Consider the following 576716-nt stretch of genomic DNA (forward strand, 5'->3'; position numbering starts at 1 on the left):
TCGACTTGGAAAAGCAACGTTGCTACTGAAGCACTACACTGCGTATGCAAAATTCTGACTTACTTTTTGATGGCTTGGTTACCGCTATGTTGTCTCAGCAAATTCGCGTCTCTTTTCTTTTCCTTTCTCTCCATAATTAAACTGCGTTATCGACCAGCGTATTTTCTGTCATTCTCACAGAGAGATGATGTGTACATGAAACGACAGAACATATATTAACACAAGCACATAGAAATTTTCCAAGAATTTGAACTAATTTTTGGTCAAGTCCCTGTTCGGGCGCCAAGTGTGATGTTACGAAATAAAAGTGATGTTGTTATTCAATGGAAAGTTGGAAATTGAGATTTAGCTTACTGTTTTATCAATCGCAATTGGCGTAAGAATCATGGATTGACCATTGTCATAAAATATTGCATTATGAGATGTGAATAGTTTCTACTTGCAGTTTCGCGTGGCTTGAGGCAGTCTCAACTAGCGTGCTATTGATTAAGAAATTGCATTATCGTCTTTCTAATTACTTCATGATCGTAGATACGATCATACCCGGTTGTGAAGTTATTGTTATGACAAAACAATTTCCTAAGGGACCATAAAGTTCTTAAGGGCGCAAAAACAACTGTAACATCACACAAAAGGGAAATTCAATATTAAAGCTGATGCAAAAAGACGATAAAACAGTTTTCTTTTTATCAATGTAACACGCACATTGGACTGCTGATCTCCGTGTCTGTAATCTTATCAAAATGCATAATTAAAATGAAAATAATACTGAGGAGATGATAGGAATGAGCACTGCTAAATGATTCAGTATTCCCAGAACAAATATTTATTATAAACTAAAACATATATCGTACCTTAAGCTTAGTACTACAATGACGGTAGATTTTTATGTCCGTATCATGTCCACTGAGCGCTCTTTTATATAGCCATTGTCTTCTTTGAGGCGGTCGTGCGTCGTCACGGTAAGTTATAACAGTTCTTTACACTTCACTCAAACTTAGACATACACGTTTTTATACATTTAGTAAAAAAATAGATCAGACTGCCACAAATCTGCGTCCGTCTTACTTGAGAAAAACAGTACAAGTCTTCTTAGCGCTCAAGGCTTCATTTGTTCTCCAGCGAACAAAATAGTGAAGGATCGTATATCTATCCGTATTTTTCTGTTTTTATTGCCGCCCAAAGACGACAAATTACATCATTAGAAAATTCCACCGTCGCTATGCGACGCCTCATTATACATTAAACATTATTTACAAACAAGTATTTGCCTTCTGGCTGAAAGTATTAACTACTCGTATTTGCTGTTTTAATGAAGTCAAAAATAGCGAATATCACAAAGGAGAAGTCATAGAACGCATAGTATTTCATAGCGACGCAATTTCTGTGTTAATTCGTCTATGTGAGGGAGCGAGGTATGCAGTAAAGGAGGAATAGTGCATCGGAAAGGAGATACTCGTATCTAAAAGAAAATCCAGTCATATCAATTGAAACGTTACTCGATTTAGAAGGAGAAGCCATAGAACCCATAGTATTTCATAGCGACGCAAAATCTGTCTTAATTAATCAATGTGAGTGTGCGAGGGATGCAGTAAAGAAGGAGTAATGTATCGGAAAGGAGATACTCGCATCCGAAAAGAAAATCCTCTCATTTCCATTGAAACGTTACTCGATTTACAAGGAGAAGTCATAGAACCCACAGTATTCCATAGCGACGCAATTTCTGTGAGAATTCGTCAATCTGAGGGAGCCAGGGATGCAGTAAAGAAGGAATAGTGCATTGGAAAGAAGATAGTCGTATCCCAAAAGAAAATGCTGTCGCTTCCATAGAAGCGTTACTCGATTTAGAAGGAGAAGTCGTAGAACCGATAGTATTTCATAGCGACGCAATTTCTGTGTTAATTCATCAATGTGAGGGGGCGAGGGATGCAGTAAACAAGGAATAGTGCATCGGAAGGAGATGTATCCCAAAAGAAAATCCTTTCGTTTCCATAGAAACATTACTCGATTTAGAAGGAGTAGTCACAGAAACCATAGTATTTCCTAGCGACGCCATTTCTGTGTTAATTCGTCAATGTTAGGGAGCGAGGGATGCAGCAAAGACGGAATAGTGCATCGGAAAGGAGATACCCGTATCCCAAAAGAAAATCCTATCGATTCTATAGAAACGTTACGCTATTTAGTACGAGAAGTCATAGAACCCATAGTATTCCATAGCGACACAATTTCTGTGTTAATTCGTCAAAATGAGGCGCGACGGATGCAGTAGAGAAGGAATAGTGCATCGCAAAGGAGATACTCGTATCCCAAAAGAAAATCCTGCCGTTTCCATAGAAACGTTACTCGATTTAGAAGGAGAAGTCGTAGAACCGATAGTATTTCATAGCGACGCAATTTCTGTGTAATTTCGTCATGTGAGGGAGCGAGGGATGCAGTTTATAAGGAATAGTGCTTCGGAATGGAGATACTCGTATCCCAAAAGAAAATCCTGTCGTTCCCATTGAAACGTTACTCGATTTAGAAGGAGAAGTCATAGAACCCACAGTATTTCATAGCGACGTAAATTCGGTGTTGAATCTTTAATGTGAGGGAGCCAGAGATGCACTAAAGAAGGAATAGTGCATCGGAAAGGAGCTACTCGTATCCAAAAGAAAATCCTGTCGTTTCAATTGAAACCTTACTCGATTTAGAAAGAGAAGTCAAAGAACACATAGTGTTTCATAGCGACGCAATTTCTGTGTTAATTCGTCAATGTGAGGGAGCGAGGGATAAAGTAAAGAAGGAATAGTGCATCGGAAAGGAGATACTCGTATCCCAAAAGAAAATCCTGTCGTTCCCATATAAACGTTACTTGATTTAGATGGAGAAGTCATATAACCCATAGTATTCAATAGCGACGCAATTTCTGTGTTAATTCGTCAATGTGATGGAGCCAGGGATGCAGTAAAGAAGGAATAGTGCATCGGAAAGGACATACTACTAACCCAATGGAAAATCCTGTTGTTTCAATAGAAACGTTACTCGATTTAGAAGGAGAAGTCATTGAAACAATAGTATTTCATAGCGACACAATTTGTGAGTTACTTCGTCAATGTGAGGGAGCGAGGGATGCAGTACAGAAGGTATAGTGCATCGGAAAGGAGATGGTCGTATCCCAATGGAAAATCTGGTCGTTACCATAGAAACGTTACTCGATTGAGGAGAAGTCATAGAACCCATATTATCCCATCGCGACTAAATATCTGAGTTAATTCGTCAATGTGAGGGTGCGAGGGGTGCAGTAAAGAAGGAATAGTGCATTGGAAAGGAGAAACTCGTATCCCAAAAGAAAATCCTGTCGTTTCCATAGAAAGGTTACTCGATATAAGAGGAGAAGTCATAGAACCAATAGTATTTCATAGCGACGCAATTTCTGTGTTAATTCGTCAGTGTGAGGGAGGGAGGTATGCAGTAAAGTAGGAATAGTGCATCGGAAAGGAGATACTCGTATCCCAAAAGAAAATCCTGTAGTTTCCATAGATTCGTTACTTGATTAAGAAGGAGAAGCCATAAAAGCCATAGTATTTCATACCGACGCAATTTCTCTGTTAATTCGTCAATGTGAGGGAGCGAGGGATGTAGTAAAGTAGGAATAGTGCATCGGAAATAAGATACTCGTATCCCAAAAGAAAATCCTGTCGTTTCCATAGAAACGTTACTCGATTTTTGAAGGAGAAGTCATAGCACCCATAGTATTTCATAGCAACGCAAATTCTGTCTTAATTCGTCAATGTGAGGGAGCGAGGGATGCAGTAAAGAAGAAATAGTGCATCGGAAAGGAGATACTCGTATCCCAAAAGAAAATCCTGCCGTTTCCATAGAAACGTTACTCGATTTAGAAGGAAAAGTCATAGAACCCATAGTATTCCATAGCGCCGTAATTTCTTTGTTGATTCGTCAATGTGAGGGAGACAGAGATGCAGTAAAGAAGGAATAGTGCATCGGAAAGGAGATACTCGTATCCCAAAAGAAAATCCTGTCGTTTCCAAAGAAACGTTACTCGAATAAGAAGGAGAAGCTTTAGAACCCATAGTATTTCATACCGACGCAAAATCTGTCTTAATTCGTCAATGTGAGGGAGCGAGGGAAGCTGTAAAGAAGGAATAGTGCTCGGAAAAGAGATACTCGTATCCCAAAAAAAAAATCCTGTCGTTTCCATAGAAGCGTTACTCGATTTAGATGCAGAAGTCATAGAACCCATAGTATTCCATAGCTACGCAATTTCTATGTTCATTCGTCAATGTGACGCAGCGAGGGATGCAGTAGAGGAGTAATAGTGCATCAGAAAGGAGGTAGTCGTATCCCAAAAGAAAATCCTGTCGTTTAAATAGAAACGATACTCGATTAAGAAGGATTAGTCAGAGAACCCATAGAATTTCATAGCGACGCAATTTCTGTGTTAACTCGACACTGTGAGGAAGCGAGGGATGCAGTAAAGAGGTATCGTGCATGGGAAAGGAGATACTCGAATCGCAAAAGAAAATCCTTTCGTTTCCATAGAAACGTTACTCGATGTAGAAGGAGAAATCATAGAACCCATAGCATTTCATAGCGACGCAATTTCTGTGTTAATTCGTCAATATGAGGGAGCGAGGGATGCAGCAAAGAAGGAATAGTGCATCGGAAAGGAGATAGTCGTATCCCAAAAGAAAATCACGACGTTTCCATAGAAACATTACTTGGTTTAGAAGTTGACGTCATAGCACCCATAGTATTTCATAGCGACCCATTTTCTGTGTTAATCTGTCAATGTGAGGACTCGATTTAGAAGCAGAAGTCAAAGAAAACATAGTATTTCATAGCGACGCAATTTCTGTGATAATTCGTCTAACTGAGGGAGCGAGGGATGCAGTAAGGAAGGAATAGTGCATCGGAAAGGAGATACTCGTAGCCCAAAAGAAAATCCTATCGTTTCCAAAGAAACGTTACTCGATTAAGAAGGAGAAGTGACAGAAACCATAGTATTTCCTAGCGACGCAATTTCTGTGTTAATTCGTCAATTTGAGGGAGCGAGGGATGCAGCAAAGACGGAATAGTGCATCGGAAAGGAGATACGCGTATCCCAAAAGAAAATCCGATCAATTCTATAGAAACGTTACGATATTTAGTACGAGAAGTCATAGAACCCATAGTATTCCATAGCGACACAATTTCTGTGTTAATTCGTCAAAATGAGGGAGCGACGGATACCGTAGAGAAGGAATAGTGCATCGCAAAGGAGATACTCGTATCCCAAAATAAAATCCTGTCGTTTCCATGGAAACTTTACTCGATTCAGAAGGAGAATTCATAGAACCCATAGTATTTCATAGCGACGCAATTTCTGTGTCATTTCGTCATGTGAGGGAGCGAGGGATGCAGTAAAGAAGGAATAGTGCTTCGGAAAGGAGGTACTCATATCCCAAAAGAAAATCCTGTCGTTTCCATAGAAACTTTACTCGATTTAGAAGGAGAAGTCATAGAACCCATAGTATTCCATAGCGACGTAATTTCGGTGCTAATTCGTCAATGTGAGGGATCCAGGGGTGCAGTAAAGATGGAAAAGTGCGTCGGAAAGGAGATACTCGTATCCCAAAAGAAAATCCAGCCGTTTCTATTGAAACGTTACTAGATGTAGAAGGAGAAGTCATTGAACCCATAGTATTTCTTAGCGACGCAGTTTCTGTGTTCATTCGTCAATGTGAGAGAGCGAGGGATGCAGTAAAGATGGAACAGTGCATCAGAAAGGTGATACTCGTATCCAAAAATAAAATCGTGTCATTACCATAGAAACGTTACTCGATTTAGAAGGAGAAGTCATAGATCCCATAGTATTTTATAGCGACGCAAATTCTGTGATAATTCGTCAATGTGAGAGAGCGAGGGATGTAGTAAAGAAGGAATAGTGCATCGGAAAGGAGATACTCGTATCCCAAAAGAAAATCCTGTCGAAACCATAGAAACGTTACTCGATTTAGAAGAAGTCATGGAACCCGTAGTATTTCATAGCGACGCTATTTGTGAGTTACTTCCTCAATGTGAGGGAGCGAGGGATGCAGTACAGAAGGAATAGTGCATCGGAAATTAGATGGTCGTATCCCAAAAGAAAATGCTGTCGTGACCATAGAAACGTTACTCGATTGAGAACGAGAAGTCATAGAACCCATAGTATTTTATAGGGACGCAATTTCTGTGTTAATTCGTCAATGTGAGGGGGCGAGGGATGCAGTAAACAAGGAATAGTGCATCGGAAGAAGATGTATCCCAAAAGAAAATCCTGTCGTTTCCATAGAAGCGTTACTCGATTTAAAAGGAGAAGTCACAGGAACCATAGTATTTCATAGCGACGCAAATTTCTGTGTTAATTCATCAATGTGAGGGGGCGAGGGGTGCAGTAAAGAAGGAATAGTGCATTGGAAAGGAGATACTCGTATCCCAAGAGAAATTCCTGTCGTCGCCATAGAAACGTTACTGGATTTAGAATGAGAAGTCATAGAACCCATAGCATTTCATAGCGACGAAATATCTGTGTTAATTCGCCAGTGTGAGGTAGGGAGGGATGCAGCAAAGAAGGAATATTGTATCGGAAAGGAGATACTCGTATCCCAAAAGAAAATCCTGTCGTCTCCATAGAAACGTTACTCGATTTAGAAGGAGAAGTCATAGAACCCATAGCATTTCATAGCGACGCAAATTTCTGTGTTAATTCGTCAATGTGAGGGAGCGAGGTGAGCAGTAAGGAAGGAATAGTGCTTCGGAAAGGAGTTACTCGTATCCCGAAAGAAAATCCTGTCGTTTCCATAGAAACGTTAATCGATTTAGAAACGGAAGTCATAGAACCCATAGTATTCCATAGCGACGCAATTTCTGTGTTAATTCGTCAATGTGAGGGAGCGAGGGAAGCAGTAAGGAAGGAATAGTGCATCGGAAAGGAGATACTCGTATCGCAAAAGAAAATCCTGTCGTTTCCATAGAAACGTTACTCAAATAAGAAGGAGAAGCCATAGAATCCATAGTATTTCATACCGACGCAAAATCTGTCTTAATTCGTCAATGTGATTGAGCGAGGGATGCAGTAAAGAAGGAATAGAGCATCGGAAAAGAGATACTCGTATCCCAAATAAAATCCTGTCGTTTCCATAGAAACGTTAATCGATTTAGAAGCAGAAGTCATAGAACCCATAGTATTTTATAGCGACGCAATTTCTGAGATAATTCGTCTATCGGAGGGAGCGAGGGATACAGCAAGGAAGGAATAGTGCATCGTAAAGGAGATACTCGTATCCCAAAAGAAAATACTGTCGTTTCCATAGAAACGTTACTCGATTAAGAAGGAGAAGTGACAGAAGCCATAGTATTTCCTAGCGACGCCATTTCTGTGTTAATTCGTCAAAATGAGGGAGCGACGGATGCAGTAGAGAAGGAATAGTGCATCGGAAAGGAGATAGTCGTATCCCAAAATAAAATCCTGTCGTTTCCATAGAAACGTTACTCGATTTAGAAGGAGAAGTCATTGAACACATAGTATTTCATAGCGACGCATTTTCTGTGTTAATTCGTCAACGTGAGGGAGCGAGGGATGTAGTAAAGAAGGAATAGTGCATCGCATAGGAGATACTCGTTTCCCAAAAGAAAATCCTGTCGTTTCCATAGAAACGTTAATCGATTTAGAAGGAGAAGTCGTAGAACCGATAGTATTTCATAGCGACGCAATTTCTGTGTAATTTCGTCATGTGAGGGAGCGAGGGATGCAGTAAAGAAGGAAAAGTGCTTCGGAAATGAGGTACTCGTATCCCAAAAGAAAATCCTGTCGTTTCCATAGAAACTTTACTCGATTTAGAAGGAGAAGTCATAGAACCCATAGTATTCCATAGCGACGTAATTTCGGTGCTAATTCGTCAATGTGAGGGATCCAGGGATGCAGTAAAGATGGAAAAGTGCGTCGGAAAGGAGATACTCGTATCCCAAAAGAAAATCCTTCTGTTTCTATTGAAACGTTACTAGATGTAGAAGGAGAAGTCATTGAACCGATAGTATTTCTTAGCGACGCAATTTCTGTGTTAATTCGTCAATGTGAGGGGGAGAGGGATGCAGTAAACAAGGAATAGTGCATAGGAAGAAGATGTATCCCAAAAGAAAATCCTGTCGTTTCCATAGAAACGTTACTCGATTTAGTAGGAGAAGTCACAGGAACCATAATATTTCATAGCGACGCAAATTTCTGTGTCAATTCGTCAATGTGCGGGGGCGAGGGTTGCAGTAAAGAAGGAATAGAGCATTGGAAAGGAGATACTCGTATCCCAAAAGAAAATCCTGTCGTCTCCATAGAAACGTTACTCGATTTAGGAAGAGAAGTCATAGAACCCATAGCATTTCATAGCGACGAAATTTCTGTGTTAATTCGTCAGTTTGAGGTAGGGAGGGATGCAGCAAAGAAGGAATAGTGCATCGGAAAAAGAGATACTCGTATCCCAAAAGAAAATCCTGCCGTTTCTATTGAAACGTTACTAGATGTAGAAGGAGAAGTCATTGAACCGATAGTATTTCTTAGCGACGCAATTTCTGTGTTCATTCGTCAATGTGAGGGGGCGAGGGATGCAGTAAACAAGGAATAGTGCATCGGAAGAAGATGTATCCCAAAAGAAAATCCTGTCGTTTCCATAGAAACGTTACTCGAATTAGAAAGAGAAGTCATAGAACCCATAGCATTTCATAGCGACGCAAATTTCTGTGTTAATTCGTCAATGTGAGGGAGCGAGGAGAGCAGTAAGGAAGGAATAGTGCTTCGGAAAGGGGATACTCGTATCGCAAAAGAAAATCCTGTCGTTTCCATAGAAACGTTACTCGAATAAGAAGGAGAAGCCATAGAACCCCTTAGTATTTCATACCGACGTAAAATCTGTCTTAATTCGTCAATGTGAGGGAGCGAGGGATGCGGTAAAGAAGGAATAGTGCATCGGAAAAGAGATACTCGTATCCCAAAAAAAAATTCTGTCGTTTCCTTAGAAACGTTACTCTATTTAGATGGAGTAGTAATAGAACTGATAGTATTTCATAGCGACGTAATAACTGTGTTAATTCGTTCATGTGATTGAGCGAGGGATGCAGTAAAGAAGGAATAGTGCATCGGAAAGGAGATATTCGTATCCCAAAAGAAAATCCTATCATCTCCATAGAAACGTTACGCGATTTAGTAGGAGAAGTCATAGAACCCATAGTATTCCATAGCGACGCAATTTCTGTGTTAATTAATCAATGTGAGGGAGCTAGGGAAGCAGTAGAGAAGGAATAGTGGATCGGAAAGGAGATAGTAGCATCCCAAAAGAAAATCAAGTCGTTTCCATAGAAACATTACTTGGTTTAGAAGGAAAAGTCATAGAACCCATAGTATTTCATAGCGACGAATTTTCTGTGTTAGTTCGTCAATGTGAGGAATCGAGGGATGTAGTAAAGCAGGTATAGTGCATCGGAAAGGAGATACTCGTATCCAAAACAAAATCCTGTCGTTTCAATTGAGACGTTACTCGATTTAGAAGGAGAAGTCAAAGAACACATAGTATTTCATAGCGACGCAATTTCTGTGTTAATTCGTCTATGTGAGGGTGCGAGGGATGCAGTAAGGATGGAATAGTGCATCGGAGAGGAGATACTCGTATCCCAAAACAAAATCCGGTCGTTTCCATAGAAAAGTTACTCGATTTAGAAGGAGACGTCTTAGAACACGTAGTATTTCATAGCGACGCAATTTCTGTGCTTATTCGTCGATGTGAGGGAGCGAGGGAAGCAGTAAAGAAGGAATAGTGCATCTGAAAGGAGATACTCGTATCCCAAAAGGAAAATCTGTCGTTTCTATAGAATCGTTACTCGATTTAGAAGGAGAAGTCATAGAACCCATAGTATTTCATAGCGACGCAATGTTTGTGCTAATTCGTCTATGTGAGGGATCCAGGGGTGCAGTAAAGATGGAAAAGTGCGTCGGAAAGGAGATACTCGTATCCCAAAAGAAAATCCAGCCTTTTCTATTGAAACGTTACTAGATGTAGAAGGAGAAGTCATTGAACCCATAGTATTTCTCAGGGACGCAGTTTCTGTGTTCATTCGTCAATGTGAGAGAGCGAGGGATGCAGTAAAGATGGAACAGTGCATCAGAAAGGTGATACTCGTATCCAAAAATAAAATCGTGTCGTTACCATAGAAACGTTACTCGATTTAGAAGGAGAAGTCATAGATCCCATAGTATTTTATAGCGACGCAAATTCTGTGATAATTCGTCAATGTGAGAGAGCGAGGGATGTAGTAAAGAAGGAATAGTGCATCGGAAAGGAGATACTCGTATCCCAAAAGAAAATCCTGTCGAAACCATAGAAACGTTACTCGATTTAGAAGAAGTCATGGAACCCGTAGTATTTCATAGCGACGCTATTTGTGAGTTACTTCCTCAATGTGAGGGAGCGAGGGATGCAGTACAGAAGGAATAGTGCATCGGAAATTAGATGGTCGTATCCCAAAAGAAAATGCTGTCGTTACCATAGTAACGTTACTCGATTGAGAACGAGAAGTCATAGAACCCATAGTATTTTATAGGGACGCAATTTCTGTGTTAATTCGTCAATGTGAGGGGGCGAGGGATGCAGTAAACAAGGAATAGTGCATCGGAAGAAGATGTATCCCAAAAGAAAATCCTGTCGTTTCCATAGAAACGTTACTCGATTTAAAAGGAGAAGTCACAGGAACCATAGTATTTCATAGCGACGCAAATTTCTGTGTTAATTCATCAATGTGAGGGGGCGAGGGGTGCAGTAAAGAAGGAATAGTGCATTGGAAAGGAGATACTCATATCCCAAAAGAAAATCCTGTCGAAACCATAGAAACGTTACTGGATTTAGAATGAGAAGTCATAGAACCCATAGCATTTCATAGCGACTAAATTTCTGTGTTAATTCGTCAGTGTGAGGTAGCGAGGGATGCAGCAAAGAAGGAATAGTGCATCGGAAGAAGATGTATCCCAAAAGAAAATCCTGTCGTTTCCATAGAAACGTTACTCGAATTAGAAGGAGAAGTCATAGAACCCATGGCATTTCATAGCGACGCAAATTTCTGTGTTAATTCGTCAATGTGAGGGAGCGAGGTGAGCAGTAAGGAAGGAATAGTGCTTCGGAAAGGGGATACTCGTATCGCAAAAGAAAATCCTGTCGTTTCCATAGAAACGTTACTCGAATAAGAAGGAGAAGCCATAGAACCCCTTAGTATTTCATACCGACGTAAAATCTGTCTTAATTCGTCAATGTGAGGGAGCGAGGGATGCGGTAAAGAAGGAATAGTGCATCGGAAAAGAGATACTCGTATCCCAAAAAAAAATCCTGTCGTTTCCTTAGAAACGTTACTCTATTTAGATGGAGTATTAATAGAACTGATAGTATTTCATAGCGACGTAATATCTGTGTTAATTCGTTCATGTGATTGAGCGAGGGATGCAGTAAAGAAGGAATAGTGCATCGGAAAGGAGATATTCGTATCCCAAAAGAAAATCCTATCATCTCCATAGAAACGTTACGCGATTTAGTAGGAGAAGTCATAGAACCCATAGTATTCCATAGCGACGCAATTTCTGTGTTAATTAATCAATGTGAGGGAGCTAGGGAAGCAGTAGAGAAGGAATAGTGCATCGGAAAGGAGATAGTAGCATCCCAAAAGAAAATCAAGTCGTTTCCATAGAAACATTACTTGGTTTAGAAGGAAAAGTCATAGAACCCATAGTATTTCATAGCGACGAATTTTCTGTGTTAGTTCGTCAATGTGAGGAATCGAGGGATGTAGTAAAGCAGGTATAGTGCATCGGAAAGGAGATACTCGTATCCAAAACAAAATCCTGTCGTTTCAATTGAGACGTTACTCGATTTAGAAGGAGAAGTCAAAGAACACATAGTATTTCATAGCGACGCAATTTTTGTGCTAATTCGTCAATGTGAGGGAGCCAGGGAAGCAATAAAGAAGGAAACGTGCGTCGGTAAGGAGATAATCGTATCCCAAAATTAAATCCTTTCATTTCTATTGATACATTACTCGATTTAGAATGAGAAGTCATAGAACCCATAGTATATCATAGTGACGCAATTACTGTGTTAATTCGTCAATGTGAGGAAGCGAGGGATGCATTAAAGAAGGAATAGTGCATCGGAAAGGAGATACTCGTATCTTAAAAAAGAATCCTGTCGGAACCATAGAAACGTTATTCGATTTAGAAGAAGAAGTCATAGAACCCGTAGTATTTCATAGCGACGCAATTTGTGAGTTACGTCCTCAATGTGAGGGAGCGAGGGATGCAGTACAGAGGGGATAGTGCATCGGAAATTAGATGGTCGTATCCCAAATGAAAATACTGTCGTTTCCATAGAAACGTTACTCGATTAAGAAGGATAAGTCATAGAAACCTTAGTATTTCATAGCGACGCAATTTCTGTGTTAATTCGTCACTATGAGGAAGCGAGGGATTATAAAGGCACATTTGCATGCCGAGCGTGAGGTTCCTCGGAAACGCGAAATATTAATTAAATAAATAATCAGTGACAAATAAATAAAGCCTATGGCACACAACTGCAGCGCTGTGTCGCTGATAAAACAAAAGCACAATTACGTTACTCTTATGTTTTGATTAAGAGAGGCAGAGAGCTCTGGTTGAAGTGGTGCGAGAAGCACATATTTTATTTTATTGTCTGGCACACCGCCATATTTCATGTTATAGAAGAATACTGCGAGTTGCAACCACACTAGGCACTCGATTCTGTAAAGAATTTATATTTATAAAAGTAAGTAGGATTATGAACTGTAGGCTTATTCATTGAATATATCTGATTTAACTAACTGTGTAACTTTTTTATGTTTAGTAGACAATCACCTCTGTACGACGTATTGGCATGGCTGGCAAATTATTGTAATATTGAGATTTAGATTATGAGTCCGCACCTACCGCAGCAGTCTTTGGAAACGATTTCATTACGAAGTCCGATTATTCAGTTTTATTTCACGGTCAACTACGAGTAACATTGCCTTTACGAAAAAGCCATTGTCAAGCGTCTAATAACGAATAATCAAACGTCCACGTTGCAGATAAGCAAATCCAATTGCAATCACAATCACCATCATACAGATAGAATAATCAATATCTAAATAACAACATTTTTTTAATTTATTTTATTTATTTTATATTGGCGACTGCGTGTCGGACTTGTTATTTTGTCATTTGTTACATTGTTCTCTTTGTTTCATGTAAAAAATCAACTTTCTGGACCTGGACGTCAATGTATGAGAGATAACAAAATCTGAAGATATTTTCCAATTCTGAAATTTTGCGGGAACACGCAATGAAACTTCCAGCAAAATAAGGTAAGATGCAGCATCTTTGCATTGGTAGGCTTGACCAGACGTATAATTCAGTGTATTAGGTTTTCAGTAAATTCTGTAGTGTTTCTTTTCTGCATAACAGTTTCAGTGATAAATTTCATTCTCAGTACTTTTCCCTAAACAATAACGTATGCAACAATACCAATACACGAGTGTACAATATGGCCGACTTCTGTATGATATCATGTAACATGGCCAGCAGCCATTACCAATAATCTCAAATTCAGTTTATATTTTTAAATTAACAGACAGCCATTGTTGCTACGAGCGATTCATGATCAACTTCATTTTATTTTAAAATCAGTGTCAAAAATTTTCTTGAAACATATATCACGTGTGGCATGGTAATAACTAGAAAACAATACGCAAAAATGGAACAGCAAGGACGTACTATTCAGACTCAATCCGACACGGACGTGAGACAAGTGTTAGAAAATGACTTTACGACAGCAACCGGTAGTGACGATTCATCAAACATTGACGCAAGTGTTGACGAAAATTTTGACAATAGGCCGTCCACTACAAAAATTTCAAAATCTCAATCAGAGCCCATGTTAATGCATGACGTCACGTCTAATGACGTGGCGGGGGCAGAGACCTTGCAAACGGTAAACATTGCCGACATGTTACAAATGCTAATGAAACAAAACGCCGAAAACATGGCAACCTTAAATGAACAGTTAAAAACACAAAATGACGAAATCAAATCTGATCTCATAGCAATCAAGATAGGTAATGACACTGTGTAAACGTGTGGAACTTATAGACGCCACACTGACCAAACAGATGACCGAACTCAGTACTAAATTTTCCCAGCTCAATACGAGACAAGAAAAGACTACAACTGACGTAGCACTTTTACAGACACAAGTAAAAAACCTTAATGTCACGTGTGACGTTCTTACTGAACAAATTCAAACATATCCTTCAGTACATGACAACCTTGAAAAACGAATTACTGACGTACAGAATAAATTTGACAATGTTGAACAACACCTGACTGACATCTTACAATCAGATGCCACAGCTCATTTTCAAAATATTAATAAAGAATTTCATGATTGGGTTGAGAACAAAGACAGACATTTTGATAGATGCTTACGTGAAAATGTACCAACAATTGTGCACGACTCCGTAGCGCAATACATTACTAATAACAAACAGCTGATCAGTGACGCAGTACAATCCGTCACAGCACCCATGAGACAATTCAGCGATCAACTACAGTCTGAATGTAACGAAAATATCAGTCAAAATGTGCAGTTCAGAAACCAATATACATTCGAGTATGATACACACATTCCGCACACGACAAATACACAAGAACAAAACACACCACGACTACAACACATACCACGATGTGGAAACAGAAACACAAGCTATTATCATGGTAAACCACAGCAACATTATCGTAATTACTCGCCAGCTGAACATACCAGTAATTACAATGGAATAAATCCATATCACAATGCGAAGGAAGATGAAAGCTTAATGAAACACAGGCAATTTCAGATTTTTATCCCAGAAAAACGAACCATTCATCCGGTGATTTTTCTTATATCTTTTAGTAACGCATTTCCACGCACTTGGAGTGACCGGAAAAAGATTTCATATATTGTCCGTTACATCCAAGGCGATGCAGCTGTCTGGGCATACAGTCAAGCTGACGTATGTACCACGTACAGTGAGTTTGAGCGTGCTTTTCTGAACAAATTCTGGTCGCAATCCGTCCAGGAGCGACTCAGAAGACAAATTTTAGAACCTGAAACTTTTAACAGTAAAAATGGTAACTTACGCAGATATTTTGAAAAATACTTGAACATGGGACATTTTTAGACGAACCAGTCGCAACGCGTGATATACTCCGTGCGTTGAAGGCCAAATTGCCTTTCAACATTAAAGAAAACTCCTACATATCCCGGATGACGATTCAGATTATTTTTTAACAGCTTTAGATTCGGTTGACATGTTACTTGAAGATCAGCGCTTCGCGCGGCAAAACAGCAGCCACAATGTTTACACTAGTGGTATGCAAAACATGCAGGCTTGCCAACACAGTTCTGGCGCGCCCACAGTTGGATACGCGGTACAACAAAAACAGCAAACTCACATGTCGTCTCAGTACGGAAATCAAAATCAACACGCGTATTCCAATGCAAACAATAGTTACAACAGTAATAACATTTCATGCGGCAATCCATACAAAAGGCACCGCGGTAATAACTACAACGGTAACAACGGATACAAAGGTAATAACAAAAACACAAACAGAAATAGAAATAATAATAACTACGAGCCAAGACAGCATCAAGGTTGGACTCGTAACGATCAGTACTTTCATTCAAACTCTGCTTTACCACAGCAGCCACCAGGTCAAAATTGGAGCATACCTTACGACCGACAGGTAAGTTATAATGCGCAACAGCAACAACAACCGCAAAAGTTTGGAGATCATAATAGGCAATATCCGAATGTGAATATAATAGAAATGACACCTGATGCACAACCTCAATCTGTGTCAGTACCTAGTACAAATGATAATCCAACAAACTAGAAACAGTCACTACTTTGCCCCAGGTCGTGGCTGAAGAATTCTTGGGGGGCGACTTCAATGTTAATCAGTTATTTGACACCACACTTGAACAACAGAATAATGATATGCTGAGTAATTCTAAACAAAAACTACCTGTTTTATTTATAAGATACAACCACAATAACAATATATCAGATGAACTTTTACAAGACAGTACACAATGTCGTTTAAACACAAATGAAATTGTTTTAGCATCTACTACTGGTGTAGTAGGTGGGATTCCAACTACTATTATCCTAGATACAGGTGCAGCTGTAAGCGTTTTGTCTTTTAATTTCTATAAAAAGATGTGTGAATTGGAACCTGTGCCTGAGTTTCCTGCCCAAAACTGTAAAATAACTACTGCACTAGGTAATAAGTCATGTAGGGTTACGAAGCAAGTTTTTGTAAACGTTAAAATAGGTAATGGAACCGTACAATGACCATTCCTGGTTGTACAAAACCTTGTGACAAATTGCATATTAGGAATAGATATTATGAGCTAGAAGGACTGCATTATAGACTTCTCCAAAGGTAAATGTATTTTAAATGATAAAAGCAGTGTAATTATTATTGATTTGGACAGGAGAACTCTAAAGCATGACAAACACTGTACAGGGTACAAGGTTCAGTTAGTACTTGACAATGACATTCAAGACATGCAAACACACTCATCTGACACAGAGCTAATGGACTTGAAAACATTGCTTGATCATAAGATAAGTGAAGCTACAGCTCTCAGTGTACATGAACGTATAAAACTACAGGAAGTGTTATCCAAATATTTACAAGTTTTTACCAAACGATTAGGTGTTATCAACACGTATGTGCACAAGATTGAAGTTAAGCCTCACAAGATCTTCTACCATAAGACATATAACGTACCGTTATCTCAACGACCTGCTGTGTGGCAAGAATTAAAACAAATGTTAGACTGGAAGGTCATTGAACCATCCACCTCACCTTATTGTAGTCATCTACTTGTTGTCAAAAAATCAAAACCTCAGAATTTATCCACAAAAACAGATTTACATTCTATTTTACCTAGTAAACCCCTGGAAATTCTGTGTACTGACATCAGTGGACCGCATCCAGCAAGCTCTGGAGGCGTCAAATATATCTTAGCTTTTTACGATTTATTTTCTAAACATGTAAAACTTTATGCTTTAAAATCCGCCACTGCAAATGCTATAATACGAAGATTCTCAAGTGATTACCTGACGCACGTGGGAAAACCTAAAGCAATTCTATCAGATAATGCAGCATACTACTCTGGGTACAAATGGAGATATTTCTTGAAGGACAATAACATCAAAAGTATATTTATTTCGAGGTTTAGTCCACAATGTAACGCGACTGAGAGACTTTTCCGAGAATTAAATCGATTCATGAGGACCTATATTTCATCAAAACATACTAATTGGGTGACCTACCTAAGTCTTTTCGAAGACATACACAATAACTTAAATATTTACGATACGAATTACACACCTAACGAGATCATGTTCAATTGCAAACAGAACGATCAGTGGATAGAACCATTACCTAAGTTGTCGGACAAGGAAATCACACCTGAACAGAAAATAAAAGAAGTATTGACTACATTGACACATCACACACAAATACGAAACAAACATCACAGAAACATAATAAAAAGAAAACAAAAATTCGAGGTAGGAATGCTTGTACTACTTCGTACTCATCATAAATCTGTAGCACTCAAACGACGCAACGCTAAGTGGCGTCTGCTATATGAAGGACCGTATATAATTGTTAACATACCCCATCCTGGTGCGTATCTGTTACAACATCCTAGAACTAACAAAATTATTGGGCTATACCCACACCGAGATCTTAGAGCATTTCATGCTGAATAATGTCAAAGTCATACCCATCAAAATATTGCTAAGCAACTCGAAAAACTCTGTTGTTACAACACAGATAATAAGTAGTATAGAAATTTTCATTTCAGCGGTTCCAGTGACGCAGTTGAAGACAGAAGAACTCTTCTTTCAGCGCCGCCTCCACTTGAAAGACGGAATATTAAAGTAAAATTTATGATTACGTAGCAGTGGATGACATATTAATTTTTCACGGAACATTTGTTACTGAAGGTACCACTGACTTGGTGTGACACCTGACGAACTGACAGACGTCATCTGTGAAGCGATCTTTTACTTTGAGAAATAGATTAGACACACATCTCTCAACACGAAAAGCATCTATCAGTAGTCAAGGCCACACAGACACTCTACACACACGCACAAAATGCGAGGAATCGAACATTTTCTCTCTCCTACTATTTTGAATATTTATTGAGTAGTGAAAAGGCCTGGTCTTGCCTACTGATGTAATGAATGTTGTGTCTAACCTATCTTAATTTCAGATAACATCACAAAAAAAACATCGATAATATCCCAGCAAAACGGCTAAAGAGGATGTAAATATCACCAATTCATGTAATCAAATGTGACACAATGTAATAACCTATAGCGATGTAATGATGATGTAAACATGTTTATGTGCAACTATATTATGTTTATGCTAAGAAAATATGTGACGTGTGTATGTATAATTACTTATTTTTTTTAACTGATGTATAGTGCAACTGTTACTATGTAAAAATTTGAACAAAACGAGTGCCAAAAAAAGACATTGCATAGTGAACCACTGTTCACAGACATTAACGAACATTCCTAACTCTGCGACTACACGGAAACCTATGTGAAAGAAACTGTTAATGCCATTCATTATGCAGCGTATCTATGTAAACGCGATGAACGATTTCCTTGATTAATAACTACGAACATTTAGGTGAGCTATATTCAGCAAAAAACTGAAAATGTGAAGTGCATAATTCGTGCATCGTCTAGTGATATTACTACAGTACCCAACTTCAAGATGTTAACTGGATTAAATGGACACAAAGTGCCTGTCCAGAAAACAACAAGACGGGTGGAAGAATTTTGGTTGGAACTTCAGGGAATGAAATGTTCTCGAAATGTGACGGACACTCTTACTTGGACTATCCAAGGATCGACGCCCGCTATGTGCCGTCCGGGGTTCTGCAACCAAGCTTCCACGGAATGTAAAAAACGAACTGCACGTGGACCAATTACTCGACGGGTCACGTCTGATCTGTAATAAGCAATGCTTTTAGTCACAACGAACTGCATCACTACGACTATAATGGAAATGAGAAATGGACACGCTTATGTATTAATCACGTTGTTATACAACGATGTTACTGTGATCAAAAAACTTTACCACGACGATACTAACCTGTAAAAAATTATTGTGCAGCGGATGAATATGAACTGTAATAACGACGCGATGTGTATAGGTCAACGCACCTGAAAAATACGGACATTTTTCTTTGAAGTATTTCAAAACAATACTATGTAAGTAAGAACATTCAACAATCTAAGTTGTATTGTGTTATAACAAATATTGTAAATTTAAAACTAAGTTACCTGTCATAGAATGTAGTCTTCATATGTAATCTTGGTTGAATATTTTCTTTGTGCAACGACTGAAAAACGCGCGCACACGAACAATATGAACTGCAATACTGTGCCGCGTGATCTATCTGTACGATATAACGGCAGTCCCGCAGTTAGACAGACGCTTCTGCGCATGCGCGCACTCTATCTGCCAACATTAGAACTTTTACGGCGCACCCGCGTCATTCAAATTTTGTATATAATGTGTATAATGTGTAATGTAAGTCATGTAAATAGTTGTAGATAACTTAGATTTTCTTGTGCCTTTAGGTGAATTGCTCGCCTGCAGGTGTGTCCTTTCGCCTCGCAATTCAGGGGGCAATATAAAGGCACATTTGCAAGCCGAGCGTGAGTTTCCTCGGAAACGCGAAAAATTAATTAAATAAATAATCAGTGACAAATAAATAAAGCCTATGGCACACAACTGCAGCGCTGTGTCGCTGATAAAACAAAAGCACAATTACGTTACTCTTATGTTTGTTTAAGAAAGAGAGAGCTCTGGTTGAAGTGGTGCGAGAAGCACGTATTTTATTTTATTGTCTGGCACACCGCCATATTTCATGTTATAGAAGAATACTGCGAGTTGCAACCACACTAGGCACTCGATTCTGTAAAGAATTTATATTTATAAAAGTAAGTAGGATTATGAACTGTAAGCTTATTCATTGAATATATCTGATTTAACTAACTGTGTAACTTTTTTATGTTTAGTAGACAATCACCTCTGTACGACGTATTGCCATGGCTGGCAAATTATTGTAATATTGAGATTTAGATTATGAGTCCGCACCTACCGCAGCAGTCTTTAGAAACGATTTAATTACGAAGTCCGATTATTCAGATTTATTTCACGGTCAACTACGAGTAACATTGCCTTTACGAAAAAGCCATTGTCAAGCGTCTGATAACGAATAATCAAACGTCCACGTTCCAGATAAGCGAAAACAATTGCAATCACAATCACCATCATACAGATAGAATAATTAACATATTTAAAATAACAACATTTATTTTTTTATTTATTTTATTTATTTTATAGGATGCAGTAAAGAAGGTATAGTGCATGGGAAAGGAGATACTCGAATCCCAAAAGAAAATCCTGTCATTTCCATAGAAACGTTACTCGATTTAGATGGAGTAGTAATAGAACCGATAGTATATCATAGCGACGTAATATCTGTGTTAATTCATTAATGTGATTGAGCGAGGGATGCAGTAAAGTATGTATAGTGCATCGGAAAGGAGATAGTCGTATCACAAAAGAAAATCCTGTCGTTTCCATAGGAACGTTACTCGATTTAAAAGGAGAAGTCAAAGAACACATAGTATTTCATAGCGACGCAATTTCTGTGTTAATTCGTCAATGTGAGGGACCGAGGGATGTAGTAAGGAAGGAATAGTGCTTCGGAGAGGAGACACTCATATCCCAAAACAAAATCCTGTCGTTTCCATAGAAACGTTACTCGATTTAGAAGGATAGGTCATAAAACACATAGTACTTCATAGCGACGTACTTTCTGTGTTGATTCGTCACTTTGAGGAAGCGAGGGATGCAGTAAACAAGGTATAGTGCATGGGAAAGGAGATACTCGTATCCCAAAAGAAAATGCTGTCGTTTCCATAGAAACGGTACTCGATTTAGAAGGAGAAGTCATAGAACCCATAGTATACCATAGCGACGTAATTTCTGTCTTAATTCGTCAATGTGAGGAAGCGAGGGATGCAGTAAAGAAGGAATAGTGCATCGGAAAGGAGATACTCGTATCTTAAAAGAGAATCCTGTCGTTTACATAGAAACGTGACACGATTTAGAAGGTGAAGCCATAGAACCCGATGTATTCCATGGCGACGCAATTTCTGTGTTAGTTCGTCAAAGTGAGGGAGCCGGGTTTGCAGTAAAGAAGGAATAGTGCATCGGAAAGGGGATAGTCAGTTCCCAAACGAAAATTCTGTCGTCTCCATAGAAACGTTACTCGAGTTGCTAGGAGATGTCATAGAACCCATAGTATTTCATAGCGACGCAATCTCTGTGGTAATTCGTCAATGTGAGGGAGCGAGGGATGCAGTAAAGAAGGAATAGTGCATCAGAAACGAGATACTCGTCTCCAAAAAGAAAATCCTATCGTTTCCATAGAAATGTTACTCGATTTAGAAGGAGAAGTCATAGAACCCATAGAATTTCATAGCGACGCAAAATCGGTCTTAATTCGTCATGTGAGGGAGCGAGGGATGCAGTAAAGAAGGAATAGTGCATCGGAAGGTAGATACTCGTATCCCAAAAGAAAATCCTGTCGTATCCATAGTAACGTAACTCGATTTAGGAGAAGTCATTGAACCCATAGTATTCCATAGCCATGCTATTTCTGTGTTAATTCGTCAATGTGAGGGAGCCAGGGATGCAGAAAAGAAGGAATAGTTCATAGGGAAAGGAGATAGTCGTATCCCAAAGTAAATCCTGTCGTTTCGATAGAAACTTTACTCGATTTAGAAGGAGTCGTCATAGAACCCATAGTATTTCATAGCGACGTAATTTCTGTGTTATTTCGTCAACGTGAGGGAGCGAGGGAATCAGCAAAGAAGGAATAGTGCATCGGAAAGCAGATACTCGTATCCCAAAAGAAAATCCTATCATTTCCATAGAAACATTACGCAATTTAGTGGGAGAAGTCATAGAACCCATAGTATTCCATAGCGACCCGATTTCTGTGTTAATTCGTCAGTGTGAGGGAGCAGGGATACAGTAAAAAAGGAGTACTGCATCAAAAATTAGATAGTCGTATCCAAATCGAAAATCCCGTCTGATAGAAACGTTACTCGATTTGGAAGCAAAAGACGTAGAACCCGTAGTATTTCATAGCGATGCAATATCTGTGTTAATTCGTCAATGTGAGAGAGCGAGGGATGCAGAAAAGAAGGTATAGGGCATCAGAAAGGAGATACTCGTATCCCAAAAGAAAATTCTGTCGTTTCCATAGAGACATTATTCGATTTAGAAGGGGAAGTCATAGAACCCATAGTATATCATAGCGACGCAAATTCTGTGTTAATTCGTCAATGTGAGGGAGCGAGGGATGCAGCAAAGGATGAATAGTGCATCGGAAAGGAGATACTCGTATCCCAAAAGAAAATTCTGTCGTTTCCGTAGCAACGTTACTCGATTTAGAAGGAGAAGACATAGAACCCATAGTATTCCATAGCGACGCAATTTCTGTGTTAATTCGTCAATGTGAAGGAGCGAGGGATGCAGTGGAGAAGTAATAGTGTATCGGGAAGGAGATAATGGTATCCCAAAAGAAAATCCTTTCGTTTATATAGAAACTTTACTCGATTAAGATGGATAAGTAACAGAATTCATAATTTTTCATAGCGACGCAATTTCTGTGTTAATTCGTCACTGTGAGGACGCGAGGGATGCAGTAAAGAAGGTATAGTGCATGGGAAAGGAGATACTCGTATCCCAAAAGAAATTCCTGTCGTTTCCATAGACACGTGTCTCGATTTAGAAGGAGAAGTCATGGAACCCATAGTATATCATAGCGACGCAAAATCTGTCTTAATTCGTCAATGTGAGGGAACGAGGGATGCAGTTAAGAAGGAATAGTGCATCGGAAAGGAGATACTCGTATCCCAAAAGAAAATTCTGTCGTTTCCATAGAAACGTTACTCGATTTAGAAGGAGAAGTCAGAGAACAAATAGTATTCCATAGCGACGCATTATCTGTGATAATTTGGCAATATGCGGGAGCCAGAGATGCAGTAAAGAAGGAATAGCGCATCGGAAAGGAGATACTCGTATCCAAAAGAAAATCCTTTCGTTTCAATTGAAGCGTTACTCGATTTAGAAGGAGATGTCATAGAACACATAGTATTTCATAGCGACGCAATTTCTGTGTTAATTCGTCAATGTGAGGGAGCTAGGGAAACAGTAGAGAAGGAATAGTACATCGGAAAGGAGATAGTAGCATCCCAAAAGAAAATCAAGTCGTCTCCATAGAAACATTACTTGGTTTAGAAGGAGAAGTCAAAGAACCCATAGTATTTCATAGCGACGCATTTTCTGTGTTAATTCGTCAATCTGAGGGATCGGGGGATGTAGTAAAGCAGGTATAGTGTATCGGAAAGGAGATACTCGTATCCAAAACAAAATCCTGTCGTTTCATTTGAGACGTTACTCGATTTAGAAGGAGAAGTCAAAGAACCCATAGTATTTCATAGCGAATCAATTTCTGTGTTAATTCGTCTATTTGAGGGTGCGAGGGATGCAGTAGTGATGGAATAGTGCATCGGAGAGGAGATACTCGTATCCCAAAACAAAATCCTGTCGTTTCCATAGAAACGTTACTCGATTTAGAAGGAGATGTCTTAGAACACGTAGTATTTCATAGCGACGCAATTTCTGTGCTTATTCGTGAATGTGAGGGAGCGAGGAAAGCAGTAAAGAAGGAATAGTGCATCGGAAAGGAGATACTTTGTATCCCAAAAGGAAAACCTGTCGTTTCTATAGAAACGTTACTCGATTTAGAAGGAGAAGTCATAGAACCCATAGTATTTCATAGCGACGCAATTTCTGTGCTAATTCGTCTATGTGAGGGAGCCAGGGAAGCAGTAAATAAGGAAACGTGCGTCGGTAAGGAGATAATCGTATCCCAAAATTAAATCCTGTCGTTTCTTTTGAAACGTTACTCGATTTAGAATGAGAAGTCATAGAACCCATAGTATATCATAGTGACGCAATTACTGTGTTAATTCATCAATGTGAGGAAGCGAGGGATGAATTAAAGAAGGAATAGTGCATCGGAAAAGAGATACTCGTATCTTAAAAAAGAATCCTGTCGGAACCATAGAAACGTTACTCGATTTAGAAGAAGAAGTCATAGAACCCGTAGTATTTCATAGCGACGCAATTTGTGAGTTACGTCCTCAATGTGAGGGAGCGAGGGATGCAGTACAGAGGGGATAGTGCATTGGATATTAGATGGTCGTATTCCAAAAGAAAATACTGTCGTTTCCATAGAAACGTTACTCGATTAAGAAGGATAAGTCATAGAAACCATAGTATTTCATAGCGAGGCAATTTCTGTGTTAATTCGTCACTATGAGGAAGCGAGGGATGCAGTAAAGAAGGTATAGTCCATGGGAAAGAAGATACTCGAATCCCAAAAGAAAATCCTGTCATTTCCATAGAAACGTTACTCGATTTAGATGGAGTAGTAATAGAACCGATAGTATATCATAGCGACGTAATATCTGTGTTAATTCATTAATGTGATTGAGCGAGGGATGCAGTAAAGTATGTATAGTGCATCGGAACGGAGATAGTCGTATCACAAAAGAATATCCTGTCGTTTCCATAGGAACGTTACTCGATTTAGAAGGAGAAGTCATAGAACCCATTGCATTTCATAGCGACGCAATTTCTGTGTTAATTCGTCTATATGAGGGAGCGAGGGATGCGGCAAAGAAGGAATAGTGCATCGGAAACGAGATACTCGTAACCCAAAAGAAAATCCTATCATATCCATAGAAACGTTTCGCGATTTAGAAGGAGAAGTCATAGAACCCATAGTACTCCATAGCGACGCAATTTCCTTGTTAATTCGTCAATGTAAGGGAGCTAGGGAAGCAGTAGGGAAGGAATAGTGCATCGGATAGGAGATAGACGCATCCCAAAAGAAAATCAAGTCGTTTCCATAGAAGCATTACTTGGTTTAGAAGGAGAAGTCATAGAACCCATAGTATTTCTTAGCGACGCATTTTCTGTGTTAGTTCGTCAATGTGAGGGATCGGGGGATGTAGTAAAGAAGGTATAGTGCATCGGAAAGGAGATACTCGTATCCAAAACAAAATCCTGTAGTTTCAATTGAAACGTTATTCGATTTAAAAGGAGAAGTCAAAGAACACATAGTATTTCATAGCGACGCAATTTCTGTGTTAATTCGTCTATGTGAGGGACCGAGGGATGTAGTAAAGAAGGAATAGTGCTTCAGAGAGGAGATACTCGTATCACAAAAGAAAATCCTGTCGATTCTATTGAAACGTTACTCGATTTAGAATGAGAAGACATAGAACCCATAGTATTCCATAGCGACGCAATTTCTGTGTTAGTTCGTCAACGTGAGGCAGCGAGGGGTTCAGTAAAGGAGGATTGTGCATTGGAAAGGAGACACTCATATCCCAAAAGAAAATCCTGTCGTTTCCATAGAAACGTTACTCGATGTAGAAGGATAGGTCATAAAACACATAGTACTTCATAGCGACGTACTTTCTGTGTTGATTCGTCACTTTGAGGAAGCGAGGGATGCAGAAAACAAGGTATAGTGCATGGGAAAGGAGATACTCGTATCCCAAAAGAAAATGCTGTCGTTTCCATAGAAACGGTACTCGATTTAGAAGGAGAAGTCATAGAACCCATAGTATACCATAGCGACGTAATTTCTGTGTTAATTCGTCAATGTGAGGAAGTGAGGGAAGCAGTAAAGAAGGAATAGTGCATCGGAAAGGAGATACTCGTATCTTAAAAGAGAATCCTGTCGTTTACATAGAAACATGACACGATTTAGAAGGTGAAGCCATAGAACCCGTAGTATTCCATAGCGACGCAATTTCTGTGTTAGTTCGTCAACGTGAGGGAGCGAGGGGTGCAGTAAAGAAGGAATAGTGCATTGGAAAGGAGACACTCATATCCCAAAAGAAAATCCTGTCGTTTCCATAGAAACGTTACTCGATTTAGAAGGATAGGTCATAAAACACATAGTACATCATAGCGACGTACTTTCTGTGTTAATTCGTCACTGTGAGGGAGCGAGGGATGCAGTAAAGAAGGTATAGTGCATGGGAAAGGAGATACTCGTATCCCAAAGGAATATCCTGACATTTCCATAGAAACGTTACTCGATTTAGAAGGAGAAGTCATAGAACATATAGTATATCATAGCGACGCAATTTCGGTGTTAATTCGTGAATGTGAGGGAGCGAGGGATGCAGTAAAGAAGGAATAGTGCATGGGAAAGGTGATAGTCGGATCCCAAAAGAATATTCTGTCGTCTCCATAGAAACGATACTCGAGTTGGAAGGAGATGCCATTGAACCCATAGTATTTCATAGCGACGCAATATCTGTCTTAATTCGTCAATGTGAGGGAGCGAGGAATGCAGTAAAGAAAGAATAGTGCATCGGAAAGGAGATACTCGTATCCCAAAAGAAACTCCTGTCGTTTCCATACAAACGTTACTCGATTTAGAAGGAGAAGTCATAGAACCCATAGTATTCCATAGCGACGCAATATCTACGTTAATTTGGCAATGTGAGGGAGCCAGAAATGCAGTAAAGAAGGAATAGCGCATCGGAAAGGAGATACTCGTATCCAAAAGAAAGTCCTGTCGTTTCAATTGAAGCGTTACTCGATTTAGAAGGAGATGTCATAGAACACATAGTATTTCATAGCGACGCAACCTCAGTGGTGATTCGTCAAAGTGAGGGAGCGAGGGATGCAGTAAGGAAGGAATAGTGCGTAGGAATGGAGATACTCGTACCTCAAAAGAAAATCCTTTCGTTTCCATAGAAACGATACTCGAATTAGAAGGAGAAGTCATAGAACCCATAGAATTTCATAGCGACTCAAAATCTGTCTTAATTCGTCAATGTGAGGGAGCGAGGGATGCAGTAAAGAAGGATTAGTGCATCAAAAAGGAGATACTCGTATCCAAAAAAAAAAAATCCTGTCGATTCCATAGAAACGTTACTAGATTTAGAAGGAGAAGTCATAGAACCCATAGTATATCATAGCGACGCAACTTCTGTATTAATTCGTCAATGTGAGGAAGCGAGGGAAGCAGTAAAGAAGGAATAGTGCATCGGAAAGGAGATACTCTATCTTAAAGGAGAATCCTGTCGTTTCCATAGAAACGTTACACGATTTAGAAGGTGAAGCCATAGAACCCGTAGTATTCAATAGCGACGCAATTTCTGTGTTAATTCGTCAAAGTGAGGGAGCCAGGTATGCAGTAAAGAAGGTATAGTGCATCGGTAAAGGGATAGTCGGATCCCAAAAGAAAATTCTGTCGTCTCCATAGAAACGTTCCTCGAGTTGGAAGGAGATGTCATAGAACACATAGTATTTCATAGCGATGCAAAATCTGTCTTAATTCGTCAATGTGAAGGAGCGAGGGATGCAGTAAAGAAGGAATAGTGCTTCGGAAAGGAGATACTCGTATCCGAAAAGAAAATCATGTCGTTTCCTTAGAAACGTTACTCGATTTAGAAGGAGAAGTCATAGAACACATAGTATTTCATAGCGACGGAAAATCTGTCTTCATTCGTCAAAGTGAGGGAACGAGGGATGCAGTAAAGAAGGAATAGTGCATCGGTAAGGGGATAGTCTAATCCCAAAAGAAAATTCTGTCGTCTCCATACAAACGTGACCTGAGTTGGAAGGAGATGTCATAGAACACATAGTATTTCATAGCGACGCAATCTCTGTGGTAATTTGTCAATGTGGGGGAGCGAGGAATGCAGTAAAGAAGGAATAATGCATCGGAAAGGAGATACTCGTATCCCAATATAAAATCCTGTCGTTTCCATAGAAACGTTACTTGATTTAGAATGAGAAGACATAGAACCCATAGTATTTCATAGCGACGCAATTTCTGTGTTAATTCGTCACTGTGAGGAAGCGAGGGATGCAGTAAAGAAAGTATAGTGCATGGGAAAGGAGATACTCGTATCCCAAAAGAAAATCCTGTCATTTCCATTGAAACGTTACTCGATTTAGAAGGAGAAGTCATAGAACATATAGTATATCATAGCGACGCAATTTTTGTGTTAATTCGACAATGTGAGGAAGCGAGGGATGCAGTAAAGAAGGAGTAGTGCATCGGAAAGGAGATACCCGTATCTTAAAAGAGAATCCTGTCGTTTCCATAGAAACATTACACGATTTAGAAGGTGAAGCCATAGAACCCGTAGTATTCCATAGCGACGCAATTTCTGTGTTAATTCGTCAAAGTGAGGGAGCACTAAAGAAGGAATAGTGCATCGGTAAGGGGATAGTCTAATCCCAAAAGAAAATTCTGTCGTCTCCATACAAACGTTACCCGAGTTGGAAGGAGATGTCATAGAACACATAGTATTTCATAGCGACGCAAAATCTGTTTTAATTCGTCAATGTGAAGGAGCGAGGGATGCAGTAAAGAAGGAATAGTGCACCGGAAAGTAGGTACTCGTATCCCAAAAGAAAATCCTATCGTTTCCATAGAAACGTTACTCGATTTACAAGGAGTTGTCATAGAACCCATAGTACTTCATAGCGACGCAATTTCTGTGTTCATTCGTCAGTGTGAGGGAGCGAGGGATGCAGTAAAGAAGGAATAATGCATCAGAAACGAGATACTCGTATCCCAAAATAAAATTCTGTTGTTTCCATTGAAACGTTACTCGATTTAGAATGAGAAGACATAGAACCCATAGTATTTCATAGCGACGCAATTTCTGTGTTAATTCGTCACTGTGAGGAAGCGAGTCATGCAGTAAAGAAGGTATAGTGTATGGGAAAGGAGATACTCGTATCCCAAAAGAAAATTCTGTCGTTTCCATAAAAACGTCACTCGATTTAGAAGGAGAAGTCATAGATCCCATAGTATCTCATAGCGAAGCAATTTGTGGGTTTCTTCGTCAATGTGAGGGAGCGAGGGATGCAGTACAGAAGGAATAGTGCATCGGAATGGAGATGGTCGTATCCCAAAAGAAAATCTTGTCGTTTCCATAGAAACGTTACTCGATTTAGAAGGAACGGTCATAAAACACATAGTAATTCATAGCGACGTAATTTCTGTGTAATTCGTCAATGTGAGGGAGCAAGGGAGGCAGTAAAGAAGGTGTAGTGCATCGGAAAGGAGATACTCGTATCCCAAAAGAAAATCCTGTCGTATCCATAGAAACGTTACTCGATTTAGAAGGAGAAGTCATAGAACACATAGTATTTCATTGCGACGCAATTTCTGTGTTAATTCGTCAATGTGAGGGAGCGAGGGATGCAGTAAAGAAGTTATAAGGCATCTTAATGGAGAAGTTCGTATCCGAAAAGAAAATCCTGTCGTTACCATAGAAACGTTACTCGATTGGGAAGGAGAAGTCATAGAACCCCTAGTATTTCATAGCGACGCAACTTCTGTGTTAATTCGTCAATGTTAGGGGGCGAGGTTTGCAACAAACAAGGAATAGTGCACCGGACGGAGATGTATCCCAAAAGAAAATCCTGTCGCTTCCATAGAAACGTTATACGATTTAGAAGGAGAAGTCACAGAAACCATAGTATGTCATAGCGACGCAATTTCTGTGTTAATTCGTCAATGTGAGGGAGCGAGGGTGCAGTAAAGAAGGAATAGTGCATCAGAAAGGAGATACTCGTATCTTAAAAAAGAATCCGGTCGTTTCCATAGAAACGTTTCACGATTTAGAAGGAGATGTCATAGAACCCATAGCATTTCATAGCGACGCAATTTCTGTGTTAATTCGTCAATGTGAGGGAGCGAGGGATGCAGTAAAGGATGAATAGTGCATCGGAACGGAGATATTCGTATCCCAAAAGAAAATTCTGTCGTTTTCATAGAAACGTTACTCGATTTAGAAGGAGAAATCATAGAACGCATAGTATATCATAGCGACGCAATATCTGTGTTAATCCGTCAATGAGAGGAAGCGAGGGATACAGTAAAGAAGGAATAGTGCATCGGAAAGGAGATACTCGTATCCCAAAAGAAAATCCTGTCGTTTCCATAGAAACGTTACTCGATTTGGAAGGAGAAGTCATGGAACCCATTGAATTTCATACCGACGCAAAATCTGTCTTAATTCGTCAATGTGAGGGAGCGAGGGATGCAGTAAAGAAGGAATAGTGCATCGGAAAGTAGAAACTAGTATCCCAAAAGAAAAACCTATCGTTTCCATAGAAACGTTACTCGATTTAGAATGAGTAGACATAGAACACATAGTATTTCATAGCGACGCAACTTGTGTGTTAATTCGTCAGTGTGAGGGAGCGAGGGATGCAGTAAAGGAGGAATAGTGCATCGGAACGGAGATAGCCGTATCCCAAAAGAAAATCCTTTCGTTTCCATAGAAATGTTGCTCGAATTAGAATGAGAAGACATAGAACCCATAGTATTTCATAGCGACGCAATTCTGGGTTCATTCGTCAATGAGAAGGAGCGAGGGATGCAGTAGAGAAGCAATAGTGCATCGGAAAGGAGATAGTAGTATCCCAAAAGAAAATCTTGTCGTTTCCATAGAAACGTTACTTGATTTAGAAGGAACGGTCATAAAACACATAGTAATTCATAGCGACGTAATTTCTGTGTTAATTCGTCAATGTGAGGGAGCAAGGGAGGCACTAAAGAAGGTATAGTGCATCGGAAAGGAGATACTCGTATCCCAAAAGAAAATACTGTCGTTTCCATAGTAACGTAACTCGATTTAGTAGAAGTCATTGAACCCATAGTATTCCATAACTACCCGATTTCTGTGTTATTTCGTCAATGTGAGGGAGCCAGGTATGCAGTAAAGAAGGAATAGTGCATCGGAAAGGGGATAGTCGGATCCCAAAAGAAAATTCTGTCGTCTCCATAGAAACGTTACTCGATTTAGAAGGAGATGTCATAGAACACAGAGTATTTCATAGCGACGCAATCTCTGTGGTAATTCGTCAATGTGAGGGAGCGAGGGATACAGTAAAGAAGGAATAGTGCATCGGAAAGGAGATACTCGTATCCCAAAAGTAGATCCTGTCGTTTCCATAGAAACGTTACTCGATTAGGAAGGAGTAGTTATAGAACCCATAGTATTTCATAGCGACGCAAAATCTGTCTAAATTCGTCAATGTGAGGGTGCGAGGGATGCAGTTAAGAAGGAATAGTGCATCGGAAAGGAGATACTCGTATCCCAAAGCAAAATTCTGTCGTTTACATAGAAACGTTACTCGATTTAGAAGGAGAAGTCAGAGAACAAACAGTATTCCATAGCGACGCATTATCTGTGTTAATTTGCCAATGTGAGGGAGCGAGAGATGCAGTAAAGAATTAATAGCGCATCGGAAAGGAGATACTCGTATCCAAAAGAAAAACCTGTCGTTTCAATTGAAGCGTTACTCGATTTAGAAGGAGATGTCATAGAACACATAGTATTTCATAGCGACGCAATCTCAGTGGTAATTCGTCAATGTGAGGGAGCGAGGGATGCAGTAAGGAAGGAATAGTGCGTCGGAATGGAGATACCCGGACCTCAAAAGAAAATTCTTTCGTTTCCATAGAAACGTTACTCGATTTAGAAGGAGAAGTCATGGAACCCATTGAATTTCATACCGACGCAAAATCTGTCTTAATTCGTCAATGTGAGGGAGCGAGGGATGCAGTAAAGAAGGAATAGTGCATCGGAAAGTAGATACTAGTATCCCAAAAGAAAAACCTATCGTTTCCATAGAAACGTTACTCGATTTAGAATGAGTAGACATAGAACCCATAGTATTTCATAGCGACGCAATTTCTGTGTTAATTCGTCACTGTGAGGAAGCGAGGCATGCAGTAAAGAAGGTATAGTGTATGGGAAAGGAGATACTCGTATCCCAAAAGAAAATTCTGTCGTTTCCATAAAAACGTCACTCGATTTAGAAGGAGAAGTCATAGACCCCATAGTATCTCATAGCGAAGCAATTTGTGGGTTTCTTCGTCAATGTGAGGGAGCGAGGGATGCAGTACAGAAGGAATAGTGCATCGGAATGGAGATGGTCGTATCCCAAAAGAAAATCTTGTCGTTTCCATAGAAACGTTACTCGATTTAGAAGGAACGGTCATAAAACACATAGTAATTCATAGCGACGTAATTTCTGTGTAATTCGTCAATGTGAGGGAGCAAGGGAGGCAGTAAAGAAGGTGTAGTGCATCGGAAAGGAGATACTCGTATCCCAAAAGAAGATCCTGTCGTATCCATAGAAACGTTACTCGATTTAGAAGGAGAAGTCATAGAACACATAGTATTTCATTGCGACGCAATTTCTGTGTTAATTCGTCAATGTGAGGGAGCGAGGGATGCAGTAAAGAAGTTATAAGGCATCTTAATGGAGAAGTTCGTATCCGAAAAGAAAATCCTGTCGTTACCATAGAAACGTTACTCGATTGGGAAGGAGAAGTCATAGAACCCCTAGTATTTCATAGCGACGCAACTTCTGTGTTAATTCGTCAATGTTAGGGGGCGAGGTTTGCAACAAACAAGGAATAGTGCACCGGACGGAGATGTATCCCAAAAGAAAATCCTGTCGCTTCCATAGAAACGTTATACGATTTAGAAGGAGAAGTCACAGAAACCATAGTATGTCATAGCGACGCAATTTCTGTGTTAATTCGTCAATGTGAGGGAGCGAGGGTGCAGTAAAGAAGGAATAGTGCATCAGAAAGGAGATACTCGTATCTTAAAAAAGAATCCGGTCGTTTCCATAGAAACGTTTCACGATTTAGAAGGAGATGTCATAGAACCCATAGCATTTCATAGCGACGCAATTTCTGTGTTAATTCGTCAATGTGAGGGAGCGAGGGATGCAGTAAAGGATGAATAGTGCATCGGAACGGAGATATTCGTATCCCAAAAGAAAATTCTGTCGTTTTCATAGAAACGTTACTCGATTTAGAAGGAGAAATCATAGAACGCATAGTATATCATAGCGACGCAATATCTGTGTTAATCCGTCAATGAGAGGAAGCGAGGGATACAGTAAAGAAGGAATAGTGCATCGGAAAGGAGATACTCGTATCCCAAAAGAAAATCCTGTCGTTTCCATAGAAACGTTACTCGATTTGGAAGGAGAAGTCATGGAACCCATTGAATTTCATACCGACGCAAAATCTGTCTTAATTCGTCAATGTGAGGGAGCGAGGGATGCAGTAAAGAAGGAATAGTGCATCGGAAAGTAGAAACTAGTATCCCAAAAGAAAAACCTATCGTTTCCATAGAAACGTTACTCGATTTAGAATGAGTAGACATAGAACACATAGTATTTCATAGCGACGCAACTTGTGTGTTAATTCGTCAGTGTGAGGGAGCGAGGGATGCAGTAAAGGAGGAATAGTGCATCGGAACGGAGATAGCCGTATCCCAAAAGAAAATCCTTTCGTTTCCATAGAAATGTTGCTCGAATTAGAATGAGAAGACATAGAACCCATAGTATTTCATAGCGACGCAATTCTGGGTTCATTCGTCAATGAGAAGGAGCGAGGGATGCAGTAGAGAAGCAATAGTGCATCGGAAAGGAGATAGTAGTATCCCAAAAGAAAATCTTGTCGTTTCCATAGAAACGTTACTTGATTTAGAAGGAACGGTCATAAAACACATAGTAATTCATAGCGACGTAATTTCTGTGTTAATTCGTCAATGTGAGGGAGCAAGGGAGGCACTAAAGAAGGTATAGTGCATCGGAAAGGAGATACTCGTATCCCAAAAGAAAATACTGTCGTTTCCATAGTAACGTAACTCGATTTAGTAGAAGTCATTGAACCCATAGTATTCCATAACTACCCGATTTCTGTGTTATTTCGTCAATGTGAGGGAGCCAGGTATGCAGTAAAGAAGGAATAGTGCATCGGAAAGGGGATAGTCGGATCCCAAAAGAAAATTCTGTCGTCTCCATAGAAACGTTACTCGATTTAGAAGGAGATGTCATAGAACACAGAGTATTTCATAGCGACGCAATCTCTGTGGTAATTCGTCAATGTGAGGGAGCGAGGGATACAGTAAAGAAGGAATAGTGCATCGGAAAGGAGATACTCGTATCCCAAAAGAAGATCCTGTCGTTTCCATAGAAACGTTACTCGATTAGGAAGGAGTAGTTATAGAACCCATAGTATTTCATAGCGACGCAAAATCTGTCTAAATTCGTCAATGTGAGGGTGCGAGGGATGCAGTTAAGAAGGAATAGTGCATCGGAAAGGAGATACTCGTATCCCAAAGCAAAATTCTGTCGTTTACATAGAAACGTTACTCGATTTAGAAGGAGAAGTCAGAGAACAAACAGTATTCCATAGCGACGCATTATCTGTGTTAATTTGCCAATGTGAGGGAGCGAGAGATGCAGTAAAGAATTAATAGCGCATCGGAAAGGAGATACTCGTATCCAAAAGAAAAACCTGTCGTTTCAATTGAAGCGTTACTCGATTTAGAAGGAGATGTCATAGAACACATAGTATTTGATAGCGACGCAATCTCAGTGGTAATTCGTCAATGTGAGGGAGCGAGGGATGCAGTAAGGAAGGAATAGTGCGTCGGAATGGAGATACCCGGACCTCAAAAGAAAATTCTTTCGTTTCCATAGAAACGTTACTCGATTTAGAAGGAGAAGTCATGGAACCCATTGAATTTCATACCGACGCAAAATCTGTCTTAATTCGTCAATGTGAGGGAGCGAGGGATGCAGTAAAGAAGGAATAGTGCATCGGAAAGTAGATACTAGTATCCCAAAAGAAAAACCTATCGTTTCCATAGAAACGTTACTCGATTTAGAATGAGTAGACATAGAACCCATAGTATTTCATAGCGACGCAATTTGTGTGTTAATTCGTCAATGTGAGGGAGCGAGGGATGCAGTAAAGGAGGAATAGTGCATCGGAACGGAGATAGCCGTATCCCAAAAGAAAATTCTTTCGTTTCCATAGAAATGTTGCTCGAATTAGAATGAGAAGACATAGAACCCATAGTATTTCATAGCGACGCAATTCTGGGTTCATTCGTCAATGAGAAGGAGCGAGGGATGCAGTAGAGAAGTAATAGTGCATCGGAAAGGAGATAGTAGTATCCCAAAAGAAAATCTTGTCGTTTCCATAGAAACGTTACTCGATTTAGAAGGAACGGTCATAAAACACATAGTAATTCATAGCGACGTAATTTCTGTGTTAATTCGTCAATGTGAGGGAGCAAGGGAGGCAGTAAAGAAGGTATAGTGCATCGGAAAGGAGATACTCGTATCCCAAAAGAAAATACTTTCGTTTCCATAGTAACGTAACTCGATTTAGGAGAAGTCATTGAACCCATAGTATTCCATAACGACCCGATTTCTGTGTTATTTCGTCAATGTGAGGGAGCCAGGTATGCAGTAAAGAAGGAATAGTGCATCGGAAAGGTGATAGTCGGATCTCAAAAGAAAATTCTGTCGTCTCCATAGAAACGTTACTCGATTTAGAAGGAGATGTCATAGAACACAGAGTATTTCATAGCGACGCAATCTCTGTGGTAATTCGTCAATGTGAGGGTGCGAGGGATGCAGTAAAGAAGGAATAGTGCATCGGAAAGGAGATAGTAGTATCCCAAAAGAATATCTTGTCGTTTCCATAGAAACGTTACACGATTTAGAAGGAACGGTCATAAAACACATAGTAATTCATAGCGACGTAATTTCTGTGTTAATTCGTCAATGTGAGGGAGCATGGGAGGCAGTAAAGAAGGTATAGTGCATCGGAAAGGAGATACTCGTATCCCAAAAGAAAATCCTGTCGTATCCATAGAAACGTTACTCGATTTAGAAGGAGAAGTCATAGAACCCATAGCATTTCATAGCGACGCAATTTCTGTGTTAATACGTCACTGTGAGGAAGCGAGGGATGCAGTAAGGGAGGTATAGTGCATGGGAAAGTAGATAGTCGTATCCCAAAAGAAATTCCTGTCGTTTCCATAGAAAATTTCTCGATTTAGAAGGAGAAGTCATAGAACCCATAGTATATCATAGCGACGCAATCTCTGTGTTAATTCGTCAATGTGAGGGAGCGAGGGATGCAGTAAAGAAGGAATAGTGCATCGGAAAGGGGATACTCTTATCCCAAAAGAAAATTCTGTCGTCTCCATGGAAACGTTACTCGAGTTGGAAGGAGATGTCATAGAACCCATAGTATTTCATAGTGACGCAATTTCTGTGTTAATTCGTCAATGTGGAGAGCGATGGATGCAGTAACGAAGGAATAGTGCATCGGAAGGCGATACTCGTATCCCAAAAGAAAATCATGTCGTTTCCATAGAAACGTAACTCGATTTAGAAGGAGAAGTTGTAGAACAAATAGTATTCCATAGCATCGCAATATCTGTGTTAATTTGGCAATGTGATGGAGCCAGAGATGCAGTAAAGAAGGAATAGCGCATCAAAAAGGAGATACTCGTATCGAAAAGAAAATCCTGTCGTTTCAATTGAAACGTTACTCGATTTAGAAGGAGATGTCATAGAACACATAGTATTTCATAGCGACGCAATCTCTGTGGTAATTCGTCAATGTGAGGGAGCGAGGGATGCAGTAAAGAAGGTATAGTGCATCGGAAAGGAGATACTCGTATCCCAAATGAAAATCCTTTAGTATCCATAGAAACGTTACTCGATTTAGAAGGAGAAGTCATAGAACCCATAGTATTTCATAGCGACGCAATTTCTGTGTTAATTCGTCAATGTGAGGGAGCGAGGAATGCAGTAAAGAGAGAATAGTGCATCAGAAAGGAGATACTCTTATCCCAAAAGAAAATCCTGCCGTTTCCATATAAACGTTACTCGATTTAGAAGGAGAAGTTATAGATCCCATAGTATTCCATAGCGACGCAATATCTACGTTGATTTGGCTATGTGAGGGAGCCAGAAATGCAGTAAAGAAGGAATAGCGCATATGAAAGGAGATATTCGTATCCAAAAGAAAATCCTGTCGTTTCAATTGAAACGTTACTCGATTTAGAAGGAGATGTCATAGAACCCATAGTATTTCATAGCGACGCAATTTCTGTGTTAATTCGTCAACGTGAGGGAGCGAGGGGGGCAGTAAAGAAGGAATAGTTCATTGGAAAAGAGATACTCATATCCCAAAAGAAAATCCTGTCGTTTCCATTGAAAAGTTACTCGATTAAGATGGAAAGGTCATAGATCACATAGTATTTCATAGCGACGTAATTTCAGTGTTAATTCGTAAATGTGAGGGAGCGAGGAATGCAGTAAAGAGAGAATAGTGCATCAGAAAGGAGATACTCCTATCCCAAAAGAGAATCCTGTCGTTTCCATAGAAACCTTACACGATTTAGAAAGTGAAGCCATAGAACCCGTAGTATTCCATAGCGCCGTAATTTCTGTGTTAATTCGTCAATGTGAGGGAGCCAATTATGCAGTAAAGAAGGAATAGTGCAATGGAAAGGGGATAGTCGGATCCCAAAAAAAATTCTGTCGTCTCCATAGAAACGATACTGGGGTTGGAAGGAGATGTCATTGAACCCATAGTATTTCATAGCGACGCAAAATCTGTCTTAATTCGTCAATGTGAGGGAGCGAGGAATGCAGTAAAGAAAGAATAGTGCATCGGAAAGGAGATACTCGTATCCCAAAAGAAACTCCTGTCGTTTTCATACAAACGTTACACGATTTAGAAGGAGAAGTCATAGAACCCATAGTATTCCATAGCGACGCAATATCTACGTTGATTTGGCAATGTGAGGGAGCCAGAAATGCAGTAAAGAAGGAATAGCGCATCGGAAAGGAGATACTCGTATCCAAAAGAAAATCTTGTCGTTTCAATTGAAACGTTACTCGATTTAGAAAGAGATGTTATAGAACACATAGTATTTCATAGCGACGCAATTTCTGTGATGATTCGTCAATGAGAGGGAGCGAGGGATGCAGTAAAGAAGGTATAGTGCATCGGAAAGGAGATACAAGTATCCCAAAAGAAAACCGTGTCGAATCCATAGAAAAGTTGTTCGATTTAGAAGGAGAAGTCTTAGAACCCATAGAATATCATAGCGACGCAATTTCTGTGGTTATTCGTCAATGTGAGGGAGCGAGGAATGCAGTAAAGAGAGAATAGTGCAACAGAAAGGAGATACTCTTATCCCAAAATAAAATCCTGCCGTTTCCATATAAACGTTACTCGATTAAGATGGAGAAGTCATAGAACCCATTGTACATCATAGTGACGCAATTTGTGTGTTAATTCGTCAATGTGAGGTAGCGAGGAATGCAGTAAAGGATGAATAGTGCATCGGAAAGGAGATACTCGTATACCAAAAGAGAATCCTGTCGTTTCCATAGAAACGTTACACGATTTTGAATGTGAAGCCATAGAACCCGTAGTATTCCATAGCGACGTAATTTTTGTGATAATTCGTCAATGTGAGGGAGCCAGGTATGCAGCAAAGAAGGAATAGTGCATGGGAAAGGGGATAGTCGGATCCCAAAAGAAAATTCTGTCGTTTCCATACAAACGTTACTCGATTTAGAAGGAGAAGTCATAGAAATCATAGCATATCATAGCGACGCAATTTCTGTGTTAATTCGTCAATGTGAGGAAGCGAGGGATGCAGCAAAGAAGGAATAGTGCATCGGAAAGGAGATACTCGTATCCCAAAAGAAAGTCGGTTCGTTTCCATAGAACGTTACTCGATTTAGAAGGAGATGTCATAGAACACATAGTATGTCAATGCGACGCAATATCTGTTTATTCGTCAATGTGAGGGAGCGTGGTATGCAGTAAAGAAGGATTAGCGCATCGGAAAGGAGATACTCGTATCCAAAAGAAAATTCTGTCGTTTCAATTGAGGGAGCGAGGGATGGAGTAAAGAAGGAGTAGTGCATCGGTAAGGAGATACACGTTTCCCAAAAGAAAAAAACCTGTCGTTTCCATAGAATCTTTACTCGATTTAGAAAGAAAAGTCACAGAACCCATAGTATTTCTTAGCGACGCAATTTCTGTGCTTATTCGCCAATGTGAGGGAGCGAGGAATGCAGTAAAGAAGTAATAGTGCATCGGAAAGGAGATACTCGGATCCCAAAAGAAAATCCCGTGGTTTCCTTAGAAACGTTACTCGATTCAGAAGGAGAAGCTGCAGATCCCATAATAATCCATAGCGACGCAACTTCTGTGTTAATTCGGTCGTGTGAGGGGGCGAGGGATGCAGTAAAAAAGGAATAGTACATCGGTAGGGAGATACTCGTATCCCAAAAGAAAATTCTGTCGTTTTCGCAGAAACTTTACAAGATTTAGAATGAGATGTCATAGAACCCATAGTGTTTCATAGCTACCCAATGTGTGTGTTAATTCGTCAATGTGAGGGAGCGAGGGAAGCAGAAAACAAGGAATAGTGAATCGTAAACGAGAAACTCGTACCCCAAAGGAAAATACTGTCGTTTCGCTAGAAACGTTACTCGATTTAGAACTAGAAGTCATGGAAATCATAGTATTTCATAGCGACGCAATTTCTGTGTTTAATCGTTAATGTGAGGGAGCGAGGGATTCACTAAAGAAGTAATAGTGCACCGGAAAGCAGACAGTCGTAACCGGTAAGAAAATCCTGTCGTTTCCATAGAAACGTTAGTCGATTTAGAAGGAGAAGTCATAGAACCCATAGTATATCATAGCGACGCAAAATCTGTCTTAATCCGTCAATGTGAGGGAGCGAGGGATGTAGTAAAGGTGGAATACTGCATCGGAAAGGAGATAGTCGTATCCCAATAAAAAATCCTGTCGTTTGCAGAGAAACGTTAGTCGATTTAGAAGGAGAAGTAATGGAACCCACAGTATTTCATAGCGACGCAATTTCTGTGCTTATTCGTCAAAGTGAGGGAACGAGGGATTCAGTAAAGAAGGAATAGTGCATCGGAAAGGAGATACTCGTATCCCAAAAGAAAATCCTGTCGTTTCCATAGAAACGTTACTCGATTTAGAAGGAGAAGTCATAGAACCCATAGTGATTCATAGCGACGCAATTTCTGTGCTAATTCGTCAATGTGAGTAGGCGAGGGATGCAGTAATGAAGGAATTGTGCACTGGAATGGAGATACACGTTTCCCAAAAGAAAAACCTGTCGTTTCCATAGAATCGTTACTCGATTTAGAAGGAGAAGTCACAGAACCCATAGTAATTCTTAGCGACGCAATTTCTGTGATTATTCGTCAATGTGAATGAAAGAGGGGTGCAGTAAAGAAGGAATTGTGCATTGGAAAGGAGACACTCGTATCTCAAAAGAAAATCCTGTCGTTTCCATAGAAACGTTACTGGATTTAGAGGGAGAGGTGATAGAACACATAGTATTTCATAGCACGCAATTTCTGTGCTTATTCCTCAATGTGAGGGCTTGAGGGATGCAGTAAAGAAGGAATAGTGCATCGGAAAGGTGATACTCGTATCCCAAAAGAAAATCCTGTCGTTTCCATAGAAACGTTACTCGATTTAGAAGGAGAAGTCATAGAACCCATAGTATTTCATAGCGACGCAATTTCTGTGCTAATTCGTCAATGTGGGGGAGCCAGGGATGCAGTAAAGGAGGACAAGTACATCGGAAAGGAGGTACTCGTATCCTAAAAGAAAATCTTGTCGTTTTCATAGAAACGTTAATCGATTTAGAAGGAGATGTCGTAGAACCCATGGTATTTCATAGCGACGCAATTTCTGAGTAATTCGTCAGTGTGAGGGAGCGAGGAGTGCAGTAAAGAAGGAATAGTGAATCGGAAAAGAGATACTCGTATCCCAAAAGAAAAACCTCTCGTTTCCATAGAATCGTTACCCGATTTAGAAGGAGAAGTCATGGAAACCATAGTATTTCATAGCGACGCAATTTCTGTGTTTATTCGTTAATGTGAGGGAGCGAGGGACGCACTAAAGAAGGAATAGTGCATCGGAAAGGAGATACTCGTATCCCAAAAGAAAATCCTGTCGTTGCCATATAAACGTTATTCGATTTAGAAGGAGAAGTCATAGAACCTGTAGTACTTCATAGCGACGCAATGTCTGTGCCATTTCGTCATTGTGAGGGAGCGAGGGATGCAGTAAAGAAGGAATAGCGCATCGGAAAAGAGATACACGTTTCCCAAAAGAAAAACCTGTCGTTTCCATAGAATCTTTACCCGATTTAGAAGGAGAAGTCATGGAAACCATAGTATTTCATAGCGACGCAATTTCTGTGTTTAATCGTTAATGTGAGGGAGCGAGGGATGCACTAAAGAAGGAATAGTGCATCGGAAAGCAGACAGTCGTAACTCGAAAGAAAATCCTGTCGTTTCCATAGAAACGTTACTCGATTTAGAAGGAGAGGTCACAGAACCCATAGTATATCATAGCGACGCACTTTCTGTGTTATTTCGACAATGTGAGGGAGCGAGGAATGCAGTAAAGATGGAATAGCGCATCGTAAAGGAGATACTCGTATCCCAAAAGAAAATCGGGCCGTTTCCATAGAATGATACTCGATTTGGAAGGAGATGTCGTAGAACACATAGTATGTCAATGTGACGCAATATCTGTTTATTCGTCAACGTGAGGAGCGATGGATGCAGTGAAGAAGGAATAGCGCATCGGAAGGGAGCTACTCTTATCCAAAAGAAAATCCTGTCGTTTCAATTGAAACGTTACTCGATTTAGAAGAAGATGTCATAGAACACATAGTATGTCAATGCGACACAATATCTGTTTATTCGTCAATGTGAGGGAGCGAGGGATGCAGTATAGAAGGAATAGCGCATCGGAGGGGAGATAGTCGTATCCAAAAGAAAATCCTGTCGTTTCAATTGAAACGTTACTCCATTTTGAAGGAGAAGTGAAATAACAGATAGTATATCATTGCGACGCCATTACTGTGTTAATTCGTCAATGTGAGGAAGCAAGGGATGCTGCAAAGAAGGAATAGTGCATCGGAAACGAGATACTCGTATCCCAAAGGTAAATACTTTCGTTTCCAAAGAAACGTTACTCGATTTAGAAGGAGAAGTCACAGAACCCATAGTATTTCTTAGCGACGCAATTTCTGTGCTTATTCGCCAATGTGAGGGGGCGAGGGATGCAGTAAAAAAGGAATAGTACATCGGTAGGGAGATACTCGGGCCCAGGAAATGACCTGGGGGGGTCTCTGCAGACATCATGAGACTCTGGCATAAAATGGGGGTGATATGCGATTACAAGAACTCAGCAAGAGAGTTCTCACAGCCTCTGTCACCTCAATTCTCCAACTTCCTACCTACACGTGGTGCCCCTGTTAAGCCGAGCAACTCAGCGGAAGGTTGGGTAACCAACCCCAGCGGGAAACTGAGTCGGTGAGCAGATAGGAGTTGGAGGACAGTGGAAGGCAACGGGAAACCACCACTGAAATATCCCAAGAAAACCCCATGGCTTCGCTCAGCTCAAAATGTTCCGGAGTTTCAAGTTCCCCGATCGGATCTCCGGGGGGAACCAGGTTGAGAGGAGCTTCACGAAGAGTAAGATGGTGCAAAGAGAAGCACTGCATAGGAACATGGAATGTAAGATCCATGTATCAAGGAAAACTAGACATAGTGAAAAGAGAAATGGAGAAAATTAACATCGACATATTGGGAATAAGTGAAATGAGGTGGACTGGCATGGGAGAATTTGCTTCGGATGGCCATATGGTGTATTATTCTGGGCACGATAACAACAGAAGTAATGGAGTAGCCTTCATAGTTAGTGATAAAGTGAGAAAAGCTGTGATGGGATGCAAATATAAAAATGATAGAATGATGTCCATCAGACTTCAAGGTCAGCCCCTCAACATCACAGTAATTCAAGTTTATGCACCAACAACCGATGCTGAAAAGGAAATTATTGACCAGTTCTATGGAGATTTACAAGAATTACTACTGTCAACACCAAAAAAGGATATCGTCTTCATAGTTGGAGATTGGAATGCAAAAGTGGGAAATGAAGCTGTAGAAGGTATAACAGGGAAATATGGTCTTGGTACAACAAATGAAGCTGGACAGAGACTCCTAGAATTCTGCCAAGAAAATTCATTGATAATTACTAATACGCTGTTTCAACTACCAAAACGACGCCTATATACCTGGACTTCGCCAGATGGCCAACACCGGAACCAAATTGATTACATACTTTGTAATCAGAGGTGGAAGAGCGCGGTTCAGTCAGCTACAACAAGACCTGGTGCTGACTGCGGATCAGATCATGAGCTCCTGATTGCAAAATTTCGGATGAAACTTCAGAATGTACCAAAAAGTATCCCAACTTGCAGATACGACCTTAACTCTATACCCTCCGACTATGCTGCAGAGGTACAAAACAGATTTAATGTATTACAGCTGGAGGACAAAAGCTCGCAAGAGATGTGGACAGAAGTAGCTAATACTGTCAAGGAGGCAGCAGAGAAACACATTCCCAAGAAAAGGAACAGTAAGAAGGCTAGATGGCTATCAGTTGAGGCACTGCAAGTTGCAGAAGAACGAAGGAAAGCAAAAATCAAGGGAGATAGATCAGCTATGTTTGAATTAAATAAAGATTTTCAGAAATTAGCTAGAAGAGATAAAAATATATTCTTTAATGAACAGTGCAAGGAAGTTGAAGATAGTAACGTAATGGGGAAGACAAGAGATCTTTATAAGAAAATTAGAGAAATTAAAGGAAAATTCCAGGCAAAATATGGAATGATAAAAGATAGAAACGGGAAAGAGCTGAGTGAAGCGGAGGATGTTAAGGAAAGATGGGCAGAATATGTAGAAGACCTATACAAGAGAGAACTGCATCATGACAGGGCTCCTACTGCTGATGTTAATGTTAATTTAGAACTAGAGCCAGATATTTTGGAGAGCGAAATCCAGTGGGCCCTTGAAAATATGGCTGATAACAAAACTAGTGGACATGATGAAATACCAGCAGAATTGTTTAAAGTCACTGGAAAGGATGCAGTGAAAGTGCTGCACTCAATATGTCAAAAAATATGGATCACGCAGCAGTGGCCAGAAGACTGGAAAAGATCAGTATTCATCCCCATTCCAAAGAAGAAAAGTTCTAAAGAATGCTCAGATTATCGAACAATCGCACTTATTTCACATGCTAGCAAAGTTATGTTGAAAATCTTACAAAATAGACTTCGCCAATATCTAGATCGAGAGCTGCCAGAAGAACAAGCTGGATTTAGGAAAGGAAGAGGAACTAGAGATCAAATTGCTAACATTCGGTGGATTATGGAAAAAGCGAGAGAATTCCAGAAAGATGTGTACCTCTGCTTTATTGACTACGCCAAAGCCTTTGACTGCGTCGATCACAACAAATTATGGAACGTACTGAAAAACATGGGTGTACCAGATCACCTCATTCATCTGATACGGAGTTTATACCTTGACCAAGAAGCCACGGTGAGAACTATGTATGGAACAACGAAATGGATAAAGATTCAGAAAGGGGTCCGGCAAGGCTGCATACTGTCACCGTACTTATTCAATCTGTATGCAGAACATGTCATGAGGAATGCAAGGCTAGATGAAGGAGAAACAGGAATTAAAATAGCTGGAATAAATGTAAACAACCTCAGGTACGCGGATGATACGATCCTATTGGCAGAAAGTGAAGAAGATTTGAGAACACTCTTACTGAAGGTGAAAGACGAAAGTGAAAAGGCTGGTCTTATGCTGAATGTGAAGAAAACGAAAATTATGGCAACTACACCTACCAATTCGTGGGATATAGCAGGAGAAACCATGGAAGTAGTGACCACATTCAGTTATCTCGGTTCCCAGATCTCTGCTGACGGTGACTGCAGCCATGAAATCCGGAGACGCCTGTTGCTCGGTAGACAGGCGATGTCAAACCTTGACAAGGTTATAAGGTCCAGAGATATAACACTAGCAACAAAGATCCGGATTGTGAGGGCTATGGTCTTTCCAGTTGTGATGTATGGATGTGAGACCTGGACCATTAGAAAGGCTGAACGGCGAAGAATTGACTCCTTCGAATTGTGGTGTTGGAGGAAACTTCTTAGAGTTCCATGGAGTGCAAAGAGAACCAACAGATCAATTTTGGAGCAAATTAAACCAGATTTCTCCCTGGAAGGTCTAATCTTAAAACAAAAGCTGACCTACTTTGGACACACAATGCGAAGGCATGCCTCGCTGGAAAAAACATTAATGCTGGGGAAGATTGAAGGAACTAGAAGAAGAGGACGTCAGAGGATGAGATGGATCGATGGCATCACAGAAGCAATGTGTTCCAACCTGGAAGGTCTACGGGAGAAAGTGCAAGACAGGAAAAAGTGGCGTGATTTGGTTCATGGGGTCACGAAGAGTCGGAACCGACTAAACGAATAGAGAGAGAGAGGGAGATACTCGTATCCCAAAAGAAAATCCTGTCGTTTTCGTAGAAACTTTACAAGATTTAGAACGAGATGTAATAGAACCCATAGTATTTCATAGCTACTCAATTTCTGTGTTAATTCGTCAATGTGAGGGAGCGAGGGAAGCAGTAAACAAGGAATAGTGCATCGGAAAGGAGATACTCGTATTCCAAAGAAAATCCTGTCGTTTCCATAGAAACTTACTCGGTTTAGAAGGAGAAGTCATAGAAACCATAGTAATTCATAGCGACGCAATTTCATTGTTAATTCGTCAATGTGTGGGAGCGAGATATGCAGTAAAGAAGGAATAGTGCTTCGGAAAGGAAATACTCGTATACCAAAAGAAAATCCTGTCGTTTCCATAAAACGTTACTCGATTTAGAAGGAGATGTCATAGAACCTATGGTATTTCATAGCGACGCAATTTCCGTGTTAATTTGCCAACGTGAGGGAGCGAGGAATACGGTTAAGAGGGAATAGTACATCGGAAAGGAGATACTCGTATCCCATTAGAAAATCCTGTCGTTTCCATAGAAACGTTACACGATTTAGAAGGAGGAGTCATAGAACCCATAGTATTTCATAGCGACGCAATTTCTGTGTTAATTCGTCAATGTGAGGGAGCGAGGGATGCAGTAAAGAAGAAATAGTGCATCGGAAAGGTGTTAGTCGTATCCAAAAAGAAAATCCTGTCGTTTCCATAGAAACGTTACTCGACTTAGAAGGAGAAGTCATAGAAGCCATAGTATTTCATAGCGACGCAATTTATGAGTTTATTCGTCAGTGTGAGGGAGCCTGGGATGTAGTAAAGTAGGAATAGTGCATCGGAAAGGAGATACTCGTATCCGAAAAATATATCCTGTCTTTTGCATAGAAACGTCACTCGATTTAGAAGGAGAACGCTTAGAACCCATAGTATTTCATAGCGACGCAATTTTATTGTGAATTCGCCAATCTGAGGGAGTGAGGGTTGCAGGAAAGAAGGAATAGTGCATCGGAAAGGAGATACTCGTATCACAAAAGAAAATCCTGTCGTTTCAATAGAATCGTTACATGATTTAGAAGGAGAAGTTATAGAACCCATAGTATTTCATAGCGACACAATTTCTGTGCTAATTACTCAATGTGAGGGAGCGAGGGATGCATTAAAGAAGGAATAGTGCATCGGAAAAGAGATACTCGTATCCCAAAAGAAATGCCTGTTGTTTCCATAGAAACGTTACTCGATATAGAAGGAGAGGTCATAGAACACATAGTATTCCATAGCGTCGCAATTTCTGTGTTAATTCGTCAATGTGAGGGAGCAAGGGATGCAGTAAAGAAGGAATAGTGCATCGGAAAGGAGATACTCGTATACCAAAAAAAATCCTTTCGTTTCAATAGAAACTATACTCGATTTAGAAGGAGAAGTCATGGAACCCATAGAATTCCATAGCGATGCCATTTCTGTGCTATTTCGTCAATGTGAGGGAGCCAGGGATGCAGTAGAGAAGGAATAGTGCATCGGAAAGGAGATACTCGTATCCCAAAAGAAATTCCTGTCGATTCCATAGATACGGTACTCGATTTAGAAGGAGATGTCATAGAACCAATGGTATTTTATAGCGACGCAATGTCCGTGTTAATTTGCCAACGTGAGGGTTAGAGGAATGCAGTTCAGACTGAATAGTGGATCGGCAAGGAGTTACTCATATCCCAATAAAAAATCCTGAGGTGTCCATAGAAACGTTTCTCGATTTAGAAGGAGGAGTCATAGATCCCATAGTATTTCATAACAACTCAATTTCGGTCTTAATTCGTCAATGTGATTGAGCGAAGAAAGCAGTAAAGAAGGATTAGTGCTTCGGAAAGGAGATACTCGTATACCAAAAGAAAATCCTTTCGTTTCCATAGAAACGTTACTCGATTTAGAGGGAGAAGTCATAGAACTCATAGTATTTCATAGCGACGCAATTTATGTGTTAATTCGTCAATGTGAGGGAGCGATTAATGCAGTAAAGAAGGAATAGTGCATCGAACAGGAGTTAGTCGTATCCCAAAAGAAAATCCTGTCGTTTCCATAGAAACAATTCTCGATGTAGAAGGAGAAGTCTTAGAACCGATAGTATTTCATAGCGACGCAATTTCTGTGCTTATTCGTCAATGTGAGGGAACGAGGGATGCAGTAAAGAAGGAATAGTGCATCGGAAAGGAGATACTCGTATCCCAATGAAAATCCTGTCGTTTCCATAGAAACGTTACTCATTTTAGGAGGGTAAGTCATAGAACACATAGTATTTCACAGCGACGCAATTTCATTGTTAATACGTCAATGTGTGGGAGCGAGAGATGCAGGAAATAAGGAATAGTGCATCGGAAAGGAGATAGTCGTATCCCAAAAGAAAATCCTGTCGTTTCCATAGAAACAATTCTCGATGTAGAAGGAGAAGTCTTAGAACCGATAGTATTTCATAGCGACGCAATTTCTGTGTTAATTCGTCAATGTGAGGGAATGAGGGATGCAGTAAAGAAGGAATAGTGCATCGGAAAGGAGATACTCGAATATCAAAAGAAAATCCTCTCGTTTCCAAAGAAACGTTACTCGATTTAGAAGGAGAAGTCATAGAACCCCTAGGATATCATAGCGACGCAATTTCTGTTCTTATTCGTCAATGTGAGGGAACGAGGGATGCAGTTAAGTAGGAATAGTGCATCGGAAAGGAGATACTCGTATCCCAAAAATATATCCTGTCGTTTGCATAGAAACGTCACTCGATTTAGAGGGAGAAGTCTTAGAACCCATAGTATTTCATAGAATTGCAAATCTGTGTTAGTTCGTCAATGTGAGGGAGCCAGGGATGCAGTGAAGAAGGAATAGTGCATCCGAAAGGAGATACTCGCATCCCAAAAAAAAAATCCTGTCGTTTCCATAGAAACGTTACTCGATTTAGAAGGAGAAGACATGGAACCCATAGTAATTCATAGCGACGCAATTTCTGTGTTAATTCGTCAATGTGAGGGAGCGAGGGATGCAGTAAAGAAGGAATAGTGCATCGGAAAGGAGATACCCGTATACCAAAAGAAAATACTGTCGTTTCCATAGAAACGTTTCTCGATTGAGAAGAGAAGTCATAGAACCCATAGTATTTCATAGCGACGCCATTTCTGTGTTAATTCGTCAATGTGAGGTAGCGAGGGATGCAGTAAAGAAGGAATTCTGATTCGGAATGGAGATACTCGTATCCCAAAAGAAAATCCTGTCGTTATCATAGAAACGTTACTCGATTTAGAACGAGAAGTCATAGAACACATAGTATTTCATAGCGACGCAATTTCTGTGTTAACTCGTCAATGTGAGGGAGCGAGAGATGCAGTAAAGAAGGAATAGTGCATCGGAAAGGAGATACTCGTATCCCAAAAGAAAATCCAGTCGTTTCCATGGAAACGTTACTCGATTTAGAAGGAGAAGTCATAGAACCCAAAGTAATTCATAGCGACGCAATTTCTGCGTTAATTCGTCGATGTGAGGGAGCGAGGGATGAAGTAAAGAAGGAATAGTGCATCGGAAAGGAGATAGTTGTATCCCGAAACGAAATCCTTTCGTTTCCATAGGAACATTACTCGATTTAGAAGGAAAAGTTATAGAGCCCATAGTAATTCATGGTGACGCAATTTCTCTGCTTATGCATCAATCTGAGGGAGCGAGGGATGCAGTAAAGAACTAATAGTGCATCGGAAAGGAGGTACTCGTATCATAAAAGAAAATCCTGTGTTTCCATAGAAACGTTACTCGATTTAGAAGGAGAAGTCATGGAACACATAGTATTTCATAGCGACGCAATTTCTGTGTTAATTCGTCAATGTGAGGGAGCGAGTGATGCAGTAAAGAGGGAATAGTGCATCGGAAAGGAGATACTCATATCCCAAAAGAAAATCCTGTCGTTTCCATTGAAACGTTACTCGATTTAGAAGGAGAAGTCGTAGAACACATAAGATTTCATAGCGACGCAATTTCTGTATTAATTCGTCAAAGTGAGGGAGCGAGGGACGCAGTAAATAAGGAATAGTGCATCGGAAAGGAGATACTCGTATACCAAAAGAGAATCCTCTCGTTTACATAGAAACGTTACTCGATTTAGAAGGAGAAGTCATAGAACCTATAGGATATCATAGCGACGCAATTTCTGTGCTTTTTCGTCAATGTGAGGGAGCGAGGGATGCAGTAAAGTAGGAATAGTGCATCGGAAAGGAGATACTCGTATCCCAAAAATATATCCTGTCGTTTGTATTGAAACGTCACTCGATTTAGAAGGAGAAGTCATAGAACACATAGTATTTTATGGCGACGCAATTTCTGTGTTAATTCGTCATTGTGAGGGAGCGAGGGATGCAGTAAAGAAGGAATAGTGCAACGGAAAGGAAATACTCGTACCCCAAAGGAGAATCCTTTCGTTTCCGTAGAAATGTTACTCGATTTAGAAAGAGAAATCATTGAACCCATAGAATTCCATAGCGACGCTATTTCTGTGATAAATCGTCAATGTGAGGGAGCGAGGGATGCAGTAAAGAAGGAATAGTGGATCGGAAAGGAGATACACGTATCCCAAAAGAAAATCCTGTCGTTTCAATAGAAACGTTACTCGATTTAGAAGGAGAAGTCGTAGAACACATAGTATTTCATAGCGACGCAATTTCTGTGTTAATTCGCCAATGTGAGAGAGCGAGGGATGCAGTAAAGAAGGAATAGTGCATCGGAAAGGAGATACTCGTATCCCAAAAGAAAATCCATTCGTTTCCATGGAAACGGTACTCGATTTAGAAGGAGAAGTCATAGAACCCAAAGTAATTCATAGCGACGCAATTTCTGCGTCAATTCGTCAATGTGAGGGAGCGAGGGATGAAGTAAAGAAGGAATAGTGCATCGGAAAGGAGATAGTTGTATCCCGAAGCGAAATCCTGTCGTTTCCATTGAAACGTTACTCGATTTAGAAGGAAAAGTTATAGAACCCATAGTAATTCATGGCGACACAATTTCTCTGCTTATGCGTCAATCTGAGGGAGCGAGGGATGCAGTAAAGAACTAATAGTGTATCGGAAAGGAGGTACTCGTATCATAAAAGAGAATCCTGTGTTTCCATAGAAACGTTACTCGATTTAGAAGGAGAAGTCTTGGAACACATAGTATTTCATAGCGACGCAATTTCTGTGTTAATTCGTCTATGTGAGGGAGCGATTGATGCAGTAAAGAGGGAATAGTGCATCGGAAAGGAGATACTCATATCCCAAAAGAAAATCCTTTCGTTTCCATTGAAACGTTACTCGATTTAGAAGGAGAAGTCGTAGAACACATAGTATTTCATAGCGACGCAATTTCTGTGTTAATTCGTCAAAGTGAGGAAGCGAGGTATAAAATAAATAAAATAAAATAAAATAAAATATTAAATATGTATTATTGTATGATAGTGATTGGTTGTAATTAATATTTGCGTATCTGGAACTTGGACGTTTAATTATTCGGTATCAGACGCTTGACAATGGCTTTTTCGTAAATGCAATGTTATTCGTAGTTGACCGTGAAATAAGACTCAAATAATCGGACTTCGTATTTAAATCGTTTCCAAAGACTGCTGTGGTAGGTGCGGACTCAAATCTAAATCTCAATATTAGAATAATTTGCCAGCCATGTCAATACGTCGTACAGAGGTGACTGTCTACTAAACATAAAAAGTTTACACAGTTAGTTACATCAGATATATTCAACCAATAAGCCTACAGTTAAATAATTCTACTTACTTTCATAAATATAAATTCTTTACAGAATCGAGTGCCTAGTAAGATTGCAACTCGCAGTGTTCTTATATAACATCAAATATGGCGGTGTGCCAGTCAATGAAATATACGTGCTTCCAGCACCACTTGTCCAAGACCTCTCTCTTCTTAATCAAACATAAGAGTATCGTAATTGTGTTTTTCTTTTATCAGCGACACAGCGCTGCAGTTCTGTGCCATAGGCTTTATTTATTTGTCAGAGATTAATTATTTAATTAAGGATTCGCGTTTCTGAGGAAACTCAAGCACGGCATGCAAATGTGCCTTTATATTGCCCCCTGAATTGCGAGGCGAAAGGACACACCTGCAGGCGAGCAATTCACCTAAAGGCACAAGAAAATCTAAGTTATCTACAACTATTTACATGACATACATTATACAGTATATTATATACAACATTTGAATGACGCGCGTGCGCCGAAATAGTTCTTATGTTGGGAAAACAGAGTGCGCGCATGCGCAGAAGCGTCTGTGTAACTCCGGCACTGCCGTTATATCGTAAATTTAGATCACGCGGTACAGTATTGCAGTTCATATTGTTCGTGTGCGCGCGCATTTCTTAGTCGTTGCACAAAGAAAATATTCCACCAAGATTACATATGAAGACTACATTCTATGACAGGTAACTTAGTTTTAAAATTACAATATTTGTTATAATACAATACAACTTTAGATTGTTGAATGTTCTTAGTTACATAGTATTGCAATGAAATGCTTCAAAGAAAAATGTCCTGTTGTTTCAGGTGCGTTGACCTATACACATCGTGTCGTTATTACAGTTTATATTCATCTACTGCACAGTACTGTTTCACATGTTAGTGTCGTCGTGGTAAAGTTTTTGATCACAGTAACATCGCTGTATAACAACGTGATTGATACATAAGCATGTCCATTTCCTATTTCCATTATATTCGTTGTGATGCAGTTCGTTGTGACAAAAAGCATTGTTTATTACAGATCAGACGTGACCCGTCGAGTAATTAGTCCATATGCAGTTCGTTTTCGATATTCCGTGGAAGCTTGGTTGCAGAACCTCGGACGGCACATAGCTGGCGTCGATCCTTGGACAGTCCAGTAAGTGTGTCCGTCACATTTCGAGAACATACCATTCCCTGAAGTTCCAACCAAAATTCTTCCACTCGTCGTGTTGTTTTCTGGACAGGCACGTTGTGACCATTTAGTCCAGTTAACATCTTGAAGTTAGATACTGTAGTAATGTCACTAGACGATGCACCAATTACATTATACATCAGTTTAAAAAAAAAACATAAGTAATCATACATATACACATCACATATTTTCTTAGCATAAACATAATACAGTTACACATAAACATGTTTACATCATCATTACATAACTATAAATTATTACATTGTGTCACATTTGAGTACATGGATTGCAGATATTTACGTCCTCTTTAACGGTTTTGCTGGGATTTTATCGATGTTTTTTGTGATGTCATCTGAAATTAAGATAGGTTAGACACAACATTCATTACATCAGTAGGCAAGACCAGGCGTTTTCACTACTCAATAAATATTCAAAATAATAAGAGACGGAAAACTGTTCGATTCCTCGCGTTTTGTGCGTGTGTGTATAGTGTCTGTGTGGCCTTGGCTACTGGTAGATGCTTTTCTTGCTGAGAGATGTGCGTCTAATCTATTTCTCGAAGTAAAAGATCGCTTCACAGATGACGTCTGTCGGTTCGTCAGGTGTCATACCAAGTCAGTGGTACCTACAGTCACAAATGTTCCGTGAAAAATTTATATATCATTCACTGCTACGCAATCATAAATTTTACTTTAATATTCAGTCTTCTCGGTGGTGCCGCGGCGTTGAAAGAAAAGTTCTTCTGTCTTCAACTGCGTCACTGGAACCGCTGAAATGAAAATTTCTATACTACTTATAATCTATGTTGTAATTTGTTTTAGTTCTTGCCACACAGCAGGTCGTTGAGATAACGGTACGTTATATGTCTTGTGGTAGAAGATCTTGTGAGGCTTAACTTCAATCTTGTACACATACGTGTTGATAATACCTAATCGTTTGGTAAAAACTTTTAAATATTTGGATAACACTTCCTGTAGTTTTATACGTTCATGTACACTGAGAGCTGTAGCTTCATTTATCTTATGATCAAGCAATGTTTTCAAGTCCATTAGCTCTGTGTCAGATGAGTGTGTGTGCGTGTCTTAAATGTCATTGTCAAGTACTAACTGAACCTTGTACCCTGTACAGTGTTTGTCATGCTTTAGAGTTCTCCTGTCCAAATCAATAATAATTACACTGCCTTTATCATTTAAAATACATTTACCTTTGGAGAAGTCTATAATGCAGTCCTTCTCGCTCATAATATCTATTCCTAATATGCAATTTGTCACAAGGTTTTGTACAACCAGGAATGGCCATTGTACGGTTCCATTACCTATTTTAACGTTTACAAAAACTTGCTTCGTAACCCTACATGACTTATTACCTTGTGCAGTAGTTATTTTACAGTTTTGGGCAGGAAACTCAGGCACAGGTTCCAATTCACACATCTTTTTATAGAAATTAAAAGACAAAACGCTCACACCTGCACCTGTATCTAGGATAATAGTAGTTGGAATCCCACCTACTACACCAGTAGTAGATGCTAAAACAATTTCATTTGTGTTTGAACGACATTGTGTACTGTCTTGCAAAAGTTCATCTGATATATTGTTATTGTGGTTGTATCTTATAAATAAAACAGGTAGTTTTTGTTTAGAATTATTCGGCATCTCAATATTTTGTTGTTCAATTGTGGTGTCAAATAACTGGTTAACATCGAAGTCGCCCCCCAAGAATTCATCAGCCACGACCCGGGGCATAGAAGTGACTGTTTCTAGTTTGTTGGATTAGCATTAGTACTAGGTACTGACACAGATTGAGGTTGTGTATCAGGTGTCATTTCTATTATATTCACATTCGGATATTGCCTATTGTGATCTCCAAACTTTTGCGGTTGTTGTTGCTGTTGCACATTATAACTTACCTGTCGGTCATAAGGTATGCTCCAATTTTGTCCTGGTGGCTGCTGTGGTAAAGCAGTGTTTGAATGAAAGTATTGATCGCTACGAGTCCAGCCTTGATGCTGTCTTGGCTCGTAGTTATTATTATTTCTATTTCTGTTTGAGTTTTTGTTGTTACATTTGTATCCGTTGTTACCGTTGTTGTTATTACCGCGGTGCCTTTTGTATGGATTGCCACATGAAGTGTTATTACTGTTGTAACTGTTGTTTGTATTGGAATACGCGTGTTGATTTTGATTTCCGTATTGAGACGGCATGTGAGTTTGCTGTTTTTGCTGTACCGCGTATCCAACTGTGGGCGTGCCAGAATTGAGTTGGCAAGCCTGCATGTTTTGCATACCACTAGTGTAAACATTGTGGCTGCTGTTTTGCCGCGCGAAGCGCTGATCTTCAAGTAACATGTCAACCGAATCTAAGGCTGTTAAAAAATAATCTGAATCGTCATCCGGAATATGTAAGAGTTTTTCTTTAATGTTGAAAGGCAATTTGGCCTTCAACGCACGGAGTATATCACGTGTTGCGACTGGTTCGTCTAAAAAATGTCCCATGTTCAAGTATTTTTCAAAATATCTGCGTAAGTTACCATTTTTACTGTTAAAAGTTTCAGGTTCTAAAATTTGTCTCCTGAGTCGCTCCTGAACGGATTACGACCAGAATTTGTTCAGAAAGGCACGCTCAAACTCACTGTACGTGGTACATACGTCAGCTTGACTGTATGCCCAGACAGCTGCATCGCCTTGGATGTAACCGACAATATATGAAATCTTTTTCCGGTCACTCCAAGTGCGTGGAAATGCGTTACTAAAAGATTTAAGAAAAATCACCGGATGAATGGTTCGTTTCTCTGGGATAAAAGCCTGAAATTGCCTGTGTTTTATTAAGCTTTCTTCTTCCTTTGCATTATGATATGGATTTGTTCCACTGTAATTACTGCAGTGCTCAGCTGGCGAGTAATTACGATAATGTTGCTGTGGTTTACCATGATAATAGCTTGTGTTTGTGTTTGCACGTTGTGGTATGTGTTGTTGTCGTGGTGTTATAAAATAAATAAATAAATTTAAAAATATATCGTTATTTAAATATGTTAATTATTCTATCTGTATGATGGTGATTGTGATTGCAATTGTATTCGCTTATCTGGAACGTGGACGTTTGATTATTCGTTATCAGACGCTGGACAATGGCTTTTTCGTAAAGGCAATGTTACTCGTAGTTGACCGTGAAATAAAACTGAATAATCGGACTTCGTAATTAAATCTTTTCCAAAGACTGCTGCGGTAGGTGCGGACTCATAATCTAAATCTCAATATTACAATAATTTGCTAGCCATGCCAATACGTCGTACAGAGGTGATTGTCTACTAAACATAAAAAAGTTACACAGTTAGTTAAATCAGATATATTCAATGAATAAGCCTACAGTTCATAATCCTACTTACTTTTATAAATATAAATTCTTTACAGAATCGAGTGCCTAGTGTGGTTGCAACTCGCAGTATTCTTCTATAACATGAAATATGGCGGTGTGCCAGACAATAAAATAAAATACGTGCTTCTCGCACTACTTCTACCAGAGCTCTCCCTTTCTTAATCAAACATAAGAGTAACGTAATTGTGCTTTTGTTTTATCAGCGACACAGCGCTGCAGTTGTGTGCAATAGGCTTTATTTATTAGTCACTGATTATTTATTTAATTAATATTTCGCGTTTCTGAGGAAACTCACGCTCGGCATGCAAATGTGCCTTTATATTGCCCCCTGAATTGCGAGGCGAAAGGACACACCTGCAGGCGAGCAATTCACCTAAAGGCACAAGAAAATCTAAGTTATCTACAACTATTTACATGACTTACATTACACATTATACACATTATATACAAAATTTGATTGACGCGGGTGCGCCGTAAAAGTTCTAATGTTGGCAGATAGAGTGCGCGCATGCGCAGAAACGTCTGTGTAACTGCGGCACTGCCGTTATATCGTACAGTTAGATCATGCGGCACAGTATTGCAGATCATATTGTTCGTGTGCGCGCGTTTTTCAGTCGTTGCACAAAGATAATATTCAACCAAGATTACATATGAAGACTACATTCTATGACAGGTAACTCAGTTTTAAATTTACAATATTTGTTATAACACAATACAACTTAGATTGTTGAATGTTCTTAGTTACATAGTATTGTTTTGAAATACTTCAAAGAAAAATGTCCTGTTGTTTCAGGTGCATTGACCTATACACATCGTGTCGTTATTACAGTTCATATTCATCCGCTGCACAATAATTTTTTACTGGTTAGTATCGTCGTGGTAAAGTATTTTTTTTTCACAGTAACATCGTTGTATAATAACGTGATTAATACATAAGCGTGTCCATTTCTCATTTCCAGTATAGTCGTAGTGATGCAGTTCATTGTGACTAAAAGCATTGCTTATTACAGATCAGATGTGACCCGTCGAGTAATTGGTCCACGTGCAGTTCGTTTTTTACATTCCGTGGAAGCTTGGCTGCAGAACCTCGGACGGCACATAGCTGGCGTCGATCCTTGGACAGTCCAGGTAAGAGTGTCCGTCACATTTCGAGAACATTTCATTCCCTGAAGTTCCAACCAAAATTCTTCCACCTGTCGTGTTGTTTTCTGGACAGGCACTTTGTGTCCATTTAATCCAGTTAACATCTTGAAGTTGGGTACTGTAGTAATGTCACAAGACGATGCACGAATTATGCACTTCACATTTTCAGTTTTTTGCTGAATATATAGCTCACCTAAATGTTCGTAGTTATTAATCAAGGAAATCGTTCATCGCGTTTACATTGATACGCTGCATAACGAATGGCATTAACAGTTTCTTTCACATAGGTTTCCGTGTAGTTGCAGAGTTAGTAATGTTCGTTAATGGCCGTGAACAGTGGTTCACTATGCAATATCTTTTTGGCACTCGTTTTGTTCAAATTTTTACATAGTAACAGTTACACTATACATCAGTTAAAAAAATAAGTTATTATACATACACACGTCACATATTTTCTTAGCATAAACATAATATAGTTGCACATAAACATGTTTACATCATCATTACATCGTTATAGGTTATTACATTGTGTCACATTTGATTACATGAATTGCAGATATTTACATCCTCTTTAGCGGTTTTGCTGGGATATTATTGATGTTTTTTGTGATGTCATCTGAAATTAAGATAGGTTAGACACAACATTCATTACATCAGTAGGCAAGACCAGGCGTTTTCACTACTCAATAAATATTCAAAATAGTAAGAGAGAGAAAATGTTCGATTCCTCGCGTTTCATTGGTGTGTGTAGAGTGTCTGTGTGGCCTTGACTACAGATAGATGCTTTTCGTGTTGAGAGATGTGCGTCTAATCTATTTTTCAAAGTAAAAGATCGCTTCACAGAAGACGTCTGTCAGTTCGTCAGGTGTCACACCAAGTCAGTGGTACCTTCAGTAACAAATGTTCCGTGAAAAATTAATATGTCATCCACTGCTTCGTAATCATAAATTTTACTTTATTATTCCGTCTTTCAGGTGGAGGCGCGCGCTGTAAGAAGAGTTCTTCTGTCTTCAACTGCGTCACTGGAACCGCTGAAATGAAAATTTCTATACTACTTATAATCTATGTTGTAATTTGTTTTAGTTCTTGCCACACAGCAGGTCGTTGAGATAACGGTACGTTATATGTCTTGTGGTAGAAGATCTTGTGAGGCTTAACTTCAATCTTGTACACATACGTGTTGATAACACCTAATCGTTTGGTAAAAACTTGTAAATATTTGGATAACACTTCCTGTAGTTTTATACGTTCATGTACACTGAGAGCTGTAGCTTCATTTATCTTATGATCAAGCAATGATTTCAAGTCCATTAGCTCTGTGTCAGATGAGTGTGTGTGCGTGTCTTGAATGTCATTGCCAAGTACTAACTGAACCTTGTACCCTGTACAGTGTTTGTCATGCTTTAGAGTTCTCCTGTCCAAATCAATAATAATTACACTGCCTTTATCATTTAAAATACATTTACCTTTGGAGAAGTCTATAATGCAGTCCTTCTCGCTCATAATATCTATTCCTAATATGCAATTTGTCACAAAGTTTTGTACAACCAGGAATGGCCATTGTACGGTTCCATTACCTATTTTAACGTTTACAAAAACTTGCTTCGTAACCCTACATGACTTATTACCTAGTGCAGTAGTTATATTACTGTTTTGGGCAGGAAACTCAGGCACAGGTTCCAATTCACTCATCTTTTTATAGAAATTAAAAGACAAAACGCTCACACCTGCACCTGTATCTAGGATAATAGTAGTTGAATCCCACCTACTACACCAGTAGTAGATGCTAAAACAATTTCATTTGTGTTTAAACGACATTGTGTACTGTCTTGTAAAAGTTCATCTGATATATTGTTATTGTGGTTGTATCTTATAAATAAAACAGGTAGTTTTTGTTTAGAATTATTCGGCATATCATTATTCTGTTGTTCAAGTGTGGTGTCAAATAACTGATTAACATTGAAGTCGCCCCCCAAGAATTCTTCAGCCACGACCTGGGGCAAAGTAGTGACTGTTTCTAGTTTGTTGGATTAGCATTTGTACTAGGTACTGACACAGATTGAGGCTGTGCATCAGGTGTCATTTCGATTATATTCACATTCGGATATTGCCTATTATGATCTCCAAACTTTTGCGGTTGTTGTTGCTGTTGCGCATTATAACTTACCTGTCGGTCGTAAGGTATGCTCCAATTTTGACCTGGTGGCTGCTGTGGTAAAGCAGAGTTTGAATGAAAGTATTGATCGCTACGAGTCCAGCCTTGATGCTGTCTTGGCTCGTAGTTATTATTATTTCTATTTCTGTTTGTGTTTTTGTTATTACCTTTGTATCCGTTGTTACCGTTGTAGTTATTACCATGGTGCCTCTTGTATGGATTGCCGCATGAAATGTTATTACTGTTGTAACTATTGTTTGTATTGGAATACGCGTGTTGATTTTGATTTCCGTACTGAGACGGCATGTGAGTTTGCTGTTTTTGTTGTACCGCGTATCCAACTGTGGACGCGCCAGAATTGTGTTGGCAAGCCTGCATGTTTTGCATACCACTAGTGTAAACATTGTGGCTGCTGTTTTGCCGCGCGAAGCGCTGATCTTCAAGTAACATATCAACCGAATCTAAGGCTGTTAAAAAATAATCTGAATCGTCATCCGGGATATGTAGGAGTTTTTCTTTAATGTTGAAAGGCAATTTGGCCTTCAACGCTCGGAGTATATCACGCGTTGCGACTGGTTCATCTAAAAAATGTCCCATGTTCAAGTATTTTTCAAAATATCTGCGTAAGTTACCATTTTTACTGTTAAAAGTTTCAGGTTCTAAAATTTGTCTTCTGAGTCGCTCCTGGACGGATTGCGACCAGAATTTGTTCAGAAAAGCACGCTCAAACTCACTGTACGTGGTACATACGTCAGCTTGACTGTATGCCCAGACAGCTGCATCGCCTTGGATGTAACCGACAATATATGAAATCTTTTTCCGGTCACTCCAAGTGCGTGGAAATGCGTTACTAAAAGATTTAAGAAAAATCACCGGATGTATGGTTCGTTTTTCTGGGATAAAAATCTGAAATTGCCTGTGTTTCATTAAGCTTTCATCTTCCTTCGCATTGTGATATGGATTTATTCCACTGTAATTACTGGTATGTTCAGCTGGCGAGTAATTACGATAATGTTGCTGTGGTTTACCATGATAATAGCTTGTGTTTGTATTTCCACATCGTGGTAGGTGTTGTAGTCGTGGTGTGTTTTGTTCTTGTGTATTTGTCGTGTGCGGAATGTGTGTATCATACTCGAATGTATATTGGTTTCTGAACTGTACATTTTGACTGATATTTTCGTTACATTCAGACTGTGGTTGATCGGTGAATTGTCTCATGGGTGCAGTGACGGATTGTACTGCGTCACTGATCAACTGTTTGTTATTAGTAATGTATTGCGCTACGAAGTCGTGCACAATTGTTGGTAAATTTTCACGTAAGCATCTATCAAAATGTTTGTCTTTGTTCTCAACCCAATCATGAAATTCTTTATTAATATTTTGAAAATGAGCTGTGGCATCTGATTGTAAGATGCCAGTCAGGTGTTGTTCAACATTGTCAAATTTATTCTGTACGTCAGTAATTCGTTTTTCAAGGCTGTCATGTACTGAAGGATATGTTTGAATTTGTTCAGTAAGAACTTCACTCGTGACATTAAGATTTTTTACTTGTGTCTGTAAAAGTGCTACGTCAGTTGTAGTCTTTTTTTGTCTCGTATTGAGCTGGGAAAATTTAGTACTGAGTTTGGTCATCTGTTTGGTCAGTGTGGCGTCCATAAGTTCCACATGCTTACACAATGTGTCACTACCTATCTTGATTGCTATGAGATCAGATTTGATTTCGTCATTTTGTGTTTTTAACTGTTCATTTTGTGTCTCTAATTGTGCCTTTAAGGTTGCCATGTTTTCGGCGTTCTGTTTCCTTATGGTTGCCATGTTTTCCACGTTCTGTTTCATTATCATTTGTAACATGTTGGCAATGTTTACTGTTTGCAAGGTCTCTGCCCCCGCCGCGTCATTAGACGTGACGTCATGTATTAACATGGGCTCTGACTGAGACTTCGAAATTTTTGTGGTGGACGGCCTATTGTCAAAATTACCGTTAACACTTGCGTCAATATTTGATGAATCGTCACTACCGGTTGCTGTCGTAAAGTCATTTTCTAACATTTGTCTCTCGTCCGAGTCGGATTGCGTCTGAATAGTATGTCTTTGCTGTTCCATCTTTGCGTATTGTTTTCTAGTTATGACCATGCCACACGTGATATATGTTTCAAGCAATTAATGTTTGACACTGGTTTTAAAATAAAATGCAGTTGAGCATGAATCGCTCGTAGCAACAATGGCTGTTTGTTAATTTAAAAATGTAAACTGAATATGGGATTATTGTTAATGGCTGCTGTCCATGTTACAACGTATCGTACAGAAGTCGGCCATATTGTACACTCGTGTATTGGTATTGTTGCAGAAGTTATTGTTTAAGGAAAAGTACTGAGAATGAAATTTATCACTGAAAACTGCTACGCGCGAAAGAAATACTACAGAATCTACTGAAGAGCTAATACACTGAATTATGCGTCTGGCCAAGCCTGCCAATGCAAAGATGCTGCGTCTTACCTTATTTTGCTGGAAGCTTCATTGCGTCTTCCCGCAAAATTTTATAATTGGAAAATATCTTCAGATCTCTGTTATTTCTCATACATTCACGTCCAGGTCCAGAAAGTTGATTTTTCACATGAAACAAAGAGAACTGTGTAACAAATGACAAAATAACAAGTCCGACACGCAGTCGCCAATATAAAATAAATAAAATAAAATAAAATAAAATATTAATTATCTATTATTGTATGATAGTGATTGGTTGTAATTAATAATTGCGTATCTGGAACTTGGACGTTTAATTATTCGGTATCAGACGCTTGACAATGGCTTTTTCGTAAATGCAATGTTATTCGTAGTTGACCGTGAAATAAGACTCAAATAATCGGACTTCGTATTTAAATCGTTTCCAAAGACTGCTGCGGTAGGTGCGGACTCAAATCTAAATCTCAATATTAGAATAATTTGCCAGCCATGTCAATACGTCGTACAGAGAGGACTGTCTACTAAACATAAAAAGTTTACACAGTTAGTTACATCAGATATATTCAACAAATAAGCCTACAGTTAAATAATTCTACTTACTTTCATAAATATAAATTCTTTACAGAATCGAGTGCCTAGTAAGATTGCACCTCGCAGTGTTCTTATATAACATCAAATATGGCGGTGTGCCAGTCAATGAAATATACGTGCTTCCAGCACCACTTGTCCAAGACCTCTCTCTTCTTAATCAAACATAAGAGTATCGTAATTGTGTTTTTGTTTTATCAGCGACACAGCGCTGCAGTTCTGTGCCATAGGCTTTATTTATTTGTCAGAGATTAATTATTTAATTAAGGTTTCGCGTTTCCGAGCAAACTCACGCACGGCATGCAAATGTGCCTTTATAGAGGGACACAGTGAAGAGGGAATAGTGTATCGGAAAGGAGATACTCGTATACCAAAAGAAAATCCTGTCGTTTCCATAGAAACGTTACTCGATTTAGAAGGAGAAGTCATAGAACACATAGAATTTCATAGCGACGCAATTTCTGTGTTAATTCTACAATGTGAGGGAGCAAGAGATGCAGTAAAGAAGGAATAGTGCATCGGAAAGGAGATACTCCTATCGCAAAAGAAAATACAGTCGTTTCCATTGAAACGTTACTCGATTTAGAAGGAGATGTCATAGAACCCAAAGTAATCTATAGCGACACAATTTCTGCGTTAATTCGTCAATGTGAGGGGGTGAGGGATGATGTAAAGAAGGAATAGTGCATCGGAAAGGAGATACTCGTATCCCAAAAGAAAATCCTGTCGTTGCCATTGAAACATTACTCGATTTAGAAAGAGAAGTCGTAGAACACATAGTATTTCATAGCGACGCAATATCTGTGTTAATTCGTAAATGTGAGGGTGCGAGGGATGCAGTAAAGAAGGAATAGTGCATCGGAAAGGAGATACTCGTATACTAAAAGAAAATAGTGTCGTTTAAATAGAAACGTTACTCGATTGAGAAGGAGAAGTCAGAGAACCCATAGTATTTCATAGCGACGCCATTTCTGTGTTAATTCGACAATGTGAGGTAGCGAGGGATGCAGTTAAGAGGGAATAGTGCATCGGAAAGGAGATACACGTATCCCAAAAGAAAATCCTGTCGTTTCCATAGAAACGTTACTTGATTTAGAAGGAGAAGTCATAGAACACATAGTATTTCATAGCGACGCAATTTCTGTGTTAATTCGTCAATGTGAAGGAGCGAGGGATGCAGTAAAGAAGGCATAGTGCATCGGAAAGGAGATACTCGTATCCCAAACGAAAATCCTGTCGTTTCCATAGAAACGTTACTCGATATAGAAGGAGGAGTCATAGAACACATAGTATTTCATAACGTCGCAATTTCTGTGTTAATTCGTCAATGTGAATGAGCGAGGGATGCGGTAAAGAAGGAATACTGCATCGGAGAGGAGATAGTCGTAACCAAAAAGAAAATCCTGTCGTTTCAATAGAAACGTTACTCGATTTAGAAGAAGATGTCATACAACACATAGTATTCCATAGAATCGCAAATCTGTGTTAATTCGTCAATGTGAGGGAGCCAGGGATGCAGTGAAGAAGGAATAGTGTATCGGAAAAGAGATACTCGTATCCCAAAAGAAAATCCGGGCATTTCCATAGAAACGTTACTTCATTTAGAAGGAGAAGACGTGGAACCCATAGTAATTCATAGCGACGCAATTTCTGTGTTAATTCGTCAATGTGAGGGTGCAAGAGATGCAGTTAAGAAGGAATAGTGCATCGGAAAGGAGATACTCGTATACCATAAGAAAATACTGTCGTTTCCATAGAAACGTTACTCGATTGAGAAGGAGAAGTCATAGAACCCATAGTATTAGATAGCGACGCCATTTCTGTGTTAATTCGTCAATCTGAGGGAGCGTGGGATGCAGTAAAGAAGGAATAGTGCACCGGAAAGGAGATACTCGTATCGTAAAAGAAAATCCGGTTGTTTCCATTGAAACGTTACTCAATTTAGAAGGAGATGTATTAGAACCAACGGTATTTCATAGCGACGCAAATTCTGTGTTAATTTGCCTATGTGAGGGAGCGAGGGATGCAGTTAAGAGGGAATAGTGCATCGGAAAGTAGATACACGTATCCCAAAAGAAAATCCTGTCGTTTCCATAGAAACGTTACTTGATTTAGAACTAGAAGTCATAGAACCCATAGTATTTCATAGCGACGCCATTTCTGTGTTAATTCGTCAATGTGATGTAGAGAGGGTTGCAGTAAAGAAGGAATAGTGCACCGGAATGTAGATTCTCGTATCCCAAAAGAAAATCCTGTCGTTACCATTGAAACGTTACTCGATTTAGAAGGAGAAGTCATAGAACACATAGTATTTCACAGCGACGCTATTTCTGTGTTAATTCGTCAATGTGAGGGAGCGAGAGATGCAGTAAAGAAGGAATAGTGCATCGGAAAGGAGATACTCGTATCCCAAAAGAAAATCCAGTCGTTTCCATGGAAACGTTACTCGATTTAGAAGGAGAAGTCATAGAACACAAAGTAATTCATAGCGACGCAATTTCTGCGTTAATTCGTCAATGTGAATGAGCGAGGGATGCGGTAAAGAAGGAATACTGCATCGGACAGGAGATAGTCGTAACCAAAAAGAAAATCCTGTCGTTTCAATAGAAACGTTACTCGATTTAGAAGAAGATGTCATACAACACATAGTATTCCATAGAATCGCAAATCTGTGTTAATTCGTCAATTTGAGGGTGCCAGGGATGCAGTGAAGAAGGAATAGTGTATCGGAAAAGAGATACTCGTATCCCAAAAGAAAATCCGGGCGTTTCCATAGAAACGTTACTTCATTTAGAAGGAGAAGACGTGGAACCCATAGTAATTCATAGCGACGCAATTTCTGTGTTAATTCGTCAATGTGAGGGTGCAAGAGATGCAGTTAAGAAGGAATAGTGCATCGGAAAGGAGATACTCGTATACCATAAGAAAATACTGTCGTTTCCATAGAAACGTTACTCGATTGAGAAGGAGAAGTCATAGAACCCATAGTATTAGATAGCGACGCCATTTCTGTGTTAATTCGTCAATCTGAGGGAGCGTGGGATGCAGTAAAGAAGGAATAGTGCACCGGAAAGGAGATACTCGTATCGTAAAAGAAAATCCGGTTGTTTCCATTGAAACGTTACTCAATTTAGAAGGAGATGTATTAGAACCAACGGTATTTCATAGCGACGCAAATTCTGTGTTAATTTGCCTATGTGAGGGAGCGAGGGATGCAGTTAAGAGGGAATAGTGCATCGGAAAGTAGATACACGTATCCCAAAAGAAAATCCTGTCGTTTCCATAGAAACGTTACTTGATTTAGAAGGAGAAGTCATAGAACCCATAGTATTTCATAGCGACGCCATTTCTGTGTTAATTCGTCAATGTGATGTAGAGAGGGTTGCAGTAAAGAAGGAATAGTGCACCGGAATGTAGATTCTCGTATCCCAAAAGAAAATCCTGTCGTTACCATAGAAACGTTACTCGATTTAGAAGGAGAAGTCATAGAACACATAGTATTTCACAGCGACGCTATTTCTGTGTTAATACGTCAATGTGAGGGAGCGAAAGATGCAGTAAAGAAGGAATAGTGCATCGGAAAGGAGATACTCGTATCCCAAAAGAAAATCCAGTCGTTTCCATGGAAACGTTACTCGATTTAGAAGGAGAAGTCATAGAACACAAAGTAATTCATAGCGACGCTATTTCTGCGTTAATTCGTCAATGTGAGGGAGCGTGTGATGAAGTAAAGAATGAATAGTGCATCGGAAAGGAGATAGTTGTATACCGAAACGAAATCCTGTCGTTTCCATTGAAACGTTACTCGATTTAGAAGGAAAAGTTATAGAACCCATAGTAATTCATGGCGACGCAATTTCTCTGCTTATTCGTCAATCTGAGGGAGCGAGGGATGCAGTAAAGAACTATTAGTGCATCGGACAGGAGGTACTCGTATCATAAAAGAAAATCCTGTGTTTCCATTGAAACGTTACTCGATTTAGAAGGAGAAGTCATGGAACACATAGTATTTCATAGCGACGCAATTTCTGTGTTAATTCGTCAATGTGAGTGAGCGAGTAATGCAGTAAAGAGGGAATAGTGCATCGGAAAGGAGATACTCATATCCCAAAAGAAAATCATGTCGTTTCCATTGAAACGTTACTCGATTTAGTAGGAGAAGTCGTAGAACACATAGTATATCATAGCGACACAATTTCTGTGTTAATTCGACAAAGTGAGGAAGCGAGGGACACAGTAAAGAGGGAATAGTGCATCGGAAAGGAGATACTCGTATACCAAAAGAAAATCCTGTCGTTTTCACAGAAACGTTACTCGATTTAGAAGGAGAAGTCGTAGAACACATAGTATTTCATAGCGACGCAATTTCTGTGTTAATTCGTCAAAGAGAGGGAGCGAGGGACGCAGTAACGAAGGAATAGTGCATCGGAAAGGAGATACTCGTAAACCAAAAGAAAATCCTGTCGTTTCCATAGAAACGTTACTCGAGTTAGAAGGAGAAGTCGTAGAACACATAGTTTTTCATAGCGACGCAATTTCTGTGTTAATTCGTCAATGTGAGGGTGCGAGGGATGCAGTAAAGAAGGAAGAGTTCATCGGAAAGGAGATACTCGTATATCAAAAGAATAACCTGGCGTTTGCATAGAAACGTTACTCGATTCAGAAGGAGAAGTCACAGAACACATAGTATATCATAGCGACGCAATTTCTGTGTTAATTCGTCAATGTGAGGGACCGAGGGATGCAGTAAAGAAGGAATAGTGCAACGGAAATGAGATACTCGTATACCAAAAGAAAATCCTGTCGTTTCAATAGAAACGTTACTCGATTTAGAAGGAGAAGTCATGGAACACATAGTATTTCATAGCGACGCAATATTTGTGTTAATTCGTCAATGTGAGGGAGCGAGGGATGCAGTAAAGAAGGAATGCTGCATCGGAAAGGAGATAGTCGTAACCAAAAAGAAAATCCTGTCGTTTCAATAGAAACGTTACTCGGTTTAGAAAGAGAAGTCAGTGAACACATAGTATTCCATAGAATCGCAAATCTGTGTTAATTCGTCAATGTGAGGGAGCCAGGGATGCAGTAATGAAGGCATAGTGCATCGGAAAGGAGATACTCGTATCCCAAACGAAAATCCTGTCGTTTCCGTAGAAACGTTACTCGTTATAGAAGGAGAAGTCATAGAACACATAGTATTCCATAGCGTCGCAATTTCTGTGTTAATTCGTCAATGTGAGGGAGCCAGGGATGCAGTAAGGAAGGAATTGTGCATCGGGAAGGAGATACTCGTATCCCAAAAGAAAACCCTGTCGTTTCCATAGATACGTTACTCGATTTAGAAGGAGAAGTCATAGAACCCATAGTATTTCATAGCGACGCCATTTCTGTGTTAATTCGTCAATGTGAGGTAGCGAGGGATACAGTTAAGAAGGAATAGTGCATCGGAATGGAGATACTCGTATCCCAAAAGAAATTCCTGTCGTTACCATTGAAACGTTACTCGATTTAGTAGGAGAAGTCATAGAACACATAGTATTTCATAGTGACGCAATTTCTGTGTTAATTCGTCAATGTGAGGGAGCGAGAGATGCAGTAAAGAAGGAATAGTGCATCGGATAGGAGATACTCCTATCCCAAAAGAAAATCAAGTCGTTTCCATGGACACGTTACTCGATTTAGAAGGAGAAGTCATGGAACCCATAGTATTTCATAGCGACGCCATTTCTGTGTTAATTAGTCAATGTGAGGTAGCGAGGGTTGCAGTAAAGAAGGAATAGTGCACCGGAATAGAGATTCTCGTACCCCAAAAGAAAATCCTGTCGTTACCATAGAAACGTTACTCGATTTAGAAGGAGAAGTCATAGAACACATAGTATTTCATAGCGACGCAATTTCTGTGTTAATTCGTCAATGTGAGGGAGCGAGAGATGCAGTAATGAAGGAATAGTGCATCGGAAAGGAGATACTCGTATCCCAAAAGAAAATCCAGTCGTTTACATGGAAACGTTACTCGATTTAGAAGGAGAAGTAATAGAACCCAAAGTAATTCATAGCGACGCAATTTCTGAGTTAATTCGTCAATGTGAGGGAGCGAGGGATGCAGTAATGAAAAAATAGTGCATCGGAAAGGAGATAGTTGTATCCCGAAACCAAATCCTGTCGTTTCCATAGAAACGTTACTCGATTTTGAAGGAAAAGTTATAGAACCGATAGTAATTCATGGCGACGCAATTTCTCTCCTTATTCGTCAATCTGAGGGAGCGAGGGATGCAGTAAAGAACTAATAGTGCATCGGAAAGGAGGTACTCGTATCATAAAAGAAAATCCTGTCGTTTCCATAGAAACGTTACTCGATTTAGAAGAAGAAATCATGGAACACATAGTATTTGATAGCGACGCAATTTCTGTGTTAATTCGTCAATGTGAGGGAGCAAGTGATGCAGTAAAGAGGGAATAGTGCATCGGAATGGAGATACTTTTATCCCAAAAGAAAATCCTGTCGTTTCCTTTGAAACGTTACTCGATTTAGAAGGAGAAGTCGTAGAACACATAGTATGTCATAGCGACGCATTTTCTGTGTTAATTCGTCAAAGTGAGGGAGCGAAGAACGCAGTAAAGAAATAATAGTGCATCGGAAAGGAGATACTCGTATCGTAAAAGAAAATCCTGTTGTTTCCATAGAAACGTTACTCGATTTAGAAGGAGATGTCTTAGAACCAATTGTATTTCATAGCGACGCAATTTCTGTGTTAATTTGCCTATGTGAGCGAGCGAGGGATGCAGTTAAGAGGGAATAGTGCATCGGAAAGGAGATACACGTATCCCAAAAGAAAATCCTGTCGTTTCCATAGAAACTTTACTCGATTTAGAAGGAGAAGTCATAGAACACATAGAATTTCATGGCGACGCAATTTCTGTGTTAATTCGCCAATGTGAGGGAGCGAGGGATGCAGTAAAGAAGGAATAGTGCATCGGAAAGGATATACTCGTATCCTATAAGAAAATCCTGTCGTTTCCATAGAAACGTTACTCGATTTAACGGAGAAGTCATAGAACACATAGTATTCCATAGAATCGCAAATCTGTGTTAATTCGTCAATGTGAGGGAGCCAGGGATGCAGTGAAGAAGGAATAGTGCATAGGAAAGTTGATACTCGTATCCAAAAAGAAAATCCTGTCGTTTCCATAGAAACGTTACTCGATTTAGAAGGAGAAGTCATAGAACACATAGTATTTCATAGCGACGCCATTTCTGTGTTAATTCGTCAATGTGAGGTAGCGAGGGTTGCAGTAAAGAAGGAATAGTGCACCGGAATGGAGATAGTCGTATCTCAAAAGAAAATCCTGCCGTTACTATAGAAACGTCATTCGATTTAGAAGGAGAAGTCATAGAACACATAGTATTTCATGGCGACGCAATTTCTGTGTTAATTCGCCAATGTGAGGGAGCGAGGGATGCAGTAAAGAAGAAATAGTGCATCGGTAAGGAGATACTCGTATCCCAAAAGAATATCCTGTCGTTTCCATAGAAACGAAACTCGATGTAGAAGGAGAAGTCATAGAACCCATAGTATTTCATAGCGACGCCATTTCTGTGTTAATTCGTCAATGTGAGGTAGCGAGGGATGCAGTTAAGAAGGAATAGTGCTTCGGAATGGAGATACTCGTATCCCAAAAGAAAATCCTGTCGTTAGCATAGAAACGTTACTCGATTTAGTAGGAGAAGTCATAGAACACATAGTATTTCATAGTGACGCAATTTCTGTGTTAATTCGTCAATGTGAGGGAGCGAGAGATGCAGTAAAGAAGGAATAGTGCATCGGAAAGGAGATACTCGTATCCCAAAAGAAAATCCAGTCGTTTCAATGGAAACGTTACTCGATTTAGAAGGAGAAGTCATAGAACCCAAAGTTATTCATAGCGACGCAATTTCTGCGTTAATTCGTCAATGTGAGGGAGCGAGAGATGAAGTAAAGAAGGAATGGTGCATCGGAAAGGATATAGTTGTATCCCGAAACGAAATTCTGTTGTTTCCATAGAAACGTTACTCGATTTAGAAGGAGAAGTCGTAGAACCCATAGTATCTCATAGCGACGCCATTTCTGATTTAATTAGTCAATATGAGTGAGCGAGGGATGCAGTAAAGAAGAAATAGTGCATCGGAAAGGAGATACTCGTATCCCAAAAGAAAATCCAGTCGTTTCAATGGAAACGTTACTCGATTTAGAAGGAGAAGTCATAGAACCCAAAGTTATTCATAGCGACGCAATTTCTGCGTTAATTCGTCAATGTGAGGGAGCGAGGGATGAAGTAAAGAAGGAATGGTGCATCGGAAAGGATATAGTTGTATCCCGAAACGAAATCCTGTCGTTTCCATAGAAACGTTACTCGATTTAGAAGGAGAAGTCATAGAACCCAAAGTAATTCATAGCGACGCAATTTCTGAGTTAATTCGTCAATGTGAGGGAGCGAGGGATGAAGTAAAGAAAAAATAGTGCATCGGAAAGGAGATAGTTGTATCCCGAAACCAAATCCTGTCGTTTCCATAGAAACGTTACTCGATTTTGAAGGAAAAGTTATAGAACATATAGTAATTCATGGCGACGCAATTTCTCTGCTTATTCGTCAATCTGAGGGAGCGAGTGATGCAGTAAAGAACTAATAGTGCATCGGAAAGGAGGTACTCGTATCATAAAAGAAAATCCTGTCGTTTCCATAGAAACGTTACTCGATTTAGAAGAAGATGTCTTAGAACCAATGGTATTTCATAGCGACGCAATTTCTGTGTTAATTTGCCTATGTGAGCGAGCGAGGGATGCAGTTAAGAGGGAATAGTGCATCGGAAAGGAGATACTCATATCCCAAAAGAAAATCCTGTCGTTTCCTTTGAAACGTTACTCGATTTAGAAGGAGAAGTCGTAGAACACATAGTATTTCATAGCGACGCAATTTCTGTGTTAATTCGTCAATGTGAGGGAGCAAGTGATGCAGTAAAGAGGGAATAGTGCATCGGAAAGGAGATACTCATATCCCAAAAGAGAATCCTGTCGTTTCCTTTGAAACGTTACTCGATTTAGAAGGAGAAGTCGTAGAACACATAGTATTTCATAGCGACGCAACTTCTGTGTTAATTCGTCAAAGTGAGGGAGCGAGGAACGCAGTAAAGAAATAATAGTGCATCGGAAAGGAGATACTCGTATCGTAAAAGAAAATCCTGTTGTTTCCATAGAAAGGTTACTCGATTTAGAAGGAGATGTCTTAGAACCAATGGTATTTCATAGCGACGCAATTTCTGTGTTAATTTGCCTATGTGAGCGAGCGAGGGATGCAGTTAAGAGGGAATAGTGCATCGGAAAGGAGATACACGTATCCCAAAAGAAAATCCTGTCGTTTCCATAGAAACGTTACTCGATTTAGAAGGAGAAGTCATAGAACACATAGTATTTCATAGCGACGCCATTTCTGTGTTAATTCGTCAATGTGAGGTAGCGAGGGTTGCAGTAAAGAAGGAATAGTGCTCCGGAATGGAGATAGTCGTATCCCAAAAGAAAATCCTGTCGTTACTATAGAAACGTCATTCGATTTAGAAGGAGAAGTCATAGAACACATAGTATTTCATGGCGACGCAATTTCTGTGTTATTCCCCAATGTGAGGGAGCGAGGGATGCAGTAAAGAAGGAATAGTGCATCGGAAAGGAGATACTCGTATCCCATAAGAAAATCCTGTCGTTTCCATAGAAACGTTACTCGATTTAGACGGAGAAGTCATAGAACACATTGTATTCCATAGAATCGCAAATCTGTGTTAATTCGTCAATGTGAGGGAGCCAGGGATGCAGTGAAGAAGGAATAGTGCATAGGAAAGCTGATACTCGTATCCTAAAAGAAAATCCTGTCGTTTCCATAGAAACGTTACTCGACTTAGAAGGAGAAGACATGGAACCCATAGTAATTCATAGCGACGCAATTTCTGTGTTAATTCGTCAATGTGAGGGAGCCAGGGATGCAGTAAAGAAGGAATAGTGCATCGGGAAGGAGATACTCGTATCCCAAAAGAATATCCTGTCGTTTCCATGGAAACGTTACTCGATTTAGAAGGAGAAGTCATGGAACCCATAGTATTTCATAGCGACACCATTTCTGTGTTAATTCGTCAATGTGAGGTAGCGAGGGTTGTAATAAAGAAGGAATAGTGCACCGGAATGGAGATTCTCGTACCCCAAAAGAAAATCCTGTCGTTACCATAGAAACGTTACTCGATTTAGAAGGAGAAGTCATAGAACCCATAGTATTTCATAGCGACGCCATTTCGGTGTTAATTCGTCAATGTGAGGTAGCGAGGGATGCAGTTAAGAAGGAATAGTGCATCGGAATGGAGATACTCGTATCCCAAAAGAAAATCCTGTCGTTTCCATGGAAACGTTACTCGATTTAGAAGGAGAAGTCATGGAACCCATAGTATTTCATAGCGACGCCATTTCTGTGTTAATTCGTCAATGTGAGGTAGCGAGGGTTGTAGTAAAGAAGGAATAGTGCATCGGAATGGAGATACTCGTATCCCAAAAGAAAATCCTGTCGTTACCATAGAAACGTTACTCGATTTAGTAGGAGAAGTCATAGAACACATAGTATTTCATAGTGACGCAATTTCTGTGTTAATTCGTCAATGTGAGGGAGCGAGAGATGAAGTAAAGAAGGAATGGTCCATGGGATAGGAGATACTCGTATCCCAAAAGAAAATCCAGTCGTTTCCATGGAAACGTTACTCGATTTAGAAGGAGAAGTCATGGAACCCATATTATTTCATAGCGACGCCATTTCTGTGTTAATTCGTCAATGTGAGGTAGCGAGGGTTGTAGTAAAGAAGGAATAGTGCACCGGAATGGAGATACTCGTATCCCAAAAGAAAATCGTGTCGTTACCATAGAAACGTTACTCGATTTAGAAGGAGAAGTCGTAGAACCCATAGTATCTCATAGCGACGCAATTTCTGTTTTAATTAGTCAATATGAGTGAGCGAGGGATGCAGTAAAGAAGAAATAGTGCATCGGAAAGGAGATACTCGTATCCCAAAGAAAATCCTGTCGTTTCAAGAAACGTAACTCGATTTAGAAAGAGAAGTTATAGAACCCATTGTATTTCATTTCGACGCAATCTCTGGGTTAATTCGTCAATGTGAGAGTGCGAGGGATGCAGTAATGATGGAATATTGCATTGGAAAGGAGATACTCGTATCCCAAAAGATAATCCTGTCGTTTTAATAGAAACGTTACTCAATTTAGAAGGGGAAGTCATAGACAACATAGTATTTCATAGCGACGCAATTGCTGTGTTAATTCGTCAATGTGAGGGAGTGAGAGATGCAGTATAGAAGGAATAGTGCATCGGATGGAGATACTCCTATCGCAAAAGAAAATCCAGTCGTTTCCATTGAAACGTTACTCGATTTAGAAGGAGAAGTGATAGAACACATAGTAATCCATAGAATCGCAAATCTGTGTTATTTCGTCAATGTGAGGGAGCCAGGGATGCAGTAAAGACGGAATGGTGCATAGGAAAGGAGATACTCGTATACCAAAAGAGTATCCTGTCGTTTACATAGAAACGTTACTCGATGTAGAAGGAGAAGTCATAGAACCCATAGTATTTCATAGCGACGCCATTTCTGTGTTAATTCGTCAATGTGAGGTAGCGAGGAATGCAGTTAAGAAGGAATAGTGCATCGGAATGGAGATACTCTTATCCCAAAAGAAAATCCTGTCGATACCATAGAACGTTACTCGATTTAGAAGGAGAAGTCATAGAACACATAGTATTTCATAGCGACGCAATTTCTGTGTTAATTCGTCAATGTGAGGGAGCGAGAGATGCAGTAAAGAAGGAATAGTGCATCGGAAAGGAGATACTCGTATCCCAAAAGAAAATCCAGTCGTTTCCGTGGAAACTTTACTTGATTTAGAAGGAGAAGTCATAGAAGCAAAAGTAATTCATAGCGACGCAATTTCTGCGTTAATTCGTCAATGTGAGGGAGCGAGGGATGAAGTAAAGAAGGAATGGTGCATCGGAAAGGAGATAGTTGTATCCCGAAACGAAATCCTGTCGTTTCCATAGAAACGTTACTCGATTTAGAAGGAAAAGTTATAGAACCCATAGTAATTCATGGCGACGCAATTTCTCTGCTTATTCGTCAATGTGCGCGAGCGACAGACGCAGTAAAGAGGGAATAGTGCATCGGAAAGGAGATACTCGTGTCCCAAAAGAAAATCCTGTCGTTTCCATTGAAACGTTACTCGATTGAGAAGGAGAAGTCGTAGAACCCATAGTATATCATAGCGACGAAATTTCTGTGTTATTTAGTCAATATGAGGGAGCGAGGGATGCAGTAAAGAAGAAATAGTGCATGGGAAAGGAGATACTCGTATCCCAAAAGAAAATCCTGTCGTTTCAAGAAACGTAACTCGATTTAGAAAGAGAAGTTATAGAACTCATAGTATTTCATTTCGACGCAATCTCTGGGTTAATTCGTCAATGTGACAGTGCGAGTGATGCAATAAAGAAGGAATAGTGTATCTGAAAGGAGATAGACGTATCCCAAAAGAAAATCCTCTCGTTTCCATAGAAACGTAACTCGATTTAGAAGGAGAAGTCATAGAACACATAGTATTCCATCGAGTCGCAATTTCTGTGTTAATTCGTGAATGTGAGGGAGACAGGGATGCAGCAAGAAGGAATAGTGCATCGGAAAGGAGATAGACGTATCCCAAAAGAAAATCCTGTCGTTTCCATAGAAACGTAACTCAATTTAGAAGGAGACGTCATATAACCAATAGTTTTTCATTGCGACGCAATTTCTGTGTTAATTCTCAAAGTGAGGGAGCGAGGGACCCTGTAAAGAAGGAATAGTGTATCGGAAAAGAGATACTCGTATACCAAAAGAAAATCCTGTCGTTTCCATAGAAACGTTACTCGGTTTAGAAGGAGAAGTCATAGAACCCATAGTATTTCATAGTGATGCCATTTCTGTGTTAATTCGTCAATGTGAGGTAGCAAAGGATGCAGTAAAGAAGGAATACTGCATCGGAATGGAGATACTCGTATCCCAAAGGAAAACCTGTCGTTTCCATAGAAACGTTACTCGATTTAGAAGGAGAAGTCATAGAACACATAGTATTTCATAGCGATGCAATTTCTGTGTTAATTCGTCAATGTGAGGGAGCGAGAGATGCAGTAAGGAAGGAATAGTGCATCGTAAAGGAGATACTCCTATCGCAAAAGAAAATCCAGTCGTTTCCATTGAAACGTTACTCGATTTAGAAGGAGAAGTCGTAGAACCCATAGTATATCTTAGCGACGCAATTTCTGTGTTAATTAGTCAATATGAGGGAGCGAGGGATGCAGTAAAGAAGAAATAGTGCATCGGAAAGGAGATACTCGTATCCCAAAAGAAAATCCTATCGTTTCAAGAAACGTAACTCGATTTAGAAAGAGAAGTTATAGAACCCATAGTATTTCATTTCGACGCAATCTCTGGGTTAATTCATCAATGTGACAGTGCGAGTGAAGCAATAAAGAAGGATTAGTGTATCTGAAAGGAGATAGACGTATCCCAAAAGAAAATCCTCTCGTTCCCATAGAAACGTAACTCGATTTAGAAGGAGAAGTCATAGAACCCATAGTATTTCATAGTGACGCCATTTCTGTGTTAATTCGTCAATGTGAGGTAGCAAAGGATGCAGTAAAGAAGGAATACTGCATCGGAATGGAGATACTCGTATCCCAAAGGAAAATCCTGTCGTTACCATAGAAACGTTACTGGATTTAGAAGGAGAAGTCATAGAACACATAGTATTTCATAGCGACGCAATTTCTGTGTTAATTCGTCAAAGTGAGGGAGCGAGTGATGCAGTAAAGAGCGAATAGTGCATCGGAAAGGAGATAGTTGTATCCCGATACGAAATCCATTCGTTTCCATAGAAACGATACTCGATTTAGACGGAGAAGTTATAGAACTCATAGGAATTCATGGCGACGCAATTTCTCTGCTAATTCGTCAATCTGAGGGAGCGAGGGATGCAGCAAAGAACTAATAGTGCATCGGAAAGGAGGTACTCGTATCATAAAAGAAAATCCTCTCGTTTCCATAGAAACGTTACTCGATTTAGAAGGAGAAGTCATGAACACATAGTATTTCATAGCGACGCAATTTCTGTGTTAATTCGTCAAAGTGAGGGAGCGAGTGATGCAGTAAAGAGCGAATAGTGCATCGGAAAGGAGATACTCGTATCCCAAAAGAAAATCCTGTCGTTTCCATTGAAACGTTACTCGATTTAGAAGGAGAAGTCATAGAACACATAGTATTTCATAGCGACGCAATATCTGTGTCAATTCGTCAATGTGAGGGAGCGAGTGATGCAGTAAAGAGGGAATAGTGCATCGGAAAGGAGATACTCGTATCCCAAAAGAAAATCCTGTCGTTTCCATTGAAACGTTACTCGAGTTAGAAGGAGAAGTCGTAGAACACGTAGTATTTCATAGCGACGCAATTTCTGTGTTAATTCGTCAAAGTGAGGGAGCGAGGGACGCAGTAAAGAAGGAATGGTGCATCGGAAAGGAGATACTCGTATACCAAAAGAAAATCCTGTCGTTTCCATAGAAGCGTTACTCGATTTAGAATGAGAAGCCATAGAACACATATTTTATCATAGCGACGCAATTTCTGTGTTAATTCGTCAATGTGAGGGAGCGAGGGATGCAGTAACGAAGGAATAGTGCAACGGAAAGGAGATACTCGTATACCAAAAGAAAATCCTGTCGTTTCAATGGAAACGTTACTCGATTTAGAAGAGGAAGTCATAGACCACATAGTATTTCATAGCGACGCAATTTCTGTGTTAATTCGTCAATGTCAGGGAGCGAGGGATGGAGTAAAGAAGGAATAGTGCATCGGAAAGGAGATACTCGTATACCAAAAGAAAATACTGTCGTTTCAATAGGAACGTTACTAGATTTACAAGGAGAAGTCATAGAACCCATAATATTTCATAGCGACGCAATTTCTGTGTTTTTTCGTAAATCTGAGGGAGCGAGGGATGCAGTAAAGACGGAATAGTGCATCGGAAAGGAGATACTCGTATCTCAAACGAAAATCCTGTTGTTTCCACAAAAACGTAAGTCGATTTAGAAGGAGATGTCATAGAAACAATAGTATTACATAGCGACGCAATTTCTGCGTTTATTTGTCAATGTGAGGGTGCGAGGGATGCAGTTAAAAAGGAATAGTGCATCGGAAAGCAGATACTCGTATCCCAAAAGATAATCATGACGTTTCCATACAAACGTTATTCGATTTAGAAGGAGAAGTCATAGACCTCATAGTATTTCATTGCGACGCAATTTCTGTGTCAATTCGTCAATGTGAGGGAGCGAGGGATGCAGTAAAGAAGGAATAGTGCGTCGGAAAGGAGATAGTCGTATCCCAAAAGAAAATCCTGTCGTTTCCATAGGAACATTACTCGATTTAGAAGGAGATGTCTTAGAACCCATAGTATTTCTTAGCGACGCAATTTCTGTGCTTATTCGTCAATGTGTGGGAGCGAGATATGCAGTAAAGAAGGAATAGTGCATCGGAAAAGAGATACTCGTATCCCAAAAGAAAATCCTGTCGTTTCCTTAGAAACGTTACTCGATTTAGAAGGAGAAGTCACAGAACAGATAGTATTCCATAGCGTCGCAATTTCTGTGTTAATTCGTCAATGTGAGGGAGCGAGGGATGCAGTAAAGAAGGAATAGTGCATCGGAGAGGAGATACTCGTATCCCATAAGAAAATCCTGTCGTTTCAATAGCAACGTTACCTGATTTAGAAAGAGAAGTTATAGAACCCATAGTATTTCATAGCGACGCAATCTCTGTGTTAATTCGTCAATGTGATGGTGCGAGGGATGCAATAAAGAAGGAATAGTGCATCGGAAAGGAGATACTCGGATCCGATTAGAAAATCCTGTCCCTTCCATAGAATCGTTATTCGATTTGGAAGGAGAAGTCATAGAGCACATAGTATTCTATAGCGTCGCAGTTTCTGTGTTAATTCGTCAATGTGATGGAGCCAGGGATGGAGTAAGAAAGGAATAGTGCATCGGAAAGGAGATAGTCGTATCCCAAAAGAAAATCCTGTCGTTTCCATAGAAACGTTACTCGATTAAGAAAGAGAAGTCATAGAACCCATAGGATTTTATAGCGACGCATTTTCTGTGCTTATTCGTCAATGTTAGGGAACGAGGCATGCAGTAAAGTAGGAATATTGCATCGGAAAGGAGATACTCGTATCTCAAAGTAAAATCCTGTCGTTTCCATAGAAACGTTACTCGATTTAGAAGGAGAAGTCATGGAACACATAGTATTTCATAGCGACGCAATTTCTGTGTTAATTCGACAATGTGCGGGAGCGAGAGATGCAGTAAAGAGCGAATAGTGCATCGGAAAGGAGATACTCGTATCCCAAAAGAAAATCCTGTCGTTTCCATTGAAACGTTACTCGATTTAGAAGGAGAAGTCGTAGAACCCATAGTATATCATAGCGACCCAATTTCTGTGTTAATTAGTCAATATGAGGGAGCGAGGGATTCAGTAAAGAAGAAATAGTGCATCGGTAAGGAGATACTCGTATCCCAAAAGAAGATCCTGTCGTTTCAATAGAAACGTAACTCGATTTAGAAAGAGAAGTTATAGAACCCATAGTATTTCATTTCGACGCAATTTCTGGGTTAATTCGTCAATGTGAGAGTGCGAGGGATGCAATAAAGAATGAATAGTGCATCGGAAAGGAGATAGACATAGCCCAAAAGAAAATCCTCTCGTTTCCATAGAAACGTAACTCGATTTAGAAGGAGAAGTCATAGAACACATAGTATTCCATAGAGTCGCAATTTCTGTATTAATTCGTCAATGTGAGGGAGCCAGTGATGCAGTAAAGAAGGAATAGTTCATCGGAAAGGAGATACTCGTATCCCAAAAGAAAATCCTTTCGTTTCCATAGAACCGTTACTCGATCTAGTAGGAGAAGTCATGGAACCCCTGTATTTCATAGCGAAGCAATTTCTGTGTTAATTCGTCAATGTGAGGGAGCGAGGGATGCAGTAAAGAAGGAATAGTGCAACGGAAAGGAGATACTCGTATACCAAAAGAAAATCCTGTCGTTTCCATAGAAACGTTACTCGCTTTAGAAGGAGAAGTCATAGAACCCATAGTATTTCATAGCGACGCAATTTCTGTGTTAATTCGTCTATGTGAGGTAGCGAGGGATGCAGTAAAGAAGGAATAGTGCCTCGGAAAGGAGATACTCGTATCCCAAAAGAAAATCCTGTCGTTTCAATAGAAGCGTTACTCGATTTAGAAAGAGAAGTTATAGAACATACAGTATTTCATAGCGACGCAACCTCTGTGTTAATTCGTCAATGTGATTGTGCGAGGGATGGAATAAAGAAGGAATAGTGCATCGGAAAGGAGATACTCGGATCCGAAAAGAAAATCCTGTCCTTTCCATAGAAACGTTACTCGATTTAGAAGGCGATCTCATAGAGCACATAGTATTCCATAGCGTCGCAATTTCTGTGTTAATTAGTCAATGTGATGGAGCCAGGGTGGAGTAAGGAAGGAATAGTGCATCGGAAAGGAGATAGTCGTTTCCCAAACGAAAATCCTGTCGTTTCCATAGAAACGTTACTCGATTTAGAAGGAGAAGTCATAGAATCCATCGGATTTCATAGCGACGCTATTTCTGAGCTTATTCGTCAATGTTAGGGAACGAGGGATGCAGTAAAGTAGCAATAGTGCATCGGAAAGGAGATACTCGTATCCCAAAAGAAAATCCTTTCGTTTCCATAGAAACATAACTCGATTTTGAAGGAGAAATCATAGACCCCATAGTTTTTCATAGCGACACAGTTTCTGTGTTAATTCGACAATGTGAGGGAGCGACGGATGCAGAAAAGAAGGAATAGTGCATCGGAGAGGAGATACTCGTATCCCATAAGAAAATCCTGTCGTTTCCTTAGAGACGTTACTCGATTTAGAAGGAGAAGTCATAGAACACGTAGTATTCCACGGAGTCGCAATTTTTGTGTTAATTCGTGAATGTGAGGGAGCCAGGGATGAAGTAAAGATGGAGTAGTGCATCGGAAAGGAGATAGACGTATCCCAAAAGAAAATCCTGTCGTTTCCATTGAAACGTTACTCGATTTAGAAGGAGAAGTCGTAGAACCCATAGTATATCATAGCGACGCAATTTCTGTGTTAATTAGTCAATATGAGGGGGCGAGGGATGCAGTAAAGAATAAATAGTGCATCGGAAAGCAGATACTCATATCCCATAAGAAAATCCTGTCGTTTCAATAGAAACGTAACTCGATTTAGAAAGATAAGTTATAGAACACATAGTATTTCATTTCGACGCAATTTTTGGGTTAATTCGTCAATGTGAGAGTACGAGGGATGCAATTAAGCAGGAATAGTGCTTCGGAAAGGAGATAGACGTATCCCAAAAGAAAATCCTCTCGTTTCCATAGAAACGTAAGTCGATTTAGAAGGAGAAGTCATAGAACACATAGTATTCCATGGAGTCGCTACTTCTGTGTTAATTCGTGAATGTGAGGGAGCCAGGGATGCAGTAAAGAAGGAATAGTGCATCGGAAAGGAGATAGACGTATCCCAAAAGAAAATCCTGTCGTTTCCATAGAAACGTAACTCGATTTAGAAGGAGACGTCGTATAACCCATAGCTTTTCATAACGACTCAATTTCTGTGTTAATTCGTCAATGTGAGGGAGCGAGGGATGCAGTAAAGAAGGAATAGTCCAACGGAAAGGAGATACTCGTATACCAAACGATAATCCTCTCGTTTCCATAGAAACGTTCCTCGATTTAAAAGGAGAAGCCATAGAACCCATAGTATTTCATAGCGACACAGTTTCTGTGTTAATTCGACAATGTGAGGGAGCGACGGATGCAGAAAAGAAGGAATAGTGCATCGGAGAGGAGATACTCGTATCCCATAAGAAAATCCTGTAGTTTCCTTAGAGACGTTACTCGATTTAGAAGGAGAAGTCATAGAACACGTAGTATTCCACGGAGTCGCAATTTTTGTGTTAATTCGTGAATGTGAGGGAGCCAGGGATGAAGTAAAGATGGAGTAGTGCATCGGAAAGGAGATAGACGTATCCCAAAAGAAAATCCTGTCGTTTCCATTGAAACGTTACTCGATTTAGAAGGAGAAGTCGTAGAACCCATAGTATTTCATAGCGACGCAATTTCTGTGTTAATTCATCAATGTGAGGTAGCGAGGGATGCAGTAAAGAAGGAATAGTGCATCGGAAGGGAGATACTCGTATCACAAAAGAAAATCCTGTCGTTACCATAAAAACGTTACTCGATTTAGATGGAGAAGTTATAGAACCCATAGTATTTCATGGCGACGCAATTTCTCTGCTTATTCGTCAATGTGAGGGAGCGAGGGAAGCAGTAAAGAACTAACAGTTCATCGGAAAGGAGGTACTCGCATCATAAAAGAAAATCCTGTCGTTTCCACAGTAACGTTACTCGATTTAGATGGAGAAGTTATAGAACCCATAGTACAATCCTGGAAATGGAAAAAAGAACACATTGACACCGGTGTGCGAGACCCATCATACTTGCTCAGGACACTGCGAGAGGGCTGTACAAGCAATGATCACACGCACGGCACAGCGGACACACCAGGAACCGCGGTGTTGGCCGTCGAATGGCGCTAGCTGCGCAGCATTTGTGCACCGCCGCCGTCAGTGTCAGCCAGTTTGCTGTGGCATACGGAGCTCCATCGCAGTCTTTAACACTGGTAGCATGCCGCGACAGCGTGGACGTGAACCGTATGTGCAGTTGACGGACTTTGAGCGAGGGCGTATAGTGGGCATGCGGGAGGCCGGGTGGACGTACCGCCGAATTGCTCAACACTTGGGGCGTGAGGTCTCCACAGTACATCGATGTTGTCCCCAGTGGTCGGCGGAAGGTGCACGTGCCCGTCGACCTTGGACCGGACCGCAGCGACGCACGGATGCACGCCAAGACCGTAGGATCCTACGCAGTGCCGTAGGGGACCGCACCGCCACTTCCCAGCAAATTAGGGACACTGTTGCTCCTCGGGTATCGGCGAGGACCATTCACTACCGTCTCCATGAAGCTGGGCTACGGTCCCGCACACCGTTAGGCCGTCTTCCGCTCACGCCCCAACATCGTGCAGCCCGCCTCCAGTGGTGTCGCGACAGGCGTGAATGGAGGGACGAATGGAGACGTGTCGTCTTCAGCGATGAGAGTCGCTTCTGCCTTGGTGCCAATGATGGTCGTATGCGTGTTTGGCGCCGTGCAGGTGAGCGCCACAATCAGGACTGCATACGACCGAGGCACACAGGGCCAACACCCGGCATCATGTTGTGGGGAGCGATCTCCTACACTGGCCGTACACCACTGGTGATCGTCGAGGGGACACTGAATAGTGCACGGTACATCCAAACCGTCATCGACCCCATCGTTCTACCATTCCTAGACCGGCAAGGGAACTTGCTGTTCCAACAGGACAATGCACGTCCGCATGTATCCCATGCCACCCAACGTGCTCTAGAAGGTGTAAGTCAACTACCCTGGCCAGCAAGATCTCCGGATCTGTCCCCCATTGAGCATGTTTGGGACTGGATGAAGCGTCGTCTCACGCGGTCTGCACGTCCAGCACGAACGCTGGTCCAACTGAGGCGCCAGGTGGAAATGGCATGGCAAGCCGTTCCACAGGACTACATCCAGCATCTCTACGATCGTCTCCATGGGAGAATAGCAGCCTGCATTGCTGCGAAAGGTGGATATACACTGTACTAGTGCCGACATTGTGCATGCTCTGTTGCCTGTGTCTATGTGCCTGTGGTTCTGTCAGTGTGATCATGTGATGTATCTGACCCCAGGAATGTGTCAATAAAGTTTCCCCCTCCTGGGACAATGAATTCACGGTGTTCTTATTTCAATTTGCAGGAGTGTATTTCATGGCGACGCAATTTCTCTGCTTATTCGTCTATGTGAGGGAGCGAGGGATCCAGTAAAGCACTAATAGTGCATCGGAAAGGAGGTACTCGCATCATAAAAGAAAATCCTGTCGTTTCCACAGAAACGTTACTCGATTTAGGAGGAGAAGTCATGGAACCCATACAATTTTATAGCGACGCAATTTCTGTGTTAATTCGTCAATGTGAGGGAGCGAGAGATGCAGTAAAGAGGGAATAGGGCATCGGAAAGGAGATACTCGTATCCCAAAAGAAAAACCTGTCGTTTCAATAGAAACGTTACTCGATTTAGAAGGAGAAGTCATAGAATCCATAGTATTTCATAGAGACGCAATTTCATTGTTAATTCGTCAATGTGAGGGGGCGAGGGATGCAGTAAAGAAGAAATAATGCATCGGAAAGGAGATACTCGTATCCCAAAAGAAAAACCTGTCGTTTCCTTAGAAACGTTACTCGATTTAGAAGGAGAAGTCATAGAACACATAGTATTCCATGGAGTCGCAATTACTGTGTTAATACGTGAATGTGAGGGAGCCAGGGATGCAGTAAAGAAGGACTAGTGCATCGGAAAGGAGATAGACGTATCCCAAGAGAAAATCCTGTCGTTTCCATAGGAACGCTACTCGATTTAGAAGGTGAAGTCATAGAACACATAGTATTTCATAGCTACGCAGTATCAGTGTTAATTCGTCAATGTGAGGGAGCGAGGGATGCAGTAGAGGGGGAATAGTGCATCGGAAAGGAGATACTCGTATCCCAAAAGAAAATCCTGTCGTTTCCATAGGAACATAACTCGATTTTGAAGGAGAAATCATAGAACCCATAGTAATTCATAGCGACACAATTTCTGTGTTAATTCGATAATGTGAGGGAGCGAGGAATGCAGTAAATAAGGAAAAATGCATCGGAAAGGAGATACTCGTATCCCATATGAAAATCCTGTCGTTTCCTTAGAAACGTTACTCGATTTAGAAGGAGAAGTCATAGAACACACAGTATCCCGTGGAGTCGAAATTTCTGTGTTAATTCGTGAATGTGAGGGAGCCAGGGATGCAGTAAAGAAGGACTAGTGCATCGGAAAGCAGATAGACGTATCCCAAGAGAAAATCCTGTCGTTTCCATAGGAAAGTTACTCGATTTAGAAGGAGAAGTCATGGAACACATAGTATTTCATTGCGACTCAATTTCTGTGTTGATTCGTCAATGTGAGAGTGCGAGGGATGCAATAAAGAAGGAATGGTGCATCGGAAAGGAGATAGACGTATCCCAAAAGAAAATCCTCTCGTTTCCATACAAACGTAACTCGATTTAGAAGGAGAAGTCATAGAACACATAGTATTTCATGGAGTCGCAATTTCTGTGGTAATTCGTGAATGTGAGGGAGCCAGGGATGCAGTAAAGAAGGAATAGTGCATCGGAAAGGAGATAGACGTATCCCAAAAGAAAATCCCGTCGTTTCCATAGAAATGTAACTCGATTTAGAAGGAGACGTCATATAACCCATAGTATTTCATAACGACGCAATTTTTGTGTTAATTCGAGAATGTGTGGGAGCGAGGGATGCAGTAAAGAAGGAATAGTGCATCGGAAAGGAGATACTCGTATCCCAAAAGAAAATCCTGTCGGTACCATAGAAACGTCACTCGATTAAGAAGGAGAAGTCATAGAACCCATAGTATTCCATACTGACGCAATTTTTGTGTTAATTCGTCAATGTGTGGGAGCGAGAGATGCAGTAAAGAAAGAATAGGGCATCGGAAAGGAGATACTCGTATCCCAAAAGAAAATCCAGTCGTCTCAATGGAAACGTTACTCGATTTAGAAGGAGAAGTCATAGGACCCATAGTAATTCGTAGCGACGCAATTTCTGCGTTAATTCGTCAGTGTGAGGGAGCGAGGGATGAAGTAAAGAAGGAATAGTGCCTCGGAAAAGGGATAGTTGAATCCCGAAAGGAAATCCTCTCGTTTGCATAGAAACGTTACTCGATTTAGTTGGAGAAGATATAGAACCCATAGTATTTCATGGCGACGCAATTTCTCTGCTTATTCGTCAATGTGAGGGAGCGAGGGATGCAGTAAAGAAGGAATAGTGCATCGGAAAGGAGATACACGTATCCCATGAGAAAATCCTGTCGCTTCCTTGGAAACGTTACTCGATTTAGAAGGTGAAGTCATAGAACACATAGTATTCCATGGAGTCGCAATTACTGTGTTAATTCGTGTTTGTGAGGGAGCCAGGGATGCAGTAAAGAAGGAATTGTGCATCGGATACGAGATGCACGTATCCCAAAAGTAAATCCTGTCGTCTCAATAGAAACGTTACTCGATTTAGAAAGAGAAGTTCTATAACTAACCCATAGTATTTCGTAGCGACGCAATCTCTGTGTTAATTCGTCAATGTGAGGGTGCGAGGAATGCAATAAAGAAGGAATAGGGCATCGGAAAGGAGATACTCGGATCCGATAAGAAAATCCTGTCCTTTCCATAGAATCGATATTCGATTTAGAAGGAGAAGTCATAGAGAACATAGTATTTCATAGCGTCGCAATTTCTGTGTTAATTCGTCAATGTGATGGAGCCATGGATGGAGTCAGGAAGGAATAGTGCATCGCGAAGGAGATAGTGGTATTCCAAAAGAAAATCCTGTCGTTTCCATAGAAACGTTACTCGATTTAGAAGGAGGAGACAAAGAACGCATAGGATTTAATAGCGACGCATTTTCTGTGCTTATTCGTCATGTTAGGGAACGAGGCAATCAGTAAAGTAGGAATAGTGCATCGGAAAGGAGATACTCGTATCCCAAAGTAAAATCCTTTCGATTCCATAGAAACGTTACTCGATTTAGAAGGAGAAGTCATAGAACCCATAGTATTTCATAGAGACGCAGTTTCATTCTTAATTCGTCAATGTGAGGGAGCGAGGGATGCAGTAAAGAGGGTATAGTGCATCGGAAAGGAAATGCTCGTATCCCAAAAGGATAACCTGTCGCTTCAATAGAAAAGTTACTCGATTTAGAAGGAGCAGTTATAGAACACATAGTATTTCATAGCGACGTAATTTCAGTGTTAATTCGTCAATGTGAGGGATCGACGGATGCAGTAGAGGAGGAATAGTGCATCGGAAAGGAGATACTCGTATCCCAAACGAAATTCCTGTCGTTTCCATAGAAACGTAACTCGATTTTTAAGGAGAAATCATAGAACGCATAGTATTTCGTAGCGACACAATTTCTGTGTTAATTCGACAATGTGAGGGAGCGAGGGATGCAGTCAAGAAGGAATAGTGCATCGGAAAGGAGATACTCGTATCCCATAAGAAAATCCTGTCGTTTCCTTAGAAACGTTTCTCGATTTAGAAGGAGAAGTCATAGAACACATAGTATTCCATGGAGTCGCAATTTCTGTGTTAATTCGTGAATGGGGGGGAGCCAGGGATGCAGTAAAGAAGGACTGGTGCATCGGAAAGGAGATAGATGTATCCCAAAAGAAAATCCTGTCGTTTCCATAGGAACGTTACTCGATTTAGAAGAAAAAGTCATAGAACACATAGTATATCATAGCGACGCAATTTATGTGTTAATTCGTCAATGTGGGGGAGCGAGGGATGCAGGATAGAAGGAATAGTGCATCGGAAAGGAGGTAATCGTATCATAAAAGAAAATCCTGTCGTTTCAATAGAATCGTTACTCGATTTAGAAGGAGATGTCATGGAACCTATAGTATTTCATAGCGACGCGATTTCTTTGTTAATTCGTCAATGTGAGCGATCGAGGGATGCAGTAGAGGAGGAGTAGTGCATCAGAAAGGAGATACTCGTATCCCAAAAGAAAATTCTTCGTTTCCATAGAAATGTAACTCGATTTTTAACGAGAAATCATAGGACCTATAGTATTTCATAGCGACGCAATCTCTGTGTTAAATCGTCAATGTGAGGGTACGAGGGATGCAATAAAGAAGGAATAGTGCATCGGAAAGGACATACTCGGATCAGATAAGAAAATCCTGTCCTTTCCATAGAATCGATATTCGATTTAGAAGGAGAAATCATAGAGCACATAGTATTCCATTGCGTCGCAATTTCTGTTTTAATTCGTCAATGTAACGGAGCCAGGGATGGAGTCAGGAGGGAATAGTGCATCGGAAAGGAGAAAGTCGTATCCCAAAAGAAAATCCTGTCGTTTCCATAGAAACGTTACTCCATTTAGAAGGAGAAGTCATAGAACCCATAGTATTTCATAGCGACGCAATTTCTGTGTTAATTAGTCAAAGTGAGGGAGCGAGGGATGCAATAATAAGGAATAGATCATCAGAAAGGAGATGCTCACCTCCCAAAAGCGAGGGATGCAGTAAAGAGGGAATAATGCATCGGAAAGTAAATACTCGCTTCCCAAAGGGATATCCTGTGGTTGCCATAGAAACGATACTAGATTTAGAAGGAGAAGTCATAGAACCCATAGTATTTCATAGCGACGCAATTTCTGTGTTAATTCATCAATGTGAGGGAGCGAGGGATGCAGTAAATAACGGATAGTGCATCGGAAAAGAGATACTCGCCTCCCAAAAGAAAATCCTGTCGTTGCCATAGAAAGGTTACTCGAGTGGGAAGGAGAATGCATGCAACCCATAGTATTTAATAGCGCCTCAATTTCGGTGATAATCCGTCAATGTGAGGGAGCGAAGGATGCTGTAAAGAAGGAATAGTGCATCGGAAAAGATATACTCGACTCCCAAAAGATAATCCTTCCATTTCCATAGATACGTTACTCGACTGGGAGGGAGAATGCGTGGAATTTATAGTATCTCATAGCGACGCAATTTCTGTGTTAATTCGTCAAAGTGAGATAGCGAGGGATGCAGAAGAGAAGGAATAGTGCATCGGAAAGGAGATACTCGCTTCCCAACAGAAAATTCTGTCGTTGGCATAGAAACGAAACTAGATTTAGAAGGAGAAGTCGTAGAACCCATAGTATTTCACAGCGACGCAAATTCTGTGTTAATCATCAAAGTGAGGGAGCGAGGGATGCAGTAAAGAAGGAATAGTGCATCAGAAAAGTGATACTCGCCTCCCAAAAGAAAATCCTGTCTTTTCCATAGAAACGTTACTCGTTTAAGAAGGAGATGTCATACAACCCATAGTATTTCATAGCGACGCAATATCGGTGTTAATTCGTCAAAGTGAGGGAGCGAGGGATGCAGTAAAGAAGGAATAGTGCATCGGAAAAGATATACCCGACACCCAAAAGAAAATCCTTTCATTTCCATAGAACCGTTACTCGACTGGGTAGGAGAATGCTTGGAACCCATAGTATTTCACTGCGACGCAATTTCTCTGTTAACTCGTCAAAGTGAGGGCGCGTGGGATACTGTAAAGAAGGAATAGTGCATTGGAAATCATATACTCGACTCCCAAAATAAAATCCATTTATTACCATAGAAACGTAGCTCGTCTGGGAAGGAGAATGCGTGGAACCCATAGTATTTCATAGCGCCTCAATTTCAGTGTTATTTCGTCAAAGCGAGGGAGCGAGGGAAGCAGTAAAGAAGGAATAGTGCATCATAAAAGATATACTCGACTCCCAAACGAATATCCTTTCATTTCCATAGAAACGTTACTCGAGTGGGAGGGGGAATGCGTGGAATCCATTTCATAGCGCAATTTCAGTGTTAATTCGCCAAAGTGAGGGAGCGAGGTATGCATAAAACAAGGAATAGTGCATCGAAAAGGAGATACTCGCCTCCCAAAAGAAAATCCTGTCTTTACCATAGAAACGTAGCTCGAATGGGAAGGAGGATGCACGCAACCCATAGTATTTAATAGCTACTCAATTTCAGTGTTAATTCGTCAATGTGAGGGAGGAGGGATGCAGTAAAGAAGGAATAGTGAATGGGAAAGGAGATACTCGCCTCCCAAATGAGAATCCTGTCGTTTCCATAGAAACGTTACTCGATTTAGAAGGCGAAGACATAAAACACATTGTATTCCACAGCGACGCAATTTCTGTGTTAATTCGTCAATGTGAGGGAGCGAGGGATGCTGTAGAGAAGGAATAGTGCGTCGGAAAGGAGATACTAGCCTCCCAAAAGAAAATCCTATCGTTACCATAGAAACATTACTAGATTTAGAAGGAGAAGTCATAGAACCCGTTGAAATTCTTAGCGACGCAATTTCTGTGTTAATTCGTCAATGTGAGGGAGCGAGGGATGCTATAAAGAAGGAGTAGTGCATTGGAATGGAGATACTCACCTCCTAAAAGAAAATCCTGTCGTTTCCATAGAAACTTTACTCGATTTAGAAGGAGAAGTCATAAAACACATTGAATGTCATAGCGACGCAATTTCTGTGTTAATTCGTCAAAGTGAGGGAGCGAGGGACGCAGTAAAGAAGGAATAGTGCATCGGAAAGGAGGTACACGCCTCCTAAAAGAAAATTCTGTCGTTTCCATGGAAACGTTAGTCGAGTGGGAAGGAAAATGCATGCTACCCATAGTATTTAATAGCGACTCAATTTCAGTTTAATTCGTCAATGTGAGGGAGCGAGGGATGCAGGAAAGAAGGAATAGTGCATCAGAAAGATATACTCGGCTCCCAAAAGAAAATCCTTACTTTTCCATTGAAACGTTGCTCGATTTAGAAGGAGATGTCGTAGAACACATAGTATTTCATAACGACGCAATTTCTGTGTTAGTTCCTCAATGTGAGGGAGCAAGGGATGCAGTAAAGAAGGAATAGTGCATCGGAAAAGAGATACTCGCCTCCCTAAAGTAAATCCTGTCGTTTCCATTGAAACGTTACTCGATTTAGAAGGAGAATTCATAGAACGTATAGTAATTCATAACAACGCAATTTCTGTGTTAATTCGTCAATGTGAGGGAGCGAGGAATGCAGTAAAGAAGGAATACTGCATCGGAAAGGAGATACTCGCCTCCCAAAAGAATATCCTGTTGTTTCCATAGATACGTTACTCGATTTAGAAGGAGAAGTCATAGAACCCTTAGGATTTCATGGCGACGCAATTTCAGTGTTAATCCGTCAAAGTGAGGGAGCGAGGCATGCAGTAAAGAAGGAATAGTGCATCAGAAATAGATACTTGCCTCCCAAAAGAAAATCCTTCCGGTTCCAAAGAAACGTTACTCGATGTAGAAGGAGATCTCATAGAACACATTGTATATCATAACGACGCAATTTCTGTGTTAATTCGTCAGAGTGAGGGAGCGAGGGATGCAGTAAAAAGGAGTAGTGCATCGGAAAGGAGATACTCGCCTCCCAAAAGAAATTCTGTCGTTTCCACAGAAACGTAACTCGATTTAGAAGAGAAATTATAGAACCCATAGTATTTCATAGCGACGCAATTTCAATGTTAATTCGTTATTGTGATGGAGCGAGGGATGCAGTAAAGAAGGACTAGTGCATTGGAAAGGAGATACTCCACTCCCAAAAGAAGATCCTCTCGTTTCCATAGACACGTTACTCTCTTTTGAAGGAGAAGTCATAGAACTTATAGTATATCATAGCGACTCAATATCAGTGTAAATTCGTCAAAGTGAGGGAGAGAGGGATGCAGTAAAGAAGGAGTAGTGCATCGGAAAGGAGATACTCGCATCCCCAAAAGAAAATCATGTCGTTTCCATAGAAACGTTACACGATTTAGAAGGAGAAGTCATAGAACACATTGTATATCATAGCGACGCAATTTCTGTGTTAATTCGTGAAAGTGATGGAGCGAGGGAAGTAGTAGAGAAGGAATAGTGCATAGGAAAGGCGATAGTCGCCTCCCAAAAGAACATCCAGTTGTGTCCATAGAAAAGTTACTCCATTTAGAAGGAGAAGTCATTGAACCCATAGTATCTCACAGCGCCGCAAATTCTGTCTTAATTCGTCAAAGTGAAGGAGCAAGTGAGGCAGTAAAGAAGGAGTAGTGCATCGGAAAGGAGATACTCGCGTCCCAAAAGAAAATCCTGCCGTTTCCATAAAAACGTTACTCGATTTAGTAGGAGAAGTCATAGAACCCATAGTATTTCATAGCGACGTAATTTCTGTGATAATTCGTCAATGTGAGGGACCGAGGGATGCAGTAAAGAAGGGATAGTGCATCGGAAAGGAGATACTCGCCTCCGAAATGAAGATCCAGTCGTATCCATAGAAACGTTACTCGATTTAGAAAAAAACCTCATAGAACCCATACTATTTCATAGCGACGCAATTTCTGTGTTAATTCGTTATTGTGATGGAGCGATTGATGCAGTAAAGAAGGATTAGTGCATTGGAAAGGAGATACTCCTCTCCTAAAAGAAAATCCTCTCGTTTCCATAGAAAAGTTACTCGATTTTGAGAAGTCATAGAACCTATAGTGTTTCATAGCGACTCAATAACAGTGTTGTTATTTCGTCAAAAAGAGGGAGCGAGTGATGCAGTAAAGAAGGGATAGTGCATCAGAAAAGAGATCCTCGCCTCCCAAAAGAAAATCCTGTTGTTTTCATAGAAACGTTACTCGATTTAGAAGGAGAATTCATAGAAACCATAGTATTTCATATTTCCGCAATTTCGGTGTTAACTCATCAATGTGAGGGAGCGAGGAATGCAGTAAAAAAGGAATAGTGAATCAGAAAAGCGATACTCGCCTCCCAAAATAACATCCTGTCGTTTACATAGAAACGTAACTCGATTTAGAAGGAGATGTCGTAGAACCCATACTAAATTGGCTAAATTGCCAATGTGAGGGAGCGAGAAATGCAGTAAAAATGGAATAGTGCATCAGAAAGGAGATACTCGCCTCCCAAAAGTAAATCCTTTCATTTCCATAGAAACCTTACTCAATTTAGAAAAGGACGTCATAGGACCCATACTACTTCATAGCGACACAATTTCTGTGTTAATTCTTCATTGTGAGGGAGTGAGGGATGCAGTAAAGAAGGAATAGTGCATTGGAAAGGAGATACGCGTCTCCCAAAAGAAAATCTTCTCGTTTCCATAGAAACGTTACTCGATTTTGAAGGAGAAGTCATAGAACCCACAGTATTTCATAGCGACTTAATTTCAGTGTTAATTCGTCAACGTGAGGGAGCGAGGGATGCAGTAATGAAGGAATAGTGCACCAGAAAAGATACTCGCCTCCCAAAGAAAATCCAGTTGTTGCCATAGAAACGTTAATCAACTGGGACGCAGAATGCATGCAACCCATAGTATTTCGTATTGACTCTAATTCGGTGATAATTCGTCAATGTGAGGGAGTGAAGGATGCAGTAAGGAAGGAATAGCGCATCGGAAAGGAGATACTCGCCTCCCAAAAGAAAATCCTGTCGCTTCCATAGAAACTTTACTCGATCTAGGAGGAGAGGTCGTAGAACCCACAGTATTTCATAGCGACGCAATTTCTGTGTTTGATTTTCAAAGTGAGGGAGCGAGGGAAGCAGTAAAGAAGGTATAATGCATCGGAAAGGAGATACTCGCCACCCAAAAGAAAATCCTGTCTTTTCCATAGAAACGTTACTCTTTTTAAAAGGAGAAGTCATAGAACCCATAGTATTTCATAGCGACTCAATTTCAGCGTTAATTCGTCGCAGTGAGGGGGCGAGGGATGCAGTAATGGAGGAATAGTACTTCAAAAAAGAGACACTCATCTCCAAAAAGAAAATCCAGTCGTATTAATCGAAACGTTACTCAATTTAGAAGGAGAAGTCATAGAACCCATAGTATTTCATAGCGACTCAATTTCAGGTTTAAGTCGTCAGAGTGAGGGAGCGAGGGATGCAGTAAAGGGGGAATAGTCCATCAAAAAAGAGATACTCATCTCCCAAAAGAAAATCCTGCCGTTTTAATCGAAACGTTACTCGATTTAGAAGGAGAAGTCATAGAACCCATAGTATTTCATAGCGATTCAATTTCAGCGTTAATTCGTCAAAGTGAGGGGGCGAGGGATGCAGTAAAGGGGGAATAGTGCATCAAAAAGAGATTCTCATCTCCCAAAAGAAAATCCTGCCGTTTTAATCGAAACGTTTCTCGATTTAGAAGGAGAAGTCATAGAACCCATACTAGCTCATAGCGACACAATTTCTGTGTTAATCCGTCAAAGTTAGGGAGCGAGGGATGCAGTAAAGAAGGAATAGTGGAACAGAAAAGTGTTACTCGCCTCCCAAAGAAAATCCAGTCGTTGCCATAGAAACATTACTCGAAAGGAATGGAGAATCCATGCAACACATAGTATTTCATAGCGACTCAATTACAGTGTTAATTCGTGAATGTGAGAGAGCGAGGGATGCAGTAAAGAAGGAATAGTGCATCGGAAAAGATATACTCGAGTCGCAAAAGAAAATCCTTTCATTCCAATAGAAACGTTACTCGACTGGGAAGGAGAATGCGTGGAACACATAGTATTTCACAGCGACGCAATTTCTGTGTTAATGCGTCAATGTGAGGGAACAAGGGATGCAGTAAAGAAGGAATAGTGAATCGGAAAAGATGCATTCGAATCCCAAAAGAAAATCCTTTGATTTCCATAGAAACTTTTCTCGACTGGGAAGGAAAACGTGTGGAACCCATAGTATTTCACAGCGACGCAATTTCTGTGTTAATTCGTCAAAGTGAGGGAGCGAGGGATGCATTAAAGAAGGAATAGTGCATCAGAAAAGGGATACTCGCCTCCCAAAAGAAAATCCTGTCGCTTCCTTAGAAACGTTACTCGATTTAGAAGGAGAGGTCATAGAACCCATAGTATTTCATAGCGACGCCATTTCAGTGTTAATTCGTCAATGTGAGGGAGCGAGGGATTCAGTAAACAAGGAATAGTGTATCAGAAAAGAGATACACGCCTCCCAAAAGAAACTCCGGTCGTTGCCATACAAACGATACTCGATTTAGAAGGCGAAGTCATAGAAACCATAGTATTCCATAGCGTCGCAATGTCTGTGTTAATTAGTCAATGAGAGGGAGCGAGGGATGCAGCAAAGAAGGAATAGCGCATCTGAAATAAGATACTCGCCTCCCAAAATAAAATCCTGTCGTTTCCATAGAAACATTACTCGATTTAGAAGGAGAAGTCATAGAACACATTGTATTTCATAGCTACGCAATTTCAGTGTTAATTCTCAATGTGAGAGAGCGAGGGATGCAGTAAAGACGGAATAGTCCATCGGAAAAGCTATACTCGCCTCCAAAAAGAAAATCCTGTCGTTTCCGTAGAAACGTTACACGATAGAGAAGGAGAAGTCATAGAAACCATAGTATTCCATAGCGTCGCAATGTCTGTTTTAATTCGTCATTGAGAGGGAGCGAGGAATGCAGCAAAGAAGGAATAGCGCATCTGAAAAGAGGTACTCGCCACCCAAAAGAAAATCCTGTCGTTGTCATAATTACATTACTCGAGTGGGAGGGAGAATGCATGCAACCCACAGTGTTTCATTGCGACGCAATTTCATTGTTATTTCGACAAAGTGAGGGAGCGAGGGATGCAGTAGAGAAGGAATAGTGCATCGGAAAGGAGATACTCGTCTCTCAAAAGTAAATCCTGTCGTTTCCATGGAAACGTTACTCGATTTCGAAGGAGAAGTCATAGGACCAATAGAATTTCATAGCGACGCAATTTCTGTGTTAATTCGTTAAAGTGAGGGAGCGACGAATGCAGTAAAGAAGGAATAGTGCATCAGAAAATAGATACTCGCCTCCCAAAGAGTATCCTGTCGTTGCCATAGAAACGTTACTCGAGTGGGAAGTAGAGGGAGTGCAAACCATAGCATTTCATAGCAACTCAATTTCAGTGTTAATTCGTCAATGTGAGGGAGCGAGGGATGCAGTAAAGATGGAATAGTGCATCGGAAAAGATATAATCGACTTCCAAAAGAAAAACCTTTCATATCCTTAGAAACGTTACTCGACTGGGAAGGAGAATGCGTGGAACCCATAGTATTTCACAGCGACGCAATTTCTGTGTTATTTCGTCAAAGTGAGGGAGCGAGGGATGCAGTAAAGAACGAATAAAGCTTCGGAAAAGATATACTCGACTCCCTAAAGAAAAACCCTTCATTTCCAAAGATACGTTCCTCGACTGGGAAGGAGAGTGCGTGGAAGACGTAGTATTAAATAGCGACTCATTTTCAGTGTTAATTCAACAAATAGAGGGAGCGAGAGATGCAGTAAAGAAGTAATAGTGCATCGGAAAGAAATATATTTGACTCCTAAAAGAAAAACCTTGCATTCCATAGAAACGTTACTCGAGTGGGAAGGAGAATGCGTGGAACCCATAGTATTTCATAGCGAGACAATTTCTGTGTTAATTCGTGAAAGTGAGGAAGCGAGGGATGCAGTAAAGAAGGAATAGTGCATCAGAAAAGAGATACTCGCCCCCTAAAAGAAAATCCTCTCGTTTACATAGAAACATTACTCGATTTAGAAAGAGAAGTCATAGAACCCATAGTATTTCATAGCGACGCTATTTCTGTGTTAATTCGTCAATGTGAGGGAGCGAGGGATGCAGTATATAAGGAATAGTGCATCAGAAAGGAGATACTCGCTTCCCAAAAGAATATCCTGTCGTTCCCATGGAAACGTTACTCGATGTGGAAGGAGTTGTCAGAGAACCAATACTATTTCATAGCGACGCTATTTCTGTGCTAATTCTTCAAAGTTAAGGAGGGGGGATGCAGTAAAGAAGGATTACTGCATCCGAAATGAGATACTCGTCTCCCACAAGAAAATCCTGTCGTTTCCATAGAAACTTACTCGATTGAGAAGGAGAAGTCATAGAACCCATAGTATTTCATAGCGACGCAATTTCTGTGTTAATTCGTCAATGTGAAGGAGCGAGGGATGCAGTAAAGAAGGAATAGTGCAACGGAAAGGAGATACACGCCTCCCAAAAGAAAATGCTGTCGTTTCCATAGAAACGTTACTCTATTTAGAAGGAGAAGTCATAGAACCCATAGCATTTCCTAGCGACGCAATTTCTCTGTGAATTCGTCAAAGTGAGGGAGCGAGGGATGCAGTAAAGAAGAAATAGTGCATCAGGAAAGAGATACCCGCCTTCCAAAAGAAAATCCTGACGTTTCCCTAGAAACGTTATTTGATTTAGAACGAGTAATCATAGAACCCATAGTATCTCACAGCGTCGCAATATCAGTGTTAATTCGTCAATGTGAAGGAGCGAGGGATGCAGTAAAGAAGGAATAGTGCAACGGAAAGGAGATACACGCCTCCCAAAAGAAAATGCTGTCGTTTCCATAGAAACGTTACTCTATTTAGAAGGAGAAGTCATAGAACCCATAGTATTTCATAGCGACGCAATTTCTGTGTTAATTCGTCAATGTGAAGGAGCGAGGGATGCAGTAAAGAAGGAATAGTGCAACGGAAAGGAGATACACGCCTCCCACAAGAAAATCCTGTCGTTTCCATAGAAACTTACTCGATTGAGAAGGAGAAGTCATAGAACCCATAGTATTTCATAGCGATGGAATTTCTGTGTTAATTCGTCAATGTGAGGGATCGAGGAATTCATTAAAGAAGGAATAGTGCATCGGAAAATAGATACACGCCTCCCAAAAGAAAATCCTGTCGTTTCCATAGAAAGTTACTCCATTTGGAAGGAGAAGTCATAGAACACATAATATTTCATAGCGACCGAATATCTCTGTTAATTCGTCTAAGTGAGGGAGCGAGGAATGCAGTAAAGAAGGAATAGTGCATTGGAAAGGAGATTCTCGCCTCCCAAAAGAAAATCCTGTTGTTTCCATTGAAACGTTACACGATTTAGAAGGAGAAGTCATATAACGCATAGTACCTCATAGCGACGCCATTTCAGTGTTAATCCGTCAATTTGAGGGAGCGAGGGATGCAGTAAAGAAGGAATAGTGCATTGGAAAGTAGATACTCGCCTCCCAATAGAAAATCCTGTTGGTTCCTTAGAAACGTTACACGATATGGAAGGAATAGTCATAGAACCCATAGTATTTCATAGCGACGCAATTTCTGTGTTAATTAGTCAATGTGAGGGAGCGAGGGATGCAGTAAAGAAGGTATAGTGCATCAGAAAAGTGATACTCGCCTCCCAAAGAAAATCCAGTTGTTGCCATAGAAACGTTAATCAACTGGGACGCAGAATGCATGCAACCCATAGTATTTCGTATTGACTCTAATTCGGTGATAATTCGTCAATGTGAGGGAGTGAAGGATGCAGTAAGGAAGGAATAGCGCATCGGAAAGGAGATACTCACCTCCCAAAAGAAAATCCTGTCGCTTCCTTAGAAACTTTACTCGATCTAGGAGGAGAGGTCGTAGAACTCACAGTATTTCATAGCGACGCAATTTCTGTGTTAGATTTTCAAAGTGAGGGAGCGAGGGAAGCAGTAAAGAAGGTATAGTGCATCGGAAAGGAGATACTCGCCACCCAAAAGAAAATCCTGTCTTTTCCATAGAAACGTTACTCTTTTTAAAAGGAGAAGTCATAGAACCCATAGTATTTCATAGCGACTCAATTTCAGCGTTAATTCGTCGCAGTGAGGGGGCGAGGGATGCAGTAATGGAGGAATAGTACTTCAAAAAAGAGACACTCATCTCCAAAAAGAAAATCCAGTCGTTTTAATCGAAACGTTACTCAATTTAGAAGGAGAAGTCATAGAACCCATAGTATTTCATAGCGACTCAATTTCAGGTTTAAGTCGTCAGAGTGAGGGAGCGAGGGATGCAGTAAAGGGGGAATAGTCCATCAAAAAAGAGATACTCATCTCCCAAAAGAAAATCCTGCCGTTTTAATCGAAACGTTACTCGATTTAGAAGGAGAAGTCATAGAACCCATAGTATTTCATAGCGATTCATTCTCAGCGTTAATTCGTCAAAGTGAGGGGGCGAGGGATGCAGTAAAGGGGGAATAGTGCATCAAAAAGAGATTCTCATCTCCCAAAAGAAAATCCTGCCGTTTTAATCGAAACGTTTCTCGATTTAGAAGGAGAAGTCATAGAACCCATACTATCTCATAGCGACACAATTTCTGTGTTAATCCGTCAAAGTTAGGGAGCGAGGGATGCAGTAAAGAAGGAATAGTGGAACAGAAAAGTGTTACTCGCCTCCCAATGAAAATCCAGTCGTTGCCATAGAAACATTACTCGAAAGGAATGGAGAATCCATGCAACACATAGTATTTCATAGCGACTCAATTACAGTGTTAATTCGTGAATGTGAGAGAGCGAGGGATGCAGTAAAGAAGGAATAGTGCATCGGAAAAGATATACTCGAGTCGCAAAAGAAAATCCTTTCATTCCAATAGAAACGTTACTCGACTGGGAAGGAGAATGCGTGGAACACATAGTATTTCACAGCGACGCAATTTCTGTGTTAATTCGTCAAAGTGAGGGAGCGAGGGATGCATTAAAGAAGGAATAGTGCATCAGAAAAGGGATACTCGCCTCCAAAAAGAAAATCCTGTCGCTTCCTTAGAAACGTTACTCGATTTAGAAGGAGAGGTCATAGAACCCATAGTATTTCATAGCGACGCCATTTCAGTGTTAATTCGTCAATGTGAGGGAGCGAGGGATTCAGTAAACAAGGAATAGTGTATCAGAAAAGAGATACACGCCTCCCAAAAGAAACTCCGGTCGTTGCCATACAAACGATACTCGATTTAGAAGGCGAAGTCATAGAAACCATAGTATTCCATAGCGTCGCAATGTCTGTGTTAATTAGTCAATGAGAGGGAGCGAGGGATGCAGCAAAGAAGGAATAGCGCATCTGAAATAAGATACTCGCCTCCCAAAACAAAATCCTGTCGTTTCCATAGAAACGTTACTCGATTTAGAAGGAGAAGTCATAGAACACATTGTATTTCATAGCTACGCAATTTCAGTGTTAATTCTCAATGTGAGAGAGCGAGGGATGCAGTAAAGACGGAATAGTGCATCGGAAAAGCTATACTCGCCTCCAAAAAGAAAATCCTGTCGTTTCCGTAGAAACGTTACACGATAGAGAAGGAGAAGTCATAGAAACCATAGTATTCCATAGCGTCGCAATGTCTGTTTTAATTCGTCATTGAGAGGGAGCGAGGAATGCAGCAAAGAAGGAATAGCGCATCTGAAAGGAGGTACTCGCCACCCAAAAGAAAATCCTGTCGTTGTCATAATTACATTACTCGAGTGGGAGGGAGAATGCATGCAACCCACAGTGTTTCATTGCGACGCAATTTCATTGTTATTTCGACAAAGTGAGGGAGCGAGGGATGCAGTAGAGAACGAATAGTGCATCGGAAAGGAGATACTCGTCTCTCAAAAGTAAATCCTGTCGTTTCCATGGAAACGTTAGTCGATTTCGAAGGAGAAGTCATAGGACCAATAGAATTTCATAGCGACGCAATTTCTGTGTTAAATTTGCAATGTGAGGTAGCGAGGGATGCAGTAAAGAGGGAATAGAGCATCGGAAAGGAGATACTCGCCTCCCAAAAGAAAATCCTGTCGTTTCCATAGAAACGTTACTCGATTTAGAAGGGGAAGTCATAGAACCCATAGTATTTCATAGCGACGCAATTTCTGTGTTAATTCGTTAAAGTGAGGGAGCGACGAATGCAGTAAAGAAGGAATAGTGCATCAGAAAGGAGATACTCGCCTCCCAAAAGAAAATCCTGTCGTTTCCATAGAAACGTTACTCGATTTAGAAAGAGAAGTAATGAAACACATAGTGTATCATAGAGACTCAGTTTCAGGGATAATTCGTCAAAGTGAGGGAGCGAGGGATGCAGTAAAGAGGGAATAGTGCATCAGAAAAGAGATACTCGCCACCCCAAAAAAAAATCCTTTCGTTTCCATAGAAACGTTACTTGATTTAGAAGGAGAAGACATAGAACCATAGTATTTCATAGCGACGCAATTTCTGTGTTAATTCGTCGATGTGAAGGAGCGAGGGATGCAGTAAAGAAGGAATAGTGCATCGGAAAGGAGATACACGCCTCCCAAAAGAAAATGCTGTCGTTTCCATAGAAACGTTACTCTATTTAGAAGGAGAAGTCATAGAACCCAAAGCATTTCCTAGCGACGCAATTTCTCTGTTAATTCCTCAAAGTGAGGGAGCGAGGGATGCAGTAAAGAAGAAATAGTGCATCAGGAAAGAGATACCCGCCTTCCAAAAGAAAATCCTGACGTTTCCCTAGAAACGTTATTTAATTTAGAAAGAGTATTCATAGAACCCATAGTATCTCACAGCGTCGCAATATCAGTGCTAATTCGTCAATGTGAGGGAGCGTGGGATGTAGTAAAGAAGCAATAGTGCGTTAGGGAAGAAATTTTCCTCCCGAAAGAAGATCCTGTCGATTCTATAGAAACGTTACTCGATTTAGAAGGAGAAGACATAGAACCCATAGTATTTCTTAGCGATGGAATGTCTGTGTTAATTCGACAATGTGAGGGATCGAGGAGTTCATTAAAGAAGGAATAGTGCATCGGAAAATAGATACACGCCTCCCAAAAGAAAATCCTGTCGTTTCCATAGAAAGTTACTCCATTTGGAAGGAGAAGACATAGAACACATAATATTTCATAGCGACCGAATATCTGTGTTAATTCGTCTAAGTGAGGGAGCGAGGAATGCAGTAAAGAAGGAATAGTGCATAGGAAAGGAGATTCTCGCCTCCCAAAAGAAAATCCTGTTGTTTCCATTGAAACGTTACTCGATTTAGAAGGAGAAGTCATATAACGCATAGTATTTCATAGCGACGCCATTTCAGTGTTAATCCGTCAATTTGAGGGAGCGAGGGATGCAGTAAAGAAGGAATAGTGCATTGGAAAGTAGATACTCGCCTCCCAATAGAAAATCCTGTTGGTTCCTTAGAAACGTTACACGATATGGAAGGAATAGTCATAGAACCCATAGTATTTCATAGCGACGCAATTTCAGTGTTAATTCGTCAATGTGAGGGAGCGAGGGATGCAGTAACGTAGGTATAGTGCATCAGAAAAGTGATACTCGCCTCCCAAAGAAAATCCAGTTGTTGCCATAGAAACGTTAATCAACTGGGACGGAGAATGCATGCAACCCATAGTATTTCGTAGGGTCTCAAATTCGGTGATAATTCGTCAATGTGAGGGAGTGAAGGATGCAGTAAAGAAGGAATAGCGCATCGGAAAGGAGATACTCGCCTCCCAAAAGAAAATCCTGTCGCTTCCATAGAAACTTTACTCGATCTAGGAGGAGAGGTCGTAGAACCCACAGTATTTCATAGCGACGCAATTTCTGTGTTAGTTTTTCAAAGTGAGGGAGCGAGGGAAGCAGTAAAGAAGGTATAGTGCATCGGAAAGGAGATACTCGCCACCCAAAAGAAAATCCTGTCTTTTCCATAGAAACGTTACTCTTTTTAAAAGGAGAAGTCATAGAACCCATAGTATTTCATAGCGACTCAATTTCAGCGTTAATTCGTCGCAGTGAGGGGGCGAGGGATGCAGCAATGGAGGAATAGTGCTTCAAAAAAGAGATACTCATCTCCAAAACGAAAATCCAGTCATTTTAATCGAAACGTTATTCAATTTAGAAGGAGAAGTCATAGAACCTATAGTATTTCATAGCGACTCAATTTCAGGTTTAAAACGTCAGAGTGAGGGAGCGAGGGATGCAGTAAAGGGGGAATAGTCCATCAAAAAAGTGATACTCATCTCCCAAAAGAAAATCCTGCCGTTTTAATCGAAACGTTACTCGATTTAGAAGGAGAAGTCATAGAACCCATAGTATTTCATAGCGATTCAATTTCAGCGTTAATTCGTCAAAGTGAGGGAGCGAGGGATGCAGCAAAAGGGGGAATAGTGCATCAAAAAGAGATTCTCATCTCCCAAAAGAAAATCCTGCCGTTTTAATTGAAACGTTTCTCGATTTAGAAGGAGAAGTCATAGAACCCATACTATCTCATAGCGACGCAATTTCTGCGTTAATCCGTCAAAGTTGGGGAGCGAGGGATGCAGTAAAGAAGGAATAGTGGAACAGAAAAGTGTTACTCGCCTCCCAAAGAAAATCCAGTCGTTGCCATAGAAACATTACTCGAAAGGAATGGAGAATCCATGCAACACATAGTATTTCATAGCGACTCAATTACAGTGTTAATTCGTGAATGTGAGAGAGCGAGGGATGCAGTAAAGAAGGAATAGTGCATCGGAAAAGATATACTCGAGTCCCAAAAGAAAATCCTTTCATTCCAATAGAAACGTTACTCGACTGGGAAGGAGAGTGCGTGGAACACATAGTATTTCACGGTGACGCAATTTCTGTGTTAATTCGTCAAAGTGAAGGAGCGAGGGATGCATTAAAGAAGGAATAGTGCATCAGAAAAGGAATACTCGCCTCCCAAAAGAAAATCCTGTCGCTTCCTTAGAAACGTTACTCGATTTAGAAGGAGAAGTCATAGAACACATTGTATATCATAGCTACGCAATTTCAGTGTTAATTCTCAATGTGAGAGAGCGAGGGATGCAGTAAAGAAGGAATAGTGCATCGGAAAAGCTATACTCGCCTCCAAAAAGAAAATCCTGTCTTTTCCGTAGAAACGTTACACGATAGAGAAGGAGAAGTCATAGAAACCATAGTATTCCATAGCGTCGCAATGTGTGTTTTAATTCGTCATTGAGAGGGAGCGAGGAATGCAGCAAAGAAGGAATAGCGCATCTGAAAAGAGGTACTCGCCACCCAAAAGAAAATCCTGTCGTTGTCATAATTACATTACTCGAGTGGGAGGGAGAATGCATGCAACCCACAGTGTTTCATTGCGACGCAATTTCATTGTTATTTCGACAAAGTGAGGGAGCGAGGGATGCAGTAGAGAAGGAATAGTGCATCGGAAAGGAGATACTCGCCTCTCAAAAGTAAATCCTGTCGTTTCCATGGAAACGTTACTCGATTTCGAAGGAGAAGTCATAGGACCAATTGAATTTCATAGCGACGCAATTTCTGTGTTAAATTTTCAATGTGAGGTAGCGAGGGATGCAGTAAAGAGGGAATAGAGCATCGGAAAGGAGATACTCGCCTCCCAAAAGAGAATCCTGTCGTTTCCATAGAAACGTTACTCGATTTAGAAGGGGAAGTCATAGAACCCATAGTTTTTCATAGCGACGCAATTTCTGATTTAATTCGTCAATGTGAGGTGGCGAGGGATGCAGTAAAGAAGTAATAGTGCATCGGAAAGGAGATACTCGCCCCCCATAAGAAAATCCTGTCGTTTCCATAGAAACTTTACTCGATTTAGATGGAGATGTCATAGAACCCATAGTATTTCATAGCGACGAAATTTCTGTGTTAATTCGTTGAAGTGAGGGAGCGAGGAATGCAGTAAAGAAGGAATAGTGCATCAGAAAATAGATACTCGCCTCCCAAAGAGTATCCTGTCGTTGCCATAGAAACGTTACTCGAGTGGGAAGTAGAGGGAGTGCAAACCATAGCATTTCATAGCAACTCAATTTCAGTGTTAATTCGTCAATGTGAGGGAGCGAGGGATGCAGTGAAGATGGAATAGTGCATCGGAAAAGATATAATCGACTTCCAAAAGATAAACCTTTCATATCCATAGAAACGTTACTCGAGTGGGAAGGAGAATGCTTGGAACCCATAGTATTTCACAGCGACGCAATTTCTGTGTTATTTCGTCAAAGTGAGGGAGCGAGGGATGCAGTAAGGAACGAATAGAGCTTCGGAAAAGATATACTCGACTCCCAAAAGAAAAACCCTTCATTTAAAAAGATACGTTCCTCGACTGGGAAGGAGAGTGCGTGGAACACGTAGTATTACATAGCGACTAATTTTCAGTGTTAATTCAACAAATAGAGGGAGCGAGAGATGCAGTAAGGAAGTAATAGTGCATCGGAAAGAAATATATTTGACTCCTAAAAGAAAAACCTAGCATTCCATAGAAACGTTACTCGAGTGGGAAGGAGAATCCGTGGAACCCATAGTATTTCATAGCGAGACAATTTCTGTGTTAATTCGTGAAAGTGAGGAAGCGAGGGATGCAGTAAAGAAGGAATAGTGCATCAGAAAAGAGATACTCGCCCCCTAAAAGGAAATCCTCTCGTTTACATAGAAACATTACTCGATTTAGAAAGAGAAGTCATAGAACCCATAGTATTTCATAGCGACGCTATTTCTGTGTTAATTCGTCAATGTGAGGGAGCGAGGGATGCAGTAAATAAGGAATAGTGCATCAGAAAAGAGATACTCGCCTCCCAAAAGAACATCCTGTCGTTCCAATAGAAACGTTACTCGATGTGGAAGGAGTTGTCAGAGAACCAATACTATTTCATAGCGACGCTATTTCTGTGTTAATTCTTCAAAGTTAAGGAGGGGGGATGCAGTAATGAAGGATTACTGCATCCGAAATGAGATACTCGTCTCCCTCAAGAAAATCCTGTCGTTTCCATAGAAACTTACTCGATTGAGTAGGAGAAGTCATAGAACCCATAGTATTTCATAGCGACGCAATTTCTGCGTTAATTCGTGAATGTGAGGGAGCGAGGCATGCAGTAAATAAGGAATAGTGCATCAGAAAAGAGATACTCCCTCCCAAAAGAAAATCCTGTCGTTTCCATAGAACCGTTACTCGATTTAGAAAGAGAAGTAATGAAACACATAGTGTATCATAGAGACTCAATTTCAGGGATAAATCGTCAAAGTGAGGGAGCGAGGGATGCAGTAAAGAGGGAATAGTGCATCAGAAAAGAGATACTCGCCACCCCAAAAAAAATCCTTTCGTTTCCATAGAAACGTTACTCGAGTTAGAAGGAGAAGTCATAGAACACATACTATTTCATAGCGACGCTATTTCTGTGTTTATTCGTCAACGTGAGGGAGGGAGGGATGCAGTAAAGAAGGAATAGTACATTGGAAAGGAGATACTCGCCTCCCAAAAGAAAATCCTCTCGTTTCCATAGAAACGTTACTCGATTTAGATAGAGAAGTAATAGAACCCATAGTATTTCGTAGCGACGCAATTTCAGTGTTAATTCGTCAATGTGAGGGAGCGAGGGATGCAGTAAACAAGTATAAGTGCATCGGAAAGGAGATACTCGCCTCCCATAAGAAATACCTGTCGTTTCCATAGAAACGTTACTCGATTTAGAAGGAGATGTCATAGAACCCATAGTATTTCATAGCGACGCAATTTCTGTGTTAATTCGTCAAAGTGAGGGAGCGAGGCATGCAGTTAAGAAGGAATAGTGCATCAGACAATAGGTACTCACCTCCTAATGAAAATCCTGTCGTTGCCATAGGAACGTTACTCGAGTGGGAAGTAGAGTGAATGCAACCCATAGCATTTCACAGCAACTCAATTTCAGTGATAATTCGTCAATGTGAGGGGGCGAGGGATGCAGTAAGGATGGAATAGTGCATCGGAGGAGATATACTCGACTCCCAAAACAAAAACCTTTCATTACCATAGGATCGTTCCGCGACTGGGAAGGAGAATGCGTGGAACCCGTAGTATTTCATAGCGACTCAATTTCAGTGTTAATTCGACAAAAAGAGGGAGCGAGGGATGGAGTAAAGAAGTAATAGTGCATCGAAAAAAAAAATTTCACGACTCCCAAAAGAAAATCCTTTCATTTCCATAGAAACGTTACTCGACTACGAAAGAGAATGCGTGTTATCCATAGTATTTCATAGCGACGCAATTTCTGTGTTAATTCGTCAAAGTTAGAAGCGAGGGATGAAGTAAAGAAGGAATAGTGCATCGGAAAGGAGATACTCGCCTCCCAAAAGACAATCCTGTCTTTTCCATAGAAACGTCACTCGGTTTTTAGAGGGAGAAGTCATAGAATTCATTGTATTTCATAGCGAAGCAATTTCTGTGTTAATACGTCAATATGAGGGAGCGAGGGATGCAGTAAAGATGGAATAGTGCGTCAGAAAAGAGATACTCGCCTCCCAAAAGAAAATCCTGTCGCTTCCATAGATACGTTACTCGATTTAGAAGGAGAAGTCATAGAACTCATAGTATTTCATAGCGACGCAATTTCTGTGTTAATACGTCAAAGTGAGGGAGCGAGGGATCCAGTAAAGAAGGAATAGTGCATCGGAATGGAAATACTCGCGTCCGAAATGAAATTCCTGTCGTTTCCATAGAAACGTTACTCGATTTAGAGGGGGAAGTCATAGAACCCATTGTATTTCATAGCGACTCAACTTCCGTGCAAATTCGTCTATGTGAGGGAGCGAGGGATGAAGTAAAGAAGGAACAGTGCATCAGAACAGAGATACTCGCCTCCCAAAGAAAAACCTGTCGTTGCCATAGTAACGTTACTCGAATGGGAAGGAGAGTGCATGAAACACATAGCATTTCATAGCGACTCAATTTCAGTGTTAATTCGTCAATGTGAGAGAGCGAGAGATGCAGTAAAGAAGGAATACTGCATCGGAAAAGATATACTCTCCTCCCAAAAGAAAATCCTGTCGTTTCCATAGAAACTTACTCGATTGAGAAGGAGAAGTCATACAACCCATAGTATTTCATAGCGACAACTTTCTGCGTGAATTCGTCAAAGTGAGGGAGCGAGGGATGCAGTAAAGAAGTAATAGTGCATCAGAAAAGAGATACTCGCCACCGAAAAAAAATCCTTCCGTTTCCATAGAAACGTTACTCGATTTAGAAGGAGAATTCCTAGAACCCATACTACTTCATAGCGACGCTATTTCTGTGTATATTCGTCAAAGTAAGGGAGGGAGGGATGCAGTAAAGATAGAATACTGCATCCGAAAAGAGATTCTCGCCTGCAAAAGAAAATCCCGTCTTTTCCATAGAATCATTACTCGATTAAGAAGGAGAAGTCACAGAACACATAGTATTTCATAGCGAAGCAATTTCTGTGTTAATTCGTCAATGTGAGGTACCGAAGGATGCAGTAAAGAAGGAATAGTGCATCAGAAAAGAGATACTCGCCTCCCAAAGAAAATCCTGGCGTTGCCATAGAAGCGTTACTCGAGTGGGAAGGAGAATGCATGCAACCCATAACATTTCATAGCGACTCAATTTCAGTGTTAATTTGTCAATGTAAGTGAACGAGGGATGCAGTAAAGATGGAATAGTGCATCGGAAAGGAGATACACGCCTCCCAAAAGAAAATCCTGTCGATTCCATAGAAACGTTACTCATTTTAGAAGGAGAAGTCATAGAAACCATAGTATTTCATAGCGACGCAATTTCAGTGATAAGTCGTCGATGTGAGAGAGCGAGGGATGCAGTAAGGAAGGAATAGTGCATCGGAAAATATATACTCGTCTACCAAAAGAAAATCCTTTCATTTCCATAGAAAAGTTACTCGACTGGGAAGGAGAATGCGTGGAACCCTTTGCATTACGTAGCGACGTAATTTCTGTGTTAATTCGTCAAGGTGAGGGGGCGAGGGATGCAGTAAATAAGGAATAGTGCATCAGAAAAGAGATACTCGCCTCCCAAAAGAAAATCCTGTCGTTGCCATAGAAACGTTACTCGATTTAGAAGGAGAAGTCATAGAACCCATAGTATTTTATAGCGACGAAATTTCTGTGTTAATACGTCAAAGTGAGGGGGCGGGGGATGCTGTAAAGAGGGAATAGTGCATCGGAAAGGAGATACTCGCCTCCCAAAAGGATATACTGTCGTTTCCATTGGAACGTTACTCGATTTAGAATGAGAAGTCATAGAACCCATAGTATTCCATAGCGACGCAATTTCTGTGTTAATTCGTCAATGTGTGGGAGCGAGGGATGCAGTAAAGAAGTAATAGTGCATCGGAACGGAAATACTCGCGTCCCAAAGGAAAATCCTGTCGTTTCCATAGAAACGTTACTCGATTTAGAGTGGGAAGTCATAGAACACATAGTATTTCATAGCGACTAAACTTCAGTGTTAATTCGTCAATGTGAGGGAGCGAGGGATGCAGTAAAGATGGAATAGTGCATCGGAAAAGATATACTCGACTCCCAAAAGAAAATCCTTTCGTTTCCATATAAACGTTACTCGACTCTTAAAGGGAATGCGTGGAACCCATAGTATTTCACAGCGACGCAATTTCTGTGTTAATTCGTAAAAAATGAGGGAGCGAGGGATGCAGTAAGGAAGGAATAGTGCATCGGAAATGATATACTCGACTCCCCAAAAAAAAAAAAACCTTTCATTTCCATGGAAACGTTACTCGACTGGAAGGAGAGTGCGTGGAATCCATAGTATTTCATAGCGAGGCAATTTCTGTGTTAATTCGTCAAAGTGGGGGAGCAAGGGATTCAATAAAGAAGACATAGTGCATCGGAAAGGAGATACCCGCCTCCCAAAAGAAAATCCTGTCGTCTCCATAGAAATTTGCTCGATTGAGAAGGAGAGGTCATAAAACCGATAGTATTCCTTAGCGACGCAATTTCTGCGTTAAATCGTCAGTGTGAGGGAGCGAGGGATGCAGTAAATAAGGAATAGTGCATCAGAAAAGAGATACTCGCCTCCCAAAAGAAAATCCTGTCGTTTCCATAGAAACGTAACTGGACTGGAAAGGAGAATGCGTGGAACCCATAGTATTTCACAGCGATTCTATTTCTGTGTTAATTCGTCAAAGTGAGGGAGCGAGGGATACAGTAAAGAAGGAATAGTGCATCAAAAAGAGTTACTCGCCTCCCAAAAGAAAATCCCTTCGATTCCATAGAAACGTAACGCTATTTAGAAGGGGAAGTCATATAAACCATAGTATTTCTTAGCGACACAATTTCAGTGGTAATACGACAATGTGAGAGATCGAGGGATTAAGAAAGAAGGAATAGTGAATCGGAAAAGATATACTCCATTCCCAAAAGAAAATCCATTCATTTCCATTGAAACGTTACTCGGTTTAGAAGCCGTAGTAATAGAAACCATAGTATTTCATCGCGACGCAATTTCTGTGGTAATTCGTCAGTGTGAGGTGGCGAGGGATGCAGTAAAGAAGAAATAGAGCATCGGAAAGGAGATACTCGCCTCCCAAAAGAAAGTCCGGCATTTTCCATAGAAACGTTACTCGATTTAGAACTGGAAGTCATAGAACCCATAGTATTCCATAGCGACGCCATTTATGTGTTAATTCGTCGATGTGAGGGAGCAAAGGAAGCAGTAAAGAAGGAATAGTGCACCGGAAAGGGGATACTCGCCTCCCAAATGAAAATCCAGTCGGTTCTGTAGGAACGTTACTCGATTTAGAAGGAGAAGTCATAGAACCCATAGTATTTCATAGCGACGCAATTCTGTGTTAACTCGTCAATGTGAGGGAGCGAGTGATGCAGTACAGAGGGAATAGTGCATCGGAAAGGAGATACTCGCCTCTCAAAAGAAAATCCTGTCGTTTCCACAGAAACGTCACTCGATTTAGAGGGAGAAGTCGTAGAACCCATAGTATTTCATAGCTACGCAAATTCTGTGTTAATTCGTCAATGTGAGGGAGCGAGGGATGCAATAAAGAATGAATAGTGCATCGGAAGGAGATACTTGCCTCCCAAAAGAAAATCTTGACGTTTCCATAGAAACGTGACTCGATTTAGAAGAAGAAGTTATAGAAACCATAGTATTTCATAGCGTCGCAATTTCTGTGTTAATTCGTCAATGTGACGGAGCGAGGGGTGCAGAAAAGAAGGAATAGGGCATCTGAAAAGAGATACTCGCCTCCCAAAAGAAAATACTGTCGTTTCCATAGAAACGTTACTCGATTTAGAAGGAGGTGTCATAGAACCAATAGTATTTCATAGCGACACCACTTCCGTGTTGATTCGTCAGTGTGAGGGGCGAGGGATAGAGTAAGGATGGAATAGTGCATCGGAAAGGGGATACTCGCCTCCCAAAAGAAAAGCCTGTCGTTTCCGTAGAAACGTTCCTCGATTTGGAAGGAGATTTTATAGAACACATAGTATTTCATAGCGACTCAATTTCAGTGTTAATTCGTCAATGTGAGGGAGCGAGGGATGCAGTAAAGAAGGAATAGTGCATCGGAAAGGAGATACTCGTTACCCAAAAGAAAATCCTGTTGTTTCGACAGAAACGTTACTCGATATAGCAGGAGAAGTAGTAGAACTCATAGTATTTCATTGCGACGCAATCTCTGTGTTACTTAGTCAATTTGAGGGAGCGAGGGATGCAGTAAAGAAGGTATAGTGAATCGGAACGGAGATACACTCCTCCCAAAAGATAATCCTGTCGTTCCCATAGAAACGTAACTCGATTTAGCAGGAGAAGTCATAGAACCCATAGTGTTTCATAGTGATTCAGTTTTGGTGTTAGTTCGTCAAAGTGAGAGAGCGAGGGATCCAGAAAAGAAATAATAGTTAATCGGAAAAGATATACTGGATTCCCAAAATAAAATCCTTTCATTTCCATAGAAACGTTACTCGATGGGGAAGGAGAATGCGTGGAACAAATAGTTTTTCGTAGCAACGTAATTTCTGTGTTAATTGGTCAAAGTGTGGGGGTGAAGGATGCAGTAAAGAAGGAATAGTGCATCAGAAAGGAGATACTCGCCTCCCAAAAGAAAATCTTGTCGTTTCCATAGAAACTTACTCGTTTGAGAAGGAGAAGTCTTAGAACCCATAGTATATCATAGCGACGCAATTTCTGTGTCAATTTTTCAATGTGAGGGAGCGAGGGATGCAGTAAATAAGGAATAGTGCATCAGAAATGAGATACTCGCGTCCCAAAAGAAAATCCTGTCGTTTCCATAGAAACGTTACTTGATTTAGTAGGAGAAGTCACGGAACCCATAGTATTTCATAGCGACTCAATTTCAGTGTTAATTCGTCAAAGTGAGGGAGCGAGGGATGCAGTAGAGAAAGAATAGTGCATCAGAAATGAGATAATCGCCTCCCAAAAGAAAATCCTGTCGTTGCAATACAAATGATACTCGATTTAGAAGGAGAAGTCATAGAACCCATAGTATTTCATAGCGACGCAATTTCTGTGTTAATTCGTCAAAGTGAGGGGGCGAGTGATGATGTAACGAAGGAATAGTGCATCAGAAAAGAGATTATGGCCTTCCAAAAAAAACTCCTGTCGCTGCAATAGAAACGTTGCTCTATTTAGAAGGAGAAGTCATAGAACCCATAGTATTTCATAGCTACGTAATTTCTGTGTTAATTCGTCAATGTGAGGGAGCGAGAGTTGCAGTAGAGAAGGAATAGGGCATCTGAAAAAAGATTCTCGCCTCCCAAAAGAAAATACTGTCGTTTCTATAGAAACATTTCTCGATTTAGAAGGAGATGTCATAGAACCCATCGTATTTCGTAGCGACGCAATTTCTGTGTTAATTCGTCAGTGTGAGGGGTCTATGGATGCGGTAAAGAAGGAATAGTGCATCGGAAAGGAGATACTCGCCTCTCAAAAGATAATCCTGTCTTTTCCATAGAGACGTTACTCGATTTAGTACTGGAAGTCATAGAACCCATAGTATTCCATAGCGACGCCATTTCGGGTTTAATTCATCAATGTGAGGGAGCGAGGGATGCAGTAAAGAAGGAATAGTGCATCAAAAAAGGAGATACTCGCCTCCCAAAAGAACATCCTGTCGTTTCCACAGAAACGTCACCTCGATTTAGAGGGAGAAGTCATAGAACACACAGCATTTCATAGAGAGTCAAATTCAGTGATAATTCGTCAGTGTGAGGGGGCGAGGGATGCAGTGAAGAAGGAATAGTGCATCGCCTCCCAAAAGAAATTCTTGACGTTTCCATAGAAACCTGACTCGATTTAGAAGAAGAAGTGATAGAAACCATAGTATTTCATAGCGTCGCTATTTCTGTGTTAATTCGTCAATGTGACGGAGCGAGGGGTGCAGTAAAGAAGGAATAGGGCATCTGAAAAGAGATACTCGCCTCCAAAAAGAAAATACTGTCGTTTCCATAGAAACTTTACTCGATTTAGAAGGAGATGTCATAGAACCAATAGTATTTCATAGCGACACCACCTCCGTGTTAATTCGTCAGTGTGAGGGGCGAGGGATGCAGAAAAGATGGAATAGTGCATCGGAAAGGGGATACTCGACTCCTAAAAGAAAATCTTGTCGTTTTCTTAGAAACGTTCCTCGATTTCGAAGGAGAAGTTATAGAACACATAGTATTTCATAGCGACTCAAAGTCAGTGTTAATTCGTTAATGGGAGGGAGCGACGGATGCAGTAAAGAAGGAATAGTGCATCGAAAAGGAGATACTCGTTACCGAAAAGAAAATCCTGTCGTTTCCACAGAAAAGTTACTCGATATAGCAGGAGAAGTAGTAGAACTCATAGTATTTCATTGCGACGCCATTTCTGTGTTACTTAGTCAATGTGAGGGAGCGATGGATGCAGTAAAGGAGCGATAGTGAATCGGAACGGAGATACTCTCCTCCCAAAAGCAAATCCTGTCGTTCCCATAGAAACGTAACTCAATTTAGAAGGAGAAGTCATAGAACCCATAGTGTTTCATAGTGATTCAGATTCAGTGTTAGTTCGTCAAAGTGAGAGAGCGAGGGATCCAGAAAAGAAGGAATAGTGCATCGGAAAAGATATACTGGATTCCCAAAATAAAATTCTTTCATTTCCATAGAAACGTTACCCGATTAAGAAGGAGAAGTCATAGGACACATAGCATTTCATAGCGACGCAATTTCTGTGTTATTTGGTCAAAGTGAGGGGGCGAAGGATGCAGTAAAGGAGGAATAGTGCATCATAAAAGAGATACTCGCCTCCCAAAAGAAAATCTTGTCGTTTCCATAGAAACTTACTCGATTGAGAAGGAGAAGTCTTAGAACCCATAGTATTTCATAGCGACACAATATCTGTGTTAATTCGTCAATATGAGGGAGCGAGGGATGCAGTAAAAAAGGAATAGTGCATCAGAAAAGAGATACTCGCGTCCCAAAAGAAAATCCTGTCGATGCCATAGAAACGTTACTCGATTTAGTAGGAGAAGTCACGGAACCCATAGTATTTCATAGCGACTCAATTTCAGTGTCAATTCGTCAAAGTGAGGGAGCGAGGGATGCAGTAGAGAAAGAATAGTGCATCAGAAAAGAGATAATCGCCTCCCAAAAGAAAATCCTGTCGTTGCAATACAAACGTTACTCGATTTAGAAGGAGAAGTCATAGAACCCATAGTATTTCATAGCGACGCAGTTTCTGTGTTAATTCGTCAATGTGAGGGAGCGAGTGATGCAGTACAGAGGGAATAGTGCATCGGAAAGGAGATACTCACCTCTCAAAAGAAAATCCTGTCTTTTCCATACAAACGTTACTCCATTTAGAACTGGAAGTCATAGAACCCATAGTATTCCATAGCGACGCCATTTCTGTGTTAATTCGTCAATGTGAGAGAGCGGGAGATGCAGTAAAGAAAGAATAGAGCATCAGAAAAGAGATACTCGCCTCCGAAAAGAAAATCCTGTCGTTTCCATAGAAACGTTACCCGATTAAGAAGGAGAAATCATAGGACACATAGCATTTCATAGCGACGCAATTTCTGTGTTAATTCGTCAATGTGAGGTAGCGAGGGATGCAGTAAAGAAGGAATAGTGCAACAGAAAAGAGAAACTCGCCTCCCAAAGAAAATCGTGTCGTCTCCATAGAAACGTTCCTCGATTTAGAAGGAGAAGCCATGGAACCCATAGTATTTCATAGCGACTCAATTTCAGTGTTAATTCGTCAAAGTGAGGGAGCGGGGGATGCAGTAGAGAAAGAGTAGTGCATCAGAAAAGAGATAATCGCCTCCCAATAGAAAATCCTGTCGTTGCAATACAAACGTTACTCGAATTTGAAGGAGAAGTCATAGAGCACATAGTGTTTCACAGCTACGCAATTTCTCTGTTAATTTGTCAATGTGAGGGAGCGAGGGATGCAGCAAAGAAGGAATAGTGCATCGGGAAGGGGATACTCGCCTCCCAAAAGAAAATCTTGTCTTTTCCATATAAACGTTACTCGATTTACAAGGAGAAGTCGTAGAAACCATAGTATTTCATAGCGTCGCAATTTCTGTGTTAATTCGTCAATGTGAGGGAGCGAGGGAAGCAGTAAAGGAGGAATAGGGCATCTGAAAAGAGATACTCGCCTCAAAAAAGAAAATACTGACGTTTCCATAGAAACGTTGCTCGATTTAGAAGGAGATGTCATAGAACCCACAGTTTATCATAGTGTCGCAATTTCTGTGTTCATTCGTCAGTGTGAGGGGGCTATGGATGTAGTAATGAAGGAATAGTGCATCGGAAAGGAGATACTCACCTCCCAAAAGAAATTCCTGTCTTTTCCATAGAAACGTTATTCGATTTAGAAGGATAAGTTGTAGAACACATTGTATCTCATTGCGACTCAATTTCAGTGTTAATTCATCAATGTGTGGGAGCGAGGGGGCCAGTAAAGAAAGAATATTGCATCGGAAAGGAGAAACTCGCCTCTCAAAAGAATATCCTGTCTTTTCCATAGAAGCGTTACTCGATTTAGAAATGGAAGTCATAGAACCCATAGTATTCCGTAGCGGCGCCACTTCTGTGTTAATTCGTCGATGTGAGGGAGCGACGGATGCAGTAAAGAAGGAATAGTGCATCGGAAACGAGAAACACGTATCCCAAAAGGAAATCCTGTCGTTTCCTTAGAAACGTTACTCGATTTAGAAGGAGAAGGCATAGAACACATACCATTTAATAGTGATTCAATTTCAATGTTAATTCGTCAAAGTTAGGGAGCGAAGGATGCAGTAAAGAAGGAATAGTGCATCGCAAAGGTGATACTCGCCTCCCAAACGATAATCCTCTCGTTTCCATAGAAACGTTATTCGGTTTAGAAGGAGAAGTCATAGAACTCATAGTATTCCATAGCGACGCAATTTCTATGTTAATTCGTCGTTGTGAGGGAGCAAGGGATGCAGTAAAGAACGAGTAGTGCATGGGAAGAAAGATACTCGCCTCCCAAAGGAAAATACTCTCAATTCCATAGATATGTTACTCGATTTTGAAGAAGAAGTCATAGAACTCATAGTATTTCATAACGACGCAATTTCTGTGTTAATTCGTCAATGTGAGGGAGCGAGTGATGCAGTAAAGGAGGAATAGCGCATCGGAAAGGAGATACTCGTATCAAAAAAGAAAATCCTGTCATTTCCATAGAAACGTTACTCGATTTCGAAGGAGAAGTCATAGAAACCATAGTATATCATAGCGACACAACTTCTCTGTTAATTCGTCAAGCTGAGGGAGTGACGGATGCAGTAAAAAAGGAGTAATGCATTGGAAAGGAGATAGTCGTATCCCAAACGAAAATCCTGTCCTATCCATAGAAAATGTACTCGGTTTAGAAGGATTAGTCATTGAACACATAGTATTCCATAGCGATGCAATTTCTGTGTTAATTCGTCATTGTGATGGAGCGAGGGATGCAGCAAAGAACGAGTAGTGCATCGGAAAGGTGATACTCGCCTCCCGAAAGAAAATCCTTTCGTTTCCATAGAAACGCTACTCGATTTGGAAGGAGAAGTCATAGAACTTATAGTATTTCATAGCGACGAAATTTCTGTGTTATTTCGTGTATGTGAGAGAGCGAGGGATGGAGTAAAGAAGGGATAGTGCACCGGAAAGGAGATACTCCTCCCCCAAGGTAAAATCCTGACGTTCCCATAGAAACGTTACTCGATTTGGAAGGTGAATTTATAGAACCCATAGTATTTCATAGCGACGCAATTTTTGTGTTAATTCGTCAATGTGAGGGAGCGAGGGATGCAGTAGAGAAAGAATAGTGCATCAGAAATGAGATAATCGCCTCCCAAAAGAAAATCCTGTCGTTGCAATACAAATGATACTCGATTTGGAAGGTGAATTTATAGAACCCGTAGTATTTCATAGCGATTCAATTTCAGTGTTAATTCGTCAAAGTGGGGGAGCGTGGGATCCAGTAAAGAAGGAATAGTACTACGGAAAGGATATACTCGACTCCCAAAAGAAAATCCTTTCATTTCCGTAGAAACGTTAATGTACTGGGAAGGTGAATGCGTGGAACCCATAGTATTCCATAGCGACGCAATTTCTGTGTTAATTCGTCAATGTGAGGGTGCGAGGGATGCGGTAAAGAAAGAATATTGCATTGGAAACGTTATACTCGGCTCAGAGAAGAAAATCCTCTCGTTTCCATAGAAACGCTACTCGATTTGGAAGGAGAAGTCATAGAACTTATAGTATTTTATAGCGACGAAATTTCTGTGTTATTTCGTATATGTGAGAGAGCGAGGGATGGAGTAAAGAAGGAATAGTGCACCGGAAAGGAGATACTCCTCCCCCAAAATAAAATCCTGACGTTCCCATAGAAACGTTACTCGATTTAGAAGGTGAATTCATAGAACCCATAGTATTTCATAGCGACGCAATTTTTGTGTTAATTCGTCTATGTGAGGGAGCGAGGGATGCAGTAAAGAAAGAATAGTGCATCGCAAAGGAGATACTCGAATCCCAAAAGAAAATCGACTCGGTTCCATAGAAACGTTACTCGATTTAGAAGGAGAAGTCATAGATCCCATAGTGTTTCATAGCGACCCAACTTCACTGTTAATCCGTCAATGTGAGGGAGTGAGGGATGCAGTAAAGAAGGAATAGGGCATCGGGAAGGAGATACTCGTATCCTAAAAGAAAATACTGTCGTTTCCATGGAAACGTTACTCGATTTAGAAGGATAAGTCATAGAACGTATAGTATTACATAGCGTTGCAATTTCTGTGTTAATTCGTCTAAGTGAGGGAGCGAGGGATGCCGTAAGGAAGGAATAGTGCATCAGAAAAGAGATACTCGCCACCCAAAGAAAATCCTGTCGTTGCCATATAAACGTTACTCGAGTGGGAAGGAGAATGCATTCAACCGATAGCATATCATAGCGACTCGATTTCAGTGTTAATTCGTCAATGTGAGGGAGCGAGGGATACAGTAAAGAAGGAATAGAGCATCGGAAAAGTTATACTCGACTTCCAAAAGAAAATCCTTTCATTTCCGTAGAAACGTTACTCGACTGGGAAGGTGAATGCGTGTAACCCATAGTATTACATAGCGACGCAGTTTCAGTGTTAATTCGTCAATGTGAGTGAGCGAGGGATGCGGTAAAGATGGAATGGTGCATCGGAAACGTAATACTCGCTTCAGAAAAGAAATACCTGTCGTTTCCATATAAACGTTGCTCGATTTAGAAGGAGAAGTCATAGAACCCGTAGTAATCCATAGCGACGCAATTTCTGTGTTAATTCGTCATTTTGAGGGAGCGAGGGATGCAGCAAAGGACGAGTAGTGCATCGGAAAGGAGATACTCGCCTCCCAAAAGAGAATCCTGTCGTTTCCATTGCAACGTTATACGATTTAGGAGAAGTCATAGAACTCATAGTATTCCATAGCGACGCAATTTCTGTGTTAATTCGTCAATATGTGGGAGCGAGGGATGCAGTAAAGAAGTAATAGTGCATCGGAACGGAAATACTCGCGTCCCAAAGGAAAATCCTGTCGTTTCCATGGAAACGTTACTCGATTTAGAGTGGGAGGTCATAGAACCCATAGTATTTCATAGCGACTCAACTTCAGTGTTAATTTGTCAATGTGAGGGAGCGAGGGATGCAGTAAAGATGGAATAGTGCATCGGAAAAGATACACTCGACTCCCAAAAGAAAATCCTTTCATTTCCATAGAAACGTTCCTCCACTGGGAAGGAGAATGCGTGGAACCCGTAGTATTTCATAGCGACTCAATTTCAGTGTTAATTCGACAAATAGAGGGAGCGAGGGATGCAGTAAGGAAATAATTGTGCATAGGAAAAAAATATTCTCGACTCCCAAAAGAAAACCATTTCATTTCCATGGACACGTTACTCGACTGGAAAGAGAGTGCGTGGAGTCCATAGTATATCATAGCGAGGCAATTTCTGTGTTAATTCGTCAAAGTGAGGGAGCGAGGGATGCAATAAAGAAGAAATAGTGCATCGGAATGGAGATACTCGCCTCCCAAAAGAAAATCCTGTCGTCTCCATAGAAACTTACTCGATTGAGAAGGAGAACTCATAAAACCCATAGTATTCCATAGCGACGCAATTTCTGCGTTAATTCGTCAGTGTGAGGGAGCGAGGGATGCAGTAAATAAGGAATAGTGCATCAGAAAAGAGATACTCGCCTCACAAATGAAAATCCTGTCGTTTCCATAGAAACGTTACTCGATTTAGAAGGAGATGTTATGAGACCCATAGTCTTTCATTGCGACTCAATGTCAGTGTTAATTCGTCACAGTGAGGGAGCGAGGGATGCAGTAAAGAAGGAATAGTGCGTCAGAAAAGAGATAGTCACCTCCGGAAAAAAAATCCTCTCGTGTCCATAGAAACGTTACTCGATTTAGAAGGAGAAGTCATGGAACCAATACTATTTCATAGCGAAGCTATATCTGTGTATATTCGTCAAAGTGAGGGAGGGAGGGATGCAGTAAAGAAAGAATACTACATCCGAAAAGAGATTCTCGAATGCCAAAATAAAATCCTGTCTTTTCCATAGAAACGTTACTCGGTTAAGAAGGAGAAGTCATAGAACACGTAGTATTTCATAGCGACGCAATATCAGTGTTAATTCGTCAATGTGAGGTAGCGAGGGATGCAGTAAAGAAGGAATAGTGGATCAGAAAAGAGATGCTCGCCTCCCAAAAAAAAATCCTCTCGTTGCTATAGAAACGTTACTCGGGTGGGAAGCATGCAACCCATAGCATTTCATCGCGACTCAATTTCAGTGCTAATTTGTCATTGTGAGGGAGCTAGGGATGCAGTAAAGATGAGGTAGTACATCGGAAAGATATACTCGACTCCCAAAAGAAAATCCTTTCATTTCCATGGAAACGTTACTGGACTGGAAAGGAGAATGTGTGGAACCCATAGTATTCCACAGCGACTCTATTTCTGTGTTAATTCGTCAAAGTGAGGGAGCGAGGGATGCATATAAGAAGGAATAGTGCATCAAAAAGGAGTTACTCGCCTCCCAAAAGAAAATCCCTCCGATTCCATAGAAACATAACTCGATTTATAAGGAGAAGTCATAGAAACCATAGTATTTCTTAGCGACACAATTTCAGTGTTAATACGCCAATGTGAGAGAGCGAGGGATATAGCAAAGAAGGAATAGTGAATCGGAAAAGATATACTCCACTCCCAAAAGAAAATCCTGTCGTTTCCATAGAAACGTTACTCGATTTAGAAGGAGTATTCATAGAACCCATAATATTCCATAGCGACGAAAATTCTGTGTTAATTCGTCAATGTGAGGGAGCAATGGATGCAGTGAAGAAGGAATAGTGCACCGGAAAGGAGATACACGCCTCCCAAAAGAAAATCCAGTCGGTTCCATAGAAACGTTACTCGATTTAGAAGGAGAAGTCATAGAACCCATAGTATTTCATAGCGACGCAATTTCTGTGTTAATTCGTCAAACTGAGGGAGCGAGGTATGCAGTAATGAAGGAATAGTCCATCAGAAAGGAGATACTCGGCTCCCAAAAGAAAATCTTGTCGTTTCCATAGAAACTTACGCGATTGAGAAGGAGAAGTCATAGAACTCATAGTATTTCATAGTGACGCAATTTCTGTGTTAATTCGTCAATGTGAGAGGGCGAGGGATGCAGTAAATAAGGAATAGTGCATCAGAAAAGACATACTCGCGTCCCATAAGAGGATCCTGTCGTTTCCATAGAGGCGTTACTCGATTTAGAAGGAGAAGTCACGGAACCCATAGTATTTCATAGCGACTCAATTTCAGTGTTAATTCGTCAAAGTGAGGGAGCGAGGGATGCAGTAGAGAAAGAATAGTGCATCAGAAAAGAGATAATCGCCTCCCAAAAGAAAATCCTGTCGTTTGCATAGAAACGTTACCCGATTAAGAAGGAGAAGTCATAGAACACATAGCATTTCATAGCGACGCAATTTCTGTGTTAATTCGTCAATGTGAGGTAGCGAGGGATGCAGCAAAGAAGGAATAGTGCATCGGGACGGGGATACTCGCCGCCCAAAAGAAAATCTTGTCTTTTCCATATAAACGTTACTCGATTTACAAGGAGAAGTCGTAGAAACCATAGTATTTCATAGCGTCGCAATTTCTGTGTTAATTCGTCAATGTGAGGGAGCGAGTGAAGCAGTAAAGGAGGAATAGGGCATCTGAAAAGAGATACTCGCCTCCCAAAAGAAAATACTGTCTTCTCCATAGAAACGTTACTCGATTTGGAAGGAGATGTCGTAGAACCCACAGTTTTTCATAGTGACGCAATTTCTGTGTTCATTCGTTAGTGTGAGGGGGCTATGGATGCAGTAAAGAAGGAATAGTGCATCGGAAAGGAGATACTCACCTCCCAAAAGAAATTCCTGTCTTTTCCATAGAAACGTTACTCGATTTAGAAGGAGAAGTTGTAGAACACATTGTGTCTCATTGCGACTCAATTTCAGTGTTAATTCGTCAATGTGTAGGAGCGAGGGAGCCAGTAAAGAAAGAATAGTTCATCGGAAGGAGATACTCGCCTCTCAAAATAATATCCTGTCTTTTCCATAGAAACGTTACTCGATTTGGAAATGGAAGTCATAGAACCCATAGTATTCCGTAGCGACGATATTTCTGTGTTAAATCGTCGATGTGAGAGAGCGACGGATGCAGTAGAGAAGGAATAGTGCACCGGAAAGGAGATACTCGCCTCCCAAAAGAAAATCCTGTCTTTTCCATAGAAGCGGTACTCGATTTAGAAGGGGAAGTCATAGAACCCATAGTATTTTATAGCGATACAATTTCAGTGTGAATTTGTCAGTGTAAGTTAGGGAGGGATCCAGTAACGAAGGAATAGTGCATCGGAAAAGATATACTCGACTCCCATAAGAAAATCCTTTCATTTCCATAGAAACGTTACTCGACTGGGAAGGAGAATGCGTGGAACGCATAGTATTTCGTAGCGACGCTATTTCTCTGTTAATTCGCCAAACTGAGTAAGCGTGGGATCCAGTAAAGAAGGAATAGTACATCGGAAAAGATATACTCGATTCCCAAAAGAAAATCCTTTCATTTCCGTAGAAACGTTACTCGACTGTGAAGGTGAATGCGTGGAACCCACAGTATTACATAGCGACGCAATTTCGGTGTTAATTCGTCAATGTGCGGGTGCGAGGGATGCGGTAAAGAATGAATATTGCATCGGAAACGTAATAATGGCTCAGAGAAGAAAATCTAGTCGGTTCCATAGAAACGTTACTCGATTTAGAAGGAGAAGTCATACAACCGATAGTATTTCATAGCGACGCAATTTCTGTGTTATTTCGTCAAACTGAGGGAGCGAGGGATGCAGTAATGAAGGAATAGTCCATCACAAAGGAGATACTCGCCTCCCAAATGAAAATCCTCTCGTTGCCATAGAAACGGTACTCGATTTAGAAGGAGAAGTCATAAAACCCGTAGGATTTCGTAGCGACGCAATATCTGTTTTAATTCGTCAAAGTGGACGAACGAGAGATGCAGTAAAGAAGGAATAGGTCATAAAAAAGGAGATACTCGCCTCCCAAAAGAAAATCTTGTCGTTTCCATAGAAACTTACTCGATTGAGAAGGAGAAGTCATAGAACCCATAGTATTTCATAGTGACGCAATTTCTGTGTTAATTCGTCAATGTGAGAGGGCGAGGGATGCAGTAAATAAGGAATAGTGCATCAGAAAAGAGATACTCGCGTCCCAAAAGAGGATCCTGTCGTTTCCATAGAAACGTTACTCGATTTAGAAGGAGAAGTCACGGAACCCATAGTATATCATAGCGACTCAATTTCAGTTTTAATTCGTCAAAGTGAGGGAGCGAGGGATGCAGTAGAGAAAGAATAGTGCATCAGAAAAGAGATAATCGCCTCCCAAAAGAAAATCCTGTCGTTGCAATACAAACGTTACTCGAATTAGAAGGAGAAGTCATAGAACCCATAGTATTTAATAGCGACGCAATTTCTGTGTTAATTCGTCAATGTGAGGGACCGAGTGATGCAATACAGAGGGAATAGTGCATCGGAAAGGAGATACTCGATTCTCAAAAGAAAATCCTGTCTTTTCCATAGAAACGTTACTCCATTTAGAACTGGAAGTCATAGAACCCATAGTATTGCATAGCGACGTCATTTATGTGTTAATTCGGCAATGTGAGAGAGCGAGGGATGCAGTAAAGACGAATTACGGCATCAGAAAAGAGATACTCGCCTCCCAAAAGAAAATCCTGTCGTTTCCATAGAAACGTTACCCGATTAAGTAGGAGAAGTCATAGAACACATAGCATTTCGTAGCGACGCAATTTCTGTGTTAATTCGTCAATGTGAGGTAGCGAGGGATGCAGTAAAGATGGAATAGTGCATCAGAAAAGAGATTACTCGCCTCCCATAGAAAATCCTGTGGTTTCCATAGAAACGTTACTCGATTTAGAAGGAGAAGTCATGGAACCCATAGTATTTCATAGCGACTCAATTTCAGTGTTAATTCGTCAATGTGAGGGAGCGAGGGATGCATTAGAGAAAGAATAGTGCATCAGAAAAGAGATAATCGCCTCCCAAAAGAAAATCCTGTCGTTGCAATACAAACGTTACTCGATTTAGAAGGGGAAGTCATAGAACCCATAGTATTTCACAGTGATACATTTTCAGTGTGAATTTGTCAGTGTAAGTTAGCGAGGGATCCAGTAATGAAGGAATAGTGCATCGGAAAAGTTATACTCCACTCCCATAAGAAAATCCTATCATTTCCATAGAAACGTTACTCGACTTTTAAGGAGAATGCGTGGAAACCATAGCATATCATAGCGACTCGATTTCAGTATTAATTCGTCAATGTGAGGGAGCGAGGGATACAGTTAAGAAGGAATAGTGCATCGGAAAAGAAATACTCGACTCCCAAAAGAAAATCCTTTCATTTCCGTAGAAACGTTACTCGACTGGGAAGGGGAATGCGTGTAAGCCATAGTATTACATAGCGACGCAATTTCAGTGTTAATTCGTCAATGCGAGGGATGCGGTAAAGAAGGAATGGTGCATCGGAAACGTAATACTCGCTTCAGAAAAGAAATACCTGTCGTTTCCATAGAAACGTAATTCGATTTAGAAGGAGAAGTCATAGAATGTATAGTAATTCATAGCGATGCAATTTATGTGTTAATTCGTCAAAGTGAGGAAACGAGAGATGCAGTAAAGAAGGAATAGTGCATTAGAAAGGAGATACTCGCCTCCCAAAAGAAAATCCTGTCGTTGCCATAGAAACGATACTCGATTTAGAAGGAGGAGTCATAGAACCCATAGTATTTCATAGCGACGCAATTTCTGTGTTAATTCGTCAAAGTGAGGAAACGAGAGATGCAGTAAAGAAGGAATAGTGCATTAGAAAGGAGATACTCGCCTCCCAAAAGAAAATCCTGTCGTATCCATAGAAACGTTACTCGATTTAGAAGGAGAAGTCATAGAACCCACAGTATTTCATAGCGACGCTATTTCAGTATTAATTCGTCAATGTCAGAGAGCGAGGGATGCAGTAAAGAAGGAATAGTGCATCGGAATAGTTATACTCGACTCAAAAAGCAAAATCCTTTCATTTCCATAGAAACGTTATTCGACTGGGAAGGAGAATGCGTAGATCGCATAGTATTTCGTAGCGACGCTATTTCTGTGTTAATTCGTCAGAGTGAGGGAGCGAGGAATGCAGTTAAGAAGGAATAGCGCATCGGAAAGGAGGTACTCGCCTCCCAAAAGAAAATCCTGTCGTTGCCATAGAAACGATACTCGATTTAGAAGGAGGAGTCATAGAACCCATAGTATTTAATAGCGACGTAATTTCTGTGATAATTCGTCAATGTGAGGGACCGAAGGACTCAGTAATGATGGAATAGTGCATCAGAAAATAGCTACTCGCCTCCCAAATCAAAATCAGTTCGTTGCCATAAAAATGTTACGCGACTGGGAAGGAGAAAGCATGCAACCCATAGTATTTCATAGCGACTCAATTTCAGTGTTAATTGGTCAACGTGAGGGCGCGAGGGATGCAGTAAAGATGGAATAGTGCTTCGGAAAAGGTATACTCGACTCCCTAAATAAAATCCTTTCATTTCCATAGAAACGTTACTCGACTATGAAAATGAATGCGTGGAATCCATTGTATTTCACAGCGACGCAATTTCAGTGTTTATTCGTCAAAGTGAGGGAGCGAGGGATGCACTAAAGAAGGAATAGTGCATCGGAAAAAAAATATACTCGACTCCCAAAAGAAAATCCTTTAATTTCAATAGAAACGTTCCTCGACTAGGAAGGAGAATGCGTGGAATCCATAGTATTTCATAGCGACGCAATTTCAGTGTTAATTCGTCAATGTCAGAGAGCGAGGGATGCAGTAAAGAAGGACTAGTGCATCGGAAAAGATACACTCCACTCCCAATAGAAAATCCGGTCATTTCCATAGAAACGTTATTCGACTGGGAAGGGGAATGTGTAAAACGCATAGTATTTCGTAGCGACGTATATTCTGTGTTAATTCGTCAAAGTGAGGGAACGAGAGATGCAGTAAAGAAGGAAATATTGCATCAGAAAGGAGATGCTCGCCTCCCAATAGAAAATCCTGTCGTTTCCATAGAATCGTTACTCGATTTAGAAGGAGAAATCGTAGAAAACATAGTATTTCATAGCGATGCAATTTCAGTGTAATTTCGTCAATGTGAGAGAGCAAGGGATGCAGTAAAGAAAGAATAGTGCATCGCAAAGGAGATTCACGAATCCCAAAAGAAAATCAACTCGGTTCCATAGAAACGTTACTCGCTTTAGAAGGAGAAGTCATAGAACCCATAGTGTTTCATAGCGACCCAACTTCACTGTTAATTCGTCAATGTGCGGGAGAGAGGGATGCAGTAAAGAAGGAATAGGGCATCGGGAAGGAGATACTCGCCTCCCAAAGAAAATCCGGTCGTTTCCATGGAAACGTTACTCGATTTAGAAGGGGTATTCATGGAACCCATATTATTCCATAGCGACGAAAATTCTGTGTTAATTCGTCAATGTGAGGGAGCAATGGATACAGTAATGAAGGAATAGCCCATCAGAAAGGAGATACTCGCCTCCCAAATGAAAATCATCTCGTTGCCATAGAAACGGTACTCGATTTAGAATGAGAAGTCATAGAACCCGTAGGATTTCGTAGCGACGCAATATCTGTTTTAATTCGTCAAAGTGGGGGAACGAGAGATGCAGTAAAGAAGGAATAGTGCATCAGAAAGGAGATACTCGCCACCCAAAAGAAAATCATGTCGTTCCCATCGAAACTTACGCGATTGAGAAGGAGAAGTCATAGAACTCATAGTATTTCATAATGACGCAATTTCTGTGTTAATTCGTCAATGTGAGAGGGCGAGGGATGCAGTAAATAAGGAATAGTGCATCACAAAAGAGATACTCGCGTCCCATAAGAGGATCCTGTCGTTTCCATAGAAGCGTTACTCGATTTAGAAGGAGAAGTCACGGAACCCATAGTATTTCATAGCGACTCAATTTCAGTGTTAATTCGTCAAAGTGAGGGAGCGAGGGCTGCAGTAGAGAAAGAATAGTGCATCAGAAAAGAGATAAACGCCTCCCAAAAGAAAATCCTGTCGTTGCAATACAAACGTTACTCGAATTAGAAGAAGAAGTCATAGTACCCATAGTGTTTCACAGCGACGCAATTTCTCTGTTAATTCGTCAATGTGAGAGAGCGAGGGATGCAGCAAAGAAGGAATAGTGCATCGGGAAGGGGATACTCGCCGCCCAAAAGGAAATCTTGTCTTTTCCATACAAACGTTACTCGATTTACAAGGAGAAGTCGTAGAAACCATAGTATTTCATAGCGTCGCAATTTCTGTGTTAATTCGTCAATGTGAGGGAGCGAGGGAAGCAGTAAAGGAGGAATAGGGCATCTGAAAAGAGATACTCGCCTCCCAAAATAAAATACTGTCGTCTCGATAGAAACGTTACTCCATTTGGACGGAGATGTCATAGAACCCGAAGTTTTTCATAGTGACGCAATATCTGTGTTCATTCGTCAGTGATAGGGGGCTATGGATGCCGTAAAGAAGGAATAGTGCATCGGAAAGGAGATACTCACCTCCCAAAAGAAATTCCTGTCTTTTCCATAGAAACGTTACTCGATTTAGAAGGAGAAGTTGTAGAACACATTGTATCTCATTGCGACTCAATTTCAGTGTTAATTCGTCAAAGTGTGGGAGCGAGGAGGCCAGTAAAGAAAGAATAGTGCATCGGAAAGGAGATACTCGCCTCTCAAAAGAAAATCCTGTCTTTTCCATAGAAGCGTTACTCGATTTAGAAGGGGAAGTCATAGAACCCATAGTATTTCATAGCGATACATTTTCAGTGTGAATTTGTCAGAGTAAGTTAGCGAGGGATCCAGTAATGAAGGAATAGTGCATCGGAAAAGATATACTCCACTCCCATAAGAAAATCCTTTCATTTCCATAGAAACGTTACTCGACTGTTAAGGAGAATGCGTGGAACCCTTAGTATTTCGTAGCGACGCAATTTCTGTGTTAATTCGACAAACTGAGTAAGCGTGGGATCCAGTAAAGAAGGAATAGTACAGCGGAAAAGATATACTCGACTCCCAAAAGAAAATCCTTTCATTTCCGTGGAAACGTTACTCGACTGGGAAAGTAAATGCCTGGAACCCATAGTATTCCATAGCGACACAATTTCTGTGTTAATTCGTCAATGTGAGGGAGCGAGGGATGCAGTAAAGAAAGAATAGTGCATCGCAAAGGAGATTCACGAATCCCAAAAGAAAATCAACTCGGTTCCATAGAAACGTTACTCGCTTTAGAAGGAGAAGTCATAGAACCCATAGTGTTTCATAGCGACCCAACTTCACTGTTAATTCGTCAATGTGCGGGAGAGAGGGATGCAGTAAAGAAGGAATAGGGCATCGGGAAGGAGATACTCGCCTCCCAAAGAAAATCCGGTCGTTTCCATGGAAACGTTACTCGATTTAGAAGGAGAAGTCATAGAACGTATGGTAATTCATAGCGATGCAATTTATGTGCAAATTCGTCAATGTGAGGTGCGAGAGATGCCGTAAAGAAGGAATAGTGCATCGGAAAGGAGATAGTCGTATCCCAAACGAAAATCCTGTCGTTGCCATAGAAACGTTACTCGAGTAGGAAGGAGAATGCATGCAACCCATAGCATATCATAGCGACTCGATTTCAGTATTAATTCGTCAATGTGAGGGAGCGAGGGATACAGTAAAGAAGGAATAGTGCATCGGAAAAGATATACTCGATTCCCAAAAGAAAATCCTTTCATTTCCGTAGAAACGTTACTCGACTGGGAAGGGGAATGCGTGTAACCCATAGTATTACATAGCGACGCAATTTCAGTGTTAATTCGTCAATGTGTGTGAGCGAGGGATGCGGTAAAGAAGGAATAGTGCATCGGAATAGTTATACACGACTCACAAAGCAAAATCCTTTCATTTCCATAGAAACGTTATTCGACTGGGAAGGAGAATGCGTAGAACGCATAGTCTTTCGTAGCGACGGTATTTCTGTGTTAATTCGGCAAAGTGAGGGAGGGAGGGATGCAGTAAAGAATGAATACTGCATCCAAAAAGTGAAACTCGCCTCCAAAAGAAAATCCTGACGTTTACATAGAAACGTTACTCGATTAAGAGGGAGACATCATAGAACCCATAGTATTTAATAGCGACGTAATTTCTGTGATAATTCGTCAATGTGAGGGACCGAAGGACTCAGTAATGATGGAATAGTGCATCAGAAACGAGATACTCGCCTCCCAAATCAAAATCAGGGCGTTGCCATAAAAATGTTACGCGACAGGGAAGGAGAAAGCATGCAACACATAGTATTTCATAGCGACTCAATTTCAGTGTCAATTGGTCAACGTGAGGGCACGAGGGATGCAGTAAAGATGGAATAGTGCTTCGGAAAAGGTATACTCGACTCCCTAAAGATAATCCTTTCATTTCCATAGAAACGTTATTCGACTATGAAAATGAATGCGTGGAATCCATTGTATTTCACAGCGACGCAATTTCAGTGTTTATTCGTCAAAGTGAGGGAGCGAGGGATGCAGTAAAGAAGTAATAGTGCATCGGAAAAAAAAATACTCGACTCCCATAAGAAAATCCTTTAATTTCAATAGAAACGTTACTCGACTGGGAAGGAGAATGCGTGGAATCCATAGTATTTCATAGCGACGCAATTTCAGTGTTAATTCGTCAATGTCAGAGAGGGAGGGATGCAGTAAAGAAGGACTAGTGCATCGGAAAAGATACACTCCACTCCCAACAGAAAATCCTGTAAAACGCATAGTATTTCGTAGCGACGTATATTCTGTGTTATATCGTCAAAGTGAGGGAACGAGAGATGCAGTAAAGAAGGAAATATTGCATCAGAAAGGAGATGCTCGCCTCCCAATAGAAAATCCTGTCGTTTCAATAGAAACGTTACTCGATTTAGAGGGAGAAGTCGTAGAACCCATAGTATTTCATAACGACGCAATTTCTGTGTTAATTCGTCAATGTGAGGGAGCCAGGGATGCAGTAAAGAAGGAATAGTGCATCGGAAAGGAGATACACGCTTCCCAAAAGAAAATCCTGTCGTTTCCATAGAAACGATACTCGATTTAGAAGGAGAAGTGATAGAACCCATAGTATTTCATAGCGACGCTAGATCTGTGTTAATTCGTCAATGTGAGGGAGTGAGGTATGCAGTAAGAAGGAATAGCGCATCTGAAAAGAGATATTCGCCTCCCAAAAGAAAATCCTCTCGTTTCCATTGAAACGTTACTCGATTTAGAAGGAGATGTCATAGAACCCATAGTATTTCATAGCGACGCAATTTCTGTGTTAATTCGTCAGTGTGAGGGAGCGAGGGGTGCAGTAAAGAAGGAATAGTGCATCGGAAAGGAGATACTCGCCTCTCAAAAGAAAATCCTGTGTTTTCCATGGAAACGATACTCGATTTAGAAGGGGAAGTCATTGAACCCATAGTATTCCATAGCGACGCAATTTCTGTGTTAATTCGTCAATGTGGGTGAGCGAGGGATGCAGTAAAGAACGAATAGTGCACCGGAAAGGACATACTCGCCTCCCAAAAGAAAATCCAGTCGGTTCCATAGACACGTTACTTGGTTTAGAAGAAGAAGTCATAGAACACATAGTATTTCATAGCGACGCAATTTCAGTCTTAATTCGACAATGTGAGGGAGGTAGGGACGCAGTAAAGAAGGAATAGTGCATCTGCAAGGTGATACTCGCGTCCCAAATGAAAATCCAGTCGTTTCCATAGAAACGTTACTCGATTTAGAGGGGGAAGTCATAGAACCCATAGTATTTCATAGCGACTCAAATGCAGTGTTAATTCATCAATGTGAGGGAGCGAGGGATGCAGTAAAGATGGAATAGGGCATCGGAAAGGGGATACTCGCCTCTCAAAAGAGAATCCTGCCGTTTCCATAGAGACGTTACTCGATTTAGAAGGAGAAGTCATAGAACCCATAGTATTTCATAGCTACGCAATATCTGTGTTAAATCTTCAATGTGAGGGAGCGAGGGATGTAGTAAAGAAGAAATAGTGCATCGGAAAAGAGATAATCACCTACCATAAGAAAATCCGGTCGTTACCATAGAAACGTTACTCGATTTAGAAGGAGAAGTCATAGAACACATAGTATTTCATAGCGACGCAATTTCTGTGTTAATTCGTCAAAGTGAGGGAGGGTGGGATGCAGTAAAGAAGGAATAGTGCATCAGAAAAGAGATACTCGCCACCCAAAGAAAATCCTGTCGTTGCCATAGAAACGTTACTCGAGTGGGAAGGAGAAAGCGTGGACCCGTAGTATTCCATAGCGACTCAATTTCAGTGTTAATTCGACAAATAGAGGGAGCGAGGGATGCAGTAAAGAAGTAATAGAGCATCGGAAAAAAATAAACTCGACTCAGAAAAGTAAATCCTTACATTTCCATCGAATCGTAACTCGACTGGGAAGGATAATGCGTGGAATCCATAGTATTTCTTAGCGATGCAATTTCCGTGTTAATTCGTGAAAGTGAGGGAGCGTGGGATGCAGTAAAGAAGGAATAGTACATCGGAAAGGAGATACTTGCCTCCCAAAAGAAAATCCAGTAGTTGCCATAGAAACGATACTCGATTTAGAAAGAGGTTTCATAGAACCCATAGAATTTCATAGCGACGCAATTTCTGTGTTAATTCGTCAAAGTGAGGAAACGAGAGATGCAGTAAAGAAGGAATAGTGCATCAGAAAGGAGATAGTCGCCTCCCAAAAGGAAATCCTGTCGCTTCCATAGAAACGTTACTCGATTTAGAAGGAGAAGTCATAGAAACCATAGTATTTCTTAGCGACGCAATGTCTGTGTTAATTCTTCAATGTGAGGGAGCGAGAGATGCAGTAAAGAAGGAATAGTGCACCGGAAAGGAGCTACTCGTATCTCACAAGAAAATCCGGTCGTTTCCATAGAACCGAAAATCGATTTAGAACGAGAAGTCATGGAACCCATAGTATTCGATAGCGACGCAATTTCAGCGTAAATTCGACAAAGTGAGGGAGCGAGGGATGCAGTAAAGAAAGAATAGTGCATCGGAAAGGGGATACTTGCCGCCCAAAAGAAAATCCCGTTGTTTCTATAGAAACGTTACTCCATTTAGAAGGAGAAGTCATAGAACACATAGTATTTCATAGCGACGCAATTTCAGAGTTAATTCGTCAATGTCAGCGAGCGAGGGATGCAGTAAAGAAGGAACAGTGCATCGGAGTAGATATACTCGACTCCCAAAAGGAAATCCTTTCATTTCCATAGAAACGTTACCCTACTGGGAAGGAGAAAGCGTAGAACGCATATTATTTTGTAGCGACGTAATTCCTGTGTTAATTTGTCAGTGAGAGAGCGAGGGATGCAGTAAATAAGGAATAGTACATCTGGAAAGAGATACTCGCGCCCCGAAATATTATAGCTGTCGTTTCCATAGAAACGTTACTCGATTAAGAAGGAGAAGTCATACAACACATACTATTTCATAGCGACTCTATTTCTGTGTTAATTCGTCAAAGTGAGGGAGGGAGGGGTGCAGTAAAGAACGAATACTGCATTCGAAAAGAGATACTCACCTCCCAAAAGAAAATCCTGTCCTTTACATAGAAACGTTACTCGATTAAGAAGGAGAAGTCATAGAAACCATAGTATTTCTTAGCGACGCAATGTCTGTGTTAATTCGTCAATGTGGGGGATTTAGGGATGCAGTAAAGAAGGAATAGTGCATCGCAAAGGAGATACTCGCGTCCCAAAAGGAAATCCTGTCGCTTCCATAGAAACGTTACTCGATTTAGAAGGAGAAGTCATAGAAACCATAGTATTTCTTAGCGACGCAATGTCTGTGTTAATTCTTCAATGTGAGGGAGCGAGAGATGCAGTAAAGAAGGAATAGTGCACCGGAAAGGAGCTACTCGTATCTCACAAGAAAATCCGGTCGTTTCCATAGAACCGAAAATCGATTTAGAACGAGAAGTCATGGAACCCATAGTATTCGATAGCGACGCAATTTCAGCGTAAATTCGACAAAGTGAGGGAGCGAGGGATGCAGTAAAGAAAGAATAGTGCATCGGAAAGGGGATACTTGCCGCCCAAAAGAAAATACTGTCGTTTCCATACAAACGTTACTCGATTTAGAAGGAGAAGTCATAGACCAAATAGTATTGCATAGCGACGCAATCTCTGTGAGGAAGCGAGGGATGCTGTAAAGAAGGAATAGTGCATTGGAAAGGAGATACTCGCCTCCAAAATGAAAATCCTTTCATTTCCATAGAAACGTTACTCGATTGGGAAGGAGAATGCGTGGAACCCATAGTATTCCATAGCGACGCAACTTTCTGTGTTAATTCATCAAACTGAGTAAGCAAGGGATGAATTAAAGAAGGAATAGTGCATCGGAGAGGAGATACTCGTATCCCAAAAGAAAATCCTGTCGTTTCCATAGATACGAAACTCGATTTAGGAGGAAGTGTCATGGAACCCATAGTACGTCATAGAGACTCAATTTCAGTGTTAATTCGACAAAGTGAGGGAGCGAGGGATGCAGTAAAGAAGGAATAGTGCATCGGGAAGTTGATACTCGCCTCGAAAAGAAAATCCTGTCGTTTCCATAGAAACGTGACTCTATTTAGATGGAGAAGTCATAGAACAAATAGTATTTCATGGCGGCGCAATGTCTGTGTTAATTCGTCAATGTAAGGGAGCGAGGGGCGCGGTAAAGAAGGAATAGTGCATCGGAAACATTATATTCGCCTCCCAAAAGTAAATCCTGTCGTTTCCATAGAGATGTTACTCGATTTAGAAGGATAAGTCATAGAACCCATAGTATTTCATACCGACGCAATATCTGTGTTAAATCTTCAATGTGAGGGAGCGAGGGATGTAGTAAAGAAGAAATAGTGCATCGGAAAGGAGATAATCGCCTAATATAAGAAAATCCTGTCGTTACCATAGAAACGTTACTCGATTTAGAAGGAGAAGTCATAGAAATAGAACACATAGTATTTCATAGCGACGCAATTTCTGTGTTAATTCGTCAAAGTGAGGGAGGGTGGGATGCAGTAAAGAAGGAATAGTGGATCAGAAAAGAGATACTCGCCACCCAAAGGAAATCCTGTCGTTGCCATAGAAACGTTACTCGAGTGGGAAGGAGAAAGCGTGGAACCCGTAGTATTTCATAGCGACTCAATTTCAGTGTTAATTCGACAAATAGAGGGAGTGAGAGAAGCAGTAAAGAAGTAATAGAGCATCGGAAAGAAAATCCTGTCGTTTCCATAGAGACGTTACTCGATTTAGAAGGAGAAGTCAGAGAACACTTTGTATTTCATAGCGACGCAATGTCTGTGTTATTTCGTTATGTGAGGGAGCGAGAGGTGCAGTAAAGAAGGAATAGTGCACCGGAAAGGAGATACTCGTATCTCACAAGAAAATCCAATCGTTTCCATAGACACGTTACTCGATTTAGAAGGAGAAGTCAGAGAACACTTAGTATTTCATAGCGACGCAATGTCTGTGTTATTTCGTTAATGTGAGGGAGCGAGAGATGCAGTAAAGAAGGAATAGTGCACCGGAAAGGAGATACTCGTATCTCACAAGAAAATCCAATCGTTTCCATAGACACGTTACTCGATTTAGAAAGAGAAGTCGTAGAACCCATAGTAATTCATAGCGATTGAATATCAGTGATAATTCGTCAAAGTGAGGGAGCGAGGGATCCAGTAAAGAAGGAATAGTACATCGGAAAAGACATACTCGACTCCCAAAAGAAAATCCTTTCATTTCCGTAGAAACGTTATTCGACTGGGAAGGACAGTGCGTGGAACCCATAGTATTCCATAGCGACGCAATGTCTGTGTTAATTCGTCAAACTGAGTAAGCGAGGGGTGCAGTGAAGAAGGAATAGAGCATCGGAAAGGAGATACTCGCCTCCCAAAAGAAAATCCTGTTGTTTCCATAGAAACGTTACTCGACTGGGAAGGAGAATGCGTGGAACCCATAGTATTTCATAGCGACGCAACTTTCTGTGTTAATTCATCAAACTGAGTGAGCAAGAGATGCAGTAAAGAAGGAATAGTGCATCGGGAAGTTACTACCCGCCTCCAAGAGAAAATTCTGTCGTTTCCAAACAAACATTTCTTGATTTGGAAGGAGAAGACATAGAACCCATAGTATTTCATAGCGACGCAATTTCTGTGTTAATTCGTCAATGTGACTGAGCGAGGGATGCAGTAAAGACGGATTAGTGCATCGGAAAGGAGATACTCGCCTCTCAAAAGAATCTCCTGTCATTTCCATAGAAACGTTACTCGATTTAGAAGGAGAATATATACAAACCATAGTATTTCATAGCGACGCAATTTCTGTGTTAATTCGTTAATGTGAGGGAGCCAGGGATGCAGTAAAGAAGGAATAGTGCATCGGAAAGGAGATACTCGCCTCCCAAAGGAAAATCCTGTCGTTTCCATAGAAATGTAACGCGATTTAGAGGGAGAAGTCATAGAACCCATAGTATTTCATAGCGATTCATTTTTAGTGTTAATTCGACATAGTGAGGGAGCGAGGGATCCTGTAAAGAAAGAATAGTACATCGGTAAAGGTATACTCGACTCTCAAAAGAAAATCCTTTCTTTTTCATAGAAACGTTACTCGACTGGGAAGGAGAATGCGTGGAACCCATAGTATTCCATAGCTACGCAATTTCCGTGTTAATTCATCAAACTGAGTAAGCGAGGGATCCAGTAAAGAAGGAATAGTGCATCGGAAAGGAGATACTCGCCTCCCGAAAGGAAATCCTGTCGTTTCCATAGAAACGTTACTCGGTTTAGAGGGAGAAGTCGTAGAACTCATGGTATCTCATAGCGAAACAACTGCTCTGTTAATTCGCCAATGTGACTGAGCGAGGGATGCAGTAAAGAAGGAATAGTGCATTGTAAAGGAGATACTCGTATCCCAAAAGAAAATCCTGTCGTTTCCATAGAAACGTTACTCGATTTAGAAGGAGAACTAGTAGACCCCATAGTATTTCATAGCGACGCAATTTCTGTTTTAATTCGTCACAGTGAGAGAGCGAGGGATCCAGAAGAGAAGGAATAGTCATCGGAAAAGATATACTCGACCCCCTAAAGTAAATCCTTCTAATTCCATAGAAACGTTACTCGACTGGGAAGGAGAATGGGTGGAACCCATAGTAATCCATAGCGACGCAATTTGTGTGTTAATTCGTCAATGTGAACATGCGAGGGATGCAGTAAAGAAGGAATAGTGCATCGGAAAGGAGATACTCGCCAAGCAAAAGAAAATCCGGTCGTTTCCATAGAAACGTTACTTGATTTAGAAGGAGAAGTCATAGAACCCATAGTATTTCATAGCGACGTAATTTCTGTGTTAATTCATCAATGAGAGGGAGCTAGGGATGCATTAAAGAAGGAAGAGTGCATCTGAAAGGAGATACTCCCCTCTCAAAAGAAAATCCTGTCGTTTCCATAGAAACGTTACTCGATTTAGAAGGAGAATTCATAGAACACATAGTATTTCATAGCGACGCAATTTCAGTGTAAATTCGACAAAGTGAGGGAGCGAGGGTTGCAGTAAAGATGGAATAGGGCATCGGAAAGGGGATACTCGCCTTCCAAAAGATAATCCTGTCGTTTCCATAGAAACGTTACTCGATTTAGAAGGAGAAGTCATAGAACCCATAGTATTTCATAGCGACGCAATATCAGTGTTAAATCTTCAATGTGAGGGAGCGAGGGATGTAGTAAAGAAGAAATAGTGCATCGGAAAGGAGATAATCGCCTACCATAAGAAAATCCTGTCGTTACCATAGAAACGTTACTCGATTTAGAAGGAGAAGTCATAGAACACATAGTATTTCATAGCGACGCAATTTCTGTGTTAATTCGTCAAAGTGAGGGAGGGTGGGATGCAGTAAAGAAGGAATAGTGCATCAGATAAGAGATACTCGCCACGCAAAGCAAATCCTGTCGTTGCCATAGAAATGTTACTCGAGTGGGAAGGAGAAAGCGTGGAACCCGTAGTATTTCATAGCGACTCAATTTCAGTGTTAATTCGACAAATAGAGGGAGCGAGAGAAGCAGTAAAGAAGTAATAGAGCATCGGAAAAAAATAAACTCGACTCAGAAAAGAAAATCCTTTCATTTCCATAGAATCGTAACTCGACTGGGAAGGAGAATGTGTGGAACCCATAGTATTCTATAGCGACGCAATTTCTGTGTTAATTCATCAAACTGAGTAAGCGTGTGATTCAGTAAAGAAGGAATAGTGCATTGGAAAGGAGATACTCGCCTCCAAAAAGAAAATCCTCTCATTTCCATAGAAACGTTACTCGACTGGGAAGGAGAAAGTGTGGAACCCATAGTATTCCATAGCGACGCAACTTTCTGTGTTAATTCATCAAACTGAGTAAGCAAGGGATGCAGTAAAGAAGGAATAGTGCATCGGAAAGGAGATACTCGTATCCCAAAAGAAAATCCTGTCGTTTATATAGTTACGAAACTCGATTTAGGAGGAAGAGTCATGGATCCCATAGTACGTCATAGCGACCCAATTTCAGTGTTAATTCGACAAAGTGAGGGAGCGAGGGATGCAGTAAAGAAGGAATAGTGCATCGGGAAGTTGATACTCGCCTCCAAAAGAAACTCCTATCGTTTCCATAGAAACGTAACTCGATTTAGATGGAGAAGTCATAGAACCCATAGTATATAATGGCGGCGCAATATCTGTGTTAATTCGTCAATGTAAGGGAGCGAGGGATGCGGTAAAGAAGGAATAGTGCATCGGAAACATTATATTCGCCTCCCAAAAGAAAATCCTGTCGTTTCCATAGAGACGTTACTCGATTTAGAAGGAGAAGTCAGAGAACACTTAGTATTTCATAGCGACGCAATGTCTGTGTTAATTCGTTAATGTGAGGGAGCGAGAGATGCAGTAAAGAAGGAATAGTGCACCGGAAAGGAGATACTCGTATCTCACAAGAAAATCCAATCGTTTCCATAGACACGTTACTCGATTTAGAAAGAGAAGTCGTAGAACCTGTAGTAAGTCATAGCGATTGAATATCAGTGATAATTCGTCAAAGTGAGGGAGCGAGGGATCCAGTAAAGAAGGAATAGTACATCGGAGAAGATATACTCGACTCCCAAAAGGAAATCCTTTCATTTCCGTAGAAACGTTATTCGACTGGGAAGGACAATGCGTGGAACCCATAGTATTCCATAGCGAGGCAATGTCTGTGTTAATTCGTCAAACTGAGTAAGCGAGGGATGCAGTAAAGAAGGAATAGTGCATCGGAAAGGAGATACTCGCCTCCCAAAAGAAAATCCTGTCGTTTCCATAGAGACGTTACTCGATTTAGAAAGAGAAGTCGTAGAACCCATAGTAATTCATAGCGATTGAATATCAGTGACAATTCGTCAGTGTGAGGGGGCGAGGGATCCAGTAAAGAAGGAATAGTACATTGGAAAATACTCGACTCTGAAAAGTAGATCCTTCTAACTCCATAGAAACGTTACTCGACTGGGAAGGAGAATGGGTGGAACCCATAGTAATCCATAGCGACGCAATTTCTGTGTTAATTCGTCAATGTGAACAAGCGAGGGATGCAGTAAAGAAGGAATAGTGCATCGGAAAGGAGATACTCGCCTCCCAAAAGAAAATCCTGTCGTTTCCATAGAAACGTTACTCGATTTAGAAGGAGAAGTCATAGAACCCATAGTATTTCATAGCGACCCAACTTGTCTGTTAATTCGTCAATGTGATTAAGCGAGGGATGCAGGAAAGAAGGAATAGTGCATCGCAAAGGGTATACTCGCCTCCCAAACGAAAATCCTGTAGATTCCATAGACACGTTACTCGATTTAGAAGGGGAAGTCATAGAAACCAAAGTATTTCATAGCGACCCAACTTCTCTGTTAATTCGTCAATGTGAGGGAGTCAGGGGTGCAGTAAAGAAGGAATAGTGCATCGGAAAGGAGATACTCGTATCCCAAAAGAAGTCCTGTCGTTTCCATTGAAACGTTACTCGATTTTGAAGGAGAAGTCATAGAACCGATAGCATATCATAGCGACGCAATTAATGTGCTAATTCGTCAATGTGAGGTGCGAGGGATGCAGGAAAGAAGGAATAGTGCATCATAAAGGAGATACACCCCTCTCAAAAGAAAATCCTGTCAGTTTCATAGAAACGTTATTCGATTAGGAAGGATAAGTCATAGAACCCATACCATTTCACGGCGACGCAATTTCTGTGTTAATTCGTCAATGTGAAAGAGCGAGGGATGAAGTAAAGAAGGAATAGTGCATTGGAAAGGAGATAATCGCCTCTCAAAAGAAAATCCTGTCGTTTCAAAAGAAACATTCCTCGATTTAGAAGGAGAAGTCATAGAACCCATTGTATTCCACACCGAAGTAATTTCTGTGTTAATTCGTCAATATGAGGGAGCGTGGGAAGCAGTAAAGAAGGAATACTGCACCGGAAATGAGATACTAGCCTCCCAAAAAAAAAATTCAGTCGGTTCCATAGAAACGTTACTCGGTTTAGAAGGAGAAGTCATAGAACCCATAGTATTTCACAGCGACGCAATTTCTGTGTTAATTCGTCAATGCGTGGGATTCAGGGGTGCAGTAAAGAAGGAATAGTGCATCGGAAAGAAGATGCTCGTATCCCAAAAGAAAATCCTGTCGTTTCCATTGAAACGTTACTCGATTTAGAAGGAGAAGTCATAGAACCGATAGTATATCATAGCGACGCAATTAATGTGCTAATTCGTCAATGTGAGGTGCGACGGATGCAGGAAAGAAGGAATAGTGCACCGGAAAGGAGATACTCACCTCCTAAAAGAAAATCCAGTCGGTTCCATAGAAGCGTTACTCGTATTAGAAGGAGAAGTCAAACAACACCTAGTATTTCATAGTGACGCAATTCCTGTGTTAATTCGTCAATGTGGGGGAGCGAGGGACGCAGTAAAGAAGGAATAGTGCATCGGAAAGGAGAAACTCTCATCCCAAAAGAAAATCCTGTTGTTTCTGTGATACTCGATAGAGAAGGAGAAGTTATAGACCCCAAAGTAATTCATAGCGAAGCAATCTCTGTGTTAATTCGTCAATATGAGGGAGCGAGGTATACAGTACAGAAGGAATAGTGCATCGGAAAGGAGATACTCGCCTCCTATAGGAAAATCCTGTAGTTTCCAACGTAACGTTACTCGATTGAAAAGGAGAAGTCATAGAACACATAGTATTTCATAGCGACGCAATTTAAGTTAAAATTCGACAAAGTGAGGGAATGAGGGATGCAGTAAAGTAGGGAAAAAAGCATTGCAAAGGACATACTCGCCAACCAAAAGAAAATCCGGTCGTTTCCACAGAAACGTTACTTGATTTAGAAGGAGAAGTCGTAGAACCCATAGTATTTCATAGCGACGTAATTTCTGTGTTAATTCATCAATGAGAGGGAGCTAGGGGTGCATTAAAGAAGGTCGAGTGCATCGGAAAGGAGATACTCGCCTCCCAAAAGAAAATCCTGTCGTTTCCATAGAAACGTTACTCGATTTAGAAGGAGAAGTCATAGAACCCATAGTATTTCATAGCGACCCAACTTGTCTGTTAATTCGTCAATGTGATTGAGCGAGGGATGCAGTAAAGAAGGAATAGTGCATCGCAAAGGGTATACTCGCCTACCAAAAGAAAATCCTGTAGATTCCATAGACACGTTACTCGATTTAGAAGGGGAAGTCATAGAAACCAAAGTATTTCATAGCGACCCAACTTCTCTGTTAATTCGTCAATGTGAGGGAGTCAGGGGTGCAGTAAAGAAGGAATAGTGCATCGGAAAGGAGATACTCGTATCCCAAAACAAGTCCTGTCGTTTCCATTGAAACGTTACTCGATTTTGAAGGAGAAGTCATAGAACCGATAGCATATCATAGCGACGCAATTAATGTGCTAATTCGTCAATGTGAGGTGCGAGGGATGCAGGACAGAAGGAATAGTGCATCGGAAAGGAGATACACCCCTCTCAAAAGAAAATCCTGTCAGTTTCATAGAAACGTTATTCGATTAGGAAGGATAAGTCATAGAACCCATACCATTTCACGGCGACGCAATTTCTGTGTTAATTCGTCAATGTGATAGTGCGAGGGATGAAGTAAAGAAGGAATAGTGCATTGGAAAGGTGATAATCGCCTCTCAAAAGAAAATCCTGTCGTTTCAAAAGAAACATTCCTCGATTTAGAAGGAGAAGTCATAGAACCCATTGTATTCCACACCGAAGTAATTTCTGTGTTAATTCGTCAATATGAGGGAGCGTGGGAAGCAGTAAAGAAGGAATACTGCACCGGAAATGAGATACTAGCCTCCCAAAAAAAAAATTCAGTCGGTTCCATAGAAACGTTACTCGGTTTAGAAGGAGAAGTCATAGAACCCATAGTATTTCACAGCGACGCAATTTCTGTGTTAATTCGTCAATGCGAGGGATTCAGGGGTGCAGTAAAGAAGGAATAGTGCATCGGAAAGAAGATGCTCGTATCCCAAAAGAAAATCCTGTCGTTTCCATTGAAACGTTACTCGATTTAGAAGGAGAAGTCATAGAACCGATAGTATATCATAGCGACGCAATTAATGTGCTAAATCGTCAATGTGAGGTGCGACGGATGCAGGAAAGAAGGAATAGTGCACCGGAAAGGAGATACTCACCTCCTAAAAGAAAATCCAGTCGGTTCCATAGAAACGTTACTCGTTTTAGAAGGAGAAGTCATACAACACCTAGTATTTCATAGTGACGCAATTCCTGTGTTAATTCGTCAATGTGAGGGAGCGAGGGACGCAGTAAAGAAGGAATAGTGCATCGGAAAGGAGAAACTCTCATCCCAAAAGAAAAACCTGTTGTTTCTGTGATACTCGATAGAGAAGGAGAAGTTATAGACCCCAAAGTAATTCATAGCGAAGCAATCTCTGTGTTAATTCGTCAATATGAGGGAGCGAGGTATACAGTACAGAAGGAATAGTGCATCGGAAAGGAGATACTCGCCTCCTATGGGAAAATCCTGTCGTTTCCAACGTAACGTTACTCGATTGAAAAGGAGAAGTCATAGAACACATAGTATTTCATAGCGACGCAATTTCAGTTAAAATTCGACAAAGTGAGGGAATGAGGGATGCAGTAAAGTAGGGAAAAAAGCATCGCAAAGGACATACTCGCCAACCACAAGAAAATCCGGTCGTTTCCATAGAAACGTTACTTGATTTAGAAGGAGAAGTCGTAGAACCCATAGTATTTCATAGCGACGTAATTTCTGTGTTAATTCATCAATGAGAGAGAGCTAGGGATGCATTAAAGAAGGTCGAGTGCATCGGAAAGGAGATACTCGACTCTCAAAAGAAAATCCTGTCGTTACCATAGAAACGTTACTCGATTTAGAAGGAGAAGTCATAGACCAAATAGTATTTCATATTGACGCAATTTCTGTGTTAATTCGTCAATGTGAGGAAGCGAGAGATGCTGTAAAGAAGGAATAGTGCATCGGGATGTTGATACTCGCCTCCAAAAGAAAATCCTGTCGTTTCCATAGAATCGTGACTCTATTTAGATGGAGAAGTCATAGAACAAATTATATTTCATGGCGGCGCAATTTATATGTTAATTCATCAATGTCAGGGATCGAGGGATGCGGTAAAGAAGGAATAGTGCATCGGAAACATTATATTCGCCTCCCTAAAGAAAATCCTGTCGTTTCCATAGAGACGTTACTCGATTTAGAAGGAGAAGTCAGAGAACACTTAGTATTTCATAGCGACGCAATTTCTGTGTTAATTCGTCAATGTGTGGGAGCGAGGGATGCAGTAAAGAAGTAATAATGCATCGGAAAGGAGATACTCGCCTCCCAAAAGAAAATCCTGAGTTTCCATTGGAACGTAACTCGATTTAGGAGAAGTCATAGAACCCATAGTATTCCATAGCGACGCAATTTCTGTATAATTCGTCAATGTGTGGGAGCGAGGGATGCAGTAAAGAAGTAATAGTGCATCGGAACGGAAATACTCGCGTCCCAAAGGAAAATCCTGTCGTTTCCATGGAAACGTTACTCGATTTAGAGTGGGAAGTCATAGAACCCATAGTATTTCATAGCGACTCAACTTCAGTGTTAATTTGTCAATGTGAGGGAGCGAGGGATGCAGTAAAGATGGAATAATGCATCGGAAAAGATATACTCGACTCCCAAAAGAAAATACTTTCATTTCCATAGAAACGTTCCTCGACTGGGAAGGAGAAAGCGTGGAACCCGTAGTATTTCATTGCGACTCAATTTCAGTGTTAATTCGACAAATAGACGGAGCGAGGGATGCAGTAAGGAAATGATTTTGCATCGGAAAAAAATATTCTCGACTCCCAAAAGAAAACCATTTCATTTCCATGGACACGTTACTCGACTGGAAGGAGAGTGCGTGGAGTCCATAGTATATCATAGCGAGGCAATTTCTGTGTTAATTCGTCAAAGTGAGGGAGCGAGGGATGCAATAAAGAAGAAATACTGCATCGGAATGGAGATACTCGCCTCCCAAAAGAAAATCCTGTCGTCTCCATAGAAACTTACTCGATTGAGAAGGAGAACTCATAAAACCCATAGTATTCCATAGCGACGCAATTTCTGCGTTAATTCGTCAGTGTGAGGGAGCGAGGGATGCAGTAAATAAGGAATAGTGCATCAGAAAAGAGATACTCGCCTCACAAAAGAAAATCCTGTCGTTTCCATAGAAACGTTACTCGATTTAGAATGAGATGTTATGAGACCCATAGTCTTTCATTGCGACTCAATGTCAGTGTTAATTCGTCACAGTGAGGGAGCGAGGGATGCAGTAAAGAAGGAATAGTGCGTCAGAAAAGAGATAGTCACCTCCGAAAAAAAATCCTCTCGTGTCCATAGAAACGTTACTCGATTTAGAAGGAGAAGTCATGGAACCAATACTATTTCATAGCGAAGCTATATCTTTGTATATTCGTCAAAGTGAGGAGGGAGGGATGCAGTAAAGAAAGAATACTACATCCGAAAAGAGATTCTCGAATGCCAAAATAAAATCCTGTCTTTTCCATAGAAACGTTACTCGGTTAAGAAGGAGAAGTCATAGAACACGTAGTATTTCATAGCGACGCAATATCAGTGTTAATTCGTCAATGTGAGGTAGCGAGGGATGCAGTAAAGAAGGAATAGTGCATCAGAAAAGAGATGCTCGCCTCCCAAAAAAAAATCCTCTCGTTGCTATAGAAACGTTACTCGGGTGGGAAGGAGAAAGCATGCAACCCATAGCATTTCATCGCGACTCAATTTCAGTGCTAATTTGTCATTGTGAGGGAGCGAGGGATGCAGTAAAGATGAGGTAGTACATCGGAAAGATAAACTCGACTCCCAAAAGAAAATCCTTTCATTTCCATAGAAACGTTACTCGATTTAGAAGGAGTATTCATACAACCCATAATATTCCATAGCGACGAAAATTCTGTGTTAATTCGTCAATGTGAGGGAGCAATGGATGCAGTGAAGAAGGAATAGTGCATCAAAAAGGAGTTACTCGCCTCCCAAAAGAAAATCCCTCCGATTCCATAGAAACATAACTCGATTTATAAGGAGAAGTCATACAAAACCATAGTATTTCTTAGCGACACAATTTCAGTGTTAATACGCCAATGTGAGAGAGCGAGGGATATAGCAAAGAGGGAATAGTGAATCGGAAAAGATATACTCCACTCCCAAAAGAAAATCCTGTCGTTTCCATAGAAACGTTACTCGATTTAGAAGGAGTATTCATAGAACCCATAATATTCCATAGCGACGAAAATTCTGTGTTAATTCGTCAATGTGAGGGAGCAATGGATGCAGTGAAGAAGGAATAATGCACCGGAAAGGAGATACACGCCTCCCAAAAGAAAATCCAGTTGGTTCCATAGAAACATTACTCGATTTAGAAGGAGAAGTCATAGAACCCATAGTATTTCATAGCGACGCAATTTCTGTGTTAATTCGTCAAACTGAGGGAGCGAGGGATACAGTAATGAAGGAATAGTCCATCAGAAAGGAGATACTCGCCTCCCAAAAGAAAATCTTGTCGTTTCCATAGAAACTTACGCGATTGAGAAGGAGAAGTCATAGAACTCATAGTATTTCATAGTGACGCAATTTCTGTGTTAATTCGTCAATGTGAGAGGGCGAGGGATGCAGTAAATAAAGAATAGTGCATCAGAAAAGACATACTCGCGTCCCATAAGAGGATCCTGTCGTTTCCATAGAGGCGTTACTCGATTTAGAAGGAGAAGTCACGGAACCCATAGTATTTCATAGCGACTCAATTTCAGTGTTAATTCGTCAAAGTGAGGGAGCGAGGGATGCAGTAGAGAAAGAATAGTGCATCAGAAAAGAGATAATCGCCTCCCAAAAGAAAATCCTGTCGTTTGCATAGAAACGTTACCCGATTAAGAAGGAGAAGTCATAGAACACATAGCATTTCATAGCGACGCAATTTCTATGTTAATTCGTCAATGTGAGAGGGCGAGGGATGCAGTAAATAAGGAATAGTACATCACAAAAGAGATACTCGCGTCCCATAAGAGGATCCTGTCGTTTCCATAGAAGCGTTACTCGATTTAGAAGGAGAAGTCACGGAACCGATAGTATTTCATAGCGACTCAATTTCAGTGTTAATTCGTCAAAGTGAGGGAGCGAGGGATGCTGTAGAGAAAGAACAGTGCATCAGAAAAGAGATAATCGCCTCCCAAAAGAAAATCCTGTCGTTTCCATAGAAACGTTATTCGATTTAGAAGGAGAAGTCATATTGCCCATAGTATTTCATAGCTACGCAATGTCTGTGTTACTTCGTCAATGTGAGGGAGCGAGGGATGCCCTAAAGAAGGTATAGTGAATCGGAACGGAGATACTCTCCTCCCAAAAGGAAATCCTGTCGTCCCCATAGAAACGTAACTCGATTTATGAGGAGAAGTCATAGTACCCATAGTGTTTCATAGTCACTCAGTTTCAGTGTTAGTTCGTCAAAGTGAGAGAGCCAGGGATCCAGAAAAGAAGGAATAGAGCATCGGAAAAGATATACTGGATTCCCAAAATAAAATCCTTTCATTTCCATAGAAACGTTACTCGACGGTGAAGGAGAATGCGTGGAACAAATAGTTTTTCGTAGCGACGTAATTATTGTGTTAATTGGTCAAAGTGAGGGGGCGAAGGATGCAGTAAAGAAGGAATAGTGCAACAGAAAAGAGATAATCGCCTCCCAAAAGAAAATCCTGTCGTTTCCATAGAAACGTTACCCGATTAAGAAGGAGAAGTCATAGAACACATAGCATTTCATAGCGACGCAATTTCTGTGTTAATTCGTCAATGTGAGGTAGCGAGTGATGCAGTAAAGAAGGAATAGTGCTTCAGAAAAGAGATACTCGCCTCCCAAAGGAAATCCTGTCGTTTCCATAGAAACGTTACTCGATTTAGAAGGAGAAGTCATGGAACCCATAGTATTTCATAGCGACTCAATTTCAGTGTTAATTCGTCAAAGTGAGGGAGCGAGGGATGTAGTAGAGAATGAATAGTGCATCAGAAAAGAGATAATCGCCTCCCAAAAGAAAATCCTGTCGTTGCAATACAAACGTTACTCGAATTAGAAGAAGAAGTCATAGAACCCATAGTGTTTCACAGCTACGCAATTTCTCTGTTAATTCGTCAATGTGAGAGAGCGAGGGATGCAGCAAAGAAGGAATAGTGCATCGGGAAGGGGATACTCGCCGCCCAAAAGAAAATCTTGTCTTTTCCATACAAACGTTACTCGATTTACAAGGAGAAGTCGTAGAAACCATAGTATTTCATAGCGTCGCAATTTCTGTGTTAATTCGTCAATGTGAGGGAGCGAGGGAAGCAGTAAAGGAGGAATAGGGCATCTTAAAAGAGATACTCGCCTATCAAAAGAAAATACTGTCGTCTCCATAGAAACGTTACTCGATTTGGACGGAGATGTCATAGAACCCGAAGATTTTCATAGTGACGCAATTTCTGTGTTCATTCGTCAGTGTGAGGGGGCTATGGATGCAGTAAAGAAGGAATAGTGCATCGGAAAGGAGATACTCACCTCCCAAACGAAATTCCTGTCTTTTCCATAGAAACGTTACTCGATTTAGAAGGAAAAGTTGTAGAACACATTGTATCTCATTGCGACTCAATTTCGGTGTTAATTCGTCAAAGTGTGGGAGTGAGGGGGCCAGTAAAGAAAGAATAGTGCATCGGAAAGGAGATACTCGCCTCTCAAAAGAAAATCCTGTCTTTTCCATAGAAGCGTTACTCGATTTAGAAGGGGAAGTCATAGAACACATAGTATTTCATAGCGATACATTTTCAGTGTGAATTTGTCAGAGTAAGTTTGCGAGGGATCCAGTAATGAAGGATAGTGCATCGGAAAAGATATACTCCACTCCCATAAGAAAATCCTTTCATTTCCATAGAAACGTTACTCGACTGTTAAGGAGAATACGTGCAACCCATAGTATTTCGTAGCGACGCAATTTCTGTGTTAATTCGACAAACTGAGTAAGCGTGGGATCCAGTAAAGAAGGAATAGTACAGCGGAAAAGATATACTCGACTCCCAAAAGAAAATCCTTTCATTTCCGTAGAAACGTTACTCGACTGGGAAGGTGAATTCCTGGAACCCACAGTATTCCATAGCGACACAATTTCTGTGTTAATTCGTCAATGCGAGGGTGCGAGGGATGCGGTAAAGAAAGAATATTGCATCGGAAACGTTATACTCGGCTCAGAGAAGAAAATCCTCTCGTTTCAATAGAAACGTTACTCGATTTAGTAGGAGAAGTCATAGACACATAGTATTTCATAGCGACGCAATTTCTGTGTTAATTCGTCTATGTGAGGGAGCGAGGGATGCAGTAAAGAAAGAATAGTGCATCGCAAAGGAGATTCACGAAACCCATAAGAAAATCAACTCGGTTCCATAGAAACGTTACTCGCTTTAGAAGGAGAAGTCATAGAACCCATAGTGTTTCATAGCGACCCAACTTCACTGTTAATTCGTCAATGTGCGGGAGAGAGGGATGCAGTAAAGAAGGAATAGGGCATCGGGAAGGAGATACTCGCCTCCCAAAGAAAATCCGGTCGTTTCCATGGAAACGTTACTCGATTTAGAAGGAGAAGTCATAGAACGTATGGTAATTCATAGCGATGCAATTTATGTGCAAATTCGTCAATGTGAAGTGCGAGAGATGCCGTAAAGAAGGAATAGTGCATCGGAAAAGATATACTCGATTCCCAAAAGAAAATCCTTTCATTTCCGTAGAAACGTTACTCGACTGGGAAGGGGAATGCGTGTAACCCATAGTATTACATAGCGACGCAATTTCAGTGTTAATTCGTCAATGTGAGTGAGCGAGGGATGCGGTAAAGAAGGAATAGTGCATCGGAATAGTTATACTCGACTCACAAAGCAAAATCCTTTCATTTCCATAGAAACGTTATTCGACTGGGAAGGAGAATGCGTAGAACGCATAGTCTTTCGTAGCGACGCTATTTCTCTGTTAATTCGGCAAAGTGAGGGAGGGAGGGATGCAGTAAAGAATGAATACTGCATCCAAAAAGTGAAACTCGCCTCCCAAAAGAAAATCCTGACGTTTACATAGAAACGTTACTCGATTAAGAGGGAGAAATCATAGTACCCATAGGATTTAATAGCGACGTAATTTCTGTGATAATTCGTCAATGTGAGGGACCGAAGGACTCAGTAATGATGGAATAGTGCATCAGAAACGAGATACTCGCCTCCCAAATCAAAATCAGGGCGTTGCCATAAAAATGTTACGCGACTGGGAAGGCGAAAGCATGCAACACATAGTATTTCATAGCGACTCAATTTCAGTGTTAATTGGTCAACGTGAGGGCGCGAGGGATGCAGTAAAGATGGAATAGTGCTTCGGAAAAGGTATACTCGACTCCCTAAAGAAAATCCTTTCATTTCCATAGAAACGTTATTCGACTATGAAAATGAATGCGTGGAATCCATTGTATTTCACAGCGACGCAATTTCAGTGTTTATTCGTCAAAGTGAGGGAGCGAGGGATGCAGTAAAGAAGTAATAGTGCATCGGAAAAAAAAAATACTCGACTCCCATAAGAAAATCCTATAATTTCAATAGAAACGTTACTCGACTGGGAAGGAGATGCGTGGAATCCATAGTTTTTCATAGCGACGCAATTTCAGTGTTAATTCGTCAATGTCAGAGAGCGAGGGATGCAGTAAAGAAGTACTAGTGCATCGGAAAAGATACACTCCACTCCCAATAGAAAATCCTGTCTTTTCCATAGAAACGTTATTCGACTGGGAATGAGAATGTGTAAAACGCATAGTATTTCGTAGCGACGTATATTCTGTGTTATTTCGTCAAAGTGAGGGAACGAGAGATGCAGTAAAAAAGGAAATATTGCATCAGAAAGGAGATGCTCGCCTCCCAATAGAAAATCCTGTCGCTTCCATAGAAACGTTACTCGATTTAGAAGGAGAAGTCGTAGAAAACATAGTATTTCATAGCGACGCAATTTCAGTGTAATTTCGTCAATGTGAGAGAGCAAGGGATACAGTAAAGAAGGAATAGTGAATAGGAAAAGATATACTCCACTCCCAATAGAAAATCCTTTCATTTCCATAGAAACGTAACTCGACTGGATGGAGAATGGGTGGAACCCATAATTTTTCGTAGCGATGCAATTTCTGTGTTAATTCGTCAAAGTGAGGGGGCGAGTGATGTAGTAAAGAAGGAATAGTGCATCAGATAAGAGATAATCTCCTCCCAAAAGAAAATCATGTCGTTTCAATAGAAACGTTACTCGATTTAGAAGGAGAAGCCATAGAACCCATAGTATTTCATAACGACGCAATTTCTGTGTTAATTCGTCAATGTGAGGGAGCCAGGGATGCAGTAAAGAAGGAATAGTGCATCAGAAAGGAGATAGTCGCCTCCCAAAAGAAAATCCCGTTGTTTCTATAGAAACGTTACTCGATTTAGAAGGAGAAGTCATAAAACACATAGTATTTCATAGCGACGCAATTTCAGAGTTAATTCGTCAATGTCAGCGAGCGAGGGATGCAGTAAAGAAGGAACAGTGCATCGGAGTAGATATACTCGACTCCCAAAAGGAAATCCTTTCATTTCCATAGAAACGTTACCCTACTAGGAAGGAGAAAGCGTAGAACGCATATTATTTTGTAGCGACGTAATTCCTGTGTTAATTTGTCAGTGAGAGAGCGAGGGATGCAGTAAATAAGGAATAGTACATCTGGAAAGAGATACTCGCCTCCCGAAATATTATAGCTGTCGTTTCAATAGAAACGTTACTCGATTAAGAAGGAGAAGTCATACAACACATACTATTTCATAGCGACTCTATTTCTGTGTTAATTCGTCAAAGTGAGGGAGGGAGGGGTGCAGTAAAGAAGGAATACTGCATTCGAAAAGAGATACTCACCTCCAAAATGAAAATCCTTTCATTTCCATAGAAACGTTACTCGATTAAGAAGGAGAAGTCATAGAAACCATAGTATTTCTTAGCGACGCAATGTCTGTGTTAATTCGTCAAACTGAGTAAGCGAGGGATGCAGTAAAGAAGGAATAGTGCATCAGAAAAGAGATACTCGCCACCCAAAGAAAATCCTGTCGTTGCCATAGAAACGTTACTCGAGTGGGAAGGAGAAAGCGTGGACCCGTAGTATTCCATAGCGACTCAATTTCAGTGTTAATTCGACAAATAGAGGGAGCGAGAGAAGCAGTAAAGAAGTAATAGAGCATCGGAAAAAAATAAACTCGACTCAGAAAAGAAAATCCTTTCATTTCCATAGAATCGTAACTCGACTGGGAAGGTGAATGCGTGGAACACATAGTATTCCATAGCGACGCAATTTCTGTGTTAATTCGTCAATGTGAGGAAGCGAGGGATGCTGTAAAGAAGGAATAGTGCATTGGAAAGGAGATACTCGCCTCCAAAATGAAAATCCTTTCATTTCCATAGAAACGTTACTCTATTGGGAAGGAGAATGCGTGGAACCCATAGTATTCCATAGCGACGCAACTTTCTGTGTTAATTCATCAAACTGAGTGAGCGAGGGATGAATTAAAGAAGGAATAGTGCATCGGAGAGGAGATACTCGTATCCCAAAAGAAAATCCTGTCGTTTCCATAGATATGAAACTCGATTTAGGAGGAAGTGTCATGGAACCTTTAGTACGTCATAGCGACCCAATTTCAGTGTTAATTCGACAAAGTGAGGGAGCGAGGGATGCAGTAAAGAAGGAATAGTGCATCGGGAAGTTGATACTCGCCTCCAAAAGAAAATCCTATCGTTTCCATAGAAACGTAACTCGATTTAGATGGAGAAGTCATAGAACCCATAGTATATCATGGCGGCGCAATTTCTGTGTTAATTCGTCAATGTAAGGGAGCGAGGGATACGGTAAAGAAGGAATAGTGCATCGGAAACATTATATTCGCCTCCCAAAAGAAAATCCTGTCGTTTCCATAGAGACGTTACTCGATTTAGAAGGAGAAGTCAGAGAACACCTAGTATTTCATAGCGACCCAATGTCTGTGTTAATTCGTTAATGTGAGGGAGAGAGAGATGCAGTAAAGAAGGAATAGTGCACCGGAAAGGAGATACTCGTATCTCACAAGAAAATCCAATCGTTTTCATAGACACGTTACTCGATTTAGAAAGAGAAGTCGTAGAACCCATAGTAATTCATAGCGATTGAATATCAGTGATAATTCGTCAAAGTGAGGGAGCGAGGGATCCAGTAAAGAAGGAATAGTACATCGGAAAAGATATACTCGACTCCCAAAACAAAATCCTTTCATTTCCGTAGAAACGTTGTTCGACTGGGAAGGAAAATGCGTGGAACCCATAGTATTCCATAGCGACGCAATGTCTGTGTTAATTCGTCAAACTGAGTAAGCGAGGGATGCAGTGAAGAAGGAATAGAGCATCGGAAAGGAGATACTCGCCTCTCAAAAGAAAATCCTGTAGTTTCCATAGAAACGTTACTCGACTGGGAAGGAGAATGCGTGGAACCCATAGTATTTCATAGCGACGCAACTTTCTGTGTTAATTCATCAAACTGAGTGAGCAAGGGATGCAGTAAAGAAGGAATAGTGCATCGGGAAGTTAATACCCGCCTCCAAGAGAAAATCCTGTCGTTTCCAAAGAAACATTTGTTGATTTGGAAGGAGAAGACATAGAACCCATAGTATTTCATTGCGACGCAATTTCTGTGTTAATTCATTAATGTGAGGGAGCCAGGGATGCAGTAAAGAAGGAATAGTGCATCGAAAAGGAGATACTCGCCTCGCAAAAGAATCTCCTGTCATTTCCATAGAAACGTTACTCGATTTAGAAGGACAATTTATACAACCCATAGTATTTCATAGCGACGCAATTTCTGTGTTAATTCATCAAACTGAGTAAGCGAGGGATGCAGTAAAGAAGGAATAGTGCATCGGAAAGGAGATACTCGCCTCCCGAAAGGAAATCCTGTCGTTTCCATAGAAACGTTACTCGGTTTAGAGGGAGACGTCGTAGAACTCATGGTATCTCATTGCGAAAAAACTGCTCTGTTAATTCGCCAATGTGAGGGAGCGAGGGATGCAGTAAAGATGGAATAGGGCATCGGTAAGGAGATACTCGCCTTTCAAAAGAAAATCCTATCGTTTCCATAGAAACGTTACTCGATCTAGAAGGAGAAGCCATAGAACCCATAGTATTTCATAGCGACGCAATTTCTGTGTTAATTCGTCAATGTGAGGGATTTAGGGATGCAGTAAAGAAGGAATAGTGCATCGCAAAGGAGATACTCGCGTCCCAAAAGAGAATCCTGCCGTTTCCATAGAAACGTTACTCGATTTAGGAGGAGAAGTCATACAACACATACTATATCATAGCGACTCTATTTCTGTGTTAATTCGTCAAAGTGAGGGAGGGAGGGGTGCAGTAAAGAAGGAATACTGCATTCGAAAAGAGATACTCACCTCCCAAAAGAAAATCCTGTCCTTTACATAGAAACGTTACTCGATTAAGAAGGAGAAGTCGTAGAACCCATAGTGTTACATAGCGACGTATTTTTTGTGTTAATTCGTCAATGTGAGGGAGCGAGTGGTTCAGTAAAGAAGGAATAGTGCATCAGAAAAAAGATACTCGCCTCCTAAAAAAAATCCTGTCGTTGCCATAGAAACGTTACTCGAGTGGGAAGGAGAATGCATGCAACCCATAGCATTTCATAGCGACTCAATTTCAGTGTTAATTCGTCAATGTGAGGGAGCGAGGGATGCAGTAAAGATGGAATGGTGCATCGGAAAAAATATACTCGGCTCCCAAAAGAAAATCCTTTCATTTCCATAGAAACGTTACTCGACTGGGAAGGAGAATGCGTGGAACCCGTAGTATTCCATAGCGACGCAACTTTCTGTGTTAATTCATCAAACTGAGTGAGCAAGGGATGAATTAAAGAAGGAATAGTGCATCGGAGAGGAGATACTCGTATCCCAAAAGAAAATCCTGTCGTTTCCATAGATATGAAACTCGATTTAGGAGGAAGTGTCATGGAACATTTAGTACGTCATAGCGACTCAATTTCAGTGTTAATTCGACAAAGTGAGGGAGCGAGGGATGCAGTAAAGAAGGAATAGTGCATCGGGAAGTTGATACTCGCCTCCAAAAGAAAATCCTATCGTTTCCATAGAAACGTAACTCGATTTAGATGGAGAAGTCATAGAACCCATAGTATATCATGGCGGCGCAATTTCTGTGTTAATTCGTCAATGTAAGGGAGCGAGGGATGCGGTAAAGAAGGAATAGTGCATCGTAAATATTATATTCGCCTCCCAAAAGAAAATCCTGTCGTTTCCATAGAGACGTTGCTTGATTTAAAAGGAGAAGTCAGAGAACACTTAGTATTTCATAGCGACGCAATGTCTGTGTTAATTCGTTAATGTGAGGGAGCGAGAGATGCAGTAAAGAAGGAATAGTGCACCGGATAGGAGATACTCGTATCTCACAAGAAAATCCAATCGTTTCCATAGACACGTTACTCGATTTAGAAAGAGAAGTCGTAGAACCCATAGTAATTCATAGCGATTGATTATCAGTGATAATTCGTCAAAGTAAGGGAGCGAGGGATCCAGTAAATAAGGAATAGTACATCGGAAAAGATATACTCGACTCCCAAAAGAAAATCCTTTCATTTCCGTAGAAACGTTGTTCGACTGGGAAGGAAAATGCGTGGAACCCATAGTATTCCATAGCGACGCAATGTCTGTGTTAATTCGTCAAACTGAGTAAGCGAGGGATGCAGTGAAGAAGGAATAGAGCATCGGAAAGGAGATACTCGCCTCCCAAAAGAAAATCCTGTAGTTTCCATAGAAACGTTACTCGACTGGGAAGGAGAATGCGTGGAACCCATAGTATTTCATAGCGACGCAATTTCTGTGTTAATTCGTCAATGTGACTGAGCGAGGGATGCAGTAAAGACGGATTAGTGCATCGGAAAGGAGATACTCGCCTCTCAAAAGAATCTCCTGTCATTTCCATAGAAACGTTACTCGATTTAGAAGGACAATTTATACAACCCATAGTATTTCATAGCGACGCAATTTCTGTGTTAATTCATTAATGGAGGGAGCCAGGGATGCAGTAAAGAAGGAATAGTGCATCGAAAAGGAGATACTTGCCTCCCAAAGGAAAATCCTGTCGTTTCCATAGAAATGTAACTCGATTTAGAGGGAGAAGTCATAGAACCCATAGTATTTCATAGCGATTCAATTTCAGTGTTAACTCGACAAAGTGAGGGAGCGAGGGATCCTGTAAAGAAGGAATAGTACATCGGTAAAGATATACTCGACTCCCAAAAGAAAATCCTTTCATTTCCATAGAAACGTTACTCGACTGGGAAGGAGAATGCGTGGAACCCGTAGTATTCCATAGCTATGCAATTTGTGTGTTAATTCATCAAACTGAGTAAGCGAGGGATGCAGTAAAGAAGGAATAGTGCATCGGAAAGGAGATACTCGCCTCCCGAAAGGAAATCCTGTCGTTTCCATAGAAACGTTACTCGGTTTAGAAGGAGAAGTCGTAGACCCCATAGTATTTCATAGCGACGCAATTTCTGTGTTAATTAGTCAGAGTGAGAGAGCGAGGGATCCAGAAGAGAAGGAATAGTCATCGGAAAACATATACTCGACCCCCAAAAGTAAATCCTTCTAATTCCATAGAAACGTTACTCGACTGGGAAGGAGAATGTGTGGAACAAATAGTAATCCATAGCGACCCAATTTCTGTGTTAATTCGTCAATGTGAACAAGCGAGGGATGCAGTAAAGAAGTAATAGTGCATCGGAAAGGAGATACTCGCCTCCCAAAAGAAAATCTTGTCGTTTCCATAGAAACGTTACTCGATTTAGAAGGAGAAGTCATAGAACCCATAGTATTTCATAGCGACCCAACTTGTCTGTTAATTCGTCAATGTGATTGAGCGAGGGATGCAGTAAAGAAGGAATAGTGCATCGCAAAGGGTATACTCGCCTCCCAAAAGAAAATCCTGTAGATTCCATAGACACGTTACTCGATTTAGAAGGGGAAGTCATAGAAACCAAAGTATTTCATAGCGACCCAACTTCTCTGTTAATTCGTCAATGTGAGGGAGTCAGGGGTGCAGTAAAGAAGGAATAGTGCATCGGAAAGGAGATACTCGTATCCCAAAAGAAATCCTGTCGTTTCCATTGAAACGTTACTCGATTTAGAAGGAGAAGTCATAGAACCGATAGCATATCATAGCGACGCAATTAATGTGCTAATTCGTCAATGTGAGGTGCGAGGGATGCAGGAAAGAAGGAATAGTGCATCGGAAAGGAGATACTCCCCTCTCAAAAGAAAATCCTGTCAGTTTCATAGAAACGTTACTCGATTAGGAAGGACAAGTCACAGAACCCATACCATTTCACGGCGACGCAATTTCTGTGTTCATTCGTCAATGTGAAAGAGCGAGGGATGAAGTAAAGAAGGAATAGTGCATCGAAAAGGAGATAATCGCCTCTCAAAAGAAAATCCTGTCGTTTCCATAGAAACATTCCTCGATTTAGAAGGAGAAGTCATAGAACTCATTGTATTCCACACCGAAGTAATTTCTGTGTTAATTCGTCAATATGAGGGAGCGTGGGATGCAGTAAAGAAGGAATACTGCACCGGAAATGAGATACTAGCCTCGAAAAAGAAAATTCAGTCGGTTCCATAGAAACGTTACTCGATTTAGAAGGAGAAGTCATAGAACCCATAGTATTTCACAGCGACGCACTTTCTGTGTTAATTCGTCAATGCGAGGGAGTCAGGGGTGCAGTAAAGAAGGAATAGTGCATCGGAAAGAAGATGCTCGTATCCCAAAAGAAAATCCTGTCGTTTCCATTGAAACGTTACTCGATTTAGAAGGAGAAGTCATAGAACCGATAGTATATCATAGCGACACAATTAATGTGCTAATTCGTCAATGTAGGTGCGAGGGATGCAGGAAAGAAGGAATAGTGCACCGGAAAGGAGATACTCACCTCCTAAAAGAAAATCCAGTCGGTTCCATAGAAACGTAACTCGATTTAGAAGGAGAAGTCATACAACACCTAGTATTTCATAGTGACGCAATTCCTGTGTTAATTCGTCAATGTGAGGGAGCGAGGGACGCAGTAAAGAAGGAATAGTGCATCGGAAAGGAGAAACTCGCATCCCAAAGAAAATCCTGTCGTTTCTGTGATACTCGATAGAGAAGGAGAAGTTATAGACCCCAAAGTAATTCATAGCGAAGCAATCTCTGTATTAATTCGTTAATATGAGGGAGCGAGGTATACAGTACAGAAGGAATAGTGCATCGGAAAGGAGATACTCGCCTCCCATAAGACAGTCCTGTCGTTTCTATAGAAACGTTACTCGATTTGGAATGAGAAGACATACTACCCATAGTATCACATAGCGACGCAATTTCTGTCTTAATTCGTCAATGTGAGGGAGCGAGGGATGCAGTAATGAATAAATAGTGCATCGGAAAGGAGATACTCGCCCCTCAAAAGAAAATCCTGTCGGTTCCATAGAAACGTGACTCGATTTAGACTTAGAAGTCATAGAACACATAGTATTTCATAGCGACGCAATGTCTGTGTTAATTCGTCAATGTGAGGGAGCGAGAGATGCAGTAAAGAAGGAGTAGTGCACCGGAAAGGAGATACTCGTATCTAACAAGAAAATCCATTCGTTTCCATAGAACCGAAACTCGATTTAGAACGAGAATTCATGGAACCCATAGAAGTCGATAGCGACGCTATTTCAGTGTAAATTCGACAAAGTGAGGGAGCGAGGGTTGCAGTAAAGATGGAATAGGGCTTCGGAAAGGGGATACTCGCCTCCCAAAAGATAATCCTGTCGTTTCCATAGAAACGTTACTCGATTTAGAAGGAGAAGTCATAGAACCCATAGTATTTCATAGCGACGCAATATCTGTGTTAAATCTTCAATGTGAGGGAGCGAGGGATGTAGTAAAGAAGAAATAGTGCATCGGAAAGGAGATAATCGCCTACCATAAGAAAATCCTGTCGTTGCCATAGAAACGTTACTCGAGTGGGAAGGAGAAAGCGTGGAACCCGTAGTATTTCATAGCGACTCAATTTCAGTGTTAATTCGACAAATAGAGGGAGCGAGAGAAGCAGTAAAGAAGTAATAGAGCATCGGAAAAAAATAAACTCGACTCAGAAAAGAAAATCCTTTCATTTCCATAGAATCGTAACTCGACTGGGAAGGAGAGCGCGTGGAACACATAGTATTCCATAGCGACGCAATTTCTGTGTTAATTCGTCAAACTGAGTAAGCGCGGGATGCAGTAAAGAAGGAATAGTGCATTGGAAAGGAGATACTCGCCTCCAGAAAGAAAATCCTTTCATTTCCATAGAAACGTTACTCGAATGGGAACGAGAATGCGTGGAACCCATAGTATTCCATAGCGACGCAACTTTCTGTGTTAATTCATCAAACTGAGTAAGCAAGGGATGCAGTAAAGAAGGAATAGTGCATCGGAAAGGAGATACTCGTATCCCAAAAGAAAATCCTTTCGTTTATATAGATACGAAACTCGATTTAGGAGGAAGAGTCATGGAACCCATAGTACGTCATAGCGACCCAATTTCAGTGTTAATTCGTCAATGTAAGGGAGCGAGGGATGCGGTAAAGAAGGAATAGTGCATCGGAAACATTATATTCGCCTCCCAAAAGAAAATCCTGTCGTTTCCATAGAGACGTTACTCGATTTAGAAGGAGAAGTCAGAGAACACTTAGTATTTCATAGCGACGCAATGTCTGTGTTATTTCGTTAATGTGAGGGAGCGAGAGATGCAGTTAAGAAGGAATAGTGCACCGGAAAGGAGATACTCGTATCTCACAAGAAAATCCAATCGTTTCCATAGACACGTTACTCGATTTAGAAAGAGAAGTCGTAGAACCCATAGTAATTCATAGCGATTGAATATCAGTGATAATTCGTCAAAGTGAGGGAGCGAGGGATCCAGTAAAGAAGGAATAGTACATCGGAAAAGATATACTCGACTCCCAAAAGAAAATCCTTTCATTTCCGTAGAAACGTTATTCGACTGGGAATGACAGTGCGTGGAACCCATAGTATTCCATAGCGACGCAATGTCTGTGTTAATTCGTCAAACTGAGTAAGCGAGGGATGCAGTGAAGAAGGAATAGAGCATCGGAAAGGAGATACTCGCCTCCCAAAAGAAAATCCTGTTGTTTCCATAGAAACGTTACTCGACTGGGAAGGAGAATGCGTGGAACCCATAGTATTCCATAGCGACGACACTTTCTGTGTTAATTCATCAAACAGAGTGAGCAAGAGATGCAGTAAAGAAGGAATAGTGCATCGGGAAGTTACTACCCGCCTCCAAGAGAAAATTCTGTCGTTTCCAAACAAACATTTCTTGATTTGGAAGGAGAAGACATAGAACCCATAGTATTTCATAGCGACGCAATTTCTGTGTTAATTCGTCAATGTGACTGAGCGAGGGATGCAGTAAAGACGGATTAGTGCAACGGAAAGGAGATACTCGCCTCCCAAAGGAAAATCCTGTCGTTTCCATAGAAATGTAACTCGATTTAGAGGGAGAAGTCATAGAACCCATTGTATTTCATAGCGATTCAATTTCAGTGTTAATTCGACATAGTGAGGGAGCGAGGGATCCTGTAAAGGAGGAATAGTACATCGGTAAAGATATACTCGACTCCCAAAAGAAAATCCTTTCTTTTCCATAGAAACGTTACTCGACTGGGAAGGAGAATGCGTGGAACACGTAGTATTCCATAGCTACGCAATTTCTGTGTTAATTCATCAAACTGAGTAAGCGAGGGATGCAGTAAAGAAGGAATAGTGCATCGGAAAGGAGATACTCGCCTCCCGAAAGGAAATCCTGTCGTTTCCATAGAAACGTTACTCGGTTTAGAGGGAGAAGTCGTAGAACTCATGGTATCTCATAGCGAAACAACTGCTCTGTTAATTCGCCAATGTGACTGAGCGAGGAATGCAGTAAAGAAGGAATAGTGCATTGTAAAGGAGATACTCGTATCCCAAAAGAAAATCCTGTCGTTTCCATAGAAACGTTACTCGATTTAGAAGGAGAACTCGTAGACCCCATAGTATTTCATAGCGACGCAATTTCTGTGTTAATTCGTCACAGTGAGAGAGCGAGGGATCCAGAAGAGAAGGAATAGTCATCGGAAAAGATATACTCGACCCCCAAAAGTAAATCCTTCTAATTCCATAGAAACGTTACTCGACTGGGAAGGAGAATGTGTGGAACCCATAGTAAGCCATAGCGACGCAATTTCTGTGTTAATTCGTCAATGTGAACATGCGAGGGATGCAGTAAAGAAGGAATAGTGCATCGGAAAGGAGATAGTCGCCTCCCAAAGGAAAATCCTGTCGCTTCCATAGAAACGTTACTCGATTTAGAAGGTGAAGTCATAGAACCCATAGTATTTCATAGCGACCCAAATTGTCTGTTAATTCGTCAATGTGATTGAGCGAGGGATGCAGTAAAGAAGGAATAGTGCATCGCAAAGGATATACTCGCCTCCCAAAAGAAAATCCTGTAGATTCCATAGACACGTTACTCGATTTAGAAGGGGAAGTCATAGAAACCAAAGTATTTCATAGCGACCCAACTTCTCTGTTAATTCGTCAATGTGAGGGAGTCAGGGGTGCAGTAAAGACGAAATAGTGCATCGGAAACGAGATACTAGTATCCCAAATGAAAATCCTGTCGTTTTCATTGAAACGTTACTCGATTTAGAAGGAGAAGTCATAGAACTATTGCATATCATAGCGACGCAATTAGTGTGCTAATTAGTCAATGTGAGGTGCGAGGGATGCAGGAATGAAGGAATAGTGCATCGGAAAGGAGATACTCCCCTGTCAAAAGAAAATCCTGTCGTTTCCATAGAAACATTCTTCGATTTAGAAGGAGAAGTCATAGAACCCATTGTATTCCACACCGAAGTAATTTCTGTGTTAATTCGTCAATATGAGGGAGCGTGGGATGCAGTAAAGAAGGAATACTGCACCGGAAATGAGATACTAGCCTCCCATAAGACAGTCCTGTCGTTTCTATAGAAACGTTACTGTATTTGGAATGAGAAGACATAGGACCCATAGTATCACATAACGACGCAATTTCTGTCTTAATTCGTCAATGTGAGGGAGCGAGGGATGCAGTAAAGAAGGAATAGTGCATCGGAAAGGAGATACTCGCCTCTCAAAAGAAAATCCTGTCGGTTCCATAGAAACGTGACTCGATTTAGACTTAGAAGTCATAGAACACATAGTATTTCATAGCGACGCAATTTCAGTTAAAATTCGACAAAGTGAGGGAGTGAGGGATGCAGGAAATTTAGGGAAAAAAGCATCGCAAAGGACATACTCGCCAACCAAAAGAAAATCCGGTCGTTTCCATAGAAACGTTACTTGATTTAGAAGGAGAAGTCGTAGAACCCATAGTATTTCATAGCGACGTAATTTCTGTGTTAATTCATCAATGAGAGGGAGCTAGGGATGCATTAAAGAAGGAAGAGTGCATCGGAAAGGAGATACTCCCCTCTCAAAAGAAAATCCTGTCGTTTCCATAGAAACGTTACTCGATTTAGAAGGAGAATTCATAGAACACATAGTATTTCATAGCGACGCAATTTCAGTGTAAATTCGACAAAGTGAGGGAGCGAGGGTTGCAGTAATGATGGAATAGGGCATCGGAAAGGGGATACTCGCCTCCCAAAAGATAAACCTGTCGTTTCCATAGAATCGTTACTCGATTTAGAAGGAGAAGTCATAGAACCCATAGTATTTCATAGCGACGCAATATCTGTGTTAAATATTCAATGTGAGGGAGCGAGGGATGTAGTAAAGAAGAAATAGTGCATCGGAAAGGAGATAATCGCCTACCATAAGAAAATCCTGTCGTTACCATAGAGACGTTACTCGATTTAGAAGGAGAAGTCATAGAACACATAGTATTTCATAGCGACGCAATTTCTGTGTTAATTCGTCAAAGTGAGGGAGGGTGGGATGCAGTAAAGAAGGAATAGTGCATCAGATAAGAGATACTCGCCACCCAAAGATAATCCTGTCGTTGCCATAGAAACGTTACTCGAGTGGGAAGGAGAAAGCGTGGAACCCGTAGTATTTCATAGCGACTCAATTTCAGTGTCAATTCGACAAATAGAGGGAGCGAGAGAAGCAGTAAAGAAGTAATAGAGCATCGGGAAAAAATAAACTCGACTCAGAAAAGAAAATCCTTTCATTTCCATAGAATCGTAACTCGACTGGGAAGGAGAATGCGTGGAACCCATAGTATTCCATAGCGACGCAATTTCTGTGTTAATTCATCAAACTGAGTAATCGTGGGATGCAGTAAAGAAGCAATAGTGCATTGGAAAGGAGATACTCGCCTCCAAAAAGAAAAACCCTTTCATTTCCATAGAAACGTTGCTCGACTGGGAAGGAGAATGCGTGGAGCCCATAGTATTCCATAGCGACGCAACTTTCTGTGTTAATTCATCAAACTGAGTAAGCAAGGGATGCAGTAAAGAAGGAATAGTGCATCGGAAAGGAGATACTCGTATCCCAAAAGAAAATCCTGTCGTTTATATAGATACGAAACTCGATTTAGGAGGAAGAGTCATGGAACCCATAGTACGTCATAGCGACCCAATTTCAGTGTTAATTCGACAAAGTGAGGGAGCGAGGGATGCAGTAAAGAAGGAATAGTGCATCGGGAAGTTGATACTCGCCTCCAAAAGAAACTCCTATCGTTTCCATAGAAACGTAACTCGATTTAGATGGATAAGTCATAGAACCCATAGTATATCATGGCGGCGCAATTTCTGTGTTAATTCGTCAATGTAAGGGAGCGAGGGATGCGGTAAAGAAGGAATAGTGCATCGGAAACATTATATTCGCCTCCCAAAAGAAAATCCTGTCGTTTCCATAGAGACGTTACTCGATTTAGAAAGAGAAGTCGTAGAACCCATAGTAATTCATAGCGATTGAATATCAGTGATAATTCGTCAAAGTGAGGGAGCGAGGGATCCAGTAAAGAAGGAATAGTACATCGGAAAATACTCGACTCTCAAAAGTAGATCCTTCTAATTCCATAGAAACGTTACTCGACTGGGAAGGAGAATGGGTGGAACCCATAGTAATCCATAGCGACGCAATTTCTGTGTTAATTCGTCAATGTGAACAAGCGAGGGATGCAGTAAAGAAGGAATAGTGCATCGGAAAGGAGATACTCGCCTCCCAAAATAAAATCCTGTTGTTTCCATAGAAACGTTACTCGATTTAGAAGGAGAAGTCATAGAACCCATAGTATTTCATAGCGACCCAACTTGTCTGTTAATTCGTCAATGTGATTGAGCGAGGGATGCAGTAAAGAAGGAATAGTGCATCGCAAAGGGTATACTCGCCTCCCAAAAGAAAATCCTGTAGATTCCATAGACACGTTACTCGATTTAGAAGGGGAAGTCATAGAAACCAAAGTATTTCATAGCGACCCAACTTCTCTGTTAATTCGTCAATGTGAGGGAGTCAGGGGTGCAGTAAAGAAGGAATAGTGCATCGGAAAGGAGATACTCGTATCCCAAAAGAAATCCTGTCGTTTCCATTGAAACGTTACTCGATTTAGAAGGAGAAGTCATAGAACCGATAGCATATCATAGCGACGCAATTAATGTGCTAATTCGTCAATGTGAGGTGCGAGGGATGCAGGAAAGAAGGAATAGTGCATCGGAAAGGAGATACACCCCTTCTAGTATGATAAAAAAAAATTATTATTACTATTAAATATATTTCAATTCTTTCAATTTAGATCGGTATTTCATACTAGAATGTCGTGTTCCCAGTTTGGCACAGCTTTGCCACAGGACACACGAAAGCGGTCGAAGACGTCTGTCTTCTGGTCGGCTCCTGATCGTTGTCAGAAGGAGGCTAGTTTTTGAATACGCAAAGACTTCTATTACCTGGAAAAGAACAACCCGGATTTCTTTACGTAATCAGTATGATTTTTAAATTACCTAAGGGACCTTTAATAATGAACAGTAAGAAAAAATGCATTTGCAAATGAAATCATTCATAAATGGGGCAGCTATGAGTTGTATAGATGACAAGGAGCGGCCTTCTGTCTACGACCAGGATGCCGCAGTATTCTCTGCTGTAGTAAAGGCTGTTTGACATTTACAAAAATAATATGGCATGGAGGAAAAAAAAATATAAAGGAAAAAGAACAGAATTAGAAGTCTGGTAAACACTAAATATATTCAAACAATTCTCACTACCAAATTAGGGCTTATTTATAAACAATACAACTTACATAATTACTTTTCTAACAGTATGGTGCGATCAGATTTCAGCCTGTCCTGTGCTGTTTCCCATGTTCGCGTTTTTTTGTCACAAATTACAGTCACTTTTCTCCTTCGTTGAAGACAATTCTTGCACTGTCCAACACCTCCGATAACAATAGCTTGCCGAGTTACAATTTCGAACATAAATTACTTGAATGTTATTAATTAATAATGTTGTCTGCACGCTGGCAAGACCGCTCACTTTTTTAGCTTAAAGTCGACATTCTCCACGCTTTCACACCACAAGCAGAAGTACATTAAAATCTGAAGATCTTCAAACGTTTTCTACCGTCATCTTTTATTTAGATCGAAGCGGAACGACAGTTCAGCTTCTGTTAAAATGTTTCTTTGACTGCGCAATCGATGTATTAGCGTCCGCGCTAGATGCGCATCTTTACAGTTACGTAAATTATACAAAACAAATGTCTTTCAAAGAATACTCAAAGCTTTCGTAGTACGGAAATACCAATAATATTACATCGCTTCCCGCGTGAGGAGTAATGAGTCTGAAAGATCGTTACGACTCACGCGCAGTCGTAATATAATTGGATTCAAAACAGACATAACATAAGGCACATAGAATTATATGCGTTTCATACTAAGTCGTCAAAGCTACTCACAGTTGCTTGATCATTAACAAACTTGGTTGTGGCATGATGTCATCATAAGTGTTCAAGGATTTAACATAGGTTCTCAAGAATTACTCTCATTCAGTCAATTGAAACATTGAAATACTAACATAGATACAAGTATAAATTAAATACACATACAGATACAAAATACATAAATATTGACAATAAGAAAAAAAAATTCGATTACAGTATTGGTGCATTTCCACCAATTTTGAACAGAACATAAAAATGTATCAGTCTTTCTCGTAGCGACGTCACTCTTCACTTTGTAGTTGGGAGTATTTCCCATGAACTCGGGTGATTTTCGCAGGGGAATTCTTTCATCACCTGTCACTTTTCACTGCACTAAAACTGGGGATCACCTTTTCACACTCTGGTGGAAAACACTGGGGATTTCACTATGTGAAGGGGGAAGTGATATTTCTTGACTCGACGATCCATCGGGTCATGTCGGGAATCAGGAAAGTTGCTGACTGGTTCAATGACGAATGAGTCAATTTGGTGGCTGTCTTAATCTCATTCCAATTCATGTTTCAGCACATGAAAATACAGAAAAAAAATCTGTATTAGGACTTGCTCATTAACTAGCATCTTAATCTAAGGGAATATAGAGTAAGAATTTAAGACAATAAAAATTACTACATAGACTATGTACATATACATTATATATTATTCATATTTTGTGTCTAGGTTTTATGTTCTTTCGTTAGCAAATATTAGCAAAACACGTTTCATCTGGTACAGGTCTTTCTTAAGCAATGTATTTAGTAATATTGCCGTAGCAATTTTTATAGTTAAGGAAAAGTCATCATTAGTGTCCTTTAAATGTAAATATAGTAAAATCGTGCGTAGTTTATCAACGTTTTATTATTTTTATGTCCATTTTCATCTCAAATCTGGAGCACGCTTGCGCCCGTTATGGAGAGGAATGCTTATTGTTGAGTACGGGCCGGCGAGCAGTCATTGAATGTTGCCACAGTGCTTCACAGTCACGTGGTAACGAACTGGCGGTTTAACAGCGTTGGCAGTCCGCGTCCTGCACGAGGCAGATAGTTCTGTGGCTGCCAACCTTTCTTTTAACTTGTGCATTTTGTTGAATCGTGGGTACTGGAGCAGCTCGTCAAGGCGACATGGTCAACCTGGACGGTAAATTGACTGCACCAGCGACGAAGAACAGTCATCGATGAAAATGACTACTGTCTCCTATTGCAGTAAGTACAATAGCTTGTCTATCCTTTGACTGATAGTCACTGTATCGTCGTTGCAACGTGAGAATACTTGTAATGCTACTTCACACGCGGCACATCACTCGTGTCCATAAGTTTATTACAGTTCTGATTCACACAAGAGATAACTAGTTTCTCGTGCCCATACATGTGTCAAATTACTATTTTACACACGTGTCCATCATTTTGTCACAGAGTCACACGCAGCAATCCCTACGTGTCCATATAGGTCTCTCTATACCACAGAGTAGCACAGGTAATGCTAAAATTACTTATCATGAAAGGATCATTTACAAAATATACATAGTTTTTTTTTTTAATTACTGTTCAAGACCTAACGAAAAACGTGTTTGCTATTCTGAATGGTGCTTCTGAAGCACGTTAGATTTTATATATATTTTAAATCTGATTCTTTTCCTTTTCTTATTGTTCTATAACAGCCCCCTTTTTTTTTCATTTATTCGGTTACATCAATAATCAGTAAATATACCCACTTTGGCGTGCCGAACAGTTCACGTTCAAAACTTCATCTAGCAGAAATCGGGAAAATTATTCCTATTTCCTGGGATGCTTTTGCTCACAGCAAATCAGATTTACATCACGTTCCGATAAGTAACCGCAGATACGCATTAACCAACGAGCCACGATCGTCAATACACACAATATACACACGTCAAGTCTTTTGAACCAATTTCCAAATTTCTTCCCCTACCGGGTAGGGTAGAAAGGTAAGAACGCTAAAGAAGAAAACTACAATAGGATAGTGCAAGGAAATGAAAGATACGAAGATAGATAATAGGTGAAATAATCAGTTGAGCAAATTCATTCTTCGGCTCCACCGTTTTTAATGTCATCCACGTGGCATAACTTGACTTCAGTATTAAAATTTCGCACAAATCCGTTTCCAAAGCATCTTCAAATATATCTCAACATCACGGCATGCGGACATAGCAGAAGAATATAAGCAGATTATCTCAGTCCTCAACTAGGTGTCTTAATATCGAAGGTTTCTGTATAATACTCGTGACATAGGAATAGTCTCTCTAAGTTTCTCCAATACAGGACCTAATTCTTATTATAAATGCAAATTTCTTAACTGGTTGACTCATAGTAACAAATAAATTAAGGTTGCTCTCCAGTTGCGAGTACCATTATTCATTTCTTTGTACATTAACTATATGTTGCTGCTTATACTCGGTGTAATCTACAGATTACAATGTATCAGTTTTGCATCGTACATGGTTCTAGCGACTTAAAATATCAATCCTTTGAAGGCTTAACTTAGGTTAATACTTCACATATACGGACATTCTGGTCTGAATGAGGGATTTAAAGAAAACCTTTATTACTTGGTAAAAAGGAGATTTGCCATAACTTAAAACTAAAGCAGCAGGTGGCACTTTGGCACATCCCTTACTCAATCCAACGACTGCAGTCTTCTCGTGCTCAAGAAACTTAAAACTACCTTAAAACTAAAGCAAATCTTATTTTCCAAATACGTAGAGTACCTTCTTCAATCACTTCATATCTTTCAAGCTCCATCATTACTTCATGACCACTTCACTCAAATGATTACGTCACCTGCAGAATACATGTACATGCTGTTGATTCACTTACTTTCTAAACAGATCACACTCTTGTTTCAAGTTGCAGCTTAACATAATAAATGATATTTTTTTTTAATGTTTTTCATGGTACTTCTTCAGGTCTACATGGTGGTAAAGTCCTTTTATTCGTCCACTAACTGGATCTGCCAACACGTAACAACCAATATGTGGCTTCCTGACTATAACAAACGGTCCTTCGTATAAGTGTTGCCACTTACGATTTTTACGTAAGATGAGAGATGGTTTGAAGTGTGTCCTCAGAAGAACACGCTCGTTCAGGCGATACGACAGAACTTTATTGACATGCTTGTCAAATACCTTTTTTCTTAAATTGGCATGAGTTGTGAGAGAGATCAGGGCTTGTCTTAACTTATTATCTAGGTTGACTTCTGGATCTTCTATCTTGGGGATAGGATCAGTCCATTCATTGCTTTCCCTTTGCCTTGAGATTAATTCTGAAGGTGTGAAACCGGTAGAAGTGTGCTTTTAGTTTTCCGCATGATCGTTAGATTGAATTTCGCTCAAAATTACCTTTGAAGTACAGGGTGGTACGCTCGGTACGAAGTTTGCTTCCGTATTCCACCGAAGTTGCGAGCTATTTGCCGGAATTTCAGTCGAGATGGTGTGTGTTGGCGGGTTTGCTCGGGCATAATAGATGCGAGAATTTTGAGGTTCATGATTGTGACTTTGATAGTTGGTAAAAGGTGGAGGACTATTCCTAAACTTTGGAGCATACTGTTGTTTGTATTGCTTGGAAGGATCTGGAGGATTTCTCCCTTGAGAACGGTGCTGGAATGTAGGCTGGTTACCATACTGCTGCTGACTGTTGGTGTTAAGCCAACGTCCTTTTCCATTGAAATTATTATTATAGCGATCATTGTAATTAACTGGTGAATTACCGTATTGCTGTTGTGTTGTCTGGTATATGGGGTGGTACCTATTTTGATCCTGGAATTTATGTTTCTGCTTCCCGTTACGGCGATAGTAGTTGTTATTATCGCACGGAACGTCGTGTCCTTTACTGTTGTTGGGTTGGTATGACATACCTGAGTCTGCGCCTACACCGTGCGGCTGTGTAGTGTGCGGGCCAAGATTACAATTACTCCGCGCACTAGCACGCACGTCTTCTTGAATCATGTCAAGGTTGTCAAGTACTGACAGAAAAGCCTCCGTGTCGTCGTCACTGACATTTACTAACTTCTCCCTGATTGATACCGGTAGCTTTGACTTAAGAATCATAATTACGTCCTTCGGGGAAATGGGCGTGTCCCAATATTGTATTTTTCGCAGGTATTTCTCGAAGTACTTACGGAGACCAGCACTTCTCGTATTAAATGGTTCAGCATTGTATACCTCCTTTCTAAGGCGTTGTTGTATGCCTGAACTCCAGAATTTGTTCAGAAATTGCTTTTCGAAGTCAGCGTAATTATTACATCTGTCAATTACTTCTGTTCCCCAGACAGAACCCTCTCCTTGAATGTAACCTACTATAAAGCGCATACGTTGCTTGTCATCCCAGCTCTCAGGAAAAACACCATTAAATGACTTCAGAAAAACCATTGGGTGGATGTTGCGTTTCTCTGGCAGAAAAGGCTGGAATACGCGGTGCTTGAGAACGCTTTCTTCTTTCATGAGCTCGACAAGAGTTACTTGATCATTCTGGTTGCGTACTAAAGGATTCTTACTACTGTGTCCATGTACAAGTGGAGAGAATTCTACACGAGACACGGGATTATTATTGTATTCATGTTCTGAAGAAAGCAAGTGTGAATGCTCACTTCTATTGTCATTAGGAAAATCATTGACTTGTCGTTTCAACTGCTCGATTTCCTCAGTGAGGTGTCGTTTCCACTCGGGAAGATCTCGGTGAAAAACTCTACGAATCTCTCCTAATTCAGTGAGAATCGTATCTCCTGATGTACCTGGAGCAGCTAAAACTTCAACTGTGGCTGACTTAACGGCTTCTTTTAAGTCGTGTTGAACCTTGTTTGCTATGTACTGTTCCTTAGTCTCGACCCATTCTACAAATTCTTTTCCTATCGTGGAACGTACGTTGGCTGCAGCATCATTCACCCTCTTTTCAATGTTTATTTCGGATAGCGCCTGTGTCAGGTCATTGACTTGGCCTTGCAGAGTGACGACATTGTCTGCAAGCTTGTTTACTTTAGCTCCGACCTCAACGGACTTTTTTGAAACTCCTGTTGTAACTGCCTGGCAACTTTCGATTTGTACTTTGATGTCTTTGTGCACGTTACCTACTGTGCTCTCACATGCATCTACCTTCTGCAGAATACCTTCTATCCTTTCATTAACTTTAGTACTTAATTCCGAAATATATTCCACCGTGACTGTCCTAATTCTTGCCTCTAAGTTGGCATCAATATTATCTAACCTATTTTTCATTGTACCAATCATGGTATTCAGGTCAAACCATTTTCGCTCTGTCTCCCGTTCCTTTTCCCTTTGTTTTTGTTCCCTTTCTTGTCTATCTCGTTGTTTTTGTAATTTATAAGCTTCCCTTTCCCGTTTCTCCTGTTCTCTTTCTTGAAAAAAAATTCTCATCATTTCAACCATCAAATTTTCTCCCGCTTGCTGTGACGATGATTGCTGTGACGATACGTCACGCACACCATCATCGTCTACCGTTGTCTCCATTCGCGTTCGGGTCTGCCTGTTCCCGTTCGCGAACGTAGTGGGTATGACTTGACAACTGTGTCATCACCGTCATCCAGACTGTTTGTCGGCTTTCCTTTGTCATCTGCCATGTTTATTTTCAAGTTTGTGAAGTAACTGCTCAAAGAAATATTTCGCGGTACGCCGATCGTCAACTCTCAGATGCGCGCGCTGATAGTCAAACGTCACACCGCGGTAGGTGACAATTGCAGAGCTATACCGGGTAGAAGACAAGATGGCACCTAACTTTGAAAATAAGTGACAAACACCTACTAGACACTGAATCCTGCTATTATGGCATCCATCTTGTGTTCTTAACCGTAGCAACAATGAAGATGCTCATAATACTAACAAATAAACTTTGCATGAAGAGATGATCAGAAATGAATTCTAACTACGTAAATAAGCAACTCTGCAAGGAAATAACAGCGATAGGATAAAATGAAGCAGTAAGGAAAGAAATTCCGGAAATCAGTTATATTATACAAGACGCGAGATTTTATGCGTAATGAAAACCGTACTTACATCAGTCGTTTTGCGCACTGCTGTTATTTTTCGAATTTTTCTCGATTTCGTTCAGTACTTCCTTTACGGCTTCCCGATGTCCACCAGATGATGTCATGAAACAATAACAGAACAGATTAAATTTTTTTTATCATGTCCCTGTTCGGGCGCCAGATCTAGTATGATAAAAAAAAATTATTATTACTATTAAATATATTTCAATTCTTTCAATTTAGATCGGTATTTCATACTAGAATGTCGTGTTCCCAGTTTGGCACAGCTTTGCCACAGGACACACGAAAGCGGTCGAAGACGTCCGTCTTCTGGTCGGCTCCTGATCATTGTCAGAAGGAGGCTAGTTTTTGAATACGCAAAGACTTCTATTACTTGGAAAAGAACAACCCGGATTTCTTTACGTAATCAGTATGATTTTTAAATTACCTAAGGGGCCTTTAACAATGAACAGTAAGAAAAAATGCATTTGCAAATGAAATCATTCATAAATGGGGCAGCTATGAGTTGTATAGATGACAAGGAGCGGCCTTCTGTCTACGACCAGGATGCCGCAGTATTCTCTGCTGTAGTAAAGGCTGTTTGACATTTACAAAAATAATATGGCATGGAGGAAAAAAAAAATATAAAGGAAAAAGAACAGAATTAGAAGTCTGGTAAACACTAAATATATTCAAACAATTCTCACTACCAAATTAGGGCTTATTTATAAACAATACAACTTACATAATTACTTTTCTAACAGTATGGTGCGATCAGATTTCAGCCTGTCCTGTGCTGTTTCCCATGTTCGCGTTTTTTTGTCACAAATTACAGTCACTTTTCTCCTTCGTTGAAGACAATTCTTGCACTGTCCAACACCCCCGATAACAATAGCTTGCCGAGTTACAATTTCGAACATAAATTACTTGAATGTTACTAATTAATAATGTTGTCTGCACGCTGGCAAGACCGCTCACTTTTTTAGCTTAAAGTCGACCTTCTCCACGCTTTCACACCACAAGCAGAAGTACATTAAAATCTGTAGATCTACAAACGTTTTCTACCGTCATCTTTTATTTAGATCGAAGCGGAACGACAGTTCAGCTTCTGTTAAAATGTTTCTTTGACTGCGCAATCGATGTATTAGCGTCCGCGCTAGATGCGCATCTTTACAGTTACGTAAATTATACAAAACAAATGTCTTTCAAAGAATACTCAAAGCTTTCGTAGTACGGAAATACCAATAATATTACACCCTCTCAAAAGAAAATCCGGTAAGTTTCATAGAAACGTTACTCGATTAGGAAGGATAAGTCATAGAACCCATACCATTTCACGGCGACGCAATTTCTGTGTTAATTCGTCAATGTGAAAGAGCGTGGGATGAAGTAAAGAAGGAATAGTGCATTGGAAAGGAGATAATCGCCTCTCAAAAGAAAATCCTGTCGTTTCCAAAGAAACATTCCTCGATTTAGAAGGAGAAGTCATAGAACCCATTGTATTCCACACCGAAGTAATTTCTGTGTTAATTCGTCAATATGAGGGAGCGTGGGAAGCAGTAAAGAAGGAATACTGCACCGGAAATGAGATACTAGCCTCCCAAAAAAAAAAAATTCAGTCGGTTCCATAGAAACGTTACTCGGTTTAGAAGGAGAAGTCATAGAACCCATAGTATTTCACAGCGACGCGATTTCTGTGTTAATTCGTCAATGCGAGGGATTCAGGGGTGCAGTAAAGAAGGAATAGTTCATCGCAAAGAAGATGCTCGTATCCCAAAAGAAAATTCTGTCGTTTCCATTGAAACGTTACTCGATTTAGAAGGAGAAGTCATAGAACCGATAGTATATCATAGCGACGCAATTAATGTGCTAATTCGTCAATGTGAGGTGCGACGGATGCAGGAAAGAAGGAATAGTGCACCGGAAAGGAGATACTCACCTCCTAAAAGAAAATCCAGTTGGTTCCATAGAAACGTTACTCGTTTTAGAAGGAGAAGTCATACAACACCTAGTATTTCATAGTGACGCAATTCCTGTGTTAATTCGTCAATGTGAGGGCGCGAGGGACGCAGTAAAGAAGAAATAGTGCATCGGAAAGGAGAAACTCTCATCCCAAAAGAAAATCCTGTTGTTTCTGTGATACTCGATAGAGAAGGAGAAGTTATAGACCCCAAAGTAATTCATAGCGAAGCAATCTCTGTATTAATTCGTTAATATGAGGGAGCGAGGTATACAGTACAGAAGGAATAGTGCATCGGAAAGGAGATACTCGCCTCCCATAAGACAGTCCTGTCGTTTCTATAGAAACGTTACTCGATTTGGAATGAGAAGACATAGGACCCATAGTATCACATAGCGACGCAATTTCTGTCTTAATTCGTCAATGTGAGGGAGCGAGGGATGCAGTAAAGAAGGAATAGTGCATCGGAAAGGAGATACTCGCCTCCCATAAGACAGTCCTGTCGTTTCTATAGAAACGTTACTCGATTTGGAATGAGAAGACATAGGACCCATAGTATCACATAGCGACGCAATTTCTGTCTTAATTCGTCAATGTGAGGGAGCGAGGGATGCAGTAAAGAAGGAATAGTGCATCGGAAAGGAGATACTCGCCTCTCAAAAGAAAATCCTGTCGGTTCCATAGAAACGTGACTCGATTTAGACTTAGAAGTCACGGAACACATAGTATTTCATAGCGACGCAATTTCAGTTAAAATTCGACAAAGTGAGGGAATGAGGGATGCAGTAAAGTAGGGAAAAAAGCATCGCAAAGGACATACTCGCCAACCAAAAGAAAATCCGGTCGTTTCCATAGAAACGTTACTTGATTTAGAAGGAGAAGTCGTAGAACCCATAGTATTTCATAGCGACGTAATTTCTGTGTTAATTCATCAATGAGAGGGAGCTAGGGATGCATTAAAGAAGGAAGAGTGCATCGGAAAGGAGATACTCGCCTCTCAAAAGAAAATCCTGTCGTCACCATAGAAACGTTACTCGATTTAGAAGGAGAAGTCATAGACCAAATAGAATTTCATAGCGACGCAATTTCTGTGTTAATTCGTCAATGTGAGGAAGCGAGGGATGCTGTAAAGAAGGAATAGTGCATTGGAAAGGAGATACTCGCCTCCAAAATGAAAATCCTTTCATTTCCATAGGAACGTTACTCGATTGGGAAGGAAAATGCGTGGAACCCATAGTATTCCATAGCGACGCAACTTTCTGTGTTAATTCATCAAACTGAGTAAGCAAGGGATGCATTAAAGAAGGAATAGTGCATCAGAGAGGAGATACTCGTATCCCAAATGAAAATCCTGTCGTTTCCATAGATATGAAACTCGATTTAGGAGGAAGTGTCATGGAACCCATATTACGTCATAGTGACTCAATTTCAGTGTTAATTCGACAAAGTGGGGGAGCGAGGGATGCAGTAAAGAAGGAATAGTGCATCTGGAAGTTGATACTCGCCTCCAAAAGAAAATCCTGTCGTTTCCATAGAAACGTGACTCTATTTAGATGGAGAAGTCATAGAACAAATTATATTTCATGGCGGCGCAATTTCTGTGTTAATTCGTCAATGTAAGGGATCGAGGGATGCGGTAAAGAAGGAATAGTGCATCGGAAACTTTATATTCACCTCCCAAAAGAAAATCCTGTCGTTTCCATAGAGACGTTACTCGATTTAGAAGGAGAAGTCAGAGAACACTTAGTATTTCATAGCGACGCAATGTCTGTGTTAATTCGTTAATGTGAGGGAGCGAGAGATGCAGTAAAGAAGGAATAGTGCACCGGAAAGGAGATACTCGTATCTCACAAGAAAATCCAATCGTTTCCATAGACACGTTACTCGATTTAGAAAGAGAAGTCGTAGAACCCATAGTAATTCATAGCGATTGAATATCAGTGATAATTCGTCAAAGTGAGGGAGCGAGGGATCCAGTAAAGAAGGAATAGTACATCGGAAAAGATATACTCGACTCCCAAAAGAAAATCCTTTCATTTCCGTAGAAACGTTATTCGACTGGGAAGGACAATGCGTGGAACACATAGTATTCCATAGCGACGCAATGTCTGTGTTAATTCGTCAAACTGAGTAAGCGAGGGATGCAGTGAAGAAGGAAAAGAGCATCGGAAAGGAGATACTCGTATCCCAAAAGAAAATCCTGTCGTAACCATAGAAACGTTACTCGATTTAGAAGGAGAGGTCGTAGACCCAATAGTATTTCATAGCGACGCAATTTCTGTGTTAATTCGTCACGGTGAGAGAGCGAGGGATCCAGAAGAAAAGGAATAGTCATCGGAAAAGATATACTCGACCCCCAAAAGTAAATCCTTCTAATTCCATAAAAACGTTACTCGACTGGGAAGGAGAATGGGTGGAACCCATAGTAATCCATAGCGACGCAATATCTGTGTTAATTCGTCAATGTGAACAAGCGAGGGATGCAGTAAAGAAGGAATAGTGCATCGGAAAGGAGATACTCGCCTCCCACAAGAAAATCCCGTCGCTTCCATAGAAACGTTACTCGATTTAGAAGGAGAAGTCATAGAACCCATAGTATTTCGTAGCGACCCAACTTGTCTGTTAATTCGTCAATGTGATTGAGCGAGGGATGCAGTAAAGAAGGAAAAGTGCATCGCAAAGGATATACTCGCCTCCCAAAAGAAAATCCTGTAGATTCCATAGACACGTTACTCGATTTAGAAGGGGTAGTCATAGAAACCAAAGTATTTCATAGCGACCCAACATCTCTGTTAATTCGTCAATGTGAGGGAGTCAGGGGTGCAGTAAAGAAGGAATAGTGCATCGGAAAGGAGATACTCGTATCCCAAAAGAAGATCCTGTCGTTTCCATTGAAACGTTACTCGATTTAGAACGAGAAGTCATAGAACCGATAGCATATCATAGCGACGCAATTAGTGTGCTAATTCGTCAATGTGAGGTGCGAGGGATGCAGGAAAGAAGGAATAGTTCACCGGAAAGGAGATACTCACCTCCTAAAAGAAAATCCAGTCGGTTCCATAGAAACGTTACTCGATTTAGAAGGAGAAGTCATACAACACCTAGTATTTCATAGTGACGCAATTCCTGTGTTAATTCGTCAATGTGAGGGAGCGAGGGACGCAGAAAAGAAGGAATAGTGCATCGGAAAGGAGAAACTCGCATCCCAAAAGAAAATCCTGTCGTTTCGTTGATACTCGATAGAGAAGGAGAAGTTATAGACCCCAAAGTAATTCATAGCGAGGCAATCTCTGTGTTAATTCGTCAATATGAGGGAGCGAGGTATACAGTACAGAAGGAATAGTGCATCGGAAAGGAGATACTCGCCTCCTACAGGAAAATCCTGTCGTTTCAAAAGAAACGTTACTCGATTGAAAAGGAGAAGTCATAGAACCCATAGTATTTCATAGCGAAGCAATTCTGTGTTAATTCGCCAATGTGACGGAGCGAGGGTTGCAGTAAAGAAAGACTAGTACATCGGAAAGGAGATACTCGCCTCCCATAAGACAGTCCTGTCGTATCTATAGAAACGTTACTCGATTTGGAATGAGAAGACATAGGACCCATACTATCACATAGCGATGCAATTTCTGTCTTAATTCGTCAATGTGAGGGAGAGAGGGATGCAGTAAGGAAGGAATAGTGCATCGGAAAGGAGATACTCGCCTCTCAAAACAAAATCCTGTCGGTTCCATAGAAACATGACTCAATTTAGACTTAGAAGTCATAGAACACATAGTATTTCATAGCGACGCAATTTCAGTTAAAATTCGACAAAGTGAGGGAGTGAGGGATGCAGTAAAGTAGGGAAAAAAGCATCGCAAAGGACATACTCGCCAACCAAAAGAAAATCCGGTCGTTTCCATAGAAACGTTACTTGATTTAGAAGGAGAAGTCGTAGAACCCATAGTATTTCATAGCGACGTAATTTCTGTTTTAATTCATCAATGAGAGGGAGCTAGGGATGCATTAAAGAAGGAAGAGTGCATCGGAAAGGAGATACTCGCCTCTCAAAAAAAAATCTTGTCGTTGCCATAGAAACGTTACTCGATTTGGAAGGAGACTTCATAGAACACATAGTATTTCATAGCGACGGAATTTCTGTGTTAATTCGTCAAAGTGAGGGAGGGTGGGATGCAGTAAAGAAGGAATAGCGCATCAGATAAGAGATACTCGCCACCCAAAGAAAATCCTGTCGTTGCCATAGAAACGTTACTCGAGTGGGAAGGAGAAAGCGTGGAACCCGTAGTATTTCATAGCGACTCAATTTCAGTGTTAATTCGACAAATAGAGGGAGCGAGAGAAGCAGTAAAGAAGTAATAGAGCATCGGAAAAAAATAAACTCGACTCAGAAAAGAAAATCCTTTCATTTCCATAGAATCGTAACTCGACTGGGAAGGAGAATGCGTGGAACCCATAGTATTCCATAGCGACGCTATTTCTGTGTTAATTCGTCAAACTGAGTATGAGTGGGATGCAGTAAAGAAGGAATAGTGCATTGGAAAGGAGATACTCGCCTCCAAAAAGGAAATCCTTTCATTTCCATAGAAACGTTACTCGACTGGGAAGGAGAATGCGTGGAACCCATAGTATTCCATAGCGACGCAACTTTCTGTGTTAATTCATCAAACTGAGTAAGCAAGGGATGCAGTAAAGAAGGAATAGTGCATCGGAAAGGAGATACTCGTATCCCAAAAGAAAATCCTGTCGTTTATATAGATACGAAACTCGATTTAGGAGGAAGAGTCATGGAACCCATAGTACGTCATAGCGACCCAATTTCAGTGTTAATTCGACAAAGTGAGGGAGCGAGGGATGCAGTAAAGAAGGAATAGTGCATCGCGAAGTTGATACTCGCCTCCAAAAGAAACTCCTATCGTTTCCATAGAAACATAACTCGATTTAGATGGATAAGTCATAGAACCCATAGTATATCATGGCGGCGCAATTTCTGTGTTAATTCGTCAATGTAAGGGAGCGAGGGATGCGGTAAAGAAGGAATAGTGCATCGGAAACATTATATTCGCCTCCCAAAAGAAAATCCTGTCGTTTCCATAGAGACGTTACTCGATTTAGAAGGAGAAGTCAGAGAACACTTAGTATTTCATAGCGACGCAATGTCTGTGTTAATTCGTTAATGTGAGGGAGCGAGAGATGCAGTAAAGAAGGAATAGTGCACCGGAAAGGAGATACTCGTATCTCACAAGAAAATCCAATCGTTTCCATAGACACGTTACTCGATTTAGAAAGAGAAGTCGTAGAACCCATAGTAATTCATAGCGATTGAATATCAGTGATAATTCGTCAAAATGAGGGAGCGAGGGATCCAGTAAAGAAGGAATAGTACATCGGAAAAGATATACTCGACTCCCAAAAGAAAATCCTTTCATTTCCGTAGAAACGTTATTCGACTGGGAAGGACAATGCGTGGAACCCATAGTATTCCATAGCGACGCAATGTCTGTGTTAATTCGTCAAACTGAGTAAGCGAGGGATGCAGTGAAGAAGAAAAAGAGCATCGGAAAGGAGATACTCGTCTCCCAAAAGAAAATCCTGTAGTTTCCATAGAAACGTTACTCGACTGGGAAGGAGAATGCGTGGAACCCATAGTATTCCATAGCGACGCAACTTTCTGTGTTAATTCATCAAACTGAGTGAGCAAGAGATGCAGTAAAGAAGGAATAGTGCATCGGGAAGTTACTACCCGCCTCCAAGAGAAAATTCTGTCGTTTCCAAACAAACATTTCTTGATTCGGAAGGAGAAGACATAGAACCCATAGTATTTCATAGCGACGCAATTTCTGTGTTAATTCGTCAATGTGACTGAGCGAGGGATGCAGTAAAGACGGATTAGTGCATCGGAAAGGAGGTACTCGCCTCTCAAAAGAATTTCCTGTCATTTCCATAGAAACGTTACTCGATTTAGAAGGACAATTTATACAACCCATAGTATTTAATAGCGACGCAATTTCTGTGTAAATTCGTTAATGTGAGGGAGCCAGGGATGCAGTAAAGAAGGAATAGTGCATCGAAAAGGAGATACTCGCCTCCCAAAGGAAAATCCTGTTGTTTCCATAGAAATGTAACTCGATTTAGAGGGAGAAGTCATAGAACCCATAGTATTTCATAGCGATTCAATTTCAGTGTTAATTCGACATAGTGAGGGAGCGAGGGATCCTGCAAAGAAGGAATAGTACATCGGTAAAGATATACTCGACTCCCAAAAGAAAGTCCTTTCATTTCCATAGAAACGTTACTCGACTGGGAAGGAGAATGCGTGGACCACGTAGTATACCATAGCTACGCAATTTCTGTGTTAATTCATCAAACTGAGTAAGCGAGGGATGCAGTAAAGAAGGAATAGTGCATCGGAAAGGAGGTACTCACCTCCTAAAAGAAAATCCAGTCGGTTCCATAGAAACGTTACTCGATTTAGAAGGAGAAGTCACACAACACCTAGTATTTCATAGTCACGCAATTCCTGTGTTAATTCGTCAATGTGAGGGAGCGAGGGACGCAGTAAAGAAGGAATAGTGCATCGGAAAGGAGAAACTCGCATCCCAAAAGAAAATCCTGTCGTTTCTGTGATACTCGATAGAGAAGGAGAAGTTATAGACCCCAAAGTAATTCATAGCGAAGCAATCTCTGTGTTAATTCGTCAATATGAGGGAGCCAGGTATACAGTACAGAAGTAATAGTGCATCGGAAAGGAGATACTCGCCTACTACAGGAAAATCCTTTCGTTTCCAAAGAAACGTTACTCGATTGAAAAGGAGAAGTCATAGAAACCATAGTATTTCATAGCGAAGCAATTCTGTGTTAATTCGCCATTGTGACGGAGCGAGGGATGCAGTAAAGAAAGACTAGTGCATCGGAAAGGAGATACTCGCCTCCCATAAGACAGTCCTGTCGTTTCTATAGAAACGTTACTCGATTTGGAATGAGAAGACATAGGACCCATAGTATCACATAGCGACGCAATTTCTGTCTTAATTCGTCAGTGTGAGGGAGCGAGGGATGCAGTAAAGAAGGAATAGTGCATCGGAAAGGAGATACTCGCCTCTCAAAAGAAAATCCTGTCGGTTCCATAGAAACGTGACTCGATTTAGACTTAGAAGTCATAGAACACATAGTATTTCATAGCGACGCAATTTCAGTTAAAATTCGACAAAGTGAGGGAGTAAGGGATGCAGTAAAGTAGGGAAAAAAAAGCTTCGCAATAGACATACTCGCCAACCAAAAGAAAATCCGTTCGTTTCCATAGAAACGTTACTTGATTTAGAAGGAGAAATCGTAGAACCCATAGTATTTCATAGCGATGTAATTTCTGTGTTAATTCATCAATGAGAGGGAGCTAGGGATGCATTAAAGAAGGAAGAGTGCATCGGAAAGGAGATACTCGCCTCTCAAAAGAAAATCGTGTCGTTTCCATAGAAACGTTACTCGATTTAGAAGGAGAATTCATAGAACACATAGTATTTCATAGCGACGCAATTTTTTGTGTTAATTCGTCAATGTGAGGGAGCGAGGGATGTAGTAAAGAAGGAATTGTGCTTCGGAAAGGAGATACACGCCTCCTTAAAAGAAAATCCTGTCGTTACCATAAAAAATTAGTCGATTTAGACGGAGAAGTCATGTAAACCATAGTATTACATAGCGGCTCAATGTCAGTGTTAATTCGTCAATATGAGGGAGCGAGGGATGCAGTAAAGAATGAATAGTGCATCGGAAAAGGAGATACCCGCCGCTCCAAAGAAAATTCTGTCGTTTCCATTGAAACGTTACTTGATTTAGAAGGAGAATTCATAGAACCCACAGTATTTCATAGCGAAGCAGTTTCTGTGTTACTTCGTCAATGTGAGGGAGCGAGGGATGGAGTAAAGAAGGGAATAGTGCGTCGGAAAGTATATACTCGCCTCTCAAAAGCAAATCCAGTAGCTTCCATAGAAACGTTACTCGATATGGAAGGAGAAGTCATAGAACCTATAGTATTTCATAGCGACTAAATTTCCGTGTCAATTCGTCAATGTGAGGGAGCGAGGGATGCAGTAAAGAAGTAATAGTGCATCGGAAAGGAGATACTCGCCTCTCAAAAGGAAATCCTGTCGGTTCCATAGAAACGTTACTCGATTTAGAAGGAGAAGTCAAAGAACCCATACCATTTCATAGCGACGCAATCTCAGTGTCAATTCGACAATGTGAGGGAGCGAGTGATGCAGAAAAAGAGGAATAGTTCATCGGAAAGGAGATACTCGCCTCCCAAAAGAAAATCCTGTCGGTTCCATACATACGTTACTTGATTTACAAGGAGAAGTCATAGAACCCATAGCATTTCATAAAAGACACAATTTCTGTGTTAATTCTTCAATGTGAGGGAGCGTGGGATGCAGTATAGAAGGAATAGTGCACCGGAAAGGAGATACTCACCTCCCAAAAGAAAATCCAGTCGATTCCATAGAAACGTTACTCGATTTAGGAGGAGAAGTCATAGAACCCCTAGTATTTCATAGTGACGCAAATCCTGTGTTAATTCGTCAATGTGAGGGAGCGAGGGACGCTATAAAGAAGGAATAGTGCATCGGAAAGGAGATACTCGTCTCCCAAAAGAAAATCCTGTCGTTTCTGTGATACTCGATAGAGAAGGAGAAGTTATAGACCCCATAGGATTTCATAGCGAAGCAATTTCTGTGTTAATTCGTCAATATGTGGGAGCGAGGGATGCAATACAGAAGGAATAGTGCATCGGAAAGGAGATACTCGACTCCTAAAGGAAAATCCGGTTGTTTCCACAGAAACGTTACTCAATTTAATTGGAGAAGTCATAGACCCACAGTATTTCATAGCGAGGCAATTCTGTGTTAATTCGCCAATATGACGGTGCGAGGGATGCAGTAAAGAACGACTAGTGCATCGGAAAGGAGATACTCGCCTCCCATAAGACAATCCTGTCGTCTCCATAGAAACGTTACTTGATTTAGAAGGTGAAGTCATAGAACCCATACCATTTCATAGCGACGCAATTTCTGTGTTAATTCGTTAATATGTGGGAGCGAGGGATGCAGTACAAAAGTAATAGTGCATCGGAAAGGAGAGACTCGCCTCCTAAAGGAAAATCCTGTTGTTTCCATAGAAACGTTATTCGATTTAGAAGGAGAAGTCATAGAACCCATAGTATTTAATAGCGACGCAATTTCTGTGATAATTCGTCAATGTGAGGGAGCGAGGGATGCAGTAAAGAAGGAATAGTGCATCGGAAAGGAGATACTCGCCTCTCAAAAGAAAATCCTGTCGGTTCCATAGAAACGTTACTCGATTTAGAAGGTGAAGTCATAGAACCCATACCATTTCAAAGGGACGCAATTTCTGTGTTAATTCGTCAATGTGATGGAGCGAGGGATGAAGCACAGAAGGAATAGTGCATCGGAAAGGAGATACTCGCTTCTCAAAAGAAAATCCTGGCGTTTCCATCGAAACGTTACTTCATTTAGAGGGAGAAGTCATAGAACGAATAGTATTTCATAGCGACGACATTTCTGTGTTAATTCGTCAATGTGATGGAGCGAGGGATGCAGTAAAGGAGGAATAGTGCATCGGAAAGGAGATACTCGCCTCGCGAAAGAAAATCCTATCGTTTCTATAGAAACGTAATCCGATTTAGAAGGAGAAATCATAGAATCCATAGTGTAGTGGGACGAAATTAAGCGTCACCCATCCACCAAAGTCAGCCCAGTTTGGAGGTGACTATAAGTTTAATTTAGTTTTGTTTATGTGTTTTTCTTATTATTTGTAATAGATGTGAATTATCTGAAAGTTTATATTTTTTTATGTGTTTCATGTACGGAGAGGGCGGCGCAACGAACGGGGACAGTATCTTCGTTGGTGCGACCAGAGAGGAAATTCCTGGCCGCTATACGTCGCGGGTCGACAGCCAAGGAGCAACAGAAGATGCTGGAACCGAGTTGTTGCGTCGTGCTTCTAAAAATTAAAAACGAATTTCTATACTCTTCTTGTACAACAATGACGTCACATAGAGCTTAATCTTATTGAAAAGTCAGTCACTAACTCTCAACGCTCAAGTTCACATCTGTATGTGTAGGAAGCTAATAAAATAGTGTATGCTATTAATGTTGAAACACGTGTCTTGAAGATTTATTTATGAAGTATTATGTGAACGGATTAATAATATATTTGACAAGATTAGTGATTCTTACGGCGTTCACCGAAACCTTGAATCTCAAAAGTTTATTTAATGTGTAATTCTGATATCGATTAGATCAAGATAACGTGTGTCAATATAATTTCTGAGGAGAAACAAACGAAATTTAAATCGAAAAAGTTACAAAAACCAATTGGCCCAAGTGATGTAATTCTTTGCATACGACTCAACTGATGTTTTACAGTTTCTTTCAAGAACCACTCTATGACAATTTAAAAGGCATATAAATCATTTTTGAAGTGGGTTGTAACTGACGTAGGTGACGAAGTCTGCACATGGTCATACATATATATCAAACGAAAAACTTGCGTCGTTACACTACACCGTGGCGACCTTAGAAACAGGACTATGTGTGCAACTAAGGCACACAGGTACGAAACAAAACATTAAGAGTCCTTCGGAAGTCAACGCGAGTTTTCGTGGAGCCTTCACCAGCCAGCGGCGACTTCGCGGGTGTGGGCATCTGACGGAGCGCAGCCAAGCAGTACGGTCACGCAGTTGTTCCACGAGAAGGCGCATCTGTTGGGCAGCAGCTGAACGCTGCAAAACCCGACAACCTTTTTTCTCCCTAAACTAATAGGCTCAGTACGTCAGCTGCGGGGTGTTCCTCCGGCTGGTATTAGAGGTGTTGCTGAGGGCTTCGCCTGTCTACGGCGGTGCCGGGCGTGGTAGCAGCCAGTGACGTTTCCGGTGTTCGACTCAGCGTCCTGCCGGTTGCGGAAGCGGTGTCGCGGCATCTCAGCGGCTGCATCGACGGCTGTTACGTCTTCAGCCCATAGCAGCACACTGATCATGGAGAACTACAAATTACAATATTAGTGTCCGGTGAGTTTGTTTCAAGTTGGAAGTGGAGTGTTGTATATAGGGAGTGTGTTTTTATAGGACTGTTGATTACAAGTCTGCGTGTGTAAATAGTTAATTTCTTACAATAATGTCGGGAAGTGAAATGTCAGACGAAGAGCAATCTATGTCCGATAGCAGCATGAGATCCCTTTTTAGAGCGATCGCTAAATTAAAACAATCTAACGGGGATTTTCTAGCTGAATTAAAACAGAATCTGCTGCTAGATTGAAAGAGGAACTAAAACAGGAATTAAAACAGTCTAACGAGGAATCTACTGCTAGATTGAAAGAGGAACTAAAACAGGAGTTAAAACAGTCTAACGAGGAATCTACTGCTAGACTTAAAGGGGAGCTAACAAAATCTACAGACAGATAACAGGAATATCTTAATGAAACCAGTCGAGAATTAAGTGATGAAATAGAGTCTTCTAAAGTTGAAATGCAGGAAAAATTAGTAGGACATAGTAATAAGATTGCTGATAATTGTAAAAGGTTAGAAGAACATATCCAGGAATCGCGCGAGGAAAAAGCTCGCATGCGAAACGATATTACTGACTTAACCGAGAGACTAGATAGTGTCAATATCTTAGTTGTAAATGAAATACAGAAAAATAACGATATGTTACGAGATGAATTTTCTATGCAAACGGAAACTGTTCGTAGAGAATTATTGGAATCTATTAAAGAGGTCTCTACCAAACCTGTAGACATTTCTTCAATAGATAATGTAGAATTAGAGACATTAACTCAACAAGTAGAAAAGGACCATACCGAAATCGAAAACATGAAATTTTTAATTACTGAAATATGCAGTAACCTTGAGACTGCCAAAGATAATAACATTGACGAAGGTACAGAGCGTTCACATCGTGAACACAGTGAAGAATCGATATTAGCTAATCGCGTATCCAATACAGAAATGCGGATACAGGAAATTACTAGACGTTTATCGGAATTAGATAATAATGAAAACGTTTCAAGTAGCAGAGGTAATAACATAATCAGAGACAACAGTCGCATCGAATTTGCTAGCTCGGACGACAACAATATGAATAAAGCAATCACAGCAAGCCAATCCGATGCAACTCCGTCTCTGAAATCTAAACAAAATCCGACTATTTCTCTCGCAGAATGTCTGGATGACATAACGACAAATTCAAATGTAGCAAGTCGATTTCCTGTATTCAAACCAGGAGGCGAACTTCACCCTATAATCTTTATAAAAGCTTTTGAAACATCATTATCTCCTAAATGGAGTAATGAAAACCGCATTCAGTTTGTAATAGGACATTTAGAAGCAGAAGCTGCGGAATGGGCAGTACTGCATAGAACTGAATTTAGGGACTGGGATGATTTTGTTAAGCAGTTTAAAGAAAATTATTGGTCAAGAGGAAAACAACAACACTTAACTTTAGAGTTGTTAGACCCTCCTCCATATTCTAAACGGTGGGGAGGTTATAGGAATTATTTTGAATGGCATTTAAACCGTGCTAAATTAATTGAAGAACCAATTATTGAAAGTCATTTAATACGAGTCCTAATTAGTAGGTTATCGTATTATGTAAAGGAAAGAATGATAGAAAGAGAATGGTCACAGCCGTGCGAATTGTTAGGATATTTAGAGCAGTTAGATATACTTAATAGAGAAAGAGAAGACGAGCAGTTTAGATTTGGTATAAATGACAATCCTCGAAATAATAATAATAATTCAGAACCACGAAAAGCTAATAACAACAATCATAGCCGGTTTTGTTATATAAAGCGTCAATCTAAAGATAAAGAGAGCCAACAAAATCATGGTAATAACTCTAAAGTGCGGAAATTACACAATAAAGATCATGAGATAAATCATCCTCAAGTAATTAATGAAGGTCAAGTGGTAGGTGGCGTCATCATAGAAAGTTCGGAAAACTAGTAAAGTCCTTTAGTACGGGTCAACTAAAGGGAACTGTTAGTCAAGATTATACAAGACCCAATTGCAATTTATCATTAAGCTGCCAAAAGGACGGTGACTGGCAACAAGATTTACTTCAGGAAGACAATCAGATAAGGGAGAATATAACTTATAAACCCGTTATTAAAGGTTATGTTAAAGATACCGAAGTAAATATTATAATTGATTTGGGTAGCGAAGTAAGTATTTTATCCAAAGAATTATTTCAGCTTAAAAGAAAATATTGGAATTTCCCAACTTTACCTGTAACTGGGGTGAAAATTATAGGAGTTACTGGTAAAAGAAGTCAAAATATTACTGAGGAAGTTTATGTAACTTTTGAAATTGCTAAACAATTAATTGCTCACTCTGTACTCGTCGTAGCCAACTTAAATGTGGCCATAATTTTAGGTATAGATTGGCTGTGTAAATATAAAGCTATATTAGATTTGAAAGACTTTTCCTTAACTATCCATAAGGAGGCATGTGCTTTTAAAGTGAGGTTTTCTAATAATCAAGTACCTGAAAATTGCTACGAATCCTTACAGATTAAGTACGCACCGACCATGAACCTATTAACAGATTTTAGTGATCTTGAGTATGCAGTATACCAATGTCAGGCTAGTAATAGTATCGAAACTGAAGTGAAAGAAAAATGTTATTCTACGAATTGTCTATCCGAACAAGAAAAGGAAGAGTTGGAATCTTTGATGTTAGAATTTAGAGCCGTCTTCTCAGATGTACCGGGGAGAATTAAAGATTACGTTTGTAAACTTAACATTAAAGATAAAAAACCATTCTTTAAGAAACCTTATCCTATTCCAGGACAATTCAAATAACCGGCTAGTAGAGAAATAAGTAAGATGCTAGAACAAAACATTATCGAACGATCATGTAGCGCTTTTAACAGTCCGTTGTGGGTAGTTAAGAAAGCCACTGGTGGGGTACGACTAGTTCTGGATGCCCGGGAATTAAATAAAATTATAGAGATGGAAAGAGACAGACCTATTCCTATGGAGGACGTACTTCTTAAGATTGCTGGTTCTCGTTATATGAGTACAATGTATCTAACCGCCGGCTACCATCAAGTAACATTACACCCGGATTCACGGCAATATACGGCTTTTCTTTTTGAAGGCAGATCATATCAGTTCCAAGATTTACCTTTTGGACTTAATATATCAGTTTCAACTTTCATTAGGGCATTAGATTCTGCTTTGGGTCAGCAATTGTTACAAAAGATTGTTTTATATGTAGATGATATTTTGGTAGCTACTAAAACGTGGGAAGAACACGTAACGATATTACGGGAATTGTTTAACCGTTTAATTGACAGAGGAGTTACTTTAAAATTATCTAAATCTTACTTCGGAAAGGAGGAAGTGAGATTTTTGGGGCATATAGTGGACAGTAAAGGTATTTGGCCAGACCCAGCACGTATTGAAGCTATTGCTCGATGCTCGAGTCCTAGAAATCGGAAACAATTGAAATCATTCTTAGGAATGGTAGGATTTCTGAGAAGATTTCATCCAGGGCAGGGTATTGTTAATCCTAAATTACTAGATTTATTGAAAGAGAAGTCAGTATGGCTCTGGGGACAAGAGGAAGAGGAAGTTTTTAATAAGATAAAAGGAGCGTTAACCGAAGCCAAAATGTTATACCACCCAGATTTCAATCAGGACTTTTGTATGTGTACGGATGCCTCTGATTATGGTGTGTCTTGTGTAATATTCCAAGGTGATCTGACCAATGAAGAGGGATTATATCGGCCTATTGGGTTCGCTAGTCGAACTTTAAATAAACATGAAAGAAATTATTTTGTATCCGAGAAGGAAGCACTCGCAGTGGTATGGAGTTTTCAACGATTTAGAGGATTATTAATGGGAAGAAAAACAAATGTATATACTGATCATCAGGCTTTAATCTTTTTGAACAATTGCCGGTTACTTCACCGTAGGCTATTACGTTGGGTATTATGCTTGCAAGAATTTCAGTACGAAATTAGGTATATAAAAGGATCTCAGAATGTAGTTTCAGATGCTTTGTCGAGGCTTCCCGTAGGAATGGAGAATATTAATATTGCAGAAGAACCAGGAACAAATTATCATGTTTATTTCCTTTTAACTAAGGAGAACGAACGTAAGGTTAAACGGATAGTAACTGCTGTTAGATGCAATCAAAGAAATGACGATCAATATAGGGACCTTATACAAAACCTTAATAATGGGGACGAAACAGTTAACACCCGGGGTGTGTGGTTATATTTTAACGACTTGCTGTATTGGAAAGCACAGAGGGAACACCAGAAATGGAAAATCTGCATTCCGAAAACTGTTGTGGACGAGTTAATTACTTATATTCATGAAGGTTACGGGCATTTTGGAATTCATAAATGTATTAAACATCTAATGAAGTATTATTATTTCAAAAATATGTCCCGTATTGTGAGAAGTATTATTAGGGCTTGTGAAACCTGTCAAAAGGTTAAAGTTAACAACAAATCTAAGCGTTATAAATTATATGCAGTAATTCCTCGAGGTTTGTGGGATCTACTGTCATTAGATTTTTTCGGCCCTCTGCCTCGCAGTTCAGGAGGATTAACTTATGTGTTTGTTGTAATGGAATGTTGGTCCGAACATGTGAAGCTATACACTTTGAAACGAGCGAATACAGCAAGCGTTATACGCTGCCTCACCCGAAATTACTTTCTTAACTGGGGCATTCCTAAACGACTTATGTCTGACAACGGTAGTGCCTTTATTAGTCAAAGATTTCAAGATATGATAAAACAATATGGAATCAAACATATCTTAATTTCGAAATATCACCCTCAAAGGAATTTAGTAGAAAGAGTCATGAAAGAATTAGGACGATTATGTAGAACTTATTGTGCACATAAACATACTCGGTGAACCAAACTAATGCCTGAATTCGAAAAGATATTGAATGAATTGCCTCACCTAACGACGGGATTATCATCTATAGAAATTTTAGGCAAACGAATTATAGGTGAGCCTTTACTAGCTGCTCTGCCTTGGCCACCAGTAAATGAGATCCAACAATGCATTCCAGACGAAAAAGTTTGCGAACAGATTGTAAAAAATGCCGAACGGAGAGTTAAAAGTTACAATCAACAGGCTATAGAACCCTCATTTCAGGTAGTGTTTGTGTTAGTACGATCTCATCCTAAAAGTTCTAAGATCGGTAAGGAATGTAGAAAATTCTTCTTTATCTTTGAAGGTCCATATGTTGTACATAAGATTGTAAATCCCAAAGCATTACTTCTTATGGAACCTTCATCAGGTGTAATTAAAGGATTATATAGTGTTGATCAAACGAAACCCTTCATTCCTAAATAAGTTAATAATTAGTATATGTTACACACGGAAGAGCGTTCATAGTTTAATCATGTGAAGTTTTTCGTGATAGTTACGTATTATTTTAAAGAATGAAACAGAAAGCTTAAACAAGTGTTCTACAATAATCTACTGGTACTTCAAAAAGAGAAAGATAACCAAAAGGGGGATTTATATGGAAGAAATTTTGCTCTTAGTTCAAATGGAATTTTGCGTATTTTAAATTTTACTCGGATAGTAGGAACCAAAGGGGATGGTTAATAGTTTTAGGGACCATGGGCGTCCAGAGCTACATGGCTCACGAGAACATAGCAGAGTGCCTTTAATAGAGGTTTGTAATAGTGTTAATATAGAACACACCAAACGGGGCTCTCTCGCTTGTTTCTCCTAAATAAATGGCCATTACCCAACAAGGTGTCCGAAGGTAAAGAAAGCCGTGCCGAGATTCTAAAGAAAGTTTTGCTTGATTTCTTCTTGACCTCAGGCATAAATAAGGCATTAGGGAAGATAATGACGTAAAGTAAATAGTACTATTAGTTATCGTGAGAAACTTATTAGTAATATACACTCTTGGAAAGAATAACTCTAGTAAATAAATGAAACTGAAACTAATCTATCACATTTTGAACGCTCTGTCCTAATGTAACAACGTTAAAGAACGTACTAAATTAGTATTTATTAGCAACTATTAAATGAAGAGGAGCAATCTCCCTATATTCCGTTACGAATTACCATAATAGCACAATTAAGAGTAAATGACAAATAGTCACAACAATATCGTATTAAAAGGACTAAATCTATCTAAGAGCAAGGACTCTAGGTTACGTAAAATGTGAGGAAAATGTATTAACAGTTAAATATTGTATATTGAAAAGTTTTATTTTCCGTTAAAACCTGACAAACTGAGCTTGTGGGTGGGGTATGTAGTGGGACGAAATTAAGCGTCACCCATCCACCAAAGTCTGCCCAGTTTGCAGGTGACTATAAGTTTAATTTAGTTTTGTTTATGTGTTTTTCTTATTATTTGTAATAGATGTGAATTATCTAAAAGTTTGTATTTTTTTATGTGTTTCATGTACGGAGAGGACGGCGCAACGAACGGGGACAGTATCTTCGTTGCCGCGACCAGAGAGGAAATTCCTGGCCGCTATACGTCGCGGGTCGACAGCCAAGGAGCAACAGAAGATCCTGGAACCGAGTTGTTGCGTCGTGCTTCTAAAAATTAAAAATGAATTATTATACTCTTTTTGTACAACAATGACGTCACATAGAGCTTAATCTTATTGAAAAGTCAGTCACTAACTCTCAACGCTCAAGTTCACATCTGTATGTGTAGGAAGCTAATAAAATAGTGTATGCTATTAAAGTTGAACCACGTGTCTTGAAGATTTATTTATGAAGAATTATGTGAACGAATTAATAATATATTTGACAAGATTAGTGATTCTTACGGCTTTCACCGAAACTTTGAATCTCAAAAGTTTATTTAATGTGTGATCCTGATATCGATTAGATCAAGATAACGTGTGTCAATATAATTTCTGAGGAGAAACAAACGAAATTTAAATCGAAAAAGTTACAAAAACCAATTGGCCCAAGTGATGTAATTCTTTGCATACGACGCAACTGATGTTTTACAGTTTCGTTCAAGAACCACTCTATGACAATTTAAAAGGCATACAAATCATTTTTGAAGTGGGTTGTAACTGACGTAGGTGACGAAGTCTGCACATGGTCATACATATATATCAAACGAAAAACTTGCGTCGTTACACTACAATAGTATTTCATAGCGACGCAATTTCTGAATTAATTCGTCAGTGTGAGGGAGCGTGGGATGCAGTAAAGAAGGAATAGTGCATCGTAAAGTAGATGTCGCCTCCCAAAAGAAAATCCTGTCGTTTCCATAGAAACGTTACTCGATTTAGAAGGAGAAGTCATAGAACACATAGTATTTCATAGCGACGCAATTTCAGTTTAAATTCGACAAAGTGAGGAAGTGAGGGATGCAGTAAAGTAGGGAAAAATGCATCGCAGAGGAGATACTCGCCTCCCAAAAGAGAATCCGGCCGTTTCCACAGAAGCGTTACTCGATTTAGAAGGAGAGTCAGAGAACCCATAGTATTTCATAGCGACGTAATTTATGTGTTAATTCGTCAATCTGAGGGAGCTAGGAATGCATTAAAGAGGGAAGAGTGCATCGGAAAGGAGATACACGCCTCTCAAAGGAAAATTCTGTCGTTTCCATAGAAACGTTACTTGAATTAGAAGGAGAATTCATAGAACACATAGTATTTTATAGCGACGCAATTTCTGTGTTAATTCGACAATGTTAGGGAACGAGGGATGCAGTAAAGAAGGAATAGTGCATCGGAAAGGAGATACTCGCCTCATAAAGGAGAATCCTCTCGTTTCCATAGAAACGTTACTCGATTTAGAAGGAGAATTCATACAACCCATTGTATTTCATAACGACGCAATTTCAGTTTTAATTCGACAAAGTGAGGGAGCGAGGGATGCAGTAAAGAAGGAATAGTGCATCGCAAAGGAGATACTCGCCTCCCAAAAGAAAATCCTGTTGAATCCATAGAAAAGTTACTCGATTTAGAAGGAGAAGTCATAGAACCCATAGTATTTCATAGCGACGCAATTTTAGTGTTAATTCCTCAATGTGAGGGAGGGAGGGATGCAGTAAAGAAGGAATAGTGCATCGGAAGGGAGATACTCGCCTCCCAAAAGAAAATCCTGTCGTTTGCATAAAATCGTTACTCGATTTAGAAGAAGAAGCCAAAGAACACATAGTATTCCATAGCGACTCAATTTCAGTGTTAATTCGTCAATGTGAGGGAGCGAGGTATGCAGTAAAGAAGGGATAGTGCATCGGAAAGGAGATACTCGCCTGCCAGAAGAAGATCCATTCGGTTCCGTAGAAACGTTACTCGATTTAGATGGAGAGGCCATAAAACATACAGTATATCATAACCACTCAATTTCAGTGTCAATTCGTCAATGTGGGGGGGCGAAGGATGCAGTAAAGGAGGAATATTGCTTCAGAAAGGAGATACTCGCCTCCCAAAAGAAAATCCATTCGGTTCCGTAGAAACGTTACTCGATTTAGAAGGAGAATTCATAGAACCCATAGTATTTCGAAGCGACGCAATTTCTGTGTTAATTGGTCAATGTGAGGGAACCAGGGATGAAGTAAAGAAGGAATAGTGCATCGGAAAGGAGATACTCGCCTCCCAAAAGAAAATCCTGACGTTTCCATAGAAACGTTACTCGATTAAACGGCGAAGTTGTATAACCCATAGTATTTCATAGCGACGCAATTTCTGTGTTAATTCGTCAATGTGAGGGAGCGAGGGATGCAGTAAAGAAGGAATAGTGCATCGCAAAGGAGATACTCGCCCCGCGAAAGAAAATCCTATCGTTTCCGTAGAAACGTAATCCGATTTAGAAGGAGAAATCATAGAACCCATAGTATTTCATAGCGACGCAATTTCTGAATTAATTCGTCAATGTGAGGGAGCGTGGGATGCAGTAAAGAAGGAATAGTGCATCGGAAAGTAGATCTCGCCTCCCAAAAGAAAATCCTGTCGTTTCCATAGAAATGTTACTCTATTCAGAAGGAGAAGTCATAGAACACATAATATATCATAGCGACGCAATTTCAGTTTAAATTCGACAAAGTGAGGGAGTGAGGGATGCAGTAAAGTAGGGAAAAATGCATCGCAAAGGAGAGACTCGCCTCCCAAAAGAAAATCCGGTTGAATCCATAGAAAAGTTACTCGATTTAGAAGGAGAAGTCATAGAACCCATAGTATTTCATAGCGACGCAATTTTAGTGTTAATTCCTCAATGTGAGGGAGGGAGGGATGCAGTAAAGAAGGAATAGTGCATCGGAAGGGAGATACTCGCCTCCCAAAAGAAAATCCTGTCGTTTGCATAAAATCGTTACTCGATTTAGAAGAAGAGGCCAAAGAACACATAGTATTCAATAGCGAATCAATTTCAGTGTTAATTCGTCAATGTGAGGGAGCGAGGTATGCAGTAAAGAAGGGATAGTGCATCGGAAAGGAGATACTCGCCTCCCAAAAGAAAATCCTGACGTTTCCATAGAAACGTTACTCGATTAAACGGCGAAGTTGTATAACCCATATTATTTCATAGCGACGCAATTTCAGTTTTAATTCGACAAAGTGAGGGAGCGAGGGAAGCAGTAAAGAAAGAATAGTGCATCGCAAAGGAGATACTCGTATCCCAAAAGAAAATCCTGTCGGTTCCATAGAAACGTTACTCGATTTAGAAGGAGATTTCATAGAACACAATGTATCTCGAAGCGACGCAATTTCTGTGTTAATTCGTCAATGTGAGGGAGTCAGGGATGCAGTAAAGATGGAATAGTGCATCGGAAAGGAAATACTCGCCTCACAAGAGAAAATCTTGACGTTGAAATCGAAACGTTACTCCATTTAGAAGGAGAAGTCATAGAACGAATAGTATTTCATAGCGACTCAATTTCTGTGTTAATTTGTCAATGTGAGGAAGCGAGAAATGCAGTAAAGAAGGAATAGTGCACCGGAAAGGAGATTCTCGCCTCACAAAAGAAAATCTTCAATTTAGAAGGAGGAGTCATAGAACGAATAGTATTTCATAGCGACTCAATTTCTGTGTTAATTTGTCAATGTGAGGAAGCGAGAAATGCTGTAAAGAAGGAATAGTGCACCGGAAAGGAGATACTCGCCTGCCAAAATAAAAACCAGTCGGTTCCTTAGAAACGTTACTCGATTTCGAAAGAGAAGTCATAGAACCCATAGTATATCATAGCGACGCAATTTCAGATTTAATTCGACAAAGTGAGGGAGCGAGGGATGCAGTAAAGAAGGAATAGTGCATCGCAAAGGAAATATTCGACTCCCAAAAGAAAATCGTGTCGTTTCCATAGAAACGTTACTCGATCTAGAAGGAGAAGTCATAGAACCCATAGTATCTCATAGCGACGTAATTTCTGTGTTAATTCGTCAATGTGAGGGAACGAGGGATGCAGTAAAGAAGTAAGAGTGCATCGGAAAGGAGAAACTCGCCTCTCAAAAGAAAATCCGGTCGTTTCCATAGAAACGTTACTTAATTTAGAAGGTGAAGTCATAGAATGCATAGTTTTTCATAGCGACGCAGTTTCTGTGTTAATTCGTCAATGTGAGGGAGCGAGGGATGAAGTAAAGAAGGAATAGTGCATCGGAAAGGACATACTCGCCTCTCAAAAGAAAATCCTGTTATTTCCATAGAAGCGTTACTCGATTTAGAAGGAGTAGTCATAGAACCTATAGTAATCCAAAGCGACGCAATTTCTGTGTTAATTCGTCAATGTGAGGGAGCGAGGGATGCATTAAAGAAGGAGTAGTGCACCGGAAAGGAGATACTCACATCCGAAAAGAAAATCCAGTCGGTTCCATAGAAACGTTATTCGATTAAGCAGGAGAAGTCATAGATCCCATAGTACTTCATAGCAATCCAATTCCTGTGTTAATTCGTCAATGTGAGGGAGCGACTGATGCAGTAAAGAGAGATTAGTGCATCGGAAAAGAGATACTCATATCCCAAAAGAAAATCGTGTCGTTTCCATAGAAACGTTACTCGATTTAGAACGAGAAGACATAGAACACATAGTATTTCATAGCGACGCAATTTCTATGTTAAATCGTCAATGTGAGGGAGATAGTGACGCAGTAATGAAGGAATAGTGCATCGGAAACGAGATACGCGCTCCCCAAACGAAAATTCTGTCGTTTCCATAGAAACGTTACTCGATTTAGATGGAGAAGTCATATAACCCATAGTATTTCATAGCGACGCAATCTCAGTGTTAATTCGTCAATGTGAGGGTACGAGGGATGCAGTAAAGAAAGAATAGTGCTTCGGAAGGAGATACTCGCCTCACAAAAGAAAATCTTGACGTTTGCATCGAAACGTTATTCAATTTATAAGGAGAAGTCGTAGAACGAATAGTATTTTATAGCGACGCAATTTCTGTGTTAATTTGTCAATGTGAGGGTGCGAGGGATGCAGTAAAGAAGGAATAGTGCACCGGAAAGGAGATACTCGCCTCCCAAAAGAAAAGCCAGTCGGTTCCATAGAAACGTTACTCGATTTAGAAGGAGAAGTCATAGAACCCATAGTAAATCATAGCGACGCAATTTCAGATGTAATTCGACAAAGTGAGGGAGCGAGGGATGCAGTAAAGAAGGAATAGTGCATCGCATAGGAGATATTCGCCTCCCAAAAGAAATCGTGTCGTTTCCATAGAAACGTTACTCGATTTAGAAGGAGAAGTCATAGAACCCATAGTATTTCATAGCGACGTAATTTCTGTGTTAATTCGTCAATGTGAGGGAGCAAGGGATGAAGGAAAGAAGGAATAGTGCATCGGAAAGAACATACTCGCCTCTCAAAAGAAAATCCTGTTATTTCCATAGAAGCGTTACTCGATTTAGAAGGAGTAGTCATAGAACCTATAGTAATCCATAGTGACGCAATTTCTGTGTTAATTCGTCAATGTGAGGGAGCGAGGGACGCATTAAAGAAGGAGTAGTGCACCGGAAAGGAGATACTCACCTCCCAAAAGAAAATTCAGTCGGTTCCATAGAAACGTTATTCGATTAAGAAGGAGAAGTCATAGAACCCATAGTATTTCATAGCAACCCAATTCCTGTGTTAATTCGTCAATGTGAGGGAGCGACTGATGCAGTAAAGAGGTAATAGTGCATCGGGAAAGAGATACTCATATCCCAAAAGAAAATCGTGTCGTTTCCATAGAAACGTTACTCGATTTAGAACGAGAAGTCATAGAACCCATAGTATTTCATAGCGACGCAATTTCTGTGTTAAATCGTCAATGTGTGGGAGCTAGGGACGCAGTAATGAAGGAATAGTGCATGGGAAACGAGATACTCGCTTCCCAAACGAAAATTCTGTCGTTTCCATAGAAACGTTACTCGATTTAGAAGGAGAAGTCATAGAACCCATAGTATTTCATAGCGACGTAATTTCTGTGTTAATTCGTCAATGTGACGGAACGAGGGATGCAGTAAAGAAGTAAGAGTGCATCGGAAAGGACAAACTCGCCTCTCAAAAGAAAATCCTGTCGTTTCCATAGAAACGTTACTTAATTTAGAAGGTGAAGTCATAGAACGCATAGTTTTTCATAGCGACGCAGTTTCTGCGTTAATTCGTCAATGTGAGGGAGCGGGAGATGCAGTAAATAAGGAATAGTGCATCGAAAAGGAAAAATTCGCCTCCCAAAAGAAAATCCTATCGTTTCCATAGAAACGTAACTCGATTTAGAAGGAGAAGTCATAGAACCCATACAATTTCATAGCGACGCAATGTATGTTTATTCGTCACTGTGGGGGAGCGAGTGATGCAGATAAGAAGGTATGGTGCATCGGAAAGGTAATACTCGCCTCCAAAAAGAAAATTCTGACTTTTTCTTAGAAACGTTACTCGATTCAGAAGGAGAAGTCATATAACCCACAGTATATCATAGCGACACTATTTCAGTTTTAATTCGACAAAAAGAGGGAGTGAGGGATGGAGATAAGAAGGAATAGTGCATCGGAAAGGAGATACTCGCCTCCCAAAAGAAAATCCTGTCGTTTCCATATAAACGTTACTTGATTTAGAAGGAGAAGTCATATAACCCACAGTATATCATAGCGACGCTATTTCAGTTTTAATTCGACAAAAAAAATGAGCGAGGGAATCAGTAAAGAAGGAAAAGTGCATCGCAAAGGAAATACACGCCTCCCAAAGGAAAATCCTGTCGTTTCCGTAGCAACGCTACTCGATTTAGAAGAAGAAGTCATAGTACCCAAAGTATTCCATAGCGACCCAATTTCTGTGTCAATTCGTCAATGTGAGGGAGCGAGAGATGCAGCAAAGAAGGAATAGTGCACAGGAAACGAGAATTTCGCCTCCAAAAAGAAAATCCATTCGGGTCCATAGAAACGTTACTCGATTTAGAAGGAGAAGTCATAGAAACCATAGTTTTTCATAGCGACGCAGTATCAGTGTTAATTCGTCATTTGGTGCGAGCGAGGGACGCAGTAAAGAAGGAATAGTCCATGGCAAAGGAGATACTCGTATCCCAAGAGAAAATCCTGTCGTTTCCATAGAAACGTTACAAGAATTAGAAGGAGAAGTCATAGAACACATAGTATTTAATAGCGACGCAATTTCTGTGTTAATTCGTCATTGTGAAAGAGCGAGTATAAAGGCACATTTGTATGCCGAGCGTGAGTTTCCTCGGAAACGCGAAATATTTACTAAATAAATAACCAGTGACAAATAAATAAAGCCTATGGCACACAACTGCAGCGCTGTGTCGCTGATAAAACAAAAGCACAATTACGTTACTCTTATGTTTGATTAAGAAAGAGAGCTCTGGTTGAAGTGGTGCGAGAAGCACATTTTTTTTTTTATTGTCTGGCACACTGCCATATTTCATGTTATAGAAGAATACTGCGAGTTGCAACCACACTAGGCACTCGATTCTGTAAAGAATTTATATTTATAAAAGTAAGTAGGATTATGAACTGTAGGCTTATTCATTGAATATATCTGATTTAACTAACTGTGTAATTTTTTTATGTTTAGTAGACAATCACCTCTGTACGACGTATTGGCATGGCTGGCAAATTATTGTAATATTGAGATTTAGATTATGAGTCCGCACCTACCGCAGCAGTCTTTGGAAACGATTTAATTACGAAGTCCGATTATTCAGTTTTATTTCACGGTCAACTACGAGTAACATTGCCTTTACGAAAAAGCCATTGTCAAGCGTCTGATAACGAATAATTAAACGTCCACGTTCCAGATAAGCGAACACAATTGCAATCACAATCACCATCATACAGATAGAATAATCAACATATTTAAAATAACAACAATATATTTTTATTTATTTATTTATTTTATTTTATTTATATTGGCGACTGCATGTCGGACTTGTTATTTTGTCGTTTGTTACATTGTTCTCTTTGTTTCATCAACTTTCTGGACCTGGACGTCAATGTATGAGAGATAACAAAATCTGAAGATATTTTCCAATTCTGAAATTTTGCGGGAAGACGCAATGAAACTTCCAGCAAAATAAGGTAAGACGCAGCATCTTTGCATTAGCAGGCTTGACCAGACGCATAATTCAGTGTATTAGCTTTTCAGTAAATTCTGTAGTGTTTCTTTTCCGCATAACAGTTTCAGTGATAAATTTCATTCTCAGTACTTTTCCCTAAACAATAACGTATGCAACAATACCAATACACGAGTGTACAATATGGCCGACTTCTGTACAATATCATGTAACATGGCCAGCAGCCATTACCAATAGTCTCAAATTCAGTTTATATTTTTAAATTAACAGACAGCCATTGTTGCTACGAGCGATTCATGCTCAACTACATTTTATTTTAAAATCAGTATCAAAAATTTTCTTGAAACATATATCACGTGTGGCATGGTAATAACTAGAAAACAATACGCAAAAATGGAACAGCAAGGACGTACTATTCAGACGCAATCCGACTCGGACGTGAGACAAGTGTTAGAAAATGACTTTACGACAGCAACCGGTAGTGACGATTCATCAAACATTGACGCAAGTGTTGACGAAAATTTTGACAATAGGCCGTCCACTAAAAAAATTTCAAAATCTCAATCAGAGCCCATGTTAATGCATGACGTCACGTCTAATGACGCGGCGGGGGCAGAGACCTTGCAAACGGTAAACATTGCCGACATGTTACAAATGCTAGTGAAACAAAACGCAGAAAATATGGCAACCATAAGGTAACAGAACGCCAAAAACATGGCAACCTTAAAGGCACAATTAGAGACACAAAATGAACAGTTAAAAACACAAAATGATGAAATCAAATCTGATCTCATAGCAATCAAGATAGGTAATGACACTTTGTGTAAACGTGTGGAACTTATGGACGCCACACTGACCAAACAGATGACCGAACTCAGTACTAAATTTTCCCAGCTCAATACGAGACAAGAAAAGACTACAACTGACGTAGCACTTTTACAGACACAAGTAAAAAACCTTAATGTCACGTGTGAAGTTCTTACCGAACAAATTCAAACATATCCTTCAGTACATGACAATCTTGAAAAACGAATTACTGACGTACAGAATAAATTTGACAATGTTGAACAACACCTGACTGACATCTTACAATCAGATGCCACAGCTCATTTTCAAAATATTAATAAAGAATTTCATGATTGGGTTGAGAACAAAGACAAACATTTTGATAGATGCTTACGTGAAAATTTACCAACAATTATGCACGACTTCGTAGCGCAATACATTACTAATAACAAACAGCTGATCAGTGATGCAGTACAATCCGTCACTGCACCCATGAGACAATTCACCGATCAACTACAGTCTGAATGTAACGAAAATATCAGTCAAAATGTACAGTTCAGAAACCAATATACATTCGAGTATGATACACACATTCCGCGAACGACAAATACACAAGAACAAAACACACCACGACTACAACACATACCACGATGTGGAAACACAAACACAAGCTATTATCATGGTAAACCACAGCAACATTATCGTAATTACTCGCCAGCTGAACATACCAGTAATTACAGTGGAATAAATCCATATCACAATGCGAAGGAAGATGAAAGCTTAATGAAACACAGGCAATTTCAGATTTTTATCCCAGAAAAACGAACCATCCATCCGGTGATTTTTCTTAAATCTTTTACTTTGAGAAATAGATTAGACGCACATCTCTCAACACGAAAAGCATCTATCAGTAGTCAAGGCCACACAGACACTCTACACACATGCACAAAACGCGAGGAATCGAACATTTTCTCTCTCTTACTATTTTGAATATTTATTGAGTAGTGAAACCGCCTGGTCTTGCCTACTGATGTAATGAATGTTGTGTCTAACCTATCTTAATTTCAGATGACATCACAAAAAACATCGATAATATCCCAGCAAAACCGCTAAAGAGGATGTAAATATCTGCAATTCATGAAATCAAATGTGACACAATGTAATAACCTATAGCGATGTAATGATGATGTAAACATGTTTATGTGCAACTGTATTATGTTTATGCTAAGAAAATATGTGACGTGTGTATGTATAATTACTTATTTTTTTAACTGATGTATAGTGTAACTGTTACTATGTAAAAATTTGAACAAAACGAGTGCCAAAAAGACATTGCATAGTGAACCACTGTTCACGGACATTAACGAACATTACTAACTCTGCAACTACGCGGAAACCTATGTGAAAGAAACTGTTAATGCCATTCATTATGCAGCGTATCAATGTAAACGCGATGAACGATTTCCTTGATTAATAACTACGAACATTTAGGGGAGCTATATTCAGCAAAAAACTGAAAATGTGAAGTGCATAATTCGTGCATCGTCTAGTGACATTACTACAGTACCCAACTTCGAGATGTTAACTGGATTAAATGAACACAAAGTGCCTATCCAGAAAACAACACGACGGGTGGAAGAATTTTGGTTGGAACTTCAGGGAATGAAATGTTCTCGAAATGTGACGGACACTCTTACCTGGACTGTCCAAGGATCGACGCCAGCTATGTGCCGTCTGAGGTTCTGCAACCAAGCTTCCACGGAATGTAAAAAACGAACTGCACGTGGACCAATTACTCGACGGGTCACGTCTGATCTGTAATAAGCAATGCTTTTAGTCACAACGAACTGCATCACTACGACTATAATGGAAATGAGAAATGGACACGCTTATGTATTAATCACGTTGTTATACAACGATGTTACTGTGATCAAAAAACTTTACCACGACGATACTAACCTGTAAAAAATTATTGTGCAGCGGATGAATATGAACTGTAATAACGACACGATGTGTATAGGTCAACGCACCTGAAAAATACGGACATTTTTCTTTGAAGTATTTCGAAACAATACTATGTAACTAAGAACATTCAACAATCTAAGTTGTATTGTGTTATAACAAATATTGTAAATTTAAAACTAAGTTACCTGTCATAGAATGTAGTCTTCATATGTAATCTTGGTTGAATATTTTCTTTGTGCAACGACTGAAAAACGCGCGCACACGAACAATATGAACTGCAATACTGTGCCGCGTGATCTATCTGTACGATATAACGGCAGTGCCGCAATTACACAGACGCTTCTGCGCATGCGCGCACTCTATCTGCCAACATAAGAACTTTTACGGCGCACCCGCGTCATTCAAATTTTGTATATAATGTGTATAATGTGTAATGTAAGTCATGTAAATAGTTGTAGATAACTTAGATTTTCTTGTGCCTTTAGGTGAATTGCTCGCCTGCAGGTGTGTCCTTTCGCCTCGCAATTCAGGGGGCAATATAAAGGCACATTTGCATGCCGAGCGTGAGTTTCCTCGGAAACGCGAAATATTAACTAAATAAATAATCAGTGACAAATAAATAAAGCCTATGGCACACAACTGCAGCGCTGTGTCGCTGATAAAACAAAAGCACAATTACGTTACTCTTATGTTTGATTAAGAAAGAGAGCTCTGGTTGAAGTGGTGCGAGAAGCACGTATTTTTTTTTATTGTCTGGCACACTGCCATATTTCATGTTATAGAAGAATACTGCGAGTTGCAACCACACTAGGCACTCGATTCTGTAAAGAATTTATATTTATAAAAGTAAGTAGGATTATGAACTGTAGGCTTATTCATTGAATATATCTGATTTAACTAACTGTGTAATTTTTTTATGTTTAGTAGACAATCACCTCTGTACGACGTATTGGCATGGCTGGCAAATTATTGTAATATTGAGATTTAGATTATGAGTCCGCACCTACCGCAGCAGTCTTTGGAAACGATTTAATTACGAAGTCCGATTATTCAGTTTTATTTCACGGTCAACTACGAGTAACATTGCCTTTACGAAAAAGCCATTGTCAAGCGTCTGATAACGAATAATTAAACGTCCACGTTCCAGATAAGCGAACACAATTGCAATCACAATCACCATCATACAGATAGAATAATCAACATATTTAAAATAACAAAAATATATTTTTATTTATTTATTTATTTTATTTATTTTATACGAGGGATGCAGTAAAGAAGGAATAGTGCATCGGAAAGGAGGTACTCGCCTCCCAAAAGAAAATCCTGTCGTTTCCATAGAAACGTTATTCGATTTTGAATGAGAAGACATAGAACCCATAGTATTTCATAGCGACGCAATTTCTGTGTTAATTTGTCAGGGTGAGGGAGCCAGGGATGCAGTAAAGGAGGAATAGTGCATCGGAACGGATATACTCGCCTCCCATAAGAAAATCCTATCGTTTCTATAAAACGCAACTCGATTTAAATGGAGAAGTCATACAACCCATAGTATTACATAGCATCGCAATTTCTGTGTAAATTCGTCAATGTGAGGAAGCGAGGGATGCTGTAAAGAAGGAATTGTGCATCGGAAGGGAGATACTCGCCTCCCAAAAGAAAATCCTGTCGTTTGCATAAAATCGTTACTCGATTTAGAAGAAGAAGCCAAAGAACCTATAGTATTCCATAGCGACTCAATTTTGTGTTAATTCCTCAATGTGACGGAGCGAGGGATGCAGTAAAGATTGAATAGTGCATCGGAAAGGAGATACTTGCTTTCCAAATGAAAATCCTGTAGTTTCCATAGAAACGTTACTCGATTTAGAAGGAGAAGTCATAGAACCCACAGTATCTCATAGCGACTCAATGTCATTGTCAATTCGTCAATGTGAGGGAGCGAGGGATGCAGTAAAGAAGGAATAGTGCATCGGAAAGGAGATACTCGCCTCCCAAAACAAAATCCAGTCGTTTCCATAGAAACGTTACTCGAATTTGACTGAGAAGGCATAGAACCCATAGTATTTCATAGCGACGCAAATTCTGTGTTAATTCGTCAATGTGAGGGAGCCAGGGATGCAGTAAAGAAGGAATAGTGCATCGGAAAGGATATACTCGCCTCTCAAAAGAAAATCCTGTCGTTTCTATAAAACGCAACTCGATTTAAAAAGAGAAGTCATAGAACCCATAGCATTACATAGGACGCAATTTCTGTGTAAATTCGTCAATGTGAGGCAGCGAAGGATGCTGTAAAGAAGGAATAGTGCATCGGAAGGGAGATACGTGCGTTCCTAAAGAACATCCTGTCTTTTCCATCGAAACGTTACTCGATATAGAAGGAGAAATCATATAACCCATAGTATTTCATAGCGACGCAAATTCTGTGTTAATTCGTCAATGTGAGGGAGCCAGGGATGCAGTAAAGAAGGAATAGTGCATCGGAAAGGATATACTCGCCTCTCAGAAGAAAATCCTGTCGTTTCTATAAAACGCAACTCGATTTAAAAAGAGAAGTCGTAGAACCCATAGCATTACATAGGACGCAATTTCTGTGTAAATTCGTCAATGTGAGGCAGCGAAGGATGCTGTAAAGAAGGAATAGTGCATCGGAAGGGAGATACGTGCGTTCCTAAAGAACATCCTGTCTTTTCCATCGAAACGTTACTCGATATAGAAGGAGAAATCATATAACCCATAGTATTTCATAGCGACGCAATTTCAGTTTTAATTCGCCAAAGTGAGGGAGCGAGGGATGCAGTTAAGAACAAATAGTGCATCGCAAAGAAGATACTCGCCTCCCAAAAGAAAATCCTGTCGTTACATAGAAACGTTACTCGATTTTGAAAGAGACGTCATAGAACCCATGATATTTCATAGCGACGCAATTTCTGAGTTAATTCGTAAATGTGAGGAAGCGAGTTATGCAGTAAGGAAGGAATATTGCATCGGAAAGGAGATACTCGCCTCCCAAAAGAAAATCCTGACGTTTCCTTAGAAACGTTACTCGATTTAGAAGGAGAAGTCATAGAAACCACAGTAGTTCATAGCGACTCAATTTCAGTGTTAATTCGTCAATGTGAGGGAGCGAGGGATGCAGTAAAGAAGGAATAGAGCATCGGAAAGAAAGACTCGCCTCCCAAAAGATAATCCTGTCGTTTATATAAAAACGAAATCGATTTAGAATGAGAAGTATTTGAACACACAGTATTTCATAGCGACTCAATTTCAGTGTTAAATCGTCAATGGTAGGTAGCGAGGGATGCAGTAAACAAGGAATAATGCATCGCAAAGGAGATACTCTCCTCCCAATAGAAAATCCTTTCGTTTGCATAAAATCGTTACTCGATTTAGAAGAAGAAGCCAAAGAACCCATAGTATTCCACTGCGACTCAATTTCTGTGTTAATTCGTCAATGTGAGGGAACGAGGGATGCAGTAAAGGAGGAATAGTGCATCGGAAAGGAGATACTCGCCTCCCAAATGAAAATCTTGTCGTTTCCATTGAAACGTTACTCGATTTAGAAGGAGAAGTCATCGAACACACAGTATTTCATAGCGACTCAATGTCATTGTCAATTCGTCAATGTGAGGGAGCGAGGGATGCAGGTTGAGATTCATAGGAAGAATTCTAAGAAAATGTGACTCATCGACGAAAGAAGTAGCTTACAAAACGCTTGTTCGTCCGATTCTTGAGTATTGCTCCTCAGTATGGGACCCTTACCAGGTTGGATTAATAGAAGAGATAGACATGATCCAGCGAAAAGCAGCGCGATTCGTCATGGGGACATTTAGTCAGCGCGAGAGCGTTACGGAGATGCTGAACAAGCTCCAGTGGCGGACACTTCAAGAAAGGCGTTACGCAATACGGAGAGGTTTATTATCGAAATTACGAGAGAGCACATTCCGGGAAGAGATGGGCAACATATTACTACCGCCCACATATATCTCGCGTAATGATCACAACGAAAAGATCCGAGAAATTAGAGCAAATACGGAGACTTACAAGCAGTCGTTCTTCCCACGCACAATTCGTGAATGGAACAGGGAAGGGGGGATCAGATAGTGGTACAATAAGTACCCTCCGCCACACACCGTAAGGTGGCTCGCGGAGTATAGATGTAGATGTAGATGTAGATGTAAGGAAGGAATAGTGCATTGGAAAGGAGATACTCGCCTCATAAAAGAGAATCCTGTCGTTTCCATAGAATCGTTACTCGATTTAGATGGAGAAGTCATATAACCTACAGTATTTCATTGCGACGCAATTTCAGTTTTAATTCGACAAAGTGAGGGTGCGAGGAATGCAGTAAAGAAGGAATAGTGCATCGCAAAGGGGATACTCGCCTCCCAAAAGAAGATGCTGTCGTTTCCATAGCAACGTTACTCGATTTAGAAGGAGAAGTCATAGAACCCATAGTATTTAATAGCGACGAAATATCTGAGTTAATTCGTCAATGTGAGGGAGCGCGGGATGCAGTAAAGAAGGATTAGTGCATCGCAAAGGAGATACTCGCCTCCCATAAGAAAATCCTGTCGTTTCTATGAAACGCAACTCGCTTTATAAGGAGAAGTCATAGAGCCCATAGTATTTCAGAGCGATGCAATTTCTGTGTTAATTCTTAAATGTGAGGGAGCGTGGGATGCAGTAAAGAAGGAATAGTGCATCGGAAAGGAGATACTCGCCTCCCAAAAGAAAATCCTGTCGTTTCCATAGAAACGTACAAGATTTAGATGGAGTAGTCATAGAACCCACAGTATTTCATAGCGACTCAATTTCAGTGTTAATTCGTCAATGTTGGGGAGCGAGGGATGCAGTAAAGCAGGAATAATGCATCGGAAAGGAGGCACCCGCTTCATAATAGAAAATCCTGTCGTTTCCATGGAAACGTTACTCGATTTAGAAGGCGAAGTCTTAAAACCCACAGTATTTCATAACGATGCGAATTCAGTTTTAATTCGACGAAGTGAGGGAGCAAGGGATGCAGTAAAGAAGGAAAAGTGCTCGCAAAGGAGATACCCGCCTCCCAAAAGAAAATCCTGTCGTATCCATAGAAACGTAACTCGATTTAGAAGGAGAAGTCATAGAAAATATAGTAATTCATAGCGACGCAATTTCAGTATTAATTCCACCAAGTGAGGGAGCGCGGGATGCAGTAAAGAAGGAATAGTGCATCGCAAAGGAGATACTCGCCTCCCAAAAGGAAATCCTGTCGCTTCCATAGCAACGTTACTCGACTTAGAAGGAGAAGTCATAGAACCCATAGTCTTTCATAGCGACGAAATTTCTGTGTTAATTCAACAATGTGAGGGAGCGAGGGATGCAGTAAAGAAGGAATAGTGCATCGGAAAGGAGATACTCGCCTTCCAAAAGAAAATCCTCTCGTTTCCATAGAAACGTTACTCGATGTAGAAGGAGAATTCATACAACCCACAGTAGTTCATAGCGACACAATTTCAGTGTTAATTTGTCAATGTGATGGAGCGAGGTATGCAGTAAAGGAGGAATAGTGCATCGCAAAGGAGATACTCGCCTCCCAAAGGAATATCCTGTCGTTTCCATTGAAACGTTACTCGATTTAGAAGGAGAAGCCATAGAACGCATTGTATTTCAGAGCGACGCAATTTCTGTGTCAATTCGTCATTGTGAGGGAGCGAGGGATGCAATAAAAAAGGAATAGTGCATCGGAAAGGACATACTCGCCTCCCAAAAGAAAATCCTGTCGTTTCCATAGAATCGTTACTCGATTTAGAATAGGAAGTCATAGAAACCATAGTCTTTCATAGCTATGCAATTTCTGTGTTAATTCGTCAATGTGAGGGAACGAGGGATGCAAAAAAGAAGGAATAGAGTATCAGAAAGGAGGTACTCGCCTGCAAAGGAAAATCCTGAGTTTCCATAGAAACGTTACTCGATTTAGAAGGAGAAGTCATAGAACCCGTAGTATTCCATAGGACGCAAGTCCTGTGTTAATTCGTGAATGTGGGGGAGCGAGGGATGCAGTAAAGAAGGAATAGTGCATCGGAAGGGAGATACTCGCCTCCCAAAAGAAAATCCTGTAGTATCCATAGAAACATCACTCGATTTAGAAGGGGAAGTCATAAAACCCATAGTATTTCATAGCGATGCAATTTCAGTTTTCATTCGACAAAGTGAGGGAGCGAGGGCTACAGTAGAGAAGGAGTAGTGCATCGCAAAGGAGGTACTCGCCTCCTAAAAGAAAATCCTGTCGTATCCACAGAAACGTTACCCAATTTAGGAGGAGAAGGCATTGAACACATAGTATTTCATAGCGGTGCAATTTCTGTGTTAATTCCTGAATGTGAGGGAGCGAGGTATGCAGAAAAGAAGGAATAGTGCATCGGGAAGGAGATACTCGCCTCCCAAAAGTAAGAATCCTGTCGTTTCCACAGAAACGTTACTCGATTTACAAGGAGCAGTCATACAACCCACAGAATATCATAGCGATTGAATTTCAGCGTTAATTCGTCAATGTGAGGTAGCGAGGGATTCAGTAAACAAGGAATAGTGCACCGGAACGGAAATACTCGCCTCATAAAAGAAAATCCTGTTGTTTGCATAGAAACGTTACTCGTTTTAGAAGGAGAAGTCATAAAACCCATAGTATTTCATAGCGATGCAATTTCAGTTTTAATGCGACAAAGTGAGGGAGTGAGGGATGCAGTGAAGAAGGAATAGTGCATCGCAAAGGATATACTCGCCTTCCAAAAGAAAATCCGGTCGTTTCCATTGAAACGTTACTCGATTTAGAAGGAGGAGTCATAGAATCCATAATAATTCATAGCGACGAAATTTCTGTGTTAATTCGTCATTGTGAGAAAGCGAGGGATGCAGTAAAGAAGGAATAGTGCATCGGAAAGGTGATAATCGCCTTCCAAAAGCAAATCCTGTCGATTCTATAGAAACGCTACTCGATTTAGAAGGAGAAGTCATAAAACCCATAGTATTTCATAGTGACGCAATTTCAGTTTTAATTCGACCGAGTGAAGGAGCGAGGGATGCTGTAAAGAAGGAATAGTGCATCGCAAAGGAGATACCCGCGTCCCAAAAGAAAATCCTGTCGTTTCCATAGCAACGTTAATCGATTTAGAACGAGAAGTCACAGAAGACATAGTATTTCACAGCGACGCAGTTTCTGTGTTAATTCGTCAATGTGAGGGAACGAGGGATGCAGTAAAGAAGAAATAGTGCATCGGAAAGGAGATACTCGCCTCCCAAAGGTAAATCCTGTAGTTTCTATGGAAACGTTACTCGATTTAGAAGGAGAAGTCGTAAAACCCATAGTATTTCATGGCGATGCAATTTCAGTTTTAATTTGACAAAGTGAAGGAGCGTGGAATGCAGTTAAGAAGGAATAGTGCATCGCAAAGGAGATACCCGCATCCCAAAAGAAAATCATTTCGTTTCCATTGAAACGTTACTCGATTTAGAAGGAGAAGTCATAGAACGCATAGTATTTCAGAGCGACGCAAATTCTGTGTTAATTCTTCAATGTGAGGGAGCGAAGGTATGCAGTATAGAAGGAAGAGTGCATCGGAAGGGAGATACTTGTCTCCCAAAAGAAAATACTGTCGTTTCCATAGAAACGTTACTCGATTTAGAAGGAGAAGTCATAGAACCCATAGTATTTCATAGCGACGCAATTCCAGTTTGCAATCGACAAAGTGAGAGAGCGGGGGATGCAGTAAATGAGGAATAGAGCATTGCATAAGGGTTACTCGCCTCCCAAAAGAAAATCATGTCGTTTCCATACAAACGTTACTCGATTTAGAAGGAGAAGTCATAGAACCCATAGTATTTCATAGTGACGCAATTTCTGTGTTAATTCGTGAATGTGAGTGAGCGAGGGATAAAGTAAAGAGGGAATAGTGCATCGCAAAGCAGTTACTCTAATCCCATAAGAAAATCCTTTCGTTTCCATAGAAACGTTACTCGATTAATAAGTAGAAGTCATAAAACACATACAATTTCAGAGCGACGCAATTTCTGTGTTAATTCGACACTGTTAGGGAGCGAGGGAACCAGTAAATACGGAATAGTGCATCGCAAAGGAGATAATCGCGTCCCAAAAGAATATCCTTTCGTTTCCTTAGCAACGTTAATCGATTTAGAAGGAGATGTCATAGAACACTTAGTATTTCACAGCGACGCAATTTCTGTGTTAATTCTTCCATGTGAGGGTGCGAGGGATGCAGTAAAGAAGGAATAGTGCATCTGAAAGGAGTTCCTCGCCTCCCAAAAAAAATACTGTCGTTTCCAGAGAAACGTTACCCAATTTAGAAGGAAAAGTCATACAACCCACAGAATACCATAGCGATGCAATTTCTGTGTTAATTCGTCAATGTGAGGGAGCGAGGGATGCAGTAAAGAGGGAATAGTGCATCGGAAAGGAGATACTCGCCTCCCAAAAGAAAATCCTGTCGTTTCCATAGAAACGTTACTCGATTTAGAAGGAGAAGGCATAGAACCCATAGTATTTCATAGCGACGCAATTCCAGTTTGAATTCGACAAAGTGAGAGAACGGGGGATGCAGTAAATGAGGAATAGAACATCGCATAAGAGTTACTCGCCTCCCAAAAGAAAATCCTGTCGTTTCCATACAAACGTTACTCGATTGAGTAGGAGAAGTCATAGAACCCATAGTATTTCATAGTGACGCAATTTCTGTGTTAATTCGTCAATGTGAGGGAGCGAGGGATGCAGTAAAGAAGGAATAGTGCATCGGAAAGGAGATACTCGCCTCCCAAAAGAAAATCCTGCAGTATCCATAGAAACGTTACTCGATTTAGAAGGAGAAGTCATAAAACCCATAGCATTTCATAGCGATGCAATTTCAGTTTTAATTCGACCAAGTGAGGGAGCGTGGGATGCAGTAAAGAAGGAATAGTGCATCGCATAGGAGATACTCGCCTCCCAAAAGAAAATCCTGTCGTTGCCATAAAACATGACTCGATTTACAAGGAGAAGTCATAGAACGCATTGTATTTTTTAGCGGTGCAATTTCTGTGTTAATTCGTCAATGTGAGGGAGCGAGGGATGCAGCAAAGAAGGAATAGTGCATCGGAAAGGAGATACTCGCCTCGCAAAAATAAATATCCAGTCGTTTGCATTGAAACGTTACTCGATTTAGAAGGAGAAGTCATATAACCCACAGTATTTCATAGCGACGCAATTTCAGTTTTAATTCGACAAAGTGAGGAAGTGAGGGATGCAGTAAAGAAGGAATAGTGCATCGTAAAGGAGATACTCGCCTCCCAAAAGAAAATCCTGTCGTTTCCATAGAAACGTTACTCGATTTAGAAGGAAAGGCATAGAACCCATAGTATTTCATAGCGACGCAATTCCAGATTGAATTCGACAAAGTGAGAGCGGGGGATGCAGTAAATGAGGAATAGAACATCGCATAAGAGTTACTCGCCTCCCAAAAGAAAATCCTGTAGTTTCCATACAAACGTTACTCGATTGAGTAGGAGAAGTCATAGAACCCATAGTATTTCATAGTGACGCAATTTCTGTGTTAATTCGTCAGTGTGAGGGAGCGAGGGATGCAGTAAAGAAGGAATAGTGCATCGGAAAGGAGATACGCGCCTCCCAACAGAAAACACTCTAGTTTCCATAGAATCGTTACTCGATTTAGTAGGAGAAGTCATAGAACCCATAGTGTTTCATAGCGACGCAATTTCTGTGTTAATTCGTCAAAGTGAGGGAGCGAGGGATGCAGTAAAGAAGGAATAGTGCATCGGAAAGGAGATACTCGCCACTCAAAAGAAAATCCTTTCGGTTCCATAGAAATGTTACTCAATTTAGAAGGAGAAGTCATAGAACCCATATTTTTCCTAGCGACGCAATTTCTGTGTTAATTCGTCAATGTGAGGGAGCGAGGGATGCCGTAAAGAAGGAATAGTGCATCGGAAAGGAGATACTCCCCTCCCAAAAGAAAATCCTGTCGTTTCCATAGAAACGTTACTCTTTTTAGAACGAGAAGTCATAAAGACCATAGTATCTCATAGCGACGCAATTTCAGTTTTATTTCGACAAACTGAGGGAGCGAGGAATGCAGTAAAGTAGGAATAGTGCATCGCAAAGGAGATACTCGCCTCCCAAAAGAAAATCCTGTCGTTTCCATTGAAATGTTACTCGATTTATAAGGTGAAGTTATAGAACACATAGTATTTCATAGCGATGCAATTTCTGTGTTAATTCGTCAATGTGGGGCAGCGAGAGATGCAGTAAAGAAGGAATAGTGCATCGGAAAGGAGATACTTGCCTCCCAAAAGGATATCCTGTCGTTTCCATACAAACGTAACTCGATTTAAAAGGAGAAGTCATAATACACATAGTATTTCATAGCGATGCAATTTCAGTTTTAATTCGACAAAGTGAGGGAGCGAGGAATGCAGTAAAGAAGGAATAGTGCATTGCAAAGGAGATACTCGCCTCCCAATAGAAAATGCTTTCGTTTCCATAGAAACTTTACTCTATTTAGATGGACAAGTCATAGAAAGCATAGTATTTCAGAGCGACGCAATTTCTGTGTTAATTCGTCAATGTGAGGGAGCGAGGGATGCAGAAAAGAAGGAATAGTGCATTGCCAAGGAGATACTCGTCTCCCAAAAGTAAAAATCATGTCGCTTCCATAGAAACGTTACTCGATTTAAAAGGAGAAGTCATAGAACCCACAGTATTTCATGGCGACGAAATTTCAGTTTTAATTCGACAAAGTGTGGGAGCGAGGGATGCAGAAAAGGAGGAATAGCGCTTCGTAAAGGAGGAACTGTCCTCCCAAAAGAAAATCATTTCGTTTCCATAGGAACGTTACTCGATTTAGAAGGAGAAGTCATAGAACATATAGAATTTCATAGCGACGCAATTTCTGTGTTATTTCGTCAATGTGAGGGAGCGAGGGATGCAGTAAAGAAGGAATAGTGCATCGAAAAGGAGATACTCGCCTCCCAAAAGAAAATCCTGTCGTCCCCATAGAAACGTCACTCGATTTAGAAGGAGAAGTCATAGAACCCAAAGTATTTCATGGCAACGCAATTTCAGATTTAATTCGACCATGTGGGGGAGCGAGGGATGCAGTAAAGAAGGAATAGTGAATCGCAAAGGAGATATTCGCCTCTCAAAAGAAAATCCTGCCGTTTCCATAGAAACGTTACTCGATTTAGAAGGAGAAGTCATACAACCCATAGTATTCCATAGCGACGCGATTTCTGTGTTAAATCGTCAATGTGAGGGAGCATGGGATGCAGAAGAGAAGGAATAGTACATCGGAAAGGAGATACTCGCATCTCAAAAGAAAATTCTGTCGTCTCCATAGAAACGTCACTCGATTTAGAAGGAGAAGTCATAGAACCCAAAGTCTTTCATAGCAACGCAATTTCAGTTTTAATTCGACCATGTGGGGGAGCGAGGGATGCAGTAAAGAAGAAATACTGCATCGGAAAGGAGATATTCGCCTCTCAAAAGAAAATCCTATCGTTTCCATAGAAGCGTTACTCGATTTAGAAGGAGAAGTCATACAACCCATAGTATTCCATAGCGACGCGATTTCTGTGTTAAATCGTCAATGTGAGGGAGCAAGGGATGCAGAAGAGAAGGAATAGTGCATCGGAAAGGAGAGACTCGCATCTCAAAAGAAAATCCTGTTGTTTCCATAGAAACATTAATCGATCTAGAAGGAGAAGTCATATAACCTACAGTATTTCATTGCGATGCAATTTATGTTTTAATTCGACAAAGTGAGGGTGCGGGGAATGCAGTAATGAAGGAATAGTGCATCAGAAAAGGAAATACTCTGACCCCAAAAGAAAATCCTGTCGTTTCCATAGAAACGTTACTCAATTTAGAAGAAGAAGTCATAGATCACATAGTATTTCATAGCGACTCAATTTCTGTGTTAATTCGTCAATGTGAGGGAGCGAGGGATGCAGTAAAGAAGGAATAGTGCATCGGAAAGGGGATACTCGTCTCCCAAAAAAAAATCCTGTCGTTTCCATAGAAACTTTACTCGATTTAGAAGGAGAAGTCATATAACTCATAGAATTTCATAGCGACACAATTTCAGAATTAATTCGAAAAGTGAGGGAGCGAGGGAAGCAGGAAAGAAGAGTAGTGCGTCGCAAAGGGGATACTCGCATCGAAAAAGAAGATGCTGTCGTTTCCATAGCAACGTTACTCGATTTAGAAGGAGAAGTCATAGAAACCATAGTATTTAATAGCGACGAAATATCTGAGTTAATTCGTCAATGTGAGGGAGCGCAATTTGCAGAAAAAAAGGAATAGTGCATCGCATAGGAGATACTCGCCTCCCATAAGAAAATCCTGTCGTTTCTATGAAACGCAAATCGATTTAGAAGGAGAAGTCATAGAGCCCATAGTATTTCACAGCGTCGCAATTTCTGTGTTAATTCGTAAATGTGAGTGAGCGTGGGATGCAGTAAAGAAGGAAAAGTGCATCGCAAAGGAGATACTAGCCTCCCAATATAAAATCCTGTCGTTCCATAGAAACGTTACTCGATTTAGAAGGTGAAGTCATAGAAAATATAGTAATTCATAGCGACGCAATTTCAGTGTTAATTCGTCAGTGTGAGGGAGGGAGTGGTGCAGTAAACAAGGAATAGTGCATCGGAAAGGAGATACTCGCCTTCCAATATAAAATCCTGTCGTTCCATAGAAACGTTACTCGATTTTGTAGGAGAAGTCATATAACCCACAGTATTTCATTGCGACGCAATTTTAGTTTTAATTCGACAAAGAGAGGGAGCAAAGGGATGCAGTAAAGTAGGAATAGTGCTTCGCAAAGGAGATACTCTCCTCCCAAAAGAAAATCAGTCGTTTCCATAGAAACGTTACTCTATCTAGAAGAAGAAGTCATAGAACCCATAGTATTTCATAGCGACTCAAATTCTGTGTTAATTCGTCATTGTGAGGGAGCGAGGGATGTAGTAAAGAAGGAATAGTGCATCGGAAAGGAGATACTCGCCCCCCAAAAGAAAATCCTGTCGTTTAGAAACGTTACTCGATTTAGAAGTAGAAGTCATATAACTTATAGTATTTCATTGCGTCGCAATTTCAGTATTTTTTCGACCAAGTGAGAGAGTGCGGGATGCAGTAAAGAAGGAATATTGCATCACAAAGGAGATACTCGCCTCCCAAAAGGAAATCCTCTAGCTTCCATAGCAACGTTACTCGATTTAGAAGGAGAAGTCATAGAAGCCAAACTATTTCATAGCGACACAATTTGCGTGTTAATTCGTCATTGTGAGGGAGCGAGGGATGTAGTAAAGAAGGAATAGTGCATCGGAAAGGTGATACTCGCCTCCCAAAAGCAAATCCTGTCGACTCCATAGAAACGTTACTGGATTTAGAAGGAGAAGAAATAAAACCCATGGTATTTCATAGCGATGCAATTTCAGTTTTAATTCGACAAAGTGAGGGTGCGACGGTTGCAGTATAGAAGGAATAGTGCATCGTAAAGGAGATACTCGTCTCCCAAAAGAAAATCCTGTGGTTTCCAGAGAAACGTTACTCGAATTAGAAGGAGAAGTCATTGATCGAATAGTATTCCATAGCGACGCAATTTCTGTGTTAATTCGTCAATGTGAGGGAACGAGTTGTGAAGTAAAGAAGGAATAGTGCATCGGAAAGGAGATACACGCCTCCCAATATAAAATCCTGTCGTTCCATAGAAACGTTACTCGATTTTGAAGGAGAAGTCATAAAGACCATAGTATCTCATAGCGACGCAATTTCAGTTTTAATTCGACAAAGTGAGGGAGCGAGGAACGCAGTAAGGTAGGAATAGTGCATCGAAAAGGAGATACTCGCCTCCCAAAAGAAAATCCTGTCGTTTCCATTGAAATGTTACTCGATTTAGAAGATGAAGTTATAGAACACATAGTATTTCATAGCGATGCAATTTCTGTGTTAAATCGTCAATGTGGGGCAGCTAGAGATGCAGTAAAGAAGGAATAGTGCATTGGAAAGGAGATCCTTGAGTCCCAAAACGATATCCTGTCGTTTCCATAGAAACGTAACTCGATTTAGAAGGAGAAGTCATAAAACACATAGTATTTCATAGCGATGCAATTTCAGTTTTAATTCGACAAAGTGAGGGAGCGAGGAATGCAGTAAAGAAGGAATAGTGCATTGCAAAGGAGATACTCGCCTCCCAATAGAAAATGCTTTAGTTTCCATAGAAACTTTACTCTATTTAGAAGGAGAAGTCATTGAACGCATAGTATTTCAGAGCGACGCACTTTCTGTGTTAATTCGTCAATGTGAGGGATCGAGGGATGCAGAAAAGTAGGAATAGTGCATCGTAAATGAGATACTCGCCCCTAAAAAGAAAACCCTCTCGTTTATATAGAAACGTTACCGATTTAGAAGGAAAACTCATAGAACCCATAGTATTCCATAGCGAAGCTATTTCTGTGTTAATTCGTGAATGTGAGGGAGCGAGGGATGCAGTAAAGAAGGAATAGTGCATCGGAAGAGAGATACTGGCCTCCTCAAACCAAATCCTGTCGTTTCCATAGCATCGTTACTCGATTTAGAAGGAGAAGTCATAGATCATACAGAATTTCATAGCGACGCAATTTCTATGTTAATTCGTCAATGTGAGAGAGCGAGGGATGCAGTAAAGAAGGAATAGTGCATCGGAAAGGAGATACTCGCCTCCCAAAAGAAAATCCTGTCGTCTCCATAGAAACGTCACTCGATTTAGAAGGAGAAGTCATAGAACCCAAAGTATTTCATAGCAACGCAATTTCAGTTTTATTTCGACCATGTGGGGGAGCGAGGGATGCAGTAAAGAAGGAATACTGCATCGGAAAGGAGATATTCGCCTCTCAAAAGAAAATCTTGTCGTTTCCATAGAATCGTTACTCGATTTAGAAGGAGAAGTCATACAACCCATAGTATTCCATAGCGACGCAATTTCAGTTTTAATTCGACAAAGTGTGGGTGCGGGGAATGCAGTAATTAAGGAATAGTGCATCGCAAAAGTAAATACTCTGACCCCAAAAGAAAATCCTGTCGTTTCCTTAGAAACGTTACTCGATTTAGAAGAAGAAGTCATAGATCACATAGTATTTCATAGCGACTCAATTTCTGTGTTAATTCGTCAATGTGAGGGAGCGATGGATGCAGTAAAGAAGGAATAGTGCATCGGAAAGGAGATACTCGCCTCCCAAAAGAAAATCCTGTCGTTTCCATAGAAACTTTACTCGATTTAGAAGGAGAAGTCATATATATCATAGAATTTCATAGCGACACAATTTCAGAATTAATTCGAACAAGTGAGGGAGCGAGGGAAGCAGTACAGAAGAGTAGTGCATCGCAAAGGGGATACTCGCCTCCCAAAAGAAGATGCTGTCGTTTCCATAGCAACGTTACTCGATATAGAAGGAGAAGTCATAGAACCCATAGTATTTAACAGCGACGAAATATCTGAGTTAATTCGTCAATGTGAGGGAGCGCGGGATGCAGAAAAAAAGGAATAGTGCATCGCATAGGAGATACTCGCCTCCCATAATAAAATCCTGTCGATTCTATCAAACGCAACTCGATTTAGAAGGAGAAGTCATAGAGCCCATAGTATTTTACAGCGACGCAATTTCTGTGTTAATTCGTAAATGTGAGTGAGCGTGGGATACAGTAAAGAAGGAGTAGTGCATCGGAAAGGAGATACTCGCCTCCCAAAAGAAAATCCTGTCGTTTCCATAGAAACGTACTCGATTTAAAAGGAGTAGTCATAGAACCCACAGTATTTCATAGCGACTCAATTTCAGTGTTAAATCGTCAATGTCAGGGAGCGAGGGATGCAGAAAAGAAGGAATAATGCATCGGAAAGGAGGTACCCGCTTCATAAAAGAAAATCCTGTCGTTTCCATTGAAACGTTACTCGATTTAGAAGGCGAAGTCATAAAACCCATAGTATTTCATAACAACGCAATTTCAGTTTTTATTCCACGAAGTGAGGGAGCGAGGGATGCAGTAAAGAAGGAAAAGTGCATCGCAAAGGAGATACTAGCCTCCCAATATAAAATCCTGTCGTTCCATAGAAACATTACTCGATTTTGAAGGAGAAGTCATATAACCCACAGTATTTCATTGCTATACAATTTTAGTTTTAATTCGACAAAGAGGCAGAGCGAGGGATGCAGTAAAGTAGGGATAGTGCATCGCAAAGGAGATACTCTCCTCCAAAAAGAAAATGCCGTCGTTTCCATAGAAACGTTACTCTATCTAGAAGAAGAAGTCATAGAACCCATAGTATTTCATAGCGACTCAAAATCTGTGTTAATTCGTCAATGTGAGGGAGCGAGGGATGCAGTAAAGAAGGAATAGTGCATCGGAAAGGAGATACTCGCCTCCAAAAAGAAAATCCTGTCGTTTCCATAGAATCGTTACTCGATTTAGAATGGGAAGTCATAGAAACCATAGTATTTCATAGCGACGCAATTTCTGTGTTAATTCGTCAATGTGAGGGAACGAGGGATGCAAAAAAGAAGGAATAGTGTATCAGAGAGGAGGTACTCGCCTCCAAAAGAAAATCCTGCGTTTCCATAGAAACGTTACTCGATTTAGAAGGAGAAGTCATAGAACCCATAGTATTCCATAGGACGCATTTCCTGTGTTAATTCGTGAATGTGAGGCAGCGAGGGATGCAGTAAAGAAGGAATAGTGCATCGGAAGGGAGATACTCGCCTCCCCAAAGAAAATCTTGTCGTAGCCATAGCATCCTTACTCGATTTAGAAGGAGAAGTCATTGAACCATAGTATTTCTTAGCGACGCAAATTCTGTGTTAATTCGTCAATGTGAGATAGCGAGGGATGCAGTAAAGAAGGAATAGTGCATCGGAAGGGAGATACTCGCATCCCAAAAGAAAATCCTGTAGTTTCCATAGAAACGTTTCTCGATTTAGAAGGGGAAGTCCTAAAACCCACAGTAGTTCATAGCGATGCAATTTCAGTTTTAATTTGACAAAGTGAGGGAGCGAGGTTTGCAGTAAAGAAGGAATTGTGCATCGCAAACGAGATACTCCCCTCCCAAAAGAAAATCCTTTCGTTTCCATTGAAACGTTACTCGATTTAGAAGGAGAAATCATAGAACACATAGATTTTCAGAGCGACGCAATTTCTGTGTTAATCCGTCAATGTGAGGGACCGAGGGGGTGCAGAAAAGAAGGAATAGTGCATCGGAAAGGAGATACTCGCCTCGCAAAAGAAAATCCTGAAGTTTCCATAGAAACGTTACTCGATTTAGAAGGAAAAGTCATAGAAACAATAGTATTCCATAGCGACGCTTTTTCTGTGATAATTCGTGAATGTGAGGGCGCGAGAGGTGCAGTAAAGAAGGAATAGTGCATCGGAAGGGAGATGCCGCCCCAAAGCAAATCCTGTCGTTTCCATAGCATCGTTAATCGATTTAGAAGGAGAAGTCATAGAAACTTAGTATTTCGTAGCGACGCTAATTCTGTGTTAATTCGTCAATGTGAGGGAGCGAGGGATGCAGTAAAGAAGGAAGAGTGCATCTGAAGGGAGATACTCGCATCCCAAAAGAAATTCCTGTAGTTTCCATAGAAACGTTACTCGATATAGAAGGAGAAGTCATAAAACCCATAGTATTTCATGGCGATGCAATTTCAGTTTTAATTTGACCAAGTGAGGGAGCGTGGGATGCAGTAAAGAAGGAATAGTGCATCGCATAGGAGATACTCGCCTCCCAAAAGAAAATCCTGTCGTTGCCATAAAACATTACTCGATTTTGAAGGAGAAGTCATAGAACGCATTGTATTTCTTAGCGGCGCAATTTCTGTGTTTTTCGTCAATGTGAGGGAGCGAGGGATGCAGCAAAGAAGGAATAGTGCATCGGAAAGGAGATACTCGCCCCCCAAGAGTAAAAATCCAGTCGTTGCATAGAAACGTTACTCGATTTAGAAGGAGAAGTCATATAACCCAGAGTATTTCATAGCGACGCAATTTCAGTTTTAATTCGACAAAGTGAGGGAGCGAGGAATGCAGTAAAGAAGGAATAGTGCATCGGAAAGGAGATACTCGCCTCCCCAAAGAAAATCGTTTCCATAGAAACGTTACCGATTTAGAAGGAAAAGTCATAGTACCCACAGTATTCCATAGCGACGCTATTTCTGTGTTAATTCATGAATGTGAGGGAGCGAGGGATGCAGTAAAGCAGGAATAGTGCATCGGAAGGGAGATACTCGCCTCCCCAAACCGAATCCTGTCGTATCCATAGCATCGTTACTCGATTTGGAAGGAGAAGTCATAAAACCCATAGTTTTTCATAGCGATGCAATTTCAGTTTTAATTCGACAAAGTGAGGGAGCGAGGGATGCAGTAAAGATGGAATAGTGCATCGCATAGGAGATACTCGTTACCGAAAAGAAAATCCTGTCTTTTCTATTGAAACGTTACACGATTTAGAAGGAGAAGTCATAGAACGCTTAGTATTTCATAGCGGCGCAATTTCTGTGTTAATTCGTCAATGTGAGGGAGCGAGGGATGCAGAAAAGAATGAATAGTGCATCGCAAAGGAGATACTCGCCTCCCAAAAGTAAAAATCCTGTCGCTTCCATAGAAACGCTACTCGATTTAAAAAAAGAAGTCATAGAACCCACAGTATTTCATAGCGACGAAATTTCAGTTTTAATTCGAAAAAATGTGTGGGAACGAGGGATGCAGAAAAGAAGCACAAGTGCATCGTAAAGGAGATACTGTCCTCCCAAAAGAAAATCATTTCGTTTCCATAGGAACGTTACTCGATTTAGAAGGAGAAGTCATAGAACCCATAGAATTTCATAGCGACACAATTTCTCTGTTAATTCGTCAATATGAGGGAGCGAGGGATGCAGTGAAGAAGGAATAGTGCATCGGAAAGGGGATACTCGTCTCCCAAAAGAAAATCCTGTCGTTTCCATAGAAACGTTACTCGATATTGGAGGAGAAGTCATGGAACCCATAGTATTTCATAGCGACGCAATTTCTGTGTTAATACGTAAATGTGAGGGAGCGAGGGATGCAGTAAAAAAGGAGTAGTGCATCGGAAAGGAGATACTCGTCTCCCAAAAGAAAATCCTGTCGTTTCCATAGAAACGTTACTGGATTTAGAAGGAGAAGTCGTTGAAACCACAGAATTTCATAGCAACTCAAATTCAGTGTTAATTCGTCAATATGAGGGAGCCAAGGATGCAGTAAGAAGGAATAGTGCATCGGAAAGGAGATACTCGTATCCCAAAACAAAAACCTGCCGTTTCCATAGAAACGTTACTCGATTTAGAAGGACGTGCCATATAACCCACAGTATTTTATAGCGACGCAATTTCAGTTTTAATTCGACAATGAGAGGGAGCGAGGGATGCAGTTAAGAAGGAATAGTGCATCGTAAAGGACATACTCGCCTCATAAAAGAAAATCCTGTCGTTTCCATAGCAACGTTACTCGTTTTAGAAGGAGAAGTCATAAAACCTATAGTATTTCATAGCGACGCAATTTCAGTTTTAATTCGACAAAGACAGGGAGTGAGGGATGCAGTAAAGTAGGAATAGGGCATCGCAAAGGAGATACTCGGCTCCCAAAAGAAAATCCTGTCGTTTCCATTGAAACGTTACTAGATTTAGAAGGTGAAGTTATAGAACCCATTGTATTTCATAGCGACGCAATTTCTGTGTTAATTCGTCCATGTGAGGGAGGGAGGGATGCTGAAGAGAAGGAATAGTGCATCGGAATGGAGATACTCGCATCCCAAAGAAAATATTGTCGTTTCCAGAGAAACGTCACTCGATTTAGAAGGAGAAGTCATAGCTAGAATAGTATTTCATAGCGACGCAATTTCTGTGTTAATTCGTCAATGTGAGGGAACAAGGGATGAAGTAAAGAAGGAATAGTGAATCGGAAAGGAAAAACTCGCATCTCAAAAGAAAATCCTGTCGTTTTCATAGAAACGTTACTCGAATTAGAAGGAGAAGCCATAGAATACATCATATTCCATAGCGACAAAATTTCTGTGTTAATTCGTCAATGTGAGGCAGCGAGGGATGCAGTAAAGAAGGAATATTGTATCGGAAAGGAGTTACTCGCCTCCCAAAAGAAAATCCTATCGTTTCCATAGAAACGTTACTCGATTTAAATGGAGAAGATATATAAGCCATAGTATTTCACAGCGACGCAATTTTAAATGTAATTCGACAAAGGGAGGGAATGAGGAATGCAGTATAGAAGGAATAGTGCATCGCAAAGGAGGTGCTCACCTCCCAAAAGGAAATCCCGTCGTTTACATAGAAACGTTACTCGATTAAGAAGGAGAAGTCATAGAACCCATAGTATTTAATAGCGACGCAATTTCAGTTTTAATTCGACAGAGTGAGCTACCGAGGGAAGCAGTAGAGAAGGAATAGTGCATCGTAAAGGATATACTCGCCTCCCAAAAGAAAATCATGTCGTTTCCAGAGAAACGATACTCCAAATAGAAGGCGAAGTCATAGAACGAATAGTATTTCATAGCGACGCAATTTCTGTGTTAATTCGTCAATGTGAGGGAACGAGGGATGAAGTAAGGAAGGAATAGCGCATCGGAAAGGAGATACTCGCATCTCAAAAGAAAATCCAGTCGTTTCTATTGAAACGTTACTCGATTTTGAAAGAGAAGTCATATAAACCCATAGTATTTCATAGCGACGCAATCTTAGCTTTAACTCGAACAAGTGAGGGAGCGAAGGATGCAGTAAAGAAGGAATAGTGCATGGCAAAAGAGATACCCGCCTCCCAAAAGAAAATCCTGTCGTTTCCATAGCAACGTTTATCGATTTAGTAGGAGAAGCCATAGAACGCATAGTATTTTATAGCGTCGCAATCTCTGTGTTAATTCGTCAATGTGAGGGAGGGAGGGATGCAGAAAAGAAGGAATAGTGCACGGGAAAGGAGATACTCGCCTCCCAAAAGAATATCGTGTCGCTTTCATAGAAACGTTACTCGATTTAGAAGGAGAAGTCATAGAAAACATAGTATACCATAGCGACGAAATTTCTGTGTTAATTCGACAATGTGAGGGAGCGAGAGATGCAGTAAAGAAGGAATAGTGCATCGGAAGGGAGATACTCGCCTCCCAATAGCAAATCATGTGGATACCATAGAAACGTTACTCGATTTAGAAGGAGAAGTCATATAACCCACAGTATTTGAAAGCGACGCAATTTCAGATTTAATTCGACCTAGCGAGGGATTGAGGGATGCAATAAAGAATGAATAGTGCATCGGAAAGGAGATAGTTGCCTCCCAAAAGAATATCCTGTTGTTTCCACAGAAACGACATTCGATTTAGAAGGAGAACTCATAGAAACCATAGCATTTCATAGCGACGCAATTTCTGTGTTAATTCGTCAGTGAGAGGGAGCGAGGGATGCAGTAAAGAAGGAATAGTGCATCGGAAGGGAGATAATCGCCTACCAAAAGCAAATCCAGTCGTTTCCATTGAAACGTTACTCGATTTAGAAGGAGAAGTCGTATAACCCATAGTATTTCAAAGCGACATAATTTCAGTTTTAATTCGCCCAAGTGAGGGAGCGAGGGATGCAGTAAAGGAGGAATAGAGCATCGCAAAGGAGATACTCGCCTTCCAAAAGAGAATCCTGTCGTTTCCGTAGCATCGTTACTCAATTTAGGAGGAGAAGTCATAGATCCCATAGTATTTCATAGCGACGCAATTTTTGTGTTAATTCGTCAATGAGGGGGAGGGAGGGATGCAAAAAAGGAGGAATAGTGCATCGGAAAGGAGATACTCGTCTGCCAATAGAAAATCCTGTCGTTTCCATAGAAACGATACTCGATTTAGAAGGAGAAGTCATAGAACCCATGGTATTTCATAGCGACACAGTTTCAGTGTTAATTCGTCAATGTGAGGGAGTGAAGGAAGCAGTAGAGAAGGAATAGAGGATCGCAAAGGAGATACTCGCCTCCCAAAAGGAAAACCTGCCATTTCCATAGAAACGTTGCTCGATTTAGAAGGAGAAGTCATAGAAAACATAGTATTTCATAGCGACGCAATTTCTGTGTTAATTCATCAATGTGAGGGAGCGAGGGATGCAGAAAAGAAGGTATAGTGCATCGGAAGAGACACGCCTCCCAAAAGAAAATCCTGTCGTTTCCATAGAAACGTTACTCGATTTAGAAGCAGAAGTCATAGAAAACATAGTATTTCATAGCGACGCAATTTCCGTGTTAATTCGTCAATGTGAGGGAGCGAGGGATGTAGTAAAGAAGGAATAGTGAATCGGAAAGGAGATACCAGCCTCTCAAAAGAAAAACCAGTCGTTTCCATAGAAACGCTACTCGATAACGAAGGAGAAGTCATAGAACCCATAGTATTTAATAGCGACGGAATTTCAGTTTTAATTCGACAAAGTGAGGGTCCTAGGGAAGCAGTAAAGAAGGAATAGTGCACCGTAAAGGATATACTCGCCTCCCAAAAGAAAATCCATTCCGTTCCATAGAAACGGTACTCGATTTAGAAAGAGTATTCATAGAACTCATAGTATTTCAAAGCGACGCAATTTCAGTTTTAATTCGACCAAGTGAAGGAGCGAAGGATGCAGTAAAGTTGGAATAGCGCATCGCAAAGGAGATACTCGCCTTCCAAAAGAAAATCCTGTCGTTTGCGTAGCATCGTTACTCGAATTAGAAGGTGAAGTCATAGAACGAATAGTATTTCATAGCGACGCAATTTCTGTGTTAATTCGTCAATGTGACGGAACGAGGGATGAAGTAAGGAAGGAATAAGGCATCGGAACGGAGATACTCGCATCTCAAAAGAAGATCCAGTCGTTTCCATAGAAACGTTACTCGATTTAGAAGGAGAAACCATAGAACTCATAGTATTCCATAGCGAAGCAATTTCTGTTTTAATTCGTCAATGTGAGGGAGCGAGGGATGCAGTATAGAAGGAATAGTGCACCGCAAAGGAGAAACTCGCCTCCCAAAAGGAAATCCTGTCGTTTCCATAGAAACGTTACTCGATTTAGAAGGTGAAATCATAGAAACCATAGTTTTTTATAGCGACGCAATATATGTGTTTATTCGTCAATGTGAGGGAGCGAGGGATGCAGTAAAGAATGAATAGTGCATCGTAACGGTGATACTCGCATCCCAATAGAAAATGATGTAGTTTCCATAGTAACATATTCGATTTAGAAGGAGAAGTCATAGAACACATAGTATTTCATAGCGACGCAATATCTGTGTTAATTCGCCAATGTATGGGAGCGAGGGATGCAGTACAGAAGGAATAGTGCATCGGAAAGGAGATACTCGCCTCATAAAAGCAAATCCTGTCGTTTCCATAGCAACGTTACTCGTTTTAGAAGGAGAAGTCATAAAACCTATAGTATTTCATAGCCACGCAATTTCAGTTTTAATTCGACAAAGTCAGGGAGTGAGGGATGCAGTAAAGTAGGAATAGGGCATCGCAAAGGAGATACTCGGCTCCCAAAAGAAAATCCTGTCGTTTCCATTGAAACGTTACTAGATTTAGAAGGTGAAGTTATAGAACCCATTGTATTTCATAGCGACGCAATTTCTGTGTTAATTCGTCCATGTGAGGGAGGGAGGGATGCAGAAGAGAAGGAATAGTGCATCGGAAAGGAGATACTCGCATCCCAAAGAAAATATTGTCGTTTCCAGAGAAACGTCACTCGATTTAGAAGGAGAAGTCATAGCTAGAATAGTATTTCATAGCGACGCAATTTCTGTGTTAATTCGTCAATGTGAGGGAACAAGGGATGAAGTAAAGAAGGAATAGTGAATCGGAAAGGAAAAACTCGCATCTCAAAAGAGAATCCTGTCGTTTTCATAGAAACGTTACTCGAATTAGAAGGAGAAGCCATAGAATACATCATATTCCATAGCGACAAAATTTCTGTGTTAATTCGTCAATGTGAGGCTGCGAGGGATGCAGTAAAGAAGGAATATTGTATCGGAAAGGAGTTACTCGCCTCCCAAAAGAAAATCCTATCGTTTCCATAGAAACGTTACTCGATTTATATGGAGAAGATATATAAGCCATAGTATTTCACAGCGACGCAATTTTAAATTTAATTCGACAAAGGGAGGGAATGAGAATGCAGTCTAGAAGGAATAGTGCATCGCAAAGGAGGTGCTCGCCTCCCAAAAGGAAATCCTGTCGTTTCCATAGAAACGTTACTCGATTTAGAAGGAGAACACATAGAATCCATAGCATTTCATAGCGTCGCAATTTCGGTGTTAATTCATCAGTGTGAGGGAGCGAGGGATGCAAAAAAGAATGAATAGTGCATCGGAAAGGTGATACTTGCCTCCTAAAAGAATATCCTGTTGTTTTCATAGAAACGACATTCGATTTAGAAGGAGAAGTCATAGAACCCACAGTATTTCATAGCAACTCAATTTCAGTGTTAATTCGTCAATGTGCGGGAGCAAGGGATGCAGTAAAGAAGGAATAGTGCATCGGAAAGGAGATACTCGCCTCCCAAAAGAAAAACCTGTCGTTTCCATAGAAACGTTACTCGATTAAGAAGGAGAAGTCATAGAACCCATAGTATTTAATAGCGACGCAATTTCAGTTTTAATTCGACAGAGTGAGCTACCGAGGGAAGCAGTAGAGAAGGAATAGTGCATCGTAAGGGATATACTCGCCTCCCAAAAGAAAATCATGTCGTTTCCAGAGAAACGATACTCGAAATAGAAGGCGAAGTCATAGAACGAATAGTATTTCATAGCGACGCAATTTCTGTGTTAATTCGTCAATGTGAGGGAACGAGGGATGAAGTAAGGAAGGAATAGCGCATCGGAAAGGAGATACTCGCATCTCAAAAGAAAATCCAGTCGTTTCCATTGAAAAGTTACTCGATTTTGAAAGAGAAGTCATATAAACCCATAGTATTTCATAGCGACGCAATCTTAGCTTTAACTCGAACAAGTGTGGGAGCGAAGGATGTAGTAAAGAAGGAATAGTGCATGGCAAAAGAGATACCCGCCTCCCAAAAGAAAATCCTGTCGTTTCCATGGCAACGTTAATCGATTTAGTAGGAGAAGCCATAGAACGCATAGTATTTTATAGCGTCGCAATCTCTGTGTTAATTCGTCAATGTGAGGGAGCGAGGGATGCAGAAAAGAAGGAATAGTGCACCGGAAAGGAGATACTCGCCTCCCAAAAGAATATCGTGTCGCTTTCATAGAAACGTTACTCGATTGAGAAGGAGAAGTCATAGAATACATAGTATCCCATAGCGACGCAATTTCTGTGTTAATTCGTCAATGTGAGGGAGCGAGAGATGCAGTAAAGAAGGAATAGTGCATCGGAAGGGAGATACTCGCCTCCCAAAAGCAAATCATGTGGATACCATAGAAACGTTACTCGATTTAGAAGGAGAAGTGATATAACCCATAGTATTTCAAAGCGACGCAATTTCAGTTTTAATTCGACCTAGCGAGTTATTGAGGGATGCAATAAAGAATGAATAGTGCATCGGAAAGGAGATAGTTACCTCCCAAAAGAATATCCTGTTGTTTCCACAGAAACGACATTCGATTTAGAAGGAGAACTCATAGAAACCATAGCGACGCAATTTCCGTGTTAATTCGTCAATGTGAGGGAGCGAGGGATGCAGAAAAGAAGGAATAGTGCATCGGAAAGGACACGCCTCCCAAAAGAAAATCCTGTCGTTTCCATAGAAACGTTACTCGATTTAGAAGGAGAAGTCATAGAAACCATAGTATTTCGTAGGGGCGCTATTTCCGTGTTAATTCGTCAATGTGAGGGAGCGAGGGATGCAGTAATAAAGGAATAGTGCATCGTAAAGGAGATACTCGCCTCCCAATAGAAAATGCTGTAGTTTCCATAGAAACGTATTCGTTTTAGAAGGAGAAGTCATAAAACCCATAGTATTTCATAGCGACGCAGTTCCAGGTTTAATTCGACAAAGTGAGGGAGCGAGGGATGCAGTAAATGAGGAACAATGCATCGCGTAAGAGATACACGCCTCCCAAAAGAAAATTCTGTCGTTTCAACAGAAACGTTACTCAATTAAGAAGAAGAAGTCATAGAACCCATAGTATTTAATAGCGACGGAATTTCAGTTTTAATTCGACAAAGTGAGGGACCGAGGGAAGCAATAAAGAAGGAATAGTGCATCGTAAAGGATATACTCGCCTCCCAAAGGAAAATCCTGTCGTTTCCAGAAAAACGTTACTCGAATTCGAAGGTGGAGTAAGAGAACGAATAGTATTTCATAGCGACGCAATTTCTGTGTTAATTCGTCAATGTGACGGAACGAGGGATCAAGTAAGGAAGGAATAAGGCATCGGAACGGAGATACTCGCATCTCAAAAGAAAATCCTGTCGTTTCCATAGAAACGTTACTCGATTTAGAAGGAGAAAACATAGAACTCATAGTATTCCATAGCGAATCAATTTCTGTGTTAATTCGTCAATGTGAGGGAGCGAGGGATGCAGTATAGAAGGAATAGTGCACGGCAAAGGAGATACTCGCCTCCCAAATGGAAATCCTGTCGTTTCCATAGAAACGTTACTCGATTCAGAAGGAGAAATCATAGAACCCATAGTATTAAATAGCGGCGCAATTTCTGTGTTAATTCGTCCATGTGAGGGAGTGTGGGATGCAAAAAAGAAGGAATAGTGCATCGGAAAGGAGATACTCGTCTCCCAAAAGAACATCCTGTCGTTTCCATAGCATCGTTACTCGATTTAGAAGGAGAAGTCATAGAACCCATAGCATTTCATAATGACGCAATTTCTGTGTTAATTCGTCAATGTGAGGGAGCGAGGGATGCAGTAAACAAGGAATAGTGAATCGGAAAGGAGATACTAGCCTCCCAAAAGACAAACCAGTCGTTTCCATAGAAACGCTACTCGATTACGAAGGAGAAGTAATAGAACCCATAGTATTTAATAGCGACGGAATTTCAGTTATAATTCGACAAAGTGACGGACCTAGGGAAGCAGTAAAGAGGGAATAGGTCACCGTAAAGGATATACTCGCCTCCCAAAAGAAAATCCTGTCGATTCCAGAAGAACGTTACTCGAATTAGAAGGTGACGTCATAGAACGAATAGTATTTCATAGCGACGCAATTTCTGTTTTAATTCGTCAATGTGAGGGAACGAGGGATGAAGTAAAGAAGGAATAGTGAATCGGAAAGCAAAAACTCGCATCTCAAAAGAAAATCCTGTCGTTTTCATAGATACGTTACTCGAATTAGAAGGAGAAGTCATAGAACCCATAGTATTTAATAGCGCCGGAATTTCAGTTTCAATTCGACAAAGTGAGGGACCTAGGGAAGCAGTAAAGAAGGAATGGTGCATCGTAAAGGATATACTCGCCTCCCAATGGAAAATCCTGTCGTTTCCAGAAAAACGTTACTCGAATTAGAAGGTGGAGTAATAGAACGAATAGTATTTCATAGCGACGCAATTTCTGTGTTAATTCGTCAATGTGACGGAACGAGGGATGAAGTAAGGAAGGAATAAGGCATCGGAACGGAGATACTCGCATCTCAAAAGAAAATCCTGTCGTTTCCATAGAAACGTTACTCGACTTAGAAGGAGATATCATAGAACTCCTAGAATTCCATAGCGAGGCAATTTCTGTGTTAATTCGTCAATGTGAGGGAGCAAGAGATGCAGAAAAGAAGGAATAGTGCATCGGAAAGGAGATATTCGCATCTCAATAGAAAATCATGTCGTTTCCATAGAAACGTTACTCGATTCAGAAGGAGAAATCATAGAACCCATAGTATTCCATAGCGACGCAATTTCTGTGTTACTTCGTCAATGTGAGGGAGCGAGGGATGCAAAAAAGAAGGAATAGTGCATCGGAAAGGAGATACTCGTCTCCCAAAAGAAAATCCTGCCGTTTCCATAGAAACGTTACTCGATTTAGAAGGAGAAATTATAGATCTGATAGTATTCCATTGCGACGCAATTTCTGTGTTAATTCGTCAATGTGAGGGAGCGAGGGATGGAGTAAAAAAGGAATAGTGCATCGGAAAGGAGATACTCGCCTCCCAAAAGGAAATCCTGTCGTTTCCATAGAAACATTACACGATTAAGAAGGAGAAGTAGTAGAACACATAGTATTTCATAGCGACGCAATTCCAGTTTTAATTCGACAAAGTGAGGGAGTGAGTGATGCAGTAAAGTAGGAATATGGCATCGCAAAGGAGATACTCGTCTCCCAAAAGAAAATCCCTTTGTTTCCATTGAAACGTTAATCGATTTAGAAGGTGAAGTTATAGAACCCATTGTATTTCATAGCGATGCAATTTCTGTGTTACTACGTCCATGTGAGGGAGGGAGGGATGCTGTAAAGAAGGAATAGTCCATCGGAAAGGAGATACTCGCCTCCCAAACGAACATCCTGTCGTTTCCATAGAAATGTTACTTGATTTAGAGGGAGAGGTCATAGATCCCATAAAATTTCATAGAGACGCAATTTCTGTGTTAATTCGTCAGTGTGAGGGAGCAAGGGATGCAAAAGAGAAGGAATAGTGCATCGGAAACGAGATACTCGCATCCCTAAAGAAAAAATTGTCGTTTCCAGACAAACTTTACTCGATTTAGAGGGAGAAGTCGTATAACCCATAGTATTTCAAAGCGACGCAATTTCAGTTTTAATTCGACCAAGTGAGGGAGAGTGGGATGCAGTAAAGGAGGAATAGAGCATCGCAAAGGAGACACTCGCCTTCCAAAAGAAAATCCTGTCGTTTCCGTAGCATCGTTACTCAATTTAGGAGGAGAAGTCATAGAACCCATGGTATTTCATAGCGACACAATTTCAGTGTTAATTCGTCAATGTGAGGGAGTGAAGGAAGCAGTAGAGAAGGAATAGAGCATCGCAAAGGAGATACTCGCCTCCCAAAAGGAAAACCTGCCATTTCCATAGAAACGTTGCTCGATTTAGAAGGAGAAGTCATAGAAAACATAGTATTTCATAGCGACGCAATTTCTGTGTTAATTCATCAATGTGAGGGTGCGAGGGATGCAGAAAAGAAGGTATAGTGCATCGGAAGAGACACGCCTCCCAAAAGAAAATCCTGTCGTTTCCATAGAAACGTTACTCGTTTTAGAAGCAGAAGTCATAGAAAACATAGTATTTCATAGCGACGCAATTTCCGTGTTAATTAGTCAATGTGAGGGAGCGAGGAATGCAGTAATAAAGGAATATTGCATCGGAAAGGAGATAATCGCCTCCCAATAGAAAATGCTGTAGTTTCCATAGAAACGTATTCGATTTAGAAGGAGAAGTCATAGAACCCATAGTATTTCATAGCGACGCAATTCCAGGTTTAATTCGACAAAGTGAGGGAGCGAGGGATGCAGTAAATGAGGAATAGTGCATCGCATAAGGGATACTCGCCTCCCAAAATAAAATCCTGTCGTTTCAACAGAAACGTTACTCGATTAAGAAGGATAAGTCATAGAACCCATAGTATTTAATAGCGAATGAATTTCAGTTTTAATTCGACAAAGTGAGGGACCTAGGGAAGCAGTAAAGAAGGAATAGTGATTCGTAAAGGATATACTGGCATCCCATTGGAAAATCCTGTCGTTTCCAGAAAAACGATACTCGAATTAGAAGGTGGAGTAATAGAACGAATAGTATTTCATAGCGACGCAATTTCTGTGATAATTCGTCAATGTGACGGAACGAGGGATGAAGTAAGGAAGGAATAAGGCATCGGAACGGAGATACTCGCATCTCAAAAGAAAATCCCGTCGTTTCCATAGAAACGTTACTCGATTTAGAAGGAGAAATCACAGAACTCATAGTATTCCATACCGAAGCAATTTCTGTGTTAATTCGTCAATGTGAGGGAGCGAGGGATGCAGTATAGAAGGAATAGTGCACCGCAAAGGAGATACTCGCCTCCCAAAAGGAAATCCTGTCGTTTCCATAGAAACGTTACTCGATTTAGAAGGTGAAGTCATAGAAAACATAGTATTTTATAGCGACGAAATTTATGTGTTTATTCGTCAATGTGAGGGAGCGAAGGATGCAAAAAAGGAGGAATAGTGCATCGGAAAGGAGATACTCGTCTGCCAATAGAAAATTCTGTGGTTTCCATAGAAACGATACTCGATTTAGAAGGAGAAGTCATAGAACCCATGGTATTTCATAGCTACACAATTTCAGTGTTAAATCGTCAATGTGAGTGAGTGAAGGAAGCAGTAGAGAAGGAATAGTGAATCGGAAAGGAGATACTCGCACCCAATAGAAAATGCTGTAGTTTCCATAGAAACGTATTCGATTTACAAGGAGAAGTCATAGAACACATAGTATTTCATAGCGACGCAATTTCTGTGTTAAATCTTAAATGTGAGGGAGCGAGAGATGAAGAAAAGAAGGAATAGTGCATCGGAAAGGAGATATTCGCATCTCAATAGAAAATCATGTCGTTTCCTTAGAAACGTTACTCGATTCAGAAGGAGAAATCATAGAACCCATAGTATTCCATAGCGACGCAATTTCAGTGTTAATTCGTCAATGTGAGGGAGCGAGGGATGAAAAAAAGAAGGAATAGTGCATCGGAAAGGAGATACTCGTCTCCCAAAAGAAAATCCTGTCGTTTCCATAGCATCGTTACTCGATTTAGAAGGAGAAGTCATAGAACACATAGCATTTCATAATGACGCAATTTCTGTGTTAATTCGTCAATGTGAGGGAGCGAGGGATGTAGTAAAGAAGGAATAGTGAATCGGAAAGGAGATACCAGACTCCCAAAAGAAAAACCAGTCGTTTCCATAGAAACGCTACTCGATAACGAAGGAGAAGTCATAGAATCCATAGTATTTAATAGCGACGGAATTTCAGTTTTAATTCGACAAAGTGTGGGTCCTAGGGAAGCAGTAAAGAAGGAATAGTGCACCGTAAAGGATATACTCGCCTCCCAAAAGAAAATCCATTCCGTTCCATAGAAACGTTACTCGATTTAGAAAGAGTATTCATAGAACTCATAGTATTTCAAAGTATTTCAAGCGCATCGGAATGGAGATACTCGCATCTCAAAAGAAAATCCGGTCGTTTCCATAGAAACGTTACTCGATTTAGAAGGAGAAACCATAGAACCATAGTATTCCATAGCGACGCAATTTCAGTTTTTATTCGACAAAGTCAGGAAGCGAGAGATGCAGTAAATGAGGAATAGTGCATCGCGTAAGAAACACTCTCCTCCTAAAGAAAATCCTGTCGTTTCCATAGAAACGTTACTCGATTTAGAAGGTGAAGTCATAGAAACCATAGTATTTTATAGCGACGCAATTTATGTGTTTATTCGTCAATGTGAGGGAGCGAAGGATGCAAAAAAGGAGGAATAGTGCATCGGACAGGAGATACTCGTCTGCCAATAGAAAATCCTGTCGTTTCCATAGAAACGATACTCGATTTAGAAGGAGAAGTCATAGAACCCATAGCATTTCATAATGACGCAATTTCTGTGTTAATTCGTCAATGTGAGGGAGCGAGGAATGCAGTAAACAAGGAATAGTGAATCGGAAAGGAGATACTAGCCTCCCAATAGACAAACCAGTCGTTTCCATAGAAACGCTACTCGATTACGAAGGAGAAGTAATAGAACCCATAGTATTTAATAGCGACGGAATTTCAGTTTTAATTCGACAAAGTGAGGGACCTAGGGAAGAAGTAAAGAGGGAATAGTGCACCGTAAAGGATATACTCGCCTCCCAAAAGAAAATCCTGTCGATTCCAGAAGAACGTTACTCGAATTAGAAGGTGGCGTCATAGAACGAATAGTATTTCATAGCGGCGCAATTTCTGTGTTACTTCGTCAATGTGAGGGAACGAGGGATGAAGTAAAGAAGGAATAGTGAATCGGAAAGGAAAAACTCGCATCTCAAAAGAAAATCCTGTCGTTTTCATAGATGCGTTACTCGAATTAGAAGGAGAAGTCATAGAACCCATAGTATTTAATAGCGACGGAATTTCAGTTTTAATTCGACAAAGTGAGGGACCTAGGGAAGCAGTAAAGAAGGAATGGTGCATCGTAAAGGATATACTCGCCTCCCAATGGAAAATCCTGTCGTTTCCAGAAAAACGTTACTCGAATTAGAAGGTGGAGTAATAGAACGAATAGTATTTCATATCGACGCAATTTCTGTGTTAATTCGTCAATGTGACGGAACGAGGGATGAAGAAAGGAAGGAATAAGGCATCGGAACGGAGATACTCGCATCTCAAAAGAAAATCCTGTCGTTTCAATAGAAACGTTACTCGACTTAGAAGGAGAAATCATAGAACTCCTAGTATTCCATAGCGAAGCAATTTCTGTGTTAATTCGTCAATGTGAGGGAGCGAGGGATGCAGAAAAGAAGGAATAGTGCTTCGGAAAGGAGATATTCGCATCTCAATAGAAAATCATGTCGTTTCCATAGAAACGTTACTCGATTCAGAAGGAGAAATCATAGAACCCATAGTATTCCATAGCGACGCAATTTCTGTGTTAGTTCGTCAATGTGAGGGAGCGAGGGATGCAAAAAAGAAGGAATAGTGCATCGGAAAGGAGATACTCGTCTCCCAAAAGAAAATCCTGCCGTCTCCATAGAAACGTTACTCGATTTAGAAGGAGAAATTATAGATCTGATAGTATTCCATTGCGACGCAATTTCTGTGTTAATTCGTCAATGTGAGGGAGCGAGGGATGGAGTAAAAAAGGAATAGTGCATCGGAAAGGAGATACTCGCCTCCCAAAAGGAAATCCTGTCGTTTCCATAGAAACATTACACGATTAAGAAGGAGAAGTCGTAGAACACATAGTATTTCATAGCGACGCAATTCCAGTTTTAATTCGACAAAGTGAGGGAGTGAGTGATGCAGTAAAGTAGGAATATGGCATCGCAAAGGAGATACTCGTCTCCCAAAAGAAAATCCTGTCGTTTCCATTGAAACGTTACTCGATTTAGAAGGTGAAGTTATAGAACCCATTGTATTTCATAGCGACGCAATTTCTGTGTTACTACGTCCATGTGAGGGAGGGAGGGATGCTGTAAAGAAGGAATAGTCCATCGGATAGGAGATACTCGCCTCCCAAAAGAACATCCTGTTGTTTCCATAGAAACGTTACTCGATTTAGAGGGAGAAGTCATAGACCCCATAAAATTTCATAGAGACGCAATTTCTGTGTTAATTCGTCAGTGTGAGGGAGCAAGGGATGCAGAAGAGAAGGAATAGTGCATCGGAAACGAGATACTCGCATCCCAAAAGAAAATATTGTCGTTTCCAGACAAACGTTACTCGATTTAGAGGGAGAAGTCGTATAACCCATAGTATTTCAAAGCGACGCAATTTCAGTTTTAATTCGACCAAGTGAGGGAGCGAGGGATGCAGTAAAGGAGGAATATAGCATCGCAAAGGAGATACTCGCCTTCCAAAAGAAAATCCTGTCGTTTCCGTAGCATCGTTACTCAATTTAAGAGGAGAAGTCATAGATCCCATAGTATTTCATAGCGACGCAATTTTTGTGTTAATTCGTCAATGAGGGGGAGGGAGGGATGCAAAAAAGGAGGAATAGTGCATCGGAAAGGAGATACTCGTCTGCCAATAGAAAATCCTGTCGTTTCCATAGAAACGATACTCGATTTAGAAGGAGAAGTCATAGAACCCATGGTATTTCAGAGCGACACAATTTCAGTGTTAATTCGTCAATGTGAGGGAGCGAGGAATGCAGTAATAAAGGAATAGTGTATCGTAAAGGATATACTGGCATCCCATTGGAAAACCCTGTCGTTTCCAGAAAAACGATACTCGAATTAGAAGGTGGAGTAATAGATCGAATAGTATTTCATAGTGACGCAATTTCTGTGTTAATTCGTCAATGTGACGGAACGAGGGATGAAGTAAGGAAGGAATAAGGCATCGGAACGGAGATACTCGCATCTCAAAAGAAAATCCCGTCGTTTCCATAGAAACGTTACTCGATTTAGAAGGATAAATCACAGAACTCATAGTATTCCACACCGAAGCAATTTCTGTGTTAATTCGTCAATGTGAGGGAGCGAGGGATGCAGTATAGAAGGAATAGTGCAGCGCAAAGGAGATACTCGCCTCCCGAAAGGAAATCCTGTCGTTTCCATAGAAACGTTACTCGATTTAGAAGGTGAATTCATAGAAATCATAGTATTTTATAGCGACGCAATTTATGTGTTTATTCGTCAATGTGAGGGAGCGAAGGATGCAGAAAAGGAGGAATAGTGCATCGGAAAGGAGATACTCGTCTGCCAATAGAAAATCCTGTCGTTTCCATAGAAACGATACTCGATTTAGAAGGAGAAGTCATAGAACCCATGGTATTTCATAGCGACACAATTTCAGTGTTAATTCGTCAATGTGAGGGAGTGAAGGAAGCTGTAGAGAAGGAATAGTGCATCGGAAAGGAGATACTCGCACCCAATAGAAAATGCTGTAGTTTCCATAGAAACGTATTCGATTTAGAAGGAGAAGTCATAGAACACATAGTATTTCATAGCGACGCAATTTCTGTGTTAAATCTTAAATGTGAGGGAGCGAGGGATGAAGAAAAGAAGGAATAGTGCATCGGAAAGGATATATTCGCATCTCAATAGAAAATCATGTCGTTTCCTTAGAAACGTTACTCGATTCAGAAGGAGCAATCATAGAACCCATAGTATTCCATAGCGACGCAATTTCTGTGTTAATTCGTCAATGTGAGGGAGCGAGGGATGAAAAAAAGAAGGAATAGTGCATCGGAAAGGAGATACTCGTCTCCCAAAAGAAAATCCTGTCGTTTCCATAGCATCGTTACTCGATTTAGAAGGAGAAGTCATAGAACACATAGCATTTCATAATGACGCAATTTCTGTGTTAATTCGTCAGTGTGAGGGAGCGAGGGATGTAGTAAAGAAGGAATAGTAAATCGGAAAGGAGATACCAGCCTCCCAAAAGAAAAACCAGTCGTTTCCATAGAAACGCTACTCGATAACGAAGGAGAAGTCATAGAACCCATAGTATTTAATAGCGACGGAATTTCAGTTTTATTTCGACCAAGTGAGGGAGCGAAGGATGCAGTAATGTTGGAATAGCGCATCGCAAAGGAGATACTCGCCTTCCAAAAGAAAATCCTGTCGTTTCCGTAGCATCGTTACTCGAATTAGAACGTGAAGTAATAGAAACCAAAGTATTTCATTGCAACGCAATTTCTGTGTTAATTCGTCAATGTGAGGGAACGAGGGGTGAAGTAAGGAAGGAATAGTGCATCGGAATGGAGATACTCGCATCTCAAAAGATAGTCCTGTCGTTTCCATAGAAAAGTTACTCGATTTAGAAGGAGAAACCATAGAACCATAGTATTCCATAGCGACGCAATTTCAGTTTTAATTCGAAAAAGTCAGGAAGCGAGGGATGCAGTAAATGAGAAATAGTGAATCGCGTAAGAAACACTCTCCTCCTAAAGAAAATCCTGTCGTTTCCATAGAAACGTTACTCGATTTAGAAGGAGAAGTCATAGAAACCAAAGTATTTCATTGCAACGCAATTTCTGTGTTAATTCGTCAATACGAAGGAGCGAGAGAAGCAGTAAAGAAGGAATAGTGCATCGGAAAGGAGATACTCACGTCCTAAAAGAAAATCCTGTCGTATCCAAAGAAACGTTACTCGATGAAGTAGGAGAAATCATAGAGCCCATAGTATTTCATAGAGACGCAATTTCTGTGTTAATTCGTCAATGTGAGGGAACGAGGGGTGACGTAAGGAAGGAATAGTGCACCGCAAAGGAGATACTCGCCTCCCAAAAGGAAATCCTGTCGTTTCCATAGAAACGTTACTCGATTTAGAAGGTGAAATCATAGAAACCATAGTTTTTTATAGCGACGCAATATATGTGTTTATTCGTCAATGTGAGGGAGCGAGAGATGCAGTAAAGAATGAATAGTGCATCGTAAAGGTGATACTCGCATCCCAATAGAAAATGATGTAGTTTCCATAGTAACGTATTCGATTTAGAAGGAGAAGTCATAGAACTCATAGTATTTCATAGCGACGCAATTTCTGTGTTAATTCGTAAATGTGAGGGAGCGAGGGATGCAGAAAAGAAGGAATAGTGCATCGGAAAAGAGATATTCACATCTCAAAAGAAAATCCTGTCGTTTTCATAGAAACGTTACTCGATTTAGAAGGAGAAGTCATATATCCCACAGTATTCACTAACGACGTAATTTCCGTGTTAAGTCGTCCATGTGAGGGAGCGAGGTATGCATTAAAGAAGGAATAGTGCACCGGAAAGGAGATACATGCCGCTCAAAAGATAATCCTGTCTTTTCCATTGAAACGATACTCGATTTAGAATGAGAAGTCATAGGACACATAGTATTTCAGAGCTTCGCAATTTCTGTGTTAATTCGTCAAAGTGAGGGAGCGAGGGATGCTATAAAGAAGGTATAGTGCATCGGAAAGGAGACACTTGCCTCCCAAAAGATAATCCTGTCGTTTCACATAGAAACGTTACTCGATTTAGAAGGAGAATGTATATAACCCATAGTATTTCACAGTGACGCAATTTCAGTTTTAATTCGACAAAGTGGGGGAGTGAGGGATGCAGTAAAGAAGGAATCGTGCGTCGGAAAGGAGATACTCGCCTCCCAAAAGAAAATCCTGTCGTTTCCATAGAAAAGTTACTCGATTTACAAGGAGAAGTCATAGAAGACACAGTATATCATAGCGACTCAATTTAAGTGTTAATTCGTCAATGTGAGGGAGCGAGGGATGCAGTAAAGATGGAATAGTGCATCGGAAGGGAGATACTCGCCACCCAAAAGAAAATCCTGTCGTTTCCATAGAAACGTTACTCGATTTAGAAGGAAAAGTCATAGAACCCACAGTATTTCATAGCGACTCAATTTCAGTGTTAATTACTCAATTTGAGGGTGCGAGGGATGCAGTAAGGAAGGAATAGTGCATGGGAAAGGAGATACTCGCCGCATACAAGAAAATCCTGTCGTTTCCATAGAAACGTTACTCGATTTAGAAGGAGAAGTCTTAAACCCATAGTATTTCATAGCGACGCAATTTCAGTTTTAATTCGACTAAGTGGGGGAACGAGGGATTCAGTAAAGATGGAATAGTGCATCGCAGAGAAGATACTCACCTCCCAAAAGAAAATCCTGTCGCTTCCATAGGAACGTTACTCGATGTAGTAGGAGAAGGCATAGAACCCATAGTATTTCATAGCGACGCAATATCTGTGTTAATTCGATAATGTGAGGGAGGGAGGGATTAGGTAAAGAAGGATTAGTGCATCGGAAAGGAAATACTCGCCTCCCAATAGAAAACCCTGTCGTTTCCATAGAAACGTTTCTCGATTAAGAAGGAGAAGTCATATAACCCATAGGATTTCAGAGCGACGCAATTTCAGTTTATATTCGACAAAGTGTGGGAGTGAGGAATGCAGTATAGAAGGATCGTGCATCGCATAGGACATACTCGCCTCCCAAATCGAAATCCTGTCGTTTCCATAGAAACGTTATTCGATTTAGAAGGAGAAGTCATAGAACCCATAGTATTTCTTAGCGGCGCAATTTCTGAGTTAATACGTAAATGTGATGGGGTGAGGGATGCAGTAAAGAAGGGATGGTGCACCGGAATGGAGACACACGCCTCCCAAAAGAAAATCCATTCGGTTCCATAGAAACGTTTCTCGATTAAGAAGGAGATGTCATAGAACTCATAGTATTTCATAGCGACGCAATTTCAGTTTTAACTCGACAATGTGAGGGAGCGAGGGATGCAGTAAATGAGGAATAGTGCATCGCATAAGAGACACTCTCCTCCTAAAGAAAATCCTGTCGTTTCCATAGAAACGTTACTCGATTTAGAAGGTGAAGTCATAGAAACCATAGTATTTTATAGCGACGCAATTTATGTGTTTATTCGTCAATGTGAGGGAGCGAAGGATGCAAAAAAGGAGGAATAGTGCATCGGACAGGAGATACTCGTCTGCCAATAGAAAATCCTGTCGTTTCCATAGAAACGATACTCGATTTAGAAGGAGAAGTCATAGAACCCATAGCATTTCATAATGACGCAATTTCTGTGTTAATTCGTCAATGTGAGGGAGCGAGGAATGCAGTAAACAAGGAATAGTGAATCGGAAAGGAGATACTAGCCTCCCAATAGACAAACCAGTCGTTTCCATAGAAACGCAACTCGATTACGAAGGAGAAGTAATAGAACCCATAGTATTTAATAGCGATGGAATTTCAGTTTTAATTCGACAAAGTGAGGGACCTAGGGAAGAAGTAAAGAGGGAATAGTGCACCGTAAAGGATATACTCGCCTCCCAAAAGAAAATCCTGTCGTTTCCAGAAAAACGTTACTCGAATTAGAAGGTGGAGTAATAGAACGAATAGTATTTCATATCGACTCAATTTCTGTGTTAATTCGTCAATGTGACGGAACGAGGGATGAAGAAAGGAAGGAATAAGGCTTCGGATCGGAGATACTCGCATCTCAAAAGAAAATCCTGTCGTTTCAATAGAAACGTTACTCGACTTAGAAGGAGAAATCATAGAACTCCTAGTATTCCATAGCGAAGCAATTTCTGTGTTAATTCGTCAATGTGAGGGAGCGAGGGATGCAGAAAAGAAGGAATAGTGCTTCGGAAAGGAGATATTCGCATCTCAATAGAAAATCATGTCGTTTCCATAGAAACGTTACTCGATTCAGAAGGAGAAATCATAGAACCCATAGTATTCCATAGCGACGCAATTTCTGTGTTAGTTCGTCAATGTGAGGGAGCGAGGGATGCAAAAAAGAAGGAATAGTGCATCGGAAAGGAGATACTCGTCTCCCAAAAGAAAATCCTGCCGTCTCCATAGAAACGTTACTCGAATTAGAAGGAGAAATTATAGATCTGATAGTATTCCATTGCGACGCAATTTCTGTGTTAATTCGTCAATGTGAGGGAGCGAGGGATGGAGTAAAAAAGGAATAGTGCATCGGAAAGGAGATACTCGCCTCCCAAAAGGAAATCCTGTCGTTTCCATAGAAACATTACACGATTAAGAAGGAGAAGTCGTAGAACACATAGTATTTCATAGCGACGCAATTCCAGTTTTAATTCGACAAAGTGAGGGAGTGAGTGATGCAGTAAAGTAGGAATATGGCATCGCAAAGGAGATACTCGTCTCCCAAAAGAAAATCCTGTCGTTTCCATTGAAACGTTACTCGATTTAGAAGGTGAAGTTATAGAACCCATTGTATTTCATAGCGACGCAATTTCTGTGTTACTACGTCCATGTGAGGGAGGGAGGGATGCTGTAAAGAAGGAATAGTCCATCGGATAGGAGATACTCGCCTCCCAAAAGAACATCCTGTTGTTTCCATAGAAACGTTACTCGATTTAGAGGGAGAAGTCATAGAACCCATAAAATTTCATAGAGACGCAATTTCTGTGTTAATTCGTCAGTGTGAGGGAGCAAGGGATGCAGAAGAGAAGGAATAGTGCATCGGAAACGAGATACTCGCATCCCAAAAGAAAATATTGTCGTTTCCAGACAAACGTTACTCGATTTAGAGGGAGAAGTCGTATAACCCATAGTATTTCAAAGCGACGCAATTTCAGTTTTAATTCGACCAAGTGAGGGAGCGAGGGATGCAGTAAAGGAGGAATAGAGCATCGCAAAGGAGATACTCGCCTTCCAAAAGAAAATCCTGTCGTTTCCGTAGCATCGTTACTCAATTTAGGAGGAGAAGTCATAGATCCCATAGTATTTCATAGCGACGCAATTTTTGTGTTAATTCGTCAATGAGGGGGAGGGAGGGATGCAAAAAAGGAGGAATAGTGCATCGGAAAGGAGATACTCGTCTGCCAATAGAAAATCCTGTCGTTTCCATAGAAACGATACTCGATTTAGAAGGAGAAGTCATAGAACCCATGGTATTTCAGAGCGACACAATTTCAGTGTTAATTCGTCAATGTGAGGGAGTGAAGGAAGCAGTAGAGAAGGAATAGAGCATCGCAAAGGAGATACTCGCCTCCCAAAAGGAAAACCTGCCATTTCCATAGAAACGTTGCTCGATTTAGAAGGAGAAGTCATAGAAAACACAGTATTTCATAGCGACGCAATTTCTGTGTTAATTCATCAATGTGAGTGTGCGAGGGATGCAGAAAAGAAGGTATAGTGCATCGGAAGAGACACGCCTCCCAAAAGAAAATCCTGTCGTTTCCATAGAAACGTTACTCGATTTAGAAGCAGAAGTCATAGAAAACATAGTATTTCGTAGCGACGCAATTTCCGTGTTAATTCTTCAATGTGAGGGAGCGAGGAATGCAGTAATAAAGGAATAGTGCATCGTAAAGGATATACTGGCATCCCATTGGAAAATCCTGTCGTTTCCAGAAAAACGATACTCGAATTAGAAGGTGGAGTAATAGATCGAATAGTATTTCATAGTGACGCAATTTCTGTGTTAATTCGTCAATGTGACGGAACGAGGGATGAAGTAAGGAAGGAATAAGGCATCGGAACGGAGATACTCGCATCTCAAAAGAAAATCCCGTCGTTTCCATAGAAACGTTACTCGATTTAGAAGGATAAATCACAGAACTCATAGTATTCCATACCGAAGCAATTTCTGTGTTAATTCGTCAATGTGAGGGAGCGAGGGATGCAGTATAGAAGGAATAGTGCAGCGCAAAGGAGATACTCGCCTCCCGAAAGGAAATCCTGTCGTTTCCATAGAAACGTTACTCGATTTAGAAGGTGAATTCATAGAAATCATAGTATTTTATAGCGACGCAATTTATGTGTTTATTCGTCAATGTGAGGGAGCGAAGGATGCAGAAAAGGAGGAATAGTGCATCGGAAAGGAGATACTCGTCTGCCAATAGAAAATCCTGTCGTTTCCATAGAAACGATACTCGATGTAGAAGGAGAAGTCATAGAACCCATGGTATTTCATAGCGACACAATTTCAGTGTTAATTCGTCAATGTGAGGGAGTGAAGGAAGCTGTAGAGAAGGAATAGTGCATCGGAAAGGAGATACTCGCACCCAATAGAAAATGCTGTAGTTTCCATAGAAACGTATTCGATTTAGAAGGAGAAGTCATAGAACACATAGTATTTCATAGCGACGCAATTTCTGTGTTAAATCTTAAATGTGAGGGAGCGAGGGATGAAGAAAAGAAGGAATAGTGCATCGGAAAGGAGATACTCGTCTCCCTAAAGAAAATCCTGTCGTTTCCATAGCATCGTTACTCGATTTAGAAGGAGAAGACATAGAACACATAGCATTTCATAATGACGCAATTTCTGTGTTAATTCGTCAGTGTGAGGGAGCGAGGGATGTAGTAAAGAAGGAATAGTAAATCGGAAAGGAGATACCAGCCTCCCAAAAGAAAAACCAGTCGTTTCCATAGTAACGCTACTCGATAACGAAGGAGAAGTCATAGAACCCATAGTATTTAATAGCGACGGAATTTCAGTTTTAATTCGACCAAGTGAGGGAGCGAAGGATGCAGTAATGTTGGAATAGCGCATCGCAAAGGAGATACTCGCCTTCCAAAAGAAAATCCTGTCGTTTCCGTAGCATCGTTACTCGAATTAGAACGTGAAGTAATAGAAACCAAAGTATTTCATTCCAACGCAATTTCTGTGTTAATTCGTCAATGTGAGGGAACGAGGGGTGAAGTAAGGAAGGAATAGTGCATCGGAATGGAGATACTCGCATCTCAAAAGATAGTCCTGTCGTTTCCATAGAAACGTTACTCGATTTAGAAGGAGAAACCATAGAACCATAGTATTCCATAGCGACGCAATTTCAGTTTTAATTCGAAAAAGTCAGGAAGCGAGGGATGCAGTAAATGAGAAATAGTGAATCGCGTAAGAAACACTCTCCTCCTAAAGAAAATCCTGTCGTTTCCATAGAAACGTTACTCGATTTAGAAGGAGAAGTCATAGAAACCAAAGTATTTCATAGCAACGCAATTTCTGTGTTAATTCGTCAATACGAAGGAGCGAGAGAAGCAGTAAAGAAGGAATAGTGCATCGGAAAGGAGATACTCACGTCCTAAAAGAAAATCCTGTCGTATCCAAAGAAACGTTACTCGATGAAGTAGGAGAAATCATAGAGCCCATAGTATTTCATAGAGACGCAATTTCTGTGTTTATTCGTCAATGTGAGGGAACGAGGGGTGAAGTAAGGAAGGAATAGTGCACCGCAAAGGAGATACTCGCCACCCAAAAGAAAATCCTGTCGTTTCCATAGAAACGTTACTCGATTTAGAAGGAAAAGTCATAGAACACACAGTATTTCATAGCGACTCAATTTCAGTGTTAATTACTCAATTTGAGGGTGCGAGGGATGCAGTAAGGAAGGAATAGTGCATGGGAAAGGAGATACTCGCCGCATACAAGAAAATCCTGTCGTTTCCACAGAAACGTTACTCGATTTAGAAGGAGAAGTCTTAAACCCATAGTATTTCATAGCGACGCAATTTCAGCTTTAATTCGACTAAGTGGGGGAACGAGGGATTCAGTAAAGATGGAATAGTGCATCGCAGAGAAGATACTCACCTCCCAAAAGAAAATCCTGTCGCTTCCATAGAAACGTTACTCGATGTAGTAGGAGAAGGCATAGAATCCATAGTATTTTATAGCGACGCAATATCTGTGTTAATTCGATAATATGAGGGAGGGAGGGATTAGGTATAGAAGGATTAGCGCATCGGAAAGGAAATACTCGCCTCCCAATAGATAACCCTGTCGTTTCTATAGAGACGTTTCTCGATTAAGAAGGAGAAGTCATATAACCCATAGTACTTCATAGCGACGCAATTTCAGTTTATATTCGACAAAGTGTGGGAGTGAGGAATGCAGTATAGAAGGATCGTGCATCGCATAGGACATACTTGCCTTCCAAATCGAAATCCTGTCGTTTCCATAGAAACGTTATTCGATTTAGAAGGAGAAGTCATAGAGCCCATAGTATTTCTTAGCGGCGCAATTTCTGAGTTAATACGTAAATGTGACGGAGTGAGGGATGCAGTAAAGAAGGGATGGTGCACCGGAATGGAGATACACGCCTCCCAAAGGAAAATCCATTCGGTTCCATAGAAACGTTTCTCGATTAAGAAGGAGATGTCATAGAACTCATAGTATTTCATAGCGACGCAATTTCAGTTTTAATTCGACAAAGTGAGGGAGCGAGGGATGCAGTAAATGAGGAATAGTGCATCGCATAAGAGACACTCTCCTCCTAAAGAAAATCCTGTCGTTTCCATAGAAACGGTACTCGATTTAGAAGGAGAAGTCATAGAACCCAAAGTATTTCATAGCGACGCAATGTCTGTGTTAATTCGTCAATACGAGGGAGCGAGAGATGCAGTAAAGAAGGAATAGTGCTTCGGAAGGGAGATACTCGCCTCCCAAAAGATAATCCTGTCGTTTCCATAGAAACGTTGCTCGATATAGAAGGAGAACTCATATAACCCATAGTATTTCATAGCGACGCAATTTCAGTTTATATTCGACAAAGTGAGGGAGCGAGGGATGCAGTAAAAGTAGGAATAGTGCATCGCAAAGGAGATACTCGCCTCCCAAAAGAAAATCCTGTATTTTCCATAGAAACGTTACTCGATTGAGAAGGAGGAGTCATAGAAAAAATAGTATTTATTAGCGACGCAATGTCTGTGTTAATTCGTCAATACGAGGGAGCGAGAGATGCAGTAAAGAAGGAATAGTGCTTCGGAAGGGAGATACTCGCCACTCAATTGATAATTCTATCGTTTCCATAGAAACGTTACTCTATTTAGAAGGAGAAGTGATATAAGCCACAGTATATCATAGCGACGGAATTTCAGTTTTAATTTGACAAAGTGAGGGAGCGAGGGATGCAGTAAAGAAGGAATAGTGCATCACAAAGGAGATACTCTACTCCCAAAAGAAAATCCTGTCGTTTCCATAGAAACGTTCCTCGATTTAGAAGAAGGAGGAATAGAACCCATAGTATTTCATAGCGACTCAATTCCTGTGTTAATTCGTCAATGTGAGGGAGCGACGGATGCAGTAAAGATGGAATAGTGCATCGGAAAGGAGATCCTCGCCTCCCAAAAGAAAATCCTGTCGTTACCATAGAAACGTTACTCGATTTAGAAGGAGAGGTCATAGAACCCATACTATTTAATAGCGACGTAATTTCTGTGTTAATTCGACATTGTGAGGGAGCGAGGGATGCAGTAAAGAATGAATAATGCATTGCAAAGAAGATACTCGCCTCCCAAAAGAAAATCCTCTCGTTTCCATAGAATCGTTACTCGATTTAGATGGAGAAGTCATAGAACACATAGTATTTCGTAGCGACTCAATTTCAGTGTTAGTTCGTTAATGTGAGGGAGCGAGGGATGCACTAAGAAGGAATAGCGCATCGGAAAAAAGATATTCGCCTCTCAAAAGAAAATCCGTTCGTTTCCATATAAACGTTACTAGATTTAGAAGGAGAAGTCATAGAACCCATAGTATTTCATGGCGACGCAATTTCTGTGTTAATTCGTCAATTTGAGGGAGTGAGGGATGCAGTAAAGAAGGAATAGTGCATCGGAAAGTAGATACTCGCCTCCCAAAAGAAAATCCTGTCGTTTCCATAGGAACGTTACTCGATTTAGAAGGAGAAGTCATTGATCTCATAGGATTCATTAGCGACGCAATTTCCGTGTTAAGTCGTCCATGTGAGGGAGCGAGGGATGCAGAAAAGAAGGAATAGTGCATCGGAAAAGAGATACTCACATCTCACAAGAAAATCCTGTCGTTTTCATAGAAACGTTACTCGATTTAGAAGGAGAAATCATTGATCCCATAGGATTCATTAGCGACGCAATTTCCGTGTTAAGTCGTCCATGTGAGGGAGCAAGGTATGCATTAAAGAACGAATGGTGCACCGGAAAGGAGATACATGCCGCTCAGAAATAATCCTGTCTTTTCCATAGAAACGATACTCGATTTAGAAGGAGAAGTCATAGGACACATAGTATTTCATAGCGAAGCAATTTCTGTGTTAATTCGTCAAAGTGAGGGAGCGAGGGATGCTATAAAGAAGGAATAGTGCATCGGAAAGGAGATACTCGCCTGCCAAAAGATAATCCTGTCGTTTCCATAGAAACGTTACTCAATTGAGAAAGAGAATGTATATAAACCATAGTATTTCACAGAGACGCAATTTCAGTTTTAATTCGACAAAGTGAGGGAGTGAGGGATGCAGTATAGAAGGAATAGTGCAACGCAAAGGAGATACCCACCTCCCAAACGGAAAACCTGTCGCCTCCATAGAAACGTTACTCGATTTAGAAGGAGAAGTCGTAGAACCCTTAGTATTTCATAGCGACGCAATATCTGTGTTGATTCGTCAATGTGAGGGAGCGAGGGATGCAAAGAAGAAGGAATAGTGCATCGGAAGAAAGATACTCTCCTCCAAAAACAAATCCCTGTCGTTTCCATAGAAACGTTACTCAATTTATAGGGAGAATTCATACAACACACAGTATTTCATAGCGACGCAATTTCTGTGTTAATTCGACAATGTGAGGGAGCGAGGGATGCTGAAAATAAGGATTACTGCACCGGAAAGGAGATACTCGCCTCCCAAAAGAAAATCCGGTCGGTTCCATAGAATCGTTACTCGAATTAGAATGAAAAGTCGTAGAACACTTAGTATTTCGTAGCCACGCAATCTCTGTGTTAATTCGTCAATGTGAGGGAGCGAGGGATGCAAAGAAGAAGAAATAGTGCATCGGAAAGGAGATACTCGCCTCCCAAAAGAAAATCCTATCGTATCCATAGAAACGTTACTCGATTTAGAAGGAGAAGTCACAGAACCCATATTATTTCATAGCGACTTAATTTCCGTGTTAATTCGTCAATGTGAGGGAGCGAGGGATGCATAAATGAAGGAATAGTGCATCGGAAAGGGGATACTCGCCTCTCAAAAGGAAATTCTGTCGTTTCCATAGAAACGTTACTCGATTTAGAAGGAGCAGTCATAAAACCCTTAGTATTCCATAGCGACGCAATTTCTGTGTTGATTCGTCAATGTGAGGGAGCGGGGGATGCAGTAAAGAAGGAATTGTGCACCGGAAACGAGATACTCGCCTCACAAAAGAAAATCCTGTAGGTTCCATAGAAACGTTACTCGATTTAGAGGGAGAAGTCATAGAACCCATAGTATTTCATAGCGACGCAATTTCTGTGTTAATTCGTCAATGTGAGGGAGCGAGGGATGCAGTAAAGGAGGAATACTGCATCGGAAAAAGAGATACTCGCCTCCCAAGAGGAAATCCTGTCGTTTCCATAGAAACGTTACTCGATTTAGAAGGAGATGTCATAGAACACATAATATTTCATAACGACGCAATTTCTGTGCTAATTCGTCAATGTGAAGGAGCGAGGGATACAATAATGAAGGAATAGTGCATCGGAAAGGAGATACCCGCCTCCCAAATGATAATCCTGTCGTTTCCATAGAAACGTTACTCGATTTAGAAGAAGAAGTCATTGAACCCATGGTATTTCATAGCGACGCAATTTCTGTGTTAATTCGTCAATGCGAGAGAGCGGGGGATGGAGTAAAGAAGGAATAGTGCACCTGAGTGGAGACACTCGCCTTCCAAATGATAATCCAGTCAGTTCCATAGAAACGTTACTCGATTTAGAAGGAGAAGGCATAGAACACATAGAATTTCATAGCGACGCAATTTCAGTTTTAATTCGACAAAGTGAGGGTGCGAGGATTGAAGTAAAGAAGGAATAGTGCATCGCAAAGGAGATACTCGCCTCCCAAAAGGTAATCCTGTCGTTTCCATAGAAACGTTACTCGATTTAGAAGGAGAAGTCATATAACCCACAGTATTTCACAGTGACCCTATTTCTGTGTTAATTCGTAAATGTGAGGGAGGGAGGGATGCAGTAAAGAAGGAATAGTGCATCGGAAAAGAGAAACTCGCCTCCCAAATGGTAATCCTGTCGTTTCCATAGAAACGTTACTCGATTTTGAAGACGAAGTCATAGAACCCATAGTATTCCACAGCGACGCAATTTCTGTGTTAATTCGTCAATGAGAGGGAGCGAGGGATGCAGTAAAGAAGGAATAGTGCATCGGAGAGGAGATACTCGCGTTCCAAAACACCATCCGGTCTTTTTCGCGGAAACGTAACTCGATTTAGAATTTGGAGTCATCGAACCCATAGTATATCATAGCGATACAATTTCAGTGTTATTTCGTCAAAGTGAGGGAGCAGGGGCTCCAGTACACAGCTAATAGTGCATCGGAAATGTTATACTCGACTCCCAAAAGGTAATCCTTTCATTTTCATAGGAACGTTACTCGACAGGGAAGGATAATTCGTGGAACCCATAGTATCTCATAGCGACACAGTTTCTGTGTTAATTCGTCAATTTGACGGAGCCAGGGATGCAGTAAAGAAGGAATAGTGCATCGGAAAGGAGATACTCGCATCACAAAAGAAATCCTGTCGTTTCCATAGAAACGTTACTCGATTTAGAAGGAGAAGTCATAGAAACGATAGAATTTCATAGCGACTCAATTTCAGTGTTAATTCGTCAATGTGAGGGAGCGAGGGATGCGGAAAAGAAGGAAAAGTGCACCGGAAAGGAGACTCTCGCCTCTCAAAAGAAAATCATGTCGTTTCCATAGAAACGTTACTCGATTTAGAAGGAGAAGTCATAGAACCTATAGTATATCATAGCTACGCAAATTCTCTGATAATTCATCAATGTGTGGGAGCGAGGGATAAAGTAAAGAAGGTATAATGCATCAAAATGGAGATACTCACCTCTCAAAAGACAATCCTGTCGTTTCCATAGAAACGTTACTCGATTTAGAAGGAGTAGTCATAGAACCAATAGTATTCCATAGCGACGCAATTTCTGTGTTATTTCGTCAATGTGAGGGAGCGAGGGATGCATTAAAGAAGACAAGTGCACCGGAAACGAGATACTCGCCTCCCAAAAGAAAATCCAGTCACTTACATAGAAACGTTACTCGATTTAGAAGGAGAAGTCATAGAACCCATAATATTTCATAACGACGCAATTTCTGTGCTAATTCGTCAATGTGAAGGATCGAGGGATACAATAATGAAGCAATAGAGCATCGGAAAGGAGATACTCGCCTCTCAAGGGAAAATCTTTTCGTTTCCATAGAAACGTGACTCGATTTAGAAGAAGAAGTCATTGAACCCATGGTATTTCATAGCGACGCAATTTCAGTGTTAATTCGTCAATGTGAGAGAGCGAGGCATGGAGTAAAGAAGGAATAGTGCACCTGGGTGGAGATACTCGCCTTCCAAAAGATAATCCAGTCAGTTCCATAGAAACGTTACTCGATTTAGAAGGAGAAGTCATAGAACACATAGAATTTCATAGCGACGCTATTTCAATTTAATTCGACAAAGTGAGGGAGCGAGGGATGAAGTAAAGAAGGAATAGTGCATCGCAAAGGAGATACTCGCTTCAAAAAAGAAAATCCTGTCGTTTCCATAGAAACGTTACTCGATTAAGAAGGTGAATTCATAGAACCCGTAGTATTTCACAGCGACGCAATTTCTGTGTTAATTCGTCAATGTGAAGTTGCGAGGGATGAAAAAAAGAAGGAATGGTGCATCGGAAAGGAGATACTCGCCTCCCAAAAGAAAATCCTGTCGTTTCCAGAGAAACGTTACTCGATTTAGAAGGAGAAGTCGTATAACCCACAGTATTTAATAGTGACGGAATTTCTGTGTTAATTCCTAAATGTGAGGGAGGGAGGGATGCAGTAAAGAAGGAATAGTTCATCGGAAAGGAGATACTCGCCTCCCAAAAGGAAATCCTGTCGTTTCCATAGAAACGTTACTCGATTTTGAAGACGAAGTCATAGAACCCATAGTATTCCATAGCGACGCAATTTCTGTGTTAATTCGTCAATGTGAGGGAGCGAGGGATGCAGTAAAGAAGGAATAGTGCATCGGAAAGGACATACTCGCCTCCCAAAAGAAAATCCCGTCGTTTCCATAGAAACGTTACTCGATTAGGATGGAGAAGTCATAGAACACATACTATTTTAGAGCGACGCAAGTTTGTGTTAGTTCGTCAATGAGAGGGAGCGAGGGATGCAGTAAAGAAGGAATAGTGCATCGGAAAGGAGATACTCGCCTTCCAAAACAACATCCGGTCGTTTCCGTGGAAAAGTAACTCGATTTAGAATTAGGAGTCATAGAACTCATAGTATATCATAGCGATACAATTTGAGTGTTAATTCGTCAAATTTAGGGAGCAGGGGCTCCAGTACACAACTAATAGTGCATCGGAAAAGATATACTCGACTCCCAAAAGGTAATCCTTTCATTTTCATAGGAACGTTACTCGACAGTGATGGATAATGCGTGGAACAAATAGTGTCTCATAGCGACGCAATATCTGTGTTAATTCGTCAAACTGAGTAAGCGAGGGATGGAGTAAAGAAGGAGTAGTGCATCGGGAAGAAGCTAATCGTATCCCAAAAGAAAATCCTTTCGTTTTCATTGAAACGTTACTCGATTTATAAAGAGAAGTCATAGAACCCATGATATTTCATAGCGTCGCAATTTCTGTGTCAATTCGTCAAAGTGAGAGGGCGAGGGATGCAGTGAATAAGGAATAGTGCACCGGAAAGGAGATAATCGCCACCCAAAAGAAAATCCAGTCGGTTCCACAGAAACGTTACTCGATTTAGAAGGAGAAGCCATAGATACCCATAGTATTTCATAGCGACGCAATTTCTGTGCTAAATCGGCAATGTGAGGGAGCGAGGGATGAAGTAAAGTAAGAATAGTGCATCGGAAAGGAGATACTCGCATCACAAAATAAATCCTGTCGTTTCCGTAGAAACGTTACTCGATTTAGAAGAAGAAGTCATACAACTCATAGTATTTCATAGCGACGCAATTTCAGTGTTATTTCGTCAATGTGAGGGAGCGACGGATGCAGTAAGGAAGGAATAGTGCACCGGAAAGGAGACCCTCGCCTCTCAAAAGAAAATCCCGTCGTTTCCATAGAAACTTTACTCGAATTGGAGGAGAAGTCATAGAACCCATAGTATTTCATAGCGACACAAATTCTTTGTTAATTCGTCAATGTGAGGGAGCGAGGGATTAAGTAAAGAAATTATAGTGCATCGGAAAGGAGATAATCAGCTCTCAATAGAAAATCCTGTGGTTTCCATAGAAACGTTACGCGATTTAGAAGGAGAAGTCATGGAACACTTAGTAATTTAGAGCAGTTTCTGTGTTAATTCGTCAAACTGAGTAAGCGAGGGATGCAGTAAAGAAGGAATAGTGCATCGGAAATTAGATACTCGCCTCTCAAAAGAATATCCTGTCGTTTCCATAGAAACGTTACTTGATTTAGAAGGAGAAGTCATAGAACCCATAATATTTCAAAACGACGATATTTCTGTGCTAATTCGTCAATGTGAGGGAGCGAGGGATACAATAATGAAGGAATAGGGCATCGGAAAGGAGATACTCGCCTCCCGAGGGAAAATCCTTTCGTTTCCATAGAAACGTTACTCGATTTAGAAGGATAAGTCATATAACCCATAGTATTTCATAACGACGCAATTTCAGTGTTAATTCGTCAATGTGAGGGAGCGAGTGATGCAGTAAAGAAGGAATAGTGCATCGGAAAGGATATACTCGCCTCCCAAAGGAAAATCCCGTCGTTTCCCTAGAAACGTTACTAGATTTAGAAGGAGAAGTCATGGACCCCATAGTATTTCATATCGACGCCAATTCTGTGTTAATCCGTCAATGTGAGGGAGCGAGGGATGCAGTAAAGAAGGAATAGTCCATCGGAAAGGAGATACTCGCCTCCCAAAAGAAAAGCCTGTCGTATCCATAGAAACGTTACAGGATTTAGAAGGAAAAGACATACAACACATAGTAATTTAGAGCGACGCAATTTCTGTGTTAATTCGTCAATGCGGGGGAGCGAGGGATGCAGTGAAGGTAGAATAGCGCATCGGAAAGGAGATACTCGCATCACAAAATAAATCCTGTCGTTTCCATAGAAACGTTACTCGATTTAGAAGGAGAAGTCATAGAAACTATAGAATTTCATAGCGAGTCAATTTCAGTGTTAATTCGTCAATGTGAGGAAGCGAGGGATGCGGAAAAGAACGAATAGTGCACCGGAAAGGAGACTCTCGCCTCTCAAAAGAAAATCCTGTCGTTTCCATAGAAACGTTACTCGATTTAGAAGGAGAAGTCATAGAAACCATAGTATATCATAGCTACGCAAATTCTCTTATAATTCGTCAATGTGTGGGAGCGAGGGATAAAGTAAATAAGGTATAGTGCATCAGAAAGGAGATACTCACCTCTCAAAAGACAATCCTGTCGTTCCCATAGAAACGTTACTCGATTTAGAAGGTGAAGTCATAGAACCCATGATATTCAATAGCGACGCAATATCTGTGCTAATTCGTCAATGTGAGGAAGCGAGGGATGCAGTAAAGAAGGAGTATGGCATCGGAAAGGAGATACTCGCATCACAAAAGAAATCCTGTCGTTTCCATAGAAACGTTACTCGATTTAGAAGGAGAAGTCATAGAACCAATAGTATTCCATAGCGACGCAATTTCTGTGTTATTTCGTCAAGGTGAGGGAGCGAGGGATGCCGTAAAGAAGGAAAAGTGCACCGGAAACGAGATACTCGCCTCCCAAAAGAAAATCCAGTCGCTTACATAGAAACGTTACTCGATTTAGAAGGAGAAGTCATAGAACCCATGATATTTAATAGCGACGCAATATCTGTGCTAATTCGTCAATGTGAGGAAGCGAGGGATGCAGTAAAGAAGGAGTATGGCATCGGAAAGGAGATACTCGCATCCCAAACGAATATCCTGTCGTTTCCATAGAAACGTTACTCGATTTAGAAGGAGAAGTCATGGACCACATATTATTTCATAGCGACGCCATTTCTGAGTTAATTCGTCAATGTGAGGGAGCGAGGGAAGCAGTAAAGAATGAATAGTCCAACGGAAAGGAGCTACTCGCCTCCCAAAAGAAAAGCCTGTCGTATCCATAGAAACGTTACAGGATATAGAAGGAAAAGACATACAACAAATAGTAATTTAGAGCGACGCAATTTCTGTGTTAATTCGTCAATGCGGGGGAGCGAGGGATGCAGTGAAGGTAGAATAGTGCATTGGAAAGGAGATACTCGCCTCCCAAAAGAAAACCGGTCGTTTCCAAGGAAACGTAACTCGATTTAGAAGGATAAGTCATAGAACACATAGTATTCCACAGCGTCGCAATTTCTGTGTCAATCCGTCAAAGTGAGAGGGCGAGGGATGCAGTGAATAAGGAATAGTGCACCGGAAAGGAGATACTCGCCACCCAAAAGAAAATCCAGTCGGTTCCACAGAAACGTTACTCGATTTAGAAGGAGAAATCATAGATACCCATAGTATTTCATAGCGACGTAAATTCTTTGTTTATTCGTCAATGTGAGGGAGCGAGGGATGAAGTAAAGAAATTATAGTGCATCGGAAAGGAGATAATCATCTCTCAAAAGAAAATCCTGTGGTTTCCATAGAAACGTTACGCGATTTAGAAGGAGAAGTCAAAAAAATCAATAGTATTCCATAGCGACGCAATTTCTGTGTTAATTCGTCAATGTGAGGGAGCGAGTGATGCAGTAAAGAAGGAATAGAGCATCGGAAAGGAGATACTCGTATCCCAAAAGAAAATCCTGTCGTTTCCATAGAAACGTTATTCGATTTAGAAGGAGACGTCATAGGCCCCATAGTATTTCATAGCGACGACATTTCTGTGTTAATTCGTCAATGTGAGGGAGCGAGGGAAGCAGTAAAGAAGGAACAGTGCATCGGAAAGGAGATACTCGCCTCCCAAAAGAAAACTGGTCGTTTTCATAGAAGCGTTACTCGATTTAGATGGAGAAGTCATAGAACACATGGTATTTTAGAGCGACGCAGTTTCAGTGTTATTTCGTCATAGTGATGGAGTGGAGGATCCAGTAAAGACGGCATAGTGCATCGGAAAACATAAACTCGACTCCAAAATGAAGTCCTTTCATTTTCATAGAAACGTTACTCGACTGGGAAGGACAATGCGTGGAACCCATAGTATTTTATAGCGGCGCAATTTCTGTGTTAATTCGTCAAACTGAGTAAGCGAGCGATGCAGTAAATAAGGAACAGTGCATCGGATAGGAGATACTCGTATCCCAAATGAAAGTCCAGTCGGTTCGATAGAAACGTTACTCGATTTAGAAGGAGAAGTCATAGAACCAATAGTATTTCATAGCGACGCAATTTCTGTGTTAATTCGTCAATGTGAGGGAGCGAGGGATGCAGAAAGGAAGGAATAGTGCACCGGAAAGGAGACTCTCGCCTCCCAAAAGAAAATCCTGTCGTTTACATAGAAACGTTCCTCGAATTAGAAGGAGAAGTCATAGTACTTATAGTATTTCATAGCGAAGCAATTTCTTTGTTAATTCCTCAATGTGAGGGAGCGAGGAATGAGTAAAGAAATTATAGTGCATCAGAAAGGAGATAATCACCTCTCAAAAGAAAATCCTGTCGTTTCGGTCGAAACGTTACTCCATTTAGAAGGGGATGTCATAGAACCAATAGTATTCCATAGGGACGCAATTTCTGTGTTAATTCGTCAATGTGAGGGAGCGAGGGATGCAGTAAAGAAGGAATAGGGCATCGGAAAGGAGATACTCGTATCCCGAAAGAAAATCCTGTCGTTTCCATAGAAACTTACTCGATTTAGAAGGAGAAGTCATGGACCACATATTATTTCATAGCGACGCCATTTCTGTGCTAATTCGTCAATGTGAGGGAGCGAGGGAAGCAGTAAAGAAGGAATAGTCCAACGGAAAGGAGATACTCGGCTCCAAAAGAAAGTCTTGTCGTTTCCATAGAAACGTTACAGGATTTAGAAGGAGAAGTCATAGAACACTTAGTTATTTAGAGCAGTTTCTGTGTTAATTCGTCAAACTGAGTAAGCGAGGGATGCAGTAAAGAAGGAATAGTGCATCGGAAATTAGATACTCGCCTCTCAAAAGAATATCCTGTCGTTTCCATAGAAACGTTACTTGATTTAGAAGGAGAAGTCATATAAGCCATAGTATTTCATAACGACGCAATTTCAGTGTTAATTCGTCAATGTGAGGGAGCGAGTGATGCAGTAAAGAAGGAATAGTGCATCGGAAAGGAGATACTCGCCTCCCAAAGGAAAATCCCGTCGTTTCCCTAGAAACGTTACTCGATTTAGAAGGAGAAGTCATGGACCCCATAGTATTTCATATCGACGCCAATTCTGTGTTAATCCGTCAATGTGAGGGAGCGAGGGATGCAGTAAAGAAGGAATAGTCCATCGGAAAGGAGATACTCGTCTCCCAAAAGAAAAGCCTGTCGTATCCATAGAAACGTTGCAGGATTTAGAAGGAAAAGACATACAACACATAGTATTTTAGAGCGACGCAATTTCTGTGTTAATTCGTCAATGCGGGGGAGCGAGGGATGCAGTGAAGGTAGAATAGCGCATCGGAAAGGAGATACTCGCATCACAAAATAAATCCTGTCGTTTCCATAGAAACGTTACTCGATTTAGAAGGAGAAGTCATAGAAACCATAGAATTTCATAGCGAGTCAATTTCAGTGTTAATTCGTCAATGTGAGGAAGCGAGGGATGCGGAAAAGAAGGAATAGTGCACCGGAAAGGAGACTCTCGCCTCTCAAAAGAAAATCCTGTCGTTTCCATAGAAACGTTACTCGATTTAGAAGGAGAAGTCATAGAAACCATAGTATATCATAGCTACGCAAATTCTCTTATAATTCGTCAATGTGTGGGAGCGAGGGATAAAGTAAAGAAGGTATAGGTCATCAGACAGGAGATACTCACCTCTCAAAAGACAATCCTGTCGTTTCCATAGAAACGTTACTCGATTTAGAAGGTGAAGTCATAGAACCCATGATATTCAATAGCGACGCAATATCTGTGCTAATTCGTCAATGTGAGGAAGCGAGGGATGCAGTAAAGAAGGAGTATGGCATCGGAAAGGAGATACTCGCATCACAAAAGAAATCCTGTCGTATCCATAGAAACGTTACTCGATTTAGAAGGAGAAGTCATAGAACCAATAGTATTCCATAGCGACGCAATTTCTGTGTTATTTCGTCAAGGTAAGGGAGCGAGGGATGCAGTAAAGAAGGAAAAGTGCACCGGAAACGAGATACTCGCCTCCCAAAAGAAAATCCAGTCGCTTACATAGAAACGTTACTCGATTTAGAAGGAGAAGTCATAGAACCCATGATATTTAATAGCGACGCAATATCTGTGCTAATTCGTCAATTTGAGGAAGCGAGGGATGCAGTAAAGAAGGAGTATGGAATCGGAAAGGAGATACTCGCATCCCAAACGAATATCCTGTCGTTTCCATAGAAACGTTACTCGTTTTAGAAGGAGAAGTCACGGACCACATATTATTTCATAGTGACGCCATTTCTGAGTTAATTCGTCAATGTGAGGGAGCGAGGGAAGCAGTAAAGAATGAATAGTCCAACGGAAAGGAGATACTCGCCTCCCAAAAGAAAAGCCTGTCGTATCCATAGAAACGTTACAGGATATAGAAGGAAAAGACATACAACAAATAGTAATTTAGAGCGACGCAATTTCTGTGTTAATTCGTCAATGCGGGGGAGCGAGGGATGCAGTGAAGGTAGAATAGTGCATTGGAAAGGAGGTACTCGCCTCCCAAAAGAAAACCGGTCGTTTCCAAGGAAACGTAACTCGATTTAGAAGGATAAGTCATAGAACACATAGTTTTCCACAGCGTCGCAATTTCTGTGTCAATCCGTCAAAGTGAGAGGGCGAGGGATGCAGTGAATAAGGAATAGTGCACCGGAAAGGAGATACTCGCCACCCAAAAGAAAATCCAGTCGATTCCACAGAAACGTTACTCGATTTAGAAGGAGAAATCATAGATACCCATTGTATTTCATAGCGACGCAATTTCTGTGTTAAATCGACAATGTGAAGGAGCGAGGGATGAAGTAAAGTAAGAATAGTGCATCGGAAATGAGATACTCGCCTCACAAAAGATAATCCTGTCGTTTCCATAGAAAAGTTACTCGATTTAGACGAAGAAGTCATACAACTCATAGTATTTCATAGCGACGCAATTTCAGTGTTAATTCGTCAATGTGATGGAGCGAGGGATGCAGTAAGGAAGGAATAGTGCACCGGAAAGGAGACCCTCGCCTCTCAAAAGAAAATCCCGTCGTTTCCATAGAAACTTTACTCGAATTAGAAGGAGAAGTCATAGAACCCATAGTATTTCATAGCGACGCAAATTCTTTGTTTATTCGTCAATGTGAGGGAGCGAGGGATGAAGTAAAGAAATTATAGTGCATCGGAAAGGAGATAATCAGCTCTCAAAAGAAAATCCTGTCGTTTCCATAGAAACGTTACGCGATTTAGAAGGAGAAGTCATAAAACCAATAGTATTCCATAGCGACGCAATTTCTGTGTTAATTCGTCAATGTGAGGGAGCGAGTGATGCAGTAAAGAAGGAATAGAGCATCGGAAAGGAGATACTCGTATCCCAAAAGAAAATCCTGTCGTTTCCATAGAAACGTTATTCGATTTAGAAGGAGAAGGCATGTAACCCATAGTATTTCATAGCGACGCATTTTCTGTGTTAATTCGTCAATGTGAGTGAGCGAGGGATGCAGTAAAGAATGAATAGTGTATCGGAAAGGAGATACTCACCTCCCAAAGGAAAATCCTGTCGTTCCCATAGAAACGTTACTCGATTTAGAAGGACACGTCATAGGCCCCATATTATCTCATAGCAACGACATTTCTGTGTTAATTCGTCAGTGTGAGGGAGCGAGGGAAACAATAAAGAAGGAATAGTGCATCGGAAAGGAGATACTCGCCCCCCAAAAGAAAATACTGTCGTTTCCATTGAAACGTACTCGATTTAGGAAGAGAAGTCATAGAACACTTGGTATAGTAGAGCGACGCAATTTCTGTTGTAATTCGTCAATGTGAGGGAGCGAGGGATGCAGTGAAGAAGGAATAGTGCATTGGAAAGGAGATACTCGCCTCCCAAAAGAAAACCGGTCGTTTTCATAGAAACGTTACTCGATTTAGCAGGAGAAGTCATAGAACACATGGTATTTTAGAGCGACGCAATTTCAGTGTTATTTCGTCATAGTGAGGGAGTGGAGGATCCAGTAAAGACGGAATAGTGCATCGGAAAAGATAAACTCGACTCCCAAAATGAAGTCATTTCATTTTCATAGAAACGTTACTCGACTGGGAAGCACAATGCGTGGAACCCAAAGCATTTCATAGCGACGCAAATTCTGTGTTAATTCGTCAAACTGAGTAGGCGAGCGATGCAGTAAATAAGGAATAGTGCATCGGAAAGGAGATACTCGCCTCCCAAAAGAAAATCCTGTCGTTTCCATTGAAACGTACTCGATTTAGAAGGAGAAGTCATAGAACACTTGGTATTTTAGAGAGACGCAATTTCTGTGTTAATTCGTCGATGTGAGGGAGCGAGGGATGCAATGAAGAAGGAATAGGGCATTGGAAAGGAGATACTCGCCTCCCAAAAGAAAACCGGTCGTTTTCATAGAAACGTTACTCGATTTAGAAGGAGAAGTCATAGAACACATGGTATTTTTGAGCGACGCAATTACAGTGTTAATTCGTCAATGTGAGGGAGCGATGGATGATGTAAAGAAGGAATAGTGCATAGGAAAGGAGATACTCGCCTCTCAAAAGAAAATGCTGTCGTTTCCATAGATACGTTACTCGATTTATAAGGAGAAGTCATAGAACACATAGTATTTCATAGCAACGCAATTTCTGTGTTAATTCGTCAATGTGAGGAAGCCAGCGATGCAGTAAAGAAGGAATAGTGCATCGGAAAGGAGATTCTCCTATCCCAAAAGAAAATACTGTCGTTTCCATAGAAACGTTACTCGATTTAGAAGCAGAAGTCATAGACCCCATAGCATTTCATAGCGACGCAATTTCTGTGTTAATTCGCCAATGTGAGGGAGCGAGGGATGCAGCAAAGTAGGAATAGTGCATCGGAAAGGAGATACTCGTATCCCAAAAGAAAATCATATCATTTCCATAGAAACGTTACGCGATTTAGTAGGAGCAGTCATAGAACCCATAGTATTACACAGCGACGCAATTTCTGTGTTAATTCGTCAATGTGAGGGAGCGAGGGATGCAGTAGGGAAGTAATAGTGGATCGGAAAGCAGATAGTCATACCCCAAAGGAAAATCCTGTCGTTTCCATAGAAACGTTACTGGATTTAGATGGAGAAGTCAAAGAATACATAGTATTTCATAGCGACGCAGTGTCTGTGTTAATTCGTCAATGTGAGGGAGCGAGGCATGTAGTAAAGAAGGTATAGTGCATCGGAAAGGAGATACTCGTATTCCAAAACAAAATCCTGTCGTTTCCATAGAAACGTTACTCGATATAGAAGATGTGATGTTACGAAATAAAAGTGATGTTGTTATTCAATGGAAAGTTGGAAATTGAGATTTAGCTTACTGTTTTATCAATGGCAATTGGCGTAAGAATCATGGATTGACCATTGTCATAAAATATTGCATTATGAGATGTGAATAGTTTCTACTTGCAGTTTCGCGTTTCTTGAGGCAGTCTCAACTAGCGTGCTATTGATTATGAAATTGCATTATCGTCTTTCTAATTACTTCATGATCGTAGATACGATCATACCCGGTTGTGAAGTTATTGTTATGACAAAACAATTTACTAAGGGACCAGAAAGTTCTTAAGGGCGCAAAAACAACTGTAACATCACACAAAAGGGAAATTCAATATTAAAGCTGATGCAAAAAGACGATAAAACAGTTTTCTTTTTATCAATGTAACACGCACATTGGACTGCTGATCTCCGTGTCTGTAATCTTATCAAAATGCATAATTAAAATGAAAATAATACTGAGGAGATGATAGGAATGAGCACTGCTAAATGATTCAGTATTCCCAGAATAAATATTTATTATAAACTAAAACATATATCGTACCTTAAGCTTAGTACTACAATGACGGTAGATTTTTATGTCCGTATCATGTCCACTGAGCGCTCTTTTATATAGCCATTGTCTTCTTTGAGGCGATCGTGCGTCGTCACGGTAAGTTATAACAGTTCTTTACACTTCACTCAAACTTAGACATACACGTTTTTATACATTTAGTAAAAAATTAGATCAGACTGCCACAAATCTGCGTCCGTCTTACTTGAGAAAAACAGTACAAGTCTTCTTAGCGCTCAAGGCTTCATTTGTTCTCCAGCGAACAAAATAGTGAAGGATCGTATATCTATCCGTATTTTTCTGTTTTTATTGCCGCCCAAAGACGACAAATTACATCATTAGAAAATTCCACCGTCGCTATGCGACGCCTCATTATACATTAATCATTATTTACAAACAAGTATTTGCCTTCTGGCTGAAAGTATTAACTACTCGTATTTGCTGTTTTAATGAAGTCAAAAATAGCGAATATCACATTGCCTCCCATGAGGAGAGAGGGAATGCCGAAGGATTACCTCGATCCTCATGTCCTCATGAGATACTCGTGATTTTTGGTGTGACATTTACATAATGTTACTGGCGTACTATGTACATAAATTGAAATTACATTTATAAACATATATCAGATATTTATCATTTTTCAAAATAAAGTTTTTCATTCTTTGTTCATCAGTCACTTCATTCCATAATACCAAGACTAACATTTATGTGCATTTTTAAGTTTGATCCATATTTGCTTATAACAATAAGTGAACGTTCATTTCGCTCTTCAGGGGATAGAATTCAGAAATTACTTTCTCTTGAGCTTAACAACTAATACATGAGTACAGTGAGTGCTTATTTTCACTAAACTAGAGTGGACAATGTTCGAGCATCTGTTGTCTCATTGTGGTTCAATTACAGTTTAATAACGTAGCACTACACTCCGTGATGCTTTCACTTTCTGTGTTAGCTGTCTACGGCGTTCATCATGCAGTACATCTGTCCTTTCCGCTGTGGTGCCAGGAATTCATGCGGCTTCCCGAGTTTTTATTTACAATATGAAACAGAAGAAGTGGAAAATTATTAGTATAACTTATAACCTATTGGATACATTTGTTAAGGATCGGGACTGGTCTGGAGTTTAGGGTCTTCCTATAGTGCACATTCATTTTCTTTGTCCATCAAGAGACAGGATTATAATTCATTTTAGCAGTGTTCAGGAGTGCCGGTATTAATGGCTTTAAGGTCTGAGTAATCTAACAATCTACTTCTTACTCATCTTAACTTCAACTCAAGAAAATTGCTTAATTTACGTATGAAGATGTAGTCACACAAGTGTACAAATGTCTTTCCTCCAGTATGTACGATGGAAGTCATGGCGGTTAGCAGTTTAAAGTTTGGATTGTTTCGTCACCCACACGTCAGCCACTCACAGCGGCTGCACAGTGTTGCGTGAGCTCCCATACTCAGTATCCGTTCGCGCTCAGGCTGTAACAGAGCTGCTGGTCGTCGATTGCTCCTTTTTTTGTGAACTTAGTAACACGCGAGTGCATCTATACACACACCTCGCGCGCGTTTTCCATAGGAGGAGCCGGACATTGAAGCTGCCTCCATACTTCTCTGTCACCTGCCTCCCATGAGGCTCACAGGTAAGTGACGACGAATGTTTTAGCTGTCGCTGCACTTAGAACAACACTGAACTTTGCGTTGCACCTGTTGCCGTAGCCTTGACTTCTTTTTACACTTGCAGTACAACACTACCACTAATATACAGTGAACAGTTATTTTTATGATGCACGTCGCACTTTAGTGTGCATCTTCACACAGCATTCGTGCTTAGTTCCTTCGCCGATAGAGTTCATTTACAAAACAATTAATTTTGCAGGTTTCCTCCATTGGTACAGAAAGACTTAATTCTACTATTTACAAAAGATGACTTACGAGCTAATATTTACAATTGATGGTCACTCCTTTTGTTAAGTCCAGTGAACAACTGCTTTATGAATGGACTCTCTATATCTCAAGGTTTACTTTCACTAGTGAACCTAAAAATACTCTATCAAATTTTCTTTTGAGGGCTCATCTCCTCGTTATGAAAACTACAGGTTTCGCAACACTCGTTGCATTTATTCTTTAGTGCACCCAAGATCATTTTCTACTGCCACGCAGCATATCCACTACTTAACGAGTACGCATTTAACGCTGAATCTTTTTTTTGTGCTTTCCTTTGTGCTTGCCAATTATTTTCTTTTTTTTTTATATTTGAGGGCAGACTGGATAACAATAGGTCTCCCTCTTCGCTTCATGTACTCAGCAATCGTTCTCTGTTAAAAAAAAAAAGGGTAACGCGCGTCTACTATTTTTTTTTTGCATGAATGGAATTACCGACAGTTCACTGGGTTTACGCAACCGGTCCATAACAAACATTACCAAAGCTAGCGAAGTTCATCACGCTACGTGTCTCATTTCTCATAAGCACTGCTTTGCTTCGAAGCACACGTGCCTTTTACAAGTCGACCCTTGGTCTGGGTTAATGAACCAGGATCAAAAGGAACGGGCACAAGGAAAATGGATTTCATAAGAGGAGTGTCTTAGGAGACATTTTTGCACTAAAATCTGCATGTAAATCAAATTATCATAATAAACATAGGCACATATATAAATTTCAACCTCTTTCATTACAGCATGCTTTGCTACTTCTACGTCTTACTCTGGTTATAGTCAATATTAAGTTTGAATATCACTGCATTGCTTGTTCTTTAGATTAGCCTTCAATTAGGGTATTGAATGGTCGCTAGATTACACTACAGATCTTCTGAAGATCTTTACTTGGACTTATTTATGATACAGGGGGCTTGCTGTGTGGTTATTTAGTACCTTGATTCTACTGAAATCGATTCGTCAGCTAACATTCCTCATATTCTCTTTACAATGGGCTCCGATAACAGGGTAATAGTTTACTTTCATAGCAATTAATGGCCTCGTGGAGTACTTACGCTACATTATTGATGCTTCATGGTTTGCCTCTATTTGTACTGTATTTCACCTAACTTAGTTTACTACAGCTTATTGTCTCCTTGCGTGAACACATGTGGGTTACCACTTGTTTTTCCATTTAACAGTACGCTTTAACTGAACTTTAAGCTATTTCTTCTACTTCTGTCCACTGTCTGGAGTGTTTGAACATGTACCTTTTTTTTTTTTTTTTTTTTTTAAGCAGGTAATTTGGACTTTTACAACAGAACTTCAAGTACTTACATTACTAAAAATAAATCTATAAATCTACTTGTACCTTGAGAGAAGTGCTTATTTACGCATCCTTCTCCATTTCTCACCTTTACATATTTATATAGCTCCGGGCAATCGCCTCGCAAGCACTTTTTTTTTCTTAATACTAACTTAAAATTAAATTGAAATTCTTGGTGCAACCCCTATTTCCTGCTTCAGCTTGTTGAAGAAATATCAGTTCAATGTCCATCACTATAAACAATTTTTCCATACATAGCATTTAGTACTTAAAGTTTACATGTAGTAGCCGTTACCATGTAGTCAGTGCGCTGTTCAACGCAATACTTATCATTAACAGTTCACACAAGGAAATTTCCAGTACGCAAGAGGCAAGAAACCGAAACAGATTCTATCTGCAGTTGAGGCTGTGTCTGTAAACTAACTCTTTGTTTCAATGGACCTGTCGCTCCCGATATGGAGCAGCCCTGAATCGGCAATGATAAGACTTTTGAAACAGAAGACACCTGTCTGAAGAGACATGGTGACATGACATTGATGTTTGCTCCTGTATCAACAACGGCTGTGACAGGAATGTTGGCAATAGAAATCTTAATCGAAGCCTGGACCTGTTCATCATAAATGTCGTTAATGTCTTGAGCTTCTTTGTCAGGTGCAAGGTCATCTCGTAAGTCGGTCTCATGGTCGTACCGTATCGCATTAACATACTCAGAATCAGAGTATTCGTTAGTACCCCCACCAGTGGAACCGGCAGCGACCTCTAGGAGGCTGAAAGGTGCTGCCTCTAATTTTCTGCAGGATGTTTAACCTGTTTGTCATTCATGGCCTTAAGTGTTTGTTCCGTTTCATATTGGTGCTGGTTATGTGGTACAAATGCCGGTGTAGAGGGGTAAAATCCACTGGGTGCATTCACTTGTGAATAAAATACTTGAGACGGCTGCTGTCGCCCGATCTTTTGGTTGCCGGCAGAACCATTTCCTTGTGAAGGAAAGTTCGCATTTGGTACCGTTTGAAAATTGTTCCGCGGTCCTCTATTCTGTGAAAAGTTGTTCTGATGTGCTGGGTGGCCTCCGCCTTGCCCATGCCACTTGCTATTTTTCGACCTATAACTTTGATTGTACACTGGCCCATTTGAAAAATTACCAATAGTTTGTGGAGAATTTCCATACTGCTCCGGCGCAGAATTAAAGGGTGGGTTTCCGTACTGATGTTGTACCTGGTGGTTGTAAATTGGGTGGTATCTCTGCTGATTACTGTAATTGGTTTTCTGCTTCCGTTTAAAGTTATTGCCGTTTGCGTTTTCATAACGGCGGGCAGGTTGGTAACAGCGGTCGCAGTAGCTCGCTCTCTCCTTCGGCGCATTGTTGTCCGCGTGCGATGCATTCTGCTGGCTGCCAGGGAAGAATTTGCCGCTGCCAACCTTGGAGCGCACATCCTCGCTAATTAAATCTAAGGAATCCAGCACAGAAAGGAATGCATCCGTGTCTTCTTCGGACACATTTACTAGTTTCTCTCTAATAGACACAGGGAGTTTGCTTTTGAGAATCATAATTACGTCCTTGGAAGAAATCGGAGAATCCCAGAATTTAATTTTTGCTAGATACTTCTCGAAGTATCGCCGGAGACTTCCATGCTTCTCATTGAAAATTTCCGCACCATACACCTCCTTCCTTAATCTTTGCTGTACCCCATTACTCCAAAATTTTGCCAAGAACATTTTCTCAAACTCTTCATAATTCCTACACGTGTCTACCATTTCCGTTCCCCATAATGCTGCATCACCAGAAATAAAGCCAGTGACGAACTGAATACGCTGTCTGTCTGTCCAGCTCCTGGGAAATATGCCGGAAAAATTCTTTAGGAACACGATGAGGTGTATTTCTCGCTTCTGCGGATGAAAAATAGGAAAAGTGCGATGCTTAATCACACTTTCCTCTTGCATTAAACTCACGATTGTGGCGGATCATTTATTTTCCCTACTCGGGACTCAACATGACTGTCGTTTTGCATGTAATCAGGCGATGAACGATAAGGAGTTGACTGACATTCGTCACCGTCTAAAGAGTTGTTCCCTATAGTTTGCGTATGCGTGTGCGGATTTTCTACCCAGTTTCTCAGCATTCTGACTTCGTCCACTACTTGCTGCTTCCACTCGGGAAGATCCCGTGCAAGTGTCCTCCGCATGTGTCCCAATTCAGAAACCACTGTGTCTCCAGACTTACCAGGAGCAGCTAAGATTTCATAAGTTACATCCTTGACAGTCTCCCTAAGCTCCTCCCTGACCTTCTTTTCGATAAAAATATCTTTACCCTTTATCCATTCACCGTAGTGTTCCGACAATGCCTCCGCGTGTGCTTTCACGGTGCTCTTAACCTGTTCTTCGATATTGATTGAGTCTATCTGCCTCGACAGATCCTCTACTACACCTTCAATGTCAGATACTGCATTTCTAACTGAGTTTATTTCTTTGGTAGCTGCCTGAATTTTTGTGTTTAATGTTCCAGATACTTCAGCTATTTCACTTTTCACCTGTTTTTGCATTTTCTGAATTTGATCACTGATCTTAGTTTGCACCTCACCCAAATGGGTATTTAATTCAGCCGGAATTTCTTTATGCAGATCTGTTTTGATTGTGCCTAGCTGTGATTTAATGATTCGCTTACAGCATCTAATCGGACGTTAACAGCCTCAATTTGTGTTTTTACTGATTCGCTTACAGCATCGAATCGGGCGTTAACAGTCTCATTTTGTGTTTTTACTGATTCGCTTACAGCATCTAATCGGGCGTTAACAGTCTCATTTTGTGTTTTTATAGTCTCATTTACTGCGTCAAACTGTTGTTTCAGCATTTTCATTAACGCACCGAGGTCATTTGTAGCTGCAGCGGGAAGAATTTGGACTTTAGGGTCACTTTCCCCTGTTACAGACATGGTTAGTTCAGTTTCCACACGGGAACCTACCGTTCGCGATCGTAAAGGGTATGGAATACTATTAACGTCTTCACTCCCGTCTCCTGCTGTCACCTGTCTCTGTTTACTATCTGCCATTTTCGTCAGTAAACCACGTGCTACGCAAGGCTTTCGTCGTTTGTCAGTGACGTGGTGAGTCCGCTAAGAGCACCGCTCTCGCGTGAGCAACAAATGAAATTCTATCTGGCGAGAAGACAAGATGGAACCTAAACGTTTCAGACAAATGAATGAAGATGCTCTTCACTGCAAATTGCACACACTATCCACCATGTTGAAAATGTAATACAGCTATACTAACAATGGAGAAAAGTAATTTCTATTATCAGATTACGAAGAATTTTACTTTGAAAGATAAAATAAAGCAGATTTTCTATAGCGGGAAGGAGATAGAAGGGATGTGGATCGACTTGGAAAAGCAACGTTGCTACTGAAGCACTACACTGCGTATGCAAAATTCTGACTTACTTTTTGATGGCTTGGTTACCGCTATGTTGTCTCAGCAAATTCGCGACTCTTTTCTTTTCCTTTCTCTCGATAATTAGACTGCGTTATCGACCAGCGTATTTTCTGTCATTCTCACAGAGAGATGATGTGTACATGAAGCGACAGAACATATATTAACACAAGCACATAGAAATTTTCCAAGAATTTGAACTAATTTTTGGTCAAGTCCCTGTTCGGGCGCCAAGTGTGATGTTACGAAATAAAAGTGATGTTGTTATTCAATGGAAAGTTGGAAATTGAGATTTAGCTTACTGTTTTATCAATCGCAATTGGCGTAAGAATCATGGATTGACCATTGTCATAAAATATTGCATTATGAGATGTGAATAGTTCCTACTTGCAGTTTCGCGTGGCTTGAGGCAGTCTCAACTAGCGTGCTATTGATTAAGAAATTGCATTATCGTCTTTCTAATTACTTCATGATCGTAGATACGATCATACCCGGTTGTGAAGTTATTGTTATGACAAAACAATTTCCTAAGGGACCAGAAAGTTCTTAAGGGCACAAAAACAACTGTAACATCACACAAAAGGGAAATTCAACATTAAAGCTGATGCAAAAAGACGATAAAACAGTTTTCTTTTTATCAATGTAACACGCACATTGGACTGCTGATCTCCGTGTCTGTAATCTTATCAAAATGCATAATTAAAATGAAAATAATACTGAGGAGATGATAGGAATGAGCACTGCTAAATGATTCAGTATTCCCAGAATAAATATTTATTATAAACTAAAACATATATCGCACCTTAAGCTTAGTACTACAATGACGGTAGATTTTTATGTCCGTATCATGTCCACTGAGCGCTCTTTTATATAGCCATTGTCTTCTTTGAGGCGGTCGTGCGTCGTCACGGTAAGTTATAACAGTTCTTTACACTTCACTCAAACTTAGACATACACGTTTTTATACATTTAGTAAAAAATTAGATCAGACTGCCACAAATCTGCGTCCGTCTTACTTGAGAAAAACAGTACAAGTCTTCTTAGCGCTCAAGGCTTCATTTGTTCTCCAGCGAACAAAATAGTGAAGGATCGTATATCTATCCGTATTTTTCTGTTTTTATTGCCGCCCAAAGACCACAAATTACATCATTAGAAAATTCCACCGTCGCTATGCGACGTCTCATAATACATTAATCATTATTTACAAACAAGTATTTGCCTTCTGGCTGAAAGTATTAACTACTCGTATTTGCTGTTTTAATGAAGTCAAAAATAGCGAATATCACAAAGGAGAAGACATAGAACGCATAGTAATTCATAGCGACGCAAAATTTGTCTTAATTAATCAATGTGCGTGTGCGAGGGATGCAGTAAAGAAGAAGTAATGCATCGGAAAGGAGATACTCGCATCCGAAAAGAAAATCCTCTCGTTTCCATAGAAACGTTACTCGATTTACAAGGAGAAGTCATAGAACCCACAGTATTCCATAGCGACGAAATTTCTGTGAGAATTCGTCAATCCGATCAATTCTATAGAAACGTTACGCTATTTAGTACGAGAAGTCATAGAACCCATAGTATTCCATAGCGACACAATTTCTGTGTTAATTCGTCAAAATGAGGCGCAATGGATGCATTAGGGAAGGAATAGTGCATCGCAAAGGAGATACTCGTATCCCAAAAGAAAATCCTGCCGTTTCCATAGGAACGTTACTCGATTTAGAAGGAGAAGTCGTAGAACCGATAGTATTTCATAGCGACGCAATTTCTGTGTAATTTCGTCATGTGAGGGAGCGAGGGATGCAGTTTATAAGGAATAGTGCTTCGGAAAGGAGATACTCGTATCCCAAAAAGAAAATCCTGTCGTTCCCATTGAAATGTTACTCGATTTAGAAGGAGAAGTCATAGAACCCAATGTATTCCATAGCGACGTAATTTCGGTGTTGAATCTTTAATGAGAGGGAGCCAGAGATGCAGTAAAGAAGGAATAGTGCATCGGAAAGGAGCTACTCGTATCCAAAAGAAAATCCTGTCGTTTCAATTGAAACGTTACTCGATTTAGAAAGAGAAGTCAAAGAACACATAGTGTTTCATAGCGACGCAATTTCTGTGTTAATTCGTCAATGTGAGGGAGCGAGGGATAAAGTAAAGAAGGAATAGTGCATCGGAAAGGAGATACTCGTATCCCAAAAGAAAATCCTGTCGTTCCCATAGAAACGTTACTTGATTTAGATGGAGAAGTCATATAACCCATAGTATTCAATAGCGACGCAATTTCTGTGTTAATTCGTCAATGTGATGGAGCCAGGGATGCAGTAAAGAAGGAATAGTGCATCGGAAAGGACATACTACTAACCCAATGGAAAATCCTGTTGTTTCAATAGAAACGTTACTCGATTTAGAAGGAGAAGTCATTGAACCCATAGTATTTCATAGCGACACAATTTGTGAGTTACTTCGTCCATGTGAGGGAGCGAGGGATGCAGTACAGAAGGAATAGTGCATCGGAAAGGAGATGGTCGTATCCCAATGGAAAATCTGGTCGTTACCATAGAAACGTTACTCGATTGAGGAGAAGTCATAGAACCCATATTATCCCATCGCGACTAAACTTCTGAGTTAATTCGTCAATGTGAGGGGGCGAGGGATGCAGTAAACGAGGAATAGTGCATCGGAAAGGAGATGTATCCCTAAAGAAAATACTGTCGTTTCCTTAGAAACGTTACTCGATTTAGAAGGAGAAGTCACAGAAACCATAGTATTTCGTAGCGACGCAAGTTCTGTTTTAATTCGTCAATGTGAGGGTGCGAGGGGTGCAGTAAAGAAGGAATAGTGCATTGGAAAGGAGAAACTCGTATCCCAAAAGAAAATCCTGTCGTTTCCATAGAAACGTTACTCGATATAAGAGGAGAAGTCATAGAACCAATAGTATTTCATAGCGACGCAATTTCTGTGTTAATTCGTCAATGTGAGGGAGGGAGGTATGCAGTAAAGTAGGAATAGTGCATCGGAAAGGAGATACTCGTATCCCAAAAGAAAATCCTGTAGTTTCAATAGATTCGTTACTTGATTAAGAAGCAGAAGCCATAAAACCCATAGTATTTCATACCGACGCAATTTCTCTGTTAATTTGTCAATGTGAGGGAGCGAGGGATGTAGTAAAGAAGGAATAGTGCATCGGAAATAAGATACTCGTATCCCAAAAGAAAATCCTGTCGTTTCCATAGAAAAGTTACTCGATTTAGAAGGAGAAGTCATAGCACCCATAGTATTTCATAGCAACGCAAATTCTGTCTTAATTCGTCAATGTGAGGGAGCGAGGGATGGAGTAAAGAAGAAATAGTGCATCGCAAAGGAGATACTTGTATCCCAAAAGAAAATCCTGCCGTTTCCATAGAAACGTTACTCGATTTAGAAGGAAAAGTCATAGAACCCATAGTATTCCATAGCGCCGTAATTTCTTTGTTGATTCGTCAATGTGAGGGAGACAGAGATGCAGTAAAGAAGGAATAGTGCATCGGAAAGGAGATACTCGTATCCAAAAGAAAATCCTGTCGTCTCAATTGAAACGTTACTCGATTTAGAAGGAGAAGTGAAAGAACACATAGTATTTCATAGCGACGCAATTTCTGTGTTAACTCGACACTGCGAGGAAGCGAGGGATGCAGTAAAGAGGTATAGTGCATGGGAAAGGAGATACTCGAATCGCAAAAGAAAATCCTGTCGTTTCCATAGAAACGTTACTCGATTTTGAAGCAGAAGTCATAGAACCCATAGTATTCCATAGCGACGCAATTTTTGTGTTAATTCGGAAATGTGAGGGAGACAGGGATGCGGTAAAGAAGGAATAGAGCATCGGAAATTAGATAGCCGTATCCCAAATGAAAATCCTGTCGTTTCCATAGAAACGTTACTCGATTTAGATGGAGGAGTAATAGACCCCATAGTGTTTCATAGCGACGTAATTTCTGTGTTATTTCGTTAATGCGATTGAGCGAGGGATGCAGTAAAGAAGGTATAGTGCATCCGAAAGGAGATAGTCGTATCCCAAAAGGAAATCCTGTCGTATCCATAGGAACGTTACTCGATGTAGAAGGAGAAGTCATAGAACCCATAGCATTTCATAGCGACGCAATTTCTGTGTTAATTCGTCAATATGAGGGAGCGAGGGATGCAGCAAAGAAGGAATAGTGCATCGGAAAGGAGATACTCGTATCCCAAAAGGTAGTCCTATAATTTCCATAGAAATGTTACGCGATGTAGTAGGAGAATGCATAGAAACCATAGTATTCCATAGCGACGCAACTTCTGTCTTAATTCGTCAATGTGAGGGTGCTAGGAACTCAGTAGAGAAGGAATAGTGCATCGGAAAGGAGATAGTCGTATCCCAAAAGAAAATCACGTCGTTTCCATAGAAACATTACTTGGTTTAGAAGTTGACGTCATAGCACCCATAGTATTTCATAGCGACCCATTTTCTGTGTTAATCCGTCAATGTGAGGACTCGATTTAGAAGGAGAAGTCAAAGAAAACATAGTATTTCATAGCGACGCAATTTCTGTGATAATTCGTCTAACTGAGGGAGCGAGGGATGCAGTAAGGAAGGAATAGTGCATCGGAAAGGAGATACTCGTAGCCCAAAAGAAAATCCTATCGTTTCCAAAGAAACGTTACTCGATTAAGAAGGAGAAGTGACAGAAACCATAGCATTTCCTAGCGACGCAATTTCTGTGTTAATTCGTCAATTTGAGGGAGCGAGGGATGCAGCAAAGACGGAATAGTGCATCGGAAAGGAGATACGCGTATCCCAAAAGAAAATCCGATCAATTCTATAGAAACGTTACGCTATTTAGTACGAGAAGTCATAGAACCCATAGTATTCCATAGCGACAAAATTTCTGTGTTAATTCGTCAACATGAGGGAGCGACGGATACCGTAGAGAGGGAATAGTGCATCGCAAAGGAGATACTCGTATCCCAAAATAAAATCCTGTCGTTTCCTTAGAAACGTTACTCTATTTAGATGGAGTAGTAATAGAACTTATAGTATTTCGTAGCGACGTAATATCTGTGTTATTTCGTTCATGTGATTGAGCGAGGGATGCAGTAAAGAAGGAATAGTGCATCGGAAAGGAGATACTCGTATCCCAAAAGAAAATCCTGTCGGAACCATAGAAACGTTACTCGATTTAGAAGAGGAAGTCATAGAACCCGTAGTATTTCATAGCGACGCTATTTGTGAGTTACTTCCTCAATGTGAGGGAGCGAGGCATGCAGTACAGAAGGAATAGTGCATCGGAAATAGATGGTCGTATCCCAAAAGAAAATCCTGTCGTTACCATAGAAACGTTACTCGATTGAGAACGAGAAGTCATAGAACCCATAGTATTTTATAGCGACGCAATTCCTGAGATAATTCGTCTATCGGAGGGAGCGAGGGATGCAGTAAGCAAGGAATAGTGCATCGGAAAGGAGATACTCGTATCCCAAAAGAAAATCCTGTCGTTTCCATAGAAACGTTACTCGATTAAGAAGGAGAAGTGACAGAAACTATAATATTTCCTAGGGACGCCATTTCTGTGTTAATTCGTCAAAATGAGGGAGCGACGGATGCAGTAGAGAAGGAATAGTGCATCGGAAAGGAGATAGTCGTATCCCAAAATAAAATCCTATCGTTTCCATAGAAACGTTACTTGATTTAGAAGGAGAAGTCATCGAACACATAGTAATTCATAGCGACGCATTTTCTGTGTTAATTCGTCAACGTGAGGGAGCGAGGGATGTAGTAAAGAAGGAATAGTGCATCGCAAAGGAGATACTCGTATCCCAAAAGAAAATCCTGTCTTTTCCATAGAAACTTACTCGATTTAGAAGGAGAAGTCATAGAACCCATAGTATTCCATAGCGACGTAATTTCGGTGCTAATTCGTCAATGTGAGGGATCCAGGGATGCAGTAAAGATGGAAAAGTGCGTCGGAAAGGAGATACTCGTATCCCAAAAGAAAATCCTGCCGTTTCTATTGAAACGTTACTAGATGTAGAAGGAGAAGTCATTGAACCGATACTATTTCTTAGCGACGCAATTTCTGTGGTCATTCGTCAATGTGAGGGGGCGAGGGATGCAGTAAACAAGGAATAGTGCATCGGAAGAAGATGTATCCCAAAAGAAAATCCTGTCGTTTCCATAGAAACGTTACTCGATTTAGAAGGAGAAGTCATAGAACCCATAGCATTTCATAGCGACGCCAATTTCTGTGTTAATTCGTCAGTGTGAGGTAGCGAGGGATGCAGCAAAGAAGGAATAGTGCATCGGAAAGGAGATACTCGTATCCCAAAAGAAAATCCTGCCGTTTCTATTGAAACGTTACTAGATGTAGAAGGAGAAGTCATTGAACCGATAGTATTTCTTAGCGACGCAATTTCTGTGGTCATTCGTCAATGTGAGGGGGCGAGGGATGCAGTAAACAAGGAATAGTGCATCGGAAGAAGATGTATCCCAAAAGAAAATCCTGTCGTTTCCATAGAAACGTTACTCGATTTAGAAGGAGAAGTCATAGAACCCATAGCATTTCATAGCGACGGCAATTTCTGTGTTAATTCGTCAATGTGAGGGAGCGAGGTGAGCAGTAAGGAAGGAATAGTGCTTCGGAAAGGGGATACTCGTATGGCAAAAGAAAATCTTGTCGTTTCCATAGAAACGTTACTCGAATAAGAAGGAGAAGCCATAGAACCCATAGTATTTCATACCGACGCAAAATCTGTCTTAATTCGTCAATGTGAGGGAGCGAGGGTTGCAGTAAAGAAGGAATAGAGCATCGGAAAAGAGATACTCGTATCCCAAAAAAAGATCCTATCGTTTCCATAGAACCGTTACTCGATTTAGAAGCAGAAGTCGTAGAACCCATAGTATACCATAGCGACGCAATTTCTGTGTTAATTCGTCAATGTGAGGGAGCGAGGGAAGCAGTAAGGAAGGAATAGTGCATCGGAAAGGAGATACTCGTATCCCAAAAGAAAATCCTGTCGTTTCCATAGAAACGTTACTCGAATAAGAAGGAGATGCCATAGAACCCTTGTATTTCATACCGACGTAAAATCTGTCTTAATTCGTCAATGTGAGGGAGGGAGGGATGCAGTAAAGAAGGAATAGTGCATCGGAAAAGAGATACTCGTATCCCAAAAAAAAATCCTTTCGTTTCCGTAGAAACGTTACTCTATTTAGATGGAGTAGTAATAGAACTGATAGTATTTCATAGCGACGTAATATCTGTGTTAATTCGTTCATGTGATTGAGCGAGGGATGCAGTAAAGAAGGAATAGTTCATCGGGAAGGAGATACTCGTATCCCAAAAGGAAAACCTGTCGTTTCTATAGAATCGTTACTCGATTTAGAAGGAGAAGTCATAGAACCCATAGTATTTCATAGCGACGCAATTTTTGTGCTAATTCGTCAATGTGAGGGAGCCAGGGAAGCAGTAAAGAAGGAAACGTGCGTCGGTAAGGAGATAATCGTATCCCAAAATTAAATCCTTTCGTTTCTACGGAAACGTTACGCGATTTAGTAGGAGAAGTCATAGAACCCATAGTATTTCATAGCGACGCAATTTCTGTGTTAATTCGTCAATGTGAGGGAGCTAGGGAAGCAGTAGAGAAGGAATAGTGCATCGGAAAGGAGATAGTAGCATCCCAAAAGAAAATCAAGTCGTTTCCATAGAAACATTACTTGGTTTAGAAGGAAAAGTCATAGAACCCATAGTATTTCATAGCGACGAATTTTCTGTGTTAATTCGTCAATGTGAGGAATCGAGGGATGTAGTAAAGCAGGTATAGTTCATCGGAAAGGAGATACTCGTATCCAAAACAAAATCCTGTCGTTTCAATTGAGACGTTACTCGATTTAGAAGGAGAAGTCAAAGAACACATAGTATTTCATAGCGACGCAATTTCTGTGTTAATTCGTCTATGTGAGGGTGCGAGGGATGCAGTAAGGATGGAATAGTGCATCGGAGAGGAGATACTCATATCCCAAAACAAAATCCTGTCGTTTCCATAGAAACGTTACTCGATTTAGAAGGAGATGTCTTAGAACACGTAGTATTTCATAGCGACGAAATTTCTGTGCTTATTCGTCAATGTGAGGGAGCGAGGGAAGCAGTAAAGAAGGAATAGTGCATCGGAAAGGAGATACTCGTATCCCAAAAGGAAAACCTGTCGTTTCTATAGAATCGTTACTCGATTTAGAAGGTGAAGTTATAGAACCCATAGTATTTCATAGCGACGCAATTTTTGTGCTAATTCGTCAATGTGAGGGAGCCAGGGAAGCAGTAAAGAAGGAAACGTGCGTCGGTAAGGAGATAATCGTATCCCAAAATTAAATCCTTTCGTTTCTATGGAAACGTCACTCGATTTAGTATGAGAAGACATTGAACCCATAGTATATCATAGTGACGCAATTTCTGTGTTAATTCGTCAATGTGAGGAAGCGAGGGATGCATTAAAGAAGGAATAGTGCATCGGAAAGGAGATAATCGTATCTTAAAAAAGAATCCTGTCGTTTCCATAGAAACGTTACACGATTTAGAAGGCGAAGCCATAGAACCCGTAGTATGCCATAGCGACGCAACTTCTGTGTTCATTCGTCAAAGTGAGGGAGCCAGGTATGCAGTAAAGAAGGAGTAGTGCATCGGAAAGGGGATAGTCGTATCCCAAAAAGAAAATCCTGTCGTCTCCATAGAAACGTTACTCGAGTTGGAAAGAGATGTCATAGAACCCATAGTATTTCATAGCGACGCAAAATTTGTCTTAATTCTTCAATGTGAAGGAGCGAGGGATGCAGTAAACAAGGAATAGTGCATCGGAAAAGAGTTACTCGTATCCCAAAAGAAAATCCTGTCGTTTCCATAGAAACGTTACTCGATTCAGAAGGAGAAGCCATAGAACCCATAATATTTCATACCGACGTAAAATCTGTCTTAATTCGTCAATGTGAGGGAGCAAGGGATGCAGTAAAGAAGGAATAGTGCATCGGAAAAGAGATACTCGTATCAGAAAAAAAAATTCTGTCGTTTCCATAGAAACGTTACTCGATTTAGAAGCAGAAGTCATAGAACCCATAGCATTTCATAGCGACCAAATTTCTGTGTTAATTCGTCAGTGTGAGGTAGCGAGGGATGCAGCAAAGAAGGAATAGTGCATCGGTAAGGAGATACTCGTATCCCAAAAGAAAATCCTGTCGTCTCCATAGAAACGTTACTCGATTTAGAAGGAGAAGTCATAGAACCCATAGCTTTTCATAGCGACGCAAATTTCTGTGTTAATTCGTCAATGTGAGGGAGCGAGGTGAGCAGTAAGGAAGGAATAGTGCTTCGGAAAGGGGATACCCGTATCGCAAAAGAAAATCCTGTCGTTTCCATAGAAACGTTACTCGAATAAGAAGGAGAAGCCATAGAACCCATAGTATTTCACACCGACGCAAAATCTGTCTTAATTCGTCAATGTGAGGGAGCGAGGGATGCAGTAAAGAAGGAATAGAGCATCGGAAAAGAGGTACTCGTATCCCAAAAAAGAAAACCTGTCGTTTCCATAGAAACGTTACTCGATTTAGAAGCAGAAGTCATAGAACCCATAGTATTCCATAGCGACGCAATTTCTGTGTTAATTCGTCAATGTGAGGGAGCGAGGGATGCAGCAAAGAAGGAATAGTGCATCGGAAAAGAGATACTCGTATCCCAAAAAAAAAAAAATCCTGTCGTTTCCTTTGAAACGTTACTCTATTTAGATGGAGTAGTAATAGAACTGATAGTATTTCATAGCGACATAATATCTGTGTTAATTCGTTCATGTGATTGGGCGAGGGATGCAGTAAAGAAGGAATAGTTCATCGGAAAGGAGATACTCCTATCCCAAAAGAAAATCCTATCATCTCCATAGAAACGTTACGCGATTTAGTAGGAGAAGTCATAGAACCCATAGTATTCCATTGTGACGCAATTTCTGTGTTAATTCGTCAATGTGAGGGTGCTAGGGAAGCAGTAGAGAAGGAATAGTGCATCGGAAAGGAGATAGTAGCATCCCAAAAGAAAATCAAGTCGTTTCCATAGAAACATTACTTGGTTTAGAAGGAGAAGTCATAGAACTCATAGTATTTCATAGCGACGCATTTTCTGTGTTAATTCGTCAATCAGAGGGATCGGCGGATGTAGTAAGGCAGGTATAGTGTATCGGAAAGGAGATACTCGTATCCCAAACAAAATCCTGTCGTTTCAATTGAGACGTTACTCGATTTAGAAGGAGAAGTCAAAGAACACATAGTATTTCATAGCGACGCAATTTCTGTGCTTATTCGTGAATGTGAGGGAGCGAGGGAAGCAGTATAGAAGGAATAGTGCATCGGAAAGGAGATACTCGTATCCCAAAAGGAAAACCTGTCGTTTCTATAGAAACGTTACTCGATTTAGAAGGAGAAGTCATAGAACGCATAGTATTTCATAGCGACGCAATTTCTGTGCTAATTCGTCAATGTGAGGGAGCCAGGGAAGCAGTAAATAAGGAAACGTGCGTCGCTAAGGAGATAATCGTATCCCAAAGTTAAATCCTGTCGTTTCTATTGACACATTACTCGATTTAGAATGAGAAGTCATAGAGCCCATAGTATATCATAGTGACGCAATTACTGTCTTAATTCGTCAATGTGAGGAAGCGAGGGATGCATTAAAGAAGGAATAGTGCATCAGAAAGGAGATACTCGTATCTTAAAAAAGAATACTGTCGGAACCATAGAAACGTTACTCGATTTAGAAGAAGAAGTCATAGAACCCGTAGTATTTCATAGCGACGCAATTTGTGAGTTACGTCCTCAATGTGAGGGAGCGAGGGATGCAGTAGAGAGGGGATAGTGCATCGGAAATTAGATGGTCGTATCCCAAAAGAAAATACTGTCGTTTCCATAGAAACGTTACTCGATTAAGAAGGATAAGTCATAGAAACCTTAGTATTTCATAGCGACGCAATTTCTGTGTTAATTCGTCACTATGAGGAAGCGAGGGATTATAAAGGCACATTTGCATGCCGAGCGTGAGTTTCCTCGGAAACGCGAAATATTAATTAAATAAATTATCAGTGACAAGTAAATAAAGCCTATGGCACACAACTGCAGCGCTGTGTCGCTGATAAAACAAAAGCACAATTACGTTACTCTTATGTTTTGATTAAGAGAGGCAGAGAGCTCTGGTTGAAGTGGTGCGAGAAGCACGTATTTTATTTTATTGTCTGGCACACCGCCATATTTCATGTTATAGAAGAATACTGCGAGTTGCAACCACACTAGGCAGTCGATTCTGTAAAGAATTTATATTTATAAAAGTAAGTAGGATTATGAACTGTAGGCTTATTCATTGAATATATCTGATTTAACTAACTGTGTAACTTTTTTATGTTTAGTAGACAATCACCTCTGTACGACGTATTGGCATGGCTGGCAAATTATTGTAATATTGAGATTTAGATTATGAGTCCGCACCTACCGCAGCAGTCTTTGGAAACGATTTAATTACGAAGTCCGATTATTCAGTTTTATTTCACGGTCAACTACGAGTAACATTGCCTTTACGAAAAAGCCATTGTCAAGCGTCTAATAACGAATAATCAAACGTCCACGTTCCAGATAAGCAAATACAATTGCAATCACAATCACCATCATACAGATAGAATAATCAATATCTAAATAACAACATTTTTTTAATTTATTTTATTTATTTTATATTGGCGACTGCGTGTCGGACTTGTTATTTTGTCATTTGTTACATTGTTCTCTTTGTTTCATGTAAAAAATCAACTTTCTGGACCTGGACGTCAATGTATGAGAGATAACAAAATCTGAAGATATTTTCCAATTCTGAAATTTTGCGGGAAGACGCAATGAAACTTCCAGCAAAATAAGGTAAGACGCAGCATCTTTGCATTGGTAGGCTTGACCAGACGTATAATTCAGTGTATTAGCTTTTCAGTAAATTCTGTAGTGTTTCTTTTCTGCATAACAGTTTCAGTGATAAATTTCATTCTCAGTACTTTTCCCTAAACAATAACGTATGCAACAATACCAATACACGAGTGTACAATATGGCCGACTTCTGTACGATATCATGTAACATGGCCAGCACCCATTACCAATAATCTCATATTCAGTTCATATTTTAAATTAACAGACAGCCATTGTTGCTACGAGCGATTCATGCTCAACTACATTTTATTTTAAAACCAGTGTCAAAAATTTTCTTGAAACATATATCACGTGTGGCATGGTAATAACTAGAAAACAATACGCAAAAATGGAACAGCAAGGACGTACTATTCAGACGCAATCCGACACGCACGTGAGACAAGTGTTAGAAAATGACTTTACGACAGCAACCGGTAGTGACGATTCATCAAACATTGACGCAAGTGTTGACGAAAATTTTGACAATAGGCCGTCCACTACAAAAATTTCAAAATCTCAATCAGAGCCCATGTTAATGCATGACGTCACGTCTAATGACGCGGCGGGGGCAGAGACCTTGCAAACGGTAAACATTGCCGACATGTTACAAATGCTAATGAAACAAAACGCCGAAAACATGGCAACCTTAAATGAACAGTTAAAAACACAAAATGACGAAATCAAATCTGATCTCATAGCAATCAAGATAGGTAATGACACTTTGTGTAAACGTGTGGAACTTATAGACGCCACACTGACCAAACAGATGACCGAACTCAGTACTAAATTTTCCCAGCTCAATACGATACAAGAAAAGACTACAACTGACGTAGCACTTTTACAGACACAAGTAAAAAACCTTAATGTCACGTGTGAAGTTCTTACTGAACAAATTCAAACATATACTTCAGTACACGACAACCTTGAAAAACGAATTACTGACGTACAGAATAAATTTGACAATGTTGAACAACACCTGACTGACATCTTACAATCAGATGCCACAGCTCATTTTCAAAATATTAATAAAGAATTTCATGATTGGGTTGAGAACAAAGACAGACATTTTGATAGATGCTTACGTGAAAATGTACCAACAATTGTGCACGACTCCGTAGCGCAATACATTACTAATAACAAACAGCTGATCAGTGACGCAGTGCAATCCGTCACAGCACCCATGAGACAATTCACCGATCAACTACAGTCTGAATGTAACGAAAATATCAGTCAAAATGTACAGTTCAGAAACCAATATACATTCGAGTATGATACACACATTCCGCACACGACAAATACACAAGAACAAAACACACCACGACTACAACACATACCACGATGTGGAAACACAAACACAAGCTATTATCATGGTAAACCACAGCAACATTATCGTAATTACTCGCCAGCTGAACATACCAGTAATTACAGTGGAATAAATCCATATCACAATGCGAAGGAAGATGAAAGCTTAATGAAACACAGGCAATTTCAGATTTTTAACCCAGAAAAACGAACCATTCATCCGGTGATTTTTCTTAAATCTTTTAGTAACGCATTTCCACGCACTTGGAGTGACCAGAAAAAGATTTCATATATTGTCGGTTACATCCAAGGCGATGCAGCTGTCTGGGCATAGAGTCAAGCTGACGTATGTACCACGTACAGTGAGTTTGAGCGTGCTTTTCTGAACAAATTCCGGTCGCAATCCGTCCAGGAGCGACTCAGAAGACAAATTTTAGAACCTGAAACTTTTAACAGTAAAAATGGTAACTTACGCAGATATTTTGAAAAATACTTGAACATGGGACATTTTTTAGACGAACGAGTCGCAACGCGTGATATACTCCATGCGTTGAAGGCCAAATTGCCTTTCAACATTAAAGAAAAACTCCTACATATCCCGGATGACGATTCAGATTATTTTTTAACAGCTTTAGATTCGGTTGACATGTTACTTGAAGATCAGCGCTTCGCGCGGCAAAACAGCAGCCACAATGTTTACACTAGTGGTATGCAAAACATACAGGCTTGCCAACACAATTCTGGCGCGCCCACAGTTGGATACGCGGTACAACAAAAACAGCAAACTCACATGCCGTCTCAGTACGGAAATCAAAATCAACACGCGTATTCCAATGCAAACAATAGTTACAACAGTAATAACATTTCATGCGGCAATCCATACAAAAGGCACCGCGGTAATAACTACAACGGTAACAACGGATACAAAGGTAATAACAAAAACACAAACAGAAATAGAAATAATAATAACTACGAGCCAAGACAGCATCAAGGTTGGACTCGTAACGATCAGTACTTTCATTCAAACTCTGCTTTACCACAGCAGCCACCAGGTCAAAATTGGAGCATACCTTACGACCGACAGGTAAGTTATAATGCGCAACAGCAACAACAACCGCAAAAGTTTGGAGATCATAATAGGCAATATCCGAATGTGAATATAATAGAAATGACACCTGATGCACAACCTCAATCTGTGTCAGTACCTAGTACAAATGATAATCCAACAAACTAGAAACAGTCACTACTTTGCCCCAGGTCGTGGCTGAAGAATTCTTGGGGGGCGACTTCAATGTTAATCAGTTATTTGACACCACACTTGAACAACAGAATTATGATATGCCGAGTAATTCTAAACAAAAACTACCTGTTTTATTTATAAGATACAACCACAATAACAATATATCAGATGAACTTTTACAAGACAGTACACAATGTCGTTTAAACACAAATGAAATTGTTTTAGCATCTACTACTGGTGTAGTAGGTGGGATACCAACTACTATTATCCTAGATACAGGTGCAGCTGTAAGCGTTTTGTCTTTTAATTTCTATAAAAAGATGTGTGAATTGGAACCTGTGCCTGAGTTTCCTGCCCAAAACTGTAAAATAACTACTGCACTAGGTAATAAGTCATGTAGGGTTACGAAGCAAGTTTTTGTAAACGTTAAAATAGGTAATGGAACCATACAATGGCCATTCCTGGTTGTACAAAACCTTGTGACAAATTGCATATTAGGAATAGATATTATGAGCGAGAAGGACTGCATTATAGACTTCTCCAAAGGTAAATGTATTTTAAATGATAAAAGCAGTGTAATTATTATTGATTTGGACAGGAGAACTCTAAAGCATGACAAACACTGTACAGGGTACAAGGTTCAGTTAGTACTTCACAATGACATTCAAGACATGCAAACACACTCATCTGACACAGAGCTAATGGACTTGAAAACATTGCTTGATCATAAGATAAGTGAATAAGTGAAGCTACAGCTCTCAGTGTACATGAACGTATAAAACTACAGGAAGTGTTATCCAAATATTTACAAGTTTTTACCAAACGATTAGGTGTTATCAACACATATGTGTACAAGATTGAAGTTAAGCCTCACAAGATCTTCTACCATAAGACATATAACGTACCGTTATCTCAACGACCTGCTGTGTGGCAAGAATTAAAACAAATGTTAGACTGGAAGGTCATTGAACCATCCACCTCACCTTATTGTAGTCATCTACTTGTTGTCAAAAAATCAAAACCTCAGAATTTATCCACAAAAACAGATTTACATTCTATTTTACCTAGTAAACCCCTGGAAATTCTGTGTGCTGACATCAGTGGACCGCATCCAGCAAGCTCTGGAGGCGTCAAATATATCTTAGCTTTTTACGATATATTTTCTAAACATGTAAAACTTTATGCTTTAAAATCCGCCACTGCAAATGCTATAATTCGAAGATTCTCAAGTGATTACCTGACGCACGTGGGAAAACCTAAAGCAATTCTATCAGATAATGCAGCATACTACTCTGGGTACAAATGGAGAAATTTCTTGAAGGACAATAACATCAAAAGTATATTTATTTCGAGGTTTAGTCCACAATGTAACGCGACTGAGAGACTTTTCCGAGAATTAAATCGATTCATGAGGACCTATATTTCATCAAAACATACTAATTGGGTGACCTACCTAAGTCTTTTCGAAGACGTACACAATAACTTAAATATTTACGATTCGAATTACACACCTAACGAGATCATGTTCAATTGCAAACAGAACGATCAGTGGATAGAACCATTACCTAAGTTGTCGGACAAGGAAATCACACCTGAACAGAAAATAAAAGAAGTATTGACTACATTGACACATCACGCACAAATACGATACAAACATCACAGAAACATAATAAAAAGAAAACAAAAATTCGAGGTAGGAATGCTTGTACTACTTCATACTCATCATAAATCTGTAGCACTCAAACGACGCAACGCTAAGTGGCGTCTGCTATATGAAGGACCGTATATAATTGTTAACATACCCCATCCTGGTGCGTATCTGTTACAACATCCTAGAACTAACAAAATTATTGGGCTATACCCACACCGAGATCTTAGAGCATTTCATGCTGAATAATGTCAAAGTCATACCCATCAAAATATTGCTAAGCAACTCGAAAAACTCTGTTGTTACAACACAGATAATAAGTAGTATAGAAATTTTCATTTCAGCGGTTCCAGTGACGCAGTTGAAGACAGAAGAACTCTTCTTTCAGCGCACGCCTCCACCTGAAAGACGGAATATTAAAGTAAAATTTATGATTACGTAGCAGTGGATGACATATTAATTTTTCACGGAACATTTGTTACTGAAGGTACCACTGACTTGGTGTGACACCTGACGAACTGACAGACGTCATCTGTGAAGCGATCTTTTACTTTGAGAAATAGATTAGACACACATCTCTCAACACGAAAAGCATCTATCAGTAGTCAAGGCCACACAGACACTCTACACACACGCACAAAATGCGAGGAATCGAACATTTTCTCTCTCCTACTATTTTGAATATTTATTGAGTGGTGAAAACGCTTGGTCTTGCCTACTGATGTAACGAATGTTGTGTCTAACCTATCTTAATTTCAGATGACATCACAAAAAAAACATCGATAATATCCCAGCAAAACCACTAAAGAGGATGTAAATATCTGCAATTCATGTAATCAACTGTGACACAATGTAATAACCTATAGCGATGTAATGATGATGTAAACATGTTTATGTGCAACTATATTATGTTTATGCTAAGAAAATATGTGACGTGTGTATGTATAATTACTTATTTTTTTTAACTGATGTATAGTGCAACTGTTACTATGTAAAAATTTGAACAAAACGAGTGCCAAAAAAAGACATTGCATAGTGAACCACTGTTCACGGACATTAACGAACATTACTAACTCTGCAACTACGCGGAAACCTATGTGAAAGAAACTGTTAATGCCATTCATTATGCAGCGTATCTATGTAAACGCGATGAACGATTTCCTTGATTAATAACTACGAACATTTAGGTGAGCTATATTCAGCAAAAAACTGAAAATGTGAAGTGCATAATTCGTGCATCGTCTAGTGATATTACTACAGTACCCAACTTCAAGATGTTAACTGGATTAAATGGACACAAAGTGCCTGTCCAGAAAACAACACGACGGGTGGAAGAATTTTGGTTGGAACTTCAGGGAATGAAATGTTCTCGAAATGTGACGGACACTCTCACCTGGACTGTCCAAGGATCGACGCCCGCTATGTGCCGTCCGAGGTTCTGCAACCAAGCTTCCACGGAATGTAAAAAACGAACTGCACGTGGACCAATTACTCGACGGGTCACGTCTGATCTGTAATAAGCAATGCTTTTAGTCACAACGAACTGCATCACTACGACTATAATGGAAATGAGAAATGGACACGCTTATGTATTAATCACGTTGTTATACAACGATGTTACTGTGATCAAAAAACTTTACCACGACGATACTAACCTGTAAAAAATTATTGTGCAGCGGATGAATATGAACTGTAATAACGACGTGATGTGTATAGGTGTATAAGACGAGGGCTAGTAGAAATCCTTGGGTAACAGAAGAAATATTGAATTTAATTGATGAAAGGAGAAAATATAAAAATGCAGTAAGTGAAACAGGAAAAAAGGAATACAAACGTCTCAAAAATGAGATCGACAGGAAGTGCTAAATGGCTAAGCAGGCATGGCTAGAGGACAAATGTAAGGATGTAAAGGCCTATCTCACTAGGGGTAAGATAGATACCGCCTACAGGAAAATTAAAGAGACCTTTGGAGATAAGAGAACCACATGTATGAACATCAAGAGCTCAGATGGAAACCCAGTTCTAAGCAAAGAAGGGAAAGCAGAAAGGTGGAAGGAGTATGTAGAGGGTCTATACAAGGGCGATGTACTTGAGGACAATGTTATGGAAATGGAAGAGGATGTAGATGAAGATGAAATGGGAGATACGATACTGCGTGAAGAGTTTGACAGAGCACTGAAAGACCTGAGTCGAAACAAGGCCCCCGGAGTAGACAATATTCCATTGGAACTACTGACGGCCGTGGGAGAGCCAGTCCTGACAAAACTCTACCATCTGGTGAGCAAGATGTATGAAACAGGCAAAATACCCTCAGACTTCAAGAAGAATATAATAATTCCAATCCCAAAGAAAGCAGGTGTTGACAGATGTGAAAATTACCGAACTATCAGCTTAATAAGTCACAGCTGCAAAATACTAACACGAATTCTTTACAGACGAATGGAAAAACTAGTAGAAGCCAACCTCGGGGAAGATCAGTTTGGATTCCGTAGAAATGTTGGAACAAGTGAGGCAATACTGACCTTACGACTTATCTTAGAAGAAAGATTAAGGAAAGGCAAACCTACGTTTCTAGCATTTGTAGACTTAGAGAAAGCTTTTGACAATGTTGACTGGAATACTCTCAAATTCTGAAGGTGGCAGGGGTAAAATACAGGGAGCGAAAGGCTATTTACAATTTGTACAGAAACCAGATGGCAGTTATAAGAGTCGAGGGACATGAAAGGGAAGCAGTGGTTGGGAAGGGAGTAAGACAGGGTTGTAGCCTCTCCCCGATGTTGTTCAATCTGTATATTGAGCAAGCAGTAAAGGAAACAAAAGAAAAATTTGGGGTAGGTATTAAAATTCATGGAGAAGAAATAAAAACTTTGAGGTTCGCCGATGACATTGTAATTCTGTCAGAGACAGCAAAGGACTTGGAAGAGCAGTTGAATGGAATGGACAGTGTCTTGAAAGGTGGATATAAGATGAACATCAACAAAAGCAAAACAAGGATAATGGAATGTAGTCTAATTAAGTCGGGTGATGCTGAGGGAATTAGATTAGGAAATGAGGCACTTAAAGTAGTAAAGGAGTTTTGCTATTTGGGGAGCAAAATAACTGATGATGGTCGAAGTAGAGAGGATATAAAATGTAGGCTGGCAATGGCAAGGAAAGCGTTTCTGAAGAAGAGAAATTTGTTAACATCCAGTATTGATTTAAGTGTCAGGAAGTCATTTCTGAAAGTATTCGTATGGAGTGTAGCCATGTATGGAAGTGAAACATGGACGATAAATAGTTTGGACAAGAAGAGAATAGAAGCTTTCGAAATGTGGTGCTACAGAAGAATGCTGAAGATTAGATGGGTAGATCACATAACTAATGAGGAAGTATTGAATAGGATTGGGGAGAAGAGAAGTTTGTGGCACAACTTGACCAGAAGAAGGGATCGGTTGGTAGGACATGTTCTGAGGCATCAAGGGATCACCAATTTAGTATTGGAGGGCAGCGTGGAGGGTAAAAATCGTAGAGGGAGACCAAGAGATGAATACACTAAGCAGATTCAGAAGGATGTAGGTTGCAGTAGGTACTGGGAGATGAAAAAGCTTGCACAGGATAGAGTAGCATGGAGAGCTGCATCAAACCAGTCTCAGGACCGAAGACCACAACAACAACAACGTGTATAGGTCAACGCACCTGAAAAATACGGACATTTTTCTTTGAAGTATTTCAAAACAATACTATGTAACTAAGAACATTCAACAATCTAAGTTGTATTGTGTTATAACAAATATTGTAAATTTAAAACTAAGTTACCTACATTAGAATGTAGTCTTCATATGTAATCTTGGTTGAATATTTTCTTTGTGCAACGACTGAAAAACGCGCGCACACGAACAATATGAACTGCAATACTGTGCCGCGTGATCTAACTGTACGATATAACGGCAGTCCCGCAGTTACACAGACGCTTCTGCGCATGCGCGCACTCTATCTGCCACCATTGGAACTTTTACGGCGCACCCGCGTTATTCAAATTATGTATATAATGTGTATAATGTGTAATGTAAGTCATGTAAATAGTTGTAGATAACTTAGATTTTCTTGTGCCTTTAGGTGAATTGCTCGCCTGCAGGTGTGTCCTTTCGCCTCGCAATTCAGGGGGCAATATAAAGGCACATTTGCAAGCCGAGCGTGAGTTTCCTCGGAAACGCGAAAAATTAATTAAATAAATAATCAGTGACAAATAAATAAAGCCTATAGCACACAACTGCAGCGCTGTGTCGCTGATAAAACAAAAGCACAATTACGTTACTCTTATGTTTGTTTAAGAAAGAGAGAGCTCTGGTAGAAGTGGTGCGAGAAGCACGTATATTATTTTATTGTCTGGCACACCGCCATATTTCATGTTATAGAAGAATACTGCGAGTTGCAACCACACTAGGCAGTCGATTCTGTAAAGAATTTATATTTATAAAAGTAAGTAGGATTATGAACTGTAGGCTTATTCATTGAATATATCTGATTTAACTAACTGTGTAACTTTTTTATGTTTAGTAGACAATCACCTCTGTACGACGTATTGGCATGGCTGGCAAATTATTGTAATACTGAGATTTAGATTATGAGTCCGCACCTACCGCAGCAGTCTTTGGAAACGATTTAATTACGAAGTCCGATTATTCAGTTTTATTTCACGGTCAACTACGAGTAACATTGCCTTTACGAAAAAGCCATTGTCAAGCGTCTGATAACGAATAATCAAACGTCCACGTTCCAGATAAGCGAACACAATTGCAATCACAATCACCATCATACAGATAGAATAATTAACATATTTAAAATAACAACATTTATTTTTTTTATTTATTTTATTTATTTTATAGGATGCAGTAAAGAAGGTATAGTGCATAGGAAAGGAGATACTCGAATCCCAAAAGAAAATCCTGTCATTTCCATAGAAACGTTACTCGATTTAGATGGAGTAGTAATAGAACCGATAGTATATCATAGCGACGTAATATCTGTGTTAATTCATTAATGTGATTGAGCGAGGGATGCAGTAAAGTATGTATAGTGCATCGGAAAGGAGATAGTCGTATCACAAAAGAAAATCCTGTCGTTTCCATAGGAACGTTACTCGATTTAGAAGGAGAAGTCATAGAACCCATAGCATTTCATAGCGACGCAATTTCTGTGTTAATTCGTCTATATGAGGGAGCGAGGGATGCTGCAAAGAAGGAATAGTGCATCGGAAAGGAGATACTCGTATCCCCAAAAAAAATCCTATCATATCCATAGAAACGTTACGCGATTTAGTAGGAGAAGTCATAGAACCCATAGTATTCCATAGCGACGCAATTTCTTTGTTAATTCGTCAATGTGAGGGAGCTAGGGAAGCAGTAGGGAAGGAATAGTGCCTCGGATAGGAGATAGACGCATCCCAAAAGAAAATAAAGTCGTTTCCATAGAAGCATTACTTGGTTTAGAAGGAGAAGTCATAGAACCCATAGTATTTCATAGCGACGCAATTTGTGAGTTACGTCCTCAATGTGAGGGAGCGAGGGATGCAGTACAGAGGGGATAGTGCATCGGAAATTAGATGGTCGTATCCCAAAAGAAAATACTGTCGTTTCCATAGAAACGTTACTCGATTAAGAAGGATAAGTCATAGAAACCTTAGTATTTCATAGCGACGCAATTTCTGTGTTAATTCGCCACTATGAGGAAGCGAGGGATTATAAAGGCACATTTGCATGCCGAGCTTGAGTTTCCTCGGAAACGCGAAATATTAATTAAATAAATAATCAGTGACAAATAAATAAAGCCGATGGCACACAACTGCAGCGCTGTGTCGCTGATAAAACAAAAGCACAATTACGTTACTCTTATGTTTTGATTAAGAGAGGCAGAGAGCTCTGGTTGAAGTGGTGCGAGAAGCACGTATTTTATTTTATTGTCTGGCATACCGCCATATTTCATGTAATAGAAGAATACTGCGAGTTGCAACCACACTAGGCACTCGATTCTATAAAGAATTTATATTTATAAAAGTAAGTAGGATTATGAACTGTAGGCTTATTCATTGAATATATCTGATTTAACTAACTGTGTAACTTTTTTATGTTTAGTAGACAATCACCTCTGTACGACGTATTGGCATGGCTGGCAAATTATTGTAATATTGAGATTTAGATTATGAGTCCGCACCTACCGCAGCAGTCTTTGGAAACGATTTAATTACGAAGTCCGATTATTCAGTTTAATTCACGGTCAACTACGAGTAACATTGCCTTTATGAAAAAGCCATTGTCAAGCGTCTAATAACGAATAATCAAACGTCCACGTCCCAGATAAGCAAATCCAATTGCAATCACAATCACCATCATACAGATAGAATTATCAATATCTAAATAACAACATTTTTTAAATTTATTTTATTTATTTTATATTGGCGACTGCGTGTCGGACTTGTTATTTTGTCATTTGTTACATTGTTCTCTTTGTTTCATGTAAAAAATCAACTTTCTGGACCTGGACGTCAATGTATGAGAGATAACAAAATCTGAAGATATTTTCCAATTCTGAAATTTTGCGGGAAGACGCAATGAAACTTCCAGCAAAATAAGGTAAAACGCAGCATCTTTGCATTGGTAGGCTTGACCAGACGTATAATTCAGTGTATTAGCTTTTCAGTAAATTCTGTAGTGTTTCTTTTCTGCATAACAGTTTCAGTGATAAATTTCATTCTCAGTACTTTTCCCTAAACAATAACGTATGCAACAATACCAATACACGAGTGTACAATATGGCCGACTTCTGTACGATATCATGTAACATGGCCAGCAGCCATTACCAATAATCTCATATTCAGTTTATATTTTTAAATTAACAGACAGCCATTGTTGCTACGAGCGATTCATGCTCAACTACATTTTATTTTAAAACCAGTGTCAAAAATTTTCTTGAAACATATATCACGTGTGGCATGGTAATAACTAGAAAACAATACGCAAAAATGGAACAGCAAGGACGTACTATTCAGACGCAATCCGACACGGACGTGAGACAAGTGTTAGAAAATGACTTTACGACAGCAACCGGTAGTGACGATTCATCAAACATTGACGCAAGTGTTGACGAAAATTTTGACAATAGGCCGTCCACTACAAAAATTTCGAAATCTCAATCAGAGCCCATGTTAATGCATGACGTCACGTCTAATGACGCGGCGGGGGCAGAGACCTTGCAAACGGTAAACATTGCCGACATGTTACAAATGCTAATGAAACAAAACGCCGAAAACATGGCAACCTTAAATGAACAGTTAAAAACACAAAATGACGAAATCAAATCTGATCTCATAGCAATCTAGATAGGTAATGACACTTTGTGTAAACGTGTGGAACTTATAGACGCCACACTGACCAAACAGATGACCGAACTCAGTACTAAATTTTCCCAGCTCAATACGAGACAAGAAAAGACTACAACTGACGTAGCACTTTTACAGACACAAGTAAAAAACCTTAATGTCACGTGTGAAGTTCTTACTGAACAAATTCAAACATATCCTTCAGTACATGACAACCTTGAAAAACGAATTACTGACGTACAGAATAAATTTGACAATGTTGAACAACACCTGACTGACATCTTACAATCAGATGCCACAGCTCATTTTCAAAATATTAATAAAGAATTTCATGATTGGGTTGAGAACAAAGACAGACATTTTGATAGATGCTTACGTGAAAATGTACCAACAATTGTGCACTAGTCTGCAGCGCAATACATTACTAATAACAAACAGCTGATCAGTGACGCAGTACAATCCGTCACAGCACCCATGAGACAATTCACCGATCAACTACAGTCTCAATGTGACGAAAATATCAGTCAAAATGTACAGTTCAGAAACCAATATACATTCGAGTATGATACACACATTCCGCACACGACAAATACACAAGAACAAAACACACCACGACTACAACACATACCACGATGTGGAAACACAAACACAAGCTATTATCATGGTAAACCACAGCAACATTATCGTAATTACTCGCCAGCTGAACATACCAGTAATTACAGTGGAATAAATCCATATCACAATGCGAAGGAAGATGAAAGCTTAATGAAACACAGGCAATTTCAGATTTTTATCCCAGAAAAACGAACCATTCATCCGGTGATTTTTCTTAAATCTTTTAGTAACGCATTTCCACGCACTTGGAGTGACCGGAAAAAGATTTCATATATTGTCGGTTACATCCAAGGCGATGCAGCTGTCTGGGCATACAGTCAAGCTGACGTATGTACCACGTACAGTGAGTTTGAGCGTGCTATTCTGAACAAATTCCGGTCGCAATCCGTCCAGGAGCGACTCAGAAGACAAATTTTAGAACCTGAAACTTGTAACAGTAAAAATGGTAACTTACGCAGATATTTTGAAAAATACTTGAACATGGGACATTTTTTAGACGAACCAGTCGCAACGCGTGATATACTCCGTGCGTTGAAGGCCAAATTGCCTTTCAACATTAAAGAAAAACTCCTACATATCCCGGATGACGATTCAGATTATTTTTTATCAGCTTTAGATTCGGTTGACATGTTACTTGAAGATCAGCGCTTCGCGCGGCAAAACAGCAGCCACAATGTTTACACTAGTGGTATGCAAAACATACAGGCTTGCCAACACAATTCTGGCGCGCCCACAGTTGGATACGCGGTACAACAAAAACAGCAAACTCACATGCTGTCTCAGTACGGAAATCAAAATCAACACGCGTATTCCAATGCAAACAATAGTTACAACAGTAATAACATTTCATGCGGCAATCCATACAAAAGGCACCGCGGTAATAACTACAACGGTAACAACGGATACAAAGGTAATAACAAAAACACAAACAGAAATAGAAATAATAATAACTACGAGCCAAGACAGCATCAAGGTTGGACTCGTAACGATCAGTACTTTCATTCAAACTCTGCTTTACCACAGCAGCCACCAGGTCAAAATTGGAGCATACCTTACGATCGACAGGTAAGTTATAATGCGCAACAGCAACAACAACCGCAAAAGTTTGGAGATCATAATAGGCAATATCCGAATGTGAATATAATAGAAATGACACCTGATGCACAACCTCAATCTGTGTCAGTACCTAGTACAAATGATAATCCAACAAACTAGAAACAGTCACTACTTTGCCCCAGGTCGTGGCTGAAGAATTCTTGGGGGGCGACTTCAATGTTAATCAGTTATTTGACACCACACTTGAACAACAGAATTATGATATGCCGAGTAATTCTAAACAAAAACTACCTGTTTTATTTATAAGATACAACCACAATAACAATATATCAGATGAACTTTTACAAGACAGTACACAATGTCGTTTAAACACAAATGAAATTGTTTTAGCATCTACTACTGGTGTAGTAGGTGGGATTCCAACTACCATTATCCTAGATACAGGTGCAGCTGTAAGCGTTTTGTCTTTTAATTTCTATAAAAAGATGTGTGAATTGGAACCTGTGCCTGAGTTTCCTGCCCAAAATTGTAAAATAACTACTGCACTAGGTAATAAGTCATGTAGGGTTACGAAGCAAGTTTTTGTAAACGTTAAAATAGGTAATGGAACCGTACAATGGCCATTCCTGGTTGTACAAAACCTTGTGACAAATTGCATATTAGGAATAGATATTATGAGCGAGAAGGACTGCATTATAGACTTCTCCAAAGGTAAATGTATTTTAAATAATAAAAGCAGTGTAATTATTATTGATTTGGACAGGAGAACTCTAAAGCATGACAAACACTGTACAGGGTACAAGGTTCAGTTAGTACTTCACAATGACATTCAAGACATGCAAACACACTCATCTGACACAGAGCTAATGGACTTGAAAACATTGCTTGATCATAAGATAAGTGAATAAGTGAAGCTACAGCTCTCAGTGTACATGAACGTATAAAACTACAGGAAGTGTTATCCAAATATTTACAAGTTTTTACCATACGATTAGGTGTTATCAACACGTATGTGTACAAGATTGAAGTTAAGCCTCACAAGATCTTCTACCATAAGACATATAACGTACCGTTATCTCAACGACCTGCTGTGTGGCAAGAATAAAAACAAATGTTAGACTGGAAGGTCATTGAACCATCCACCTCACCTTATTGTAGTCATCTACTTGTTGTCAAAAAATCAAAACCTCAGAATTTATCCACAAAAACAGATTTACATTCTATTTTACCTAGTAAACCCCTGGAAATTCTGTGTACTGACATCAGTGGACCGCATCCAGCAAGCTCTGGAGGCGTCAAATATATCTTAGCTTTTTACGATATATTTTCTTAACATGTAAAACTTTATGCTTTAAAATCCGCCACTGCAAATGCTATAATACGAAGATTCTCAAGTGATTACCTGACGCACGTGGGAAAACCTAAAGCAATTCTATCAGATAATGCAGCATACTACTCTGGGTACAAATGGAGAAATTTCTTGAAGGACAATAACATCAAAAGTATATTTATTTCGAGGTTTAGTCCACAATGTAACGCGACTGAGAGACTTTTCCGAGAATTAAATCGATTCATGAGGACCTATATTTCATCAAAACATACTAATTGGGTGACCTACCTAAGTCTTTTCGAAGACGTACACAATAACTTAAATATTTACGATACGAATTACACTCCTAACGAGATCATGTTCAATTGCAAACAGAACGATCAGTGGATAGAACCATTACCTAAGTTGTCGGACAAGGAAATCACACCTGAACAGAAAATAAAAGAAGTATTGACTACATTGACACATTACGCACAAATATGAAACAAACATCACAGAAACATAATAAAAAGAAAACAAAAATTCGACGTAGGAATGCTTGTACTACTTCATACTCATCATAAATCTGTAGCACTCAAACGACGCAACGCTAAGTGGCGTCTGCTATATGAAGGACCGTATATAATTGTTAACATACCCCATCCTGGTTCGTATCTGTTACAACATCCTAGAACTAACAAAATTATTGGGCTATACCCACACCGAGATCTTAGAGCATTTCATGCTGAATAATGTCAAAGTCATACCCATCAAAATATTGCTAAGCAACTCGAAAAACTCTGTTGTTACAACACAGATAATAAGTAGTATAGAAATTTTCATTTCAGCGGTTCCAGTGACGCAGTTGAAGACAGAAGAACTCTTCTTTCAGCGCACGCCTCCACCTGAAAGACGGAATATTAAAGTAAAATTTATGATTACGTAGCAGTGGATGACATATTAATTTTTCACGGAACATTTGTTACTGAAGGTACCACTGACTTGGTGTGACACCTGACGAACTGACAGACGTCATCTGTGAAGCGATCTTTTACTTTGAGAAATAGATTAGACACACATCTCTCAACACGAAAAGCATCTATCAGTAGTCAAGGCCACACAGACACTCTACACACACGCACAAAATGCGAGGAATCGAACATTTTCTCTCTCCTACTATTTTGAATATTTATTGAGTAGAGAAAACGCCTGGTCTTGCCTACTGATGTAATGAATGTTGTGTCTAACCTATCTTAATTTCAGATGACATCACAAAAAAACATCGATAATATCCCAGCAAAACCGCTAAAGAGGATGTAAATATCTGCAATTCATGTAATCAAATGTGACACAATGTAATAACCTATAGCGATGTAATGATGATGTAAACATGTTTATGTGCAACTATATTATGTTTATGCTAAGAAAATATGTGACGTGTGTATGTATAATTACTTATTTTTTTTAACTGATGTATAGTGCAACTGTTACTATGTAAAAATTTGAACAAAACGAGTGCCAAAAAAAGACATTGCATAGTGAACCACTGTTCACGGACATTAACGAACATTACTAACTCTGCAACTACGCGGAAACCTATGTGAAAGAAACTGTTAATGCCATTCATTATGCAGCGTATCTATGTAAACGCGATGAACGATTTCCTTGATTAATAACTACGAACATTTAGGTGAGCTATATTCAGCAAAAAACTGAAAATGTGAAGTGCATAATTCGTGCATCGTCTAGTGATATTACTACAGTACCCAACTTCAAGATGTTAACTGGATTAAATGGACACAAAGTGCCTGTCCAGAAAACAACACGACGGGTGGAAGAATTTCGGTTGGAACTTCAGGGAATGAAATGTTCTCGAAATGTGACGGACACTCTTACCTGGACTGTCCAAGGATCGACGCCCGCTATGTGCCGTCCGAGGTTCTGCAACCAAGCTTCCACGGAATGTAAAAAACGAACAGCACATGGACCAATTACTCGACGGGTCACGTCTGATCTGTAATAAGCAATGCTTTTAGTCACAACGAACTGCATCACTACGACTATAATGGAAATGAGAAATGGACACGCTTATGTATTAATCACGTTGTTATACAACGATGTTACTGTGATCAAAAAACTTGTATTGTGTTATAACAAATATTGTAAATTTAAAACTAAGTTACCTGACATAGAATGTAGTCTTCATATGTAATCTTGGTTGAATATTTTCTTTGTGCAACGACTGAAAAACGCGCGCACACGAACAATATGAACTGCAATACTGTGCCGCGTGATCTAACTGTACGATATAACGGCAGTCCCGCAGTTACACAGATGCTTCTGCGCATGCGCACACTCTATCTGCCAACATTAGAACTTTTACGGCGCACCCGCGTCATTCAAATTTTGTATATAATGTGTATAATGTGTAATGTAAGTCATGTAAATAGTTGTAGATAACTTAGATTTTCTTGTGCCTTTAGTTGAATTGCTCGCCTGCAGGTGTGTCCTTTCGCCTCGCAATTCAGGGGGCAATATAAAGGCACATTTGCAAGCCGAGCATGAGTTTCCTCGGAAACGCGAAAAATTAATTAAATAAATAATCAGTGACAAATAAATAAAGCCTATGGCACACAACTGCAGCGCTGTGTCGCTGATAAAACAAAAGCACAATTACGTTACTCTTATGTTTGTTTAAGAAAGAGAGAGCTCTGGTTGAAGTGGTGCGAGAAGCACGTATTTTATTTTATTGTCTGGCACACCGCCATATTTCATGTTATAGAAGAATACTGCGAGTTGCAACCACACTAGGCACTCGATTCTGTAAAGAATTTATATTTATAAAAGTAAGTAGGATTATGAACTGTAGGCTTATTCATTGAATATATCTGATTTAACTAACTGTGTAACTTTTTTATGTTTAGTAGACAATCACCTCTGTACGACGTATTGGCATGGCTGGCAAATTATTGTAATACTGAGATTTAGATTATGAGTCCGCACCTACCGCAGCAGTCTTTGGAAACGATTTAATTACGAAGTCCGATTATTCAGTTTTATTTCACGGTCAACTACGAGTAACATTGCCTTTACGAAAAAGCCATTGTCAAGCGTCTGATAACGAATAATCAAACGTCCACGTTCCAGATAAGCGAACACAATTGCAACCACAATCACCATCATACAGATAGAATAATTAACATATTTAAAAAAACAATATTTACTTTTTTTATTTATTTTATTTATTTTATAGGATGCAGTAAAGAAGGTATAGTGCATGGGAAAGGAGATACTCGAATCCCAAAAGAAAATCCTGTCATTTCCATAGAAACGTTACTCGATTTAGATGGAGTAGTAATAGAACCGATAGTATATCATAGCGACGTAATATCTGTGTTAATTCATTAATGTGATTGAGGGAGGGATGCAGTAAAGTATGTATAGTGCATCGGAAAGGACATAGTCGTATCACAAAAGAAAATCCTGTCGTTTCCATAGGAACGTTACTCGATTTAGAAGGAGAAGTCATAGAACCCATAGCATTTCATAGCGACGCAATTTCTGTGTTAATTCGTCTATATGAGGGAGCGAGGGATGCGGCAAAGAAGGAATAGTGCATCGGAAAGGAGATACTCGTATCCCAAAAGAAAATCCTATCATATCCATAGAAACGTTACGCGATTTAGTAGGAGAAGTCATAGAACCCATAGTATTCCATAGCGACGCAATTTCTTTGTTAATTCGTCAATGTGAGAGAGCTAGGGAAGCAGTAGGGAAGGAATAGTGCATCGGATAGGAGATAGACCCATCCCAAAAGAAAATAAAGTCGTTTCCATAGAAGCATTACTTGGTTTAGAAGGAGAAGTCATAGAACCCATAGTATTTCATAGAGACGCATTTTCTGTGTTAATTCGTCAATGTGAGGGATCGAGGGATGTAGTAAAGAAGGTATAGTGCATCGGAAAGGAAATACTCGTGTCCAAAACAAAATCCTGCAGTTTTAATTGAAACGTTATTCGATTTAAAAGGAGAAGTCAAAGAACACATAGTATTTCAGAGCGACGCAATTTCTGTGTTAATTCGTCTATATGAGGGACCAAGGGATGTAGTAAGGAAGGAATAGTGCTTCGGAGAGGAGATACTCGTATCCCAAAAGAAAATCCTGTCGTTTCTATTGAAACGTTACTCGATTTAGAATGAGAAGACATAGAACCCATAGTAGTTCATAGCGACGCAATATCTGCGTTAATTCGTCAATGTGATGGAGCGAGGGATGCAGTAAAGGACGAAGAGTGCATAGGAAAGGAGATAGCCGTATCCCAAAAGAAAATCCTTTCGTTTCCATAGAAACGTTACTCGATTTAGAAGGAGAAGTCATAGAACCCATAGTATTCCATAGCGACGCAATTTCTGTGTTAATTCGTCAATGTGAGGCAGCGAGGGGTTCAGTAAAGGAGGATTGTGCATTGGAAAGGAGACACTCATATCCCAAAAGAAAATCCTGTCGTTTCCATAGAAACGTTACTCGATTTAGAAGGATAGGTCATAAAACACATAGTACTTCATAGCGACGTACTTTCTGTGTTGATTCGTCACTTTGAGGAAACGAGGGATGCAGTAAACAAGGTATAGTGCATGGGAAAGGAGATACTCGTATCTTAAAAGAGAATCCTGTCGTTTACATAGAAACGTGACACGATTTAGAAGGTGAAGCCATAGAACCCGTAGTATTCCATGGCGACGCAATTTCTGTGTTAGTTCGTCAAAGTGATGGAGCCGGGTATGCAGTCAAGAAGGAATAGTGCATCGGAATGGGGATAGTCAGTTCCCAAACGAAAATTCTGTCGTCTCCATAGAAACGTTACTCGAGTTGCTAGGAGATGTCATAGAACCCATAGTATTTCCTAGCGACGCAAAATCGGTCTTAATTCGTCATGTGAGGGAGCGAGGGATGCAGTAAAGAAGGAATAGTGCATCGGAAAGTAGATACTCGTATCCCAAAAGAAAATCCTGTCGTATCCGTAGTAACGTAACTCGATTTAGGAGAAGTCATTGAACCCATAGTATTCAATAGCCACGCTATTTCTGTGTTAATTCGTCAATGTGAGGGAGCCAGGGATGCAGAAAAGAAGGAATAGGGCATAGGGAAAGGAGATAGTCGTATCCCAAAGTAAATCCTGTCGTTTCCATAGAAACGTTACTCGATTTAGAAGGAGTCGTCATAGAACACATAGTATTTCATAGCGACGTAATTTCTGTGTTTATTCGTCAAGGTGAGGGAGCGAGGGAATCAGCAAAGAAGGAATAGTGCATCGGAAAGCAGATACTCGTATCCCAAAAGAAAATCCTATCATTTCCATAGAAACATTACGCGATTTAGTGAGAGAAGTCATAGAACCCATAGTATTCCATAGCGACCCGATTTCTGTGTTAATTCGTCAGTGTGAGGGAGCAGGGATACAGTAAAAAAGGAGTAGTGCATCAAAAATTAGATAGTCGTATCCAAATCGAAAATCCCGTCTGATAGATAGAAACGTTACTCGATTTGGAAGCAAAAGATGTAGAACCCGTAGTATTTCATAGCGATGCAATTTCTGTGTTAATTCGTCAATGTGAGAGAGCGAGGGATGCAGAAAAGAAGGTATAGGGCATCAGAAAGGAGATACTCGTATCCCAAAAGAAAATTCTGTCGTTTCCATAGAGACACTATTCGATTTAGAAGGGGAAGTCATAGAACCCATAGCATTTCATAGCGACGCAAATTCTGTGTTAATTCGTCAATGTGAGGGAGCGAGAAATGCAGTTAAGAAGGAATACTGCATCGGAAAGGAGATACTCGTATCCCAAAAGAAAATTCTGTCGTTTCCATAGAAACGTTACTCGATTTAGAAGGAAAAGTCAGAGAACAAATAGTATTCCATAGCGACGCATTATCTGTGATAATTTGGCAATATGAGGGAGCCAGAGATGCAGTAAAGAAGGCATAGCGCATCGGAAAGGAGATACTCGTATCCAAAAGAAAATCCTGTCATTTCAATTGAAGCGTTACTCGATTTAGAAGGAGATGTCATAGAACACATAGTATTTCATAGCGACGCAATCTAAGTGGTAATTCGTCAAAGTGGGGGAGCGAGGGATGCAGTAAGGAAGGAATAGTGCGTAGGAACGGAGATACTCGTACCTCAAAAGAAAATCCTTTCGTTTCCATAGAAACGTTACTCGATTTCGAAGGAGAAGTCATAGAACCCATAGAATTTCATAGCGACGCAAAGTCTGTATTAATTCGTCAATGTGAGGGAGCGAGGAATGCAGTAAAGAAGGAATAGTGCATCGGAAATGAGATACTCGTGTTCCAAAAGAAAATCCTGTCGTTTCCATAGAAACGTTAATCGATTAAGAATGAGATGTCATAGAACCGATAGTATTCCATAGCGACGCAATTTGTGAGTTACTTCGACAATGTGAGGGAGCGAGAAATGCAGTACAGAAAGAATAGTGCATGGGAATGGAGATGTTCGTATCCCCAAAGAAAATCCTGTCGTTACCATAGAAACGTTACTCGATTGAGAAGGAGATGTCATAGAACACAGAGTATTTCATAGCAACGCAATCTCAGTGGTAATTCGTCAATGTGAGGGAGCGTGGGATGCAGTAAAGAGGGAAAATGCATCAGAAAGGAGATACTCATATTCCAAAAGAAAATCCTGTCGTTTCCATAGAAACGTTACTCGATTAAGAAGGAGAAGTCATAGAACCCATAGTATCTCATAGCGATGCAATTTCTGTGTTAATTCGTCAATGTGAAGGAGCGAGCCATGCAGTAAAGAAGGAATAGTGCATCGGAAAGGAGATACTCGTATCCCAAAACAAAATCCTGTCGTTTCCATAGAAACGTTACTCGATTTAGAAGGAGAAGTCATAGAACCCATAGTATTTCATAGCGACGCAATTTCTGTGCTAATTCGTCTGTGTGAGGGAGCCAGGGAAGCAGTAAATAAGGAAACGTGCGTCGGTAAGGAGATAATCGTATCCCAAAATTAAATCCTGTCGTTTCTAATGAAACGTTACTCGATTTAGAATGAAAAGTCATAGAACCCATAGTATATCATAGTGACGCAATTTGTGAGTTACGTCCTCAATGTGTGGGAGCGAGGGATGCAGTACAGAGGGGATAGTGCATCGGAAATTAGATGGTCGTATCCCAAAAGAAAATACTGTCGTTTCCATAGAAACGTTACTCGATTAAGAAGGATAAGTCATAGAAACCATAGTATTTCATAGCGACGCAATTTCTGTGTTAATTCGTCACTATGAGGAAGCGAGGGATGCAGTAAAGAAGGTATAGTCCATGGGAAAGGAGATACTCGAATCCCAAAAGAAAATCCTGTCATTTCCATAGAAACGTTACTCGATTTAGATGGAGTAGTAATAGAACCGATAGTATATCATAGCGACATAATATCTGTGTTAATTCATTAATGTGATTGAGCGAGGGAAGCAGTAAAGTATGTATAGTGCATCGGAAAGGAGATAGTCGTATCACAAAAGAAAATCCTGTCGTTTCCATAGGAACGTTACTCGATTTAGAAGGAGAAGTCATAGAACCCGTAGTATTCCATAGCGACGCAATTTCTGTGTTAGTTCGTCATTGTGAGGGAGCGAGGGGTGCAGTAAACAAGGTATAGTGCATGGGAAAGGAGATACTCGTATCCCAAAAGAAAATGCTGTCGTTTCCATAGAAACGGTACTCGATTTAGAAGGAGAAGTCATAGAACCCATAGTATAGCATAGCGACGTAATTTCTGTGTTAATTCGTCAATGTGAGGAAGTGAGGCATGCAGTAAAGAAGGAATAGTGCATCGGAAAGGAGATACTCGTATCTTAAAAGAGGATCCTGTCGTTTACATAGAAACGTGACACGATTTAGAAGGTGAAGCCATAGAACCCGTAGTATTCCATAGCGACGCAATTTCTGTGTTAGTTCGTCATTGTGAGGGAGCGAGGGGTGCAGTAAAGAAGGAATAGTGCATTGGAAAGAGACACTCATATCCCAAAAGAAAATCCTGTCGTTTCCAAAGAAACGTTACTCGATTTAGAAAGATAGGTCATAAAACACATAGTACATCATAGCGGCGTACTTTCTGTGTTAAATCGTCACTGTGAGGAAGCGAGGGATGCAGTAAAGAAGGTAAAGTGCATGGGAAAGGAGATACTCGTATCCCAAAAGAAAATCCTGACATTTCCATGGAAACGTTACTCGATTTAGAAGGAGAAGTCATAGAACATATAGTATATCATAGCGACGCAATTTCGGTGTTAATTCGTGAATGTGAGGGAGCGAGGGATGCAGTAAAGAAGGATTAGTGCATGGGAAAGGGGATAGTCGGATCCTAAAAGAAAATTCTGTCGTCTCCATAGAAACGATACTCGAGTTGGAAGGAGATGTCATTGAACCCATAGTATTTTATAGCGACGCAAAATCTGCCTTAATTCGTCAATTTGAGGGAGCGAGGAATGCAGTAAAGAAAGAATAGTCCATCGGAAAGGAGATACTCGTATCCCAAAAGAAACTCCTGTCGTTTCCATACAAACGTTACTCGATTTGGAAGAAGAAGTCATAGAACCCATAGTATTCCATAGCGACGCAATATCTACGTTGATTTGGCAATGTGAGGGAGCCAGAAATGCAGTAAAGAAGGTTTAGCGCATCGGAAAGGAGAGACTCGTATCCAAAAGAATGTCCTGTCGTTTCAATTGAAGCGTTACTCGGTTTAGAAGGAGATGTCATAGAACACTTAGTATTTCATAGCGACGCAACCTCAGTGGTAATTCGTCAAAGTGAGGGAGCGAGGGATGCAGTAAGGAAGGAATAGTGCGTAGGAATGGAGATACTCGTACCTCAAAAGAAAATCCTTTCGTTTCCATAGAAACGTTACTCGAATTAGAAGAAGAAGTCATAGAACCCATAGAATTTCATAGCGACTCAAAATCTGTCTTAATTCGTCAATGTGAGGGAGCGAGGGATGCAGTAAGGAAGGAATAGTGCATCAAAAAGGAGATACTCGTATCCAAAAAAAAAAATCCTGTCGTTTCCAAAGAAACGTTACTCGATTTAGAAGGAGAAGTCATAGAACCCATAGTATATCATAGCGACGCAACTTCTGTATTAATTCGTCAATGTGAGGAAGCGAGGGATGCAGTAAAGAAGGAATAGTGCATCGGAACGGAGATAGCCGTATCCCAAAAGAAAATCCTTTCGTTTCCATAGAAATGTTGCTCGAATTAGAATGAGAAGACATAGAACCCATAGTATTTCATAGCGACGCCATTCTGGGTTCATTCGTCAATGAGAAGGAGCGAGGGATGCAGTAGAGAAGTAATAGTGCATCGGAAAGGAGATAGTAGTATCCCAAAAGAATATCTTGTCGTTTCCATAGAAACGTTACTCGATTTAGAAGGAACGGTCATAAAACACATAGTAATTCATAGCGACGTAATTTCTGTGTTAATTCGTCAATGTGAGGGAGCAAGGGAGGCAGTAAAGAAGGTATAGTGCATCGGAAAGGAGATACTCGTATCCCAAAAGAAAATACTTTCGTTTCCATAGTAACGTAACTCGATTTAGGAGAAGTCATTGAACCCATAGTATTCCATAACGACCCGATTTCTGTGGTATTTCGTCAATGTGAGGGAGCCAGGTATGCAGTAAAGAAGGAATAGTGCATCGGAAAGGGGTTAGTCGGATCCCAAAAGAAAATTCTGTCGTCTCCATAGAAACGATACTCGATTTCGAAGGAGATGTCATAGAACCCATAGCATTTCATAGCGTCGCAATTTCTGTGTTACTTCGTGAATGTGAGGGAGCGAGGGATGCAGTAAAGGATGAATAGTGCATCGGAACGGAGATACTCGTATCCCAAAAGAAAATTCTGTCGTTTTCATAGAAACGTTACTCGATTTAGAAGGAGAAATCATAGAACCCCTTAGTATATCATAGCGACGCAATATCTGTGTTAATCCGTCAATGAGAGGGAGCGAGGGATACAGTAAAGAAGGAATAGTGCATCGGAAAGGAGATACTCGTATCCCAAAAGAAAATCCTGTCGTTTCCATAGAAACGTTACTCGATTTAGAAGGAGAAGTCATGGAACCCATTGAATTTCATAGCGACGCCAAATCTGTCTTAATTCGTCAATGTGAGGGAGCGAGGGATGCAGTAAAGAAGGAATAGTGCATCGAAAAGTAGATACTAGTATCCCAAAAGAAAAACCTATCGTTTCCATAGAAACGTTACTCGATTTAGAATGAGAAGACATGGAACCCATAGTATTTCTTAGCGACGCAATTTGTGTGTTAATTCGTCAATGTGAGGGAGCGAGGGATGCAGTAAAGGAGGAATAGTGCATCGGAACGGAGATAGCCGTATCCCAAAAGAAAATCCTTTCGTTTCCATAGAAATGTTGCTCGAATTAGAATGAGAAGACATAGAACCCATAGTATTTCATAGCGACGCAATTCTGGGTTCGTTCGTCAATGAGAAGGAGCGAGGGATGCAGTAGAGAAGTAATAGTGCATCGGAAAGGAGATAGTAGTATCCCAAAAGAATATCTTGTCGTTTCCATAGAAACGTTACTCGATTTAGAGGGAACGGTCATAAAACACATAGTAATTCATAGCGACGTAATTTCTGTGTTAATTCGTCAATGTGAGGGAGCAAGGGAGGCAGTAAAGAAGGTATAGGGCATCGGAAAGGAGATACTCGGATCCCAAAAGAAAGTCCGGTTGTTTCCATAGAAACGTGATTCGATTTAGAAGGAGATGACATAGAACACATAGTATTCCATAGCGACGCAATTTCTGTGTTCATTCGTCAATGTGAAGGAGCGAGGGATGCAGTAGAGAAGTAATAGTGCATCGGAAAGGAGATAGTCGTATCCCAAAAGAAAATCCTGTCGTTTCCACAGAAACGTTACTCGATTAAGAAGGATAAGTCATAGAAGCCATAATATTTCATAGCGACGCAATTTCTGTGTTAATACGTCACTGTGAGGAAGCGAGGGATGCAGTAAGGGAGGTATAGTGCATGGGAAAGTAGATAGTCGTATCCCAAAAGAAATTCCTGTCGTTTCCATAGAAATGTTACTCGATTTAGAAGGAAAAGTCATAGAACTCATACTATATCATAGCGACGCAATCTCTGTGTTAATTCGTCAATGTGAGGGGGCGAGGGATGCAGTAAAGAAGGAATAGTGCATCGGAAAGGAGATACTCGTATCCCAAAAGAGAATCCTTTCGTTTCCATAGAAACGTTACACGATTTATAAGGTGAAGCCATTGAACCCGTAGTATTCCATAGCGACACAATTTCTGTGTTAATTCGTCAATGTGAGGGAGCCAGGTATGCAGTAAAGAAGGAATAGTGCATCGGAAAGGGGATAGTCGGATCGCAAAAGAAAATTCTGTCGTCTCCATGGAAACGTTACTCGAGTTGGAAGGAGATGTCATAGAACCCATGGTATTTCATAGCGACGCAATTTCTGTGTTAATTCGTCAATGTGGAGAGCGATGGATGCTGAAACGAAGGAATAGTGCATCGGAAGGCGATACTCGTATCCCAAAAGAAAATCATGTCGTTTCCATAGAAACGTAACTCGATTTAGAAGGAGAAGTTGTAGAACAAATAGTATTCCATAGCATCGCAATATCTGTGTTAATTTGGCAATGTGATGGAGCCAGAGATGCAGTAAAGAAGGAATAGCGCATCGGAAAGGAGATACTCGTATCGAAAAGAAAATCCTGTCGTTTCAATTGAAACGTTACTCGATTTAGAAGGAGATGTCATAGAACACATAGTATTTCATAGCGACGCAATCTCTGTGGTAATTCGTCAATGTGAGGGAGCGAGGGATGCAGTAAAGAAGGTATAGTGCATCGGAAAGGAGATACTCGTATCCCAAATGAAAACCCTGTGGTATCCATAGAAACGTTACTCGATTTAGAAGGAGAAGTCATAGAACCCATAGCATTTCATAGCGACGCAATTTCTGTGTTTATTCGTCAACGTGAGGAAGCGAGGGATTCAGCAAAGAAGGAATAGTGCATCGGAAAGTAGATACTCGTATCCCAAAATATAATCATGTCGTTTCCATAGAAACGTTACACGATTAAGAATGAGAAGACATAGAACCCATAGTATTTCATAGCGACGCAATTTCTGTATTAATTCGACAATGTGAGGGAGCGAGGGATGTAGTAAAGGTGGAATAGTGCATCGGAAAGGAGATAGCCGTATCCCAAAGCTAATCCTTTCGTTTCCATAGAAACGTTACTCGATTTAGAAGGAGAGGTCCTAGAACCCATAGTACATCATAGCGACGCAATTTCTGTGTTAATTCGTCAACGTGAGGGAGCGAGGGGTGCAGTAAAGAAGGAATAGTGCATTGGAAAGGAGATACTCATATCCCAAAAGAAAATCCTGTCGTTTCCATTGAAAAGTTACTCGATTAAGATGGAAAGGTCATAGATCACATAGTATTTCATTGCGACGTAATTTCAGTGTTAATTCGTCAATGTGAGGGAGCAAGGGATGCAGTAAAGAAGGTATAGTGCATCGGAAAGGAGATACTCGTATCCCAAAAGAAAACCGTGTCGAATCCATGGAAAAGTTACTCGATTTAGAAGTCATAGAACCCATAGTATTTCATAGCGACGCAATTTCTGTGTTAATTCGTCAATGTGAGGGAGCGAGGAACGCAGTAAAGAGAGAATAGTGCATCAGAAAGGAGATACTCTTATCCCAAAAGAAAATCCTGCCATTTCCATATAAACGTTACTCGATTAAGAAGGAGAAGTCATAGAACCCATAGCACATCATAGCGACGCAATTTGTGTGTTAAGTCGTCAATGTGAGGTAGCGCGGAATGCAGTAAAGAAAGAATAGTGCATCGGAAAGGAGATACTCGTATCCCAAAAGAGAATCCTGTCGTTTCCATAGAAACGTTACACGATTTAGAATGTGAAGCCATAGAACCCGTAGTATTCCATAGCGCCGTAATTTCTGTGTTAATTCGTCAATGTGAGGGGGCCAATTATGCAGTAAAGAAGGAATAGTGCAATGGAAAGGGGATAGTCGGATCCCAAAAGAAAATTCTGTCGTCTCCATAGAAACGATACTGGAGTTGGAAGGAGATGTCATTGAACCCATAGTATTTCATAGCGACACAAAATCTGTCTTAATTCGTCAATGTGAGGGAGCGAGGAATGCAGTAAAGAAAGAATAGTTGATCGGAAAGGAGAAACTCGTATCCCAAAAGAAACTCCTGTCGTTTTCATACAAACGTTACTCGATTTAGAAGGAGAGGTCATAGAACCCATAGTATTCCATAGCGACGCAATATCTACGTTGATTTGGCAATGTGAGGGAGCCAGAATTGCAGTAAAGAAGGAATACCGCATCGGAAAGGAGATACTCGTATCCAAAAGAAAATCCTGTCGTTTCAATTGAAACGTTACTCGGTTTAGAAGGAGATGTCATAGAACACAAAGTATTTCATAGCGACGCAATTTCTAAGGTAATTCGTCAATGAGAATGAGCGAGGGATGCGGTAAGGAAGGAATAGTGCATAGGAATGGAGATACTCGTATGCCAAAAGAAAATCCTGTCGTTTCCATAGAAACGTTACTCGATTTAGAAGGAGAAGTTGTAGAACAAATAGTATTCCATAGCATCGCAATATCTGTGTTAATTTGGCAATGTGATGGAGCCAGAGATGCAGTAAAGAAGGAATAGCGCATCGGAAAGGAGATACTCGTATCGAAAAGAAAATCCTGTCGTTTCAATTGAAACGTTACTCGATTTAGAAGGAGATGTCATAGAACACATAGTATTTCATAGCGACGCAATCTCTGTGGTAATTCGTCAATGTGAGGGAGTGAGGGATGCAGTAAAGAAGGTATAGTGCATCGGAAAGGAGATACTCGTATCCCAAATGAAAACCCTGTGGTATCCATAGAAACGTTACTCGATTTAGAAGGAGAAGTCATAGAACCCATAGCATTTCATAGCGACGCAATTTCTGTGTTTATTCGTCAACGTGAGGAAGCGAGGGATTCAGCAAAGAAGGAATAGTGCATCGGAAAGTAGATACTCGTATCCCAAAATATAATCATGTCGTTTCCATAGAAACGTTACACGATTAAGAATGAGAAGACATAGAACCCATAGTATTTCATAGCGACGCAATTTCTGTATTAATTCGACAATGTGAGGGAGCGAGGGATGTAGTAAAGGTGGAATAGTGCATCGGAAAGGAGATAGCCGTATCCCAAAGCTAATCCTTTCGTTTCCATAGAAACGTTACTCGATTTAGAAGGAGAGGTCCTAGAACCCATAGTACATCATAGCGACGCAATTTCTGTGTTAATTCGTCAACGTGAGGGAGCGAGGGGTGCAGTAAAGAAGGAATAGTGCATTGGAAAGGAGATACTCATATCCCAAAAGAAAATCCTGTCGTTTCCATTGAAAAGTTACTCGATTAAGATGGAAAGGTCATAGATCACATAGTATTTCATTGCGACGTAATTTCAGTGTTAATTCGTCAATGTGAGGGAGCAAGGGATGCAGTAAAGAAGGTATAGTGCATCGGAAAGGAGATACTCGTATCCCAAAAGAAAACCGTGTCGAATCCATGGAAAAGTTACTCGATTTAGAAGTCATAGAACCCATAGTATTTCATAGCGACGCAATTTCTGTGTTAATTCGTCAATGTGAGGGAGCGAGGAACGCAGTAAAGAGAGAATAGTGCATCAGAAAGGAGATACTCTTATCCCAAAAGAAAATCCTGCCATTTCCATATAAACGTTACTCGATTAAGAAGGAGAAGTCATAGAACCCATAGCACATCATAGCGACGCAATTTGTGTGTTAAGTCGTCAATGTGAGGTAGCGCGGAATGCAGTAAAGAAAGAATAGTGCATCGGAAAGGAGATACTCGTATCCCAAAAGAGAATCCTGTCGTTTCCATAGAAACGTTACACGATTTAGAATGTGAAGCCATAGAACCCGTAGTATTCCATAGCGCCGTAATTTCTGTGTTAATTCGTCAATGTGAGGGGGCCAATTATGCAGTAAAGAAGGACTAGTGCAATGGAAAGGGGATAGTCGGATCCCAAAAGAAAATTCTGTCGTCTCCATAGAAACGATACTGGAGTTGGAAGGAGATGTCATTGAACCCATAGTATTTCATAGCGACACAAAATCTGTCTTAATTCGTCAATGTGAGGGAGCGAGGAATGCAGTAAAGAAAGAATAGTTGATCGGAAAGGAGAAACTCGTATCCCAAAAGAAACTCCTGTCGTTTTCATACAAACGTTACTCGATTTAGAGGGAGAGGTCATAGAACCCATAGTATTACATAGCGACGCAATATCTACGTTGATTTGGCAATGTGAGGGAGCCAGAATTGCAGTAAAGAAGGAATACCGCATCGGAAAGGAGATACTCGTATCCAAAAGAAAATCCTGTCGTTTCAATTGAAACGTTACTCGGTTTAGAAGGAGATGTCATAGAACACAAAGTATTTCATAGCGACGCAATTTCTAAGGTAATTCGTCAATGAGAATGAGCGAGGGATGCGGTAAGGAAGGAATAGTGCATAGGAATGGAGATAGTCGTATGCCAAAAGAAAATCCTGTCGTTTCCATAGAAACGTTACTCGATTTAGAAGGAGAAATCTCAGATACCATAGTATTCCATAGAGACGGAATTTCTGTGTTAATTCGCCAATGTGAGGGAGCGAGGGGTGCAGTGCAGAAGGAACAGTGCATTGGAAAGGAGATACTCATATCTTAAAAGAAAATCCTGTCGTTTCCATTGAAATGTTACTCGATTTAGAAGGAAAGGTCATAGATCACATAGTATTTCATAGCGACGTAATTTCTGTGTTAATTCGTCAATGTGAGGGAGCCAGGTATGCAGTAAAGAAGGATTAGTGCATGGGAAAGGGGATAGTCGGATCCCAAAAGAAAATTCTATCGTCTCCATAGAAACGATACTCGAGTTGGAAGGAGATGTCATTGAACCCATAGTATTTCATAGCGACGCATAATCTGTCTTAGTTCGCCAATGTGAGGGAGCGAGGAATGCAGTAAAGAAGGAATAGTGCATCGGAAAGGAGATACTCGTATCACAAAAGAAAATCCTGTCGTTTCCATACAAACGTTTCTCTATTTAGAAGGAGAAGTTATAGAACCCATAGTATTCCATAGCGACGCAATATCTACGTTGATTTTGCAATGTGAGGGAGCCAGAAATGCAGTAAAGAAGGAATAGCGCATATGAAAGGAGATACTCGTATCCAAAAGAAAATCCTGTCGTTTCAATTGAAACGTTACTCGATTTAGAAGGAGATGTTATAGAACACATAGTATTTCACAGCGACGCAATTTCTGTGGTGATTCGTCAATGAGAGGGAGCGAGGGATGCAGTAAAGAAGTAATAGTGCATCGGAAAGGAGATACTCGGATCCCAAAAGAAAATCCCGTGGTTTCCTTAGAAACGTTACTCGATTTAGAAGGAGAAGCTGCAGATCCCATAATAATCCATAGCGACGCAACTTCTGTGTTAATTCGGTCGTGTGAGGGGGCGAGGGATGCAGTAAAAAAGGAATAGTACATCGGTAGGGAGATACTCGTATCCCAAAAGAAAATCCTGCCGTTTCCATATAAACGTTACTCGATTAAGAAGGATAAGTCATAGAACCCATAGCACATCATAGCGACGCAATTTGTGTGTTAATTCGTCAATGTGAGGTAGCGCGCAATGCAGTAAAGAAAGAATAGTGCATCGGAAAGGAGATACTCGTATCCCAAAAGAGAATCCTGTCGTTTCCATAGAAACGTTACACGATTTAGAATGTGAAGCCATAGATCCCGTAGTATTACATAGCGCCGTAATTTCTGTGTTAATTTGTCAATGTGAGGGGGCCAATTATGCAGTAAAGAAGGAATAGTGCAATGGAAAGGGGATAGTCCGATCCCAAAAGAAAATTCTGTGTTCTCCATAGAAATGATACTGGAGTTGGAAGGAGATGTCATTGAACCCATAGTATTTCATAGCGACGCATAATCTGTCTTAATTCGTCAATGTGAGGGAGCGAGGAATGCAGTAAAGAAAGAATAGTGCATCGGAAAGGAGAAACTCGTAACCCAAAACTAACTCCTGTCGTTTTCATACAAACGTTACTTGATTTAGAAGGAGAAGTTATAGAACCCATAGTATTCCATAGCGACGCAATATCTACGTTGATTTTGCAATGTGAGGGAGCCAGAAATGCAGTAAAGAAGGAATAGCGCATATGAAAGGAGATACTCGTATCCAAAAGAAAATCCTGTCGTTTCCATAGAATCGTTACTCGATTTAGAAGGAAAAGTCACAGAACCCATAGTATTTCTTAGCGACGCAATTTCTGTGCTTATTCGCCAATGTGAGGGAACGAGGGATGCAGTAAAGAAGTAATAGTGCATCGGAAAGGAGATACTCGGATCCCAAAAGAAAATCCCGTGGTTTCCTTAGAAACGTTACTCGATTTAGAAGGAGAAGCTGCAGATCCCATAATAATCCATAGCGACGCAACTTCTGTGTTAATTCGGTCGTGTGAGGGGGCGAGGGATGCAGTAAAAAAGGAATAGTACATCGGTAGGGAGATACTCGTATCCCAAAAGAAAATCCTGTCGTTTTCGCAGAAACTTTACAAGATTTAGAATGAGATGTCATAGAACCCATAGTGTTTCATAGCTACCCAAAGTGTGTGTTAATTCGTCAATGTGAGGGAGCGAGGGAAGCAGTAAACAAGGAATAGTGAATCGTAAACGAGAAACTCGTACCCCAAAGGAAAATACTGTCGTTTCGCTAGAAACGTTACTCGATTTAGAACTAGAAGTCATGGAAATCATAGTATTTCATAGCGACGCAATTTCTGTGTTTAATCGTTAATGTGAGGGAGCGAGGGATTCACTAAAGAAGTAATAGTGCACCGGAAAGCAGACAGTCGTAACCGGTAAGAAAATCCTGTCGTTTCCATAGAAACGTTACTCGATTCAGAAGGAGAAGTCATAAAACCCATCGTATATCATAGCGACGCAAAATCTGTCTTAATCCGTCAATGTGAGGGAGCGAGGGATGTAGTAAAGATGGAATACTGCATCGGAAAGGAGATAGTCGTATCCCAATAAAAAATCCTGTCGTTTGCAGAGAAACGTTAGTCGATTTAGAAGGAGAAGTAATGGAACCCACAGTATTTCATAGCGACGCAATTTCTGTGCTTATTCGACAAAGTGAGGGAACGAGGGATTCAGTAAAGAAGGAATAGTGCATCGGAAAGGAGATACTCGTATCCAAAAAGAAAATCCTGTCGTTTCCATAGAAACGTTACTCGATATGGAAGAAGAAGTCATAGAACCCATAGTATTCCATAGCGACGCAATTTTTGTTTTAATTAGTCAATGTGAGGGAGCCAGGGATGCAGTAAAGAAGGAATACTGCATCGGAAAGGAGATACTCGTATCCCAAAAGAAAATCCTGTCGTTAGCAGAGAAACGTTAGTCGATTTAGAAGGAGAAGTCATGGAACCCATAGTATTTCATAGCGACGCAATTTCTGTGCTTATTCGTCAAAGTGAGGGAACGAGGGATTCAGTAAAGAAGGAATAGTGCATCGGAAAGGAGATACTCGTATCCCAAAAGAAAATGCTGTCGTTTCCATAGAAACATTACTCGATTTAGAAGGAGAAGTCATAGAACCCAGAGTTATTCATAGCGACGCAATATCTGTGCTAATTCGTCAATGTGAGTAGGCGAGGGATGCAGTAAAGAAGGAATAGTGCATCGGAATGGAGATACACGTTTCCCAAAAGAAAAACCTGTCGTTTCCATAGAATCGTTACTCGATTTAGAAGGAGAAGTCACAGAACACATAGTAATTCATAGCGACGCAGTTTCTGTGCTTATTCGTCAATGTGAGGGAACGAGGGATGCAGTAAAGAAGGAATAGTGCATCGGAAAGGAGATACTCGGTTCCCAAAAGAAAATCCCATGGTTTCCATAAAAACGTTACTCGATTTAGTAGGAGAAGTCGCAGAACCCATAATATTCCATAGCGACGCAAATTCTGTGTTAATTCGGTCGTGTGAGGAAGCGAGGGATGCAGTAAAAAAGGAATAGAACATCGGTAGGGAGATACTCGTATCCCAAAGGAAAATCCTGTCGTTTCCATAGAAACGTTACAGGATGTAGAGGGATAGATGATAGAACACATAGTATTTCATCGCGACGCAATTTCTGTGCTTATTCGTCAATGTGAATGAGTGAGGGATGCAGTAAAGAAGGAATAGTGCATCGGAAAGGAGATACACGTATCCCAAAAGAAAATCCTGTCGTTTCCATAGAAACGTTACGCGATAGAAAAGGAGGAGTCATAGAACCCATAGTATTTCATAGCGACGCAATTTCTGTGCTAATTCGTCAATGTGGGGGAGCCAGGGATGCAGTAAAGGAGGACAAGTGCATCGGAAGGGAGGTACTCGTATCCTAAAAGAAAATCTTGTTGTTTTCATAGAAACGTTAATCGATTTAGAAGGAGATGTCGTAGAACCCATGGTATTTCATAGCGACGCAATTTCTGAGTAATTCGTCAGTGTGAGGGAGCGAGGAGTGCGGGAAAAGAAGGAATAGTGCATCGGAAAGGAGATACTCGTATCGAAAAATCGAATCCTGTTGTTTCCATAGAAACGTTACTTGTTTTAGAAGGAAAAGTCATAGAACACATAGTATTCCATAGCGACGCAATTTCGGTGTTTATTCGTCAATGTGAGGGAGCCAGGGATGCAGTAAAGGAGGAATAGAGGATCGGAAAGGAGATACTCGTAACCCAAAAGAAAATCCTGTCGTTTCAATAGAAACGTTACACGATTTAGAAGGAGAAGTCATAGAACCCATAGTATTTCATAGCGACGCAATTTGTGAGTTACTTCCTCAATGTGAGGGAGCGAGGAATGCAGTAAAGAAGGAATAGTTAATCGGAAAAGAGATACTCGTATCCCAAAAGAAAAACCTGTCGTTTCCATAGAATCTTTACCCGATTTAGAAGGAGAAGTCATGGAAACCAAAGTATTTCATAGCGACGCAATTTCTGTGTTTAATCGTTAATGTGAGGGAGCGAGGGATGCACTAAAGAAAGAATAGGGCATCGGAAAGGAGATACTCGTATCCCAAAAGAAAATCCTGTCGTTTCCATAGAAACGTTATTCGATTTAGAAGGAGTAGTCATAGAACCTGTAGTACTTCATAGCGACGCAATGTCTATGCTATTTCGTCAATGTGAGGGAGCGAGGGATGCAGTAAAGAAGGAATAGTGCATCGGAAAGGAGATACACGTTTCCTAAAAGAAAAACTTGTCGTTTCCATAGAATCTTTACCCGATTTAGAAGGAGAAGACATGGAAACCATAGTATTTCATAGCGACGCAATTTCTGTGTTTAATCGTTAATGTGAGGGAGCGAGGGATGCACTAAAAAAGGAATAGTGCATCGGAAAGCAGACAGTCGTAACTCAAAAGAAAATCCTGTCGTTTCCATAGAAACGTTACTCGATTTAGAAGGAGAGGTCACAGAACCCATAGTATATCATAGCGTGCACTTTCTGTGTTATTTCGACAATGTGAGGGAGCGAGGGATGCAGTAAAGATGGAATAGCGCATCGGAAAGGAGACACTCGTATCCCAAAAGAAAATCGGGTCGTTTCCATAGAATGATACTGGAATTGGAAGGACATGTCATAGAACACATAGTATGTCAATGTGACGCAATATCTGTTTATTCGTCAACGTGAGGAGCGAGGGATGCAGTGAAGAAGGAGTAGCGCATCGGAAGGGAGCTACTCGTATCCAAAAGAAAATCCTGTCGTTTCAATTGAAACGTTACTCGATTTAGAAGAAGATGTCATAGAACACATAGTATGTCAATGCGACACAATATCTGTTTATTCGTCAATCTGAGGGATCGAGGGATGCAGTATAGAAGGAATAGCGCATCGGAAGGGAGATACTCGTATCCAAAAGAAAATCCTGTCGTTTCAATCGAAACGTTACTCCATTTTGAAGGAGAAGTGAAATAACCCATAGTATATCATAGCGACGCCATTTCTGTGTTAATTCGTCAATGTGAGGAAGCAAGGGATGCTGCAAAGAAGGAATAGTGCATCGGAAAAGAGATACTCGTATCCCAAAGGTAAATACTTTCGTTTCCAAAGCAACGTTACTCGATTTAGAAGGAGAAGTCACAGAACCCATAGTAATTCTTAGCGACGCAATTTCTGTGCTTATTCGCCAATGTGAGGGGGCGAGGGATGCAGTAAAAAAGGAATAGTACATCGGTAGGGAGATACTCGTATCCCAAAAGAAAATCCTGTCGTTAGCTGAGAAACGTTAGTCGATTTAGAAGGAGAAGTCATGGAACCCATAGTATTTCATAGCGACGCAATTTCTGTGCTTATTCGTCAAAGTGAGGGAACGAGGGATTCAGTAAAGAAGGAATAGTGCATCGGAAAGGAGATACTCGTATCCCAAAAGAAAATGCTGTCGTTTCCATAGAAACATTACTCGATTTAGAAGGAGAAGTCATAGAACCCAGAGTTATTCATAGCGACGAAATATCTGTGCTAATTCGTCAATGTGAGTAGGCGAGGGATGCAGTAAAGAAGGAATAGTGCATCGGAATGGAGATACACGTTTCCCAAAAGAAAAACCAGTCGTTTCCATAGAATCGTTACTCGATTTAGAAGGAGAAGTCACAGAACACATAGTAATTCATAGCGACGCAGTTTCTGTGCGTATTCGTCAATGTGAGGGAACGAGGGATGCAGTAAAGAAGGAATAGTGCATCGGAAAGGAGATACTCGGTTCCGAAAAGAAAATCCCGTGGTTTCCATAGAAACGTTACTCGATTTAGAAGGAGAAGTCGCAGAACCCATAATATTCCATAGCGACGCAAATTCTGTGTTAATTCGGTCGTGTGAGGAAGCGAGGGATGCAGTAAAAAAGGAATAGAACATCGGTAGGGAGATATTCGTATCCCAAAGGAAAATCCTGTCGTTTCCATAGAAACGTTACAGGATGTAGAGGGATAGACGATAGAACACATAGTATTTCATCGCGACGCAATTTCTGTGCTTATTCGTCAATGTGAATGAGTGAGGGATGCAGTAAAGAAGGAATAGTGCATCGGAAAGGAGATACACGTATCCCAAAAGAAAATCCTGTCGTTTCCATAGAAACGTTACTCGATAGAAAAGGAGAAGTCATAGAACCCATAGTATTTCATAGCGACGCAATTTCTGTGCTAATTCGTCAATGAGGGGGAGCCAGGGATGCAGTAAAGAAGGACAAGTGCATCGGAAAAGAGATACTCGTATCCCAAAAGAAAATCTTGTCGTTTTCATAGAAACGTTAATCGATTTAGAAGCAGAAGTCATAGAACCCATGGTATTTCATAGCGACACAATTTTTGTTTTAATTAGTCAATGTGAGGGAGCCAGGGATGCAGTAAAGAAGGAATACTGCATCGGAAAGGAGATACTCGTATCCCAAAAGAAAATCCAGTCGTTAGCAGAGAAACGTTAGTCGATTTAGAAGGAGAAGTCATGGAACCCATAGTATTTCATAGCGACGCAATTTCTGTGCTTATTCGTCAAAGTGAGGGAACGAGGGATTCAGTAAAGAAGGAATTGTGCATCGGAAAAGAGATACTCGTATCCCAAAAGAAAATGCTGTCGTTTCCATAGAAACATTACTCGATTTAGAAGGAGAAGTCATAGAACCCAGAGTTATTCATAGCGACGCAATATCTGTGCTAATTCGTCAATTTGAGTAGGCGATGGATGCAGTAAAGAAGGAATAGTGCATCGGAATGGAGATACACGTTTCCCAAAAGAAAAACCTGTCGTTTCCATAGAATCGTTACTCGATTTAGAAGAAGTCACAGAACACATAGTAATTCATAGCGACGCAGTTTCTGTGCTTATTCGTCAATGTGAGGGAACGAGGGATGCAGTAAAGAAGGAATAGTGCATCGGAAAGGAGATACTCGGTTCCCAAAAGAAAATCCCGTGGTTTCCATAAAAACTTTACTCGATTTAGTAGGAGAAGTCGCAGAACCCATAATATTCCATAGCGACGCAAATTCTGTGTTAATTCGGTCGTGTGAGGAAGCGAGGGATGCAGTAAAAAAGGAATAGAACATCGGTAGGGAGATACTCGTAACCCAAAGGAAACTCCTGTCGTTTCCATAGAAACGTTACAGGATGTAGAGGGATAGATGATAGAACACATAGTATTTCATCGCGACGCAATATCTGTGCTTATTCGTCAATGTGAATGAGTGAGGGATGCAGTAAAGAAGGAATAGTGCATCGGAAAGGAGATACACGTATCCCAAAAGAAAATCCTGTCGTTTCCATAGAAACGTTACGCGATAGAAAAGGAGGAGTCATAGAACCCATAGTATTTCATAGCGACGCAATTTCTGTGCTAATTCGTCAATGTGGGGGAGCCAGGGATGCAGTAAAGGAGGACAAGTGCATCGGAAGGGAGGTACTCGTATCCTAAAAGAAAATCTTGTCGTTTTCATAGAAACGTTAATCGATTTAGAAGGAGATGTCGTAGAACCCATGGTATTTCATAGCGACGCAATTTCTGAGTAATTCGTCAGTGTGAGGGAGCGAGGAGTGCGGGAAAAGAAGGAATAGTGCATCGGAAAGGAGATACTCGTATCGAAAAATCGAATCCTGTTGTTTCCATAGAAACGTTACTTGTTTTAGAAGGAAAAGTCATAGAACACATAGTATTCCATAGCGACGCAATTTCGGTGTTTATTCGTCAATGTGAGGGAGCCAGGGATGCAGTAAAGGAGGAATTGAGGATCGGAAAGGAGATACTCGTAACCCAAAAGAAAATCCTGTCGTTTCAATAGAAACGTTACACGATTTAGAAGGAGAAGTCATAGAACCCATAGTATTTCATAGCGACGCAATTTGTGAGTTACTTCCTCAATGTGAGGGAGCGAGGAATGCAGTAAAGAAGGAATAGTTAATCGGAAAAGAGATACTCGTATCCCAAAAGAAAAACCTGTCGTTTCCATAGAATCTTTACCCGATTTAGAAGGAGAAGTCATGGAAACCAAAGTATTTCATAGCGACGCAATTTCTGTGTTTAATCGTTAATGTGAGGGAGCGAGGGATGCACTAAAGAAAGAATAGGGCATCGGAAAGGAGATACTCGTATCCCAAAAGAAAATCCTGTCGTTTCCATAGAAACGTTATTCGATTTAGAAGGAGTAGTCATAGAACCTGTAGTACTTCATAGCGACGCAATGTCTGTGCTATTTCGTCAATGTGAGGGAGCGAGGGATGCAGTAAAGAAGGAATAGTGCATCGGAAAGGAGATACACGTTTCCTAAAAGAAAAACTTGTCGTTTCCATAGAATCTTTACCCGATTTAGAAGGAGAAGACATGGAAACCATAGTATTTCATAGCGACGCAATTTCTGTGTTAATCGTTAATGTGAGGGAGCGAGGGATGCACTAAAAAAGGAATAGTGCATCGGAAAGCAGACAGTCGTAACTCAAAAGAAAATCCTGTCGTTTCCATAGAAACGTTACTCGATTTAGAAGGAGAGGTCACAGAACCCATAGTATATCATAGCGTGCACTTTCTGTGTTATTTCGACAATGTGAGGGAGCGAGGGATGCAGTAAAGATGGAATAGCGCATCGGAAAGGAGACACTCGTATCCCAAAAGAAAATCGGGTCGTTTCCATAGAATGATACTGGAATTGGAAGGACATGTCATAGAAAACATAGTATGTCAATGTGACGCAATATCTGTTTATTCGTCAACGTGAGGAGCGAGGGATGCAGTGAAGAAGGAGTAGCGCATCGGAAGGGAGCTACTCGTATCCAAAAGAAAATCCTGTCGTTTCAATTGAAACGTTACTCGATTTAGAAGAAGATGTCATAGAACACATAGTATGTCAATGCGACACAATATCTGTTTATTCGTCAATCTGAGGGATCGAGGGATGCAGTATAGAAGGAATAGCGCATCGGAAGGTAGATACTCGTATCCAAAAGAAAATCCTGTCGTTTCAATCGAAACGTTACTTCATTTTGAAGGAGAAGTGAAATAACCCATAGTATATCATAGCGACGCCATTTCTGTGTTAATTCGTCAATGTGAGGAAGGAAGGGATGCTGCAAAGAAGGAATAGTGCATCGGAAAAGAGATACTCGTATCCCAAAGGTAAATACTTTCGTTTCCAAAGAAACGTTACTCGATTTAGAAGGAGAAGTCACAGAACCCATAGTAATTCTTAGCGACGCAATTTCTGTGCTTATTCGCCAACGTGAGGGGGCGAGGGATGCAGTAAAAAAGGAATAGTACATCGGTAGGGAGATACTCGTATCCCAAAAGAAAATCCTGTCGTTAGCTGAGAAACGTTAGTCGATTTAGAAGGAGAAGTCATGGAACCCATAGTATTTCATAGCGACGCAATTTCTGTGCTTATTCGTCAAAGTGAGGGAACGAGGGATTCAGTAAAGAAGGAATAGTGCATCGGAAAGGAGATACTCGTATCCCAAAAGAAAATGCTGTCGTTTCCATAGAAACATTACTCGATTTAGAAGGAGAAGTCATAGAACCCAGAGTTCTTCATAGCGACGCAATATCTGTGCTAATTCGTCAATGTGAGTAGGCGAGGGATGCAGTAAAGAAGGAATAGAGCATCGGAATGGAGATACACGTTTCCCAAAAGAAAAACCTGTCGTTTCCATAGAATCGTTACTCGATTTAGAAGGAGAAGTCACAGAACACATAGTAATTCATAGCGACGCAGTTTCTGTGCGTATTCGTCAATGTGAGGGAACGAGGGATGCAGTAAAGAAGGAATAGTGCATCGGAAAGGAGATACTCGGTTCCGAAAAGAAAATCCCGTGGTTTCCATAGAAACGTTACGCGATTTAGAAGGAGAAGTCGCAGAACCCATAATATTCCATAGCGACGCAAATTCTGTGTTAATTCGGTCGTGTGAGGTAGCGAGGGATGCAGTAATAAAGGAACAGAACATCGGTAGGGAGATATTCGTATCCCAAAGGAAAATCCTGTCGTTTCCATAGAAACGTTACAGGATGTAGAAGGATAGACGATAGAACACATAGTATTTCATCGCGACGCAATTTCTGTGCTTATTCGTCAATGTGAATGAGTGAGGGATGCAGTAAAGAAGGAATAGTGCATCGGAAAGGAGATACACGTATCCCAAAAGAAAATCCTGTCGTTTCCATAGAAACGTTACTCGATAGAAAAGGAGAAGTCATAGAACCCATAGTATTTCATAGCGACGCAATTTCTGTGCTAATTCGTCAATGAGGGGGAGCCAGGGATGCAGTAAAGAAGGACAAGTGCATCGGAAAAGAGATACTCGTATCCCAAAACAAAATCTTGTCGTTTTCATAGAAACGTTAATCGATTTAGAAGCAGAAGTCATAGAACCCATGGTATTTCATAGCGACACAATTTTTGTTTTAATTAGTCAATGTGAGGGAGCCAGGGATGCAGTAAAGAAGGAATACTGCATCGGAAAGCAGATACTCGTATCCCAAAAGAAAATCCTGTCGTTAGCAGAGAAACGTTAGTCGATTTAGAAGGAGAAGTCATGGAACCCATAGTATTTCATAGCGACGCAATTTCTGTGCTTATTCGTCAAAGTGAGGGAACGAGGGATTCAGTAAAGAAGGAATAGTGCATCGGAAAGGAGATACTCGTATCCCAAAAGAAAATGCTGTCGTTTCCATAGAAACATTACTCGATTTAGAAGGAGAAGTCATAGAACCCAGAGTTATTCATAGCGACGCAATATCTGTGCTAATTCGTCAATGTGAGTAGGCGAGGGATGCAGTAAAGAAGGAATAGTGCATCGGAATGGAGATACACGTTTCCCAAAAGAAAAACCTGTCGTTTCCATAGAATCGTTACTCGATTTAGAAGGAGAAGTCACAGAACACATAGTAATTCATAGCGACGCAGTTTCTGTGCTTATTCGTCAATGTGAGGGAACGAGGGATGCAGTAAAGAAGGAATAGTGCATCGGAAAGGAGATACTCGGTTCCCAAAAGAAGATCCCGTGGTTTCCATAAAAACGTTACTCGATTTAGTAGGAGAAGTCGCAGAACCCATAATATTCCATAGCGACGCAATTTCTGTGCTAATTCGTCAATGTGGGGGATCCAGGGATGCAGTAAAGGAGGACAAGTGCATCGGAAGGGAGGTACTCGTATCCTAAAAGAAAATCTTGTCGTTTTCATAGAAACGTTAATCGATTTAGAAGGAGATGTCGTAGAACCCATGGTATTTCATAGCGACGCAATTTCTGAGTAATTCGTCAGTGTGAGGGAGCGAGGAGTGCGGGAAAAGAAGGAATAGTGCATCGGAAAGGAGATACTCGTATCGAAAAATCGAATCCTGTTGTTTCCATAGAAACGTTACTTGTTTTAGAAGGAAAAGTCATAGAACACATAGTATTCCATAGCGATGCAATTTCGGTGTTTATTCGTCAATGTGAGGGAGCCAGGGTTGCAGTAAAGGAGGAATAGAGGATCGGAAAGGAGATACTCGTAACCCAAAAGAAAATCCTGTCGTTTCAATAGAAACGTTACACGACTTAGAAGGAGAAGTCATAGAACCCATAGTATTTCATAGCGACGCAATTTGTGAGTTACTTCCTCAATGTGAGGGAGCGAGGAATGCAGTAAAGAAGGAATAGTTAATCGGAAAAGAGATACTCGTATCCCAAAAGAAAAACCTGTCGTTTCCATAGAATCTTTACCCGATTTAGAAGGAGAAGTCATGGAAACCAAAGTATCTCATAGCGACGCAATTTCTGTGTTTAATCGTTAATGTGAGGGAGCGAGGGATGCACTAAAAAAGGAATAGTGCATCGGAAAGCAGACAGTCGTAACTCAAAAGAAAATCCTGTCGTTTCCATAGAAACGTTACTCGATTTAGAAGGAGAGGTCACAGAACCCATAGTATATCATAGCGTGCACTTTCTGTGTTATTTCGACAATGTGAGGGAGCGAGGGATGCAGTAAAGATGGAATAGCGCATCGGAAAGGAGACACTCGTATCCCAAAAGAAAATCGGGTCGTTTCCATAGAATGATACTGGAATTGGAAGGACATGTCGTAGAACACATAGTATGTCAATGTGACGCAATATCTGTTTATTCGTCAACGTGAGGAGCGAGGGATGCAGTGAAGAAGGAGTAGCGCATCGGAAGGGAGCTACTCGTATCCAAAAGAAAATCCTGTCGTTTCAATTGAAACGTTACTCGATTTAGAAGAAGATGTCATAGAACACATAGTATGTCAATGCGACACAATATCTGTTTATTCGTCAATCTGAGGGATCGAGGGATGCAGTATAGAAGGAATAGCGCATCGGAAGGGAGATACTCGTATCCAAAAGAAAATCCTGTCGTTTCAATCGAAACGTTACTTCATTTTGAAGGAGAAGTGAAATAACCCATAGTATATCATAGCGACGCCATTTCTGTGTTAATTCGTCAATGTGAGGAAGGAAGGGATGCTGCAAAGAAGGAATAGTGCATCGGAAAAGAGATACTCGTATCCCAAAGGTAAATACTTTCGTTTCCAAAGAAAAGTTACTCGATTTAGAAGGAGAAGTCACAGAACCCATAGTAATTCTTAGCGACGCAATTTCTGTGCTTATTCGCCAATGTGAGGGGGCGAGGGATGCAGTAAAAAAGGAATAGTACATCGGTAGGGAGATACTCGTATCCCAAAAGAAAATCCTGTCGTTAGCTGAGAAACGTTAGTCGATTTAGAAGGAGAAGTCATGGAACCCATAGTATTTCATAGCGACGCAATTTCTGTGCTTATTCGTCAAAGTGAGGGAACGAGGGATTCAGTAAAGAAGGAATAGTGCATCGGAAAGGAGATACTCGTATCCCAAAAGAAAATGCTGTCGTTTCCATAGAAACATTACTCGATTTAGAAGGAGAAGTCATAGAACCCAGAGTTCTTCATAGCGACGCAATATCTGTGCTAATTCGTCAATGTGAGTAGGCGAGGGATGCAGTAAAGAAGGAATAGAGCATCGGAATGGAGATACACGTTTCCCAAAAGAAAAACCTGTCGTTTCCATAGAATCGTTACTCGATTTAGAAGGAGAAGTCACAGAACACATAGTAATTCATAGCGACGCAGTTTCTGTGCGTATTCGTCAATGTGAGGGAACGAGGGATGCAGTAAAGAAGGAATAGTGCATCGGAAAGGAGATACTCGGTTCCGAAAAGAAAATCCCGTGGTTTCCATAGAAACGTTACTCGATTTAGAAGGAGAAGTCGCAGAACCCATAATATTCCATAGCGACGCAAATTCTGTGTTAATTCGGTCGTGTGAGGTAGCGAGGGATGCAGTAATAAAGGAATAGAACATCGGTAGGGAGATATTCGTGACCCAAAGGAAAATCCTGTCGTTTCCATAGAAACGTTACAGGATGTAGAGGGATAGACGATAGAACACATAGTATTTCATCGCGACGCAATTTCTGTGCTTATTCGTCAATGTGAATGAGTGAGGGAGCAGTAAAGAAGGAATAGTGCATCGGAAAGGAGATACACGTATCCCAAAAGAAAATCCTGTCGTTTCCATAGAAACGTTACTCGATAGAAAAGGAGAAGTCATAGAACCCATAGTATTTCATAGCGACGCAATTTCTGTGCTAATTCGTCAATGAGGGGGAGCCAGGGATGCAGTAAAGAAGGACAAGTGCATCGGAAAAGAGATACTCGTATCCCAAAAGAAAATCTTGTCGTTTTCATAGAAACGTTAATCGATTTAGAAGCAGAAGTCATAGAACCCATGGTATTTCATAGCGACACAATTTTTGTTTTAATTAGTCAATGTGAGGGAGCCAGGGATGCAGTAAAGAAGGAATACTGCATCGGAAAGCAGATACTCGTATCCCAAAAGAAAATCCTGTCGTTAGCAGAGAAACGTTAGTCGATTTAGAAGGAGAAGTCATGGAACCCATAGTATTTCATAGCGACGCAATTTCTGTGCTTATTCGTCAAAGTGAGGGAACGAGGGATTCAGTAAAGAAGGAATAGTGCATCGGAAAGGAGATACTCGTATCCCAAAAGAAAATGCTGTCGTTTCCATAGAAACATTACTCGATTTAGAAGGAGAAGTCATAGAACCCAGAGTTATTCATAGCGACGCAATATCTGTGCTAATTCGTCAATGTGAGTAGGCGAGGGATGCAGTAAAGAAGGAATAGTGCAGCGGAATGGAGATACACGTTTCCCAAAAGAAAAACCTGTCGTTTCCATAGAATCGTTACTCGATTTAGAAGGAGAAGTCACAGAACACATAGTAATTCATAGCGACGCAGTTTCTGTGCTTATTCGTCAATGTGAGGGAACGAGGGATGCAGTAAAGAAGGAATAGTGCATCGGAAAGGAGATACTCGGTTCCCAAAAGAAGATCCCGTGGTTTCCATAAAAACGTTACTCGATTTAGTAGGAGAAGTCGCAGAACCGATAATATTCCATAGCGACGCAAATTCTGTGTTAATTCGGTCGTGTGAGGAAGCGAGGGATGCAGTAAAAAAGGAATAGAACATCGGTAGGGAGATACTCGTATCCCAAAGGAAAATCCTGTCGTTTCCATAGAAACGTTACAGGATGTAGAGGGATAGATGATAGAACACATAGTATTTCATCGCGACGCAATTTCTGTGCTTATTCGTCAATGTGAATGAGTAAGGGATGCAGTAAAGAAGGAATAGTGCATCGGAAAGGAGATACACGTATCCCAAAAGAAAATCCTGTCGTTTCCATAGAAACGTTACGCGATAGAAAAGGAGGAGTCATAGAACCCATAGTATTTCATAGCGACGCAATTTCTGTGCTAATTCGTCAATGTGGGGGAGCCAGGGATGCAGTAAAGGAGGACAAGTGCATCGGAAGGGAGGTACTCGTATCCTAAAAGAAAATCTTGTCGTTTTCATAGAAACGTTAATCGATTTAGAAGGAGATGTCGTAGAACCCATGGTATTTCATAGCGACGCAATTTCTGAGTAATTCGTCAGTGTGAGGGAGCGAGGAGTGCGGGAAAAGAAGGAATAGTGCATCGGAAAGGAGATACTCGTATCGAAAAATCGAATCCTGTTGTTTCCATAGAAACGTTACTTGTTTTAGAAGGAAAAGTCATAGAACACATAGTATTCCATAGCGACGCAATTTCGGTGTTTATTCGTCAATGTGAGGGAGCCAGGGTTGCAGTAAAGGAGGAATAGAGGATCGGAAAGGAGATACTCGTAACCCAAAAGAAAATCCTGTCGTTTCAATAGAAACGTTACACGATTTAGAAGGAGAAGTCATAGAACCCATAGTATTTCATAGCGACGCAATTTGTGAGTTACTTCCTCAATGTGAGGGAGCGAGGAATGCAGTAAAGAAGGAATAGTTAATCGGAAAAGAGATACTCGTATCCCAAAAGAAAAACCTGTCGTTTCCATAGAATCTTTACCCGATTTAGAAGGAGAAGTCATGGAAACCAAAGTATCTCATAGCGACGCAATTTCTGTGTTTAATCGTTAATGTGAGGGAGCGAGGGATGCACTAAAGAAAGAATAGGGCATCGGAAAGGAGATACTCGTATCCCAAAAGAAAATCCTGTCGTTTCCATAGAAACGTTATTCGATTTAGAAGGAGTAGTCATAGAACCTGTAGTACTTCATAGCGACGCAATGTCTGTGCTATTTCGTCAATGTGAGGGAGCGAGGGATGCAGTAAAGAAGGAATAGTGCATCGGAAATGAGATACACGTTTCCTAAAAGAAAAACCTGTCGTTTCCATAGAATCTTTACCCGATTTAGAAGGAGAAGACAAGGAAACCAAAGTATCACATAGCGACGCAATTTCTGTGTTAATCGTTAATGTGAGGGAGCGAGGGATGCACTAAAAAAGGAATAGTGCATCGGAAAGCAGACAGTCGTAACTCAAAAGAAAATCCTGTCGTTTCCATAGAAACGTTACTCGATTTAGAAGGAGAGGTCACAGAACCCATAGTATATCATAGCGTGCACTTTCTGTGTTATTTCGACAATGTGAGGGAGCGAGGGATGCAGTAAAGATGGAATAGCGCATCGGAAAGGAGACACTCGTATCCCAAAAGAAAATCGGGTCGTTACCATAGAATGATACTGGAATTGGAAGGACATGTCATAGAACACATAGTATGTCAATGTGACGCAATATCTGTTTATTCGTCAACGTGAGGAGCGAGGGATGCAGTGAAGAAGGAGTAGCGCATCGGAAGGGAGCTACTCGTATCCAAAAGAAAATCCTGTCGTTTCAATTGGAAAGTTACTCGATTTAGAAGAAGATGTCATAGAACACATAGTATGTCAATGCGACACAATATCTGTTTATTCGTCAATCTGAGGGAGCGAGGGATGCAGTATAGAAGGAATAGCGCATCGGAAGGGAGATACTCGAATCCAAAAGAAAATCCTGTCGTTTCAATCGAAACGTTACTCCATTTTGAAGGAGAAGTGAAATTACCCATAGTATATCATAGCGACGCCATTTCTGTGTTAATTCGTCAATGTGAGGAAGCAAGGGATGCTGCAAAGAAGGAATAGTACATCGGAAAAGAGATACTCGTATCCCAAAGGTAAATACTTTTGTTTCCAAAGAAACGTTACTCGATTTAGAAGGAGAAGTCACAGAACCCATAGTAATTCTTAGCGACGCAATTTCTGTGCTTATTCGCCAATGTGAGGGGGCGAGGGATGCAGTAAAAAAGGAATAGTACATCGGTAGGGAGATACTCGTATCCCAAAAGAAAATCCTGTCGTTAGCAGAGAAACGTTAGTCGATTTAGAAGGAGAAGTCATGGAACCCATAGTATTTCATAGCGACGCAATTTCTGTGCTAATTCGTCAAAGTGAGGGAACGAGGGATTCAGTAAAGAAGGAATAGTGCATCGGAAAGGAGATACTCGTATCCCAAAAGAAAATGCTGTCGTTTCCATAGAAACATTACTCGATTTAGAAGGAGAAGTCATAGAACCCAGAGTTCTTCATAGCGACGCAATATCTGTGCTAATTCGTCAATGTGAGTAGGCGAGGGATGCAGTAAAGAAGGAATAGTGCATCGGAATGGAGATACACGTTTCCCAAAAGAAAAACCTGTCGTTTCCATAGAATCGTTACTCGATTTAGAAGGAGAAGTCACAGAACACATAGTAATTCATAGCGACGCAGTTTCTGTGCGTATTCGTCAATGTGAGGGAACGAGGGATGCAGTAAAGAAGGAATAGTGCATCGGAAAGGAGATACTCGGTTCCGAAAAGAAAATCCCGTGGTTTTCATAGAAACGTTACTCGATTTAGAAGGAGAAGTCGCAGAACCCATAATATTCCATAGCGACGCAAATTCTGTGTTAATTCGGTCGTGTGAGGAAGCGAGGGATGCAGTAAAAAAGGAATAGAACATCGGTAGGGAGATATTCGTATCCCAAAGGAAAATCCTGTCGTTTCCATAGAAACGTTACAGGATGTAGAGGGATAGACGATAGAACACATTTTATTTCATCGCGACGCAATTTCTGTGCTTATTCGTCAATGTGAATGAGTGAGGGATGCAGTAAAGAAGGAATAGTGCATCGGAAAGGAGATACACGTATCCCAAAAGAAAATCCTGTCGTTTCCATAGAAACGTTACTCGATAGAAAAGGAGAAGTCATAGAACCCATAGTATTTCATAGCGACGCAATTTCTGTGCTAATTCGTCAATGAGGGGGAGCCAGGGATGCAGTAAAGAAGGACAAGTGCATCGGAAAAGAGATACTCGTATCCCAAAAGAAAATCTTGTCGTTTTCATAGAAACGTTAATCGATTTATGAGGAGATGTCGTAGAACCCATGGTATTTCATAGCGACACAATTTCTGTGTTAATTCGTCAGTGTGAGGGAGCGAGGGTTGCGGGAAAAGAAGGAATAGTGCATCGGAAAGGAGATACTCGTATCCCAAAATCGAATCCTGTCGTATCCATAGAAACGTTACTTGTTTTAGAAGGAGAAGTCATTGAAAACATACTTTTCCATAGCGACGCAATTTCTGTGTTAATTCGTCAATGTGAGGGAGCCATGGATGCAGTAAAGAAGGAACAGTGCATCGGAAAGGAGATACTCGTAACCCAAAAGAAAATCCTGTCGTTTAAATAGAAACGTTACTCGATTTTTAAGGAGAAGTGAAATTACCCATAGTATTACATAGCGACGCCATTTCTGTGTTAATTCGGCCGTGTGAGGGGGCGAGGGATGCAGTAAAAAAGGAATAGTGCATCGGTAGGGAGTTACTCATATCCCAAAAGAAAATCCCGTCGTTTCCGTAGAAACGTTACAAGATTTAGAACGAGATGTCATAGAACCCATAGTATTTCATAGCTACCCAATTTCTGTGTCAATTCGTCAATGTGAGGGAGCGAGGGAAGCAGTAAACAAGGAATAGTGCATCGGAAAGGAGATACTCGTATTCCAAAGAAAATCCTGTCGTTTCCATAGAAACTTACTCGATTTAGAAGGAGAAGTCATGGAACCCATAGTATTCCATAGCGACCCAATCTCTGTGTTTAATCGTTAATGTGAGGGAGCGAGGGTTGCACTATAGAAGGAATAGTGCATCGGAAAGGAGACAGTCGTAACCCCAAAGAAAATCCTGTCGTTTCCATAGAAACGTTACTCGATTTAGAAGGTGAAGTCACAGAACCCATAGTGTTTCATAGCGACGCAATTTCTGTGTTAATTCGTCAATGTGAGGGAGCGAGGGATGCAGTTAAGATGGATTAGTACATCGGAAAGGAGATACTCGTATCCCAAAATAAAATCGGGTCGTTTCCATATAACGTTACACAATTTCGAAGGAGATGTCATAGAACACATAGTATGTCAATGCGACGCAATATCTGTTTATTCGTCAATGTGAGGGAGCGAGGGATGCAGTAAAGAACGAATTGTGCATCGAAAAGGACATACACGTATCCCAAAAGAAAATCCTGTCGTTTCCATCGAAACGATACGCGATTTAGTTGGAGAAGTCACAGAACCCATAGTATTCCATCGCGACGCAAATTCTGTGTCAATTCGTCGATGTGAGGGAGCGAGGGATACAGTAGAGACGGAATAGTGCATCGGAAAGGAGATACTCATATCCCAATAGAAAATCCTGTCGTTACCATAGAAACGTTTCTCGATTTAGAAGGTGAAGACATAGAACGCATAGTATTCCATAGCGACGCTATTTCTGTGTTAATTCGTCAATGTGAGGGAATGAGGGATGCAGTAAAGATGGTATAGAGCATCGGAAAAGGGATAGTCGAATCCCAAAAGAAAACTCTGTCGTCTCCATAGAAACGTTACTCGAGTTTGAAGGAGATGTCATAGAACCCATAGTATTTCATAGCGACGCAATTTCTGTGTTAAATCGTCAATGTGAAGGAACGAGGGATGCAGTAAGCAAGGAATTGTGCATCGGAAAGGAGATACTCATATCCCAAAAGAAAATCCTGTCGTTTCCATAGAAATGTTACTCGATTTAGATGGGGAAGTCATAGAACACATAGTATTTCATAGCGACGCAATTTCTGTGTTAATTCGTCAATGTGAGGGAGCGAGGGATGCAGTAAAGCAGGAATAGTGCATCGGAAAGGAGATACTCGTATCCCAAAAGAAAATCCTGTCGTTTCCATAGAAATGTTTCTCGATTTAGGAGAAGTCATGGAACCCACAGTTTACATAGCGACGCAATATCTGTGTTAATTCGTCAATGTGAGGGAGCGAGGGATGCATAAAGCAGGAATAGTGCATCGGAAAGGAGATACTCGTATCCCAAAAAAAAAAAAAAAACTCGTCGTTTCCATAGAAACGTTACTCGATTTAGAAAGAGAGGACGTAGAGCACATAGTATTTCACAGCGACGCAATTTGTGGGCTTATTCGACAATTTCAGGGATCGAGGGATGCAGTAAAGAAGGAATAGTGCATCGGAAAGGGGACAGTTGAATCCCAAAAGAAAATTCTCTCGTCTCCGTAGAAACGTTACTCGATTTGGAAGGAGATGTCATAGAACCCATTGTATTTCATAGCGACGCAATTTCTGTGTTAAATCGTCAATGTGAGGGAGCGGGGGAGCAGTAAGGAAGGAACAGTGCATCGGAAAGGAGATACTCCTATCCCAAAAGAAAATCCTGTCGTATCCATAGAAACGTTACTCGATTTAGAAGGAGAGGTCATCGAACCCATAGTATTTCATAGCGACGCAATTTCTGGTCTTATTACTTATTTTGAGGGAGCGAGGGATGCAGTAAAGAAGGAATAGTGCATCGGAATGGAGATACTCCTATCCCAAAAGAAAATCCTGTCGTATCCATAGAAACGTTACTCGATTTAGAAGGAGAGGTCATCGAACCCATAGTATTGCATAGCGACGCAATTTCTGGTCTTATTCGTCGTTTTGAGGGAGCGAGGGCTGCAGTAAAGAAGGAATAGTGCATCGGAAAGGAGATACTCGTATCCCAAAAGAAAATCCTGTCGTTTCCATAGAAACGTTACTAGATTTAGAAGGAGGAGTCATAGAACCCATAGTATTCCATAGCGACGCAATTTCTGTGTTAATTCGTCAAAGTGAGGGGGCGAGGGATGCAGTAAAGATGGAATAGAGCATCGGAAAGGGGATAGTCGAATCCCAAAAGAAAATTCTTTCCTCTCTGTTGAAACGTTACTCGAGTTGGAAGGAGATGTCATAGAACCCATTGTTTTTCATAGCGACGCAATTTCTGTATTAAATCGTCAATGTGAGGGAGCGAGGGATGCAGTAAGGAAGGAACAGTGCATCGGAAAGGAGATACTCGTATCCCAAAAGAAAATCCTATCGTTTCCATTGAAATGTTCCTCGATTTAGAAGGAGAAGTCATAGAACACATAGTATCTCATAGCGACGCAATTTCTGTGTTAATTCGTCAATGTGAGCGAGCGAGGGATGCAGTAAGGAAGGAATAGTGCATCGGAACGGAGATACTCGTATGCCAAAAGAAAATCCTGTCGTTTCCATAGAAACGGTTCTCGATTTAGAAGGAGGAGTCATAGAACCTATAGTATTCCATAGCGACCCAATTTCTGTGTTAATTCGACAAAGTGAGGGGGCGAGGGATGCAGTAAAGATGGAATATAGCATCGAAAAGGGGATAGTCGAATCCCAAAAGAAAATTCTTTCGTCTCCATTGAAACGTTACCCGATTTAGAAGCAGAAGTCATAGAAGCCATAGTATTTCATAGCGACGCAATTTGTGTGTTACTTCGTCAATGTGAGGGAGCGAGGGATGCAGTAAAGAAGGAATAGCGCACCTGAAGGAGATGTATCCCAAAAGAAAATCCTGTCGTTTCCATAGAAACGTTACTCGATTTAGATGGAGAGCTCACAGAACCCATAGTATTTCAAAGCGACGCAATTTCTGTGTTAATTCGTCAATGTGAGGGAGCGAGGGATGCAGTAAAGAAGGAATAGTGCATCGGAAAGGAGATACTCCTATCCCAAAAGAAAATCCTGTTGTATCCATATAAACGTTACTCGATTTAGAAGGAGAGGTCATAGAACCCATAGTATTTCATAGCGACGCAATTTCTGGTCTTATTCGTCATTTTGAGGGAGCGAGGGATGCAGTAAAGAAGGAATAATGCATCGGAAAGGAGATACTCGTATCCCAAAATGAAAACCTGTCGTTTCTATAGGAACGTTACTCGATTTAGAAGGAGAAGTCATAGAACTGATAGTATATCACAGCGACGTAATTTCTGTGTTAATTCGTCAATGTGAGGGAGCGTGGGATGCAGTAAACAAGGAATAAGGCATCTGAAGGAGATGATCCCAAAAGAAAATCCTGTCGTTTCCATAGAAACGTTACTCGATTTAGATGGAGAAGTCACAGAACCCATAGTATTTCATAGCGACGCAATTTCTGTGTCAATTCGTCAATGTGAGCGAGCGAGGGATGCAGTAAAGAAGGAATAGTGCATCGGAAAGGAGATATTCCTATCCCAAAAGAAAATCCTGTCGTATCCATAGAAACAGTACTCGATTTAGAAGGAGAGGTCATCGAACCCATAGTATTTCATAGCGACGCAATTTCTGGTCTTATTCCTCATTTTGAGGGAGCGAGGGATGCAGTAAAGAAGGAATAGTGCATCGGAAAGGAGATACTCGTATCCCAAAAGGAAAACCTGTCGTTTCCATAGAAACGTTACTAGATTTAGAAGGTGATGACATAGAACCTATAGTATTCCATAGCGACACAATTTCTGTGTTAATTCGTCAAAGTGAGGGAGCGAGGGATGCAGTAAAGAAGGAATAGTGCATCGGAAAGGACTTACTCGTATCCCAAGAGAAAATCCCGTCGTTTCCATAGAAACGTTACCCGATTTAGAAGGAGTAGTCATAGAACCCATAGTATTTCTTAGCGACGCATTTTCTATGTTAATTCGTCAATGTGAGGGAGCGATAGATGTAGTAAAGAAGGTATAGTACATCGGAAAGGAGATACTCGTATCCCTAAAGAAAATCCTGTCGTTTCAATATAAACGTTACTCGATTTAGAAGGAGAAGTCATAGAACTGATAGTATATCACAGCGACGTAATTTCTTTGTTAATTCGTAAATGTGAGGGAGCGAGGGATACAGTAAAGAAGGAATAGAGCATCGGAAAGGAGATACTCGTACTCAAAAAGAAGATCCTGTCGTTTCAATTGAAACGTTACTTGATTTAGAAGGAGAAGTCATTGAACCTATAGCATTCCATAGCGACGCTATTTCTGTGTTAATTCGTCAATGTGAGGGAGCCAGGGATGCAGTAAAGAAGGAATAGTGCATGGGAAAGAAGTTACTCCTAACCCAAAAGAAAATATTGTCGTTTCAATAGAAACGTTACTCGATTTAGAAGGACAAGTCATAGAACCCATAGTATTTCATAGCGACGCAATTTGTGAGTTACTTCGCCAATGAGAGGGAGCGAGGGATGCAGTACAGAAGGAATAGTGCATCGGAAAGGAGATGGTCGTATCCCAAAAGACAATGCTGTCCTTACCATAGGAACGCTACTCGATTGAGCAGGAGAATTCATAGAACCCATAGTATTTCATAGCGACGCAGTTTCTGTCTTAATTCTTCAATGTGAGGGAGTGAGGGATGCAGTAAACAAGGAATAGTGCATCGGAAGGAGATGTATCCCAAAGGAAACTCCTGTCGTTTCCATAGAAACGTTACTCGATTTAGAAGAAGAAGTCACAGAAACCATAGAATTTCATAGCGACGCAATTTCTGTGCTTTTTCGTCAATTTGAGGGAGCGAGGGATGCAGTAAAGAAGGAATAGTGCATCGGAAAGGAGATTCGCGTATCCCAAAAGAAAACACTGTCGAATATATAGAAACGTTACTCGATTTAGAAGGAGAAGTCATAGAACCCATAGTATTTCATAGCGACACAATTTCTGTGTTCATTTGTATTCTTCAATGTGAGGGAGCGAATAATGCCGTAAAGAAGGAATAGTGCATCGGATAGGCGATAGTCGTATCCCAAAAGAAAATCCTGTCGTTCATATAGAAACGTTACTCGATTTAGAAGGAGAAGTCGTAGAACCCGTAATATTCCATAGCGACCCAAATTCAGTGTTAATTCGTCAATGTGAAGGAGCGAGGGATGCAGTACAGAAGGAATAGTGCATCGGAAAGGAGATACTCGTATCCCAAAAGAAAATCCTGTCGTTTCCATGGAAACGTTACTCGATTTAGAGGTAGAAGTTATAGAACCCATAGTATTTCATAGCGACGCAATTTCTGTGTTTATTCGTCAATGTGAGGGAGCGAGGGATGTTGTAAAGAAAGAATAGTGCATCGGAGAGAGATGTATCCCAAAAGATAATCCTGTAGTTTCCTTAGAAAGGTCACTCGATTTAGAAGGAGAAATCACAGAACCAATAGTATTTCATAGAGTCGCAATTTCTGTGTTAATTCGTCAATGTGAGGGAGCGAGGGATGCAGTAAAGAAGGAATCGTGCATCGGAAAGGAGATACTCGTATCCTAAAAGAAAATGCTGTCGTATACATAGAAACGTTCCTCGATTTAGAAGGAGAGGTCATAGAACCCATAGTATTTCATAGCGACGCAATTTCTGTGCTTATTCGTCAATGTGAGGGAGCGAGGGATGCAGTAAAGAAGGAATAGTGCATCGGAAAGGAGATACTCGTTTCCCAACAGAAAATCCTTGCGGTTCCATAGAAACGTTACTCGATTTAGATGGAGGAGTCATAGAACCCATAGTATTTCATAGCAACGCAATTTCTGTGTTAAATCGTCAATGGGAAGGAGCGGGGGATGCAGTAAACAAGAAATAGTGCATCGGAAGAAGATGAGTCCCAAAAGAAAATCCTGCCGTTTCCATAGAAACGTTACTCGATTTAGAAGGAGAAGTCATAGAACCCATAGTACTTCATAGCGACGCAATTTATGAGTTAATTCGTCAATGTGAGGGAGCGAGGGATGCAGTAAAGAAGGAATAGTGCATCGGAAAGGAGACTCTCGTATCCCAAAAGAAAATCCTGTCGATTCCATAGAAACGTTACGCGATTTAGAAGAAGTCATAGAACACATAGTATTCCATGGCGACGCAATATCTGTGTTAATTCGTCAATGTGAGTTAGCGAGGGATGCAGTAGGGAAGGAATAGTTGATCGGAAAGGAGATAATCGTATCCCAAAAGAAAATCCTGTTGTTTCCATAGAAACGTTACTCGATTTTGAAGGAGAAGTCATAGAACCCATAGTATTTCATAGCGACGCATTTTCTGTGTTAATTCGTCAATGTGAGGGAGCGAGGGATGCAGTATAGAAGGTATAGTGCATCGGAAAGGAGATACTCGTATCTCAATAGAAAATCCTGTCGTTTCCATAGAAACGGTACTCGATGTAGAAGGAGAAGTCATAGAAGGCATAGTATTTCATAGCGACGCAATTTCTGTGTTAATTCGTCAATGTGAGGGAGCGATTGATGCAGTAAAGAAGGAAAAGTGCATCGGAAAGGAGATACTCGTATCCCAAAAGAAAATCCTGTAGTTCCCATAGAAACGTTACTTGTTTTAGAAGGATAAGTCATAGAACTCATAGTATTCCATGGCGACGCTATTTCTGCGTTAATTCGTCAATGTGAGGGAGCCAGGAATGCAGTAAAGAAGGAATAGTCCATCGGAAAGGAGATACTCGAATCCCAAAAGAAAATCTTGTCGTTTCCATAGAAACGCTTTCGATTTAGAAGGAGAAGTCATAGAACCCGTAGCATTTCATAGCGACGCAATTTCTGTGCTTATTTGTCAATGTGAGGGAGCGATGGACGCAGTAAAGAAGGAGTAGTGTATCGAATGGAGATACTCGTATCCCAAAAGAAAATCCAGTCGTTTGCATAGAAACGTTTCTCGATTTAGAAGGAAAAGTCATAGAACCCATAGTATTTCATAGCGACGCAATTTCTGTGCTTATTCGCCAATGTGAGGGAGTGAGGGAAGCAGTAAAGAAGGAATAGTGCATCGGAAAGGAGATACTCGGATCCCAAAAGAAAATCCTGTCGTTTCCATTGAGACGTTACTCGATTTAGAAGGAGGTGTCATAGAACCCATAGTATTTCATAGCGACGCAAAATCTTTGGTAATTCGTCTGTGTGAGGGAGCGAGGTATGCGGTAAAGAAGGAATAGTGCATCGGAAAGGAGATTTTCGTATCACAAAAGAAAATCCTGTCGTATCCATAGAAACGTTACTCGTATTAGAAGGAGAGGTCATAGAACCCATAGTATTTCATGTTGTTGTTGTTGTGGTCTTCAGTCCTGAGACTGGTTTGATGCAGCTCTCCATGCTACTCTATCCTGTGCAAGCTTTTTCATCTCCCAGTACCTACTGCAACCTACATCCTTCTGAATCTGCTTAGTGTATTCATCTCTTGGTTTCCCTCTACGATTTTTACCCTCTACGCTGCCCTCCAATACTAAATTGGTGATCCCTTGATGCCTCAGAACATGTCCTACCAACCGATCCCTTTTCTCTTGGTCAAGTTGTGCCACAAACTTCTCTTCTCCCCAATCCTATTCAATACCTCCTATTTAGTTATGTGATCTACCCATCTAATCTTCAGCATTCTTCTGTAGCACCACATTTCGAAAGCTTCTATTCTCATTTTGTCCAAACTATTTATCGTCCATGTTTCACTTCCATACATGGCTACACTCCATACGAATACTTTCAGAAATGACTTCCTGACACTTAAATCAATACTGGATGTTAACAAATTTCTCATCTTCAGAAACGCTTCCCTTGCCATTGCCAGCCAACATTTTATATCCTCTCTACTTTGACCATCATCAGTTATTTTGCTCCCCAAATAGCAAAACTCCTTTACTACTTTAAGTGCCTCATTTCCTAATCTAATTCCCTCAGCATCACCCGACTTAATTAGACTACATTACATTATCCTTGTTTTGCTTTTGTTGATGTTCATCTTATATCCTCCTTTCAAGACACTGTCCATTCCATTCAACTGCTCTTCCAAGTCCTTTGCTGTCTCTGACAGAATTACAATGTCATCGGCGAACCTCAACGTTTTTATTTCTTCTCCATGAATTTTAATACCTACTCCTAAATTTTCTTTTGTTTCCTTTACTGCTAGCTCAATATACATATTGAGCAACATCGGGGAGAGGCTACAACCCTGTCATAATCTCTTCCCAACCACTGTTTCCCTTTCATGTCCCTCAACTCTTATAACTGCCATCTGGTTTCTGTACAAATCGTAAATAGCCTTTCGCTCCCTGTATTTTACCCCGGCCACCTTTAGAATTTGAAAGAGAGTATTCCAGTCAACATTGTCAAAAGCTTTCTCTAAGTCTACAAATGCTAGAAATGTTGGTTTGCCTTTCCTTAATCTTTCTTCTAAGATAAGTCGTAAGGTCAGTATTGCCTCACATGTTCCAGTGTTTCTACGGAATCCAAAATGATCTTCCCCGAGGTTGGCTTCTACTAGTTTTTCCATTCGTCTGTAAAGAATTCGTGTTAGTATTTTGCAGCTGTGACTTATTAAGCTGATAGTTCGGTAATTTTCACATCTGTCAACACCTGCTTTCTTTGGGATTGGAATTATTATATTCTTCTTGAAGTCTGAGGGTATTTCGCCTGTTTCATACATCTTGCTCACCAGATGGTAGAGTTTTGTCAGGACTGGCTCTCCCACGGCCGTCAGTAGTTCCAATGGAATATTGTCTCCCCTGGGGGGCCTTGTTTCGACTCAGGTCTTTCAGTGCTCTGTCAAACTCCTCACGCAGTATCGTATCTCCCATTTCATCTTCATCTACATCCTCTTCCATTTCCATAATATTGTCCTCAAGTACATCGCCCTTGTATAGACCCTTTATATACTCCTTCCACCTTTCTGCTTTCCCTTCTTTGCTTAGAACTGGGTTTCCATCTGAGCTCTTGATATTCATACAAGTCGTTCTCTTATCTCCAAAGGTCTCTTTAATTTTCCTGTAGGCGGTATCTATCTTACCCCTAGTGAGATAGGCCTCTACATCCTTACATTTGTCCTCTAGCCATCCCTGCTTAGCCATTTTACACTTCCTGTCGATCTCATTTTTGACACGTTTGTATTCCTTTTTGCCTGTTTCACTTACTGCATTTTTATATTTTCTCCTTTCATCAATTAAATTCAGTATTTCTTCTGTTACCCAAGGATTTCTACTAGCCCTCGTCTTTTTACCTACTTGATCCTCTGCTGCCTTCATTACTTCATCCCTCAAAGCTACCCATTCTTCATCTACTGTATTTATTTCCCCCATTCCTGTCAATTGCTCCCTTATGCTCTCCCTGAATCTCAGTACAACCTCTGGTTCTTTTAGTTTATCCAGGACCCATCTCCTTAAATTCCCGACTTTTTGCAGTTTCTTCAGTTTCAATCTACAGGTCATAACCAATAGATTGTGGTCAGAATCCACATCTGCCCCTGGAAATGTCTTACAATTTAAAACCTGGTTCCTAAATCTCTGTCTTACCATTATATAATCTATCTGATACCTTTTAGTATCTCCAGGGTTCCTCCATGTATACAACCTTCTTTCATGATTCTTAAACCAAGTGTTAGTTATGAGTATGTTGTGCTCTGTGCAAAATTCTACAAGGCGGCTTCCTCTTTCATTTCTGTCCCCCAATCCATATTCACCTACTATGTTTCCTTCTCTCCCTCTTCCTACACTCGAATTCCAGTCACCCATGACTATTAAATTTTCGTCTCCCTTCACAATCTGAATAATTTCTTTTATTTCATCATACATTTCTTCAATTTCTTTGTCATCTGCAGAACTAGTTGGCATATAAACTTGTACTACTGTAGTAGGTGTGGGCTTCGTATCTATCTTGGCCACAATAATGCGTTCACTATGCTGTTTGTAGTAGCTTACCCGCATTCCTATTTTCCTATTCATTATTAAACCTACTCCTGCATTACCCCTATTTGGTTTTGTGTTTATAACCCAGTAGTCACCTGACCAGATGTCTTGTTCCTCCTGCCACCGAACTTCACTAATTCCCACTATATCTAACTTCAACCTATCCATTTCCCTTTTTAAATTTTCTAACCTACCTGCCCGATTAAGGGATCTGACATTCCACGCTCCGATCCGTAGAACGCCAGTTTTCTTTCTCCTGATAACGACATCCTCTTGAGTAGTCCCTGCCCGAAGATCCGAATGGGGGACTGTTTTACCTCCGGAATATTTTACCCAAGAGGACGCCATCATCATGTAATCTTACAGTAAAGCTGCATGCCCTCGGGAAAAATTACGGCTGTAGTTTCCCCTTGCTTTCAGCCGTTCGCAGTACCAGCACAGCAAGGCCGTTTTGGTTATTGTTACAAGGCCAGATCAGTCAATCATCCAGACTGTTGCCCTTGCAACTACTGAAAAGGCTGCTGCCCCTCTTCAGGAACCACACGTTTGTCTGGCCTCTCAACAGATACCCCTCCGTTGTGATTGCACCTACGGTAGGGCTATCTGTATCGCTGAGGCACGCAAGCCTCCCCACCAACAGCAAGGTCCACGGTTCATGGTGGGGGGGGGGGGACGCAATTTCTGTGCTTATTCGTCAATGTGAGGGAGCGAGGGACGCAGTAAAGAAGGAACAGTGCATCGGAAAGAGATGTATCCCAAAAGAAAATCCTGTCGTTTCCATAGAAACGTTACTCGATTTAGAAAGAGAAATCACAGAACCAATTGTATTTCATGGCGACGCAATTTCTGTGCTTATTCGTCAATGTGAGGGAGCGAGGGACGCAGTAAAGAAGGAATAGTGCATCGGAAAGGAGATACTCGTTTCCCAAAAGAAAATCCTGTCGTTTCCATAGAAACGTTACTCGATTTAGAAGGAGAAGTCATAGAACCCATAATTATCCATAGCGACGCAATTTCTGTGTTAACTCGTCAATGTAAGGGAGCGAGGGATGCACTAAAGAAGGAATAGTGTATCGATTGGAGACACTCATATCCCAAAAGAAAATCCTGTCGTTTGCATAGGAACGTTACTCGATTTAGAAGTAAGTGTCATAGAACCCCTAGTATTTCATAGGGACGCAATTTCTGTGTTAATTCGTCAGTGTGATGGGGCGAGGGATGCAGTAAAGAAGGAATAGTGCATCGGAAAGGAGATACTCGCATACCAAAAGAAAATCCTGTCCTTTCCATATTAACGTTACTCGATTTATAAGGAGAAGACACAGAACCCATTGTATTTCATAGCGACGCAATTTCTGTGCTTATTCGTCAATGTGAGGGAGCGAGGGATGCAGTAAAGAAGGAGTAGTGCACCGGAAAGGAGATACTCGTATCCCAAAAGGAAATCCTGTCGATTCCATAGAAACGTTACTCGATTCAGAAGGAGATGTCATTGAACTCATAGTATTCCATTGCGACGCAATATCAGTGTTAATTCGTCAATGTGAGGGAGCGACGGATGCAGTAAGACAGGAAAAGTGGCTCAAAAAGCTCTTACTCGTATCCCAAAAAAAAATCCTGTCGTTTCCATAGAAACATTACACGATTTAGATGGAGAAGTCACAGAACCCATAGTATTTCATAGCGACGCAATTTCTGTGTCAATTCGGCAGTGTGAGGGAGCGAGGGATGCAGTAAAGAAAGAATAGTGCATCGGAAAGGAGATGGTCGTATCCCAAAAGAAAATCCTGTCGTTACCATAGAAACGTTACTCGATTAAGAAGGGGAAGCCATAGAGCCCATAGTATTTCATAGCGACTGCATATCTGTGTTAATTCGTCAATGTGAGGGAGCGAGGGATGCAGTAAAGAAGGAATAGTGCATCGGAATGGAGATACTCGAATCCCAAAAGGAAATCTTGTCGTTTCCATAGCAACGTTACTCGATTTAGAAAGAGAAGTCATAGAACCCATAGTATTTTATAGCGACGCAATTTCTTTGTTCATTCATTAATGTGAGGGAGCGAGGGATGCGGTAAATAAAGAATAGTGCATCGGAAAGGAGATACTCGTATCCCAGAAGAAAATCCTGTGTTTTCCATAGAAATGTTACTCGATTTAGAGGGAGAAGTCGTAGAACTTATAGAATTCCTAGTGACGCAATTTCTGTTTTAATTCGTCAGTGTGAGATAGCGAGGTATGCTGTAAGGAAGGAATAGTGCATCGGAAAGGAGATACTCGTATCCCAAAAGTAAATCTTGTCGTTTCCATAGAAACGATACCCGATATTGAAGGAAAAGTCATAGAACCCATAGTATTTCTTAGCGACGCAATTTCTGTGTTTATACGTTAATGTGAAGGTGCGAGGGATGCAGTAAAGAAGGAATAGTACATCGGAATGGAGATACTCGTATCCCAAAAGAAAATCCTGTCGATTCCATAGAAACGTTACACGATTTAGAAGGAGATGTCATTTAACCCATAGTATTTCATTACGACGCAATATCTGTGTTAATTCGTCAATGTGAGGGAGCGAGGGATGCAGTAAGACTGGAATAGTGGCTCGGAAAGCTGTTACTCGTATCCCAAAAAAAATACTGTCTCTTTCATGGAAACAAAACTCGATTTAGAAGCAGAAGTCATAGAACACATGGAATTTCATAGCGACGAAATTTCTGTGTTCATTCGTCAATGCAAGGGAGCGATGGATGCAGTAAAGAAGGAATAATGCATCGGAAAGTAGATGGTCGTATCCCAAAAGAAAATCCTGCCGCTACCATAGAAACGTTACTCGATTAAGAAGGGGAAGTCATAGAGCCCATAGTATTTAATAGAGACAGAATCTCTGTGTTAATTCGTCAATGTGAGGGAGCGAGAGATGCAGTAAAGAGGGAATAGTGTATCGAATGGAGACGCTCGTACCCCAAAAGAAAATCCTGTCGTTTGCATAGAAAAGTTACTCGATTTAGAAGGAGATATCATTGAACCCATAGTATTTCATTGCGACGCAATATCTGTGTTAATACGTCAATGTGAGGGAGCGAGGGATGAAGTAAGACTGGAATAGTGGCTTGGAAACCTGTTACTCGTATCCCAAAAAAAATCCTGTCGTTTCCATAGAAACGTTACTCGATTTACAAGCAGAATTCATAGAACACATGGTATTTCATAGCTAAAAATTTTTGTGTTAATTCGTCAATGCGAGGGAGCGACGGATGGAGTAAAAAAGGAATAGTGCATCGGAATTGAGATACTCGTATTCCAAAAGAAAATCCTGTCGTTTCCATAGAAACGTTACTCGATATATAAGGAGAAGACACAGAACCTATAGTATTTCATAGCGACGCAATTTCTGTGTCATTGCGGCAGTGTGAGGGAGCGAGGGATGCAGTAAAGCAGCAATAGTGCATCGGAAAAGAGATACTCGTATCCCAAAAGAAAATCCTGTCGTTTGCATAGAAACGATACTCGATTTATAAGGAGATGTCATAGAAACCATAGTAATTCATTGCGACGCAATTTCTGTGCTTATTCGTCAATGTGAGGGAGCGAGGGATGCAGTAAAGAAGGAATAGTGCATCTGAAAGGAGATAGTCGTATCCCAAAATAAAATACTGTCATTTCCATAGAAACGTTACTCGATTTAGAAGGAGAAGACACAGAACCCATAGTATTTCATAGCGACGCAATTTCTCAGTCATTGCGGCAGTGTGAGGGAGCGAGGGATGCAGTAAAGAAGGAATAGTGCATCGGAAAGGAGATACTCGTATCCCAAAAGAAAATCCTGTCGTTTCCACAGAAACGTTACTCGTTTTAGAAGGAGAAGACATAGAACCCATAGTATTTCATAGCGACGCAATTTCTGTGCTTCTTCGTCAATGTGAAGGGAGCGAGGGATGCAGTAAAGAAAGAGTAGTGCATCGAACGGTGATACTCGTATCCCAAAAGAAAATCTTGTCGTTTCCATAGAAACGTTACTCGATTTAGAAGGAGAAGTCATAGAACCCATAGTATGTCATAGTGTCGAAATTTCTGTGTTTATTCGTCAATGTGAGGGAGCGAGGGATACATTTAAGAAGGAATAGTCCATCGGAAAGGTGATACTCGTATCCCAAAAGAAAATCCTGTCGTATCCATAGAAACATTACTCGATTTAGAAGGAGAAGTCACTGAACAAATGGTATTTCATAGAGACGCAATTTCTGTGTTTATTCGTCAATGTGGGAGAGCGAGGGATGCAGTAAAGGAGGAGGAGTGCATCGGAAAGGAGATACTCGTATCCCAAATGAGAATCCTGTCGTTTCCACAGAAACGTTACTCGATGTTGAAGGGGAAGTGGTGGAATCCATAGTATTTCATAGCTACGCAATATCTGTGTTAATTCCGCAAAGTGAGGGGGCGAGGGATGCAGCACAGGAGGAATAGTGCATCGGAAAGGAGATAGTCGTATCGCAAAAGAAAATCCTGTCATTGCCACAGAACCTCTCCTCGATTTAGAAGGAGATGTCACAGAACCCATAGTATTTCATAGCGACGCAAGTTCTGTGTTAATTCGTCAATGTGAGGGACCGATGAATGCAGTAATGAAGGAATAGTGCATCGGAAAGGAGATGTATCCCAAAAGAAAATCCTGTCGTTTCCACAGAAACGTTACTCGTTTTAGAAGGAGAAGACATAGAACCCATAGTATTTCATAGCGACGCAATTTCTGTGCTTATTCGTCAATGTGAAGGGAGCGAGGGATGCAGTAAAGAAAGAGTAGTGCATCGAACGGAGATACTCGTATCCTAAAAGAAAATCCTGTCGTTTGCATAGAAACGTTACTCGATTTAGATGGAGAAGTCATGGAACCCATATTATTTCATAGCGACGCAATTTCTGTGCATATTCGTCAATGTGAGGGAGCGAGGGATGCAGTAAAGAAGGAATAGTGCATCGGAAAGTATATACTCGTATCCCAAAAGAAAATCCTGTCGTTTCCGTAGAAAGGTTAATCGATTTAGAAGGAGAAGTCATAGAACCCATAGTACCTCATAGCGACGCAATATCTGTGTTAATTCGTCGATGTGATGGAGCCAGGTATGCAGTTAAGAGGGAATAGTGCAACGGAAAGGAGATAGTTGTATCCCAAAAGAAAATCCTGTCGTTTCCATAGAAATGTTGCTCGATTTAGAAGGAGAAGTCATAGTACCCATAGTATTTCATAGCGACGCAATTTCTGTGTTCATTTGTTAATGTGAGGGAGCGAGTAATGCAGTAAAGAAGGAATAGTGCATCGGAAAGGAGATAGTCGTACCCTAAAAGAAAATTCTGTTGTATCCATAGAATCGTTACTCGATTTTGAAGGAGAAGTTGTAGAACCCATAGTATTTCATAGCGACTTAATTCCTGTATTAATTCGTCAATGTGAGGGAGGGAGGCATGCAGTAAAAAAAGGAATACTGCATCGGAAATGCGATTGTCGTATCCCAAAAAAAAAAAGAAATACTGTCGTTTCCACAGCAACGTATCTCGATTTTGAAGGAGAAGTCATACAACCCATAATATTCCATAGCGACGCAATTTCTGTGTTAACTCGTCAATGTGAGGGAGCGAGGAATGCAGTAAAGAAGGAATAGTGCATCGGAAACGAGATAGTCGTATCCCAAAAGAAAATCCTGTCGTTTCCATAGAAACGTTACTCGATTTATAAGGAGAAGACACAGATCCCATAGTATTTCATAGCGACGCAATATCTGTGTCAATGCGGCAGTGCGAGGGAGTGAGGGATGCAGTAAAGAAGGAATAGTGCATCGAAAAGGAGATACTCGTATCCCAAAAGAAAATCCCGTCGTTTCCATAGAAATGTTTTTCGATTTAGAGTGAGAAGTCATAGAACACATAGTAATTCATAGTGACGCAATTTCTGTTTTAATTAGTCAATGTGAGGGAGCGAGGGATGCTGTAAGGAAGGAATAGTGCATCGGAAAGGAGATACTCGTATCCCAAAAGAAAATCTTGTTGTTTCCATAGAAACGATACCCGATATTGAAGGAGACGTCATAGAACCCATAGTATTTCATAGCGACGCAATTTCTGTGTTAATTCGTCAATGTGAGGCAGCGAGGGATGCAGTAAAGAAGGAATAGTGCATCGGAAAGGAGATACTCGTATCCGAAAAGAAAATCCTGTCGTTTCCACAAAAATGTTGCTCGATTTAGAAGGAGAAGTCATAGAACCCATTGTAATTCATAGCGACGCAATTTCTGTGTTAATTCGTCATTGTGAGGGGGCGAGGGATGCAGTAAAGAAGGAATAGTGCATCGGAAAGCAGAGACTAGTATCCCAATAGAAATTCCAGTCGTTTCCATAGAAACGTTAGTCGATTTAGACGGAGATGCCATAGAACCAATAGTATATCATAGCGACGCAATTTCTGTGTTAATTCGTTATTGTGAAGGAGACAGGGATGCCGTAAAGAAGGAATAGCGAATCGGTAAGGGGAGATTCGTATGCCAAAAGAAAATCTTGTCGTTTAATAGAAACGTTTGTCGATTTAGAAGGAAAAGTCAAAGAACGCATAGTATGTCAAACGACATAATTTCTGTGTTAATTCGTCAATGTGAGGGAGCGAGGAATGCAGTACAGAATTAACAGGGCTTCGGAAAGGTGATACTCGAATATCAAAAGATAATCGTGTCGTTTCCATAGGAACGTTTCTCCATTTAGAAGGAGTAGTCATAGGATCCATAGTATTTCATAGCGACGCAATATCTGTGTTTATTCGTCAATGCGAGGGTGCGAGGGATGCAGTAAAGGGGAATAAAGCATCGGAGAGAAGATAGTCTTATCCCAAAAGAAAATCCTGTCGTTTCCGTAGATACGTTACTCGATTCAGAAGGAGAAGTCATAGAACCCATAGTATTTCATAGTGACGCAAAATCTGTGTTTATTCGTCAATGAGAGGGAGCGAGGGATTCAGTAAAGAAGGAATAGTGCATCAGAAAGGTGATACTCGTAACCCAAAAGAAAATCCTGTCGTTTCAATTGTAACATTGCTCGATTTAGAAGAAGAAGTCATAGAACACATGGTATTTCATTGCGACGCAATTTCTGTGTTAATTCGTCAATGTGAGGGAGCGAGGGATGCAGTAAAGAAGGAATAGTGCATCGGAGAGAAGATAGTCGTATCCCCCCCAAAAATAAATCCTGTCCTTTCGATAGAAACGTTACTCGATTTAGAAGGAGAAGTCATAGAAACCGTAGTTTTTCATAGCGACGCAATTTCTGTGTTAATTCGGCAATGTGAGGGGGCGAGGGATGCAGTAAAGAAGGAATAGTGCATCGGAAAGGAGGTACTCGTATCCCAAAAGAAAATCCAGTCGTTTCCATAGAAACGTTACTCGATTTAGAAGGAGAAGTCATAGAACCCATAGTATTTCATAGCGACGCAATTTCTGAGCTTATTCGTCTATGTGGAGGGAGCGAGGGATGCAGTAAAGAAAGAGTAGTGCATCGAACGGAGATACTCGTATCCCAAAAGAAAATCCTGCCGTTCGCATAGAAACGTTACTCGATTTAGAAGGAGAGGTCATGGAACCCATATTATTTCATAGCGACGCAATTTCTGTGCATATTCGTCAATGTGAGGCAGCGAGGAATGCAGTAAAGAAGGCATAGTGCACTGGAAAGGACATACTCGTATCCCAAAAGAAAATCCTGTCGTTTCCGTAAAAAGGTTACTCGATTTAGAAGGAGAAGTCATAGAACCCATAGTACCTCATAGCGACGAAATATCTGTGTTAATTCGTCGATGTGAGGGAGCCAGGTATACAGTTAAGAGGGAATAGTGCAACGGAAAAGAGATAGTCGTATCTCAAAAGAAAATCCTGTCGTTTCCATAGAAATGTTGCTCGATTTAGAAGGAGAAGTCATAGAACCCATAGTATTTCATAGCGACGCAATTTCTGTGTTCATTTGTTAATGTGAGGGAGCGAGTAATGCAGTAAAGAAGGAATAGTGCATCGGAAAGGAGATAGTCGTATCCTAAAAGAAAATCCTATTGTTTCCATAGAATCGCTACTCGATTTTGAAGGAGAAGTTGTAGAACCCATAGTATTTCATAGCGACGTAATATCTGTATTAATTCGTCAATGTGAGGGAGGGAGTGATTAAGTAAAAAAAGGAATACTTCATCGGAAATGCGATTGTCGTATCCCAAAAATAAATACTGTCGTTTCCACAGCAACGTATCTCGATTTAGGAGGAGAAGTCATACAACCCATAATATTCCATAGCGACGAAATTTCTGTGTTAACTCGTCAATGTGAGGGAGCCAGGAATGCAGTAAAGAAGAAATAGTGCATCAGAAAGGAGATACTCGTATCCGAAAAGAAAATCCTGTCGTTTGCGTAAAAATGTTACTCGATTTGGAAGGAGAAGTCATAGAACACCTTGTAATTCATAGCGACGCAATTTCTGTGTTAATTCGTCATTGTGAGGGAGCGAGGGATGCCGAAAAAAAGGAATAGCGATTCGGAAAGGGGAGACTCGTATGCCAAAAGAAAATCTTGTAGTTTAATAGAAACGTTTGTCAATTTAGAAGGAAATGTCATAGAACGCATAGTATGTCAAAACGACATAATTTCTGTGTTAATTCGTCAATGTGAGGGAGCGAGGAATGCAGTACAGAATTAATAGTGCTTCGGAAAGGTGATACTCGAATATCAAAAGATAATCGTGTCGTATCCATAGAAACGTTTCTCCATTTAGAAGGAGTAGTCATAGAATCCATAGTATTTCATAGCGACGCAATATCTGTGTTTATTCGTCAATGCGAGGGTGCGAGGGATGCAGTAAAGGGGAATAGTGCATCGGAGAGAAGATAGTCGTATCCCAAAAGAAAATCCTGTCGTTTCCGTAGATACGTTACTCGATTCAGAAGGAGAAGTCATAGAACCCATAGTATTTCATAGTGACGCAAAATCTGTGTTCATTCGTCAATGAGAGGGAGCGAGGGATTCAGTAAAGAAGGAATAGTGCATCAGAAAGGTGATACTCGTAACCCAAAAGAAAATCCTGTCGTTTCCATTGTAACATTGCTCGATTTAGAAGGAGAAGTCATAGAACACATGGTATTTCGTTGGGACGCAATTTCTATGTTAATTCGTCAATGTGAGGGAGCCAGGGATGCAGTAAAGAACTAATAGTGCATCGGAAAGGAGATACTCGTATCCCAAAAGAAAATCCTGTTGTATCCATAGAAAAGTTGCCCGATTTAGAAGGAGATGCCATAGAGCCAGTAGTATTTCATAGCGACGCAATTTCTGTGTTAATTCGTCAATGAGAAGGAGTGGGGGATGCAGTAAAGAAGGAATAGTGCATCGGAAGGGAGATACTCGTATCCCAAAAGAAAATCCTGTCGTTTCCACAGCAACGGTACTCGTTTTAGAAGGAGAAGTCATAGAACACATTGGATTCCATGGCGACGCAAATTCAGTGTTAATTCGTCAATGTGAGGGAGCCAGGGATGCAGTAATGAAGGAATAGTGCATCGCAAATGAGATACTCGTATCCAAAAAGAATATCCTGTCGTTTCAATAGCAACGTTACTCGATTAAGTAGGAGATGTCATAGAACGCATAGAATTTCAAGGCGACGCAATTTCTGTGTTATTCGTCAATGTGATGGAGCGAAAGTCTCAGTAAAGAAGGAATAGTGCATCGGAAAGGAGATAGTCGTATCGCAAAAGGAAATCCTGTCGTTTACATAGAAATGTTACTCGATGTAGAAGGAGAAGTCATAGAACCCATAGTATTTCATAGCGACGCAATTTCTGTGTTAATTCGTCAATACAATGGAGCGGAAGATGCAGTAAAGAAGGAATAGCGGATCGGAAAGGAGATGGTCGTATCCGAAAAGAAAATCCAGTCGTTTCCATAGAAACGTTACTCGATTTAGAAAGAGAAGTCATAGAACCCATACTATTTCATAGCGACGCAATATCAGTGATAAATCGTCAATTTGAGGGAGCGAGGGATGCAGTAATGAGGGAATAGTGCATCGGAAAGGAGATACTCGTATCCCAAAAGAAAATCCTGTCTTTTCAATAGAAACGTTACTCGATTTAGAAGGAGAAGTCATAGAACCCCTTGGATATCCTAGCGACTAAATTTCTGTGCTTATTCGTCAATGTGAGGGTGCGAATGATGCAGTAAAGAAAGAACATGCCATCGGAAAGGAGGTACTCGTATCCCAAAAGAAAACCCTGTCAATTCTATAGAAACGTTACTCGATTTAGAAGGAGAAGTCATAGAATTCATACTATTTCATAGCGACGCAATATCTGTGTTAAATCGTCAATGTGAGGGAGCGAGGGATGCAGTAAAGAGGGAAAAGTGCATCGGAAAGAAGATACTCGTATCCCAAAAGAAAATCCTGTCTTTTCAATAGAAACGTTACTCGATTGAGACGGAGAAGTCTGAGAAAGCATAGTATTACATAACGACGCAATTTCAGTGTTAATTCGTCAATGCGAGGTAGCGAAGGATGCAGTAAAGAAGGAATAGTGCATCGGAAAGGAGGTAGTCGTATCCGAAAAGAAAATCCTGTCGTATCCATAGAAACGTTACTCGATATAGAAGGAGAAGACATGGAACGCATAGTATATCATAACGACGCAACCTCTGTGTTAATTCGTCAATGTGATGGAGCCAGGTATCCAGTAAAGAAGGAATAGTGCATCGGAAAGGAGATTCTCGTATCCCAAAAAAAAAATCCTGTCGTTTCCATAGAAACGTTACTCGATTTAGAAGGAGAAGTCATTGAACCCATAGTACTTCATAGCGACGCAATTTATGTTTTAATTCGTCAATGTGAGGGAGCGAGGGATGCAGTACAGAAGGAATAGTGCATCGGAAAGGAGATACTCGTATACCAAAAGAAAATCCAGTTGTCTCCATAGAAACGTTATTCGTTTTAGAAGGAGAGGTCATAGAACCCATAGTATTTCATAGCGACGCAATTTCTGTTTGAATTCGTCAATGTGAGGGAGCGAGGGATGCAGTACAGAAGGAATAGTGCATCGGAAAGCAGATACTCGTATCCCATATGAAAATCCTGTCGTTTCCATATAAACGTTACTCAATTTAGAAGGAGAAGTCATAGAACCCATAGTATTTCATAGCGACGCAATTTCTGTGTTAATTCGTCAATGTGAGGGAGCGAGGGATGCAGTAAAAAAGGAATAGTGCATCGGAAAGGTAATAGTCGTATCCCAAAGAAAATCCTGTCGTTTCCATAGAAACGTTACTCGATTTAGAAGGAGAAGTCATAGAACACATAGTATTTCATAGCGACGCAATTTCGTTGTTAATTCGTCAAAGTGAGGAGCAAGGAATGCAGTAAAGAAGGAATAGTGCCTCGGAAAGGAGATAGTCTAATCCTAAAAGAAATTCCTATAGTTTCCATAGAAACGTAACTCGATATAGATGGAGACGTTATAGAACCCATAGTATTTCATAGCGACGCAATTTCTGTGTTAATTCGTCAATGTGAGGAGCGGGGAGACGCTGCAAAGAAGGAATAGTGCATCGGGAAGGAGATACTCGTATCCCAATAGAAAATCCTGTCGTTTCCATAGAAACGTTACTCGATTTAGAAGGAGAAGTCATAGAACACATAGCATTCCATAGCGACGCAAATTCAGTGTTAATTCGTCAATGTGAGGGATCCAGGGATGCAGTAATGAAGCAATAGTACATCGGAAATGAGATAATCGTATCCTAAAAGAAAATCCTGTCGTTTCAATAGCAACGTAACTCGATTAAGAAGGAGAGGTCATAGATCGCATAGTATTTCACGGCGACGCAATTTCTGTGTTAATTCGTCAATGTGATGGAGCGGAAGATGCAGTAAAGAAGGAATAGTGCATCGGAAAGGAGATGGTCGTATTCGAAAAGAAAATCCTGTCGTTTCCATAGAAACGTTACTCGATTTAGAAGGAGAAGTCATAGAACCCATACTATTTCATAGCGACGCAATATCTGTGTTAAATCGTCAATGCGAGGGAGCGAGGGATGCAGTAAAGAGGGAATAGTACATCGGATAGGAGATACTCGTATCCCAAACGAAAAACCTGTCTTTTCAATAGAAACGTTACTCGATTTAGAAGGAGAAGTCGAAGAACCCCTCGGATATCATAACGAAGCAATTTCTGTGTTAATTCGGCAATGTGAGGGAGCCGGGGATGCAGCAAAGAAGGAATAGTGCATCGGAAATGAGATACCCGTATCCCAAAAGAAAATCCGTTCGTTTCCATTGAAACGTTATTCGCTTTAAAAGGAGAAGTCATAGAACCCACAGTATTTCATAGCGACGCAATTTCTGTGCAGATTCGTCAATGTGAGGGTGCGAATGATGCAGTAAAGAAGGAATATTGTATCGAACAGGAGGTACTCGTATCCCAAAAGAAAATCCTATCAGTTCTATTAAAACGTTACTCGATTTAGAAGGAGAAGTCATAGAACACATACTATTTCATAGCGACGCAATATCTGTGTTAAATCGTCAATGTGAGGGAGCGAGGGATGCAGTAAAGAGGGAATAGTGCATCGGAAAGGAGATACTCGTATCCCAAAAGAAAATCCTGTCTTTTCAATAGAAACGTTACTCGATTGAGATGGAGAAGTCTGAGAAAGCATAGTATTACATAACGACGCAATTTCAGTGTTTATTCGTCAATGTGAGGGAGCGAAGGATGCAGTATAGAAGGAATAGTGCATCGGAAAAGAGATAGTCGTATCCGAAAAGAAAATCCTGTCGTTTCCATAGAAACGTTACTCGATATAGAAGGAGAAGTCATGGAACGCATAGTAAATCATGGCGACGCAACCTCTGTGTTAATTCGTCAATGTGAGGGAGCGACTGATGCAGTAAAGAAGGAATAGAGCATCGGAAAGGAGATACTCGTATACCAAAAGAAAATCCTGTCGTTTCCACAGAAACGTTACGTGATTTAGAAGGAGAAGTTATTGAACACAATGTATTCCATAGCGACGCAATTTCTGTCATAATTTGTCAATGTGAGAGAGCCAGGGATGTGGTAAAGAAGGAATAGTGCATCGGAAAGGAGTTACTCGTAACCCAAAAGAAAATCCTGTGGTTTCCATAGAAACGTTACTCGATTTAGAAGGAGAAGTCATAGGACCCATAGTATTTCACAGCGACGCAAATTCTGTGTTAATTCATCAATGTGAGGGAGCAGGGGATGCAGTACAGAAGGAATAGTGCATGGGAAAGGAGATACTCGTATCCCAAAAGAAAACCCTTTCGTTTCCATAGAAACGGTACCCGATTTAGAAGGAGAAGTCATAGAACACATGGTATTTCATAGCGACGCAATTTCTGTGTTAATTCGTCAATGTGAGGGAGCGAGGGATGCAGTAAAGAAGGAATAGTGCATCGGAAAGGTGATACTCGAATCGCAAAAAAAAAAAAAAAAAAAAAAAAAAATACTTTCGATACCATAGAGACGTTACTCGATTTAGAAGGAGAAGTCATAGAACACATAGTATTCCATAGCGTCGTAACTTCTGTGTTAATTCGACAATGTGATGGAGCCAGGTATCCAGTAAAGAAGGAATAGTGCATTAGAAAGTAAATACTCGTATCCCCAAAAAAAATCCTGTCGGTTCCATAGAAACGTTACTCGATTTAGAAGGAGAAGTCATTGAACCCATAGTACTTCATAGCGACGCAATTTATGTGTTAATTCGTCGATGTGAGGGAGCGAGGGATGCAGTAAAGAAGGAATAGTGCCTCGGAAAGGAGATACTCGTATACCAAAAGAAAATCCAGTCGTCTCCATAGAAACGTTATTCGTTTTAGGAGGAGAGGTCATAGAACCCATTGTATTTCATAGCGACGCAATTTCTGTGTTATTTCGTCAATGTGAGGGAGCGAGGATGCAGTACAGAAGGAATAGTGCATCGGAAAGGAGATACTCGTATCCCATATGAAAATCCTGTCGTTTCCATTGAAACGTTACTCGATTTAGATGGAGAAGTCATACAACACATAGTATACCATAGCGTCGCAATTTCTGTGTTAATTCGTCAATGTGAGGGAGCCGGGGATGCAGTAAAGAAGGAATAGTGCATCGGAAAGGAGATACTCGTATACCAATAGAAAATCCTGTCGTTTCCATATAAACTTTACTCGATTTAGAAGGAGAAGTCATAGAACCCTTAGTATTTCATAGCGACGCAATATCTATGTTTTTTCGTTAATGTGAGGGATCGAGGGATGCAGTAAAAAAGGAATAGTGCATCGGAAAGGAGATAGTCGTATCACAAAAGAAAATCCTGTTGTTTTCATAGAAACGTTGCCCGATTTAGTAGGAGATGCCATAGAACCAATAGTATTTCATAGCGACGCAATTTCATTGTTAATACGATAATGTGAGGGAGCAAGGGATGCAGTAAAGAAGGAATAGTGCCTCGGAAAGGAGATACTCGTATCCCAAACGAAAATCCTGTCGTTTCCATAGAAACGTAATTCGATTTAGAAAGAGAAGTCATAGAACACATAGCATTTCATAGCGACGCAAATTCAGTGTTAATTCGTCAATGTGATCGTGCCAGGGATGCAGTAATGAAGGAATACTGCATTGGAAATGAGATACTCATATCCAAAAAGAAAATCCTGTCGTTTCAATAGCAACGTTACTCGATTAAAAGGGAGATGTCATAGGACGCATAGTATTTCAAGGCGACGCAATTTCTGTGTTAATTCTCAATGTGATGGAGCGAATGATGCAGTAAAGAAGGAATAGTGCATCGGAATGGAGATAGTCGTATCCCAAAAGGAAATCCTGTCGTTTACATAGAAAAGTTACTCGATTTTGATGGAGAATTCATAGAACTTATAGTATTTCATAGCGACGCAATTTCTCTGTTAATTCGTCAATGTGAGGGAGCGTGGGATGCAGTAAAGAAGGAATAGTGCATCGGAAAGGAGATAGTCGTATAACAAAAAAATTCCTATAGTTTCCTTAGAAACATTACTCGATATTGAAGGAGAAGTAGTAGAACACATAGTATTTCATAGCGACGCAATTTCTGTGTTAATTCGTCAATGTGATTGAGCGGGGGATGCAGTAAAGAAGGAATAGTGCATCGGAAAGGACATACACATATCCCAAAAGAAAATCTTGTAGTTTGCATAGAAACGTTACTCGCTTTAGAAGGAGAAGTCATAGAACACATAGCATTCCATAGCGACGCTAATTCAGTGCTAATTCGTTAATGTGAGGGAGCCAGGGATGCAGTAATGAAGGAATAGTGCATCGGAAATGAGATACTCGTATCCAAAAAGAAAAACTTGTCGTTTTCATAGATACGTTACTCGATTTAGAATGAGAAGACACAGAACCCATTGTATTTCATAGCGACGCAATTTCTGTGCTTATTCGTCAATGTGAGGGAACAAGGGATGCAGTAAAGAAGGAATAGTGCATCGGAAAGGAGATACTAGTATCCCAAAAGACAATCCTGTCGTTTCCATAGAAACGTTACTCGATTTGGAAGGAGAAGTCATAGAAACCATAGAATTTCATAGCGACGCAATTTCTGTGGTAATTCGTCTATGTGAGGGGGCGGGAGGTGCAGTAATGAAGGAATAGTGCTTCGGAAAGGAGATACTCGTATACCAAAAGAAATTCCGATCGTTGCCATAGAAACCTTACTCGAATTAGAAGGAGAAGTCATAGAACCCGTAGTATTCCATAGCGACGCAATTTCTGTGTTAATTCGTCAATGTGAGGGAGCGAGGGATGCAGTAAAGAAGGAATAGTGCATCGGAACGGAGATACTCGTATACCAAAAGAAAATCCTGTCGTCTCCATTGAAACGTTATTCGTTTTAGAAGGAGAGGTCATAGAACCCATAGTATTTCATAGCGACGCAATTTCTTTGTTAATTCTTCAATGTGAGGGAGCGAGGGATGCAGTAAAGAAGGAATAGTACATCGGAAATTAGATACTCGTATCCCATGTGAAAATCCTGTCGTTTCAATTGAAACGTTACTCGATTTAGATGGAGATGTCATAGAACACATAGTATTCCATAGCGTCGCAAATTCAGTGTTAATTCGTCAATGTGAGGGAGCCAGGGATGCAGTAAAGAAGGAATAGTGCATCGGAAAGGAGATACCCGTATACCAATAGAAAATCCTGTCGTTTCAATATAAACGTTACTGGATTTAGAAGGAGAAGTCATAGAACCCATAGTATTTCATAGCGACGCAATTTCTGTGTTTATTCGTCAATGTGATGGAGCGAGGGATGCAGTAAAAAAGGAATAGTGCATCGGATACGAGATCGTCGTAACCCAAAAGAAAATCCTGTTGTTTCCATAGAAACGATACCCCATTTAGAAGGAGATGCCATAGAACCAATAGTATTTCATAGCGACGCAATTTCTGTGTTAATTCGTCAATGTAAGGGAGCGAGGGATGCAGTAAAGAAGGAATAGTGCATCGGAAAGGAGATAGTCGTATCCCAAAAAAAATCCTGTCGTTTCCATAGAAACTTTACTCGATTTAGAAGGAGAACCCATACAACCTATAGTATATCATAGAGACGCAATTTCTGTGTTAATTCGTCAATGTGAGGGAGCGAGGGATGCAGTAAAGTAGGGATAGTGCATTGGAAAGGAGATAGTCTCATCCCAAAAGTAATTCCTATAGTTTCCATAGAAAGGTTACTCGATATTGAAGGAGAAGTTATAGAACCCATAGTATTTCATAGCGACGATAATTCTGTGTTAATTCGTGAATGTGAGGGAGCGGGGGATGCAGTAAAGAAGGAATAGTGCATCAGAAAGGAGATACTCGTATCCCAAAAGAAAATCCTGTTGTTTCCATAGAAACGGTACTAGATTTAGAAGGAGAAGTCATAGAACACATAGCATTCCATAGCGAAGGAAATTCAGTGTTAATTCGTTAATGTGAGAGAGCCATGGATGCAATAATGAAGGAATAGTGCATCGGAAAGCAGATACTCGTATCCCAAAAGACAATCCTGTCGTTTCCATAGAAACGTTACTCGATTTAGAAGGAGAAGTCATAGAAACCGTAGAATTTCATAACGATGCAATTTCTGTGTTAATTCGTCTATGTGAGGGAGCGAGAGATGCAGAAATGAAGGAATAGTGCTTCGGAAAGGAGATACTCGTATACCAAAAGAAATTCCGATCGTTGCCATAGAAACGTTACTCGAATTAGAAGGAGAAGTCATAGAACCCGTAGAATTCCATAGAGACCCAATTTCTGTGTTAATTCGTCAATGTGAGGGAGCGAGGGATGCAGTAAAGAAGGAATAGTGCATCGGATATGAAATACTCGTATCCCAAAAGAAAATCCTGTCGTTACCATAGAAACGTTACTCGATTTAGAACGAGAAGTTATAGAACCCATAGTATTTCACTGTGACGCAAATTCTGAGTTAATTCGCAAATGTGAGGGAGCGAGGGATGCAGTAAAGAAGGAATAGTGCCTCGGAAAGGAGATAGTCTAATCCTAAAAGAAATTCCTATAGTTTCCATAGAAACGTAACTCGATATAGATGGAGAAGTTATAGAACCCATAGTATTTCATAGCGACGCAATTTCTGTGTTAATTCGTCAATGTGAGGGAGCGGGGAGATGCTGCAAAGAAGGAATAGTGCTTCTGAAAGGATATACTCGTATCCCAATAGAAAATCCTGTCGTTTCCATAGAAACGTTACTCGATTTAGAAGGAGAAGTCATAGAACACATAGCATTCCATAGCGACGCAAATTCAGTGTTAATTCGTCAATGTGAGGGATCCAGGGATGCAGTAATGAAGCAATAGTACATCGGAAATGAGATACTCGTATCCTAAAAGAAAATCCTGTCGTTTCAATAGCAACGTAACTCGATTAAGAAGGAGATGTCATAGAACGCAAAGTATTTCACGGCGACGCAATTTCTGTGTTAATTCGTCAATGTGATGGAGCGGAAGATGCAGTAAAGAAGGAATAGTGCATCGGAAAGGAGATGGTCGTATCCGAAAAGAAAATCCTGTCGTTTCCATAGAAACGTTACTCGATTTAGAAGGAGAAGTCATAGAACCCATACTATTTCATAGCGACGCAATATCTGTGTTAAATCGTCAATGTGAGGGAGCGAGGGATGCAGTAAAGAGGGAATAGTACATCGGAAAGGAGATACTCGTATCCCAAACGAAAAACCTGTCTTTTCAATAGAAACGTTACTCGATTTAGAAGGAGAAGTCAAAGAACCACTAGGATATCATAACGAAGCAATTTCTGTGTTAATTCGGCAATGTGAGGGAGCCGGGGATGCAGTAAAGAAGAAATAGTGCATCGGAAATGAGATACCCGTACCCCAAAAGAAAATCCGTTCGTTTCCATTGAAACTGTACTCGCTTTAAAAGGAGAAGTCACAGAACCCACAATATTTCATAGCGACGCAATTTCTGTGCAGATTCGTCAATAAGAGGGTGCGAATGATGCTGTAAAGAAGGAATATTGCATCGGAAAGGAGGTACTCGTATCCCAAATGGAAATCCTGTCGTTTACATAGAAAAGTTACTCGATTTAGAAGGAGAAGTCATAGAACCCATAGTATTTCATAGCGACGCAATATCTGTGTTAATTCTTCAATGTGAGGGGGTCAGGGATGCAGTAAAGATGGAATAGTGCATCGGAAAGGAGATACTCGTATCCAAAAAGAAAAACTTGTCGTTTTCATAGAAACGTTACTCGATTTAGAAGGAGAAGACACAGAACCCATTGTATTTCATAGCGACGCAATATCTGTGCTTATTCGTCAATGTGAGGGAACAAGGGATGCAGTAAAGAAGGAATAGTGCATCGGAAAGGAGATACTCGTATCCCAAATGACAATTCTGTCGTTTCCATAGAAACGTTACTCGATTTAGAAGGAGAAGTCATAGAAACCATAGAATTTCATAGCGACGCAATTTCTGTGTTAATTCGTCTATGTGAGGGAGCGGGAGTTGCAGTAATGAAGGAATAGTGCTTCGGAAAGGAGATACTCGTATACCAAAAGTAATTCCGATCGTTGCCATAGAAACCTTACCCGAATTAGAAGGAGAAGTCATAGAACACGTACTATTCCATAGCGACGCAATTTCTGTGTGAATTCGTCAATGTGAGGGTGCGAAGGATGCAGTTAAGAAGGAATAGTGCATCGGAACGGAGATACTCGTATACCAAAAGAAAATCCTGTCGTCTCCATAGAAACGTTATTCGTATTAGAAGGAGAGGTCATAGAACCCATAGTATTTCATAGCGCGACCATTTCTGTGTTAATTCGTCAATGTGAGGGAGCGAGGGATGCAGTAAAGAAGGAATAGTGCATCGGACAGGAGATACTCATATAACAAAGGAGAATCCTGTCGTTTATATAGAAACGTAATTCGATTTAGAAGGAGAAGTCATAGAACACATGGTATATCATAGCGACGCAATTTCTGTGTTAATTCGTCAATGTGAAGGAGCCAGGGATGCAGTAAAGAAGGAATAGTGCATCGGAAAGGAGATACTCGTATACCAATATAAACTCCTGTCGTTTCCATATAAACGTTACTCAATTTAGAAGGAGAAGTCATAGAACCCATAGTATTTCATAGCGACGCAATATCTATGTTTATTCGTCAATGTGAGGGAGCGAGGGATGCAGTAAAAAAGGAATAGTGCATCGGAAAGGTGATAGTCGTATCCCAAAGAAAATCCAGTCGTTTCCATAGAAACGTTACTCGATTTAGAAGGAGAAGTCATAGAACGCATAGCATTCCATAGCGACGCAAATTCAGTGTTAATTCGTCAATGTGAGGGAGCGGGGAGATGCTGCAAAGAAGGAATAGTGCTTCGGAAAGGAGATACTCGTATCACAATAGAAAATCCTGTCGTTTCCATAGAAACGTTACTCGATTTAGAAGGAGAAGTCATAGAACGCATAGCATTCCATAGCGACGCAAATTCAGTGTTAATTCGTCAATGTGAGGGATCCAGGGATGCAGTAATGAAGCAATAGTACATCGGAAATGAGATACTCGTATCCTAAAAGAAAATCCTGTCGTTTCAATAGCAACGTAACTCGATTAAGAAGGAGATGTCATAGAACCCATACTATTTCATAGCGACGCAATATCTGTGTTAAATCGTTAATGTGAGGGAGCGAGGGATGCAGTAAAGAGGGAATAGTACATCGGAAAGGAGATACTCGTATCCCAAACGAAAAACCTGTCTTTTCAGTAGAAACGTTACTCGATTTAGAAGGAGAAGTCAAAGAACCCCTAGGATATCATAACGAAGCAATTTCTGTGTTAATTCGGCAATGTGAGGGAGCCGGGTATGCAGTAAAGAAGGAATAGTGCATCGGAAATGAGTTACCCGTATCCCAAAAGAAAATCCGTTCGTTTCCATTGAATCGTTACTCGCTTTAAAAGGAGAAGTCATAGAACCCACAGTATTTTATAGCGACGCAATTTCTGTGCAGATTCGTCAATGTGAGGGTGCGAATGATGCAGTAAAGAAGGAATACTGCATCGGAAAGGAGGTACTCGTATCCCAAAAGAAAATCCTGTCGGTTCTATAGAAACGTTACTCGATTCAGAAGGAGAAGTCATAGAACACATGGTATATCATAGCGACGCAATATCTGTGTTAAATCGTCAATGTGAGGGGGTCAGGGATGCAGTAAAGATGGAATAGTGCATCGGAAAGGAGATACTCGTATCCCAAAAGAAAATCCTGTCTTTTCAATAGAAACGTTACTCGATTGAGATAGAGAAGTCTGAGAAAGCATAGTATTACATAACGACGCAATTTCAGTGTTTATTCGTCAATGTGAGGGAGCGAAGGATGCAGTAAAGAAGGAATAGTGCATCGGAAAAGAGGTAGTCGTATCCGAAAAGAAAATGCTGTCGTTTCCATAGAAACGTTACTCGATATAGAAGGAGGAGTCATGGAACGCATAGTATATCATGGCGACGCAACCTCTGTGTTAATTCGTCAATGTTAGGGAGCGACTGATGCAGTAAAGAAGGAATAGAGCATCGGAAAGGAGATACTCGTATACCAAAAGAAAATCCTGTCGATTCCACAGAAACGTTACTCGATTTAGAAGGAGAAGTTATTGAACACAATGTATTCCATAGCGACGCAATTTCTGTCTTAATTTGTCAATGTGAGAGAGCCAGGGATGTGGTAAAGAAGGAATAGTGCATCGGAAAGGAGGTACTCGTAACCCAAAAGAAAATCCTGTGGTTTCCATAGAAACGTTACTCGATTTGGAAGGAGAAGTCATAGGACCCATAGTGATTCACAGCGTCGCAAATTCTGTGTTAATTCATCAATGTGAGGGAGCAAGGGATGCAATACAGAAGGAATAGTGCATCGGAAAGGAGATACTCGTATCCCAAAAGAAAATCCTGTCGTTTCCATAGAAACGGTACCCGATTTAGAAGGAGAAGTCACAGAACACATGGTATTTCATAGCGACGCAATTTCTGTGTTATTTCGTCAATGTGAGGGAGCGAGGATGCAGTACAGAAGGAATAGTGCATCGGAAAGGAGATACTCGTATCCCATATGAAAATCCTGTCGTTTCCATTGAAACGTTACTCGATTTAGATGGAGAAGTCATACAACACATAGTACACCATAGCGTCGTAAATTCAGTGTTAATTCGTCAATGTGAGGGAGCCAGGGATGCAGTAAAGAAGGATTAGAGCATCGGAAATGAGATACTCGTATACCAATAGAAAGTCCTGTCGTTTCCATATAAACGTTACTCGATTTAGAAGGAGAAGTCATAGAACCCTTAGTATTTCATAGCGACGCAATATCTATGTTTTTTCGTTAATGTTAGGGATCGAGGGATGCAGTAAAAAAGGAATAGTGCATCGGAAAGGAGGTACTCGTAACCCAAAAGAAAATCCTGTGGTTTTCATGGAAACGTTGCCCGATTTAGTAGGAGATGCCATAGAACCAATAGTATTTCATAGCGACGCAATTTCATTGTTAATACGTTAATGTGAGGGAGCAAGGGATGCAGTAAAGGAGGAATAGTGCCTCGGAAAGGAGATACTCGTATCCCAAACGAAAATCCTGTCGTTTCCATTGAAACGTAATTCGATTTAGAAAGAGAAGTCATAGAACACATAGCATTTCATAGCGACACAAATTCAGTGTTAATTCGTCAATGTGATCGTGCCAGGGATGCAGTAATGAAGGAATAGTGCATTGGAAATGAGATACTCATATCCAAAAAGAAAATCCTGTCGTTTCAATAGCAACGTTACTCGATTAAAAGGGAGATGTCATAGGACGCATAGTATTTCAAGGCGACGCAATTTCTGTGTTAATTCTCAATGTGATGGAGCGAATGATGCAGTAAAGAAGGAATAGTGCATCGGAATGGAGATAGTCGTATCCCAAAAGGAAATCCTGTCGTTTACATAGAAAAGTTACTCGATTTCGATGGAGAATTCATAGAACTTATAGTATTTCATAGCGACGCAATTTCTCTGTTAATTCGTCAATGTGAGGGAGCGAGGGATGCAGTAAAGAAGGAATAGTGCATCAGAAAGGAGATAGTCGTATCCCAAAAGAAATTCCTATAGTTTCCATAGAAACATTACTCGATATTGAAGGAGAAGTTGTAGAACACATAGTATTTCATAGCGACGCAATTTCTGTTTTAATTCGTCAATGTGATTGAGCGGGGGATGCAGTAAAGAAGGAATAGTGCATCGGAAAGGAGATAAACGTATCCCAAACGAAAATCCTGTCGTTTCCATAGAAACGTTATTCGATTTAGAAGGAGAAGTCATAGAACACATAGCATTCCATAGCGACGCAAATTCAGTGCTAATTCGTTAATGTGAGGGAGCCAGGGATGCAGTAATGAAGGAATAGTGCATCGGAAATGAGATACTCGTATCCAAAAAGAAAATCCTGTCGTTTCAATAGCAACGTAACTCGATTGAGAAGGAGATGTCAAAGAACGCATAGTATTTCAAGGCGATGCAATTTCTGTGTTACTTTTTCTATGTGATGGAGCGAATGATGCAGTAAAGAAGGAATAGAGCATCGGAATGGAGATAGTCGTATCCCAAAAGGAAATCCTGTCGTTTACATAGAAAAGTTACTCGATTTAGAAGGAGAAGTCATAGAACCCATAGTATTTCATAGCGACGCAATATCTGTGTTAATTCTTCAATGTGAGGGGGTCCGGGATGCAGTAAAGATGGAATAGTGCATCGGAAAGGAGATACTCGTATCCAAAAAGAAAATCCTGTCGTTTCCATAGAAACGGTACCCGATTTAGAAGGAGAAGTCACAGAACACATGGTATTTCATAGCGACGCAATTTCTGTGTTATTTCGTCAATGTGAGGGAGCGAGGATGCAGTACAGAAGGAAAAGTGCATCGGAAAGGAGATAATCGTATCCCATAAGAAAATCCTGTCGTTTCCATTGAAACGTTACTCGATTAAGATGGAGAAGTCATACAACACATAGTACACCATAGCGTCGTAATTTCTGTGTTAATTCGTCAATGTGAGGGATCGAGGGATGCAGTAAAAAAGGAATAGTGCTTCGGAAAGGAGATACTCGTATACCAAAAGAAATTCCGATCGTTGCCATAGAAACCTTACTCGAATTAGAAGGAGAAGTCATAGAACCCGTAGTATTCCATAGCGACGCAATATCTGTGTTAATTCGTCAATGTGAGGGAGCGAGGGATGCAGTAAAGAAGGAATAGTGCATCGGAACGGAGATACTCGTATACCAAAAGAAAATCCTGTCGTCTGCATAGAAACGTTATTCGTATTAGAAGGAGAGGTCATAGAACCCATAGTATTTCATAGCGACGCAATTTCTGTGTTAATTCTTCAATGTGAGGGAGCGATTGATGCAGTAAAGAAGGAATAGTGCATCGGAAATTAGATACTCGTATCCCATGTGAAAATCCTGTCGTTTCAATTGAAACGTTACTCGATTTAGATGGAGATGTCATAGAACACATTGTATTCCATAGCGTCGCAATTTCAGTGTTAATTCGTCAATGTGAGGGAGCCAGGGATGCAGTAAAGAAGGAATAGTGCATCGGAAAGGAGATACTCGTATACCAATAGAAAATCCTGTCGTTTCAATATAAACGTTACTCGATCTAGAAGGAGAAGTCATAGAACCCATAGTATTTCATAGCGATGCAATTTCTGTGTTTATTCGTCAATGTGAGGGAGCGAGGGATGCAGTAAAAAAGGAATAGTGCATCGGAAAGGAGATCGTCGTAACCCAAAAGAAAATCCTATTGTTTCCATAGAAACGTTACCCGATTTAGAAGGAGATGCCATAGAACCAATAGTATTTCATAGCGACGCAATTTCTGTGTTAATTCGTCAATGTAAGGGAGCGAGGGATTCAGTAAAGAAGGAATAGTGCATCGGAAAGGAGATAGTCGTATCCCAAAAAAAATCCTGTCGTTTCCATAGAAACTTTACTCGATTTAGAAAGAGAACTCATACAACCTATAGTATATCATAGCGACGCAATTTCTGTGTTAATTCGTCAATGTGAGGGAGCGAGGGATGCAGTAAAGAAGGGATAGTGCATCGGAAAGGAGATAGTCGCATCCCAAAAGTAATTCCTGTAGTTTCCATAGAAAGGTTACTCGATATTTAAGGAGAAGTTATAGAACCCATAGTATTTCATAGCGACGCTAATTCTGTGTTAATTCGTCAATGAGAGGTAGCGGGGGATGCAGTAAAGAAGGAATAGTGCATCAGAAAGGAGATACTCGTATCCCAAAAGAAAATCCTTTTGTTTCCATAGAAACGGTACTCGATTTAGAAGGAGAAGTCATAGAACACATAGCATTCCATAGCGAAGGAAATTCAGTGTTAATTCGTTAATGTGAGGGAGCCAGGGATGCAATAATGAAGGAATAGTGCATCGGAAAGCAGATACTCGTATCCCAAAAAACAATCCTGTCGTTTCCATAGAAACGTTACTCGATTTAGAAGGAGAAGTCATAGAAACCGCAAAATTTCATAACGATGCAATTTCTGTGTTAATTCGTCAATGTGAGGGAGCGAGGGATGCAGTAAAGAAGGAATAGTGCATCGGAAATGAAATTCTCGTATCCCAAAAGAAAATCCTGTCGTTACCATAGAAACGTTACTCGATTTAGAACGAGAAGTTATAGAACCCATAGTATTTCACTGTGACGCAAATTCTGTGTTAATTCGCAAATGTGAGGGAGCGAGGGATGCAGTAAAGAAGGAATAGTGCATCGGAAAGGAGATACCTGTATCCCAAAAGAAAATCCTGTTGTTACCATAGAAACCTAGGTCGATTAAGAAGGAGATGTCGTAGAACCAATAGTATTACATAGTGACGCAATTACTGTGATAATTTGTCAATGTGAGGGTGGAGAGATGCAGTTCAAAAGGAATAGTGCATCGGAAAGGAGATACTCGTATCCCAAAAGAAAATCATGATGTTTCCATAGAAACGTTACTCGATTTAGAAGGAGAAATCATTGAACCCATAGTATTTCATAGCGCGACCATTTCTGTGTTAATTCGTCAATGTGAGGGAGCGAGGGATGCAGTAAAGAAGGAATAGTGCATCGGAAAGGAGATACTCGTATAACAAAAGAGAATCCTGTCGTTTATATAGAAACGTAATTCGATTTAGAAGGAGAAGTCATAGAACACATGGTATTCTATAGCGACGCAATTTCTGTGTTAATTCGTCAATGATAGGGGGCGAGGGATGCAGTAAAGAAGGTATAGTGCATCGGAATGGTGATACTCGAATCGCAAAAAAAAAAAAAAATCCCTTCGTTTCCATTGAAACGTTACTCGATTTAGAAGGAGAAGTCACAGAACACATAGTATTCCATAGCGTCGCAGCTTCTGTGTCAATTCGTTAATGTGATGGTGCCAGGTATGCAGTAAAGAAGGAATAGTGCATCGGATAGGAGATACTCGTATCCCAAAAAAAAAAAAAATCCCGTCGTTTCCATAGAAACGTTACTCGATTTAGAAGGAGAAGTCATAGAGCCCATTGTATTTCATAGCGACGCAATTTCTGTGCTTATTCGTCAATGTGAGGGAACGAGGGATGCAGTAAAGAAGGAATAGTGCATCGGAAAGGAGATACTCGTATCCCAAAAGACAATCCTGTCGTTTCCATAGAAACGTTACTCGATTTAGAAGGAGAAGTCATAGAAACCGTAGAATTTCATAGCGACGCAATTTCTGTGTTAATTCGTCTATGTGAGGGAGCGAGAGGGGCAGTAATGAAGGAATAGTGCTTCGGAAAGGACATTCTCGTATACCAAAGGAAATTCTGAACGTTGCCATAGAAACCTTACTCGAATTAGAAGGAGAAGTCATAAAACCCGTAGTATTCCATAGCGACGCAATTTCTGTGTTAATTCGAATATGTGAGGGAGCGAGGGATGCAGTAAAGAAGGAATAGTGCATCGGAAAGGAGATACTCGTATCCAATGTGAAAATCCTGTCGTTTCAATTGAAACGTTACTCGATTTAGAAGGAGAAGTCACAGAACCCATAGTATGTCATAGCGACGCAATTTCTGTGTTTATTCGTCAATGTGAGGGAGCGAGGGATGCAGTAAAAAAGGAATAGTGCATCGGAAAGGAGATCGTCGTAACCCAAAAGAAAATCCTGTTGTTTCCATAGAAACGTTACCCGATTTAGAAGGAGATGCCATAGAACCAATAGTATTTCATGGCGACGCAATTTCTGTGTTAATTCGTCAATGTAAGGGAGCGAGGGATGCAGTAAAGAAGGAATAGTGGATCGGAAAGGAGATAGTCGTATCCCAAAAAAAATACTGTCGTTTCCATAGAATCTTTACTCGATTTAGAAGGAGAACTCATACAACCTATAGTATATGATAGCGACGCAATTTCTGTGTTAATTCGTCAATGTGAGGGTGCGAGGGATGCAGTAGAGAAGGAATAGTGCATCGGAAAGGAGATAGTCGTATCCCAAAAAAAATTCCTATAGTTTCCATAGAAAGGTTACCCGATATTGGAGGAGAAGTTATAGAACCCTTAGTATTTCATAGCGACGCTACTTCTGTGTTAATTCGTCAATGTGAGGGAGCGGGGGATGCAGTAAAGAAGGAATAGTGCATCAGAAAGGAGATACTCGTATCCCAAAAGAAAATCCTGTGGTTTCCATAGAAACGTTACTCGATTTAGAAGGAGAAGTCATAGAACACATAGCATTCCATAGCGTCGCAGCTTCTGTGTTAATTCGTTAATGTGATGGCGCCAGGTATGCAGTAATGAAGGAATAGTGCATCGGAAAGGAGATACTCCTATCCAAAAAAAAAAAATCCTGTCATTTCCATAGAAACGTTACTCGATTTAGAAGGAGAAGTCATAGAGCCCATTGTATTTCATAGCGACGCAATTTCTGTGCTTATTCGTCAATGTGAGGGAACGAGGGATACAGTAAAGAAGGAATAGTGCATCGGAAAGGAGATACTCGTATCCCAAAAGACAATCCTGTCGATTCGATAGAAACGTTACTGGATTTAGTGGGGGAAGTCATAGAAACCGTAGAATTACATAGCGATGCAATTTCTGTGTTAATTCGTCTATGTGAGGGAGCGAGGGATGCAGTAATGAACGAATAGTGCTTCGGAAAGAAGATACTCGTACACCAAAAGAAATTCCGATCGTTGCCATAGAAACGTTACTCTAATTAGAAGGAGAAGTCACAGAAACCGTAGTATTTCATAGCGACGCAATTTCTGTGTTAATTCGTCAAAGTGATGGAGCGAAGTATGCAGTAAAGAGGGAATAGTGCATCGGAAATGAGATACTCGTATCCCAAAAGAAAATCCTGTTGTTTCCATAGAAACGTACGTCGATTAAGAAGGAGATGTCATAGTACCAATAGTATTACATAGCGACGCAATTTCTGTGTTAATTTGTCAATGTGAGGGTGCGAGTTATGCAGTTAAAAAGGAATAGTGCATCGGAAAGGAGATACTCGTATAACAAAAGAGAATCCTGTCGTTTATATAGAAACGTAATTCGATTTAGAAGGAGAAGTCATAGAACCCATAGTCATTCATAGCGACGCAAATTCTGTGCTCATTCGTCGATGTGGGTTAACGAGGGATTCAGTAAAGTAGGAATAGTACATCGGAAAGGAGAGAATCGTATCCCAAAAGAAAACCCTGTCGTTTCCATAGAAACGTTACTCGATTTAGAAGGAGAAGTCATAGAACCCATAGTATATCATAGCGACGCAATTTGATTGTTAATTCGTCAATGTGAGGGAGCGAGGGATGCAGTATTGAAGAAATAGTGCATCGAAAATGAGATAATCGTATCCCAAAAGAGAATCCTCTCGTTTCAATATAAATGTTACTCGATTTAGAAAGAAAAGTTACAGAACACATAGTAGTTCATAGCGACGCAATTGATGTGTTAATTCGTCAATGTGAGGGAGCAAGGGATGCAGTAAAGAAGGAATAGTGCATCGGAAAGGAGATAGTCGTATCCCAAAAAAAATCCTGTCGTTTCCATAGAAACGTTACTCGATTTAGAAGAACTCATACAACCTATAGTATATCATAGCGACGCAATTTCTGTGTTTATTCGTCAATGTGAGGGAGCGAGGGATGCAGTAAAAAAGGAATAGTGCATCGGAAAGGAGATCGTCGTAACCCAAAAGAAAATCCTGTTGTTTCCATAGAAACGTTACCCGATTTAGAAGGAGATGCCATAGAACCAATAGTATTTCATATCGACGCAATTTCTGTGTTAATTCGTCAATGTAAGGGAGCGAGGGATGCAGTAAAGAAGGAATAGTGGATCGGAAAGGAGATAGTCGTATCCCAAAAAAAAATACTGTCGTTTCCATAGAATATTTACTCGATTTAGAAGGAGAACTCATACAACCTATAGTATATCATAGCGACGCAATTTCTGTGTTAATACGTCAATGTGAGGGAGCGAGGGATGCAGTAGAGAAGGAATAGTGCATCGGAAAGGAGATAGTCGTATCCCAAAAAAAATTCCTATAGTTTCCATAGAAAGGTTACTCGATATTTGAGGAGAAGTTATAGAACCCATAATATTTCATAGCGACGCTACTTCTGTGTTAATTCGTCAATGTGAGGGAGCGGGGGATGCAGTAAAGAAGGAATAGTGCATCAGAAAGGAGATACTCGTATCCCAAAAGAAAATCCTGTAGTTTCCATAGAAACGTTACTCGATTTAGAAGGAGAAGTCATAGAACACATAGCATTCCATAGCGAAGCAAATTCAGTGTTAATTCGTTAATGTGAGGGAGCCAGGGATGCAATAATGAAGGAATAGTGCATCGGAATGGTGATACTCGAATCGCAAAAAAAAAAAAAAAAAATCCCTTCGTTTCCATTGAAACGTTACTCGATTTAGAAGGGGAAGTCATAGAACACATAGTATTCCATAGCGTCGCAGCTTCTGTGTTAATTCGTTAATGTGATGGCGCCAGGTATGCAGTAATGAAGGAATAGTGCATCGGAAAGGAGATACTCCTATCCCAAAAAAAAAATCCTGTCGTTTCCATAGAAACGTTACTCGATTTAGAAGGAGAAGTCATAGAGCCCATTGTATTTCATAGCGACGCAATTTCTGTGCTTATTCGTCAATGTGAGGGAACGAGGGATGCAGTAAAGAAGGAATAGTGCATCGGAAAGGAGATACTCGTATCCCAAAAGACAATCCTGTCGATTCGATAGAAACGTTACTGGATTTAGTGGGGGAAGTCATAGAAACCGTAGAATTACATAGCGATGCAATTTCTGTGTTAATTCGTCTATGTGAGGGAGCGAGGGATGCAGTAATGAAGGAATAGTGCTTCGGAAAGAAGATACTCGTACACCAAAAGAAATTCCGATCGTTGCCATAGAAACGTTACTCTAATTAGAAGGAGAAGTCACAGAAACCGTAGTATTTCATAGCGACGCAATTTCTGTGTTAATTCGTCAATGTGATGGAGCGAAGGATGCAGTAAAGAGGGAATAGTGCATCGGAAATGAGATACTCGTATCCCAAAAGAAAATCCTGTTGTTTCCATAGAAACGTACGTCGATTAAGAAGGAGATGTCATAGTACCAATAGTATTACATAGCGACGCAATTTCTGTGTTAATTTGTCAATGTGAGGGTGCGAGTTATGCAGTTAAAAAGGAATAGTGCATCGGAAAGGAGATACTCGTATAACAAAAGAGAATCCTGTCGTTTATATAGAAACGTAATTCGATTTAGAAGGAGAAGTTATAGAACCCATAGTCATTCATAGCGACGCAAATTCTGTGCTCATTCGTCGATGTGGGTTAACGAGGGATTCAGTAAAGTAGGAATAGTACATCGGAAAGGAGATAATCGTATCCCAAAAGAAAACCCTGTCGTTTCCATAGAAACGTTACTCGATTTAGAAGGAGAAGTCATAGAACCCATAGTATATCATAGTGACGCAATTTCATTGTTAATTCGTCAATGTGAGGGAGCGAGGGATGCAGTATTGAAGAAAAAGTGCATCGAAAATGAGATAATCGTATCCCAAAAGAGAATCCTCTCGTTTCAATATAAATGTTACTCGATTTATAAAGAAAAGTTATAGAACACATAGTATTTCATAGCGACGCAATTGATGTGTTAATTCGTCAATGTGAGGGAGCAAGGGATGCAGTAAAGAAGGAATAGTGCATCGGAAAGGAGATAGTCGTATCCCAAAAAAAATCCTGTCGTTTCCATAGAAACGTTACTCGATTTAGAAGGAGAACTCATACAACCTATAGTATATCATAGCGACGCAATTTCTGTGTTAATTCGTCAATGTGAGGGAGCGAGGGATGCAGTACAGAAGGAATAGTGCATCGGAAAGGAGATAGTCGTATCCCAAAACAAATTCCTATAGTTTCCATAGAAAGGTTACTCGATATTGAAGGAGAAGTTATAGAACCCATAGTATTTCATAGCGACGCTAATTCTGTGTTAATTCGTCAATGTGAGGGAGCTGGGGATGCAGTAAAGAAGGAATAGTGCATCAGAAAGGAGATACTCGTATCACAAAAGAAAATCCTAGTAGTTTCCATAGAAACGTTACTCGATTTAGAAGGAGAAGTTATAGAACACATAGTATTTCATAGCGACGCAATTGATGTGTTAATTCGTCTATGTGAGGGAGCGAGAGATGCAGTAATGAAGGAATAGTGCTTCGGAAAGGAGATACTCGTATACCAAAAGAAATTCCGATCGTAGCCATAGAAACGTTACTCGAATTAGAAGGAGAAGTCATAGAACCCGTAGTATTCCATAGCGACGCAATTTCTGTGTTAATTCGTCAATGTGAGGGAGCGAGGGATGCAGTAAAGAAGGAATAGTGCATCGGAAATGAAATACTCGTATCCCAATAGAAAATCCTGTCGTTACCATAGAAACGTTACCCGATTTAGAACGAGAAGTTATAGAACCCATAGTATTTCACTGTGACGCAAATTCTGTGTTAATTCGCCAATATGAGGGAGCGAGGGATGCAGTAAAGAAGGATTAGTGCATCGGGAAGGAGATACCTGTATCCCAAAAGAAAATCCTGTTGTTACCATAGAAACCTAGGTCGATTTAGAAGGAGATGTCATAGAACCAATAATATTACATAGCGACGCAATTACTGTGTTAATTTGTCAATGTGAGGGTGCGAGAGATGCAGTTAGAAAGGAATAGTGCATCGGAAAGGAGATACTCGTATCCCAAAAGAAAATCATGACGTTTCCATAGAAACGTAACTCGATTTAGAAGGAGAAATCATAGAACCCATAGTATTTCATAGCGCGGCCATTTCTGCGTTATTTCGTCAATGTGAGGGAGCGACAGATGCAGTAAAGAAGGAATAGTGCATCGGAAAGGAGATACTCGTATCCCATAAGAAATTCCTGTCGTTTCCATTGAAACGTTACTCGATTTAGAAGGAGAAGTCATAGAACCCATAGTATTTCGTAGCGATGCAATTTCTGTGTTAATTCGTCAATGTCAGAAAGCGAGAGATGCAGTAAAAATGGACTAGTGCATCGGAAAGGAGCTACTCGTATCCAAAAAGAAAATCCAGTCGTTTCCATAGAAACGTTACTCCATTTAGAAGGGGAAGTCATATAACCCGTAGTATTCCATAGCGACGCGATATCTGTGCTTATTCGTCAATGTGAGGGAACGAGGGATGCATTAAGGAAGGAATAGTGCATCCTTAAGGAGATACTCGTATCCCAAAAGAACATCCTGGCGTTTCCATAGAAACGTTACTCGATTTATATGGAGAAGTCATAGAACCCATAGTATATCATAGCGACGCAATTATATTGTTAATTCGTCAATGTGAGGGAGCGAGGGTTGCAGGAAAGAAGGAATAGTGCATCGAAAAGGAGATACTCGTATCCCAAAAGAAAATCCTGTTGGTTCAATAGAAACGCTTCACGATTTAGAAGAAGAAGTTATAGAACCCATAGTATATCATAGCGACACAATTTCTGTGCTAATTTCTCAATGTGAGGGAGCGAGGGATGCAGTAAAGAAGGAATAGTGCATCGGAAAAGAGATACTCGCATCCCAAAAGAAAATCCTGTCCTTTCCATAGAAACGTTACTCGATTTAGAAGGAAAAGTCATAAAACACATAGTATTCCGTAGAGTCGCAATTTCGGTGTTAATTCGTGAATGTGAGGGAGCCAGGGATGCAGTAAAGAAGGAATAGTGCATCGAAAATGAGATAATCGTATCCCAAAAGAGAATCCTCTCGTTTCAATAGAAACGTTACTCGATTTAGAAAGAAAAGTTATAGAACACATAATATTTCATAGCGACGCAATTGATGTGTTAATTCGTCAATGTGAGGGACCGAGGGATGCAGTAAAGAAGGAATAGGCATCGGAAAGGAGATACTCGTATCCCATAAGAAATTCCTGTCGTTTGCATTGAAACGTTACTCGATTTAGAAGGAGAAGTCGTAGACCCCATAGTATTTCATAGCGACGCATTTTCTGTGTTAATTCGTCAATGTGAGGGATCTAGGGATGCAGTACAGAAGGAATGGTGCATCGGAAAGGAGATACCCGTATACCAAAAGAAAATCCTGTCGTTTCCATAGAAACGTTACTCGATTTAGAAGGGGATGTCATAGAACCGATAGTATTTCATAGCGACGCAATTTCTGAGTTAATTCGTCAATGTGAGGGAGCGAGGGATGCAGTAAAGAAGGAATAGTGCATCGGAAAGGAGATAACCGTATACCAAAAGTAAATCCTGTCGTTTCCATAGAAACGTTACTCGATTTAAAAGGAGAAGTCATAGAACCCATAGTATTTCATAGCGACGCAATTTCTGTGTTAATTCGTCAATGTGAGGGAGCGAGGGATGCAGTAAAGAAGGAATAGTGCATCGGAAAGGAGATAGTTGTATCCCAAAAAGAAAATCCTGTCGTTTCCGTAGAAACGTAACTCGATGTAGAAGGAGAAGTCATAGAACCCATAGTATTTCATAGCGACGCAATTTCTGTGTTAATTCGTCAACGTGGGGGAGCGAGGGATGCAATAAAGAAGGAATAGTGCATCGGGAAGGAGATACTCGTATACGAAAAGGAAATCCTGTCGTTTCCATAGAAACGTTACTCGTTTTAGAAGGAGAAGTCATAGAACACATAGTATTTCATAGCGACGCAATTTCTGTGTTAATTCGTCAATGTGAGGGAGCAAGGGATGCAGTAAAGAAGGAATGGTGCATCGGAAAGGAGATACTCGTATCCCAAACGAAAATCCTGTCGTTTCGATATAAACGTTACTCGATATAGAAGGAGAAGTCATAGAACACATAGTATTCCATAGCGTCGCAATTTCTGTGTTAATTCGTCAAGGAAATCGTTCATCACGTTTACATTGAAACGCTGCATAATGAATGGCATTAACAGTTTCTTTCACATAGGTTTCCGCGTAGTTGCAGAGTTAGTAATGTTCGTTAATGTCCGTGAACAGTGGTTCACTATGCAATGTCTTTTTGGCACTCGTTTTGTTCAAATTTTTACATAGTAACAGTTACACTATACATCAGTTAAAAAAATAAGTAATTATACATACACACGTCACATATTTTCTTAGCATAAACATAATATAGTTGCACATAAACATGTTTACATCATCATTACATCGCTATAGGTTATTACATTGTGTCACATTTGATTACATGAATTGCAGATATTTACATCCTCTTTAGCGGTTTTGCTGGGATTTTATCGATGTTTTTTGTGATGTCATCTGAAATTAAGATAGGTTAGACACAACATTCATTACATCAGTAGACAAGACCAGGCGTTTTCACTACTCAATAAATATTCAAAATAGTAAGAGAGAGAAAATGTTCGATTCCTCGCGTTTTGTGCGTGTGTGTAGAGTGTCTGTGTGGCCTTGACTACTGATAGATGCTTTTCGTGTTGAGAGATGTGTGTTTAATCTATTTCTCAAAGTAAAAGATCGCTTCACAGATGACGTCTGTCAGTTCGTCAGGTGTCAAACCAAGTCAGTGGGACCTCCAGTAACAAATGTTCCGTGAAAAATTAATATGTCATCCACTGCTACGAAATCATAAATTTTACTTTAATATTCCGTCTTTCAGGTGGAGGCGCGCGCTGAAAGAAGAGTTCTTCTGTCTTCAACTGCGTCACTGGAACCGCTGAAATGAAAATTTCTATACTACTTATTATCTGTGTTGTAACAACAGAGTTTTTCGAGTTGCTTAGCAATATTTTGATGGGTATGACTTTGACATTATTCAGCATGAAATGCTCTAAGATCTCGGTGTGGGTATAGCCCAATAATTTTGTTAGTTCTAGGATGTTGTAACAGATACGCACCAGGATGCGGTATGTTAACAATTATATAAGGTCCTTCATATAGCAGACGCCACTTAGCGTTGCGTCGTTTGAGTGCTACAGATTTATGATGAGTACGAAGTAGTACAAGCATTCCTACCTCGAATTTTTGTTTTCTTTTTATTATGTTTTTGTGATGTTTGTTTCGTATTTGTGCGTGATGTCTCAATGTAGTCAATACTACTTTTATTTTCTGTTCAGGTGTGATTTCCTTGTCCGACAACTTAGGTAATGGTTCTATCCACTGATCGTTCTGTTTGCAATTGAACATGATCTCGTTAGGTGTGTAATTCGTATCGTAAATATTTAAGTTATTGTGTACGTCTTCGAAAAGACTTAGGTAGGACACCCAATTAGTATGTTTTGATGAAATATAGGTCCTCATGAAACGGTTTAATTCTCGGAAAAGTCTCTGAGTCGCGTTACATTGTGGACTAAACCTCGAAATAAATATACTTTTGATGTTATTGTCCTTCAAGAAATTTCTCCATTTGTACCCAGAGTAGTATGCTGCATTATCTGATAGAATTGCATTAGGTTTTCCCACGTGCGTCAGGTAATCACTTGAGAATCTTCGTATTATAGCATTTGCAGTGGCGGATTTTAAAGCATAAAGTTTTACATGTTTAGAAAATATATCGTAAAAAGCTAAGATATATTTGACGCCTCCAGAGCTTGCTGGATGCGGTCCACTGATGTCAGTACACAGAATTTCCAGGGGTTTACTAGGTAAAATAGAATGTAAATCTATTTTTGTGGATAAATTCTGAGGTTTTGATTTTTGACATATGACACATGTTTTCAGTTCCCTGTAAATTTTTCTTCTCATATTGCTAAAATAACAGTATGTACTGAGCTTTGCCAAACACTTTTTCGTCCCATAATGACCCCAAACTAAGTGTGTGTGCCAAATTAGATTACGTTCAGACTGTAGTTGATCGGTGAATTGTCTCATGGGTGCAGTGACGGATTGTACTGCGTCACTGATCAGCTATTTGTTATTAGTAATGTATTGCGCTACGGAGTCGTGCACAATTGTTGGTAAATTTTCACGTAAGCATCTATCAAAATGTTTGTCTTTGTTCTCAACCCAATCATGAAATTCTTTATTAATATTTTGAAAATAAGCTGTGGCATCTGATTGTAAGATGTCAGTCAGGTGTTGTTCAACATTGTCAAATTTATTCTGTACGTCAGTAATCCGTTATTCAAGATTGTCATGTACTGAAGGATATGTTTCAATTTGTTCAGTAAGAACTTCACACGTGACATTAAGGTTTTTTACTTGTACCTGTAAAAGTGCTACGTCAGTTGTAGTCTTTTCTTGTCTCGTATTGAGCTGGGAAAATTTAGTACTGAGTTCGGTCATCTGTTGGGTCAGTGTGGCGTCTATAAGTTCCACACGCTTACATAAAGTGTCATTACCTATCTTGATTGCTATGAGATCAGATTTGATTTCGTCATTTTGTGTTTTTAACTGTTCATTTTGTGTCTCTAATTGTGCCTTTAAGGTTGCCATGTTTTCGGCGTTTTGTTTCATTAGCATTTGTAACATGTCGGCAATGTTTACCGTTTGCAAGGTCTCCGTCCCCGCCGCGTCATTAGACGTGACGTCATGCATTAACATGGGCTCTGATTGAGATTTTGAAATTTTTGTAGTGGACGGCCTATCGTCAAAATTTTCGTCAACACTTGCGTCAATGTTTGATGAATCGTCACTACCGGTTGCTGTCGTAAAGTCATTTTCTAACACTTGTCTCACGTCCGAGTCGGATTGCGTCTGAATAGTACGTCCTTGCTGTTCCATTTTTGCGTATTGTTTTCTAGTTATTACCATGCCACACGTGATATATGTTTCAAGAAAATTTTTGTCACTTATTTTAAAATAAAATGTAGTTGAGCATGAATCGCTCGTAGCAACAATGGCTGTCTGTTAATTTAAAAATATAAACTGAATTTGAGATTATTGGTAATGGCTGCTAGCCATGTTACATGATATCGTACAGAAGTCGGCCATATTGTACACTCGTGTATTGGTATTGTTGCATACGTTATTGTTTAGGGAAAAGTACTGAAAATGAAATTTATCACTGAAACTGTTATGCAGAAAAGAAACACTACAGAATTTACTGAAAAGCTAATACACTGAATTATACGTCTGGTCAAGCCTGCCAATGCAAAGATGCTGCGTCTTACCTTATTTTGCTGGAAGTTTCATTGCGTGATCCCGCAAAATTTCAGAATTGGAAAATATCTTCAGATTTTGTTATCTCTCATACATTGACGTCCAGGTCCAGAAAGTTGGTTTTTTACATGAAACAAAGAGAACAATGTAACAAATGACAAAATAACAAGTCCTGTCACGGTCGCCAATATAAAATAAATAAAATAAATTAAAAAAAATATATTGTTATTTTAAATATGTTAATTATTCTATCTGTATGATGGTGATTGTGATTGCAATTGTATTTGCTTATCTGGAATGTGGACGTTTAGTTATTCGGTATCAGACGCTTGACAATGGCTTTTTCGTAAAGGCAATGTTACTCGTAGTTGACCGTGAAATAAAACTGAATAATCGGACTTCGTAATAAATCGTTTCCAAAGACTGCTGCGGTAGGTGCGGACTCATAATCTAAATCTCAATATTACAATAAATTGCCAGCCATGCCAATACGTCGTACAGAGGTGATTGTCTACTAAACATAAAAAAGTTACACAGTTAGTTTAATCAGATATATTCAATGAATAAGCCTACAGTTCATAATCCTACTTACTTTTATAAATATAATTCTTTACAGAATCGAGTGCCTAGTGTGGTTGCAACTCGCAGTATTCTTCTATAACATGAAATATGGCGGTGTGCCAGACAATAAAATAAAATACGTGCTTCTCGCACCACTTCAACCAGAGCTCTCCCTCTCTTAATCAAACATAAGAGTAACGTAATTGTGCTTTTGTTTTATCAGCGACACAGCGCTGCAGTTGTGTGCCATAGGCTTTATTTATTTGTCACTGATTATTTATTTAATTAATATTTCGCGTTTCCGAGGAAACTCACGCTCGGCATGCAAATGTGCCTTTATAAACCCATAGTATTTCATAGCGTCGCAATCTCTGTGTTAATTCGTCAATGTGTGGGAGCGAGGGATGCAGTAAAGAAGGATAAGTGCATCGGAAAGCAAATACTCGCGCCTCAAAAGAAAATCCCTTCGTTTCCATAGAAACGTTATTCGATTTAGAAAGAGATGACCTAGAACCCATAGTATTTCATAGCTACGTAATATCTGTGTTAATTCGTCAATGTGAGGGAGCGAAGGATGCAGTAAAGAAGGAATAGAGCATCGGAAAGGAGATACCCGTATCCCAAAAGAAAAGCCTTTCATTTCCATAGAAATGTTACTCGATTTCGAAGGAGAAGTCATAAAACCCATAGTATATCATAGCGACGCAATTTTGTGTTTATTCGTCAATGTGAGGGAGCGAAGGATGCAGTAAAGAAGGAATAATGCATCGGAAAGGAGATACACGTATCCCAAAAGAAAATCTTGTCGTATCCACGGAAACGTTACTCGATTTAGAAGAAGAAGTCATAGAACTCATAGTATTTCATTGCGACGCAATTTCTGAGTTAATTCGTCGTTGTGAAAAACCGAGGGATGCAGTAAAGCAGGAATAGTGCATCGGAAAAGAGACAGTCGTATCCCAAAAGAAATTCCTGTCCTTTCCATAGAAACGTTACTCGATTTAGAGGGAGAAGTCATAGAACCCATAGTATTTCATAACGACGCAATTTCTGTGTTAATTCGTCAATGGGTGGGAGCAGGGGATGCAATAAACAAGAATAGTGCATTGGAAAGGAGATACTCGTTTCCCAAAAGAAAATGCTCTCGATTCCATAGAAACGTTATTCGATGTAGAAGGATCAGTCATAGAACCCATTGTATTTCATAGCGACGCAAATTTGTGTTTATTCGTCAATGTGAGGGAGCGAAGGATGCTGTAAAGACGGAATAGTGCATCGGAAAGGAGATACTCGTATCCCAAAAGAGAATCCTGTCGTTTCAATAGAAACGTTACTCGATTTAGAAGGAGAAGTCATAGAATCCGTAGTATTTCATAGCGACGCAATTCCTGTGTCAATTCTTCATTTTGAGGGAGCGAGGGATGCAGTAAAGAAGGAATTGTGCATTTGAAATTAGATACTCGTATCCCAAAAGAAAGTCCTTTCCTTTCCATAGAAGCGATACTCGATTTAGAAGGAGAAGTCATAGAAACTATAGTATTCCATAGCGACCAATTTCTGTGTTAATTCGACAATGTGAGAGAGCGAGGGATGCAGTAAAGAAGGAATAGTGCATCGGAATGGAGATACACGTATCCCAAAAGAAAATCCTGTCCTTCCCATAGAAACGTTACTCGTTTTAGATGGAGAAGTCATAGAACCCATACTATTGCATAGCTATCAATTTCTGTGTTACTTCGTCAATGTGAGGGAGCGAGGGATGCAGTAAAGAAGGAATAATGCATCGGAAAGGAGATAGTAGTATCCCAAAAGAATATCATGTCCATTCCATAGACACGTTAGTCGATTTAGAAGGAGATGTCATAGAACACATAGTATTTCATAACGACTCAGTATCTGTGTTAATTTGTCAATGTATGGGAGCGAGGGCAGCAGTAAAGATGGAATAGTGCATCGGAAAGGAGTTAGTCGTATCCCAAAAGAAGATCCTGTCCATTCCATAGACACGTTAGTCGATTTAGAAGGAGATGTCATAGAACACATAGTATTTCATAGCGACGCAATATCTTTCTCAATTCGTCAATAAGAGGGAGCGAAGGATGCAGTAAAGTAGCAATAGTGCATCGGGAGAGGAAATACTCATATCCCAAAAGAATATCCCGTCGTTACCATAGTAACGTTACTCGATTTAGGAGGAGAATTCATAGAACTCAAAGTATATCATAACGACGTAAACTCTGTGTTAATTCGTCAATGGGAGGAGGCGGAGGATGCAATGTACAAAAAATAGTGCATCGGAAAGGACATACTCGTATCCCAAAAGGAAATCCTGTCGTTTCAATAGAAACGTTACTCGATTTAGAAGGAGCAGTCATAGAACCCATAGTATTTCATAGCGACGCAATTTCTGTGTTAATTCGTCAATGTGAAGCTGCGAGGTATGCAGTAAGGCAGGAATAGTGCATCGGAAAGGAGATACTCTCATCCCAAAGAAAAACATGTCCTTTCCATAGAAACGGTACTCGATTTAGAAGGAGAAGTCACAGAACCCATAGTATTTCATAGCGGCGCAATTTATGTGTTAATTCGTCAGTATGAGGGAGCGTGGGATGTAGTATAGATAGAGTAGTGCATCGGAAAGGAGATACTCGTATCCCAAATGAAATTCCTGTCGCTTCTATAGAAACGTTACTCGATTCAGAAGGAGATGTCATTGTACCCATAGTATTTCATAGCGGCGCAATTTCTGTGTTAATTCGTCAATGTGAGGGAGCGGGGGATGCAATAAAGAAGGAATAGTGCATCGGAAAGGAAATACTCGTATCCCAAATGAAGATCCTGTCGTTTCCATACAAACGTTACTCAATTTAGAAGAAGAGATCATAGAACCCATAGTATTTGAATAGCGACGCAATTTCTGAATTAATTCGTCAATGTGAGGGAGCGAGGGATGCAGTAAAGATGGAGTCGTGCATCGGAAAGGAGATACTCGTATCCCAAATGAAAATCCTGTCGCTTCCATAGAGACGCTACACGATTCAGAAGGAGATGACATAGAACCATTAGTATTTCATAGCGACGCAATTTCTGTGATAATTCGTCAATGTGAGGGAGCGGGGGATGCAATAAAGAAGGAATAGTGCATCGGAAAGTAGATACTCGTATCCCAAAAGAAAATCCTGTCGTTTCCATAGAAAAGTTACTCGATTTAGAAGAACAAGTCATAGAACCCATAGTATTTCATAGCGACGCAACTTCTGTGTTATTTCGTTAATGTGAGGGACCGAGGGATGCTGTAAAGAAAGAATAGTGCAACGGAAAAGAGAAAGTCGTATCCCAAAAGAAAATCCTGTCCTTTACATAGAAACGTTACTCGATTTAGAAGGAGAAGTCATAGAACCCATAGTATTACTTAGCGAAGCAATTTCTGTGTAATTCGTCAATGGGAGGGAGCGGGGGATGCAATATGTAAGGAAAAGTGCATCGGAAAGGAGATATTCGTATCCCAAAAGAAAATCCTGTCGTTTCCATAGAAACGTTACTCGATTTAGAAGAAGAAGTCATAGAACCCATAGTATATCATAGCGACGCATTTTCTCTGTTAATTCGTCGATGGTAGGAGGCGGAGGATGCAATGTACAAAAAATAGTGCATCGGAACGGAGATACTCGTATCCCAAAAGAAAATCCTGTTGTTTCCATAGAAACGTTACTCGATTTAGAAAGAGAAGTCATAGAACGCATAGTATTTCATATCGACGTAATTTCTGTATTAATTCGTCAATGTGAGGGAGCGCGGGATGCAGGAAAGATGGAATAGTGCATCGGACAGGAGATACTCGTATCCCAAAAGAAAATCCTGTCTGACCATAGAAACGTTACTCGATTTAGAAGAAGAAGTCATTGAACCCATAGTATTGCCGAGCGATCAATTTCAGTGTTACTTCGTCAATGTTGGGGAGCGAGGGATGCAGTAACGCCGGTATAATGCATCGGAAAGGAGCAGGTCGCATCGCAAAAGAAAATCCTGTCGTTTCCATAGAAACGTTATTCGATTTAGAAGGAGCAGTCATAGAACCCATAGTATTTCATAGCGACGCAATATCTGTGTTAATTCGTCAATGTGAGGGAGCGAGGAATGCAGTAAAGAAGGAATGGTGCATTTGAAAATAGTTACTCGTATCCCAAAAGAAAATCCTGTCCTTTCCGTAGAAACGTTAGTCGATTTAGATGGAGAAGTCATAGAACCCATAGTATTTCATAGCGACGCAATATCTGTGTTAATTCGTCAATGTGAGGGAGCGAGGAATGCAGTAAAGAAGGAATGGTGCATTTGAAAATAGTTACTCGTATCCCAAAGAAAATCCTGTCCTTTCCGTAGAAACGTTACTCGATTTAGAAGGAGAAGACATAGAAACCATGGTATATCATAGCGACGCATTTTGTGTGTTAATTCGGCAATGGGAGGGAGCGGAGAATGCAATGAACAGAAAATAGTGCATCGGAAAGGAGATACTCGTATCCCAAAAGAAAATCCTGCCGTTTAAAAAAGAAACGTTTTTAGATTTAGAAGGAGAAGTCATAGAAACCATAGTACTTGATAGCGACGCAGTTACTGTGTTAATTCTCAATGTGAGGGAGCGAGGAATGCAGTAAAGAAGCAATAGTGCATCGGGAGAGGAAATACTCGTATCCCAATCGAAAATCCTGTGGTTACCATAGAAACGTTACTCTATTTAGAAGGAGAAATCATAGAACTCAAAGTATTTCATAGCGACGCAATCTCTGTATTATTTCGTCAATGTGAGCGAGCGAGGGTTTCAGTAGAGAAGGAATAGTGCATCGCAAAGGAGATACATGTATCCCAAAAGAAAATCCTGTCGTTTCCATAGAAACGTTACTTGATTTAGATGGAAGTGTCAGAGAACCCATAGTATTTCATAGCAACGATATTTCTGAGTTAATTCGTCAATGTGAAGGAGCAAGGGATGCAGTAAAGAAGGAATTGTGCATCGGAAAGGAGATTTTCGATTCCGATAAGAAAATAATGTCGTTTCCACAGATACGTTACTCGATTTAGAAGGAGAAGGCACAGAACACATAGTATTTCATAGCGATGCAATTTCCGTGTTAATTCGTCAATGTGAAGGAGCGAGGGATGCAGTAAGGAAGGAATAATGCATCGGGAAAGGAGTTACTCGTATCCCAAAAGAAAAACCTGTCCTTTCCATAGAAAAGTTACTCGATTTAGAAGGAGAAGTCATAGAACCCACTGTATTGCTTAGCGATCAATTTCAGTGTTACTTCGTCAATGTTAGGGAGCGAGGGATGCAGTAAAGACGGAATAGTGATCGGAAAGGAGATAGTCGTATCCCAAAAGAAAATCCTGTCGTTTCCATAGAAACGTTACCCGATATAGAAGGAGAAGTCGTAAAACTCATAGTATTTCATAGCGCCGCAATTTCTGTGTTAATCGTCAATGTGAAGGAGCGAGGGATGCAGTAAAGAAGGAATAATGCTTCGGAATGGAGATAGTCGTATCCCAAAAGAAAATCCTGTAGTTTCCTTAGAATCGTTATTCGATTTAGAAGGAGAAGTGATAGAACCCATAGAATTTCATAGCGACGCAATTTGTGTGTTAATTCGTCAATGTGTGGGAGCAAAGGATGCAGTGAAGAAGGAATAGTGCATCGGAAAGGAGAGACTCTCATTCCAAAGAAAAATATGTCCTTTCCATAGATACAGTTCTCGATTCAGAAGAAGAAGTCATAGAACCCATAACATTTCATTGCGACGAAATTTCTGAGTAATTCGTCAATGGGAGGGAGCGAGGGATGCAATATGTACGGAATAGTGCATCGGAAAGAAGATACTCGTATCCCAAAAGAAAATCCTGTCGTTTCCATAGAAACGTTACTCGATTTAGAAGAAGACGTCATAGAACCCATAGTATTTCATAGCGACGCAATTTCTGTGTTAATTCTTCAATGTGAGGGAGCGAGGAATGCAGTAAAGAAGGAATGGTGCATTTGAAAATAGTTACTCGTATCCCAAAAGAAAATCCTGTCCTTTCCATAGACACATTTCTAGATTTAGAAGCAGAAGTCATAGAACCCATAGTATAACATAGCGACGCTATTTCTGTGTAATTCGTCAATGGGAGGGAGCCGGGGATGCAATATGTAAGGAATAGTACATCGGAAAGGAGATACTCGTATCCCAAAAGAAAATCCTGTCGTTTCCATAGAAACGTTACTCGATTTAGAAGAAGACGTCATAGAACCCATAGTATTTCATAGCGACGCAATTTCTGTGTTAATTCGTCAATGTGAGGGAGCAAGGGATGCAGTAAAGACGGAATAGTGAATCGGAAAGGAGTAGGTCATAGTCCAAAAGTAAATCCTGTCCTTTCCATAGACACGTTACTCGATTTAGAAGGAGATGTCATAGAACACATAGTATTTCATAGCCACGCATTTTCAGTGTTAATTAGTCAATGTGAGAGAGCGAGGGATGCAGTAATGAGGGAATAGTGCATCGGAAAGGGATATACTCGTATTCCAAAAGAAAATCCTGTCGTTTCCATTGAAACGTTACTTGTTTTAGATGAAATGTCATAGAACCCATAGTATATCATAGCGACGCAATGTCTGTCTTAATTCGTCAATGGGAGGGAGCGAAGGATGCAATGTACAAAAAATAGTGCATCGGGAAGGAGGTACTCGTATCCCAAAAGAAAATCCTATCGTTCAATAGAAACGTTACTTGATTTAGAAGAAGAAATCATAGAACGCATAGTATTTCAAAGCGACGCTATTTCTGAATTATTTCGTCAATGTGCGGGAGCGAGGGATGCAGTAAAGATGGAGTAGTGCATCGGAAAGGAGATACTCGTATCCCAAAACAAAATTGTGTCGTTTCCATAGAAACGTTACTCGATTTAGAAGAAGAAGTCAGAGAACCCATAGTATTTCATAGCGGCGCAATTTCTGAATTATTTCGTCAATGTGAGGGAGCGAGGGATGCAGTAAAGATGGAGTAGTGCATCGGAAAGGAGATACTCGTATCTCAAATGAAAATCCTGGCGTTTCCATAGAAACGTTACTCGATTCAGATGGAGATGCCACAGAACCATTAGTCTTTCATAGCGACGCAATTTCTGTGTTAATTCGTCAATGTGAGGGAGCGGGTGATGCAATAAAGTAGGAGTAGTGCATCGGAAAGGATTTACTCGTATCCCAACAGAAAATCCTGTCGTTTCCATAGAAACGTTACTCGATTAGGAAGAAGAAGTCATAGAACCCATAGTATTTCGTAGCGACGCAATTTCTGTGTTAATTCGTTAATGTGAGCCACCGAGGGATGCAGTAAAGAATGAATAGTGCAACGGAAAAGAGATAGTCGTTCCCCAAAAGAAAATCCTGTCCTTTACATAGAAACGTTACTCGATTTAGAAGGAGAAGTCATGGAACCCATAGTATAACATAAGGACGCAATTTCTGTGTAATTCGTCAATGGCAGGAAGCAGGGGATGCAACATGTAAGGAATATTGCTTCGGAAAGGAGATACTCGTATTCCAAAAGAAATTCCTGTCGTTTCCATACAAACGTTACTCGATTTAGAAGAAGAAGTCATAGAATCCATAGTATTTCATTGCGACGCAATTGCTGTGTTAATTCGTCAATGTGAGGGAGCGAGGGATGCAGTAAAGAAGGAATAGTGCATCGGAAACGAGATACTCGTATCCCAAAAGAAAATCCAGTCGTTACCATAGAAACGTTACTCGATTTAGAAGGAGAAATCATAGAACTCATAGTATTTCATAGCGACGCAGTTTCTGTATTAATTCGTCAATGTGAGGGAGCGAGGAATGCAGTAGAGAAGGAATAGTGCTTCGGAAAGGAGATACTCGTATCCCAAAAGCAAATCATGACGTTTCCATAGAAACGTTACTCGATTTAAAGGAGAAGTCATAGAACCCACAGTATATCATAGCGACACAATTTCTGGGTTAATTCGTCAATGTGAAGGAGCGAGGGATGCAGTAAAGAAGGAATAATGCATCGGAAGGGAGATAGTAGTATCCCAAATGAAAATCCTGTTATTTCCATTGACACATTACTCGATTTAGAAGGAGCAGTCATAGAACCCATAGTATTTCATAGCGACGCAAATTCTGTGTAAATTCGTCAATGTGAAGGTGCGAAGTATGCAGTAAAGCAGGAATAGTGCATCGGAAAGGAGATACTCTCATCCCAAAGAAAAACATGTCCTTTCCATAAGGACGGTACTCGATTTAGAAGGAGAAGTCTCAGAACACATAGTTTTTCTTAGCGGCGCAATTTCTGTGTCAATTCGTCAGTGTGAGGGAGCGTGGGATGCAGTAAAGATGGAGTAGTGCATCGTAAAGGAAATACTCGTATCCCAAATGAAAATCCTGTCGCTTCCATAGAAACGTTACTCGATTCAGAAGGAGAACTCATAGAACCCATAGTACAACATAGCGACTCAATTTCTGTGTAATTCGTCAATGGGAGGGAGCGGGGGATGCAATATGTAAGGAATAGTGCATCGGAACTGAGATACTCGTATTTCAAAAGAAAATCCTGTCGTTTCCATAGAAACGTTACTCTATTAAGAAGGAGAAGTCATAGAACCCATAGTATTTGATTGCGACGCAATTTCTGTGTTAATTCTCAATGTGAGGGAGCGAGGAATGCAGTTAAGAAGGAATAGTGCATCGGAAATTAGATACTCGTACCCCAATAGAAAATCCTGTCGTTTCAATAGAAACGTTACTCGATTTAGAAGAAGATATCATAGAACCCATAGTATTTCATAGCGACGCAATTTCTGAATTCATTCGTCAATGTGAGGGTGCGAAGGGATGCAGTAAAGATGGTGTAGTGCATCGGAAAGGGGATACTCTTATCCCAAATGAAAATCCTGTTGCTTCCATAGAAACGTTACTCGATTCAGAAGGAGATGTCATAGGAACATTAGTATTTCATAGCGACGCAATTTCTGTGTTAATTCGTCAATGTGAGGGAGCGGGGGATGCAATAAAGAAGGAATAGTGCATCGGAAAGGAGATAGTCGTAGGCCAAAAGAAAATCCTGTCCTTTCCATAGACACGCGACTCGATTTTGAAGGAGAAGTCATAGAACCCATAGTATTTCATAGCCACGCAATTTCTGTGTTAATTAGTCAATGTGAGAGAGCGAGGGATGCAGTAAAGAAGGAATAGTGCATCGGGACAGAGATACTCGTATCCCAAACGAAAAACCTGTCGTTTCCATAGAAACGTTACTTGTTTTAGATGGAAATGTCATAGAACCCATAGTATTTCACAGCGACGCAATTTCTGTGTTAATTCGTCAATGTGAGGGAGCGAGGAATGCAGTAAAGAAGGAATAGTGCATTTGAAAATAGTTACTCGTATCCCAAAAGAAAATCCTGTCCTTTCCATAGAAACGTTACTCGATTTAGAAGGAGAAGTCATACAAACCATGGTATTTTATAGCGACGCATTTTCTGTGTTATTTCGTCAATGGGAGGGAGCGGAGGATGCAATGTGCAAAAAATAGTGCATCGGAAAGGAGATACTCGTATCCCAAAAGAAAATCCTCTCCTTTCCAAAGAAACTTTACTCGATATAGAAGAAGAAGTCATAGAACCCATAGTATTTCATAGCGACGCAATTTCTGAATAAATTCATCAATGTGAGGGAGCGAGGGATGCAGTAAAGATGGTGTAGTGCATCGGAAAGGAGATACTCGTATCCCAAATGAAAATCCTGTCGCTTCCATAGAAACGTTACTCGATTCAGAAGGAGATGTCATAGAACCATTAGTATTTCATAGCGACGCAATTTCTGTGTTAATTCGTCAATGGGAAGGAGCGGGGGATGCAGTAAAGAAGGAATAGTGCAACGGAAAAGAGATAGTGGTATCCCAAAAGTAAATCCTGTCCTTTACATTGAAACGTTACTCGATTCAGAAGTTGAAGTCATAGAACCCATAGTATAACATAGAGACGCAATTTCTGTGTTAATTCGTCAATGTGAGGGAGCGAGGAATGCAGTAAGGCGGGAATAGTGCATCGGAAGGGAGATACTCTCATCCCAAAGAAAAACATGTCCCTTCCATAGAAACGTTACTCGATTTAGAAGGAGAAGTCACAGAAGCCATAGTATTTCATAGTGGCGCAATTTCTGTGTTAATTCGTCAATTTGAGGGATCAAGGAATGCAGTAAAGAATGAATAGTGCATTTGAAAATAGTTACTCGTATCCCAAAAGAAAATCCTGCCCCTTCCATAGAAACGTTACTCGATTTAGAAGGAGAAGTCATAGAAACCATCGTATTTCATAGCGACGCATTTTCCGTGTTAATTCGTCAATGGGAGGGAGTGGGGGATGCAATATACAAGGAATAGTGCATCGGAAAGGAGATACACGTTTCCCAAAAGAAAATCTTCTCGTTTCAATAGAAACGTTACTCGACTTAGAAGAAGAAGTCTTGGAACCCATAGTATTACATAGCGAAGCAATTTCTGTGTTATTTCGTAAATGAGAGGGAGCGAGGGACGCAGTAAAGATAGAATAGTGCATCGGAATGGAGATATTCGTATCCGAAAAGTAAAAATCCTGTCGTCTTTATAGAAACGTTACTCGATTTAGTAAGAGAATTCATAGAGCCCATAGCATTCCATAGCGACGCAATTTCTGTGTTATTTCGTCAATGTGAGGGAGCGAGTAATGCAGTAAAGAAGGAATAAAGCATCGGAAGGGAGATAGTCGTATCCTAAAAAAAAATCCTGTCGTTACCATAGTAACGTTACTCGATTTAGCAGGGGATGTCATAGAACTCATAGAATTTCATAGCGACGCATTGTCTGTGTTAATTCGTCAATGTGAGGAAGCGAAGGATGCAGTAAAGAAGGAACACAGCATCGGAAAAGATATACCCGGATCCCAAAAGAAAATCCTTTCGTTTCCATAGACACGTTACTCGGTTTAGAAGGGGAAGTCATGAAACCCATAGTATTCAAAGCGACGCAATTTAGTGTTTATTCGTCAATGTAAGGGAAGGAGGGATGCAGTAAAGAAGGAATAGTGCTTCGGAAAAGGTGATAGTCGTATCCCAAAAGAAAATCCTGTCCTTTCCATAGACGCGTTACTCGGTTAAGAAGGAGAAGTCATAGAACCCATAGTTTTTCATAGCGACTCAATTTCTGTGTTAATTCGTCAATGGGAGGGAGTGGGACATGCAATATACAAGGAATAGTGCATCGGAAAGGTGATACTCGTATCCCAAAAGAAAATCCTCTCGTCTCCATTGAAACATTACTCGATGTAGGACAAGAAGGCATAGAACCCATGGTATTTCATAGCGACGCAATTTCTGTGTTAATTCGCGAATGTGAGTGAGCGAGGGATGCAGCAAAGAAGGAATAGTGCATCGGAAAAGAGATTGTCGTATCCCAAAAGAAAATTCTGTCCTTTCCATAGAAACGTTACTCGATTTAGAAAGAGAAGTCATAGAACCCATAGTATTTCATAGCGACGCAATTTCTGTGTTAATTCGTTAATGTGAGGGACCGAGGGATGCAGTAAAGAAGGAATACTGCAACGGAAAAGAGATAGTCGTATCCACAAAGAAAATCCTGTCCTTTCTATAGAAACGGTACTCGATTTAGAAGGAGAAGTCACAGAACCCACAGTATTTCATAGCGGCGCAATTTCTGTGTTAATTCCTCAGTGTGAGGGAGCGTGGGATGCAGTAAAGTTGGAGTAGTGCATCGGAAAGGAGATACTCGTATCCCAAATTAAAATCCTGTCGCTTCTATAGAAACGTTACTCGATTCAGAAGGAGATGTCATAGAACCCATAGTATTTCATAGCGACGCTATTTCTATGTTAATTTGTCAATGTGAGGGAGCGAGGGATGCAGTAAAGAAGGAATAGTGCATCCGAAAGGAGATAGTGGTATCCCAAAAGAAAATCCCGTCCTATCTATAGAAACGTTACTCGATTTAGAAGGAGAAGTCACAGAATCCATAGTATTTCATAGCGGCGGAATTTCTGCGTTAATTCGTCAATGGGTGGGAGCAGGGGAAGCAATAAACAAGAATAGTGCATCGGAAAGGAGATACTCGTTTCCCAAAAGAAAATCCTCTCGTTTCCATAGAAACGTTATTCGATGTAGAAGGAGAAGTCATAGAACAAATTGTATTTCATAGCGACGCAATTTTGTGTTTATTCGTCAATGTTAGGGAGCGAAGGACGCAGTAAAGAAGGAATAGTGCATCGGAAAGGGGATACTCGTATCCCAAAAGAAAATCCTGTCCTTTCCATAGAAACGTTACTCGATTTAGAAGGAGAAGTCATAGAACACATAATATTTTATAGCGACACAATTTCTGTGTTAATTCGTTAATGTAAGGAAGCGAAGTATGCAGTAAAGAAGGATTAGTGCATCGGAACGGAGATACTCGTATCCCAAATGAAAATACTGTCGTTTTCATAGAAACGTTACTCGATTTAGAAGACGAAGTCATAGAACCCATAGTATTCCACAGCGACGCAATTTCTGTGTTAATTCCTCAATGTGACTGAGCGACGGATGAAGTAAAGAAGGAATAGTGCATCGGGAAATGAGATACTCGTATCCCAAAAGAAAATCCTGTCGTGTCTAAACAAAGGTTACACGATTTAGAAGGAGAAGACATAGAACTCATAGTATTTCATAGCAAAGCTATTTCTGTGCTAATTTGTGAATCTGAGGGAGCGAGGGATGCAGTAAAGAAGGAATAGTGCATCGGAAAGGAAATAGTCGTACCCCAAAAGAAAATCCTGTCGTTTCCATACAAACGCTACTCGATTTAGAAGGAGGTGTCATAGGACCCATAGTATTCCATAGCGACGCAATTTCTGTGTTAATTCGTCAATGTGAGGGAGCGAAGGATGCAGTAAAGAAGGAATAGAGCATCGGAAGACAGATACCCATATCCCAAAAGTAAATACGTTCGTTTCCATAGAAACGATACTCGATTTAGAAGGAGAAGTCATAGAAACTATAGTATTTCATAGTGAATAAGTTCTGTGTTAATTCGTCAATGTGAGGGAGCGAGAGATGCAGTAAAGAAGGAGTAGAGCATCGGAAAGGAAATAGTCGTATCGCAAAAGAAAGTCCTGTCGTTTCCATAGAAATGTTACCCGATGTAGAAGGAGATGTCATAGAACCCATATTATATCATGGTGACGCAATGTCTGTGTTAATTTGTCAATGGGAAGGAGCGAGGGATGTAGTAAAGAAGGAATAATGCATCGGGAAAGGAGATACTCGTATCCCAAAAGAAGATCCTGTCCATTCCATAGACACGTTAGTCGATTTAGTAGGAGATGTCATAGAACCCATAGTATTTCATAGCGACCCAATATCTGTGTCAATTCGTCAATAACAGGAAGCGAGGGATGCAGTAAAGAAGCAATAGTTCATCTAAAAGGAAATACTCGTATCCCAAAAGAAAATCCTGTCGTTTCCATAGAAACGTTATTCGATTTAGAAGGAGAAGTCATAGAACCCATAGAATTTCATGGCGACGCAATTTCTGTATTAATTCGTCAACGTGAGGGAGCAAAGGATGCAGTAAAGAAGGAATAGTGCATCGGAAAGGATATACTCGTTTCCCAAAAGAAAATCCTCTCGTTTCCATAGAATCGTTGTTCGATGTAGATGGAGAAGTCACAGAACCTATAGTATTTCATAGCGACGCAATTTCTGTGTTAATTCCAAAATGTGAGGGAGCGAGGGATGCAGTAAAGAAGGAATAATGCAACGGGAAAGGAGATACTCGTATCTACAAAGAAAGTCCTGTCCTTTCTATAGAAACGGTACTCGATTTAGAAGGAGAAGTCACAGAACACATAGTATTTCATAGCGGCGCAATTTCTGTGTTAATTCGTCAGTGTGAGGGAGCGTGGGATGCATTAATGATGGACTAGTGCATCGGAAAGGAGATACTCGTATCCCAAATGAAAATCATGTCGCTTCAATAGAAACGTTACTCGATTCAGAAGGAGATGTCATAGAACCCATAGTATTTCATAGCGACGCAATTTCTGTGTTAATTCGTCAATGTGAGGGAGCGAGGGATGCAGTAAAGAAGGAATAATGCATCGGAAAGGAAATACTCGTACCCCAAAAGAAAATCCTGTCGTTTCCATACAAACGCTACTCAATTTAGAAGGAGGTGTCATAGAACCCATAGTATTCCATAGCGACGCAATTTCTGTGTTGATTCGTCAAAGTGAAGGAGCGAAGGATGCAGTAAAGAAGGAATAGAGCACCGGAAAACAGATACCCGTATCCCAAAAGTAAATCCTTTCCTTTCCATAGAAACGATACTCGATTTAGAAGGAGAAGTCATAGAAACTATAGTATTTCATTGCGAATTATTTCTGTGTTAATTCGTCAATGTGAGGGAGCGAGGGATGCAGTAAAGAAGGAGTAGAGCATCGGAAAGGAAATAGTCGTATCGCAAAAGAAAGTCCTGTCGTTTCCATAGAAATGTTACTCGATGTAGAAGGAGAAGTCATAGAACCCATAGTATTTCATGGCGGCGCAATGTCTGTGTTAATTTGTCAATGGCAAGGAGCGAGGGATGTGGTAAAGAAGGAATAATGCATCGGGAAAGGAGATACTCGTATCCCAAAAGAAAATCCTGTCCTTTCCATAGAAACGTTACTCGATTTAGAAGGAGAAGTCATAGAACTCATAGTATTGCATAGCAATCAATTTCAGTGTTACTTCGTCAATGTTAGGGAGCGAGGGCAGCAGTAAAGATGGAATAGTGCATCGGAAAGGAGATAGTCGTATCCCAAAAAAAGATCCAGTCCATTCCATAGACATGTCAGTCGATTTAGAAGGAGATGTCATAGAACCCATAGTATTTCATAGCGATCCAATATCTGTGTCAATTCGTCAATAACAGGGAGCGAGGGATGCAGTAAGGAAGCAATAGAGCATCTGAAAGGAAATACTCGTATCCCAAAAGAAAATCCTGTCGTTTCCATAGAAACGTTATTCGATTTAGAAGGAGAAGTCATAGAACTCATAGAATTACATGGCGACGCAATTTCTGTATTAATTCGTCAATGTGAGGGAGCATAGGATGCAGTAAAGAAGGAATAGTGCATCGGAAAGGATATACTCGTTTCCCAAAAGAAAATCCTCTCGTTTCCATAGAATCGTTGTTCGATGTAGAAGGAGAAGTCACAGAACCTATAGTATGTCATAGCGACGCAATTTCTGTGTTAATTCCTCAATGTGAGGGAGCGAGGGATGCAGTAAAGAAGGAATAATGCATCGGGAAAGAGATACTCGTATCCACAAAGAAAATCCTGTCCTTTCTATAGAAACTGTACTCGATTTAGAAGGAGAAGTCACAGAACCCATAGTATTTCATAGCGGCGCAATTTCTGTGTTAATTCGTCAGTGTGAGGGAGCGTGGGATGCAGTAAAGATGGAGTAGTGCATCGGAAAGGAAATACTCGTATCCCAAATGAAAATCCTGTCGCTTCCATAGAAACGTTACTGGATTCAGAAGGAGATGTCATAGAACCCATAGTATTTCATAGCGACGCAATTTCTGTGTTACTTCGTCAATGTGAGGGAGCGGGGGATGCAATTAATAGGAATAGTGCATCGGAAAGGAGATACTCATAACCCAAAAGAAAATCCTGTCGTTTCCATAGAAACATTACTCGCTTTAGAAGGAGAAGTCATAGAACCCATAGTATTTCATAGCGACGCAATTTCTTAATTAATTCGTCAATGTGAGGGAGCGAGGGATGCAGTAAAGATGGAGTAGTGCATCGGAAAGGAGATACTCGTATCCCAAAAGAAAATTCTGTCGCTTCCACAGAAACGTTACTCGATTGAGAAGGAGAGGTCGTAGAACCATTAGTATTTCATAGCAGCGCAATTTCTGTGTTAATTCGTCAGTGTGAGGGAGCGTGGGATGCAGTAAAGATGGAGTAGTGCATCAGAAAGGAGATACTCGTATCCCAAAAGAAAATCCTGTCGTTTCTATAGAAACGTTACTCGATTTAGAAGATGAAGTCATAGAAACCATAGTATGTCATAGCGACGCAATTTCTGTGTTAATTCGTCAACGTGAGGGAGCGAGGGATGCAGTGAAGAAGGAATAGTGCATCAGAAAGAAGACAGTCATAGCCCAAAAGAAAATCCTGTCCTTTCCATAGACACGATACTCGATTTAGAAGGAGAATTCATAGAACACATGGTATTTCATAGCCACGCAATCTCTGTGTTAATTAGTCAATGTGAGAGAGCGAGGGATGCAGTAAAGAAGGAATAGTTCATCGGGAAAGAAGATACTCGTATCCCAAAAGAAAATCTTGTCCTTTCCATAGAAACGCTATTCGATTTATAAGAAGTCATAGAAACCTTTGAATTTCATAGCGACGCAATTTCTGAGTTAATTCGTCAATAAGAGGGAGCGAGGAATGCAGTAAAGAAGCGATAGTGCATCGGGAGAGGAGATACTCGTTTCCCAAAAGAAAATCCGGTCGTTACCACAGAAACGTTACTCGATTTAGAAGAAAAATCATAGACATCATAGTACATCATAGCGACGCAATTTCTGTATTAATTCGTCAATGTGAGGGAGCGAGGGATGCAGTATAGAAGGAATAGTGGATCGGGAAGGAGATACTTGTATCTCAAAAAAAATTCTGTCGTTTCCATAGACACGTTACTCGATTTAGATGGTGAAGTCATAGAACCACGGCTGAAAGCAAGGGGAAACTACAGCCGTAATTTTTCCCGAGGGCATGCAGCTTTACTGTATGATTACATGATGATGGCGTCCTCTTGGGTACAATATTCCGGAGGTAAAATAGTCCCCCATTCGGATCTCCGGGCGGGGACTACTCAAGAGGATGTCGTTATCAGGAGAAAGAAAACTGGCGTTCTACGGATCGGAGCGTGGAATGTCAGATCCCTTAATCGGGCAGGTAGGTTAGAAAATTTAAAAAGGGAAATGGATAGGTTGAAGTTAGATTTAGTGGGAATTAGTGAAGTTCGGTGGCAGGAGGAACAAGACTTCTGGTCAGGTGACTACAGGGTTATAAACACAAAATCAAATAGGGGTAATGCAGGAGTAGGTTTAATAATGAATAGGAAAATAGGAATGCGGGTAAGCTACTACAAACAGCATAGTGAACGCATTATTGTGGCCAAGATAGATACGAAGCCCACACCTACTACAGTAGTACAAGTTTATATGCCAACTAGCTCTGCAGATGACGAAGAAATTGAAGAAATGTATGATGAAATAAAAGAAATTATTCAGATTGTGAAGGGAGACGAAAATTTAATAGTCATGGGTGACTGGAATTCGAGTGTAGGAAAAGGGAGAGAAGGAAACATAGTAGGTGAATATGGATTGGGAGACAGAAATGAAAGAGGAAGCCGCCTGGTAGAATTTTGCACAGAGCACAACATAATCATAACTAACACTTGGTTTAAGAATCATGATAGAAGGTTGTATACATGGAAGAACCCTGGAGATACTAAAAGGTATCAGATAGATTATATAATGGTAAGACAGAGATTTAGGAACCAGGTTTTAAATTGTAAGACATTTCCAGGGGCAGATGTGGACTCTGACCACAATCTATTGGTTATGACCTGTAGATTAAAACTGAAGAAACTGCAAAAAGGCGGGAATTTAAGGAGATGGGACCTGGATAAACTAAAAGAACCAGAGGTTGTACAGAGATTCAGGGAGAGCATAAGGGAGCAATTGACAGGAATGAGGGAAATAAATACAGTAGAAGAAGAATGGGTAGCTTTGAGGGATGAAGTAGTGAAGGCAGCAGAGGATCAAGTAGGTAAAAAGACGAGGGCTAGTAGAAATCCTTGGGTAACAGAAGAAATATTGAATTTAATTGATGAAAGGAGAAAATATAAAAATGCAGTAAGTGGAACAGGCAAAAAGGATTACAAACGTCTCAAAAATGAGATCGACAGGAAGTGCAAAATGGCTAAGCAGGGATGGCTAGAGGACAAATGTAAGGATGTAGAGGCCTATCTCACTAGGGGTAAGATAGATACCGCCTACAGGAAAATTAAAGAGACCTTTGGAGATAAGAGAACCACTTGTATGAATATCAAGAGCTCAGATGGAAACCCAGTTCTAAGCAAAGAAGGGAAAGCAGAAAGGTGGAAGGAGTATATAGAGGGTCTATACAAGGGCGATGCACTTGAGGACAATATTATGGAAATGGAAGAGGATGTAGATGAAGATGAAATGGGAGACACGATACTGCGTGAAGAGTTTGACAGAGCACTGAAAGACCTGAGTCGAAACAAGGCCCCCGGAGTAGACAATATTCCATTGGAACTACTGACGGCCGTGGGAGAGCCAGTCCTGACGAAACTCTACCATTTGGTGAGCAAGATGTATGAAACAGGTGAAATACCCTCAGACTTCAAGAAGAATATAATAATTCCAATCCCAAAGAAAGCAGGTGTTGACAGATGTGAAAATTACCGAACTATCAGCTTAATAAGTCACAGCTGCAAAATACTAACGCGAATTCTTTACAGACGAATGGAAAAACTAGTAGACGCCAACCTCGGGGAAGATCAGTTTGGATTCCGTAGAAACACTGGAACACGTGAGGCAATACTGACCTTACGACTTATCTTAGAAGAAAGATTAAGGAAAGGCAAACCTACGTTTCTAGCATTTGTAGACTTAGAGAAAGCTTTTGACAATGTTGACTGGAATACTCTCTTTCAAATTCTAAAGGTGGCAGGGGTAAAATATAGGGAGCGAAAGGCTATTTACAATTTGTACAGAAACCAGATGGCAGTTATAAGAGTCGAGGGACATGAAAGGGAAGCAGTGGTTGGGAAGGGAGTAAGACAGGGTTGTAGCCTGTCCCCGATGTTGTTCAATCTGTATATTGAGCAAGCAGTAAAGGAAAAAAAAAGAAAAATTCGGAGTAGGTATTAAAATTCATGGAGAAGAAATAAAAACTTTGAGGTTCGCCGATGACATTGTAATTCTGTCAGAGACAGCAAAGGACTTGGAAGAGCAGTTGAATGGAATGGACAGTGTCTTGAAAGGAGGATATAAGATGAACATCAACAAAAGCAAAACAAGGATAATGGAATGTAGTCTAATTAAGTCGGGTGATGCTGAGGGAATTAGATTAGGAAATGAGGCACTTAAAGTAGTAAAGGAGTTTTGCTATTTGGGGAGCAAAATAACTGATGATGGTCGAAGTAGAGAGGATATAAAATGTAGGCTGGCAATGGCAAGGAAAGCGTTTCTGAAGAAGAGAAATTTGTTAACATCCAGTATTGATTTAAGTGTCAGGAAGTCATTTCTGAAAGTATTCGTATGGAGTGTAGCCATGTATGGAAGTGAAACATGGACGATAAATAGTTTCGACAAGAAGAGAATAGAAGCTTTCGAAATGTGGTGCTACAGAAGAATGCTGAAGATTAGATGGGTAGATCACATAACTAATGAGGAAGTATTGAATAGGATTGGGGAGAAGAGAAGTTTGTGGCACAACTTGACCAGAAGAAGGGATCGGTTGGTAGGACATGTTCTGAGGCATCAAGGGATCACCAATTTAGTATTGGAGGGCAGCGTGGAGGGTAAAAATCGTAGGGGGAGACCAAGAGATGAATACACTAAGCAGATTCAGAAGGATGTGGGTTGCAGTAAGTACTGGGAGATGAAAAAGCTTGCACAGGATAGAGTAGCATGGAGAGATGCATCAAACCAGTCTCAGGACTGAAGACCACAACAACAACAACAGTCATAGAACCCATAGTATTTCATAACGACGCGATATCTGAATTCATTCGTCAATGCGAGGGAGTGAGGGATGCAGTAAAGATGGAGCAGTGCAGCGGAAAGGAGATACTCGTATCCCAAATGAAAATCCTGTCGCCTTCATACAAACGTTACTCGAATCAGAAGGAGATGTCATAGAACCCATAGTATTTTATAGCGACGCAATTTCTGTGTTAATTCGTTAATGTGAGGGAGCGAGGGATGCAGTATAGAAGGAATAGTGGATCGGGAAGGAGATACTTGTATCTCAAAAAAAAATCCTGTCCTTTACATAGAAACCTTACTCGATTTTGATAGAGATGTCATAGAACCCATAGTATATCATAGCGACGCAATTTCTGTGTTAGTTCGTCAATGGGAGGGAGCGGGGGATGCAATATATAAGGAATAGTGCATCGGAAAGGAGATACTCGTATCCCAAAAAAAATCCAGGCGTTTCCTTAGAAATGTTACTCGATTTTGAAGAAGAAGTCATGGAAACCATAGTATTTCATAGCGACGCAACTTCTGTGTTAATTCGTCAATGTGAGGGAGCGAGGGATGCAGTAAAAAAGCAATAGTGCATCTGAAAGGAAATACTCGTATCCCAAAAGAAAATCATCTCGTTTCCATAGAATCGTTATTCGATGTAGAAGGAGAAGTCACAGAACCTATAGTATTTCATAGCGACGCAATTTCTGTGTTAATTCCACAATGTGAGGGAGCGAGGGAAGCAGTAAAGAGGGAATAATGCATCGGGAAAGGAGATACACTTATCCCATAAGAAATTCTGTCGTTTCCATACAAGGGTTACTCGATTTAGAAGGAGAAGTCGTAGAACTCATAGTATTTCATAGCGACGCATTTTCTCTTTTAATTCGTCAATGTGAGGGAGCGAGGGATGCAGTGAAGAAGGAATAGAGCATTGGACAGGAAATTGTCGTATCCCAAAAGAAAATCCTTTCCTTTCCATAGACACGTTACTAGATTAAGAAGGAGAAGTCATAGAACGCATAGTATTTCATAGCGTCGCAATTTCGTCATTAATTCGTCAATGTGAGGGAACGAGGGATGCAGTAAAGAAGGAATAGTGCATCGGAAAGGAGATACTCGTATCCCAAAAGAAAATCCTGTCGTTACCATAGTAACGTTACTCGATTTAGCAGGGGATGTCATAGAACTCATAGAATTTCATAGCGACGCATTGTCTGTGTTAATTCGTCAATGTGAGGAAGCGAAGGATGCAGTAAAGAAGGAACACAGCATCGGAAAAGATATACCCGGATCCCAAAAGAAAATCCTTTCGTTTCCATAGACACGTTACTCGATTTAGAAGGGGAAGTCATGAAACCCATAGTATTTCATAGCGACGCAATTTAGTGTTTATTCGTCAATGTAAGGGAAGGAGGGTTGCAGTAAAGAAGGAATAGTGCTTCGGAAAAGGTGATAGTCGTATCCCAAAAGAAAATCCGGTCCTTTCCATAGACACGTTACTCGGTTAAGAAGGAGAAGTCATAGAACCCATAGTTTTTCATAGCGACTCAATTTCTGTGTTAATTCGTCAATGGAGGGAGTGGGACATGTAATATACAAGGAATAGTGCATCGGAAAGGTGATACTCGTATCCCAAAAGAAAATCCTGTCGTCTCCATTGAAACATTACTCGATGTAGGACAAGAAGGCATAGAACCCATGGTATTTCATAGCGACGCAATTTCTGTGTTAATTCGCGAATGTGAGTGAGCGAGGGATGCAGCAAAGATGGAATAGTGCATCGGAAAAGAGATTGTCGTATCCCAAAAGAAAATTCTGTCCTTTCCATAGAAACGTTACTCGATTTAGAAAGAGAAGTCATAGAACCCATAGTATTTCATAGCGACGCAATTTCTGTGTTAATTCGTTAATGTGAGGGACCGAGGGATGCAGTAAAGAAGGAATACTGCAACGGAAAAGAGATAGTCGTATCCACAAAGAAAATCCTGTCCTTTCTATAGAAACGGTACTCGATTTAGAAGGAGAAGTCACAGAACCCACAGTATTTCATAGCGGCGCAATTTCTGTGTTAATTCCTCAGTGTGAGGGAGCGTGGGATGCAGTAAAGTTGGAGTAGTGCATCGGAAAGGAGATACTCGTATCCCATATGAAAATCCTGTCGCTTCTATAGAAACGTTACTCGATTCAGAAGGAGATGTCATAGAACCCATAGTATTTCATAGCGACGCTATTTCTATGTTAATTCGTCAATGTGAGGGAGCGAGGGATGCAGTAAAGAAGGAATAGTGCATCCGAAAGGAGATAGTGGTATCCCAAAAGAAAATCCCGTCCTTTCTATAGAAACGTTACTCGATTTAGAAGGAGAAGTCACAGAATCCATAGTATTTCATAGCGGCGGAATTTCTGCGTTAATTCGTCAATGGGTGGGAGCAGGGGATGCAATAAACAAGAATAGTGCATCGGAAAGGAGATACTCGTTTCAGAAAAGAAAATCCTCTCGTTTCCATAGAAACGTTATTCGATGTAGAAGGAGAAGTCATAGAACAAATTGTATTTCATAGCGACGCAATTTTGTGTTTATTCGTCAATGTTAGGGAGCGAAGGATGCAGTAAAGAAGGAATAGTGCATCGGAAAGGGGATACTCGTATCCCAAAAGAAAATCCTGTCCTTTCCATAGAAACGTTACTCGATTTAGAAGGAGAAGTCATAGAACACATAATATATTATAGCGACACAATTTCTGTGTTAATTCGTTAATGTAAGGAAGCGAAGTATGCAGTAAAGAAGGATTAGTGCATCGGAACGGAGATACTCGTATCCCAAATGAAAATACTGTCGTTTTCATAGAAACGTTACTCGATTTAGAAGACGAAGTCATAGAACCCATAGTATTTCACAGCGACGCAATTTCTGTGTTAATTCCTCAATGTGAGGGAGCGACGGATGAAGTAAAGAAGGAAAAGTGCATCGGGAAATGAGATACTCGTATCCCAAAAGAAAATCCTGTCGTGTCTAAACAAAGGTTACACGATTTAGAAGGAGAAGACATAGAACTCATAGTATTTCATAGCAAAGCTATTTCTGTGCTAATTTGTGAATCTGAGGGAGCGAGGGATGCAGTAAAGAAGGAATAGTGCATCGGAAAGGAAATAGTCGTACCCCAAAAGAAAATCCTGTCGTTTCCATACAAACGCTACTCGATTTAGAAGGAGGTGTCATAGGACCCATAGTATTCCATAGCGACGCAATTTCTGTGTTAATTCGTCAATGTGAGGGAGCGAAGGATGCAGTAAAGAAGGAATAGAGCATCGGAAGACAGATACCCGTATCCCAAAAGTAAATACGTTCGTTTCCATAGAAACGTTACTCGTTTTGGAAGGAGAAGTCATAAAACCCATAGTATTTCATAGCGACGCAATTTTGTGTTTATTCGTCAATGTGAGGGAGCGAAGGATGCCGTAATGAAGGAATAGTGCATCGGAAATGAGATACTCTTATCCCAAAAGAAAATCCTGTCGTTCCCACAGAAACGTTACTCGAATTAGAAGAAGTAGTCATAGAACCCATAGTATTTCATAGCGACGCAATTTCTGTGTTAATTCCTCAATGTGAGGGAGCGAGGGATGCAGTAAAGAAGGAGTAGTGCGTCGGAAAGGAAATACTCGTACCCCAAAAGAAAATCCTGTCGTTTCCATACAAACGTTACTCGATTTAGAAGGAGGTGTCATAGAACACATAGTCTTTCATAGCGACGCAATTTGTGTGTTAATTCGTCAATGTGAGGGAGCGAAGGATGCAGTAAAGGAGTAATAGAGCATCGGAAAACAGATACCCGTAACCCAACAGTAAATCCTTTCGTTTCCATAGAAACGATACTCGATTTAGAAGGAGAAGTCATAGAAACTATAGTATTTCATAGTGAATAAGTTCTGTGTTAATTCGTCAATGTGAGGGAGCGAGAGATGCAGTAAAGAAGGAGTAGAGCATCGGAAAGGAAATAGTCGTATCGCAAAAGAAAGTCCTGTCGTTTCCATAGAAATGTTACCCGATGTAGAAGGAGATGTCATAGAACCCATAGTATATCATGGCGACGCAATGTCTGTGTTAATTTGTCAATGGGAAGGAGCGAGGGATGTAGTAAAGAAGGAATAATGCATCGGGAAAGGAGATACTCGTATCCCAAAAGAAGATCCTGTCCATTCCATAGACACGTTAGTCGATTTAGTAGGAGATGTCATAGAACCCATAGTATTTCATAGCGACCCAATATCTGTGTCAATTCGTCAATAACAGGAAGCGAGGGATGCAGTAAAGAAGCAATAGTTCATCTAAAAGGAAATACTCGTATCCCAAAAGAAAATCCTGTCGTTTCCATAGAAACGTTATTCGATTTAGAAGGAGATGTCATAGAACACATAGAATTACATGGCGACGAAATTTCTGTATTAATTCGTCAACGTGAGGGAGCAAAGGATGCAGTAAAGAAGGAATAGTGCATCGGAAAGGATATACTCGTTTCCCAAAAGAAAATCCTCTCGTTTCCATAGAATCGTTGTTCAATGTAGAAGGAGAAGTCACAGAACCTATAGTATTTCATAGCGACGCAATTTCTGTGTTAATTCCACAATGTGAGGGAGCGAGGGATGCAGTAAAGAAGGAATAATGCAACGGGAAAGGAGATACTCGTATCTACAAAGAAAGTCCTGTCCTTTCTATAGAAATGGTACTCGATTTAGAAGGAGAAGTCACAGAACACATAGTATTTCATAGCGGCGCAATTTCTGTGTTAATTCGTCAGTGTGAGGGAGCGTGGGATACATTAAAGATGGACTAGTGCATCGGAAAGGAGATACTCGTATCCCAAATGAAAATCCTGTCGCTTCAATAGAAACGTTACTCGATTCAGAAGGAGATGTCATAGAACCCATAGTATTTCATAGCGACGCAATTTCTGTGTTAATTCGTTAATGTGAGGGACCGAGGGATGCAGTAAAGGAGGAATACTGCAACGGAAAAGAGATAGTCGTATCCCAAAAGAAAATCCTTTTCTTTACATAGAAACGTTACTCACTTTAGAAGAAGAAGTCATAGAACCCATAGTATAACATAGCGACGTAATTTCTGTGTAATTCGTCAATGGGAGGGAGCGGGGAATGCAATATGTAAGGAATAGTGCATCGGAAAGGAGATACTCGTATTCCAAAAGAAAATCCTGTCGTTTCAATATAAATGTTACTCGATTTAGAAGAAGAAGTCATAGAAACCATAGAATTTCATAGCGACGCAATTTCTGTGTTAATTCGTCAATGTGAGGCAGCGAGGGATGCAGTGAAGAAGGAATAGTGCATCAGAAAGAAGATAGTCGTAGCCCAAAAGAAAATCCTGACTTTTCCATAGACACGTTACTCGATTTAGAAGGAGAATTCATAGAACCCATAGTATTTCATAGCCACGCAATCTCTGTGTTAATTAGTCAATGTGAGAGAGCGAGGGATGCAGTAAAGAAGGAATAGTTCATCGGGAAAGAAGATACTCCTATCCCAAAAGAAAATCCTGTCGTTTCAATAGAAGCGTTACTTGTTTTAGATGGAAATCTCATCGAACCCATAGTATTTCATAGCGACGCAATTTCTGTGTTAATTCGTCAATGTGAGGGAGCGAGGAATGCAGTGAAGAAGGAATAGTGCATTTGAAAATAGTTACTCGCATCCCAAAATAAAGTCCTGTCCTTTCAATAGAAACGTTACTCGATGTAGAAGGAGAAGTCATAGAACACATAGGATTTGATAGCGACGCAATTTCTGTGTTAATTCTCAATGTGAGGGAGCGAGGAATGCAGTACAGAAGCAATAGTGCATCGGGAGAGGAGATACTCGTATTCCAAACGAAAATCCTGTCGTTACCATAGAAACGTTACTCGATTTAGAAGGAGAAATCATAGCAATCAAAGTATTTCATAGCGACGCAATCTCCGTATTCATTCGTCAATGTGAGGGAGCGAGGGATGCAGTAAAGAAGGAATACTGCATCGGAAACGAGATACTCGTATCCCAAAAGAAAATCCTGTCCTTTCCATATAAACGTTATTCGATTTATAAGAAGTCATAGAAACCTTTGAATTTCATAGCGACGCAATTTCTGAGTTAATTCGTCAATAAGAGGGAGCCAGGGATGCAGTAGAGGAGGATTAGGGCATCGGAAAGGAGATACTCGAGTCCGAAGAGAAATTCATTTCGTTTCCATAGAAACGTTACACGATTTAGAAGGAGAAGTCTTAGAACCCATAGTATATCACAGCGACGCAATTTCTGGGTTAATTCGTCAATGTGAAGTAGCGAGGGATGCAGTAAAGAAGGAATAATGCATCGGAAGGGAGATAGTCGTATCCCAAAAGAAATTCCTGTAGTTTCCATAGAAACGTTACTCGATTTAGAAAGAGAAGTCATACAACGCATAGTATTTCTTATCGACGCAATTTTTCTGTTAATTCGACAATGTGAGGGAGCGAGGAATGCAGTAAAGATGGAATAGTGCATCGGACAGGAGATACTCGTATCCCAAATCAAAATACAGTCGTTTCCATAGAAACGTTACTCGATTTAGAAGACGAAGTCATAGAACCCATAGTATTTTATAGCGACGCAATTTCTGTGTTAATTCCTCAATGTGAGGGAGCGACGGATGAAGTAAAGAAGGAATAGTGCATCGGGAAAGGAGATACTCGTATCCCAAAAGAAAATCCTGTCGTGCCCAAACAAAGGTTACTCGATTTAGAAGGAGATGTCATAGAACTCATAGTATTTCATAGCAAAGCTATTTCTGTGTTAATTTGTGAATCTGAGGGAGCGAGGGATGCAGTAAAGAAGGAATAGTGCATCGGAAAGGTGATCCTCGTATCCCAAAAGAATATCCTGTCGTTTCCATAGAAACGTTACTCGATTTAGAACGAGATGTCATAGAACCTATAGTATTTCATAGCGATACAATTTCTGTGTTAATTCGTCAATGTGAGGGAGCGAGGGATGCAGTAAAGAAGGAATAATGCATCGGAAAGGAAATACTCGTACCCCAAAAGAAAATCCTGTCGTTTCCATACAAACGCTACTCAATTTAGATGGAGGTGTGATAGAACCCATAGTATTCCATAGCGACGCAATTTCTGTGTTGATTCGTCAATGTGAGGGAGCGAGGGATGCAGTAAAAAAGAAATAGAGCACCGGGACAGGAGATACTCTTATCCCAAAAGAAAATCCTGTCGTTTCCATAGAAACTTTACTTGTTTTAGATGGGAATGTCATAGAACCCATAGTGTTTCGTAGCGACGCAATTTCTGTGTTAATTCGTTAATGTAAGGGAGCGAGGAATGCAGTAAAGAATGAATAGTGCATTTGAAAATAGTTACTCGTATCCCAAAAGTAAATCCTTTCCTTTCCATAGAAACGATATTCGATTTAGAAGGAGAAGTCATAGAAACTATAGTATTTCATTGTGAATTATTTCTGTGTTAATTCGTCAATGTGAGGGAGCGAGGGATGCAGTAAAGAAGGAGTAGAGCATCAGAAAGGAAATAGTCGTATCGCAAAAGAAAGTCCTGTCGTTTCCATAGAAATGTTACTCGATGTAGAAGGAGAAGTCATAGAACCCATAGTATTTCATGGCGGCGCGATGTCTGTGTTAATTTGTCAATGGCAAGGAGCGAGGGATGTGGTAAAGAAGGAATAATGCATCGGGAAAGGAGATACTCGTATCCCAAAAGAAAATCCTGTCCTTTCCATAGAAACGTTACTCGATTTAGAAGGAGAAGTCATAGAACCCATAGAATTACATGGCGACGCAATTTCTTTATTAATTCGTCAATGTGAGGGTGCATAGGATGCAGTAGAGAAGGAATAGTGCATCGGAAAGGATATACTCGTTTCCCAAAAGAAAATCCTCTCGTTTCCATAGAATCGTTGTTCGATGTAGAAGGAGAAGTCACAGAACCTATAGTATGTCATAGCGACGCAATTTCTGTGTTAATTCCTCAATGTGAGGGAGCGAGGGATGCAGTAAAGAAGGAATAATGCATCGGGAAAGAGATACTCGTATCCACAAAGCAAATCATGTCCTTTCTATAGAAACTGTACTCGATTTAGAAGGAGAAGTCACAGAACCCATAGTATTTCATAGCGGCGCAATATCTGTGTTAATTCGTCAGTGTGAGGGAGCGTGGGATGCAGTAAAGATGGAGTAGTGCATCGGAAAGGAAATACTCGTATCCCAAATGAAAATCCTGTCGCTTCCATAGAAACGTTACTCGATTCAGAAGGAGATGTCATAGAACCCATAGTATTTCATAGCGACGCAATTTCTGTGTTACTTCGTCAATGTGAGGGAGCGGGGGATGCAATTAATAGGAATAGTGCATCGGAAAGGAGATACTCATAACCCAAAAGAAAATCCTGTCGTTTCCATAGAAACATTACTCGCTTTAGAAGGAGAAGTCATAGAACCCATAGTATTTCATAGCGACGCAATTTCTTCATTAATTCGTCAATGTGAGGGAGCGAGGGATGCAGTAAAGATGGAGTAGTGCATCGGAAAGGAGATACTCGTATCCCAAATGAAAATTCTGTCGCTTCCACAGAAACGTTACTCGATTAAGAAGGAGAGGTCGTAGAACCATTAGTATTTCATAGCAGCGCAATTTCTGTGTTAATTCGTCAGTGTGAGGGAGCGTGGGATGCAGTAAAGATGGAGTAGTGCATCAGAAAGGAGATACTCGTATCCCAAAAGAAAATCCTGTCGTTTCTATAGAAACGTTACTCGATTTAGAAGATGAAGTCATAGAAACCATAGTATTTCATAGCGACGCAATTTCTGTGTTAATTCGTCAATGTGAGGGAGCGAGGGATGCAGTGAAGAAGGAATAGTGCATCAGAAAGAAGACAGTCATAGCCCAAAAGAAAATCATGTCCTTTCCATAGACACGATACTCGATTTAGAAGGAGAATTCATAGAACACATGGTATTTCATAGCCACGCAATCTCTGTGTTAATTAGTCAATGTGAGAGAGCGAGGGATGCAGTAAAGAAGGAATAGTTCATCGGGAAAGAAGATACTCGTATCCCAAAAGAAAATCCTGTCCTTTCCATAGAAACGTTATTCGATTTATAAGAAGTCATAGAAACCTTTGAATTTCATAGCGACGCAATTTCTGAGTTAATTCGTCAATAAGAGGGAGCGAGGAATGCAGTAAAGAAGCGATAGTGCATCGGGAGAGGAGATACTCGTTTCCCAAAAGAAAATCCGGTCGTTACCACAGAAACGTTACTCGATTTAGAAGAAAAATCATAGACATCATAGTACATCATAGCGACGCAATTTCTGTATTAATTCGTCAATGTGAGGGAGCGAGGGATGCAGTATAGAAGGAATAGTGGATCGGGAAGGAGATACTTGTATCTCAAAAAAAATTCTGTCGTTTCCATAGACACGTTACTCGATTTAGATGGTGAAGTCATAGAACCCATAGTATTTCATAACGACGCGATTTCTGAATTCATTCGTCAATGCAAGGGAGCGAGGGATGCAGTAAAGATGGAGCAGTGCAGCGGAAAGGAGATACTCGTATCCCAAATGAAAATCCTGTCGCCTTCATACAAACGTTACTCGATTCAGAAGGAGATGTCATAGAACCCATAGTATTTTATAGCGACGCAATTTCTGTGTTAATTCGTTAATGTGAGGGAGCGAGGGATGCAGTATAGAAGGAATAGTGGATCGGGAAGGAGATACTTGTATCTCAAAAAAAAATCCTGTCCTTTACATAGAAACCTTACTCGATTTTGATGGAGATGTCATAGAACCCATAGTATATCATAGCGACGCAATATCTGTGTTAGTTCGTCAATGGGAGGGAGCGGGGGATGCAATATGTAAGGAATAGTGCATCGGAAAGGAGATACTCGAATCCCAAAAAAAATCCAGGCGTTTCCTTAGAAATGTTACTCGATTTTGAAGAAGAAGTCATGGAAACCATAGTATTTCATAGCGACGCAACTTCTGTGTTAATTCGTCAATGTGAGGGAGCGAGGGATGCAGTAAAAAAGCAATAGAGCATCTGAAAGGAAATACTCGTATCCCAAAAGAAAATCATCTCGTTTCCATAGAATCGTTATTCGATGTAGAAGGAGAAGTCACAGAACCTATAGTATTTCATAGCGACGCAATTTCTGTGTTAATTCCACAATGTGAGGGAGCGAGGGAAGCAGTAAAGAGGGAATAATGCATCGGGAAAGGAGATACACTTATCCCATAAGAAATTCTGTCGTTTCCATACAAGGGTTACTCGATTTAGAAGGAGAAGTCGTAGAACTCATAGTATTTCATAGCGACGCATTTTCTCTTTTAATTCGTCAATGTGAGGGAGCGAGGGATGCAGTGAAGAAGGAATAGAGCATTGGACAGGAAATTGTCGTATCCCAAAAGAAAATCCTTTCCTTTCCATAGACACGTTACTAGATTAAGAAGGAGAAGTCATAGAACACATAGTATTTCATAGCGACGCAATTTCGTCATTAATTCGTCAATGTGAGGGAGCGGGGGATGCAATATGTAAGGAATAGTGCATCGGAAAGGAGATACTCGTATACCAAAAGAAAAACCTGCCGTTTCTATAGAAACGTTACTCGATTTAGAAGAGGAAGTAATAGAAAACATAGTATTTCATAGCGACGCAATTTCTGTGTTAATTCGTCAATGTGAGGGAGCGAGGGATGCAGTGAAGAAGGAATAGTGCTTCAGAAAGGAGATAGTCGTAGCCCAAAAGAAAATCCTGCCCTTTCCATAGACACGTTACTCGATTTAGGAGTATTCATAGAACCCATAGTATATCATAGCCGCGCAATCTCTGTGTTAATTAGTCAATGTGAGAGAGCGAGGGATGCAGTAAAGAAGGAATAGTGCATCGGGAAAGGAGATACTCGTATCCCAAAAGAAAATCTGGTCGTTTCAATAGAAACGTTACTTGTTTTAGATGGAAATGTCATAGAACCCATACTATTTCATAACGACGCAATTTCTGAATTCATTCGTCAATGTGAGGGAGCGAGGGATGCAGTAAAGATGGAGCAGTGCACCGGAAAGGAGATAATCGCATCCCAAATGATAATCCTGTCGTCTTCCTACAAACGTTACTCGATTCAGAAGGAGATGTCATAGAACCCATAGTATTTCATAGCGACGCAACTTCTGTGTTAATTCGTTAATGTGAGGGACCGAGGGATACAGTAAAGAAGGAATATAGCATCGGAAAAGAGATAGTCGTATCCCAAAAGAAAATCCTGTCTTTTACATAGAAACGTTACTCGATTTTGATGGAGATGTCATAGAACCCATAGTATTTCATAGCGTCGCAATTTCTATGTTAATTAGTCAATGTGAGAGGGCGAGGGTTGCACTAAAGAAGGAATAGTGCATCGGGAACGGAGATACTCTTATCCAAAAAAAGAAAATCCTGTAGTTTCCATAGAAACGTTACTCGATTTAGAAAGAGAAGACATAGAACGCATAGTATTTCATATCGACACAATTTCTGTGTCAATTCGTCAATGTGAGGGAGCGAGGGATGCGGTAAAGATGGAATAGTGCATCGGACAGGAGATACTCGTATCCCAAAAGAAAATCCTGTCCTTTTCATAGAAACGTTACTCGATATAGAAGGAGAAATCATAGAACCCATAGTATATCATAGCGATCAATTTCTCTGTTAATACGTCAATGTGAGGGAGCGAGGGATGCAGTAAAGACGGAATAGTGCCTTGGAAAGGAGATAGTCGTATCCGAAAAGAAAATCATGTCGATTCCATAGATACGTTACTCGATTTAGAAGGCGAAGTCACAGAACCCATAGTATTTCATAGCGACGCAACTTCTGTGTTAATTCGTCAATGTGAGGGATCGAGGGACGCAGTAAAGAAGGAATACTGTAACGGAAAAGAGATAGTCGTATCCCAAAAGAAAATACTGTCCTTTACATAGAAACGTTACTCGATTTAGAAGGAAAAGTCATAGAACCCATAGTATAAAATAGCGACGTAATTTCTGTGTAATGCGTCGATGGGAGAGAGCGGGGGATGCAATATATAAGGAATAGTGCATCGGAATGGAGATACTCGTATTCCAAAAAAAAAAATCCTGTCGTTTCCATAGAAACGTTAGTCGATTTAGAAGAAGAAGTCATAGAAACCATAGTATTTCATAGCGACGCAATTTCTGTGTTAATTCTCAATGTTAGGGAGCGCTGGATGCAGTGAAGAAGGAATAGTGCATCGGAAAGGAGATAGTCGTAACTCAAAAGAAAATCCTGTCCTTTCCATAGACACGTTCCTCGATTTAGAAGGAGAAGTCATAGAACCCTTAGAATTTCATAGCCACGCAATCTCTGTGTTAATAAGTCAATGTGAGAGAGCGAGGGATGCAGTAAAGAAGGAATAGTGCATAGGAAAGGAGATACTCGTATCATAAAAGAAAATCCTGTCCTTTCCATAGAAACTTTATTCGATTTAGAAGAAGTCATTGAACCCTTTGAATTTCATAGCGACGCATTTTCTGTGTTAATTCGTCAATAAGAGGGAGCAAGGAATGCAGTAAAGAAGGAATAGAGCATCGGGAGAGGAGATACTCGTATCCCAAAAGAAAATCCTGTAGTTTCCATAGAAAGGTCACTCGATTTAGAAAGAGAAGTCATAGAACGCATAGTATTTCATATCGACACAATTTCTGTGTTAATTCGTCAATGTGAGGGAGCGAGGGATGCAGTAAAGATGGAATAGTGCATCGGACAGGAGGTACTCGTATCCCAAAAGAAAATCCTGTCCTTTTCATAGAAACGTTACTCGATTTAGAAGGGGAAGTCATAGAACCCATAGTATATCTCAGCAATCAATTTCTCTGTTAATTCGTCAATGTGAGGGAGCGAGGAATGCAGTAAAGACGGAATAGTGCATCGGAAAGGAGATTCTCGTATCCGAATAGAAAATCCTTTCGTTCCCATACAAACGTTACTCGATAAAGAAAAAGAAGTCATAGAACCCAATGAATATCATAGCGACGCAATTTCCGTGTTAATTCGTCAATGTGAGGGAGCGAGGGATGCAGTAAAGAAGGAATAGTAAATCGGAAAGGAGATAGTCGTATCCCCAAAAGAAAATCCTGTCCTTTCCATAGAGACGTTACTCGACATAGAAGGAGAAGTCATAGAACCCATAGTATTTCATAGCCACGCAATTTCTGTGTTAATTAGTCAATGTGAGGGAGCGAGGGATGCAGTAAAAAAGAAATAGAGTACCGGGACAGGAGATACTCTTATCCCAAAAGAAAATCCTGTCGTTTCCATAGAAACTTTACTTGTTTTAGATGGGAATGTCATAGAACCCATAGTGTTTCGTAGCGACGCAATTTCTGTGTTAATTCGTTAATGTAAGGGAGCGAGGAATGCAGTAAAGAATGAATAGTGCATTTGAAAATAGTTACTTGTATCCCAAAAGAAAATCCTGTCCTTTCCATGGGAACGTTACTCGATTTAGAAGGAGAAGTCATAGAAACCATCGTATTACATAACGACGCAATTTATGTGTTAATTCGTCAATGTGAGAGAGCGAGGGATGCAGTAAAGAAGGAATAGTGCATCGGAAAAGAGATAGTCGTATTTTAAAAGAAAATCCTGTCCTTTCCTTAGACACGTTATTCGATTTAGAAGCAGAAGTCATAGAACCCATTGTATTTGATTGCGACGCAATTTCTGTGTTAAGGGGCTCCGGAACGCCCTATACTTGCAATGTTAAAATAACGCTTATAAATTACATCTTTCCTCACAATGTATTTGATGTAGGAAGTTGAACTTTTTACAGATTATTTATTAGAATATGGGCTACAACTTAACACAGGGATTTTACAAAATTTTAGTTCAGTTATTAAAGATGATTTTTTTCCAATTGTAATGAAAATTCACAACATTTTTTTGCAATTTTTTATTTATAAATTGAAAAATATGCAGTGTTTTGGAAAGTGGCTGTGTTAAGTTGTGCAGAAGGTACTGTGTAACATTTACTGAAAGTTTGAAACAAATATGTTTGGAAGATCCTTAGAAAATATGTAATTAGTATGAGAAAATAAAAGTTTTGGGAATCGAGCGACAAAGATTGGATTAACTTTTTAGTGCATTCCAGGTCCATAGGATGGATTATCTTCATCCCTTGCAAACTCCACCTCCAGCTTCCTCTTGTTCCTCCTCCTGTTTACTCTTGCTTGTATTCTTTACTCTTTACAGCCCTGTCTGCAGCCCGAAGGCGTTCCTTGTCTAAAGCAAGCATCGCTCGTTGTTGTGTTCGTAGATTTTGCTATGATTTTCTTCAGTTGCAGTTACTGCAACACTGTTCCAAAAGGTGGTCATGTATGAACACTTATCACATTTCAGTTGTATTTCACTAGCAAGTCCTACGTGCTTTATTATGGAGAGTTCCAGAGCAACTTCACTACAATGAATACATCTTACACAGTTTGAAAAAATTCCTTTGAGAACCGACATATCAAATATTTCATTCACATCCGATTCGCCCATAAAACATTCATAGTTTTCACTCATTGAACCAAGCTTCTTCTGTGAAGTATTTTCTTTCCCACTTTGACTGCTATGGGCAAGTGTACTTGAGAGGTTAGGTTCACTCACGTGGTTATCGTCTTTATTGTTTACAGTAATAACACATACCTTTGGCTTTCCAACATTTCTCCTTTTCTTAAAAGCCTTCAGAGGATTTCTAATAACTTTACTTTTACTCATTATTATACTTCAACAAAACAGAGACTCAAGAAGCAGAATTAATTACGAATATTTTCGAGATAACGACAGAGTAAATAAACATGAAACAATCGACAATCACACCAGCGATATATATTGAACCATCACAGGTTAGCCACAACACATACTTTATCTCACATCACTAAAATGTACCTGATGAACACGGACGTTAATAATAACACCATTTGAAAGCAGTTTAACAGCGCCACAGTGGGTCACGCCCATGTAGAACACATTTCAAAAAAAATTTAAAAATAGTTGTAGTCTTCGGAACTGAATAAATTATGTATCTATTAAAAGGTAATAATCTGCAGATTCAGAAAACGTAAGAAAGTAAAAATTGAACTTTTCATGATTTTGAGCCTTTCCGGAGCCCCTTAATTCGTCGATGGGATGGAGCGGGGGATGCAATATACAAGGAATAGTGCATCGGAAAGGAGATACTCGTATCCCAAAAGAAAATCCTGTCGTTTCCATAGATAAGTTACTCGATTTAGAAGGCGAAGTCACAGAACCCATAGTATTTCATAGCGACGCAACTTCTGTGTTAATTCGTCAATGTGAGGGATCGAGGGACGCAGTAAAGAAGGAATACTGTAACGCAAAAGAGATAGTCGTATCCCAAAAGAAAATACTGTCCTTTACATAGAAACGTTACTCGATTTAGAAGGAAAAGTCATAGAACCCATAGTATAACATAGCGACGTAATTTCTGTGTAATGCGTCAATGGGAGAGAGCGGGGGATGCAATATATAAGGAATAGTGCATCGGAATGGAGATACTCGTATTCCAAAAAAAAAAATCCTGTCGTTTCCATAGAAACGTTAGTCGATTTAGAAGAAGAAGTCATAGAAACCATAGTATTTCATAGCGACGAAATTTCTGTGTTAATTCTCAATGTGAGGGAGCGCTGGATGCAGTGAAGAAGGAATAGTGCATCGGAAAGGAGATAGTCGTAACTCAAAAGAAAATCCTGTCCTTTCCATAGACACGTTCCTCGGTTTAGAAGGAGAAGTCATAGAACCCTTAGAATTTCATAGCCACGCAATCTCTGTGTTAATAAGTCAATGTGAGAGAGCGAGGGATGCAGTAAAGAAGGAATAGTGCATAGGAAAGGAGATACTCGTATCATAAAAGAAAATCCTGTCCTTTCCATAGAAACTTTATTCGATTTAGAAGAAGTCATTGAACCCTTTGAATTTCATAGCGACGCATTTTCTGTGTTAATTCGTCAATAAGAGGGAGCAAGGAATGCAGTAAAGAAGGAATAGAGCATCGGGAGAGGAGATACTCGTATCCCAAAAGAAAATCCTGTAGTTTCCATAGAAAGGTCACTCGATTTAGAAAGAGAAGTCATAGAACGCATAGTATTTCATATCGACACAATTTCTGTGTTAATTCGTCAATGTGAGGGAGCGAGGGATGCAGTAAAGATGGAATAGTGCATCGGACAGGAGGTACTCGTATCCCAAAAGAAAATCCTGTCCTTTTCATAGAAACGTTACTCGATTTAGAAGGGGAAGTCATAGAACCCATAGTATATCTCAGCAATCAATTTCTCTGTTAATTCGTCAATGTGAGGGAGCGAGGAGTGCAGTAAAGACGGAATAGTGCATCGGAAAGGAGATTCTCGTATCCGAATAGAAAATCCTTTCGTTCCCATACAAACGTTACTCGATAAAGAAAAAGAAGTCATAGAACCCAATGAATATCATAGCGACGCAATTTCCGTGTTAATTCGTCAATGTGAGGGAGCGAGGGATGCAGTAAAGAAGGAATAGTAAATCGGAAAGGAGATAGTCGTATCCCCAAAAGAAAATCCTGTCCTTTCCATAGAGACGTTACTCGACATAGAAGGAGAAGTCATAGAACCCATAGTATTTCATAGCCACGCAATTTCTGTGTTAATTAGTCAATGTGAGGGAGCGAGGGATGCAGTAAAAAAGAAATAGAGCACCGGGACAGGAGATACTCTTATCCCAAAAGAAAATCCTGTCGTTTCCATAGAAACTTTACTTGTTTTAGATGGGAATGTCATAGAACCCATAGTGTTTCGTAGCGACGCAATTTCTGTGTTAATTCGTTAATGTAAGGGAGCGAGGAATGCAGTAAAGAATGAATTGTGCATTTGAAAATAGTTACTCGTATCCCAAAAGGAAATCCTGTCCTTTCCATGGGAACGTTACTCGATTTAGAAGGAGAAGTCATAGAAACCATCGTATTACATAACGACGCAATTTATGTGTTAATTCGTCAATGTGAGAGAGCGAGGGATGCAGTAAAGAAGGAATAGTGCATCGGAAAAGAGATAGTCGTATTTTAAAAGAAAATCCTGTCCTTTCCTTAGACACGTTATTCGATTTAGAAGCAGAAGTCATAGAACCCATTGTATTTGATTGCGACGCAATTTCTGTGTTAAGGGGCTCCGGAACGCCCTATACTTGCAATGTTAAAATAACGCTTATAAATTACATCTTTCCTCACAATGTATTTGAGGTAGGAAGTTGAACTTTTTACAGATTATTTATTAGAATATGGGCTACAACTTAACACAGGGATTTTACAAAATTTTAGTTCAGTTATTAAAGATGATTTTTTTCCAATTGTAATGAAAATTCACAACATTTTTTTGCAATTTTTTATTTATAAATTGAAAAATATGCAGTGTTTTGGAAAGTGGCTGTGTTAAGTTGTGCAGAAGGTACTGTGTAACATTTACTGAAAGTTTGAAACAAATATGTTTGGAAGATCCTTAGAAAATATGTAATTAGTATGAGAAAATAAAAGTTTTGGGAATCGAGCGACAAAGATTGGATTAACTTTTTAGTGCATTCCAGGTCCATAGGATGGATTATCTTCATCCCTTGCAAACGCCTCCTCCAGCTTCCTCTTGTTCCTCCTCCTGTTTACTCTTGCTTGTATTCTTTACTCTTTACAGCCCTGTCTGCAGCCCGAAGGCGTTCCTTGTCTAAAGCAAGCATCGCTCGTTGTTGTGTTCGTAGATTTTGCTATGATTTTCTTCAGTTGCAGTTACTGCAACACTGTTCCAAAAGGTGGTCATGTATGAACACTTATCACATTTCAGTTGTATTTCACTAGCAAGTCCTACGTGCTTTATTATGGAGAGTTCCAGAGCAACTTCACTACAATGAATACATCTTACACAGTTTGAAAAAATTCCTTTGAGAACCGACATATCAAATATTTCATTCACATCCGATTCGCCCATAAAACATTCATAGTTTTCACTCATTGAACCAAGCTTCTTCTGTGAAGTATTTTCTTTCCCACTTTGACTGCTATGGGCAAGTGTACTTGAGAGGTTAGGTTCACTCACGTGGTTATCGTCTTTATTGTTTACAGTAATAACACATACCTTTGGCTTTCCAACATTTCTCCTTTTCTTAAAAGCCTTCAGAGGATTTCTAATAACTTTACTTTTACTCATTATTATACTTCAACAAAACAGAGACTCAAGAAGCAGAATTAATTACGAATATTTTCGAGATAACGACAGAGTAAATAAACATGAAACAATCGACAATCACACCAGCGATATATATTGAACCATCACAGGTTAGCCACAACACATACTTCATCTCACATCACTAAAATGTACCTGATGAACACGGACGTTAATAATAACACCATTTGAAAGCAGTTTAACAGCGCCACAGTGGGTCACGCCCATGTAGAACACATTTCAAAAAAAATTTAAAAATAGTTGTAGTCTTCGGAACTGAATAAATTATGTATCTATTAAAAGGTAATAATCTGCAGATTCAGAAAACGTAAGAAAGTAAAAATTGAACTTTTCATGATTTTGAGCCTTTCCGGAGCCCCTTAATTCGTCGATGGGATGGAGCGGGGGATGCAATATACAAGGAATAGTGCATCGGAAAGGAGATACTCGTATCCCAAAAGAAAATCCTGTCGTTTCCATAGAAACGTTACTCGATTTAGAAGAAGAAAACATAGAACCCATAGTATATCATAGCGACGCAAATTCTTTGTTAATTCGTCAATAGGAGGGAGCGGGGATGCAAAATACAAGGAATAGTGCATCGGAAAAGAGATACTCGTATCCCAAAAGAAAATCCTGTCGTTTCCATAGAAACGTTACTTGATTTAGAAGGAGAAGTCATGGAACCCATAGTATATCATAGCGACACAATTTCTGTGTTAATTCGTCAATGTGAGGGAGCGAGGGATGCAGTAAAGAAGGAATAGTGCATCGGAAAGGAAATAGTCGTATCCCAAAAGAATATTCTCTCCTTTCCTTAGACACGTTACTCGATTTAGAAGGAGAGTCATAGAACCCATAGTATTTTATAGCGACGCCAAGTCTGTGTTATTTCGTCAATGTGAGGGCGCGAGGGATGCAGTGAATGAGGAATAAGGCATCGGAAAGTAGATGGTCGTATCCCAAAAGAAAATCCTGTCGTTTCCGAAGAAACGTTACTCGATTTGGAAGGAGAAGTAATAGTACACATAATACTTCATAGCGAGGCAATTTCTGGGTTAATGCGTCAATGTGAGAGAGCGAGGGATGCAATAAAGAAGGAATAGTGCATCGGGAAAGGAGGTACTCGTATCCCAAAACAAAATCCCGTTGTTTCCATAGAAACGTTAATTGATTTAGAAGGAGAAGTCACAGAACCTATAGAATTTCATAGCGACGCAATTTCTGTGTTAATTCGTCAATGCGTGGGAGCGAGGGATGCAGTAAAGAAGGAATAGTACGTCGGGAAAGGAGATACACGTATCCTAAAAGAAAATCCTGTCATTTCCATAGAAACGTTACTCGATTTAGCAGGAGAAGTCATAGAATTCATAGTATTTCATACTGTCGTAATATCTGTGTTAATTCGTCAATGTGAGGTAGCGAGGAATGCAGTAAAGAAGGAATAGTGCATTTGAAAGTAGTTACTCGTATCCCAAAAGAAAATGCGGTCCTTTCCACAGAAACGTTACCCGATTTAGAAGGAGAAGTCATAGAACCCATAGTATTTCATAGCGATCAAATTCAGTGTTAATGCGTCAATGTGAGGGAGCGAGGGGTGCAGTAAAGAAGGAATTGTGCATCGGAAATTAGATGGTCATATCCCAAAAGAAAATCCTGTAGTTTCCATAGAAACGTTACTCGATTTAGAAGGAGAAGTCATAGAACCCATAGTATTGCATAGCGATCAATTTCTGTGTTAATTCGTCAATGTGAGGGAGCGAGGGATGCAGTAAAGACGGAATAGTGCATCGGATAGGAGATAGTCGTAAACCAAATGAAAATCCCGTCGTTTCCATAGAAACGTTACCCGATTTAGATTTAGAAGTCATAAAAACCATAGTATTACATAGCGACGCAATTTCTGTGTTAATTCGTCAATGTGAAGGAGCGAGGGATGCAGTAAACAAGGAATAATGCATCGGAAAGGAGATAGTCGCGTCCCAAAAGAAAATCCTGTAGTTTCCGTAGAAACGTTACTCGATTTAGAAGGAGAAGTCATAGATCCCATAGTATTCCATAGCGACGCAATTTCTGTGTTATTTCGTCAATGTGAGGGCACGAGGGATGCAGTAAAGGAGGAATAATGCATCGGAAAGGAGATAGTCGTATCCGAAAAGAAAATCCTGTCGTTTCCATAGAAACGTTACTCGTTTTTGAAGGAGAAGTCATAGAACCCATAGTATTCCATAGCGACGCAATTTCTGTGTTAATTCGTCAATGAGAGGGAGCGAGGGATGCAGTAAAGAAGCAATTGTGCATCGGAAAGGAGATAGTCGTATCCCAAAATAAAATCCTGTCGTTTCCATTGAAACGTTACTCGATTTAGAAGGAGAAGTCTTAGAACCCATAGGATATCATAGCGATGCAATTTCTGTGTTAATTCGTCGATATGAGGGAGCGAGAGATGTAGTGAAGAAGGGATAGTGCATCGGGAAAGGAGATACTCGTATTGCAAAAGAAAATCCTGTCGGTTCCATATAACCGTTACTCTATTTAGAAGGTGAAGTCATAGAACTCAAAGTATTTCATAGCGACGCTATTTCTGTGTTAATTCGTCTATGTGAATGAGCGAGGGATGCAGTAAAGATGGAATAGTGCATCGGAAAGGAAATATTCGTATCCAAAAGAAAGTCCTTTCGTTTCCATTGAAACATTACTCGATTTAGAAGAAGTAGTCATACAACCCATAGTATTCCATAGCGACTCAATTTCTGTGTTAATTCATCAATGCGAGGTAGCGAGGGATGCAGTAAAGTAGGAATATTGCATCGGAAGGGAGATAGTCGCATCGCAAAAGAAAAATCTGTAGTTTCCATAGAAACGTTACTCGATTTTGAAGGAGAAGTAATTGAATCCATAGAACTGCATAGCGACGCAACTTCTGTGTTAATTCGTCAATGTGAGGGAGCGAGTGATGCAGTAAAAAAGGAATAGTGCATCAGAAAGGAGATACTCTTGTCCCAAAAGAAAATCCTGTCGTTTCCATATAAACGCTACTCGATTTAGAAGGAGATGTCATAGAACCCATAGTATTTCATAGCAACGCAAGCTCTGTGTTAATTCGTCAATGTGACAGAGCGAGGGATGCAGTAAAGAAAGAATAGTGCATCGGAAAGCAGATACTCGTATCCCAAAAGAAAATCCTGTCGTTTCCATAGAAACGTTACTCGATTTAGAAGGAGAAGTCATAAAACACATAGTATTTTATAGCGACGCAATATCTGCGTTAATTCGTCGATGTGAGGGAGCGAGGGTTGCATTAAAGAAGCAGTAGTGCATCGGAAAGGAGATAGTCGTATCCCAAAAGAAAATCCTCTCGTTTCCATAGAAACGTTACTCGACTTAGAAGAAAAAGTCTTGGTAAACATAGTATTTCATAGTGACGCAATATCTGTGTTCATTCGTCATAGTGAGGGAGCAAGGGATGCAGTAAAGAAGGAATAGTGCATCGGAAAGGAGAGAGTCGTATCCCAAAAGAAAATCCTGTCCTTTCCATAGACACGTTACTCGATTTAGAAGGAGAAGACATAGAACCCATACTATTTCATAGCGACGCAATTTCAGTGCTAATTCGTCAATAGGAGGGAACGAGGGATGCAGTAAAGAGGGTCCAGTGCATCGGGAAAGGAGATACTCGTATCCCAAAAGAAAATCCTTTCGTTTCCATAGAAACGTTACTCGACTTAGAAGAAGAAGTCGTGATACCCATAGTATTTCATAGCGACGCAATTTCTGTGTTAATTCGACAGTGTGAGGGAGCGAAGGATGCAGTAGAGAAGGAATAGTTTATTGGAAAGGAGATACTCGTATCCCAAAGGAAAATCCTTTCCTTTCCATAGAAACGTTACTCGATTTAGAAGGAGAAGTCATAGAACCCATAGTACTTCATAGCGACGCTATTTCGGTGTTAATTCGTCAATGTGATGGAGCGAAGGATGCAGGAAAGAAGGAATAGTGCATCGGAAATTAGGTTACTCGTATCCCAAAAGAAAATCCTGTCGTTTCCACATAAACTTTACTCGATTTAGAAAGAGATCTCATAGAACCCATAGTATTTCATAGCAACGCAATCTCTGTGTTAATTCGTCAATGTGACGGAGCGAGGGATACAGTAAAGAAGGAATATTGCTTCGGGAAGGGAGATACTCGTATCCCAAAAGAAAATCCTGTCGTTCCCATACAAACGTTACTCGATTTAGAGGTAGAAGTCATAGAACCCATAGTAATTCATGTTGTTGTTGTTGTGGTCTTCAGTCCTGAGACTGGTTTGATGCAGCCCTCCATGCTACTCTGTCCTGTGCAAGCTTTTTCATCTCCCAGTACCTACTGCAACCTACATCCTTCTGAATCTGCTTAGTGTATTCATCTCTTGGTCCCCCCCTACGATTTTTACCCTCCACGCTGCCCTCCAATACTAAATTGGTGATCCCTTGATGCCTCAGAACATGTCCTACCAACCGATCCCTTCTTCTGGTCAAGTTGTGCCACAAACTTCTCTCCTCACCAATCCTATTTAATACTTCCTCATTAGTTATGTGATCTACCCATATAATCTTCAGCATTCTTCTGTAGCACCAAATTTCGAAAGCTTCTATTCTCATTTTGTCCAAACTATTTATCGTCCATGTTTCACTTCCATACATGGCTACACTCCATACGAATACTTTCAGAAATGACTTCCTGACACTTAAATCAATACTGGATGTTAACAAATTTCTCTTCTTCAGAAACGCTTTCCTTGCCATTGCCAGCCTACATTTTATATCCTCTCTACTTCGACCATCATCAGTTATTTTGCTCCCCAAATAGTAAAACTCCTTTACTACTTTAAGTGCCTCATTTCCTACTCTAATTCCCTCAGCTTCACCCGACTTAATTAGACTACATTCCATTATCCTTGTTTTGCTTTTGTTGATGTTCATCTTATATCCTCCTTTCAAGACACTGTCCATTCCATTCAACTGCTCTTCCAAGTCCTTTGCTGTCTCTGACAGAATTACAATGTCATTTGCGAACCTCAAAGTTTTTATTTCTTCTCCATGAATTTTAATACCTACTCCGAATTTTTCTTTTGTTTCCTTTACTGCTTGCTCAATATACAGATTGAACAACATCGGGGACAGGCTACAACCCTGTTTTACTCCCTCCCCAACCACTGCTTCCCTTTCATGTTCCTCGACTCTTATTACTGCCATCTGGTTTCTGTACAAATTGTAAATAGCCTTTCGCTCCCTGTATTTTACCCCGGCCACCTATAGAATTTGAAAGAGAGTATTCCAGTCAACATTGTCAAACGCTTCCTCTAAGTCTACAAATGCTAGAATCGTAGATTTGCCTTTCCTTAATCTTTCTTCTAAGATAAGTCGTAAGGTCAGTATTGCCTCACGTGTTCCAGTGTTTCTACGGAATCCAAACTGATCTTCCTCGAGGTTGGCTTCTACTAGTTTTTCCATTCGTCTGTAAAGAATACGTGTTAGTATTTTGCAGCTGTGACTTATTAAGCTGATAGTTCGGTAATATTCACATCTGTCAACACCTGCTTTCTTTGGGATAGGAATTATTATATTCTTCTTGAAGTCTGAGGGTATTTCACCTGTTTCATACACCTTGCTCACCAGATGGTAGAGTTTTGTCAGGACTGGCTCTCCCAAGGCCGTCAGTAGTTCCAATGGAATATTGTCTACTCCGGGGGCCTTGTTTCGACTCAGGTCTTTCAGTGCTCTGTCAAACTCTTCACGCAGTATCGTATCTCCCATTTCTTCTTCATCTACATCCTCTTCCATTTCCATAATATTGTCCTCAAGTACTTCGCCCTTGTATAGACCCTCTATATACTCTTCCACCTTTCTGCTTTCCCTTCTTTGCTTAGAACTGGGTTTCCATCTGAGCTCTTGATATTCATACAAGTCGTTCTCTTATCTCCAAAGGTCTCTTTAATTTTCCTGTAGGCGGTATCTATCTTACCCCTAGTGAGATAGGCCTCTACATCTTTACATTTGTCCTCTAGCCATCCCTGCTTAGCCATTTTGCACTTCCTGTCGATCTCATTTTTGAGACGTTTGTATTCCTTTTTGCCTGTTTCACTTACTGCATTTTTATATTTTCTCCTTTCATCAATTAAATTCAATATTTCTTCTGTTACCCAAGGATTTCTACTAGCCCTCGTCTTTTTACCTACCTGATCCTCTGCTGCCTTCACTACTTCATCCCTCAAAGCTACCCATTCTTATTCTACTGTATTTATTTCCCCCATTCCGGTCAATTGCTCCCTTATGCTCTCCCTGAATCTCTGTACAACCTCTGGTTCTTTTAGTTTATCCATGGTCCCATCTCCTAAAATTCACACCTTTTTGCAGTTTCTTCAGTTTTAATCTACAGGTCATAACCAATAGATTGTGTTCAGAGTCCACATCTGCCCCTGGAAATGTCTTACAATTTAAAACCTGGTTCCTAAATCTCTGTCTTACCATTATATAATCTATCTGATACCTTTTAGTATCTCCAGGGTTCTTCCACGTATACAACCTTCTTTCATGATTCTTAAACCAAGTGTTAGTTATGATTATGTTGTGCTCTGTGCAAAATTCTACCAGGTGGCTTCCTCTTTCATTTCTGTCCCCCAATCCATATTCACCTACTATGTTTCCTTCTCTCCCTTTTCCTACACTCGAATTCCAGTCACCCATGAGTATTAAATTTTCGTCTCCCTTCACAATCTGAATAATTTCTTTTATTTCATGACACATTTCTTCAATTTCTTCGTCATCTGCAGAGCTAGTTGGCATATAAACTTGTACTACTGTAGTAGGTGTGGGCTTCGTATCTATCTTGGCCACAATAATGCGTTCACTATGCTGTTTGTAGTAGCTTACCCGCATTCCTATTTTACTATTCATTATTAAACCTACTCCTGCATTACCCCTATTTGATTTTGTGTTTATAACCCTGTAGTCACCTGACCAGAAGTCTTGTTCCTCCTGCCACCGAACTTCACTAATTCCCACTATATCTAACTTCAACCTACCCATTTCCCTTTTTAAATTCTCTAACCTACCTGCCCGATTAAGGGATCTGACATTCCACGCTCCGATCCGTAGAACGCCAGTTTTCTTTCTCCTGATAACGACATCCTCTTGAGTAGTCCTCGCCCGGAGATCCGAATGGGGGACTATTTTACCTCCGGAATATTTTACCCAAGAGGACGCCATCATCATGTAATCATACAGTAAAGCTGCATGCCCTCGGGAAAAATTACGGCTGTAGTTTCCCCTTGCTTTCAGCCGTTCGCAGTACCAGCACAGCAAGGCCGTTTTTCATAGCGACGCAATTTCTGTGATAATTCGTCAATATGAACGAGAGAGGGATGCAGTAAAGAGGGAATAATGCATCGGAAAGGAGATACTCGTATCCCAAGAGAATTTCCTGTAGTTTCCATGGAAATGTTACTCGATTTAGAAGGAAAGGTCAAAGAACTCATAGTATTTCATAGCGACGCTATTTTACAACCCATAGTATACCATAGCGATGTAATTTCTGTGTTAATTCGTCAATGTGAGGGAGCGAAGGATGCAGTAAAGAAGGAATAATGCATCGTAAGGGAGATATTCGTATCCCAAAAGAAAATTCTGTCGTTTCCATAGAAACGTTACTCGATTAAGCAGGAGAAGTCATAGAACCGATAGTATTCCATAGCGACGCAATTTCTGTGTTAATTGGACAATGTGAGGCAGCGAGGGATGCAGTAGTGAAGGAATAGTGCTTTTGAAAAGAGATACTCGTATCCCAATAGAAAATCCAGTCGTTTCCGTAGAAACGTTACTCGATTTAGAAGTAGAAGTCATAGAACCCCATAGCATTACATAGCGACGCAATATCTGTGTTAATTCGTCAATGTTAGGAAGCGAGGGATGCAGTAAAGAAGGAATAGTGCATCGGAAAGGAGATATTCGTATCCAAAAGAAAATCCTTTTGTTTCCATAGACACGTTACTCGATTTAGAAGGAGAAGTCAAACAACCCATAGTATTCCATAGTAACACAATTTCTGTGTTAATTCGTCAATGTGAGGGAGCGAGGGATGCAGTAAAGTTGGAATATTGCATCGGAAAGGAGATAGTCGTATCCCAAAAGAAAATCCTGACGATTCCATATAAACGTTACACGATTTACAAGGAGATGTCATAGAACCCATAGAATTTCATAGGGACGCAATTTCTGTGTTAATACGTCAACGTTAGGTAGCGAGGGATGCAGTAAAGAATGAATACTGCATCGGAAAGGAGATATTCGCATCCCAAAAGAAAATCCTGTCGTTTCCATAGAAACGTTACTCGATTAAGAAGGAGAAGTCATAGAACCGATAGTATTCCATAGCGACGCAATATCTGTGTTAATTCGACAATGTGCGGCAGCGAGGGATGCAGTAGTGAACGAATAGTGCATTGGAAAGGAGGTACTCGTATCCCAAAAGAAAATCCTTTCCTTTCCAAAGTAACGTTACTCGATTTAGAAGGGGAAGTCATAGAACCCTTAGTATTTCATAGCGATCAATTTCAGCGTTAATTCATCAATGTGAGTGAGCGAGGGATGCAGTAATGAGGAAATAGTGCATCGGGAAAGGAGATACTCGTAACCCAATAGAAAATCCAGTCGTTTCAATAGAAACGTTACTCGTATTAGAAGGAGAAGTCATTGAACACATAGTATTTCACAGCGACGTAATTTCTGTGTTGAGGGAGGGATGCAGTAAAAAAGGAATATTGCATCGGAAAGGAGATACTCGTATCGCAAAAGAAGATCCTGTCCTTTCCATAGAAACGTTACTCGATTTAGAAGGAGAAGTAATTGAACCCATAGTATTTCATAGCGACGCAATTTCTGTGTTAATTCGTCAATAAGTGGGAGCGAGGGATGCAGGAAAGAAGGAATAGTGCATCGGAAAGGAGATACTCGTATACCAAAAGAAATCCTGTCGCTTCCATAGAAACGTTACTCGATTTAGAGGGAGAAGTCACAGACCACATAGTATTTCATAGCGACGGCAGTACTTTCTTAATTTGTCAATGTGAGGGAGCGAGGGATGCAGTAAAGAGGGAATAGTGCATCGGGAAAGGAGATACTCGTATCCCAAAAGACAATCCAGTCGTTTCCATAGAAACGTTACTCGATTTAGAAGTAGAAGTCATAGAACACATAGTATTTCATACCGACGAAATTTCTGTGTTAATTCGTCAATGTTACGTAGCGAGGGATGTAGTACATAAGAAATAGTGCATCGGAAAGGAGACATTCGTATCCCAATAGAAAATCCAATCGTTTCCATAGAAACGTTACTCGATTTAGAAGGAGAAGTCATACAACCCATAGTATTCCATAGCGACGCAATTTCAGTGTTAATTCGTCAATGTGAGGGAACGAGGGATGCAGTAAAGAAGGAATAATGCATCGGAAGAGAGATAGCCGTATCCCAAAAGAAAATCCTGTAGTTTCCATAGAAACGTTACCCGTTTTAGATGGAGAAGCCATAGAACCCATGGAATTTCATAGCGACGCAACTTCCGTGTTAATTCGTCAATGTGAGGGAGCGAGTGATGCAGAAAAAAGGAATATTGCATCGGAAAGGAGATACTCGTATCCCAAAAGAAGATCTTGTCCTTTACATAGACATGTTACTCGATTTAGAAGGAGAAGTAATAGAACACATAGTATTTCATAGCGACGCAATTTCTGTGTTAATTCGTCAATAAGTGGGAGCGAGGGATGCAGGAAAGAAGAAATAGTGCATCGGAAAGGAGATACTCGTATACGAAAAGAAAATCCTGTCGCTTGCATAGAAACGTTACTCGTTTTAGAAGGAGATCTCATAGAACCCATAGAATTTCATAGGGACGCTATTTCTGTGTTAATACGTCAACGTTAGGTAGCGAGGGATGCAGTAAAGAATGAATACTGCATCGGAAAGGAGATATTCGTATCCCAAAAGAAAATCCTGTCGTTTCCATAGAAACGTTACTCGATTTAGAAGGAGAAGTCATAGAACCCATAGTATTTCATAGCGACGCAATTTCTGTGTTAATTCACCAATAAGAGGGAGCGAGAGATGCAGTAGTGAACGAATAGTGCATTGGAAGGAGGTACTCGTATCCCAAAAGAAAATCCTTTCCTTTCCATAGTAACGTTGCCCGATTTAGAAGGGGAAGTCATAGAACCCTTAGTATTTCATAGCGATCAATTTCTGTGTTAATTCATCAATGTGAGAGTGCGAGGGATGCAGTAAAGAGGGAATAGTGCATCGGGAGAGGATATACTCGTATCCCAAAAGAAAATCCAGTCGATTCCATTGATACGTTACTCGATTTAGAAGTAGAGGTCATAGAACACATAGTATATCATACCGACGAAAATCTGTGTTAATTCGTCAATGTTAGGTAGCGAGGGATGGAGTAAAGAGGAAATGGGGCATCGGAAACGAGATATTCGTATCCTAAAGAAAACCCTTTCGTTTCCATAGAAACGTTACTCGATTTAGAAGGAGAAGTCATACAACCCATAGTATTACATAACGATGCAATTTCTGTGTTAATTCGTCAACGTGAGGGAGCGAGGTATGCAGTAAAGAAGGAATAATGCATCGTAAGGGAGATAGTCGTATCCCAAAAGAAAATCCTGTTGTTTCATAGAAACGTTACTCGATTAAGAAGGAGATGTCATAGAACCCATAGAATTTCATAGCGACTCAACTTCTGTGTTAATTCGTCAATGTGAGTTAGCTAGTGATGCAGTAATAAAGGAATAGTGCATCGGAAAGGAGATACTCGTATCCCAAAAGGAAATCCTGTCGTTTCCATAGAAACGTTACTCGATTTAGGAGGAGGAGTCATAGAACCCATAGTATTTCATAGTGTCGCAAATTCTGTGTTAATTCGTCAATGTCAGGGAGCGAGGGATGCAGTTAAGAAGGAATAGTGCATTGGAAAGGAGATAGTCGTATCCCAAAACAAAATCTTGTCGTTTCCTTAGAAATGTTACTAGATTTGTAAGGAGAAGTCAAAGAACACATAGCTTTTCATAACGACGCCATTTCTGTGTTAATTCGTCAATGTGAGGAGGCGAGGGATGCAGAAAAGAAGGAATAGTGAATCGGAAAGGAGATATTCGTATCCCAAAAGAAAATCCTGTCGATTCCATAGAAACGTTACTCGATTAAGAAGGAGAAGTCACAGATCCCGTAGTATTTCATAGCGACGCAATTACTGTGTTAATTTGTCAAAGTGAGGGAGGGAGGGATGCAGTAAAGAAGGAATAGTGCAACGGTAAGGAGATAGACGTATCCCAAAAGAAAATCCCGTCGCTTCCATATAAACGTTAATCGATTTAGAAGGAGAAGTAATGGAACTCATAGTATTTCATAGCGACGCAATTTCTGTGTTAATTCGTCAATAAGTGGGAGCGAGGGATGCAGTAAAGAAGGAATAGTGCATCGGGAAGGAGATACTCGGATACCAAAAGAAAATCCTGTCGCTTCCATAGGAACGTTACTCGTTTTAGAAGGAGAAGTCACGGACCACATAGTATTTCATAGCGACGCCAGTACTTTGTTAATTTGTCAATGTGAGGGAGCGAGGGATGAATTAAACAGGGAAAAGTGCATCGGGAAAGGAGATAATCGTATCCCAAAAGAAAATCCAGTCGTTTCCATAGAAATGTTACTCGATTTAGAAGTAGAAGTCATACAACCAATAGTATTCCATAGCGATGCAATTTCTGTGTTAATTCGTCAATGTGAGGGAGCGAGTGATGCAGTAGAAAAGGAATAGTGCATCGGAAAAGAGATACTCGTATACCAAAAGAAAATCCTTTCGTTTCCATAGAAACGTTACTCGATGTAGAAGGTGAAGTCATACAACCCATAGTATTCCATAGCGATGCAATTTCTGTGTTAATTCGTCAATGTGAGGGAGCGAGGGATGCAGTAAAGAAGGAATAAAGCATCGGAAGGGAGATAGTCGTATCACAAAAGAAATTCCTGTAGTTTCCATAGAAACGTTACCCGATTTAGAAGGAGAAGTCATAGATCCCAAAGAATTTCATAGCGACGCAACTTCTGCGTTAATTCGTCAATGTGATGGAGCGAGTGATGCAGTAGAAAAGGAATAGTGCATCCTAAAGGAGATACTCGTATACCAAAAGAAAGTCCTGTCGTTTCCATAGAAACGTTACTCGATTTAGAAGAAGAAGTCACAGATCCCATAGTATTTCATAGCGACGCAATTACTGCGTTAATTTGTCAAAGTGAGGGAGCGAGGGATTCAGTAAAGAAGGAATTGTGCAACGGTAAGGAGATAGTCGTATCCCAAAAGAAAATCATGTCGCATCCATGGAAATGTTACTCGATTTAGAAGCAGATGTCATAGAACACATAGTATTTCATGGCGCCGCAATTTCTGTGTTAATTTGTCAGCGTGAGGGAGCCAGGGATGCAGTGAAGAAGGAATAGTGCATCGGAAAGGAGATACTCGTATCCCAAAAGAAAATCCTGTCGATTCCATATAAACGTTACTCGATTTAGAAGGAGATGTCATAGAACCAATAGTATTTCATAGCAACGCAATCTCTGTGTTAATTCGTCAATGTGACGGAGCGAGGGATGCAGTAAAGAAGGAATAGTGCATCGGGAAGGGAGATACTCGTACCCGAAAAGAAAATCCTGTCGTTCCCATACAAACATTACTCGATTTAGAGGTAGAAGTCATAGAACCCATAGTATTTCATAGCGACGCAATATCTGAGTCAATTCGCCAATGGGAGGGAGCGAGGGATGCAGTAAATAAGGAACCGTGCATCGGAAAGGAGATACTCGTATTCCAAAAGAAAATCCTGTCCTTTCCATTGAAACGTTACTCGATTTAGAAGGAGATGTCATAGAAGACATAGTATTTCAAAGGGCTCAATTTCTGTGTTAATACGTCAACGTTAGGTAGCGAGGGATGCAGTAAAGAAGGAATAGTGCATCGGAAAGGAGATATTCGTATCCCAAAAGAAAATCTTGTCGTTTCCATAGAAACGTTACTCGATTAAGAAGGAGAAGTCATAGAACCGATAGTATTCCATAGCGACGCAATTTCTGTGTTCATTCGACAATGTGAGGCAGCGAGGGATGCAGTAGTGAAGGAATAGGGCATTGGAAAGGAGATACTCGTATCCCAAAAGAAAATCTTTACCTTTCCATATAAACGTTACTCGATTTAGAAGGAGAAGTCGTAGAACCTTTAGTATTTCATAGCGATCGATTTCTGTGTTAATTCATCAATGTGAGAGAGCGAGGGATGCAGTAAAGAGGGAATAGTGCATCGGGAAAGGAGATACTCGTATCCCAATAGAAAATCCAGTCGTTTCCACAGAAACGTTACTCGATTTAGAAGGAGAATTCATACAACCCATAGTATTCCATAGCGACGCAATTTTTGTGTTAATTCGTCAATGTAAGGGGGCGAGGGATGCAGTAAAGAAGGAATTATGCATCGGAAAGGAGATAGTCGTATCCCAAAAGAAAATCCTGTAGTTTCCATTGAAACGTTATTCGATTTAGAAGGAGAAGTCATAGAAGCCGTGAAATTTCATAGCGCAGCAACTTCAGTGTTAATTCGTCAATATGAGGGAGCGAGTGATGCAGAAAAAAAGGAATGGTGCATCGGAATGGAGATACTCGTATTCCAAAATAAAATCCTGTCGTTTCCATAGAAACGGTACTCGATTTAGAAAGAGAAGTGACAAATCGCATAGTATTTCGTAGCGACGCAATTACTGTGATAATTTGTCAATGTGAGGGAGCGAGGGATGCAGTAAAGAAGGAATAGTGCATCGGAAAGGAGATATTCTTATCCCAAAAGAATATCCTGTCGTTCCCATAGAAACGTTACTCGATTAAGAAGAAGAAGTCTCAGAACCGATAGTATTCCATAGCGACGCAATTTCTGTGATAATTCGACAATGTGAGGCAGCTAGGGATGCTGTAGTGAAGGAATAGTGCATTGGAAAGGAGATACTCGTCTCCCAAAAGAAAATCCTTTCCTTTCCATATAAACGTTACTCGATTTAGAAGGAGAAGTCGTAGAACCCTTAGTATTTCATAGCGATCGATTTCTGTGTTAATTCATCAATGTGAGAGAGCGAGGGATGCAGTAAAGAGGGAATAGTGCATCGGGAAAAGAGATACTCGTATCCCAATAGAAAATCCAGTCGATTCCACAGAAACGTTACGCGATTTAGAAGGAGAAGTCATAAACCCGTGGAATTTCATAGCGAGGCAATTTCTGTGTTAATTCGGCAATGTGAGGGAGCCAGTGATGCAAAAAAAAGGAATAGTGCATCGGAAAGGAGATACTCGTATTCCAAAAGAAAATCCTGTCGATTCCATAGAAACGTTACTATATATAGAAGGAGAATCACAGACCACATAGTATTTCATAGCGACGCAATTACTGTGTTAATTTCTTAATGTGGGGTAGTGAGGGATGCAGTAAAGATGGAATAGTGCAACGATAAGGAGATAGTCGTATCCCAAAAGAAAATCCTGTCGCTTCCATAGAAACGTTACTCGATTTAGAAGGAAACGTCATAGAACACATAGTATATCATAGCGCCGCTATTTCTGTGTGAATTCGTCAGTGTGAGGGAGCCAGGGATGCAGTAAGGAAGGAATAGGGCATCGGAAAGGAGATACACGTATCCCAAAAGAAAATCCTGTCGATTCCATATAAACGTTACTGGATTTAGAAGGAGAGGTCATAGAACCCATAGTATTTTATAGCGATTAATTTCTGAGTTCATTCGACAATGTGAGGGGGCGAGGGATGCAGTAAAGAAGGAATAGTGCATCGGAAAGGAGAAATCCGTATCCCAAAAGAAAATAATGTCGATTCCATAGAAACGTTACTCGATTTAGAAGGAGAAATCATAGAAGCAATAGTATTTCATAGCGACGGAATTTCTGTGTTAATTTATCAATGTGACGGAGCGAGGGATGCAGTCAGGAACGAAGAGTGCATCGGAAAGGAGACATTCGTAACCCAAATGAAAATCCTGTCGTTTCCATAGAAACGTTACTCGATTAAGAAGGAGAAGTCATAGAACCGATAGTATTCCATAGCGACGCAATTTCTGTGTTAATTCGACAATGTGAGGCAGCAAGGGAAGCAGTAGTGAAGGAAGAGTGCATTGGAAAGGAGATACTCGTATCCCAAAAGAAAATCTTTCACTTTTCCATAGAAAGGTTACTCGATTTAGAAGGAGAAGTCATAGAACCCTTACTATTTCATAGCGATCAATTTCTGTGTTAATTCATCAATGTGAGAGAGCGAGGGATGCAGTAAAGAGGGAATATTGCATCAGGAGAGTAGATACTCGTTTCCCAATAGAAATCCAGTCGTTTCCATTGAAATGTTACTCGATTTAGAAGGAAAAGTCATACAACCTATAGTATTCCACAGCGACCCAATTTCTGTGTAAATTCGTCAATGTAAGGGGGCGAGGGATGCAGTAAAGAAGGAATTATGCATCGGAAGGTAGATAGTCGTATCCCAAAAGAAAAGCCTGTAGTTTCCATTGAAACGTTACTCGATTTAGATGGAGAAGTCATAGAACCCGTGAAATTTCATAGCGCCGCAAGTTCTGTGTTAGTTCGTCAATGTGAGGGAGCGAGTGATGCAGAAAAAAAGGAATGGTGCATCGGAAAGGAGATACTCGTATTCCAAAAGAAAATCCTGTCGTTTCCATAGAAACGTTACTCGATATAGAAGGAGAAGTCACAGAGTGCATAGTATTCCAAAGCGACGCAATTACTGTGTTAATTTGTAAATGTGAGGGAGCGCGGGATGCAGGAAAGAAGGAATAGTGCAACGGTAAGGAGATAGTCGTATCCCAAAAGAAAATCCGGTCGCTTCCATAGAAACGCTACTCGATTTAGAAGGAAATGTCATAGAACACATAGTATTTCATAGTGCCGCAATTTCTGTGTTAATTCGTCAGTGTGAGGGAGCTAGGGATGGAATAAGGAAGGAATAATGCATCGGAAAGGAGATACTCGTATCGCAAAAGAAAATCCTGTCGATTCCGTATAAACGTTACTCGATTTAGAAAGAGATGTCATAGAACCCATTGTATTTCACAGCTACGCAAATTTTGTGTTAGTTCATCAATGTGAAGGAGCGAGGGATGCAGTAGAGAAGGAATAAGGCATCGGAAAGGACATACTAGTATCCCAATAGAAAATCCTGTCCCATCCATAGCAACGTTACTCGATTTAGAAGGAGAAGTCATAGAACCCATAGTACTTCATAGCGACGCCATTTCTGTGTTAATTCGTCAATGTTAGGTAGCGAGGGATGCAGTAAAGAAGGAATCGTGCATCGGAAAGAAGATACTCGTATCCCAAAAGTAAATCCTGTCGTTTGCATAGAAACGTTACTCGATTTAGAAGTAGATGTCATAGATTCCATAGTATTTCATAGGGACAATTCTGTGTTAATTCGACAATGTGAGGGAGCGAGGGATGCAGTAAAGGCGGAATAGTGCATCGGAAAGGAGATAGGCGTATCCCAAAAGAAAAATCCTGTCCTTTCCATAGACACGTTACTCAATTTAGAAGGAGAAGTCATAGAACCCATGGAATTTCATAGCGACGAAACTTCTGTGTTAATTCGTCAATGTGAGGGAGCGAGTGATGCAGTAAAAAAGGAATAGTGCATCGGAAAGGAGATACTCGTTTCCCAAAAGAAGATCATGTCCTCTCCATGGACACGTTACTCGATTTCGATGCAGAAGTCATAGAACCCATAGCATTTCATAATGACGCTATATCTGTGTTAATTCGTTAAGGTGAGGGAGCGAGGGATGCAGTAAAGAAGGAATAGTGCATCGGAAAGGAGATATTCGTAACCCAAAAGAAAATCCTGTCGTTTCCATAGAAACGTTACTCGATTAAGAAGGAGAAGTCATAGAACCGATAGTATTCCATAGCGACGCAATTTCTGTGTTAATTCGACAATGTGACGCAGCAAGGGAAGCAGTAGTGAAGGAATAGTGGATTGGAAAGGAGATACTCGTATCCCAAAAGAAAATCTTTCACTTTTCCATAGAAACGTTACTCGATTTAGATGGAGAAGTCATAGAACACTTACTATTTCATAGCGATCAATTTCTGTGTTAATTCATCAATGTGAGAGAGCGAGGGATGCAGTAAAGAGGGAATATTGCATCAGGAGAGTAGATACTCGTTACCCAATAGAAATCCAGTCGTTTCCATAGAAATGTTACTCGATTTAGAAGGAGAAGTCATACAACCTATAGTATTCCACAGCGACGCAATTTCTGTGTAAATTCGTCAATGTAAGGGGGCGAGGGATGCAGTAAAGAAGAAAAAGTGGATCGGAAAGGAGATATTCGTATCCAAAATAAAATCCTTTCGTTTCCATAGAGACGTTACTCGACTTAGAAGGAGAAGTCATACAACACATAGTATTCCATAGCGCCGAAATTTCTGTGTTAATTCGTCAATTAGAGGGAGCGAGGAATGCAGAAAAGAAGGAATAATGCTTCAGAAGGGAGATAGTCGTATCCCAAAAGAAAATCCTGTAGTTTCTATAGAAACGTTACTCGATTTAGAAGGAGGAGTAATAGAACCCATGGAATATCATAGCGACGCAACTTCTGTGTTAATTCGTCAATGTGAGGAACGAGTGATGCAGTAAAGAAGGAATAGTGCATCGGTAAGGCGATATTCGTATCCAAAAGAAAATCCTTTCTGTTCTATAGAGACGTTACTCGAGTTAGAAGGAGAAGTCATACAACACATAGTATTCCATAGCGACGAAATATCTGTGTTAATTCGTCAATTTGAGGGAGCGAGGGATGCAGTAAAGAAGGAATAATGCTTCGGAAGGGAGGTAGTCGTATCCCCAAAGAAAATCCTGTAGTCTCCATAGAAACGTTACTCGATTTAGAAGGAGGAGTCATAGAACCCATGGAATTTCATAGCTACGCAATTTCTGTGATAATACGTCAATGTTAGGTTGCGAGGGATGCAGTAAAGAAGGTATAGCGCATCGGAAAGGCGATATTCGTATCCCAAAAAAAATCCTGTCGATTCCATAGAAACGTTACTCGATTAAGAGGGAGAAGTCATAGAACTGATAGTACTCCATAGCGACGCAATTTCTGTGTTAATTCGACAATGTGAGGGAGCGAGGGATGCAGTAAAGACGGAATAGTGCATCGGAAAGGAGATACTCGTATTCCAAAAGAAAATCCTGTCGTTTCCATAGAAACGTTACTCGATATAGAAGAAGAAGTCACAGAGTGCATAGTATTCCAAAGCGACGCAATTACTGTGTTAATTTGTAAATGTGAGGGAGCGCGGGATGCAGTAAAGAAGGAATAGTGCAACGGTAAGGAGATAGTCGTATCCCAAAAGAAAATCCGGTCGCTTCCATAGAAACGCTACTCGATTTAGAAGGAAATGTCATAGAACACATAGTATTTCACAGTGCCGCAATTTCTGTGTTAATTCGTCAGTGTGAGGGAGCTAGGGATGGAATAAGGAAGGAATAATGCATCGGAAAGGAGATACTCGTATCGCAAAAGAAAATCCTGTCGATTCCGTATAAACGTTACTCGATTTAGAAAGAGATGTCATAGAACCCATTGTATTTCACAGCTACGCAAATTTTGTGTTAGTTCATCAATGTGAAGGAGCGAGGGATGCAGTAGAGAAGGAATAAGGCATCGGAAAGGACATACTAGTATCCCAAAAGAAAATCCTGTCCCATCCATAGCAACGTTACTCGATTTAGAAGGGGAAGTCATAGAACCCATAGTACTTCATAGCGACGCCATTTCTGTGTTAATTCGTCAATGTTAGGTAGGGAGGGATGCAGTAAAGAAGGAATCGTGCATCGGAAAGGAGATACTCGTATCCCAAATTAAAATCCTGTCGTTTCCATAGAAACGTTACTCGATTTAGAAGGAGATGTCACAGAACCCATAGTATTTCATAGGGACGCAATTTCTTTGTTAATACGTCAATGTTAGGTTGCGAGGGATGCAGTAAAGAAGGTATAGTGCATCGGAAAGGAGATATTCGTATCCCAAAAGAAATCCTGTCGTTTCCATAGAAACGTTACTCCATTTAGAAGGAGATGTCATAGAACTGATAGTACTCCATAGCGACTTAATTTCTGTGTTAATTCGACAATGTGAGGGAGCGAGGGATGCAGTAAAGACGGAATAGTGCATCGGAAAGGAGATAGGCGTATCCCAAAAGAAAAATCCTGTCCTTTCCATAGACACGTTACTCAATTTAGAAGGAGAAGTTGTGGTGTCACAGCCAGACACCACACTTGCTAGGTGGTAGCTTAAATCGGCCGCGGTCCATTTAGTACATGTCGGACCCGCGTGTCGCCACTGTGTAATCGCAGACCTAGCGCCACCACCAAGGCAGGTCTCGTGATACGAGAGAGCACTCGACCCAGTTGTACGAGAACCTAGCTACCGCCCAGTTGTACGAGAACCTAGCTACCGACCAGATGTACGAAGCCTTTCTCTCTCATTAGCCGAGAGACAGAATAGCCTTCAGCTCAGTTAATAGCGACCACCTAGCAAGGCGCCAGTTGTATCAGTGCCTATAGCTTACGAGTATTCAAGAGAGATGTATTCCAAGGACTAAATAAAAGATAAGTAATAAGCATCTACATACTTTTCTTCTTATTCATTTATAAGTTCTCATGTTCCAGACTTCACGCCCGTCTGCTTTAGCCGTGCGTGCCCTATCGGCTACAGAGTTAGTCTAGAGTTCATTTTCAGCCATCTCCACTTCACGGTGTCGGCCCAGCTACCGACACAACATTTATTGGCGACGAGCAAAAGAGTTTGTATTAATTCGTTTACAACATTGGCGTGTTTTCTGATTGCTTACATTTAATTGTGTCATGGCTTCGCCACATTCTCCAGATGTACTGTCCGAATTTTATCGCTTGCAGAATCAGCTGACGCAGGCGTTACTGGATGCCCTTGGACAACTCGTCCAGGGTCAACGTACCATTCAAACCGATGCGGCCGCCGCCGCTTCTTCGCTACCGCTGCCACTAAACGCTGTTGCACCTCCCTTTCGACCATACGTGGCAGCCGATGAGACCTGGCAAGAGTGGTCTCGCCAGTTCACCTTTCACCTCGCTGCCTACAGAATTCAAGGTAATGAGCGGCAGCCGTTTTTGCTTTCTTGTGTCGGTGTGTCCACATACCGTGTGATAGTGAAATTGTTTCCCCGACGCGACGTAGCAACTCTGTCCTACGAGGAAATTTTGTATGCATTAGATGCCTATTTCAAAGAAACAGTTAATGTGGTTGCAAAACGGTATACGTTCTTTCGTACAAAACGTACGGCCGGTCAAACTAAGAGGGAGTGGGTAGCAACATTGCGAGGACTTACTAGGGACTGTGCCTTTGAATGTGACTGTGGTCTTTCTTATTCAGATACAATGGTGCGTGATGCAATTGCACAGAACGTTTCTGATGTTCGCATACGGGAGCAAATTTTGAAACTAGTTAATCCCTCCCTTCAACAAGTGATAGACATATTGGATAGACAGGACACACTTGACTGTGCTCAGGAATCTTTTGAAACTTCGCCAGCCGTGTGTAACATTAACCGGCCCGCTGGACGCGCTGCGCGGCCCGGTAGCCGGGCCTTGCGCACGTCGACACAGCGACCGCCGCGTGCTAAGCCAGGTGTGCCGCGCCAGCCCACACATGCAGTGAAATCATGCCCGCGGTGTACTACTAGACATTCGCGTGAACATTGCCCGTCACGCCAAGCTAATTGCTTTTTCTGCAATAAGAAAGGACATGTTCAAAGTGTTTGCCAGAAAAAGCTCAGATCAGACAATCACAATCATTCCAGGCCCTTTGCTTCGCGCCGGAATCGAACCCAGGACACTCAGGCTCGTGGACCTTCGCCTATGGACATTCATGTCGTTAATTCCGCTTCGTCCAGTGACACTTTCTCTAACAGTAACTGTGATCGTCCCACAAAAACTGTGCGTCGACGTCGCCGGAAATCACGTCAATTAGCAAGTGATTCTGTACCAGTGTCTGTTCCAATTGCACAAAACAGTCGCTCTTGTCGTCAGCAGAACAATAAACTTTTTGTGGACTTAGACTTTGAAGGCAAAGTGATACCGTTCCAGCTCGATACCGGAGCTGCAGCTTCATTGCTCAATCACGACACGTACAAACAACTGGGCAAACCTCCGTTGCGTTCCGCAAAAGTTAAGCTAACTACATATTCCGGACAGAAAATTCCTGTGTTAGGACAGTGCAGCCTTCTTGCAACATACAAGGGACAAACAAAACTTGTGTCATTTTACGTTCTTCGTTCTTCTTCTGCTGTGAATTTGTTTGGTCTAGATTTATTTCAGTTGTTTAACATGTCTATTGTAAATCAGGTCCTATCAGTGAATCAGACTGTGCCTACAGACAGTGTTTCTCGGCTGTGTGACGAATTTGCAGACATTTTTGCACCGGGCTTGGGTTGCGCTAAAAACTATGAAGCACATTTAGAACTGAAGGTAAACGCGCAACCGAAATTTTTCAGGGCGCGCAATGTTCCCCACGCATTGCGTGATGAGGTCGCAAGAACGTTACACGATCTCGAATCACAAGGTGTGAGTGAATGTGCGCAATGCCTCTTCTCTTTCAGCTCCGCTTCATCGCGTACGCCGTACAGGTGTTCCGTTCGTCTGGACGACGGAATGCGAACGCGCCTTTCGCCAGTTGCAATCGGCGTTGCTTTCTAATACTTGCCTTACGCCATTCGATCCCCAGAAACCCCTTTTGTTGATGGTAGATGCATCGGATTTCGGGATCGGTGCTGTGCTTGCGCACAAAGTTGGCTCGCATGATCGCCCTATTGCCTTTGCGTCCAAATTGCTCTCGTCTGCGCAAGGAAATTATTCACAGATAGAGAAAGAAGCTTTGGCTCTCGTGTTTGCTGTTACTAAGTTCCATGATTTCTTGTATGGTCGTCACTTTACCATCATCACAGACCACAAACCTTTGACATCGCTTTTTCATCCGACCAAGCCTGTACCTCCGCGTACAGCGCAGAAATTCATTCGCTGGTCTCTTTTCCTCTCGCAGTACCGCTACGATATCTTGTATCGGTCCACTGCTAAGCACGGAAACGCCGATGCGTTGTCCCGTTTGCCTGTTGCTGAGGATAAAGCATTCGATTCTTCCGAACTTGCTTGCATGTTCATTGATTCGGAAACCGATGAAGTGGTCGAATCGTTTCCGATTGATTTTCGTCATGTCGCTACAGCCACAGCTGCTGACCCTGTCCTTGCTACTGTTTTACGTTTTGTTGCTACGCAATGGCCTTTGTCAAAGTCTCGGATCGAGGATCCGTTGGTTCGCCGATTTTTTGCTCACAAGGAGAGACTTTTTGTTCGACGTGGTGTTTTGTTGTTGCGTTCTGATAATGATCAGTCCAGAGTCGTGGTCCCACGTTCGTTACAGTCCTCTGTTTTACGGCTTCTTCACCAAGGACATTGGGGTATAGTGCGAACGAAACAACTTGCTCGTCAGCACTGTACTTGGTTCGGAATCGATGCTGCGATTACGAATATGTGTTCTTCTTGCATGGCGTGTGCCGAACAACAGTCCGCCCCGCCGCGGAATGTCTTTGCGTGGCCAAAAGCCACTTCCCCTTGGCAACGCTTGCACATTGATTTTGCTGGTCCATTCTGGAATGCTCGATGGTTGGTTCTGGTCGACGCCTTCAGTAATTTTCCTTTTGTTGTCCGGATGTCTTCCACGACGTCCTCCGCCACCATCCAAGCGTTGTCTGCTATCTTTTGCATTGAAGGTCTTCCGCAGACTATTGTTTCCGACAATGGCCCACAATTCATGTCCGCAGAATTTCAGTCATTCTGCCAGGCCAATGGTATTCAACATCTGACATCCGCGCCGTTTTCGCCTCAGTCCAACGGTGCCGCTGAACGATTGGTCCGGACTTTCAAGTCACAGATGTTGAAATTGAAAGAGTCGCATTCTCGGGAGGACGCATTGTTGCTCTTTGTGTCTTCGTATCGCTCTCAGCCCCGAGATGGTCGCTCGCCGGCTGAGTTGCTCCACGGTCGTCCTCATCGCACCTTGATGTCTTTGCTGCATCCGCCGCATCAGGTTCCTGTGCAGCGGCAGACTCCTGCTTTTGCTCCAGGCGACGTTGTATTTTATCGCAACTATCGAGGTTCACGGCGTTGGCTCGCAGGGCGCATTCTTCGCTGCCTCGGCCGCGCGATGTATTTGGTTTTGGGGGCCTCTGGTGAGGTGCGTCGGCATCTCAATCAGCTGCGCCTCTGTCGTCGCTCGGGTTCTGCCGCTCCCCGTCTGCTTTCAGCGACGGTGCCGTCCGGTCAGCGCCCTGGGGACCCATCTACTGGCTCGCCTCATCCCCAGGTGTTACCGACGATGCCTTCCATTTTGCCCCATGGCGACGCGCCGCCGCCGCCGCAGCAGCACCAGCCGCCGCCGCCGCCGCTTGTTCTCCCGCCGGCGCCGCCCGCATTCGACGCTTCGTTGCAGCCGCCAAGCGCCTCCCAGGGTCACGCGCCGCCGATCGCTTCCCGTGACCAGCTGTCATCCGCCATGGAACTCCCGCCCGCTCCGGACCACATGACGTCATCGCGCGTCGGCTACCCCGACGCAATGGAGGTTGATCCTTCGGTCACTCCTGTCTCTTTACGGGCGCATACACCGCATGTTGACGTGCACCCTGGACTAGTTTTGCAGGCGTTTCCTAGCTCCCCTCGGACCGAATGGCCGGGTGCGGGTGGCACAGCCTCGCCTGTTGTTAGGCTCCCCACCTCCTCGCATACGTCAACATGTGGTCCTCCCCACGGCGGGCGGAAGCCTTATCACACGACCGTTCGCCGATTTGCGGGGGAGGAATGTGGTGTCACAGCCAGACACCACACTTGCTAGGTGGTAGCTTAAATCGGCCGCGGTCCATTTAGTACATGTCGGACCCGCGTGTCGCCACTGTGTAATCGCAGACCTAGCGCCACCACCAAGGCAGGTCTCGTGATACGAGAGAGCACTCGACCCAGTTGTACGAGAACCTAGCTACCGCCCAGTTGTACGAGAACCTAGCTACCGACCAGATGTACGAAGCCTTTCTCTCTCATTAGCCGAGAGACAGAATAGCCTTCAGCTCAGTTAATAGCGACCACCTAGCAAGGCGCCAGTTGTATCAGTGCCTATAGCTTACGAGTATTCAAGAGAGATGTATTCCAAGGACTAAATAAAAGATAAGTAATAAGCATCTACATACTTTTCTTCTTATTCATTTATAAGTTCTCATGTTCCAGACTTCACGCCCGTCTGCTTTAGCCGTGCGTGCCCTATTGGGCTACAGAGTTAGTCTAGAGTTCATTTTCAGCAATCTCCACTTCACGGTGTCGGCCCAGCTACCGACACAACAGAAGTCATAGAACCCATGGAATTTCATAGCGACGAAACTTCTGTGTTAATTCGTCAATGTGAGGGAGCGAGTGATGCAGTAAAAAAGGAATAGTGCATCGGAAAGGAGATACTCGTATCCCAAAAGAAGATCATGTCCTCTCCATAGACACGTTACTCGATTTCGAAGCAGAAGTCATAGAACCCATAGCATTTCATAATGACGCTATATCTGTGTTAATTCGTCAAGGTGTGGGAGCGAGGGATGCAGTTAAGTATGAATACTGCATCGGAAATGAAATAGTCGTATCCCAAAATAAAATCCTATCGTTTCCAATAGAAACGGTACTCGATTTAGAAGGAGAAGTCATTGAACCCATTGTATTTCATAGCAACGCAATTTCTGTGGAAATTCGTCAATGTGACGGAGCGAGGAATGCAGTAAAGAAGGAATAGTGCATCGGAAAGGCGATATTCGTATCCAAAAGAAAATCCTTTCGTTTCCATAGAGATGTTACTCGACTTAGATAGAGAAGTCATACAACACATAGTATTCCATAGCGACGATATTTCTTTGTTAATTCGTCAATTTGACGGAGCGAGGGATGCAGTAAAGAAGGAATAATGCTTCGGAAGGGAGATAGTCGTATCCCACAAGAAAATCCTGTAGTTTCCATAGAAACGTTACTCGATTAAGAAGGAGAAGTCATAGAACTGATAGTACCCCATTGCGACGCAATTTCTGTGTTAATTCGACACTGTGAGGGAGCGAGGGATGCAGTAAAGACGGAATAGTGCAACGGTAAGGAGATAGTCATATCCCAAAAGAAAATCATGTCGCTTCCATAGAAACGTTACTCGATTTAGAAGGAAATGTCTTAGAACACATAGTATTTCATAGCGACGCAATTTCTGTGTTAATTCGTCAATGTTAGGTAGCGAGGGAAGCATTAAAGAAGGAATCGTGCATCGGTAAGAAGATACTCGTATCCCAAAAGAAAATCCTGTCGTTTGCATAGAAACGTTACTCGATTTAGAAGTAGATGTCATAGATTCCATAGTATTTCATAGGGACGCAATTTATGTGTTAATAGGTCAACGTTAGGTAGCGAGGGATGCAGTAAAGAAGGAATAGTGCATCGGAAAGGAGATATTCGTAACCCAAAAGAAAATCCTGTCGTTTCCATAGAAACGTTACTCGATTAAGAAGGAGAAGTCATAGAACCGATAGTATTCCATAGCGACGCAATTTCTGTGTTAATTCGACAATGTGAGGCAGCAAGGGAAGCAGTAGTGAAGGAATAGTGCATTGGAAAGGAGATACTCGTATCCCAAAAGAAAATCTTTCACTTTTCCATAGAAACGTTACTCGATTTAGAAGGAGAAGTCATAGAACACTTACTATTTCATAGCGATCAATTTCTGTGTTAATTCATCAATGTGAGAGAGCGAGGGATGCAGTAAAGAGGGAATATTGCATCAGGAGAGTAGATACTCGTTTCCCAATAGAAATCCAGTCGTTTCCATAGAAATGTACTCGAATTAGAAGGAGAAGTCATACAACCTATAGTATTCCACAGCGACGCAATTTCTGTGTAAATTCGTCAATGTAAGGGGGCGAGGGATTCAGTAAAGAAGAAAAAGTGCATCGGAAAGGCGATATTCGTATCCAAAACAAAATCCTTTCGTTTCCATAGAGACGTTACTCGACTTAGAAGGAGAAGTCATACAACACATAGTATTCCATAGCGACGAAATTTCTGTGTTAATTCGTCAATTAGAGGGAGCGAGGAATGCAGTAAAGAAGGAATAATGCTTCAGAAGGGAGATAGTCGTATCCCAAAAGAAAATCCTGTAGTTTCCATAGAAACGTTACTCGATTTAGAAGGAGGAGTAATAGAACCCATGGAATATCATAGCGACGCAACTTCTGTGTTAATTCGTCAATGTGAGGAACGAGTGATGCAGTAAAGAAGGAATAGTGCATCGGTAAGGCGATATTCGTATCCAAAAGAAAATCCTTTCTGTTCCATAGAGACGTTACTCGAGTTAGAAGGAGAAGTCATACAACACATAGTATTCCATAGCGACGAAATATCTGTGTTAATTCGTCAATTTGAGGGAGCGAGGGATGCAGTAAAGAAGGAATAATGCTTCGGAAGGGAGGTAGTCGTATCCCAAAAGAAAATCCTGTAGTCTCCATAGAAACGTTACTCGATTTAGAAGGAGGAGTCATAGAACCCATGGAATTTCATAGCTACGCAATTTCTGTGATAATACGTCAATGGTAGGTTGCGAGGGATGCAGTAAAGAAGGTATAGCGCATCGGAAAGGAGATATTCGTATCCCAAAAGAAAATCCTGTCGATTCCATAGAAACGTTACTCGATTAAGAGGGAGAAGTCATAGAACCCATGGAATTTCATAGCGACGCATATGCTGTGTTAATTCGTCAATGTGATGTAGCGAGTGATGCAGCAAAAAAGGAATAGTGCATCGGAAAGGAGATACTCGTATCCCAAAATATGATCATGTCCTTTCCATAGACACGTTACTCGATTTCGAAGCAGAAGTCATAGAACCCATAGCATTTCATAGCGACGCAATATCTGTGTTAATTCGTCAAGGTGAGGGGCGAGGGAAGCAGTTAAGTAGGAATACTGCATCGGTAATGAAATACTCGTATCCCAAAATAAAATCCTGTCGTTTCCATAGAAACGGTACTCAATTTAGAAGGAGAAGTCATTGAACCCATAGTATTTCATAGCGACGAAATTTCTGTGTTAATTCGTCAATGTGTTTAAGCGAGGGAAGCAGTAAAGAAGAAATAGTGCATCGGAAAGAAGATACTCGTATCCCAAAAGAAAATCCTGTCGATTCCATATAAACGTTACCCGATTTAGGAGGAGATGTCATAGAACCTATTGTATCTCATAGCAATGCAATTTCTGTGTAAATTCGTCAATGTGACGGAACGAGGGATGCAGTAATGAAGGAATAGTGCATCGGGAAAGGAGATACTCGTATCCCGAAAGAAAACCCTGTCGTTTCCATACAAACGTTACTCGATTTAGAAGTAGTAGTCATAGACACCATAGTATTTCATAGCGACGCAATTTCTCTGTTAATTCGTCATTGTGAGTGAGCGAGGGATGCAGTAGAGAAGGAATAGTGCATCGGAAAGAAGATACTCGTATCCCAAAAGAAAATCCTGTCGTTTCCATACAAACGTTACTCGATTTAGAACTAGAAGTCATAGAACCCATAGTATTTCGTAGCGACGTAATTTCTGTGTTAATTCGTCAATGTTAGGTAGCGAGGGATGCAGTAAAGAAGGAATCGTGCATCGGAAAGGAGATACTCGTATCCCAAAAAAAAAATACTGTCGTTTACATAGAAATGTTACTCGATTTAGAAGCAGATGTCATAGAACCCATAGTATTTCACAGGGACGCAATTTTTGTGATAATATGTCAATGTTAGGTTGCAAGGGATGCAGTAAAGAAGGTATAGTGCATAGGAAAGGAGATATTCGTATCCCAAAAGAAAATCCTTTCGTTTCCATAGAAACGTTACACGATTAAGAAGGAGAAGTCATAGAACTGATAGTAATCCATAGCGACGCAATTTCTGTGTTAATTCGACAATGTGATGGGGCGAGGGATGCAGTAAAGACGGAATAGTGCATCGGAAAGGAGATAGGCGTATCCCAAAAGAAAATTCCTGTCCATTCCATAGAAACGTTACTCCATTTAGAATGAAAATTCATAGAACCCATAGTATTTCATAGCGACACAATTTCTGTGTTAATTCGTCAATAAGAGGGAGCCAGGGATGCAGTAAAGAGTTAGTAGTGCATCGGAAAGAAGATACTCGTATCCCAAAAGGAAATCCTGTCGTTTCCATACAAACGTTACTCGATTTAGAAGTAGAAGTCATAGAACCCATAGTATTTCGTAGCGACGTTATTTCTGTGATAATTCGTCAATGTTAGGTAGCGAGGGATGCAGTAAAGAAGGAATAGTGCATCGTAAAGGCGATATTCGTATCCAAAAGAAAATTCTTTCGTTTCCATAGAGACGTTACTCGACTTAGAAGGAGAAGTCATACAACACATAGTATTCCATAGCGACGAAACTTCTGTGTTAATTCGTCAATTTGAGGGAGCGAGGAATGCAGTAAAGAAGGAATAATGCTTCAGAAGGGAGATAGTCGTATCCCAAAAGGATATCCTGTAGTTTCCATAGAAACGTTACTCGATTTAGAAGGAGGAATCATAGAACTCATGGAATTTCATAGCGACGCAACTTCTGTGTTAATTCGTTAATGTGAGGGAGCGAGTGATGCAGTAAAAAAGGAATAGTGCATCGGAATGGAGATACTCGTATCCCAAAAGAAGATCATGTCCTTTCCGTAGACACGTTGATCGATTTCGAAGCAGAAGTCATAGAACCCACAGCATTTCATAGCGACGCTATATCTGTGTTAATTCGTCAAGGTGAGGGAGCGAGGGAAGCAGTTAAGTAGGAATACTGCATCGGAAATGAAATACTCATATCCCAAAATAAAATCCTGTCGTTTCCATGGAAAGGGTACTCGATTTAGAAGGAGAAGTCATTGAACCCATAGTATTTCATAGCGACGCAATTTCTGTGTTAAATCGTCAATGTGAGGTAGCGAGGGATGCAGTAGAGAAGGAATAGTGCATCGGAAAGTAGATATTCGTATCCCAAAAGAAAATCGTGTCGTTTCCTCAGAAACGTTACTCGATTAAGAAGGAGAAGTCATACAACTGATAGTACTCCATAGCGACGCAATTTCTGTGTTGATTCGACAATGTGAGGGAGCGAGGGATGCAGTAAAGACGGAATAGTGCATCGGAAAGGAGATAGGCGTATCCCAAAAGAAAAATCCTGTCCATTCCATAGACACGTTGCTCGATTTAGAATGAAAAGTCATAGAACCCATTGTATTTCATAGCGACACAATTTCTGTGTTAAATCGTCAATAAGAGGGAGCCAGGGATGCAGTAAAGAGGGAATAGTGCATCGGGAAAGGCGATACTCGTATCCCAAAAGAAAGTCCAGTCATTTCCATAGAAACGTTACTCGATTTAGAAGTAGAAGTCATAGAACCCATAGTATTTCATGTCGACGCAATTTCTGTGTTAAGTCGACAATGTTCGGTAGCGAGGCATGCAGTAAAGAAGAAATAGTGCATCGGAAAGGCGATATTCGTATCCAAAAGAAAATCCTTCCGTTTCCATAGAGACGTAACTCGACTTAGAAGGAGAAATCATACAACACATAGTATTCCATAGCGACGAAATTTCTGTGTTAATTCGTCAATTTGAGGGATCGAGGAATGCAGTAAAGACGGAATAATGCTTCAGAAGGGAGATGGTCGTATCCCAAAAGAAAATCCTGTAGTTTCCATAGAAACGTTACTCGATTTAGAAGGAGGAGTCATAGAACCCATGGAATTTCATAGCGACGCAACGTCTGTGTTAATTCGTCAATGTGAGGAACGAGTGATGCAGTGAAGAAGGAATAGTGCATCGGAAAGGCGATATTCGTATCCAAAAGAAAATCCTTTCTTTTCCATAGAGACGTTAATCGACTTAGAAGGAGAAGTCATACATCACATAGTTTTCCATAGCAACGAAATATCTGTGTTAATTCGTCAATTTGAGGGAGGGAGAGATGCAGTAAAGAAGGAATAATGCTTCGGAAGGGAGATAGTCGTATCCCAAAAGAAAATCCTGTAGTTTCCATAGAAACATTACTCGATTTAGAAGGAGGAGTCATAGAACCCAATGAATTTCATAGCGACGCAATTTCTGTGTAAATTCGTCAATGTGACCGAGCGAGGGATGCAGTACAGAAGGAATAGTGCATCGGAAAGGAGATATTCGTATCCCAAAAGAAAATCCTGTCGTTTCCACAGAAACGTTACTCGATTAGAAGGAGAAGTCATAGAACTGATAGAACTCCATAGCGACGCAATTTCTGTGTTAATTCGACAATGTGAGGGAGCGAGGGATGCAGTAAAGACGGAATAGTGCATCGGAAAGGAGATAGGCGTATCCCAAAAAAAAATCCTGTCCTTTCCATAGACACGTTACTCGATTTAGAATGAAAAGTCACAGAACTGATAGTACTCCATAGCGACGCAATTTCTGTGTTAATTTGTCAATGTGAGGGAACTAGGGATGCAGTAAAGAAGGAGTAGAGCATCGGTAACGAGATAGTCGTATCCCAAATGAAAATACTGTGGCTTCCATAGAGACGTTTCTCGACTTAGAAGAAGAGGTCTTGGTACCCATAGTATTTCATAGCGACGCAATGTCTATGTTAATTCGTCAATATGAGGGAGCGAGGGATGCAGTAAAGAAGGAATAGTGCATCGGAAAGAATACTCGTATCCCAAAAGAAAATCCTGCCGATTAAATATAAACGTTACCCGATTTTGAAGGAGATGTCATAGATCACATAGTATTTCATTGCAACGCAATTTCTGTGTAAATTCGTCAATGTGACGAAGCGAGGGATGCAGCAAAGAAGGAATACTTCATCGGGAAAGGAGATACTCGTATCCCAAAAGAAAATCCTATCGTTTCCATACAAACGTTACTCCATTTAGAAGTAGTAGTCATAGAACGCATAGTATTTCGTAGCGACGCAATTTCTCTGTATAATTCGTCATTGTGAGTGAGCGAGGGATGCATGAGAGAAGGAATAGTGCATCGGAAAGGAGATACTTGTATCCCAACAGTAAATCCTGTCCGTTCCATAGAAACGTTACTCGATTAGGAAGGAGAAGTCAAAGAAGCCATAGTATTTCATAGCGACGCAATTTCTGTGTTAATTCGTCAATGTTAGGTAGCGAGGGATGCAGTAAAGAAGGAATCGTGCATCGTAAAGGAGATACTTGTATCGCATAAGAAAATCCTGTCGTTTACATAGAAACGTTACTCGATTTAGAAGGAGATGTCATAGAACCCATAGTATTTCACAGTGACTCAATTTCTGTGATAATACGTCAATGTTAGGTTGCGAGGGACGCAGTAAAGAATGTATAGTGCATCGGAAAGGAGATATTCGTATCCCAAAAGAAAATCCTGTCGTTTCCGTAGAAACGTTACTCGATTAAGAAGGAGAAGTCATAGAACCCATAGTATTTCATAGCGACGCTACTTCTGTGTTAATACATCGATGTTAGGTAGCGAGGGATGCAGTGAAGGAGGAATAGTGCATCGGAAAGGAGATATTCGTATCCCCTGAAGAAAATCCTGTCGTTTCCATAGAAACGTCACGCAATTTAGAAAGAGAAGTCATAGAACTCATAGTTTTTCATGGCGACGCAATTTCTGTGTTAATTCGTCAATGTGAGGGAGTGAGTGAAGCAGTAAAAAAGGAATAGTGCATCGAAAAAGAGATACTCGTATCCCAAAAGAAAATTCTGTCGTTTCCATAGAAACATCACGCAATTTAGAAAGAGAAGTCATAGAACCCATAGTATTTCATGGCGATGCAATTTCTGTGTTAATTTGTCAATGTGAGAGTGCTAGGGATGCAGTAAAGAAGGAGTAGAGTATCGGTAAGGAGATAGTCGTATCCCAAATGAAAATACTGTGGCTTCCATAGAAACGTTTCTCGACTTAGAAGAAGAAGTCTTGGTACCCATAGTATTTCATAGCGACCCATTTTCAGTGTTAATTCGTCAATGTGAGGGAGCGAGGGGTGCAGCAAAATAGGAATAGTGCATCGGAAAGGAGATACTCGTATACCAAAAGAAAATCCTGTCGTTTCCATAGAAACGTTACTCGATTTAGAAGGAGAACTCACAGATCCCATAGTATTTCATAGCGACGCAATTTCTGTGTTAATTTGTCAATGTGAGGGAGCGAGGGATGCAGTAAAGAAGGAATAGTGCAACAGTAAGGAGATAGTCGTATCCCAAAAGAAAATCATTTTGGTTCCATAGAAACGTTAATCGAATTAGAAGGAGAAGTCATAGACCTCATAGTTTTACATAACGACGCAATTTCTGTGTTAATTCGTCAATGTGAGGCAGCGAGGGATGCAGTAAAGAAGGAATAGTGCATCGGAAATGAGATACTCGTATACCAAAGGAAAATCCTGTTGTTTCCATAGAAACGTTACTCGATTTAGAAGAAGAAGTCACAGATCCCATAGTGTTTTATAGCGACGCAATTTCTGCGTTAATTTGTCAATGTGAGGGAGCTAGGGATGCAGTAAAGAAGGAGTAGAGTATCGGTAAGGAGATAGTCGTATCCCAAATGAAAATACTGTGGCTTCCATAGAAACGTTTCTCGAATTAGAAGAAGAAGTCTTGGTACCCATACTATTTCATAGCGCCGCAATTTTTGTGTTAATTCGTCAATGTGAGGGAGCGAGGGATCCAGTAAGGAAGGAATAGTGCATCCGAAAGAAGGGAGAGTCGTATCCCAAAAGAAAATACAGTGCTTTCCATACAAACGTTACTCGATTTAGAAGGAGATATCATAGTACCCATAGTATTTCATAGCGTCGCAATTTCTGTGTTAATTCGTCAATGTGAGAGGGCGAGGGATGTAGTAGAGAGGGAATAGTGCATCGGAAAGGAAATACTCGTATCCCAAAAGAAAATCCTGTCCTTTCCATAGAAACGTTAATCGATTTAGAAGGAGAAGTCATACAACCCATAGCATTCCACAGCGACGCAATTTCTGTGTTAATTCGTCATTGGTAGGTAGCGAGGGATGCAGTAAAGACGGATTAGTGCATCGGAAAGGAGATATTCGTATCCAAAAGAAAATCCTGTGGTTCCCATTGAAACGTTACTCGATTTAGAAGGAGATGTCATACAACCCATAGTATTCCATAGCGACGCAATTTCTGTGTTAATTCTTTAATGTGAGGGAGCTAGGGATGCAGTAAATAAGGAATAATGCATCGGAAGGGAGATAGTCGTATCCCAAAGGAATACCTGTAGTTTCCATTGAAACGTTACTCGATTTAGAAGGAGAAGTCATAGAACCCATAGTATTTCATATCGACGCAATTTCTGGGTTAATTCGTCAATGTGAGGGAGCGAGGGATGCAGTAAAGAAGGAATCGTGCATCTGAAAGGAGGCACTCGTATCCCAAAAGAAAATCCTGTCGTTTCTATAGAAACTTTACTCGATTTCGAAGGAGATGTCATAGAACACATAGTATTTCATAGGGACGCAATTTCTGTGTTAATACGTCAATGTTAGGTAGCGAGGGATGCAGTGAAGGAGGAATAGTGCATCGGAAAGGAGATATTCGTATCCCAAAAGAAAATCCTGTCGTTTCCATAGAAACGTTACCCGATTAAGAGGGAGATGTCATAGAACAGATAGTATTACATAGCGACGCAATTTCTGTGTTAATTCCACATTGTGAGGGAGCGAGGGATGCGGTAAAGAAGGAAAAGTGCATCGGAAAGGAGATACTCGTATACCAAAGGAAAATCCTGTCGTTTCCATAGAAACGTTACTCGATTCAGAATAAGAAGTCACAGATCCCATAGTGTTTTATAGCGACGCAATTTCTGTGTTAATTTGTCAATGTGAGGGAGCTAGGGATGCAGAAAATAAGGAATAATGCATCGGACAGTAGATAGGCGTATCCCAAAAGAAAATCCTGCTCTTTCCATAGACACGTTACTCGGTTTAGAAGGTGAAGTCATAGAACCCATTGTATTTCATAGCGACGCAATTTCAGTGTGAATTCGTCAATAAGAGGGAGCGAGGGATGCTGTAAAGAGGGAATAGTGCATCGGGAAAGGAAATACTCGTATCCCAAAAGAAAATTCAGTCGTGTCCGTAGTAACGTTACTCGATTTATAAGGAGAAGTCATACAACCCATAGAATTCCATAGCGACGCAATTTCTGTGTCAATTCTTTAATGTGAGGGAGCTAGGGATGCAGTAAATAAGGAATAATGCATCGGAAGGGAGATAGTCGTATCCCAAAAGGATTACCTGTAGTTTCCATAGAAACGTTACTCGATTTGGATGGAGAAGTCATAGAACCTATGGAATTTCATAGCGACGCAACTTCTGTGTTAATTCGTCAATGTCAGGGAGTGACTGAAGCAGTAAAAAGGGAATAATGCATCGGAAAGGTATTAGTCGTATCCCAAAAGAAAATCCAATCGTTACCATAGAAACGTTATTCGATTTAGAAGGAGAAGTCATAGAACACTTAGGTTGTCAGAGCGAAGCAAATTCTGTGTTAATTCGTCAAAGTGAGGGACCGAGGGATGCAGAAAAGAAAGAATAATGCATCGGAAAGAAGATTGTCGTATTAAAAAGAAAATCCTGTCCTTTCCATAGACACGTTACTCGATTTGGAAGGAGAAGTCATAGAACCCATAGAATTTCATGGCGACACAATGTCTGTGTTAATTCGTCAATGTGAGGGAGCGAGAATTGCAGTAAAGAAGGAATAGTGCATCGGAAAGGAGATAGTCGTATCCCAAAGGAAAATTTCGTCGTTTCCATAGTAATGTTACTCGAGTTGGAAGGAGATAGCATAGAACCCATACTATTTCATAGCAACGCTATTTCTGTGTTAAATCTACAATGTGAGGGAGCGAGGGATCCAGTTAAGAACGAATAGTGTATCGGAAAGGAAATACTAGTATCCCAAAAGAAAATTCTCTCGTTTCCATAGAAACGGTTCTCGATTTAGAAGGAGAAGTCATAGAACCTATAGTATTTCATAGCGATAATATTCTGCGTTAATTCGTCAATGTAAGGGAGCGAGGGATGCAGTAAAGAGGTAATAGTGCATTGGGAAAGGAAATACTCGTATCCCAAAAGAAAATTCAGTCGTGTCCGTAGTAACGTTACTCGATTTAGAAGTAGAAGTCATAGAACCCATAGTTTTACATAGCGACTCAATTTCTTGGTTAATTCGTCAGTGTTAGGTAGCGAGGGATGCAGGAAAGAAGGAATAGTGCATCGGAAGGGAGATAGTCGTATCCCAAAAGGAATACCTGTAGTTTCCATAGAAACGTTACTCGATTTAGAAGGAGGAGTCATAGAACCCATGGAACTTCATTGCGAAGCTACTTCTGTGTTAATTCGTCAATGTCAGGGAGTGAGTGAAGCAGTAAAAAAGGAATAGTGTATCGAAAAGGAGATACTCGTATCCCAAAAGAAAATCCTGTCGTTTCCTTAGAAACGTTACTCGAGATGGAAAGAAATGTCATAGAACCCATAGTGTTTCATAGCAAAGAAACTTCTGTGTTAATTCGTCAATGTGAGGGAGGAGGGATGCAGTAAAAAGGGAATAATGCAATGGAAAGGAGATTGTCGTATCAAAAAGAAAATCCTGTCCTTTCCATAGAAACGTTATTCGATTTAGAAGGAGAAGTCATACAACCCTTAGGTTTTCAGAGCGAAGCAAATTCTGTGTTTATTCGTCAAAGTGAGAGACCGACAGATGCAGAAAAGAAGGAATAATGCATCGGAAAGAAGATTGTCGTATCAAAAAGAAAATCCTGTCCTTTCCATAGACACGTTACTCAATTTAGAAGGAGAAGTCATAGAACCCATAGTATTTCATGGCGACACAATGTCTGTGTTAATTCGTCAATGTTAGGTAGCGAGGGATGCAGTAAAGAAGGAATAGTGCATCGGAAAGGAGATATTCGTATCCAAAAGAAAATCCTGTCGTTTCCATAGAAACGTTACTAGATTTAGAAGGGGAAGTCATTCAACCCATAGTATTCCATAGCGACGCAATTTCTGTGTTAATTCGTCAATGTGAGGGAGCGAGGGATGCAGTAAAGAAGGAATCATGCATAGGAAAGGAGATGGTCGTATCTTAAAAGAAAATTCTGTGGTTTCCATAGAAACGTTACTCGATTTAGAAGGAAATGTCATTGAACACATAGTATTTCATAGCGACGCAATTTCTGTGTTAATTCTTCAATGTGAGGGAGCGAGGGATGCAGTAAAGAAGGAATAGTTCATCGGAGAGGAGATACTCGTACCCCAAGAGGAAATCCTGTCGTTTCCATATAAACGTTACTCGATTTAGAAGGAGAAGTCATAGAACAAATAGTATTTCATTGCGACGCAATTTCTGTGTTAATTCGTCAATGTGAGGGAGCGAGGGACGCAATAAAGAAGGAATAGTGCATCGCAAAGGAGAAACTGGTATCCCAAAAGGACATCTTGTCGTTTCCATAGAAACGTTCCTCGATTTAGAAGGAGATGTCATAGAACTCATAGTATTTCATAGCGACGCAATTTCTGTGTTTTCTCGTCAGTGTGAGGGAGCGAGGGATGCAGTAAAGAAGGAATAGTGCATCGGTAAGGAGATACTCGTATCCCAAAAGAAAATCCTGTCGTTTCCATAGAAACGTTCCTCGATTTAGAAGGAGAAGTCATAGAACCCATAGTATTTCATAGCGACGCAATTTCTGTGTTAATTCTTCAATGTGAGGGAGCGAGGGATGCAGTAAATAAGGAATAGTGCATCGGAAAGGAGATAGTCGTGTCCAAAAAGAAAATCCTGTCCTTTCCATAGAAGTGTTAGTCGAGTTGGAAGGAGATGTTATTGAACCCATAGTATTTCATAGCAACGCAATTTCTGTGTTAATTCGCCAATGTGAGGGAGCGAGGGATGCTGTAAAGAACGAATAGTGCATCGGAAAGGAAATACTCGAATCCCAAAAGAAAATCCTCTCGTTTCCATAGAAACGTTACTCGATTTAGAAGGAAAAGTCATAGAACCCATAGTATTTAATAGCGACGCAATATATGTGTTAATTCGTCAATGTGATTGAGCGCGGGAGGCAGTAAAGATGGAATAGTGCATCGGAAGGAAGTTACTCGTACCCCAATAGAAAATCCGTTCGTTTCCATATAAACGTTACTCGATTTAGAAGTAGAGGTCATAGAACCCATAGTATATCATACCGACGAAAATCTGTGTTAATTCGTCAATGTTAGGTAGCGAGGGATGCAGTAAAGAGGAAATGGGGCATCGGAAACGAGATATTCGTATCCTAAAGAAAACCCTTTCGTTTCCATAGAAACGTTACTCGATTTAGAAGGAGAAGTCATACAACCCATAGTATTACATATCGCTGCAATTTCTGTGTTAATTCGTCAACGTGAGGGAGCGAGGTATGCAGTAAAGAAGGAATAATGCATCGTAAGGGAGATAGTCGTATCCCAAAAGAAAATCCTGTTGTTTCATAGAAACGTTACTCGATTAAGAAGGAGATGTCATAGAACCCATAGAATTTCATAGCGACGCAACTTCTCTGTTAATTCGTCAATGTGAGTTAGCTAGTGATGCAGTAATAAAGGAATAGTGCATCGGAAAGGAGATACTCGTATCCCAAAAGGAAATCCTGTCGTTTCCATAGAAACGTTACTCGATTTAGAAGGAGATGTCATAGAAGACATAGTATTTCAAAGGGCGCATTTTCTGTGTTAATACGTCAACGTTAGGTAGCGAGGGATGCAGTAAAGAAGGAATAGTGCATCGGAAAGGAGATATTCGTATCCCAAAAGAAAATGTCGTTTCCATAGAAACGTTACTCGATTAAGAAGGAGAAGTCATAGAACCGATAGTATTCCATAGCGACGCAATTTCTGTGTTCATTCGACAATGTGAGGCAGCGAGGGATGCAGTAGTGAAGGAATAGTGCATTGGAAAGGAGATACTCGTATCCCAAAAGAAAATCCTTACCTCTCCATATAAACGTTACTCGATTTAGAAGGAGAAGTCGTAGAACCCTTAGTATTTCATAGCGATCGATTGCTGTGTTAATTCATCAATGTGAGAGAGCGAGGGATGCAGTAAAGAGGGAATAGTGCATCGGGAAAGGAGATACTCGTATCCCAATAGAAAATCCAGTCGTTTCCACAGAAACGTTACTCGATTTAGAAGGAGAATTCATACAACCCATAGTATTCCATAGCGACGCAATTTCTGTGTTAATTCGTCAATGTAAGGGGGCGAGGGATGCAGTAAAGAAGGAATTATGCATCGGAAGGGAGATAGTCGTATCCCAAAAGAAAATCCTGTAGTTTCCATTGAAACGTTATTCGATTTAGAAGGAGAAGTCATAGAAGCCGTGAAATTTCATAGCGCAGCAACTTCAGTGTTAATTCGTCAATATGAGGGAGCGAGTGATGCAGAAAAAAAGGAATGGTGCATCGGAAAGGAGATACTCGTATTCCAAAATAAAATCCTGTCGTTTCCATAGAAACGGTACTCGATTTAGAAAGAGAAGTGACAAATCGCATAGTATTTCGTAGCGACGCAATTACTGTGATAATTTGTCAATGTGAGGGAGCGAGGGATGCAGTAAAGAAGGAATAGTGCAACGGTAAGGAGATAGTCGTATCCCAAAAGAAAATCCTGTCGCATCCATAGAAATGTTACTCGATTTAGAACGAAATGTCATAGAACACATAGTATTTCATAGTGCCGCAATTTCTGTGTTAATTCGTCAGTGTGAATGAGCCGGGGATGCAGTAAAGAAGGAATAGTGCGTCGGAAATGAGATACTCGTATCCCAAAAGAAAATCCTGTCATTTCCATATAAACGTTACTCGATTCAGAAGGAGATGTCATAGAACAAATAGTATTTCACAGCAACGCAATCTCTGTGTTAATTTGTCAATGTGACGGAGCGAGGGATGCAGTAAAGAAGGAATAGTGCATCGGGAAGGGAGATATGCGTATCCCAAAAGAAAAACCCTGTCGTTCCCACACAAACGTTACTCGATTTAGAAGTAGAAGTTATAGAACCCATAGTATTTCATAGCGACGCAATATCTGTGTTCATTGGTCAATGTGAGGGAGCGAGGGATGCAGTAAAGAAGGAACCGTGGATCGGAAATTAGATACTCGTATCCCAAATGCAAATCCTGTCCTTCCAATAGAAACGTTACTCGATTTAGAAGTAGATCTCATAGATCCCATAATATTTCATAGGGACGCAATTTCTGTGTTAATACGTCAACGTTAGGTAGCGAGGGATGCAGTAAAGAAGGAATAGTGCATCGGAAAGGAGATATTCTTATCCCAAAAGAATATCCTGTCGTTTCCATAGAAACGGTACTCGATTAAGAAGGAGAAGTCACAGAACCGATAGAATTCCATAGCGACGCAATTTCTGTGTTAATTCGACAATGTGAGGCAGCTAGGGATGCTGTAGTGAAGGAATAGTGCATTGGAAAGGAGATACTCGTATCCCAAAAGAAAATCCTTTCCTTTCCATGGAAACGTTACTCGATTTAGAAGGAGAAATCGTAGAACCCTTAGTATTTCATAGCCATCGATTTCTGTGTTAATTCATCAATGTGAGTGAGCGAGGGATGCAGTAAAGAGGAAATAGTGCATCGGGAAAAGAGATACTCGTATCCCAATAGAAAATCCAGTCGTTTCCACAGAAACGTTACGCGATTTAGAAGGAGAAGTCATAAACCCGTGGAATTTCATAGCGAGGCAATTTCAGTGTTAATTCGGCAATGTGAGGGAGCGAGTGATGCAGAAAAAAAGGAATAGTGCGTCGGAAAGGAGATACTCGTATTCCAAAAGAAAATCCTGTCGTTTCCATAGAAACGTTACTAGATATAGAAGGAGAATCACAGACCACATAGTATTTCATAGCGACGCAATTACTGTGTTAATTTCTTAATGTGGGGGAGTGAGGGATGCAGTAAAGAAGGAATAGTGCAACGATAAGGAGATAGTCGTATCCCAAAAGAAAATCCTGTCGCTTCCATAGAAACGTTACTCGATTTGGAAGGAAACGTCATAGAACACATAGTATATCATAGCGCCGCTATTTCTGTGTTAATTCGTCAGTGTGAGGGAGCCAGGGATGCAGTAAGGAAGGAATAGGGCATCGGAAAGGAGATACACGTATCCCAAAAGAAAATCCTGTCGATTCCATATAAACGTTACTGGATTTAGAAGGAGAGGTCATAGAACCCATAGTATTTCATAGCGATTAATTTCTGTGTTCATTCGACAATGTGAGGGGGCGAGGGATGCAGTAAAGAAGGAATAGTGCATCGGAAAGGAGAAATCCGTATCCCAAAAGAAAATAATGTCGATTCCATAGAAACGTTACTCGATTTAGAAGGAGAAATCATAGAAGCAATAGTATTTCATAGCGACGGAATTTCTGTGTTAATTTATCAATGTGAGGGAGCGAGGGATGCAGTCAGGAACGAAGAGTGCATCGGAAAGGAGATATTCGTAACCCAAAAGAAAATCCTGTCGTTTCCATAGAAACGTTACTCGATTAAGATGGAGAAGTCATAGATCCGATAGTATTCCATAGCGACGGAATTTCTGTGTTAATTCGAAAATGTGAGGCAGCAAGGGAAGCAGTAGTGAAGGAAGAGTGCATTGGAAAGGAGATACTCGTATCCCAAAAGAAAATCTTTCACTTTTCCATAGAAACGTTACTCGATTTAGAAGGAGAAGTCATAGAACCCTTACTATTTCATAGCGATCAATTTCTGTGTTAATTCATCTAAGTGAGAGAGCGAGGGATGCAGTAAAGAGGGAATATTGCATCAGGAGAGTAGATACTCGTTTCCCAATAGAAATCCAGTCGTTTCCATAGAAATGTTACTCGATTTAGAAGGAGAAGTCATACAACCTATAGTATTCCACAGCGACCCAATTTCTGTGTAAATTCGTCAATGTAAGGGGGCGAGGGATGCAGTAAAGAAGGAATTATGCATCGGAAGGTAGATAGTCGTATCCCAAAAGAAAAGCCTGTAGTTTCCATTGAAACGTTACTCGATTTAGATGGAGAAGTCATAGAACCCGTAAAATTTCATAGCGCCGCAAGTTCTGTGTTAATTCGTCAATGTGAGGGAGCGAGTGATGCAGAAAAAAAGGAATGGTGCATCGGAAAGGAGATACTCGTATTCCAAAAGAAAATCCTGTCGTTTCCATAGAAACGTTACTCGATATAGAAGGAGAAGTCACAGAGTGCATAGTATTCCAAAGCGACGCAATTACTGTGTTAATTTGTAAATGTGAGGGAGCGCGGGATGCAGTAAAGAAGGATTAGTCCAACGGTAAGGAGATAGTCGTATCCCAAAAGAAAATCCAGTCCCTTCCATAGAAACGCTACTCGATTTAGAAGGAAATGTCATAGAACACATAGTATTTCATAGTGCCGCAATTTCTGTGTAAATTCGTCAGTGTGAGGGAGCTAGGGATGGAATAAGGAAGGAATAATGCATTGGAAAGGAGATACTCGTATCCCAAAAGAAAATCCTGTCGATTCCGTATAAACGTTACTCGATTTAGAAAGAGATGTCATAGAACCCATTGTATTTCACAGCTACGCAAATTTTGTGTTAGTTCATCAATGTGAAGGAGCGAGGGATGCAGTAGAGAAGGAATAAGGCATCGGAGAGGAGATACTCGTATCCCAAAAGAAAATCCTGTCCTTTCAATAGAAACGTTACTCGTTTTAGAAGGATTGGTCATGGAACCCATAGTACTTCATAGCGACGCCATTTCTGTGTTAATTCGTCAATGTTAGGTAGCGAGGGATGCAGTAAAGAAGGAATCGTGCATCGGAAAGGAGATACTCGTATCCCAAATTAAAATCCTGTCGTTTCCATAGAAACGTTACTCGATTTAGAAGGAGATGTCATAGAACCCATAGTATTTCATAGGGACGCAATTTCTTTGTTAATACGTCAATGTTAGGTTGCGTGGGATGCAGTAAAGAAGGTATAGTGCATCGGAAAGGAGATATTCGTATCCCAAAAGTAAATCCTGTCGTTTCCATAGAAACGTCACTCCATTAAGAAGGAGATGTCATAGAACTGATAGTACTCCATAGCGACTTAATTTCTGTGTTAATTCGACAATGTGAGGGAGCGAGGGATGCAGTAAAGACGGAATAGTGCATCGGAAAGGAGATAGGCGTATCCCAAAAGAAAAATCCTGTCCTTTCCATAGACACGTTACTCAATTTAGAAGGAGAAGTCATAGAACCCATGGAATTTCATAGCGACGAAACTTCTGCGTTAATTCGTCAATGTGAGGGAGCGAGTGATGCAGTAAAAAAGGAATAGTGCATCGGAAAGGAGATACTCGTATCCCAAAAGAAGATCATGTCCTCTCCATAGACACGTTACTTGATTTCGAAGCAGAAGTCATAGAACCCATAGCATTTCATAATGACGCTATATCTGTGTTAATTCGTCAAGGTGTGGGAGCGAGGGATGCAGTTAAGTATGAATACTGCATCGGAAATGAAATAGTCGTATCCCAAAATAAAATCCTATCGTTTCCAATAGAAACGGTACTCGATTTAGAAGGAGAAGTCATTGAACCCATTGTATTTCATAGCAACGCAATTTCTGTGGAAATTCGTCAATGTGACGGAGCGAGGAATGCAGTAAAGAAGGAATAGTGCATCGGAAAGGCGATATTCGTATCCAAAAGAAAATCCTTTCGTTTCCATAGAGATGTTACTCGAATTAGATAGAGAAGTCATACAACACATAGTATTCCATAGCGACGATATTTCTGTGTTAATTCGTCAATTTGACGGAGCGAGGGATGCAGTAAAGAAGGATAATGCTTCGGAAGGGAGATAGACGTATCCCACAAGAAAATCCTGTAGTTTCCATAGAAACGTTACTCGATTAAGAAGGAGAAGACATAGAACTGATAGTACCCCATTGCGACGCAATTTCTGTGTTAATTCGACACTGTGAGGGAGCGAGGGATGCAGTAAAGACGGAATAGTGCAACGGTAAGGAGATAGTCATATCCCAAAAGAAAATCGTGTCGCTTCCATAGAAACGTTACTCGATTTAGAAGGAAATGTCTTAGAACACATAGTATTTCATAGCGACGCAATTTCTGTGTTAATTCGTCAATGTTAGGTAGCGAGGGAAGCATTAAAGAAGGAATCGTGCATCGGAAAGAAGATACACGTATCCCAAAAGAAAATCCTGTCGTTTGCATAGAAACGTTACTCGATTTAGAAGTAGATGTCATAGATTCCATAGTATTTCATAGGGACGCAATTTATGTGTTAATAGGTCAACGTTAGGTAGCGAGGGATGCAGTAAAGAAGGAATAGTGCATCGGAAAGGAGATATTCGTAACCCAAAAGAAAATCCTGTCGTTTCCATAGAAACGTTACTCGATTAAGAAGGAGAAGTCATAGAACCGATAGTATTCCATAGCGACGCAATTTCTGTGTTAATTCGACAATGTGAGGCAGCAAGGGAAGCAGTAGTGAAGGAATAGTGCATTGGAAAGGCGATATTCGTATCCAAAAGAAAATTCTTTCGTTTCCATAGAGACGTTACTCGACTTAGAAGGGGAAGTCATACAACACATAGTATTCCATAGCGACGAAATTTCTGTGTTAATTCGTCAATTTGAGGGAGCGAGGAATGCAGTAAAGAAGGAATAATGCTTCAGAAGGGAGATAGTCGTATCCCAAAAGGATATCCTGTAGTTTCCATAGAAACGTTACTCGATTTAGAAGGAGGAATCATAGAACTCATGGAATTTCATAGCGACGCAACTTCTGTGTTAATTCGTTAATGTGAGGGAGCGAGTGATGCAGTAAAAAAGGAATAGTGCATCGGAAAGGAGATACTCGTATCCCAAAAGAAGATCATGTCCTCTCCATAGACACGTTACCCGATTTCGAAGCAGAAGTCATAGAACCCATAGCATTTCATAATGACGCTATATCTGTGTTAATTCGTCAAGGTGTGGGAGCGAGGGATGCAGTTAAGTATGAATACCGCATCGGAAATGAAATAGTCGTATCCCAAAAAAAAAATCCTATCGTTTCCAATAGAAACGGTACTCGATTTAGAAGGAGAAGTCATTGAACCCATCGTATTTCATAGCAACGCAATTTCTGTGGAAATTCGTCAATGTGACGGAGCGAGGAATGCAGTAAAGAAGGAATAGTGCATCGGAAAGGCGATATTCGTATCCAAAAGAAAATCCTTTCGTTTCCATAGAGATGTTACTCGACTTAGATAGAGAAGTCATACAACACATAGTATTCCATAGCGACGATATTTCTGTGTTAATTCGTCAATTTGACGGAGCGAGTGATGCAGTAAAGAAGGAATAATGCTTCGGAAGGGAGATAGTCGTATCCCACAAGAAAATCCTGTTGTTTCCATAGAAACGTTACTCGATTAAGAAGGAGAAGTCATAGAACCGATAGTACCCCATTGCGAAGCAATTTCTGTGTTAATTCGACACTGTGAGGGAGCGAGGGATGCAGTAAAGACGGAATAGTGCAACGGTAAGGAGATAGTCATATCCCAAAAGAAAATCATGTCGCTTCCATAGAAACGTTACTCGATTTAGAAGGAAATGTCTTAGAACACATAGTATTTCATAGCGACGCAATTTCTGTGTTAATTCGTCAATGTTAGGTAGCGAGGGAAGCATTAAAGAAGGAATCGTGCATCGGAAAGAAGATACTCGTATCCCAAAAGAAAATCCTGTCGTTTGCATAGAAACGTTACTCGATTTAGAAGTAGATGTCATAGATTCCATAGTATTTCATAGGGACGCAATTTATGTGTTAATAGGTCAACGTTAGGTAGCGAGGGATGCAGTAAAGAAGGAATAGTGCATCGGAAAGGAGATATTCGTAACCCAAAAGAAAATCCTGTCGTTTCCATAGAAACGTTACTCGATTAAGAAGGAGAAGTCATAGAACCGATAGTATTCCATAGCGACGCAATTTCTGTGTTAATTCGACAATGTGAGGCAGCAAGGGAAGCAGTAGTGAAGGAATAGTGCATTGGAAAGGAGATACTCGTATCCCAAAAGAAAATCTTTCACTTTTCCATAGAAACGTTACTCGATTTAGAAGGAGAAGTCATAGAACACTTACTATTTCATAGCGATCAATATCTGTGTTAATTCATCAATGTGAGAGAGCGAGGGATGCAGTAAGGAGGGAATATTGCATCAGGAGAGTAGATACTCGTTTCCTAATAGAAATCCAGTCGTTTCCATAGAAATGTTACTCGATTTAGAAGGAGAAGTCATACAACCTATAGTATTCCACAGCGACGCAATTTCTGTGTAAATTCGTCAATGTAAGGGGGCGAGGGATGCAGTAAAGAAGAAAAAGTGCATCGGAAAGGCGATATTCGTATCCAAAAGAAAAACCTTTCGTTTCCATAGAGACGTTACTCGACTTAGAAGGAGAAGTCATACAACACATAGTATTCCATAGCGACGAAATTTCTGTGTTAATTCGTCAATTAGAGGGAGCGAGGAATGCAGTAAAGAAGGAATAATGCTTCAGAAGGGAGATAGTCGTATGCCAAAAGAAAATCCTGTAGTTTCCATAGAAACGTTACTCGATTTAGAAGGAGGAGTAATAGAACCCATGGAATATCATAGCGACGCAACTTCTGTGTTAATTCGTCAATGTGAGGAACGAGTGATGCAGTAAAGAAGGAATAGTGCATCGGTAAGGCGATATTCGTATCCAAAAGAAAATCCTTTCTGTTCCATAGAGACGTTACTCGTGTTAGAAGGAGAAGTCATACAACACATAGTATTCCATAGCGACGAAATATCTGTGTTAATTCGTCAAGGTGAGGGGCGAGGGAAGCAGTTAAGTAGGAATACTGCATCGGTAATGAAATACTCGTATCCCAAAATAAAATCCTGTCGTTTCCATAGAAACGGTACTCGATTTAGTAGGAGAAGTCATTGAACCCATAGTATTTCATAGCGACGAAATTTCTGTGTTAATTCGTCAATGTGTTTAAGCGAGTAAAGCAGTAAAGAAGGAATAGTGCATCGGAAAGAAGATACTCGTATCCCAAAAGAAAATCCTGTCGATTCCATATAAACGTTACCCGATTTAGGAGGAGATGTCATAGAACCTATTGTATCTCATAGCAATGCAATTTCTGTGGAAATTCGTCAATGTGACGGAACGAGGGATGCAGTAATGAAGGAATAGTGCATCGGGAAAGGAGATACTCGTATCCCGAAAGAAAATCCTGTCGTTTCCATACAAACGTTACTCGATTTAGAAGTAGTAGTCATAGACACCATAGTATTTCATAGCGACGCAATTTCTCTGTTAATTCGTCATTGTGTGTGAGCGAGGGATGCAGTAGAGAAGGAATAGTGCATCGGAAAGAAGATACTCGTATCCCAAAAGAAAATCCTGTCGTTTCCATACAAACGTTACTCGATTTAGAACTAGAAGTCATAGAACCCATAGTATTTCGTAGCGACATAATTTCTGTGTTAATTCGTCAATGTTAGGTAGCGAGGGATGCAGTAAAGAAGGAATCGTGCATCGGAAAGGAGATACTCGTATCCCAAAAAAAAAAAAATACTGTCGTTTACATAGAAATGTTACTCGAGTTAGAAGGAGATGTCATAGAACCCATAGTATTTCACAGGGACGCAATTTTTGTGATAATATGTCAATGTTAGGTTGCAAGGGATGCAGTAAAGAAGGTATAGTGCATAGGAAAGGAGATATTCGTATCCCAAAAGAAAATCCTTTCGTTTCCATAGAAACGTTACACGATTAAGAAGGAGAAGTCATAGAACTGATAGTAATCCATAGCGACGCAATTTCTGTGTTAATTCGACAATGTGATGGGGCGAGGGATGCAGTAATGACGGAATAGTGCATCGGAAAGGAGATAGGCGTATCCCAAAAGAAAAATCCTGTCCATTCCATAGACACGTTACTCCATTTAGAATGAAAATTCATAGAACCCATAGTATTTCATAGCGACACAATTTCTGTGTTAATTCGTCAATAAGAGGGAGCCAGGGATGCAGTAAAGAGTTAATAGTGCATCGGAAAGAAGATACTCGTATCCCAAAAGGAAATCCTGTCGTTTCCATACAAACATTACTCGATTTAGAAGTAGAAGTCATAGAACCCATAGTATTTCGTAGCGACGCAATTTCTGTGATAATTCGTCAATGTTAGGTAGCGAGGGATGCAGTAAAGAAGGAATAGTGCATCGTAAAGGCGATATTCGTATCCAAAAGAAAATTCTTTCGTTTCCATAGAGACGTTACTCGACTTAGAAGAAGAAGTCATACAACACATAGTATTCCATAGCGACGAAATTTCTGTGTTAATTCGTCAATTTGAGGGAGCGAGGAATGCAGTAAAGAAGGAATAATGCTTCAAAGGGAGATAGTCGTATCCCAAAAGGATATCCTGTAGTTTCCATAGAAACGTTACTCGATTTAGAAGGAGGAATCATAGAACTCATGGAATTTCATAGCGACGCAACTTCTGTGTTAATTCGTTAATGTGAGGGAGCGAGTGATGCAGTAAAAAAGGAATAGTGCATCGGAATGGAGATACTCGTATCCCAAAAGAAAATCCTGTCGTTTCCATAGAAACGTCACTCAATTTAGAAAGAGAAGTCATAGAACCCATAGTTTTTCATGGCGACGCAATTTCTGTGTTAATTTGTCAATGTGAGGGTGCTAGGGATGCAGTAAAGAAGGAGTAGAGTATCGGTAAGTAGATAGTCGTATCCCAAATGAAAATACTGTGGCTTCCATAGAAACGTTTCTCGACTTAGAAGAAGAAGTCTTGGTACCCATACTATTTCATAGCGACGCAATTTCTGTGTTAATTCGTCAATGTGAGGGAGCGAGGGATGCAGTAAGGAAGGAATAGTGCATCCGAAAGAAGGGAGAGTCGTATCCCAAAAGAAAATACAGTGCTTTCCATACAAACGTTACTCGAATTAGAAGGAGATGTCATAGTACCCATAGTATTTCATAGCGACGCAATTTCTGTGTTAATTCGTCAATGTGAGAGAGCGAGGGATGTAGTAGAGAGGGAATAGTGCATCGGAAAGGAAATACTCGTATCCCAAAAGAAAATCCTGTCCTTTCCATAGAAACGTTAATCGATTTAGAAGGAGAAGTCATACAACCCATGGCATTCCACAGCGACGCAATTTCTGTGTTAATTCGTCATTGGTAGGTAACGAGGGATGCAGTAAAGACGGATTAGTGCATCGGAAAGGAGATATTCGTATCCAAAAGAAAATCCTGTGGTTCCCATAGAAACGTTACACGATTTAGAAGGAGATGTCATACAACCCATAGTATTCCATAGCGACGCAATTTCTGTGTTAATTCTTTAATGTGAGGGAGCTAGGGATGCAGTAAATAAGGAATAATGCATCGGAAGGGAGATAGTCGTATCCCAAAGGAATACCTGTAGTTTCCATTGAAACGTTACTCGATTTAGAAGGAGAAGTCATAGAACCCATAGTATTTCATAGCGACGCAATTTCTGGGTTAATTCGTCAATGTGAGGGAGCGAGGGATGCAGTAAAGAAGGAATCGTGCATCTGAAAGGAGGCACTCGTATCCCAAAAGAAAATCCTGTCGTTTCTATAGAAACGTTACTCGATTTCGAAGGAGATGTCATAGAACACATACTATTTCATAGGGACGCAATTTCTGTGTTAATACGTCAATGTTAGGTAGCGAGGGATGCAGTGAAGGAGGAATAGTGCTTCGGAAAGGAGATATTCGTATCCCCTAAAGAAAATCCTGTCGTTTCCATAGAAACGTTACTCGATTTAGAAGGAGAAGTCATAGAACCCATAGTATCTCATAGCGACGCAATTTATGTGTTAATTCGTCAATGTGAGGGTGCGAGGGATGTAGTAAAGAAGGAATCGTGCATCGGAGAGGAGTTAAGCGTATCCCAAAGAAAATCCTCTCGTTTCCATAGAAACGTTACTCGATTTAGAAGGAGATGTCATAGAACCCATAGTATTTCATAGCGACGCAATTTCTGTGTTAATACGTCGATGTTAGGTAGCGAAGTACGCAGTAAAGAAGGAATAGTGCATCGGAAAGGAGATATTCGTATCCCAAAAGAAAATCCTGTCGTTTCCATAGAAACGTTACCCGATTAAGAGGGAGATGTCATAGAACAGATAGTATTACATAGCGACCCAATTCCTGTGTTAATTCCACAATGTGAGGGAGCGAGGGATGCGGTAAAGAAGGAAAAGTGCATCGGAAAGGAGATACTCGTATACCAAAGGAAAATCCTGTCGTTTCCATAGAATCGTATTTCGATTTAGAAGGAGAAGTCATAGAACCCATTATGTTACATAGCGACGCAATTTCTGTGTTAATTCGTCAAAGTTAGGTAGCGAGTGATGCAGTAAAGACGGATTAGTGCATCGGAAAGGAGATATTCGTATCCAAAAGAAAATCCTGTGGTTTCCATAGAAACGTTACTCGATTTATAAGGAGAAGTCATACAACCCATAGAATTCCATAGCGACGCAATTTCTGTGTCAATTCTTTAATGTGAGGGAGCTAGGGATGCAGTAAATAAGGAATAATGCATCGGAAGGGAGATAGTCGTATCCCAAAAGGATTACCTGTAGTTTCCATAGAAACGTTACTCGATTTAGATGGAGAAGTCATAGAACCCATGGAATTTCATAGCGACGCAACTTCTGTGTTAATTCGTCAATGTCAGGGAGTGAGTGAAGCAGTAAAAAGGGAATAATGCATCGGAAAGGTAATAGTCGTATCCCAAAAGAAAATCCAATCGTTACCATAGAAACGTTATTCGATTTAGAAGGAGAAGTCATAGAACACTTAGGTTGTCAGAGCGAAGCAAATTCTGTGTTAATTCGTCAAAGTGAGGGACCGAGGGATGCAGAAAAGAAAGAATAATGCATCGGAAAGAAGATTGTCGTATCAAAAAGAAAATCCTGTCCTTTCCATAGACACGTTACTCGATTTGGAAGGAGAAGTTATAGAACCCATAGAATTTCATGGCGACACAATGTCTGTGTTAATTCGTCAATGTGAGGGAGCGAGAATTGCAGTAAAGAAGGAATAGTGCATCGGAAAGGAGATAGTCGTATCCCAAAGGAAAATTTCGTCGTTTCCATAGTAATGTTACTCGAGTTGGAAGGTGATAGCATAGAACCCATACTATTTCATAGCAACGCTATTTCTGTGTTAAATCTACAATGTGAGGGAGCGAGGGATGCAGTTAAGAACGAATAGTGTATCGGAAAGGAAATACTAGTATCCCAAAAGAAAATTCTCTCGTTTCCATAGAAACGGTACTCGATTTAGAAGGAGAAGTCATAGAACCTATAGTATTTCATAGCGATAATTTTCTGTGTTAATTCGTCAATGTAAGGGAGCGGGGGATGCAGTAAAGAGGGAATAGTGCATTGGGAAAGGAAATACTCGTATCCCAAAAGAAAATTCAGTCGTGTCCGTAGTAACGTTACTCGATTTAGAAGTAGAAGTCATAGAACCCATAGTTTTACATAGCGACTCAATTTCTGTGTTAATTCGTCAGTGTTAGGTAGCGAGGGATGCAGGAAAGAAGGAATAGTGCATCGGAAGGGAGATAGTCGTATCCCAAAAGGAATACCTGTAGTTTCCATAGAAACGTTACTCGATTTAGAAGGAGAAGTCATAGAACCCATGGAACTTCATTGCGAAGCTACTTCTGTGTTAATTCGTCAATGTCAGGGAGTGAGTGAAGCAGTAAAAAAGGAATAGTGTATCGAAAAGGAGATACTCGTATCCCAAAAGAAAATCCTGTCGTTTCCTTAGAAACGTTACTCGAGATGGAAAGAAATGTCATAGAACCCATAGTGTTTCATAGCAACGAAACTTCTGTGTTAATTCGTCAATGTGAGGGAGGAGGGATGCAGTAAAAAGGGAATAATGCAATGGAAAGGAGATTGTCGTATCAAAATGAAAATCCTGTCCTTTCCATAGAAACGTTATTCGATTTAGAAGGAGAAGTCATAGAACCCTTAGGTTTTCATAGCGAAGCAAATTCTGTGTTTATTCGTCAAAGTGAGGGACCGACAGATGCAGAAAAGAAGGAATAATGCATCGGAAAGAAGATTGTCGTATCAAAAAGAAAATCCTGTCCTTTCCATAGACACGTTACTCAATTTAGAAGGAGAAGTCATAGAACCCATAGTATTTCATGCCGACACAATGTCTGTGTTAATTCGTCAATGTTAGGTAGCGAGGGATGCAGTAAAGAAGGAATAGTGCATCGGAAAGGAGATATTCGTATCCAAAAGAAAATCCTGTCGTTTCCGTAGAAACGTTACTCGATTTAGAAGGAAATGTCTTTGAACACATAGTATTTCATAGCGACGCAATTTCTGTGTTAATTCTTCAATGTGAGGGAGCGAGGGATGCAGTAAAGAAGGAATAGTCCATCGGAGAGGAGATACTCGTACCCCAAGAGGAAATCCTGTCGTTTCCATATAAACGTTACTCGATTTAGAAGGAGAAGTCATAGAACCCATAGTATTTCATTGCGACGCAATTTCTGTGCTAATTCGTCAATGTGAGGGAGCGAGGGACGCAATAAAGAAGGAATAGTGCATCGCAAAGGAGAAACTGGTATCCCAAAAGAACATCTTGTCGTTTCCATAGAAACGTTCCTCGATTTAGAAGGAGATGTCATAGAACTCATAGTATTTCATAGCGACGCAATTTCTGTGTTTATTCGTCAGTGTGAGGGAGCGAGGGATGCAGTAAAGAAGGAATAGTGCATCGGTAAGGAGATACTCGTATCCCAAAAGAAAATCCTGTCGTTTCCATAGAAACGTTCCTCGATTTAGAAGGAGAAGTCATAGAACCCATAGTATTTCATAGCGACGCAATTTCTGTGTTAATTCTTCAATGTGAGGGAGCGAGGGATGCAGTAAAGAAGGAATAGTGCATCGGAAAGGAGATAGTCGTTTCTCAAAAGAAAATCATATCGTTTCCATAGAAACGTTACACGATTTAGAAGGAGAACCCATAGAAACCATAGTATTTTATAGCGCCGGAATCTCTGTGTTAATTCCTTAATGTGGGGGAGCGAGGGATGCAGTAAATAAGGAATAGTGCATCGGAAAGGAGATAGTCGTGTCCAAAAAGAAAATCCAGTCCTTTCCATAGAAGTGTTAGTCGAGTTGGAAGGAGATGTTATTGAACCCATAGTATTTCATAGCAACGCAATTTCTGTGTTAATTCGCCAATGTGAGGGAGCGAGGGATGCTGTAAAGAACGAATAGTGCATCGGAAAGGAAATACTCGTATCCCAAAAGAAATTCCTCTCGTTTCCATAGAAACGTTACTCGATTTAGAAGGAGAAGTCATAGAACCCATAGTTGTTCTTAGCGACGCAATATCTGTGGTAAATCGTCAATGTGAGGGAGCGAGGGATGCAGAAAAAGGAATAGTGCATCGGAAAGGAGATACTCGTATCCTAAAAGAAAATACTGTCGTTTCCATAGAAACGTAACTCGATATAGAAGGAGTAGTCATAGAACCCATAGTATTTCATAGCGACGCAGTTTCTGTGTTAATTCGTCAATGTAAGGAACGAGGGATGCAGTAAAAAGGAATAGTGCATATGAAAGGAGATACTCGTATCCCAAAAGAATATCCTGTCGTTTACATAGAAACGTAACTCGATTTAGAAGGAGAAGTCAGAGAACCCATATTAGTTCATGGCGACGCAATTTCTGTGTTAATTCGTCAATGTGAGGGAGCGAGGGATGCTGTAAAACAGGAATAGTGCATCGGAAATGAGATACTCGTATCTCAAAAGAAAATCCTTTCGTTTCCATAGAAACGTTACTCGATCTAGAAGGAGATGTGATAGAATCCATAGTATTTCATAGCGATGCAATTTCTGTGTTAATTCGTCAATGTGAGAAAGAGAGAGATGCAGTAAAGAAGGAATAGTGCACCAGAAAGGAGATACTCGTATCTCAAAAGAAAATCCTTTCGTTTCCATAGAAACGTTACTCGATTTAGAATGAGAAGTCATAGATCCCATAGTATTTCATAGCGACGCAATTTCTGTGTTAATTCGTCAATGTGAAGTAGCGAGGGAAGCAGTAAAGAAGGAATAGTGCATCGGAAGGGAGATATTCGTACCCCAATAGAAAATCCGTTCGTTTCCACAGAAACGTTACTCGAGTTAGAAGGAGAAGTCATAGAACACATTGTATTTCATAGCGACGCAATATCTGTGGTAATTCGTCAATGTGAGGGATCGAGGGATGCAGAAAAAGGTATAGTGCATCGGAAAGGAGATACCCGTATCCGAAAAGAAAATACTGTCGTTTCCATAGAAACGTAACTCGATTTAGAAGGAGTAGTCATAGAACCCATAGTATTTCATAACGACGCAGTTTCTGTGTTAATTCGTCAATGTAAGGAACGGGGGATGCAGTAAAGAAGGAATGGCGCATCCGAAAGGAGATACTCGGATCCCTAAAGAATTTCCTGTCGTTTACATAGAAACGTTACTCGATTTAGAAGGAGAAGTCAGAGAACCCATATTAGTTCATGGCGACGCAATTTCTGTGTTAATTCGTCAATGTGAGGGAGCGAGGGATGCAGTAAAAAAGGAATAGTGCATCGGAACGGATATACTCGTATCCTAAAAGAAAATCTTGTCTTTCCACAGATACGTTACTCGAGTTAGAAGGAGAAGTCATAGAACCCATAGTATTTCATAGCGAAGCAATTTCTGTGTTAATTCGTCAATATTATGGAGCGTGGGATGCAGTAAAGAAGGAATAGAGCATCCAAAAGGAGATAGTCTTATCCCAAAAGAATATCCTGTCGTTTCCATGGAAACGTTACTCGATTTAGAAGGAGAAGTCATAGATCACATAGTATTTCATAGCGACACAATATCTGTGTTAATTCGTCAATGTGAGGGAGCGAGGGATGCAGTGAAGAAGGAATAGTGCATCGGAAAGGAGATACTTGTATCCCAAAAGATAATCCTGTCGTTTACATAGAAACGTTACTCGCTTTAGAAGGAGAAGTCATAGAACCCATAGTATTTCATAACGACGCAATTTCTGTGTTTATTAGACAATGTGAGGGAGCGAAGAATGCAGTAAAGAAGGAATAGTGCATCGGAAAGGAGATACACGTATCCCAAAAGAAAATACAGTCGTTTCCATAGAAACGTTACTCGATTTTGAAGGAGATGTCATATAACCCAAAATATTTCATAGCGACGCAATATCTGTGTTAGTTCGTCAATGTGAGGAGGCGAGAGATGCAGTAAAGAAGAATAGTGCATCGGAAAGGAGATACACGTATCCCAAAAGAAAAAATCCTGTCGTTTCCATAGAAACGATACTCTAATAAGAAAGAGAAGTCATAGAACACATAGTATTTCATAGCGACGTAATTTCTGCGTCAATTCGTCAATGTGATTGAGCGAGGGATGCAGTAAAGAAGGAATAGTGCATCGGAAAGGAGATTGTCATATCCCAAAAAAATATCCTGTCGTTTCCATAGAAACGTTACTCGATTTAGAAGGAGATGTCATAGAACGCATAGTATTTCATAGCGACGCAATTTCTATGTTAATTCGTCAATGTGAGGGAAGGAGGGATTTAGTAAAGAAGGAATAGTGCATCGGAAAGGAGTTACTCGTATCTCAAATGCAAATCCTGTCGTTGGCATAGCAACGTTACTCGATTTAGAAGGAGATGTCATAGAACCCATACAATTTCATAGCGACGCAATTTCTGGGTTAATTCGTCGATGTGAGGGAGCGAGGGATGCAGTAAAGCAGGAATAGTGCATCGGAACGGAGATACACGTATCCCAAAAGAAAAAATCCTGTCGTTTCGATAGAAACGTTACTCTATTAAGAAGGAGAAGTCATAGAACACATAGTATTTCATAGCGAAGAAATTTCTGCGTTAATTCGCCAATGTGAAGGAGCGAGGGATGAAGTAAAGAAGGTATAGTGCATCGGAAAGGAGTTACTCATATCCCAAAAGAAAATCGTGTCGTTTCCATAGAAACGTTACTCGATTTAGAAGGTCAAGTCATAGAACCCATAGAATTCCATAGCGACGCAATTTCTGTGTTAATTCGTCAATATGACGGAGCGTGTGATGCAGTAAAGATGGAATAGAGCATGCGAAAGGAGATAGTCTTATCCCAAAAGAGTATCGTGTCGTTTCTATAGAAACGTTACTCGATCTAGAAGGAGAAGTCATAGATCACATAGTATTTCATAGCGACGCAATTTCTGTGTTAATTCGTCAATGTGAGGGAGAGAGGGATGCAGTGAAGAAGGAATAGTGCATCGGAAAAGAGATACTTGTATCCCAAAAGAAAATCCTGTCGTTTACATAGAAACTTTACTCGCTTTAGAAGGAGAAGTCATATAACACATAGTATTTCATTGCGACGCAATTTCTTTGTTTATTAGACAATGTGAGGGAGCGAAGAATGCAGTAAAGAAGGAATAGTGCATCGGAAAGGAGATACACGTATCCCAAAAGAAAATCCTGTCGTTTCCATAGAAAAGTTACTCGATTTAGAAGGAGATGTCATATCACCCAAAGTATTTCGTAGCGACGCAATACCTGTGTTAATTCGTCATTGTGAGGGGGCGAGGGATGCAGTAAAGAATGAATAGTGCATCGGAAAGGAGATAGTCGAATTCCAAAAGAAAATCCAGTCCTTTCCATAGAAACGAGACTCGATTTAGAAGGAGAATCCATAGAGCATATAGTTTTTCAATGCGACACAATTTCTGAATTAATTCGTCAATGTGACTGAGTGAGGGATGCAGTAAAGAAGGAATAGTGCATCGGAAAGGACATTTTCGTATCCCAAAAGAAAATCCTGTCGTTTCCATTGAAACGTTACTCGATTTAGAAGGAGATGTCATAGAACGCATAGTATTTCATAGCGACGCAATTTCTATGTTAATTCGTCAATGTTAGGGAAGGAGGGATTTAGTAAAGAAGGAATAGTGCATCGGAAAGGAGATACTCGTATCCCAAATGAAAATCCTGTCGTTGGCATAGCAACGTTACAAGATTTAGAAGGAGATGTCATAGAACCCATACTATTTCATAGCGACGCAATTTCTGGGTTAATTCGTCGATGTGAGGGAGCGAGGGATGCAGTAAAGAAGGAATATTGCATCGGAACGCAGATACACGTATCCCAAAAGAATAAATCCTGTCGTTTGTATAGAAACGTTACTCTATTAAGACGGAGAAGTCATAGAACACATAGTATTACATAGCGACGAAATTTCTGCGGTAATTCGTCAATGTGATTGAGCGAGGGATGCAGTAAAGAAGGAATAGTGCATCGGAAAGGAGATTGTCGTATCCCAAAAGAAAATCCTGTCGTTTCCATAGAAACGTTACTCGATTTAGAAGGAGATGTCATAGAACCCACAGTATTTCACAGCGACGCAATTTCTGTGTTTATTCGTCAATGTGAGGGAGCGAAGGATGCAGTAAAGAAGGAATAGTGCATTGGATGGTTGATACTCGTATCCCAAAAGAAAATCCTGTCGTTTCCATAGAGACGTTACTCGATTTAGAAGGAGAAGAAATAGAGCCCATTCTATTTCGTGGCGACGCAATTTATGTGTTAATTCGTCAATGAGAGGGAGCGAGGGATGCAGTAAAGAAGGAATAGTGCATCGGAAAGGAAATACTCGTATCCGAAAAGAAAGTCCTGTCGTTTCCATAGAAACGTTACTCGATTTAGAGGGAGAAGTCATAGAACTCATAGTATTTCATAGCGACGCAATTTCTGTACTTATTAGTCAATGTGAGCGGGCGCAGGATGCAGTAAAGAAGGATTAGTGCATCGGGAAGAAGATACTCGTATCCCAAAAGAATATCCTGTCGTTTATATATAAACGTTACTCGATTTAGAAGGACAAGTCATTGAAACCATAGAATTCCATAACGACGCAATTTCTGTGTTAATTCGTCAATGTGAGGGAGCGAGGGATGCAGTAAAGAAGGAATAGGGCATCGGAGGGAAAATACTCGTATCCGAAAAGAAAGTCCTGTCGTTTCCATAGAAACGTTACTCGATTTAGAAGGAGAAGTCATAGAACCAATAGTATTTCATAGCGACGGAATTTCTGTGTTAATTCGTCAATGTGAGGGAGCGAGGGATGCAGTCAGGAACGAATAGTGCATCGGAAAGAAGATAGTCGTATCCCAAAAGAAAATCCTGTCGTTTCCATAGCAATGACACCCGGTTTAGAAGGAGAAGTCATAGAACCCATAGTATTTCATGGCGACGCAATTTCTGTGTTAAGTCGGCAATGTGAGGAAGCGAGGGATGCAGTAAAGAAGGAATAGTGCAACGGAAATGATTTAGTCGTATCCCAAAGAAAATCCCGTCGATTCCATACAAACGTTACTCGATTTAGAAGGAGAAGTCATAGAACCCATTGTTTTTCATACCGACGCAATTTCTGTGTTAATTCGTCAATGTGACGGAGCGAGGGATGCAGTAAAGAAGGAATAGTGCATCGGAAAGGAGATACTCGTATCCCAAATGAAAATCCTGTCGTTTCCATTGAAACGTAACTCGATTTAGAAGGAGAAGTCATAGAACCCATAGAATATCTAAGCGACGCAAAGATCTGTGTTAATTTGTAAATGGGAGAGAGCGAGTAATGCAGTAAAGAAGGTATAGTGCAACCGAAATGATTTAGTCGTATCCCAAAGAAAATCCCGTCGTTTCCACAGAAACGTTACTCGATTTACAAGGAGAAGTCATAGAACCCATTGTTTTTCATATCGACGCAATTTCTGTGTTAATTCGACAATGTGACGGAGGGAGGGATGAAGTAAAGATGGAATAGTGCATCGGAAAGGAGACACTCGTATCCCAAATGAAAATCCTGTCGTATCCATTGAAACGTTACTCGTTTAGAAGGAGTTGTCACAGTACCCATAGTACTTCATAGCGACGCAATTTCTGTGTTAATTCGGCAGTGTGAAGGAGCGAGGGATGCAGTTAAGAAGGAGTAGTGCATCGGAAAGGAGAAACTCGCATCCCAAAATAAAATCCTGTCGTTTCCATAGAATCGGTACTCGATGTAGAAGGAAAAGGCGAAGAACCCATAGTATTTCATAGCGACGCATTTTCTGTGTTAATTCGTCAATGTTAGGGAGCGAGAAATGCAGTAAAGAAGGAATAGTGCATCGGATAGGAGATACTCGTATCCCAAAAGAAAATCCTGTCGTTTCCATAGAGACGTTACTCGATTTAGATGGAGAAGTCGTGGAACACATAGTATTTCATGGCGACGCAATTTCTGTGTTAATTCGTCAGTGTGAGGGGGCGAGGGATGCAGTAAAGAAGGAATAGTGCATCGGAAAGGAGATAGTCGTATCCCAGAAGAAAATCCTGTCGTTTCCGTAGAAACGTTACTCGATTTAGAGGGAGAAGTCATAGAACTCATAGTATTTCATAGCGACGCCATTTCTGTACTTATTAGTCAATGTGAGGGGGCGGAGGATGCAGTAAAGAAGGAATAGTGCATCGGAAAGGAGATACTCGTATCCCAAAAGAATATCCTGTCGTTTCCATAGAAACGTTACTCGATTTAGAAGGACAAGTCATAGAACCCATAGTATTCCATAGCGACGCAATTTCTGTGTTAATTCGTCAATGTGAGGGAGCGAGGGATGCAGTAAAGAAGGAATAGTGCATCGGAAAGGAAATACTCGTATCCGAAAAGAAAGTCCTGTCGTTTCCATAGAAACGTTACTCGATTTAGAAGGAGAGGTCATAGAACCCATAGTATTTCATAGCGATTAATTTCGGTGTTAATTCGTCAATGTGAGGGGGCGAGGAATGCAGTAAAGAAGGAATAGTGCATCGGAAAGGAGAAACCCGTATCCCAAAAGAAAATAATGCCGTCCCATAGAAACGTTATTCGATTTAGAAGGAGAAATCATAGAACCAATAGTATTTCATAGCGACGAAATTTCTGTGTTAATTCGTCAATGTGAGGGAGCGAGGGATGCAGTCAGGAAGGAATAGTGCATCGGAAAGAAGATAGTCGTATCCCAAAAGGAAATCCTGTGGTTTCCATAGAAACGACACCCGGTTTAGAAGGAGAAGTCATAGAATCCATAGTATTTCATTGCGACGCAATTTCTGTGTTAATTCGTCAATGTGTGGGAGCGGGGGATGCAGTAAAGAAGTAATAGTGCAACGGAAATGATTTAGTCGTATCACAAAGAAAATCCCGTCGATTCCATAGAAACGTTACTCGATTTAGAAGGAGAAGTCATAGAACCCATTGTTTTTCATATCGACGCAATTTCTGTGTTAATTCGTCAATGTGACTTAGCGAGGGATGCAGTAAAGAAGGAATAGTGCATAGGAAAGGAGATACTCGTATCCCAAATGAAAATCCTGTCGTTTCCATTGAAACGTAACTCGATTTAGAAGGAGAAGTCATAGAACCCATAGAATATCATAGCGACGCAAAGATCTGTGTTAATATGTAAATGTGAGGGAGCGAGGGATGCAGTAAAGAAAGAATAGTGCAACGGAAATGATTTAGTCGTATCCCAAAGAAAATCCCGTCGTTTCCATAGAAACGTTACTCGATTTAGAAGGAGAAGTCATAGAACCCATTGTTTTTCATACCGACGAAATTTCTGTGTTAATTCGACAATGTGACGGAGCGAGGGATGCAGTAAAGATGGAATAGTGCATCGGAAAGGAGATACTCGTATCGCAAATGAAAATCCTGTCGTTTCCATTGAAACGTAACTCGATTTAGAAGGAGAAGTCATAGAACCCATAGAATATCATAGGGACGCAAAGATCTATGTTAATTTGTAAATTTGAGGGAGAGAGGGATGCAGTAAAGAATGAATAGTGCATCGGTAAGGAGATACTCGTAACCAAAAAGAAAATCCTGTCGTATCCATTGAAACGTTACTGGATTAGAAGGAGTTGTCACAGTACCCATAGTACTTCATAGCGACGCAATTTTTGTGTTAATTCGTCAGTGTGAGGGAGCGAGGGATGCAGTTAAGAAGGAGTAGTGCATCGGAAAGGAGAAACTCGCATCCCCAAAGAAAATCCTGTCGTTACTATAGAATCGCTACTCGATTTAGAAGGAAAAGGCAAAGAACCCATAGTATTTCATAGCGACGCATTTTCTGTGTTAATTCGTCAATGTTAGGGAGCGAGAAATGCAGTAAAGAAGGAATAGTGCATTCGAAAGGAGATAGTCGTATCCCAAAAGAAAATCCTTTCGTTTACATAGAAACGTTACTCGATTTGGAAGGAGAAATCATAGAACCAATAGTATTTCTTAGCGACGCAATTTCTGTGTTAATTCGTCAATGTGAGGGAGCGAGGTATGCAGTAAAGAAGGAATAGTGCATCGGTAAAGAGATACTCTGTAATCTCCCCACGGAAAATTACCCTCTACCACGCAATAATTAATAATGGTCAATCAAATCATCCACATTTATTCACTTTTGAAAAGTATCTGATCGGATTTTCTAGTAATATATGCGCCGACAGCTCGTCGACGCCAAGGTATTTTTCTAGTTCGTTTATTCTTTGGAATAACAGAGATACATATATGTGTTCTCTATGGTTATTAGAGACGGGTAAGAAGGACAGCTTCGGAAATATCTGTTGGAAGAATGACGGCCTTCTAATAGAGACATATTTGCATTTCTTCTCGCTAAAGCGAGCTGTTAACGTTTGTGCCACTAAAGGGTTATTTGAAGAGAGAGAAAGACTGTAAACGCAAAATAAATAAGACTTGGAATCAACAGAAAACGGAACATGTAATGGAGATGGATTGAATATACAATTTTCCTCAGAAATATGGTTTGTGACCCTTTTATTCTAGAGTGAATGACGAATGAGTTCTTTGTCTGAATCATTGATGATCGCCTTGGCCCTGTAATTAGTGGGGAAGTTTCAGCTGTGACGAAGAGACCATGCAGTCACCCAGTTTTTATAAAATCGTCCAAAAAGTCTTCGTCCACATCTGAAATTCTAAATCTGTCGTAAAATGAACAAATTGTTCAAACGATCGATTTTCCCAACTGAATGCAGCGCTTAACAATAATAACAAGATCTTTTCCAGCAAGCCAGCCGCTGAATATTAAGACGAAGTGCTCCACCAGAGAATCTGTTGGGCTGAATTCACGTAAATGAAATATTATATTTAAAACTGTACATAGATAAAGGACAGAGAGGGAGAGAGAGAGCGAATGAAATTCGAGAAAATACTCAGAATCCTCCATTAGTGTAATTGTTTGCCTGTCTTATCACGGATCAGCCTAAAGATAAAACAGGAGGCCCTAACTTTATTGTACCGATTTATGTGTGAGAGTGAAGGGGTAATAAAGGCGACAGATACACCTCTGTACAGACAAAACATTACACCAAGTTAGCGGCAAGCTGCATTCACATATATTCATCTGTCAGTAATATAGATATAAAGATATTCTCCAATAACATTATATAATTCATTATAATGGCCAATCCGTGACAGGACTTGTTTTTGGACGTTGTTAAAATAATTTTGTTCTCTGTTTCATGTGAACTACGACGAGCCAACTTAACTGACGCTTGGAAAAGATAGGAAATACTCGCAGTCAAATTAAGTGGATCTACAAAGAAGAACGTAAGACAAGACGCTGGGCGCAGAGTAAAGGCCAGTTCTATAATTTTATTATTAAAGCTTGCTAGTGTAGATGAAGTATACGTTTTTCTGTTTAGTATTATTGGATATTTGAACATTGATTAATTGTGTTCATGCTAGATGTAGTTTGATTGACCTGCCCCAGTTGCATTTATCTGTGTAAGTACAGTAAGAAAGTAGCCACAGAAGTACTCTTGTGTGAAGGGAGATATATATATATATAGTCACAGTAGAACATTTATATGGTTTTAAATAGGGCAATGTTTGAGATGAGTCAAGCAGAGCAGAGCAGCACGCAACAGCCTTCAGCTGTTAGCACTGATAATAATGATGTAGTAAGAAGTGTTGTAGAACCGATCGCTACAGATAGCGCAATAGAACGCCCGGTAGACACGGCTGGAGATGTAACAGCAAGTACGCAACATGGATTAGATCCATTGGTAATTATCATGAGAGAGATGCAGATGATAACCGAGAGCATGAATAATATGAAAACCGACATTAACGCGAAATTAGCCTCAGTTACTGAAGGGCAGGAAAATCTGAAAACTGTCATTAATGCGAAATTCACCTCAGTTACTGAAGGCAAAATGATTTGAATACGAAATTAGCCTCAGTTACTGAAGGGCAGGAAAATTTGAAAATCGACATTAAAGTGAAGTTAGCCTCAGTTACGGAAGGGCAGGAAAATCTGAGAGCTGAGATTAAGCAGCAGTTACAAGACAGTTTTTCCGAATTAGAGCAGCGGATAGAGACGAAGACCAAGGAACTCAAAGATCAGGCCGAAGAGACGGAACGAAAATTAACTGCACAAATAGAATTGGTGAAAGCTGAAAGTGAGGAATCTACTCACCGCGTACGTGTAGAAATGAAGGAGTATGTGGCTATTAAGATAGATACCGTTCGGGAACAGGTGGAAATGGTTCCGCAATTAGTACAAAAGCAAGATGCCATGTCATGTGCAATTGCGCAACTTCCTGACAAAAATGGCTCTGAGCACTATGGGACTCAACTGCTGAGGTCATTAGCCCCTAGAACTTAGAACGAGTTAACCCTAACCAACCTAAGGACATCACAAACATCCATGCCCGAAGCTGGATTCGAACCTGCGACCGTAGCGGTCTTGCGGTTCCAGACTGCAGCGCCTTTAACCGCACGGCCACTTCTGCCGGCCAACTTCCTGAATTAGCACGTACGCAGACTAACCTAAAGGAAAGTGTTGAACATCTGACAGAACGTCAAGACGTTATAGACCACCAAATTAATGTATTAATGGGTAAATTATCCGAAATCACATTAGAAAACAAAAGGCTAATGTGTGAAAACGTTGAGCAAAATGTTAAAGCAGCATTCCAGAGTTTATCTGGCAAACAGGAAGAGAGTTTGTTTGCGAAAGGACTTGAGGAAGTGCGACAGCAGTTAGGTGTTGATTTAGAGCATTGGAAACAAACGATAGAAGCGTCGATGCGCGTTTCACAACAAGGCTCAGAACAAATGAATACAGGCCAGCAGCAGAAGTTCGCAGCGACTATAGAGCCAGTTACTGCACATTCGCATACGATACCGACTCGTGTAAGTAACTCAAACATTAAATTGCCACGAGCTAGTTGTTCGCGTGAAGTCTTATCTAACGGAGATTACGAAAGCCGTTGCAATGCCGAAGAAAAAATGAAAATGCATCGACAATTCCAGATTTTTAACACTGACAAAAGGGGGGTCCATCCAATTGTTTTTATTCGAAGTTTCAGAGGAGTGCTACCCAAAAATTGATCGGAGTGGCAGAAGATCAGTTTCGTTACAGGATATATACAAGGTTCGGGGGCGATCTGGGCCTCGGACATGACTTCTGTTTGCTCGACATATGACGATTTTGGGAAGGCGTTTTTAGCAAAGTTCTGGTCAGAAGGGGTACAGGAACGCCTAAGGCAGGAGGTGCTCTACCCAGAGCCTTTCTCCTTTTCAAAAGGAAGCCTTAGGAAGTATTTTGAAAAATATATAAATAAAACTAGATACTGGGACAGACCTATGCCCTTGCCAGACATAATTAACATACATAAGGCAAGACTACCAACTAGCATCCGGAATCAATTAATTTACGGCAACGATAAAGACTTGGAGTCGTTCCTCACGACGTTAGACCATATAGATATTATCGAAGAGAACAACCAGAAATCCCGTAATAACAGATTCCAATATAGGGAGATAGAACCTCCGCCAAATGGTAGGCACGGGAACGCACAGAGATCGTTAAATAGTGGAGAAACCCCTCAAAACCTCAATAGTAATACCGGCAATAGTCTTGCGAGGGGCTATCCAAGGAACAACAGGAATGGGAAAAGATACAATCCCGTGTGCGGGAACGAAAGGAATTTCAGACCTCAAGCCTGGAACAGTAACAGTAATAGAAAGTGAAATTAACCGGGGGGAATGAACTCAAATAACCAACATCAGTGGGGACGTACATCTGCGAATCAACCGGTAATTACCGAAGTGACGGACGATGTCAACCACCAGGCGAATCAAAATCCAACAAACTTGTAAGGACCCACTCGTGCCCCGGAGGAGCGGTCAACAATTGGTTGAGGCGCAACAGGATATGTGTACCCATGCTAACGTATAATGATGGACGATTACTGGCAGATGAATTGACCGAGGACTTAGAACCCCAAGATGAGGATAAGGAACAGGTGGCAGTAGCCGAAGTGCAAGTCATTTTGGAGACTGTACCTATAGTGGCGGTTTTAGACACAGCTGCAACCACAAATGTTGTTTCGGAGGCTCTATTCAACAAGATCAGAAATATAAGACGAGTACAAATTTTCCAGTTCAAAATTTCAGAATAATAGGCGCCGTTGCGGCTAGATCGGCTAATGTATAAGTGCAGCCACTACTTAGTGTAGAAGTCGGAAATGTTGCAATATTAAGCACATTCCTTGTTGTGAAAAATTTGGTGGTAGACTGCATTATCAGAGTCGACAGCCTACGCAAATACGGATGCAGAATAGATTTTAAAACAGGAAAAATTTGGTTAAATGTAAATAAACAAGAAATTGAGCTGGACTTGTTGAAATAAGAAAGCCTTACCAGAAAATATAATAGTGGGATCAGTGTGCAAGTAATCAGGACGGCACAAAATTCTAAACAGCACGTAATTAATGAGTTCCAAGTCAAGGGAGATTTCGGTCAGTTAGTGTATGAGAAGTTAAATGAATCCGACTGCATTATTGAAGATCAGAAGAAGCAGCTCAAAGAATTATTATTAGCGTATGAAAACGTGTTTGATGAAAGGCCAGGAGTTATTAAGGGATACATATGCCATCTCTACGTTAAGCCGCACGAAACGTATTGTAGAACTTTCTATCCTGTTCCCTGGAGGTTAAAGGCTCAAGTTCAAAAAGAAATAGATCGCATGTTGAAATGGGGTTTGATCGAACACTCTACAAGCCCATACTGCTCCCCATTGTTGGTCGTGCCAAAAGCAAATGGGACTGTGAGACTGGTACTCGACGCCAGAGAAATAAATAAAATCATAATTCCAGTGAGAACACATCCGGAAAACATAGACGAACTTATACAACGGTTCCAGGATGTCCAATATTTGACGAGCATTGATTTGCGGAGTTCTTATTGGCAAGTCAAGCTGGATGAGTTATCAAGGAAATATACGGCTTTCATTTATTCCGGAAGAAGTTGCCAATATACTGTAGTTCCTTTCGGACTCAACATTAGTGCTGGAATCTTTATAGCAGCTCTAGATTATGCACTAGGCCCAGAACTAAGAAGCAGGATAACAGTGTTTGTTGATGATTTGCTTATAGCATCGAAGACTTGGGAGGAGCATATTACCTTACTGAGTCGGGTTCAAAACCATGGGAATAACTGCTAACCTACAGAAATCCCATTTTGCACTAAACAGAATCAAGTTCCTGGGGCATATAATAGACGCAAAGGGAATTTTACCAACCAAGGAGAAGCTAATTGCGATTAGTAAGTTTCCAACACCCAGAAATAGGAGGCAATTAAAAGGGTTTATGGGTCTTGCCTCATTTTTTAGAAGAGTTATAACAAATCAGGCCATGAATGCAGCAGCTCTAAATAGTTTGCTGAAGAAGGATGTGCCCTGGCTCTGGACATTAGAGTGTCAAGAAGCATTCGAAGAGATAAACAAGCAATTAGTAAATGCACCGCTTTTGTACCATCCGGACATGCAAGAAGAATTTCACTTGTCAATAGATTCGTCCAATGTGGGTCTTGGAGCGTGCCTTTTCCAAGTACGCAAGATAAATGGACAACTCACCTTCTGTCCTATTGCGTTTGCTAGTCGTGTTTTGTCCAACTGTGAACGAACTTACACGACGACAGAATTAGACGCTCTTGCGGTCGCCTGGGGATTTAAAAAATTTCATTATTATCTATATGGGTCAAAGACTATCGTATATTGCGATCATCAATCATTAACGTTTTTACAAACGTGTAAACTGTTACACCCCAGACTGGCTAGATGGACTCTCGCTCTGCAACAATACCAATTTAAGATCGTACATGTCTCAGGGCAGCAAAACATTATTGCTGACGCTCTATCAAGGTCACCGCAGGGTTTAACCAAAGAGATTGAAGTAAATAATAACTCAGAATTCCCTGTATTGCTGCTGCAGGAAAATCCATTTAAGACGTACTACGTCAATTTGTGTGCGCATATGGCCCAGTTACAGAAAAGAGATGCTCAATGGGGAAGTGTCATTCAAAGGTTACAACAGCAACCTTCGGATCAGATGGCAAATTATTACAAGCTGGTAAATGGCGTATTATTTTTCCGCTGTGGAAGGCCAAACAAAGTCCGTTGTTGTGTTTGTATACCTGAGGCGCAAATAGAGAAACTTGTATGGTTCACTCATTTAACCTGGGGACATTTCGGTGCGACAAAATGTGCAGACAAAATAAGTGGGTACTGTTATTTTTCCAACATAAAGCGCAGAGTGCATGAGGTCTTAAAGAGATCATCATCTGTCAAAAAACAAAGCCAGATTCAAAAGGGACTAAGCACCCATTATGCTCTATATTAGTCCAAGAACCAAAAGAATTAATTTCGTGCGATCTGTGTGTACCATTACCTACTTCAAGAGGTGGTGTTAAATATGTGTTTGCATTTCCGATGTGTGTACGAAATACGTAAAGCTATACCCAATAAAGGCAGCTACAGCCAAAGTAATTGTATTAAGATTGATAAGGGATTATCTTCCACATGTTGGTACACCTAAGGCGATCATAACAGACAATGCTAAAATATTCACGGGACTCCGATGGAAACAGACTTTGTCTCAAGTCGGTGTGAAACACATACTAACATCGTTTTACCACCCACAAGGCAATTTGGTTGAGAGAATTTTTAGAGAATTCAATCGATTTACGAGGACGTATTGCCATAATAAGCAGACTGCGTGGGCAAATTATGTGGAAGAGTTTGAGCAGATATACAATAACATGCCCCACTCCTCAACTGGATATACACCTCGTGAATTGATGTTCGAAGCAAAAGAGGAAAACTTCTGGACTGACCATATGCCCAAAACTCAGGAAACTGAGATGCCTTGGGAAGAAAAAATAAGACAGGCCATCATAAATATGACGAAAAAGGCTGATCAGAGAAAACAACAATATGACAAATTAATCAAGAGGGTACAACATACCATGTCGGAGAGAAGGTACTAGTCAAAAGACATACCAAATCATCCTTAATAAAGAAAAAGTATAAAGAAATGGGAGTTACTATATACTGGCCCATACATTATCCTACAAATTCCGAATCCTGGGGCATATCTGTTAGCGTACCCGGGATCGAACAAAATAAAAGGGTTATTTTCCCATAACGACTTGAAAAAATTTAATGAACATTAGAAGATAGGGAGGAATGGTGTTGCGAGTGACAGAGATGAACTGTGTGTGTAGTGTTAGAAAACTTTAAATTGAAACAGTTGATCAGTGACATAGATTATAGAAATAGTGACTAACTATTACATTCGAGTGTTGTAAAGTAGATAGTGGAGATACGCTTCACCTGTGGTTTGGGTGAACATGGAACTTTAGCACTGCTAATGTCATCAAGATTTATAAAGGATCTAACTGACCTTCAAGAAGAATGAAATGTTTCCCGCAAATGACGCTGAATAATCAAAAGAGGTTACGAGTGAATGTTCATATATAATCTCAAGTGCACGCTTAGATGTGTAAACGTGTGAAGGGATGTGTTGTGGTAGTGAATCGTGAGTGACGGTTAACGCCGCAAAGATAATTTCCCGCGCAAAACAGTTGACGTCGGCGCGAGAGTTAAAATCGATATAGACGACACAGGTATGCTTGGTAAGAGACTCGCATCAAACGCGAGGGTAAACTGATTCATGTTGAACTTTAAAAAGAAAAGGTGTTATAATTAGAAGTTAAGAGTTTTTAATTTATTAATGAATGATTAAAGAAAGTAATATTCATAGAATTAGTAGTTATTTAATGGTTCGTGTTCGTTTGGGAATTTTGTTTGAAAAATCCATTTCCATATATGTGCATGTATGAATGCCGTATGAATCAGAGAATAAATGAAAGAAGTGAATCCGCATTCCTCAATGCTAATAACTTTTACATTACAGCAATCAAGCGGAGAAATATATGTATTTAGAATTAAAAGTTTTTGAGTATAGATAAATTATATGACTTTTCAAGGAAATGATGGATTATGTCTTTGCATAAAATGAACTACACTTTCCATTATTCGATGATTTGAATCCAAAATCTATTGTAAGTTGCATGAATCCTTTGAATTACGAAGAACAAATCAGTGATAGAAAATGTGTCAGAACTTTTGGACTTATAAGCACAAGTGGGGATGCAAAGTCATAAAGAGTATTCAAACGAGAGTAAATATGATGATGCTTTTGGCAACATCATTAGTTAATGGCTAAATTCCTTGAAGTACGTCGTAACAAAAAGGATGCATGAAGCCATAAGGATTTCGCTTCCAAAAAGGAGAATCTTGGACGGTGCAAAATAACCAGTTCTCTTACAGGAAGAGTTTCCCTTTTGGTCATTGCTAATTCTTTTGGAATGAATGTTACATGTGAATTCGAGTATCCCTGTCCCTTCTACTCTTCCCATTATGGGCCGCGTAGAAGACCGACTACAAAGTGGCCCGCGTAGAAGACCGACTACACATTTGGACGTCGGGGACATGCAAGACCCGGGGGAGTTTTAGCACCGCAAGATATTGTCCTAGGAACAAGATTGTAAAACGAAAATGTGGTGTCACCGCCAGACACCACACTTGCTAGGTGGTAGCTTAAATCGGCCGCGATTCATTTAGTACATGTCGGACCCGCGTGTCGCCACTGTGTGATCGCAGACCTAGCGCCACCACAAGGCAGGTCTCGAGAGACGATATAACACTGGCCCCAGTTGTACGAGAAGATTGCTAGCGACCATACGGATGAAGCCTTCCTCTCATTTGCCGAGAGCCAGTTAGAATAGCCTTCTGCTAAGTCCATGGCTACGACCTAGCAAGGCGCCATTAGCCTTACCTACTTTGAGAGTTATAGTATAATTGTCTCAAAAAGAATGCTGTAGTCATCAAATAATAAAGTTAAGTATAAAGCAGCTACGTACTTTTCTTGCTACCATTCAATAGTTATCCTGTTCCAGAATTGACGCCCGTCGGCGTGAGTGTGTACGCGTGCCTTTCTATCGGCTACCCGTCACTGTGGACTGGCTGCCTTGTCAGTCCACTTCAGAAAATTCACGTTATTTATTGTAAAATGTTTTTTTCTTTTTTTTGCTAGAGGCACAAATCACTCTTCTCCAAATCGTGATATAAATTGATCCCTGTCTTTCCCTTAGAGATCTATTTCAAAATTAATTTTTTTTCTTCTATAGGCTTTCCTATCTTCTATGTACCGTAGGCTGGGGGTCTAGGCTTAAGAGGTTTTCGAAGGTTTCCCTGCTTAAGAAAGCTCCCGAATGGGTAGACCCTGATAACAGTTTCATGAAAGATCATCTTCCTTGGTTGTGCACAACAAACATAACACCTAGATGCACGTAAAAGCAATACAGCCGCGGTACCTGTCTCTCCATTTCTTCTGTTTTCAACATTTCTTTTCTTCGTCTGTCTTAAACATAATATTCTTTTACAGTCGGAAGACTGACAATCATCACTTCCGGGTTATCCACACTAATAGAGAGCTCGCGAAGTGTGTTCGGTAAATCAAAATTGAGCTCACAAACTTCGCTCGCTGCGAGGGGTATTGTAATCTCCCCACGGAAAATTACCCTCTACCACGCAATAATTAATAATGGTCAATCAAATCATCCACATTTATTCACTTTTGAAAAGTATCTGATCGGATTTTCTAGTAATATATGCGCCGACAGCTCGTCGACGCCAAGGTATTTTTCTAGTACGTTTATTCTTTGGAATAACAAAGATACATATATGTATTCTCCATGGTTATTAGAGACAAGTAAGAAGGACGGCTTCGGAAATATCTGATGGAAGATTGACGGCCTTCTAAAAGAGACATATTTGCTTTTCTTCTCGCTAAAGAGGGCTATTAACGTTTGAGCCCCTAGCGGGTTATTTGAAGAGAGAGAAAGACTGTAAACGCAAATTAAGTAAGACTTGGAATCAACAGAAAACGGAACATGTAATGGAGATGGATTGAATATCCAATTTTCCTCAGAAATAAGGTTTGTGACCCTTTTATTCTAGAGTGAATGACGAATGAGTTCTTTGTCTGAATCATTGACGATCGCCTTGGCCCTGTAATTAGTGGGGAAGTTTCAGCTGTGACGAAGAGAGCCTGCAGTCACCGAGTTTCTATAAAATCGTCCAAAAAGGCTTCGTCCACATCTGAAATTCTAAATCTGTCGTAAAATGAACGAATTGTTCAAACGATCGATTTTCCCAACTGAATGCAGCGCTTAACAATAACAACAAATGTAAGGATCTCTTCCAGCAAGCCAGCCGCTGAATATTAAGAAGAAGTTCTCCACCAGAAATTCTATTGGGCTGTTTTAACGTAAATGAAATATTATATTTAAAACTGTACATAGATAAAGGACAGAGAGAGAGAGAGAAAGAGAGAGAGAGAGAGAGAGAGAGAGACAGAGAGAGCGAATGAAATTCGAGAAAATACTCAGAATCCTCCATTAGTATAATTGTTTGCCTGTCTTATCACGGATCAGCCTAAAGATAAAACAGGCGGCCCTAACTTTATTGTACCGATTCACGTGTGAGAGTGAAGGGGTAATAAAGGCGACGGATACACCTCTGTACAGACAAAACATTACACCAAGTTAGCGGCAGCTGCATTCACATATATTCATCAGTCAGTAATATAGATATAAAGATATTCTCCCAATAACATTATATAATTCATTATAACTCGTATCCCAAAAAGAAAATTTTGTCGTTTCCAAAGTAACGTTACCCGAGTTGGAAAGAGTTGTCATAGAACCCATATTATTTCGTGGCAACGCAATTTCTGTGTTAATTCGTCAATGTGGGGGAGCGAGGGATGCAGTAAAGAAGGAATAGTGCATCGGAAAGGAGATAGTCATATCCCAAAAGAAAATCCTGTCGTTTCCATAGAAAAGTTACTCGATTTAGAAGGAGACGCCATAGAACCCATAGTTTTTCATAGCGACGCATTATCTGTGGTAATTCGTCAATGTGAGGGAGCGAGGGATGCAGTAAAGAGGGAATAGTGCATCGGAAAGGAGATACTCGTATCCCAAAAGAAAATTCTGTCGTTTCCATGGGAACGTTACTCGATTTAGAAGGAGGAGTCCATAGAACCCATAGTATTTCATAGCGACGCAATTTCTGTGTTAATTTGTCAAAGTGCGGGAGCGAGAGATGCTGTAAAGAAGGAATAGTGCTTCGGTAAGGAGAAAGTCGTATCCCAAAAGAAAATCCTGTCGTCTCCATAGAAACGTTACTAGATGTAGAAGGAGAAGTCATAGACCCCATAGTATGTCATAGCGACGCAATTTCTGTGTTAATTCGTCAGTGTGTGTGGTGGGAGGGGGGGGGGGGGGGTGGATTGCACATACGAAGAAATAGTGCATCGGAAAGGAGATACTCGTATCCCAAAACAAAATCCTGTCGTTTCAATAGAAATGTTACTCGATTTAGAAGGAGATGTCATAGAACCCATAGTATTTCACAGCAACGCCATTTCTGTGTTAATTCGTCAATGTGACGGAGTGAGGGATGCAGTAAAGATGGAGTGCATCGCAAAGGAGATACTCGTGTCCCAAAAGAAAATCCTGTCGTTTCCTTAGGAACGTTACTCGATTTAGAAGGATAAGTCCTAGAACACATAGTATTTCATTGCGACGGAATTTCTGTGATAATTCGTCAATGTGAGAGAGCGAGGGATGCAGTAAAGAAGGAATAGTGCAACCGAAAGGGGATAGGCGTATCCCAAAAGAAAATGCTGTCGTTTCCATAGAAATGTTACTCGAATTAGAAGGAGATGTCATAGAACCCATAGCATATCATAACAACGCAATTTCTGTGTTAATTCGTCAATGTGACGGAGCGAGGGATGCAGTAAAGAAGGAATAGTGCATCGGAAAGGAGATACTCGTATCCTAAAAGAAAATCCTGTCGTTTCCATAGAAACGTAACTCGATTTTGAAAGAGAAGTCATAGAACCCATAGTAATTCATAGCGACGGAATTTCGGTGTTAATTCGTCAATGTGAGGGAGCCAGGGATACAGTAAAGAAGGAATAGTGCATCGTAAAGGAGATACTCGTATCCCAAAAGATGTTCCTGTCGTTTCCATAGAAACGTTACTCGAGTTGGAAAGAGTTGTCATAGAACCGATAGTATTTCATAGCAACGCAATTTCTGTGTTAATTCGTCAATGTGAGGGAGCTAGGGATGCAGTAAAAAAGGAAGGGTGCATGGGAAAGCAGATAGTCGTATCCCAAAAGAAAATCCTGTCGTATCCATAGAAACGTTACTCGATTTAGAAGGAGAAGGCAGAGAACCCATAGTTTTTGATAGCGACGCAATTTCTGTGTTAATTCGACAATGTGAGGGAGCGAGGGATGCAGTAAAGAAGGAAAAGTGCACCGGAAAGGGGATAGTCGTATCCCAAAAGAAAATCCTGTCGATTCCATTGAAACGTTACTCGAATTAGAAGGTGATATCATAGAACCCATAGTATTTCATAGCGACGCAATTTCTGTGTTAATTTGTCAATGTGAGGGAGCCAGGGATGCAGTAAAGAAGGAACAGTGCATCGGTAAGGAGATAGTCGTATCCCAAACAAAAATCCTGTCGTTTCCATAAACGGTACTCGATTTAGAAGGAGATGTCATAGAACCCATAGTAGTTCATAGCGACGCAATTTCTGTCTTAATTCGTCAGTGTGAGGGAGCGAGGGATGCAGTAATGAAGGAATAGTGCATCGGAAAGGAGTTACTCGTATCCCAAAAGAGAATCCTGTCGTTTCCATAGAAAGGTTACTCGATTTAGAAGGAGAAGCCATAGAACCCATAGTTTTTTATAGCGACGCAATATCTGTGTTAATTCGTCAATGAGAGGGAGCGTGGGATGCAGTAAAGAGGGAATAGTGCATCGGAAAGGAGATACTCGTTTCCCAAAAGAAAATCCTGTCGTTTCCATGGGAACGTTACTCGATTTAGAAGGAGGAGTCATAGAACCCATAGTATTTCATACTGACTTAATTTCTGTGTTTTATTCGACAATGTGAGGGAGCGAGGGATGCAGTAAAGACGGAATACTAAATCGGAAAGGAATAGGCGTATCCCAAAAGAAAAATCCTGTCCTTTACATAGACACGTTACTCGATTTAGAAGGAGAAGACATAGAACACATAGTATTTCATAGCGACGCAATTTCTGTGTTAATTTGTCAAAGTGCGGGAGCGAGAGATGCTGTAAAGAAGGAATAGTGCTTCGGTAAGGAGAAAGTCGTATCCCAAAAGAAAATCCTGTCGTCTCCATAGAAACGTTACTCGATGTAGAAGGAGAAGTCATAGACCCCATAGTATGTCATAGCGACGCAATTTCTGTGTTAATTCGTCAGTGTGTGTGGTGGGAGGGGGGGGGGTGGATTGCACATACGAAGAAATAGTGCATCGGAAAGGAGATACTCGTATCCCAAAACAAAATCCTGTCGTTTCAATAGAAATGTTACTCGATTTAGAAGGAGATGTCATAGAACCCATAGTATTTCACAGCAACGCCATTTCTGTGTTAATTCGTCAATGTGACGGAGTGAGGGATGCAGTAAAGATGGAGTGCATCGCAAAGGAGATACTCGTGTCCCAAAAGAAAATCCTGTCGTTTCCTTAGGAACGTTACTCGATTTAGAAGGATAAGTCCTAGAACACATAGTATTTCATTGCGACGGAATTTCTGTGATAATTCGTCAATGTGAGAGAGCGAGGGATGCAGTAAAGAAGGAATAGTGCAACCGAAAGGGGATAGGCGTATCCCAAAAGAAAATGCTGTCGTTTCCATAGAAATGTTACTCGAATTAGAAGGAGATGTCATAGAACCCATAGCATATCATAACAACGCAATTTCTGTGTTAATTCGTCAATGTGACGGAGCGAGGGATGCAGTAAAGAAGGAATAGTGCATCGGAAAGGAGATACTCGTATCCTAAAAGAAAATCCTGTCGTTTCCATAGAAACGTAACTCGATTTTGAAAGAGAAGTCATAGAACCCATAGTAATTCATAGCGACGGAATTTCGGTGTTAATTCGTCAATGTGAGGGAGCCAGGGATACAGTAAAGAAGGAATAGTGCATCGTAAAGGAGATACTCGTATCCCAAAAGATGTTCCTGTCGTTTCCATAGAAACGTTACTCGAGTTGGAAAGAGTTGTCATAGAACCGATAGTATTTCATAGCAACGCAATTTCTGTGTTAATTCGTCAATGTGAGGGAGCTAGGGATGCAGTAAAAAAGGAAGGGTGCATGGGAAAGCAGATAGTCGTATCCCAAAAGAAAATCCTGTCGTATCCATAGAAACGTTACTCGATTTAGAAGGAGAAGGCAGAGAACCCATAGTTTTTGATAGCGACGCAATTTCTGTGTTAATTCGACAATGTGAGGGAGCGAGGGATGCAGTAAAGAAGGAAAAGTGCACCGGAAAGGGGATAGTCGTATCCCAAAAGAAAATCCTGTCGATTCCATTGAAACGTTACTCGAATTAGAAGGTGATATCATAGAACCCATAGTATTTCATAGCGACGCAATTTCTGTGTTAATTTGTCAATGTGAGGGAGCCAGGGATGCAGTAAAGAAGGAACAGTGCATCGGTAAGGAGATAGTCGTATCCCAAACAAAAATCCTGTCGTTTCCATAAACGGTACTCGATTTAGAAGGAGATGTCATAGAACCCATAGTAGTTCATAGCGACGCAATTTCTGTCTTAATTCGTCAGTGTGAGGGAGCGAGGGATGCAGTAATGAAGGAATAGTGCATCGGAAAGGAGTTACTCGTATCCCAAAAGAGAATCCTGTCGTTTCCATAGAAAGGTTACTCGATTTAGAAGGAGAAGCCATAGAACCCATAGTTTTTTATAGCGACGCAATATCTGTGTTAATTCGTCAATGAGAGGGAGCGTGGGATGCAGTAAAGAGGGAATAGTGCATCGGAAAGGAGATACTCGTTTCCCAAAAGAAAATCCTGTCGTTTCCATGGGAACGTTACTCGATTTAGAAGGAGGAGTCATAGAACCCTTAGTATTTCATAGCGACGCAATTTCTGTGTTAATTTGTCAAAGTGAGGGAGCGAGGGATGCAGTAAAGAGGGAATAGTGCATCGGAAAGGAGATACTCGTATCCCAAAAGAGAATCCTGTCGCTTCCATAGAAAGGTTACTCGATTTAGAAGGAGAAGCCATAGAACCCATAGTATTTCATAGCAACGCAATTTCTGTGTTAATTCGTCAATGTGACGGAGTGAGGGATGCAGTAAAGATGGAGTGCATCGGAAAGGAGATACTCGTATCCAAAAAGAAAATCCTGTCGTTTCCATAGACGCTACTCGAATTAGAAGGAGAAGTCCTTTAACACCTAGTATTTCATTTCGACGGAATTTCTGTGATAATTCGTCAATATGAGGGAGCGAGGGATGCAGTAAAGAAGGAATAGTGCAACCGAAAGGGGATAGGCGTATCCCAAAAGAAAATCCTGTCGTATCCATAGAAACGTTACTCGATTTAGAAGGAGATGTCATAGTACCCATAGTATTTCATAGCGACGCAATCTCTGTGTTAATTCATCAGTGTGAGGGAGCGATGGATGCAGTTAAAATGGAGTAGTGCATCAGAAAGGCGATACTCGTATCCCAAAAGAAAATCCAGTCGATTCCATAGAAACGTTACTCTATTCAGAAGGATAAGTCCTAGAACACATAGTATTTCATAGCGACGGAATTTAGTTGTTAATTCGTCAGTGTGAGGGAGCGAGGGATACGGCAAAGAAGGAATGGTGCATCGTAAAGGAGATAGTCGTATCCCAAAAGAAATTCTTGTCGTTTCCATAGAAACGTTACTCGAGTTGGAAAGAGTTGTCATAGAAACCATAATATTACATAGCAACGGAACTTATATGTTAATTCGTCAATGTGAGGCAGCGGGGGATGCAGTAAAGAAGGAATAGTGCATCGGAAAGGAGATACTCGTATCCCAAAAGAATATCCTGTCGTTTCCATAGAAACGTTACTCGATTTAGGAGATGTAATAGGAACCATGGTATTTCATAGCGACGCAATTTCTATGTTAATTCGTCAGTGTGTGGGAGCGACGGATGCAGTTAAGATGGAGTAATGCATCCGAAAGGAGATACCCGTATCCAAAAAGAAAATCCTGTCGTTTATATAGAAACGTTACTCGATTTAGAAGGAGATGTCATAGAACCCAAAGTATTTCATAACAACGCAATTTCTGTGTTAATTCGTCAATGTGACGGAGCGAGGGATGCAGTAAAGAAGGAATAGTGCATCGGAAATCAGATAGTCGTATCCCAAAAGAAAATCCTGTCGTTTCCATAGAAACGTTACACGATTCAGAAGGAGAAGGCATAGAACCCATAGTTTTTCATAGCGACGCAATTTCTGTGTTAATTCGTCTATGTGAGGGAGCGAGGGATGCAGTAAAGATGGAATAGTGCATCGGTAAGGAGATAGTCGTATCCCTAAAGAGAATCCAGTCGTATCCACAGTAACGTTACGCCATTTAGAGGGAGATGTCATAGTACCCATGATACTTCATAGCGATCTAATTTCTGTGTTACTTCGTCAATGTGAGGGTGCGAGGGATGCAGTTAAGACGGAGTAGGGCATCGGAAAGGAGATACTCGTATCCCAAAAGAAAATCTTGTCGTTTCCATAGAAACGTTACTCGATTTAGATGCAGGTGTCATAGAACCCAAAGTATTTCATAACATCGCAATCTCTGTGTTAATTCGTCAGTGTGAGGGAGCGGGGGATGCACTTAAGAAGGAGTAGAGCATCGAAAAGGAGATACTCGTCTCCCAAAAGAAAATCCTGTCGTTTCCATAGAAACGTTACTCGATTTAGAAGCAGATGTCATAGAACCCATAGTATTTCATAACAACGCAAAATTTGTGTCAATTCGTCAATGTGACGGAGCAGGGGATGCAGTAAAGAAGGAATAGTGCATCGGAAAGCAGATAGTCGTATCACAAAAGAAAATCCTGTCGTTTCCATAGAAACGTTACTCGATTCAGAAGGAGAAGGCATAGAACCCATAGTATTTCATTGCTACGCAATTTCTGTGTTAATTCGTCAATGTGAGGGAGCGAGGGATTCATTGCAGAACGAATAGTGCATCGGAAAGGAGATATTCATATCCCAAAAGAAAATCCTGTCGTTTCCATTGAAACGTTACTCGAATTGGAAAGAGTTGTCATATAAATCATAGTATTTCATAGCAGCGCAATTTCTGTGTTAATTCGTCAGTGTGACGGAGCAAGGGATCCTGCAAAAAAGGAAAAGGGCATCGGAAAGGAGTTACTCGTATCCCAAGATAAAATCCCGTCGATTCCACTGAAACGTTAGTCGATTTAGAGGGAGAAGTCTTAGAACTCATACTATTTCATAGCGACGCAATTTCTAAGTTAATTCGTCAGTGTGAGGGAGCGAGGGATGCAGTTAAGATGGAGTAATGCATCCGAAAGGAGATACACGTATCCCAAAAGAAAATCCTGTCGTTGCCCTAGAAACGTTACTCGAGTTGGAAAGAAATGTAATTGAACCCATTGTATTTCATAGCAACGCTATTTCTGTGTTAATTCGTCAATGTGAGGGAGCGAGGGATGCAGTAAAGAAGGAATAGTGCATCGGAAAGGAGATATTCGTATCCCAAAAGAAAATCCTGTCGTTTCCATAGAAACGTTACTCGATACAGAAGGAGAAGGCATAGAACACATAGTTTTTCATAGCGACGCAATATCTGTGTTAATTCGTCTATGTGAGGGAGCGAGGGATGCAGTAAAGAAGGAATAGTGCATCAGTAAGGAGATACTCGTATCCCAAAAGAAAATCTTGTCGTATCCATAGAAACGTTACTCGAATTAGATGGAGGTGTCATAGAACCAATAGTATTTCATAGCGACGCAATTTCTGTGTTAATTCGTCAATGGGAGGGAGCGAGGGATGCAGTAAAGAAAGAATAGTGCATCGGTAAGGAGATAGACGTAACCCAAAAGAAAATCCTGTCGTTTCCATAGAAACGTTACTCGATTTAGAAGGAGATGCCATAGAACACATAGTATTTCATAGTGACGCAATTTCTGTATTTATTCGTCTGTGAGAGGGAGCGACGGATGCAGTTAAGAAGGAATTGTACATCGGAAAGAAGATACTCGTATCCCAAAAGAAAATCCTCTCGTTTCCACTGAAACGTTACTAGATTTAGAGGGAGAAGTCATAGAAGTCATAGTATTTCATAGCGACGCAATTTCTAAGTTAATTCGTCAGTGTGAGGGAGCGAGGGATGCAATTAAGATGGAGTAATGCATCCGAAAGGAGATACTCGTATGCCAAAAGAAAATCCTGTCGTTGCCATAGAAACGTTACTCTAGTTGGAAAGAAATGCCATTGAACCCATAGTATTTCAAAGCAACGCAATTTCTGTGTTAATTCGTCAATGTGACGGAGCGAGGAATGCAGTAAAAAAGGAACAGTGCATCGGAAAGGAGATACTCGTAACCCAAATGAAAATCCTGCCGTTTGCACAGAATCTTTACTCGGTTTAGAAGGAGAAGTCATAGAACCCATAGTGTTTCATTGCGACGGAATTTCTGTGTTAATTCGTCAATGTGAGATAGCGAGGGATGCAGCAATGAAGGAGTAGTGCATCGGAAAGGAGATAGTCGTATCCCAAAAGAAAATCTAGTCGTTTCCATAGAAACGTTACTCGATTTAGAAGGAGGAATCATAGAACCCATAGTTTTTCATAGCGAAGCAATTTCTGTGTTAATTAGTCAATGTGAGGGTGCGAGGGATGCAGTAAAGAAGGAATAGTGAATCGGAAAAAAGATACTCGTATACCAAAAGAATATACTCTCGTTTCCATTGAAACGTTACTCGATGTAGAAGAAGAAGTCATAGAACTCATAGTATTTCATACCGACGCAATTTCTAAGTTAATTCGTCAGTGTGAGGGAGCGAGGGATGCAGTTAAGATGGAGTAAAGCATCCGAAAGGAGATACTCGTATCCCAAAAGAAAATCCTGTCGTTTCCATAGAAACGTTACTCGAGTTGGAAAGAAATATCATTGAACCCATAGTATTTCATAGCAACGCTATTTCTGTGTTAATTCGTCAATGTGAGGGAGTGAGGGATGCAGTAAAGTAGGAATAGTGCATCGGAAAGCAGATAGTCGTATCCCAAAAGAAAATCCTGTCGTTTCCATATAAACGTTACTCGATTCAGAAGGAGAAGGCATAGAACCCATAGTTTTTCATAGCGACGCAATATCTGTGTTAATTCGTCTATGTGAGGGAGCGAGGGATGCAGTAAAGAAGGAATAGTGCATCGGTAAGGAGATAGTCGTATCCCAAAAGAAAATCCTGCCGTATCCACAGTAACGTTACGCGATTTAGAGGGAGATGTCATGGTCCCCATGGTATTTCATAGCGATGCAATTTCTGAGTTAATTCGTCAATGTAAGGGTGTGAGGGATGCAGTTCAGACGGAGTAGTGCATCGGAAAGGAGACACTCGTATCCCAAAAGAAAATCTTGTCGTTTCCATAGAAACGTTACTCGATTTAGATGGAAGTGTCATAGAACCAATAGTATATCATAACAACTCAATCTCTAAGTTAATTCGTCAGTGTGAGGGAGCGGGGGATGCACTTAAGAAATAGTAGAGCATCGAAAAGGAGATACTCGTATACCAAAAGAAAATCCTGTTGTTTCCATAGAAACGTTACTCGATTTAGAAGGAGATGTCATAGGACCCATAGTATTTCATGGCGACGCAATTTCTGTGTTAATTCGGCAATGTGAGGGAGCGAGGGATGAAGTAAAGAAAGAATAGTGCATCGGAAAAGGAGATACTTCTATCCCAAAAGAAAATCCTATCGTTTCCATTGAAACGTTACTCGATGTAGAATGAGATGTCATAGAATCCATAGTATTTGATAGCGACGAAATTTCTGAGTTAATTTGTCAGTGTGAGGGAGCGAGGGATGCTGTTAGGAAGGAATAGTGCATCGGAAAGGAGATACTCGTGTCCCAAAAGAAAATCTAGTCGTTTCCATAGAAACGTTACTCGATTTAGATGGAGAAATCATAGAACCCATAGTTTTCCATAGCGAAGCAATTTATGTGTTACTTCGTCAATATGAGGGAGCGAGGGATTCAGTGAAGAAGGCATAGTGCATTGGAAAGGAGATATTCTTATCCCAAAAGAACATCCTGTCGTTTCCATTGAAACGTTACTCGAATTGGAAAGAGTTGTGATAGAAACCATAGTATTTCATTGCAACGCAATTTCTGTGTTTATTCGTCAATGTGAGGGGCGAGGGATGCAGTAAAGAAGGAATAGTATATGGGAAAGGAGATAGTCGTTTCCCAAAAGAAAATCTTTTCGTTTCCGTAGAAACGTTACTCGATTTAGAAGGAGATGTCATAGAACCCATAGTATTTCATAGTGACGCAATTTCTGTATTTATTCGTCTGTGAGGGGGAGCGACGGATGCAGTTAAGAAGGAATTGTACATCGGAATGGAGATACTCGTATCCCAAGAAAAAATCCTGTCGTTTACATAGAAACGTTACCCGATTTAGAAGGAGATATCATAGAATTAATAGTAATTCATAGCAACGCAATTTCTGTGTTAATTCGTCAGTGTGACGGAGCAAGGGATGCTGTAAAAAAGGAAAAGGGCATCGGAAAGGAGATACTCGTATCCCAAAATAAAATTCTGTCGTTTCCACTGAAACGTTACTCCATTTAGAAGGAGAGTTCATAGAACACATAGTATTTCATAGCGACGGAATTTCTGTGTTAATTCGTCGATGTGAGGGAGCGAGGGATGCAGGGAAGAAGGAATAGTGCATCGGAAAGGAGATACACGTGTCCCAAAAGAAAATACTCTCCTTTCCATTGAAACGTTACTCGATTTAGAAGGAGAAGTCATTGAATAAATAGTTTTTCATAACGACGTAATTTCTGTGTTAATTCGTCAATGCGAGTGAGCGAGGGATTCATTAAAGTAGGAATAGTGCAGCGGAAAGGAGATACTCGGATCCCAAAAGAATATGCTGTCGTTTCCATTGAAACGTTTCTCGATTTAGAAGGAGTAGTCATAGAACCCATAGTATTTCATAGCGACGTAATTTCTGTGTTAATTCGTCAATGTGAGTGAGCGAGGGATGTAGTAAAGAAGGAATAGTGCATCGGAAAGGAGATACTCGTATCCCAAAAGAAAATCCTGTCGTTTCCATTGAAACGTTACTCGATTAAGAAGGACATGTCATGGAACCCATAGTATTTCATAGCGACGCAATTTCTGTGTTAATTCGTCTGTGTGAGTGAGCGAGGGATGCAGTAAAGAAGGAATAGTGCACCGAAAAAGAGATACTCGTATCCCAAAAGAAAATCCTATCGTTTCCATAATTACGTTACTCGATTTAGAAGGAGAAGTCATAGAACCCATAGTATTACATAGCGACGCAATTTCTGTGTTAATTCGTCAATGTGAGTGAGCGAGGGATGTAGTAAAGAAGGAATTGTGCATCGGAATGGTGATACTCGTATCCCATAAGAAAACACTGTCGTTTACATAGAAACGTTACTCGATTTAGTAGGAGAGGCCATAGAACACATAATATTTCATAACGACGCAATTTCTGTGTTAATTAGTCAATATGACGGAGCGTGGGATGCAGTAATGAAGGAATAGTGCATCGGAAAGGGGATAGTCGTATCCCAAAAGGAATTACTGTCGTTTCCATTGAAACGTTACTTGATTTAGAAAGAGATGCCATAGAACCCATAGTATCTCATAGCGACGCAATTTCTGTGTTAATTCGTCAGTGTGAGGGAGCGAGGGATACAGTAAAGAATGAATAGTGCGTCGGTAAAAAGATACATGTTTCCAAAGAAAATCCTGTCGTTTCCATTGAAACGTTACTCGATTTAGAAGGAGTAGTCATAGAACCCATGGTACTTCATAGCAACGTAATTTGTGTGTTAATTCGACAATGTGAGGGAGCCAGGAATGCAGTAAAGAAGGTGTAGTGCATAGGAGAGTAGATACTCGTATCCCAAATGATAATAATGTCGTATAAATAGAAACGTTACTCGATTTAGAAGGAGAAGTCATAGAACCCATAGTATTTCATAGCGACGCAATTTCTGTGTTTAGTGGTCAACGTGAGGGAGCGAAGAATACGGAAAAGAAGGAATACAGCATCGGAAAGGAGATACTCGTATCCCAAAAGAAAATCCTGCCGTTTCCATAGAAACGTTACTCGCTTTAGAAGAAGAAGTCATAGAACCCATAGTATTTCATAGTGACGCAATTTCTGTGTTGATTCGTCAGTGTGAGGGAGCGAGGGATGCAGTAAAGAAGGAATAGAGCACCGGAAATGAGATAGTAGTATTCCACAAGAAAATCCAATCCTTCCCATAGAAACGTTACTCGATTTAGAATGAGAAGTCATAGAACCCATACTATTTCATAGTGACGCAAATTCTGTGTTAAATCGTCAATGTGAGGGAGCGAGGGATGCAGTAAAGAAGGAATAGTGCATCGGAAAGGAGATAGTCGTATCCCAAAAGAAAATCCTGTCGTTTCCATAGAAACGTTACTCGATCTAGATGGGGTAGTCATAGATCCCATAGTATTTCATAGCGACGCAATTTCAGTGTTAATTCGTCAGTGTGAGGGAGCGAGGAATGCAGTAAAGGAAGAATAGTGCACTGGAAAGGAGATACTCGTATCTCAAATGAAAATCCTGTCGTTTCCTTAGAAACGTTACTCGATTTAGAAGGAGATGTTATAGAAACCATAGTATATCATAGCGACGCAACATCTGTGTTAATTCGTCAATGTGAGGGAGCGATGTATGCAATAAAGAAGGAATAGTGCACTGGAAAGGAGATACTCGTATCCCAAAATAAAACCCTGTCGATTCCATTGAAACGTCACTCGAATTAGAAGCATATGTCATAGAACCCATAGTATTTCATAGCGACGCTATTTCTGTGTTAATTCGTCAATGTGAGAGAGCGAGGCATCCTGTAGAGAAGGAATAGTGCATCGGAAAAGAGATAGTCGTATCCGAAAGAAAAATCCTGTCGTTTCCGTAGAAACGATACTCGATTTAGAAGGAGCAGTCATAGAACCCATAGTATTTCATAGCGACGCAATTTCTGTGTTAAATCGTAAATGTGAGGGAGCGAGGGATGCAGTAAAGAAGGAGTAGTGCATCGGAAAGGTTATAGTCGTATCCCAAAAGAAAATCCAGGCCTTTCCATTGAAACGTTACTCGATTTAGAAGGAGATGTCATAGAACCCATAGTATTTCATTGCGACGCAATTTCGGTGTTAATTCGTCAATGTGAGGTAGCTTGGGACGTAGTAAAGAAGGAACAGTGCTTCGGAAAGGTGATATTAATATCATAAAAGAAAATCATGTCGTTTCCATAGAAACGTTACTCGATTCAGAAAGAGAAGTGGTAGAACCCATAGTATTTCATAGCGACGCAATTTCTGTGTTAATTCGACAATGTGAGGCAGCGAGGGATGCAGTAAAGAAGGAATAGTTCATCGGAAAGGAGATACTCGTATCCCACAAGAAAATCCTGTCGTTTCCATAGTAACGTTACTCAATTTAGAAGTAGTAGACATAGAACCCATAGTACTTCATAGCAACGTAATTTCTGTGTTAATTCGTCAATGTGAGGAAGCGAGGGATGCAGTAAAGAAGTTATAGTACATAGGAACGAAGATACTCCTTACCCAAAAGGTAATCCTGTCGTTTCCATATAGACGATACTCGATTTAGAAGGAGAAGTCATAGAACCCATATTATTTCATAGCGAGGCAATTTCGATGTTAAATCGTCAATGTGAGGGAGCGAGGTATGCAGTAAAGATGGAATAGTGCATCGGAAAGGAGATAGTCGTATCCCAAAAGAAAATCCTCTCGTTTCCATAGAAACCTTACTCGATTTAGAAGGAGAAGTTAAGGGACGCATAGTATTTCATAGCGACGCAATTACTGTGTTAACTCATCAGTGTGAGGGAGCGAGGGATGCAGTAAAGAAGGAATAGAGCACCGGTAAGGGGATACTCGTAACTCAAAAGAAAAGCCTGTCGTTTCCAGAGAAACGTTACTCGATTTAGAAGGAGAAGTCATAGAACACATAGTATTTCATAGCGACGCAATTTCTGGGTTAATTCGTCAATGTGAGTGAGCGAGGGAAGTAGTAAAGAAGGAATAGTGCTTCGGAATGGAGATACTCGTAACCCAAAAGAAAATCCAATCCTTTCCGTAGAAACGTTACTCGATTTAGAATAAGAAGTCATGGAACCCATAGTATTTCATAGTGACGCAATTTCTGTGTTAAATCGTCAATGTGAGGGAGCGAGGGATGCAGTAAAGATGGAATAGTGCATCGGAAAGGAGATAGTTGTATCCCAAAAGAAAATCCTGTCGTTTCCATAGAAACGTTACTCGATCTAGAAGGAGTAGTCATAGATCCCATAGTATTTCATAGCGACGCAATTTCAGTGTTAATTCGTCAGTGTGAGGGAGCGAGGGATGCAGTAAAGGATGAATAGTGCACTGGAAAGGAGATACTCGTACTTCAAAAGAAAATCCTGTCGTTTCATAGAAACCTTACTCGATTTAGAAGGAGATGTCATAGGAACCATAGTATATCATAGCGACGCAATTTCTGTGTTAACTCGTCAATGTGAGGGAACAAGGGATGCAGTAAGGAAGGGATAGTGCAAAGGAACGGAGATACTCGTATCCCAAAAGAAAATCCTGTCGTTTCCATAGAAACGTTACTCGATTTAAAAGGAGAAGTCATAGAACCTGTAGTATTTCATAGCGACGCAACATCTGTGTTAATTCGTCAATGTGAGGGATCCATGATTGCAGTAAAGAAGGAATAGTGCACCGGAAAGGAGATACTCGTATCCCAAAACAAAACCCTGTCGATTCCATTGAAACGTAACTCGAATTATAAGTATATGTCATAGAACCCATAGTATTTCATAGCGACGCAATTTCTGTGTTAATTCGTCAATGTGAGAGAGCGAGGGATCCTGTAGAGAAAGAATAGTGCATCGGAAAGGAGATAGTCGTATCCCAAAAGAAAATCCTCTCGTCTCCATAGAAACCTTACTCGATTTAGACGGAGAAGTTAAGGTACCCATAGTATTTCATAGCGACGCAATTACTGTGTTAATTCATCAGTGTGAAGGAGCGAGGGATGCAGTAAAGGAGGAATAGTGCACCGGTAAGGGGATACTCGTAACTCAAAAGAAAATCCTGTCGTTTCCATAGAAACGTTACTCGATTTAGAAGGAGATGTCATAGAAACCAAAGTATTTCATAGCGGCACAATTTCTGTGTTAACTCGTCAATGTGAGGGAGCTAGGGATGCTGTAAAGAAGGAATAGTGCATCGGAAAGAAGATACTCGTTTCCAAAAAGAAAATCCTGTCGTTTCCATAGAAACATTACTCGATTTAGGAGGAGTAGTCATAGAACCCATAGAATTTCATAGCGACTTAATATCTGTGTTAATTCGTCAATTTGTGGGAGCGAGGGATACAGTAAAGAAGGTATAGTGCAAAGGAACGGAGATACTCGTATCCCAAAAGAAAATCCTGTCGTTTCCATAGTAACGTAACTCAATTTAGAAGGAGAAGTCATAGAACCCATAGTATTTCATAGCGAGGCAATTTCTGTGTTATTTCGTCAACGTGAGGGGCGATTGATGAAGTAAAGAAGGAATAGTGCATCGGAAAAGAGATAGTCGTATCCCAAAAGAAAGTCCTGTCGATTCCATAGAAACGTTACTCGAATTAGATGTATATGTCTTAGAACCCATAGTATTTCATAGCGACGCAATTTCTATGTTAATTCGACAATGTGAGGAAGCGAGGGATGAAGTAAAGAAGGAATAGTTCATCGGAAAGAAGATACTCGCATCCCACAAGAAAATCCTGTCGTTTCCATGGAAACGTTACTCAATTTAGTAGGAGTAGACATAGAACCGATAGTATTTCATAGCGACGTAATTTCTGTGTTAATTCGTCAATGTGAGGACGCGAGGGATGCAGTAAAGAAGTTATAGTACATACGAACTAAGATACTCGTTACCCAAAAGATAATCCTGTCGTTTCCATTGAAACGTTACTCAATGTAGAAGGGGAAGTCATAAAACCCATAGTATTTCATAGCGAGGCAATTTCTGTGTAATTTCGTCAACGTGAGGGGCGAGGGATGAAGTAAAGAAGGAATAGTGCATCGGAAAAGAGATAGTCGTATCCCAAAAGAAAATCCTGTCGTTTCCATAGAAACGTTACTCGATAAAGGAGGAGAAGTCATAGAACCCATAGTATTTCATAGCGACGCAATTTCTGTGTTAATTCGTCGAAGTTAGGGAGCGAAGGATGCAGTAAAGAAGGAATAGTGCTTCGGAAAGGAGATAAACGTATCCCAAAAGAAAATCCAGTCTCCTCCACAGAAACGTTACTCGATTTAGAAGGAGAAGTCATAGAACCCATAGTATTTCATAGCGACGCAATTTCTATGTTAATTCGTCAATGAGAGGGAGCGAGGGATGCAGTAAAGAAGGTATAGTGCAAAGGAAAGTTGATACTCGTAACCCAAAAGAAAATCCTGTCGTTTCGATAGAAACGTTACTCGATTTAGAAAGAGAAGTCGTAGAACCCATAGTATTTCATAGCGACCTAATTTCTGTGTTAATTCGTCAATTTGAGAGAGCGAGGGTACAGTAAAGAAGGTATAGTGCAAAGGAACGTTGATACTCGTATCCCAAAAAAAATCTTGTAGTGTCCATAGAAATGTTAGTCAATTTAGTAGGAGAAGTCATAGAACCCGTAGTATTTCATAGCGACAAAATATCTGTGTTAATTCGTCAATGTGAGGGAGCGAGTGATGCAGTAAAGATGGTATAGTGCATCGGAAAGGAGATACTCGTATCCCAAAAGAAAATCCTGTCGATTCCATGGAAAAGTCACTCGAATTAGAAGTATATGTCATAGAACCCATAGTATTTCGTAGCGACACTATTACTGTGATAATTCGTCAATGTGAGAGAGCGAGGGATCCTGTAAAGAAGGAATAGCGCATCGGAAAAGACATAGTCGTATCCCAAAAGAAAAAATTTTCGTTTCCATAGAAACGATACTCGATTTAGAAGGAGAAGACATAGAACCCATAGTATTTCATTGCGACGCAATGTCTGTGTTAAATCGTCAATGCGAGGTAGCGCGGGATGCAGTAAAGAAGGAACAGTGTATCGGAAAGGCGATATTCGTATCCCAAACGAAAATCCTGTCGTTTCCATTGAAACGGTACTCGATTTAGAAAGAGAAGTCGTAGAACCCATAGTATTTCATAGCGAGGCAATATCTGTGTTAACTCGTCAATGTGAGGGGCGAGGGATGTAGTAAAAAAGGATCAGTGCATCGGAAAAGAGATAGTCGTATCCCATAAGAAAATCATGTCGCTTCCATAGAAACGATACACGATTTGGTGGAAGAAGTCACAGAACACATAGTATTTCATAGCGACGCAATTTCTGTGTTAAATCGTCAATATGAGGGAGCGACGGATGCAGTAAGGAAGGAATAGTGCTACGGAAAGGAGATAGTCGTATCCCAAAAGAAAATCCAGTCCGATTCATGGAGACATTACTCGATTTAGAAGGAGATGTCATAGAACGCATAGCATTTCATTGCGACGCAATTTCGGTGTTAATTCGTCAATGTGACGTAGCGTGGGATGCAGTAAAGAAGGAACAGTGCATTGGAAACGTGATATTCGTATCCCAAAAGAAAATCCTGTCGTTTCCATAGAAACGTTACTCGATTTTAAAAGAGAAGTCGTAGAACCCATAGTATTTCATAGCCACGCAATTTCTGTGTTAATTCGTCAATGTGAGGGAGCGAGGGATGCAGTAAAGAAGGAATAGTGCAACGGAAAAGAGATAGTCGTATCCCAAAAGAAAATCCTGTCGTTCCCATAGAAACGTTTCTCGATCTAGAAGGAGTGGTCATAGATCCCATAGTATTTCATAGCGACGCAATTTCTGTGTTAATTCGTCAGTGTGTGGGTGCGAGGGATGCAGTAAAGGAGGAATAGTGCACCGGAAAGGAGATACTCGGATCTCAACAGAAAATCCTTATAAAGGCACATTTGCATGCCGAGCGTGAGTTTCCTCGGAAACGCGAAATATTAATTAAATAAATAATCAGTGACAAATAAATAAAGCCTATGGCACACAACTGCAGCACTGTGTTGCTGATAAAACAAAAGCACAATTATGTTACTCTTATGTTTGATTAAGAAAAGGAGAGCTCTGGTAGAAGTGGTGCGAGAAGCACGTATTTTTATTTTATTGTCTGGCACACCGCCATATTTCATGTTATAGAAGAATACTGCGAGTTGCAACCACACTAGGCACTCGATTCTGTAAAGAATTATATTTATAAAAGTAAGTAGGATTATGGACTGTAGGCTTATTCATTGAATATATCTGATTTAACTAACTGTGTAACTTTTTTATGTTTAGTAGACAATCACCTCTGTACGACGTATTGGCATGGCTGGCAAATTATTGTAATATTGAGATTTAGATTATGAGACTGCTCCTACCGCAGCAGTCTTTGGAAACGATTTAATTACGAAGTCCGATTATTCAGTTTTATTTCACGGTCAACTACGAGTAACATTGCCTTTACGAAAAAGCCATTGTCAAGCGTCTGATACCGAATAATTAAACGTCCACTATCCAGATAAGCAAATACAATTGCAATCACAATCACCATCATACAGATAGAATAATCAATATCTAAAATAACAATATATTTTTATTTATTTATTTATTTTATTTATTTCATATTGGCGACTGCGTGTCGGACTTGTTATTTTGTCATTTGTTACATTGTTCTCTTTGTTTCATGTAAAAAATCAACTTTCTGGACCTGTACGTCAATGTATGAGAGATAACAAAATCTGAAGATATTTTCGAATTCTGAAATTTTGCGGGAAGACGCAATGAAACTTCCAGCAAAATAAGGTAAGACGCAGCATCTTTGCATTAGCAGGCATGACCAGACGTATAATTCAGTATATTAGCTTTTCAGTAAAGTCTGTAGTGTTTCTTTTCTGCATAACAGTTTCAGTGATAAATTTCATTCTCAGTACTTTTCCCTAAACAATAACGTATGCAACAATACCAATACACGAGTGTACAATATGGCCGACTTCTGTACGATATCATGTAACATGGCCAGCAGCCATTACCAATAATCTCAAATTCAGTTTATATTTTTAAATTAACAGACAGCCATTGTTGCTACGAGCGATTCATGCTCAACTACATTTTATTTTAAAATCAGTGTCAAAAATTTTCTTGAAACATATATCACGTGTGGCATGGTAATAACTAGAAAACAATACGCAAAAATGGAACAGCAAGGACGTACTATTCAGACGCAATCCGACTCGGACGTGAGACAAGTGTTAGAAAATGACTTTACGACAGCAACCGGTAGTGACGATTCATCAAACATTGACGCAAGTGTTGACGAAAATTTTGACGATAGGCCGTCCACTACAAAAATTTCAAAATCTCAATCAGAGCCCATGTTAATGCATGACGCCACGTCTAATGACGCGGCGGGGGCAGAGACCTTGCAAACGGTAAACATTGCCGACATGTTACAAATGCTAATGAAACAAAACGCAGAAAATATGGCAACCATAAGGAAACAGAACGCCGAAAACATGGCAACCTTAAAGGTACAATTAGAGACACAAAATGAACAGTTAAAAACACAAAATGACGAAATCAAATCTGATCTCATAGCAATCAAGATAGGTAATGACACTTTATGTAAGCGTGTGGAACTTATAGACGCCACACTGACCAAACAGATGACCGAACTCAGTACTAAATTTTCCCAGCTCAATACGAGACAAGAAAAGACTACAACTGACGTAGCACTTTTACAGACACAAGTAAAAAACCTTAATGTCACGTGTGAAGTTCTTACTGAACAAATTCAAACATATCCTTCAGTACATGACAGCCTTGAAAAACGAATTACTGACGTACAGAATAAATTTGACAATGTTGAACAACACCTGACTGACATCTTACAATCAGATGCCACAGCTCATTTTCAAAATATTAATAAAGAATTTCATGATTGGGTTGAGAACAAAGACAAACATTTTGATAGATGCTTACGTGAAAATTTACCAACAATTGTGCACGACTCCGTAGCGCAATACATTACTAATAACAAACAGCTGATCAGTGACGCAGTACAATCCGTCACTGCACCCATGAGACAATTCACCGATCAACTACAGTCTGAATGTAACGAAAATATCAGTCAAAATGTACAGTTCAGAAATCAATATACATTCGAGTATGATACACACATTCCGCACACGACAAATACACAAGAACAAAACACACCACGACTACAACACATACCACGATGTGGAAACACAAACACAAGCTATTATCATGGTAAACCACAGCAACATTATCGTAATTACTCGCCAGCTGAACATACCAGTAATTACAGTGGAATAAATCCATATCACAATGCGAAGGAAGATGAAAGCTTAATGAAACACAGGCAATTTCAGATTTTTATCCCAGAAAAACGAACCATTCATCCGGTCATTTTTCTTAAATCTTTTAGTAACGCATTTCATGCACTTGGAGTGACCGGAAAAAGATTTCATATATTGTCGGTTACATCCAAGGCGATGCAGCTGTCTGGGCATACAGTCAAGCTGACGTATGTACCACGTACAGTGAGTTTGAGCGTGCTTTTCTGAACAAATTCTGGTCGCAATCCGTCCAGGAGCGACTCAGAAGACAAATTTTAGAACCTGAAACTTTTAACAGTAAAAATGGTAACTTACGCAGATATTTTGAAAAATACTTGAACATGGGACATTTTTTAGACGAACCAGTCGCAACGCGTGATATACTCCGTGCGTTGAAGGCCAAATTGCCTTTCAACATTAAAGAAAAACTCCTACATATCCCGGATGACGATTCAGATTATTTTTTAACAGCTTTAGATTCGGTTGACATGTTACTTGAAGATCAGCGCTTCGCGCGGCAAAACAGCAGCCACAATGTTTACACTAGTGGTATGCAAAACATGCAGGCTTGCCAACTCAATTCTGGCGCGCCCACAGTTGGATACGCGGTACAGCAAAAAACAGCAAACTCACATGCCGTCTCAGTACGGAAATCAAAATCAACACGCGTATTCCAATGCAAACAATAGTTACAACAGTAATAACATTTCATGCGGCAATCCATACAAAAGGCACCGCGGTAATAACTACAACGGTAACAACGGATACAAAGGTAATAACAAAAACACAAACAGAAATAGAAATGATGGTAACTACGAGCAAAGACCGCATCAAGGTTGGACTCGTAACAATCAGTACTTTCATTCAAACTCTGCTTTACCACAGCAGCCACCAGGTCAAAATTGGAGCATACCTTACGACCGACAGGTAAGTTATAATGCGCAACAGCAACAACAACCGCAAAAGTTTGGAGATCATAATAGGCAATATCCGAATGTGAATATAATAGAAATTACACCTGATGCACAACCTCAATCTGTGTCAGTACCTAGTACAAATGCTAATCCAACAAACTAGAAACAGTCACTACTTTGGCCCAGGTAGTGGCTGAAGATTTATGGCGGGGCGACTTCAATGTTAATCAGTTATTTGACACCACACTTGAACAACAGAATAATGATATGCCGAGTAATTCTAAACAAAAACTACCTGTTTTATTTATAAGATACAACCACAATAACAATATATCAGATGAACTTTTACAAGACAGTACACAATGTCGTTTAAAGACAAATGAAATTGTTTTAACATCTACTACTGGTGTAGTAGGTGGGATTCCAACTACTATTATCCTAGATACAGGTGCAGCTGTGAGCGTTTTGTCTTTTAATTTCTATAAAAAGATGTGTGAATTGGAACCTGTGCCTGAGTTTCCTGCCCAAAACTGTAAAATAACTACTGCCCTAGGTAATAAGTCATGTAGGATTACGAAGCAAGTTTTTGTAAACGTTAAAATAGGTAATGGAACCGTACAATGGCCATTCCTGGTTGTACAAAACCTTGTGACAAACTGCATATTAGGAATAGATATTATGAGCGAGAAGGACTGCATTATAGACTTCTCCAAAGGTAAATGTACTTTAAATGATAAAGGCAGTGTAATTATTATTGATTTGGACAGGAGAACTCTAAAGCATGACAAACACTGTACAGGGTACAAGGTTCAGTTAGTACTTGACAATGACATTCAAGACATGCAAACACACTCATCTGACACAGAGCTAATGGACTTGAAAACATTGCTTGATCATAAGATAAGTGAAGCTACAGCTCTCAGTGTACATGAACGTATAAAACTACAGGAAGTGTTATCCAAATATTTACAAGTTTTTACCATACGATTAGGTGTTATCAACACGTATGTGTACAAGATTGAAGTTAAGCCTCACAAGATCTTCTACCATAAGACATATAACGTACCGTTATCTCAACGACCTGCTGTGTGGCAAGAATTAAAACAAATGTTAGACTGGAAGGTCATTGAACCATCCACCTCACCTTATTGTAGTCCTCTACTTGTTGTCAAAAAATCAAATGGAAGCATTAGGTTAGTGTTAGATGCACGAGCTATTAATGAAATAATTTTACCGGTTCACACAAAACCTGAAAATTTAGAAGAGCAATTACAGAAATTTCTAGATGCAAAATATTTTTCCACAATAGATCTCGCTAATTCGTTTTGGCAGGTGGGTATCACTCCTGATTCTCGGAAATATACTGCATTTATGTTCGGGGGGCGAACCTATCAGTTTTGTGTTCTACCCTTCGGACTGAATGTCAGCTCTGGGGTATTCATTACAGCCCTGGATACCGTGCTTGGCGACGATTTAGTTGAGACAGTCACACACTATGTAGATGATATACTGATAGCTACACAATCTTGGAATGAACACGTTGACACTCTTCAAAGAATTTTAGAAAAATTTGCACAAGCTGGAGTCACAGCCAACCTAAGAAAATCAAAATTTGGTTGCAGTGAGATAAAGTATTTAGTACATATCATTAATTCACAGGGCATACGTCCGGATCCCAGTAAATTAGATGCTATCAGAAACTTTCCTAGCCCTCGAACTAAAAAGCAGTTAAAATCATTCCCTGGGCTATGTTCATTTTTCAGACGTTTTTTGCCACAACCACTTTTGAACAGTAAACATCTGCTAAATCTACTCAGAAAGAATCAAGTTTGGATCTGGTCGGAACAGTGCCAGAATGACTTTAATACAATTAAACATGCTTTAGTGAATGCTAACATATTGAGCCATCCAGATTTCAATTTAGATTTTTGTATGACTTGTGACGCTTCACGTACTGGCTTGGGCTGTTGCTTATTTCAAGTTGTAAAGAATAAAGAGGAGGAACAGATAAGAATTATTGGGTTTGCGAGTCGCACTCCAACTGAATGTGAGCGTACATACTCCACTACTGAGTTAGAAACACTTTCCATAGTATGGGCATTCAAGAAATTCAATTATTATTTATTTGGAAAACATACGGTAATTTACACCGATCACCAGGCCCTGACATTTTTGTTAACTTGTAAACTTGTACATCCTAGACTATCACGATGGGCAGTTACACTTCAGAACTACTCTTTTGAAATTAAGTACATAAGAGGTAAGGACAACATCATTGCAGACACTTTGTCCAGACTTCCACAAGGTATGAATGATACCAACAGTGACTTAGAAAATATAAATGACTACAGGATTCTCTTAATGCAAGACAAGCAGTATCACCAATATTATATTGATATGTGCAGAAACATGGCTGAATTACAAAAATCTGATCCTCACTGGTATAAGATAATAACATTACTGGTAGAAAAACACAATCATCCTTTGACTAAGTATTACAAGTTACACAATGATTTGTTATTTTACCGCCGACATCCAAATGCTACTAACTGGTGTGTATGCATTCCCAAAGAGTCTGAACGTAATCTAATTTGGCACACACACTTAGTTTGGGGTCATTATGGGACGAAAAAGTGTTTGGCAAAGCTCAGCACATACTGTTATTTTAGCAATATGAGAAGAAAAATTTACAGGGAACTAAAAACATGTGTCATATGTCAAAAATCAAAACCTCAGAATTTATTCACAAAAACAGATTTATATTCTATTTTACCCAGTAAACCCCTGGAAATTCTGTGTACTGACATCAGTGGACCGCATCCAGCAAGCTCTGGAGGCGTCAAATATATCTTAGGTTTTTACGATATATTTTCTAAACATGTAAAACTTTATGCTTTAAAATCCGCCACTGCAAATGCTATAATACGAAGATTCTCAAGTGATTACCTGACGCACGTGGGAAAACCTAAAGCAATTCTATCAGATAATGCAGCATACTACTCTGGGTACAAATGGAGAAATTTCTTGAAGGACAATAACATCAAAAGTATATTTATTTCGAGGTTTAGTCCACAATGTAACGCGACTGAGAGACTTTTCCGAGAATTAAACCGTTTCATGAGGACCTATATTTCATCAAAACATACTAATTGGGTGTCCTACCTAAGTCTTTTCGAAGACGTACACAATAACTTAAATATTTACGATACGAATTACACACCTAACGAGATCATGTTCAATTGCAAACAGAACGATCAGTGGATAGAACCATTACCTAAGTTGTCGGACAAGGAAATCACACCTGAACAGAAAATAAAAGTAGTATTGACTACATTGACACATCACGCACAAATACGAAACAAACATCACAAAAACATAATAAAAAGAAAACAAAAATTCGAGGTAGGAATGCTTGTACTACTTCGTACTCATCATAAATCTGTAGCACTCAAACGACGCAACGCTAAGTGGCGTCTGCTATATGAAGGACCTTATATAATTGTTAACATACCGCATCCTGGTGCGTATCTGTTACAACATCCTAGAACTAACAAAGTTATTGGGCTATACGCACACCGAGATCTTAGAGCATTTCATGCTGAATAATTTCAAAGTCATACCCATCAAAATATTGCTAAGCAACTCGAAAAACTCTGTTGTTACAACACAGATAATAAGTAGTATAGAAATTTTCATTTCAGCGGTTCCAGTGACGCAGTTGAAAACAGAAGAACTCTTCTTTCAGCGCGCGCCTCCATCTGAAAGACGGAATATTAAAGTAAAATTTATGATTACGTAGCAGTGGATGACATATTAATTTTTCACGGAACATTTGTTACTGAAGGTACCACTGACTTGGTGTGACACCTGACGAACTGACAGACGTCATCTGTGAAGCGATCTTTTACTTTGAGAAATAGATTAGACGCACATCTCTCAACACGAAAAGCATCTATCAGTAGTCAAGGCCACACAGACACTCTACACACACGCACAAAACGCGAGGAATCGAACATTTTCTCTCTTACTATTTTGAATATTTATTGAGTAGTGAAAACGCCTGGTCTTGCCTACTGATGTAATGAATGTTGTGTCTAACCTATCTTAATTTCAGATGACATCACAAAAAACATCGATAATATCCCATCAAAACCGCTAAAGAGGACGTAAATATCGACAATTCATGTAATCAAACGTGACATAATGTAATAACCTATAGCTATGTAATGATGTAAACATGTTTATGTGCAACTATATTATGTTTATGCTAAGAAAATATGTGACGTGTGTATGTATAATTACTTATTTTTTTAACTGATGTATAGTGTAACGGTTACTATGTAAAAATTTGAACAAAACGAGTGCCAAAAAGACATTTCATAGTGAACCACTGTTCACGGACATTAACGAACATTACTAACTCTGCAACTACGCGGAAACCCATGTGAAAGAAACTGTTAATGCCATTCATTATGCAGCGTATCAATGTAAACGCGATGAACGATTTCCTTGATTAATAACTACGAACATTTAGGTGAGCTATATTCAGCAAAAAACTGAAAATGTGAAGTGCATAATTCGTGCATCGTCTAGTGACATTACTACAGTACCCAACTTCAAGATGTTAACTGGATTAAATGGACACAAAGTGCCTGTCTAGAAAACAACACAACGGGTGGAAAAATTCTGGTTGGAACTTCAGGGAATGAGATGTTCTCGAAATGTGACAGACACTCTTACCTGGACGGTCCAAGGATCGACGCCAGCTATGTGCCGTCCGAGGTTCTGCAACCAAGCTTCCACGGAATGTAAAAAACGAACTGCACGTGGACCAATTACTCGACGGGTCACGTCTGATCTGTAATAAGCAATGCTTTTAGTCACAACGAACTGCATCACTACGACTATAATGGAAATGAGAAATGGACACGCCTATGTATTAATCACGTTGTTATACAACGATGTTACTGTGATCAAAAAAAAACTTTACCACGACGATACTAACCTGTAAAAAATTATTGTGCAGCGGATGAATATGAACTGTAATAACGACACGATGTGTATAGGTCAACGCACCTGAAAAATACGGACATTTTTCTTTGAAGTATTTCAAAACAATACTATGTAACTAAGAACATTCAACAATCTAAGTTGTATTGTGTTATAACAAATATTGTAAATTTAAAACTAAGTTACCTGTCATAGAATGTAGTCTTCATATGTAATCTTGGTTGAATATTTTCTTTGTGCAACGACTGAAAAACGCGAGCACACGAACAATATGAACTGCAATACTGTGCCGCGTGATCTAACTGTACAATATAACGGCAGTCCCGCAGTTACACAGACGCTTCTGCGCATGCGCGCACTCTATCTGCCAACATAAGAACTTTTACTGCGCACCCGCGTCATTCAAATTTTGTATATAATGTGTATAATGTGTAATGTAAGTCATGTAAATAGTTGTAGATAACTAAGATTTTCTTGTGCCTTTAGGTGAATTGCTCGCCTGCAGGTGTGTCCTTTCGACTCGCAATTCAGGGGGCAATATAAAGGCACATTTGCATGCCGAGCGTGAGTTTCCTCGGAAACGCGAAATATTAATTAAATAAATAATCAGTGACAAATAAATAAAGCATATGGCACACAACTGCAGCGCTGTGTCGCTGATAAAATAAAAGCACAATTACGTTACTCTTATGTTTGATTAAGGAAAGGAGAGCTCTGGTAGAAGTGGTGCGAGAAGCACGTATTTTTATTTTATTGTCTGGCACACCGCCATATTTCATGTTATAGAAGAATACTGCGAGTTGCAACCACACTAGGCACTCGATTCTGTAAAGAATTATATTTATAAAAGTAAGTAGGATTATGAACTGTAGGCTTATTCATTAAATATATCTGATTTAACTAACTGTGTAACTTTTTTATGTTTAGTAGACAATCACCTCTGTACGACGTATTGGCATGGCTGGCAAATTATTGTAATATTGAGATTTAGATTATGAGTCCTCACATACTGCAGCAGTCTTTGGAAACGATTTAATTACGAAGTCCAATTATTCAGTTTTATTTCACGGTCAACTACGAGTAACATTGCCTTTACGAAAAAGCCATTGTCAAGCGTCTGATACCGAATAATTAAACGTCCACGATCCAGATAAGCAAATACAATTGCAATCACAATCACCATCATACAGATAGAATAATCAATATCTAAAATAACAATATATTTTTATTGATTTATTTATTTTATTTATTTTATATCCTGTCGTTTCCATAGAAACGTTACTCGATTTAGAAGGAGAAGTCATAGAAACCATTGTATTTCATTGCGACGCAATTTCTGTGTTAAGTCGTCAATGTGAGCTAACTAGGGAGGCAGTAAAGAAGGAACAGTGCATCGGAAAGATGATACTCGTTTCCCAAAAGAAAATCCCGTCGTTTCCATAGAAACGTTACTCGATTTAGAAGGAGTAGTCATAGAACCCATAGTATTTCATAGCGACCTAATATCTGTGTTAATTCGTCAATTTGAGGGGCGAGGGATACAGTAAAGAAGGTATAGTGCAAAGGAACGGAGATACTCGTATCCCAAAAGAAAATCCTGCCGATTCCATCGAAACGTCACTCGAATTAGAAGTATATGTCATAGAACCCATAGTATTTCATAGCGACGCAATTTCTATGTTAATTCGTCAATGTGAGAGAGCGAGGGATCCTGTAAAGATGGAATAGTGCATCGGAAAAGAGATAGTAGTATCCCAAAAGAAAATCCTGTCGTTTCCATAGAAACGATACTCGATTTAGAAGGAGAGGTCATAGAACCCGTAATATTACATAACAACGCAATTTCTGTGTTATATCGTCAAAGTGAGGAAGCGAGGGATGCAGTAAGGAAGGAATAGTGCATCGGAAAGGAGATAGTCGTATCCCAAAAGAAAATTCAGTCCTTTCCATAGGAACGTTTCTCGATTTCGAAGGAGATGTCATTGAACCCATAGTATTTCATTGCGACGCAATTTCGGTGTTAATTCGTCAATGTGAGGTAGCGTGGGATGCAGTAAAGAAGGAACAGTGCATCGGAAAGGTGATATTCGTATCCCAAAAGAAAATCCTGTCGTTTCCATAGAAACGTTACTCGATTTAGAAGGAGAAGTCATAGAACCCATAGTATTTCATAGCGACGCAATTTCAGTGTTAATTCGTCAATGTGAGGGAGCGAGGGATGCAGTAAAAATGGAATAGTGCATCGGATAGGAGATAGTCGTATCCCAAAACAAAATCCTGTCGTTTCCATAGAAACCTTACTCGATTTAGACGGCGAAGTCACAGAACACATAGTATTTCATAGCGACGCAGTATCTTTGTTAATTCATCAGTGTGAGGGAGCGAGGGATGCAGTAAAGGAGGAATAGTGCACCGGAAAGGGGATACTCGTATCCCAAAAGAAAATCCTGTCGTTTCCATAGAAACGTTACTCGATTTAGTAGGATATGTCATAGAAACCAAAGTATTTCATAGCGGCGCAATTTCTGTGTTAACTCGTCAATGTGAGGGAGCTAGGTTAGCAGTATAGAAGGAATGGTGCATCGGAAAGAAGATACTCGTTTCCCAAAAGAAAATCCTGTCGTTTCCGTAGAAACGTTACTCGATTTAGAAGGAGTAGTTATAGAACCCTTAGTATTTAAGAGCGACATGATATCTGTGTTAATTCGTCAATTTGAGGGAGCGAGGGATACAGTAAAGAAGGAATAGTGCAAAGCAACGGAGATACTCGTATCCCAAAAGAAAATCCTGTCGTTTCCATAGAAATGTTGCTCGATTTAGAAGGAGAAGTCATAGGACCCACAGTAGTACATAGCGGCGCAATTTCGGTGTTAATTCGTCAATGTGAGGTAGCGTGGGATGCAGTAAAGAAGGAACAGTGCATCGGAAACGTGATATTCGTATCCCAAAATAAAATCCTCTGGTTTCCATTGAAACGTTACTCGATTTAGAAAGAGAGGTCGTAGAACCCATAGTATTTCATAACGACGCAATATCTGTGTTTATTCGTCAATGTGAGGGAGCGAGGAATGCAGTGAGGAAGGAATAGTTCATCGGAAAGGAGATACTCGTATCCCACAAGAAAATCCTGTCGTTTCCATAGAAATGTTACTCAATTTTGAAGGAGTAGTCATTGAACCCATAGTATTTCATAGCGACGTAATTTCTGTGTTAATTAGTCAATGTGAGGAGCGAGGGATGCAGTAAAGAAGGTTTAGTACATAGGAACGGAGATACTCGTTACCCAATAGATAATCCTGTCGTTTCCATAGAAACGTTACTCGATTTAGAAGGAGAAGTCACCGAACTCATAGTATTTCATAGCGAAGCTATTTCTGTGTTAATTCATCAATGTGAGGGAGCGAGGGATGCAGTAATAAAGGAATAGTGCATCGGAAAGGAGATGTTCGTATCCCGAAAGAAAATCCTGTCTATTCCAAAGAAACGTTACTCGATTTAGAAGGAGAAGACATAGAACCCATAGTTTTTCATAGCGACGCAATTTCTGTGTTAATTCGTCAATGTGAGGGAGCGAGGGAAGCAGTAAAGAAGGAATAGTGCATCGAAAAGGACATACTCGTATACCAAAAGAAAATCCGGTCGTTTCCATAGAAAAGTTACTCGATTTAGTAGGGGAAGTCATAGAACCCATAGTATTTGATAGCTACGTAATTTCTGGGCTTATTCGACAATGTGAGGGATCGAGCGATGCAGTAAAGAACAAATAGTGCATCGGAGAGGAGATGTTCGTATCCCGAAAGAAAATCTTGTCGTTTCCATTGAAACGTTACTCGGTTTAGAAGGAGATGTCATTGGACCCTATAGTATTTCATAGCGACGAAATTTCTGTGCTATTTCGTCATTGTGAAGGAGCGAGGGATGCAGTAAAGAAGGTATAGTGATTCGGAAAAGAGATACTCGTATCCCAAAAGAAAATCTTTTCGTTTCCATAGAAACGTTACTCGATTTAGAAGGAGAGGTTATAGAACCCATATTATTTCATAGTGAAGCAATTTCTTTGTTAATTCGTCAATGTGAGGGAGCGACGGATGCAATACAGAGGGAATAGTGCATCAAAAAGGAGATAGTCGTATCCCAAAAGTAACCCTGTTGTTTCCATAGAAACGTTACTCGATATAGAAGGAGAAGTTTTAGAACCCATAGTATTTCATAGCGACGCAATTTCTGTGTTAATTCTTCAATGTGAGGGAGCGAGGGATGCATTAAAGAAGGAATAGTGCATCGGAAAGCAGAAACTCGTATCCCAAAAGAAAATCGTGTCACTTCCTTTGAAACGTTACTCGATTTAGAAGGAGAATTCAGAGAACCAATACTATTCCATAGCGATGCAATTTCTGTGTTAATTTGTCAGTGTGAGGGAGCCAGGGATGCAGTAAAGAAGGAATAGTGCATCGAAAAGGCCATACTGGTATACCAAAAGAAAATCCTGTCGTTTCCATAGAACGGTTACTCGATTTAGTAGGAGAAATCATAGAACCCATAATATTTCATAGCCACGCAATTTCTGTCTTAATTCGTTAAAGTGAGGGGGCGAGGAATGCAGTAAAGGAGGAATAGTCCATTCGAAAGGAGATACTCGTAAACCAAAAGAAATTCCTGACGTTTCCATAGACACGTTACTCGATTTAAAAGGAGAAGACATGGAACCCACAGTATTTCATAGCGACGCAATTTCTGTGTTATTCCGTCAATGTGAGGGAGCGAGGGATGCAGTAAAGTGGTAATAGTGCATCGTACAGGAGATACTCGTATCCCAAAAGAAAATCCAGTCCTTTCCATATAAACCTTACTCGATTTAGAAGGAGAAGTCATAGAACCCATAGTATTTGATACCTACGTAATTTCCGTGCTTATTCGACAATGTGAGGGATCGAGCGAAGCAGTAAAGAACAAATAGTGCAACGGAGAGGAGATGTTCTTATCCCGAAAGAAAATCCTGTCGTTTCCACTGAAACGTTACTCGATTTAGAAGGAGAAGTCATTGGACCCAATAGTATTTCATAGCGACGAAATTTCTGTGCTTATTCGTCATTGTGATGCAGTAAAGAAGGTATAGTGCATCGGAAAACAGATTCTCGTATCCCAAAAGAAAATCTTTTCGTTTCCATAGAAACGTTACTCGATTTAGAAGGAGATGTCATACAACGCATAGTATTTCAAGGCAACGCAACCTCTGTGTAAATTCATCGATGTGAGGGAGCGAGGGATGCAATACAGAAGGAATAATGCATCGGAAAGGAGATAACCGTATCCCAAAAGAAAATCCTGTCGTTTCCATTGAAACGTTACTCGATTTAGAAGGAGAAGTCATAGAACCCATAGTATTTCATAGCGACGTCATTTCTGTGTTAATTCGTCAATGGGAGGGAGCGAGGGATGCAGTAAAGAAGGAATAGTGCATCGGAAAGGAAACAGTCGTATCCAAAAAGATAATCCTGTCTTTTCCATAGAAAGGTCTCTCGATTTAGAAGGAGAAGTCATAGAACCCATAGTATTTCATAGTGACGCAATTTCTGTGTTAATTCGTCTATGTGAGTAGGCGAGGGATGCAGTAAACAAGGAATTGTGCATCAGAAAGGAGATACTCGTATCCCAAAAGAAAAACCTGTCGTTTCCATAGAAACATTACTCGATTTAGATGGAGAAGCCATAGGACCCATTGTAATTCGTAGCGACGCAATTTCTGTGTTAATACGATAATGTGAGGGAGCGAGGGATGCAGTAAAGAAAAAATGGTGCATCGGAAAGGAGATACTCTTATCCCAAAAGAAAATCCTGTCGTTTCCATATAAACATTACTCGATTTAGAAGGAGAAGTCATAGATCGCATAGTATTTCAAGGCGACGCATATCTGTGTTAATTCGTCAATGTGAGTGAGCGACGGATGCAATACAGAAGGAATAATGCATCACAAAAGAAGATAGTCGTATCCCAAAAGGAACCCTGACATTTCCATTGAAGCGTTACCCGATATAGAAGGAGAAGTTATAGAACACATAGTATGTTATAGCGACGCAATTTCCGTGTGAATTCGTCAATGTGAGGGAGCGAAGGATGCAGTACTGAAGGAATAGTGCACCGGAAAGCAGATACTCGTATCCCAACAGAAAGTTCTGTCTTTTCCATAGAAACGTTACTCGATTTAGAGGAAGAAGTCATAGAACCCATAGTAATCCATAGCCATGCAATTTCTGTGTTAATTCATCAATGTGAGGGAGCGAGGGATGCAATACAGGAGGAATAGTGCATCGGAAAGGAGATACTCGTATCCAAAAAGAAAATCATGTCGTTTCCATAGAAACGTTATTCGATTTAGAAGGAGAAGTCATACAACCCATAGTATTTGATAGCGAAGTAATTTCTGTGCTTATTCGACAATGTGATGGAGCGAGGGATGCAGTGTAGAACAAATAGTGCATCGGAAAGGAAATGGTCGTATCCCGAAAGAAAATCCTTTCGCTTCCATAGAAACGTTACTCGATTTAGAAGGAGATGTCATAGAACGCATAGCATTTCAAGGTGTCGCAATTTCTGTGTTAATTCATCAATGTGAGGGAGCAAGGGATACAATACAGAAGGAATATTGCATCGGAAAGGAGATACTCGTATCCGAAAAGAAAATCCTGTCGTTTCCATAGAAACGTTAATCGATTAGAATGAGAATTCATAGAATCCATAGTATTTCATAGCGACGCAATGTCATTGTTAATTCGTCAATGTGATTGAGCGAGGGATGTTGTAAAGAAGGAATAGCGCATCGGAAAGGAGAAACTCGTATCCCAAAAGAAAATCCTGTCGTTTCCACAGAAACATTACTCGATTTAGAAGGAGAAGTCATAGAGCCCATAGTATTTCATAGCGACGCAATTTCTGTGTTAATTCGTCATTGTGAGGGAGCGAGGGAAACAGTAAAGACGGAATAGTGCATCGGAAATGACATACTCGTATACCAAAAGAAAATCCTGTCGTTTCCATAGAAACGTTACTCGATTTAGAAGGAGAAGTCATAGAACCCATAGTATTTCATAGCGACGTCATTTCTGTGTTAATTCATCAATGGGAAGGAGCGAGGGATGCAGTAAAGAAGGAATAGTGTATCGGAAAGGAAATAGTCGTATCCCAAAAGATAATCCTGTCTTTTCCATAGAAAGGTCTCTCGATTTAGAAGGAGAAGTCATAGAACCCATAGTATTTCATAGCGACGCAATTTCTGTGTTAATTCGTCTATGTGAGTAGGCGAGGGATGCAGTAAACAAGGAATTGTGCATCAGAAAGGAGATACTCGTATCCCAAAAGAAAAACCAGTCGTTTCCATAGAAACATTACTCGATTTAGACGGAGAAGCCATAGGACCCATTGTAATTCGTAGCGACGCAATTTCTGTGTTAATACGATAATGTGAGGGAGCGAGGGATGCAGTAAAGAAAAAATGGTGCATCGGAAAGGAGATACTCTTATCCCAAAAGAAAATCCTGTCGTTTCCATATAAACATTACTCGATTTAGAAGGAGAAGTCATAGATCGCATAGTATTTCAAGGCGACGCATATCTGTGTTAATTCGTCAATGTGAGTGAGCGACGGATGCAATACAGAAGGAATAATGCATCACAAAAGAAGATAGTCGTATCCCAAAAGGAACCCTGACATTTCCATTGAAGCGTTACCCGATATAGAAGGGGAAGTTAGAGAACCCATAGTATGTTATAGCGACGCAATTTCCGTGTGAATTCGTCAATGTGAGGGAGCGAAGGATGCAGTACTGAAGGAATAGTGTACCGGAAAGCAGATACTCGTATCCCAACAGAAAGTTCTGTCTTTTCCATAGAAACGTTACTCGATTTAGAGGAAGAAGTCATAGAACCCATAGTAATCCATAGCCATGCAATTTCTGTGTTAATTCATCAATGTGAGGGAGCGAGGGATGCAATACAGGAGGAATAGTGCATCGGAAAGGAGATACTCGTATCCCAAAAGAAAATCATGTCGTTTCCATAGAAACGTTACTCGATTTAGAAGGAGAAGTCATACAACCCATAGTATTTGATAGCGAAGCAATTTCTGTGCTTATTCGACAATGTGATGGAGCGAGGGATGCAGTGTAGAACAAATAGTGCATCGGAAAGGAGATGGTCGTATCCCGAAAGAAAATCCTTTCGCTTCCATAGAAACGTTACTCGATTTAGAAGGCGATGTCATACAACGCATAGCATTTCAAGGCGACGCAATTTCTGTGTTAATTCATCAATGTGAGGGAGCGAGGGATACAATACAGAAGGAATAGTGCATCGGAAAGGAGATACTCGTATCCGAAAAGAAAATCCTGTCGTTTCCATAGAAACGTTAATCGATTAGAATGAGAATTCATAGAATCCATAGTATTTCATAGAGACGCAATGTCATTGTTAATTCGTCAATGTGATTGAGCGAGGGATGTTGTAAAGAAGGAATAGCGCATCGGAAAGGAGAAACTCGTATCCCAAAAGAAAATCCTGTCGTTTCCACAGAAACATTACTCGATTTAGAAGGAGAAGTCATACAACCCATAGTATTTCATAGCGACGCAATTTCTGTGTTAATTCGTCATTGTGAGGGAGCGAGGGAAACAGTAAAGACGGAATAGTGCATCGGAAATGACATACTCGTATACCAAAAGAAAATCCTGTCGTTTCCATAGAAACGTTACTCATTTAGAAGCAGAAGTCATAGAACCCAAAGCATTTCATAGCCACCCAATATCAGTGTTAATTCGTCAATGTGAGGGAGCGAGGGATGAAGTAAAAAAGGAATAGTGCATCGGAAGGTGATACTCGTATCCCAAAAGAAATTCATGGCGTTTCCATAGATACGTTACTCGATTTAAAAGGAGAAGACATAGAACACATAGTATTTCATAGCGACGGCATTTCTGTGTTAATTCGTCAATGTGAGGGAGCGAGGGATGTACTAAGGAAGCAATAGTGCATCGGAAAGGAGATACTCGTATCCCTAAAGAAATTCCTGTCGTTTCCATTGACACGTTACTCGAGTTTGAAGAAGTCATAGTACGCATAGTTTTTCAAGGCTACGCAATATCTGTGTTAATTCGTCAATGTGAGGAAGCGACGGATGCAGTAAAGAACAAATAGTGCATCGGAAAGTAGATGGTCGTATCCCGAAAGAAAATCCTGTCGTTTCCATAGAAACGTTACTCGATTTAGAGGGAGGGGTCATAGAACGCATAGTATTTCATAGCGACGCAATTTCATTGTTAATTCGTCAATGTGAGGGAGCGAGGGATGCAGTAAAGATGGAATAGAGCATCGGAAAGCTGATAGCCGAATCCCAAAAGAAAATCCTGTCGTTTCCATTGAAACGTTACTCGATTTAGAAGGAGAAGTCATAGACCCCTATAGTTATTCATGGCGACGAAATTTCTTTGCTTATTCGTCATTGTGAGGGAGCGAGGGATGCAGTAAAGAAGGTACAGTGCATCGGAAAAGATATACTCGTATCCCACCACAAAGCAGTGTAAAGACACCGCGATCACGTGCTCCAATTGCAAAGGGAAGGGCCACATAAGAAATCAGTGCAAACTAGCAGAACAAGACATCTGCATCCCCTGCAGAATCCGAGGCAAATTGTGTGCCAGACGAAGAGGTCTTGATTGTCAAACACATAAATTCCTCCAAGATCGACTGCTACAGAGCTTCGATTATGGAGAATGAAAGCAGCCCAACACTGCCCCAATCAAGAATGCAAAAAACGAACTATAAATCACCATCGACCATTAATCGAAACCACCAAAGAGCTATAAGCTGGCGCAGGCAGATGGGACTGCTTCCCACTCACCCCACACACACAGACGATATCCCATCTCTTCAAGGCATGCACGCATTACATGACAGTTATATAAATACCATGGACTTCATCGACGACATGGTACTTAATGGAGCTATACATTATAACATAGCCAAACAACTTAAAAAACAGATGCAATACTGGGTCAGCTACCAGCAATCACTGCAGGCAAAAATTGACGAGCTGGAATTTGAAGTGCTATACAATGCACACAGCAACACCGATCGAATACAAAACAATAGCACACAAACAAACACGAACACAGACAAGTCTGTAAACCTAAACAAACACACGGAAAACGAACAAATGGACAATACACAGAAATCTCACGCAACACCTGACTATGCCAAAGCTAGCAGCGAAGAAAGAATAAATGACAACACACCAAAAAGGTATAATACAAAAAGATGTATAGGACATATAAAACCAGTGAATTTTGTATCTGGAGGGATAATTAACCCTGCAGATCATACACAACAACGCATAACACCTCAACAACATAATGAAACACAACAGATGACCGGATGTAACGAGACATATAAGAAAAAGGTAGTAGTTCTTGACACAAACCTACTTACGGGTAATCACGATAGTGACGATGAGTGTACAGATAGTGATAGCAAAAAGAAAGGTGACGACAGTGCAATAGGTAGTGTAAACATAAGAAAAAGTAAAGGTGAAAGAAGAAGAGCCGCAGGTAACAGCTCATCAGCCTCACCACCATTGAAGACGGAACAAGACACCACACCGGTGACATCTGCACTTCGAGATAAATATAGTGGAATCACCCCATATGTAGAAAAAGAGCAGAAGAGAAAAGTCGGCCAAACACCATGGCATGCTGACTACAACAATGTAGAACTAAACTTAAGACTAAGTAGGCTAGAATATAAGGATACTTTCATCACAGCACAAAGACTGCTAACCAGACTACTTCACCCACTAGGCAGGTATGTATGCTTCCCGACCACTGAACAATCTGACAGAATGACTTGAAAGACCGCAAACATACCTACAGACCCAGCAGAGCTAGAAAAATTAGTCATACTAGCGTGTAGTCGGAGGGGGGAAACATATAACCCACACCAAGTGTACAAGGACCAAGTGAGGGCACATGGCAGAACTGACTTTGACTACTCGCAAACAGGACACAAATTCTACCTTCATGTGAAACACCCATGAAAATAATACAACTTAATGCTAATAGAAGCACACTCGTTAGTGCAGAACTGCCGCGAGTAGCTCTGGACTTGCAGGCGGATATTCTTTGCCTGCAAGAACCTTATGTGACAACCCAGGGAAACCTAACTAACCTACCCTGGGACGCTGTCACAATCTCAGACAGACGAAACTACAAGGCTGCCATAGTTGTCCTCAACAAAACTTTAAATATCACTAAGATTACGCAGCTATGTAACAGTCACCTGGCCACAGCAGAAATAACTAAGGGTCGAGACACATGGGTGGTCTCATCACTATACGCACAGTACAGTGACGACATAGAGCCATACCTACATATGATACAAGACATTGCTGAATACTCTAGAAATAAGAACCTAATTATATGTGCAGATATCAACGCTAAATCCACACTATGGCACTCGGACAGAACGGACGACAGAGGACGGAAAGTCAACGACGTCATACAGGAGACACAACTACATATTATAAATGAAGACGGACCTACACCTACATACAGAGGTCCAGGCGGATCTGCCACCAAAATCGATATTACTCTGGCGAATGACAGAACATTAGGACGACTGCAAAGATGGACCATACACGACTCTCTGACCACAAGTGATCACAACATAACAGAAATAAGTCTCACAACAAACAATTATCGCACCACACACAATACAACACACTTCAACTTTAAAAGAGCGAATTGGGACAGACTACAACAAATTGTTAAAAATGAGAATATATACAACATACAGGGAAGCGTGGACTACAGAGCACACAAACTGACACAAATCATCCAAACAGCACAAGAAACAGCAATACCTACGCACACACACAGCAAACAACGGGAAACACCATGGTCAGACGAATTAACCAGACTCAAACGTGACATGACAAGGAAACGAAAACTATACCAGAGGACATGGATACAAAGAGACAAACTACTAAGACTAGCTGCATATAGGGAAGCCAAAGAACTCTTCAAAAAGACATTATTTCAGACCAGAAAACAACATTGGGAGAGCTACTTGACCACACACACACAACAGAATATCTGGGGGGAACAATACAAGATCCTGACAGAAAAAATGAAGACCCCATTGGCATTAAGCACGCTACGGCAGGAAGACGGCACAATGACAGTGGGATGGAGAAACACAGCACAATATCTGCTGAACAAACTCCTCCCGGAAGATGCCACAGACTCAGACACACAGGAACAGATCACACTCAGACAAGAACTTCATGAACAGTATAACACCGACGCCGTCACCTGTCCCTTTGCGCACGAGGAAGTTGCGGTAGCGATAAGAGAGCTAAAGAATAAAAAAGCACCTGGACCCGACAGGATCCATGCAGAAGTGCTTAAGAGGCTAGCACCACAGATCACCCCATACTTAACAGAACTACTAAACGACGCCTTAAGGCTAGGCCGTGTACCGACAGTCTGGAAAACCTCAAATGCAGTCATCATACGAAAATCATCAGACAGAGACCAATCAGATCCGAAATCCTACAGACCAATATGCCTCATAAACACCATGGCAAAAATCCAAGAGAGGCTACTGTGTGACCGCTTGCAGGCTCACAGAATCCTACTTGGAATGAATCCCCACCAGTTTGGATTTCGGAAAGGGAAAAGCATCGATGATGCAATAAACAGAGCTTTAGAAATTACACAAAACACAGATAAAACATACTCCTTGGCAATCATGATAGACATCGTAGGAGCATTTGACAACCTGTGGTGGCCAGCACTGTTTCTGAGGTTACGCCAGATGGAAGTACCCGCAGCCCTATACAACAGTCTTTTAGATTACTACAGAGACAGAATAGTGGAATGGCGCGTGGGCAACCGGAAGGTAATAAGGAAAATTACCAAGGGATGTCCGCAGGGATCGATCTGTGGACCCATCTTCTGGGACATAATTTTTGAACCTCTCCTGCAACTGCTGGAGGAGGATATGAGGACAGACGGTGCTGTCGCGTATGCAGATGACCTACTGGTGGTCATCTCAGCAAATACAAGAGCCCAGCTAGAGGAGAAGGCGAGTGGCACACTGCAGACAATAACACAATGGTGCAACACAAACAAACTCAAGATAGCGGGCAACAAAACAACATACACACTGCTCAAAGGGCAACTCAGACGCAATCCATCTATTAAAATACAGAACAACAACATAAAGAGAATGACGGTAACCCGCTACTTGGGCGTATACATAGATGAGAAGCTGAACTTCCATGAACATATCAGAATAACAACAAACAAGGCAGAAAAATTACTACATAAACTGGCAAGGATTAATTCAGGACAATACAGACTTCCTCTGTCAGTCACACGAACTTACCACTGCGCACTCTTCGAATCAGTGCTAAGCTTTGCGGCCAGTACATGGGCGCACAGACTCAACCTCGTCACAAACAGAACAGCGGTTAGGCGAGGGCAGAGAAGCGTCCTTCTGCGACTATCGGGAGCCTTCGGCACTACATCAGTTGAAGCACTGTGTGTCGTGCTAGGAATCTTCCCGATAGATATCACAATCAAATATCGGGCCGCTCTGTACTGGTTAAAGATGGGTAGACTAGACCAGGTCAACATATTGACTGGTTCCCCGCTGAACAATAAGCGGGACCTCAAAAAATGGAAAATCGACACATGGCAACAGGAATGGGGCACAAGTGATAAGGGACGGAGAGTCTATACATTTTTTCCGAACATAACGGAAAGATTAAGAATGAAACATGCCGATCCTGGCCGCGGCATGGTGCATTTCTTGACTGGCCACGGACCTTATCCCACGCACTTAAATCGCGTGAGTCTTAGAGACACATCAACGTGTACATGTGGAGGTATGGGAACCCCCGAACACACAATCCTATTCTGCGGGAAATACAGACAGCACAGGAACACACCTGGGATACAACACTTACAGACAGAGGAACACATATACGACGCGATCAGAACACCTGAACTTTGGGACATACTGAACGCACTAACAGACAAAATTTCTGACGAATGCCACAAAGAGTACAGGAACAGAAGACCACACAGACAATAAACCTATATGCAGCACCCAGACAGACAACATAGTGTGGAAGAACTAAACTAAGTCTCAATATAAAACAACTGACATGCAATAGACTTACATAAGTAGACCTAAGACTGACAATAGATTAATGTATAAAATTAGACATAAACAGTGTCGGGGCACCGTCGCAACTGCCATCAGCTACCACGGCACTCTAAACCTGTATACAAGTAACCAGATAGAACATAAATAGAGATATCAAACGCCACAAATAGAATAGAATAGAACTTCCTAGGCTAAGGTTAGGGGACTGAGGATCAGAGGCTTGAAGATAAATTCCAAGACGCTCATCCTCAGTCCCCTACGGTGGTGGGACTATCATCTCTTCCTTTCCTATCGTCTTTTCTCCTCATCAGACTAAACTACTCCTTGTACTTCCTTCTTCCAATTCAAAATTAATTTTTGTAAAATTTTTGTTAAATCGGTTTTGGGAAAGCTGCCAAAGTAAAGAAAAAAAAAAAAGAAAAAAAAAAAAAGCACAGACCCGCCTCCACGTGGCGGGACACGGGCAACGGTGCGACCGGATGCGGGAACTGGTGTGAGTTTCATCAACTACATCAGTGTCCGCACACCGGTCGTAGCGGCCAAGTGGTCAAAATAGACCCACCTTAAGCACTTAGGTGGTGGGTCGTAAAATCAGGGCGGCAAGTGAAAAAAAAAAAAAAAAAAAAAAAGTATCCCAAAAGAAAATCCTTTCGTTTCCATAGAAACGTTATTCGATTTAGGAGGAGAAGTTATAAAACCCATAGTATTTCATAGCGACGCAATTTCTGTGTTAATTCGTCAATGTGAGGGAGCGAGGGATGCAGTAAAGAAGGAATAGTGCATCGGAAAGCATATCTTCGTATCAGAAAAGAAAATCGTGTCATTTCCATAGAAAAGTTACTCGATTTAGAAGGAGAATTCATATAACCCATAGTATTCCATAGCGACGCAATTTCTGAGTTAATTCGTCAGTGTGAGGGAGCCTTGGATGCAGTAAAGTAGGAATAGTGCATCGGAAAGGGGATACTCGTATCCCAAAAGAAAACCCTGTCGTTTCCATAGAAACGTTAGTCGTTTTAGAAGGAGAAGTCATAGAACCCATAGTATTTCATAGCGACTCAATGTCTTTGTTAATTCGTCAGTGTGAAGGAGCGAAGGTCGCAGTAAAGACGGAATGGACCATCGGAAAGGAGATAGTCGTATCCCAAAATAAAAGAAGGTTGCTTCCATAGAAAAGTTACTCGATTTAGAAGTAGGAGTCATAGCACCCATAGTATTTCATAGCGACGCAATATCTGTGTTAATTCGTGAATGTGAGGCAGCGAGGGATGCAGTAAAGGTGGAATAGTGCATCGGAAAGGAAATACTCGTATCCCTAAACAAAATCCTGTCGTTTCCATAGAAACGTTACACGATTTTGAAAGAGAAGTCATAGAACCCATAGTATTTCATAGCGACGCAATTTCTGTGTTATTTTGTCAATGTGAGGGAGTGAGCGATTCAGTAAAGAAGGAATAGTGCATCGGAAAGGAGTTACTCGTAACCCAACAGAATATCCTGTCGTTTCCATAGAAGCTTTCCTCGATTTAGAAAGAGAAGTCATAGAACCCATAGTATTTCACAGCGGCGCGATATCAGTGTTAATTCGTCAGTGTGAGGGAGCGAGGGATGCAGTAATGAAGGTATAGGGCATCGGAAAGGAAATACTCGTATCCCAAAAGAAAATAATGTCGTTTCCATACAAACGTTACTCGATTTAGTTGGAAAAGTCATAGAACTCATGGTATTTCATAGCGACGCAATTTCTGTGTTAATTCGTCAATGTGAGGGAGCGAGGGATGCAGTATATGAGGAATAGTGCATCGGAAAGATGATACTCGTATTCCCAAGGAAAATCCTGTCATTTCCATAGAAACGTTACTCGATTTAGAAGGAGAAGGCAAAGAAGGCATAGCATTTCATAGTTACGTAATTTCTATGGTAATTCGACAATGTGACTGAGCGAGGGTTGCAGTAAAGGAGGAATAGTGCATCGGAAAGAAGATACTCGTATCCCAAAAGAAAATCCTTTCGTCTCCATAGAATCGTTACACGATTTAGAAGGAGAAGTCATAGAACCCATATTATCTCATATCTACGCAGTTCTTGTGTTAATTCGTCAATGTGAGGGAGCGAGGGATGCAGTAAAGAAGTAATAGTGCTTCGGAAAGGACATACTCGTATCCGATAAGAAAATCCATTCGTTCCCATAGAAACGTTACTCGATTTAGAAGGAGAAGTCATAGAACTCATAGTATTCCATAGCGTCGCAATTTCTGGGTTAATTCGTCAATGTGAGGGAGCGAGGGAAGCAATAAAGAAGGAATAGTGCATCGGAAAGGAGATACTCTTATCCCAAAAGAAAATCCTGTCGTTTCCATAGAAACATTACTCGATTTAGAAGGAGAAGTTATAGAACCCGTAGTATTTCACAACGACACAATTTCTGTGTCAATTCGTCAATGTGAGGGAGCGAGGGATGCAGTAAAGAAGGAATAGTGATAAGGTAAGGAGATACTCGTATCCCAAAAAAAAATCCTCTCGTTTCCATACAAACGTTACTCGAATTAGAAGGAGATGTCATAGAGCCGATAGTATTTCATAGCGACGCAATATCTGGGTTAATTCGTCAATGCGAGGTAGCGAGGGATGCAGTAAGGAAGTAATAGTGCATCGGGAAGGAGATATATGTATCCCTAAAGAAAATTTTGTCGTAACTATAGAAACGTTACTCGATTTAGAAGGAGATGTAATAGAACCCATAGTATTTCATAGCGACCCAAATTCTGTTTTAATTCGTCAATGTGAGGGAAGAGAGGGATGCAGTATAGAAGGAATAGTGGATCGGAAAGGAGATACTCGTATCCCAAATGAAACTCCTGTCGTTTCCATAGAAACGTTACTCGATTTAGAAGGAGAGGTCATAGAACCCATAGTATTTCATAGCGACGCAAATTCTGTGTTAATTCGTCAATGTGAGGGAGCGAGGGATGCAATATACAAGGAGTAGTGCATCAGCAAGGAGATACTCGTATCCCAAAAGAAAATCCTGTCGTTTCCATTCTAACGTTACTGGATTGAGAAGGAGAAGACATAGAACTCATAGTATTTCATTGCGATGAAATTTCTGTTATAATTCGTCAATCTGAAGGAGCGTGGTATGCAGTAAAGATGGAGAAGTGCATCGGAAAGGAGATACTCGTATCACAAAAGAAAATCCTGTCGCTACCATAGAAAAGTCACTCGATTTAGAAGGAGAAGTCATGAAACACATAGTATTTCATAGCGACGCCATTTCTGTGTTAATTCGTCATTAAGAGGCAGCGAGGGATGCAGTAAAGATGGAATAGTGCTTCGGGAAAGAAGATACTCGTATCCCAAATAAAACTCCTGTCGATCCATAGAAACGTTACTCGATTTACAAGGAGAAGTCATAGAACACAAAGTATTTCATAGCGACGCTATTTCTGTGTTAATTCGTAATTGTGAGGGAACGAGGTATGCAGTAAAGAAGGAATAGTGTATCGGAAAGGAGATACTCGTATCCAAAAAGAAAATCCTGTCGTTTCAATAGAAACATTACTCGATTTAGGAGGAGAAGCCATAGATCCCATAGTATTTCATAGCGACGCAATTTTTGTGTTAATTCGTCAATTTGAGGGAGCGAGGGATGCAGTAAAGGGGAAATAGAGCATCGGAAAGGAGATACTCGTATACCAAACGATAATCCTGTCGTTTCCAAAGAAACATTACACGATTTAGAAGAAGAAGTCATAGAACCCATAGTATTTCATAGCGACGCAATTTCTGTGTTAATTCGTCAATGGGAAAGGGCGAGGGATGCAGTAAAGAGGGAATAGTGCATCGGAAAGGAGATACTAGTATCCCAAAAGAAATACCTTTCGTGTCCATAGAAATGTTACTCGATTTAGAAGAAGAAGTCATAGAACCCAAAGTATTTAATAGCGACGCAATTTCTGTGTTAATTCGTCAATGAGAGGGAGCGAGGGATGCAGTAAAGAAGGAATAGTGCATCGGAAAGGAGATTCTCGTATTCCAAAAGAAAATCCGGTCCTTTCCATAGAAACGATACCCAAATTAGATGGAGAAGTCATTAAACTCATAGTATTTCATAGCGACGCAATTTCTGTGCTAAATCCTCAATGTGAGGGAGCGAGGGCTGCAGTATAGATGGAATAGTGCATCGGAAAGCAGATAGTTGTATCCCAAAAGAAAATCCAGTCCTTTCCATTGACACGTTCCTCGATTTAGGAGGAGAAGTCATAGAACACATAGCATTTCATAGCTAGGCAATTTCTGTGTTAATTCGTCAATAAGAGAGAGCGAGGGATGCAGTAAAGAAGGAATAGGCCATCGGGAAAGGAGATATTCATATCCCAAAATAAAATCCAGTCCTTTCCATAGAAACATTACACGATTTACATGGAGAAGACATAGAACCCATAGTATTTCATAGCGACGCAATTTTTGTGTTAATTCGTCAATGTGATTTAACGAGGGATGGAGAAAAGAAGGAATAGTGCATCGGAATCGAGATACTTGTATCCCAAAAGAAAATCTGGCCCTTTCCATAGAAACGTTACTCGTTTTAGAAGGAAAAGTCATAGAACACATAGTATTTCGTAGCGACGCAATTTCTGTGTTAAATCGTCAATGTGAGGAAGCGAGGGATGCAGTAAAGAAGGAATAGTGCATCGGAAAGGAGATATTCGTATCCCAAAAGAAAATCCTGTCGTGTCCATAGAAACGTTACTCGATTTTGAAGGAGATGTCATAGAACGCATAGTATTTCATAACGACGCAATTTCTGTGTTAATTTGTCAATGTGATGGAGCGAGGGATGCGGTAAAAAAATAATAGTGCATCGAAAAGAAGATACTCGTATCCCAAAAGAAAATCCTCTCGTTTGCATAGAAACGTTACTCGATTTCGAAGGAGATGTCATAGAACCCATAGTATTTCATAGCGACGCAAATTCTGTTTTAATTCGTCAATGTGAGGGAAGAGAGGGATGCGGTACAGAAGGAATAGTGGATCGGAAATGAGATACTCGTATCCCAAAAGAGACTCCTGTCGCTTCCATAGAAACGTTACTCGATTTAGAAGGAGAAGTCATAGAACCCATAGTATTTCATAGCGACGCAATTTCTGTGTTAATTCGTCAATGTGAGGGAGCGGGAGATGCAGTAAAGATGGAGTAGTGCATCGGAAAGGAGATACTCGTATCCCAAATGAAAATCATCTCGCTTCCATAGAAACGTTACTCGATTTAGAAGGAGATGTCATAGAACCCATAGTATTTCATAGCGACGCAATTTCTGTGTTAATTTGTCTATGGGAGGTAGCGAGGGATGCAATAAACAAGGAGTAGTGGATCAGAAAGGAGATACTCGTATCCCAAAAGAAAATCCTGTCGTTTCTATTCTTACGTTACTCGATTTAGAAGGAGAAGACATAGAACTCATAGTACTTCATAGCGATGAAATTTCTATTATAATTCGTCAATCTGAGGGAGCGTGGTATGTAGTAAAGATGGAGTAGTGCATCGGAAAGGAGATACTCGTATCACAAAAGAAAATCCTGTCGCTACCATAGAAACGTCACTCGATTTAAAAGGAGACGTCGTGAAACACATAGTATTTCATATGGACGCCATTTCTGTGGTAATTCGTCATTAAGAGGCAGCGAGGGATGCAGTAAAGAAGGAATAGTGCTTCGGGAAAGGAGATACTCGTATCCCAAAAGAAACACCTGTCGATCCATAGAAACGTTACTCGATTTACAAGGAGAAGTCATAGAACACAAAGTATTTCATAGCGACGCTATTTCTGTGTTAATTCGTAAATGTGAGGGAACGAGGTATGCAGTAAAGAAGGATAAGTGCATCGGAAAGGAGATACTCGTATCCCAAAAGAAAATCATGTGCTTGCCATAGAAACAGTACTCGATTTAGAAGGAGAAGTCATATAACCCATAGTATTTCATAGCGACGCAATTTCTGTGTTAATTCGTCAATGTGAGGGAGCGAGGTATGCAGAAAAGAAGGAATAGTGTATCGGAAAGAAGATACTCGTATCCCAAAAGAAAATCCTGTCGTTTCAATAGAAACATTACTCGATTTAGGAGGAGAAGCCATAGATCCCATAGTATATCATAGCGACGCAATTGTTGTGTTAATTCGTCAATTTGAGGGAGCGAGGGATGCAGTAAAGGGGAAATAGAGCATCGGAAAGGAGATACTCGTATACCAAACGTTAATCCTGTCGTTTCCAAAGAAAAATTACACGATTTAGAAGAAGAAGTCATAGAACCCATAGTATTTCATAGCGTCGCAATTTCTGTGTTAATTCGTCAATGGGAAGGGGCGAGGGATAAAGTAAAGAGGGAATAGTGCATCGGAAAGGAGATACTCGTATACCAAAAGAAAATCCAGTCCTTTACATAGAAACGATACCCAAATTAGATGATAAGTAATTAAACTCATAGTATTTCATAGCGACGCAATTTCTGTGTTAATTCGTCAATGTGAGGGAGCAAGGGAAGCAGTAAAGAGGGAATAGTGCATCGGAAAGGAGATACTCGTATCCCAAAACAAAAACCTGCCGTTTCCATAGAAACGTTACTCGATTTAGAAGATGAAGTCATTAACCCATAGTAATTCATAGCGACGCAATATTTGTGTTAATTCGTCAATGTGAAGGAACGAGGGATGCAGCAAAGACGAAATAGTGCATCGGAAAGGAGATGCTCGTATCCCAAACGAAAATCCTGTCGTTTCCATAGAAACGTTACTCGATTTAGAAGGAGATGTAATAGAACCCATAGTATTTCATAACGACGCAATTTCTGTGTTAAATCGTCGATGTGAGGGAGCGTGGGATGCAGTAAAGAAGGAATAGTGCATCGGAAAGGAGATACTCGTATCCCAAAATAAAAGCCAGTCCTTTCCATAGACATGTTTCTCGATTTAGAAGGAAAAGTCATAGAACACATAGTATTTCATAGCGACGCAATTTCTGTGTTAATGCGTAAATAAGAGGGAGCGAGGGATGCAGTAAAGAAGGAATAGGTCATCGGGAAAGCAGATACTCATATCCCAATATAAAAACCGGTCCTTTCCATAGAAACGTTACTCGATTTTGAAGGAGAAGACATAGAACCCATAGAAAATCATAGCGACGCAAATTCTGTGTTAAATCATCAATGTGAGGGAGCGAGGGATGCAGTAAAGGTGGAAGAGTGCATCGGAAAGGAGATAGTTGTATCCCAAAAGAAAATCCAGTCCTTTCCATAGGCACGTTTCTCGATTTAGAAGGAGAAGTCATAGAACACATAGTATTTCATAGCGACGCTATTGCTGTGTTAATTCGTCAATGTTAGGTAGCGAGGGATGCAGTAAAGAAGGAGTAGTGCATCGGAAATTAGATATTCGTATCCCAAAAGAAAATCCTGCCGTTTCCATAGGAACGTTACTCCATTTAGAAAGAATAGTCATAGAACCCATAGTATTTCATAGCGACGCAATATCTGTGTTAATTCGTCAATGTGAAGGCGCGAGGGAAGCAGTATAGAGGGAATAGTGCATCGGAAAAGAGATACTCATATCCCAAAAGAAAATCCTTTCGTTTCAATAGAAACATTACTCGATTTAGGAGGAGAAGCCATAGATCCCATCGTATTTAATAGCGTCGCAATTTCTGTGTTAATTCGTCAATGTGAGGGAGCGAGGGATGTAGTAATGAGGGAATAGTGCATCGGAAAGGTGATAGTCGTATCCCAAACGAAAATGCTGTCATTTCCATAGAAACGTTACTTGATTTAGAAGCAGAAGTCATAGAACCCATAGTATTTCATAGCGACACAATTTCTGTGTTAAATCGTCACTGTGACGGAGTGAGGGATGCAGCAAAGAAGGAATAGTGCTTCGGAAAGGAGATACTCGTATCCCAAAAGAAAATCCTGTCGTTTTCATAGCAACAATACTCGATTTAGAAGGAGAAGTCATAGAACACATAGTATTTCATAGCGACGCAATTTCTGTGTTAAATCGTCAATGTGAGGGAGCGAGGCATGCAGTAAATATGGAATAGTGCATCGGAAAGGAGATAGTTGTGTCCCAAAAGAAAAGCCAGTCCTTTCCATAGACACGTTTCTCGATTTAGAAGTATAAGTCATAGAACACCTAGTATTTTATAGCGACGCAATTTCTGTGTTAATTCGTAAATAAGAGGGAGCGAGGGATGCAGTAAAGACGGAATAGGTCATCGGGAAAGGAGATACTCATATCCCAAAATAAAAACCGGACCTTTCCATAGAAACGTTTCTCGATTTAGAAGGAGAAGTCATAGAACACATAGTATTTCATAGCGACGCTATTTCTGTGTTAATTCGTCAATGTTAGGTAGCGAGGGATGCAGTAAAGGAGGAGTAGTGCATCGGAAATTAGATATTCGTATCCAAAAAGAAAATCCTGCCGTTTCCATAGGAACGTTACTCCATTTAGAAGGAATAGTCATAGAACCCATTGTAATTCATAGCGACGCAATATCTGTGTTAATTCGTCAATGTGAAGGAGCGAGGGAAGCAGTAAAGAGGGAATAGTGCATCGGAAAAGACATACTCGTATCCCAAAAGAAAATCCTGTCGTTTTCATAGCAACAATAATCGATTTAGAAGGAGAAGTTATAGAACACATAGTATTTCATAGCGACGCAATTTCTGTGTTAAATCGTCAATGTGAGGGAGCGAGGGATGCAGTAAAGATGGAATAGTGCATCGGAAAGGAGATAGTTGTATCCCAAAAGAAAAGCCAGTCCTTTCCATAGACACCTTTCTCGATTTAGAAGGAGAAGTCATAGAACACATAGTATTTCATAGCGACGCAATTTCTGTGTTAATTCGTAAATAAGAGGGAGCGAGGGATGCAGTAAAGACGGAATAGGTCATCGGGAAAGGAGATACTCATATCCCAAAATAAAAACTGGTCCTTTCCATAGAAACGTTACTCGATTTAGAAGGAGAAGACATAGAACCCATAGTATATCATAGCGACGCAATTTCTGTGTTAAATCGTAAATGTGAGGGAGCGAGGGATGCAGTAAAGGTGAAAGAGTGCATCGGAAAGGAGATAGTTGTATCCCAAAAGAAAATCTCGTCCTTTCCATAGACACGTTTCTCGATTTAGAAGATGACATAGAAAACATAGTATTTCATAGCGACGCAATTTCTGTGTTAATTCGTCAATGTGAGAGAGCGAGGGAAGCAGTAAAGAGGGAATAGTGCATCGGAAAAGAGATACACGTATCCCAAAACAAAATCTTGTCGTTTCCATAGAAACGTTACTCGATTTAGAAGAAGACATAGAAAACATAGTATTTCATAGAGACGTAATTTCTGTGTTAATTCGTCAATGTGAGGGAGCGAGGGATGCAGTAAAGAAGGAATAGTGCATCGGAAAGGGATTTTCGGTTCCCAAAAGAACATCCAGTCCTTTACATACAACCGTTACTCGATTTAGAAGAAGACATAGAAAACATAGTATTTCATAGCGACGCAATTTCTGTGTTAATTCGTCAATGTGAGAGAGCGAGGTATACAGTAAAGAAGGAATAGTGCATCGGAAAGGAGATACTCGTATCCCAAAAGAAAATCATGTCCTTTCCATCGACACGTTACTCGATTTAGGTGAAGTCGGAGAAGCCATAGTATTTCATAGCGACGCAATTTCTGTGTTAATTCGTCAATGTTAGGTAGCGAGGGATGCAGTAAAGAAGGAGTAGTGCATCGGAAATTAGATATTCGTATCCCAAAAGAAAATCCTTCCGTTTCCATTGGAACGTTACTCCATTTAGAAAGAATAGTCATAGAACCCATAGTATTTCATAGCGACGGAATATCTGTGTTAATTCGTCAATGTGAGGGAGCGAGGTATGCAGTAAAGAAGGAATAGTGCATTGGAAATGAGATACTCGAATCCCAAAAGAAAATCATGTCCTTTCCATCGACACGTTACTCGATTTAGGAGAAGTCGTAGAAGCCATAGTATTTCATAGCGACGCAATTTCTGTGTTAATTCGTCAATAAGAGGCAGCGAGGTATGCAGTAAAGAAGGAATAGTGCATCGGAAAGGAGATACTCGTATCCCAAAAGAAAATCATAAACCTTTCGATCGACACGTTACTCGATTTAGGAGATGTCGTAGAAGCCATAGTATTTCATAGCGACGCAATTTCTGTGTTAATTCGTCAATAAGAGGCAGCGAGGGATGCAGTAAAGAAGGAATAGTGCATCGGAAAGGAGATACTCGTATCCCTAAAGAAAGTCATGTCCTTTCCATAGAAACGTCACTCGATTTAGGAGGAGTCATAGAACACATAGGATTTCATCGCGACGCAATTTCTGTCTTAATTTGTCAATGTGAGGGAGTGAGGGATGCAGTAATGAGGGAATAGTGCATCGGAAAGGAGATACTCGTATCCCAAAACAAAATCATGTCCTTTCCATAGAAACGTTACTCGATTTAGAATAATAAGTCATATAACCCATACTATTTCATAGCGATGCCATTTCTGTGGTAATTCGTCAGTGTGAGGGAGGGAGGGATCCAGTAAAGAAGGAATAGTGTATCGGAAAGGAGATACTCGTATCCCAAAACGAAATCCTGTCGGTTCCATAGCAACGTTACTCGATTTAGGTGGAGAAATCATAGAACCCATAGTATTTAATAGCGACGCAATTTCTGTGTTAAATCGTCAATGTGAGGGAGCAAGGGAAGCAGTAAAGAGGGAATAGTGCATCGGAAAGGAGATACTCGTATCCCAAAACAAAAACCTGCCGTTTCCATAGAAACGTTACTCGATTTAGAAGAAGAAGTCATAGAACCCATAGTAATTCATAGCGACACAATATCTGTGTTAATTCGTCAATGTGAAGGAACGAGGGATGCAGCAAAGTCGAAATAGTGCATCGGAATGGAGATACTCGTATCCCAAACGAAAATCCTGTCGTTTCCATAGAAACGTTACTCGATTTAGAAGGAGAAGACATAGAACCCATAGTATATCATAGCGACGCAATTTCTGTGTTAAATCGTCAATGTGAGGGAGCGAGGGATGCAGTAAAGGTGGAAGAGTGCATCGGAAAGGAGATAGTTGTATCCCAAAAGAAAATCCATTCCTTTCCATAGACACGTTTCTCGATTTAGAAGGAGAAGTCATAGAACACATACTATTTCATAGCGACGCTATTTCTGTGTTTATTCGACAATGTTAGGTAGCGAGGGATGCGGTAAAGAAGGAGTAGTGCATCGGAAATTAGATATTCGTATCCCAAAAGAGAATCCTGCCGTTTCCATAGGAACGTTACTCCTTTTAGAAAGAATAGTCATAGAACACATAGTATTTCATAGCGACGCAATATCTGTTTTCGTCGATGTGAAGGAGCGAGGGAAGCAGTAAAGAGGGTATAGTGCATCGGAAAAGAGTTACACGTATCCCAAAAGAAAATCTTGTCGTTTCCATAGAAACGTTACTCGATTTAGAAGAAGACATAGAAAACATAGTATTTCATAGAGACGTAATTTCTGTGTTATTTCGTCAATGTGAGGGAGCGAGGGATGCAGTAAAGGTGGAATAGTGCATCGGAAAGGAGATAATCGTACCCCAAACGAAAATCTTGTCGTCTCCATAGAAACGTTACTCGGTTTAGAAGGAGATGTAATAGAACCCATAGTATTCCATAGCGACGCAATGTCTGTGTTAATTCGTCAATGTGAGAGAGCGAGGTATGCAGTAAAGAAGGAATAGTGCATCGGAATGGAGATACTCGTATCCCAAAAGAAAATCATGTCCTTTCCATCGACACGTTACTCGATTTAGGTGAAGTCGTAGAAGCCATAGTATTTCATAGCGACCCTATATCTGTGTTAATTCGTCAATAAGAGGCAGCGAGGGATGCAGTAAAGAAGGAATAGTGCATCGGAAAGGAGATACTCGTATCCCTAAAGAAAGTCATGTCCTCTCCGTAGAAACGTTACTCGATTTAGAAGGAGGAGTCATAGAACACATAGGATTTCATCGCGACGCAATTTCTGTCTTAATTCTTCAATGTGAGGGAGTGACGGATGCAGTAAAGAGGGAATAGTGCATCGGATAGGAGATACTCGTATCCCAAAAGAAAATCCTGTCGTTTCCATATAAACGTCACTCGATTTAGAGGAAGAAGTCATAGAACACATTGAATTTCATCGCGACGCAATTTCTGTCTTAATTCGTCAATGTGAGGGAGTGAGGGATGCAGTAAAGAGTGAATAGTGCATGGGAAAGGAGATACTCGTATCCCAAAAGAAATTCATGTCCTTTCCATAGAAACGTTACTCGATTTAGAAGAATAAGTCATATAACTCATACTATTTCATAGCGACGCCAATTCTGTGTTAATTCGTCAGTGTGAGGGAGGGAGGGATCCAGTAAAGAAGGAATAGTGCATCGTAAAGGAGATACTCGTATCCCAAAACGAAATCCTGTCGGTTCCATAGAAACGTTACTCGATTTAGGTGGAGAAGTCATAGAACCCATAGTATTTCATAGCGACGCAATTTCTGTGATAAGTCGTCGATGTGAGGGAGCAAAGGAAGCAGTAAAGAGGGAATAGTGCATCGGAAAGGAGATACTCGTATCCCAAAACAAAAACGTGCCGTTTCCATAGAAACGTTACTCGATTTAGAAGAAGCAGTCATAGAACCCATAGTAATTCATAGCGCCGCAATATCTGTGTTAATTCGTCTATGTGAAGGAACGAGGGATGCTGCAAAGACGAAATAGTGCATCGGAAAGGAGATACTCGTATCCCAAACGAAAATCCTTTCGTTTCCATAGAAACGTTACTCGATTTAGATGAAGACATAGAAAACATAGTATTTCATAGAGATGTAATTTCTGTGTTAATTCGTCAATGTGATGGAGCGAGGGATGCAGTAAAGAAGGAATAGTGCATCGGAAAGGAGATATTCGGTTCCCAAAAGTAAATCCAGTCCTTTCCTTAGAAACATTACACGATTTAGATGAAGAAGACATAGAACCCATAGTAGTTCATAGCGACCAAATTTTTGTGTTAATTCGTCAATGTGATTTAACGAGGGATGCAGAAAAGCAGGAATAGTGCATCGAAAACGAGATACTCGTATCCCAAAAGAAAATCTGGTCCTTTCCACAGAAACGTTACTCGATTTAGAAGGAGAAGTCATAGAACTCATAGAATTTCGTAGCGACGCAATTTCTGTGTTAAATCGTCTATGTGAGGGAGCGAGGGATGCAGTAAAGAAGGAGTAGTGCATCGGAAATTAGATATTCGTATCCCAAAAGAAAAGCCTCCCGATTCCATAGAAACGTTACTCCATTTAGAAGGATAAGTCATAGACCTCATAGTATTCCATAGCGACGCAATTTCTGTGTTAATTCGTCAATAGGAGGGTGCGGGGGATGCAGTAAAGAAGGAATAGTGAATCGGGAAAGGAAATTCTCGTATCCCAAAAGAAATAACTGTCGTCTCCATAGTAACGTTACTCGATTTAGAAGGAAAAGTCATAGAACCCATAGTATTTCATAGCGACGCAATATCTGTGTTAAGTCGCCAATGTGAAGGAGCGAGGGATGCAGTAAAGAAGGAGTAGTGCATAGGAAAGGAAATAGTCGTATCTCAAAGAAAATCCAGTCCTTTCCATAGAAACGTTACTCGATTTAGATGGAGGAGTCATAGAACTCCTAGTTTTTCATAGCGACGCAATTTCTGTTATAATTCATCAATGTGAGGGAGAGAAGGATGCAGTAAAGTTGGAGTAGCGCATCGGAAAGGAGATACTCGTATCCCAAAAGAAAATCCTGTCGCTTCCATAGAAACGTTACTCGATTTAGAAGGAGAAGTCATAGAACTCATAGTATTCCATAGCGTCGCAATTTCTGGGTTAATTCGTCAATGTGAGGGAGCGAAGGAAGCAATAAAGAAGGAATAGTGCATCGGAAAGGAGATACTCTTATCCCAAAAGAAAATCCTGTCGTTTCCATAGAAACATTACTAGATTTAGAAGGAGAAGTTATAGAACCCGTAGTATTTCACAACGACACAATTTCTGTGTCAATTCGTCAATGTGAGGGAGCGAGGGATGCAGTAAAGAAGGAATAGTGATAAGGTAAGGAGATACTCGTATCCCAAAAAAAAATCCTCTCGTTTCCATACAAACGTTACTCGAATTAGAAGGAGATGTCATAGAGCCGATAGTATTTCATAGCGACGCAATATCTGGGTTAATTCGTCAATGCGAGGTAGCGAGGGATGCAGTAAGGAAGTAATAGTGCATCGGGAAGGAGATATATGTATCCCTAAAGAAAATTTTGTCGTAACTATAGAAACGTTACTCGATTTAGAAGGAGAAGTAATAGAACCCATAGTATTTCATAGCGACCCAAATTCTGTTTTAATTCGTCAATGTGAGGGAAGAGAGGGATGCAGTATAGAAGGAATAGTGGATCGGAAAGGAGATACTCGTATCCCAAATGAAACTCCTGTCGTTTCCATAGAAACGTTACTCGATTTAGAAGGAGAAGTCATAGAACCCATAGTATTTCATAGCGACGCAAATTCTGTGTTAATTCGTCAATGTGAGGGAGCGAGGGATGCAGTAAAGAAGGAATAGTGTATCGGAAAGGAGATACTCGTATCCAAAAAGAAAATCCTGTCGTTTCAATAGAAACATTACTCCATTTAGGAGGAGAAGCCATAGATCCCATAGTATTTCATAGCGACGCAATTTTTGTGTTAATTCGTCAATTTGAGGGAGCGAGGGATGCAGTAAAGGGGAAATAGAGCATCGGAAAGGAGATACTCGTATACCAAACGATAATCCTGTCGTTTCCAAAGAAACATTACACGATTTAGAAGAAGAAGTCATAGAACCCATAGTATTTCATAGCGACGCAATTTCTGTGTTAATTCGTCAATGGGAAGGGGCGAGGGATGCAGTAAAGAGGGAATAGTGCATCGGAAAGGAGATACTAGTATCCCAAAAGAAATACCTTTCGTGTCCATAGAAATGTTACTCGATTTAGAAGAAGAAGTCAGAGAACCCAAAGTATTTAATAGCGACGCAATTTCTGTGTTAATTCGTCAATGAGAGGGAGCGAGGGATGCAGTAAAGAAGGAATAGTGCATCGGAAAGGAGATTCTCGTATTCCAAAAGAAAATCCGGTCCTTTCCATAGAAACGATACCCAAATTAGATGGAGAAGTCATTAAACTCATAGTATTTCATAGCGACGCAATTTCTGTGTTAAATCCTCAATGTGAGGGAGCGAGGGCTGCAGTATAGATGGAATAGTGCATCGGAAAGCAGATAGTTGTATCCCAAAAGAAAATCCAGTCCTTTCCATTGACACGTTCCTCGATTTAGGAGGAGAAGTCATAGAACACATAGCATTTCATAGCTAGGCAATTTCTGTGTTAATTCGCCAATAAGAGAGAGCGAGGGATGCAGTAAAGAAGGAATAGGCCATCGGGAAAGGAGATATTCATATCCCAAAATAAAATCCAGTCCTTTCCATAGAAACATTACACGATTTACATGGAGAAGACATAGAACCCATAGTATTTCATAGCGACGCAATTTTTGTGTTAATTCGTCAATGTGATTTAACGAGGGATGGAGAAAAGAAGGAATAGTGCATCGGAATCGAGATACTTGTATCCCAAAAGAAAATCTGGCCCTTTCCATAGAAACGTTACTCGTTTTAGAAGGAAAAGTCATAGAACACATAGTATTTCGTAGCGACGCAATTTCTGTGTTAAATCGTCAATGTGAGGAAGCGAGGGATGCAGTAAAGAAGGAATAGTGCATCGGAAAGGAGATATTCGTATCCCAAAAGAAAATCCTGTCGTGTCCATAGAAACGTTACTCGATTTTGAAGGAGATGTCATAGAACGCATAGTATTTCATAACGACGCAATTTCTGTGTTAATTTGTCAATGTGATGGAGCGAGGGATGCGGTAAAAAAATAATAGTGCATCGAAAAGAAGATACTCGTATCCCAAAAGAAAATCCTCTCGTTTGCATAGAAACGTTACTCGATTTCGAAGGAGATGTCATAGAACCCATAGTATTTCATAGCGACGCAAATTCTGTTTTAATTCGTCAATGTGAGGGAAGAGAGGGATGCGGTACAGAAGGAATAGTGGATCGGAAATGAGATACTCGTATCCCAAAAGAGACTCCTGTCGTTTCCATAGAAACGTTACTCGATTTAGAAGGAGAAGTCATAGAACCCATAGTATTTCATAGCGACGCAATTTCTGTGTTAATTCGTCAATGTGAGGGAGCGGGAGATGCAGTAAAGATGGAGTAGTGCATCGGAAAGGAGATACTCGTATCCCAAATGAAAATCATCTCGCTTCCATAGAAACGTTACTCGATTTAGAAGGAGATGTCATAGAACCCATAGTATTTCATAGCGACGCAATTTCTGTGTTAATTTGTCTATGGGAGGTAGCGAGGGATGCAATATACAAGGAGTAGTGGATCAGAAAGGAGATACTCGTATCCCAAAAGAAAATCCTGTCGTTTCTATTCTTACGTTACTCGATTTAGAAGGAGAAGACATAGAACTCATAGTACTTAATAGCGATGAAATTTCTATTATAATTCGTCAATCTGAGGGAGCGTGGTATGTAGTAAAGATGGAGTAGTGCATCGGAAAGGAGATACTCGTATCACAAAAGAAAATCCTGTCGCTACCATAGAAACGTCACTCGATTTAAAAGGAGACGTCGTGAAACACATAGTATTTCATATGGACGCCATTTCTGTGGTAATTCGTCATTAAGAGGCAGCGAGGGATGCAGTAAAGAAGGAATAGTGCTTCGGGAAAGGAGATACTCGTATCCCAAAAGAAACACCTGTCGATCCATAGAAACGTTACTCGATTTACAAGGAGAAGTCATAGAACACAAAGTATTTCATAGCGACGCTATTTCTGTGTTAATTCGTATATGTGAGGGAACGAGGTATGCAGTAAAGAAGGATAAGTGCATCGGAAAGGAGATACTCGTATCCCAAAAGAAAATCATGTGCTTGCCATAGAAACAGTACTCGATTTAGAAGGAGAAGTCATATAACCCATAGTATTTCATAGCGACGCAATTTCTGTGTTAATTCGTCAATGTGAGGGAGCGAGGTATGCAGAAAAGAAGGAATAGTGTATCGGAAAGAAGATACTCGTATCCCAAAAGAAAATCCTGTCGTTTCAATAGAAACATTACTCGATTTAGGAAGAGAAGCCATAGATCCCATAGTATATCATAGCGACGCAATTGTTGTGTTAATTCGTCAATTTGAGGGAGCGAGGGATGCAGTAAAGGGGAAATAGAGCATCGGAAAGGAGATACTCGTATACCAAACGTTAATCCTGTCGTTTCCAAAGAAAAATTACACGATTTAGAAGAAGAAGTCATAGAACCCATAGTATTTCATAGCGTCGCAATTTCTGTGTTAATTCGTCAATGGGAAGGGGCGAGGGATAAAGTAAAGAGGGAATAGTGCATCGGAAAGGAGATACTCGTATACCAAAAGAAAATCCAGTCCTTTACATAGAAACGATACCCAAATTAGATGATAAGTAATTAAACTCATAGTATTTCATAGCGACGCAATTTCTGTGTTAATTCGTCAATGTGAGGGAGCAAGGGAAGCAGTAAAGAGGGAATAGTGCATCGGAAAGGAGATACTCGTATCCCAAAACAAAAACCTGCCGTTTCCATAGAAACGTTACTCGATTTAGAAGATGAAGTCATTAACCCATAGTAATTCATAGCGACGCAATATTTGTGTTAATTCGTCAATGTGAAGGAACGAGGGATGCAGCAAAGACGAAATAGTGCATCGGAAAGGAGATGCTCGTATCCCAAACGAAAATCCTGTCGTTTCCATAGAAACGTTACTCGATTTAGAAGGAGATGTAATACAACCCATAGTATTTCATAACGACGCAATTTCTGTGTTAAATCGTCGATGTGAGGGAGCGTGGGATGCAGTAAAGAAGGAATAGTGCATCGGAAAGGAGATACTCGTATCCCAAAATAAAAGCCAGTCCTTTCCATAGACATGTTTCTCGATTTAGAAGGAAAAGTCATAGAACACATAGTATTTCATAGCGACGCAATTTCTGTGTTAATCCGTAAATAAGAGGGAGCGAGGGATGCAGTAAAGAAGGAATAGGTCATCGGGAAAGCAGATACTCATATCCCAATATAAAAACCGGTCCTTTCCATAGAAACGTTACTCGATTTTGAAGGAGAAGACATAGAACCCATAGAAATTCATAGCGACGCAATTTCTGTGTTAAATCATCAATGTGAGGGAGCGAGGGATGCAGTAAAGGTGGAAGAGTGCATCGGAAAGGAGATAGTTGTATCCCAAAAGAAAATCCAGTCCTTTCCATAGGCACGTTTCTCGATTTAGAAGGAGAAGTCATAGAACACATAGTATTTCATAGCGACGCAATTTCTGTGTTAAATCGTCAATGTGAGGGAGCGAGGCATGCAGTAAATATGGAATAGTGCATCGGAAAGGAGATAGTTGTGTCCCAAAAGAAAAGCCAGTCCTTTCCATAGACACGTTTCTCGATTTAGAAGTATAAGTCATAGAACACCTAGTATTTCATAGCGACGCAATTTCTGTGTTAATTCGTAAATAAGAGGGAGCGAGGGATGTAGTAAAGACGGAATAGGTCATCGGGAAAGGAGATACTCATATCCCAAAATAAAAACCGGACCTTTCCATAGAAACGTTTCTCGATTTAGAAGGAGAAGTCATAGAACACATAGTATTTCATAGCGACGCTATTTCTGTGTTAATTCGTCAATGTTAGGTAGCGAGGGATGCAGTAAAGGAGGAGTAGTGCATCGGAAATTAGATATTCGTATCCAAAAAGAAAATCCTGCCGTTTCCATAGGAACGTTACTCCATTTAGAAGGAATAGTCATAGAACCCATTGTAATTCATAGCGACGCAATATCTGTGTTAATTCGTCAATGTGAAGGAGCGAGGGAAGCAGTAAAGAGGGAATAGTGCATCGGAAAAGACATACTCGTATCCCAAAAGAAAATCCTGTCGTTTTCATAGCAACAATAATCGATTTAGAAGGAGAAGTTATAGAACACATAGTATTTCATAGCGACGCAATTTCTGTGTTAAATCGTCAATGTGAGGGAGCGAGGGATGCAGTAAAGATGGAATAGTGCATCGGAAAGGAGATAGTTGTATCCCAAAAGAAAAGCCAGTCCTTTCCATAGACACCTTTCTCGATTTAGAAGGAGAAGTCATAGAACACATAGTATTTCATAGCGACGCAATTTCTGTGTTAATTCGTAAATAAGAGGGAGCGAGGGATGCAGTAAAGACGGAATAGGTCATCGGGAAAGGAGATACTCATATCCCAAAATAAAAACTGGTCCTTTCCATAGAAACGTTACTCGATTTAGAAGGAGAAGACATAGAACCCATAGTATATCATAGCGACGCAATTTCTGTGTTAAATCGTAAATGTGAGGGAGCGAGGGATGCAGTAAAGGTGAAAGAGTGCATCGGAAAGGAGATAGTTGTATCCCAAAAGAAAATCTCGTCCTTTCCATAGACACGTTTCTCGATTTAGAAGATGACATAGAAAACATAGTATTTCATAGCGACGCAATTTCTGTGTTAATTCGTCAATGTGAGAGAGCTAGGGAAGCAGTAAAGAGGGAATAGTGCATCGGAAAAGAGATACACGTATCCCAAAACATAATCTTGTCGTTTCCATAGAAACGTTACTCGATTTAGAAGAAGACATAGAAAACATAGTATTTCATAGAGACGTAATTTCTGTGTTAATTCGTCAATGTGAGGGAGCGAGGGATGCAGTAAAGAAGGAATAGTGCATCGGAAAGGGATTTTCGGTTCCCAAAAGAACATCCAGTCCTTTACATACAACCGTTACTCGATTTAGAAGAAGACATAGAAAACATAGTATTTCATAGCGACGCAATTTCTGTGTTAATTCGTCAATGTGAGAGAGCGAGGTATACAGTAAAGAAGGAATAGTGCATCGGAAAGGAGATACTCGTATCCCAAAAGAAAATCATGTCCTTTCCATCGACACGTTACTCGATTTAGGTGAAGTCGGAGAAGCCATAGTATTTCATAGCGACGCAATTTCTGTGTTAATTCGTCAATGTTAGGTAGCGAGGGATGCAGTAAAGAAGGAGTAGTGCATCGGAAATTAGATATTTGTATCCCAAAAGAAAATCCTTCCGTTTCCATTGGAACGTTACTCCATTTAGAAAGAATAGTCATAGAACCCATAGTATTTCATAGCGACGGAATATCTGTGTTAATTCGTCAATGTGAGGGAGCGAGGTATGCAGTAAAGAAGGAATAGTGCATTGGAAATGAGATACTCGAATCCCAAAAGAAAATCATGTCCTTTCCATCGACACGTTACTCGATTTAGGAGAAGTCGTAGAAGCCATAGTATTTCATAGCGACGCAATTTCTGTGTTAATTCGTCAATAAGAGGCAGCGAGGTATGCAGTAAAGAAGGAATAGTGCATCGGAAAGGAGATACTCGTATCCCAAAAGAAAATCATAAACCTTTCGATCGACACGTTACTCGATTTAGGAGATGTCGTAGAAGCCATAGTATTTCATAGCGACGCAATTTCTGTGTTAATTCGTCAATAAGAGGCAGCGAGGGATGCAGTAAAGAAGGAATAGTGCATCGGAAAGGAGATACTCGTATCCCTAAAGAAAGTCATGTCCTTTCCATAGAAACGTCACTCGATTTAGGAGGAGTCATAGAACACATAGGATTTCATCGCGACGCAATTTCTGTCTTAATTTGTCAATGTGAGGGAGTGAGGGATGCAGTAATGAGGGAATAGTGCATCGGAAAGGAGATACTCGTATCCCAAAACAAAATCATGTCCTTTCCATAGAAACGTAACTCGATTTAGAATAATAAGTCATATAACCCATACTATTTCATAGCGATGCCATTTCTGTGGTAATTCGTCAGTGTGAGGGAGGGAGGGATCCAGTAAAGAAGGAATTGTGTATCGGAAAGGAGATACTCGTATCCCAAAACGAAATCCTGTCGGTTCCATAGCAACGTTACTCGATTTAGGTGGAGAAGTCATAGAACCCATAGTATTTAATAGCGACGCAATTTCTGTGTTAAATCGTCAATGTGAGGGAGCAAGGGAAGCAGTAAAGAGGGAATAGTGCATCGGAAAGGAGATACTCGTATCCCAAAACAAAAACCTGCCGTTTCCATAGAAACGTTACTCGATTTAGAAGAAGAAGTCATAGAACCCATAGTAATTCATAGCGACACAATATCTGTGTTAATTCGTCAATGTGAAGGAACGAGGGATGCAGCAAAGTCGAAATAGTGCATCGGAATGGAGATACTCGTATCCCAAACGAAAATCCTGTCGTTTCCATAGAAACGTTACTCGATTTAGAAGGAGAAGACATAGAACCCATAGTATATCATAGCGACGCAATTTCTGTGTTAAATCGTCAATGTGAGGGAGCGAGGGATGCAGTAAAGGTGGAAGAGTGCATCCTAAAGGAGATAGTTGTATCCCAAAAGAAAATCCATTCCTTTCCATAGACACGTTTCTCGATTTAGAAGGAGAAGTCATAGAACACATACTATTTCATAGCGACGCTATTTCTGTGTTTATTCGTCAATGTTAGGTAGCGAGGGATGCGGTAAAGAAGGAGTAGTGCATCGGAAATTAGATATTCGTATCCCAAAAGAGAATCCTGCCGTTTCCATAGGAACGTTACTCCATTTAGAAAGAATAGTCATAGAACACATAGTATTTCATAGCGACGCAATATCTGTTTTAATTCGTCGATGTGAAGGAGCGAGGGAAGCAGTAAAGAGGGTATAGTGCATCGGAAAAGAGTTACACGTATCCCAAAAGAAAATCTTGTCGTTTCCATAGAAACGTTACTCGATTTAGAAGAAGACATAGAAAACATAGTATTTCATAGAGACGTAATTTCTGTGTTATTTCGTCAATGTGAGGGAGCGAGGGATGCAGTAAAGGTGGAATAGTGCATCGGAAAGGAGATAATCGTACCCCAAACGAAAATCTTGTCGTTTCCATAGAAACGTTACTCGGTTTAGAAGGAGATGTAATAGAACCCATAGTATTCCATAGCGACGCAATGTCTGTGTTAATTCGTCAATGTGAGAGAGCGAGGTATGCAGTAAAGAAGGAATAGTGCATCGGAATGGAGATACTCGTATCCCAAAAGAAAATCATGTCCTTTCCATCGACACGTTACTCGATTTAGGTGAAGTCGTAGAAGCCATAGTATTTCATAGCGACCCTATATCTGTGTTAATTCGTCAATAAGAGGCAGCGAGGGATGCAGTAAAGAAGGAATAGTGCATCGGAAACGAGATACTCGTATCCCTAAAGAAAGTCATGTCCTCTCCGTAGAAACGTTACTCGATTTAGAAGGAGGAGTCATAGAACACATAGGATTTCATCGCGACGCAATTTCTGTCTTAATTCGTCAATGTGAGGGAGTGACGGATGCAGTAAAGAGGGAATAGTGCATCGGATAGGAGATACTCGTATCCCAAAAGAAAATCCTGTCGTTTCCATATAAACGTCACTCGATTTAGAGGAAGAAGTCATAGAACACATTGAATTTCATCGCGACGCAATTTCTGTCTTAATTCGTCAATGTGAGGGAGTGAGGGATGCAGTAAAGAGTGAATAGTGCATCGGAAAGGAGATACTCGTATCCCAAAAGAAATTCATGTCCTTTCCATAGAAACGTTACTCGATTTAGAAGAATAAGTCATATAACTCATACTATTTCATAGCGACGCCAATTCTGTGTTAATTCGTCAGTGTGAGGGAGGGAGGGATCCAGTAAAGAAGGAATAGTGCATCGTAAAGGAGATACTCGTATCCCAAAACGAAATCCTGTCGGTTCCATAGAAACGTTACTCGATTTAGGTGGAGAAGTCATAGAACCCATAGTATTTCATAGCGACGCAATTTCTGTGATAAGTCGTCGATATGAGGGAGCAAAGGAAGCAGTAAAGAGGGAATAGTGCATCGGAAAGGAGATACTCGTATCCCAAAACAAAAACGTGCCGTTTCCATAGAAACGTTACTCGATTTAGAAGAAGCAGTCATAGAACCCATAGTAATTCATAGCGCCGCAATATCTGTGTTAATTCGTCTATGTGAAGGAACGAGGGATGCTGCAAAGACGAAATAGTGCATCGGAAAGGAGATACTCGTATCCCAAACGAAAATCCTTTCGTTTCCATAGAAACGTTACTCGATTTAGATGAAGACATAGAAAACATAGTATTTCATAGAGATGTAATTTCTGTGTTAATTCGTCAATGTGATGGAGCGAGGGATGCAGTAAAGTAGGAATAGTGCTTCGGAAAGGAGATATTCGGTTCCCAAAAGTAAATCCAGTCCTTTCCTTAGAAACATTACACGATTTAGATGAAGAAGACATAGAACCCATAGTAGTTCATAGCGACCCAATTTTTGTGTTAATTCGTCAATGTGATTTAACGAGGGATGCAGAAAAGCAGGAATAGTGCATCGAAAACGAGATACTCGTCTCCCAAAAGAAAATCTGGTCCTTTCCACAGAAACGTTACTCGATTTAGAAGGAGAAGTCATAGAACTCATAGAATTTCGTAGCGACGCAATTTCTGTGTTAAATCGTCAATGTGAGGGAGCGAGGGATGCAGTAAAGAAGGAGTAGTGCATCGGAAATTAGATATTCGTATCCCAAAAGAAAAGCCTCCCGATTCCATAGAAACGTTACTCCATTTAGAAGGATAAGTCATAGACCTCATAGTATTCCATAGCGACGCAATTTCTGTGTTAATTCGTCAATAGAAGGGTGCGGGGGATGCAGTAAAGAAGGAATAGTGCATCGGGAAAGGAAATTCTCGTATCCCAAAAGAAATAACTGTCGTCTCCATAGTAACGTTACTCGATTTAGAAGGAAAAGTCATAGAACCCATAGTATTTCATAGCGACGCAATATCTGTGTTAAGTCGCCAATGTGAAGGAGCGAGGGATGCAGTAAAGAAGGAGTAGTGCATAGGAAAGGAAATAGTCGTATCTCAAAGAAAATCCAGTCCTTTCCATAGAAACGTTACTCGATTTAGATGGAGGAGTCATAGAACTCCTAGTTTTTCATAGCGACGCAATTTCTGTTATAATTCATCAATGTGAGGGAGAGAAGGATGCAGTAAAGTTGGAGTAGCGCATCGGAAAGGAGATACTCGTATCCCAAAAGAAAATCCTGTCGCTTCCATAGAAACGTTACTCGATTTAGAAGGAGAAGTCATAGAACCCATAGGATTTCATAGCGACGCCATTTCTGTGTTAATTCGTCAATGTGAGGGAGCAAGGGAAGCAGTAAAGAGGGAATAGTGCATCGGAAAGGAGATACTCGTATCCCAAAACAAAAACCTGCCGTTTCCATAGAAACGTTACTCGATTTAGAAGAAGAAGTCATAGAACCCATAGTATTTCATAGCGACGCAATTTCTGTGTTAATTCGCCAATGTGAAGGAGCGAGGGATGCAGTAAAGAAGGAGTAGTGCATAGGAAAGGAAATAGTTGTATCTCAAAGAAAATCCAGTCCTTTCCATAGAAACGTTACTCGATTTAGAAGGAGAATTCATAGAACCCATTGTATTTCATAGCGACGCAATTTCAGTGTTAATTCGTCAATGTGAGGGAGCGAGGGATGTAGTAATGAGGGAATAGTGCATCGGAAAGGAGATACTCGTACCCAAACGAAAATCCTGTCATTTGCATAGAAACGTTACTCGATTTAGAAGAAGATGTCATAGAACCCATTGTATTTCATAGCGACGCATATTCTGTGTTAAATTGTCAATGTGAGGGAGCGAGAGATGCAGTAAAGAAGGAATAGTGCATCGTGAAAGTAGATACTCGTATCCCAAAATAAAATTCAGACCTTTTCATAGAAACGTTACAGATTTAGAAGGAGGAGTCATAGAACCCATAGTATTTCTTAGCGACGCAATTTGTGTGTTAATTCGTCAATGAGAGGGAGCGAGGGATGCAGTAAAGAAGGAATAGTGCATCGGAAAGGAGATACTCGTATCCCAAAAGAAAATGCAGTCCTTTCCATAGAAACGTTATTCGATTTAGATGGAGAAGTCATTAAACTCATACTATTTCATAGCGACGCAAAATCTGTATTAATTCGTAAATGTGAGGGAGCGAGGGATGCAATTAAGATGGAGTAGTGCATCGGATTGGAGATAATCGTATCAAAAACGAAAATCCTGTCGCTTCCATAGAAACGTTACTCGATTTAGAAGGAGAAGTCATAGAACCCATAGAATTTCATAGCGATGCAATTTCTGTGTTAATACGTCAACGTGTGGGAGCGAGGTATGCAGTAAAGAAGGAATAGTGTATCGGAAAGGAGATACTCGTATCCCAAAAGAAAATCCTGTCGTTTCAATAGATACATTACTCGATTTAGGATGAGAAACCATAGATCCCATAGTATTTAATAGCGACGCAATTTCAGTGTTAATTCGTCAATGTGAGGGAGCGAGGGATGTAGTAATGAGGGAATAGTGCATCGGAAAGGAGATACTCGTATCCCAAACGAAAATCATGTCGTTTCCATAGAAACGTTACTCGATTTGAAGCAGAAGAAATAGAACCCATTGTATTTCATAGCGACGCAATTTCTGTGTTAAATCGTCAATGTGAGGGAGCGAGGGATGCAGTAAAGAAGGAATAGTGCATCGGAAAGGAGATACTCGTGTCCCAATAGAACATCCTGTCGTTCTCATAGCAACAATACTCGATTTAGAAGGAGAAGTCATAGAACACACAGTATTTCATAGCGAAGCTATTTCTGTGTTAAATCGTCAATGTGAGCGAGCGAGGGATGCAGTAAATATGGAATAGTGCATCGGAAAAGAGATAGTTGAATCCAAAAGAAAAGCCAGTCCTTTCCATAGACACGTTTCTCGATTTAGAAGGAGAAGACATAGGACCCATAGTATATCATAGCGACGCAATTTCTGTGTTAAATCGTCAATGTGAGGGAGCGAGGGATGCAGTAAAGATGGAGGAGTGCATCGGAAAGGAGATAGTTGTATCCCAAAAGAAAATCAAGTCCTTTCCATAGACACGTTTCTCGATTTAGAAGGAGATGTCATAGAACACATAGTATTTCATAGCGACGCTATTTCTGTGTTAATTCGTCAATGTTAGATAGCGAGGGATGCAGTAAAGAAGGAATAGTGCATCGGAAATTAGATATTCGTAACCGAAAAGAAAATCCTGCCGTTTCCATAGGAACGTTACTCCATTTAGAAAGAATAGTCATAGAAGCCATAGTATTTCTTAGCGACGCAATTTCTGTGTTAATTCGTCAATGAGAGGGAGCGAGGGATGCAGTAAAGAAGGAATAGTGCATCGGAAAGGAGATACTCGTATCCCAAAAGAAAATGCAGTCCTTTCCATAGAAACGTTATTCGATTTAGATGGAGAAGTCATTAAACTCATACTATTTCATAGCGACGCAAAATCTGTATTAATTCGTAAATGTGAGGGAGCGAGGGATGCAATTAAGATGGAGTAGTGCATCGGATTGGAAATAATCGTATCAAAAACGAAAATCCTGTCGCTTCCATAGAAACGTTACTCGATTTAGAAGGAGAAGTCATAGAACCCAAAGTAATTCATAGCGACACAATTTCTGTGTTAATTCGTAAATGTGAGGGAACGAGGTATGCAGTAAAGAAGGAAAAGTGCATCGGAGAGGAGATACACGTATCCCAAAAGAAAATCATGTGCTTGCCATAGAAACGTTACTCGATTTAAAAGGAGAAGTCATATAACCCATAGTATTTCATAGCGACGCAATTTCTGTGTTAATTCGTCAATGTGAGGGAGCGAGGTATGCAGTAATGAAGGAATAGTGTATCGGAAAGGAGATACTCGTATCCCAAAAGAAATTCCTGTCGTTTCAATACAAACGTTACTCGATTTAGGAGGAGAAGCCATAGATCCCATAGTATTTCATAGCGACGCAATTTTTGTGTTAATTCGTCAATTTGAGGGAGGGAGGAATGCAGTAAAGGGGAAATAGAGCATCGGAAAGGAGATACTCGTATCCCAAACGATAATCCGGTCGTTTCTATCGAAACATTACACGATTTAGAAGAAGAAGTCATAGAACCCATAGTATTTCATAGCGACGCAATTTCTGTGGTTATTCGTCAATGGGAAGGGGCGAGGGATGCAGTAAAGAGGGAATAGTGCATCGGAAAGGAGATACTAGTATCCCAAAAGAAATACCTATCGTGTCCATTGAAATGTTACTCGATTTAGTAGAAGAAGTCATAGAACCCAAAGTATTTCATACCCACGTAATTTCTGTATTAAATCGTCAATGTGAGCTAGCGAGGGATGCAGTAAAGAAGGAATAGTGCATCGAGAAAGGAGATACTCGTATCCCAAAATAAAATTCAGTCCTTTTCATAGAAACGTTACAGATTTAGAAGGAGGAGTCATAGAACCCATAGTATCTCATAGCAACGCAATTTCTGTGTTAATTCGTCAATAAGAGAGTGCGAGGGATGCAGTAAAGGAGGAATAGTACATCGGAAAGGAGATACTCGTATCCCAAAAGAAAATGCTGTCGTTTCCGTCGAAAAGTAACACGATTTAGAAGGAGACTTAGGAAACATAGTATTTCATAGCAACGTAATTTCTGTGTTAATTCGTCAATGAGAGGAAGCGAGGGATGCAATTAAGATGGAGTACTGCATCGGAATGGAGATAATCGTATCAAAAACGAAAATCCTGTCGCTTCCATAGAAACGTTACTCGATTTAGAAGGAGAAGTCATAGAACCCATTGAATTTCATAGCGATGCAATTTCTGTGTTAATTCGTCAATGTGTGGGAGCGAGGTATGCAGTAAAGAAGGAATAGTGTATCGGAAAGGAGATACTCGTATCCCAAAAGAAAATCCTGTCGCTTCAATAGAAACATTACTCGATTTAGGAGGAAAAGCCATAGATCCCATACTATTTAATAGCGACGCAAATTCTGTGTTAAATCGTCAATGTGAGGGAACGAGGGATGCAGTAAAGAAGGAATAGTGCATTGGAAAGGAGATACTCGTATCCCAAACGAAAATCCTGTCGTTTTGATAGCAACAATACTCGATTTAGAAGGAGAAGTCATAGAACACATAGTGTTTCATAGCGACGCAATTTCTGTGTTAAATCGTCAATGTGAGGGAGCGAGGGATGCAGTAAAGATGGAAGAGTGCATCGGAAAGGAGATACCCGTATCCCAAAACAAAAACCAGTAGTTTCCGTAGAAACGTTACTCGATTTAGAAGAAGAACTCATAGAACCCATAGTACTTCATAGCGACGCAATTTCTGTGGTTATTCGTCAATGGGAAGGGGCGAGGGATGCAGTAAAGAAGGAGTAGTGCATCGGAAAGGAGATAGTCGTAATATAAAAGAAAATGCAGTCCTTTCAATAGAAACGTTACTCGATTTGGAAGGAGAAGTCATAGAACCCATAGTACTTCATAGCGACGCAACTTCTGTGTTAATTCGTAAATAAGAGGGAGCGAGGGATGCGGTAAAGAGGGAATAGAGCATCGGATAGGAGATACTCGTATCCCAAAAGAAAATGCTTTCGTTTCCATTGAAATGTCACTCGATTTAGAAGAAGACATAGAAAACGTAGTATTTCATAGCGACGCAATTTCTGTGTTAATTCGTCAATGTGAGGGAGCGAGGTATGCAGTAAAGAAGGAATAGTGTATCGGAAAGGAGACACTCGTATCCCAAAAGAAAATCCTGTCGTGTCAATTGAAACATTACTCGATTTAAGAGCAGAAGCCATAGATCCCATAGTATTTAATAGCGACGCAATTTCTGTGTTAATTCGTCAATGTGAGGGAGCGAGGGATGCGGTAAAGAGGGAATAGTTCATCGGAAAAGAGATACTCGTATCCCAAACGAATATCCTTTCGTTTCCATAGAAACGTTACTCGATTTAGAAGAAGAAGTCGTAGAACCCATGGTATTTCATAGCGACGTAATTTCTGTGTTAATTCCTCAATGTGAAGGGGCGAGGGATGCAGTAGAGAAGGAATAGTGCATCGGAGACGAGATAGTCGTAACCCAAAGAAAATCCAGTCCTTTCCATAGAAATGTTACTCGATTTAGAAGGAGAAGTCATACAACACATAGTATTTCATAGCGACGCAATATCTGTGTTAATTCATCAATGTGAGGGAGCGAGGTATGCAGTAATGAACGAATAGTGTATCGGAAAGGAGATACTCGTATCCCAAAAGAAAATCCTGTCGTTTCAATAGAAACAATACTCGATTTAGGAGGAGAAGCCATAGATCCCATAGTATTTCATTGCGACACAATTTTTGTGTTAATTCGTCAATTTGAGGGAGGGAGGGATGCAGTAAAGGAGAAATAGAGCATCAGAAAGGAGATACTCGTATCCCAAACGATAATCCTGTCGTTTCTATCGAAACATTACACGATTTAAAAAAAGAAATCATAGAACCCATAGTATCTCATAGCGACGCAATTTCTGGTGTTATTCGTCAATGGGAAGGGGCGAGGGATGCAGTAAAGAGGGAATAGTGCATCGGAAAGGAGATACTAGTATCCCAAAAGAAATACCTATCGTGTTTATAGAAATGTTACTCGATTTAGAAGAAGAAGTCATAGAACCCAAAGTATTTCATAGCGACGCAATTTCTGTGTTAAATCGTCAATGTGAGGGAGCGAGGGATGCAGTAAAGAAGGAATAGTGCATCGAGAAAGGAGATACTCGTATCCCATAATAAAATTCAGTCCTTCTCATAGAAACGTTACAGATTTAGGTAGAAGAATCATAGAACCCATAGTATCTCATAGCAACGCCATTTCTGTATTAATTCGTCAATAAGAGAGTGCGAGGGATGCAGTAAAGAAGGAATAGTACATCGGAAAGGAGATTCTCGTATCCCAAAAGAAAATCCAGTTCTTTCCATAGAAACGATACCCAAATTAGATGGAGAAGTCATTAAACTCATAGTATTTCATAGCGACGCAATTTCTGTGTTAAATCGTCAATGTGAGGGAGCGAGGGCTGCAGTATAGATGGAATAGAGCATCGGAAAGCAGATAGTTGTATCCCAAAAGAAAATCCAGTCCTTTCCATTGACACGTTCCTCGATTTAGAAGGAGAAGTCATAGAACACATAGCATTTCATAGCTAGGCAATTTCTGTGTTAATTCGTCAAAAGAGAGAGCGAGGGATGCAGTAAAGAAGGAATAGGCCATCGGGAAAGGAGATATTCATATCCCAAAATAAAATCCAGTCCTTTCCATAGAAACATTACACGATTTACATGGAGAAGACATAGAACCCATAGTATTTCATAGCGACGCAATTTATGTGTTAATTCGTCAATGTGATTTAACGAGGGATGGAGAAAAGAAGGAATAGTGCATCGGAATCGAGATACTCGTATCCCAAAAGAAAATCTGGCCCTTTCCATAGAAACGTTACTCGTTTTAGAAGGAGAAGTCATAGAACACATAGTATTTCGTAGCGACGCAATTTCTGTGTTAAATCGTCAATGTGAGGAAGCGAGGGATGCAGTAAAGAAGGAATAGAGCATCGGAAAGGAGATATTCGTATCCCAAAAGAAAATCCTGTCGTGTCCATAGAAACGTTACTCGATTTTGAAGGAGATGTCATAAAACGCATAGTATTTCATAACGACGCAATTTATGTGTTAATTTGTCAATGTGATGGAGCGAGGGATGCGGTAAAAAAAGAATAGTGCATCGAAAAGAAGATACTCGTATCCCAAAAGAAAATCCTCTCGTTTGCATAGAAACGTTACTCGATTTCGAAGGAGATGTCATAGAACCCATAGTATTTCATAGCGACGCAAATTCTGTTTTAATTCGTCAATGTGAGGGAAGAGAGCGATGCGGTACAGAAGGAATAGTGGATCGGAAATGAGATACTCGTATCCCAAAAGAAACTCCTATCGTTTCCATAGAAACGTTACTCGATTTAGAAGGAGAAGACATAGAACCCATAGTATTTCATAGCGACGCAATTTCTGTGTTAATTCGTCAATGTGAGGGAGCGGGAGATGCAGTAAAGATGGAGTAGTGCATCGGAAAGGACATACTCGTAACCCAAATTAAAATCATCTCGCTTCCATAGAAACGTTACTCGATTTAGAAGGAGATGTCATAGAAACCATAGTATTTCATAGCGACGCAATTTCTGTGTTAATTCGTCTATGGGAGGTAGCGAGGGATGCAATATACAAGGAGTAGTGGATCAGAAAGGAGATACTCGTATCCCAAAAGAAAATCCTGTCGTTTCTATTCTTACGTTACTCTATTTAGAAGGAGAAGACATAGAACTCATAGTACTTCATAGCGATGAAATTTCTATTATAATTCGTCAATCTGAGGGAGCGTGGTATGTAGTAAAGATGGAGTAGTGCATCGGAAAGGAGATACTCGTATCACAAAAGAAAATCCTGTCGCTACCATAGAAACGTCACTCGATTTAGAAGGAGACGTCGTGAAACACATAGTATTTCATAGGGACGCCATTTCAGTGGTAATTCGTCATTAAGAGGCAGCGAGGGATGCAGTAAAGAAGGAATAGTGCTTCGGGAAAGGAGATACTCGTATCCCAAAAGAAACACCTGTCGATCCATTGAAACGTTACTCGATTTACAAGGAGAAGTCATAGAACACCAAGTATTTCATAGCGACGCTATTTCTGTGTTAATTCGTAAATGTGAGGGAACGAGGTATGCAGTAAAGAAGGATAAGTGCATCGGAAAGGAGATACTCGTATCCCAAAAGAAAATCATGTGCTTGTCATAGAAACAGTACTCGATTTAGAAGGAGAAGTCATATAACCCATAGTATTTCATAGCGACGCAATTTCTGTGTTAATTCGTCAATGTGAGGGAGCGAGGTATGCAGAAAAGAAGGAATAGTGTATCGGAAAGGAGATACTCGTATCCCAAAAGAAAATCCTGTCGTTTCAATAGAAACATTACTCGATTTAGGAGGAGAAGCCATAGATCCCATAGTATATCATAGCGACGCAATTTTTGTGTTAATTCGTCAATTTGAGGGAGCGAGGGATGCAGTAAAGGGGAAATAGAGCATCGGAAAGGAGATACTCGTATACCAAACGTTAATCCTGTCGTTTCCAAAGAAACATTACACGATTTAGAAGAAGAAGTCATAGAACCCATAGTTTTTCATAGCGACGCAATTTCTGTGTTAATTCGTCAATGGGAAGGGGCGAGGGATACAGTAAAGAGGGAATAGTGCATCGGAAAGGAGATACTCGTATCCCAAAAGAAAATCCAGTCCTTTACATAGAAACGATACCCAAATTAGATGATAAGTCATTAAACTCATAGTATTTCATAGCGACGCAATTTCTGTGTTAATTCGTCAATGTGAGGGAGCAAGGGAAGCAGTAAATAGGGAATAGTGCATCGGAAAGGAGATACTCGTATCCCAAAACAAAAACCTGCCGTTTCCATAGAAACGTTACTCGATTTAGAAGATGAAGTCATGGAACCCATAGTAATTCATAGCGACGCAATATCTGTGTTAATTCGTCAATGTGAAGGAACGAGGGATGCAGCAAAGACGAAATAGTGCATCGGAAAGGAGATGCTCGTATCCCAAACGAAAATCCTGTCGTTTCCATAGAAACGTTACTCGATTTAGAAGGAGATGTAATATAACCCATAGTATTTCATAACGACGCAATTTCTGTGTTAAATCGTCGATGTGAGGGAGCGTGGGATGCAGTAAAGAAGGAATAGTGCATCGGAAAGGAGATACTCGTATCCCAAAATAAAAGCCAGTCCTTTCCATAGACATGTTTCTCGATTTAGAAGGAGAAGTCATAGAACACATAGTATTTCATAGCGACGCAATATCTGTGTTAATGCGTAAATAAGAGGGAGCGAGGGATGCAGTAAAGAAGGAATAGGTCATCGGGAAAGGAGATACTCATATCCCAATATAAAAACCGGTCCTTTTCATAGAAACGTTACTCGATTTAGAAGGAGAAGACATAGAACCCATAGAAATTCTTAGCGACGCAATTTCTGTGTTAAATCATCAATGTGAGGGAGCGAGGGATGCAGTAAAGAAGGAATAGTGAATCGGAAAGGGAATATTCGGTTCCCAAAAGAAAATCCAGTCCTTTACATAGAACCGTTACTCGATTTAGAAGAAGACATAGAAAACATAGTATTTCATAGCGACGAAATTTCTGTGTTAATTGGTCAATGTGAGGGAGCGAGGTATGCAGTAAAGAATGAATAGTGCATCGGAAAGGAGATACTCGTATCCCAAAAGAAAATCATGTCCTTTCCAGCGACACGTTACTCGATTTAGGAGAAGTCGTAGAAGCCATAGTATTTGATAGCGACGCAATTTCTGTGTTAATTCGTCAATAAGAGGCAGCGAGGGATGCAGTAAAGAAGCAATAGTGCATCGGAAAGGAGATACTCGTATCCCTAAAAAAAGTCATGTCCTTTCCATAGAAACGTTAATCGATTTAGAAGGAGAAGTCATGGAACACATACGATTTTATCGCGACGCAATTTCTGTCTTAATTCGTCAATGTGAGGGAGTGAGGGATGCAGTAAAGAGGGAATAGTGCATCGGAAAGGAGATACTCGTATCCCAAAAGAAAATCCAGTCGTTTCCATTGAAACGTTACTCGATTTAGAAGAAGAAGTCATAGAACCCATTGTATTTCATAGCGACGCCATTTCTGTGTTAATTCAACAATGTGAGGGAGTGAGGGATGCAGTAAAGAGGGAATAGTGCATCGGAAAGGAGATACTCGTATCCCAAAAGAAAATCCTGTCGTTCCCATAGAAACGTTTCTCGATTTAGACGAAGAAGTCATAGAACCCATAGTATTTCATAGCGACGCAATTTCTGTGTTAATTCGTCAGTGTGATGGAACAAGGGATGCAGTAAAGAGGGAATAGTGCATCGGAAAGGAGATACCCGTATCCCAAAACAAAAACCTGTCTTTTCCATAGAAGCGTTACTCGATTTAGAAGAAGAAGTCATAGAACCCATAGTATTTCATAGCGACGTAATATCTGTGTTAATCCGCCAATGTGAAGGAGCGAGGAATGCAGTAAAGACGGAATAGTGCATCGGAAAGAAGATAGATGTAACCCAAAGAAAATCCAGCCCTTTCCATAGAAACGTTACTCGATTTAGAAGGCGAAGTCATAAAACCCATAGTAATTCATAGCGACGCAATATATGTGTTAATTCGTCAATGTGAAGGAGCGAGGGATGCAGCAAAGACGGACTAGTGCATCGGAAAGGAGATACTAGTATCCCAAACGAAAATCCTGTCGTTTCCATAGAAACGTTACTCGATTTAGAAGAAGACATAGAAAACATAGTATTTCATAGAGACGTAATTTCTGTGTTAAATCGTCAAATTGAGGGAGCGAGAGATGCAGTAAAGAAGGAATAGTGCATCGGGAAAGGAGATGCTCGTATCCCAAAATAGAATTCAGTCCTTTCCATAGAAACGTTACAGATTTAGAAGGAGAAGTCATAGAACCAATAGTATGTCATAGCGACGCAATTTCTGTGTTAATTCGTCATGAAGAGTGAGCGAGGGATGCGGTAAAGAAGGAATAGTGCATCGGAAAGGAGATACTCGTATCCCAAAACGAAATCCTGTCGGTTCCATAGAAACGTTACTCGATTTAGCTGGAGAAGTCATAGAACCCATAGTATTTCATATCGACGCAATTTCTGTGTTAAATCGTCAATGTGAGGGAGCGAGGGATACAGTAAAGAAGGAATAGTGCATCGGAAAGGAGATAGTCGTATCCCAAAAGAACATCCTGTCGTTTTAATAGCAACAATACTCGATTTAGAAGGAGAAGTCATAGAACACTTAGTATTTCATAGTGACGCAATTTCTGTATTAAATCGTCAATGTGAGGGAGCGAGGGATGCAGTAAAGATGGAAGAGTGCATCGGAAGGGAGATAGTTGTATCCCAAAAGAAAATCCAGTCCTTTCCATAGACATGTTTCTCGATTTAGAAGGAGAAGTCATAGAACACATAATATTTCATAGCGACGCTATTTCTGTGTTAATTCGTCAATGTTAGGTAGCGAGGGATGCAGTAAAGAAGGAGTAGTGCATCGGAATTTAGATATTCGTAACCCAAAAGAAAATCCTACCCTTTCCATAGGAACGTTACTCCATTTAGAAAGAATAGTCATAGAAATCATAGTATTTCATAGCGACGCAATATCTGTGTTAATTCGTCACTGTGAAGGAGTGAGGGAAGCAGTAAAGAGGGAATAGTGCATCGGAAAAGAGATACTCGTATCCCAAAAGAAAATCTTGTCGTTTCCATAGAAACGTTACTCGATTTAGAAGAAGACATAGAAAACATAGTATTTCATAGAGACGTAATTTCTGTGTTATTTCGTCAATGTGAGGGCACGAGGGATGCAGTAAAGGAGGAATAATGCATCAGAAAGGAGATAGTCGTATCCCAAAAGAAAATCCTGTCGTTTCCATAGAAACGTTCCTCGTTTTAGAAGGAGATGTCATAGAAACCATAGTATTTCATAGCGACGCAATTTCTGTGTTAATTCGTCAATGTGAGGGAGCGAGGTATGCAGTAAAGAAGGAATAGTGCATCGGAAAGGAGATACTCGTATCCCAAAAGAAAATCATGTCCTTTCCATTGACACGTTACTCGATTTAGGAGAAGTCGTAGAAGCCATAGTATTTCATAGCGACGCAATTTCTGTGTTAATTCGTCAATAAGAGGCAGCGAGGGATGCAGTATAGAAGGAATAGTGCATCGGAAAGGAGATACTCGTATCCCTAAAGAAAGTCATGTCCTTTCCATAGAAACGTCACTCGATTTAGAAGGAGGAGTCATAGAACACATAGGATTTCATCGCGACGCAATTTCTGTCTTAATAAGGCAATGTGAGGGAGTGAGGGATGCAGTAATGAGGGAATAGGGCATCGGAAAGGAGATACTCGTATCCCAAAAGAAAATCCTGTCGTTTCCATAGAAACGTTACTCTATTTAGAAGAAGAAGTCGTAGAACACATTGTATTACATCGCGACGCAATTTCTGTCTTAATTCGTCAATGTGAGGGAGTGAGGGATGCAGTAAAGAGGGAATAGTGCATCGGAAAGGAGATTCGTATCCCAAAAGAAAATCATGTCCTTTCCATAGAAACGTTACTCGATTTAGAATAATAAGTCATATAACCCATACTATTTCATAGCGACGCCATTTCTGTGTTAATTCGTCAGTGTGAGGGAGGGAGGGAACCAGTAAAGAAGGAATAGTGTATCGGAAAGGAGATACTCGTATCCCAAAACGAAATCCTGTCGGTTCCATAGAAACGTTACTCGATTTAGGTGGAGAAGTCATAGAACCCATAGTATTTCATAGCGACGCAATTTCTGTGTTAATTCGTCAATGTGAGGGAGCAAGGGAAGCAGTAAAGAGGGAATAGTGCATCGGAAAGGAGATACTCGTATCCCAAAACAAAAACCTGCCGTATCCATAGAAACGTTACTCGATTTAGAAGAAGAAGTCATAGAACCCATAGTAATTCATAGCGACGCAATATCTGTGTTAATTCGTCAATGTGAAGGAACGAAGGATGCAGCAAAGTCGAAATAGTGCATCGGAAAGGAGATACTCGTATCCCAAACGAAAATCCTGTCGTTTCCATAGAAACGTTACTCGATTTAGAAGGAGATGTAATAGAACCCATAGTATTTCATAGCGACGCAATTTCTGTGTTAAATCGTCAATGTGAAGGAGCGAGGGATGCAGTAAAAAAGGAATAGTGCATCGGAAAGAAGATACTCGTATCCCAAAAGAAAAGCCAGTCCTTTCCATACACATGTTTCTCGATTTAGAAGGAGAAGTCATAGAACACAAGTATTTCATAGCGACGCAACTTCTGTGTTAATTCGTAAATAAGAGGGAGCGAGGGATGCAGTAAAGAAGGAATAGGTCATCGGGAAAGGAGATACTCATATCCCAATATAAAAACCGGTCCTTTCCATAGTAACGTTACTCGATTTAGAAGAAGAAGACACAGAACGCATAGTATATCATAGCGACGCAATTTCTGTGTTAAATCATCAATGTGAGGGAGCGAGGGATGCAGTAAAGGTGGAAGAGTGCATCGGAAAGGAGATACTTGTATCCCAAAAGAAAATCCAGTCCTTTCCATAGACACGTTTCTCGATTTAAAAGGAGAAGTCATAGAACACATAGTATTTCATAGCGACGCTATTTCTGTGTTAATTCGTCAATGTTAGGTAGCGAGGGATGCAGTAAAGGAGGAGTAGTGCATCGGAATTTAGATATTCGTATTCCAAAAGAAAATCCTGCCGTTTCCATAGGAACGTTACTCCATTTAGAAAGAATAGTCATAGAACCCATAGTATTTCATAGCGACGCAATATCTGTGTTAATTCGTCAATGTGAAGGAGCGAGGGAAGCAGTAAAGAGGGAATAGTGCATCGGAAAAGAGATACTCGTATCCCAAAAGAAAATCCTGTCGTTTTCATAGCAACAATAATCGATTTAGAAGGAGAAGTTATAGAACACATAGTATTTCATAGCGACGCAATTTCTGTGTTAAATCGTCAATGTGAGGGAGCGAGGGATGCAGTAAAGATGGAATAGTGCATCGGAAAGGATATAGTTGTATCCCAAAAGAAAAGCCAGTCCTTTCCATAGACACCTTTCTCGATTTAGAAGGAGAAGTCATAGAACACATAGTATTTCATAGCGACGCAATTTCTGTGTTAATTCGTAAATAAGAGGGAGCGAGGGATGCAGTAAAGACGGAATAGGTCATCGGGAAAGGAGATACTCATATCCCAAAATAAAAACTGGTCTTTTCCATAGAAACGTTACTCGATTTAGAAGGAGAAGACATAGAACCCGTAGTATATCATAGCGACGCAATTTCTGTGTTAAATCGTAAATGTGAGGGAGCGAGGGATGCAGTAAAGGTGAAAGAGTGCATCGGAAAGGAGATAGTTGTATCCCAAAAGAAAATCCCGTCCTTTCCATAGACACGTTTCTCGATTTAGAAGGAGAAGTCATAGAACACACAGTATTTCATAGCGACGCTATTTCTGTGTTTATTCGTCAATGTTGTGTAGCGAGGGACGCAGTAAAGAAGGAGTAGTGCATCGGAAATTAGATATTCGTATCCCAAATGAAAATCCTGCCGTTTCCTTGGAACGTTACTCCATTTAGAAAGAATAATCATAGAACACATAGTTTTTCATAGCGACGCAGTATCTGTGTTAAGTTGTCAATGTGAAGGAGCGAGGGAAGCAGTAAAGAGGGAATAGTGCATCGGAAAAGAGATACACGTATCCCAAAACAAAATCTTGTCGTTTCCATAGAAACGTTACTCGATTTAGAAGAAGACATAGAAAACATAGTATTTCATAGAGACGTAATTTCTGTGTTAATTCGTCAATGTGAGGGAGCGAGGGATGCAGTAAAGAAGGAATAGTGCATCGGAAAGGGATTTTCGGTTCCCAAAAGAAAATCCAGTCCTTTACATACAACCGTTACTCGATTTAGAAGAAGACATAGAAAACATAGTATTTCATAGCGACGCAATTTCTGTGTTAATTCGTCAATGTGAGAGAGCGAGGTATGCAGTAAAGAAGGAATAGTGCATCGGAAAGGAGATACTCGTATCCCAAAAGAAAATCATAAATCTTTCCATCGACACGTTACTCGATTTAGGAGATGTCGTAGAAGCCATAGTATTTCATAGCGACGCAATTTCTGTGTTAATTCGTCAATAAGCGGCAGCGAGGGATGCAGTAAAGAAGGAATAGTGCATCGGAAAGGAGATACTCGTATCCCTAAAGAAAGTCATGTCCTTTCCATAGAAACGTCACTCGATTTAGGAGGAGTCATAGAACACATAGGATTTCATCGCGACGCAATTTCTGTCTTAATTTGTCAATGTGAGGGAGTGAGGGATGCAGTAATGAGGGAATAGTGCATCGGAAAGGAGATACTCGTATCCCAAAACAAAATCATGTCCTTTCCATAGAAACGTTACTCGATTTAGAATAATAAGTCATATAACCCATACTATTTCATAGCGATGCCATTTCTGTGTTAATTCGTCAGTGTGAGGGAGGGAGGGATCCAGTAAAGAAGGAATAGTGTATCGGAAAGGAGATACTCGTATCCCAAAACGAAATCCTGTCGGTTCCATAGCAACGTTACTCGATTTAGGTGGAGAAGTCATAGAACCCATAGTATTTCATAGCGACGCAATTTCTGTGTTAATTCGTCAATGTGAGGGAGCAGGGGAAGCAGTAAAGAGGGAATAGTGCATCGGAAAGGAGATACTCGTATCCCAAAACAAAAACCTACCGTTTCCATAGAAACGTTACTCGATTTAGAAGAAGAAGTCATAGAACCCATACTAATTCATAGCGACATAATATCTGTGTTAATTCGTCAATGTGAAGGAACGAGGGATGCAGCAAAGTCGAAATAGTGCATCGGAATGGAGATACTCGTATCCCAAACGAAAATCCTGTCGTTTCCATAGAAACGTTACTCGATTTAGAAGGAGAAGACATAGAACCCATAGTATATCATAGCGACGCAATTTCTGTGTTAAATCATCAATGTGAGGGAGCGAGGGATGCAGTAAAGAAGGAATAGTGCATCGGAAAGGAGATACTCGTATCCCAAAAGAAAAGCCAGTCCTTTCCATAGACATGTTACTCGATTTAGAAGGAGAAGTCATAGAACACATATTATATCATAGCGACGCAATTTCTGTGTTAATTCGTAAATGAGAGGGAGCGAGGGATGCAGTAAAGAAGGAATAGGTCATCGGGAATGGTGATACTCATATCCCAATATAAAAACCGGTCCTTTCCATAGAAACGTTACTCGATTTAGAAGGAGAAGACATAGAACCCATAGTATATCATAGCGACGCAATTTCTGTGTTAATTCGTCAATGTGAAGGAGCGAGGGAAGCAGTAAAGAGGGAATAGTGCATCGGAAAAGAGATACTCGTATCCCAAAAGAAAATCCTTTCGTTTCAATAGAAACATTACTCGATTTAGGAGGAGAAGCCATAGATCCCATAGTATTTAATAGCGACGCAATTTCTGTGTTAATTCGTCAATGTGAGGGAGCGAGGGATGTAGTAATGAGGGAATAGTGTATCGGAAAGGAGATACTCGTACCCCAAACGAAAATCCTGTCGTTTCCATAGAAACGTTACTTGATTTAGAAGCAGAAGACTTAGAACCCATAGTATTTCATGGCGACGCAATTTCTGTGTTAAATCGTCAATGTGAGGGAGCGAGGGATGCAGTAAAGAAGGAATAGTGCATCGGAAAGGAGATACTCGTATCCCAAAAAAAAATCCTGTCGTTTTCATAGCAACAATAATCGATTTAGAAGGAGAAGTCATAGAACACATAGTGTTTCATAGCGACGCAATTTCTGTGTTAAATCGTCAATGTGAGGGAGCGAGGGATGCAGTAAAGATGGAATAGTGCATCGGAAAGGAGATAGTTGTATCCAAAAAGAAAAGCCAGTCCTTTCCATAGACACGTTTCTCGATTTAGAAGGAGAAGTCATAGAACACATAGTATTTCAAAGCGACGCAATTTCTCTGTTAATTCGTAAATAAGAGGGAGCGAGGGATGCAGTAATGACGGAATAGGTCATCGGGAAACGAGGTACTCATATCCCAAAATAAAAACCGGTCCTTTCCATAGAAACGTTTCTCGATTTAGAAGGAGATGACATAGAACCCATAGTATATCATAGCGACGCAATTTCTGTGTTAAATCGTCAATGTGAGGGAGCGAGGGATGCAGTAAAGAAGGAATAGTGCATCGGAAAGGAGATAGTCGTAACAAAAATGAAAATCCAGTCCTTTCCATAGAAATGTTACTCGATTTAGAAGGAGAAGTCATAGAACACATAGTATTTCATAGCGACGCTATTTCTGTGTTTATTCGTCAATGTTAGGTAGCGAGGGATGCAGTAAAGAAGGAGTGGTGCATCGGAAATTAGATATTCGTATCCCAAAAGAGAATCCTGCCGTTTCCATAGGAACGTTACTCCATTTAGAAAGAATAGTCATAGAACACATAGTATTTCATAGCGACGCAATATCTGTTTTAATTCGTCGATGTGAAGGAGCGAGGGAAGCAGTAAAGAGTGTATAGTGCATCGGAAAAGAGTTACACGTATCCCAAAAGAAAATCTTGTCGTTTCCATAGAAACGTTACTCGATTTAGAAGAAGACATAGAAAACATAGTATTTCATAGAGACGTAATTTCTGAGTTAATTCGTCGATGTGAGGGAGCGAGGGATGCAGTAAAGGTGGAATAGTGCATCGGAAAGGAGATACTCGTACCCCAAACGAAAATCTAGTCGTTTCCATAGAAACGTTACTCGATTTAGGTGAAGTCGTAGAAGCCATAGTATTTCATAGCGACCCAATATCTGTGTTAATCCGTCAATAAGAGGCAGCGAGGGATGCAGTAAAGAAGGAATAGTGCATCGGAAAGGAGATACTCGTATCCCTAAAGAAAGTCATGTCCTTTCCGTAGAAACGTTACTCGATTTAGAAGGAGGAGTCATAGAACACATAGGATTTCATCGCGACGCAATTTCTGTCTTAATTCGTCAATGTGAGGGAGTGACGGATGCAGTAAAGAGGGAATAGTGCATCGGAAAGGAGATACTCGTATCCCAAAAGAAAATCCTGTCTTTTCCATAGAAACGTCACTCGATTTAGAAGAAGAAGTCATAGAACACATTGTATTTCATCGCGACGCAATTTCTGTCTTAATTCGTCAATGTGAGGGAGTGAGGGATGCAGTAAAGAGAGAATAGTGCATCGGAAAGGAGATACTCGTATCCCAAAAGAAATTCATGTCCTTTCCATAGAAACGTTACTCGATTTAGAAGAATAAGTCATATAACTCATACTATTTCATAGCGACGCCAATTCTGTGTTAATTCGTCAGTGTGAGGGAGGGAGGGATCCAGTAAAGAAGGAATAGTGCATCGTAAAGGAGATACTCGTATCCCAAAACAAAATCCTGTCGGTTCCATAGAAACGTTACTCGATTTACGTGGAGAAGTCATAGAACCCATAGTATTTCATAGCGACGCAATTTCTGTGATAAGTCGTCGATGTGAGGGAGCAAAGGAAGCAGTAAAGAGGGAATAGTGCATCGGAAAGGAGATACTCGTATCCCAAAACAAAAACGTGCCGTTTAAATAGAAACGTTACTCGATTTAGAAGAAGCAGTCATAGAACCCATAGTAATTCATAGCGCCGCAATATCTGTGTTAATTCGTCTATGTGAAGGAACGAGGGATGCTGCAAAGACGAAATAGTGCATCGGAAAGGAGATACTCGTATCCCAAACGAAAATCCTTTCGTTTCCATAGAAACGTTACTCGATTTAGATGAAGACATAGAAAACATAGTATTTCATAGAGATGTAATTTCTGTGTTAATTCGTCAATGTGAGGGAGCGAGGGATGCAGTAAAGAAGGAATAGTGCATCGGAAAGGAGATATTCGGTTCCCAAAAGAAGATCCAGTCCTTTCCTTAGAAACATTACACGATTTAGATGAAGAAGACATAGAACCCATAGTAGTTCATAGCGACCCAATTTTTGTGTTAATTCGTCAATGTGATTTAACGAGGGATGCAGAAAAGCAGGAATAGTGCATCGAAAACGAGATACTCGTATCCCAAAAGAAAATCTGGTCCTTTCCACAGAAACGTTACTCGATTTAGAAGGAGAAGTCATAGAACTCATAGAATTTCGTAGCGACGCAATTTCTGTGTTAAATCGTTAATGTGAGGGAGCGAGGGATGCAGTAAAGAAGGAATAGTGCATCGGAAAGGATATACTCGTATCCCAAATAAAATTTTGTCGTTTTCATAGAAACGTAACTCGATTTAGAAGGAGATGTCATAGAATCCATAGTATTTCATAGGGACGCTATTTCTGTGTTAATTCGTCAATGTTAGGTAGCGAGGGATGCAGTAAAAAAGGAGTAGTTCATCGGAAATTAGATATTCGTATCCCAAAAGAAAATCCTCCCGATTCCATAGAAACGTTACTCCATTTAGAAGGATAAGTCATAGACCTCATAGTATTCCATAGCGACGCAATTTCTGTGTTAATTCGTCAATAAGAGGGTGCGGGGGATGCAGTAAAGAAGGAATAGTGCATCGGGAAAGGAAATACTCGTATCCCAAAAGAAATAACTGTCGTCTCCATAGTAACGTTTACTCGATTTAGAAGGAAAAGTCATAGAACCCATAGTATTTCATAGCGACGCAATTTCTGTGTTATTCGTCAATATGAGGGAGCAAAGTATGCAGTAAAGAAGGAATACAGCATTGGAAAGGAGATACTCATATCCCAAAAGAAAATCTTGTCTTTTGCATAGAAACGTTACTCGATTTAGAGGAAGACATAGAAAACATAGTATCTCATAGCGACGCAGTTTCTGTGATAATTCGTCAATGTGAGGGAGCGAGGGATACAGTAAAGAAGGAATAGTGCATCGGAAAAGAGATATTCGGTTCCCAAAAGAAAATTCAGTACTTTACATAGAACCGTTACTCGATTTAGAAGAAGACATAGAAAACATAGTATTTCATAGCGACACAATTTCTGTGTTAATTCGTCAATGTGAGGGAGCGAGGTATGCAGTAAAGTAGGAATAGTGCTTCGGAAAGGAGATACTCGTATCCCAAAAAAAAAATCATGTCCTTTCCATCGACACGTTACTCGATTTAGGAGAAGACATAGAAGCCGTAGTAGTTCATAGCGACGCAATATCTGTGTTAATTCGTCAATAAGAGGCAGCGAGGGATGCAGTAAAGAAGGAATAGTGCATCGGAAATTAGATACTCGTATCCCAAAAGAAAATCATGTCCTTTCCATAGAAACGTTACTCGATTAAGAAGAATAAGTCATAGAACGCCATTTCTGTGTTAATTCGTCAGTGTGAGAGAGGGAGGGATCCAGTAAAGAAGGAATAGAGCATCGGAAACGAGATAATCGTATCCCAATATGAAGTCCTGTCGTTTCCATAGAAACGTTACTCGATTTAGATGGAGGAGTCATAGAACTCCTAGTTTTTCATAGCGACGCAATTTCTGTTATAATTCATCAATGTGAGGAAGAGAAGGATGCAGTAAAGTTGGAGTAGCGCATCGGAAAGGAGATACTCGTATCCCAAAAGAAAATCCTGTCGCTTCCATAGAAACGTTACTCGATTTAGAAGGAGAAGTCATAGAACCCAAAGTATTTCATAGCGACGCCATTTCTGTGTTAATTCGTCAATGTGAGGGAGCAAGGGAAGCAGTAAAGAGGGAATAGTGCATCGGAAAGGAGATACTCGTATCCCAAAACAAAAACCTGCCGTTTCCATAGAAACGTTACTCGATTTAGAAGAAGAAGTCATAGAACTCATAGTAATTCATAGCGACGCAATATCTGTGTTAATTCGTTAATGTGAAGGAGTGAGTAATGCAGCAAAGACGGAATAGTGCATCGGAAAGGAGATACTCGTACCCAAACGAAAATCCTGTCATTTCCATAGAAACGTTACTCGATTTAGAAGAAGATGTCATAGAACCCATAGTATTTCATAGCGACGCCATTTCTGTGTTAAATTGTCAATGTGAGGGAGCGAGAGATGCAGTAAAGAAAGAATAGTGCATCGTGAAAGTCGATACTCGTATCCCAAAATAAAATTCAGACCTTTTCATAGAAACGTTACAGATTTAGAAGGAGGAGTCATAGAACCCTTAGTATTTCTTAGCGACGCAATTTCTGTGTTAATTCGTCAATGACAGGTTGCGAGGGATGCAGTAAAGAAGGAATAGTGCATCGGAAAGGAGATACTCGTATCCCAAAAGAAAATGCAGTCCTTTCCATAGAAACGTTATTCGATTTAGATGGAGAATTCATTAAACTCATACTATTTCATAGCGACGCAAAATCTGTATTAATTCGTAAATGTGAGGGAGCGAGGGATGCAATTAAGATGGAGTAGTGCATCGGATAGGAAATAATCGTATCAAAAACGAAAATCCTGTCGCTTCCATAGAAACGTTACTCGATTTAGAAGCAGAAGACATAGAACCCATTGTATTTCATAGCGACGCAATTTCTGTGTTAAATCGTCAATGTGAGGGAGCGAGGGATGCAGTAAAGAAGGAATAGTGCATCGGAAAGGAGATACTCGTGTCCCAATAGAACATCCTGTCGTTCTCATAGCAACAATACTCGATTTGGAAGGAGAAGTCATAGAACACATAGTATTTCATAGCGACGCAATTTCTGTGTTAAATCGTTAATGTGAGGGAGCGAGGGATGCAGTAAAGGTGGAATAGTGCATCGGAAAGGAGATACTCGTACCCAAACGAAAATCCTGTCATTTCCATAGAAACGTTACTCGATTTAGAAGAAGATGTCATAGAACCCATAGTATTTCATAGCGACGCCATTTCTGTGTTAAATTGTCAATGTGAGGGAGCGAGAGATGCAGTAAAGAAAGAATAGTGCATCGTGAAAGTCGATACTCGTATCCCAAAATAAAATTCAGACCTTTTCATAGAAACGTTACAGATTTAGAAGGAGGAGTCATAGAACCCTTAGTATTTCTTAGCGACGCAATTTCTGTGTTAATTCGTCAATGACAGGTTGCGAGGGATGCAGTAAAGAAGGAATAGTGCATCGGAAAGGAGATACTCGTATCCCAAAAGAAAATGCAGTCCTTTCCATAGAAACGTTATTCGATTTAGATGGAGAATTCATTAAACTCATACTATTTCATAGCGACGCAAAATCTGTATTAATTCGTAAATGTGAGGGAGCGAGGGATGCAATTAAGATGGAGTAGTGCATCGGATAGGAAATAATCGTATCAAAAACGAAAATCCTGTCGCTTCCATAGAAACGTTACTCGATTTAGAAGCAGAAGACATAGAACCCATTGTATTTCATAGCGACGCAATTTCTGTGTTAAATCGTCAATGTGAGGGAGCGAGGGATGCAGTAAAGAAGGAATAGTGCATCGGAAAGGAGATACTCGTGTCCCAATAGAACATCCTGTCGTTCTCATAGCAACAATACTCGATTTGGAAGGAGAAGTCATAGAACACATAGTATTTCATAGCGACGCAATTTCTGTGTTAATTCGTCAATGTGAGGGAGCGAGGGATGCAGTAAAGGTGGAATAGTGCATCGGAAAGGAGATACTCGTACCCCAAACGAAAATCTAGTCGTTTCCATAGAAACGTTACTCGATTTAGGTGAAGTCGTAGAAGCCATAGTATTTCATAGCGACCCAATATCTGTGTTAATCCGTCAATAAGAGGCAGCGAGGGATGCAGTAAAGAAGGAATAGTGCATCGGAAAGGAGATACTCGTATCCCTAAAGAAAGTCAAGTCCTTTCCGTAGAAACGTTACTCGATTTAGAAGGAGGAGTCATAGAACACATAGGATTTCATCGCGACGCAATTTCTGTCTTAATTCGTCAATGTGAGGGAGTGACGGATGCAGTAAAGAGGGAATAGTGCATCGGAAAGGAGATACTCGTATCCCAAAAGAAAATCCTGTCTTTTCCATAGAAACGTCACTCGATTTAGAAGAAGAAGTCATAGAACACATTGTATTTCATCGCGACGCAATTTCTGTCTTAATTCGTCAATGTGAGGGAGTGAGGGATGCAGTAAAGAGAGAATAGTGCATCGGAAAGGAGATACTCGTATCCCAAAAGAAATTCATGTCCTTTCCATAGAAACGTTACTCGATTTAGAAGAATAAGTCATATAACTCATACTATTTCATAGCGACGCCAATTCTGTGTTAATTCGTCAGTGTGAGGGAGGGAGGGATCCAGTAAAGAAGGAATAGTGCATCGTAAAGGAGATACTCGTATCCCAAAACAAAATCCTGTCGGTTCCATAGAAACGTTACTCGATTTAGGTGGAGAAGTCATAGAACCCATAGTATTTCATAGCGACGCAATTTCTGTGATAAGTCGTCGATGTGAGGGAGCAAAGGAAGCAGTAAAGAGGGAATAGTGCATCGGAAAGGAGATACTCGTATCCCAAAACAAAAACGTGCCGTTTAAATAGAAACGTTACTCGATTTAGAAGAAGCAGTCATAGAACCCATAGTAATTCATAGCGCCGCAATATCTGTGTTAATTCGTCTATGTGAAGGAACGAGGGATGCTGCAAAGACGAAATAGTGCATCGGAAAGGAGATACTCGTATCCCAAACGAAAATCCTTTCGTTTCCATAGAAACGTTACTCGATTTAGATGAAGACATAGAAAACATAGTATTTCATAGAGATGTAATTTCTGTGTTAATTCGTCAATGTGAGGGAGCGAGGGATGCAGTAAAGAAGGAATAGTGCATCGGAAAGGAGATATTCGGTTCCCAAAAGAAAATCCAGTCCTTTCCTTAGAAACATTACACGATTTAGATGAAGAAGACATAGAACCCATAGTAGTTCATAGCGACCCAATTTTTGTGTTAATTCGTCAATGTGATTTAACGAGGGATGCAGAAAAGCAGGAATAGTGCATCGAAAACGAGATACTCGTATCCCAAAAGAAAATCTGGTCCTTTCCACAGAAACGTTACTCGATTTAGAAGGAGAAGTCATAGAACTCATAGAATTTCGTAGCGACGCAATTTCTGTGTTAAATCGTTAATGTGAGGGAGCGAGGGATGCAGTAAAGAAGGAATAGTGCATCGGAAAGGATATACTCGTATCCCAAATAAAATTTTGTCGTTTTCATAGAAACGTAACTCGATTTAGAAGGAGATGTCATAGAATCCATAGTATTTCATAGGGACGCTATTTCTGTGTTAATTCGTCAATGTTAGGTAGCGAGGGATGCAGTAAAAAAGGAGTAGTGCATCGGAAATTAGATATTCGTATCCCAAAAGAAAATCCTCCCGATTCCATAGAAACGTTACTCCATTTAGAAGGATAAGTCATAGACCTCATAGTATTCCATAGCGACGCAATTTCTGTGTTAATTCGTCAATAAGAGGGTGCGGGGGATGCAGTAAAGAAGGAATAGTGCATCGGGAAAGGAAATACTCGTATCCCAAAAGAAATAACTGTCGTCTCCATAGTAACGTTTACTCGATTTAGAAGAAAAAGTCATAGAACCCATAGTATTTCATAGCGACGCAATTTCTGTGTTAATTCGTCAATGTGAGGGAGCGAGGTATGCAGTAAAGTTGGAATAGTGCTTCGGAAAGGAGATACTCGTATCCCAAAAAAAAAATCATGTCCTTTCCATCGACACGTTACTCGATTTAGGAGAAGACATAGAAGCCGTAGTAGTTCATAGCGACGCAATTTCTGTGTTAATTCGTCAATAAGAGGCAGCGAGGGATGCAGTAAAGAAGGAATAGTGCATCGGAAATTAGATACTCGTATCCCAAAAGAAAATCATGTCCTTTCCATAGAAACGTTACTCGATTAAGAAGAATAAGTCATAGAACGCCATTTCTGTGTTAATTCGTCAGTGTGAGAGAGGGAGGGATCCAGTAAAGAAGGAATAGAGCATCGGAAACGAGATAATCGTATCCCAAAACGAAGTCCTGTCGTTTCCATAGAAACGTTACTCGATTTAGATGGAGGGGACATAGAACTCCTAGTTTTTCATAGCGACGCAATTTCTGTTATAATTCATCAATGTGAGGGAGAGAAGGATGCAGTAAAGTTGGAGTAGCGCATCGGAAAGGAGATACTCGTATCCCAAAAGAAAATCCTGTCGCTTCCATAGAAACGTTACTCGATTTAGAAGGAGAAGTCTTAGAACCCAAAGTATTTCATAGCGACGCCATTTCTGTGTTAATTCGTCAATGTGAGGGAGCAAGGGAAGCAGTAAAGAGGGAATAGTGCATCGGAAAGGAGATACTCGTATCCCAAAACAAAAACCTGCCGTTTCCATAGAAACGTTACTCGATTTAGAAGAAGAAGTCATAGAACCCATAGTAATTCATAGCGACGCAATATCTGTGTTAATTCGTTAATGTGAAGGAGTGAGTAATGCAGCAAAGACGGAATAGTGCATCGGAAAGGAGATACTCGTACCCAAACGAAAATCCTGTCATTTCCATAGAAACGTTACTCGATTGAGAAGAAGATGTCATAGAACCCATAGTATTTCATAGCGACGCCATTTCTGTGTTAAATTGTCAATGTGAGGGAGCGAGAGATGCAGTAAAGAAAGAATAGTGCATCGTGAAAGTCGATACTCGTATCCCAAAATAAAATTCAGACCTTTTCATAGAAACGTTACAGATTTAGAAGGAGGAGTCATAGAACCCATAGTATTTCTTAGCGACGCAATTTCTGTGTTAATTCGTCAATGAGAGGTTGCGAGGGATGCAGTAAAGAAGGAATAGTGCATCGGAAAGGAGATACTCGTATCCCAAAAGAAAATGCAGTCCTTTCCATAGAAACGTTATTCGATTTAGATGGAGAAGTCATTAAACTCATACTATTACATAGCGACGCAAAATCTGTATTAATTCGTAAATGTGAGGGAGCGAGGGATGCAATTAAGATGGAGTAGTGCATCGGATAGGAAATAATCGTATCAAAAACGAAAATCCTGTCGCTTCCATAGAAACGTTACTCGATTTAGAAGCAGAAGACATAGAACCCATTGTATTTCATAGCGACGCAATTTCTGTGTTAAATCGTCAATGTGAGGGAGCGAGGGATGCAGTAAAGAAGGAATAGTGCATCGGAAAGGAGATACTCGTGTCCCAATAGAACATCCTGTCGTTCTCATAGCAACAATACTCGATTTGGAAGGAGAAGTCATAGAACACATAGTATTTCATAGCGACGCAATTTCTGTGTTAAATCGTCAATGTGAGCGAGCGAGGGATGCAGTAAATATGGAAAAGTGCATCGGAAAAGAGATAGTTGAATCCAAAAGAAAAGCCAGTCCTTTCCATAGACACGTTTCTCGATTTAGAAGGAGAAGACATAGGACCCATAGTATATCATAGCGACGCAATTTCTGTGTTAAATTGTCAATGTGAGGGAGCGAGGGATGCAGTAAAGATGGAGGAGTGCATCGGAAAGGAGATAGTTGTATACCAAAAGAAAATCAAGTCCTTTCCATAGACACGTTTCTCGATTTAGAAGGAGATGTCATAGAACACATAGTATTTCATAGCGAGGCTATTTCTGTGTTAATTCGTCAATGTTAGGTAGCGAGGGATGCAGTAAAGAAGGAGTAGTGCATCGGAAATTAGATATTCGTAACCGAAAAGAAAATCCTGCCGTTTCCATAGGAACGTTACTCCATTTAGAAAGAATAGTCATAGAACCGAAAGTATTTCATAGCGTCGCAATATCTGTGTTAATTCGTCAATGTGAAGGAGTGAGGGAAGCAGTAAAGAGGGAATAGAGCATCGGAAAAGAGATACTCGTATCCCAAAAGAAAATCTTGTCGTTTCCATAGAAACGTTACTCGATATAGAAGAAGACATAGAAAACATAGTATTTCATAGAGACGTAATTTCTGTGTTAATTCGTCAATGTGAGGGAGCGAGGGATGCAGTATAGAAGGAATAGTGCATCGGAAAGGAGATTTTCGGTTCCCAAAAGAAAATCCAGTCCTTTACATTGAACCGATACTCGATTTAGAAGAAGACATAGATAACATAGTATATCATAGCGACGCAATTTCTGTGTTAATTCGTCAATGTGAGGGAGTGAGGGATGCAGTAAAGAGGGAATAGTGCATCGGAACGGAGATACTCGTATCCCAAAAGAAAATCCTGTCGTTTCCATAGAAACGTTACTCGATTTAGAAGAAGAAGTCATAGAACTCATTGTATTTCATAGCGACGCCATTTCTGTGTTAATTCGTCAATGTGAGGGAGTGAGGGATGGAGTAAAGAGGGAATAGTGCATCGGAAAGGAGATACTCGTATCTCAAAAGATTATAGGGTTGTTTCCATAGAAACGTTACTCGATTTAGAAGGAGAAGTCGTAGAACCCATAGTATTTCATAGCGATGCAATTTCTGTGTTAATTCGTGAAGCTGCGGGAGCGAGGGATGCAGTAAAGACTGGAATAGTGCATCGGAAAGTAAATACTCGTATCCCAAAACAAAATCCTGTCGTTTCCATAGAAACGTTACTCGATTTAGAAAGAGAAGTCATAGAACCCCTTAGTATTTCATAGTGACGCAATTTCTGTGTTAACTCGTCAATGTGAGGAAGCCAGGGAGGCAGTAAATAAGGAATAGTGCACCGGAAAGCAGATACTCGTATCCCAAAAGAAAATCGGGTTGTTTCCATAGAAACGTTACACGATTTAGAAGGAGAAGTCATAGGACACATAGTATTTCATAGCGACGCTATTTCTGTGTTAATTCGTGAATGTGAGTGAGCGAGGGATGTAATAAAGAAGGAATAGTGCATCGGAAAGGAGGTACTCGTATCGCTAAAGAAAATCCTGTCGTTTCCATACAAACGTTACACGATTTAGAAGGAGAAGTCATAGAACCCATAGTATTTCACAGCGACGCAATTTCTGTGTTATTTTGTCAATGTGAGGCAGTGAGCGATTCAGTAAAGAAGGAATAGTGGATCGGAAAGGAATTACTCGTAACCCAAAATAAATCCTGTCGTTTCCATTGAAGCGTTCCTCGATTTAGAACGAGAAGTCATAGAACCAATAGTATTTCACAGCGACGCAATTTCAGTGTTAATTCGTCAGTGTGAGGGAGCGAGGGATGCAGTAATGAAGGAATAGAGCATCGGAAAGGAAATACTCGTATCCCAAAAGAAAATAATGTCGTTTCCATACAAACGTTACTCGATTTAGATGGAAAAGTCATAGAACTCATGGTATTTCATAGCGACGCAATTTCTGC

The sequence above is a fragment of the Schistocerca serialis genome, chromosome 4, assembly GCF_023864345.2.
Source record: "Schistocerca serialis cubense isolate TAMUIC-IGC-003099 chromosome 4, iqSchSeri2.2, whole genome shotgun sequence".
Classification (NCBI taxonomy): Eukaryota; Metazoa; Arthropoda; class Insecta; order Orthoptera; family Acrididae; genus Schistocerca; species Schistocerca serialis.